Below are 576,716 nucleotides of genomic sequence, written 5' to 3'. Positions count from 1 at the left end.
GCCGGTTTCAGCGGAGTGCCCTAGGGTTGGTCCTGGGGCCGGTTTTGTTCAACATCTTTATTAATGATCTGGATGATGGAATGAATTTCACCCTCAGCAAGTTCGCAGATGACACTAAGCTGGGGGGAGAGGTAGATATGCTGGAGGGTAGGGATAGGGTCCAGAGTGACCTAGACAAATTGGAGGATTGCACCAAAAGAAATCGGATGAGGTTCAACAAGGACAAGTACAGAGTCCTGCAATTAGGAAGGAAGTTTCCCATGCACTGCTACAAGCAGCAGTTCTGCAGAAAAGAACCTGGGGATTACAGTGGATGAGAAGCTGGATATGAGTCAGTAGTGTGCCCTTGTTGCCAAGAAGGCCAACGGCATATTGGGATGTTTTAGTAGGAGCATTGTCAGCAGACTGAGGGAAGTGATTATTCTCCTCTATTCGGCACTGGGGAGGCCACACTTGGAGTACTGTGACCAGTTTTGGTCCCCTCACTACAGAAGGGATGTTGACAAATTGGAACAAGTCCAGCGAAGGGCGACAAAAATGATTAGTGGGCTGGGGCACTTATCAGGAGAGGCTGAGGGAACTGGGGTTATTTAGTCTGCGAAGTGAGGGGGGATTTGATAGCAGCCTTCAACTACCTGAAAGGGGGGTTGCAAAGAGGATGGATCTAGACTGTTCTCAATGGTAGCAGATGACAGAACAAGGAGTAATGAAGTTGCAGTGGGGGTGGTTTAGGTTCAATATTAGGAAAAACTCTTTCCACTAGGAGGGTGGTGAATCACTGGAATGGGTTACCGAGGGAGGTGGTGGAATCTCCTTCCTTAGAGGTTTTTAAGGTGAGGCTTGACAAAGCCCTGGCTGGGATGATTTAGTTGGGGATTGGTCCTGCTTTGAGCAGGGGGTTGGAGTAGATGACCTCCTGAGGTCCCTTCCAACCCTGATATTCTATGATAGAGCATATACATATCATTTTATGCCTGTTATTACATTATATGCCATTTTTACCTTATAATCTTTCAGGAAAAGAGAAAATTCTACACAATCATAATGAAATGAAAGAATTCAAACTAATAAGAATATGGGGGCAGATCTAACCCCTGAGATTCCCTTGCAGTTGCTCTTCTACATATCAATCTCCTCTTCTCATGGAAAGGGCAGGAAGCAAATCAACAGCACCATTCCTCTCTTTTCTCCATCCCCAGAACACATGAATGCCTGTCTGTGATCTGAGGTCCATGCCGGGAAGGGGTGGAGACAGAGAAGGTCAGCTGAGAAGTGGGTAGGCTGGGTGGGGAGGCTTCCCTCATGTGACTAAACACAGGATAGGACAATCTGGGGATGGTATCTAACACCAAAAATAAATGTAATGTCCAATCAAAGCATAGAATAAAAACTGGGAATGAGCAAACTACCATGAGCTCTCCTCTGGCTGTTACTCATTAATTCTCTTAAATTTGGTCACTGTACTTGTGACAGATTAGTTTGTCTGTATGTATCTATATCAAACTACAAACTCTATTTAGTTTTGCAAGTGTGGTTTTGATTGTAAGGCTGTACTGTCTTTTTACCTCCATCTTGGACTAGGATTCCAAGAGGTGTTAGCAAGAGGCCAATAATGCAGAGCAATCAAGGGTTGTTCACACGGAATGTCTCCCATTCAAATGCAAGCACTTCAAGGCAATGAGTGCCACCCAAGGACTCAGATCAACCAAGTGAACTGGTAACCAAGCAATGGATCACCCAGTGAGGGACTTGAAGTCACTAAGGAGAGTCCCCTAACAAGAGATAACTGGAACCTTATAAGTGGGAGGCTCTCTCACTGGCCATTTGAGAGGGAGAAAGAGGGGACCAGGAGCAGAAGCAGATAGGAGAATCCTCGACCCCCTGAAAGGACACTGACCAAATCCCAAAGGCTTCTTGGAGTGTGAGGAAACCGAGGCAGGGATTTGTGTTCATGTTTTGTTGATTTTTCCTTAGATCTGTATATTTCTTGTGTTGTCGATCAGTAAAGTGTGTGTGTGGTTTAGAAATTCCTGTACAGCCTGTGTTATTTGCTTACACTGTCATTTAATCCCCAAAGGGGCAAATAGTAAATGAGACAGCTCACAGCTTTGAACTCTGGGAGTATGCATCAGCTACTGTGGATGCATTGAAGAGCTGGCACTAGCTTCAGGACTAGGCAATTGGATCCTGAAGTCTCCAAGGGGGTGTCAGACACAGGGTCTGCACCTGGAATGAGTCCCTAAAGGCCCAGAAGCAGACAGACAGTGCATAAACTCTACCCAACCCCAGCAAATCTAGAGCATATGGGACCCAACGTTTGAGTCTAGCACAGCAGCCTGGTGAGCTCCCATAAAGGGGAGTTTATTCAGGATAATAACAGTAATCTATTATTTACACAAAGAGCTATATCGCAAGACATATCATAGACTATTAATATCATCATCAGACAAAGGGCAAAATATTGAGCTACACCAGATGATGGTCTATCCCAAAGTAATTAAGTTGTTTTTGTTTTGCTTTTTGGTTTGCCAGCATAAGGGTAGTTTCTGTCCATGTCTGGAAAGAAGGAGTCAAGAGGGTAGTAAAGTCATGCAGTTTGTCGGCTACTCTCTATGGGGTAAGAACCACACTTCCAAGCCACCTTAAAGCCTTACCATTGGTGCCTAAAATATAGAGAATATACAGTTCTTATAGTGGTTAACAAGGTTTAATTAAGGATAGAGGTAGACTTTGGCTATGTCTACACTATGAGCTGGGGTGCGTAATGGGGTCTACAAACCCCATACTGAGAATAGACGGGGGGGAGGAGATTTTCTCCTGTTTACAGACAACAAGCTTGATCACACATCCATAGAGCTACCAGAACCAGCAATCAGGGAGGTAGACAACCTCAGCTGCAACCAAAAGAGAAAACAAGACCTGCTATAAAGGCAAGAGCAGAGAGACAAAGAAAGAGGCAGACAGGCCTGAGATAGCAATGGGGGTGATAGCCTCACACCAGGCTGCCTCCAAGAAAACAGCCAGAAGGCTGATAGTTTCTTCTAACTGACCCTCCTTAGTTTGTTCTCAGTCAGGTCAGTTGCTGGAGGACCTTTACCTTTAAGTAATTCTAAGACCCCTAGAAAGGTCACACCAAGACATGATGACAGGGTATCGTTCCCCAGATTATGTATACATACTTATGGTAGTGCAGTGAGTGCTAGTGCAAATACAAATAATCATTGTAGCTTGGAGAGTGGAGACACCGCTGAGCCTGGCTGAGTACAAAGCCACCTGAAACAGCTGGGTATGTACTTGCAGTGTCCCAGCTGCTGCTGCCTTTGCATGGTAGCTCTCACTGAGCTATCATGAGCATGTGTACGCATGCAGAGAGATCACATCCCTGGCTCACAATGTAGACATCTCCTCAGGAGAAAAACTGAAAGCAAATTTATACCAGTTATTGTTTGTTCAACACTAGAACCAAATTGTTCAGTATTAGGGCACATCCACAATGAAAGTGTGACACAGGCCTTCTCTCCTCAGTCCTTCCAACAATCAGAAGGATCATCCTGTTAATATTACTTCATTTACTTGATGCCATATAAGATTGGAGGGCAATTAGGTTTCCTGTGACATCAAAAATCTTGGGCAGGTAAATATAAACTTCCAAATCTTGCTGCAGTCAGAATCAGTTAAATTAACCTGGAAGTATATTTCTCTTGGTTTTATATATTTCAATCTTGTTGAGACCTCTGAGTCGCTGCTGGCTGATTTATAAATTCTGGACAAATCTCTTCAGAGACTGGGATTTCAAGATACTGGATTTGAGCACTTTTGATGCTCTGGAGAACTATTCTAATTGAGATTTACTGAAGAAGTAATATTCAACTATAACTCCAGATTCTTTTTATGAAAAGATGCCCAACGCTGCTTCTTTCAACAGTGTTCTTCCATCTGTTGCAATGCCAGAAGCATTATTAATTTTCATGTATTTTTTGCATAGCACCATTGAAATGTATAATAATGCTTAACAGTAATACATAAAAACAATCAAATGATAACAAACTGTTTCTAATTTTATTAGAATGAACCATGCTCAGGTGAAAGTCATCAGAGAGGGATTTTCATCAAAAGAGAGACTGGTTCAATCCTGCAAACTGGTCCATATAGACAGACCCCCTTTGAAGTCAGTGGAGCTCCATGTAGACACAGAGCTTTGCCTGCATGACACATTTTGCAGGATTGAGGCCCAGATGGGCAAAGTAACAACACTTAGAAAGCTCAAATGGCAAAAAAGGAGGAAACCAAGTGCCTAAAAAAAATGAATGATACTTATTTGATGGCGGGGGAGGGTGTGTGTGTCATGATTCTTAACAAATCTAAATGTATGGTTAACATGAGTGAGAGTTCAGGCATGGCCAAGGTCTGAATGGGCCCTAAGAAACACCATGCCTCAAGGATTGCTCTCCTACTCAGTATATTTAGGCTGAGATGTGCAAAGCTACCTAGGGATTAGACACACAATTCCCATTGGAATTAATGGACACTGTGTGTCTAAATCCCATAGATGGTTTTATAAATCTCAGCTTTGTGTTTTCAAAAGAGAAACAGAGGGCCAGATTCACCCCTGCTAATGCAGAGGGGTGTTATTTATTTATCCATAATAATAGTTAGTAATAGTATTGATTACAGACTCCAACGAGAGACTGCTGAGCTAGAATTGATATGCAAACTAGACACAATCAACTCCGGTTTGAATAAGGACTGGGAATGGCTGAGCCATTACAAACATTGAATCTATCTCCCCTTGTAAGTATTCTCACATTTCTTAACTGTCTGTACTGGGCTAGCTTGATTATCACTTCAAAAGTTTTTTTTCTCTTAATTAATTGGCCTCTCAGAGTTGGTAAGATAACTCCCACCTGTTTATGCTCTCTGTATGTGTGTATATATATCTCCTCACTATATGTTCCATTCTACATGCATCCGAAGAAGTGGGCTGTAGTCCACGAAAGCTTATGCTCTAATAAATTTGTTAGTCTCTAAGGTGCCACAAGTACTCCTGTTCTTCTTTTTGCGGATACAGACTAACACGGCTGCTACTCTGAAACCTGAGTATTGATTATGTATTGATTGCATTGCTATATTGGGTCAACGTTTTCAAACCTGGGTCCCTAAATTAAGCTTCTAAATCCCACACACAGGCACAGAGGATAGAATTTTCAAAAGAGTCTGAGGCCTGGTCTACACCTAAAATGTAGGTCATTCTAGTTATATGGCTCAGGTCTGTGAAAAATTTCATGCGCTCTGTGATGTAGATGGGTCCACATAACCCCTACTGCAGACAGTTAGATTAACAGAGGAATTCTTCTGTTGACCCAGCTGCCACTTCTCAGAGAGGTAAATTACCTGTGTTGAGAGGAAAACCCTTTCTGTCAATGTACGAAGCAACTACACTACAGGCCTACAGTGACCCAACTGCAGCACCATGCCTATGCTACTGTAGCTGCTATAGTGTAGACATTTCTGACTTTTAATGAGACTTATTCATAGATTCTAGGACTGGAAGGGACCTCGAGAGGTCATCGAGTCCAGTCCCCTGCCTGCACGGCAGGACCAAATACTGTCTAGACCATCCCTGATAGACATTTATCTAACCTACTCTTAAATATCTCCAGCGATGAAGATTCCACAACCTCCCTAGGCAATTTATTCCAGTGTTTAACCACCCTGACAGTTAGGAACTTTTTCCTAATGTCCAACCTAGACCTCCCTTGCTGCAGTTTAAGCCCATTGCTTCTTCTTCTATCCTTAGAGGCTAAGGTGAACAAGTTTTCTCCCTCCTCCTTATGACACCCTTTTAGATACCTGAAAACTGCTATCATGTCCCCTCTCAGTCTTCTCTTTTCCAAACTAAACATACCCAGTTCTTTCAGCCTTCCTTCATAGGTCATGTTCTCAAGACCTTTAATCATTCCTGTTGCTCTTCGCTGGACCCTCTCCACATCTTTCTTGAAATGCGGTGCCCAGAACTGGACACAATACTCCAGCTGAGGCCTAACCAGCGCAGAGTAGAGTGGAAGAATGACTTCTCGTGTCTTGCTCACAACACACCTGTTAGTACATCCCAGAATCATGTTTGCTTTTTTTGCAACAGCATCACGCTGTTGACTCATATTTAGCTTGTGGTCCACTATAACCCCTAGATCCCTCTCTGTTGTACTCCTTCCTAGACAGTCTCTTCCCATTCTGTATGTGTGAAACTGATTTTTTCTTCCTAAGGCCTTGGCTACACTTACCCGGTAGTTCGGCGGTGAGCGATCGACCTTCTGGGTTCGACTTATCGCGTCTAGTCTGGACGCGATAAGTCGAACCCGGAAGTGCTCGCCGTCGACTGCGGTACTCCAGCTCGGCGAGAGGAGTAACGTGGAGTCGACGGGGGAGCCTGCCTGCCGAGTGTGGACCAAGGTAAGTTCGAACTAAGGTACTTCGAACTTCAGCTATGTTATTCACGTAGCTGAAGTTGCGTACCTTAGTTCGAATTAGGGGGGTAGTGTAGACCTGGCCTAAGTGGAGCACTTTGCATTTGTCTTTGTTAAACTTCATCCTGTTTAACTCAGACCATTTCTCCAATTTGTCCAGATCATTTTGAATTATGACCCTGTCCTCCAAAGCAGTTGCAATCCCTCCCAGTTTGGTATCATCTGCAAACTTAATAAGCGTACTTTCTATGCCAATATCTAAGTCATTAATGAAGATATTGAACAGAGCTGGTCCCAAAACAGACCCCTGTGGAACCCCACTCGTTATGCCTTTCCAGCAGGATTGGGAATCATTAATAACAACTCTCTGAGTACGGTTATCTAGCTAGTTATGCACCCACCTTATAGTAGCCCCATCTAAATTGTATTTGCCTAGTTTATCAATAAGAATATCATGCGAGACCATATCAAATGCCTTATTAAAGTCTAGGTATACCACATCCACAGATTCTCCCTTATCCACAAGACTTGTTATCCTATCAAAGAAAGCTATCAGATTGGTTTGATGTGATTTGTTCTTTACAAATCCATGCTGGCTGTTCCCTATCACCTTACCACCTTCCAAGTGTTTGCAGATGATTTCCTTAATTACTTGCTCCATTATCTTCCCTGGCACAGAAGTTAAACTAACTGGTCTGTAGTTTCCTGGGTTGTTTTTATTTCCCTTTTTATAGATGGGCACTATATTTGCCCTTTTCCAGTGTTCTGGAATCTTTCCCGTCTCCCATGATTTTCCAAAGATAATAGCTAGAGGCTCAGATACCTCCTCTATTAGCTCCTTGAGTATTCTAGGATGCATTTCATCAGGCCCTGGTGACTTGCAGGCATCTAACTTTTCTAAGTGATTTTTAACTTGTTCTTTTTTTATTTTATCTGCTAAACCTACCCCCTTCCAATTAGCATTCACTGTTAGGCATTCCTTCAGACTTCTTGGGGAAGACCGAAACAAAGAAGTCATTAAGCATCTCTGCCATTTTCAAGTTTCCTGTTACGGTTTCTCCCTCTTCACTAAGCAGTGGGCCTACCCTGTCTTTGGTCTTCCTCTTGCTTCTAATGTATTGATAAAAAGTCTTCTTGTTTCCCTTTATTCCTGTAGCTAGTTTGAGCTCATTTTGTGCCTTTGCCTTTCTAATCTTGCCCCTGCATTCCTGTGTTGTTTGCCTATCTTCATCCTTTGTAATCTGTCCTAGTTTCCATTTTTTATATGACTCCTTTTCATTTTTTAGATCATGCAAGATCTTGTGGTTAAGCCAAGGTGGTCTTTTGCCACATTTTCTATCTTTCCTAACTAGCAGAATAGCTTGCTTTTGGGCCCTTAATAGTGTCCCTTTGAAAAACTGCCAACTCTCCTCAGTTGTTTTTCCCCTCAGTCTTGATTCCCATGGGACCTGACCTATCAGCTCTCGGAGCTTCCCAAAATCTGCCTTCCTGAAATCCATTGTCTCTATTTTGCTGTTCTCCCTTCTACCCTTCCTTAGAATTGCAAACTCTATGATTTCATGATCACTTTCACCCAAGCTGCCTTCCTACTTTCAAATTCTCAACGAGTTCCTCCCTATTTGTTAAAATCAAGTCTAGAACAGCTTCCCCCGCAGTAGCTTTTTCAACCTTCTGAAATAAAAAGTTGTCTGCAATGCAGTCCAAGAATTTGTTGGATAGTCTGTGCCCCGCTGTGTTATTTTCCCAACATCTGGATAGTTTAAGTCCCCCATCACCACCAAATCTTGGGCTTTGGATGATTATGGTCCTAAACTACTTAGGTTCCTCTGAAACTCCCATTCCTAAATTACTTCTATATAGGTGTCTAAATGTGTACTGAGGGGCTTAACTTTAGGCACCCAGGTTTGAAATGTTAGCTTTAACTTTTATTACTCTATGGACAGCCTCTTCTCATGTTTTATGAAATATTCTTATATTCTATTTATATGTCTCCTCACTGTTTATAGTTGTTTTGTGAATAAATTTCATTAAAAAGTCATGGTAATATTTTCTCAAAAAAATGAAATTCATGGAATCTATGACTCCAATGTCAGGCCTGACAAAAATTTTGCCTCAGCAACACATAACTAGTCTCCAATATAAAATAATTAAAGGAAACATCAGAAATTTTTTACCAGAAGATAAAATATTATTTTAATGTTAAACATACAATAATCCACTTTATCATATTTGTAAACAAAGGGGACTACTTGGGCAAATTTTGTTAATTTAGCCAGCTGCAATTCAATTTTCTGATTTCTGCACTGACTTGGTACTGAATCACTTAATTCCAATTTCGTTTGGTTACTTCATTCAATGAGATAAAACATCTTTGGACAACTAACATGTAAGTTCTAGTCAAGAGAAAATGTACATTTCTGTTATGAGGATTAATGCTCTTTTGGATTAGAACAGTTGAAGGTACAACCACTAGTTTTGTTGCCTCGCCTGAATAATTAGTTTCATGTCCATATCCCTGCCTTTTTACAGCCCTCTGACCCTTGAGCCTCCTTCCGTTTATAAAAATGTACTTACACAATTAATGTCAAATGCTGAAAATAATCATCCTCTTTTATTTGAGGCCAATAGTGTCATATAAGGACAAGCTATAACAGGAGTTACATTGACCTTGAAACTGTTGCGCACCTGAGCTAGAGACAGCTGGCATAAGCACTAAAATGAAGGGCCCTATTGGGCAAACCATAAATTATCAAGGAAATGTCTATTGACATAAAGAACCAGTGTGCTGCGTTATTTTACATAGCTCTTGTTTGGAAACTCAAGCAACACTATTTGTTTTATTGCACTTTTATACATTTTTCAATCTAAAATTATATAAATCTTACTTAGGCTTGCTGCATCAACCATTTTGTTTTCAAAAACATGACACATCTGATCATGAGCTGTGATCTATTGCTTGGTTTTGTAGCTGCTTTTTAAAGTATGATTATAGAACTATGGTAACGTGGCACCAACAAGAACTGTGCATAAATTTCAGAATGCTATCCCAAACTAGGCAAAACTCATCTGGGAGTTTTATTACAAAAGCCAAAATTTGGGACGGGTTTGCCTAAAACTCAGCTGAGATTCATGGACATTTCTGTTTTTCCGTTTGAGAATTTGCTTTCTTTCAAACCTGAATCTCACATAAAATGGAACAAAAGAGTTTCACAAAATCCCTATGAACCAATACTGACATGTATTATGCAGCTTTATCCCTATAATAAATATTCAATAGTACATAAGTGGAGCATATGACATAAAAATATGAATCTGGAAAGGTGCATAAAAAACTTTGTAGCATAAATCATGGAACATAGCACCTGCAATGCTATTGTGCCTCAGACAACCCATAAGCATGCATGAAGGCGTAGACAAAAATTACATGTACAGTATGAGTGTGTGTGACTGAGAAAATGTCTTACATGATGTGAGGGGATGTGATGAAATTCCTGTGCTCAATTCTAGTACATAATAGAACATGACAACCTCGAAAAGAAAAGTTAGAAAAGACAGACAGAAAGCAAGCAAGAAAGAAAGCATTAATGCCTTCCATTTTCTAGACAGCGTAATTCATCCAAAGCCTGCTCTTAATGCTGGCTGGACCACTTTGTTGTTATTCCCAGCAGAATCATTGCTCCTGAATGTTCCAATAATGGTTAATTGACTATGAAGTTTGCAGTTATTACATCTTATGTCCTCCTGTGCTTTTATAAACGTCTAAATTGTCATTGATTACAAATTATTCTAAAACTAGGATAGAATGTAATGTACCTCCAGACACTATTGAATTATAGACTGTATGCTCCTGCAGTAATCAATATGATGTGCAAAACTGTCTTTTTTTACCCCATGAAACTAATGTATTTTCAGAGGGGGAAAAATACACAACAAAAAATATGAGCCTAGCATTTAGGGTCCACAGAGCTGTAGCTCTGCGGTATCAAAATCAATTCTGTTCCCTTCTTCCGGCCACAGGCCTCCGCATGATTTATAAAGCAGTTTATTACTGGGATGAGGAAAAAATTATTTACGAACTCTGAAACCACAAATGAAAAATAGCTATGAATAATGGAATTCCCTAAGAGAATGCTTTTATTTTGTCCTGTTCTTATATACAGTCCTGCAAAGCAGGAACTTCAGTTTCTGCCCATTAACTTCTCAGAGCACACAAAGATCAAGCTGTGGATTACAAAGTTAACAACATCCTGGAACACTTTTACCACAGCTGAAAAAGAATGCCAAATAGATGTGTGTCTAATAAAATATTGACAGCACTGTCTTTCCCCCGAGGTATGAACTTTCTTCCCTTTAGTGCACCAAGTCTGACCCAGAAGTTGTAGATTTTGTGGTTGCAGCAACTCTCTTTCTTGTGGCCAGAAGAAGAAGGTTTCCTCCTCCTGGATACAGACTTTATATGACCCTGAATTGACTTGAGATAATGCAAGAGAACAAGCTGTGCAGAAGATGTTGCTGAAGAGAGAGCTTGTGCCAGAGCAACACAAACAGCATCAGCAAAGGAAGAAACTAGATTCATATCAACATGAGCGTCAAACATTTAGAAGAACAACAAGGAGTCCGGTGGCACCTTAAAGACTAACATTTATTTGGGTATAAGCTTTCGTGGGTAAAAAAACCTTACTTCTTCAGATGCATGGACTGAATGACTCCATGCATCTGAAGAAGTGAAGATTTTTACCCACGAAAGCTTATGCTCACATAAATCTGTTGGTCTTTAAGGTGCCACCGGACTCCTTGTTGTTTTCGTGGATACAGACTAACACGGCTACCTCCTGATACTAAACATTTAGAAGGTTAATTGCAGAGGAGACTATCTTTTGAGACCATGTTCTGGGTGTGTCCTGGTTTTCCTCTCCTCCTCTGTTCATACAGAGAGAATGCTAAGTCAAAATAGTAACATTTGTACTTTTGAAAAGTGTTTTTTTTTTATGATCTGGCATGTTTTATGGAATAAATTAATTAACAACAGCTAGTGCTACATTTTGGGTTCCCTTTCATGGTGTAACATTTGACTTCTGTAATAATCACAAGTGCTGTAAACCTTTATTTTTATGAAATCCCATAGGAAAAACAGCAAGAAATAAAACCAGCTTTTTTTCTCATAAGCCTTTTTGAAATGATGGAAATATTAACTGGGTTTCAAGCAAGATATTTCTAACTCACTCACACAGTGACAGACATCTTAAGGCTGATCGTAAGTAAATCAATATCACTAAATTGTGTCCAGCTTGGATCAGGGAACACACAGCATGGCATGGCATGGCATATTACCCAGGGAGGAAAATGCAGTGCACAGTACTTCAAATAATCTGGATCTTAAGGAATGTAACACCAGAGCAAGAGGGGATATTGGTAGGGAGAGTAGAGGCCATTGTAACTTACCAGCCTCGAGTTCTTGTTCCTGCAGCAGCTTGAGGTCCTCCTCAGTTTGTCAAAGGGGACTTCCTCAACTGGCACCTCAATGTAGAGGTGTTCCTCGTCTTCTGGGCCTTCCTGGACAATCTCAGTGGTGCCTGCTGCCTCCTCGCCCTGATCCTCATCAGCCTCCTGTCAGACAATGAGGCTGGTGGGGTTGAGGAGGGGACTGTGAGCCACTTCAGACTCTGTATTGGGAGCCTGTGACCCAAGGCACCCCCTTCGTTCACACCATACATACTACTGCAATGTTAATTCTACAAAATATGCCAATTAATAACATACCAGTCAATATCATTGTGAAATCTATGTGACAATGCTGTGCATGGAATTATGGCTCTTTACTGATATTATGTTTTAAAGTCTGTGACAAAAAGATGTTTGAACCAGGCATGGCCAGGGAAACAGATTTTCTCCAGACAAAGAAAGAGGCCAACACCTCAAAGCAGGTGTGACCAAATTCAATGGCCTATTCATTTGTATCAGAGGTTACGGGAAGAGAGCTTATGTTGTAAAATTAAGGCAGAAAGCATCACAGAGGAGCACACCAGGGAATACCTTAAACAAGGTGAAATCAGCCCCCCAGGGAAGATAAGACTGAACTGCAGGAATCAATTTGACCCTGGTAACAAAGGCAGACTTTGAGATATAAGGACACACAGAATGACTTTGGATGATCCTTCACCTGAGGAGACAGGGAAAACTAGTGCCTTGGACACTGTGGGGATCCTGGCTAGAAGTTAGCCAACTACTGCTGGGGAAGGAAGATTGATAAGGAACCTACTTTGGACAAAGACTGTAGCTTGTTAAGTTAAGTCTTAGCCACTAGAAAGTGCATTTTTATTTTTGTTTGTTTGTTTTTATTTTCTATTTTGTATCACTTAACCCATGTCCTTTTGTTAATAAACTTGTTTTAATTTTACTAAAAATAAATGTAGTGCTGTGTTTGAAGGGATGGCTGGGTTTACCCCAGTTAAGGCAATAATCTGTAATGTACTTACTTTTTTAAAAGAGCAGCAAACTTAATATCGTCTAAAAAAAGAACAGGAGTACTTGTGGCACCTTAGAGATTAACAAACTTATTAGAGCATAAGCTTACAGCCCACTTCTTCGGATGCATCCGAAGAAGTGGGCTGTAGCCCACAAAAGCTTATGCTCTAATAAATTTGTTAGTCTCTAAGGTGCCACAGGTACTCCTGTTCTTTTTGCGGATACAGACTAACACGGCTGCTACTCTGAAACCTGTTAATATCTTCTGTGAATGTACAGCAATAGGGGCTGTGCATTTCAGGGAAACATCTCTGATGAGGTCAGGGGCAGATGTTTACTGATTGTTTCCGGCTAGGCAAGGTTTTGACTGGCAGAGTCTCAAAGACTTTGCTGGTGAGAAAGACAGACTGGTGTGGCAGGGAGCTGACACACAGTCTAATCTCCAGCAAGCTCACTCTTGTTAAAGCAGAGCAGTAACATGGTGATGCCCATCTCTGGGTATCCCCAGCAGCATGTTACAGAGCCCTTTACAGCACCAGGTCCAGCCCCTCTTAGAAGGGATATGTACTACAAGCCCTCGTGGAGTGACTGTTGGAGTCTTTTGCCCTGTAGTACAGGAGCCTCACGTTCTTGATGCATTCCTAGCACTGGGCTGGAGTCCACTCAATGCCTGCCTGCTCCAGAGCTGTGAATTTCCTGGCACAGGTGAATGTTCCTGCCTTTTTGAGAAATTTGAGGCACTACTCTGTCTGTTAAAAGAAAGCCATACCCAGAGAAAATTGGGGGGAGGGATAGCTCAGTGATTTGAGCATTAGCCTGCTAAACATAGGGTTGTGAGTTCTATCCTTGAGGGGGCCATTTAGGGATCTGGGGCAAAAATCAGTACTTGGTTCTGCTAGTAAAGGCAGGGGGCTGGACTCAATGACCTTTCAAGGTCCCTTCCAGTTCTAGGAGATGGGATGTCTCCATTTATTTAAGTCATGGAACACGGTGTACTCCAACCACACATTGACCAACACCTGCATGTGGTTGACGGGCCAGGTGGCTCCTCTTGGAACAGGATCCATTGTCACCTGTATTGATCTGTAAAGAATGCAGCAGCCAGCTGTTCTAATGTAGTCAGCAGAGTTCACTATTAGCAATGAAAATAGGGAGACAAAGACCTTTTAGCTTGGGGAAGGGTCAGACAGAAAAGAGTTCAGTGAGTTGTGGGAATGGGGGTAGAGGACTATTGAAACTTGATAACCTGATACATGGCCCTTGCCCCTGTCCACACTACAAACTGGCATGACATGTACTTACCCACGCCCCTCAGGCACACTAGCTTCTTGTCCCTACAGTTGCCTTAATGCATGTTTTTCTGGAGTTTAGATGTGTACTACAGGGGGATTATGGCATGACTACACGCAGGGGCATGTGTAAGAGTAATTTTTTAATCCTTATTTTTATTGTTGTAAACGTATTCTTTCCCTGCTCGCTGATAAATAAATTGCATTTCTTTTTGGCCAGAGGGCGGGCGGGCAGTCCCTGAGACTACATAATTTAAATGAGTCACACCTCATCAAACTTCACATTTTTCTTTCATGATGTTACCGGTCATGTTTTCTCACTGGTACATTATTCAACTTGCAAATGCCTCAGTAGCCTCACTGTTTCCTTGGCACCTGTCACATGTTGTCTTCTTGCTGAAGATGTTTAGTGCATTATTATTCTGAGCAGGGGAAAGTCCTTGGAAAGAGTCTGCCAACAGAGTGGATAAGCCACAGATCAACAAAACATAAAAATTGTAGCTAGTAACAAAATATGACTTCCTGAACCATGGCCTAGGGTAGGATACCAATATACTGTACCTTGCTTTAGCTGTTACACAAAATAGCATTACTGCTCCCTTATTCCTAAGATGCACATATTACTTGTCTTTCGAAGACATATGGAGATCATGGGCTTGATCCAATGCTCACTGAAATTAATGGAAAGACTCCCATTTACGTCAGAAGGCATTGGATCAGACTCTAGATTTGCAAGCTATTTCTTTTCAAACAGATTCTGGAGGCTTGCCTGTGTTGTGAACTAGAATGCTGAGGTAGTACTGGAACTATTCATGTCATCCATCATGCATAACAGAAACAAGAAATACTTTATGAAAGACCTGATCCTGCAATGAGTTCCACACAGGTGGATCCCAGGCCCACACAGAGCTGCACTGAAGTCAATGAAACTCTGCATGGGCCAGATGTAGGAGTGGGGCTTAGACTAGCTGCTCTTAAAAGTTTAGCAGGATGTGTTTTTGTAGAGGTGTGTGTGACTGAAATATTTTTATTTTGCTCTTTGAAGTAGGGCCTCCAAAAATGGTATTTCATTACATTTATTACATTAATATTGGTACATCTATTATATATTGCACCCTCAGCAAGTTTGCAAGTGACACTAAGCTGGGGGGAGAGGTAGATATGCTGGAGGGTAAGGATAGGGTCCAGAATGACCTAAACAAATTGGAGGATTGGGCCAGAAGAAAGCTGATGATGTTCAACAAGGACAAGTGCAGAGTCCTGCACTTAGGAAGGAAGAATCCCATGCACAGCGACAGGCTGAGGACCGACTGGCTAAGCAGCAGTTCTGCAGAAAAGGACCTGGGGATTACAGTGGACGAGAAGCTGGATATGAGTCAACAGTGTGCCCTTGTTGCCAAGAAGGCCAATGGCATATTGGGCTGTATTAGTAGGAGCATTGGCAGCAGATCGAGGAAAGTGATTATTCCCCTCTATTTGGCACTGGTGAGGCCACACCTGGAGTAGTGCATCCAGTTTTGGTCCCTCCCCACTACAGAAGGGATGTGGACAAATTGTAGAGAGTCCAGAGGAGGGTAACAAAAATTATTAGGGGGCTAGGGTACATGACTTACGAGGAGAGGCTAAGGGAACTGGGGTTATTTAGTCTGCAGAAGAGAAGAATGAGGGAGGATTTGATAGCAGCCTTCAGCTACCTATAGGGCGGTTCCAAAGAGGATGGAGCTAGACTGTTCTCAGTGGTGGCAGATGACAGAACAAGAAGCAATGGTCTCAAGTTGCAGTCGGGGAGGTATAGGTTGGATATTAGGAAACACCATTTCACTAGGAGGGTAGTAAAGCACTGGAATGGGTTACCTAGGGAGGTGCTGGAATCTCCCTCCTTAGAGGTTTTTAAGGCCCAGCTTGACAAAGCCAGGGCTGGGATGATTTAGTTGGTGTTGGTCCTGCTTTGAGCAGGGGATTGGACTAGATAATCTCCTGAGGTCTCTTCCAAACCTAATATTCTATGATTCTATGATTCTGTATCACATATAGACAGATAGCACCAATAAATTTTAGAGGTAAGAAGTCAAGGTCTGTAACTCACTAGAATAGCTGCCTTATGTGAGACGGTGCCCCAGTCTCTCACAAGTGAGGATCATTATAATATAGTCCATCCCAATGTGTATTAGAACATCTATTTTTTTGTCAACAAATGTTTGTATTGGTACTAAGCATTTATATGGTAAATTTTGTTTTTTACATATCACTTTTTAAAAGTGAATTTAGCATTTGTGAAAGGTGCTAGATTGAGAGCCCTGGAGAAATAAGTCTACACCCACAGAACAGGGGCAGCACTATTAACTGCAGGCTCTTTTGGTGGGGGCCACAGTTTGGATTCACCAAGTCATTTAGCTGCCAAGCCTTTGCAATACTTGATCTCTGCTGAAACTGTCAACAAGGCATCATTGCCAATTACAATAGCAGATTGTGTGATGTGTGTATCTGTTAACTAAGAGCTGGACCGAGACCACCATCTTCATTTCAGTTAGGTCACGAAACAGCCTCACTTGGCAGAATCCATGGTTGACAAACCTACCCTAGACTGAATTGATATGTGACAATTTTTCTTCACCAATGTTCCTTAATTTTCCAAACAAACAAAAGCCAAAAAATCATGCATCAAAATATCATCTCTTCAAGGAGAGAGACATGTAGATCTTTGAAGGTGGGAAGAAGATGAATTTGATGAATTTAAGAACATAAGATAATGCTAGCTTCTAATAATGTATGACCTATGACCAACAAAGAAGGGTCCTATTGCAATATCCATACACCTTCTTACAGAAAATAATTGCAATTTACATGTGTGTACACTTGAGTATATAAACATAACTAGGAACCCCCCCCCCTGCCATGTACATTGGCCAAACCGGACAGTCTCTGCGCAAAAGAATAATGGACACAAATCAGACATCAAGAATTGTAACATTCAAAAAACAGTAGGAGAGCACTTCAATCTCCCTGGACACTCCATAACAGACTTAAAAGTGGCAATTCTTCACCAAAACAACTTCAAAAACAAACTTCAATGAGAAACTGCAGAACTGGAATTAATTTGCAAACTGGACACCATCAAACTAGGCCTGAATAAAGACTGGGAGTGGATGGGTCACTACAAAAAGTAATTTTCCCTCTGCTGATACTCACATTTTCTTATCAACTGTTGGAAATGTCTGACGACCACCTTGATTGCATTGGCCTCATTAGCACTACAAAAGTAATTTTCCTTCTCTTAATATTCACTCCTTATCAACTGTTGAGAATAGGCCACTTCCACCTTAATTGAATTGGCTTTGTTAGCACTGGCCCCCCAGTTAGTAAGGCAACTCCCATCTTTTCATGTGCTATTTATATATACTGCTTACTGTATTTTTCACACCATGCATCTGATGAAGTGGATTTTAGCCCACGAAAGCTTATGCCCAAGTAAATTTGTTAGTCTCTAAATTTGTATGCCACAAGGATTCCTCGTTGTTTTTGCTGATACAGACTAACATGTCTGCCACTCTGAAACCTTTGATTCTAGATTATTTTTTAAAACATTAATACAGTTGCACACCTACTACATGCTGGCCTTGAGCAAAATCCCAAAGTAGCTTATGAATTATGGAATTCAATCCAGTTGTCTTTTCTACTTTAATGTGTTTCTGACTTCTATTACAGAAATGGGAAAATCATCACCTAAAACTCAGCATAAGACATGGCTGACCTGACTTCATGAATTGTAAGGTAAGAATATTATACATAAGAAAGGATTTGAAATATTGGAAAATAAATCTCTTTAGAAAAAATAATATTTTCTGCTAAGAGATTGCCTAAAACATGAATCAGGCATTTAAATCACACTGTATTCAAAAACACAAATTTATCAATTTGATTACTTATTGTTACAACATTTATGAATGCTGCTCCATGCCTGAAAAAAGTTATGTAAAATTTGGTTCTTTCACACTGAGCTGCCATTATTGATATGTATATGGGAATTTCAATGTGAATTACCTTTAGGAAATGTTACATGAAAAGTTTGCCAAGCAGAATTTTCACCTATCATTTGCAAACAGCAGCAGAATTCTTGTTGTTATTAGGTGAGCATTCTGGGCCTGATCCTATCCCCTTGCTCAGGTGGAATAGTAACCTCACGCCACAAATAGTTCCATTGATTCAATATTCATATAACTGGAACTACTGGTAGAGTAAAGTCCCACTCCAGCTGAGGAAGGGGGGCAAAATCATGTACTTGATATATAAAATTTTTAAGACTATCTTGGCTACTCAGCACACTACTTTTCATGCAGGTGAAAGTTAATGAACATAATTTATGGAATATGAACCTACAAAAATCAATAGCTGACACTATTCAATAAGGGTATAAATCAAAGGTCATCATTTCAGCTCCAGCCTACTTAGGTATTTGATGGATAGACCCAGAATATTTATTTTTGAATCTCTACAAAAGAAATAGTAATGCTATCAAGATTTATCTATTGTCATATGTTCATGAATAGTTGTAAATATCAAATACCTATAGTGGGTTTATAAGGAAATGAAATTTTTTCAAAGTCTAAATTTCACTATAATGTACAGTTATTCCACAACTGAACCCTATCCAGAGACTGTATAAAATAGTCAATATTTGTGTAATTATATTCTGTCTGGCAAAATTTCCCTTCCACTTACAATTAGATACAATTTTCTTCTTCATTTCCTGTCCTAAAAGTTTGTGCAGACCTGCAATTTTCAACCTTTTTGACCCATGACCTATAAAATGGAAAAAAAGCCCATTATCCAACAATATTTTGCAAGTCAAACATTGTGGCATGTGGGTCATAGGTAGGGCCCTACCAAATTCACAGTCCATTTTGGTCAATTTCACAGACACAGTCAAATTTCAAGATTTCAGCTATTTAAATCTGAAATTTCACAGTGTTGTAACTGTAGGGGTCCTGACCCAAAAAGAAGTTGTGGGGGGTGGACAGGTTATTGTAGGGGGGTTGTGGTACTGCTATCCTTACTTCTGTGCTGCTGTTGGCAGCAGTGCTGCCTTCAGAGCTGGGCAGCTGGAGAGCAGCGGCTGCTGGCCAGGATCATAGAAGTAAGGATGGCATGGTATGGTATTGCCACCCTTACTTCTGCACTGCTGTCTCCAGAACTGGGCCCTGAGTCAGTAGCCGCCACTCTCTGGCTCCCCAACTCTGAAGGCAGAAGTGCAGAAGTAAGTGTGGCATGGCATGGTATTGCCACCCTTACTTCTATGCTGCTGTTGGCAGGGCACTGCCTTCAGATCTGGGTGCCTAGACAACAGCTGCCGTTCTCTAGCCACCCAGCTCTGAAGGCAGCACAGAAGTGAGGGTGGCAATACTGCGATCCCTCATAAAATAACCTTGTGACCCCCCCCCCCCCTGCAACTCCCTTTGGGGTCAGGACCCCCAATTTGAGAAACACTGGTCTTCCCCATGAAATCTGTATAGTATAAGGTAAAAGCACACAAAAGACCAGATTTCACCAGGGGGATCAGATTAACACAGTCCATGATGCGTTTTTCATGGCTGTGAATTTGGTATGGCCCTAGTCATAGGACAATTTATCAACCATTTTGTGAGTTGCAGATTTTAAAAAGTGGAGATAAGGATTTGTGGGGTGAATGAGACTAGAGTAGGGAGGGCACCTGATGCTGCTGGGGCTGGCAGCTGGAGATGCTATGGTGGAGTGCTTTTCCCTCGCTTCATCCCTTGAAATGCCACTTCCCCAGAATTGGAACATAGCCCTGGGGAATGGGGGTGAAATGGAAATTGGGAAGGTGAAGGAACTGCTGCCTGGAGACGATGGGGCAGTGAAGAGGCATCTACAGTAGTAGCAGCAGTAAAAGGAGAAGGGAGAAAGCTCCTGCTAATGATTGGAGGAGTTTGTAGTTCTCATTTATTGGTGCACAACCCTATGGGTCCTACTTGAACCATTTTTGGGTTGTAGCCCAGCTGCTGTTGTAGAGTTACTCTGCTCTGCTAGATGACAGGTACCTCCCACCCAGAGTGGTTGGAACTTCACTGATATAAAACCAGAACTGAAGCCAAACTAACTCTAGGTTTGTAAATTCATTTGGGAACCTTTGGGATGAAAGGTGCTATGAAACTATTATGACAGAATTGAAATGGTCATAGTCTATCCTTTCCTTCCTCAGTGTTTGAGGTGTTCTTGTGTTCTGCAAATGAGGTAATACTGATAACCAGAGCTGATGCAACAATTTCTTTTCGGAGCCCTTGGACACTGAAAACTATCTGGAGTTTTTGCTAGTTTTCCCTACAAGTGTCACATTCATGTCACCCTTGATTAGCATCAGCATCTTCTTGTTTCTCTCTATGGTTCTGACAGAAGAAAGCTGCACTGACTGCACCCCCCAAGGAAACAAATACTATACTGAAGTGCCAAAGTGCTTGTCGAGTTTGTCTTGGCTTATGTTGTTGTGACAGTTTCAACAAATTGTCTAAACATTTACAGTATCATCACCTTTAGCATTATACAAACTGTGAAGTAACATTCTCCCGCTCTGCACCAAACAGCAAGCAAGCGTTAATACCAAGGCTGTAAATACCTTCTATTCTGCAAGTGAAGAAGAGCTAGCTGACAGGATTTTTCAGTGTTGTTTACTGATTTTCAGATGAAGATATGAGCATGAAATTAATTTTTGGTTTAACTGGGTTTGTCCAGAGCCTTCCTCCCCACCCCTTACCATAACCCCTCTCACTTCTTCCTCTTCCAGGACTATTGCAGTGTCAGCTACCAGCCAGGTAAAAGGCACAACAAGAAGCAGATAAATTTTCACAGGTTTGGGATTTGGATTGCACTGTCCTTCTCCAGGGAATTTTCGCTAAAGTAGGTTAGTATGCTAAATAGTTGAGCATTTCTATTTTAATCTGCTTTGAGCATTTCTCCTCTGCTGGTTTCTCTGATGCCATTTTTTCCTACAGGATCACTTCTGTGAGGTGCAGCTTGCTGGATCTTCAGGTCTACATGTTGTCATCAAACCCACAGGACAGGCCTTAGATAAGAGCCTTCACAGAAATATTCTGACAGAGGAAAAATATAACTAGGAAGCCACAGAATTATCCCACATTTCTGAAGTATTTCACAATGGTTCTGACCCACATCTGCACCAACACTTGACTTTCAGTGTTGTATTAAAAGCACCCTTTTCTATACCTGAAAATACTCCGTGCATACCATGTTCAAAATAAACATGCAATACTCTCACCCTTGTATTAGCACAATACATGTCCAGTGATGTTTGTTAGCATTGTTCTACAATTCTATAAAATATAAGATGCTAGTCTGCCTTTTAATTTAAAACTTAACATGATAAAGTTCAACCTCTCAGAGGAATCAGTCCTGCACTTCTATAATTTAATGGGAGTATTGGCATTAGCTTAAGCTGGAGCAGTAACAGGCCCATGGTTATCAGTTTTAAGTTAAGAGTTCAATAAACTTTGGTTGTGAACATTGACATATTTTCCTTGCTGAATTCTTGAATAGATATAGTAGATACTATAGGATATAGGATATAAAGGCCATCTTCTGCTACTTAAAAGCAATATATTTTAAAAAGCATCTGCCTCTGCCTTCCCATTTCCAAAGATTGTTAAAAGGATGGGGCATCTGTTTCAGATGGTGTAAGGAAGAGCTCTTCAAGTGCTTTCTGGGTATAATGTGAAATCCTCAGACAGGGACATTTTCAGAAACTTTATGCACTTTTCAGTTCCTTTGGAATTCATTACGGTAACATTAACTTTCACATTTTCCAACTGCCAATCAAATGAACTAGATAATACAAGCATTTGTTATTTCATTAAAAAAAGACTGTCAGTGAAACATTAAGACTGAGAATTCAAGCACTAAGAAATCAGGAGACAAATAAAGGCTGGGTGGAGTTTGTAATCAAATAAATGCTTTAAGGGGTCAGAATGTAGCAGTCTTGGCATGAACGGTAAACATTATCTTATACTGAGGCCACTGGCATGCAGTATATGCTTTCATTTTCTATAGGCTGTATTGTCTCTCTTTGGTCCTCTTAGTGGAATATGTTCCATTGCCAATGCCCAGTACAGATGGGAAGCTTGCCAAGGCATAGGGCTTTTCTACACTTACTGGAGGATCAATGCATCAGTGGTCAATTTAGTGAGTCTATTGAAGACCCGCTAAATCAGTGGATCTCAAACTATTGTACTGGTGACCCCTTTCACATAACAAGCCTCTGAGTGCAACCCCCCTTATAAATTAAAAACACTTGTTTATATATTTAACACCATTATAAATGCTGGAGGCAAAGCGAGATTTGGGGTGGAGGCTGACAGCTCACGATCCTCCCATGTAATAACCTCCTGACCCCCTGAGGGGTCCTGACCCCCAGTTTGAGAACCCCTGTGCTAAATGGACCGCCGATCTCTCTCCCGTTGACTCCTGTACTCCACCTGATCAAGAATAGAAAGGGGAGTGGACAGGAGAGCGTCTCCTGTCAACGTTGCGTAGTGAGGACCCCACGGTAAGTAGATCTAAGCTATGTCTATTTGAGTTACGCTATTCACATAACTCAAATTGCGTAGCTTTGATTGACTTTTCCCTTTAGTGTAGACAAGGCCATAGCATAATTTGGTGTTACACTGCTCTACAGCCAAAATGCTTCTGAAATAAATGTAGTCAAACTTTACTAATTCTGGGTCACTGAGAACGAAAATGATGCTTAAAATTGTTGATTGGCTCTAGTTTTCAAGATATGCTATTGGGTCAGTATATACGACCCTTGACTTGGGAATGGCAGAGGATAAGTGAGTTATAAAGGGAAGGGATCTCAATTTAAACCAGAAATGACTAAAATACATCGTTGACTGGATCTATGACTAAATCTATGACTGGGTTTGGACAGTACTTGCTTTTTAGGCAAAACAATGAATGATGCAATCTGAAGCTGGTATTGCGTCATACATGATATGAATTGCATCATGTTATTCCTAGAAGTCATGGATGATGCAATCATAACGAAGCTTACATCACTCTGCTGAACAAATTGCCCTATATCAACTCTAGAAATCATACAGTGTCGTGCTCTCTTATTTGTCAGTGTTTGATTTTGCAAAGGGACACATTTCTGTTTAGCCAAAGTGAGCAGAGATGCCTTGTACTTGTGTGAACAGTGCAGATAACTTCTGCTATGTTTGTGGTGAAGTGACTTTTGCATCACAAAAGCGCAGTATAACCACTATGGTTAAGAAAGCCTATCACCTTTATTTCAGCTGCAAAATTGGAGATCAGGACAAGAGGTGGGCCCCACACATATGCTGCAACACTTGTGCAACAAATCTTCGCTAGTGGTTGAACAGGAAAAGGAAATCTATGCCTTTTGCAGTGCCAATGATTTGAAGAGAGCCAACAGATCATACCAGCAATTGTTACTTCTGCATGGTGCCTCCAGTTGGGAAAGGTGTGTCAAAGAAGAAAAAGTGGACTGTGCATTATCCAAACATTCCATCAGCTATACACCCAGTACCCCACGGAGAAGGACTGCCGATTCCTGATGCACCAGAATCATTCTCACTTGAGTCAGACTAGGAAGAGGATGAAACTTCTGGTCCTGAACCATCACAGGACCCACATTTTCTCCCATCCTCCTCTTCTGAACCACACCTCATAACACAAGGTGAACTGAATGACCTTGTCAGGGATTTGGAACTACCCAAGAGTAAGGCAGAGCTGTTGGGCTCCAGACTACAGCAGTGGAATCTGCTGGCAGGTGATGTCAGGGTTTCCATGTTCCATGACCATCAAAAGGATCTTGTCCCATTCTTCTTCATGGAAGGTGATCTTGTAGCCTGCAACCACATCGATGGTGTGATGGCAGCCCTCAACATCGTTCACGATCCAGATGAGTGGAGACTGTTCATTGATTCATCGAAGACGAGTCTTAAAGCTATTTTAGGGCATAATGGCAATGTTTTGCCATCATTTCCAGTTGGTCATGCAGTCCATATGAAGGAAACCTATGACAACATGAAACAACTTTTGAGCTGCATAAACTATGACCAACATCAGTGGCAGCTTTGTGGCAATTTGAAGGTTGTTGCTCTCTTGCTTGGTCTGCAGACTGGATACACAAAGTACTGCTGTTTTCTCTGCGAATGGGATAGTTGTGCAAGAGATTCCCACTACATCAAGAAAGATTGGCCACTCCGACAGTCATTGGAGCCTGGGAGGAAAAGTGTTCATCATCCACCACTTGTTGAATCAAGGAAGATTTTGTTACCACCCTTATACATCAAGCTGGGTCTGATGAAGAACTTTGTCAAGGCCATTGACAAAACACAAGCAGCTTTCAAGTACCTTAGTGGAAAATTTCCAAGGTTAAGTGAAGCTAAGATAAAGGAAGGTGTCTTTGTTGGTCCTCAGATTTGTGAACTACTTCGAGATGATGCATTTGACCATGCACTGCGTGGCAAGGAAAAGACGGCATGGAAAGCCTTCCAGTTAGTGGCAATACATTTTCTCGGAAACAACAAGGCAGACAACTACAGGTTGGTGGTGGAAAACCTCCTCAAGGCATATAAAAGCCTTGGTTGCAATATGTCACTAAAGATACATTTTTTGCACTCTCATCTAGATTTTTTTCCACCGAACTGCGGAGCAGTGAGCGACGAGCACAGCGAGTGATTTCACCAGGACATTGCAACAATGGAGAAATGCTATCAGGGCAAATGGAGCCCATCAATGCTTGCAGACTATTGCTGGACAGTGACAAGAGATGCTCCATTTAATGAATACAAGAGACAAGCCAAGAAGCGCCGAGTAGACACTGAATAGGACTAAACTATGTACATAATAGTTTTTTGCCTTTTGTTTCATAATAAATTTTATTTATATTACCCTTTTGCTGATTTTTAAAATGTTACATAAACAGGACAGGTGAAATATTATCATGCAAAGCAACCATAAACACATGAAAAGACCTAGGTTTACAATTTATGATTAAAATTCTACTATCTACACAATATACATAGACATAAAATGTAAAAACTTAAATATCTTAGAAACAGTAGCCAATCAGTTGTTTTAATTGTCATATTTGAATTCAGTACATCAAAATACATAATAAATAGCACATTTTATCTCTGAAGCAGACGACTTCTCAAAAATTGTAGACCAGTGTTATCAGTCTACTCAAAGAAAGCTAGTGGGTTTCTAACCTCATAGGAAATCATCTGACTATGAGGACTTCATGGAAAGTTTCCAAGGGCTATATGGACCCTGAATGCACCAGAGATGGCATGACTTCTCTGCATTAGCCTAGTACTAGGTATTCCTGATATTTTTTTAACATTTTTCATTGTGCCCAGAAAGACTTTTTGAAAGGTCAGATAGCTTTACATCCCAGAAGTAAACATTTGCAGATGGTTTAAATGTATAATCAGGGCCGGGTCCAGGGTTTTGGCTGCCCCAAGCAGCCAAAAAAAAAAGCTGTGATCGCGATCTGCGGTGGCAATTCAGTGGGAGGTCCTTCGCTCCGAGCGGGAGTGAGGGACCGTCCGCCAAATTGCCACCGAATAGCTGGAGGTGCCGCCCCTCTCCGGAGTGGCTGCCCCAAGCACCTGTTTCCCAGGCTGGTGCCTGGAGCCGGCCCTGTGTACAATAATACAACAAGGCCCCCTATTTCATACTGTCTTTTGTACTGTACAATATATAGGCTTTATGAGCAGCTCCTTTATGGTGTAGCATTGCTGTAAAAGAGGCAATGATGGGAGCTCAATCTATTTAGCTTATTAGAAGGACGGTAAAGGGGTGACTTGATCGCGGCATATAAGTACGGTACCTATACGTGGAACAAAAATTTGATAAAGATGGCTTTCAAATCTAGCAGGCCAGGGTGTAACAAGATGCAATGGCTGAAAGTTGAAGCAAGACAAATTCACACTGGAAATAAGGCACACATTTTTAACAGTGAGGGTAATTCCATTAAAGTAATTTATCAACAGTTAGCAGAGGGGTAGCCGTGTTAGTCTGAATCTGTAAAAAGCAACAGAGGGTCCTGTGGCACCTTTGAGACTAACAGAAGTACTGGGAGCATAAGCTTTCGTGGGTAAGAACCTCACTTCTTGCATCTGAAGAAGTGAGGTTCTTACCCACGAAAGCTTATGCTCCCAGTACTTCTGTTAGTCTCAAAGGTGCCACAGGACCCTCTGTTGCTTTTTATCAACAGTTGTAATTGATTCTGCACCACTGGCAATTTTAAATCAAGGCAGGATGTTTTTGTAAAATATATGCTCTAGTTCAAACACGAATTAATTCAGGGAAGTCCTATGGCCTGTGTTGTGCAGGAGATCAAACTAGATAATCACTAGGTCCCTTCTGGCCTTATGATCTATGAATTACAATGGATTCTGAATACTGAACACAGAAATACAGAAGAATGGATTTCTGTTTCTTTTTTCTAACTGAAGGGTTAGCTCTTGCTTTGTAGTAGAACTGTGTTTAGTACATGCCATATGATAGAAATTGAATGACATAATTCATTGCTTCCTTGAAAAGAAATATGATGCTGCTGGGGCTCTAGAATATACTGAAAACACAGACCTATCATGGACAAATAGGTTCAAATACAGTAAGAATCCACACCCTGCTACAAGTGGCTTAGTCCTAGCCTCAAAATATGACCAAAACCCTTTTTTGAGATCAGAAAATCAATTGGAAATTTTCTCTTCTAAATTTGTTTTCAATTTTGTGCATCTCTATATTTCCATGTTCAAGCTGACAGGAAAAAAGAGAAAAAAATATCACTAGAATGACTTTTTCATAGTATTTCCAGTTCAGTTCTGGAGACAAATTGGTTCAGATAGCTAAGATAACCTCTGGATAAGTATCTGAACTTTTTTGAGTTCTTAACTAGGATCAGACCTAATTTATGAATTTCAGGCTTGGTTCACCTCTGTGTTAATATGTTTTTATGCTAATAAGATTCCATTGAAATCGCTGGAGCAACAGAGCATAAACATGGAGTCACATAATGGAGATTCAGGCCCATTGTACTGTTTGTAGATGTTTATATCATTACTTGCATATAAAGGCATATAAAGGTCTTGATTCTGATCCCATAGATATTAATTTTGCATGGATGTAATTCCAAGGCAACTAGTACATTTATCACAGATTGTGGGTACAGAATTCTGAGACATATTTTTAGAGAATGTGTATTTTCTCTGTTTTAGACTGCTTTTAATATACCACTTTAAACAAAGTGCCCAGTTATATTTAACTACCTATTTCCATTAAATTTAATGGGATAGGTAAAATTAAAGAACACAGGGTAAAATCTAATTTTGAAATTCACATACATGCTTTGTATCCGTTATATTGTTGTTAAACCTCCATAAATAGAGTCACGGCAGACAAGACCTGGAAAAGGCCTCTGACCACGGTCCCAGAGAAATCATCTGGTGACATAGGCACTGGAAGTAGAGAGAGACGGGGGGTGCTGCTGCACCCCCTCGCTTGAAGTGGTTTCCATTATACATAGGGTTTACAGTTTGGTTCAATGGCTCACAGCAGCTTCGCTATAAAAATTGTTCCAGCACCCCCATCTGGTGGTGTATAAGGGGGAACATGGTAACAAATCTTTATGTGCGGCTTGTTCAAGCCAGGTATGTAGGTGCAATGTCAATAGTCAGCACTTCTAGTGATGAAACAGATCAACTATTGATGGAGGTGGGAGTGCGTCAGGCAACGGCATTGAGCCCTGTCTTGTGTATGCTCATCTTGGATACTCTCACAAGGAACAACAGGATGAGGCATTTCAGTGCATGTTATTTGCAGATGATATCTTTCTGTGGACTCTAATAGTTCTCATAAAGCTGGGCTTTATATCAATCTGGCATGTGGATCTGCTATGATCTGAAAAAGGCTATGCACACCTTGAGAAACGTGCTTTATCTGCCAGTCAGAACCTTGCTTCCTTTCTCCCCTCCCTGTCTTCATGAAACATGGTTCCTTAAGTATATTCCTCAAACATATTTCGTCAGATTCTGTAGCAGGTTTCATTTGATGGTTACTCATGGTTAGGGCCCTACCAAATTCAGAGTCTATTTTCGTCAATTTCATGGTCATAGGATTTAAAAATAATACATTTCAAATTTCAGCTATTTAAATCTGAAATTTCAGAGTGTTATAATTGTAGGGGTCCTGACCGAAAGGAGTTGTGTGTGTGTGTGTGGGGGGGGGTCTGCAAAGTTATTGTATGGGGGGTTGCAGTTCTGCTACCCTTACTTCTGCACTGATGCTAGTGGCGGCACTGACTTCAGATCTGGACAGCTGGAGAGCAGCGGCTTCTGGCTGGGAGCCGTCGGAAGGCAGAGCTGCCGCCAGCAGCAGCGCAGAAGTAAGGATGGCATGGTATGGTATTGCCACCCTTACTTCTGCACTGCTGCTTGCAGAGCTGGGCCCTCAGTCAGCAGTCGCCACTTTCCAGTCCCCAGTTCTGAAGGCAGCAGCGCAGAAGTAAGGGTAGCATGGTATGGTATTGCCGCCCTTACTTCTGCACTGCTGCTGGCGGGGCACTGCCTTCAGATCTGGGTGCCCGGCCAACAGCCACTGGTCTCTGGCTGCCCAGCTCTGAAAACAGTGCAGAAGTAAGGGTGGCAATACCATGATCCCCCTAAAATAACGTTGTGACCTCCTGAAACTCCCTTTTGGGTCAGGACCCCCAATTTCAGAAACACTAGGCTCCCTTGTGAAATCTATATAGCATAGGGTAAAAGCACAGAAAAGTCCAGATTTCACGGTCTGTGATGCGTTTTTCATGGCCATGAATTTGGTAGGGCCCTACTCATGGTGGTGCTCAATGAGACAGCCTAGGAATGGGAATTATTTTAATTTTTAAAGAGTGATTTTAATAAAATAACATATTACTCAGGTTATAAAATGTCTCTAGGTTGTCATTTTTAATTTGTTTAGTTAAATTAATACCAGCTCAGTTTGTGTCCTGAGACAGAGTTTTTTCTGTGCTCAGAATTTAATACATTTGCATAAAAAGAGTAAAATTTTGCCTAAACTTTCATTAATTTTAATAACCCCAGTGGACACTATGATTATTGTAAGAGACTCAAGTGTGGGTGTTAATGTGAAGTAATCATAGGAATGCTACAGAGCAATTGATTTATGTTTCGATTTACCTGTCACAACCAATCCAAGGCACAAAATCATGTGCTTTTGCTCCCCTTTATTAGCAAATTGCAGCTTCTTAAGTAATCTCAATGAATAGTTAACTTTCTTAGTCTCTCAAATAAAAAAAATACTGTATTTTCAATTACAAAATGAGGGTTGGAGGAAAATACTAAAGAATTATTTGCCTTCAGGTAACTTTAGGAAGCAGTACCTTGGAGTACTTATAATTTCACATTGGTCTTCCATGTGAACTAAGAGAAAACTAGTAGTACAGTACAAATATCTGAAAAGCTGTCAAACCACCAATAAATAAATAAATAAAACCACTACCATGAAACTAAGGCCTTGTCTACACTACGAGAGTAGTTCGATTTTACTTGCATCGAATTTTTGGAATCGATATTGCAAAGTCGAACGTGTGTGTCCACACTAAGGACAGTAATTCGACTTTGTGCGTCCACACTAACGGTGAAAGCGTCGACATTCAAAGCGGTGCACTGTGGTCAGCTATCCCACAGTTCCCGCAGTCCCCTCTGCACATTGGAATTCTGGGTGTAGCCGGCAATGCCTTCTGGGTAACAAAATGAGTCGAGGGTGCTTTTGGGAAACTGTCGTCATCCGTCCATCACTCCCGCCCTCCCTCCCTGAAAGCGCCGGTGGGAAATCAGTTCGCGCGCTTTTCCAGTCATTGACAGCGCGGACGCCACTGTACTCCGAGCATGGAGCCCGCTGCGACCATCGCTGCAGTTGTGGCCGCTCTCAACGCCTCGCAGCTTATCATAAAGGTTTCCCTGAGGCAGATGCAGAAAAGTCAGGCGAGGAGGCTACGGCACCGTGGTGATGTCCTGAAGTCTGAGAGTAGCACAGACCTGTCAGAAAGCAGGGGACCCAGCGCCGAGGACATCACAGTGGCAATGGGTCATGTTGATGCCGTGGAACGGCGATTCTGGGCACGGGAAACAAGCACTGAGTGGTGGGACCGCATAGTGCTGCAGGTCTGGGATGAATCCCAGTGGCTGCGAAACTTTCGCATGCGGAAGGGAACTTTCCTGGAACTTTGTGAGTTGCTGTCCCCTGCCCTGAAGCGCAGTGACACCCGGTTGCGAGCTGCACTGAGTGTACAGAAGCGAGTGGCCATAGGCCTCTGGAAGCTTGCAACGCCAGACAGCTACCGGTCAGTCGCGAACCAGTTTGGGGTGGGCAAATCTACCGTGGGGGTTGTTGTGATGCAAGTAGCGAAGGCAATCGTTGATGTACTGCTGCCAAAGGTAGGACCCTGGGAAACGTGGAGGCGATCATAGATGGCTTCGCAGCGATGGGATTCCCAAACTGCGGTGGGGCCATAGATGGAACTCACATCCCTATCCTGGCACCGGACCACCAGGCCACCCAGTACATTAACCGAAAGGGATACTTTTCCATGGTGCTGCAAGCACTGGTGGACCACAGGGGACGTTTTACCAACATCTACGTGGGATGGCCGGGCAAGGTTCATGACGCTCGTGTTTTCAGGAACTCTGGTCTGTTTAGACGGCTGCAACAAGGTATTTACTTCCCGGACCACAAAATAACTGTTGGGGATGTGGAGATGCCTATAGTCATCCTCGGGGACCCAGCCTACCCGCTAATGCCCTGGCTCATGAAGCCCTATACTGGCGCCCTGGACACTGAAAAAGAACTCTTCAACTACCGGCTGAGCAAGTGCAGAATGGTGGTGGAGTGTGCTTTTGGCCATCTCAAGGGGAGATGGAGAAGCTTACTGACTCGCTGTGATCTCAGCGAAACCAATATCCCCATTGTTATAGCAGCTTGCTGTGTGCTCCACAATCTCTGTGAGAGCAAGGGGGAGACCTTTATGGCGGGGTGGGAGGTTGAGGAAAATAGCCTGGCTGGTGATTACTCACAGCCAGACAGCCGGGCGATTAGAAGAGACCAGCGGGAAGCACTGTGCATCCGGGAGGCTTTGAAAGCAAAGTTCCTGAGTGAGCAGGGTAACCTGTGACTTTAAAGTTTGTGTACTGAGAAGCTAAACCTGCCCCCGTTTCTTTACCCAGTTAATGTTGACTATCCTATCCAGTTACATACCCCCTTCACCCCCCCTCCAACACACGTGTCGAAATAAAAATAGTTCTACTTTGTTAAAGCACACCGTTTTCTTTAATACTGTTTTCGCAGGAATTTTTAAAAACTGGGACGCAGACTGTGGTGCGGAGCGGGTGTAGTGTTGTGACGCGAATGCAGCTTCTAAACTCAAGGATTGACAGGCTCCGCTGCGGTGGGATGCTTGTTTCAACGGAGCCTGTCACCCCTCCTGATCGGGACTGTGTGTATGGGGGTCTATGTGACTTTGTGGCAGGGGGAGGACGGTTACAGATCCCATGCTGTGTGGCTCTGTGATCCTGCCTAAGGACCGGCGCTTAAGATCTGTAACTGCCCTCCCCCGCCACAAAGTCACAGAGCAACCCACCCCCCCCCCAACATAACATGAAAACAACCTCCCAGACTAACAGGGGTAACTAGTCACTGCATCACTGCACTGTGTATGTGCCCTGCTGCTGTGCCTGCCCCCGACTATGTACCCTGCCAAAGGTGACTGTCCTGTCCAATTACCAACCCCCTTCCCCCTCCTCCTCCAAAAGAACATGATTGAAACAGTAGTTAACAGAAACAAATTTTTTATTATCAACTACACATGACATTGGGAGGTGAAACTTGGACGTGGGCTTGTGTCAGGCGGGAAGGAAAGAACTTTTCAAATTTTGGGAAATGAGAGCCTTCTGCTACTAGAGCTCTCTGCAGGGGTGGAGTGAGACTTAGCAGGGACTCTGCCGCCTCTCCTTCTTTGCACTTTGGGTGAGGTGGGTATGGGACTTGGTGGCGGGGGAGGGCGGTTAGAGATGGACTGCAGCGGGGCTCTGTCCTCCTGCCTCCGTTCCTGCAGAACATCCACAAGGCGCCAGAGCGTGTCCGTTTGCTCCCTCAGTAGTCCAAGCAGTGTTTGAGTCACCTGCTGGTCTTCCTGCCGCCACCTCTCCTCCCGATCCATGTTGGCTTGGTGCATTAGGGTCAAGTTCTCCCGCCACTGGGTCTGCTGTGCTGCCTGGGCTTGGGAACAGGCCATAAGCTCAGAGAACATGTCCTCCCGTGTCCTCTTCTTCCTACGCCTAATCCGCGCTAGCCTCTGGGAGTGTGATTCCAGGCTAGGTTGTGAGACAGTCGCAGACGGGGCTGTGGAAATGGGAAAAAGGGAGTGAATTCCTCAGAAAGATAAATGTAGTTGTGAACAAAGAACATAGTCTTTCTCTGTGAACAAGACCATGCACAGCACCTTTCACATGCGCACTCAGCATAAGGTCGAATTCTCGGCCTTCGCATTCAGTGCCTGGGGTCTTGAACAGCACATTTGAGAAGCGGGGCAGCACAACGGAATTTCTGTTGCAGGCAGACATGGTAAGCCGTACACTTGTGGCAGTTTAAAACTTTTATATTACCACTGGCCTCATTTCACATTTAAAGCAATGTCAGTCCCTGCTGCCAGCAATCCGGCAAGCGGGAACTCTGCCCCTGTCCCACCCCCTCGCGGCTGTCCCCGGGAACGATCCCTTTCGGCTGCCCCTCTCCCGCCTCCACCGCGTGGCTGCAAACCAGCGGTTACAGTTCTGTAAAGGAACGGGAAAGCAGTCCCAACACTAACATTCCCCTACCTAATTAAAAGCAGGTCACCATGTCCGACATCACCCTGATGAGGATCTCCGAGAGCGACAAAGAGAGAATGCTCCGGGAAAGCCTCCAAAGACCAGGGCCGTATGCCGCCCTGCTGTGCAGAGCAATGATTCCCGAGTACTTGATAATCTCGTGGCGCGGCAACGTGTCGTACTTCGGAGGACCCAATAAGGCCGCTCTCCCCAGGAACCTCATGCAACGGCTTTCAAATTACCTCCAGGAGAGCTTCATCGAGATGTCCCAGGAGGATTACTGCTCTATCCCCGGACATATTGACCGCATTTTACTGTAGCTGCAGTAGCAGGGAATAAACAGTAGAGCGGCTTGTGCAGGACAATCACTGAAAACCGGACATTGCTAGATTTCTTTTCAAAACTTGCACTGCCCATTACTAAACCGTTAAGCGCCTAGGGCACACTAATCATGAACAACCCATTCTTTTAATTGTTAATATTCCTGTTTTGTTAAAAATAAATGTTTAGATGTTTACAACACTTACTGGCTGATCCTTCCCCAGATTCTGTGTCCGGGGTAACGGCTGGGGACGCTTCGTAGGGGATCTCTGTAAGGGTGATGAAGAGATCCTGGCTGTCGGGGAAATCAGCGTTGTGAGCGCTGCCGACTGCCTCGCCCTCCTCATCTCCTTCCTCATCTTCCCCGTCCCCTAACATGTCCGAGGAACCGGCCGTGGAGACTATCCCATCCTCAGAGTCCACGGTCACTGGTGGGGTAGTGGTGGCGGCCGCACCGAGGATGGAATGCAGTGCCTCGTAGAAACGGGATGTCTGGGGATGGGATCCGGAGCGTCCGTTTGCCTCTTTGGTCTTCTGGTAGCCTTGTCTCAGCTCCTTGATTTTCACGCGGCACTGTGTTGCATCCCGGCTGTATCCTCTCTCTGCCATGTCTTTAGAGATCTTCTCGTAGATCTTTGCATTCCTTCTTTTGGATCACAGCTCGGAAAGCACGGACTCATTGCCCCACACAGCGATGAGATCCAAGACTTCCCGATCAGTCCATGCTGGGGCCCTCTTTCTATTCACAGACTGCACGGCCATCACTGCTGGAGAGCTCTGCATCGTTGCCAGTGCTGCTGTGCTCGCCACGATGTCCAGACAGGAAATGAGATTCAAACTGGCCAGACAGGAAAAGGAATTCCAATTCAAATTTTCCCGGGGCTTTTCCTGTGTGGCTGGTCAGAGCATCCGAGCTCGCACTGCTGTCCAGAGCGTCAACAGAGTGGTGCACTGTGGGATAGCTCCCGGAGCTATTAGCGTCGATTTCCATCCACACCTAGCCTAATTCGACATGGCCATGTCGAATTTGGCGCTACTCCCCTCGTCGGGGAGGAGTACAGAAGTCGAATTAAAGAGACCTCTATGTCGAACTAAATAGCATCGCAGTGTGGACGGGTGCAGGGTTAATTCGATGTAACGGCGCTAACTTCGACATAAACGCCTAGTGTAGACCAGGCCTAAGAGAGTATAGTAGGATCTCCCTTTCAGCTTGGGCCGGTGCCGGGGAGGGCAGTTGGGTATAGGAGAGACAAGACGTTACGAACTTGATTTAGGAAACCACTTAAGCATGTGCAATTCTAAAAATAGCTGTGTAGACAGTATTTTATAGTGCTAGCATGAGTACCGCTAGCCTGATCTATTGACCCAAGCTGGGAGGCTTCCTTCAAAATATATTGCAGACATACCCTAAAGGTTTATATCCTTTCCAGAAGTCTTTGGTTTTGTTTTTGTTTATTTATTTGTATTTAATGTTATTACACACACTCAAACTCTGTTAAAAGAACTTTATTAGGGCTATAAAGTCAAGCTCTCAAAAGTTAGGAAACACAAGAGTTAAAGGCCCCAGTACAACTTTAATTTGACCTACATCATAGAATCATAGAATCATAGATTATAGGACTGGAAGGGACCTCGAGAGGTCATCGAGTCCAGTCCCCTGCCCGCATGGCAGGACCAAATACTGTCTAGACCATCCCTGATAGACATTTATCTAACCTACTCTTAAATATCTCCAGAGACGGAGATTCCACAACCTCCCTAGGCAATTTGTTCCAGTGTTTAACCACCCTGACAGTTAGGAACTTTTTCCTAATGTCCAACCTAGACCTCCCTTGCTGCAGTTTAAACCCATTGTTTCTGGTTCTATCCTTAGAGGCTAAGGTGAACAAGTTCTCTCCCTCCTCCTCATGACACCCTTTTAGATACCTGAAAACTGCTATCATGTCCCCTCTCAGTCTTCTCTTCTCCAAACTAAACAAACCCAGTTCTTTCAGCCTTCCTTCATAGGTCATGTTCTCAAGACTTTAATCATTCTTGTTGCTCTTCTTTGGACCCTTTCCAATTTCTCCACATCTTTTTTAAAATGCGGCGCCCAGAACTGGACACAATACTCCAGCTGAGGCCTAACCAGAGCAGAGTAGAGCGGAAGAATGACTTCTCATGTCTTGCTCACAACACACCTGCTAATGCATCCCAGAATCATGTTTGCTTTTTTTGCAACAGCAACACACTGTTGACTCATATTTAGCTTGTGGTCCATTATAACCCCTAGATCCCTTTCTGCCGTACTCCTTCCTAGACAGTCTTTTCCCATTCTGTATGTGTGAAATTGATTTTTCCTTCCTACGTGCAGCACTTTGCATTTGTCTTTGTTAAACTTCATCCTGTTTAACTCAGACCATTTCTCCAATTTGTCCAGATCATTTTGAATTATGACCCTGTCCTCCAAAGTAGTTGCAATCCCTCCCAGTTTGGTATCATCCGCAAACTTAATAAGCGTACTTTCTATGTCAATATCTAAGTCGTTGATGAAGATATTGAACAGAGCCGGTCCCAAAACAGACCCCTGCGGAACCCCACTCGTTACGCCTTTCCAGCAGGATTGGGAACCATTAATAACAACTCTCTGAGTACGGTTATCCAGCCAGTTATGCACCCACCTTATAGTAGCCCCATCTAATTTGTATTTGCCTAGTTTATCGATAAGAATATCATGCGAGACCGTATCAAATGCCTTACTAAAGTCTAGGTATACCACATCCACCGCTTCACCCTTATCCACAAGGCTCGTTATTCTATCAAAGAAAGCTATCAGATTGGTTTGACATGATTTGTTCTTCACAAATCCATGCTGGCTGTTCCCTATCACCTTACCACCTTCCAAGTGTTTGCAGATGATTTCCTTAATTACTTGCTCCATTATCTTCCCTGGCACAGAAGTTAAACTAACTGGTCTGTAGTTACCTGGGTTGTTTTTATTTCCCTTTTTATAGATGGGCACTATATTTGCCCTTTTCCAGTCTTCTGGAATCTCTCCCGTCTCCCATGACTTTCCAAAGATAATAGCTAGAGGCTCAGATACCTCCTCTATTAGCTCCTTGAGTATTCTAGGATGCATTTCATCAGGCCCGGGTGACTTGCAGGCATCTAACTTTTCTAAGTGATTTTTAACTTGTTCTTTTTTTATTTTATCCGCTAAACCTACCCCCTTCCCATTAGCATTCACTATGTTAGGCATTGCTTCAGACTTCTCGGTGAAGACCGAAACAAAGAAGTCATTAAGCATCTCTGCCATTTCCAAGTTTCCTGTTACTGTTTCTCCCTCTTCACTAAGCAGTGGGCCTACCCTGTCTTTGGTCTTCCTCTTGCTTCTAATGTATTGATAAAAAGTCTTCTTGTTTCCTTTTATTCCCGTAGCTAGTTTGAGCTCATTTTGTGCCTTTGCCTTTCTAATCTTGCCCCTGCATTCCTGTGTTGTTTGCCTATATTCATCCTTTGTAATCTGTCCTAGTTTCCATTTTTTATATGACTCCTTTTTATTTTTTAGATCGTGCAAGATCTCGTGGTTAAGCCAAGGTGGTCTTTTGCCACATTTTCTATCTTTCCTAACCAGCGGAATAGCTTGCTTTTGAGCCCTTAATAGTGTCCCTTTGAAAAACTGCCAACTCTCCTCAGTTGTTTTTCCCCTCAGTCTTGATTCCCATGGGACCTTACCTATCAGCTCTCTGAGCTTCCCAAAATCTGCCTTCCTGAAATCCATTGTCTCTATTTTGCTGTTCTCCCTTCTACCCTTCGTTAGAATTGCAAACTCTATGATTTCATGATCACTTTCACCCAGGCTGCCTTCTACTTTCACATTCTCAACGAGTTCCTCCCTATTTGTTAAAATCAAGTCTAGAACAGCTTCCCCCCAGTAGCTTTTTCAACCTTCTGAAATAAAAAGTTGTCTCCAATGCAGTCCAAGAATTTGTTGGATAGTCTGTGCCCCGCTGTGTTATTTTCCCAACATATATCCGGATAGTTGAAGTCCCCCATCACCACCAAATCTTGGGCTTTGGATGATTTTGTTAGTTGCTTGAAAAAAGCCTCATCCACCTCTTCCACCTGGTTAGGTGGCCTGTAGTAGACTCCTAGCATTACATCTCCCTTGTTTTTTGCCCCTTTAAGCCTAACCCAGAGACTCTCAACACTTCCGTCTCCTATGTCCATCTCTACCTCCGTCCAAGTGTGTACATTTTTAATATATAAGGCAACACCTCCTCCCTTTTTCCCCTGTCTATCCTTCCTGAGCAAGCTGTACCCATCCACACCAACATTCCAATCGTGTGTATTATCCCACCAAGTTTCAGTGATGCCAACAATGTCATAGTTGTATTTATTTATTAGCACTTCCAGTTCTTCCTGCTTATTCCCCATACTTCTCGCATTTGTATATAGGCATCTAAGATACTGGTTTGATCTTTCCTCCCAGTTTTGTCCTGACTCTCCTTTCTTTCTGCCAGTATAGCCCACACTCCCTCTTGTTTCCGACCCATCTCCCCGGTCTCCATGTTCCCCACTTACCTGTGGGCTTTGCTCACCTGTCCCCGTCGAACCTAGTTTAAAGCCCTCCTCACTAGGTTAGCCAGTCTGTGTCCGAATAGGGTCTTTCATCTCCTCGAAAGGTGAATGCCATCTCTGCCTAGCAGTCCTTCCTCAAATAGCATCCCGTGGTCTAGGAAGCCAAAGCCCTCCTGGCGACACCATCTTCGCAGCCAGGCATTCACCTCCATGATGCATCTGTCTCTGCCCGGGCCCCTACCTTTGACAGGAAGAATTGAAGAGAATACCACCTGCGCTCCAAACTCCTTCACCCGTACTCCCAGAGCCCTGTAGTCACTCTTGATCCGCTCATAATGTGCATATACATTATGATACAGTCATGTAGGGTGACCAGATGTCCCAATAAAATCGGGACCATCCCGACATTTAGGTGTTTGTCCTGATTTGTCCCGATATTTCGCTCCGCCGGCAGCTTTCGGCTTATTTTTTTGCTCCGCTGGCGGACCCCCCTTCCCGGCCCCCGCCATGTGTCCCGATATTTTCTTCCTGTCATTTGGTCACCCTACCATCATGGGACACCTAGAGAAATAGGTACAGGCCTCCTCCTGCACCTGGACAGCACTTCAGCAGGATTCACAGGGGAAGCCTGCATGGAGTTAATTCCAGAACTAGGCCTTTATGTAGTAAAGCAAAGCATAGCAAATCCAGTTACAGGAATCATTCAGTTCTACTCAGGGAGAACCGAGTCAGACTTTTGAAATCCCTAATAATGATCATGACTAATTAATGTTGTGATATTGTCTTCAGGCTTTGTGTTTAGCTAACAGCTTGAATGATATTTGTGTTATTCTAACTGCTAAACTCTGTAAGAACCTACAGCATGAAGCTATTTTGTATACTAATAATTAATAATAAAACTTGTCCGCTGTCTATGCCCTTTTGTTCAGTTACTTTTTCCTAATGAAATTCCCATTGTAGTTTCATAACCTTCCACACCCTCTCCTTCTCCATTTCCCTCCTTCAGACACATTTCTAAGAAGATGTCTATAAAATGTAAAAAGCAACAGAGAGTCCTGTGGCACCTTTAAGACTAACAGATGTATTGGAGCATAAACTTTCGTGGGTGAATGCCCACTTCGTCGGATGCTTATGCTCCAATACATCTGTTAGTCTTAAAGGTGCCGCAGGACTCTCTATTGCTTTTTACAGATCCAGACTAACACGGCTACCCCTCTGATACTATAAAATGTAAGTCAACACAGAAGTCTACTTATTTTTATTCATCTTTTAAAAATGGGTTTTACTATATCAGGGAATGTACTAGCCTTTGCTGGATAACTGAATAATCTAATTAGGGTTGCCCTTTAACTTTCTCCCCTTGCCACTTCCTAGAGATTTGTTACCCCTTTTGTTGTGTGTGGTTGAAATTAGGCCCTATACAGCAAAGACTTGCACATATGCTTAACGCTAACCACGTGATTAGTACCATTTAACTTAAGTGTGTGCTTAAAGTTAAGCACATCACTGGGACTACTCAGAGTGATGATTAATGTGCCCCCCCCAAAAGCAGTAAAATTTAAATTAGTGCACACGCCCCTGGTCAGAACCATTAAACACACACATATTATACATATTAAACCATATCAACGCATACACATACATCATATGCAAAGAAATAAACAGCAGCATATTCACCATTTCAACAAATTTAATCCACCTCAAACAGGGGCTCCTAAACATTATGGGGGGAACGTGTGCAAACCGAGTAGGCATACACGCATCCATAACTTCATGTTATGGGGATACATGTATGATCTTACTGAGTTTGTGTACTGCATGCTAGGAGGAAATACCATAACAGAAAAAGGTGGGTGGGGGCAGAGAGCATATGCTGTATGATGATATGCAACAATGATTTTTATGCTGTATTCACCAGCTTTATTTTCAATCCATATTTTTGCTCTCTCTCTGACAGGTCTACCTCATTTTGAAACACAGGGAAAAAATTGACTTCTGTTCCACACATTCTCTTTAATGACACCCCTAGATTTTGTCTCCATCACCAACCTGGAATTGTAATTTCCAATCACTTGCCCAATCTCTCTTGCTTTGGTTTCAGCAATTCTGGTTACTCCTTTTCCTGAGTGCTGCTAGGCTGATTCATGGCTCATTGTTTTTATAGCATCTGCATCTCATTTTTCAGCTTTTCCTTCTAGGACCTTTCTGAACTTATTATTTTAATAGCTTAATACTTCCTGACTTCTGATGGTTTTGATGTCCATCCAGAATGTCCTCCATCATTTAACGTGCCACAGTCCTTCCAATCTTCACAGAATCTGTCATAGCCTGAATGTCACCATTCATTTAATCGAGCGCAAGTGTCTTAAATATGGGATTTGGATCAACTTAACACTCTTTGCCTTGCTTTCTGGGCACTTCATAATTTGTCTTTGCTCCAGCATCTCCTATTAGTTTAAATTAGAGCTGTGATAAGATGGTAGTCAGCAGTCTGAACTGTAATAAAAAAGGTCTCTTCACAGTCACATGCAATATAACCCATTGCTGCTCACTCACTGTACTTCACTAAGCTCAGAAAGAGTGAAACAAAGGGGAAAAAATCTGTTACGATCATGACAAATGAGCTGCCCAGAAATTCAAATTGCTATCAACACATCGATAATAACATCAGCAGCATGTTTTTGCAACAAGCACAGTCACTCACATGTGCGTTAGATTGTCAAGCGGCTGTATAAACATTCATCTATTAAACTTCACAGCACATCCGTAAAATAGGTAAATAAGTTCTATTAGCTCCACAGCTGGATTAAGGCACTCTGGAGCCCTACACACATCATGACATGGGGCCTAGTGCCATGGCTTTCCTTCATGTCATGGCCATTTACACCATTTGGATTAGTGATGGCCAGAGCTGCCCACATATGAGCTGTAGCTGGGCTGTTGGTAAGGGTGGCCTCATTCTTCTTTGGGAGTACCAGGGCTCCCCTCTTCCTCAGTCCACTACTGTTGTGGGTGGCATTCAAGTTAATGGCTTTAGGACTACACATATCTATAATTTACATGATGGCTTCTTTACAGCCACCATTCTGCTTATTCAGGCAGTGCTGAAATCTTCCACTGTGATGATGCATGTTCTTTAGACTCTCCAGTTCCTTGAAAACTGGATCATATAGTGCCACTGGGACTTAGCTCTGTGACAAGCACACCGACTCAGTCAGCGAATCTACTTCCAGCTGCAGCTCTCCTTCCAGTCAAACAACAACTAGGGATTCTGACAGATCTACAAAATTACCTGGGGCCCCTGATGTCTGCAATGCTGTTACATAAGAGTCTGTCCCTTCCCCCTACTATTGGCCCCTCAAACTGCCCATAGTTTCATCATTCTTTGGAGAACAACAGGTCTCTAGAGCTCTCAGTGTGGCTGCTAATGCTGAGGCAATGATAAGGTAATGACTGGCATATACTTCTCTGCCCTCATTCCCAACAAAATAAAATAAAAGCTTTACTATGCTGCTTTCCTCCTCCCTTTGTATAGTGAGATTTGTGTACAGCACCAATGCTTGCTTCCACTGGGTCCAGCCTGAACAAGATTCCTGTCTACAAAATCCAGGGTTCCTGGGGACTTCCAGCCATGGTTCATGCTGCTAGTTGCCACACTGAAGATTCTTACAAGCAAATTGCTGCCACCATGTTTCATAAGCAGTAGGTGAGGCAGCAGACAGAGCTGTAGGAAAGATATTGTATTATGCAGGCTGAGAGGCCAGTGTTACATTCGGGGGCTCTAGAGCTTGAGGCCTAGCACTCCGTACTGTGCTGGCATTCCTGAGCCACTAGCACCACACTGAACTAGATCCCACCTGACCTTCTTGCTGCAGATCCACTCATCCTGCTTCAACTGCTTCCTGTGTCAGGTACGTTAGGGTCCACCTGGAAGAGGGAAGTATCAGTTTCCAACCATTAAGCAGAAGATGTTCTGTGAGTTTTTTCTACCACCACTCCAGCAGAGGGCTATTGTTATGTATTTGTATTAACTGCCAATTTTTTAATCCGAGGTGCCTTCATTTTACAGGTGCATAGAAAGGTTAAATAATGGGTGTAAGGCTGCAAAGGTCAAGTAGTGTAATGATGGATTTCAAATTACTACTATGGGTCTCTCCATGTAAATTAAAGGATGTAATATGAATATGGGAGTGATTGTGCTAATACTTGTATTAAGTCTGAGCACGTCTAATATGAATGAGAGGTTTCCAGAAGTCTGAGCAGAATCACTCTGAGTGCTCTTGCAGTTAATAAAACTAATGTGTCTTCTATCCAGTCAGCCCGACTCCTAAGTCAGAGGAACAGAGCCAGGACTGGAATTCAAGAACTGGTAGTTCACATCAATGTTCCCTCTAATTTTTTCCATCCATGTGCAGAATGAATTTTGTTATGTGCACCGAGGTATGTGCAGATGTGCAGCACCAGTAGAAACAAAAAAACCTAGATATAATATATATTTTTTTAAAGTTACCATAGGGATAATTACTCCAGCGGGGACAGGTTAGGCATTTTAGAACTCACTACTCAAAGAATTAAATTTAAGCATAAGAGAGAAATAAAATTATGAAACGCATAGACCAGTCAAAAACTAAAATAACAGCACTTTGAAAGAATAAAATTAAGAGAATATATGTACATTGCAGGAAGTACCAAGAAGTAACAACAACAACATCAACAGGATGTGTTGGGAGGTGAGTGTAAGACACACACAGTGTTGTGTGTATGAGAGTGTATGTGAGAGAGAGAGTGTGTGTGTGAGAGAGTGTGTGTGTGTGTCTGTGTGAGAAAGACACCCACATAATGTGTTGAGTATCTGTGAGAGACAGACACAGTGTGTTTTGTGTGTGTGTGTATTTCAGAGAGAGACAGTGTGTTTGTGTTTATGAGAGACACACTGTGTTGTGTGTGTGTGTGTGTGTATGTGTGTGTGTGTGTGAAAGAGACGTTCACACACAGTGGTGTGTGTGCGCGCACAGGCGTATGAGAGAGAGAGAAACAAACAGTGTGGAGTGTGTGTGTGAGAGAGAGAGAGACAGTGTGGAGTGTGTGTGTGAGAGAGAGAGAGACTGTGGATGTATGAGACACACACACAGTGCATGTGTTATATGTGTGTGAGTGAGTGAGACATTGCCCTTTTAAGTAGATCTGCACTCATCAGTCTGAAGCCTGCTTGTTTGTTCAGACACAGCAGCAGCCACCAGCAAGCTCCCTACATCCCATTCCTGAGTCATGCCGAGTCCCCGCACCCGCTCTGCAGAGATGGAGTACATGGGGGGGCAGAAGGAGGGGGACACTGACATCAGCATCCTCCCTTCCCCCCCCCCTCCACAATACACAGCACCAGGAGGCTTCCAGGAGCAGCTATCCAGGTACTCCAACCCTAGGCAGAGGGCAGTGTGGGGAGGGGGCACCTGAAGTGTGCAGCACTTGATAGACTGCTGGGCAGCCACGCAGCTTAGAGGTTCACAGCCCTGAGATCAAGCCACGAGAACAACCACTTTCCTCTGATCTCATTCAGAATAGTTTTCCCTATAATTTCTTGCCCTACTGGTTTTGGGTATGCACCTCAGTGTAGGCCAAATATTCTTCCCAAGCCCCATCTCAAATAATTAGCTTAAGCACTGAGGATTTCCATGAAAATAGAAATCCACACCTCCAATTTCAGGGATGGAGTATGCCCTACAGCCCAAGTGGCTCCAATCAATGGGAGGTTCTGTTTACGCACATAGCAAGAGAAGAATAGATCCCTTTGGTTTTTGTTCATTGCTATTTGCTGTATTTATAGAACTTGAGCTGCAAAGTCTGGACCCAAATCCAAATGATCATATTATTATTTGTATTAAAGTAGCACCTGAAGGTTCCAGCTGAGATCGTGGCCCCATTGGTTATCATAGTAATTTTTATGCCTAGAGGTGGTAAAAGAGCACAGAACGTACATTCATTTTTAATTGTTTGAATAACCAATTAACTCATAAAACTAGAATTCTGAAGTTGCATTCATTTTTAAAGTGATTAATGGCACAAAGAGGCCCCCAGAATTCTTATTTTTTCAGAAGAAACCCCAATGGAAATGGCCTCTTATCCATGCAGAGAAACACATTCCTTGTGCCATATAAAATGTTTTTTTCGGACACTATATTTATGCTACTAAACCAGGAGTTTGCATAAGATAAAATCACAGGAAATAAATGCACTTCATTGAGTTTTAGTTTTCTTTTGTGCTTAGGTAGTAGAGAACCAGATTTGGTTTCTGTGGAACTATTCATCACAGAGTAAGAAAAACTAATTGTCAACAAAAGTGGAAGCACCAGACCCCAATTTTTGAGTTCCAATTTTAGCTGATTCTTGTTCTATCTTTCTATTTATCTACATTTTTGTATTGCTCTTATCAACATAGTATCTGAACACTTTCTTCCCTGCTATTTGCCATTACGCACATCTTCAGAGGGCATAAGAGAGGACTATTTTGTAAGCTATACAAACAAGGGGGCAGAACTAATTATATGCAGGCAACTCTAATTCTAGTATATATTGACTTTTGAGTACTTAACCATGCATCTTTGACATCCTTCTAGCATGGTGTCACAGTCAGGGCTGGCTCCAGGCACCAGCTTGGCAAGCTGGTGCTTGGGGCGGCCACTCCGGACAGGGGCGGCAGGTCCAGCTATTCGGCGGCAATTCAGCGGATGGTCCCTCACTCCCGCTAGGAGCGAAGGACCTTCCGCCGAATTGCCGCCGCAGATCACGATCATGACTTTTTTTTTTTTTTTTGTGGCTCCTTGGGGCAGCCAAAACCCTGGAGCCGGCCCTGGTCACAGTTGTAGTCCTAGCTGCATTTTGTTCCACTTCTGGTCTCTCAGAGTGAGCCCCCGCAGGGGTCTGGCCTTGCGCCTTTACCTGTCTCAAAACAGAATTTCACAGTTCTTCCACTTCTAGACCAGGCCCGGTGTATCAACAGTTATTACTTTGCAGCACCTTTAGTTCTTCCCTTTGGGAGTCTGTGACCAGAGGCATACAGAGATCAGACAGCCTTCTTAAAACAAAAGTATGATTTATTTTAGCAGTAGGAACAAAGCTTTTAGAGAAAATAAATTTTAAAACAAGTCTACACACATGGCTATCTTACCTAAAGCCCTACCATGCTGCAATGATGACCTAGGCAGGCTAGTTTCTTCAGATGCCCCAGTGGGGTCTTTTGTCTCCCAGAGTTCTTTTGTTCTTCTGTGTGTGTCGGTCTCTCTCTATCCTTGTCAAAACCAGTTTTGTAGGTTGGTTGGAGAGGAGGCAAAGTCAAAGCTAATTGTTCTGGCATTGTCCCTTAAGTGTTTGCTGAGTGCTGGCTATCTTAAGCCATTCTTTCCCTTCCTGCCTGTTTCTCTAGACAGACTCCTGTTGTGTTCATACAGTAAACCCTCCAACAACCAGACCAACATACAGTACTAATAAATTATTCCAGAGCCACTCCATATCTGTCACACATGACTTTTTGTATGAATAGTTTAAAGACAAGTTCAACGAGCCCTATTACTTCAAGGTTCAAATTGCATTAGACTATGCTACCTGACTAGATGACTTTATTTGTCGATGACATGCTGATTTTACTAGAGTTTGTTTATGGTTGTATAAGTATAGTCATTCATTTTTATAACAGTCAGAGTTTAAACAATTTACTAATTCTTCAAAAGAGAGATAGCAAAGTCATTAAAAACTGAAATTTGACACCTTCATTCAAAATTACATTGGCAAGACTAAATTGGGTCCTCTCATCTATTAAACTAGCAACAAAGCACAAATATGGCTATAGTCTCCGAGAAAAAAACTTCATACATTCTCTCATTAAAACTCTTCTGTGCCATGATGCCTAAAAAAACCCTTGACAATGGTTAGGCAGCTGGTGCACTGTGACCTCTGTCTCTCATGCTGTTATAATTGTCACACTCTTATTTGTGCTTCCCTAGTCTCTTTGTTGTATCCATGTGTAGCCAGTCCCCCCTGCTCGCACAGCGACAGTTAAATTCTACTTTTAGCATGCTGGCTTGATCAGAGCTAGTGCCAGTATGTCTCTTTGAGCTGGGAATCACACACCCCGCTCCAAGTGTAGATATGCCCTTAAACTGCAAGTTCTTCAGTTCAGGGGTCATCTTCTGGTTTTATGTTTGCACAGTACCTAGTACAATGGGGCTCTGGTCCCTGCCTGGATCCTGTACCTAAAATAGTAACAACAATAATGGGAAAGGGAATATGTAAATTCTTAACAGTAATATACATTCTTACAATACTGTGTAGAGATTCATTCTACTGTTCATAACTTTCTCTCTGCTGATATTTAAATAACATGGTATTTCTCTCTGCTGATTTTTTTCAAATTTCTGAGCATCTATCAGAATCCACTGGGGTCAGTAGGAATTGCTGGATGATCAGCACTTTTGAAAACTTTGGGCTCTTATATTTGAAAATCTTGGTTTAAATGACTAATTGTAAATGAAGCCAATAATTATGCAATACTCCCTACTCTTCCATAAACTTGAGCTGATATTTTGATTGAACAGTTCACGGAACTCAGTGGAAATATCATGATAGGCTGCATTCATCAATACAGGAAGTGCAGAACCACTGGCCAACCACCTGGGGTATATAGCAGAAGTGAAGGGGCAAAGTGGTAAAGTCAATCTGAGTGTTAGCAAGTACTAGAGAAAGTAGGTGTCATATAGGGAGACACAACATGGAGGCACACCACTGAATTCAACACAAACTATTTTGTTCAGCTCTAGTTAAGACAAGGCCCATTTTTTTCACTAAACCTTTGACTAAATTCTGCCCTTACATAACCATTTCTTCCATGGGATTAAATGTGTCAAAGGAATGCATTGGAGAACACAATTTGGATCTGCTGCTTGTTTATCTAGACAAGTGAGAACAGACAGAGAGACTTTGACTACTACAGGCAGTCTCATGTTTGGAAAAAAACCCTCCCTGTATCCTTGTGGGTAAGGAAAACCAATTCTTCAGGTGTGTTTATTGTTAAATGATACAGCTGTTCCCAGATTAAGGTAATTTAACAAGGCTGTAGTCCAATCTTCTCTCTATCAAACATTTCCTGTTCATTCCTACTAGTGAAAACACAGTGCCAAATTTTATTCTCAGTTACATACAACCCTATTTATTTCAGTGGAGGCTGCCTGGGCTCAACTGAGGTCAAAATTTGTCCCATAATTTTTATAGGCTTCATTGTCTGGAACAGGGGTCAGCAACCTTTGGCACGCAGCTCACCAGGGTAAGCAACCTGGCGGACCGGGCCGGTTTGTTTACCTGCCGCGTCCGCAGGTTCGGCTGATCGCGACTCCCACTGGCCATGCTTTGCCATCCCAGGCCAAGGGGGATGGCGGGAAGTGGTGGCCAGCACATCCCTCAGCCCGCGCCGCTTCCCGCCGCCCCTATTGGCCTGGGACGGCGAACCGTGGCCAGTGGGAGCCGCGATCGGCCGAACCTACGGACGCGGCAGGTAAACAAATCGGCCCGGTCCGCCAGGGTGCTTACCCTGGTGAGCCGCATGCCAAAGGTTGCTAACCTTTGGGTCTAGAAGGAGGGCATAATAATGCTTTTAGCACATACTGATTATGCTTACTATTATCACTGTAAAGTTATTTCCTACTAACGGAGTGATGGAATTGAAAAGTGGATAAACCTGAGCAGAGGTATGAGTGTTCATTCCATCTGGCATCAGCCCACAGAAAGCCTTAGGTTCAATACTTATGCTTAAATATGTTATGCAGTAGAAGTAGCTTTCGGCTGGTGTTAGTGCTACTGAGCCTGAAACTGCAAGATATTTTCTAGAAGGTCTGTTTTCTTACTTGTCTTTGAAAGGAGATTTAAATTATGACATCTATCTGATGTGTCAGTAATGCATGTTCTTTTGATTTGCAAGGCAGCCTTCTGTGGTCAAATAGTAACGGGATCAGACAGTTAAACCAGTGTCATACAATTTCATTACATAATTGCAAGAGATCTGCATTAGATTAGAATTGGGCAATGCACTAGCAAGGGTATTAAATCACTATGCAGGCTTTGTTTTAGCTAATAATTTTCTAATTGTTAAAATGTGTTAAAGCAGAATCATAGATCTAAAAATACAGTCAAATTGGACTCAATGGTGCTCTGGGGAAATAAAGAAACATTATGGAAGGCTGGTGTTTTGTTTTTGGTTTAAACCAATATTAAATTTCCATTTGACCTAATATAACAATGACTGTACAAAATGGATTTGATGTTTCCCAGATGACTGCCATTGGTATGTTTCAAACTGTAATATGAAACATATGTGGTATTGAGGTAAAAAGGGCAATGGAGGAGCGAGAGAAAATATTTGCTATTAGTAGTGAAAAATGAGATATAAATGTCTTGCTGTAATAAAATTGCATTGCTTGTGTACATACAGTTGATGAAATTTCTACAAGGTTCTTTTACATTTAGTTTAAAGTTGGAACAAAATTTCCTAGACTGGCCTAGATACCAAAATACCTTTTGTTTTACATTACGATTTTAATTTGTGGGGGATAATCCAAATAATAGTTTGTGCTCCTCTTGAAAATACAGTACTTTGAAACTTTAGGGAAGCTAAGCTCTTGCTACAGCTATGGATCCAAATTTTGCAACTGAGATTTTTTGCTATATTGGGCCTGTAGTGAGGAGGTATGACCGCCCTTGGAGAGTGACTGGGAGGGACCAGAACACGCCCCCTGGTGGGCAGAATCAGGACAGCCAAGTCTGCCCCACCAGAAGTGGAAGGGCAGGATAGGAAGTGGAAGTACAAAAGGTGGGCCCTCTGGCTCAGTTAGGGTGGAGTCGCCCATAGGAGACATGCATTTCGCCTCTGCTGTAACCTGCAGAGGAGCTGCCGGGGCTTCCACCTGAGGACTGGCCAGAGCTCCCAGGGCCGCTGGCTGACCAAGACACCAAGGAGCTGTTGGGGCTGCCTCTGGTCACCTACCCAGGAGATGGAGGACAACTACAATGTAGAGATACCAAACCCTGGGGATGTAGGAAGTAGCCCATGGAAAACAGACAACAGTCTGGTTGAGTGTTGGACTGATACAAGGTCAGCGTGTTGTGGGCGGATCCCCACTGACCCAGTGGTGGACCACTCTACCACTGTTAGGGCCCTGGGCTGGGATGCGGTGGAGTCGAGCAGGCCCATGTCCCCCTACAACCCCACCTAGGGGTGGCAACACCCACATCTTAGGCCAGGAGGCCTGTGGTACCCTACTATCCACCCTTACCTGAGCCCCTAGACTGTGCTGGTGCTTACCCTTTGCTTAACTGCTCTGCCCTGATTACAGGCCAGAGCCTACTCACTGTTTGCTGCCCTGCGCTGACTGGGGGCCCAGGACTCATAGACTGCTCTATCACTTTGCCCAGCTGGAGGGCTGGAACACTAGGTGCAGCTAATTCTCCCCTTTTCAGGTACATGACAGCGAGGAGATGTGGCCTTTCTCAGAGAGTGACAGGGAGGGATGGCCGCCCAGCCTACAGGGCCAAACAAAAATCCTGGATCTGAACACTGTCAGACTTTGGAATAGTTAAAATCTGTCTCCATATTTGGCTTGGGCCAATCTGTAGTTACTGCTCGTGCATTACATTCACCTCACCCACCTAAAAGAAACAACCATACACTTTGCCTCTTTGTACCTTAGTTTCTCCTTCTATAACATGGGGATAATAACTTACCCTCCTTTGTAAAGTGCTTTGAGATACCTAGAGATAAAAAAAGCTGTACAATAGCTAAGTTTTGGAAGTATTCTTCCTTCAAAATACTGAGCTCCTAAACCTTGGTCATTGTCGGTCCCATCCCTACTTCTTCACATACATTCTCCTCCTCCTCTGCACTCTACTCCACTCCATTCCTCTTTCAGCAATTTCAAAAAGACTTTGTCTAGGTTTGTGTAAATAAAATCATTCTGTTTCTCCCCACAACTGCAACTGATAGAGAGCAACCCTCAGAGAGGACCCCAGGGGGAACCCAGATGCAGACCAGTGGAGGACCTGAAGATGGGATAGGAAATGACCCAGGGAGCAAGCATAAGGTCCCCTGCCTCCGACTGCATAGGTGAACTATTACTCACTGGACCCTGGGTCAGAACCCGGTGGAGCAGGGAGGGTCTGGGTTCCCCTGCCCCCAACTACTGACTTTTGTCTCTAGTGATATGGCCACTGACTCTTGCCACTGGGCTTCACAGCCAGACCAATGCCACTAAGCTGTGTTGCCAAGTTCAAACTTCAACCATCTCACACTGAGATTATAATTTGTGGCGGCTCTGCCATTGACTATCAGGAATGACTGAGAGGAGTACTGGAAATAGCAAGAGTTAATAACCTTAAAGTGAATAAGGCTAAATGTAAACTTCAAACAATGAAAATAACATTGTTGGGAGAGAAATTGACCTCAAATGGAATCTTGCCCAGTGGACCAGAGATTCTTAGACTTACAATATTTTGTGCCTAGTGGAACATGAGGCAACTCATTTTTCCCAATGCTGTCTGACCAGAGCAAGATGTTTCACTCTATCATAATGTGTCTCCAAGATGGCAGCATCCTTTTCATGAGTCCTGCAATAGGTCATTTTTTGTCCTATATGCCTTCTCTTCTTTCCAGGCAGAATCCAATTTAAGATTTACCTTATGTTTCTGCCACGGTGTATCCTGATGACATGGCCAAACCACTGTAGCCATCCCTTTCTAGTTACTGAGTCTGCAGTCTGATGACCCATGCAGCGCAGCACTTCTACATTGGTTACATGATCTGGTCAATGAATTCCAAAGATTCTCCTTAAACCACAATGGTTGAACACATTCAATTTCCTGTTGTGTACTTCTATCATCTGCTACATTTCTGATGTGTTCAATAGTGTTAGAAGGAAACAACATTGAACAATCTCACATTAGTGTGTGGATGTATCTTACTCTTCCAGATATTTCTCAAATGGAAAAATGATCCACTGGTTTAACCAATTATAGCCTTCACGTCTTTAGTGACCTGGCCATTAGCAGATATTGTATTCCTAAGATAGACAAAGTCAACTCTTTCATAATTTTCTCCATCAATCACACCTCCATCACTGTTGACACAATGCTTTCCTGTCTCCATTATCTTGGTCTTCTGTGCACGGATATGAAGTTCCACTTTAGCAGCTTCTGCTTTTATGCTGATAAAGTGTCTTTCCATTCCATCTAAGTTGGTGTCCAGTATGACTAAGTCTCACAACTTAGCTCTTGCCCAAACAATAACATTGTCCTCGTCAGCATCCATTCCTCATCTCATCACAAAGTACCACAATGCAGAAGAGAAGTTGGTCTAGTACATATTGCTCCCTTACACCAGTAACAATTCTAAACGATTCTTTATCTCCAGTCTCTGACCTGATACAGCATGCAGGCTCCTCTTACAAAGCATTTAACAGATTAGCAATCTTTGCTGGAATTCCATAGTGTCTCAAGATCTTCCAGAGAGCTTCTCTGTGGATACTATCAAACATTCTAATCAAAGATTCAGGCAATACTGAATATGCTGAGACCTGAAGACAAAACAGGAATTCAAAGGCTGCTAAGCATGTTGAATTATGTCAGCAAGTTTACACCATGACCTAACTGCATTTAATACTTAACCACTTAGCTGCACTTAACCACTTAACAATGGTACCCTCTCAGCAGCACAATGCTTAGGGCACTGGCTTAGGGCATTACAGATTTTTTTAGATGAATAGTGACACCAAATAAATGGTGAGCATCAGTGGAACATGTCAGAAGTACAGAGATTCTGAGCAGAAAGGACCAGTGATCCTGTATGAACAACTTGCAATTCCATAGGACAAAGTCAGAATTGACATGTCCAGCCTGGGAAGATGTGAACACCTGGTTATAATGGATTACGTTACCAGTTTACCAGTAGTCACAACCTGAGTTATCACAGTGGCGACAGTTGTCAGATCCATTAAGTCTATATTTTCACATCAAGGAATTCTAAGAACAGGGAATTCCTGGACTTTGCTCACATGTATGACTTTCATCATGAGAAATCTAGTTTCAGATGCCATCACATCAGTGGATTAGCTGAATGTGGAATACGCACATAGGCAGCAAGTGTCTAGGGAAAGAGGGAGCTAAGCCTCTCTCCCCACCCCCCCGAAATCTATCAATCCAGCTCACCAATTGCCTGCCTGCATATATGCTCAGCTCAAAGTGAAGCCCCAACTTGCATCATGTGATGCTGTGGAGGGCTTCGCCAAGCAGCAAGAGGCAATGGGCAGGAGGAGGGAGCCAGACCCAGGCCAGCTCTGCCTTCTGGGGTGAGTGGAGGGCCAGTTGGGCTCACTTTACAACCCCCAGGCCCAGACCTGATGCTTCAAGACAGGAGCTGCTGTTGTCTGGGGTCAGTGTGTGGCTGAATGGGCTGACTGTCTAACCTATCCCGTCTGGGTGAGTGCAGGGTCTGGGTGGGGTCGCTCTCCAACTCACCCCCCACACACACACACATCCTCTGCTCCCTCCATTAGCTATTAAGTTTTATTCAGCTGCCCTGAAAAAATATTTTCACCTTCCACCTATGAGGACATCTACTGAAGAATTTGTTCAAAAAAGCAATGGATGCAAGAAAAGATCCACGTTTAGCACTACTCAACTAGAAAGCTACACTACTTCAGCATGGAGAATCAACTGATTAATTCCTGTACAACAGACTTATAAATGCTTGATTACCAGATATGGGACAAAAAATTAAGGATAACTAAGGAGTCTGCCCTAGTGAGGAAAAGTCTGGGAAAGTACTATCAGACAAAATAATATAATAAAGGTGCAAGATCTCTTTCACAATTAAAAAGCAAAGATTCTATGAGAAATTGGTGAGATGGGTGCTGGCCGGACAAAGCTGCAGTGATCAAAGAGGAGTCACCTCGCTCATACTCAGCAATCACTGAGGGTATGTCTATACTACCTGCCGGATTGGTGGGCAGTGATCGATCCAGCAGGGGTCGATTTTCGACCCCCAAGCGCTCTCCCATCAACTCCTGTACTCCACCAGAGTGAGAGGCGCAGGCGGAGTCGATGGGGGAATGTCAGCAGTTGACTCACCACTGTGAAGACACCGCGGTAAGTAGATCTAAGTACGTCGACTTCAGCTCCGTTATTCACGTAGTTGAAGTTGCGTAACTTAGATCGATTCCCCTCCCCCACCCCCCAGTGTAGACCAGGCCTGACAAAGGCAAAATCTGAGAAAGGAGTCACAAGCATCTGTTCAAGTACCTGACAACATGGCTAAGACAAGTGAAGTAAGAGCAAACACTACTCCTGGGGGAATGCTGCGCCAAAAATAAAAAATTCTGCACACACAATTTTAAAATTCTGCAATTTTTTTGTCAAGATAATGCAATATAATCCAGCTAGTTTCAATTATTTTGGTAATTTTATTTAAACTACAATACAATGGATGGAGAATGGAACCAGGAAGCATTGGAGGAAATCACCAGACACCCTCAGTCTAATAGTAATGTAGCTAGCATTGACCCTTTACTTCTAATTATTAGTCAACAAATATATGCAGCCATATGCTCAGTGTTACATCGTAGGCAACTGAAGAGCAAGTGGGGGACTGGGGACTCAAACTCACAATTTATATTGGCTACTGACCATCTCCAAAAAGATCAGTAGAAAACAGTTCACGGAGCACATTTTGATAGGAAATTTTTTCAGTCCAAAAAATTAGACCAGTTCTAATTCTAAAGCACCATAAGCATTTATAAGGCCATACTGTCCTTTACAATAAGGCTCCTTTACACCACTCTGGCAATGTAAAGGAGCCTTAAAATGTTTACAACTGTTTTATACTCCTGGGGGAATTCACTAAGAATAATGGGAACAATTCACTAAGTAGGCTGACTGATACATTCTCCTCTGACTGAGGGAACAGGCCTGACCCACCCCTACCTCTTCAGAAATACCCTAAAGCCCTGCCCCTCCACACTAAGCATGCTGCAATAGCGAGCAAGGGGGACAAAGTATCTCTCCCTCTCACACACTCACACACACACATGACTACCCAGCCTATCTCCCCCCCCCCCCCCGGTGGTGATTTACATCTTTACCAGCTGCTCTGGGTGCTCAAACCAACCTGTCTGCACTGTTAGAGGGTGGGTGCCTGACTGCTCTTGCGGCTTCCCTTTGCTTCCCCAACAGAAGTCATTTTTCTGTGGGTAAGCAAAGAAATCTGCGGGGGCCATGAATTCTGCACATGCACAGTGACACAGAATTCCCCCAGGAGTAAAACACACAAGTTGAAAGAATTCCAACATTACTAACCCTTGCAATTTTATCACAAGTGATTTCAGAGAGTTCTGGAGCCCATATCATGATGATGCAAGAAGTTCTAGCTACTGTGCCAAGTTAAGCCCTGCTGGGAGCCAGTGCAGTCTCTCCCCTCCACTCTCAGTGTTTGCAAAGGAGGGGAAAGAAGAGGAGAGAGCAAAGAGTCGAGAAGCCTAGTGGCTGCTGGAGTTGCCCCCCCCCCCACCCACCAGCCTGGGAAAGTGAACATGAGAAGGGAACCCACTGCAGACCCCCAGGCCTGAAAAGTGGTGAAGAACCCAAGGAGGATCAGAGCTAAGGTGTGTGTGTGGGGAGGGGAGGCTGTGGGAATAGGAACAGATGGAGGGGGCTTAACTAATAATGCTGGTAGGTGGATGCTGTTGAGTTCAGGGAAGGGAAGAAGCCCTGGAGGGTGTAGGAGGGAAGAATAATTAAAATACAAATTAATTATTTTACAAACTAAAAAAAAATTATTCTACTTATTGGATAATGTATCTATGTAGTTATCAAAATTATACAAAGAAAGAAGAATGATATACAATTACTTTTGAAATACTTTGAATGTGGCTGAATTATTTAAAAATAACCTTTAGGGATTATAAATATAATTACTGCACTGAAATATACAAAGCTCAGAAAGATTGGTTGATGTTTCCAAGCTATTGCTGCGTGTAAAGATCATTACAGCTCATATAAATCTTTTCTGAAAAATAATTGGAAAATTTGATATAGAGAAGGTGCTTTACAATTATATTGTATTATAGTTATATTGAAATGAGTCTCTTGCTACTTAGGACTAGCACAAATAAAACAAAGACTTAACTATTTTGCATCTTCTCCATTCTAATTCTCGTTAAATAGGTTTATGAATCTCCAACATTCACTGAGTCTCCATTTGACCAGCCAGAGATAGGTATTTGTGTATTAAAGGTTGACTTTTCCACCTGAAATTATCATACACACATTGCTAGAAAAGTAGAGGGGAATTAAAAAGTCAAAAGACAGACTGAAAAACAGGGCTTGATTGTGTTTTTTTTAAATCTCATGATTTGTGGAGCCAACCTCATGATTTTTTTTAGGATCTGACTCATGATTTTTGATTTCTTGAGGTTAGCAATATTGTAGTTCACAAACCCACCCCATTTTTTACTTTGAGACTAAAGAGTGTGTTACCAACAGGACTTGCCTAGAGTGTTTGCAGTATAGGGGATCAGGAAGGTGCTAAAATGCCATAAGAGACTGACTGAGACGTGTTAAGGCTATGTTAAAGCAACCTGAAGGGTTATTAGGTCACTTATTATAGTTGTTGTAATTTGTTAGTTTAATTTAATAGTGTTTTAGTTCAGTCAGTACATTTAGAGAGAGCCTTTAAAAAAAGAAAGATGTGCTATAGAGTCAGTCCTACAGGAAGTGTAGAGATGCCACACTCCCTGTACATTCTCAATGCAGACTTCGATTTCTTGGGACAAATTTCCTGATGGGAACAGAAACAAAGAAGCCCAGGACAGGGCAGTCACCTGATGGAGCTACACAGAGCAGTAGAAAGTTTGTTTCCTCATTTCTGTACATTAGTGGTGGGCCAGTGGCTGGCCGCCACTCCCCGCAGCTCCCATTGGCTGGGAACGGTGAACTGCAGCCACTGGGAGCTGCGGGGGGCCATGTCTGTGGATGGTCAACATCAGCAGAATGTCTCGTGGCTTGCAATCAGATTACCCTGATGGGCCGCATGCAACCTGCGGGACGCCGGTTGCCCAACACTGCTGTACATAATTCTGTTCATAAAGGGCTTATCTTGACACTTGTCTGTTTGACACAGGTACCACAATATGTAGCCCATCCAGAAGGTTTTAGGCATTGTTACCAGGTTTTGTGCAGTTCCTTGTGGATACAAGATAAGAAAGAAAGCCCTCTCTTTCTAGGGAGATTTATATAAAAAAAAATTGACATCAAAATTATACTGTCCCAAACCTGTTTGCCCCAAAGACAGCTCACGGGATCTCAAACCGCCACCCCCAACCCATTCCCAATGAGAATACCATTCTCTCACATCTGGTATTCAATCTTCCAGCCTTCCTCCAATATCTATTTGTCATTACCCAAAAACATACCTTCCTCAGTGCTAATTGTTTCACATGCACATCCTGAAGAAGGTATATATAAACATGCTGTGCAATACACTATTAATGTCTATTCTCCCTCTTATGACCACTTTTCTATTTTTACTCTTCTCTGGATCACATTTAAATAACCATACTTTTGTGAGCTGATATGTCTGCAAATTCAAATAGTCACACCTGAAGACATCCAGAGAGATGTCTGATGTGTTATGAGCATGCTTGGTATACAATTTTCAAATGGCTAAAATTTGTTTAATTACAAAATAACTTTATTTAAACAGACAAAGGTGCGGGTTCTCATTCAGGGTCTATGTATGCGCCAATTATACAAGAAAAATATTATCCAAATAGAAAATAAAGTTAGAAAATGTCTTAACTGAAAAATGACTTTTTTCTTTATTCCCCTTTTTTATGCGCAGGTAACTCAAGGTGACTAAATACAAATTTATGAAATTATAAAATGATTCACTTCTAAACTGAAACCAAACATAAGAAATTTCAACTGAAAACATACTTGTTTGTGGAAGTTATGAACTGAAAATTTCCAACTGAAAATAGATGTTTAGCATGAAAGTGCCAACTCAACCTTACCTGCAGCATTGCTGGCATGATGCTACAATAAACCTGTGCTGCTGCATATTTCCAGTTCGATTAGTGTAAATACTCAAGTTCTGGGGAAAATCTAACTTTCTCTTATAGTCTTTGTATTTTTTTTTCCTGCAGTTGAGCATTATGAATTCTGGTGCAGTCTCTTGGCATATGTAGAGCTGTGCTGCAGTCCCACTTCAAAATAAAAATTTAAATAATATTGCCGTTAGACTATTAATTATGGTCTATAATAGTAATAATGCCTTCAAAGTCTATGAAAATTATTGGTTTTGTTGCAGCATTGAACTGCACTTGGCTTTTTCTCAAGATGGTTAAGTACTGTACCAAACAAACAGTTCCTTGGGGAGCACTGCTTTGTTGAACACACATTAAAGGAACAAAAGTTAAGATAGCTCTTTGATGCAAGTTCATTTAAAGGCATAAGCACTCTCAATTTTATGGATATCAAACATCACAGTACTGTAGAGGTTATGGATATGTTGGAGATATTTTACAGATCTGGCAAGGAATGTAAAAATTAACCCATGCTTTTTTACTGAACTATGGCCGTCTACGTTACAAACGGCCCTGCAAATGCTTTGTTTTTGCATTGGCAAGTTATTCATAGATTCATGGAGTCTAGGACTGGAGGGGACCTCGAGAGGTCATAGAGTCCAGTCCCCTGCCCACATGGCAGGACCAAATACTGTCTAGACCATCCCTGATAGACATTTATCTAACCTACTCTTAAATATCTCCAGAGATGGAGATTCCACAACCTCCCTATGCAATTTATTCCAGTGTTTAACCACCCTGACAGTTAGGAACTTTAGGCTAAGGTGAACAAGTTTTCTCCCTCCTCCTTATGACACCCTTTTAGATACCTGAAAACTGCTATCATGTCCCCTCTCAGTCTTCTCTTTTCCAAACTAAACAAACCCAATTCTTTCAGCCTTCTTTCATAGGTCATGTTCTCAAGACCTTTAATCATTCTTGTTGCTCTTCTCTGTACCCTTTCCAATTTCTCCACATCTTTCTTGAAATGCGGTGCCCAGAACTGGACACAATACTCCAGATGAGGCCTAACCAGCGCAGAGTAGAGCGGAAGAATGACTTCTCGTGTCTTGCTCACAACACACCTGTTAATACATCCCAGAATCACGTTTGCTTTTTTTGCAACAGCATCACACTGTTGACTCATATTTAGCTCATATTTATTTAAACAATTAAAAAAATTATTTTTTTAATTGTTTAAAAAAAATAAAACAGCTGTCATACAAAAGCCTTTAGTTTCTTTGGGATTAGCTACTATAGAACCTAATACTTTCAGACCAAAACTGCTAATGGGAGATCATTCCTTCAGCTGACTGAAGCAAAGGAACATTAAAACTACATAGTAGTCTGACTCTAAGGTCATATGTTTCTGAATCAAAGTAGAGATTGCATAATAAATGGGCAAATGTATCCAGACTCAGAGAACACTGTAGCTGTTGCTGAAATCCCATGTGAGGGCCAACTCAGCAATGCAGTAACTCCATCAGATGCTTGTGATTTTACATTTTAATGCAAACCTACTATATTGTCATAACCATCTACCACAGAAAGACATATAAGTTCATGACCAAAAATGGTAGAATCGTTAAGGAAAGAACCAACTGATTTGTAAATAAAGGCAACAAGTTTTGCTGGCTATTATTCATGGAGTCAGCTTAAAGATTAAAATTTAAAGATTGTGTCTTTAAACCAGTGGTGGGCAACCTGCAGCCCGCAGGCTGCATGTGGCCCATCAGAGTAATCCACTGGTGGGCCGTGAGACAGTTTGTTTACATTGACCGTCCACAGGCACGGCCACCCGCAGCTCCAAGTGGCCGCAGTCTGCCGTTCCCGGCCAATGGGAGCTGTGGGAAGCGGCACGGGCCACTGGGACATGCTGGCCGCCGCTTCCCGCAGCTCCTATTGGCCAGGAATGGTGAACCGCAGCCACTGGGAGCTGCGAGCAGCCGTGCCAGTGAACGGTCAATGTAAACAAACTGTCTCACTGCCTGCCAGCAGATTAACCTGACGGGCTGCAGGTTGCACACCACTGCTTTAAACATGACCCATTTGCTGGGGAGAAGCAGGGGGGGCCTGTTTGAGCAAGTTGCACCCATCTTTGCTGGCCCAGTGACATCAGCTGGTGCAGATAGAGCTGGAATTAAAGTCCTATCAGCACCACATCACTCCTTGCGTTCTTTCAAGAAGATAGGCCCTGTGTGTTATGCTATACAAAGCACACAAGATTTTTTATAGGGGAGAAGGCAAAAATGCCACATTTATTGAGAATACAGCAGTTAGCATATGCTTTTAATTTACACATACACACACCATGCACACAATTTTGCCAGTTGATGTTTATAGTTACCAGTTTAGAGTTTGGATTAACTTAGTGGCCAGCCAGATTGGTCACAGAGAGGAGCCGGGCTTTCTTGGTTGTGATTTGATGCTTTTGGAGTGTGGCAAGATGAACCCAAAGTTCCGTGGCAAAGCATCCTGTTTTTATAGTTTTTTTTCTCTGTTGAAGTTTCTGGATTTTGCTGTGTCAGTTTATGACCGGTTACTTTTTAATTGGTGTTATCTTTTGATGTAAACATTTTAAAACACCTTCGAGAGGGTTATTCTGTCCTGGTTTTGATTTAATTAATTGTCTTGTTATTAGGGGTGCCAACCTCCACCTTAGGGTCATTAATTTGCCCTTTCTCAATCATGGATGCGCATTGATGATTCTCTGGCATCAATATGTTTTTATAAGTGTTTTTGCTTCTCCTTTCTTCACCATCTGATTAACAATGGCCTTCACACCTTACTTTTTTCTGATGCATGCATTCCTTATTCCTACAAACAGTCTTTTACAGTTAAAGGTATACAGCAGTTTTTATGTTGAGCAAGAAAGGCATTGTAAATTAAACCTTGCTAAGTTTTATAACCAAAACAATTCACATTGTGGCCCGGGCCTTCAACATTTCTCTAATCTCCTTAACATAGACACAATACAAGATCCTGTCTCTTACTTACTAAACCTTAAAACAAAGACATTTATATTTAACTAGAGTGCCTAATGTATAATACATATAGGAAACCATCGTAGACATTATAACTTATCCTAAAACAAAAGGGTGACCATAATTAGTCATAAGGATTGTTCTGGTCTGTCCCTGCCTTAACATCAATACAGACACTGGCAGTCTGTCAGATGTGTTTCTACCAATGTCCCAGAGGGTCATTTCTTTCTGCTATTCAAAAAGGCTGGCTGGCAGGATGATCAAATCATACATTAATTCTGATAGTACACATATAAAATCCTGCTCCTACATATCCCCCTTTTGACACTAAGATTATTACTCACCAGTGTCATTTTTTATTTAGTTTGCGTAATAGAAAATAGATTTGGGCCTGTGGCTCTAGCTTTGCGTACGTTTGTTTTATTTAACAGCACATTTTAAACATTTTAATTAAACAAATATAATTGAAAACCAAAACAGTTAGGGCGTGTAACATTACAGATAGTATGCTAGCCTAGTAGTTGTGGGAGACCATTTAGAAAATATGTTATACCAATGGTAAGCTGTTTGGTTTTTTGCAGTGGCAATTTTTAATACAAATGGTTTGGTTCTTTACATTGCCTTTTTGTTTGTTCTAGGAACTGTGTTACCTTTTTACCTTTTAACAGGTGATTGGTAACTTTTTGCCATTTAATGCCGAGATTGATAGAGAACTTAGCTAAATTACTGCTTACAGTAAGCTGAGACTTTTTTGGTTGTGGCAAATAGTAAATGTGATTACTGATAAACACAGTAGTTACATTATATTTACAGTTGTTTACTGGTGGGTTGCTAACACTTATTTTTTTAAAACACTTTTTAAACATACAAAGAGCCAATTATACAGTACTTTGGTTTTATTATTTAATTTATTTTACATACAGGATTTTAGTGAAATGTTTTTACTACAGGGCTTTGGAGCAACATGCAAGGACAAACACACCCACTTTTGAGGAGTTTACTTAGTACAACTTTGGTGTTTAATAGGTTTTTTTGTTTGTTTGTTTGTTTGTTTTTTAGCCCACTGGCTCAAGGTCTGGGATAGCCAGCAGGATTTTATGTGCAATATGGGGAGTGGGATAACTTTTTATATTTTTGCTTTTAGGGCCTGTTGGCGTGTGATTTTAACAACAATTTTTTTAATTAAAAGGTTTGGCGTTACTATGCTAGAAACTTACTGCATTTATTTGTACTAAGTATTTTTTTTTTTTTGCTTTAGCAAGGTTATTTAATCCTTAGTGTTTTTTTATATTACCCAGAACATTTTGTGTTCCAAGGTGGACAAAGCAAGTATTTTCCTTTTTGGTACCTGCACTTACTTAATTTTTTACTTCTGCCACTATGCCCTTAGGGCTTTTAACCTGTTTTTTAATTTGTTTATTTGTTGCCTGCCTGCTTGTTTGGGCCAAGTTTATGGATTTTGTTGTGTCAGTTTATAACCGGTTACTTTTTAATTGGTGTTAACACTGTTATCTTTTAATGTAAACATGTGCTGATGTCTGGGCAGGGTCACCTATGCTGGGGCACAAAGGGTTGGGGCAAAGGCACCTGGTCACAGTCTGGCTAAAATTTTAAATTTTTTTGCTATTTTATTTCTCAGTTATGGTGGGAAAGAAGAGACCTTACTGTATTTATATTAACAAATTACTACCTTTTCAGTTAGATTTATTATTTTATCTGTTTGCATGAGAAAATGAGCATAAGAAAACAATTCAACAACTCCAAATTCAGCCATGTAAAGTGTCCCTAGTTGTGATGGGTGAACTTGCAACCTAAGGTTTTACAAGCCTCTTGGGCTATTTGTTTCTAAATCTCAAAATCAATGTGACTTTAGCCCAAAGTCAGGTCCCCAGTCACTTTGCTGCAAGCTGCACCTAACTTCTGTGGGAAAGTGTCTTGGTTTACGCAGCACTCTAGTTCTCCAAGGCAGAAACTGTGCAGCTGGACATATGTTCCAAAATGGAGGAGTTTAATTAATTAAAGTTAAAACTGAATAACATAATCAGCACAACATCCACTGTGTTCTTTATTCAATTTGTTTTAAGTTTTCCACAAAATTTTGTGTCAAATAATTTTGTACTGAAAACACAACTGCATTGTAGAGAAGTTTTGCAGCTTCATGGGATTGTGGTTACCAAACTCTGGGACCAAGAAGATCAATGAGACGTACAAGCAAGGCAATTTGAAATTATACATCTTTATTTGTTGTTGAAGTATCTATGTGCAACTGCTGATCAGAACCTAAGTGGAAGAGCATTTGTATCTATGTCAGTCTGTCTTTGTGTGTATAATTTGTTTTGTTTTTTTAATTCAAGTATTGATCAAAAATGCCTCAACCAAGTTTGCTTAAACTTGCAAGAAATTTTACGTCTATATTAATATGAACCACAGAAACTAGGAATGCCAAAACAATTGGGAAAGTCATAGCAACAACAACAACAAAAAAAGAGAGAGAGGGTTAGAATAGACCTTATCCTAAACTATCATATAGCCTACTATAAAACATAATCCAGTCTTCATGGCCAACAGTCACAAAGCTCAGGTGTCAACTTTTGAACTCTAGACTCACCAACACCATAAAAACAAGAGCATCATAAATAAAATGAACTAATGCCCAATGAAAATTAAACCCCTATAACCTGGCTGTTCAAGACAAGATGCTTTAAAAATTAATAGTATTATTATTCAAAAGTCCACTGACAGCCTAAAAATTTCTATAAAAATCCAGATCCAAGGTATATTGTATTGTAATACAATTGAATATCCTCTCCTCTCTCAGAGAGATTACACCCAAAGATAGCCTGTTGCTATGATTTCTCAACTCTAAAAATAATCAACTTCTTCAGGGTAGATATCCAGTCCATGTGATACCGAAGACATATCAGGGTAAAAAACAGAGTTAAGACTAAAAAAACTGATCTGTTTCTTAAAGGGACTAAAACTCTTCCTGCTCTCAAATCAAATCTAGTATAGAATATCGATTGTATTGCCACTGTTATAGTAGAGAGCTAGTTTATGACCCTCTTAAAGCCAACCCATCTATAGCTCTTGAAGTTTTCAAAACCTCGTTTTTTACCAGAATGAACTCCCAAATTAGCAGAACTATGACAGAGTCCAGTGAAGTGGAAATCTTCTTGTTAATAAGATAAAGGGGAAAATAAAGTGGCATTCTGGAGACAGATCCTGATTTAAAGAGCTGATTGGGAAAATTTCATGCTCTGCATCATCATCCTGTTCCCATCCAACTTGGCTAAACTGTCAAGAATCCCATCAACAACTAGGTGCCCAATTCTGCTCCTACTGAAGTCATTGTTGGCAGTGCCACTGAAATCAGTAGGAGAAGAATCACTTTCTAGGATATTAAACTTTGCTTCCCAAATTATCCACCATTTGTAGAGCATTTGTAATCTTGACTATAATTTCAGTTATAGCTCAATCTGCACTTGCACACTTATACCATTCAGCCTTCCAGAGTTAAAGTCCATACTCAACATAAAAATTGGCAAAGTGATGAAAATTGAAGACGTTTGTGGAGAAAATAAAAACCCTTACCCTTTACTCTATGTGGCTTCTAATTTCATAGACTGCTTTCCCATCTGTTCCTAATTGGAGCCCTCCAAGAGCTCCAAAATACCAATGTTATACAGAAGTCTTTAGAACAGAAGTTAATAACTCACATTTATGCAGCATCTGTCATCCTATAGTATCCCAAAGTGCTTCACACAGTTTTTATAACAGAGATCACCCCACTCAGCAGTAAAATGCTGTCTCATCTTTGAAGTACAATATGGCAATTATCCTGTACAAGGAATACATAGGAATAGGAATGTTAAGGAGAAAAACTGAAGACTAATTTGTACAAGTGAAATTACAAGGGGATTTTAGATCTAGCTATCCAGTTTGGAATTTGGTCACCACCACTTGATATTAATTTGCACAATACTGGGACATGAGTTTCAAGCTGACCCAGAGGAGCTCCCCCTACTGAATCCCCAGCACCACTTCCTGCTGCACACACTTCCTGTAGCACCTCAGTTTTCTCTGGATCTCTCCCATTCATTACTATCATATTAACCCCTATTAGCATAGGGAAAGCACGTTGGGTAAATCAGACATTATGCTACCCTCCCCCAATATATGTTTTGGACATTACACTGTCAGATAATATTAGTTTTGTAAGTGTCCCAAAAAAGAAAGAAAAAGACCCCATCATCAGTACATGTTCCAAATTTAAGTTCATCATTATTGTGATGGGTTCGATCACAGAAATCCCCTTGGGACAGTCACTTGATGTGCTGAGACTACCTCTGAGCCCATTTTCTCTGCCAGTCTGGGCCTCCAGAACCCTGTCTTGTTGAGCCAGACACACTAGTCTGTTCCAGCACAGACCCAGGGTTTGAACCATGCACCCCAAAGCTGCAGACTTAACTGAAGACAGCTTAAGAAGTGCTCCTGTCTCTAGCACCAGACACCCAGCTCCCAATGGGATCCAAACCGCAAATTAATCTGTTTTACTCTGTATAAAGCTTATACAGGATAAACTCATAATTTGTCCACCTTCTATAACACTGATAGAGAGATATGCACAATTGTTTGCTCCCCCAGGTATTAATTACTTACTCTGGGTTAATTAATAAGCAAAAGTGATTTTATTAAGTATAAAAAGTAGGATTTAAATGGTTCCAAGTAATAATAGACAGAACAAAGTTACCAAGCAAAATAAAATAAAACACACAAGTCTAAACTTAATAAATTAAGAAACTGATTATGGATAAAATCTCACCTTCAGAGATGTTCCAATAAGCTTTTTTCACAGACTGGAATCCTTTCTAGTCTGGGCCCAATCCTTTCCCCTGGTACAGTTCTTGTTAGCTCCAGCTCAGATGGTAACTAAGGGATTTCTCATGACTGGAACCTCCTTTGTTCTGTTACACCACCATATGTAGCTTTGGCACAAGGTGGGAATCTTTTGTCTTTCTGTGTCCCCACCCCTCCTTCTAAATGGAAAAGCACCAGGTTTAAGATGGATTCCAGTACCAGGTGACATGGTCACATGTCCTGTGAGACCCCAAGCCTTCATTCTTCCTGGCCTGACTCACAGGAAGGCTTGCAAGTAAACAGAGCCATTTACAACCAATTGTCCTAGTTGATGGGAGAAATCAAGATTCAAACCACCATTAATGGCCCACAGTTTGCATAATTACAATAGGACCTCATAGTTATACTTCATATTTCTAGTTTCAGATACAAGAATGGCACATTTATACAAATAGGATGACCAAGCTCAGTAGATTATAAGCTTTGTAATGATACCTTATAAGAGACCTTTTGCATGAAGCAGATTACAGTTACATTATATTCACACTCATTAGCATATTTTCATAAAATCATGCTATCCTCCCCCAATATATGTTTTTGACATTACACTGTCAGATAATATTAGTTTTGTAAGTGTCCCAAATAGAAAGAGAGAGACCCCATCATCAGTACATGTTTCAAATTTAAGTTCATCATCCTCATCCTCATGTTCCTATTACTCTTCTGGCTTTTAGGACAGTGACGAAGCTCCTCCACTCCTGTCTGTTTCTGGCAAGTCTTTCAATCCTTCCCCAGCTGTACTCCAGATTTTTCAGCTCAGCTTCCACAGCTCTTCGCCATGTTGTTTTTGTAGAGTGAAGATCTGGTCTGTGCATCCACACCCTTTCCGAAAACCAGCTTGCTCTTTTCTGAGAATGCTATCGACTGCGTCTGATATATGCTGGACTATGATCTTACATGATACTTTGCTTGGCACAGATAAAAGTGTGATACTACGCCAGTTATTACCATCAGTTCCTTTCTATGGTATCTATATTATAACCCCATTGGTCCACTCAGCTGGCACTTTTTCCCTTTCCCAGACTGATGTAAATAGAGGGACCAGGATAAATGCTGCTAATTTAGGATTTACCTTGAACAATTCTGCATTCAAGTTATCCTTGCCAGAAGCTTTCCCATTTTTTAAGGATTTGATTGCTTGAATGATCTCTTCCTTAGTTGGAGTGTCTGTGTTGATATCAAGATCTTCTTTTGTCCAGCACATTTCTTGTTCTTTTTCGGTTGTTAGTGGTGTCCTTGTTTGTTCCTGATGAGAGTGTTTGTTGGTGTCTGCCATTTATCACTGATAAGCTGCATCATTTTGTAGATGGTTCTTTGTTCACCACGAGCAGCGGCATCCTCTGCTTGTGTTGCCAGATTTTCAATATAATGCCATTTGTCCACTCTCACAAGGCGTTTGATCTCCCGGTGTGCTTTGCTATACTGCTCACTGTATTTTTCCTTTAGCTTCTGGGATTTTGTATCAAACTTTTTTCTTCAGGGCTAGTCTGGTTTCTGTGGCGTTCCATGTGCTGGGTGTAATCCACTCCTTCCTTCTCTTCTGCCTGTAGCCTAGACAGGCTTCACTGCTCTGTTTATAAATTGCTGTTACTTTGTCTCATTTCTTGTTGATCTCATCTGCATTCCTCTCCTCTTCATCAAGGTCTGCAAGTGCTTGAAACCTTTTCTTTAACTGCAGAATGAAAGCTTTCTGTATTTCAAGGGACTTTAGCTTGTCAATATCATAACGTCTATGTCCCTTGTTTGGTGGACACACACTTCTCAGTTTTAGCTTGATGGAGGCTGTCACAAGGTGGTGGTTGCAGCCAACATCTGCACCCCTTCTCACTTTGACATATGTCAGTGAGTGTCGCCATTTGCCATTGGTCATGATATGGTCAATCTGGTTCTTATCTCTGCCATTTAGAGGACACCATGTCAGCTTGTGAATTTCACAATGCTGAAATAGAGTTCCACCGATGACTAGGTCATTCATATTATAGAAATCAACAAGCCTTTCTCCGTTTTAATTCATGGTGCCACACCCATGTCTTCCCATCCTTTGTGTTGTCCTTACCGACCCTGGCATTCATGTCTCCCATGACGATAGTTAGGTTGTGGCATGGTGACTCTCTCTAACACCTCCTGCAGTGTAAGGTAGAATTTGTCCTTTAATTCTTCATCACTGTCATTTATCTGAGCATAGCACTGAATCAGGGTGATATTATGTCTCCCTTTCAGTCTGACTCTCATAAGTCTGCTGCTGATGGACTTCCATTCTAGCAGGAAATGCTCCACTCCCTTCTTCAGAAGGATGGCAATACCCTCATGTTGTTGTCCATCGTCCCATCCAGAATACAGCAATGTTTCTCCTAAGGCTCTTGTTAATCTTCCTGATCCCATCCATCCACTCTCTCTGACACCAGGATGTGTAAGCTGTAGCGTCTCATCTCTGCTATGACTTGAGCTAGCTTCCCTGTTTCGTACATTGTCCGTACATTCCAAAAACCAAGTTTGGATTTTGTCTTGGTGTTGAGCAAATTTAAGTTGCATTGATCTATTTCATGTTAGGGTGCACATCATTGGGAAAGTTGCCTAAATATATAATTTAATTCCACTTTTCTGATAAAAAGAAGAAAGAGGGTTTTGCAGTATTTGCTGGTGTTATTTTTTAAATTTGTTTATACTATACTTGATTACATTTGAAAAGGAAATGTTTTATTGACATTAATTAAATGCCCTTTATAGTGTTAAAAAAATCTTTAAAATACCCAACAGAAAACACTTCAGAAGTCAGGCTTCAATTATAGACACATTTATTTAACCACTTTCCTAGCTGATATGTAATTGTTTAAAGTTTGAGACATAAGAATACAGCAGAATTGAGTTTATCCATTGATTTTCCTCCAGTTCCTTACATTTTCCTGCAAAGAAGTTCTAGATATGTGACAGACAGGGATGCCTTTAAAAAACTACATTAACAAAAGCACATAAGCTGTAAAGCATGACATTTGAATCATTTTTTTTAAATCAGACTTTATCTAGTGAGGTTATTAAATATAAAGGTTGATTAATATAAAAGGTTTTATCAAAATGGCAGTCCAGGACAGCTCTAATATTAACAGTAAATTGGGTTATCTTTGGTGCTGTCTGACAGGTCTGATAACACCAGGAGAAAAGTCACCAAGTGATTAACATAACATTTAATTTGGAAAAGCTATTAACCTTTTTTAGGCCTGTTAACTAGGAGGGTTTATTACCTTTTTCTTTCAATGTTGAGCCCAGCACAATTCCCAGCTGATAGATATTAACATGTATCTAACAATATCCCAATACAGTCCCATGAACTCTTGGCCGCAAGTCACATGTACAGAGCCTGGGTAAAGTTCTCACCTAAGAGTTTAAATCCAATCATTGTTTAAAATGAAATTTACCTGACACTGGCATTTACTTGAAGAAAATGCATTTATACTATCACAGTTTAACCTTCTTCATGAAATCTTGGCTTTTCTTGGAAAGTAAGTACAGTGCAGTAATATATAAATTAAATAAGAGAAAGAAGGGTAAGATAAGTGGTAGTCATAATTTTAAAAAAAAATCATTTATCAGTAGTTACAAGATAGGTAACTGGCTCTCCTGTGTGACTAAATTCTCCACAGGGATGGCTCAGGCTAGAAGTCTAGAAAGATGAACTGCCCAATAGAGGATTGGGCCAAAAGAAACCTGATGAGGTTCAACAAGGACAAGTGAAGCAGTTCTGCAGAAAAGGACCTAGGGATTACAGTGGACGAGAAGCTGGATATGAGTCAACAGTGTGCCCTTGTTGCCAAGAAGGCTAACGGCATTTTGGGTTGTATAAGTAGGGGCATTGCCAGCAGATCGATGGACGTGATCATTCCCCTCTATTCAACATTGGTGAGGCCTCATCTGTAGTACTGTGTCCAGTTTTGGGTCCCACACTACAAGAAGGATGTTGAAAAATTGGAAAGAGTCCAGCAGAGGGCAATAAAAATGATTAGGGGGCTGGATCACATGACTTATGAGGAGAGGCTGAGGGAACTGGGATTGTTTAGTCTGCAGAAGAGAAGAATGAGGGGGGATTTGATAGCTGCTTTCAACTACCTTAAAGGGTGTTCCAAAGAGGATGGATCTAGACTGTTCCCAGTGATACCAGATGACAGAACAAGGAGTAATGGTCTCAAGTTGCCGTGGGAAGGTTTAGGTTGGATATTAGGAAAAACTTTTTCACTAGGAGGGTGGTGAAGCACTGGAATGGGTTACCTAGGGAGGTGGTGGAATCTCCTTCCTTAGAGGTTTTTAAGGTCAGGCTTGACAAAGCCCTTGCTAGGATGATTTAGTTGGGAATTGGTCCTACTTTGAGCAGGGGGTTGGACTAGATGACCTCCTGAGGTCCCTTCCAACCCTGATATTCTATGATTCTATGATCCTCAGACTGCTATATATATCTATATAGATAGACAGACATGATATTCCCTGGGTAAAATAATTTCTTTCTACATTTTTCCCCTCACCAAAAAAATGAAGCAATTCCATCCTCAATCACATTCCTCAAAATCCATCAATTCTATATTATTTCCTCTCAGACCCATCATTCTTTTCCTCCTACTCTGAGCCCAGTACCTCCTGAACCATTGCCATACATTCCCTTCCCAGCCCTTCCTGGAAGGTTCCCCTGTTGATTCCACTACCTGGGAGTGATAACTCACAAAAGCAAATATGCTGATAGGTGAAAGTTCTGTGGCCTCTACTGATAGCTGTGATAGCAGGGAATTGTCCTGCAGTGACTGCCTCTGGAGTCAGGAACAGCTCCTCTCCAGTGATGGGCAGGGAGGGTGATTGGGGATAGATTTCCATTGGTTCTTGAGGAAAGGGAATCTACTCTGCACAATGGTAGTCTCTCCTAGCTGGTGATATGTTGTGCTAGGGGGTTGGTCTCCAGTGGATGATGGGGTCTCCAGGTCCTACCTCTAATGTTCTTCAAATTCTAAGGAAGGGCTGGACAGACAGGCACTGGCAACAAGAGGTCACTTGTAGTGGTTGCAGCACTGCTGGAGTGGCTGATGAGGGGGAGAAACTGGGATCACATGCATATGCATCCGAAGAAGTGGGCTGTAGTCCACAAAAGCTTATGCTCTAATAAATTTGTTAGTCTCTAAGGTGCCACAAGTACTCCTGTTCTTTTTTTGGGATCACATGATGCATCCTTCACATATTCCTTGCAACACTAGTGGGGCACGCAGCAGTGATGTTCATTCCTCTTTTTAGCAGCTGCTGGAGTTGTGACAGTAGGTGGAAAAACCAAGATCTCAGCAGATGCCAGAATGATCAGCAGCCTCAGAGAAGGGTGACAATCTTACCGAAAGGAGGAGTAAAAATGCTTGGTTTTTTTTTGTGCAGGGCTTTGAAACAATTTCATCCCACCCTTCCAAATCAAAACCAGTTCTATCCACCCTGGTTACATCACTGTGCACAGGGCCTAGTGATTTTGGGGAGGTTCACGTAGATGCTTCTTTAGTTAACCTGTTAATACAATAAGTCAATTCATTATAAGAGTCAGTGGAGAGAGGGAAGAAATGTTTTGCTTCCTCCCAGTTCTCTGCTCAGCGTCCTGATGCAGAAGTGGAGCCCAGCTTCTTTTTCTTTCCAGCCCTCACAATCAGTTTACATCTTCACAACAAAGAGGGCTAGAGACTTACTATGATTTTTTTAAATGAAAGCTTAGATTCTCCTTCAGGGGAATAAAAGACTGCTTTGTTAGCAAGGGACATATGTGAGTCCCCATGAGTTCCCTCCAGCTCAACAGTGCTCTATGGTATATTTACATTACTAAGATCAAGGGCTAGAGTCAATGAAAACCCTGGGGGCCCAGTTTTCCTGAGGCTGTGCAGACTCTTGCAGAAATTGTGAACTAGATGGATTTGGTACTGAATGTGGGCCCAGGGGATCATTTCTGAAAAAACTAGAGGAGACTTTCTCAAAAGAAAAAAAACCAGTAAGATTCATTTATTCCTGCATAGCTTTTGGGACCTGCTATTTTGCTTTGTCTAAAGGAACTCAAGGACACCCTGAAAAAGCCATGGGAAAGGATTATTAAATTACTAGAGACGTTCAAAATGGGCCAATATATTAAATGAACAGAAAATAAAACTCAGACAGAATTACACCTAGTTTTAGAGTTGAGCCCAAACCAACCCCGCATATGAATATCCCCAGCTTTGGAGATAATCTGAATTTTGTGACATCCAATCTTTGTAACAGTTTGGTACCCCCGGAGTACTCAGGGTTGTGAGACACCTCTCCACCATGTGCCCTTAGCATGAGGAAGGCTTTTCTGTGCCTGCTGTGGATCAGCTCCCTGAAACCAACAGCCTCTCTTAATATATATGTGGTTTATATTTCTTATAATGTTTTAGGAGAAGGGAGAAAGTGGAAGCAGACACCTTGAACTTGAATCTGATCTCACTAATACGGATGTACACTGAAATCACTGGGGTTTAAGTAAGGTCAGGATCAGATCTTTGTGTCTTTTGGTTTTACCTGCTGCATTATAGTAGCAGTTTCCTTACTGTTGTTCTGCTTCATGTCTCTGCTGGCTTCATTTTGAGGGCAATTCTCTATTTGCTGCAGATTATAGCAGATTTTTTTTTTGCCTTGGTTTTGTTTTGTGCCTGTTGGCAATTTTTTCTTGAGGTTATGATTTTTTAATATAGCATGCAGCAGCAGTTATTTCAGTGTTTTGTTCATTGCTGTTTGTATGTGAGAGAGGGGGAATAGGATTGTGTCTTTTCCCCTCTCCTTTAGTAATGTTCTCAGTGAGACAAAAGCATAAGATCATGGGGAGGAAGCATATTGGAAGTTTCTTGCCACAGATTTAGTATATGGATAGTGGGATAGGGGAATTCTAAGAGAAGGTTTCAGTGTTGGTAGCCTCTTACTTTCCCCGTGGTTGGTTACTCAACAGAAATAAGACCAAAGAAGAGATTAGTATGTCTATCTGAAGTTTCTTTGGCGTCTGTTGTGCAGGCTATGTAGATAATAGATGCTATGATGCTATAGAACTCTTACTTAGTAAAGAGGGAAGCAAGAACTGAGGCATCTGAGGCAGAAATTAAATCATCCATTGAAAAACTTTAAAACATCCATTGATGATAGATTGTACAAAAAGATTGGGTCAAATTCTGCTCTTCCAGGTGTAAAGCCAGAGTTACGCCAAATTTATACCACTGGAACTGAGAGCAGAATTTAGCTTAAGGGACATCTTACACAGATGTAAATCTGGAGTAAATCTATTAAACTCATTGGGCCAGATTCATAGGTTATAAAGTCAGAAAGGACCATTTTGATCATCTTGTCTGACCTGTCATATAACACAAGTCATAGGATTTCCCTGAAATCATTCCTATTTGAACTGGAGAATAGCTTTTAGAAAAATATCTAATCTTGATTTTAAATTTTCCAGCGATGGAGAATCCACCATAACCTTTTGTAAGTTGTTCCAAGGGTTAATTTTCTTCACTGTTAAAAATTTGTACTTCTTTTTAGAGTCTTAATTTATCTAGCTTCAATTTCCAGCCATTGGATCTTGCTATACTACTAGATTGGAGAGCCTATTACCAAAGTTTTGTTCCTCATGTAGGTACTTATAGACCGTGATCAAGTTACCCCTTAACTTGATCACACTCACACCAATGTAAATCCACAGTAACTTTACAGATGTCAGTTTGTCACAGCTACTATAGATATGCCAAATGCAGCTCCCTCCCAGGTGTTAACGTACTTCTTTTTGCCTGAAAGCTTCCCTGAACTCTCCCTATCACAGGTCTCAAGCCCTCTCCCTAATAACAAGAATTCCAAACCCTTTCCACATACCAGTTTTCCAATCCCACCTAAGTGACAAGATCCCTGCTACTCTCCCAGTTCTCACAGATTAATTTGCAGAGCCCTAAAAGCTCTAATTTAAGTCAGATGGGAAAGACCCTTGTATACTTCATGCTATCATGGTGTTGCCTGTATTCTCACATCACAATGCCAGGGCATCATTGGTAATGATGATTAATATTATTTGGTCCTGCCATGAGGGCAGGGGACTGAACTCGATGACCTCTTGAGGTCCCTTCCAATCCTAGAGTCTATGAATCTATGAATGTATGAAACAGTCACAATACTGGGAAAAATAATTCCCAGGGTGACCGACAGGAGGCACTGCAGCAGTGAGTCTTGCCCCGTTGCATCGTGGTGGAGAATGTGGGCATAGGCAGTCCGCCCCTGAAAAAAGAAGCAAGAGCAAGGATGGCGGGACTATTGCCCAGGAGAGTGGAGAACAGCAGGAAAAAGAGGATGATGGATCCTGGATACACCGGGGTTTTCTACGTGGAGACCCCAGGTGCCATCCCTGGTTGGGCCCCGGTGTCTGAGCGCCCCAGCAAAAGGGGGAAGATGACCTGCGAGAAATCCGGGAAGCCCAAGAGAGAATATGGGAGGTGCAGAGGGCCTTCATAAACAGTTAGGCGAGCTGGCAAGGGAACAGTGGGCCCTGGTAAAACTCCTCAGAAAGGAGTTTCAAAGGAACTCTAGAGCATGGTGTGAAGAGCCAACCACCAGGGCCAGGAGGCCTGTGGCAGAGCGTCGGGCTTGCTATGCCTGAGGGCGGTGGGGACATTTAAAAAGGGATTGTCCCTATTGGGGTGAGGTCAGGGCACTTCAGCCCAAGCAGGGTCAGGGACGAGTACCGAAGACAGTCCGCTGGGTGAGGAAACCCAGGCGGCTGTGGACTTGTTGGGCCTGTGGACAGAGAGGGTACCTCTGCAGGGAGTGTCCAGGCCCACTGAACCAGACCCAGGGCAGTCGAAGGAAGGCTAGGCCCAGGAATGAGGGAAAAGGCCCAGGGCAGCCTGGCGATGGGGAGCCTGCTGGGGCTGCCAGATGCCAGGCCACATTAGGAGGCACTGCCCCCTCCAGGGAGTTGAGGGCCAGCCGACGGATGTGCCTGGAGTCCCAGAAGTGACCATACTGGACCCAGTGAAAGTGACAGAGGCCGAGGCGGAGATGGCGGGGACCCAGCAGGAAGTTGGGGCCCGGACCGTCGCTGAGCCAGTCGCCAATGGGGAAACCCAGACTGAGTGTGGCCTGCAAGAGGCCGGGACCCAGGTGGTTGTGGGACAGACAACCAAGTGGACCCAGACCCTGCAAGTTGGGGGGTGTGGGAGACGCCGACCTATGGGCATGGCTGGAGGCTGTGGACCTGGCCTGCTGGAATGCAGAGGCCCAGTCCCGGAAGATGGCCCGAGGCTGGGAAGCAGTGGAGAGGAAGTGTGTGAGCCTGGAGGGGCAGCCCTGGAGGGCCAACTTCGGGGAGCCCATGTTAAGAAGTCCCCCGTTCCCCCGGAGGGGGCGTGTAGCAGAGTGGTCACGTTAAAAACAGCCCTGGAGAGGGCTGTAGCTGGGGAAAGGCTAATTGGGGAAGCAGCCTCAGCTTGGGCCACACCTCAGTTAGGGCCCAGCTGGCCCTTATAAGAGGGCAGTGGGCCAGGAGCAGGGAGTCTCTCTCTGTCTCTAGAGGGAGGAGGGCCTGGCTGCTGGGAAGCTGAACCAAGTACTCCTGGGGTGGAGTAGTGCTGGGGAAGGGCAGAGGGAGCTGGGGAGCTCCAGCCTAGCAAAGCCCCAGGCTGCAGGCCAAGCTAAGGGCCCACAAGAGGGTACTAGGGCTGCAGAGGCGCAGCCCAGATATAGGCAGAGGCAGTTGGTCCAACCCCCCTTGCCAATGATGAGTGGTTTATAGACTGCAGTCTGCCCCAGGAAGCGGGGGCTAGACGATAACTGGCAGTAGCCAGAGGCAAGGTGGGGATAGGGGGTGAGGAGACCCAGAGAGTGGGTGTACTGGCAGGGGACAGCGCCCAAGGACAAGGGGCACCGGGTCTGGGAGGGACACGGGGGGCCAGCAGCAGCAAGGCACCAGCCTGCAAAGGGCGCTCCTGGATCGAAGAGCTAATTTCCAGGATGACCGACAGGAGGCGCCGCAGTGGTGGGTCTCACCCCATTACAGCATTACTTTGCATTTATCAACATTGAATTTCATCTGCCATTTTGTTATCCAGTCACCCAGTTTTGTAAGATCCCTTTGTTGTAACTCTTCACAGTCTGCTGTGGACTCAACTATCTTAAGTAGTTTTGTATCATCTACAAATTTTGCCGCCTCAGCGTTTACCCCTTTTTCCAGATCATTTATGAATATGTTGAATAGGACTGGTCCCCATACAGACTCGTGACGGACACCACCATTTACCTCTTTCCATTCTGAGAACTGACCCTTTATTCCTACCCTTTGTTTCCTATCATTTAACCAGTTACTGATCCTGAGAGGATCTTCCCTCTTATGCCATGAAAGTTTACTTTGCTTAAGAGTCTTTGGTGAGCAACCTTGTCAAAGGCTTTCTGAAAATCTAAGTATACTATATCCACTTGTCCACATGCTTGTTGACTGCCTCAAAGAATTCTAGTAGATTGATGAAGCAAGATTTCCCTTTACAAAAACCATGTTGACTCTTCCCCAACAAATCGTGTTCTTCTATGTGTCTGATAATTCTATTCTTTACTATAGTTTCAATCAGTTGCCCAGTACTGAAGTTAGGCTTACCAGCCTGTAATTGCCAGGATCTCCTCTGGAACCTTTTTTAAAAATTGGTGTCACATTAGCTATACTCCAGTCATCTGGTACTGAAATTGATTTAAATGACAGCTTACATACCCTCATTAAATTATAACAGGAATACTGGCTTCAATATAATAGATTGTGCTGCACTTACCTTTAATACTGACAATTTTCTTGTTTTAGAAATATCACATCCCGTCTCAACTCAGATCCATAGTTTATTTTGTGTATGTGTTCAAGCTCACTGAAGGAATGTATGAAACTCTCAATATTTATTGCTCTTATGCTGTGAGAATGTTATCAGTTTTATCATCTATGCTGTTAACATAAAAATTCCTGTACCTTTTATCACTGGGGCATATTATTTATTATTATTCTTTTAGTCTTTTCCTGGTAGCATCAAATTCCGGTGAAGCTTTTATTCAGAATGTCTTGTTTCTAGTGTAATTGTCTTTTCTTTCATCGAATATAAATTGAAAGGATACCCACAAAACCAACATTATAATATTATCGAAGTTTCATGGTTGGTAAATCTAAGGCCGGTATAGACTACATAATTAAGTCAATGTAAAGCAGTGTACGTCGACCTAATTGTCAGTGTATATACTACAGTCTTGCTCCCGCTGCTGTAAGTGCCCTACTACACCGACATTATAACTCCACCTCCACAAGAGGCATAGGGCTTATGGCAGTGTAGTTAGGGTGATGCAATGTATGTGTTACTTATATCAGCTGTTGTTGGCTGTCTTGTCAATTTCATGGCTCCAGGCTAGAGCTGTGAAATTGACAAGAAAACTGGGCAGCTATAGCTCAGCAGTCCCTGGCTCCCCATCCCTACCTGGGCTGCTCCCTCCTCAGGGAAGCATGAAGCCTGGGCGGCTCATCCCAATTCCCAGCTGAGAGCATGGAGCCGAGAGCTGGGGGGCAGGGGGGGAAGCTGGGCTCCCAGTGGGGAGCTGAACTGAGGGTAGTAAGTATTGGGCTGGTGTCTACACTATAGGGCTGTAGGTCCTAAAATCACTCCCCTTGTCCATGTGGATTATTTCGGATGTATTTGAGGTAGCTGCATCCTTTATCTTCTGTTTGTTGCTTTTATAAGAAAAACATAATTTATTATTGTGGTTTCTTGCTGAAAGATTCCCTCCCTGTCTAGAGGATTGAGTTTAGAAATCTGTGTGCCTTCATGAAAAATATTGCTTGAATTAAAACATTCAAAAATAATTGAAATAGGTACATTCAGTGAAAATATTCAACTGATTTACTTCCTCCTTTATCCCATACTCATTACTGTCTAATAGGGTTGCCAGGTGTCTGGTTTTCATCCCTGGTGGCTCCGGCCAGCACTGCTGACCGGGCCATTAAAAGTCCGGTTGACCGCCCACAGTAGGGCAGGAAGGGTGCCGGCCCAGCTCAGCGCAGCTCCCAGAAAGCTGCTGGCCTTTCCCTCTGGCTACTAGGCTTCAGGGTGGCCACAGGGGCTCTGCGCGCTGTCCTCCCTCCCCAGTGCCCGCTCCACAGCTCCGATTGGCTGAGAATCGCTGCCAATGGGTGCTGTGTGGGAGGCACCTGCAGGCAGGGGCAGCGCGCACAGCCTCCTGGCTATGCCTCTGCCTAGGACACAGAGGGAAATGCTGGCAGCTTCCTGGGAGTCACCTGAGGTGAGCACCACCTGCAGCCTGCACCCTAACCCCCTCCCAAGACCCAACCCCCTGCCTGAGCTCCCTCACTCACCCAAACTCCCTCCTAGAGCCTGCACCCCAACTCCCTGCCTCAGCTCTGAGCCCCCTCCTGCACTCTGTACCCCTCAGTCCCAGCACAGACCCTCCTCCTGCACCCCAAACCCTTCATGCCCAGCCCCACCTCAAAGCCTGCACTCCAAGGCAGAGCCCTCACCCCTTCCTGCACTCCCAAACCCTTGGCCCCAGGCCAAAGCCGCCTCCTGCACCCCAAATGCCTCATCTATGGCCCCACCCCAGAGCCCGTATCCTCTCCCACATCCCAACTGGGTGAAAACGAGGAATTGACAGAGAGAGGGGGAGAGTGAGCGATGGCGGGGGGGGTGGAGTGAGCAGGGGGCAGGGCCTTAGAGAAGGGACAGGGCAAGAGTGTTCAGTTTTCTGCAACTAGAAAGTTGGCAACCCTACTGCCTAAACAGTTGCTATCACATCTACCTAGTCATCTCATTCCCTATATGGTGTCTATTATGCATGAGTGACCTTAAATCCAGCCCATACACGGGAAGTAAACAGTAGCTGAAAATGATTTGCAGCAATGGGTCACCACACCACATCAGTATGAATATGATGATGGGAACTACACAAATGAATTTGATAGAACTATAGATAAGTAACAGTGTAAGTGCTCATGTAGCCTGCAGAACACTGTTTTTAATGTTGTTTCAGATGGCAAAATTAAGGAAAATACCTATATCACAAGTAAGCTGTGGGAAGCAATGTTTGAGAACTGCTATAACTGGGCCCAATCCAATGGCCAACAAAGTCAATTGGAGTCCTTCCTCTCATTTCAGTGGGCACTGTATCAGGTGCCTAGTGCTAAAGCCCTCTAGCAAACAGGAAACCTGTAGTTCCCAAGTCCCTGGCTTATTAGAACAGATGACTTTTGAAAAACTTTGCTAAAACTGTTGGCAACTAAGCATAGAAAGAACTGGACTGTATGTTTGCAGCAGGAGCCAAAGGGTAATCTGAAGATGAATTCAACTCTTTTATATTAAAAGAAGTCAGCTAAATGGAGGGGGTGCCCTAAGGAAACATCTTGAATACCCTCCCCAAACCTTTGGTCTGATCCTCTTCATAGATTCCAAGGCCAGAAGGGCCCACTATGATCATCTAATCTGACTTCCTGTATACCACAGGCTATGCAACTTCCTCAAAATAATTCCTTTTGAACTAAATAATTCCCTTTTAATTACTGGAAGCACAGGGAGTCTCAGAAGAGGGAAATAACTTGCAACCCTAACCTTGCTAAGGGTTGCTCTGGCTGATCCTCCCAACCTGAATCATTTGCTGCTGATACTTCGCTGTTGCAGATGGAGATCTTCAGGTGGACAGTCCAAAGTAGGGTGACCAGAAAGCAAATGTGAAAAATCGGGACGGGGTTGGGGGGTAATAGTTAATGCCTTTATAAGATTACCCTGTGTTGGCATCCATTAGGGGTTGAAAAATACTTCCTGCCAGGGAAACTTCAGCAGCATCTAGTTTAAAGAACTTGAGCACTTTACATTTTTCTTTTTTTTGGTGACAGATCCAGTGCTTTAAAGACAGAAAGCTCCCCTGACATGCTGGTATGGCGATTTTCTTGTGGTGGAAGTTAAAATCACAACTTTTTTCTTAATGTAATTGACCTTAGCTAGCTGTTCCCTAGTTAATTTACAATGCCAATTTCTACCAAAAGGCTGATAGGAGTGTGTACCTTTAGATTCTGCACTCACTCTTCTTTTTAAATTAAAATTACTAATTGCCAACATGATGTCTTAGCCGATATATATATGCTAATATGCTGGGCTTCTCCATACATTGCTTGTGAATGGAATATTTATGCCAATAATAAAATAAAAAAAAAAAAAAAAAGAAGAAGGACAGGCTTCAGGTCTTAATGTTTCTCTTCACAGTGTATGTAGAAAACTGAGAAGTTTAATATAATGTAGTCCAAGGCAGACTTCTGTTACTGTTGCAGTAATGACTATCTTCCGTGAAGTGGCACTTACTTAACGTAGTTCTTGGAAAGGATAGGGAGACACCTGAGCAAGTACAAATTGGGGGAGGGGTACACATTTACACCATTTGCAAAATTGTGATAAAAAACTATATAGTGCCATCTTCTGGAGTATGACTATCATTTTGACCTAAAAACAGCCACTATTCTTTTCATATTTGATACTACATAGGAACCACATTATAATGCTGAAATCTTTTTTACTGAACATTTTGTTTTGTCCTACAAAAAGGGCAGCCCCTGACCACTCCAAATTCATGCAGAGCTACTGGAGAAATACAGTCTTTCAAAAGTCCTTTGAAAAACAATTTTAAGTTACATCCTTTCTTCTGCATAGTCCTAGGAACCAGCATGTTTTGAATTCTCAAGGAACTCTGAAAAGAGCCATTGTAAAAAGATGTGGTTTGATTCCAGATGATAGGAAAAATGAAAGCGTCACCTCAAAGCAGCACAGCATGCCTAGGAATCACAGACTCCACCTACAGCATATGGAAAGTGGGTTAATATGTAGTGTTTCCTTTCACAGCTGCTGGCTTCCACTGAAGTGACACTCAAAGGAAATGATAATTTTAGCACAATAATACTCTTAAAGATCTTTTATGTGTACTAAATTCCCTGGGGCAAAGCCCTAGCATTTATATTTATAATTAGAGAGGTTGTGACTGGACATTTTCACTTACAGCTTGTTGCATGTCCCCAGTGACAAAGTATTGCATTTCTAACACATGATCTCAAACATGATAAAAGGCATACATAGGATAAATTATTAGAAATCCAGATACACTTAAAAAGCATTTACTGCCACACTGATCTAGCAAAAGCATAAGTCAGGCACAGTGATAGTTACATTATGAGAACTCAAAAATCTGACATATAACCGACAGCTTTTTATTTGTATACTTGAATCATAGGAGAATAAAGCTACATAATCTCACAGTAGTCACCTTTAAAACTAATAGCTTATATCACTCTTCGCAGTATTCCTTATATATTTACTATAGGGACTTCTGCAAATATTAAGGCAACACTACTTAGTTGCCTAAGGCAGCTGACAAATTTATGAGTGACTGCTGTACTAACATGATCTGTCTCAAAAGTTTCAAGGATGCAACACACATCAGTAACAGAAAATGGAACCTTACAATTTCTTTTTCTATGCTCTGATCATCAGTTTCTCTTTGCTCAATTTCATACTTTCCATTGCACCTCCATCTCTGTCCTTCCCCCTTATCTTTTTACTCCTCTCTCTCCCTCCATTATCATACAGGAGACCAATTACTTACCCAGAATTTTTGTTCTCTGGAAGTAGTGATAATAAGAGACCCTCACTCTCACACTCTCTCCATTCAAAGAGTTGAAATGATATTGCTTATAAGTTTTCTTTTGACCATCATGAACAGGTATTTAGATACTTTTCAATAACACCATCTAATTTGCTTACAATTTCAGGCACAACAAAATACAGACAGATGACAGAATTTAGACTTCTAGGCCCAGATCCTTACAGGTATTTCTGTGCCTAACTTCCATTGAAATAAATGGGATTTAGCCATCTAATTACTTAGGACCCAATCATGCACCTGCAGAGAACCACTTCAAAGCTGAACTAATGAAATTAAGAGGTTATTTTGAAAATATAGCCCTGGATGTACTAATTTCATTAGTTTACTACTTAGTTTCTGAAACTTCTGCCTGGGATTTGAAACCAGAAGTGTGAACCAACTATATAATTTCTACTCTTTTTCTTAGCAGATAGTATTGTATTACATACAAGTGAAAATTTACAGAAATACTTGCCTACTGTTAGGCTTCTAAATTCATATTTAGACACAAATAGAAGACTAAATATGAATTTAGGAGCCTAACTTTAGAGCACCAAGGTCTCAAATTTTGGCCTGTAATTAAAATATTGTGTATGACAACTTTTCCTTTTTTAAACTAAAAATTATGAATTTTATTCATTTTTAATTACAAAGAAGCAACTTTAATAATTTTAAATAGAATGTAGAGTTGCGCAGGAACCAAAATAGTCCCATTTGTTTTTGTTCCAAATCAGGAAGGAAACAAAATGTGAAATTTGCCATGAAATATTTAAAAAAAAAATAGTTTTGGGTCAGAATATTTTTCTTTGATAAAATCAAAACACTTAATGCTGCTTTTGACTTTATTTTAGATATTACAACCTATAATGTAAACTAAAATAAACTGCTAAATGAAGTCCTTTCAAACTGAAAAATTAAACATTTTGCTATAGCCTAATCAAAAATGCTTCATTTAGATTTTTTAAAACAATTTTGTCAACTGACATTCTCATAGAATGTTTAAATTTCACTGAAACAGTATTTTCTGATGGAAAATTATTTTGTCAGAAAATGTTTGACCAGTTCAAATATAATGTACTGATTATTTTCCTCAGAATTTACAGACTTCAGAATTAAAAACTAAGCACTCAAAAAGCAATTAGGTTATGGCTTCAAGAGCTAATCCAATCTCACGATCCCCCTGTTAGAAACATTTTATTGATACAAGTGAGCATATATTGAAATCTGCATATATACTGATTCCTGCCTCTCCTTCCAAGGAAAGAAGGCTTTGACCTGCTTAGGTGAACTTGGTACTCTGGCATCCACAGCCAACATTTTTAGAGTGAATGGATGCATATTTGGCCTATATTTGAAATGCAGGATCTCATGGCCATACCCAGCGTTGTAACAGATAACTATAGAGTGGATACAGAGTTTGCTAGTTCATTCTAAAGTGCTGGATGGAGAAGGCTGTTTGCTTTCATTTTCTATTAGTCCTGGATCCAAAGGGAAGGGTAAAATGTGAAGATACTATAAAGCAGGAGGATGGGTTGTGGGAAGGCTGTGTTTCCAGCTTGTGCGTAGAAGGTAGCTGTAAAGTGTTGGCATTTCTGGCCCACAGTATCAGGTGACCCAAAGGAGGATTGGTCTGTGGCCAGTAACTGGTGGTTATGCGGTGGTTTGCAAGTCAGTCTGTGCAGAGTGGGAACGGATTGTGCAAGTCTATAATCCAGACTGGAAATGTAGGGGGAGATTAGAGAGTTTTCTCCCCGTGAGATAAAGACTCCGAATTTAAGATGCATAAACAGCTATTTATCTCCTAGAAGGGAGCATCTGTACTCAAGAGTACATATATGTTCCTTGAAAAGGAAGTATTTGATTTCTGGAGCTTACAAATTCCACATAGTATGTCTGCAGAGCCTCCAAACTCCTGATCCAAAGCTATTCTTGCTATGTAGCTTACAAATTCAGTCATCTTCACCAGCAAAGTGAATAGGGAGGCAAGGTAGTTGAGTGGTTAGAGTATTAGACTGGGATTCAAGAGATATGGGTTCTCCTTCTGGCACTACCTCTGACCTGCTATTTTACTTGAAAGACACTGATCTTTCTGTCACTGTTTCTTCTCCCATCTTTTGTCCTATCCATTGAGATTATAAACTCTTTGGGCAGGGACTGTCCCAAATTGTGTATTTGTACAGTGCTTAGCATAAGACAGCCCCAGTCCTGAGTTGGTTCTGTAGGTGCTACTCTAATATAAATAATAAGTTACATATAAAAAACTGTTAGGTTGCAAAGCCAGGCACTCCAAAGTTAAGAAATGCCAGTATTAAATTACATGTGCAGATTCATTATGATGCAGTCTTTAAATTACATGTTCACATACTGCTTTTTTCATGGGATGCTCTAACTCATGTAAGCATCTAGGCAGCTTGGAGGACCTCTTTACTGCCCTTTTCTGGGGCAGGATGTGGCAGGGCCACAAGGCCACCAGCAGCAGGACTCAGAGCCTGTCACAGATGGCTAAAGGCACATCCCTATTACAAGGGCCACCCACTGCCAAATTTCAAAATCCTGCTCCAAAGCATGTGGGTACTAGAGCTTTTCAAAAGAAGGTTTGTGGAATTTTTAACATGGGTATATGATGTAGTTTTTCCTAGCCTGTCTTTCAGAAATGGCTGAACTATTTTAGCTGACATTTTTTCAAAGAAATTCAGCCTGAAACAAAAACACTGCACTACTAAAATTGTAGTCCAAGCACTTAAAGTTTGGAAAGCTTATAAGCAATTGAAAACAGGGTCTTATAGTGGGAAGTGTTGGACACCCTTAATAGGTGAAGCTACCAGGTCAGCTAATACAATAAAATAAAATCAAATAAAATTAAAATAATTAATAATATTGCATTCCTGAAATGAGAGCTATTTGAGTTAAAGAAACTCTATCCTCTACAAACTCCATCAGTGAGGTTTATATCAAGTTTTACAAGATCTATTAAGTTTAGCATGCCCAATGAGACCTACAGGTCTTTCAGAGATCCATATTTTTGCAGACAATAACTCTAAATCCAACCCCCAAACTTTAATCCAAAATACTACTAAACAATAAATCTCTCAAAAAAGTTTGTTTTATCCATTAGTCTTTAGAGACATGACTTTCCAAACAATCACTGGAAAGCTTTTAGACGTCCAGCCTCATGTCTCAAAAATGTCTTTTCCCATTAATGTCAAACTTTCCTCAAGAATTCTGCTAGAAAGGACAGACAGGAGCTTTTATTTTTAAAAAAAGTTACAGAAAATGGGTTCCAAAATCAGTTTTAGGATGAAAACTAAGTTATAAGCCAATGGGAGTAATGCACATAACACATCTCAGATTCAGACTGTTAACTATTAAGTCAAGCTCAGTGCTCCATAATTTTATGATATTTACTAAATAAAATTACAAAAAAAACACCAATTTTGGACATATAGGGCACAATACATCCCATTTTAAACCAAAGTATATTATGCACATCTTTATATTTATGTTAACTAAACTGGTACAGGAAAAGAGTACATATACCATTTCAATCTTCCTTCAAGTAGTATAAGGGCCTTACTGTCAATCAAACCCCAACACCGCCCCTTGACCCCTTAAGCCCCGCCCATTGACCTCTTGGTCACTCCCGCCTGTCACCAGAAGTCCCGCCGCCTGACCGGAAGCAAGGTGTGTCATGTTACCCCTCTAAGAACTTCCCCCACCACCCTTTACCAATGAGGAGGGGTTTCGTCCTGAAAGGACTGCCCCGAGAGGAGATTTTGACCAATCAGGGTGACTTCCAGGTTGGGGTGACCCCTCCGGAAGTGAGTCATGTGACCCCACTAAGAACTCCTCCCAAGGGCCTCCACCAATCAGAGTGCAGCACCATTACCCCATAAGTTCCAGCGCCAGACAGAGGAGGCGGCCATCTCTTACCAAGGACACGTGTTTTTGAAATCACGGAAAGGCTGCTGAGAGGAAACATGGACTCCTTCACCACCCCCGTGAGAACGTCGGACTTTGTTTTAGGCCCGACCACCTTTGGACTTGTGTGGAGAAAGCGCTACATCAGTAACGGTTCCGAGGAGGACCCTTTGACCCAGCCATTGATGGATACAGCGGAACCCGACCCCGAAACCCTCATGAGGCAGCCTGATGAGCGTGACTGCCTCTCTTTGTCCACCCCCTCAGAGGTGGAAGGCGATCGCTGCTCGGGGGAGGCACCGGCGGACAAAGCGAATGGAAAAGACGGAGCTCAGGTAAAATGAATGATTAAGAGGCGGCGGTCGAGGAGGGGTGGGTAATGGGGTAGGAACTGGGGGTTGTGTAAATTAAAAAAAAAAAAAAAAAACACAAAACCACAACAAGCAGTAGGGGTGCTTACACGGTTTCTTTTCTGAAAATTTCTCAACAGGTCGATGATGCCGTTTTAGAGGCCTTTAAGAACTTACACATTGGAAGCCCTGTGGGAGTAAACATATCATGCGTCAGCTGTTTTTGCTCATGTCTGAGACAGAGATCTCAAGCCGAAAAGGACAAAATGGAAGAATGAACCATCTGAGACTCCCTTATGGTAGGGGTCACGGCATCCATTTTTACAGGTGGCTGTAAAAGCTTGTGTTAAACCAGGCGATTAATAAAACTTATTTAAATGTGTCAATATGAATGTGTGCCCTTTCATACTTGTGGTAGTAAAAGACGGTACCAGTAACAGTCATGTCTACACAGACGGCTCCATTAAAGAAAATATATTACGCCCCCGGGGAAGTTGGGAGCTTTGGTGGGGTCAACCCTCTTTTTCAAGCGGCCAGAAAGCATAGTAAAATTTTAAACAGAAGACAAGTAACAGCATGGCTTTCAGACCAGGATGCTTACACTTTACACAAACCAGCTCGAATACATTTTAAAAGAAACAAGACCCTTGTTTCAGATGTGGATGCGCAGTGGCAGGCAGATTTGGTGGATATGCACCGGTTCTTCAAACACAACAGCGGTTTTAAGTACATCTTAACAGTAATAGACATTCTATCCAAATATGCCTGGGCCTTAGGCCTAAAAGACAAGACGAGTGGTGAGGTATCCAAGGCCTTTAAAGCTATTTTCAGTGAAGGTCATGTGCCTCAAAAATTACAAACCGATCAGGGGAAAGAATTTTTAAACAAACCTTTAAGTGGATTGTTAAAGCGGCATGGAGTTCACCATTTTGTTACCAGTAATGAAGTCAAAGCAGGGGTTGTGGAGCGATTTAACAGAACTTTAAAAACTAGGATGTGGAGATATTTTACAGCCCATAACACCTTTCACTACATTGACGTCTTACCTGACTTTATAAAAAGAGTTACAACCAGAGCTTTCACAGAACTATATGTACCAGACCCGTTGATGTTAACCCTTCAAATTCTCTGAAGGTATGGAAAATGGTTTACGGAGATGGTTTTAAAATAAAACCGGTTGTGGCCCCTTTTAGAAAAGGTGACCACTTGAGACTATCTAAAACCAAAGGCGCTTTTGAAAAAGGTTATGAACAGACATTTGCCGATGAGATATTCATAGTGTATGAAGCCTTAACCAGGGGCCAGAGACCTGTATACCGATTAAAAGATTACGAGGATGAGGCAGTTACTGGATCTTTTTACCCTGAAGAATTACAAAAAGTAAACCCCAAACGAGACAGGATTGAAAAAGTTCTAGCAGAGAAAGGAAAAGGGAGAAAAAAGCAGCTACTGGTGAAATGGTTGGCGTGGCCTGATAAGTTTAACAGCTGGGTGGAAGCTTCTCAACTCTGTAACATCTAGACACGAACAAAACAAAAAAAAAAGATTCCTTCTGCAAAGACAGAGAGAGAAAAAAATGAGCGACGGCGGGTTTTACATTACTTTGCCCAGCAATGCCAGCTCTGCAGTTTTTCCCCAAAACACCATCTCGAACTTTACAATACAGCTAATTAAGTCCTTGGATCTCCCGCGTGCCTGGGAGGTGGGGTTAGCGGAAATACAATACCCGCACAGATGGAATACTATCAACGAAGACACCCCTTTCGAAATCACCTTTGGAGCTACAACGTGGAATTTCATCCTACGATGAGGGTATTACTCGACCATACCCGAATTACTGGAGCATATGAACAACAATGTGGCTCGTCATCCTGGACCGCCTGAGGTGGTCATGAACTACGACCCTGTGGGTAGAAAAGTGAGACTTAAATCTACCGATTTTATGTATGTGTTTTCTACTGACGGGGAGCTAGCTAACATTCTGGGTTTGGGCCACAAACGCAACGTCCAAAAATTCCCCTTCTCGGCAGACATCACAGGAGGTTTTAACTCCTTGTATCTATACACGGATATCGTAGAACACCAGTTTGTGGGAGACTTTTCTGTTCCCCTGTTACGCTGCGTCTCTGTCCGAGGAAGGAACGAGTTTGTTACCATCACCTACGACAAACCTCATTACGTCCCTGTCAGTAAACACCACATCGACACCATCACCATTGAAATAAAGACAGATCAGAACAGACAAGTCTCATTTCGTTTCGGCAAGGTGATCGTCAAGCTGCATCTGCGGCTGCGGAGAGAGCGAGGTTTCTAAAAAAGCAAAACCCTATTATGGCGATCCCAAAAAATTATGGCAACCCCACCATCTACAGGAACTATTACAAAGTCCAGGCTGGATACACCCTTCCTGGATATCATGGGGCCCCCGTGATGTACGGGGCGGGTGTGGGTGGAATATTTCGTAGCCTCTTTCGAAAAGCCGTACTGCTTTTGAGGAGGGGGCTAGAGATTATTAAACCCCACGTAAAAACCGCCGCTCAAAACATAGCTAAAGATGTGGTAGGTCATGTCTCCCGTGCTGTTCTGGAGAAGGTGGGGAAATACAGCTTCACAGGAAGGATCGGGGCTGATGTACATTAAAAGGAGGAAGAGAAAGAGAAATACATCATACCCACGATGCACAGGTCCCCCGAAACCCTTTAAAAGAAGGGCTTTGACACACAGGGCCGGCCATAAGCGAAAGTCCAAGAGGAAGCCTGGGCGAAAGAGGAGACGCGCTCTGTCTGGTAAAAGAGACATATTTTAATCAACATGGCTTTTGTTCACTGCGGGTCTGAAGAGTGCACCAAATCCGAACTAGACTTGTTTCAAATAGCCCCTATGCAGACCAGCATCGAGAAAAGCATCTACATCGAGGTGCCGCCTCTATCGGCCATTATGGAGTCTGCCCCCATTGACTTTTTTATAGCAGGGAATGGCATAGATTAGATGGATTTAAACAACACAGTGCTGTACCTGTCTTTCCAGATTATAAAAGGAGATGGAACTGAACCATGGACGCCGAAGTGGATCTGGTGAATTACCCCCGTAGCCTCTATTTTCAGTCAGTTGGATGTCACGCTGGGAGACCGCCTCATAAGCCAAAGCAACAACTGCTATCCTTACAGGGCCTTTATAGAATCGGTGCTCAATTACAGCAATGACACCCTCGCCACGCAATTTTCCACCGGCCTGTTTTACAAAGACACTGCTGGACAACATGAAGAAACAGTGTTGGATGGAGGGAATCTAGGGTTTGTGAGGCGTGCAAAGCTGACGGCCGAGAGCAGAACGGTAGAGCTGCTGGGCTATTTACACAGCGACCTGTTTTTTCAAGAAAAACTTTTGTTAAACAGAGTGGATGTGAAAATTAAACTGACGCGCAGTAAAGACGCTTTGTGTTTAATGGGCAGTGCGGCTGAAGGCTTTAAACTGTGCATATGTAAGAGGGTCCGGACTCACCCCTGCAGCGCCTCCTACTGGTTGTCCAGGGAATTGGCTCTCCAGACTCTGGAGCACCATCTGCAGGCCGGTGATCCGCCTGTCCTCTTCCTCAGGCTCCCGTGTCCCTCTCAGGACCCCGGTGCCCCTTGCTCTGGGTGCTGCCCCCTGGTAGTACCCACACACTAGGTCTCCCCTCCCAGGGGAACCTCCACCCACTATCCCCACCTTGCCTCAGCACTAGGCCACTGCAAGTCACCAACTAGCCCCCATTCCCTGGGGCAGACTGCAGTATAGGCCATTCATCACTGGCAAGGGGGGGTTGGACCTGCTGCCTTGGCCTAGCCCTGGGCTGCCCACTGCAACCCCCAGTACCCCTTGGCCTATTACCAGGCCGCAGCCTGGGGCTATCCAGGCTGGAGCTCCCCAGCCTTTCCCCAGCCCTGCTCCACTACAGGTATCCTGTCTAGTTCCCTACAGCTAGGCCCTTCTCTCTCTGAAGGCAGAGAGAGACTCTTGCCTGAGCTCCTGGCTCCCAGCCTTTATAGGGCCTGCTGAGGCTGTTTGGGGCGTGGCCCCAGCTGCAGCCATTTCCCCTAATCAGCTCAGCCTTCACACTGCCTACTCCCTGGGCTATCTCAGGCCCCTCCAGGCAGGAGCAGGTGTCCACCCCGTTACAGAGCGTGCTCAGTGTCCTCTGGCTGCCTTCCTGGCTGGAGCTCTCCTTCCTTGTCCTCCGCTCCAGCTGCCCTGCTGGCTGGAGCTTCTTCTCCCTTTTTCCCTGGGCTGCTGCTGCTGGCTAGAGTGTTCCTTCCCTGGACTGCTGCCACTGCTACTGAGTGAGGGGCCTTGCCGGCCAGCCCCCCCCTCCCCACCATCTCTGGAGGGAGAAGCCAGGACCCCATCTTTACCATCACCACTACCACCTGTGGGGGGTCCTTCCTGTCTGGCTGCCAGGGTTGCTGGAGCTGCTGCTGCTGCTGCCGTGTGTGTCCTGGGGAGCTGCTGGAGCCTGGAGGTGGTGGAAGAGGACTACGTTGACCATCGGCTGCTGGGGGAGCGCACAGGACTCTGGAGACCACTGTGGAGGGGGCTATTCTGGACTGAGTAATTTTTGAACTGTGCTCTAGTGGTGGGGGTCTAGACTGTGTTTGTGGGGACACAGGGGGTGTGGCGTGGAGCCTGCCCCCTGGTCCATCTGTGTGTCCCCCCCCCAAAACCCCCACCACCACCGTTGCCCCCTCCACCATCCCCACAGCCCATTTACCATCTGCCTCCGATCCTGCCTCTGGGACTCTGCTGCTCTCCTGGCCTGCCGCGCCCTATTGACATCGTTTGGGCCTGCAGCGGCAAGCTGCCGCACATTGACTTTACACAAGTGCTCGTGGGCGCACCTACCCCCCCATGGACTGACCCCTTCCCCCTCGCATCGGGCCTCCCAGCTTTGCCCCTTGCTGCCTACCCCCTTTGCCCTCTGTAGCCTTTTGCCCCTCCCCAGCTTTAGTTTGTTTGCCTGCCCCGCCCTTTTCCCTCTGCAGTTTGGTTCAGTTGTCCCACCCCGGCCCTGCGGTTAGCCCCTTGGTTCCTCTGCCCCATTCCCAGCCTCGTTGCTCCCCTTCCTTTGCGCCCCCCTTGCCCTGATTGACCCCTCCCCTCATGTGCCCATGCCCCCTCCCGTGCGCTTGTGCCCCCCATCACATTTTGGTTAATCACTGCACCCCCTTCTGTTATTGTGACCTTCCCTCCCCTAGTGTAGCTAGAGGAGCCGGTGTCAGTGACTGTCCCCCCGAAGCCCTTGATACCCCCCCCCATCTCCCTGCATTTCGGCGCCCTCCTCCCATGCCTACAGCCTAGCGGGGAGGAGTGGTTGACCTGCTTTCCCTTTGGCTGCCCCCACCCTTATTCTCCAGTGTGTTTTCCCCTCCCTCCCTGCTCGTTATGGGGGGGAACACGGTGGGCGAGCCCCCCAGAGTAAGCCCCGCCACCCCTCCCCCACCTACCCCCTTGGCCTCTTCCTCAATCTCCGCTGCCGAACCACCTGCCACCGCCCCCGCTGTGGTATCGGCAGCGGCGGGCGACGGGATGACCTCCGCTGCTGCCACGTCCCTCGCTCCCTCCGATTCTGGGGGAGCCGGCCCAGCCGGCAGGAAAGGCCAGGGCAAGAAAAAGGGAAAGGGGTCCGCTAGGAAGACTGGGCCCTCCATGGCAGGGGCTGCCCCCACTGCCACAGCCCTGCCACCGGCCGCGGCATCCCTTCAAGCTGCTCCCTCCACCGGCTCTGCGGGTGCCCCTCCCCCTGCCCCCAGGGCATATGCCCAGGTGGCGGCGACCCCTCCGCCTGCCGCTACATCATCTCGCCCATCCACCGCCTCTGCTTCCATCTATAGCAGCCTGGGCCCCTTCCCCACCTTGACTAGGAGGCATGGCATCCGTTGCCTCCAGGTGCCCGCCTCGCCGCACGTGGAGACCTACGTGCGGGCGTTGGCGAGGGTGGTGGGGGCCACGGCCATCGTGGCGGCCTCCAAAATGTATGTCAAGGTTGTCTTCTTCCTTGCCTCGGAGGCCGCCGCCCAGGAGGCGGTGGAGAAGGGCCTGGCGGTGGGGGGCATGTTCGTCCCACTGGAGCCGCTGGAGGACCTGGGTGTCCGTGTGGTCCTCACCTCCGTTCCTCCTTTCCTCCCCAATGTTGCCCTGCTACCTGCCCTTTCTACCCTGGGGAAACCTATTTCCATCGTTAGCCCTCTCTCACTGGGCTGCAAAGACCCCGCCCTCTGCCACGTCCTCTCGTTCCGCCGGCATGTGCAGCTCCAACTGCCGCCGGCGGCACGTGCCGGAGAGGTGCTCGAGGGGTCTTTCTTGGTCCCCTATCAGGGGGCCCATTACCGGGTGCACTATTCCATGGGGGAGACCCGGTGCTACCTCTGCCGGGCGATAGGGCATGTCCGGAGGGACTGCCCCTTGGCCCGGCACGGAGGAGCGTCCGGGACCCCCGAGCCCCGGCAGGGCGCCAGCCCCACCATTGCTGGCGCCCCTGGTTGCCCGGTACCTGGAGCCGCCCCTCCTCCTTCTCGGACCACCATCGCTCCTGCTCGGGCTCAAGGGATACCTCCCCCAAGATGCCCAGACGAGCGGGAGAGCCCCGCCTCTGCTACATGCATTGTGGCGGGGCCTGTAGAGAAGGGTGCGGTGGGGGTATTGCCGGTCGCGGGAGAGGGCCCTCCCCAGGGGGAATCCACCCCCCCCTCCTGCTGCCCCATTGTTACCTCCTCAGGTCCTCGAGCCGTCATCTCTTCCCCCCCGACCCAACCCCTGTCACCCAACCCGCAGATAATGCCATGGAGGGCTGGACCCTAGCACAGGGTAAGCGGGGCAAGCGGAAGACTCGAGCTCCGCTCCTGCCATCTGGTGCGGAGGCCCCCCGGAAAACCAGGAAGGGGGGCACCGCTGCCGAGGCTTCCGCCATGCCTGCGGGTACATTGCATCTACCGTTGCCGGCTGTGGAAGCTGTGGCAGCACCGGAGGATGCCGCCATCCATTCTCCACGGTCCCTCCTCACGGAGGCCCCTGTTGAAGCCCCTCCTGTCCCCTTGCCATCTGTATCCGCTGTGATGCCTGAGGGAAGTGTTGCCTCGGGTGCTAGCGGAAAAGACCCTGGGGTGGTGGGAGGTGAGCTCCCTTCTATTTAAGAGGCGATCGAGGCCGTGGGTCTGACCCCGGTCACCCAGGGGGAGGACGACCCTCTGCCAGCGGGCCTCGATCTGGCCGACCTCACCCCAACCCCCCTTCTCTGTCTCTTGTTCCTCTGACCGCTGCTCCTCCCTTAGAGGAACCCCTGGACTCCTTGACCTGCCCGGCTGCGGGTGACACATCGCTGACGGCCGCCGAGCCTCTTCAGGCGACGGCCGGTGCCTCGCGGCCGGGACCCGAGTTACCAGGGGTATCCCTTGTTGGCGTGGGGCAATCGAGTTCCTTCCCGGGTGGGGGCCCCATTGCAGATTGTTCACCTCCTGCTGCCGTGGCTGTTCCATCTGCCGTAGAGCCTGAGCCCGGCATCCCTGGGGACCCCCTCCCTAACCCTCAGACCCCTGGGCCCGACCAAGAGGAGCTACCTTCCAGCTGTCCAGCTCCTGGGGCCCAGGATCCCACCTCTGGCCCTCTTCCCGACCCTACTCCTGCCCCCGGCCCTACCCCTACTCCTGACCCCAGCCCTATCCCCTCCACCTCCCACGATGCCATTGCCACCTCTGGGGATGTCTCTTTCTCTTTCCCAGAGGGTGACCCCCAGGGAGCGGCCTTTGTGTTCCCCAATCCCGACCCACTAGGGGCTGCTGTCCTCCCTCCGCCGCCGCCCCCATTAAGCCGGGGTCTGAGGCGGACCATGTGGCGTCGGTCCATCGGGCGCCACGTCGAGGGTCCGCCCCTTGCCTGCCCGTCTCAGTGGGCCACGGGGCCGTGCCAGGGGCCCCAACGGGGGATGATCTGCAGCCAGTGACCCCACCCCCCCATACGCTGCAAGAAGAGCTGCGGGAGTTTTTGAAGATGTGCGTGGCTCCCGCAATAAGGTGCCGCTCGCTCTCCAGCGATGGGGGGATTTCCACCAGATCCTCCGGGCCGCGAGGTCCCTCATGGGGGAGGGTAAAAGGACCGGGAAGCAGGGTGCTGTGGCTTACCAGTGGGTCCGCAGCTTCCGTGACTCCTTGCTCACCTTTGGGGTGGGTCATGGTTTGCTGCGTGGCCCAATAGGGGCCGTGAGCATCCCTGCCAGCGAGGATCCCCCCCAGCCCTCCTCATGCCACCTATCACTTTTGCTACATTGAACACCCGGGGCTGTAAGGTGGGTCTCCGCAAGTGCCAGGTGCTCTCCTTCCTTCGGGAGGGGGGGTACTCTGTAGTTTTCCTGCAGGAGACCCACCCGGATCCGGCCGCCGAAGACAGCTGGCGGCTGGAGTGGGGGGACAGGGTCTATTTTAGCCATCTCACAGTTCGTACGGCTGGAGTGGCTACCCTGTTCTCCCCCGACCTACGGCCCGAGGTGCTGCGGGTTGCCGAGGTTGTGCCAGGCCGCCTGCTGCACCTCCGGGTCCACATGGAGGGGCTTGTGGTCAATCTTGTCAACGCCTATGCCCCGACATCGGGTCCGGAGCGGCTGCCTTTTTATCAGCAGGCATCCGCCTTCCTCGGCTCCTTGGATCCTCGTAACTGCCTGGTCCTGGGCGGGGACTTCAACGCTACCCTCGAGGAGCGGGACCGCTCGGGGACCGAGCAGTGCCCGGCCGCCGCGGACGTCCTCCGGGAGATTGTGGAACATCACTCCCTGGTGGACGTCTGGTGCGACCACCACCTGGACGAAGTCTCCACGTTCACCTATGTCCGGGTGGAAGCCGGGCCCACTCCTCCGACGTCCAGCCGGCCCCTTTTTCGGATCACCATCTAGTCACCTTGACGGCCTCTCTCTGTGCAGAGAGGCCAGGGCCGGCCTATTGGCATTTTAACAATAGTTTGCTGGAGGATGTGGGCTTCGTGGCATCCTTCCGGGAGTTCTGGCTGGTCTGGCGAGGGCAGCGGCATGCCTTTCCCTCGGTGCGGCGGTGGTGGGACCTAGGAAAGGTGCGCGCGCCCGGCTCTTCTGCCGCGACTACACCCGGGGCGCCAGCCGACGGAGGAATGCGGCGATAGAGCAGTTGGAACGGGAGGTCTTAGAGCTAGAGAGGCGTCTGGCCGCCAGCCCTGAGGATCCATCCCTTTGCGGGGCGTACCGGGAGAAGCGGGAAGAGCTGCGGACCCTCGAGGACCATTGGGCCCGAGGTGCCTTTGTTTGATCCCGCATCCGCCTCCTTCGGGAGATGGATGACGGTTCCCGCTTCTTCTACGCCCTGGAGAAAAGGAGGGGGGCCAAGAGGCACGTCACCTGCTTCCTGGCGGAGGACGGCACCCCCCTCACGGATCCGGTGGAGATGTGCGAGAGGGCCAGGGCCTTCTACGCACACCTTTTCTCCCCGGATCCGACCGACCCTACCGCTTGCAGAGTGCTCTGGGACGGACTCCCGACGGTCAGCGTGGGCGACCGGGATCGGCTAGAGTCGCCTCTCTCTCTGGCCAAGTTCTCGGAAGCCCTCCGCCGCATGCCCACTAATAAATCTCCGGGCATGGACGGGCTGACCGTGGAGTTCTACCACATGTTCTGGGACGTCCTCGGCCCGGACCTAGTCACCGTCTGGGCCGAGGCCTTGCGGAGCGGGGTCCTCCCTCTTTCGTGCAGGCGAGCCGTGCTCGCCTTATTGCCGAAGAAGGGGGACCTCCGCGACTTACGGAATTGGCATCCCATCTCGCTCCTCAACACGCACTACAAAATCGTAGCCAAGCCCATCTCGCTGCGGCTGGGGTCCATGCTGGAGGATGTGATCCATCTAGACCAGACCTACACCGTCCCGGGCCGTAGCATCTTTGACAACCTCTTCCTGGTCCAGGATCTTTTGGAACTTGGGTGTAGGAATGGTCTGTCGTTCGCCCTCCTGTCCCTGGATCAGGAGAAGGCGTTCGACAGGGTGGACCACGGGTATCTCCTGGGCACTCTGCAAGCGTTAGGCTTCGGACCCCAGTTTGTGGGTTTTCTCCAGGTGCTGTACGCCTCCGCAGAGTGTCTGGTCAGGCTCAACTGGACCCTGACCGAGCCGGTCAACTTCGGGCGGGGAGTGCGGCAGGGGTGCCCCCTCTCAGGCCAGCTGTACGCTCTGGCGATCGAGCCCTTCCTCTGTCTCCTCCGCAGGAGGTTGACGGGGTTGGTGCTTCGGGAGCCAGAGCTGCGGCTGGTCCTGTCGGCGTACACCGACGATGTGCTCCTCGTGGTCCAGGACCCGGGCGACTTGGCGCGGGTGGAGGCTTGCCAGACCGTGTACTCGGCGGCCTCCTCCGCCCGGGTCAACTGGGTCAAGAGCTCTGGCCTGGTGGTAGGGGCCGGGTGGCAGGCAAGCTCCCTCCCACCCGCGCTTCAGGCCATCCGGTGGAGCGCGGGTCCGCTGCTCTATCTCGACATTTACCTTTCTGCCACGCATCCGTCTCCGCCGGAGAACTGGCAAGGTTTACAGGGCAGGGTGACGGAGCGGCTCCGGAAATGGACAGGACTACTCCGGTGCCTCTCCCTTCGCAGGAGGGCACTGGTACTCAATCAACTAGTCCTGTCCATGCTCTGGTACCGTCTCAACACCCTGGTCCCGGCCCCGGGCTTCCTGGCCGACCTCCGGAGTTCTTTTGGCCAGGACTGCACTGAGTCTCTGCGGGGGTTCTCCATCTGCCCCTGGAGGAGGGAGGGCAGGGCCTGAAGTGCCTCCGCACTCAGGTCCATGTCTTCCACCTCCAGGCCCTGCAGAGGCTCCTTTATGGTGCAGGTAGTCCGGTGTGGAGTGTATTGGCGCACGCCTTCCTGCGCCGCTTCCGAGGGCTCCGATATGACCGGCAGCTCTTTTATCTCGATCTGAGAGGTCTTCCGCTAGACCTCTCCGGGCTGCCGGTCTTCTACCAGGACCTCCTCCGGACCTGGAAACTGTTCTCAGCGACCAGGTCCGTGGCGGCCACCGGGGGGGCAGATCTCCTCGCGGAGCCCCTGCTACACAACCCCCAGCTCCGTGTGCAGGTGGCGGAGTCCTCCGCGGTGCGCCAGAGTTTGGTCCTGGCGGAAGTCACTAGAGTCGGAGACCTCCTGGACTATGACCAGGGAGACTGGCTGGATCCCCTGATGCTCACTCAGTGCATGGGGCTCTCCAGGCCTTGTACTCCCCGGCGCGTACTTCAGGAGGTGAGGGCCGCTTTGCCGCCCGCTGCTTGGGTTTGCCTCGACCGGGTCCTGCACGAGGGCACGCCCTGCCCACCCTCCACCCCTGGCCCTCCGGACCTTTTCATTGGGCCCGTGCCCCGTGGACCCAACTGCCCCCCCCCTTCTCCGTGAGCCGGCTGCAAGACTTGCAGCTGGTCCATTTCCTGACCGCGCCAAGGAAACATCTATACACGCTCGTGCTCCACACTCTTCACTTCCTCACCCTCGTGTCCCGCCCCAATACGAAGTGGCGGGACCTTCTACCACCTGTCGAGGGTGAGAAGCCCTGGTGGGCCAGCCTTTATTCCACCCTGGTCCCGAGGCCCGCTGGGGATATCAGCTGGCGGCTCCTTCATGGGGCCATGAGCACGGGCGTGTACTTAGCGCGGTTTATCCCTGTCCCGGACACTTGTCCTTTCTGCGGCGTGAGGGAAACCCTGGCTCACTTTTACTTAGAGTGTGCCAGGTTGCAGCCCCTACACCGGCTCCTCACAGACATTGTTACGTTTTTGGTTACACTTTTCCCCTCACCTTCTCATTTATGCACTCCCTATCCGTGGCCTCACAAAGTCACGGGACCTCCTGGTCAACTTCCTCTTGGCCCTGGCTAAACAGGCCATCTATAAAACCAGGGAGAGGAGGTTGGCCGATGGAGGTTCCTGTGACTGTGGGGCCTGTTTCCGATCCTCTGTCCGTTCACGTATCCGGGCGGCATCCACTAGCTCCCTTGACGCCTTTGAGGAGCAGTGGGCGCTGTCCGGGGTTCTCTGCTCGGTGTCCCCGTTAGGTTCCCTTCTTTTGACCCTGTGACCGCACTCCTGTCCCTGTTTTTTACATTAGTTGTCCCCCGTAATTATTTGACTTTCAGGCCCTGTGGATCCTCCCCTTAGGCTGGGGGGGGCCTTTAGCAGTGGGCGGGTGTAAGCGTAAGCCTGCCCACTTCCTGAAGCCCAATAGGTACAGCATTGTAGCAGCGTCCCTTTTTGTGAAGAAAGTACGGGTGGCCCCGGGAGTCTGTCTGGGGCACGCGGAGGCCCTGCTTAGCGCTAATGCTAAATACCCCGTGGACCGTTTAGGAATGAAAGTGTTTAGCATCCCCACGGGCAGCAGGGTCAGTAACCAGGAGAACCTGTTCTTGGGACAGTTACCCAAAATGCTTGTCCTAGGGTTTGTGGATAACGATGCCTTTAGCGGAAGTTACGCTAAAAATCCCTTTCATTTTAAACATTACAATGTTAATTTTGTGGCTTTGTATGTGGATGGTGAACAGATACCAACCAAGCCTCTGCAACTGGACTTTGAGGCAGGACGCTGCGTGAGAGAATACATGAATTTGGTACAGACAGCTGGTAAACACATGAAAGATCGTTCTCGGTTAATCGACCGTGAGGAGTTTGCACATGGTTACACCTTGTTTGCCTTTGATCTGTCTCCCGACCAGGAATGCGCTGATCAGTATTCCCTGATTAAAACCGGGAACCTGAGAGCAGAAATACATTTTGGGAAGACTTTAACGGTTACCGTCAATATGATTGTGTATGGGGTTTTTGACAATGTCATAGAAATAAATCAGAGGAGAAACGTTCTGTTTGACTACATGTGAACATGGACACTGTGCAGCTCTCATGTGTTTTATCAACGGACCCTTACACGAAAAAGAATTTCTTAGATGTGTTCCCTTGCGATTGGCTCCCAGGAAGCAAGCTGTCTCAGAGACCCCTAGGCTTGGTGGTGAACACGCATCCAACACAACCAACCGGGTGAACACTGGCTCGCCTTGTATCTGGCGGAGCGTAACCGTGTAGAGTTTTTTGACTCATATGGGCACCCCCTGAACAGTGTGTTGTTTCCTAAAAGCATTATGAAATTTTTAAACAAAAATGCCAGAGTCATGGTGTTTCACAATAGACAATTACAAGATCCCTGCTCCGTCACCTGCGGCTATCACTGCGTGTTTTTCTTACATCATCGTAGCAAGGGTTTATCTTTTGATCGGATTTTAAAATTGTATTCTAACGACTTAGTGCAAAATGATCGGATGGTGATGAATTTTGTAAAAAGTAAATTTAAATTCTTGGGCATGCCTAGCCTTGCTCAAACCATGTTTCAACAAGCCCAGACATGTGTATCTTGCAATGATTTTCATAGCCATGTTACCCAATAAAGCACCCCAGGTGAGGGGTTTAAAGACAATTGATGTTTGGTGGGGTTTAAAAAAAAACAAAAAACCACCAATTGAGGAAAAAGTACTCAGATTTTTTTTTTTAATTATAAAAATGTTTTATTTAAAGCAAAACATTACTAGTTTTTTTTTTTAATTTAGAATGTGAAAACCGTTACACACTGAGCCATTCGGCTCATTTAGCCAATTTTTGCTTTGGCAAAAAAGGGTCACGGTTTCTCGATCCACGCTGGTGTCAGCAGTCGAGGCCTTGAGGCATTCCAAAAGTTCTCTGTTGGCAGCATTGCCCATGACGGAAGATGATACGTTCAGTTCCGCCATGGCATTCATAAACACATCCCATCCTTTAGGTACATGTCTGCTAGGAACAGAGCACGTCTGGGTGACGGCCCTGACTAAGTTGAGCATGTTAGAACCATTAACCACAGAGCCTTTGTACACAAAAGACCCTTTATCGTTCCATGAAGAGAGATTTTTATCCTGGCCCAGCTTATTTAGCAATACTATTGCATTTTTCTTATAACGCTTATTTACGTTATCCAACACCTCCTGAGCAACAGAGTCTGAGTTCTTTGGTGTTTCTGGGGGTTTGGCAGTCACACTTTGTTCCTGTTCCGGTAGAAACAGACTTATTTTCCCTTTATCCGCATCACTCTGCTTCACGTACATTAGGTACCTTTGAAGCACGGCGCTGCAAAGTTTAGCCTTTTCGTATTCGCCAGGTCAGTTCTTTGAAGAACAGACTTCATTTCAGCATCCAGTAAGCGAGTTGCGGTTGTTCTGATATTTTCCTCTGCCGGAGGGGGAGCCCTTAATTGCTCCAACTGGTGGCTGGGCACCAGGAAAAATTTTTCTGCATACTCCATTATCGATTAGTTAAAAGCCCCGTTATCAGAGGGATAGCAAAACTTAACAGAGGTCCGATAAACCCCCAGACTGCTTCACCAGATGCTTTTTTCTTTTAAGTGAGACCCTTTTATTACACAAAGTTTTTATAAGCGTGCGTTTCTTTTTCAGCACACGCACTTGATTCTGTGTTAAAGGTACATTTCCTTTTAAGGTATTGAGCGCTATTTCTGAGATGGCCGCTACTAGATCGTCAGAGGCCGAACACAGTATAGCCCTCCTTTGCTGTGGGGACGATTTGCTAAGTAATTTTAAAAGGCCCAGGTTTGTCTTCATGCAGCTTGACATGTTTTCGGTCAGCAGCCCTGGCTGTTAAAAAGGGGCCTGCCGATAAGTCATCTCTTTTTATACCCGGCTGTTGTTCTTTTGAAAGTATAAACCGCCGGCCAATCCGGAGGGAAAAGACCAGTTCTTAGTCTATAAGCTTCTGGTGTGGAAGTATTTAAATCCACCACCAGGTAGCCATAAAGATCTTTTGGTAGCAGCCTCAAAAGCTTCTAGAAAGAATTGAGCTTTGCTGGGGTACATTTGCCGAGTGAGCGTAGCAATTTGTAATTTATCCCTGGGGTTTTTGAACAGAACCATGTACTCTGTGTTTAGGTTAATCGTGCGACTCTTTTTTCCCTGACAAATTACGTTTTGAACTATATACATAATGCTCAGGTTTCTGTGATGCACGTACTTGGTAAAAGCTTTCTCGATTTCATTGCTTTCACAAGCCAAGTTCATCAGATCATCTATGATAATCATATTTACTTTATTAGTAGGAAACAAACTGTCATCGTCAAAAGCATCAGGCAGCCCCTCCACAAAATTGATAAAGGGATATTTACAAAGCAGTTCTTTATACAGAGGTTGCCAACAACTGTAACACCACACAATATTCTCAGGCATAACAGACAGTGTGTGTTTGGGATTATCCAACACGTTTTTTATAAAGTAACTTTTCCCGCAGTTGCTAGGCCCCGCGAGAATTGCAGAAAAGGGGTGTTTCCACCTCGTATCCATTTTTTTTCAAAAGCCGTAGGGCAGGGTTTTAAAACCTTCTCTTAGGACCCTCTTGTTGTAAACCACTTTGTGTGTCTTTTTAAGAGTTTTTGTCTCTATTTGCCACTGCTTTTTGTTTCTTATGATAGAGGGCTGCTGCACCTCTATCTTTTTTGAGGTGTTTTCTTGCAGACCCATGCAATAGTCCAGGACTAGGTCTTTCAAACTGTTGAAGTTGATCTTTTCGCAGTTTGCTACGTTTAGGGTAATACCTTTGACTTTCAAACAGGCCTTTCCACACGACAGCTTATACCCATAGGTTTTTGGGCCTGCCGACACAAACTCGGTGATGTGTTGATCTGGCGAGATCTCGCTCGTGAGGTCCCCTAAATAATCCCCCAGAGGGAGATTCCAGTCACCCTTCCTTTTCACAAATATCACTAAGTCGGTGTCGTGGTACAGGCACCGCTCTTGCAAACCGTCTAGGAGGCTGCATAATTCTAAGCGGGCATAAGCGGTGGTGAAACAGGCTATGAAAACATTGGTATTGCCAGAGACAGAATACCGTTCTTTTGCGTGCTTCCACGACACGCACGCTGTTTCATCATCGATAAACTCACAGGATGAAACCACATAATTGGGGGAGAACAGGTACTGCAAGAGTTCGTCAGGGTCTCTCACGATGCTGGTGTTGGGTAGGATGAATCTTTGGCCGAATTTACCCCACAGAGAATTTAAAAACAGTTAGTTAATGATTTGGCGTTTAGCAGGGTTTGATCTGATCTCGTGTTGGTGTAAATGCACGCCTTCTTTCTGGTAGAAATCGCTAACGTACTTATTTTGTTTTTCCTCGTCTGTGCACCAACTGGGATACCCTGAAGCCTCTTGTTTCTGGCGGAGGTGCAATTTTATGTACTCTGAAAAGAGTTTATCAGATTTTTCATTAAAATGCCAGATTTCATAGATCTTAGCCACCGCGTTCCCCTTTGCTATGGCCGTGTTCAATTCCACCCGTGCACCAAGTCCCCAGGATGGCCCGCTCCTCATCAGTATGGGTGCATGTCTCCCGCTGCTCGGTTTCCGCACAGGTTCGGCATAGCGGGAACATAAGCTTGCCACCCACTCTGACAGGTAACAATGGGAAAAAGAGGCCTCGTGGGGGGTACACTAACTTTTGCAATTCCAAAATAATTTGCAAGGGGTCCAAATTTGTCATAGAATACCCTATCGGACACCCCGATATAGGCTTTGGTTTTGTTTACGAAAGGGTACAGGCTGGTAAAATCATAATAGTGGATTTCTTCCCCGGGGTTAGGCTTGTAATATAGGCGGATAGCGTTTGTCCTCCCCCCCAAAAAGAGCATCCCTAGGCACGAGAGGCTGGGGTAACTGGGCTCGGTTTAAAAAGTCTGCAAGCTCCCTGTCTGTTTCTTTCATCACCTCCCACTCGTGCTCCCAAAGAGTCCTCACTACAAAATGAAGTCATTTTAGATAGTCAGTCTTGAGCTGCGTCTTGTAATAAAGAAACCCAAAAGATGTCCCCGTCATAGGATTTTGTGCTTTTTCACAATAACAGGTGACACAGCCATGGAAAAAACACCCGTTAAACTCAAAGGCTGTGCGTACCCCATCAACATCAGCATAACTGTCTAAAAAGTAGGGGCCTACCTGTAGTACCCCACGCTGTAAAGCGTGCTGTATTTGTATATTTTCTTTGTGAGAGATATACAACAGCCACTGAATAGATGGGGTCAAATATCTCTTTTTCTGCCTGTGATAATTGTCTGGAGGGAGAAGAGCTACCATGTTGGGCTCCAAAAACATAAACCTGTACATTGGCATCTGTCTGCATGGCTGTGTTATGTACCAGAATGGATCTATACACAGTTTTATCTCAGTGAATTTACCAGGTTCTTTCTCTACTACATCTCCCTTCTCTGTCATTTTCATAATCTCTTTTCTGTATAGGATACAGGCCGGTCTCAAAATTTTTACATCCTGCTGAGAGTAATACGCGAGCTCTTTCTGCAAGTCAAACGCCTCAGAGCTGTGGTCCCGATACCAGTCGAGAAACTCTGCTTTTTCTCTGGGCATCATGCTTTCTACACCATAGTGCTCCATACCGGGCATAGGCCCCATGTAATTTTGATTTTCTAACGTGTTAAAAAAGTGTGGAAAATACCCTTTGCACCCTTCAAACCCCATCGCCTGCGGGAGCTTGCTAAGCTTCATGGGCATGAAGTTTAAAGAGTCTATAAAATGAATGCCCAGGGCCTTAACTTCCACACACATTAGTTTACTACCCTGAGTGATCAGTTCTAGGCCCATCTTTTCCTTGAGTAACTGTCTAACAATAAAGTATGCATCATAACCTTTAGAATTGTGTGCTAGGAATGTGTAGTCCTGCAACTCTTTGCCAAGGTCTTCACAAACACAGAAAGACATTCATCGCCCTTAAATTCCCAGGATTTTTCTGGCTTTAGGGACATAGCAAAAATGTAATTGGGGGTGTGCAACCCGGTCTCCTGCGTGCATTCGAAATCATAAAAAAATATACTTTTCTGAAGATTCGGGCTTTCTAAGGCTGTCCATAAAACAGAGGTGACTATCTACATCACCAACGATCAAACCCTGACACTGCTTACACCGTCTCCCTTTACACCTATACCGCTTGTCCACGTAAGACTGACACTTCTCACACAAGTTTTAAACAGGCATTCAACTTGTTTTTTTGATGCACAGTCGATATGTCTGTCTAAACACTCTTTGGATCGACAATACAGTCTACAGCTAGGACACCGCTGCTGCACGCCCACGCTGTCTGAGCACGTTACGCTCGAGCAGAGGTGGCAACGATACCTGAAAGAGTGGTCGTGGTTGTACACCGTGGGGCAAAACTCACAATAATTTTTCGCTCCAAACAACTTTTTTACATCCAAAACCCCATAGTAATGCTCATCGTGCAACAGGATAAAATAAGTCTTGGGGTACACTGTGCCCCCCGTTTTAGAAAAGCCCCAGCTGCCTTTCGCCGTATACAACACCACCTGTATGTTAACTCCTAAATGCTGTTCAAACTTTGCTACGTCACTGAGCATAACCTTATTTTGATCTGACCACCCCAGTTTCTCATGTAACTTTCTCGCCTCCGCTAACAATTCCGCGTCCGTAGGTTTACGATCGGACATGACGGCCAAGAGCCGTCACGCAAAACACAAATTGGTACCGGTGTAAGTCAGGTCTACTAAACACGGTCTCTTTTTATGAATAATTTGACTATTAAGGATAGAATTTAAAACTCTACGTGTGCCCCCACCCCTGTTTTTTACAACTGTCACAACGAGGCGCAATGTCCCATCGACATGCAACTCTCTATTGCTCTGTAGGAGTTTTGAGGTCTGATTTAAGAAATCCTCAGCAGACAGCTGATCCCTAGTTCTTTTGACCAAGAACAAAGAGTTAGTTAAATTATGGCTCTCTAAACGTAACTGAACATAATCATCAGGGCCTACCCTACCATTAATGTCATCGAGCACTAACTGTATTCCACGGTGTATGGCTTCAACAACCTGCTGAGCTGAATTTATTTGCTCAAGATTGACAAAACAAAATTCCTCACAATACCCCGACCCCCCCAAATCTGGATAATTCACGTTGCCAACTTCTCACTCTCTCCATATACACCTCTGCATTTTCGGGGTTACTTGGGTGTTCCTCTACGGGATCATTAGCGGCATCTTCTACACTAGATGCTATTTGAGAGTCAGACTCTGAGGCGCCCCATGAGGGTCATTGGGAGTAGAATGGGACCCGTCTAGAGAGCCCTCTGGGGAATTTGCTAAACCAGAGTCTGATTCCGCCTCCCCATTTTCAAACAAGCCAGTTTGAGAGCCTCCAGTAGGGGGCATCTCTTTTTGTTTCTTTTTTTTCCTCACTACCTTTTTAGCCCTTTTTAAAATTTTTACAACAACCCGTGCCTGGAACTTTTTGGCAGCCATCTGTTTATCCCCCAACTGCTGTCCCCCCTTTTGTTTACACATGAGCTGATGTGTACCCTGGAGGATGCCCCTTTTACCCAGGCCCCTTTTCACGACTAGTCATGCCTGCTCAGAGCCACCCTTTCCAGCCCTTATGTTTTTCAGCATGGTTCTGAACAAAGCATCATATTTTTCCCATTTCTTTCTAGAATTTCGTTCTTTTAGACTACCCGAGGATACATCCTCCATCACTTTTCTGAGGGAAGCCTCAAGCCCTTCCCAACTATTAGAATATGGGGGAGCTGTGATGAGCTTATGGTTCTGGGAGAATGGTTTGTCAGTTCTTGTTTTTTTATTCACAACCCCTAGAGCGCATGCTCCAGGTTTGTGAATGTGGACATTTTCGCTCACAGTTTCCTCAGGGCTTGGTGTGGTGGTGGCCACTGAGGAACTGGAGTTGTGGTGGCATGGTTGTTTTTTACCAGAGTCTTTTGTTTTGTCCTTGGGTTTGACGTATATGAGGTTTGGACCGCCCGGATGCTTCAGCTGCACTCTTGTGCTGTTTTGCATTGTTAAAGGTCTCAAAACAGATTCCTGGTTCGTTGGCAGTTCTGGAGGAGATGTCCTTGTAGCTCTGACAACAGCATTGTCAGAAAAGTTGCCCAGGCCTATGAGGGGGAAAAAAACAACAACATTTTACAAAAACTGAACTTTACCATCTCTCTCACCCACACCTATGTATTTACTTAAAATACAAAACCTCATAGAACAACCAAACCGATAAGCAAAATATATTTACAGGGTTTCATCCATCCGTCACTGATGCTGGTGAATTTTCCTTTTCAGCAGTCTCTTTCCTTTTTCTTTTCAGCTTGTTTTCCCTCTGGTCTAAGGATCTCTCATGTTTTGACTGTACTGTGGAGCAAACAACAACATTATTATAAAACACATAAAACCATCTTGTAAACATACATATACATATTACACACACACATGCTTCATTAGGGTGTTTTTCTATTTCAAAAGTCATAGCTTTACAACAAAATAATCCATTTCAGACTGTACAACAAACAGGTTTTTAAATACATCTAATTTTGCAGAATAAAAATCAAAACTGCTTTTAAAATCCATTTTGCACAGAAACCCTTGTTAGTTTAAAACACACATACCACCAGTTTAAAACCCACAGTTTGCAACCAAATACTTTTCAAAAAACCCACATGCATTTAAAAGCCACATGGTTGTTCTGTCCCCCAGCCATGTGCCTTTGGGTTAGTTAATAGCATTCACCCCTACCCCAAGTGCCTCAAACCCCATTTTTAAAAACCCATCACATTATGCACAGTAAAAAAACCCTGTTAGTTTGAAACAAACCAAGTACTTAAAAAAAAAAAACCCACCTATGACTTGCACAGGGCCCCCTTACACATACACACAAACACAAAATAGCAGCTTTATAAAACACACCAAACCAAGTTTGCAGCCATATACTTTTCAAAAACCCACATGCATTTAAAAGCCTGTTGCAATAAATAAATAAATAAAGTTACCTTTCACTATGGGATAAAGTGTTGCAGGCACATGCTTGTTCTGTTCCCCCTCATGTGTGCTTGGGCCTTCAGGTTCAAGAACAAGCAAAAATGTTAGTTAGTATTACCACCAAATCCCTATACAGCCTGTGTAATACTTTTTTTTTTAATTCAACAGTATTAAGCACAACTATAGTTAAAATGGTTTTTACCTTGGCTTGTTGGTGAAATGCAGTTTAAAGTTACTGGTTCCATGCTAAACAGATCACACTGCAATAAACATAGGCACCATTATTTACTAAGACAGCATGGGCAAAGAGTGGCATTATACATTATAACACAGCCCTCACAATCTTCAAAAATCTTTTCCTTAAGGCACTGTTTAAGGATAGCATAAACAGCAACGCGTACAATAGTCCGCATGACTTTTTTACGCTCACGATGTGGCACTGGCTCAGTTAGTTCTATACCAAGCCGCCTCCTAAACTCCTCATAGCCATCATCCTCAGAGTCCTCTTCAAAAACTTGTATTGGCGTTGAGCAAAAACACGGTGGGGCCAGTTCATCTTTGCTGCTTGATGCAACGCTGTCCGGGTCATCTAGAAAGGCATCATCGAGCTGTTGAGAAATTTTCAGAAAAGAAACCGTGTAAGCACCCCCCACTGCTTGTTTTTTAATTTATGCAACCCCCGGTTCCTACCCATTACCCACCCCTCCTTGACCGCCACTTCTTAATCATTCATTTACCTGAGCGCCGTCTTTTCCATTTGCCTTGTCCACCGGTGACTCCCCCGAGCCACGATCGCCTTCCAACTCTGAGGGGGTGGACAAAGAGAGACCTCCACGCTCATCGGGGTGTCTCACAAGGGTTTTGGGGTCGGATTCCGGCGTATCCAGCAACGGCTGGGCCAAAGGGCTCCCCTCGGTCGCTCCCTCCTCCTCCTCGGAACTGTCGCTGATGTAGCGTTTTCTCCGCGGACGGTCAAAGACCCTTGGGGGTAAAACAAAGTCCAAAGTTCTCACAGGGGTGGTGAAGGAGTCCATGTTTCCTCTCAGCAGCCTTTCCGCGATTTCAAAAACACGTGTCCTTGGTAAGAGATGGCCGCCTCCTCTGTCTGGCGCTGGGACTTATGGGGTAGTGGTGCTGAACTCTGATTGGTGGAGGCCCTTGGGAGGAGTTCTTAGTGGGGTCACACGACTCACTTCCAGAGGGGTCACCCCAATCGAGAAGTCACCCTGATTGCTCAAAATCTCTTCTTGGAGCGGTCCTTTTGGCACAAAACCCCTCCTGATTGGTCGAGGGTGGTGGGGGGAGTTCTTAGAGTGGTCACACGACCCACTTCTGGATGGGTCACCCCCACCCCGGGAGTCACCCTGATTGGTCAAAATCTCCTCTCGGGGCAGTTCTTTCAGGACAAAACCCCTCCTGATTGGTAGAGGGTGGTCGGGGAAGTTCTTAGAGGGGTCACATGACACACCTTGCTTCCGGGCAGGTGGCACCTTGACCCCGGAAGTAATACCCCACGGGGTGGGACTTCCGGTGACAGGTGGGAGTGACCAAGGGGCGGGGTTAGGGTTTGATTGACGGTAGGGCCCTTATACTACTCCTTCATATATTTTAACTACAGTATAAGAAATTTTAATCCTTTTGGTGACTTGTATTTTCTTAAAATAAAATTCACAGTTTATTCCTGTGATTTAGATATCTTGGGCCAAGTGTACTGTGCATAGGAATAGCTCTATTTAAGTCAATGTAGCTATGTAGATTTAAACTAGGGCTGTCGATTAATCAGAGTTAATTTACGCAATTAACTCAAAAATTAATTGCAATTAAAAAAATTAAGCACAATTAATCACAGTTTTAATTGCACTGTTAAACGAGAGACTATCAGTTGAAATGTATTAAATATTTTGGATGTTTTTCTACATTTTCATTAAGATTTTCAGCAGATCTTAATGAGCATGCTCAATACCAGCCAAGCAGCAACTGTGGGGGGGGACAGACATGTGACCCCATATGTCCCCACACGTTACCTCTGATGGGTACACAAGTGCTTGGTTTAAGGCCCTCATGTAGACTATCACTAAACAATTGCTGCAAATTCAATAATGCTTACCACTTAGATAGCACTTCACATGTTCAAAGTGATTTAAAGATGTTCACTAATCAATCCTTACCATTCACCTGTGCAGTAATATTAAGCCAGCATTAGTAGAATCCACAGCTCTCCTCTGGCACTGTTATTTGATTATGTTTACAAAAATGTGGTGATAAGTCAATGGTCATTCCTGGATCAGTGCACAGTTTATTCGTCCATGGAGGCAGCTCAGCAACTGTGCAGTGTACGAAGCAACGTACACAGCAGGGGATTTGTGAACTCATCCAAACCCAAATGGCTGGGTGTATGGAAATGGAAGAGTTGTTTCCTGTGGATCCAAAACCCAACCAGCATTTCTTTTATTAGGGTTAATTTACAAAGAAATATTTTATGCAGCTGTCCAAAAAAAAAAAAATACAACCCCAACACCTATTTTGTTTGTATAAAGTGCTCAGACAAGAGACGTCTCCCGCAATCACTCTGTGATAGAATAAAGCAGTATGCACTCAAGGTCATCATTCGCTCCTGAAATTACTGTGTCTTTAACTATAAAAACCAGAATTAGGGCAAAGGGAAAATCCACTTACTCAGAATTCACTTAATATTTGCCTCACATAAAGGCAAAGAACTTATTCTGCACAGAGTATGTTTTTTAGATGGCTGAACAAGCTCTCATTGCATTAATCCTTTTATATCATCCTTCATTTCAGCAGTACCTCTGTACTGCGATCAAAATGCTAGGGTTAAATATATCAATGGTGACACTTTGGGGGGGGGGGGGAATGGGGCTTTACTGCAAATTCTAATTTGTATTTGGTTATAGTTTTGAAATTCTTGATGGGCTGACAAATGTTTCTTCTTAATCCTTGAGGGCAAAATGCAATATGGTAAGGATCTGAGGAAATCTGGTTACTGAAAGATTTTATTTTCAAAAGTTACAGATCCAACTTACATTTATCACCAACCTAGGCAGCTGATCAGTCTTTTAAGATATCAGGAACAGTTTCAAGATTCAGTCTATTGTAATGTGTCAACCAGGATTTCTTTACTTAGCAGATAAAGTGATGCAGTTAGTAAGATTTTAAAACTGTAAGGTTCAAAGGTAAGAAATAAAAATAATAAGTGCCACTGCTGGCGTTAGAGACCAGAATTTAAAATCATTGAGAAGTACAAGGTGAAAATGGAGAAGCTGATAATGAGATAAATGGAACTGATCATATCTATGACAGTCTTTTGATCTTCAACAGCCCCACTAGGCTTGAAATCTGCTGATAAGGCTTGCTATAATTACCTCATGTCATTCAAACCCTTTATGCAGTTCAGGACACCAGCAGATTGCAGGGGAGATTGTTAAGGAAAACAAAAGCCTATATTGCTTCTGAGCACATTTGGAACAAGTTAACAGAAACCGGGGGAGGGAGGGGTGAAGAAAAAAGCTGCAAGGGATGGGATTTGTGCTGACAAGCAGGTTTGTACTGTTTTTCGTGATCCTGGGATTTCTTGGGCTTTCAACAGCTTTTGAAATACTCTTTCAGACACATCACCTTTCAAAAGGATTTCATTCCTTCAGCCTAGCCAGAAAACAGGAATTCTCCATCAGTGCTGCAAGTTAACGGCTACTGCAGCAAGTCTCCCTGGGTTTTAGTTGATTTGTTTGTGAGAGCCAAATCTTCATCATGCCATACCTTTAGTCTCTGTCCATTGATCTAAAGCAGTGTTAAATGAGAAGCACAAGGAAGTGAAGCAGCATTCTGGTTGATATACCTGTCCCCATCGGTGACGTGACAACTAAACACCATCAAGCATATCAACGATGTGCTAAGGGGTTATGGCAGGAGGATCCCAAGAATGGCTGCCTGCTTTGGAAGGTTTCTCCCTCCCTGAACATCAGCTGATGGTCCTATGGGATCCAGAAGCAGCTACTCAAAGGAAGCCAAGTAGCTACCAGGTCTGTTGCTCCTGGGAAGGATGCGGGTGCACTGGAGGGACTAGCAGTTTCCCTACTCCTACAAGGAAAAGAAGAGGTGACAACAAGTGGTACATTGCTCCTTCCTTCTGTGGAGAGGGAACATGTGCAGAACAGGTTATAGAAAGAGAATCTGGGCAGGGTTGAGGGATAAGAACCACCATAGAGTATGGAAAAAAATAAAGACAAGGGAGACTGAGGCAGAAGAAGAAGAAAAAGTCAATGGTAGGGAGGGGGTGGGGAAACAGAGAGGACAAAATGATTTTGTCTGGGGAGGTGCACCAATTAGGGAGCAGAATATAAAAGATGTTAAGGGAAAGCAATGAGAGGAAAGATGATAGACAACAGGAAGAGAACAGAGAAATTAGAATGAACAAATAGGCAAGGATAATGGATGTGAAGACAGAAAGTTGTGAAGAAAAAGAGGAGAGGACACAGAAGACAAAAGAGGAGAACTGGATACAGTGTTGTAGGCAGCAATCCTCTCCATGGCTGCTTTTCAAATCCAAGCCAAGATTTAGGGATAACCTGTGTGGCAGCACTAGACAGTACAGTGTAGCAGTTAATGAGCCAGAGGGAATGCCAGACTTTGCCAGCATCCACCAGACTCAATAAAGCACCCTTTGCATTCTCTATCACCAACAACATTATGGGTACAAAGGAAATGAATGGAGAAACCCATCCTACAAGAAACAATATTTCTTATCAACCACAGAAAATGCTACCTCATGAAAAGCTATTTTATGCATTGGACAGGGTACCAACCATCCAGTGATAAACAATTCACGTAGAAGACAGGCATATGTTAGCAGTAATACTTTGTTTTTAAAACGCCGGGTTCCTCTTAGGAGCCCCAAGTGAATACAAGGAAAAGGAGTTAAACAAAACCACCCCCCCTCAAAATCCTTGAATAAAATGAAATCAGGCTATGTGTTTCCCCTAGATCCAAGTTACTCTCTGCATATTCCTGGTCCCTCCTTTCTACTTTGAATTTTGAGACAAAGAATTTATTTTAACCACCCCCTTTCCCAAAACATAGTGCTTGGCAACATGCAGGGTTTCTGCTAATTAACATTCTTCCAAAAGCGCCAACTCCAGGTGCTTAAAAGTAAAACATCTACCCACTATTAATGAAACTGCTATGACACTTTTCCACTAGGTGATGAAACAAGGAGAAGGAGTGCTGTTTCTGCTTCTAGGGTGGAAAAGGCAAGAGAGACAGTAAACACATCAGCACCACCACTAATTATCTCCAGTAGTAGCAGTGCCCACTTCCTGTGGCCCAGCAGAGGTACAATTCAAATAGACTTTTCAGCGATCAAAAGAAAGGTGTATGCTCACTTCAGACTGTGATGTCAAACATTATTGTTAATATCTGTCGAACAACAAGCACAATAATCAAGCCTCAGAAGTTTATCCCCAGTGATAGTGAAAATTTTGTTGGATTGACTGCAGTGTGGAGGAACAAGATGCTTACTGTTTTGCACAGGTTTAGAAGTGCTGGTTTGATGAAGCATCACATCCAGGGGAGCCACTGGAAAATGTGGCTCCTGGAAATACCACTTCATTTTGGAGAAAGCATTACTTTCCTTTCTGTGCTCATCATGACACAGTTGGTAGTGGATTTGAATATACCATAGATGGTGACTTGGCTAGTGAAAGTTGTAAATTAATGATAGTGGGTCTGAGGGTAAATGGTAATTGGTAACCATGGGGAATCTAATAGTGCATTGTTTAACTATCTGTACAGATTATGGGGAGGCTGTTCCTTTAATTAGTTAAAATTGCTAAGAGAAATGAAGAGGCAGTAGTTATCTATGAACACAGAACAGCCATAGGACAGGATAGCGAGGGCCCAGTTCAAACTTAGGATCACTCCCATTGGTCTATTAGGCAGCACTAGTATGAAGAAACATGCTGGGGCTCAAAGCCCAGCCAGATTTGCTATGCTGAGTAGTTGAACTGCAGGTTTCACTAAGTGCCAAGCAGGCATCAAGAAGATGATGTATGATTCTCCTAGTGCAGGCCTGCACAACATGCGGCCTGCATGGGCTCACTGTGCAGCCCGGGGGGTGAGTAGGTGGGCTCACTGTGCGGCCCACGGGAGGTGAGTAGGCAAGTGGCGGGTGAGGGAGTTAGCTGAGGAGGCGAGCGAGCGGACAGTGGCGGGGGGGGCAGGTGAGCCAGCAGAGGTGGAGGAGGCAGCTGAGGAGGCGAGCGGGCGGGCAGTGGTGGGGGGGCAGGTGAGCTGGCGGCGGGGGAGGAGGCAGCTAAGGTGAGCGGGCAGGCAGTGGCAGGGGGTGAGTAGGCGAGCTGGGGGAGGGGGGCTGAGGAGGTGAGCAGCAAATCTGTGGCTGACCTGTTCTACTGATCTGGTCTGGCTCCCATCCCCTCTCCAAGGGTTGCAGGTGTCTGGAGGTGCCTGCCTTCCACGCCTTCCTCATTCACACTTCATTCATTCAACAGGGCAATTGATTACAAAGTGGGGGGAAGATCTTATTCTACTTCTAGCAAAAAAGACATTTTTCTTTTACCTTAATTATACTACCTTGGGGGGCCCACTATAACATATTACCAAGGTTCAATACCGCTGTTTCTGTGGGGCGGCACTGGGGAAGGACGGTTTGTTTCCGCAGGATGGGCAGTGCTGGGGGAGGTGTTTCAGTGGTGCTGGGGTGGTTGTTTCCAGGGGGTGGGGGGGTGTTGTGTTTTGGGGGGCTGGGCAGTGCTGGGGGGGGGTTCAGCCCTCAGCTGTTTTCTTTTGAGTAATATAGCCCTCGCTGCTTTACAAGTTGTGCAGGCCTGTCCTAGTGACAAAGAATTTTTCCCCTCTCAGTGGTGTACAATTGGAGTTTGAAGCACAAAGGAGAGTGAGATTACTTTCTCTGAGGGGCACAGTCTCACCAGGGACAGAGGAGACCAAAAGAAATAAAAAGGAAAGTTTGGGTTGGAAGATTAAGAAAAAAATATATGTTCTAAGCGAGATTTATATGGAAAGAAAAGAAGGAAAAGTAAAAAGGGATTTTTTTTATGAGAAGGGAATTATCCTCATTCAAGTAAGTGTTATGACCAGCACGTGGGCAGTCTATCCTAGAGATCAAAGCAGGAGGCAGTCTGGGTCAGACACCAGCAGGTCAGAGTCCAAGACAGGCAAGAGGGCATACCAAAAGTCAAGCGTGAGGAGGCAGGCAAGTCCAGTTACCAGGAGACAAACTTGAGAGCAGAACCATGGATGTTAACCAGAGTCAGGCCAGGTCAGGAGACCAGGAAGTCAAGCCAGGGGAGCAGGATCAGGAAGCATAAGGCACAGTCCAGAGTAAGGTGGATCCCAGTTCCCTGGACAGCGTACCATTTCTGTGCTAGTTTTAAATAGGGGTTGTGGACCAGTCAAGGTCCCCAGCATTCTGCCATGCAGCTCCAAGGGTCTTCTGTTTGAGGCCAGCTCCTACTTTGACAAGAGTTAGTAGGTCCCTGTGTGGCAAGTTAGCACCTGCTAGCTCCGAAGAGCCTTGTAGACTAGGGTCAAGACCCATTGTCCCTGACAAGTAAGTTGTAAATAAAGCTTAATATGAACAAATCTAGTAAAATGATCTTCCCTCTTGTATAAATATTTATTATTAAAAGGTTTTATCAGAGTTCTATCCCAGAGATAATAGGAAAAGCTATTTGGTGTTTCCTAGTCAATTATTTTGAGTAGCAATCTTAGAGCCTGTCATCTTCATTGTTTTATGTTGAGGGTGTACACTGTAATGAGACTTAAGTCACTAGTGCAAGTCAAGCATACTACCTGAAGGCTTTCCAAGTATCAGAACATGGACACAAAGCCTTTAAAGAATCTAGAGATCCAACAGAAAGTCTGCAAATAGCCACACTGATTTCAACGCAAGAAGAAGGCAGATAAAACCAAACACTGGATACAATTGAACATAATTTTGACTTAGTCCAGAACTAAGATTCAATTGAAGCTTTTACTTTACAGAATGTTAAAACATCTGCTTAAGGGGTGAATTCGTGACTACACATTTTAATCAGTTTACATTAACCATTCATAAATAATCATGTTAGCCACTGCCATGTTTTTCTCTCTCAAGAATTACAATCAGACAACAACTAGTCAGTCTAGGTAACTATAATCAGGCAAAGTAATTCAGTTTAGATTACTACAGTTTGGAAATCAGACACAAGAAACAAGCAAGTATTTAAGTCAAATACTATACAATATACACCAGATCTTTAGCTGGTGTAGACTGGCATAGCTTTATTGACTACAAAGATCTGTTTCTTCAAATGCCACCCTACAGAAGATTGTCTTAGATTCAAATTAAGATCCCTTGTGCTAACTTGCTATATGACTTGTATCTATGTAATGAGCAATGGTTTTTAAACTGACTACCCATTTACCATTGAGTTTCCTGCTGTATTCCTAAGGTACATTTTGTTGCAATAAATATTTGACCAATTCATATTGGAAGTCCTCTAAAATACTTTAGGTCTTTTCTCCAAAAAGGTGTGAAATTATTGGAAGTCACCAGATGGTGGTATTACAGATAATGAATGTATAACACTGCTCTACAACCAAAATGCTTCTGAAATAAATGTAGTCAAACTTTACTAATTCTGGGTCACTGAGAACGAAAATGATGCTTAAAATTGTTGATTGGCTCTAGTTTTCAAGATATGTTATTGGGTCAGTATATACGACCCTTGACTTGGGAATGGCGGAGGATAGGTGAGTTATAAAGGGAAGGGATCTCAATTTAAACCAGAAATGACTAAAATACATCTTTGACTGGATCTATGAATAAATCTATGACTGGGTTTGGACAGTACTTGCTTTTTAAGCAAAACAATGAATGATGCAATCTGAAGCTGGTATTGCGTCATACTTGATATGAATTGCATCATGTTATTCCTAGAAGTCATGGATGATGCAATCATAATGAAGCTTACATCACTCTGCTGAACAAATTGCCTATATCAGCTCTAGAAATCATACAGTGTCATGCTCTCTTATTTGTCAGTGTTTGATTTTGCAAAGGGACACATTTCTGTTTAGCCAAAGTGAGCAGAGATGCCTCGTACTTGTGTGAACAGTGCAGATAACTTCTGCTATGTTTGTGGTGAAGTGACTTTTGCATCACAAAAATGCAGTATAATCACTATGGTTAAGAAAGCCTATCACCTTTATTTCAGCTGCAAAATTGGAGAGCAGGAGAAGAGGTGGGCCCCACACATATGCTGCAACACTTGTGCAACAAATCTTCACCAGTGGTTGAACAGGAAAAGGAAATCTATGCCTTTTGCAGTGCCAATGATTTGGAGAGAGCCAACAGATCATACCAGCAATTGTTACTTCTGCATGGTGCCGCCAGTTGGGAAAGGTGTGTCAAAGAAGAAAAAGTGGACTGTGCATTATCCAAACATTCCATCAGCTATAATCCCAGTACCCCACGGAGAAGGACTGCTGGTTCCTGATGCACCAGAATCATTCTCACTTGAGTCAGACGAGGAAGAGGAAGAGGATGAAACTTCTAGTCCTGAACCATCAATGTCACAGGACCCACATTTTCTCCCATACTCCTCCTCTGAACCACACCTCATAACACAAGGTAAACTGAATGACCTTGTCAGGATTTGGAACTACCCAAGAGTAAGGCAGAGCTGTTGGACTCCAGACTACAGTAGTGGAATCTCCTGGCAGGTGATGTTAGGGTTTCCATGTTCCGTGACCGTCAAAAGGATCTTGTCCCATTCTTCTTCATGGAAGGGGATCTTGTAGCCTGCAACAACATCGATGGTGTGATGGCAGCCCTCAACATCGTTCACGATCCAGATGAGTGGAGACTGTTCATTGATTCATCGAAGACGAGTCTTAAAGCTGTTTTACTGCATAATGGCAATGTTTTGCCATCAATTCCAGTTGGTCATGCAGTCCATATGAAGGAAACCTATGACAACATGAAACAACTTTTGAGGTGCATAAACTATGACCAACATCAGTGGCAGCTTTGTGGCGATTTGAAGGTTGTTGCTCTCTTGCTTGGTCTGCAGACTGGATACACAAAGTACTGCTGTTTTCTCTGCGAATGGGATAGTCGTGCAAGAGATTCCCACTACATCAAGAAAGATTGGCCAGGTGAAATATTATCATGTAAAGCAACCATAAACACATGAAAAGACCTAGGTTTACAATTTATGATTAAAACTCTACTATCTACACAATATACATAGACATAAAATGAAAAACTTAAATATCTTAGAAACAGTAGCCAATCAGTTGTTTTAATTGTCATATTTGAATTCAGCACATCAAAATACATAATAAATAGCACATTTTATCTCTGAAGCAGACGACTTCTCAAAAATTGTAGAGCAGTGTAATCAGCCGCTGAAGAAATGCTTTTTGTCAACTGTCAATAGGTGGGTTTATATGAACAGTCATTCTTTTCCTCCTGGAATCTCTCTTAATGAGAGTTACTTCCTTAGACATAGCCTACTGGTTATACTCACACAAGCAAACAAACCATTACATGGTGCCAAATATTACAAGGACAACTTTCGTTCCACCTTCCTCCCATCACCCATCTGAAATGCCAAGGAGTAGAGGTATGAAAGGCAGATTAATGCATCAGTAAATTACACTAAGAAATAAAGCTAGACTACAGGGCTTTTATTTAAGCTACCATGGAAGCACAGTTTAATCAAAATTTAAACCAAGAAGTACAGCTTTTTCCTTAACTGAATCCAAACAGAAAGAGTGCAGAGCCTTTGAGAAGATGGCGACTATCTGGCTTAGGAGGCATCTTGAGGTAGGGAGAGTGCTCTGGCTATCTGGGAGAAGGGAAGAAATGGGGCAAATGGAGGACTCAGTGAAGGGGCAAGGTATTGAGAGTTTGCATAAAAAATTCTCAACTTTAGGGTGTTCATCTCAACACCAGCAAAGTCTCAACCGTGTGAGGTTCTCTGACCTTGCATACAAAACCATTGTACCCACTGCCTGTTTGGATGTAATTGACGATGCCTTTTAACTTTGTAAAATGGTTCTCATTTAATCTTTTGCTGTGGGGACTTTGTACCTTGCCAGTGTTAGCACTGCTAGCCTTAGCTAGCAATGTCATCTGGAATCATTCTGAAATGAACACAAATCCTGATAACTAATTAATGAGGCAAAAATCACTTGCAACTTGACATTAATCCTAATAATGCCTCAGTAAGAACAATCCCACAGTGACAACAAACAGTCCATTCCCATTTTGCTGATGTTATGTGGAATTGACTAAACTAAGGAACAAGAAATCTATAACTTCTAAGAGACTATATTAGTCAAACATATTAAGCCAGTCATAGGCAACAAGCTGAGAAAATAGAGACTGAAAGCATATCTCAAGCTGTACAGACTTTAAAACCCACATTTTTGTCCTTTTTTTATTTGAAGGCATCTGCACCTATATATGTTTGCTCATATCTTCCAGTGCCTTCCAATTAAAAAAAAAAAAAATCTGTATATCAGGGTTGGAAGGACCTCAGGAGATCATCTAGTCCAACCCTCTACTCAAAGGGGGACCAATCCTCAATTAAATCATTCAACAGATTTTTGCCCCATATCCCTCAATGGCCCCTCTCAAAGGCTGAATTTATAACCTGGGATTTAACATACCACTGCTCAAACCACTGAGCTATCCCTCCCCCCAAATGGAGGACTCAGTGAAAGGGCAAGGTATTGAGAGTTTGGATAAAAAATTCTCAACATTAGGGTGTTCATATCTTGAGATATGCCTGCAGTACCTGTTGTAAAGCATTTTCTCTGGTCCTTGCCAATGTTGCCTATGACTGGTTAATATGTTTGACCTATGAAGTCTTAGAAGTTACAGATTTCTGGTTCTTTGGTTTAGTCTGTTCCATTATATCATCAGCAAAATGGTAATGGACTGTTTGGTGTTACTGTGGGATAGGGTGACCAGATGTCCCGATTTTATAGGGACAGTCCCGATTTTGGGGGGCTTTGTCTTATATTGGTGCCTATTACCCCCCACCCCCATCCCGATTTTTCACACTTGCTGTTTGGTCACCTTACTGTAGGATTGTTCTTACTGAGGCATTATTAGGATTAATGTCAAGTTGCAAGTGATTTTTCTCACTAATTAGTTATTTGCACTTGTGTTCATTTCAGAATGATTCTGGATTGCCAGCTAACAACGTAGTGTCAACAGAATTATGAGGTTATATTCAATGAAGTTTCCATTGATTGTTTGCATTTTTGCCCTTATATTTACACTATATATAAAGCCCATTTCTCTGCCCCTAAAAAGATAAATGTAAGTAATGAAGCATGGTGTTCTTACATTATACCTATCTTGAGCTTAACTGACATTTAACTTACATTGCTGTGCAATATGGAGTCCTGTTGTAATCCTCTGTACCTCAAGTACATATAAAGACCTTAAAGAAAGCATACTAGGAAAAAGCTAATGTACTTTCATAGTGCTCATTGGATTCATCATATCCTTTAAATGTTTGAAATATACTGTAAAGCACAGTCATATTTAAAAGTTTCTTAATGTTTAGAATCCAATAGGTACTTTATCCAGATTAATATTTGGTCTCAAGTGAACATGTTTTGTTCACTGTATAGTCTTCATGAGCTACCTGTTATACTGGCTGAGTTTTATTTTATCATATTTTTGCATGTCTGTTTTAGAACATTTGTTGATCTTAAAAAGATACAAGAACACTTTTTTAAAAAAGCAAACAAACATCTACATGTGAGCCTAAAAAGTGACATCTGTTTTGAATGTTTAGGTCTCCCATTGCTCAGTCAAGTAAGTTATAGACACATCACTAGTGCTTGTTAACAGTACAGTATGCACATTCCATGTAAAAAAAATCCTGAAAGGAGGGAAGTTTAACCTGAGCCTATTTACTAACAAGCGTGCTTTCTTTCACTCACCCTGGGTGAAGTTGTTGAGCATGGTCAACAGAATAAATCCAACCTTGTTCCCGATCAAGCCAGTGGCAAAACTCAACCTTGCTGCTGGTAGGTTTTAGACCAACCAGAGCTGGCTAATTTGCATCTACCTAGGGATTCCCCAGGAAATCCACTTAACACGTATTGTCCCAAAAGTCAATACTTGTCTGGCACATCTTCAATATAGTCTTTTCAACTTGCAGATCTCACATCTCCCTCCTACGGAAGTTACATGCAATCCTGGCCCACAATAATGTATAAACTTAATACAATAAGGTTTTTCAAGGATATTGCAGGAATTGTCCTGTCAGACCCCCACCCCCCTCAAAGAAGTGGGTGAAACTAGAGTGCTTGACTGGCATCCTAGGGGAATTCAAAGGTTTATTCCAGGATAGCATTTAAGCCATTACATTTCATATTTCAACTATGCATAAAATAAACATTCTGCTATCAAGCCAGCATACATCCTTCAAAAAATCCATACAGTCATTTGACAACAATCCCATATAATTTCTTTCTTTAAAATCAGTGTGATGGAGCCCTCCTTGCCCTTGTAGCCCCAAAATCTTTAGATGTAAATTTGAGACCTGGTCCTCCCACCTGGTTTTGGGGGGTCCCTTTCTCCCTAAAGGTGTCAGCTGTCCCAGCAGTGGTTTGAGGTTCCTCCTCTCCCCATTCCTGGAGTATTCCAGGAAGCAAATCTTCAGACAAAAGGGAGAAATAAGGCAGGCTGCCTCCTTGTGAAGCAACTCTCAGCAGTGGGAACAGGTAAATCTCCCCCTTAGCCAAATTCCTTTCTCTACCCCACCTCCATGGTCTAAACTCAGCTTCTCTTGGAGAAGGGTGGCGGGGGGGAGGGGAAGTATTGATCCCTGTAGTGGGGTTCAACTCACCACTATCATGCCTCATTGCATCTATGTCAGGGAATGTAGCTTTTGCTCTGTTGGGTGTCCCTTGCTCTCTCCTCAATAATCTTTCTTCTAGTAACTTACCCCTCTGGCCAGGTCACCATTAGGCCACCCATTCCAGGCTTACAAAGTCCAACAGGACAGCTCTCCCCTTGCGATTGCCAGATGGTATTCAGCCCCTCTTTGGGCTCTGTGCCACTATCCCAGTAGCTAGCAGGTGAACGTGGGCCCACCTGCTACAGAGGGTTCCAGCCCCTCCCTGTTGCTGTATCCTCCTTCCTACTCAGTGTCTGCCTGCCTGTTTGTCTCTGTCTCTCTCCTGTTTCTGGGTTTACCACTGGAGCCAACTCTATTCCCTGTGGCTACTCCAACCCCTCCTGGCCTCTTGCCAGACTTCTTACGCCAAGGCAGGAGCCCAGAGCTTATTCTCCCCCTGGACCGCCTCCTTGCTCCTAGAGGCCTCCCTCCTTCCGGAGAGTGACTACAGGCCCCTTCCCCTGCTGCTTTCAGCATCTTGGTTTTATAGTGCTGGCCCAGGCCTTCCCCAGCTTCTCTCTCAATTAACCCTGACCCTCCCTCACACAGGAAACCTAATTGGCCTCTCAAATGCTTGTTAAGCCTATCAGGACTGGTGTGGGGTGTACCCCATCACCCATCCCAGGATGGTGGTCCTGGGATGGGTGATGGGGTGCACCCCAGAGACAACATAAAAAAAGAACCTACATGCATGCCAAAAAACTTACCAAAGATCATCCTGACTCCAACCTCAGGCTCTGGTAGGTCTTAGCCCTTCAAAACCCACACGGGAATTTTCCTTGTGGCTACAACTTCATCTGCATCTTAGATCCAGAACTAGAATCCAGGCTGGGGCAAGCAGCCATTTTTTAATACAGCTTGGGCCTTTGATATTGGCCTCCTGTTCAAGTAATCAGCAGATAATCCACTCCTCAGGGTGCAGCTTCCAAAGTCTGGGGTTTTGCATAACCAGAGTTGGGTAGTTTGCCTTACCCTCTCCCTAGAGATTCCCCAGGAAATCCATTTAACACTTATTGTCCAGAGGTCTATAACGCTCATGATTCTCCAAAAAGAAGGTGTGAGGAAAACTTAAGATGGGGGGGAAAAATTCAATTAGTGTAATGACTAAGTACACCTCACAACTTCTATGGGTCATCTCGATTATCACTTCAAAGTTTTTTCTTCTGCTGCTACTGATAGCTCATCTCAGTTGATTGGCCCCTTACAATTGGTATGCGTACTTCCACCTTTTCATGTTCTCTGTATGTATAAATATCTTCTGGCTGTGTGTTTCACTCTATGCATCTGAAGTAGTGAGCTGTAGCCCACGAAAGCTTATGCTGAAATAAATTTGTTAGTCTCTAAGGTGCCACAAGTACTCCTGTTCTTTTTGCGGATACAGACTAACACGGCTGCTACTTTGAAACCGCTCATGATTCTATGAACTCTCTAGCAGATTTTCAATAGAGTCTTTTGAACTGTCAGGTCTCACATCACATCTCATGCCCAGAGAGGTTACATAAAATCCTGGCCCACAAATACAATAAGATCATTCAAGAATATTGCAGGAAATTGCCCTATATAGGCACTCTCCATAAGCGTAGTAGAGGGTCCCTGCCCTGAAATGCTTACAATCTAAATAGATAGACAGACATGGGGTGAACAACAGATGGCAGCACATATACTACAATCTTTTATTTTACTTGTGTGGGGGTGGGGGTTTAGGAGTGGGTTAGCTAAATGGAAAGACAAGGAGAAGTGAGAAGAGGAAGATATAACAGATAGGTGTGGAGTGAGACTGGGGTGAGAAGACTGAGGAGATGGCGGAGGATTGGAGCAAACAGCCAATCAGCACAGGGTGGAGAAATTTCAATACAAACAGTAGAACACATTAACAGCATCCACCAGGCCTGGCTTAAACTGCTTCTGCATCTGCTCTGCTGGCATCAGCCTCGGCTGGCTCTTCCCTGCAGTTTCTTCTGGCTGTGGGAGGGGTGACATTGCCTGGGCCCTAGTGCCCATCAGAAGTCATAGTGCCCATCTTCCCTGCACAGCTCTGCTTCTGGGTGTTACTTGTTAGGGGAGGGGTGGCCCTGGCTGTACCCCATTTTCCCCTTATCCCAGTGCAGCAGTACCTGCTTCTGTGGCTGTTGTGATGGCTGCAGCCTCTGGCTAGCTCCTTCCCGTGGTTTCTTTCCCAAAGGCAGCATGCCTGGGGAGAGGTGGATGCCATGTAGATCCTAGTCCCTCAGTGAGGGGTTGCTTTCCCTGCTGCTGCTGTTCTGGCTCATGCTAATGTGCGTATCTGCTTTCACAGCTGACTCTGCCCCCAGGAGCCCCTGTGCTTCCATTCCCTCGCCCAGTTACTCTATAGTAGCTTCCTGGGTTCCAGCTGGAGGCAGTCTACACTCAAAGTCTGGTTCCATCCTCTGGATGTCCTCTATTACAGACACAAGCAGTTCTGGACCTATTCCTATACATATTGTCAGAGAATTATTTGCCATATATGTCATCTGCAGCTCATTTGTTTGCCTTCTGCTTTTTATGTGTCTCTCAGGGACAAAAGATCTCTATAAAAATAGATGTTTGGGTGGATCAGGTGATGTTTCTAACCCCTGAGCTCTATCAGTAGATCAAGTTAAAGAGTTTTTATGACAACTTTCCTTGTAACTCTCAATTACTTCAACCAGCTCCCTGTGTGTAATGCCATAGATCCTATACAGTCCTTTGCAGATTTATAAATGTTTCAATCTTAGTTTTACCTTGACTTTTTGCAAAAAAAAACCACTTTCCTTCGAGAGACCTGCATATTTAAGTCCTGCCTTGTCAGTGAAGGTTGCAATGACTTGTTCCAAATTTGGAAAATTCCTTGAAGCTTTTAAATAGTCTGAGCTGGGCATATGATTGTTAGCTCTCTGCATGGACTGTCAGGGTAGAATATTAAACTAACTTGAACATTTATTTTTGGTCTGCTCCTGTCAGAATTGATTTATGTGCAGAGCTTCTCAATTCTCAGCCCGTATATTTTTTAACATATTTCCCCAGTAAAGTGCGTTGAACAATCTGTTAAATGAGCAGCTTGTGGATAGGTTTCCACACGGACTTCTTTGGTTTCAGGTAGAGCTGTGTGAAGAAGTTCTCACTGCTTGAGAAACTAACAAAAATCTCATGACCACTAACAATATTTGCATATATGCAAACAAAGTAATCATGCTTCAAGACATCAAATATTAACTGAAATAAGTATTTCACCTGCATATGGAATGTATACATCTGTTGGGAAAATACATAATAATTCTTGAAATGTATTAGAGACCCTTTTTTTTTCCAGAAGGTGGAGAAAGCTACCTGGGAGAGGCTGTTCTAGATTTGATTTTGTCAAATAGGGAGGAACTGGTTGAGAATTTGAAAGTGGAAGGCAGCTTAGGTGAAAGTAATCATAAAATGGTAGAGTTCATGATTCTAAGGAATCGTAGGAGAGAAAACAGCACAATAAAGATAACTGATTTCAAGAAGATGGACTTTAGCAAACTCAGAGAATTGGTAGGTAAGATCCCATGGAAAGCAAGTCTAAGGGGAAAAACAGTTCAAGAAAGTTAGCAGTTTTTCAAAGACACATTATTAAAGGCACAAAAACAAAGTATCCCACTGCATAGGAAAGATAGGAAGTATGGCAAGAGACCATGCTGGCTTGACCAGGTGATCTTCAATTATCTGAAACAAAATAAGTGCTATAAAAAGTGGAAACTAGGTCAAATTACAAAGTATGGATATATAAACAAGTAACACAAGTATGTAAGAACAAAATTAGAAAAGCCAAATCCACAAAACAAGATTAAACTAGCTAGTGACAAAAAGGATAACAAGAAAACATTCTATAAATACATTAGAAGCAGGAGGAAGACCAAGGACAGTGTAGGCCTGTTACTCAATGGGGAGAGGATGATGACTATAATGAAGTATTTTACCTGGGATATGGACCCTCTAGTGGCTTGCACCGGAAGGGGGCACGAGTTTGAGGTATACACAGGATAGTGTCATTTTCAGGTTCTCTTCTGTGCATTTGACATGGTACCAGGGATCAAAATTTTGTCCACAATATTCCTCCCAAAATATCAGTTCTTCTAGAACTAAAATTATATTACAACAGGGGAGTCAGTACTGAAGTATCTCATTCAAGTGATAGTTTGTTAGTACAATCAAAAATACTCCTGGTTAATCAGGTACTTGGAATTGCCTGGTAAGTGGAACAAGTGCGCATTGAATGTATTATGCCCAACGAAGGTTTGGAGGGCTTGTTAGGATATAGATATTCAGGCCTGCCTGTAAAGGCCTATACTTTAAGAATTTAGGTGTATTTTGTGTTACTTAGCTAATTACAAGAGGTTAAAAAAAAAAACAAAGAATCAAAATCACAGTCCATCTGTGTATGGGCCTTCCCTCACTAGGATAGTCTGTGGCCTTGTTGTTAGGCTAAGGCCTTTGGCTAAGCAGCAGGGGCAGCCATAAGCTGGGAAGCATACAGTCCCATCCTCACATTCCAAACCAGTCACATTGAAATAAGGTGGTATTGGGCTGTTAGGAAGACGATCCTGTCCTGATAATGCCCATCACCACCAGATAAAGAAACAGATCTTAAGATGGTTAAAGAAAACTTAGTTTGATGGCATCCTGTCTGGAAGAAATCACTTATCAATGGTTGTGGTTGTGAAACGCTCATTTCTGTATTGTTTTATCTTTATGACCCCCACTTTTCTATTGTTAATCTGTCTGGTTCTCTAATTGTTTCTGTCTGCTGTATAATTAATTTTGCTAGGTGTAAGTTAATTAGGGTAGTGGAATATAATTGGTTAGAGAATTATGTTCCAATATGTTAGGATTGATTAGTTAAATTTCAGTAAAATAATTGGTTAAGGTATAACTGAGAATATTACTATATAAACTGGGGTCAAACAGGAAGTGGGGGGAAGGAAATTAGAATCATGTTTGCTAAGGGGAGGGAATGGGAATAGGGAACAGGGACACAGGCAAGGCTCTGCAGCGTTAGAGCTGGGAAGGGGGACATGGGGTAAACGCTCTGTGGCATCAGGGTTGGGAAGGGGGACACGGCGTAAACACTCTGGTGCCAGAGCTGGGAAGGGAGACATGGGGTAAATGCTCTGTGGCATCAGAGCTGGGAACAGAACACTGGGGAACTATCGGCATATAGAGATAACCCTGACTGGTGTGAAGGGCTTCACAATATGCTTGCTTGGAAACTAACCCGAATAAACATCACATTGTTTGCACTTCGGACTTCTGGTCTTCTGCTTTCTGTCTACGTGACAAGAACCAGGGGAGAGGGTGGAGGGAAAGCCCTCTTACAGGGCTCAGTGGTCCCACAGTCCAGGGACCCCGGTGCAGTGAGTAGAGTGAAATGCACAGCCTATTGTTCTGAGTGAGATTTGCACTTCATGCACTGGTATAGAGATTTTTACTGTAGTTGTTGAGAACAGTCAAAGAGAAGGTTACCAGTTTGTTATTTTCTGTTTGCTTATTTTGGAAAAGAAAATAGGACCAGAAAAAGCAGAACAATGGATGAGAGTGATGCAGTTGCAAAGTTAGAGCTGTTCAGACAGCAGCCGGCAGAGAAAGAGAAAGAACATCAGCAAATCTTGGAGTTAAAGCAGCTGGAAGTTGAGGCTCACCAGCAAGACTTGAAGCAGAAAGGGACAAAGAGGAAGCCACACATAAAAGGGCCATGGAATTAAAAGAAATGGAAATAAGGGCCCAGAGGCAAGATGAGGAGTCAGCACATCAGTGGGCCCTAGAGCTGAAAACCAAGGAGGCTTGGGAAAGAGAGACACAGAAAGCACCTACTATATCTGACAGACAAGCAGAACCAGAATACGCGCCCCCCCCCCACACACACACACACACACACCCCACTGATTCCCACCTCTCCAAAAATCCACAAATGGGAACAATTGTGTCCAGCATACAAAGAGACAGATAATAATGCATAATATTTCACTACCTTTGAGAGTCTGTGTGTGATTCATGAGAACAAGAAAATGTTTGGTTGCAAAGTTAACTAGTAAAGCTCTGAAAATATTTAAAGAAATGCCAATTCAGGATGCTTTAAATTACTCTAAATTCAAAGATACAATTTTGAAACAATTTCAGATTATCCCTGAAACATACAGGATGAAATTTAGGAATCTTAAGAGGGGTGCTGGTATGAGTAATGGGGATTATGTAAACAGAATGAAAGATCTAATGGAAAAAATGGGTGAAGGGAAAGGGGATTGCAAGATTTGAAGAAATGTTTGACCTTATTGCTCAGGAGTGTTTCTTAAGCATATGTAAGGATGATGTGAAACAGCGTCTATGGGACAAAAATGTGAAAATTGTGGATGAAATGGCTGCTCTTGCTGATGCCTTTGAGCAGACCCAGGCATCTATTGAGAGTAAACCACAAAAAAGCAGGGTTTAAACCTGGTAGAAAGTGGGGTTCCCATTTTACCCTTGGGAAAAAGGAGGGTGGCTAGGATGCTGGGCATTTACCTCTCCAAAACCATTCCTCTAATCCCCATTCCAAATTTCCTGTGAAAACAGAAGAGCCCAAAAGGTGCTATCACTGTAATTCCACTGATCACCTGAAGAATAAATGTACTATGCTGGGAGGAAGCAGGCAACAAATAGCCCATGTTAATTCTGCTGTCCCACAGTCCAGGTTGCACACTGGGGACCCCGTCACGTGCTCCAACCCCTGTGCCCTCCGAGCATCCCCCTGGGGTGCCAGCCCCTGTTCCACTGGACACTCCCAGAATCCCCAGTTCCATTTTTCCCAAAGGAACAGTACCCCCCCCACACAATTTACCAGTTATGCCCCAGGATCACAGCTCTGCTTAACACAAAGCACTTTGATATATTTATTGTGAAAACAAGCAAACGTTTATATAACAAAGAGTAGAGATTCAAATAACAGCAAGTAAAAATATTGGAAACAATTGGTTATGTGCAAAACAAAATCATAACACATTCTAGAGCCTAGACTTAATAAGCAGGATATTTTCCTGGCTAATGAAGTTTTTCTCACCCAAAGTCTTTGCAGTATTTTTCAGTCAGGCTGGCTGTGACCTACCTTTCATAAAACAGAACACTCTGGCAGCATGCCTCCTCAGTGAAAGGGGCTCTCTGTCTCTTTACAATCCCAGATAAATCAAAACAGTCCAGTGATCTTTGTCCATAAACTGGACCCACTCTTGCTGTGTGTTCTTGACTGTACATTTCACAATCTCTTTTCAATCATGCAACCTTGATTAGCTGGTGGTTCCGTGTGCAAATAGACTTACATTGTCAGACACATAATGCATAATACACACCTGGCCAGACAAAGATAAGTGTCCAAGAACCTGAACCTGTCCAAAGTCTGTCACCTTCTGGTGACCTGCTTTTAATTTCAAGGCTTTAAGAACATAATTTCCAGTATAAGTATAGGATTCCTTAAACATTATCCATCCATACATCTCACAATGACAATGATGACCAATGCATTACAGGCTGTTGGTAGAGACTTCACATGCCATCGTTTGGTAAATTATTATGCATATAGCCACAGGAGATTCCTGTAAACCACTATGCACTTCTTATGTGATCTGCTAGTTGGCATCGAGGGGTCCCTATACCACAAGTGCCTCTACTTGTGCAGTAGAATACCAGAGGGGGAATTTCTTGGCCCCAGCTAGTGAGCCACTCATACCCAAAGGCATGAGGGAGAGAAATGTATTTTATTTTATTGTGGCTAGGGAGATGTGTGCTGTATTTGTCATTCCTGTCAGCAGGATCAAGCAGTAGATTTCAGCCTCAGTTATAGCCTGTTAATAGGGAGCCATGGGGGAGGTGCCCCACTCACTCTTCTTCTGGTAACGTGGTGGTGGTTTCAGCACAGCATGACTTTCTTTGTCTCTGACATTAGTTTCCCATTAGCAGTGATAACTTCCCCATCAGCCCCCCCCCCCCCCCCCAGTCTCCTGAAGTTGGTTCAGAATAATTCTTCCTTTTTCTTGCAGCACTAATTTTTTTAATTCCTTTTTAAACTGTTCATTTACTTTAATTAAACTCACCAACGCCTCAGAAGCTTGCTCACCAAATGGATTATCTTGCAGCTCTAATTTTTAATAGGTTGGCTAGATATGATCACAACAGTAAAAATGTCATTACTCTAATAAATCTGAGTTCTAAATTTATGGCTTTAATCATAGCAATATTTTAAGGTAAAGTTTTTCATTTCTACTTTTTACATGTTCTCTCACCTTGTACTTGTTCCTTGCTTATTTTCTATTGCAGTCATATGTTAAGTGAAGACTTCTATCTATATGGGGTAGATGGGAGTGGGCGGGAAGAATGGTGCATGGCATTTGTACAGACATCATGCTAACAGGTATGTAATGCTCTCATTATCGGTTGACTTCACCATTTGATATTTTTTTACTGTGGGAATCCTGACTTTAAAGCTTCTCTGAATGTTGTTTAATTACTTTTGCAACAGTTGTGGCTTATTGGAACTATTATCCCCGATAGGACAAATATATCAACTTTAACCTTGCAATCCTCATAAACAATATATTCCATAGATTTTTATCTGAACAATATCACAGATTTCAACTGTATTTCCCTCATAGTTGATTGTAGAATGAAGACACTTATCTTAATACTGTGTTATCCACACTGGCCAGACTACACTTGGGAGAGTAAGGATATATTATATCATGTGTGACAAAGTTCCTCCTCTATCTTGGTGGGTCCTATACTTATTGGTGGATTTTCTTGCCTCAGAAATTCACCATGTAGGTTGGAAAACAGCCCAGAGACCTTCCCTTCTGGAAGAATCCACAGTCCAGGTCAATTGGGAGGTTTGGGGGGGGACCCAGGCCCACCCTCTACTCTGGGTTCCAGCCCAGGGCCCTGTGGACTGCAGCTGTCTATAGTGCCTCCTGTAACACCTGCATGACAGCTACAACTCCCTGGACTACTTCCCCATGGCCTACTCCAAACACCTTCCTTATTCTCACCACAGGACCTTCCTCCTGGTGTCTGATAACACTTGTACTCCTCAGTCCTCCAGCAGCACACTCTCACCTCTCGCTCCTCACACTCACACCACAAAATGAAGTGAGCTCCTTTTAAAACCCAGGTGCTCTGATTAGTCTGCCTTAATTGATTCTAGCAGCTTCTTCTTAATTGGCTCCAGGTGTCCTAATTAGCCTGCCTTAACTGGTTCTAGCAGGTTCCTGATTACTCTAGAGCAGCCCCTGCTCTGGTCACTCAGGGAACAGAAACCCTGTCTAACCTAGGAATCATAGATCACTCTCCTGTAGCCCTCTGGCCTGGAGGAAGGGAGGGAGGGAGCTGCTCCTCCTCTTTCTCTGCTACCTGCTTGCTGGCTGACTGGCTGCTAGACCTACCCACACCCTTAGGTGCTCCAGCCCCTGGGGGGGGGGGCTGCTGGCCCACTCCCCAGAGGAGGGGAGGAAGAGACCCCAACCATTGCTCCTGCTGCTGAGGATGCCACCACCATCTCCACCTAAGAAGGGTCCTTCCTGTTGGCCACCAGACTGCCACCTGGAGCTGCTGCATTTGCTGCTGGGGAGCTGTTGGAGCCCTGAGGAGAGGAAGAGGACCATCTGCCAGTGGGGGAGTGTGTAGGAATTCTACAGACCACCGTGGAGGGGGCCCTCCCGGACTGAGTAACTTTTGAACTGTGCTCTTGTGGTGGGGATCTAGACTGTGTTTCTGGAGACACAGGGGGTGTGACGTGGAGCCTGCCCCCTGATCCATCTGTGTCCCCCCCCTGTCCCCACCACCACCATCATCATTGCCCCCTCCCCCACCCCCACTGGCTATTCACCATCTGCCTTGGGCTCCTGCCTCTGGGACTCAGCTGCTCCCCAAGGCTTGCCACACCCTGTTGCCACCATTGGGCCTGACGCAGCAGCCAGCTTGCAAGGACTTTCTTTTTTGTTGCAAGCGCACGTGGGTGCACGTACCCCCCCCCCTTTTGACTGACTCCCTCCCCCCAGCAACAAGCCCCAGCTTTGCCCCTGCTGCCTACCCATTTGCCCCTTGCTGCTTTTTGCCCCTCCCCCTTGCCCCAGCCCCTCGCTAGCTCCAGTTTGTTTGCCTGCCCCGCCCTTTCCCTCTGCAGCCTTTGTTTGACCCGCCCCAGCCTCCGAAGGTAGCCCCGTGGTTCCTCTGCCCCTTTTCCTGCCTGGTTGTTCCCTTCCCCCTGCGGTCCCCTTGCCCTGATTAGCGCCTCCCCTCGTACGCCCATGTCTCCTCCTATGCGCTTGTGCCCCTCTCCGTTTTAGTTTGATCTATCTCACTGCACCCCCTCCCCCCCCAATGCTGTTATATCCTCTCTTCCTTGGTGCAACAAGAGGAGCTGGAAACCTTCCCTGAGTCGGTGACTGACCCCTAGCCCTTGATAGCCCCCCAATCCACCCCCCACTTTTTTGGCGCCCTCCTCCCCTGCCTACAGCCTAGCGGGGAGGAGTGGTCGACCTGCTTCCCCTTTCCCTACCCCCCCTCCAGTGTTTGCTCTCCCCCAGTCCTCATTATGGCAGGGGACGAGGAGAGTGAGACCCCTCAGGCAGACCCTACTGCCCCTCCTCCACCTGCCCCACCATCATCCCCCCTAGCCACTACCTCAACCGCCGCTGCTGAGCCACCTACTACCACCCCTGCAGGAGCGCCGGCAGCGGTGGGTACCGAGGTGAACTCCACTGCTGCCATGTCCCTCGCCCCCTCTGACTCTGGGGGAGTCCCCCCAGCCGGCAGGAAGGGCCAGGACACGAAGAAGGGTAAAGGCCCCGCTAAAAAAGCCAGGCCCTCCATGGCAGGGGGTACCCCCACTGCCGCAGCCCCGCAACAGGCCGCGGCATCCCTCCCTGCTGTTCCCTCCACCAGCTGTATGGGTGTCCCACCCCCAGCTCCCAGGGCATACGCCCAGGTGGCAGCGGCCCCCCCGCCAGCCGCTACGTCATCTCCCCCATCCACCGCCTCTGCTACCATCTATAGCGGCTGGGGCCCCTTCCCCACCTTGACCAGGAAGCACGGTGTCCGTTGCCTCCTGGTACCCGCCTCGCCCCATGTGGAGACCTACGTGCGGGCGCTGGCGAGGGTGGTAGGGCCCACGGCCATTGTGGCGGCCTCCAAGATGTACGGCAAGGTCGTCTTCTTCCTAGCATCGGAGGCCGCCGCCCAGGAGGCAGTGGAGAAGGGCCTGGCGATGGGGGGCGTGTACGTCCCCCTGGAACCACTAGAAGGCCTGGGCGCCCGATTGGTCCTGACTTCTGTCCCTCCCTTCCTTCCAAATGCCGCCTTGTTACCCGCCCTCTCTACCCTGGGGAGGCCGATCTCTGTGGTCAGCCCTCTCCCATTGGGCTGCAAAGACCCCGCCCTCCGTCATGTCCTCTCATTCCGCCGGCAGGTATAGTTACAACTGCCGCCGGCGGCACGTGACGGTGAGGCGCTCGAGGGGTCCTTCTTGGTCCCCTACCAGGGGGCCCGCTACCAGGTGCATTATTCAATGGGGGAGGCCCGGTGCTACCTCTGCCGGGCGATAGGACACGTCCGGAGGGACTGCCCTTTGGCCCGGCACGGAGGGACATCCGGGACCCACGAGCCCCGGCAGGGCGCTGGCCCCGTCATCACCGGCGCCCCTAGCTGCCCGGCGCCCGAAGCCGCCCCTCCTCCTTTCCGGCCCACCAACACTCCGGCTCGGGCCCAAGGGGTATCTCCCCCAGTGCGCCTAGATGAGCAAGAGGGCCCCGCCTCTGCCACCTGCGATCTGGCGGGGCCTGTGGAGGAGGGTGAGGTAGGGATATCGCTGGGCATAGAAGAGGGCATGCCCCAGAGAGAATCCTCCCTCCTACATGCTGCCCCACCATTGCCTCCCCGAGTCCCTAAGCCTTCGCTCTTGCTCCCTGACCCAACTCCTGTTAGCCAGCCCCTAGATGATGCCATGGAGGGCTGGTCCTTAGTACAGGGGAAGCGGGGCAAGCGGAAGGCTCGAGCTCCGCTCCTTCCATCTGATGCGGTAGCCCCCCGGAAGACCAGGAAGGGGGGCACCGATGCTGAGTCTTCCGCTTTGCCCCTGGGTGGGTTTTGTCCACCATTGTCGGCTAGGGAAGATGTGGCAGCATCAGAGGATTACACTACCCCTCCTCCGGTGTCCCTTCCTATGGAAACCCCTGATGGAGCCCCTCTCGCCCCCTTACAATCTGAAGCCCCTGCACGCACCAAGGCGAGCGTCGCTTCGGGTGCAGGAGGGGAGAGCCCTGGGGTGGTGGAAGGTGATCTCCCTTCCATTTATGAGGAGATCGAGGCCCTGGGTCTGACCCCGGTTACACAGGGGGAGGACAACCCTCTGCCAGCGGGCCTCGATCTGAGCGACCTCGCCTCGGCCTCCCTTTCCCCATGTTCCGTCCCCTTACCCACTGCTTCCACTCCCGCCTCCGAGGAGCCCCTGGACTCTTCCACCATCCCAGCTGCAGATGGCACCCCGCTAGCGGCCGCCGAGCCTCTTGAGGCGAAGGCCAGTGCCACGCAACCGGGACCCGAGTCACCAGGGGACTCCCTCATGGCTGAGAGACAGCCGACCTCCTTTCCGGGTGGGGGCCCCATAGTTGATTCTCCATCTACGGATGCCGTGGCCTTACCATCTGCCTTGGAGCACGAGTCCGGCATCGCCGAGGGCCCACCTCCCTCCCTGCAAATCCCTGAGCCCCTTTGTGGGGTGCCACCCCCCCCCACCCAGTGGCCTGGCTGCTGAGGCCCCCGATCCCACTATTGCCCCTTCCCCTGTCCCTATTCCTGATTCCGACCCTGCCCTTGTCACCGACCCCGTCCCTGTCCCCTCCACTTCCCATGATGCTATTGCCGCCCCTGGGGCCGTCTCCTTCCATATCCCAGAGGATGACCCCCGAGGAGCGGCCTTTGTTTTTCCGTCCCGACCCACCAGGGGCTGCTATTTTCCCTCCGCTGCCCCCCATTGAGCCAGGGTCTGAGGCGGGCCACGTGGCGCCAGCCCATTGGACGCCATGTCGAGGGTCTGCCCCTTGCTTGCCCGTCTCGGTGGGCCACGGGGCTGTGACAGGGGCCCCGCTGTTGGATAGCCATAGATCAATAACCCCACCCCCCCATACGCTGAGAGAGGAGCTACGGGATTTCCTTGAGGACGTCCGTGGCTCCCGCAACAAGGTACAGCTTGCACTCCAGCGATGGGGGGATTTCCATCAGATCCTCCGGGCCGCGAGGGCCCTCATGGGGGAGGGTAAGAGTACTGGGAGGCAGGCCGCCGCGGCCTACCAACGGGTCCGCCTCTTCCGTGACTCCTTAATCGCTTATGGGGTAGGTCACGGATTGTTGCTCGGCCCGACGGAGGAGTCTCTGCTAGCGAGGATCCCCCCCAGCCCTCCTCATGGCACCTCCTCATGGCACCGATCATCTTCGCAACGTTAAGCACCCGGTGCTGTAGGATGGGTCTCCGCAGGAGCCAGGTGCTCTCCTTCCTTCGGGAGGGGGGGTACTCTGTGATTTTCCTGCAGGAGACCCATACAGATCCGGCCGCTGAAGCTAGCTGGCGGCTGGAGTGGGGGGACAGGGTCTATTTTAGCCACCTCACAGTTCGTACGGCAGGAGTGGCGACCCTGTTCTCCCCCGACCTATGGCCCAAGGTGCTGGGGGTCACCGAGGCTGTGCCGGGCCGCCTGCTGCACCTCCGGGTCCGCATGGAGGGGCTTGTGGTTAATCTCGTCAACGTTTACGCCCCAACATTGGGCCCGGAGAGGTTGTGTTTTTATCAGCAGGCATCCGCCTTCCTCGGCACCTTGGATCCTTGCGAGTGCCTGGTCCTGGGCGGGGACTTTAACGCCACCCTTGAGGAGCGGGACCGCTCGGGAACCGAGCAGCACCAGGCCGCCGCGGACGTCCTCCGGGAGATCGTCGAACATCACTCCCTGGTGGATGTCTGGCGCGACCACCACCCGGATGACGTTTCGACATTCACTTTTGTCCGGGTAGAGGTCCATCGGTCGTACCACTCCCAGTTGGACCGCATCTATATGTCACGCTTCCATCTTTCCCGGGCCCACTCCTCCAGCGTCCGGCCGGCCTCTTTTTCAGATCACCATCTAGCCACCGTGACAGCCTCTCTCTGTGCGGAGAGGCTGGGGCCGGCCTATTGGCACTTTAATAATAGCTTGTTGGAGGATGTGGGCTTCGTGGCGTCCTTCCGGGAGTTCTGGCTAGCCTGGCGAGGGCAGCGGCGTGCCTTTCCCTCGGCGCGACGGTGGTGGGACCTGGGGAAGGTGCGCGCCCGGCTCTTCTGCCGTGACTACACCTGGGGCGCCAGCCAACGGAGGGATGCGGCGATAGGGCAGTTGGAACGGGAGGTCTTAGAGCTGGAGAGGCGTCTGGCCGCCAGCCCCGGTGATCCATCCCTCTGCGGAGCGTGCTGGGAGAGGCGGGAAGAGCTGCGGACCCTCGAGGACCATCGGGCCCGAGGTGCCTTTGTTCGATCCCGCATCTGCCTCCTTTGGGAGATGGATCGTGGTTCCCGCTTCTTCTACACCTTGGAGAAAAAGAGGGGGGCTAAAAAGCACGTCACCTGCCTTCTAGCAGAGGACGGCACCCCCCTCACGGATCCGGCGGAAATGTGCAGGAGGGCCAGGGCCTTCTACGCAGGCCTTTTCTCCCCGGATCCGACCAATCTTAACGCTTGCAGAATGCTCTGGCATGAACTCCCGACGGTCAGCGCGGGCGACCGAGACCGGCTGGAGCTGCCTCTCACTCTGGCCGAGTTCTCGGAAGCCCTCCGCCGCATGCCCACCAATAAATCTCCGGGCATGGACGGGCTGACCGTGGAGTTCTACCGCGTGTTTTGGGACGTCCTCGGCCCGGACCTTGTCACCGTCTGGGCCGAGTCCTTGCAGGGCGGGGTTCTCCCTCTTTCGTGCAGGCGAGCCGTGCTGACCTTATTGCCGAAGAAGGGGGACCTCCGCGATTTACGGAATTGGCGTCCCATCACGCTCCTCAGCACGGACTATAAAATCGTACCAAAGGCCATCTCGCTGCGGCTAGGGTCCGTGTTGGTGGACGTGATCCACCCAGACCAGACCTACACCATCCCGGGCCGCACCATCTTCAACAACTTGTATCTGGTCCGGGACCTCTTGGAACTCGGGTGTAGGGATGGTCTGTCGTTCGCCCTCCTGTCCCTGGATCAGGAGAAGGCGTTCGATAGGGTGGACCACGGGTATCTCCTGGGCACTCTGCGAGCGTTTGGCTTCGGGCCCCAGTTTGTGGGTTTTCTCCAGGTGCTGTACGCCTCCGCAGAGTGTTTGGTCAGGCTCAACTGGACCCTGACCGAACCGGTTAGCTTCGGGCAAGGAGTACGTCAAGGGTGCCTCCTCTCGGGCCAGCTGTATGCTCTGGCGATTGAGCCCTTCCTCTGTCTCCTCCGTAGGAGGTTGGCAGGGTTGGTGCTGCGGGAGCCGGAGCTGCGGCTGGTCCTGTCGGCGTACGCCGACGACGTGCTCCTCGTGGTCCAGGACCCGGGCGACTTGGTGCGGGTGGAGGCTTGCCAGACCATCTATTCGGCGGCCTCCTCCGCCCGGGTTAACTGGGTCAAGAGCTCTGGCCTGGTAGTAGGGGACGGGTGGCAGGCGAGCTCCCTCCCACCCGCGCTTCAGGCCATCAGGTGGAGCACGGGTCCGCTGCTCTATCTCGGCGTTTACCTTTCTGCCACGCATCCGTCTCCGCCGGAGAACTGGCTAGGTTTAGAAGGCAGAGTGTCAGAGCGGCTCCGGAAATGGACAGGACTACTCCGGTGTCTCTCCCTTCGAGGGAGAGCACTGGTGCTCAATCAACTAGTCCTGTCCATGCTCTGGTACCGGCTCAACACCCTGGTCCCAGCCCCGGGCTTCCTGACCACCCTCCGGACATTGATTCTGGAGTTCTTTTGGTCAGGACTGCACTGGGTCTCTGCGGGGGTTCTCCATCTACCCCTGGAGGAGGGAGGGCAGGGCCTGAAGTGTCTGCACGCTCAGATCCACGTCTTCCGCCTCCAGGCCCTGCAGAGGCTCCTTTATGGTGCAGGTACTCCGGCATGGAGCGTATTGGTGCACGCCTTCCTGCGCCGCTTCCGAGGGCTCTGATATGACCGGCAGCTCCTTTGTCTCCATCCGAGAGGTCTTCCGCAAGGCCTCTCCGAGCTGCCGGTCTTCTACCAGGACCTCCTCCGGACCTGGAAACTGTTTTCAGTGACCAGGTCCGTGGTGGCCACCGTGGGGGCAGATCTCCTCGCGGAGCCCCTGCTATACAACCCCCAGCTTCGTGTGCAGGTGGCGGAGTCCCCCATGGTGCACCAGAGGTTGGTCCTAGCAGAAGTCACCAAAGTCGGAGACCTCCTGGACTACGACCGGGGAGACTGGCTGGATCCCCTGACGCTCGCTCAGCGCATGGGGCTCTCCAGACCTCGTACTCCCCGGCGCGTACTTCAAGAGGTGAGGGCCGCTTTGCCGCCCGCTGCTCGTTACTATCTTGACCGGGTCCTGCGAGAGGGCACACCCCGCCCACCCTCCACTCCGAGCCCTCCAGACCTTTTCATCGGACCCCTGCCCCATGGACCCAACCAGCCCCCTCCCCGTCCATTCGTCATGAGCCGGCTGCACCATCTGCAGCCGGCTGCACCATCTGTTCCGAACCGCGCCAAGGAAACATCTATACACTGTCGTGCTCCATGTTCTTCATGTCCTCACCCTCGCGTCCCACCCCGATACGAAGTGGCGGGATCTTCTGCCACCTCTGGAGGGTGAGGAGCCCCGGTGGGCCAGCCTTTATTCTGCTCTGATCCTGAAGCCCACCGGGGACATCAGTTGGCGGCTCCTTCATGGAGCCGTGAGCACGGGCGTGTACTTGGCGCGGTTTACCCCTATCCCAGACACCTGCCCCTTTTGCGGCGTGAGGGAGACCCTGGCGCATGTTTACCTGGAGTGCGCCAAGCTGCAGCCCCTATTCCAGCTCCTCACGGATATTTTGTTAAGATTTTGGTTGCACTTTTCTCCTCACCTTTTTATTTATGCACTCCCTATCCATCGCTCCAAAGTCCCGGGACCTCCTGGTCAACCTCCTTCTGGCCCTAGCGAAACTGGCCATCTATAAAACCAAAGTAAGAGGTTGGCTGATGGAGTTTCCTGTGACTGTGGGGCGTATTTCAGGTCCTCCGTTCTTTCACGTATCCGGGCAGAGTTCCTCTGGGCGGCGTCCACCGGTTCCTTTGATGCCTTCGAGGAGCAGTGGGCGCTGTCCGGGGTTCTCTGCTTGGTATCCCCGTCTGGTTCGCTTCGTTTGACCCTTTGACCTCACTCCTGTCCCTGTTCTGTTATTAATTGTCCCCTGTAATTTTTTGGTCTCCAGGTCCTGTGGACCCCCCCTTAGGCTGGGGGGGATCCTTTAGCACTTCCTGGATCCCAATAGGTCTGGTCACTCAGGGAACAGAAAACTACTCATCCAATAACCAGTATATATGCCCTCTACCAGACTCCTGTACCCCACTGGTCTGGGCCTGTCACACATGTATCTAAACTGGGGAGCAATGTAAATGGAGGGTGTGGTGAGTTGTGAACATAGTTTGAGACGTTTCCATTTGAAGACTACATCCTTCTTAAAGCCTTTATGTACATTTCAAAGTACGCACAGTTTAAAATGTGCCTGGTCTGTAAGATTTCTGGGTGGACCCCCAAGCTGTATGCTGTTGTAGATAGCAACTAGAGGTGACATCAGGCTCCCTCTTGAACTCCACAAAGATAAGCTTTTAAAGAAAATTCACATGGAAACCTAGGGATTGGCATAGCAGATTAGGGGTCCATCTAATCCTGACAGAGGCCAGTAGCAGATGCTTCAAAAAGGGGGGAAAGCAAACATTATGTGAAGTTTCTTTATAATGCTGTCAGTTACAGGTTGGCTCATGCACTGAAGCATGAGAGTTTATAACTCTATTTTTAAACTCTTATCTCATGTAAATGTCGGTGTTTGGAAAATACATATGTAAGGACATTTCCATTAATTTACTTTTAATAACAACACTTCTTTTCATTTTTTATATTATCACACTCAAAATACTAAATTAAAAGAACATTAAGATCGCAAAGTCAAGGACTCAAAAGTTAGGAAAAGCCAGAATTAAGGTTGCCTATATAACCTTATTTCTGCTCCCTTGTTTGTATGTATTATGATAATCTTTAATTACATGATCACATATTACTTTTCCACAGGACTCCTCCCTCATTCAGTGCACAGGATGGACCTGCTCTTTGTATTGTGAAGAAGGTTGTAGGTCCCCTGCATCACTTGTTGCAGAAGTTGGAAGGTGTGTAGTGAAAGACGGGATTGCAAGAAGAGAAAGGAGAGTCTCATAGTTAAGGCAGTCCTGGAATGCTGCTCTGGAGAATTGGATTCTATTCTTGCCTCTGCCACTGAGTTTCTATGTGATGCTGGGCAAGTTACTTAAACTAAACTTTCTAGAGGTAGTTCCTAATATTGTGTTCTTCATTTTCTAGGTGCCCAATTTGAGACCATGGCTGATTTGCAGAAGTGGTGAACACTCACAGCTGCAATTTTAGTAAACAAGAGCTGTTCTTTGAACATAAAGTGCTATATAATGCTAAATAGTCTGAAAAATCAGATCTTAGACACCTTAAATTAGGCACCCAAAATTAGAAACATTTGACCTAAATTTCTCTGTGCCTCAGTTCCCCACCTGTAAAATGGGGATAATTTCACAGGTGTATTTTTGAAGATAAAAGAATATTTGTAGATCCCTCACATACCATAGTGGTGACCCTCATAGAAAAACCCATGAGGAACTTAATAATTCTGTCTTCGGAGCAGGGTTTGAATGAGGCCATATATTGAATAATGAAGATAAAACAAAATATCAAATAACTATTCATTAAGTGAGCACCATCCATACTGTGCACTGAGTGAGGCAGGGGTCCTGTGAGGAAAAATATGATCATATAATTAAAACACAAGGGGGCTGAATTAAGGTAGCATAGGCTCGTCATCCTTTCTGTGGACCAGCACTAGAGGGGGACGAGAGACACGCTTCACAGACATTTAGTGATAGCAGAAGAATGTGAGACTTAGGAATTTTGATTTCCATTCTAGGCTCTTGAGGGAAGTGTGCTCTAATGATCACAAACCCATCTGCTGTCCACTGCCCCCTTAGCTTGGCCTTTCTGTCCCAATCCTGTCTCTTCCCTGCCCCAGCTCCTCATCCCAGTCCTAGTTTCATCACCCAGCCAAACAGAATTTTCCTCTCCCAGCTCCTCAGCTGATTTGTTTCTCTCCATACATACCCCACCATGCTCCAGGAATCCCCACCATCACTGGCTCACAGTCCAATTCTCCCTCTTCCGATTCCTCTACCAATCTCAGTCTTCCCTCAGCTCCAGCCCCAACCACTTCCTTGCTGAGTCTGTCCCAGACTGCTCATCTGATCTCAGTCTCCCACTCCAAAGGCTTCCCAGTCCACTTCTTTTTCTCTCCCTGGATCCCACTCTTCTCTCTGCTCTCATTTCCAGTCCCAGTTTCTCTCCCTTCCTCCCTCCCATCAGCCTCCAGCCCGAGTCTCCAGCCACCCCATGGCTCCTTGTCCCAATCTACTTTTCCTGCCATCTTGCTGTTGTTCCTTCTACATTTGAGTCAGACACCTTCCTCTTACACACTGTAAGGGGTCACTGAGAGCACGGGGTGATGGTCTCTCTGCTTTCAATTCTGGTGCCTCACCCCACTTGTTGGCAGCACCAGGGAGGCAAATGTGGGGAAGTCCTGCTGACCTCCTATATTCCTGGCCTGGAACATGCCCAGTTGTTTTGTGGGGCTGACACATGCACAGAAAGGTCTCACATAGAAGCTGTTAGGGACTGGAGCATGCTCAGAGCAGGTGGAATCTTTGGCAATTTCAGCTGCAAATCTCTGAGTATGTGCTGAAATTTTTCGAAGTTTCTATAACTTGGCTATATGTGAGAGAATTATCATGGGAAGAGCAAAAGGCACACCCCAGACACAAAGGCCGCCCCTCTACCAAATCTGAAATCCCTGCTCCACAGCTTCTGCAAAAAGGGATGACAGAATTTTTTAACATGGCAAAATATATTTTTTTCCTAGCCTTGCTCTTGAAAACAGCTGAACTGTTTTGGCTGAAACTTTCTAAATGTACAATGATCCTGAGGCCGGTACCCAGCATGGAAATTTTCAGAACAAATGATTAAACTTTGATAAAGTTATAGGCAACTGAAAATGGGGTTTTATAATGAGAAGAACTAAGCAACCGTAATAAGTGGTGCTTCCAGCTCTAACTAAAATAATATTCTTTTTATTAGATTAACTAATGAATTGCTATATATTTCCAGCTTCAATCCTAATTTATTGTTCATCTGTGTATAATAAAGTTAGTAAACAGGTGATTTACTTTTGATAATTAGCATTGACATTTCTACAGTGTATTCTTCAGTACTTGTTATTTTCTTACTGTATGGTCAGAATTAAGGTGGGGGTTAAATAAATGAGAACATCCTAAATACATATGTACATTTTTATCCGATCAATTTCATTAAAAAAATAAAATTAATAGTTTAAATAAGAATATAAGAGCGGCCATACTGGGTCAGACCAAAGGTCCATCTAGCCTAGTATCCTGTCTTTCAACAGTGGCCAATCCCAGGTGTGCCAGAGGGAAGGAACAGAACAGATAATCATCAAGTGGGGGGAGGGATAGCTCAGTGGCCTCCTAAAGCCAGGGCTGTGAGTTCAATCCTTGAAGGGGGAATTTAGAAATCTGGGGCAAAAATCTGTCTAGGGATTGCTCCTGCTTTGACAGGGGGTTGGATTAAATGACCTCCTGAGGTCCCTTCCAACCCTGATAGTTTATGATCCATTCCCAGCTTATGGCAAACAGAGACTAGGGACCCCATCCTGGCTAACAGCTGTTGCTGGACCTATCCTCCATGAATTTATCTAGTTCTTTTTTGAACCCTGTTATAGTCTTGGCCTCTGCAACATCCTCTGGCAAAGATTGGTTGACTGTGCGTTGTGTGAAGAAATACTTCCGTTTGTTTGTTTCAAACCTGCTGCCTACTAATTTCACTTGGGGACCCCTAGTTCTTGTGTTATGAGAAGGAGTAAATAGCACTTACTTATTTACTTTCTCCACAACAGTCATGATTTTACAGATCTCAATCATATCCCCCCTTACTCGTCTCTTTTCCAAGCTGACAAGTCCCAGTCTTATTAATCGCTCCTCATAAGAAGCCGTTCCATGCCCCTAATATTTTTTGTTGTCCTTTTCTGAACCTTTTCCAATTCCAATATATCTTTTTTGACATGGGGTGACCATATCTGCACACAGTATTCAAGATATGGGTGAACCATGGATTTATATAGCGGCAATATGATATTTTCTGTCTTATTATCTATCCCTTTCTTAGTGATTCCCAACATTCTGTTCACTTTTTTGACTGCCAGTGCACACTGAGTGGAAGTTTTCAGAGAACTACTCTCAATGACTCCAAGACCTTTCTTGAGTGATAACAGCTAATTTAGATCCCATCATTTTATATGTATAGTTGCGATTATGTTTTCCAATGTGCATTACTTTGCATTTATCAACACTGAATTTCAATTTCATCTGCCATTTTGTTGCCAAGTCAGCAGTTTTGAGAGATCCTTTTGTAGCTCTTCACAATCTGCCTGGGACTTAACTATCTTGAGTAGTTTTCATAGAATCATAAAAGATTAAGGTTGGAAGAGACCTCAGGATGTCATCTAGTCCAACCCCTGCTCAACGCAGGATGAACACCAACTAAATCATTCCAGCCAGGGCTTTGTCAAGCCGGGCCTTAAAAACCTCTAAGGATGGAGATTCCCTAGGTAACCCATTCCAGTGCTTCACCACCCTGCTAGTGAAAAAGTTTTTCCTAATATCCAACCTAGACCTCCCGCACTGTCACTTGAGACCATTGCTCCTTGTTCTGTCCTCTGCCACCACTGACATAAGCCTAGCTTCATCCTCTTTGGAACCTTCCTTCAGGTAATTGAAGGCTACTATCAAATCCCCCCTCACTCTTCTTTTCTGCAGACTTAATAAGTCCAGTTCCTGCAGCCTCTCCTCATACGTTGTACCCCAGCCCCAATTTCTTCACATCCTTTCTGTAGTGGGGGGCCCAAAACTGGATGAAATACCTCAGATGTACCCCAAAATAGAGGGGAATAATCACTTCCCTCAATCTGCTGGCAACCCTACTACTAATGAAGCCCAATATGCCGTTAGCCTTCTTGGCAGCAAGGGCACATTGATGACTCATATCCTGTTTCTCATCCACTGTAATCCCCAGGTTGTTTTCTGCAGAACTGCCACTTAGCCAGTCAGTCCCCAGCCTGGAGCAAAGCATGGGATTCTTCCATCCTAAGTGCAGGACTTTGCAGTTGTCCTTGTTGAACTTCATCAGATTTCTTTTGGCCTCATTCTCCAATTTTTCTAGGTCACTCTGGACCCTCCAGTGTATCTACCTCTCCCCGCAGCTTAGGCTTGGTCTACACTACCCCCCTAATTCGAACTAAGGTACGCAACTTCAGCTACGTGAATAACGTAGCTGAAGTTCGAAGTACCTTAGTTCGAATTAGTTCGAACTTACCTTGGTCCACACTCGGCAGGCAGGCTCCCCCGTCGACTCCGCGGTACTCCTCTCGCCGAGCTGGAGTACCGCAGTCGACGGCGAGCACTTCCGGGTTCGACTTATCGCGTCCAGACTAGACGCGATAAGTCGAACCCAGAAGTTCGATTTCCAGCCGTCGAACTAGCGGGTAAGTGTAGCCAAGGCCTTAGTGTCATCCGTGAACTTGCTGAGGGTGCAATCCAACCCATCATCCAGATCATTAATAAAGATGTTGAACAAAACTGGACCCAGGACTGACCCCTGGGGCACTCTGCTTGATACCGGCTGCCAACTGGATATGGAGCCATTGATCACTATCCGTTGAGCCCGACAATCTAGCCAGCTTTCCATCCACTTTATAGTCCATTCATCCAATCCATACTTCTTTAACTTGCTGTCAAGAAAACTGTGGGAGACCATATCTAAAGCTTTGCTACAGTCAAGGTATATCACCTCCCTGCCCTCTCCATATCCACAGAGCTAGTTATCTCACCATAGAAGGCAATCAGGTTGGTCAGGCATTACTTGCCCTTGGGGAATCTATGTTTTTTTTCCTGATCACCTTCCTCTCCTCCAAGTGCTTTAAAATGGATTCTTTGAGGAGCTGCTCCATGATTTTTCCAGAGACTGAGGTGAGGCTGACCAGTCTGTAGTTCCCCAGATTCCCCTTCTTCCCTTTTTAAAAGATTGGCACTATATTTGCCTTTTTCCATTTGTCCGGGACCTCCCCCGATTGCTATGAGTTTTCAAAGATGGATCTACAGTCACATCAGCCAACACCCTTAGCATTCTAGGATGCATTGCATCCGGCCCCATGGACTTGTGCATGTCCCGCTTTTCTAAACAGAACCATAACCTATTATTTCACCACTGAGGGCTGCTCACCTCCTCCCCATACGGTGCTGCCAGTGCAGTACTCTGGGAGCTGACCATGTCTGTGAAGACTGAGGCAAAAAAAGCATTGAGTACTTCAGCTTTTTCCAAATCATCTGTCACTAGGTTGCCTCCCCCATTCAGTAAGGTCCCACACTTACCCTGACCTTCTTCTTGTTGCTAACATACCTGTAGAAAACCTTCTAGTTCCCTTTCACATCCCTTCTAGAGCAACTCCAATTGTGCTTTGGCCTTCCTGATTACACCCCTGCATGCTTGAGCAATATTTTTATACTCCTCCCTAGTCATCTGTCCAAGTTTCCACTTCTTGTAAGCTTCTTTTTGTGTTTAAGCTCACCAAAGTTTTCTCTGTTAAGCGAAGCTGGTCGCTTGCCATATTTGCTATTCTGTCTGCACATTGGGATGCTTAAGAACATAAGAATGGCCCTTCTGGGTCAGACCAAATGTCCATCTAGCCCAGTATCCTGTCTTCGACAGTGGCCAGTGCCAGGTGCCCCAGAGGGAATGAACAGAACAGGTAATCATCAAGTGATCCAACCCCTGTCGCTCATTCCCAGCTTCTGGCAAACAGAGGCTAGGGACACCATTCCTGCCCATCCTGGCTAATAGCTATTGATGGACCTATCCTCCATGAATTTATCTCGTTCTTTTTTAAACCCTGTTAGGGTCTTGGCCTTCACAACATTGTCTGGCAAGGAGTTCCACAGGTTGACTGTGCATTGTATGAAGAAATGCTTCCTTTTAGGGGGAGGGATAGCTCAGTGGTTTGAGCATTGGCCTGCTAAACCAAGGGTTGTGAGTTCAATCCTTGAGGGGGCCACTTAGGGATCTGGGGCAAAATCAGTACTAGGTCCTGCTAGTGAAGGCAGGGGGCTGGACTCAATGACCTTTCAAGGTCCCTTCCAGTTCTAGGAGATAAGATATCTCAATTTATTACATTATTATTTGTTTTAAACCTGCTGCCTATTAATTTCATTTGGTGATCCCTAGTTCTTGTGTTATGAGAAGTAGTAAACAACACTTCCTTATCTAGTTTCTCTACACCAGTCATGATTTTATAGACCTCAATCATATCTTCCCTTAGCCATCTCTTTTCCAAGCTGAAAAGTCCCAGTCTTATTAATCTCTCCTCATACGGAAGCTGTTCCATACCCCTAATCATTTTTGTTGACATTTTCTGAAGCTTTTCCAATTACAATATATCATTTTTGAGATTGGGCGACCACATCTGCACATAGTTTTCAAGATGTGGGCATACCATGGATTTAAATCATAGACTTTAAGGTCAGAACGGACCATTATGATCGTCTAGTCTGACCTCCTGCACAACGCAGGCCACAGAATCTCACCCACCCACTCCTGTATCAAACCCCTAACCTATGTCTGAGCTATTGAAGTCCTCAAATCGTGGTTTCAAGACTTCAAGGTGCAGAGAATCCTCCAGCAAGTGACCCATAACCCACGCTGCAGAGGAAGGCGAAAAAACCCCAGGGCCTCTGCCAATCTGCCCTGGAGGAAAATTCCTTCTCGACTAGGGTTACCATTCGTCCGGATTCCCCCGGACATGTCCGGCTTTTTTCAGTTAAAAATAGCGTCCGGGGGGAATTTGTCAATGTCCGGACTTCCCCCCCCATGCAGAGCGTGCGCGGCATACAGGGCAGCCGGCCGGATCGAGCCACTCGCACGGGGCTCCGGCAGCCTGAGCCCTTCCTCCACTTCCCCCCTCCTCTCCCCTGCAACTTGACACCACTCCCCTCCTCTCTCTCCCTCCCTCCCCCTCCCCCTGCATTCGCAGATCGCCGGCCGTTCGCCTCGGCCTCCGGCAGTCTGGAGCTCCGACCCTGCTCCCCTCCCCCGCTGTCGAGCGCACTGCTCTGCAGCACAGTAAGGGGGCCAGGGGTCAGAGAAGCGGCAGGGAGGTTCTGGGGGGGGGTAGTCAAGAGACAGGGAGCAGGGGGGGAGGGTTGGATGGGTCAGGAGTTGGGGGGGCTGTCTGGGGCTTGGGGGTGTAAGGTTTTGGGCAGTCAGAGTACAGGTTGGGGGGGTCTCAGGAGGGGGCAGTTAGGGGACAAGGAACAGGGAGGCTTAGGTGGGGGGGGTTCTGTAGGGCAGTTAGGAGCAGGGGTCCCAGGAGGGGGCAGTCAGGGGACAGGTAGCAGAGGGGTTTAGATGGGTCGGGAGTTTTGGGGGGGGCTGTCAGGAGGTGGGGAGTGGTTGAATGGGGCGTGGGAGTCCCAGGGGTCCGTCTGGGGGTGGGGGTGTGGATAAGGGTTGGGGCAGTCAGGGGACAGGTAGGGGGTAGGGTCCTAGGGGGCCAGTTAGGATGTGGGGAAGGTATCAGGAGGGGGCAGTCAGGGGACAAGGAGCAGGGAGGATTAGGTAGGGGGTGGAGTCCTGGGGGGCAGTTAGGGGCAGGGGTCCCAGGAGGGGGCAGTCAGGGGACAAGGCTTGGGGGGGGGAGGGTTGGGGGTTCTGAGGGGGCAGGAAGTGGGAGGGAGTGGAAGGGGCAGGGCCGGGGCTAGGGCAGGACGAGGGCGGGGCTAGGGTGGGGCTCCTCCCATCCTCTTTTTTGATTGTTGAAATATGGTAACCCTATTCTCGACCCCAAATATGGTGATCAGCTAAACCCTGAGCATGTGGGCAATACTCACTAGCCAGATGTCCAGGAAAGAATTCTCTATAGTAACTCAGATCCCACCCCATCTAACATCCCATCACAGGCCATTGGGCATATTTACCGCTAATAGTCAAAGATCAATTAATTGCCAAAATTAGGCAATCCCATCATACCATCCCCTCCATAAACTTATCAAGCTTACTCTTGAAGCCAGATATGTCTTTTGCCTCCACTACTCCCCTTGGAAGGCTTTTCTAGAACTTCACTCCTTTGATGGTTAGAAACCTTCATCTAATTTCAAATTTAAACTTCCTGATGGCCAGTTTATATCCATTTGTTCTTGTGTCCACATTGGTACTGAGCTTAAATAATTCCTCTCCCTCCCTGGTATTTATTCCTCTGAAATATTTATAGAGAGCAATCATATCTCCCCTAAGCCTTCTTTTGGTTAGGCTAAATAAGCCAAGCTCTTTGAGTTTCCTTTCATAAGTCAGGTTTTCCATTCCTTGGATCATCCTAGTAGCCCTTCTCTGTACCTGTTCCAGTTTGAATTCATCCTTTTTAAACATGGAAGACCAGAACTGCACACAGTATTCCAGATAAGGTCTCACCAGTGTCTTGTATAATGGTACTAACACCTCCTTATCTCTACTGGAAATACCTCGACTGATGCATCCCAAGACCGCATTAGCTTTTTTCATGGCCATATCACATTGGTGGCTCATAGTCATCTTGTGATCAACCAATACTCCGAGGTCCTTCTCCTCCTCTGTTACTTCCAACTGATGCGTCCCCAGTTCATAACAAAATTTCTTGTTATTAATCCCTAAATGCATGACCTTGCACTTTTCACTATCAAATTTCATCCTATTACTCTTACTCCAGTTTACAAGGTCATCCAGATCTTCCTGTATGATATCCCAACTCTTCTCTGTATTGGCAATACCGCCGTGCTTTGTGTCATCCACAAACTTTATTAGCACATTCCCACTTTTTGTGCCAAGGTCAGTAATAAAAAGATTAAATAAGATTGGTCCCAAAACCGATCCCTGAGGAACTCCACTCCAGCCTGACAGTTCACCTTTCAGTACAACCCATTGTAGTCTCCCCTTTAACCATTCCTTACCCACCTTTCAATTTTCATATTGATCTCCATCTTTTCCAATTTAGATAATAATTCCATATGTGGAACCGTATCAAATGCCTTACTGAAATTGAGGTAAATTAGATGCTTTGTCTAAAAAATGTGTTACCTTCTCAAAGAAGGAGATCAGGTTGATTTGGCACGATGTACCTTTTGTAAAACCATGTTGTATTTTGTCCCAATTACCATTGACCTCAATGTCCTTACCTACTTTCTCCTTCAAAATTTTTTCAAAGACCTTGCATACTACAGATGTCAAACTAACAGGCCTGTAGTTACCCGGATCACTTTTTTCCCCTTTCTTAAAAATAGGAACTATGTTAGCAATTCTCCAGTCATATGGTACAACCCCTGAGTTTACAGATTCATTAAAAAATCTTGCTAATGGGCTTGCAATTTCATGTGCCAGTTCCTTTAATATTCTTGGATGAAGATTATCTGGGGCCCCCCAATTTAGTCCCATTAAGTTGTTTGAGTTTGGCTTCTTCCTCAGATTTGGTAATATCTACCTCCATATCCTCATTCCCATTTGTCATCCTACCATTACCCCATAGTTCCTCATTAGCCTCATTAAAAACGGAGGCAAAGTATTTGTTTAGATATTGGGCCATGCCTAGATTATCCTTAACCTCCACTCCATCCTCAGTGTTCGGCGGGTCCCACTTCTTTTTTCTTTGTTTTCTTCTTATTTATATGGCTATAAAACCTTTTACTATTGGTTTTAATTCCCTTTCCAAGGTCCAACTCTACATGGCTTTTGATTTTTCTCACTTTATCCCTACGTGGTTCTGACCTCAATAAGGTAGCTTTCCTTGCTGATCACTCCCATCTTCCACTCCTTGTAGGCTTTCTGCTTTTTCTTAATCACTTCTCTGAGATGCTTGTTCATCCAGCTTGGTCTATGATTCCTGCCTATGAATTTTTTCCCCTTTCTTGGGATGCAGGTTTCTGATAGTTTCTGCAACTTTGACTTGAAGTAATTCCAGGCCTCCTCCGCCTTTAGATTCCCCAGTTCTTCAGTCCAATCCACTTCTCTAACTAATTTCCTTAATTTTTGAAAGTTAGCCCTTTTGAAATCAAAAACCCTAGTCACAGATCTATTTTTCTTTATCCTTCCATTTAGTTTAAACTGAATTAGCTCATGATTGCTCGAACCAAGGTTGTCCCCTACAACCATTTCTTCTATGAGGTCCTGACTACTCACCAAAACCAAATCTAAAATGGCATCCCCTCTTATTGGTTCAGCAACTACTTGGTGAAGGAATCCATCACCTATCTCATCCAGGAAAATCAGAGCCCTATTATTATTACTAGCATTTGTCCTCCAGTCTATATCTGGGAAGTTGAAGTCTCCCATGATCACACAATTCCCGTTAGTATTTACTTCATTAAAAACATTAAAGAGATCTCTATCCATATCCAAATCAGATCCCGGTGGTCTATAGCACATCCCAAGCACTATCCCAGGGGAGGCTCTAGTAGCTTTCTTCCCCAATGTGATTTTTGCCCAGACAGACTCTGTCTTATCCATTCCATCCCTTCTTATTTCTTTATAGTCTACCTCATCATTGATATACAATGCTACTCCACCACCTTTGCCTTTATTTCTGTCTTTCCTAAACAGCTTTCCTTCAATACCTGTACTCCAGTCATGACTACTATTCCACCATGTTTCTGTTATCCCTATAATATCTGGTTTCACTTCCTGCACCAGTAACTCTAGTTCCTCCATTTTGTTACCTAGGCTTCTCACATTGGTGTACAAACATCTTAATTAAGAGGCAACATGATATTTTCTGTCTTATTCGCTATCCCTTTTTTAATGATTTCCAGCATTCTGTTCGCTTTTTTGACTGCCAGTGCACATTGAGTGGATGTTTTCAGAGAACTATCCACAATGACTCCAAGATCTCTTTCTTGAGTGGTAACAACTAATTTAGACCCCCCATCATTTTATATGTATAGTTGGGATTATGTTTTCCAATGTGCATTACTTTGCATTTATCAACACTGAATTTCACCTGCCATTTTGTTGCCAAGTCAGCCAGTTTTGAGAGATCCTTTTGTAGCTCTTCGCAATCTGCCTGGGACTTAACTATCTTGAGTAGTTTTTGTATCATTTGGAAATTTTGTCACCTCATTATTCATCCCTTTTTCCAGATCATTTATAAATATGTTGAATAGGGGTACGTCTTCACTACCTGCCATATCGGCGGGTAGCAATTGATTTATCCGGGATCGATATATCGCATCTCATTAAGACGCGATATATCAATCCCCGAACGCGCTCACCGTCGACTCCGGAACTCCACCAGAGCGAGCGGCGGTAGTGCAGTTGACGGGGGAGCCGCGGCCATTGATCCAGCGCCGTCTGGACCCCAGGTAATTCGATCCAAGATACTTCGACTTCAGCTACGCTATTCGCGTAGCTGAAGTTGCGTATCTTGGATCGACCCCCCCTCTCCCCAGTGTAGACCAGCCCTAGGACTGGTCCCAGTACAGACCCCTGGCGGACACCAATAATTACCACTCTCCATTCTGAAAACTGACCATTTATTCCTACTCTTTGTTTCCTATGTTTTAACCAGTGAGAGAACCTTCCCACTTATCCAATGACTGCTTACTTTGCTTAAGAGTCTTTGGTGAGGGACCTTTTCGAAGGCTTTCTGAAAATGAAATACACTATAGCCACTATATCCCCCTTGTCCACATGCTACTCAAAGAATTCTAGTAGATTGGTTAGGCATGATTTCCCTTTACAAAAACCATGTTGACTCTTTCCCAATAAATTATATTAATCTATGTGCCTGTCAATTTTGTTGTTTACTATAGTTTCAACCAGTTTACCTGGTACTGAAGTCAGGTTTACCGGCCTGGAATTGCCGGGGTCACCTCTGGAGCCCTTTTTAAAAATTGGTGTCACATTAGCTATCCTCCAGTTATCTGGTACAGAAGCTGATTTAAATGATAGGTTACAGATGACAGTTAGTAGTCCTGCAATTTCACATTTGAGTTCCTTCAGAACTCTTGGGTGAATATCGTCTGTTCCTGATTACTTAGTACTGTTTAGTTTATCAATTTGTTCCAAAACCTCCTCTAATGATACCTCAATCTGGGACAGTTCCTCAGATTTGTTACCTAAAAAGAATGGCTCAGGTTTGGGAATCTCCCTCACATCCTCAACTATGAAGATTGATGCAAAGAATTCATTTAGTTTTTCCTAAATGGCTTTATCATCCTTAAGTGCTCCTTTAGAATCTCAATCATCCAGTGGCCCAACTAGTTGTTTAGCAGGCCTCCTGCTTCTGATGTATTTAAATATTTTTTTTGCTATTACTTTTTGAGTCTTTGGCTAGCTGTTCTTCAAAGTCTTTTTTGGCCATCCTAATTATATTTTTACACTTCATTTGACAGAGTTTATGCTCCTTTCTATTTTCCTCAATAGGATTTAACTTCCACTTTTTTAAAGGATGCTATACTTGGCAGAAATCCCACCACTACCCAGCAGACCATTGGTGATACCTCAGAAGAGCCCAAACAACAGGCCCCTTGCTTGAACAGTGAGGAGTAGGAGGAGGAGGAAGAGGATGGGTGTCATGCAACTGGGGGGTCCAGCTCTGCTGAGACGCAGGCCCTGTTTGAGACTCTACCGCAGCCCAGGCACTCCAGGCAATTAAGCTCATTTGAGCCTGATGTAGGAGATGGATCCTTGGGTAAGTGTGCAAATTTCTTTCCCATTACAGTGATGGTGCCCCCAACTTCACAGGACACAGCTATTGACTTTGCATTAATTTACTGGTACTAGAAGAGGTAGTGGTACATCAAAGAGAGGTACTGTTGCTATCTGCTTTTTACTGCCCTGTAGAGTTTGGCAAGGGAGCCATGCGGAGCAGTTTATGTACAGAGGGCTGTCCCTTGAATCCTACTAAGAGATTGTGATGAAACTTTCAAAGTTGGACACTTTCCCATCCGAAGAAGTGAGGTTTTTACTCATGAAAGCTTATGCCCAAATAAATCTGTTAGTCTTTAAGGTGCCACCAGACTCCTTGTTGTTTTTGTAGATACAGACTAACACGGCTACCCCCTGATACTTAAAATGGACATGAATGTTCTTTTCCCTTCATAAATTCTGGTTTACTAATTTAAGTGTTTGATGTATTAAGACTGCATGGATTTTTCTTGTCATAAGAACATAAGAACATAAGAAAGGCTGTACCGGGTCAGACCAAAGGTCCATCTAGCCCAGTATCCTGTCTACCGACAGTGGGCCAATGCCAGGTGCCCCAGAAGGAGTGAACCTAACAGGCAATGATCAACTGATCTCTCTCCTGCCATCCATCTCCACCCTCTGACAGACAGAGGCTAGGGACACCATTCCTTATCCGTCCTGGCTAATAGCCATTAATGGACTTAACCACCATGAATTTATCCAGTTCTCTTTTAAACTCTGTTATAGTCCTAGCCTTCACAACCTCCTCAGGTAAGGAGTTCCACAAGTTGACTGTGCGCTGCATGAAGAAGAACTTCCTTTTATTTGTTTTAAACCTGCTGCCTATTAATTTCTTTGATAACCCCTAGTTCTTGTATTATGGGAATAAGTAAATAACTTTTCCTTATCCACTTTCTCCACATCACTCATGATTTTATATACCTCTATCATATCCCCCCTTAGTCTCCTCTTTTCCAAGCTGAAGAGTCCTAGCCTCTTTAATCTCTCCTCATATGGGACCCGTTCCAAACCCTTAATCATTTTAGTTGCCCTTTTCTGAACCTTTTCTAGATGAGGAGACCACATCTGTACGCAGTATTTGAGATGTGGGCATACCATCAATTTATATAAGGGCAATAATATATTTTCAGTCTTATTCTCTATCCCCTTTTTAATGATCCCTAACATCCTGTTTGCTTTTTTGACTGCCTCTGCACACTGCGTGGACATTTTCAGAGAACTATCCACGATGATTCCAAGATCTTTTTCCTGACTTGTTGTAGTTAAATTACCCCCCATCATATTGTATGTATAGTTGGGGTTATTTTTTCCAATGTGCATTACTTTACATTTATCCACATTAAATTTCATTTGCCATTTTGTTGCTCAATCACTTAGTTTTGTGAGATCTTTTTGAACTTCTTCACAGTTTGCTTTGGTCTTAACTATCTTGAGCAGTTTAGTATCATCTGCAAACTTTGCCACCTCACTGTTTACCCCTTTCTTCAGATCATTTATGAATAAGTTGAATAGAATCGGTCCGAGGACTGACCCTTGGGGAACACCACTAGTTACCCCTCTCCATTCTGAGAATTTACCATTAATTCCTACCCTTTGTTCCCTGTCTTTTAACCAGTTCTCAGTCTATGAAAGGACCTTCCCTTTTATCCCATGGCAGCTTAATTTACATAAGAGCCTTTGGTGAGGGACCTTGTCAAAGGCTTTCTGGAAATCTAAGTACATTATGTCCACTGGATCCCCCTTGTCCACATGTTTGTTGACCCCTTCAAAGAATTCTAATAGATTAGTAAGACACGATTTCCCTTTACAGAAACCCTGTTGTCTATTGCTCAACAGTTTATGTTTTTTTATGTGTCAGACAATTTTATTCTTAACTATTGTTTTGACTAATTTGCCCAGTACAGACGTTAGACGTACCGGTTTGTAATTGCTGGGATCACCTCTAGAGCCCTTTTTGAATATTGGCATTACATTAGCTAACTTCCAGTCATTGGGTACAGAAGCTGATTTAAAGGACAGGTTACAAACCTTAGTTAACAGTTCCGCAAGTTCACATTTGAGTTCTTTCAGAACTCTTGGGTGAATGCCATCTGGTCCCGGTGACTTGTTAATGTTAAGTTTATCAATTAATTCCAAAACCTCCTCTCGTGACACTTCAATCCGTGACAGTTCCTCAGATTTGTCACCTACAAAAGCCGGTTCAGGTTTGGGAATCTCCCTAACATCCTCAGCCGTGAAGACTGAAGCAACAAATCCATTTAGTTTCTCCGCTGATTTTGTTACAGAATAAAATTCTATTTGGAACATAACTCATCTTTATTAGTTCACAACATATGCTACAGAATTCCTAGTAGTTCTGAAAGCAAAAAACAAACAAACAATTCTTACTGTACAGTGTCACACAATTCATATGATCAGTGACAAACAAAATTAATAGGTGCATTGACAGTGTTATATTCATACATGTACTTCAAGCACCACACAATTCCTAACAGGCCCCAAAACTGCAGAGCAAAGTAGGGCACAGTACACCACAATGTATTACCATGGCTCGCTGTTAAAATGATCTTTCAAAGCCACCCTGAACCATATCACTCCCTTGTGTATGGCTGTTCAAATTTCAGCAGACAGCCATTCCACCTCTGCTCTCCACCCCAACAGAAACTTTCCCCCCTTTGCTTCACAGATATTATGAAGAACACAGCAGGCTGCTATTGGGATCTTTTTCTCACTGAGTCCCAATATTGTGAGTAAACAGTGCCAGTGTTCCTTCAATCTACCAAAAGCACATTGAACTATCATTCTGCACTTTCTGTGCTGGTAGTTGAATCTCTCTTGGGTGCTGTTGAGATGGCTGGTGTATGGCTTCATGAACCATGGGAGCAATAAGTCATCTAGGTCCTCCTGGATCACTATTGCCATTTCCATATTCCAAATGGTAATTTGACAGTCAAGAAAGAAAGTCCCAGATTGTAGCTTTCTGAAAAGTCCTGTGTTCTTAAAGATGAGAACATCATGCAGCTTTTCTGACCAGCCAACAGTGATGTCAGTAAAGTGTTCCCAGTGACTCACCAATGCTTGCATAACCATAAAAAAGTAGCCCTTTCTGTCAGTGTACTCTGTGGCAAGGTGGTCTGATGCCAAAACAGGGATGTGCATGCCATCTATTGCTAGTCACTGCAGTTTGGGAACCATTGCTGCAGATCCATCCACTATGTCCTGCACATTGCAGAGAGTTAAAGTCCTGTGTAGCAGGAAGTGATTAATGGCCCTGAACAACTTGCATGACAACAATCCCCCACAATGGATTTTCCAACTCCAAAATGATTTCCCATTGACCAGTAGCAATCTGGCATTGCATATTTCCATAGTGCGATCACCACTTGCTTGTCCACTGTCAGTGCAGCTCTCATTCTGGTGTCCCTGCACTAGAGAGCTGGGCAAGCTCTGCACGCAGATCCAGGAATGTAACCTTGCTCATCTGATAGTTCTGCAGCCACTGCTCAGCATCCTAAGCCAGCATTACAATGCAATCCCACCAGTCAGTGCTCATTTCTCGGGCTCAGAAGTGGCATTCCACCATCTGCAGCTGCTCCATGAATGCCACCAACAACATTGAATTGGTTCTCATTATGTCCCACAGCAATCTATCCTCCAAGGAATCATGTTCCCCTCTCATTCAGTTCTTCTTGTGGCTCTGAAAATCCTGGAGGATCGTGCGTCCTGTGCTTGCAGAACTCATGACAACAGAGCAGAGCTGTGCAGGCTCCACTCTTCTGTCAGAGAAGGTGGGCAGCAAGGAGGGCCGCTCAAGTTTATAGGATTTTGAAAAAAGGCATGAAAATTATGGGATATAGATGGCATTATGGGATGTTGACCCTTTGTTCCCATCATCCTTGCACAACTTGTTTCTGTCCCACCATGCATTGCCAAAATTCCCAAAAGACTGTGCGCTGGATGGTGGTGGTTGCTGACATACCACCTAAGACAAAAGACCTCTGTAGAACCAGAGCCATCCATGATAAACATGATAAATTATGTACATCACCAAAATATATTACTAAAGTGGTCTTTAATTTCTATAAAGAGTTGTACAAATTGAACACAAACCTCTCCACAGATGCTTTGGATCAATTTTTCAAAAGTATTACATTACCCCAAATTACTGTAGCCCAGCACCGAAACCTTAACACACCTCTAATGGAGAATGAGTTAAATGAAGTGATTAAGAATATGAAAGTGAGAGAAGCCACCAGGCCAAATGCCGTCCCTGCCAAATGCTATAGAATCATAGAATCATAGAACTGGAAGGGACCTCAGGAGGTCATCTCGTTCAGTCCCCTGCACTCATGGCAGGACTAAGTATTATCTAGACCATCTCTGATAGGTGTTTGTTTATATTGCTCTTAAACATCTCCGATGATGGAGACTCCACAACCTCCCTAGGCAATTTATTCCAGTGCTTAACCACTTTTCCTAATGTTCAACATAAACCTCCCTTGCTGTAATTTAAGTCCATTGCTTCTTGTCCTATCCTCAGAAGTTAAGAAAAACAATTTTTCTTCCTCCTCCTTTTGCATACTTGAAAACCGTTATCATGTCCCCTCTCAGTCTTCTCTTTTCCAGACTAAACAAACCCAGTTTTTTCAATCTTCCCTCATAGGTAATGTTTTCTAGACCTTTAATCATTTTTGTCGCTCTTCTCTGGACTCTCTCCAATTTGACAACATCCTTCCTGAAACGTGATGCCCAGAACTGGACACAATACTCCAGATGAAGCCTAATCTGCATGGAATAAAGCGTAAGAATTACTTCTCGTGTCTTGCTTGCAACACTTCTGCTAATACATCCCAGAATGATGTTCGCTTTTTTTGCAACAGCGTTGCACTGTTGACTCATATTTAGCTTGTGGTCCACTACGACCCCCAGATCCCTTTCCACAGTACTCCTTCCTAGGCAGTCATTTCCCTTTTTGTATGTGTGCAACTTATTGTTCCTTCCTAAGTGGAGTACTTTGCATTTGTCCTTATTGAATTTCATCTTATTTTCTTCAGACCATTTCTCCAGTTTGTCCAGATCATTTTGAATTTTAATCCTATCCTCCAAAGCACTTGCAACCCCTCCCAGCTTGGTATCATCCGCAAACTTTATAAGTGTACTCTCTATGCTAATCTCTATATCATTGATGAAGATATTGAACAGAACTGGACCCAGATCTGATCCCTGCAGGACCCCACTCGTTATGCCCTTCCAGCATGACTGTGAACCACCAATAACAACTCACTGGGAATGATTTTCCAACCAGCTTTACACCCACCTTATAGTAGCTCCATCTAGGTTGCATTTCCCTAGTTTGTTGATGAGAAGGTCATGTGAGACAGTATTAAAAACTTTACTAAAATCAAGATATACCATGCCTACTGCTTCCCCACTGACCACAAGATTTGTTACCCTGCAAAGGAAAGCTATCAGGTTGGTTTGACACAATTTGTTTTTGACAAATCCATGCTGACTGTTATTATCACCTTATTATCTTCTAGACACTTAATTGACCTCCTGCCTGACAAGATGCTTAAAATGTTTAATAAGTCACTTCCAGAGGGCACCCTTCCCCCATGCTGGGGGAAGCCCTAATATCAGTTATTGCTAAGACAGGAAGATATGCCACAATGTGTTCCAATTATAGGCCAATTTCACTTATTAATAATGGTGTCACAATATTCTCCAAAGTTCTGGTGATGGACCTGGAGAAGTTTTGGGGTTCTATCATATACTCAAATCAAGTTGGGTTTCTCAGATGCCATCATGGCTCTGATAACCTTCAACAACTTATTGATATTATAGCAGTGAAATATGATTGTACAGGGCACCCCAGATTAAAGGGCAGGGGTCACACTGCCCTCCACTAGTCTGGATTGTACCCTGGTATGTCACAGTGAGGTAAGAATTTCTCTGTTTCATTGATGAATTTATTGTGGCTCTTAAAAAAAACAGTTGTGATTTTCAGATCATGAACCAATCGTGATCACCTTCATTAAAACAGACCATGTTTGCTAGAAAGATTCTATGTCCCTTCTCTGATAGATGTATGCCATCTGTGAGAAAAGGCTTTCTTCGGACAACTAACAGATGTTTCCACATCACACACCTCAGTTCTCATGGGGGACTTCAATCACCCTGACATCTGCTGGGAGAGCAATACAGCAATGCAGGACAATCCAGGAATTTTTTGAGAGTGTTGGGGACAACTTCCTAGTGCAAGTGCTGGAGAAACCAATTAGGAGCCGTGCTCCTCTTGACCTGCTGCTCACAAACAGGGAAGAATTGGTAGGGGAAGTAGAAGTGGGTGGCAACCTGGGGAGCAGTGATCACGAGATGGTCAAGTTCAGGATCCTGACAAAAGGAAGAAAGGAGAGCAGCAGAATATGGACCCTGGAATTCAGAAAAGCAGACTTTGACTCCCTCAGGGAACTGATGGGCAGGATCCCCTCGGAGGCTAATATGAGAGGGAAAGGAGTCCAGGAGAGCTGGATATATTTTAAAGAAGCCTTATTGAGGGTGCAGGAAAGAAACAAAGGGTAGGTATAAATGTTCAGTTTTCAGAATGGGGAGAGGTAAATAGTATAAGTAGGGGCATTGCCGGCAGATCGAGGGACGTGATCATTCCCCTCTATTCGGCATTGGTGAGGCCTCATCTGGAGTACTGTGTTCAGTTTTGGGCCCCACACTACAAGAAGGATGTGGAAAAATTGGAAAGAATCTAGTGGAGGGCAACAAAAATGATTAGGGGGCTGGAGCACATGACTTACAAGGAGAGGCTGAGGGAACTGGGATTGTTTAGTCTGCAGAAGAGAAGAATAAGGGGGGATTCGATAGCTGCTTTCAACTACCTGAAAGGGGGTTCCAAAGAGGATGGATCTAGACTGTTCTCAGTGGTACCAGATAACAGAACGGGGATTAATGGTCTCAAGTTGCAGTGGGGGAGGTTTAGGTTGGATATTAGGAAAAACTTTTTCACTAGGAGGGTGGTGAAGCACTGGAATGGGTTACCTAGAGAGGTGGTGGAATCTCCTTCCTTAGAGGTTTTTAAGGTCTGGCTTGATAAAGCCCTGGCTGGGATGATTTAGTTGGGGATTGGTCCTGCTTTGAGCAGGGGATTGGATTAGATGACTTCCTGAGGTCCCTTCCAACCCTGATATTCTGTGATTCTATGATTCAATCCTTCTTGTAGTGTCGGGCCCAAAACTGGACACAGTATTCCAGATGAGGCCTCACCAATGCCGAATACAGGAGAATGATTACGTCCCTTGATCTGCTGGCAATACTCCTACTTATACAGCGCAAAATGCCGTTAGCCTTTTTGGCAACAAGGTCACACTGCTGACTTATATCCAGCTTCTCGTCCACTGTAACCCCTAGGTCCTTTTCTGCAGAACTGCTGCCTAGTCATTCGGTCCCTAGTCTGTAGCAGTGCATGGGATTCTTCCTTCCTAAGTGCAGGACTCTGCACTTGTCCTTGTTGATCCTCATCAGATTTATTTTAGCCCAATCCTCTAATTTGTGTAGGTCCCTCTATATCCTATCCCTAGCCTCCAGCGTATCTACCACTCCTCCCAGTTTAGTGTTATCTGCAAACTTGCTGAGGGTGCAATCCATATCATCCTCCAGATCATTAATGAAGATATTGAACAAAACTGCCCCCAGGACCGACCCTTGGGGCACTCCTCTTGATACTGGCTGCCAACTAGACATGGAGCCATTGATCACTACCCATTGAGCCTGATGGTCTAGCCAGCTTTCTATCCACCTTATAGTCCATTCATCCAGCCCATACTTCTTTAACTTGCTGGCAAGAATACTGTGGGACACCATAGAATCATAGAATATCGGGGTTGGAAGGGGCCTGAGGAGGTCATCTAGTCCAACCTCCTGCTCATAGCAGGACCAATCCCCAAATGGCCCCCTCAAGGACTGAGCTCACAATCCTGGGTTTAGCAAGCCAATGCTCAAACCACTGAGCTACCCCTCCCCCCATCAAAAGCCTTGCTAAAGTCAAGGAATTACACATTCACTGCTTTCCCCTCATCCACCAACCCAGTTATCTCCTCATAGAAGGCAATTAGGTTAGTCAGGCATGACTTGCCCTTGGTGAATCCGGCCCCATGGATTTGTGCTCATCCAGATTTTCTAGATAGTCCCAAACCACTTCTTTCTCCACAGAGGGCTGGTCACCTCCTCCCTATGCTGTGCTGCCCAGTCCTGCTTTGAGCAGGGGGTTGGACTAGATGACCTCCTGAAGTCCCTTCCAACCGTGATATTCTATGATTCTATGATTCTAATCACTGCTGTAAGAATACTGAGTTCTAAAGCTATGGCTTTAATCACAGCAATACTTTAAGGTAAACTTTATATAAAAAGTAAAAATGAAATTCTCCCACCTTGTACTTATTTCTTGCTTATTTTCTACTGTATTCATTTCCTGAGTCCAGAGATCTAGTTAGGTATCTATCTATCTTGGGAGCAGGGTGGGAGATACAGGAGAGATCAGCATTTGTTTGATAGTGTGCTAACAGATACAACACTTTCATTTTTAAATACCTAACTTCACTATTGATTGATTTATCTTTTACTCTTTTACTTAAAAGGATCTCTGAATATTGTCTAATTATTTTTCCAGTGTTCGTGGCTTACATTAATGAACTGTTATATGTGATAAGATAAAGATATCAGCTTTTGCTTTGCAAACCTCATGTACAATACACTTCATAGATTTTTATCTAAACAATATCACAGATTTCAACTACTGCTCCCTCATAGCTGATGGTAAACTGTAGACACGTTTTAACACTGTATTATCCACACTGGCCAGACTGCACTTTGGAAAGGATATGTTACATCATGTATCTCTGCTGGATTGAGCAATGGAAATGGTGGGTGTGGTGAGTGGTGGACATAGTTTCAGATGTTTCCATGTGAAGACTTCATCCTTCTTTATGTAAATTTCAAAGTACGCACAGTTTAAAATGTGCCTGGTCTGCAAGGTTTCTTGGTGTATCCCCAAGCTGTATTCTGTTATACATAGCAATTAGGTGTGACATCAGAATCCCTTTTGGACTCCACTGAGACCAGCTTTAAAAGAAGATGTACATAGAAACCCAGGGATTGGTGTAGTAGATCAGAGGTCCATCTAGTCTGACAGTGACCAATAGTAGATGCTTCTAAAGGAGGGGAAAGTGAACAGTTATGGAATGATCTACCTAGGGAGAATTCTATCAGTTACAGGTTGGCTCATGCCCTGAAGCATGAGGGTTTATAGCCCTATTTTTAAATCCTTTCTAATGAAAATATGGATGTTCTCATTATTAATATAAATATTGAGCCATTTTGAATGTGTAATGCTCCTGTGTAAAAAAGAGCAGTTCCTTTATCTGCTTTAAATATGTTGTTTTTCAGTTTAATTGAATCTTGTTCTTGTATTAACAGGGAACAAATAGGAGCACATGATTATCCATTTCTCTGCCCTTCATTGTTTTGTGTACATCTATCTTTGCTCTCTTCTTCATTGCTTATCTCAGCCAAACAGTTCTAATCTTTTCAATCTCTTCATGTAGAAGTCTTTCCAATACCGCTAATTATTTTTGTCACCCAACTCTGGATCCCTTCCCTTCCAATGAAGTTATATCTTATCTGAGATGAGGAAACCAAAACTGAATTCATTATTCCAACTGTGGCCATGTCAGTGATTTATACAATGGCACCGGAATATTTTCTGTATTATTTTCCATTCAATTAAGCAACCTGATGCTTTTCATTTGTTTTTTGACTGCAGGTGTGCATTGGGGAGGGAAGGAGGAGTAGGAAACACTGTGTATGAAATGGTGTTAGAAAGAGGATTACATCTCTGGAGGGAATGGCCCAAAGCCTTGCTCAGTTATAGAATCATAGAATATCAGGGTTGGAAGGGACCTCAGGAGGTCATCTAGCACAACCCCCTGCTCAAAGCAGGACCAATCCCAACTAAATCATCCCAGCCAGGGCTTTGTCAAGCCTGACCTTAAAAACCTCTAAGGATGGAAATTCCACCACCTTCCTAGGTAACCCATTCCACTGCTTCACCACCGTCATAGTGAAAAAGTTTTTCCTAATATCCAACCTAAACCTCCCCCACTGCAACTTGAGACCATTATTATAATGGTATTAGTGTTGATTTGCACTGGCAGTGTGGTACAAAGTGACTACCTAGGATAAGGGGCCCGAAGCCTGCATAGTTGATGTAATAAAATGAATCTAAAGTCCTTAGTCTAATCTAATCTTTCTCAAGAGTCCTCTTTCCAGTAAAAGAATATTTGTAAATATAAAAAGCTGTTGAATAAAATTAGTCATGCATCATAAGCAAGGAAGTCAGAACCTTTGAAGTAGATACCAAACCCAGTATGTCAATCTCTCTTAGAAACTTGAAATCCCTTCCAAGAATGTTTCAAATTGAAACATGTTAGCTCTATATAAATTGTTGATTAAAGCCTTGAAGAATTGATTCAGCATCAGTACAAATTATGTCATTTTTTATTAACATCTGAGTTAATGCTTCAGTTCTGGTAGAAAAGATTTATCACATTGACAAAGCACCCAAAGTATATTAGGATTATACAAATTGTACTGGGTTTGTTACAAAAATAAGCAGCTTTCTAAGGCTCTTATTCACAGATGTTCATTTATCTCTAATCCTCTTCTAATTCTACTGCTGTGATGATAACCTGTATTTCCTTACTGTATCCATGCCTTTTATTCTAAACAAGGGGACAAATCCTGCTCACCTTACCCACATCAGCAGGCTCACTGCAAGACCCTCAGGATGTTTTCCAACACCTGCATTATAAGACTGTCCACAGGGTAGATTTTTCTCCTGGATTCTAGATGGTATACTGGATTTGTAGAGTAGTCATTCCTTTGTTCTGAGAAAATATTGTCAATTTTGCCAGATTTTGTAGTGGGTTGGTGATGTGCATAAATGACTAGAATGGAGCTACCAAGCTCTTTTGCATTTATTGGGTAGTTCAGAAGTTGAATGATGGGCAAGTGAACCATTTTATAGGTTTTAGACAAACCACTCTTCCCTTCCCCAGTTGGCCATTAGCTCCCTGCTTGACATGACAGAGATCCCTAACTTTAGTGTAAGAGTTGGCAGGGCCCTCGTTCTTCTCATGGTAGCAGGATCTCATGATATAAACAACCCTCTACTTCACCCTTAAAGCTTCTTTAAGGATCAGAGAAGGGGCAGTATTTGTGTTACTGAAAGTTATGTTTAGGAGGCAAAATCCCTCCTTTCCATGTTATTGCTAATCTAGCTGGAAGGGATTTTCTTGGACTTCCATCTTCTGTACGTTCATCACCTTTGTCTGCTCTCAGTGACGAGTTAGTCGTTAATTCAAATGAAGTAATAATAAAGGACAGGGTTTGGGGGGAGAAACTGATTTAATATTTTAAATGATTATTTGTTGAAACATGTAGTCATTTAGGCGAAACCAGTTTTTAAAACATCTGTTTCTTATAGAAATTGTTTGGTACATTTCTGACAACTTTTTAAAATAGTCAAATATCCAAATGGAAATGATAGCATTTCTTTCTGATAATCAGAATGTGTAAAGGCTCATATAGCTTTGCACAAGGAGACTATTGCACTACAAAGCAAATGGAAACACTGTTCATTTTTGTAAATCTTCTGACAAAAGTCAATTCAAAACTTCTTGGGGAAAATAATCCTTTCAACAAAGTTTGTAGATGTGTTACTTTGTTCTTTATTAATGGGCTATATAAAATAGCTTTTGCTTTCTTTATATATCTTTACTTAGCCCTGGTCTACACTAGAGTTTAGGTCGAATTTAGCAGCCTTAGATCGATTTAACCCTGCACCCATTCACACAACGAAGCCATTTTTGTCAACTTAAAGGGTGCTTAAAATCAATTTCTGTACTCCTCCACGACGAGGGGTTTAGCGCTGAAATCGACATTGCCGGGTCGAATTTGGGGTAGTGTGGATGCAATTCGATGGTATTGGCCTCCGGGAGCTATCCCAGAGTGTTCCATTGTGACCGCTCTTGACAGCACTTTCAACTCAGATTCACGGGCCAGGTACACAGGAAAAGCCCCAGGAACTTTTGAATTTCATTTCCTGTTTGATCAGCATGGCAAGCTGATCAGCACAGGTGACCATGCAGATCTCATCAGCACAGGTGACCATGGAGTTCCAGAATCGCAAGAGAGCTCCTGCATGGACCGAATGGGAGGTACTGGATCTGATCGCTGTATGGGGAGATGAATCCGTGCTATCTGAACTCTGTTCCAAAAGACGAAATGCCAAAATATTTGAAAAAAAATCTCCAAGGGCATGAAGGACAGAGGCTATAACAGTGACCTGCAGCAGTGCCGCGTTAAACTTAAGGAGCTGAGGCAAGCCTACTAAAAAAACAAAGAGGCAAATGGCCACTCCAGGTCACACCCCCAGACATGCCGCTTCTATGATGAGCTGCATGCAATTCTAGGGAGTGCCCCCACCACTACCCCACCCCTGTTCGTGGACTCCTGCAAGGGGGGAGTCTTACGCAACAAAGATGAGGATTTGGGGGACGAGGATGATGATGAGGAGGGGGAGGTTGAGGATAGCGCACAGCAAGCTAGCGGAGAAACCGTTCTCCCTGACAGCCAGGAACTGTTTATCACCCTGGAGTCAATACCCTCCCAACCCACCCAAGGTGGGCTCCCAGACCTTGAATGCGGAGAAGGCACCTCTGGTGAGTGTAGCTTCGTAAATACAATACATGGTTTAAAAGCAAGTATGTTTAATGATTCATTTGCCCTGAAGACTTAAAGAAACCAAAAGACTGTGGCTTACCATGGCTGCCTGCAAGCTGAATTCTGTTGTCCGGCCCTGCGTGTGTGATCTCTCACACCAAACCGGCAGGCCCTTAATATAAGAGGCAAAATGTGACCTTGTACTCTAAAATGTGTCTTTTTAAATACACTCTCCTTTTTTTTTCCTACCACAGCTGCAAATGTTTCAATGCTCCCCCTATCATCTCTGTCGCAGAGGCTAGCGCAGATAAGAAGGCAAAAAAAAAAATGTACTCGCGATGAAATGTTCTCTGAGCTCATGCAGTCCTCCCACACTGAAAGAGCCCAGCAAAATGCGTAGAGGCAGACAATGTCAGAGTCCAGGAAAGCACAAAATGAACGTGAGGACAGGAGGGATGCACGAGAGGATAGATGGCAGCATGGTGAGAGGAGGCAGGAGGCAATGCTGAGGCTACTGGAGGATCAAACTGATATGCTCAGGCATATAGTTGAGCTGCAGGAAAGGCAGCAGGAACACAGACTGCTGCTTCTGCCCCTGTGTATCCGACCACCCTCCTCCCCAAGTTCCATATCCTCCTCACCCAGATGCCCAAGAATGTGGGGAGACGTTTATGGCACCCAACCATTCCACCCCAGAGGACTGCCCAAGCAACTGAAGGCTGGCATTCAATAAGTTATGAAGTGCAGTGTGGCCTTGTCCTTCCCTCTTCCCCCACCCCTCCCAGGCTACCTTGGCAGTTATCCCCCTATTTGTGTGATGAATTAATAAAGAATGCATGAATTTGAAACAACAATGACTTTATTTCCTCTGCAAGTGGTGATCGAAGTGGGGAGGGGAGGGCAGTTGTTTTACAGGGAAGTAGAGTGAACCAAGGGGGTGGGTTTTCATTAAACGTCTTCCCCTTTACTCTCAGATATTGTGGGGCACACAGTAAGCAGTAATAACTATGGTGTAATGGTGTTGGGACTCACCACCCAGCGCCCCCTGCTGGTTGTCCTCAGGAATTAGCTCACTCCAGTGGAGCACCCCTTCCTGGTGGTGTCCCGTCCGTCGTCTCGCTCTGGGTTGGTGTGTGGCTCCACGTTGCTCCCAACTTGCGGCGTCCTCTTCAAGCCACTGCCCTCCGGCAGTGCCCCTTAGTCCATCCTCGCCCCCTTCCGGGGGCGGGGGTCAATCAGCTGTCTCTCTGTGCCCCGGCCAATGTGGGCAACTGCACTCCCAAAGTCACACCACTCTTGGCAGGAGATTGGTGCAGCCCAAGACGGCCAATCCCATTGGCTGGGTGTAAGGCAAGGGGGAAGGGGCGAACCCAGGCCCGCCCACTACTCTGGGTCCCAACCCAGGGACCCTCTAGTTGCCGCCATCCTGCCCTCCTTCTCTCCCTCCGTCTGTCCACGTGCCTGGGCCGCTTCCCCTTCAGCTCCTCGCACCGGCTAGGCCCTTCCCCTCAAGGCCTGCAGCCTGGCAGACAACAGGCTGGAGTTCTCTTCTGCTCCCCCGAGTCTGCCCAGCACCGGGCTGTCCCAGGTGCTAGTCTCCCAACTCTGGAGACAGACCTTCCCCTGTCGAAGGCCTGGGACAGACTCCCTGCTCTCTCCCTGAGCAGCCTTTTTATAGGGCTGAGCCTGGCCCTGATTGGCTGTCTCCAATCTGGGCCCTGATTGGCTCCCAATAACCTCTTTTCTTATTGGCTGTTCGTCTGTGCAGGCCCACTGGCCTGCTGCAGCCCCCTCTAACATGGGGGTGGGGCAGACGCCCCACCACATATGGGAATATTGGTTTCGCTGAGGTCTAATCGAGTCAGTAAACTGCGCCAGCATGCTTTTAAACATACAAATGCACATTCTATCACCATTCTGCACTCACTCAGCCTATAGTTGAACAGCTCCTGACTACTGTTGAGGGTGCCTGTGTATGGCTTCATGAGCTATGGCATTAAGGTGTAGGCTCGGTCCCCAAGGATAACTATAGGCATTTCAACATCCCCAATCGTTATTTTCTGGTCTGGAAAGTAAGTCTCTTGCTGCAGCCATTCAGACAGACCAGAGTTCCTGAAGATGCGAGCCTTTCTCAGCCATCCCACGTTGATGTTGGTGAAACGTCAACCCCTCCTTTTACATTGCAAACCCATCTTAAATGGCCAACCCAATGGGTGCTTGGTATGGGAAATGAGGGCGCTACTGTTCGAAACCATTCCCACATGTTAAGAAGGTTAAAAAAGCCAAAAGACTGTGGCTTACCATGGCTGCCTGCAAGCTGAAATCTGTTGCCTGGCACTGCGTGAGTGATCTCTCACACCAAACCGGCAGGTCCTCAATATAAGAGGAAAAGTGCGACCTTGTAACGAAAGCACATGTGCTGTGTAATGTGAACAGCAAAATTTAATGTGAAAGAGTGTACCCATTGTTCTCTAAAACGTGTCTTTTTTAACCACCTCTCCCTTCTCCTCCACCAGCTGCAAATGTTTCTCCTTCACAGAGGCAAGTGAAGATTAGAAGGAGAAAACGGCGGACTCGGGATGATATGTTCTCAGAGCTCCAGATGTCCTCCCACGCTGACGGAGCACAGCAGAATGCGTGGAGGCAGTCAATGTCAGAGTGCAAAAAAGCACAATATGAATGAGAGAAGAGGTGGCGGGCTGAATCGCAGGCTGAGGAGAGCAAGTGGCGGACTAAAGTGGACAGGTGGCATCAGCTTGCTGACAGAAGGCAAGAGTCAAAGCTCCGGCTGCTGGAGCATCAAACTGATGCTCCAGCATATGGCTGAGCTGCAGGAAAGGCAGCAGGAGCAGAGACCACTGCTACAGACCCTATGTAACCAACAGCCCTCCTCCCCAAGTTCCATAGCCTCCTCACCCAGATGCCCAAGAACGCGGTGGGGGGGCCTCCGGCCACCCAGTCACTCCACCCCAAATGATTGCCCGAGCATCAGAAGGCTGGCCTTCAATAAGTGTTAAAGTTTTAAAGTTTTAAACTGCAGTGTGTCCTTTTCCTTCCCTCCTCCCCTACCCCTCCCAGGCTACCTTGGCAGTTATCCCCCTAGTTGTGTGATGAATTAATAAAGAATGCATGAATGTGAAATAACAATGACTTTATTGCCTCTGCAAGCGGTGCTCGAAGGGGGAAGGGGAGGGTGGTTAGTTTACAGAGAAGTAGAGTGAAGCGGGGGGGGGGAGTGGCAGAGGGTTCATCAAGGAGAAACAAACAGAACTTTTGTAGCCTGGCCGGTCACAAAACTCGTTTTCAAAGCTTCTCTGATGCGCTCCGTGCCCTGCTGTACTCTTCTAAACGCCCTGGTGTCTGGCTGCGTGTAATCAGCGGCCAGGCAATTTGCCTCAACCTCCCACCCCACCATAAATGTCTCCCCCTTACTCTCACAGATATTGTGGAGCGCACAGCAAGCAGCAATAGCAATTGGAATATTGACTTCACTGAGGTCTATCCGAGTCAGTAAACTGCACCAGCGCGCTTTTAAACGTCCAAATGCACATTCCACCACCATTCGGCACTTGCTAAGCCTATAGTTGAACAGGTCTTGACTACTGTCCAGGCTGCCTGTGTACGGCTTCATGAGCCATGGCATTAAGGGGTAGGTTGGGTCCCCAAGGATAACAATAGGCATTTCAACATCCCCAACAGTTATTTTCTGGTCCGGGAAGAAAGTCCCTTCCTCCAGCTTTTGAAACAGACCAGAGTTCCTGAAGACGCGAGCATCATGTACCTTTCCCGGCCATCCCACGTTGACGTTAGTGAAATGTCCCTTGTGATCCACCAGGGCTTGCAGCAGCATTGAAAAGTACCCCTTGCAGTTTATGTACTCGGTGGCTTGGTGCTCTGGTGACAAGATAGGGATATGGGTTCTGTCTATCGCCCCACCACAGTTTGGGAATCCCATTGCAGCAAAGCCATCCACTATGACCTGCACATTTCCCAGAGTCACTACCCTTGATATCAGCAGGTCTTTGATTGCGTTGGCTACTTGGATCACAGCAGCCCCCACAGTAGATTTGCCCACTCCAAATTGATTCCTGACTGACTGGTAGCTGTCTGGCATTGCAAGCTTCCACAGGGCTATCGCCACTCGCTTCTCAACTGTGAGGGCTGCTCTCATGCTGGTATTCTGGCGCTTCAGGGCAGGGGAAAGCAAGTCACAAAGTTCCATGAAAGTGCCCTTACGCATGCGAAAGTTTCGCAGCCACTGGGAATCGTCCCACACCTGCAACACAATGCGGTCCCACCAGTCTGTGCTTGTTTCCCGGGCCCAGAATCGGCGTTCCACGGCATGAACCTACCCCAGTAAGACTATGATTTGCACATTGCTGGGGCCTGTACTTTGTGAGAGGTCTATGTCCAAATCAATTTCTTCATCACTCTCGTCACCGCGCTGCAATTGCTGCAATCGCCTCCTCGTCTGGTTTTGCTTTGGCATGTTCTGGCTCTGCATATACTCCAGGACAATGTACGTGGTGTTCATAGTGCTCATAATTGCCGCGGTGATCTGAGCAGACTCCATGATCCCAGTGCTATGGCGTCTGGGCTGAAAAAAGGCGCCAAACAATTGTCTGACGGAGGGAGGGAGGGGCGAGTGACAACATGGCTTACAGGTACAGGGAATTAAATCAACAAAGGTGGCAGTGCATCAGGGAGAAACACAAACAACTGTCACACAGAATGCCCCCCACCCCCAAAGATTGAACTCAAAACCCTGGGTTTAGTAGGCCGTTGATTTCACAGCGGGAGGGGGAAGCAAATGAATACAGAACAAATCTGGTCCATCTTTTGTTTACATCTTAAGCTGGCAGCAGACGGTGCAGCATGACTGATAGCCATTGGCATCTTCTGGGTGCTTGGCAGAAGATGCTGTACTACGACTGTTAGCCATCATCGTCAAGACGGTTCAATCGGACTGCCGGCAGGACTGAGTCTCCAGGAGACAAAACATGTCTGCCCAGGTGCCTCTGATCGAACTCTCTGAGGAATACGACGATGATGGATACCAGTCGTAATACACCATCTACTGCCAAAAGGCAAGGGGCTGCTGCTGTGTAGCAATGCAGCCCCACGTCTGCCAGCACCCAGATAGCCGATGATGACTACCAGTCATAGTGCATCGTCTACTACCAAAAGGCAATTAGCTGCTGCTGTGTAGCAATGCAGTACCACGTCTGCCGGCACCCAGATGACATATGGTGACGGTGAGCTGAGCTGAGCTGAGCGGGCTCCATGCTTGCTGTGGTATGTTGTCTGCACAGGTAACCCAGGTAAAAAGGTGCAAATCGATTGTCTGCCATTGCTCTGATGGAGGGGGAGGGGCCTGACGACATGTACCCAGAACCCCCCCGCGACACTGTTTTTGCATCATTCAGGCATTGGGATCTCAACCCAGAATTCCAATGGGCAGCGGAGACTGCGGGAACTGTGGGATAGCTATCCACAGTGCAACACTCCGGAAGTCGACGCTAGCCTCGGTACTGTGGACACAGTCCGCCGATTTAATGCACTGAGAGCATTTTATGTGGGGACACACACAATCGACTGCTTAAAACCAATTTCTATAAAACCGGCTTCTATAAATTCGACCTAATTTCGTAGTGTAGACATACCCTAAGGCCAGGTCTACACTAGAGAAGGTTTAGCCGTATAACTATACCAGTATATGACAGCATACATTCATTCCTAGTGTAGATGCAGCTTATACCAAGATAAAGTGATGCTATTGCCAGTATAGTTTATAGGATAGACCTGGCTATATTATTTTATTGTTTTTATTATTTATTTGTATTACCATAGCATCTAGGAGCCCCAGTCTTGGACCAGGACCCCGTTGTGATAGGCACTGTACAAACACACAACAAAAAGATGGTTCATGTGTGTAACAATTTGTGCACTCTCATGTGCACCAGAGAGCTCTGGGAGTCATCCTGCTTGTCTGAACAGAATATCCCTGAGCATCTTCTGGGCCAGTGAGGTTGACTGCCCTTCATTCAGGGCTGTGCCTGAAATCTAGTTCAATAAACAATTTCATTTTTACTAGAATGTTACATTATCTTCATTCTGAAAATTAATGGAACCAATTCCGTTTCAGAAATGTCTTAGGCAGAATACTGGTCTGCTGCTGGACCACACTGTAGACAGCCTGATTGAATAACAATTATCTTTTCCCCTACTCGATCATTACAGTGACTCCAAATAGTCTCATCTTCACAAATCACTTGACACGCAGAGGACCTGTGACCAGTGACCTTTCTCAATCTGATTTCTGGTCTACAATGTGCTAGATTCTTTTCAAACAGAAAAGAAAGCACAATCTAATCAAATCTATTCTAATCTATCTAGATGTATAGATCAATTGCATGCACAAATAGTTGCTGATCTTCTCACAGAGTGGAGAAAGATTGGCTGTCCATTGGGGTATGCAAATTAACTCCAATGATAGAGTCAAGTTAGTCAGATTGTATGTTGTTAGAAGGCTTGATCAGATCCTTGAAGAGGTCAGGAAGGAATCCCTTCTACACTCTCCCCAGTGTACAGCATTACACAATAACAAGTTAGGGACACTATGTGTTTTGTCTGCTTGGCATTTGACTTCCTCTGAAGTTTTTGGTAGTGGCCATTTCTGGAGACAGGGTATTGGATTGGGTGGACCAAAGCTGTGAACCATTATGGCACATCCCATGTTCCCTCTGATTTTTGTGCAACAAAATTATTGTTTGCTAAATTGTTATATACATATTAACACCTCATTTGTATGGGATGTTCATTTCCTGCCTGTAAACTTTATATAGCAAGATAGGAAGATTTTCCAATATGATATTTTCAACAGCAGCTTGAATATTGATATCAAACTGCAATTGTTTTGTTATTGCTTGTGTTCTGGGCCACAGCCAGGCTAATCTCCTAAAAAAAAGCTGTGTTATGATCATGGTAGAAACTTCTGCAATTTGGTACACTTGGGTAAATTCATCCTTGCTGGTGCAGTAGCACTAAATTAAAAATAAACTGAATGACTTACTGTGAGTTGCACTGCAAATGACTAATACATATGTGCTATAGTAAGACAAAGTATGCATGGTGGGTTATTTCTTGCTGCTCATGTAATAAATTAAGTTTTTGTTTGTAATGTTGAGCTTCAACAAAGAATGATTAAATTATTTTCCTTGACTCATGAATGCAAACTCTCCCGTATGGAGAATATTCAAGTCTGATCTAGTTGGAGACCCAGGCAACCATGAGTGTCCCTTCAAATGATCACTTTCAGATATACATATGCCATAAGTGATGATGTCGTTTACACTCCAGATGACATATAGATTTAAGAATCCACAGCTTCTGGACACTTAACCAAAGGACAAAGTTGACATAATAATAGAATAAAAAATTGCTGGTGGAGAACAATAGAGTCACCTGACTTGGAGATCTCTTTATTAGCATAGGGAAGCAGCTTTCTTTTGAAAAGAGGAAATGTTTCAAAATGGGGAATATAATATACTCGTAGATTTCTTCAAGTGGATAATTGTATTGAACACTTGCCCTGTTACAGATAAAAATGAGTGAGTGCATCTTTGGATACAGACCAATCTGTGGACTCAGTTTTTGAAACCAGACTATTTGAGGCCGAGTTGTGTGCAGCATGCCCAGAGTGATCCCTTTTCACATACCCTGTGCAAGGGTCAATCACAGTTGCCATCCCTGCACTTGGTGGAGTGCAGAGGGCCCAAAGAGACCAGGGAGGAAGAAGGTTCATGACTTTGCTCCTCTCCACACTGGTTTGCAGAGTGGGCCAGGTGAGCAGGGTGGGGGAGCAGTCTGACCCCCTACATAAATGAGAGAGCAGCCAGTGCAGTCCCCTTGCAAATCAGGCCATTTGGGAAGGACTGTGCCTCTCAGAGACAGATTCTGTCTCTGAGCTTCCCCTGGGGTGGAAGGGCTCTGCATCACCCCATCTGGAGCAGAGTTCTACAGCTACAATTTGATCTTCTGTCTCTGAAACTAGTGAGTTCAGCAAGGTGGATGGAAGGATCAGTTATACTAGTGTATGGAAGAAATGGAATTAAGTCAAATGTCCAGATTACCTAGACCCATGGCTCGTCGACATGGGGGGTTCATCTGCAGTGAGTTGATGCATGTTAGCTAATGTGTAGCACTCAAGCCACACTAATAGTGGGCACATGGGATAACTGTACCCTCTTTCAGTTTACATCATTCTGTACACATGGCAGTGGCTTGTTGTGTACTAACCACATGGCATTCTGGGAAGGTATCCCATGGTCCTTTGCTTATCTGATGAGCTTTGTGCATTCTGGGATTTCTCTCACTGTGCACTGTGGGATGCATGTGGAAGCCAGGCAGAAACTTGTGTAACTATGGGACTTGGGGTCAAGTTAAAAAAAATCCCATGATTCTGCTAGGGTTGCCAACTGTCTAATCGCATAAATCCAAACACCCTTGTCCCGCACCCTACCCCGCCCCTGCCCCGAAGCCACACTCCTGCCCCGCCCCTTCTCTGAGGCCCCGACCCCACTCACTGCATCCCTCCTCCCTCCGTCACTTGCTTTCCCCCACCCTCACTCACTTTTCACTGGGGCAGGAGGTGCAGGAGGCGGTATGGGCTGTGGGAGAGAGTTTGGGTGCAGGCTCAGGGCTGGGGCAGGGGTTAGGGTGTGGGAGGGGGTGAAGAGTGCAGGCTCCACCTGGGCGGCATTTACCTCCGGGGGCTCCCAAAAGCAACTGGCACATCCCTATGGCAGCAGCTTCTAGGCGGCAGGGGGAGGCCAGGGGGTCTCCTCGCACTGCCTCTGCCCCCAGAGACCAGCCCCGCAACTCCCATTGGCCGCAGTTATGGATAAAGGACATGTTGGCTGCTTCCAGGAGCGGTGAGGAGCCAGGGCAGGTAGAAAGCCTGTATTAGGCCCGCTGTGCCACCGGACTTTTAGCACCTAAAAATCTCCCAGTTTGGCTTCAGTAGCCTCCGGGAAATAGATCCTGATTCCGGGAGATTCCCGGCAAAACCAGTAAGGTTGGCAACCCTAGATTCTGCTGCCTTCACCCCATGCTGGCTCTCTTTCTGGGTGGGTTAGCTCTATTTTCAGATTGCTGTCAGACAGCATGTGCCCAACAATGCTCTGCACTGCTGTGTTGGCAACTGCAAATATGCCAAGGCTGCTTGGGCTGTATTTCAGCCCTTGAAGCCATGTGGCTTCGGTTTTGGGCTGTGCCCACTGCACTACCAAGTAGACGATGTGGCTGCAGCAGCAGCTCCTCCAGCTGTAACAGCAGTGGCAGAGGAAGGAGGATGAGAAAGACAAGGACAACACTGAGCAAACGTTACTACATGAACTCTTCCTGGAGCAGCTCCGTACACTGTAGCACCTTCTCTGGGCTTGGGAAACCAGGGTCAATTGGTGGGACCAGTGTCAATCTTCCTGCAGATCTGGGATGACTAGCAGTGGCAAGAGAATTTCAGGATGACAGAAAGCACCATTTTTAGAGTTCTGTGCTGAACTAGCCCTGGAGCCAGTGGGCGTACCTCTCGAGAAGTGGGTCGCCATTGCCATTTGAAGCTGGCCACCTTTAATGTTACTGGTCCATAGCCAAACAATTCAGTGTGGGAAGATCAACTCTTGCAGCCACTGTCATGCAGGTGTGTGATCCCATGCATATGGTACTGCTGCACCAAGTTACAAAGCTTGGTAATTCTCAGACAATTATCGATGGCTTTGCAGGCATGGGGTTCTCAAACTGTACTGGGGCAATTGATGGGACCCATGTCCTATTATTTGCCCCCACAGCCTCCATGGCTCAGAGTTTATAAACAGAAAGGGATATTTCTCCATGCTGCGGCGAACAGCAGAGGCTAACAGCGGGAGTTTGCCTGGGAGCTGTCCAAGAGGAGGTACGCTAAGTGCTGCATTAGGGGGGCTGTGTTGGTGAGTATCTGAGTGCCTGCTGCTGGGACAGTTGGTCAGTTTGACCGTGTGCTTGATTGCTTGCTTGTTTGTTTGAAAAGTGTGAATTGGGAGTGCTTTGTTCCAGGTGGGCCTTGAGTGGGCCTGACTGGTATATAAGGGCAGTCAGCAGCGAACCAGCTGAGCGGCGAACAGCAGAGGCTAACAGTGGGAGTTTGCCTGGGAGCTCGCTTGGGGAGAGCGCACTGAGGCTTTCATCTGCAGGTTTCTCTGAGTAGTTCCTGCAGCAGTTGAGGAAGCTCTTAAGAGGATGGTGATATGGAAGGTGAGCGATCAGCTGTTGTAACCTGCACAGGTTGTGCCATGTTTGTCTTTCTTCCACAGGACAGAAGGGACTTTGTCTGTACAAAGTGCAAGCTGGTCTCCATATTGGAAGAGAAGGTTCGAGGGCTGGAGAAACGAGTGTCGACTCTGCGTTGCATAAGGGAAAATGAAGATTTCCTGGACAGACGTCAGGAGATGCTTCTACGGCCACAATGTTCTGAAGATTCAGAGCAGGCGCAGCAGGGACAGAAGGATTGTGAGGAGGTTTGGCAGCATGTGACCTCCAGAAGGAGAAAGAGGAGCGTCCATGCACCAGCAATGGAGATACAGGTGAGCAATCATTTCCATGTTCTCTCTACAGGTACTAATGCGGAGAGTGGACTAGATGACCCATCTGAGGGAAGGGAGCAGAAGGAGACTCCACCGATTGGAAGGCAAAAGATGCACTGTCCTAGGGATGGGGGTTCCACGACCACCACTCCCAAGAGGAGGAGGAGGGTGGTGGTGGTCAGGGACTCCCTCCTCAGGGGGACTGAGGCATCTATCTGCCGCCCCGACCGGGAAAACCGAGAGGTCTGCTGCTTGCCAGGAGCTAGGATACATGATGTGACGGAGAGACTGCCGAGACTCATCAAGCCCTCGGATCGCTACCCCTTCCTGCTTCTCCACGTGGGCACCAATGATACTGCCAAGAATGACCTTGAGCGGATCACTGCAGACTACGTGGCTCTGGGAAGAAGGATAAAGGAGTTTGAGGCGCAAGTGGTGTTCTCGTCCATCCTCCCTGTGCAAGGAAAAGGCCGGGGTAGAGACCGTCGAATCGTGGAAGTCAACGAATGGCTACGCAGGTGGTGTCGGAGAGAAGGCTTTGGATTCTTCGACCATGGGATGGTGTTCCAAGAAGAAGGAGTGCTAGGCAGAGACGGGCTCCACCTAACAAAGAGCGAGAAGAGCATCTTCGCCAGCAGGCTGGCTAACCTAGTGAGGAGGGCTTTAAACTAGGTTCACTGGGGGAAGGAGACCAAAGCCCTGAGGTAAGTGGGGAAATGGGATCCTGGGAGGAAGCACAAGCAGGAGAGCCCAAGAGGGGAGGACTCCTGTCTCATGCTGAGAAAGAGGGACGATCGATGAGTTATCTTAAGTGCCTATACACAAATGCAAGAAGCCTGGGAAACAAGTAGGGAGAACTGGAAGTCCTGGCACAGTCAGGGAACTATGATGTGATTGGAATAACAGAGACTTGGTGGGATAACTCATATGACTGGAGTACTGTCATGGATGGATATAAACTGTTCAGGAAGGACAGGCAGGGCAGAAAAGGTGGGGGAGTTGCGTTGTATGTAAGAGAGGAGTATGACTGCTCAGAGCTCCGGTATGAAACTGCAGAAAAACCTGAGAGTCTCTGGATAAAGTTGAGAAGTGTGAGCAACAAGGGTGATGTTGTGGTTGGAGTCTGCTATAGACCACCAGAACAGGGGGATGAGGTGGACGAGGCTTTCTTCTGGCAACTAGCAGAAGTTGCTGGATCGCAGGCCCTGGTTCTCATGGAAGACTTTAATCACCCGGATATCTGCTGGGAGAGCAATACAGCGGTGCACAGGCAATCCAGGAAACATTTGGATAGTGTAGGGGACAATTTCCTGGTGCAAGTGCTGGAGGAACCAACTAGGGGCAAAGCTTTTCTTGACCTGCTGCTCACAAACAGGGAAGAACTAGTAGGGGAAGCAAATGAGGATGGGAACCTGGGAGGCAGTGACCATGAGATGGTCGAGTTCAGAATCCTGACACAAGGAAGAAAGGAGAGCAGCAGAATACGGACCCTGGACTTCAGAAAAGCAGACTTTGACTCCCTCAGGGAACAGATGGGCAGGATCCCCTGGGAGAATAACATGAAGGGCAAAGGGGTCCAGGAGAGCTGGCTGTATTTTAAAGAATCCTTATTGAGGTTGCAGGAACAAACCATCCCGATGTGTAGAAAGAATAGTAAATATGGCAGGCGACCAGCTTGGCTAAACAGTGAAATCCTTGCTGATCTTAAACGCAAAAAAGAAGTTTACAAGAAGTGGAAGATTGGACAAATGACCAGGGAGGAGTATAAAAATATTGCTCACGCGTGCAGGAGTGAAATCAGGAAGGCCAAATCACACTTGGAGTTGCAGTTAGCAAGAGATGTTAAGAGTAACAAGAAGGGTTTCTTCAGGTATGTTAGCAACAAGAAAAAAATCAAGGAAAGTGTGGGCCCCTTACTGAATGAGGGACGCAACCTAGTGACCGAGGATGTGGAAAAAGCTAATGTACTCAATGATTTTTTTGCCTCTGTCTTCACGAACAAGGTCAGCTCCCAGACTGCTGCACTGGGCAGTACAGCATGGGGAGAAGGTGACCAACCCTCTGTGGAGAAAGAAGTGGTTCGGGACTATTTAGAAAAACTGGACGTGCACAAGTCCATGGGGCCGGATGCGCTGCATCCGAGGGTGCTAAAGGAGTTGGCGGGTGAGATTGCAGAGCCATTAGCCATTATTTTTGAAAACTCATGGCGATCGGGGGAGGTTCCAGATGACTGGAAAAAGGCTAATGTAGTGCCCATCTTTAAAAAAGGGAAGAAGGAGGATCCGGGGAACTACAGGCCAGTCAGCCTCACCTCAGTCCCTGGAAAAATCATGGAGCAGGTTCTCAAGGAATCAATTATGAAACATTTAGAGGAGAGGAAAGTGATCAGGAACAGTCAGCATGGATTCACGAAGGGGAAGTCGTGCCTGACTAACCTAATTGCCTTCTATGATGAGATAACTGGCTCTGTGGATGAGGGGAAAGCAGTGGATGTGTTATTCCTTGACTTTAGCAAAGCTTTTGATACGGTCTCCCACAGTATTCTTGCCGCCAAGTTAAAGAAGTATGGGCTGGATGAATGGACTGTAAGGTGGATAGAAAGCTGGCTAGATCGTCGGGCTCAACGGGTAGTGATCAATGGCTCCATGTCTAGTTGGCAGCCGGTTTCAAGCGGAGTGCCCCAAGGGTCGGTCCTGGGGCCGGTTTTGTTTAATATCTTTATTAATGACCTGGAGGATGGTGTGGACTGCACTCTCAGCAAGTTTGCAGATGACACTAAACTAGGAGGCGTGGTAGATACACTAGAGGGTAGGGATCGGATACAGAGGGACCTAGACAAATTAGAAGCTTGGGCCGAAAAAAACCTGATGAGGTTCAACAAGGACAAGTGCAGAGTCCTGCACTTAGGACGGAAGAATCCCATGCACTGCTACAGACTAGGGACCGAATGGCTAGGTAGCAGTTCTGCAGAAAAGGACCTAGGGGTCACAGTGGACGAGAAGCTGGATATGAGTCAACAGTGTGCTCTTGTTGCCGAGAAGGCTAATGGCATTTTGGGCTGTATAAGTAGGGGCATTGCCAGCAGATCGAGGGACGTGATCGTTCCCCTTTATTCGACATTGGTGAGGCCTCATCTGGAATACTGTGTCCAGTTTTGGGCCCCACACTACAAGAAGGATGTGGAAAAATTGGAAAGAGTCCAGCGGAGGGCAACAAAAATGATTAGGGGTCTGGAGCACATGACTTATGAGGAGAGGCTGAGGGAACTGGGATTGTTTAGTCTCCAGAAGAGAAGAATGAGGGGGGATTTGATAGCAGCCTTCAACTACCTGAAGGGGGGTTCCAAAGAGGATGGAGCTCGGCTGTTCTCAGTGGTGGCAGATGACAGAACAAGGAGCAATGGTCTCAAGTTGCAGTGGGGGAGGTCCAGGTTGGATATCAGGAAAAACTATTTCACTAGGAGGGTGGTGAAACACTGGAATGCGTTACCTAGGGAGGTGGTGGAGTCTCCTTCCTTGGAGGTTTTTAAGGCCTGGCTTGACAAAGCCCTGGCTGGGATGATTTAGCTGGGAATTGGTCCTGCTTTGAGCAGGGGGTTGGACTAGATGACCTCTTGAGGTCCCTTCCAACTCTGATATTCTATGATTCTATGATTCTATGATTCTATGAACATAACGTACAGTGACTGGCATGTCACAAGACACAACCATGCCATTTAATGAATGCTTTACACCATGTGCAAAGCTGAAAAAAGTCATTAAAAAGGGAGTGGGATGATTCTGTGTTTGAGATACATTCATCTGATGAATTTGAACCTCTTTCACACAGACCTTTTATTAGTTATCAAAGCATCATTTCCTACTTACATACCAAAATATGTAAACATGTAAAAAGTTGCAGTGAGGTTGCACAATATGTTTTTGTAGCTATGTGTAAAAGTAATGAACATTCTAGCTAATAGATTATTGAAGTAGCACCATTTCAAAATAAAGAGGTCTATCTCTGAAAGTCCACATTCAATTCAATGGGAGGTTTTTATTTTTTTCAAAAAATGAAGGCATAATTTAATTTTGACTCTTTCCAACTGGCTAGACTTAATGAGGACTAGTCTGCTAATCTGTAAATAAAAAACATGTTAAAAGAGCTCAGTTCTGAGCATGTGCTCAGATTTGCAACACCTAACTTTAGGCCCCCTGCCGCCCACTGGAATCCTCAGCGTTGAGTTAGGCACCCAGGGTCTCTATATAAAGCACAAGGAGAGTTAGGTGCTTAAGAATGGGATTTGCAGAAGCCAGCATGCTGAGCAGGGAGCCACCTAAGCTATCCAGTAAGGAATGCTGAGGAGAGGGGTCTGGCAAAATAATGGGGCCAGGATTTCATACATTAGCCCTTTTACTGACTATCTTTTGAGTCTTTAGACAGTAACATTAATGTTACATAAACATACATTGTTGTATTTTAGTTAAATATGCTGTTTGTAATGTGACTTGGGAATCTTCATGATGAAAGGCACTATATGGGTATTACACATTATTATAGTATGAGAGCTGAGAGATTTAGGGTCATTCTACTTCCTACTGAAAACAATCTATGGAAGATGGAAGAAAACTCTTATTAAAACACTTCAGTGGGCAAAATATTCTTTTTTGATTAGTGCCACTCAGCTATTTGATTATAATGGGGCTAGTCCTCTTGGTCTCTGATTAATGGGTGTTAATTGAGAATTTGCAGCATAAACAATTTTCCTAACATTACAGACCCATTATAGATTTAGAAGAACATTTTAGTTACAAACGTTAATTTTCACGGAAAGCAAAACAAAGCAACTTATTAACTAAGATGCATTTATCAAATTGTCCAATTACTACCGTTGGTAGAAGCATTTAAGAAAGGTGAATTCAGAGTAGTGTGAGCAGGCAGTGCCTTCATCATTATCTTTAAATGCTGTTTCTCTGAAAAGTGACTCTGGAAAAACTGCACCTTCTTATTCAACCAATCTGTTCCTTGTGGGTATCTAGAGTCGCACATATATCCAGGGGTGAAAATGGGCCAGTATGGCGTACCGGTAAGAAGCGGGTACCAGCCCGTACCCAGCCGATGTTAAAGCTCTGCTGCTGCGGCAGCGCTTTAACGTTGCTGCCCCTTTTGCCCTACTCTCAGGGTCGCCGGCAGTGACCAGAGCCCCGGTCCCTTTTAAATCGCCGCTGGAGCCCTGGGCTGCACGGGCCAGGCAGTGCGGATGGGCTGGCTGGGGAAGACTGACCACCAGCCCCACCCCTTCTACCCGAGGCCCTGCCCCTTCTGGGGGTCCAGAGCCGGCCTCCGTACCAGTAAGGATTTAGTATTACTTTCACCCCTGCATACATCTGATGACATTAACAATAAAAATAAGTTTTTACTGCCACTCCTGTTAGTCCTACAAAGCCATGCCATCTAAGATTAAGTGAGCTGGAATCTCTTTCTTCACATGCATCAGCAACAGGCTTTTTTCCTTCTTTTTCTGGCCTACAGATTGCAAATGATTCTTTTGGGTGGGGAGCTTGCTACATGCTTTGGTCACCTTAGTCAAAATGCTCAAAGGTAGTTGGGCACCTAATTACCTTGGAGAATCTGGGCCTTTGTGATTACACTGATACTACCACAATGTATCCTACATGAGCATTCATCTTAAAATAATTCAGAAACTGAATCTGGGGTAGATGTAGTAAAAGAACAGGACATTCACTGGCTGCTTGTAGGCTCTGGGTGAAGTTTAAGGTATTGATTTTGACCTATAAAGCCCCAAACACCTGAATATGTGCCTGAGAGACTGTCTCTTCCCGTGCTATACTGCTGTGGTCAGCAAAGGTGCGTGAGCTGGAGTCCCCTCAGTAGAAAAGAAGGATGGCAACATATTATTTAATTAGCTTTGAAATTCATTCCTCATAGTGGTCTGAAAAAGCCTACACCTGAGGCCATTCAGGGCATACTGCAAGGCCCAACTCCCAGTGTTTTGAGGAGGGAGAGGTATGATGAGGGCTGGTATTTGTGGCTCTGACAGGGTATTTTTTTTGGATATGATAGTTATCTCTGGTGGATTATTGCCAGATTGTGGGGGCCCTGATTTTCATTTTTTTTTGTCATTACATGTTTAAAGTATGCCAAAGTTCTTATTCTTTTAGTTATAAACCAAACAAAAATAAATAAATCAACTGAACTGTTAACCAAGTTCCACTGGAACTTAGATTTTTTGGGGGGCTCCAGTTTCTGTGGTATCTGTGAAGCTGGCTGACCAGGTGCCAGCTCTTGCCAAGGCGTTAGGCCTCTGCTGAGTACTGAGTACTAAACCAGTCTGTTTCACCTGTGTGTTCATACGGTTAAAGTGGGTATCGGACTTATAACTGTGTGTTTAGTGTTTCTTTAGTGATAATTTCTTTATCACATGCTATAAGATAATATTTAAGTTTTTGCTTTGTAACTGTACAAATTGTTTGCTTGGAAACTGTGAATCTAGTCAGGAAGGATTGTCTCCTGCCCATCAAAAAGGGCTATCAAAACTAGATGGGCCATTCTGGAACATCACAATACAAAGATTTTGTTAATTGCCCCTTACATTCATGAAAAGGCTATGTGAAAAATGGCTCATCTCATCAGCTTGAATTCTGAAAGAAGGAAATAAAAATAGCTGACAAGAATAGTTTTAATCTCTTTTGCTGTTTGGACTCTCACAGATCTGGAGCTATGAAACAGAAGTAGAGATCCGCAGGGTCAACCTAGGTTAGCAATAAAAGACATTCAGAGGTGACAGATTACTACAACTCTGTCACCTTTGAATATCATAGACTGTAGTTTATTTGTGTATATATGTTTGCCTTGTAATAACTCTCTAACTTCTTTTCTTAGTTAATAAATCCTTAGTTTACTATAGGGTTGGCTACAAGTGTTGTTTTTGATGTGAGATCTAAGGTACAAATTGACCTAAGGTAAGTGACTGGTCCTTTGGGACTGGGAATAACCTGCATACTTTGTGATCTTTGGTGTATAGGAACCACCTACACTAAATCCAGATTGCCCGGGTGACAAGATAGACTGGAATGCCCAAGGGGACTGTCTGTGACTCCAAGGTAAGACTTGTTATAGTGCTGTAGGAGTTCATACTTGTTACTGGGTTGGTGACATGTAATTATAGAACATACAACCAGCTTGGGGTCTCTGCCCTGATTCTTGACAGTCTTCCCTGAGGTTGCCACTTACGATCGTGACACTCCTGACAGCACGACAGTGTCTATGATTAAGGCTGTGAGTTTGTCCATGACTTCTGCACCGCGTCCCTCCTCCCCCAGCAGCAGCAGGAGTTTTGGTGTGGGAGGAGGCAGGGGGTTGGGGCATGGGATGAGGTGAAGTGGGCTCTGGGCAGCGCTTACCTCGGGGGGGCTCCCCGAAAGCGGCAACATCCCCCTCACTCAGCTCCTAGGCGGAGGCATGGCCAAGAAGCTCTGTGCGCTGCCTCTGTCTGCAGGCACCGCCCCTGCAGCTCTCACAGGCCACGATTCCCGGCCAGTGGGAGCTGGCGCTCGGGGCAGAAGCAGTGCACAGAGCTGCCTGGCCACACCTCTGCCTAGGAGCTGAGCGAGGGAGATGTCACCACTTCCGGGGAGGTGCAGAGACAGGTAGGAAGCCTGACAACCCCGGCAACCCCTGGGCTGCCCCCTGCAAGATTTAGGGCTATATAGTAGAAGTCATGGGCCCTGAATTTTTGTTTACTGCTCGTGACCTGTCCATGACTTTTACTAAAAATACTCGTGACTAAAATGTAGCTTTATCATGGTTGGAAGGGACCTCAGGAGGTCATCTACTCCAACTGCCTGCTCAAAGGATCTGACCAATCCCCAGACAGATTTTTATCCCAGATCCCTAAACGGCTCCCTCAAGGATTGAATTTATAACCCTGGGTTTAGCAAGCTAATGCTCAAACTACTGAGCTATCCCTCCCCACCATGACCTATGACAGGCAGATGAAACCATTTACACTTGCGTAATCCCACACACGGCAATAACTAAGGCCCAATCTGGCCTGCAGAAACTATATTTTGGGTGAAGCAGCTAACACTATCTATAGTGAAAGTTGCCTGATATTTCCCATGATAAGACCCTATTTGCTATAGTTTATAACTTTGCCAAACTAGGGATTAGGGAAAAATAAATTGTTTTGCCTTTGTTAACAAATTGATTGCAAGATTTTTTTTGAAAAAGATTTTTGATTGCTTTGGAACTGGGACTTGAAATTTGGCACTGGTGTCAGGAATGTGCCTTTTGCTGCTCCTGTGGAAAATATGCTTACATTTGGCCAAGTCTGGCCTTTGAAAAATCTTATTTTCACATATGCTCAGTTCACATATGACCTGTTAACGTTTGGCAGTTAAATTTTTTCTGAATATTCTGTCCATACTGAGCATGCTCCATGGTCTCACAATTCCTGCATGCCGACCAGGCTGTGCATATGCCATGCCTGCAGAGTCACTGAGCATACTCCATTCAAGGACTTTCCCCACAATTGCTTCGCTGAGCTGCTTTTGTGTCAGATGTGACAGATATTGCAACCACTTGCAGTATTTGGGGTCCATATTGTATTAATGTATTTTATGTTTAAAGTATGAAAACCTCAAAAAGTCATTAGATTGAGATGGGCCAGGCAGTATGAACTATAGAAATATGCATAGCTCTTTGTTTCAATACAGGTGATGTGTATTTGTGTGTTCCTGGCTCACTGTGTGTGTGTGGAGGTTGTGCAGAATTTGGAATCACTAGGGAGTGATTTCTGCAAAATGCCAAGAGTGACTTTGTAGATTTCCAGACTTTGAATCTGACCTCCTGCAAATAAGGGGAGGGACTGGTTGTATCTGTTTTCAGTAGGCTCAGGGACAAAGCAGGACTTTTGGTATAAAAGGCTGAGTTCAAACAGATTCAGGGTTTTCCTTTTGATTCAGCAAATGGATAGGACCTTCTGTCCAAGAAAACCCTCCAACTCTTGCTCAGCAGCTGGAAGGGATGTTGGCCTATCAGACTCCCCATGTGGAAGATGGGTGATTTCTGGTATGTTTGTTAGCAACTTTCTCCTCCCTCCCCGTGCCTCCTGCCTGCAGCAATTAGCTGTTTCGTGGAGTTCAGGAGACTGGAAGTGGGGAAGGGGGGAGGATCAAGGATACAGCACGCTCGGGGGGGAGTGGGAGTGGGCCTGGGGCAGAGCCGGGGGTTTGAGCACCCCCCCAGCACCTTGGAAAGAACAGCAAGAGGAGCAGCCAGACGATCCGCCCTCTTTCACCCTCTGACTCCACCACCTCAACCAAGCTTCACAATCATCATTGCTGAGTACAATATTACATTGTTTAAAACTTATACTGTATATGTATATGTATAGTCTTTTGTCTGGCAAAAAAAAATCCCTGGAACCTAACTCCCCCCCCTCCCATTTACATGAATTCTTATGGGAAAATTGGATTAGCTTAAAGTCACATTTTTCAAGAATGAAACTGCAATGTTAAACAAGGAGTTACTGTACAGGAAAGGGAGGAGTCTGGGGAATAATTAGGGATGGAGAACTGGAGCAGAGGAAGAGAAGCTGGGGTCGGGGCAGAGAGAAGCAGATGCGGGTGGGGGGAGGGAGGACAAGAGTTAAGGAAGATAGACACAAGCGTATGGTAAATGGGAGCAGAAATGTCTCTAATAACTTAAGTACACTACCTTCCAGAACCTAGAATTCAGCCCAGGAGTTCTCAGACTCTGCACTCTTCTGCTCCCAGCAAATAGCTCTGAAACTATCTGGCACAGTGACTGTCCAAAGTCCCACCAATGCCTGATCTAATGTGCAGAATTTATGCCTCCTGCAGATTTCTTTGCTTCCCCAGAGAAAAATGACTTTCTGACGGGAAAGCAAAGGGAAGTCAGAAGAGTGGGTATGCACCCATCCCCAGTAGTATGTTTCGGATGCCCAGGGCAGCTGGCAGAGAGGTAAATCATTGTGATGCAGGAAGTGGGACTGGGGAAGACCCAGCTGGTGGCTCCTACCCTGCACTGGATTCAGTTGCTAGTCCCGGCTGAGCTGGAGAGGACGGGACTTCCTCTTCCCCTGCACATTACCCGGGGCTGAGTCAGACCCACTCCCAGATTTCTCCCCCAGCTGCAGAAAACTCTGAAAACTATCCCCCATGCTTTCTGCACCCATCAATCCTCAGCTGCAGGGAGAGGGATCCCTGTACAGGGAGCTGCTCCCCCATCTGCCCAACCCCCATGCATCTAGTCCCCTTCAAACCCAGACCGTCCTGCCGAGCCTCACCCCACCACACACTCAGAACCCTCCCGCTGAGCTTCACTCCCCCTGCACCTGGACACCCTGACAAGCCACCCGCACCCGGATCCCCACCCCACTGAGCCCCACTCCCCCAGCGTTTAGACCCCCCCACTGATTCCCCCCCACTGAGACCCCCCTGCCAAGCTCTATCCCCCCCACACCCAGACCCCCCCACTGAGCCCCAACCACCTTCACCTGGACCCCATTGCAGAGTCCCATTACTATTGCATTCAGAACCCCACAACAAGCCCCTGTACAACCAGATCCCCCTGCAACTAGACACCCCACTAAGCCGCCTGCACCCAGATTGCCCCACACAGAACCCTATCAACCCACAGCTGGATCCCCCCCACATACACTTGCATCCTGCCTGCCCACATCTGGTGCACCTGGCATGGAGGGACAAGGCCCAGGAGTGTTTCTGGGGGAGATCCGGTCCTTGTGCTGTGTCAGGGTTGTGTGCAGCATCACTGCTGAGTCCGTGTCCCTGGGGGAACTGCACAGTGATCTCCCACCTCTGTGCAGACAGTGGCCTGTGCTCCCCAGTGCCATGCTGGAGACTCCACATTTATTTGACAAATAAAATTTGCAGAATTTTAAAATATTGTGTGGAGAATTTTTCATTTTTTTGGCGCAGAACGCCCTCAGGAGTAACATATGCAACCTACTACTGGTATCAGTTAATCTGGTAACAGAGTGCAAATGGTTTGTGCTGTGTATTTAAAAGTTTAGACCCTGCTGATTACCTAAGCTAGTGGCCAATCAGGTTCCACATGATGAATTTTTGTTTGTTCAGATTTTTTTTAAAATAGGAAATTATATAAAAAAACCTTACATCAAAAAAACATTATTAAAGTTGCAAAGCCAAGCACTCAAAAGTTAGGAAATTCCAGAATTAAGGTTGTCCATCAGTGAAGAGGTGGTATTCAACTTTCCCCCCTTCTTATTCAATATGTGGCCCCAGGCCTTCTGAATACAAAATTATTCATTACCTCATAGAAGCTTTCATCAACATATCTGAGTGCTTCACAGTTAAGTGGCCAATAGTGAACATTTTGGTTTAAGTGACTTGCCCAGAATCACACAGAAACTCCACAGGAGAGAACCCAATTCTCCATGGCAAAATTCAATTTCTTTAACCATAAGGCTACCCTTTCCCTTCCTGAAATCACTGCCTCACTCACTACACACTATCTTCTGTAATATCAGGGGATATTTTATCAAAAATGATAGAGCAGTCATAGTAAATTTAGTAGAAGTTATGATCTATGATTTTTGATAAAAAATGTCCTGACAAGTGGGGGAGCACCAAACACTTGCAGCAGCACCCTCCCCACCCCCACCCCCGGCACCACAATCCTAATCCTGTTTAGTGAAGAGGATGGGTTTAGTGGGCTGGCATGCGAGCCCACCCTGTACTCACTCCGGCCTTCTGTGTCCCTTGGGGAAGAGTGTGGGGGTTGAGAGCAAGCCCACCGTGCACTTACCCTGGGCACAAGCAATGACAGGTCATGACCAGGAGGCAGCCGGGCCAAATTTGAATGAGTACAACTGCGATCCTGTGTCCCAAGTTGCAATGTCCAGAGAGGGGAGCTGGGCCTGGTCCTGTGGGACACAGAAGCTGCCATTTTGGGATAGGCTCTTGCTCTCCAACACACACTCCCCCGGGGCATCACCTCTGCAGTGGGCTGGTGACCCACCTAGAGCCTTCCTGGAGGAAGTCATAGACAGAGAAGTCACAGAGAAATGACGGTACCCATGGCTTTTTCTGCATCATGACAAACCTGTAGCCCTCCATATGAGGAACAAACAACAGTCTCATTCAATAGGGTTACCATACGTCCGGTTTTTCCCGGACATGTCTGGCTTTTTGGCAATCAAACCCCCGTCCGGGGGGAATTGCCAAAAAGCTGAACATGTCTGGGAAAATGCCGGCCGGGCACTTCCCCTCCCGCGGCTGCTCTGCTCCTCCCCTGACTCTTCGGCTCTGTTTAAGAGCCGAGCTGCCTGAGCGCTATGGGCTTCAGGAAGCCCCCTTGCCTCCAGACCCCAGCCGCCGGCCGGGCACTTCCCCTCCCGGGCTCTGGTGGCGCAGGGTCCGGAGGAATGGGGGCTGCCTGAAGCCGGTAGCGCTGGGGCAGCTCGGTTCTTAAACAGAGCCGAAGAGTCAGGGGAGGAGCAGAGCCTCCGGCCGTGGCGGCTCTGCTCCTCCCCGACTCTTCGGCTCTGTTTAAGAGTCGAGCGCTACGGGCTTTGGGCAGCCCCCATACCTTCGGACCCTGTGCCACCGGAGCCTGGGAGGGGAAGTGCCCGGCCGGGGGCGCAGGGTCCGGAGGCAAGGGGGCTGCCCGAAGCCGGTAGCGTTCAGGCAGCCCGGCTCTTAAACAGAGCCGAAGAGTCACGGGAGGAGCAGAGCCTCCGGCCGCGGCGGCTCTGCTCCTCCCCTGACTCTTCGGCTCTGTTTAAGAGCCGGGCTGCCCAAGCGCTACCGGCTTCGGGCAGCCCCCATGCCTCCGGACCCTGCGCCGCCAGAGCCCGGGAGGGGAAGTGCCTGGCTGGGGGCGCAGGGTCCGGAGGCAAGGGGTCTGCCCGAAGCCCAAGCGCTACCGGCTTCACGGTTTGCCGGGCAGCCTCCAGACCCTGCGCCCCCGGCTGGGCGCTTCCCCTCCCGGGCTCCAGCTGCGCTGGGGAAGCGCTGGCCGGGGGCGCAGGGTCTGGGGGCTGCCTGGCAAACCGTGAAGCCGGTAGCGCTCGGGCAGCCCTTTCCGCGTGGCTGGGAGTGGGAGGGGGGAGGGACGGAGTTAGGGCGGGGTCGGGGCGGGGAAGGGGCGGAGTTGGGGCGGGGCTGGGATGGGAGGGTCCTCTTTTTTTATTTGTTAAGTATGGTAACCCTACATTCAAGATACAGTCCTAATTCATCCTGAGAGCAGTCAATCCTGTGCATTGAATGAGGTAGGGTTCCTACTGTAAAAATATGTGAACATGTAATTATTACTGTGTTAATGCATATGCACAGTCAGCCATATTTTTGATATTTCTTAGTTTTGAGCACTTGACTTTTCAATTTTATTGTTGTCTACATGTAATTGTTGGATGTAGCTTTTACTAATAATTATGTATGAGAAGGAAAGAACTCAGCTTAGATCTCTGATCATAGGTTAAGACTGCAGGATTGGCAAGTTTTTACATGTAAACTAAGAACATTTGTTACGGAAATCATTGATAAATAACACATAATTGAACCACACAATGCCATTTTGCAGTGTCGCTTTTTAGAATCCATGTACTTTAAAACATACTGAAGCTGTATGGATTGTCTTGTAACCCATTCTTAGACTACCATAGTGTAAACAAACCTATTTGTCTATCTGAGGACTTGCTTCCAATCATTTTGTTATTTGTGTGTGACATGACTGTCAACATACACTTCCATTGAGAACTTATTCAAAATTGTTTTTTTAAAACTACAGACAGCCTGATGGGATTGTTACACATGAAAATTAAGTATGGTCCTTGAGTTTCTAGCAATTAGGTGCAGTATACAACTTATTCAACTGAGCAAATATTGGACACCTGCAATGGAGTGGAGAATACAATTCATAACTACTAACAAAATTTTTTGCAAATACATCCCCCTATTTCACCCTGAAGTGATAGTTAATATTTAAAGGAGCCTGTACCCTTCAGTTAGAGAAGTATTGAGCTTGCTCTTATCTGTTCACTAACAGGATCTGATATCATCAATAAGTGTCACCTCCAGTTCCTCCAAGAACATATACTCAATGTGTGCCTCTCTGCCTCTGAGAACAATTTACGTGTGCAGACTAGCTATGTTATGCTCTAATGAATCAATGGACCAACTGAAACAATAATTAACAAAGGTGGCAAAAGAGCCACTTCTAGTTCTGTGGAGCTGCTTCTGTCACTCTGATTTCGCTGTCAGAAAGTCCTGGTTATTATTTCTTCATCTCACTTACTCATCTACTGTGACAGATGACTGTACTGAACCAGAGCAAGTAGACATGGAATACAGCTAGAGGAGCATAATGCTTTATTCTCTTTTTCCATGTTTATCCCCATCTGTTGTTACCCCGATCATTAATTATTTCTATTTTCACTCCTTACTACTAAGTTCCTTTGTTCTTTCTCTTTACCCCTCCTCTGTCTTTTCAATTACTATTTTAAGGTGCACTTATCTATGACATCAGAAAATAAAAGAACAAACCCAAATATTTCACTAGCAGTCCCATCAATTTAGGATATAACTACACTTAATTTCCCAGTTGTATATAAGGCTTTGTACCAATTCTTAGGAGGATGTGGAGAGGTGTCGTAGACATGGGGACTTAGGGCCAAATCGTGGATTCCTGTAGAAGGCCTAAGGAATCAAGTTTTGAGCAGAGGAACTTCAAGGTGCAAACGGAATCTTCCCCCGATGTATGAATCACAAGTGCAGCAGCTATTAGAACAATGCCCTTGAAAAAGTTGTTGCACAGTGCTGTTCCTTAACTTGCAGGGAGCGTAATGTCTTTCTGAGTGGCCTATTCTACTTTCTGATGTGGAATGGTGGACGCGCCACTGCTTTTTGGGTTTTGTGCATCTATGTAAGGAGAGGCAGCAGACTCTACCATCAGTTGTAGAAGAATGTGAATATGAGATGTAAATATACTTTTGAGCATTGATTCCATCAATGGCCTGAATCATCCTCTCATTCAATTCCTCTTCAAATCTTTTCTTCTGTGATTTTGTTCTGTAATGAAAAAAGATGAGATATTATCATTGGATCTTGATTGGAAAACTGGGCTATAGTCACCAAAATGAAATTCAACAAAGACAAATGAAAGGTGCTACAGTTAGGGAAGTAAAACCAAATGTACAAATACAAAATGGGAGAAAACTGGCTTCACAGCAGCACTGCTGAGAAGGATCTGGGAGTTGTGATAGATCACAACCTCAACATGAGTCAGCAATGTGATGCTATTGCAAAAAAAAAGTTGCATTAACAGAGGCACAGCATGCAAGTCACAGGAGGGGATAGTAACACTCTATTCAGCGCTGGTTAGGCCTTAGCTGGAGTACTGCGTCCAATTTTGGTCATCGATGTTTAGAAAGGATGTAGATAAAATGGAAAGAATTTAGAGGTGAGCAACAAAGACGATCATAGGGATGGAATGCAAGCCATATGAGCAAAGGCTGAAGGAACAGGGTATGTTTAGTTTGGAAAGAGGAGATTAAGAAGGGATATGATAGCTGTCTTCAGCTACTTGAAAGGCTACTATAAAAAAGATGGAGAAAAGTTGTTCTCTTTTGCCACAGAGGGCAGGACAGGCAGTGGGTTCAAACTACAGCATAGCAGATTTAGATTAAATTTCAGGAAAACTTCCTAACTGTCAGAAGAGTAGGACAATGGAACAGACTGTCTCCTGAGGCCATGGAAATTTCTTCACTGGAGGTTTTTAAAAGGAGGCTGGACAGCCACCTGTCTTGGATAGTTTAGACACAACAAATCTTGTATCTTGGCCGGGGTTTAGACTAGATGACCCTTGCAGTCCCTTCTAACCCTATGATTCTATGATAATCCATCCCACAAAGAACATACTATCTAAAAGCAAAATATAAGGTGGTGCTTTAAAAATAAAACAAAACACACTTGCAAAAAATTAGAGTTGAGGAAATTTCTGTTAAAGGAAAGTGCTCACCTTGGTAATGTAATGAATTTATAAAAAAGAATTTCATATTCTCAGCTCCTTAAAAATATCCATATTTGCTGCAGCTATTTTTGGTAATATTTGTCTGCATTGTGTGAATAGGTAAGAACATGCCATTCACATTCATAGGAACACTTTTTTATGGCCTGAATAGAGGATCTAGAACTTTCCAGTAGCAGGTTTGTAAATAATTGTTTTAAAAACTTTATTTTCAAATATATATCAGGTTTCTCTTTATATAGTCTGTAAAACTACTATAATGAACAAAAAGGTTCATTTTATTTTAAGTTAGCTGGGCATGGAATGGACACAATGTCTGCATGGATGGGACTCTCTTCTGTTACACCAGGCTTCACTTGTTGTTCACTTCGGAAGTTGTGCTCTCCTAAAACCTGGAGCATCTCAAATATCTCCAGATTTTCTCTCCATCCTTTCAAGATTAATATCCAAAATTTAAGATATAGGTAGTATCTCAGATTTGAACTACCTGAACTCCTAGAGTTTATGATAACTCACAGATTTGAATTTTGGCAAGGTTAACTCAAGCCCTTCCTCCTTCTTAGCCATGACTTTTGGATTAGTTCTTAATAACTGAGGATCTACAGGATGGTTCAATAGATAAGATAGTGTAGGTTCGTAGAGTACTTTATATAGAACCCTATTACTTTTCCACTGAATGCAACTGATTTCAAGACTATTGAAATGTATCACTGATTTCATGACTATTAGGTATGTGTCAAGTGTCTATCACCTATTTCTTCCAAGTAGTCCAGGATAACAACAGACACTTGTCCAATCTTATCTAACCCTATCTAGCAAATAACTAAGAAGATGGGATTTCAAAAGAGCTGAGCACTCACCTTACTGTTCCCTTTGACCTCACTGGGAGTGGTTGGGTGATCAGCTCTTTTGAAAATCACTACTTATTCAAGTGCCTTAATATGGATATAGGAGCCTGATTTTAGGTTCCTATTTGTGAAAATCTTGGCCATAAGCTATATTATATTTTCAGGCCAAGTTATACAATCATCATTTTTTTTTGAACCTTTGGAGTCTATTTTAGAGTACAATTAAAGAATAAGAAAACAAAAGCATTTCCAGCGTTTGAAAGAATTCAAAATACCACAATAAAATGGTTCACTCTTTCACTACAGTGCTGACATCCACGATTTTCACATTCTGTGCAAACTGAAACATAATTAATCTATTATAGCCTTAAAGCCAGGATGTGTTTATCAGGTCTTGTAGGATCAGTGAAAGGTTGGTCTTCCTATGGGATCCAGAACTGCTGTTGAATAGGACTACCTGGCTTCCTGTCAACCTTTGGATAGCGTACGATATATATGCAGAGCAGGGACATTGGAAGAGAATAAAGAGAGACCACAGATAGGATGAATTACCACCTTAGGCAAAGGGAATGAAAATGTTAGTTTTGAATGGAATGGTTCTTTTAAACCAATTTATGGTACTTGTGATATCACTTATAGCAATGAAGAAAATATGTTATTTACAGTTTAGCTTTCTCAGGCTCTTAAAAAGATGAAATACAGCTCTAATTTTCTTGCAATACCATGCTAATTTTATTTTTTTAAAAACAGCCATACTCCTTTCTTTTTTAAAGAACTTTTTCAGTTAACCTACATCCATTTCTTCTCAATCTTTCCTACTAACGGAAAGTTCAGCCATGAAAAATGACAAGTTGAACTTTATCATGTGAATTTATAATCATTTGTCTGGCAGTAACACAGAATATGACACAAACCAGCACTTGAACCACAATAATATTTTCTGAAGCTACTTTATGAAGTAAGTAACACTCAGAAAACTAATTGTCTATTGAAAAAACCCTTACCAGCACCCCCACTAGGGGACAATGAGGCAGCTTCACTTTCAAATGATCCACACTGTACTGTAATGCAACTTTCTATAGGTTTAATGCTGTTGGTTGGCAGATGTGCATTCATAATTAATAAGCACCACTTTAAAATATATCTAGTTTTACATCCAATCTCTTTGTTGGACGGACTTGCTCTAAAAATCATATTTTGGAAAAAAATGGCTCTTAGTGGTAAAAGTGCTGTATCTATTGTACTTTATGTGAATAAATTTATACATACCTTTCTCTGCAGCGCTGGAAATGATACTGACCCATTGGCACATCCTAAAAAAAAAGGGGGGGGGGCTGTATTAAATGTAGAACATTCTGAAAATATTCCTCATGTTGAAAATATTTGTTAAACTATAGTGATGCAAAATTTGTCAAGAAGAAAACTCTGCAAATACATTAGTGCTAATTAATCTGTTACCAGATCAATATATGAAGTTTTCAAATGGGTGTTAATAAGTAGAATCCTTTTCACATAATAAGTTTCACTGAAGCAGAAAAGGGGAATGATTTGGAAAATATGATTAGGCAACAAACTTCAATGTAAATATTAATTTATTAATATGATTTGGTTGGATCCAAAAAGCTTTTTCCCTATAAGTTTTACTACTTCGGAACCTAATCATGATCCCACTGAAATCAATGCCAAAATTCCCATTGCTTCCAATGGGAGCTAGGGTTATTCAGTGCCTTTGAAAATTAAGTAACATCTGATTAGGTTCCCAAATATAGATCATGACCATTATTTTAAAATGATGATGATTACTGCCAGCAGCCATTATTTTGTGACTAAATAATAGTTGCATGCTTTTTATGGTTAACATGTTGCATTCAGGGCCGGCTCCAGACACCAGCGAAGGAAGCAGGTGCCTGGGGTGGCCAATAGAAAGGGGCGGCACTCTGTCCGTTATTGGGGCGGCAAGTCTGGGTCTTCGGCGGCCATTCAGCGGCGGGTCTTTCACTCCCTCTCTTTCTCTTTGGCGGCACTTCAGCGGCAGCTCAATCATTTTTTGTTTTTTTTTCCCTTCGCCCCTTGGGGCGGCAAAAAAGCTGGAGCCAGCCCTGGTTGCATTAACTTTATATTTTTGCTTTGATATACTGAACTTACTGATCAAAAATCTTGAGTTAATGAGAAGTTACAGGGTTCGACCCTTCATTCTTGGTGCAAGGAATATGGGATTGAATTCAAATGTTGAGTATAACCAGAATTTCCTTCTTTTTTTTTTTTTTTTGCTTTTTCAGTAGTAGATGATTGTGATGTGCAGTAATAACAGAGACATTGGGACTGAATGATCAGAAAAAAAATCTCTTATCTAATAAGGGTGCAGAATTTAATGGTGTGCTATAGAACTATTGACCCAAATCCTCATCTATGGTTGAAGAACCCACAATGAAGCTTGGAAAGGCAGGTGCTGCTGACTTGTGTACTCCAGGATAACTTAGAGCAGTTGAGCACAGGAAAGCCCTGGCCATGCTGCCTTTTCCCCAACTATGCCTATACTGCAGTGAGAGAATATACCTCTCAGAGAATCTCTCTATACTGGTGTTCTCCTGTGGCTGTCTAGCACTGGCTTTTAATCTAGAAACTGCCTGCACGGTGGTGCAAAGTAATCACACTATACCCTGGGGTTGAGTCCATAGGCCTAGAAGGCCCAAGTTTGTTCTCCAATGTGCACACACAATTCCTGTTGATTTCAGTGGGATTTCAGACTTGCACTGATAGCAGAATTTGGCCCTTTCGAATCTGATCCAAAGCCCATTAAGTCAATGGAAAGACTCTCATTGACTTCAGTGGGCACTGGATCTGGCCTTTAAAACTGGATCTCAAAAGAGAAACAAAATACAGAGGCGTATGTTTTTGTTTAACAGGAAATAGTAGTTTTTTGCACTGTTCTTGTTCCCGTGTCTGTCCCAGCATATTAGAGAGACAAGGTGGGTAGGTAATATATTTTATTGGACCACGTTACCTGAAGAAGAGGTCCATCTAAGTTCAAAATCTTGTCTTTTTCACTAACAGAAGTTGGTCCAATAAAAGATTTTACCTCATCCCATCTTGTCTCAGGAAATAATGGAACATTTAATACCAAAGAGTTAATTTTTCTTTCAAAATAGCTACATAGTTTGAAATGACATAAATAGGCCCATACTGTGGTACTAATCTTGCCATTTTCAGTGGTCATGCTGTCCCTGTGGTGTAAGTGTGCAAATGGCTTGGCTGCACCCCAAGATTCCAGGTACCGGGTCATGCGGACAGAGGCTCTCATTTTAGCTCCATCTAAGGTATGCCGGGGTCTGAAGTGGTGCTGAGGACTTCGCCTTTCTCCCTGAGTGGAAAAAAAAAGATGAATATTTATAGATGATTTAATATAGTACATGCTTAAATCCTGTTGTAAACCACACGAGTGCGCTCACAGACACGCAAACATATGTGCATTCTCTCATGCTTTTATATGGTACTATATATCCATACATTTAACTATAACTGAGAGGTGCTGATAGCATGCAATTCCCAGTGGCTCCAATGGGAGTTGCAGAGTTCATTCCTTCTCAGGATCTGGCCATTACTGTATATGTCAAACAGAAGGTTTCTGTTCCAATCCAGGTAATATTTGTATAGTACTTCTTGGCAAGACTATCATTGTTGTCAAAATTATCAAAATCATTGTTCTCTGAGTAACATTTTGTGTACCAGTGTGTAATAAAAGAATATAATATTCTTTTTAAAAATAGAACTATGGTTGACAGCATAACGCAAGTACTACTAACCTTGGGATTGATTACAAAGTAGGTTTTAACATTATGCTCCTTCAGATATGGGTCCCTTACATCTCCATCCCCTTCTTCCACTTTGTATGCTCCATTCAAATGTGCCAAGGTGACTGAAGTAATGTGAACACGGCTGAAATTATGGAACATTAGAAATATTAATTTATAGCATTATTTTTAACTGAAAACAAACAAAAAAATTCAACAGTTTTCCTATATAGATTTTTGTAAATGAAAGATACAATAATTAAGGGTGCCATTTTCAAAAGTTCTTATGTGCACAAATCAGGTAGAAAGCAACAAATCTGGGGTTTTCCATATAAAAAGTATCAGCTTGAATCATACCTTCCTTCAGGAAAACAACTAAAACATATTATTGATAAGAAGCTCTAAGTCCTGGTTAAGATTTCTTCATAAAGGTCTGCAATCAATTATCTATATATTATTTATTTGATAGGAAAATGTATTAAAGTTCATGCATACAAAGCCTTACCCTGGGACTCCTCCAGCTTCCATGTGGTTTGCCAATGTAACATCATGTGACCATACATCATACTGCCACTTCTGTAGCCCAATAACACCACAAAGGACATTTCCAGAATGCACTCCTACACGCATATTGATATCAACTCCAGTTGCATCTCTGACCTTCCTACAGTTAAGAAGAAGAATATGTTGGGATACAACATGGGTCCATAATTTTGAATTTACAAGAAAGCCAAACAACAGTGGTAATGGTACCTTATTTCATTTATCTCTAGTACCAGGTTACTCAGATGCTTTCTTTTGCTAAAAGGTTTACTTTTTATATGTTATCACTATTGTCACATTTTTGGAACCATTCGTTTGTAACAAATACTCATTCTAAGTCCAAACTAGAGTTCCCTTTTTTAATACCCATGTTAATTATTTTAGGAATAGTAAGCCATACAGAGGAGAAACTTGGCCTTCTGACTAAGCTTGAACTGCAACTCTTTGAAAGATCTTTGTTCTATCCCAGCTCTGTTGCCAAATATGTGTGAAATCTTTGATAAATCATGTAACTTCTCTGTACCTCAGTTAACCTATAATATTTACCTACCTCAAAAGAAGTGTTATTAATATTTGTAAATGTTTTTAACTCCATGGAATGAAGGTGTGATTCCTGTGTATCAAACTTGGAAGGTACTGAGCATGGGAAATCTTTTTTGTGAGGTTCAGAGTGGCAGTACGAAATACTGCTATAAAGAGATCCACATACAGTAGTTATTGTAGGGTTTGGTACATGATATTGGTAACATAATCAGTCTAAGGGAAAGAATGGCACCACATTACTAGCCTGTTAAATTATGGAACAAATATGGCACAATCATTTCTCTTTCTTCTGAAGCAAGAATTGGCTTGGGCAGAAATGGGGCACTGGACCTACTGGATGACTGGTTTAATCTGGTATGGCAAATCCTATCTTCCTGTAACATTTCTGAAATGGTCTTTGGCCCAGAAGGTGAAAATTGGTGGAGTTTTATTTGACTGCCATTGTACAATTAAATCATGCTTCAAAATTATTTTTATGAAAGATGGGGTTGGAGTTCTCAGATATTCTAGGCCCCATTCACTTGATAATGCATGTTTCCTTTCCACTACTGCTCTTTTACACTGTTTTTCTGTAGCTGACATACTGTTGGTAAGTGATCTCTGTAAGCAGTCCCATAAGATAAATGCAGCTTTGTTCTGCAGGACTGTAGTGCAATATATCTTTTTAACAGACTACTACAGAAAATCAACATCCTTGGGAGTTTTTTATGCTTCAGTATTGAACAACAGAGAGGACAAAGGTCTCCCAGCTTTATTTTATTTATTTTCTCCGCTACCTTGCACCCTTGATAGTCATTTACATCTGTGCATTGTGTTAGCCACCTGTGCAAAACAGGTATAAAATGCTACCAAATCAGAATAGCAGTATTTAGCAAATGCTTTGTACAGGTGGCTAACACAAGGGTCAAAGGCAGTTGAAATTTAGGCCTTAAATCTTTTTCCAGTGACATCCTGACCAAAAGTAAGATAGCAAATTGGCCTCTGCATTTCATTTTAGGTCATAAAGTTGACAAATATTATATGAAATTTGAGGATTTGAATTAGCTTGAATCAGGTTTCAAGGTCACATTTTTCTGTGTGGACCACAAACTCTGAGTTGGTTTTCATTCTTGACACAGAAGGTTTCTGGGAGCGGGAGTAGCAATGAATCCTCATAACTCAGGATGCCGCTGCTAACTTCAGCCCTAAGGTTACAGTTGTCTGTTACTGCCATATCCTTGCTTCACAGATGGCCAATGTATCTGTCTAGCAAAAGTTTCAGTGGGGAGCACAGCTTTCCTTCCCCAGACCAACTTTTCCCTCCCCCAAATCGTGCTGTGTGGAAGCATGGACAGAGCCCACAAAACTTTGCCATTTACAGAGGACCTATATGCCCTCTTAGTACTTCTCAAATCCTAACCCACGTTCCCTACCCAGTGACCACACAGTTTCTGCTGAATAATGTGCTCTCCACAGCTGAGAAAGAGAGAGCAGAATGTGCTCCATACAGAAGTCAAAACAACAAAGAAATATGAGTATCAGCAGAACATTATACTGAGATTATTCAGTTTTGATCTGTTATTACAGTGATGCAAAAAGCAAACAAAAACACAACCCAGAAAAGCTTACAAGAAATCAATTATGTTGATCCTCGGATCACGAAACAGGCTACAGAATATTGTAAAGAAAATAAACCAAATATTAATAAATATTAAGTATTACAAAAATACACAGTTTAATAAATGAAATCATTATGAATTGTTATTGCTATCATACCCAGGACAGTAAGACTGGGAGAATAAAATGTAGTTGAAGAAAAGGCACTTTAAAGACACATTAGAAACATTTTCAGGTAAGGAAGAAAAAAATGTTTGGAGTGGCATGGAATGTGAAATCTGTTAATGCGAAAGGTTGAGTTAATTCAGGAAGCAATTACCATATATCCAGGGCCGGTGCAACCATTTAGGCGACCTAGGCGGTTGCCTAGGGCACTAGGATTTGGGGGGCGCCATTTTCGTCAGCAGCGACCACGGCAGCCGGATCTTCGGCCGCCCCGGTCGCCGCTGGCATTTAGGCAGAGGGAGCTGGGGCAGGGGGGTATGGTGAGGGCCGCCTGCAGCAAGGGGGGGGGGCAGCACGCAGGGGAGCTTATAAAGGAGACAAATTGTTCTCCTTAACCTTTGAGGATAGAACAAGAAGAAATGGGCTTAAATTGCAGGAAAGGAATTTAGGTTGGACAATAGGAAAAAAATCCTGATTGTCAGGGTGGTTAAGCACTGGAATAAATTGCTGTGGCTGCTTCACTTCTCCCGCCTCCCAGGCTTGCGGCGCCAATCAGCTTAGGTGCCGCAAGCCTGGAAGGCAGGAGAAGTGAAGCAGCGACGGCGTGCTCGGGGAGGAGGCGGGACAGGGGTGAGCTGGGATGGGGGGGTGCCTCAGGGTGGGGGGTGGGGAGCTGCCGCGCGGGGGTGCCTTAGGGCGGAGCTGCCGCTGGGGGGAGGTGCCTCAGGGCGGGGACTCGGGGACGGGGCGGGGGCAAGGTGGAAGTTTTGCCTAGGGCACGAAACTTCCTTCCACCGGCCCTGCATATATCCAGTTTAAGAAGAGCTATATTAAAAGGGTTGAATAAAAAAAAAATAGTTAAAATGCTTTCTTTTCTTCTTAATATTTCTTATGTAAGTTAAAGTGCTGTTCTGGCTAACTAGCAGGCTTTTTCAAAGGAAACCAAAGCAAGTTCTTGGTTTCTTTTGGATTTTCTTAAGGAGGGATGTATTAACAAAAGAAGAATTAGAAAGACTATTGTAAATTAGAGTTATGGATGCAAAATGTCTAAGGCTGTGGAACTACTCACATTTTTAAAATTAGGCATGTGCTTAAGTGCCTTGCTGATCTGGGGCCTAAATGACTTTCTGACTTGAATAAATATGCATACAGACAACTAGATACAGAAATTAAGAATATACACACTCCAATTCAGAAGAGCACTTAGGCTAGGATTTTTCAAAGGAGCCTAAAGGGAGTTAAAGTGCCGAAATCACATTTAATTTGATTTCATTTGGGACGTGGGCACTTTGGGTCCCATGAAATTCCCAGTCTTAAACACATGCTTAAGTGCTTTGCTGAATCAGGACTACAGAAACTGAATGCTCACCCTATTTAAAGGGTTTTTGTTGTTCCAACAATTACTTTCACGTCAATGAAAATGTTCTCTGAACAAAAAAGAATTTCATGAGATTAAATCAAAGACAGCTGTTGAGAACCTCTAGTTGAGTGATATTTAATTGAGAAGGCCACCAGATGGTTGTGCGGGAGAGAGGTGAAGGAAAAACAACAACAGAATTTAAAATGAAATGTAGAATATTTCTTTGACCTAGAATCATAGAATTGTATGACTTTGAAGAGACCTCAAGAGATCCTCTGCACTCATGGAAGAACTAATTATTTTCTACACCATCCCTGAGAAGTGTTTGTCTAATCTGCTCTTAAAAAATCTCCAATGATGGGGACTCCACAACTTCCCTAGGCAATTTATTCCAGTGCTTAACCACCCTGACAATCAGGAATTTTTTCCTATTGTCCAACCTAAATTCCTTTCCTGCAATTTAAGCCCATTTCTTCTTGTTCTATCCTCAAAGGTTAAGGAGAACAATTTGTCTCCCTACTTCTTGTAACAACCTTTTATGTACTTGAAAAGGATTATCATGTCCCCTCTCAGTCTTCTCTTCTTCAGACTAAACAAACAAATTTTTTTCAATATTCCCTCACAGGACATCTTACCTTTATGCTTAAGCCACCCAATTGAGGTGTAATTGCTGTTAGTATAACAGGAAGCATACGTGCATATAGCTTGATGGGAGTTGGGGGTACTGAGCTCCTTTATAAGTAAGGCAATAACTGTAAGACATATTGACTCCATATTTTGTAACATAGACCACAGAAGTAAAGCATTCTGAAATAAAGATGATCAGTAGGACTATTCACATATTTACATGGGAGTAATCACAACTTTTTACTTCAGTTGGGATAGTCATGTGTTTAAGAACCAGGCTGAATAAGGGACTAAAACCACTGATGACTAACTAGGCTTTCTAATTTTCTCTATCGCCTAACAATTTGGTCTAATTCCTCTTCCACTTTAGGGGCCACTGGAGCTGAAACGATCCTCATATGTACATCAAAATCTATGCACAATTGCTAGTTTTAGTATCAAAGTGCTTTACTTTTGTAGTTCACAGGGCCTCAGTGTCGACACATGTATTGACCTGAAACAACTAAAAAAAAATATTTCAGAGAGAAAAATAAATCCCATGCATATTAGATGACTTCCTCCTACAAGCATTCTTTTTCCTTCTAGGTTTTGCACTGGCAGATTAAGAGTTAGTGGGGCCCTGTGCGCTCTGGGAGGAAGTTTGGGTTCGGGGTGTGGGCTCTGGGCTGGGCCAGGGAGTTGGGTTGCAGAAGGGGGTGAGGGGTGCGGGCTCTGGGAGGAAGTGTGGGTGCCTCTGGCAATGGCTCCTAAGCATGGGAGACAGAGGGTCTCTGTGTGCCGCTGCCCACAGGCGCTGCCTCCACAGGTCCCATTGGTCACAGTTCCCGGCCAATGGGAGCGCAGAGTCGGTGCTTGGGGCGGGAACAACATGCGGAGACACCCCCTTAGGGGCCGCAGGGACATGCCAGCAGCCAGGTGCTTCTGGGAGCGGCGTGCGGCCACCAGCCATGGAATGTAAGCAGCTTGCCTGCCTGAGCCCTGCTGCACTGCCAGCCGGGACACGGGGGCAGGTTGTCAGATGAGATTTGTCCTGCATTTTGGGGGCCCTCCTGTCATCGGGGCCCAATGCCACCACACTGTTTGGTTCATGGTAAATCCACCTCTGAGGTTTTGCAAGTAATTTTTTGGCAAGTTGGTCATCACACAGATGTAGTGACAATGAAGGAAATATGGAGTTATTAATAACAATACAGACATGCATAAAAAGTCCAAAATCTTGGCTTAGTTTAGACCTGAGCCTTTAAAATATGTCAAACAGCAGATGCTGTTCTGTATTTCAAAAAGAGGAGATGTAGGTTGAGTAAATACTAACCAAAAACCCTCGCTAAGCTGTGAAGCAAATTTCTCTTTTACCTTCTATGCTTTAGGCCTATACGTTTGCAATAGAGATATAATAGATCAAGCTATAATATTTGTTACAATATTGTAACAAATTATGTTATTACCTAGATAAAATAATACAGCTGTCAAAATAAATAAAAGATGTCAATTAATATTTAAAAAATGTTACCAGAAAACTAAAGCTGTCTAAAGCATTCTGTAAAGGACCCCTGTGCTGCAGCCCAAAACTCCTTCCTCATTCCTCCACTTGCTAATATACCTCCCTTCCCATGTCTAATTCCTCTCCCCCCAATACTTTAATTACATTCCCTGTGAATTAAAATTGCTACCCACAATTCACAATCTGTAGCAATTGCAACCTCCGGACACTCAGTCAAAATTCCTTTTGTCTTAGGTATAGGCTTGTGATTAAATTGCCCTTAGTTATGTTAATGAAGAGTGAGTTCACAGCCATCAAGAGGTCTGTGATTCATCCAGTCATCAGTACCCCTCAGTTTAAAGCAGTGCAAAGCAGGAGAAGGAAACAGGCTTTTTGGAGGCTGGTGAGTCTAACTTGGTAACTCCTTAGTCAAATGACTCAAAATCTTGGTCAAATGCTAAGTTCCTGCTAAGCTGCCAAGCCTATCAAGGGTTGCGCAGGTGCTCAGGGCTGCGGCAGGGAGAGGTGGGGAGAGAGCTCTCCCCCCAGCCCAGGTGCTGCTGGGGTGAGAGAGGGCTGGGGGGAGTCCTCTCTCCCCGCCTTGGCCCCAGGACAACCTGCAACCCAAATCCCTCATCCCTGGCCTCACCCCCAAGCCTGCATCCTCAACTGGAGCCCTCTGCACCAAACCCTCTGCTCTAGCCCTGAGTCCTTTCCCACACACCGAGTTCCTCAGTCGCACCCCCGCCACACATCACCTCCCTATTGGTACACATAACAAAATTCATTCCGCACATGCACGGGAAAAAGTAGAGGGAACCAAAATTGGTCAAATGACCCGATGCCCCCATGAAGTACACCAAATTTCAAAGCAGTTCAATTAACTGTTCAAATTTTAGAGCACTTACAAACATTAAAGCATATGAAATGGTGGGAATGGAAACACCTCTAGTCATTTTGCAGTTTTGATGCATGCACAGTGTAAAAACCCCATGCATTTTCTTAAATACTTTTCTCAGTTTGGGAGACCCAAAGATTTAGTGGGTGCCATGCACTACGTTGGGTAAAACTCGACAGATTGAGACCATTTTAACCTGCATCACATCAACAGTTTGATCTCTAGCTCTGTGGGAACCCCACTCCCACCCTAGAATTTTTGTTAATTGCTGTTTTTGGGGGGCTGATCTCTCTGGAATCCTGTGCTCAAATGACTCTAAATGTGGGCTACTAAACCACCACTGGACCCTCCTGAGGCTTACCAAATTTTAAAGGAATCCGACAAAGCACGTAGATTTTAAAGGATTTTAAAAGGTTGAGCATTAAACAGATGTTGTGGTGCAACCTTAACTATAGCAGTGCTGCCATGCCACTATAATAAAATGTCCTATTTTGTTCCCAGAAGCCAAAACAGCTGAGAGAGAGAGAGCAAACTGTCATTGCCTGGAAAGCAAGAGTGCCCTTTGCTTGGTAAAATGACTGCACTGCACCTTAAGTGGGGGAGAGGAGTGGGCATTGTCTGGCTCTCTGGGGGAAGGAGTATAGTGCTTTATGGGTGGAGGGTGAGTGAGAGGCTCAGGAGCTGCTGCTAAGTAAAGTGGGTCAGTGTGATGACACTGACTCATCCCCCAGTGACTGGCAGGGCTGGGGAGTTGATAAAGGGCAAACCTTTTCCACAGACAGGTGGAGCAACATCCACCCCTCCCCCACCCCCCACCCCCGTTTGGAGGTAGCAAAATACCAGGTTTGGTCAGGATCTGCTGAGGGCATTGTGCTAGTTGCTGCTTTCTAGATGGGCTGGGAAGGAATTTTTCCCTTACCACCAGATTGGCCAAGGTGGACTGGATTTTTTTTGCCTTCCCTACAGCAGGTTCGGGGGGGGGGGGGGGGCTTTGTTATGGTGAGTAAGGAAGGGAATTAGGCTCTGATATCGCAACTTGTTAGCTGGACATCTTGGATGTCCAGCGCAGATACTCCATAGGAAAGGGATAGAGTGACTGGATAAATGGCTTGGTAAAGGATTTAAAAAGCAGATGTTTCTTAAAAGACTGTAATGGGGAAGGGGAATTCAGGGCTCCTATTACTGGCATGGCATGGATCCAACCCCGCTTCCTTATAGCCCAACTTAACCCTCATTTGGGGAGAGGGGGAGCAGGGGGATGGTAAGGTCCCAGCAATGGGTTGGCTGGGGCACCTGGATGGAAAAAGGGGGGGGGGGCAGTGAGCTGGCGAAACTGAAATGATCATGAAGTTACCTGTACTGTACATTTTATCTGCCGGGTAATCACAGACATCTAATAATAAAGTTCTGGCCTGATTAAAACCATATCAAGTGTCTCCTGTCCTTCTTTTGATATAACTGGACAATATAAAATCTTATCGCTGACAAGAACTCTATTAACTTTCTTTTAAGTCTCATCTAGGGAGATTGCTTGAAATCCAGAAAGAATAAGAATACAGCTATCATAACACCTGAATGAACTCTCTTATCTGTCTCAAGAAACCATCGTTGCAACTGATAAACAGAATAATTACTTTTATAAGTATATTGTTTCCCTAAGTTGCACCCTGTTCCCAGTAAGCTAAATACTTCTCAAAAGTACACACAGGAGTTAAAACCTTCTGTGACAGACCCAGACCAGTGGGGTACAGGAGACTGGTCCTATTGGGATCCAGGAAGTGCTAAAGGATCCCCCCCCAGCCTAAGGGGGGGGGGTCCACAAGACCTGGAGACCAAAAAATTACGGGGGACAACTAATAAAAGAACAGGGACAGGAGTGAGGTCAAAGGGTCAAATGAAGCGAACCAGACGGCGACACCGAGCAGAGAACCTCGGACAGCACCCACTGCTCCTCGAAGGCGGTAAGGGAGCCAGCGGACGCTGCCCAGAGGAACTCTGCTTGGATACGTGAACGAACGGAGGACCTGAAATAGGCCCCACAGTCACAGGAGACTCCATCGGCCAACCTCCTCACTCTGGTTTTATAGATCATAGAATCATAGAATATCAGAGTTGGAAGGGACCTCAAGAGGTCATCTAGTCCAACCCCCTGCTCAAAGCAGGACCAATTCCCAGCTAAATCATCCCAGCCAGGGCTTTGTCAAGCCGGGCCTTAAAAACCTCCAAGGAAGGAGACTCCACCACCTCCCTAGGTAACGCATTCCAGTGTTTCACCACCCTCCTAGTGAAATAGTTTTTCCTGATATCCAACCTGGACCTCCCCCACTGCAACTTGAGACCATTGCTCCTTGTTCTGTCATCTGCCACCACTGAGAACAGCCGAGCTCCATCCTCTTTGGAACCCCCCTTCAGGTAGAGAGAGGCTGTCACGGTGGCTAGATGGTGATCTGAAACAGGGGCCGGACGGACGCTGGAGGAATGGGCCCGTGAAAGATGGAAGCGTGACAAATAGATGTGGTCCAACCGGGAGTGGCGCGACCAATGGACCTCCACCTGGATAAAAGTGAACGTCGAAACGTCATCCGGGTGGTGGTCGCGCCAGACGTCCACCAGGGAGTGATGTTCGACGATCTCCCGGAGGATGTCCGCGGCGGCCGGGTGCTGCTCGGTCCCCGAGCGGTCCCGTTCCTCGAGGATGGCGTTAAAGTGCCTGCCCAGGACCAGACACTCGTGAGGATCCAAGGTGCCGAAGAAGGCGGACGCCTGCTGATAAAAACGCAACCTCTCCGCACCCGATGTCGGGACGTAAACGTTGACAAGATTGACCACAAGCCCCTCCATGCGGACCCAGAGGTGCAGCAGGAGCCTCGGCGAGCCCCAGCACCTCGGGCCGTAGGTCGGGGGAGAACAGGGTCACCACTCCATCTGTACGAACTGTGAGGTGGCTAAAATAGACCCTGTCCCCCCACTCCAGCCGCCAGCTAGCTTCAGCGGCCGGATCCATATGGGTCTCCTGCAGGAAGATCACAGAGTACCCCCCCTCCCGAAGGAAGGAGAGCACCTGGCTCCTGCGGAGACCCATCCTACAGCCCCAGGTGTTTAATGTTGTGAAGATGATCGGTGCCATAAGGAGGGCTGGGGGGGATCCTCGCCAACAGAGACGCCCACGGCCTCCGTCGGGCCGCGCAACAATCCGTGACCTATCCCGTGGGCGATTAAGGAGTCATGGAAGAGGCGGACCCGTTGGTAAGCCGCGGCGGCCTGCCTCCCGGTCCCCTTACCCTCCCCTATGAGGGCCCTCGCGGCCCAGAGGATCTGATGGAAATCCCGCCATCGCTGGAGTGCAAGCTGTACCTTGTTGCGGGAGCCACGGACGTCCTCAAGGAACTCCAGTAGCTCCTCTCTCAGCGTATGGGGGGTGGGGTTACCGATCTATGGGTTTCCCCCAGTGGAGCCCCTGTCACAGCCCCGCGGCCCATCGAGACGGGCAAGCAGGGGGCAGACCCTCGACGTGGCGCCACGTGGCTTGCCTCAGACCCTGACTCAATGGGGGGCAGCGGAGGGAAGATAGCAGCCCCTGGTGGGTCCGGACAGGGAAAAACAAAGGCCTCTCCTTGGGGGTCATCCTCTGGGATATGGAAGGAGCATCACGGGAAGTGGAGGGGACAGGGACGGGGTCAATGTCAGGGGCAGGGCCGGAGTCAGGAATAGGGACGGGGAAGGGCCGATAGTGGGATCGGGGGCCCCAGCAGCAAAGCCACTGGATTGAGGTCGCTCAGATCGAGGCCTGCTGGCAGAGGGTCGTCCTCCCCCTGGGTAACTGGGGTCAGACCCAGGGCTTCGATCTCCTCATAAATGGAGGGGAGATCACCGTCCACCACCCCAGTGCTCTCCCTGCCAGTACCTGAAGCGACGCTCGCCTTGGTGCTTGCAGGGGCTTCAGATTGTAAGGGGGCGAGAGGGGCTCCATCAGAGGCTTCCATAGGAAGGGACTCCGGAGGAGGGGCAGTGCTATCCTCCGGTGCTGCCATGGTGTCCCCAGCTGGCACCATTGAATTGGAATCGGCAGGAGACAAAGTGGAAGGCTCAGCATCGGTGCCCCCCTTCCTGGTCTTCCGGGGGGCTTCCGCATCAGATGGGAGGAGCGGAGCTCGAGCCTTCCGCTTGCCCCGCTTCCCCTGTACTAAGGACCAGCCCTCCATGGCATCATCCGGGGGCTGGCAAACAGGGGTCGGGTCAGGGAGCAAGGGCGAAGGCTCAGGGACTCGGGGTGGCAATGGTGGGGTGGCACATAGGAGGGAGGATTCTCCCTGAGGCATGCCCTCTTTTATGCCCGGCGGTATCCCTACCTCACCCTCCTCCACAGGCCCTGCCAGATTGCAGGTGGCAGAGGCGGGGCCCTCCCGCTCATCTGGGCACACTGGGGGAGATACCCCTTGGGCCCGAGCGGGAGCGTTGGTGGGCCGGAAAGGAGGAGGGGCGGCTTCGGGCGCCGGGCAGCCAGGGGCGCCGGCGATGACAGGGCCAGTGCCCTGCCGGGATTCGGGGGTCCCGGACGCCCCTCCATGCCGGGCCAAGGGGCAGTCCCTCCGGACGTGTCCCATCGCCCGGCAGAGGTAGCACCCGGCCTCCCCCGTCGAATAATGCACCCGGTAGAGGGCCCCCTGGTAAGGGACCAAGAAGGACCCCTCAAGCGCCTCACCGTCACGTGCCACTGGCAGCAGTTGTAACTGTACCTGGGGTGTATGGGGTTGTCAGTGAGGGGTAGTACCTTTAATGGGGGAGCAGTCATACTCTTAGGAGTAGCTCATCCACTTTGGTCCCCACTTGACACCCAGCTCTCACCTGTGGCTCCAAGTAGCTGTCAGCATGCGACAGCGGCCACACCCCGGAGACCATCTCGACTGGCGGGCTAAACCAGGTGAGGGTAGCCGATGAGTATGAGACTCTCGGTGAGTTAGGGCCTGTCTACCCATTGCGTGCGAAGGCTGGATCCGGCTGACTGAGGCAACCTGGTTCAACCTGGTTTAATGGTCAGGAAGGCGGTGACAGCAAGCGTTGTGGAACGCTTAAGAGCATGACAAGACACGTAGGCATCCTGGTCATCCACTGCGCCCTGTCCTATCTCCAGACGTCTCGACTTCTGTCCTGCCACTGGATACAGATAGGAACTGGGAAGAGAGAGTGAAGCTGATGTTGTGCAACTCTCCCTCACTTTAATCCAATTCACGCGCAAGTCTTGACATCATATCATATCATAACACGTCATATCAAGTCCTGTGGCAATGGGCGAGCGACGAAGCAGCAGGTGTGGATACACTGGGAGCTGTAGCCGCAGACCTGCACATAGGCGGCTCAGGCATAATGGTCATTCCTCACTGACCGAAGCAGCAATGGAGCTCGGCATCTTCTTGAGCAACTGAGCAGCCCTATTCAAGATTGCACTGCTCACCTCTGTAGAATGAGGAGGGGGCTAGAAAAGGTGCCCTAAACATTGCCTGCTTCACCTTACCCTGGCCAGCATACCGCAACTGGTGGGGATCCCATAAAAGCGGTCGAACAAAAACAAAACTTAGAGTGACACCGATCACTATTGGCACGTGGAATGTGCGCACGTTACTGGACAACATCACAGCAGACAGACCGGAGAGAAGAAAAGCACTTGTCACTAGAGAGCTCGCACGCTACAACATTGACATTGCAGCCCTTAGCGAAACTCGCCTTGCTAATGAAGGACAGCTATCCGAGTCAGGCAGTGGCTATACATTCTTCTGGAGTGGCCGCAGCAGTGATGAGCGTCACGAATCTGAAGTTGGCTTCTCCATCAAGAATCACCTTGTTCGGAAACTTGCCAGGTCCCCCAAGGGACTTAAACCAATCCTGTGGTTTAGAGACTTCAATTAGCAGAGAGTCCTCCAGCTAGTGATCCCTGCCCCATGCTGCGGAGGAAGGCGAAAAACCTCCAGGGCCTTTGCCAATCTACCCTGGAGGAAAATTCCTTCCCGACCCCAAATATGGCGATCAGTAGAACCCCGAGCATGTAGGCAAGATTCTCCAGCCAGACCCTCATTGGCCATTATACTATTTACCAGCGATGGCACGCTCTTCCTTTGACGAAACTCACGTTATCCCATTAAACCATTCCCTCCATAAACTTATCTAGCTTAATCTTAAAACCAGACAGGTCCGTGGCCCCCACCGTTTCCCTCGGAAGGCTGTTCCAATATTTCACTCCTCTGACGGTCAGAAACCTTCGTCTAATTTCAAGCCTAAACTTCCCCACGGCCAGTTTATATCCATTCGTTCTCGTGTCCACATTAGTACTGAGCTGGAATAATTCCTCTCTCTCCCTAGTATTTATTCCTCTGATATATTTAAAGAGGATGATGAAGTAAACTGCAGAATTGCTAAAGCCAGCTCTGCATTTGGCCGATTGAGCTTCAATGTTTGGGAACGTCGAGGGATCAGCCTATTAACAAAGCTGAAGGTCTACCAAGCAGTGGTGCTTCCAACTCTGCTGTACGCCTGTGAGACGTGGACTGTCTATCGGAGTCATGCACGAAGGCTCAATCACTTCCACATTTCCTGTCTGCGAAAGCTTCTAAAAATCAGATGGCAGGACAAAGTGCCCTATACTGAAGTCCTTACTAGAGCCAGTCTGCCGTCAGTTCACACATTGTTGATGAGAGGCCAGACCAGGTGGGCCGGACATGTTGTGAGAATGTCAGATGAACGCATTCCTAAACAGCTCTTCTACGGAGAACTCACTCAGGGAAAGCGCTCCCATGGAGGACAAAAGAAGCGATTCAAGGACACGCTGAAGACCTCTTTGAAGTCCTTCGAGATCAACACCGCCACATGGGAAATCTTCGCACTGAACCGTTCAGTATGGCACAGCCTCATTCACACAGGCAGTAACACCTCTAAGGTGAGGTGTATTGCTGAGGCTGAAAAAAAGCATGAACTGCGCAAGTCCAGAGCTGCTCGTACATCGTCGACAGTGCCATTACATGTTTGCCCGACATGTGACAGGACGTTCCACGCCCGAATCGGACTGATCAGTCATCTTCAGACGCACAAAGCCCGGTCATCGAAAGAATGAGTTGTCGAGGTCTTCATCGATAATGATGGATGAACATCATCATCAACTGTACCTGCCGGCGGAACAAGAGGACATGACAGAGGGCGGGGTTTTTGCAGCCCAATGGGAGAGGGCTGACCACGGAGATTGGCCTCCCCAGGGTAGAGAGGGCAGGTAACAGGGCGGCATTAGGAAAGAAGGGAGGGACAAAAGTCAGGACCAGTCAGGCGCCCAGGTCTTCTAGCGGCTCCAGGGGGACGAACACGCCCCCCACCGCCAGGCCCTTCTCCACCGCATCCTGGGAGGAGGCCTCCGATGCTAGGAAGACGACTTTTCCGTACATCTTGGAGTCCGCCACAATGGCCGTGGGCCCCACCACCCTTGCCAACGCCCGCACGTAGGTCTCCACGTGGGGCGAGGCGGGTACCAGGAGGCAATGGACGCTGTGCTTCCTGGTCAAGGTGGGGAAGGGGCCCTGGCCGCTATAGATGGTAGCAGAGGCGGTGGTCGGTTGAGATGATGATGCAGCGGCAGGCGGGGGGATCGCCGCCACCTGGGCGTATGCCCTGGGGGCCGGAGGAGGGATACCCATAGAGCTGGTGGAGGGAACAGCAAGGAGGGACGCTGCGGCCGGTGGTAGGGCCACAGCAGTGGGGGCAACCCCCGCCATGAAGGGCCTGGCTTTTTTGGCGGGGCCTTTAACTTTCTTTGTGCCCTGGCCCTTCCTGCTGGCTGGGGGGGCTCCCCCAGAGTCGGAGGGGCAAGGGACGTGGCAGCAGCGGAGGTCACCTCGTTACCCGCAGCTGCCGGTGCTCCAGCAGGGGTGGTAGCAGGTGGCTCGGCAGCAGCGGTTGAGGTAGAGGCTAAAGGGGATGATGGTTGGGCGGGTGGAGGAGGGGCAGCAGGGTCTGCCCGAGGGATCCCACTTGCCTCGTCCCCTGCCATAATGAGGACCGGGGGAGAACAAACACCGGAGGGGGGCAGGAAACGGGATGCAGGTTGACCACTTCTCCCCGCTAGGCTGCAGGCAGGGGAGGAGGGCACCAAAAAAGGAGTTGGGCTGGATGGGGGGGCTATCAACGGCTAGGGGTCAGTCACCGACTCGGGGAGGGTTTCCGGCTCCTCTAGTTGCACCAAGGAAGTGGGGATATAACAGCATTGGGAGATGCAGTGAGACAAGTTCAAACTAAAACAGGGAGGGGCACAAGCACATGGGAGGGGACATGGGCGCACGAGGGGAGGGGCTAATCAGGACAAGGGGGCCGCAGAGGGAAAGGGACAACCAGGCTGGGAGTGGGGCAGAGGAACCACAGGGCTAGCTTCAGAGGCTGGGGTGGGTCAAACAGACAAAGGCTGCAAAGGGAAAGGGCGAGGCAGGCAAACAAACTGGAGCTAGCGAGGGGCTGGGGCAAGGGAGAGGGGCAAAAGGCTGCAAGGGGCAAATGGGTAGGTAGCAGGGGCAAAGCTGGGGACTTGCTGCAGGGGGAAGGGGGTCAGTCTAAAAAGGGGGGGGGCACGTGCACCCACGTGCGCTTGCAACAAAAATAAAGTCTTTTTTAGGTTGGCTGCTGTATCAGGCCCAATGGTGGCAACAGGGCGTGGCAAGCCTAGGTGAGCAGCTGAGTCCCAGAGGCAGGAGCTCGAGGCAGATGGTGAGTAGCCGGTGGGGGTGGTGGAGGGGGAACGATGATGGTGGTGGTGGGGGTCGGGGGACACACAGATGGACTAGGGAGCAGGCTCCACGCCACACCCTGTGTCTCCACAAACACAGTCTAGAGCCCCACCACAAGAACACAGTTCAAAAATTACTCAGTCCGTGAGAATCCCCTCCACGGTGGTCTGTAGAATTCCTACGCGCTCCCGCACTGGCAGATGGTCCTCTTCTTCTCCTCGGGGATCCAGCAGCTCCCCAGCAGCAAACACAGCAGCTCCAGGCAGCAGTCTGGTGGCCAGCAGGAAGGACCCCTCTCAGGTGGAGGTGGTGGTGGTATCCACAGCAGCAGGAGCAATGGCTGGGGTCCCTCCCTCCCCTCCTCTGGGGAGTGGGCCAGCAGGCCCCTTCTAAGGGGCTGTAACTGGAGTAGCAGCAATCAAGGGTGTGTAGGGGGGTCTAGCAGCCAGCCAGCAAGCAGGTAGCAGAGAAGGGGAGGGGGGATCTGGCCCAGCCAGGGGAGTAGTTGGAGCAGCAGCAGCTGCAGTTGTAGGGAGAGCCTAGTAGCAGGAGGAGCAGCCCCCTACCTATCCCCCTCCAGGCCAGAGGGCTACAGGAGAGTGATCTATGGGAGAGATCTATTAGCCTCAGATTAAGCAGGTTTTCTGTTCCCTGAGTGACCAGAGCAGGGGCTGCACTAGAGTAATCAGGAACCTGCTAGAACCAGTTAAGGCAGGCAGGCTAATTAGGACACCTGGAGCCAATTAAGAAGAAGCTGCTAGAATCAATTAAGGCAGGCTAATCAGGGAAGAAAATCCGCTAATAAGCGCAGGACCCACCAAGATAGAGGAGGAACTTTGTCACACTGGTGTCAAGAGTGGGATCTTAGGGTGCACAGTATGGCGGAAGAAGGAGGGTGATTTAAAACAAAACAACAACAACAAAAAACAAAAACAAAAAAGGGAGAGGGTTTATTTTTTTTCACCACAATGGATTACGTAGTGTGGGCACTGATACAAGCTACGGCGGCCCAGCAGGATGCTACCCGTGTCCAGGCAGCCGCCCAACAGGTGGCAGCGCGGCTGCAGCAAGAGACTAATCGCCTGCTGATGGACTAGGCTGCTCAAGACCGAGCTATGTTGCGGGAACTGGTAAACCAGGTAAAGTCTCTTACAGAGCTGAATCGCGGCCATGATGGGACGCGGCTTATACGGGCCAGCCATTGAAAATGACATGGGAGGATGATGTAGAGGCATACCTTCTGGCCTTTGAGAGGACAGCCCTACTGGAGGCCTGGCTTTGAGATCAGTGGTCTGGCATCCTTGCCCCATTCCTGTGTGGGGAGGCCCAGAAGGCCTACCATGATCTGCCTGAAGAGGTGCAGCAGACTACCCACAGCTGAAAGGAGAGATCCTGACCAGATCTGGGGTAACGATAGCAGTGCGGGCCCAGCAGTATCACAGTTAGAGGTACCAGGAAGACAAAACCCCGCGGTCCCAATTGTATGACCTCATCCATCTCGCACGAAAGTGGTTGCAAACAAAGTCCCGGAGTCCGGAAGAGATACTAGCGGTTCTGGTCATCAACCGATACATGAGGGGACTAACACCAGACCTTCGTGCCTGGGTAAGCCAGAACGAACCATCCACCTATGACGAGGATGTTGCCCTGGTAGAGAGGCGAAGGACAGCGAGGGAGCTGACCCAACCAGTTAAGGAAGAGGCACCCTGGGTTAAACTAGCAGCACCACGCCCTAAAGTTCGGATGACTGGGCCACCAGGAGGGCCCAGGTGGAAAAAGAGAGAGGCTGAAGGCCCATCAGAGGCCACAAAGAGTCGGAGCACTGAGGGAGAAGAGGATTGTGATGTTAGACTGCCCAAACCAAGAGACCGGGGAACGCCTAGGGCTCCATACAGATGTTATGCCTGCGGGGAGTGGGGACACATAGCTGCACAGTGTCCCAGTGCTGAGGAGCCTATGCAGTGTATTCTGGGGAACTGGCCAGATCCATGCTCCCTAATCCACCTTGTGGGGGTCTCACTAACCCCACATATGTATACCAGACCAGTGAAACTAAATGGGGCAGAGTATCAGGGGGTAGCCGTGTTAGTCTGTATCTACAAAAACAACAAGGAGTCTGGTGGCACCTTAAAGACTAACAGATTTATTTGAGCATAAGCTTTCGTGGGTAAAAACCTCACTTCTTCGGATGCATAGAGTGAAAGTTACAGATGCAGGCATTATATACATGGAGAGCAGGGAGTTACTTCGCAAGTGGAGAACCAGTGTTGACAGGGCCAATTTAATCAGGGTGGATGTAGTCCACACCCAATAATGGATGAGGAGGTGTCAATTCCAGGAGAGGAAAAGCTGCTTCTGTAATGAGCCAGCCACTCCCAGTCCATATTCAAGCCCAGATTAATCGTGTTAAATTTGCAAATGAATTTTAGTTCTGCTGTTTCTCTTTGAAGTCTGTTTCTGAAGTTTTTTTGTTCAATGATAGTGACTTTTAAATCTGTAATAGAATGACCAGGGAGATTGAAGTGTTCACTTACTGGCTTATGTATGTTACCATTCCTGATGTCCGATTTGTGTCCATTTATTCTTTTGCGGAGGGACTGTCCGGTTTGGCCAATGTACATGGCAGAGGGGCATTGCTGGCACATGATGGCATATATAACATTAGTGGATGTGCAGGTGAATGAGCCCTTGATGGTGTGGCTGATGTGGTTGGGTCCTCTGATGGTGTCGCCAGAGTAGATATGGGGACAGAGTAGGCAACAACGTCTACAGCCAAGCCCTAAGATACAACCGAATTTGCTCCAACCCCTCAGACAGAGACAAACGCCTACAAGATCTTTATCAAGCATTCGTAAAACTACAATACCCACCTGGGGAAGTGAGGAAACAGATTGACAGAGCAAGACGGATACCCAGAAATCACCTATTACAGGACAGGCCCAACAAGGACAATAACAGAACACCACTGGCCATCCCATATAGCCCCCAGCTAAAACCTCTCCAGCGCATTATCCACGATCTACAACCTATCCTGGACAATGATCCTTCATGCTCACAGACCTTGGGAGGCAGACCAGTCCTCGCTTACAGACAACCCCCGAACCTGAAGCAAATACTCACCAGCAACTACACACCACACCACAGAAACACCAACCCAGGAACCAATCCCTGTAGCAAACCTCGTTGCCTACTCTGTCTCCATATCTACTCTGGTGACACCATCAGAGGACCCAACCACATCAGCCACACCATCAAGGGCTCATTCAACACTGGTTCTCCACTTGCGAAGTAACTCCCTGCTCTCCATGTGTCAGTATATAATGCCTGCATCTGTAACTTTCACTCTATGCATCCGAAGAAGTGAGGTTTTTACCCACGAAAGCTTATGCTCAAATAAATCTGTTAGTCTTTAAGGTGCCACCAGACTCCTTGTTGTTTAAATGGGGTAGGGACCACGGCATTGGTTGATTCTGGGAGTGCTATCATGCTTATCTCAGGGAAGTTCGTGAAGTGTAGCTAGCTGCTATAGGCTAAACGTACAGGGATAACATGTGTCCATGGGACAGTTAGTTACTACCCCACCATCCCAGTAAAAATTGAGATCCAAGGGAACACTACTGAGGTAGCAGCAGGTGTAGTCCCTAAACTCCCATACCCGGTGCTCATAGGGAGGGACTTCCCAGGGTTTGGAAACTTATTCCCAGTAGGGGGATTGGAGAAAGATGGGGACCCTAAAATTGATGAGGCATCCACAGCAGACTGTCAACCCCCAATCTTTGAAATATCCCCAGATTTATTCTCCACTCCCAGACAGGGTAGAAAGACAAAAAGGGAAAGAAGGGCAGCTAAGGCCTTGGGAACCCAAATACTGACCCAAAGCCAGAGGGTCGCTCTTGTAGGTAGGCGGACCCGCGCAGCTGAAAAGCAAGCCATGCAGGAGGGAGAAGCACCTGACCCTGACCCCCACCCTAATGCTTCTGAACCAGTAGAGGCAACAGAGACTGGGCCTCTAGATCTTGGGCAGATTAGCCCCACGAGAGGAAATTTTGGATGGGACCAGGCAGAAGACCCAAGGTATGACAACATTAGGAAGGAGGTGACTGAAATAGATGGGATCCCGTGGAAGGAAAAACCCAAGGACCAGGACCCTACTTCATAATGAGGAAGGATCTCTTATACCGGGTTGCACCAGTACAGGGGCAGAAGGTACAGCAGATCCTAGTACCTCAAAAACACCAGAACACTGTATTAAGTCTTGCTCATAGTCATCTTTTTGGGGGGCATTTGGGGGTAGAGAAGACCCTGGCACGAGTCCTACGATGGTTCTTCTTGCCCGGAGTACATGAAGAAGTGCGGAGGTACTGTGCCTCCTGCCCGGAGTGTCAGCTGCACAGTCCCTGTCCCCACTTGAGAGCACCTTTAGTACCCCTCCCCATCACAGAGGTCCCCTTCGAGTGAATAGCCATGGACCTAGTGGGACCCCTGGAGAAGACGGCTCGGGGCCACCAATATATACTTGTTGTTTTGGACTATGCTATTCGCTACCCAGAAGCCATCCCTCTGCGGAACACGGCCTCTAAAACTATAGCCAAAGAGCTGGTGGGGATCTTTGCCCGAATGGGGCTACTGAAGGAGATATTAACCAACCAAGGAACCCATTTATGTTGAAGCTAATGAAGGACCTCTGTACGCTGCTCCATATACATACCCTGAGAACTTCGGTCTACCATCCGCAGACTGATGGGTTGGTAGAAAGGTTTAACTGAACCCTCAAGGCTATGATAAGGAAGGTGGTAAGTCAGGACGGGAAGGATTGGGACATCCTACTACCCTACCTTATGTTCGCTATCTGGGAGGTACCACAGGCCTCAACTGCGTTTTCCCCCTTCAAGTTATTATACGGGCATCACCCCCGTGGCATACTAGATATCGCCAAAGAGATCTGGGAAGAGGAACCCAATGAGGGGAGAAATATAATAGAGCATGTAATGCAGATGTGAAACCGGATAGCCCGGGTTGCCCCTATTGTGCGGGAACATTTGGAGAAGGCACAGGAGGCCCAGCGAACCCATTACAATCGCCAGGCAAAAGTGCGACAGTTCCAACCAGGGGATTGAGTTATGGTGTTGGTACCCACGGCAGAAAGCAAGATTCTGGCCCAATGGCAGGGGCCCTATGAGGTGGTTGAACCCGTGGGGGAAGTAACCTACAAGGTGCGGCAGCCAGGACGCAGAAAACAAGAACAGATTTATCACGTTAACCTTCTGAAACCCTGGCATGCACAAGAGGCATGCACAACGGTCCAAAAAGACCTACCCCAGGAAAACAAGCCTTCCAAACAAGTGAGAGTGTCTCCCGATTTAACACCAGACCAGAAGAATGAGGTGTCTGAGATGATCTTCCGGAACCAAGATGTGTTCTCGACAAAACCGGGTCGAACAATCGAGACATATCACCACATCGTCACGAACCCTGGGTCCAGAGTAACAATGAGCCCCTATCAGGTGCCAGCGGCAAAAAGGGAGGCAATAAAAGCAGAAGTAAAAAAAATGTTGGAGTTGGGGATCATCGAAGAATCCCACAGTCAGTGGTCCAGCCCAATCGTGCTGGTGCCCAAACCTGATGGCACCACAAGATTTTGCAACGACTTCCGGCAACTAAACGAAGTATCCCAGTTCGACACGTACCCCATACCTCGCATAGATGAGCTAGTGGACCGTCTGGGTAATGCCTGGTACTTGACTACCCTAGACTTGACAAAGAGATACTGGCAGATTCCCCTTGCAGAAGACGCAAAGGAAAAGACTGCGTTCTCTACACCAGAGAGTCTTTTTCAATATACTGTCCTCCCTTTTGGACTACATGGGGCCCCAGCTACCTTCCAGCGCTATATGGACAAGCTATTATGCCCGCATAACAGTTATGCTGCTGCCTACTTGGACGATGTGGTCATACATACCCCAGACTGGGAAACCCACCTGGAAAAGGTGGAGGCAGTCCTCGATGCCTTCAGGTGAGCTGGCCTTATAGCAAACCCTGCCAAGTGCGCTGTAGGGTTTACAGAGGCCAAATATCTTGGCTACATTGTGGGAAAAGGTCTGTTAAAACCCCAAGTGAACAAGTTAGAGGCCATCCAAAATTGGCCCTGACCAAGTCGCAAGAAACAAGTCCGGGCGTTCCTAGGTGTGGTGGGGTATTACCGATGATTTATCCCCCACTTTGCCACAAGGGCAAGCCCCCTGACAGACCTAGTGAAAGCCTGTGGACCTGATCTGGTGAGATGATCTGACGCAGCAGAGGAAGCATTCACAGACCTACGGACTACCCTCTGCAATAACCCCGTACTGATAGCCCCTGATTTCACCAAGGAGTTTATCCTGCAGACGGATGCATCGGAAGTAGGGTTGGGGGCCGTTCTATCACAGATGGTCGGGGAAAAGGAACACACCTCAATCGGAAACTCCTTCCAAGGGAACAAAAATATGCAGTGGTGGAGAGAGAATGCCTTGCTGTAAAATGAGCTATGGAAACATTGCGCTACTACCTGCTCGGCGGCAGATTTGTCCTCGTGACTGACCATGCCCCTCTTCAATGGATGCAGCAGAACAAGGAGAAGAACACAAGGGTGACCAGATGGTTCTTATCCTCCAACCTTTCCAGTTCCGTGTGCAACACAGAGCAGGGAGCCGTCATGGCAATGCCGATGGCTTGTCACGTGTGCACTGTCTGGCATCCCAAGCTGCCCAACCCCTTGGCATTGAGCAGTGGGGAGGGATATGTGACATACCCAGACCAGTGGGGTACAGGAGTCTGGTAGAAGGCAAGTATACTGGTCACTGCATGAGTAGTTTTCTGTTCCCTGAGTGACCAGAGCAGGGGCTGCACTAGAGTAATCAGGAACCTGCTAGAACCAGTTAAGGCAGGCAGGCTAATTAGGACACCTGGAGCCAATTAAGAAGAAGCTTCTAGAATCAATTAAGGCAGGCTAATCAGGGCACCTGGGTTTTAAAAAGGAGCTCACTTCAGTTTGTGGTGCGAGTGTGAGGAGCTGGGAGCAAGAAGCTGAGAGTGAGAGGGTGTGCTGCTGGAGGACTGAGGAGCACAAGCGTTATCAGACACCAGGAGGAAGGTCCTGTGGTGAGAATAAGGAAGGTGTTTGGAGGAGGCCATGGGGAAGTAGCCCAGGGAGTTGTAGCGGTCATGCAGCTGTTACAGGAGGCACTATAGACAGCTGCAGTCCACAGGGCCCTAGGTTGGAACCCAGAGTAGAGGGCGGGCCTGGGTTCCCCCCAAACCTCCCAATTGACCTGGACTGTGGGTTCTTTCAGAGGGGGAAGGTCTCTGGGCTGTTTCCCAACCCATATAGTGAATCTCTGAGGCAAGAAAATCCGCCAATAAGCGAAGGACCCACCAAGATAGAGGAGGAACTTTGTCACACTTCCTAGTACATTAAATGTATGATGTGTATTTGTATTTCGCTAACAAGATTAGTCTTAGTTGTCTAGAAGTTACCCTAAATCAATAAGGAGTTGAGAGCATTGAGGAACTTATCATAACTAAGCCTAGTACTATTTGTAATGGGAAACTGGTCTTCTCTACAGCAAAAATTATTGTGAGAAACCAGAAGTGTTTCAAAGATTTAGCCTAAAAATCATACAGATTTTGTGGTCAAGAGAACTGAATATTATCTTTTTGGGCTTAATGTGTGATATCCTTGTGCATGTGTAAGTGGCAAAGGTTGGCTATAAGTATCTCTTGGCCAACGTAATTTTGAACTGAATTGACATTCTTTGATAATTAAGTTATTTGTCTAAATTTCTAAATTCTACTGTAGAATTGTTTGGTTGAACTGATGTGAACAATTCCATAATTCCAGTGCCATATAAACTTGGTTGGAAGTAAATAAGGATCAATACTTAAGAATCCACAATTCCATGCTGATACCAAAATCACCTGCCCAGAGTAGTACAGAAGTTTCCCTTTGTAACAAGGCTGTAATAAGACCTTGAATTAGTAAACTGATTTATTATCTCTTGAAAGTTATAATTTCCTATTTTGAGTTTATTTTTTAATATTATGAACTCTATCACCTAACCATCTTTATTTTGCTTTCTGTAATTTCTTATCAGCTTTTAATGCTGGTTAATTAAACTATTTAACCAATATGTGGTTTATAATTTATCTTTCTCATACAAATAGCCGTTTGAAGTATTGTAGCTCTGTTGGTCCCAGGACATTAGATGATGGGCGAAATAGTATCTTTTATTAGACCAACTTCTGTTGGTGAAGAAGACTCTCTCACAAACAGAAGTTGGTCCAATAAAAGACATTACCACACCTAGTTTGTCTCTCTCATACATATAACAATTGTATCACAACATTTGGACAGTATTATTACCAAAAACATTTGTATGGAATCATTAGTGCATTAAGATCTTCCAAAAGAAAATACCAGAGTTCCTGTTGCACCTAGAAGTGGTAGTTACTAATACTGGATGGTATTCTTGTATATGACTAAAGAGAAACATGATGATATAATGTTCAATGAACAAAATATTTCATTGGAAACAATGAAGTCCATAAGTCTCAAGCTCAATAAAGATAAATACTTGATGTACCATAAATAACTGAAAGTGATGTAAAGGGAGAAGACACACTTTTGTATTTGGATTTTTAAAAAAAACATTAAGGAAATGCACCCTCCTGATTCCATTCCAGTACTGAAAATAATATTATATATGATTCATCAAGTAACAAGATATGAATCCAGCCTTTCAGAAAGGCTACATCCCTTCAATGAATGTCTGATATGCAAGAGCACTTCCTATTCTATCCATCTACATACCCACTCAGGTACCTCTCCTGGAGCATACCACAAGAACAGGTATCCAATAGATTGAAAGAATTACTGTCTCAAGAATCAATACTTAAGTAACTTAAGTTACATCTGTGATGCCAGTAAGCATGGATGCCTGTAACTATGAATTAGGGGGAGTATTATTGCAAGGTCTTGAAGGTTAGCTAAAACCAGGTACACACAATCTATAGAAATGGTATTATGCATGACAGGTGCAATGCATAGGCAGAGTGTACCTGGTAAGTTCCAGGTAGTTGCTAATACCATGTATAGATACTCTTTGAATGCAACTGATGCAGAAACATTGCAATTAGAAACTGAAGCTTACAAAAAAGCTGGGTAATCTTTAAAACCAAAGTCCAATTCACTGTTACAACAAATCACACAGACCACTACCAAAAATCTGGACATCCAGATGGTGTAATATTTTGAGACATATCGGAAGCTTCCCAAACAGTATTTGGACTTTATTACTAGTGGTGAGTTTTGTCAAGTTATTGAGCATAATTACTATACGAACACATTAATAGTTGTTTAAGTGCCAGAAACATCCTAGAAAGAGACTAACATGAACTGAAGTATTTGCAGGGCTGGCTCTAGGCACCAGCGTTCCAAGCATGTGCTTGGGGTAGCCCTTTTCAAGGGGTGACACTCCGGCCTTTTTATTTTATTTATTTTATTTTATTTTTTTTGCTGGGGGCGGCAAAAAACCTGGAGCCGGCCCTGAGTATTTGGTTGTAATAGTAGAGCACTTCCTCAAATATTTAAATTTGTACATTTATTTGATGTTTCTACCTTGAAATAGTGCAATTAGATCTCTGCTTAACGGATGGGCTGACGCATTCTACACCAGCTTCAGTTTCTGAATGAACAGTTTTAAGATAAGACTCTCAGTCATAACTGAGAAGTGCTCAGTGAAGCTAAGGAAAGATGGGGGATAGGACAAAGGTGACACCACGACATCTTTGCATTTCCCCGATCCTCTAAATTGTCTGTCCCAAGAGCTATTTTGGAAGCCAGAGATAAGAACACCCCAATCATACCCCACACTCCCTCAGGAATGCACCAGGAGAATCCTCAAATGCTGGTTAAACCATCACTTTATTATTATTTTTATTACAAATATTTGCACTGTAAAATGATAAACAAAAGAAATAGTATTTTTCAGTTCGCCTCATACAAGTACTGTAGTGAAATCTCTTTATCGTGAAAATGCAACTTACAAATATAGATTTTTTTTGTTACATAACTGCAGTCAAAAACAAAACAATGCAAAACTTTAGAGCCCACAAGTCCACTCAGTCCTACTTCTTCTTCAGCCAATCACTAAGAGAAACAAGTTTGTTTACATTTACGGGAGATAATACTGCCCACTTCTTATTTACAATGTCACCAGAAAGTGAGAACAGGCGTTCACATGGGACTTTTGTAGCCAGCATTGCAGGGTATTTATGTGCCAGATATGCTAAACATTCATATGTACGTCCATGCTTCGGCCACCATTCCAGAGGACATGTTTCCAAGCTGATGATGCTCATTAAAAAAATAATGTGTTAATTAAATTTGTGACTGAACCACTTGGGGGAGAATTGTATGTCTCCAGCTCTGTTTTACCCGCATTCTCCCATATATTTCATGTTATAGTAGTCTCAGATGATGATTCAGCACATGTTGTTCATTTTAAGAACACTTTTACTGCAAATTTGACAAAATTCAAAGAAGGTACCAATATGAGATTTCTAAAGATAGCTACAGCACTTGACCCAAGGTTTAAAAATCTGAAGTGCCTTCCAAAATCTGAGAGGGATAAGGTGTGGAGCATGCTTTCAGAGGTCTTAAAAGAGCAATATTTTGATGCAGAAAAAACAGAACCCGAACCACCAGAAAAGAAAATCAACCTTCTGCTGGTGGCATATGACTCAGATTATGAAAATGAACATGCATCGGTCTGCACTGCTTTGAATTGTTATTGAGCAGAACCTGTCATCAACGTGGATGCATGACTTCTGGAATGGTGGATGAAGCATGAAGGGACATAGGAATATTTAGCATATCTGGCGATGCTTACTGCAACAGTGCCATGTGAACACCTGTACTCACTTTCACGTAACACTGTGAAGAAGAAGCAGGCAGCATTATCTCCTGCAAATGTAAACAAACTTGTCTGTCTGAGCAATTCGCTGAACAAGAAATAGGACTGAGTGGACTTGTAGGCGCTAAGGTTTTTCATTGTTTTAATTTTGAATGCAGTTATTTGTTGTACATAATTCTAAATTTGTAAACTTAACTTTTATGATAAAGAGATTACACTATAGTACTTGTATTAGGTGAACTGAAAAATACTATTTCTTTTGTTTTTTACAGTACAAATATTTGTAATGAAAATAAATATAAAGTGAGCACTGTACACTTGGTATTCTGTGTTTTAATTGAAATCAATTTTTTGAAAATGTGGAAACATCCAAAAATATTTAAATAAATGGTATTCTATTATTGTTTAACAGTGCGATTAATCATGCAATTAATCAAAATTAATCTTTTAATCACACGATTAATCAAAATTATTTTTAATCACTTCACAGCCCTATTATATTTAGCTGCAAATAGTATGTTTTCCTGGTTACTAGCTAACGAGACTCAACCTTTCTTTAGGAAAATAATTAAAAAGTACAAATGAAAAACACAATTAAAACTTATGATTTAAATCAAGGTTTCCTGCTTTCTAATTTAAATCACTTTAATTTATATCAATCCACCCTGATCTTTATTTTTCTTGTATAAAATTCTCAGGTCTAAGTGCAATCTCTCTGAAATTTCACTCACTTTACATTTAGATTCCCCTATTCCCAGTTCTAATTATTCTTTCAAAGAATAAACGGTGCAACCACGTATTAAAAGAAGAAAGAAAGATATTATTCAGGATATCTACAAGTCCAAGGCTTGAATTTTCAATGGAGCTTACAGGAATTAGGTGCACAAGACTCTTTTGAAAATCCTAGCCTAAATACTTACAGAGTAAATAATAATAAAAAGAGTAAAAATGAACCAGGTTTTTAAAAGTAAATGTTAACTTTACAAAATCTCACCATACCTACCAAATAACTACATCTAAGAAAACTAAAGCAACAATCATATCAACAGCTAGCACTTATTTTCCTAACTCAATTGTATTAAAAGAGATATTCTTAACACAGACTCTTTTGTGTGTAACATGCATTCAACTAAAGGAGTGGTCTGTTAAAGACACACAGCTTTCATTTCTTATCTATCCGTTACAGGAGAAGTAGCCTTTTCCAAACTCAACTCTGGCTACTGAGACCTTAACCTATGAGCCGGTAGGCCCATCTCCTCATTAGATGCTGTCATAACACCAGACTCTCCAAGCCCAGGAAAGTCATATCCATCCAAGACAGAATGGCTCTACCAGCTCAGAATCAAAAAACAAAAGCTGTTGTACTAGTCCAAAGAAAGGCTTTGGAATTCACAGAGTTATAGAGTTTAAGGCCAGAAGGGACTACTAGATCATCTAGTCACAGGCCACCAACACCATGCAGCCACCCTCACACCAACCCCAACAACCAGAATTAAATACTTCCCTATCTCTCCTGGAAATACCTTGCCTATTACATTCTAGGATCACATTTGCATTTTTCACATTAGCAATCACACTGGTGGGTCATCGTCTGCCTGTTATCTACCAACACACCTCTCTCCTCGTCTGTCACTTTCCAATGATGAACCCCCTGCTTATACAAGAAATTCTTATTGGTCCCTAAGTGCATGACCTTGCACTTTTTACCATTACATTTTATCTCATTTCTATTACTCCATTCCTCAAGATCATCCAATTCTTCCTGCATAATATTCCGATCTCCCACTGCCCTGATGCCTTTCAACTTCGTGTCATCATCAGATTTCATGAGCATACTCCTACTTTTTGTGCCAAGGTCATTAATAAAAATGTTAATGAAGAGCAATCCTTGAAGAACTTGACTAGTAACCTCTCTCCAGCCTGTGACAATTCTCCTATTCGCACAACCCGTTGTTATCTCCCTTTTAGCCGCTTCCTTAGCAAACTTATAATTCTTTCACTAATCTCCATCTTCTCTAATTTAACTATCAATATCAAATGTTTTACTGCAGTCCAAATATATTAGATCTACTACACTTCCCTTATGTAAAAAATCAGATATTTTCTCAAAGAAAAAAAATAGTAGGTTAGTCTGGTATGACCTACCTTTGGTGAATTTATGTTGTGATACATACTCTTTACAGTTTACATCTATTAATTTAACTATTAATTCCTTCAGAATGTGGTCTAAAGCTTTTTCCTCTTTCTTACATATAGGTATGATTTACCTATTCTCCAGTCATACACAAATTGACAGATTTACTAAAAATCCTTGCTACCGGACTAGCAATCTCATGTAGACCAGATTCACTAATACCACCTGAGCATTCTGTTTAAGTAAAGCTGATATAAACCTAGTATAACTGCCAGTTTAGGTGTTTTTACAGATGTTTTGAATTGCTGGAGCAGTGCGGAAGCAGTTGGAGTGCATCTGTGAATCTGGCCCTTAGTCTAAAACTCTAACCATGGGAATCCTTTGTTTGTTTTAACCAGCCCAGAAAAGCTTCATTGTGAATAACTGATAACAGAAATATTTAACAGCAATTGCTGATAACAGGAATTTAATTATTATCGGTAATAATAATTTAAAAAGCGTGCCTACTATGAAGCTGGACTAAAAGAACTTTGTGTATTGTCTCACTGGATTTGTCATAGTCCATCTGTCCTTATTTGTAATCCCCTTCATTCTCATCACCATCTTTGTTGGCTAAATAACTAAATCACTCCTCCAAAAAGGTGACCCAAAGAAGACACAGTATCCAAATGTGGTCTAACTAATACTTTATACAATGATGGGACCATATCCTTAGCTTGACACAACTTATTTCAATAACCTTCGGCTGCTGCAGACAGAGTCAAGATTGTCATTTTGGATCTGGACTTGAAACATGAACACAGAGCTACTGAAATATATAAACCAAAAGCAGAACTGCAGATGGAAACGAATGACATTTTTACTGTTGACAGAAAAATATTGTCCAGTTACAAAGTCACTGCACTTACTTTATGGCTTCACACATGTCCAATCCCATTTTCACACAGTTCTTGGCATGATTTTGAAGAGATATAGGTAGTCCAGATACACAGTAGTAGCAATCACCTAAGATTTTAATTCTCATACATTCATTTTCCTGAAGAAAAAAGCAAAATCAATGAGAAGATAGTCACGTGACAAATTACATAAACAAAATGACTAGTGACTGGATGTATATTATATCATGATGCATGTTACATCTAATGATATATCGGTAACTACAATGGAGACATCTTGTTAAGGAAGAACAGGATCTCTCTAAGTAGGTTAAAAAGGGCTGTTAGAGAGTAATGTGCAACCTAGTCTCTCTCACCCACTTTCCTTCGCACGTGAAACAGAAAAGGGCATAGCCTATAACATGTGAATATATTATTACTTGGCTACTGAGATTTATAAATTTAAATTAAAAAAATAAATGTCCACAATCAAATTAGAGCAACCTTTCAGGGACATGCCTGTAATTAGAAGCCTTCTATACTTGAGACCCTGTGGAAATGTTTCTAAATGCTTCTTTGGTTTAACAATCAAAATTATATTCCTACACCTCTGAACTCCTTTAAAGCAATATAAAGAGTCTTTCTATCAATACTTAACAGCATTAAGATTCATCCAGTCAGAAAATAGTCTGCCATATTAGTAAGGCACTTTTACATACTTCATGAGAGTCCAGTCAGGTCTGAATATTTATAAAAGTAAAATAAAATAAATAATATGAATAAAACGAGGGTAAAATCCTCTTCATTCCTATTCAATTTTTTTTTTAGCAGAAATCATGATAGTATGGTAACTCAATGATACTTTGACTGAATGAGTCATTTTTGCTCTTTTATCATCAAGTCTCTCAAATAATTTGTTGGAAGAGCTGAAGCTACCATTGATAAAATGTCAGGCCATAGACCAAGACAGGAGAAACCCTTAGAAGGATAGATGTGAATAAGAGAAAAGTTATTTACTTTTTCTCATAATATAAGAACTAGGGATCACCAAATGAAATTAATGGGCAGCAGGTTTAAAACAAATATAAGGAAGTTCTTCACACAGCGCACAGTCAACCTATGGAACTCCTTGGCTGAGGAGGTTATGAAGGCTAGGATTATAACAGGGTTTAAAAGAGAACTAGATACATTCATGGAAGTTAAGTCCATTAATGGCTATTAGCCAGGATGAGTAAGGAATGGTGTCCCTAGTCTCTGTTTGTCAGAGGGTGGAGATGGATGGCAGGAGAGAGATCACTTGATCATTGCCTGTTAGGTTCACTCCCTCTGGGGCACCTGGCATTGGCCACTGTCGCAGACAGGATGCCGGGCTGGATGGACCCTTGGTCTGACCCAGTATAGCTATTCTTATGTTCTTATGATTTTGCTCTCTTCGGAAGCATCTGAATTCCTTCCCCGAGCAAAGAGGATAAAAACAGTGAGCAGATCTGTGGAACCTCATGACATGATTTAGCATCTCATTCTTACATAGGAGGCACTATTAGATCCTGATAGCTCTTCACTTCATATTATTGCTGCTTGTGCACCCTCTCCCCGATCACTGGAACCTCTCACCCACAGCTCCAGGCCCTCCCATCTACAAGCTGGCCTAAAACTGAGGTTTTTGTAACTAAGTGTTTGGTATCTGAGTTAGGACATGTGTATGTGTATTGCCGTAGTGCCTAGTGGCCAAAGCCTGGATTCGGGCCCTGCTATGCTAGGTGCTGTGCAAACACACAAAAGAATGATCCTCTACTCTACACCACTGGAAGCTAGTCTTTGTGTAAGGGGGATTCATTCAGTGTGGGTATTTGGAAGTAAGGTTGGCTTGCAATGTTTTGTACTATTAGTTAATTTACAATAGTTATTTGATCATATTTTTCAGTTTTCTACTTTCAGTTTTTTACTCCTTGTTAATTTAAATAAAGCTGTTCTGGGAGGACTGTCAACATTCTATTTTTATTGTCCACTTGCGTGTGCTTTAGTGGGTCCTTAGATTGTAAGAATGGCTTATTCACCTTGTAGTAACCCAAGTCTTTTAAAATGTTTTCACTATGAGTAATGCACTTCAAGTTGCACATGTGCTCCATAAACTGAGCACCAGATAATTTTTCTTTAGCAGCAGCTATGCAGTCTGTGTAAGCGCCCTCCTCTCTTCTCATGCTCTGCACCAGGGGAATAAAGAGGAGTGCCAGACTGCCACAATCTTAGCTCCTTCTCTAACACTAGCTCCCAGTATGGTTGCCAAACCGAACACTCTTGCCCTGACCCCTGTCTCACTCCTTCCCCCAAGGCCGCTCTCTTCTCTGAGGCTCCGTCCCCACTCACTCCATCCCCCTCCCTCTGTCGCTCACTCTCCCCCACCATCACGCACTCACTCACTCATTTTCACCAGGCTGGGGCAGGGGGTTGGAGTGCGGGAGAGGGTGACGGCTTTGGCTGGGGATATGGGCTCTGGGGTGGGGCCAGAAATGAGGGGTTCAGGGTGCAGGAGGGGGCTCAGAGATGGGGCAGGGGGTTGTGGTACAGGGTGCAGGCTCCGGGAGGGAGTTTTGGTGCAGGAGGGGACTCAGGGATGGGACGGGGTTGGGGGGTTGGAGGAGGTTCAGGATGAGGGTGGTGCTTACTCGGGTGGCTCCCTGGAAGCAGCAACATGTCCATGACATGTATTTTCATGTTCGTGACATGTATTTGTATTTGACATTACAATACATGTCACCATATCCCCATTGATTTTCATTTAATGAAAATGGATGGGGATACAGTGTACTACGCAGGATCCAAGACAGTGAGAGAAAACAGGGTTTCATTTATATTATCCAAAGAGACATCAAAATGTATGCTTGGATATAATTCAATCAGAGACAGAATCATTAAAATTTGCCTTCAAACAAAGTGAGTTAATGTGCTGACTGTACATGTTTAGCCCCTATGATAGCACTTACTGCTGATGTGATCAATGACTTCTCATTGAATGAAGTGACACTCATTAAAATGCCAAGCAAAGACATCACCCTCTTAACTGGAGATCTGAACAGAAAAGTAAGAGTGGAAAGCTCTCATAAAGAAGTAATGGGAAACCATGGTCTTGGTTTATAAAATGGGAGAAAAAGGCATTTACTTGAATTTTGCTGCTTTTATCATCTGGTCATTACAAACAACATCTTCACCCAACGTTCTATATGTTTCTATACTTGGAGGTCACCCAATTGCATGATAAAGAACCAAATAACAATACATTAAATGATATAATAAAATAATGATAAAGGGATGCTGGGGATTGAGCAGCCAATGGACAAATACTTTCCCGAGTGCAGACTGCAGGTCAGACCATCAACCATTAGCTTCAAAAATAAAGTTAAAACTTAAAAAGGTAAGATGTTCAGCATGACCACTGCATCTGGACTTGTCCAGAATGAACAAAAATTCCATGACTTCTGTCGAGAATGGGTTTGAGGCACTGCGAAAGGTGAAAGAAGAGAAAAATCCAAATGAACTTTGGTATAAAATGAAAACTATCACGCTCAATGCTGCCAAAGTAGATTAATTTAATTATCTGGAACCATCCATATCCATCCAACGAGGCTGCTCCAAGAAATCTGAAAAAAAAAAAATAGGGATGGCTTGCTCAGCCATAGACTCTCTGTCGAAAGGGTGGAAAACATGTAGCATCTTGAAATGTATAAAGGTTTGACTTGTGGAAAGCTTCATTTTTTCCACAGCAACATACATATGTAAAATCCTTGGAAACTAATGTTGCTGACAAGAGGAAAATTTAAGTTTCTAAAATGTGGTGCTGTCAAAGACTTCTGTATTATCTCCTGGATGGAAAAGATGAATGCTTAAGTTAGAAATATTATTGGAGAGAAGCGGACTTACTCTTGGAAATCTACAGGTGCAAACTTATGTAGTTTGGGCACATCAGGGGTAGAGATGGAAATAATCTCAAGAAAGTTATCATAGAAGGAATAGTAGCAGGTCATCATAGTAGGAGATCACCAACAAGGAGATGGTAAATGGAGTGTGGCAGATCACTGGGAGGTCAGCTGCTGAGTGTGTGAAATTAGCAATGAATCAAGAATGCTTCAAAAATTTCTGTTATGTCTCCAGTATTCAGACATGAATAAACGGACTTTACATTATATTTACAGCAACAGGATAATGGAGAACAGGGTCATCATTATGAACTTTAGGCGGCAGATGCACTTGTTCAGTTCTCTCAAGTCCAGAATTGGTCTTTATCCCCATGTCTTCACATGGATGAGAAATTACCTCAAATAGAACTGTATCAGAGGGGTAGCCGTGTTAGTCTGAATCTGTAAAAAGCAACAGAGGGTCCTGTGGCACCTTTAAGACTAACAGAAGTATTGGGAGCATAAGCTTTCGTGGGTAAGAACCTCACTTCTTCAGATGCAAGTAATGGAAATTTCCAGAGGCAGGTATAAATCAGTATGGAGATAACGAGGTTAGTTCAATCAGGGAGGGTGAGATGCTCTGCTAGCAGTTGAGGTGTGAACACCAAGGGAGGAGAAACTACTTCTGTAGTTGGATAGCCATTCACAGTCTTTGTTTAATCCTGATCTGATGGTGTCAAATTTGCAAATGAACTGGAGCTCAGCAGTTTTTCTTTGGAATCTGGTCCTGAAGTTTTTTTGCTGTAAGATGGCTACCTTTACATCTGCTATTGTGTGGCCAGGGAGGTTGAAGTGTTCTCCTACAGGTTTTTGTATATTGCCATTCCTGATATCTGACTTGTGTTCATTTATCTTCTTGCGTAGTGACTGTCCAGTTTGGCCAATGTACATAGCAGAGGGGCATTGCTGGCACATGATGGCATATATAACATTGGTGGACGTGCAGGTGAATGAGCCAGCGATGTTGTAGCTGATCTGGTTAGATCCTGTGATGGTGTTGCTGGTGTAGATATGTGGGCAGAGTTGACATCGAGGTTTGTTGCATGGGTTGGTTCCTGAGTTAGAATTGTTATGCTGTGGTGCGTGGTTGCTGGTGAGAATATGCCAGGTTGGCAGGTTGTCTGTGGGCGAGGACTGGCCTGCCTCCCAAGGTCTGTGAAAGTGAGGGATCATTGTCCAGGATGGGTTGTAGATCACTGATGATGCGTTGGAGAGGTTTAAGCTGAAGACTGTAGGTGATGGCCAGTGGAGTTCTGTTGGTGTCTTTTTTCGGCCTGTCTTGTAGCAGGAGGCTTCTGGGTACACGTCTGGCTCTGTTGATTTGTTTCTTTATTTCCTTGTGTGGGTATCGTAGTTTTGAGAATGCTTGGTGAAGATCTTGTAGATGTTGGTCTCTGTCTGAGGGGTTGGAGCAGATGCGGTTGTACCTCAGCGCTTGGCTGTAGACGATGGATCGTGTGGTGTGTCTGGGGCGGAAGCTGGAGGCATGAAGGTAGGCGTAGCGGTCGGTGGGTTTTCGGTATAGGGTGGTGTTAACGTGGCCATCGCTTATTTGTACTGTGGTGTCTAGGAAGTGGACTTCCCATGTAGATTGGTCCAGGCTGAGGTTGATGGTGGGGTGGAAGCTGTTGAAATCATGGTGGAATTCTTCCAGGGTCTCCTTCCCATGGGTCCAGATGATGAAGATGTCATCAATGTAGCATAGGTAGAGAAGGGGCATGAGTGGACGAGAGCTGAGGAAGCGTTCCAGGTCAGCCATAAAAATGTTGGCATATTGTGGGGCCATGCGGGTGCCCATAGCGGTGCCACTGAACTCCTTTCTGTAGAAGACACTAGTTCTATTGCCCTCCACTCAAGGATCAAGTCTGCCTCCTGCAGAAGAATGCTCTCATGAGAGGGGTCCCCAAAAGAGAAGGGAGAAGGAGGTGGGGGGCTGTAGAGGGAAGAGAACTGGATGGTGTCCCTGAGAATATGACCTCTTGTACCCATCTGTTGGGCATGATTTCTGTCTAGGCAGATAGGTAGTTGGAAAGTAAGCCTTTAAAGGTAGGGAAAAAAACAGAGGATTTGTGCAGCTTCAGAGGGAGAGTTGGTGTGCAGCTCTCAAAGTTCCAATTAAAACAACTTCCACCTCTTTTTAGAGGGCTTGGATGGGGAAATTCCCTCTTGTCCTTATGGGATCACTCATATCTCCCTTCTCCATTTCTGCCCTATCTTTGCTCTTCAATCTCTCATAGTCAGAGGTGGGAGTGGAGAGCACAGAGATCTTAGAGCAGCACAGGACAGTAGAAGCATTCCTACCTTCTTCAGGCTGACTTAGAGGTGGGTCTCCTCAGTCATAGGTTACACCCACCTTCATGCCCTACTCTATGAGGAAGTTTTGGAGCTGAAACTCCTTATGCGGCTTAGTTTTACTTGGGAACAACCTGCAGATACTACAGCGGAAAGGAACCGTACCCCTGCTAAACTAATTCCTAACTAACTATACTAAAAACTAACTAAGAAACTATAAAGATTATAAACACTTATAAACTCTTTATGAATAGAAGTCAGCACATAGACTGAAGCTGCATCCTAGTCCATGAGGGGTAATGAGGAACTAAGATGGTGGTGGTCCAGCAGCCTAATTTATTCCCTCATTACAAAGCATAAGGAAAGCGGGGACGCCTGTGCAAACCACATGGACACAGCTAAAGAAAAACTGTCCAGTGCATGGAGCACATGCACAAACTGACGTCCACTACACAATCACTCAAAGAAGAAACATTGTTCTCATTAGTGCAAGAGGATTTATCCTCCTGGAGAATCTCCACATGGTTTCAGTAAACTCTCCTGCTTAAAGCCTGAGCATTGCTGCCCAGAAGACTGTGCCCTTGCCAAGAGGAAAGTGTAGAGTTCCCATGAGGAAAGCATTGCACAGTAATAATAAACAGCTGTAGCAGAAATGAGAAAAGCCCTAGCAGATAATTACCTTTGCAATTTGATCAAACTTGCCAAAGAGCTCGTTAAGCATGTGCACCAGTTCTCCAGGTGAGCAGTCACTAGCCAGCCGAGTGAATCCTACAATATCAGCATACAAAATACTACAAAGGAAAGGAAAACACTCTTGATTATCAGTTTCCTTAGCTTTAGAATAAAGAAGTATTTACCCCTAAGCAAAATCCAAAAATAAGTGCTCGGCACATTGCAGAATCAGGCCCATATGCATAAATCAAGGTGTTGCTCACAGCTATTTATTCACAGCTCCTTAAAAATCTTTTTTCAACTTTGTGTGACAAGGCAGTGACATGCCATTGCACTGAGACATAATCACACATTCTTCACAGAATTATTCCTTAGTTCATACTATGCTTCTTTCATGGGCACACTTTGTTGTGTCTAATTAGAGGATCCAGATCTTTCCAGCAGCAGGTTTGGAAATAATTATTAAAACTTTAATTTCAAATATATTTCAGGTTTCTCATTATATAATCTGTAAAACTACTATAATGAACAAAAAAGGGTCATTTTCTCTGAAGTTAGCTGGGTAGATTTATGTTAACTCAGAGATTTGAATTTTGACAAGGTTAACTCAGCTCTTCCTCCTTTTGAGTTATGACATCTGACAAAGTGGGTATTCACCCACGAAAGCTCATGCTCCAATACGTCTGTTAGTCTATAAGGTGCCACAGGACCCTTTGCTGCTTTTACAGATCCAGACTAACACGGCTACCCCTCTGATACTTGACTTTTGTATTAGCTCTTAAAAACTGAGGACCTACAGGATGGTTAAAGAGAAAGGATATTTCAGAGTAATGTTGATAGATACCTATTACTTTATATAAATCCAATTGATTTCATGCTTATTGAATGCTATAGGTTTTAGATATGTATCAAGTGTTTATGACCTATTTCTTATAAGCAATCCAGGATAAAAAACACAGACATTATCTAATCTTATCTAACACTTTCCGCAAATTGCTAAGAAGATGAGAATATCATATAAATTAACATTGTTACAAATAGAAGTCTAAAGTCAGGCTCCAAAATTCACATTCAGGTATCTAAATAAGTGACCTGATTTCTTTTATTCACCCAGTTCTTTGTGTTATTATTTTCTATCTCCAGAAATAGGAGCCATAGTACAATCCCTTTAATTTGACACAAGAGTTATGAGACAACTTCCCCGCCCATAAATTCTAGAAATGCTGAGTTTGATAAATCATCAGATTTTGCAGCAGAATCTATAAATATGTCCTCAAGCACTCAGTCTATGTTAAAGCCATTTCTATTTATGCTCTGCTAAAAGCCTTACTTGAATTCTGTTCTAACTGACATAACTGGAAATTCAGAGTAACTTCACACAGACTTTGGCCTTTCAACTTGAAAGACTACAGATTAGGAAATTTTACGAAGACATCAGGATTAATGAGGAAAGCCCATTCTAATGTAAATCAGAGGATGACTTCTATAAAGTTATCTGAGTTGGTTCCAAAAATAGCTATGCTTGGCTGCAACAAGGAATCTGTTGTTAAGCGTTTGATCAAATTTGATCAAATACAAATTTGATCAAATACAATATTTTTGTACCAAAACTTAAGTGGTTAAAAAGCATGGTAAAACCACCTTCCATCCACACTCTACCCCTCCCCCCGCCAAAAAATGCTTTGCTGACTTGGTTTATAGATGGTAGTAAAATACAATACCTCACATTGGTGTGCCTCTTGACATATAAATTGTGAAAGTTGTTTGTATTTTCCAGCTGGCCTGCTCTGGGGCCTTGTAACCTCTGAATAATCTCAGCTTTCATTTCCATGGCAATGTGAGCAGGCAGTAAAGAAAGTAGAAGACGTTCCTGGAGTTAAAAAAATTGTTTTTAAAAGGTCCAGTATTTTTATATACAAAATTGGAACAGTGTGAAAAGCAAAACTCGGTTACACGTTCACTACTGCAAATAAGCTTTGAATAACTATGTGAAGTGTGTATGCTTGTTTAGGATGGGCTACAAAGGTTATTAGCCACTTGAAATACCTGATGGAGGAACATACTCATATATCCAAATAATATCAAAATTATTAAAGACTTAGGGTCAATCAGAATAATTATTAACCAAATGTGAAAAGCATTACACTTCCAGTGATTTATTTAATATCTAGATGGATTATAGGATATCCAGAGACAATGGCCATAGGATATACAGACTGAACAAAGAAAAGAAAAAGGAAACAGCTTTGGAATGACAATTTAGCAATGAGGGCTTTAGTCAAATGCAATGCTGTTGCCGAACACTTCCCATTATAAGATCCTGTTTTCAATTGCTTATAATTTTGCCCAAACTTTAACCATTTGGGCTGAAATTTTGCATGACATTTGTCTGCCTTAGGTTGAATTTTTTGTTGGGGGAGGGGGGAGGGTTACGGGGAAGTGATTTCAGCCAAAATGGAAAAATACATTGTTTTCTCCCTGTTTAAAAAAAAAATGTTGTGACCTCTATATTTTGGAGCAGGGGCATGAAATTTGGCAAGTACAGTAACTCCTTATTTAACGTTGTAGTTATGTTCCTGAAAAATGTGACTTTAAGTGAAACAATGTTAAGCAAATCCAATTTCCCCATAAGAATTAATGTAAATGAGGGGGTTAGGTTCCAGGGAAATGTTTTTCACCAGACAAAAGACTATGTTATATATATATATATATATATATATATATATATATATATATATATATATATATATATATATACACACACACACACACACACACACACACACACACACACACACAGTATAAGTTTTAAACAAACAATTTAATACTGGTACATAGTGATGATGATTGTGCAGCTTAATTGAGGTGGAGGAGTCAGAGGGTGGGATATTTCCAGGGAATGTCTTACAGTTAAATGATGAACTAGCAATTGGCTGAGCCCTCAAGGGTTAACTCTCACAGTCTACTGTACAAGGCAGCAGGAAAGGAGGGAGGGCAGACAGAGACAGAGACACATACACAGTGTGTGTGTGAGAGAGAGAGGTGTGCATTTCCCCTTTAAGTATGAAGAGTGGGGTCAGAAGTACACTGCCTTGATCATTAGATCAGCAAGCTGAGACTGGATCACAGCTGCAGCTGCTGCTGCCTGGAAGCTCCCTCTGTCGTGTGTGTCCCCTGCTCTATGGAAGATGGGGTAAGTGGGGTACAGGAGCAGAGGGGAGGGGGACACCCTGACATTAGCCTCCTCCTCTCCCCCCCCGCCCACAGCAAGCAGGAGTCTCAGGGAGCAGCTCCAAGACAGAGGGAAGGAGCAGCACATGACAGTGGGGGGGGAGAGACAGCTGCAATTGCTAGCCTGCTGGGCAGCTGCTGCACATGGAACTTAGGGGAGCAGGGAGCTGAAAGGGGGGCTGTCGGTCCACCCTGGTTCCAACCACCCACCAGCTAGCTTCACCGGGCTGCTCTTCCTGCAAGCAGTGGACAAAGCAGGCGGCTGCCAAACAATGTTAGAAGGGAGCATTGCACAACTTTAAATGAGCATGTTCCCTAACTGATCGGCAACGTAACAATGAAACAACGTTAACTGGGATGACTTTAAGTGAGGAGTTACTGTAGGTGGCCTACATTATCAGAGATGTGACTTTTGCTGTCCTCATGAAAATCCACCTCAAATTAGGCCAAATTATAAGCCTTTGAAAAATTGCAATTCACACATACTCAGTAGAGACTAGCTAGGACTTTGCAGCTAAATTTTCTGACGATTCCCTCCAAACTGAGCATGCTGGAGCCTGGGACTGAGCAGGATTTTCAATGCAATTTACTCTTGAGGGAATTCTGTGCAAAAACTTAAACATTCTGCAACAAAAAATTAAAAATTCTGCACAAAATATTTTCAAATTCTGCATATTTTATTTGTCAAAATAACACAATATAATCACAGCAGTTTCAATTATTTTTGGTCATTTATTTCAAAACACCTGTCAGCAAGTATGTCTGTAAAAATACAGACAACAAAACAAGATTCAGGAAATGTTTTTTGATAAATAGATTCCTTACCTAGGCATATTAATACAGAACTCTGAGTAATAATTCCTTTAAATTACAATACAGAATCCTATTTCCCACGCCCCTCAGAAGCAGTGCAAAGGCTTGGGGGGACTTAGGGATAATGAAGGAGCTGAGGGAGAGGAAAGTAATTGCTGGGAAGGAGCCTTGGTGTGAACTTGGTGGGTTGTTAGATATGGTTGGGAAAATTATGGAACAGGTTTTTTTGGGGGGAAGGGGGGGTCATGAAGGGATTGTTAGGAAGCTTCCCATGTGCAGACCCTGGCTGACCCCTAGCCTCTCCCATTCAGTCAGGCACATCTTCCCCTTTTCCTATGTGTCCCTGCACTCCCTGTCCACAGGTGTCCCTCCACCCCCACTCAGAAACCCACTCCCACCATCCCCATGTGTCCTTGCACCCCCCCATCCCCATGTGTCTCTGTGCCCCCACTCAGTTACCCCCTGTCCCAATGTAGCCCTGCACCTCTCTCTCCTCTGAGGCTCTGTGCCTCCACTCCCATTCAGCCCCTGCCCCAGTCTGTCCTCCCCCACTAGCCCTTATGAGCCCCTGTATGACCCCCACAGCAGCCCCACGCTGTCTTTCTCCCCATAGCTCCTGTCTCCTGACCTAGCCTGACAGGTGCTGTGAAGAAAGCAGGCTCTTTCTTTTCCCTAGCTGGCTGGGAGCTGCTGCTCTGTTGTATCGCCACATCGCCCTCGGTGGGCAAAAGGCAGAACTGCAACAACTTTCCAGCAGAAGGTTTTTTCTGTGCAAAAAAATTAAAAATATGCATGTCTCATTAATTATGCATGCACACAGTGGCACACAATTCCCTCAGGAGTAGCAATTGCAGTGCTGGGATCCTACAGGCTAGGGCAGGGTCAGGTCTGGGCACTGGAACTAAAAACAAGGATAGTATCTCTCCTGTGCTCTCGATGCTCCCCCTCACAGTACCCAGACATTGTAGAGGAGAGAAACTGGTATGGGGAGCTGTTGTGGGGGGGAGGGGGATGCTGAGACTGGCTGGGCAAGGAGTCTTGGATTGGGAGCAAGGGAGGGAAATGTGGGAAAACTGAGATCAAACAAAGAATTGGGGTGGGGGGGCAGACTGAGACTGGCTGGGCAAGAGGTGGGGTAGAAGGTGGGAGGGGGAAGGGAGACAGCCCTGACCAGGATTCAGGGTGCTAAATATCAACACTAGGAAATATGGATACCTCCGGCACATCTGCAACTCTTTACATTAATCATGATTTTTTCTTTAAAAATGTACTTCTCTGTGATCATCTTTGTGTGACAATATAATGGTTCACAGTAGCAGACATGCATTGATGAAACAGAAAAACCTTCACATAGTTTGCCTTTCTACTCAGAGTAGACAACTGTGAAGGGAAGTGCTCATGAAATTGAATCACCATGAGACTAATCCTGCACCTACTGACATCAACAGAAAACTCCCACTGATTTCAATGGGTGCAGACTCAGGTTCTATATTAATTTGCACCAAAACTGATCACTTTGTTTTTGGAATAAATCAGTTTTTCTTTTGAGGTATGTAATTTTTATCATATTCTTTTGTTGCTGTTAGTTTTGATGTACTTACTGCTACATAGCAGATGCATAGCAGGCAGTGTCATGAAGAAAATGTCATAAGCAAAGGCATATCTGTCACTTGTTTTACTTAATACTTGCATGTTTTATTCAGAGATATGCTCATCCCTGTAGGCCCCAAATTTGACACTTTCTAACAAGAAGGTGGTCTAGAACATGCAGTGAGAATATAAATGTAAAAGGTTTTCATTAAAATGTGAATGCGGTTGTATATCTCTGGATGAAAGATAAAGTGGTGTTAAAGGCAGAAATTTGCAAGTACATCCCCAAATCATCAACAGTTTCAGTTTTAATACTGCAGAATTGGAAAATGGCCTTCATTTTCTTGGTTGAGATATTCTGACAACTGCAGAGAATGTCCATAAAAACAAATGGGCATTAAGTACACCATGTGAGCTTACACTTACTGCCTTCTATTTTCAGAATAGTTAGTGGCTGCATATGCTGTGACTTAAGGTACAGGTAAGAAACAATTAATTACTAGCACTATATTACTAATGAATGACTGGTAATATTAGATGAGGTGATGATATGCTTGTGTCCTACTTTTTGCTAGACATTTCTAAGCAAAGATTCCAATTATTGCAGACTCATTTGCTAGCTTCCCTACATTGCTTTGGACCTATTTTAAAATATGGTTTATTTAGGTGTTTTTGAAGAATGAAACTATATGCAAAGGTGCAAGCAATCTGATGTAAAGATGCAAATATGCCTACGCAACAGACAAAGCAATGTTTGTTTTAAATTCCCTTGAAAAGAGCACCTATGTATATAGCATGATTCTGGTCACATGGTGACGCTCTCATCTATTGCAGGTGTATGTTGTGTCACTTGCTTTTGTGCCAAGGCTCCACCTGAACCATATAATGGAAAAGGCATCAATAGATACAGAAACAAGCATACGACTAGAGAAAAGAGAAGGAAAAGGCATTGAGAAAGGAGTACATAAAGTTTTGAGTTTGTGAGACAGAAAAAAAAACAGCCATGAACATGAGTGTAACCCCTTTGGGGTTTAGAGAGCATGGCCCCTTTAAATCTTTTTCCTAAGCGGGAGGGGAAGAGTAAGAAAAAAGGAGGGAAACGCCAGGGGGCAGCGCTGGACCTCTGAGGAGAGGGAGAGCAGCCTGCAGGTGCTGGAAAAGTGAAGCAGCAGAGAACCTGCCTGAGGCCTGAGAAGGACAGGGCCAATCGGGGACACCTCAGGACAGGAGCCAGGAGGAGCACTGTGCCAGGGAGGAATCGCTCGAGAAGGACAGGCCGGAGCTGGACCCAGTATCACGGCTGCCCAGAGCTGCATGGGGCTGTGCATTGGGAACAAGGAGGGAGGCTGTAGCTAGTTAAGTGGGGAGGTGGTCGCTCTGTTTGGCTTTGCAGAGAGCAGCAGAAGAGGGCAGCGGAGGGGTTTGTTGGGGGAAAGTTCACTTTCGCCGAAGATGACCAGGAGCACCCAAGACTCACCACTAGACTGGAACTTTGCTCAGGACTCCTGAACTCTGTGTGCAGACACATTGCTCTGAGTCTGCCCTTCCAGACTGTGCTACCACTGGGACCGTGGGGCCTTGGCTTGGATGCAACCCTGTTTTACCCTCCCTTATATTTCCCCTTGTTGTTTTTCTCCTCTCATCCTTCTGTAAATAAATATTTCCCTTGTTATATCCATTGTACTTTTCCTGTGGGTGTGTGTGTTCACTCTGGAAGGGTTTGGAACAGGTGGCCCTGGGGTGGAAGGGATTTCTAAAGTTACACTTGGTGGCCCGTACGGGGACTTTGCAGTACACACACACCTACGTTGTGCACCCTGAGCTCTTCTTCACAGAGCAAAGAAACTCCTGAGTGACTTTCAACTCAGTTTAAAAAAAAAATGGAGAGAGGATTATTAGAAGACCTGTGCTGAGGGGCATGAATCCCAGTAACCAAAGCTGTGCTGGTGGCGAGGTTCCCAGAAGAGATGGAACCAAATGAAATTGAGGAGAGCCTAGATGCAGCTGAAATACTGGGGAGGGTAAAGGTCCACACCCGTATTTACAACCGCAAAGTGAAGGGCATGGTAGCACTATGTACTCGCTCCAAGGAAGCAGATCTTGATAAAGTGCCCAAAGAGGTGCAAGTAGAAGGTATTCCCTGGAGAATTCTGGGGGCAGAGCAGTCCCCTCCTAGTGTGCCTGTGTCACTTGAGGTGGATTCTTTAGCGCATAAATTGCAAGCTCTGATGGTGGATGAGAAGTGGACAAGAGAAGAATTAACTTCTCCAACACCTGCAGCACCCAGCCTGGTGGGATGGGCCAAAGAGCTGGGAAACGCTCTCAAAGATGCATTGAGGCCGATATATGAAAATGCTCCATACAAGCGGTTAAGTTCATTCTCAGGGGTGTCACCTGTACCCCCAGGGGAAGATGATTACGAGGCCTGGAGGGATTTTACGGGCCACTTTTCCAAGAGTGGGAATGCTCTGATGCTGAGAAGCGGAAATGTGTGCTTGAGAATCTCAAGGGGACCTGCCATGTGAATTATCTGAGTCCTGAAAGACTCACAACCAGCTGCCACAGTGCAAGACTATTTAATCGCTCTTGAGAGTGTCTATGGTACTACTGATAGTAGTGAAGACCTGTATTATTGTTTCCGCCATACCTATCAGGAGCCCCACGAACGAGTGTCAGATTTCATCAGGAGACTAGAGGATTTGCTACAGCAGGTAGTGCGGAAGGAGGGCATCCCCACCCAGCGGATTGATTCCGCTAGGTTGGACCAAATCCTTCGGGGCACCCGACAAGATGGGTTGATATTGTGGCGACTGCAGCTGAGGAAGCGGGCCCAAAACCCACCCCCATTCCACAAGCTCATTCGAGAGATACGTGAAGAGGAGGAGTGACTGTTGCAAGTGGATGCAGTGGTGCAGCCGAAGATGGCAGGGAGTCGCACCACCACAGTGCTTGGAGAGATGGAAGATGCCCCGTCAGTGGCAGCAGGACTGAAAGATTTGACCCGAGAAGTGGCCATGATGAAGGCTCAGGGACATACTGTGCCATCCTCAAGAGGGGAGAGTAGCAGGAGGGGTGATAGCCAGCGAGAAGGTTTCTGTTATAACTGTGGAAGAGATGGTCACTGTGCCTTGGACTGCTAAAACAAGACAGATCATGCAAGGGTATCTCAGAGATCGCAGCAGACCATTAGGAAGCTTCAGGGAAACACCAATAGGGCTTGGGGAAGGAGTAACCCAAGACCCTGAAATTCCAAGGCTCCCCAGAAAAAAACACAAATTGGGGTTACATGAGACTGGTAAGAGGAGAAGGAAATAGTAGAATTTCATCATGTTGTAACTCTCTCCTGCACCGTGGAGAAGAGGGGCAAGAGAGCACTCTTTCAGAGGGGAGGTGTGATATTGTAGACAAAACCCATATTTGACAACCTGCCATAAGGGTTAATGGCCTGGTCTGGAGAAAGAGGCTTCTGCATCATTCTGCAACATTTAGCAGCAATATCAAACCTGGAGGGAAGGAAGCAGGCTTCAGAGGTGGTATGAGACAGATGACCTAGGGGGTGGGCTGAACAGCCCTGAGCTAGGAATACTAGGAGTAGCCAAGCATGGGAGGAAGCCTGGACTGGACTTGTTTGTTAATAAAAGTCAAATTCCAAGAAGGCGTTGATCCTGAACAAGGAACATGTTGTTTTAGAATAGCAAGAAAGTAATCTGATTGCAATAGGGACTGCTGGTAAGAGGGAGCAAATAAGGTGCCGGAGGGAGGGAGAAGCAAAGAAAGATTAAAAAAAAAATCCATTAATAAGATACGTGCCAAATTTCTCTCAGTCATAATGCTTGTCTGATATATTCCCTTCCTCCACCTTGTATGTTTTGTCTATTTAGAATATAAGCACTTTGGGGCATTCTTTTGGGCACTGTGGCAGGGCGATGACTCACTGGCACGGCGTCTCCTCCTGGTCATCCAGGGAATTAGCTCTTTCCAGCCTGGAGCGCCCTCTGCAGCCGGTGTCCCTCCTGGACCCTGGTGCCCTTTGCCCAGGGGTTCTGCCCACCACCGCACCTCCTCACTCTGGATCTCCCCTCCCAGGGGAACCCCAACCCCCTATCCCCACCTTGCCTCAGTGGCTACTGCCAGTCTTCATCTAGCCCCCGCTCCTTGGGGCAGACTGCAGTCTGTAAACCACTCATCATCGGCAAAAGAGTTAGGACCTGCCGCCTTTGCCTATCTCTGGGCTGCGCCTCTGCAGCCCCAGTACCTATTTGTAGGCCTTTAACTAGGCCTGCAGCCTGGGGTTTTACTAGGCGGGAGCTCCCCAGTTCCCTCTGCCCTTCCCCAGCACTGCTCCACCCTAGGTACCCTTCTCAGCTCCCAGGCAGCCAGGTCCTTCTCTCTCTGAAGCTAGAGAGAGAGTGCCTTCCAGTCTCTGGCCCTCAGCCCTCTGATAGGGCCAGCCGTGGCCTGATTGGGGCATGGCCCCACTGTGGCTGCTTCCCCCAATCAGCCTAGCTTTTCCCCTGCCCCAGCCCTCTCCCAGGGCTGTTTTAAGCCCTTCAGGGCATGAGCGGGGTGACCACCCCGCTACAGGCACCTGATTAATAAAATGATTTTTTCTATGGGCATACCTACATACAGAAAATGTTAAGAAAATGAGAGGCTATTCACTGACAGTAGGAGAAAAATCTTACTTCAAAATACTGTAAAAAATAAAACAAAAAGAATGGCATACTATTGGTATGATTGAAAGCTAAAAAAAATATATATATAGTTACTGAACTTTAATTGTTACTACAAAATAAAGGCCCAATCCTGCAAGAAGGTGAGTACCTCCTAATGGCAGATGCCCTGGAAGGTTGGATACATAACACTGGCTATAGGCTTTGAAATCTACTCCCAACCTTAGTACAAACTAATACAGGTCTGTTGATTTTCAGAGCATGCTGCCACACTTATCATTGCACTTGGACTTCTTCTGGTGATGGTTGGGTCCATGTTGAGGGCCATTCAGCTTTGTTGGGTCCATGTTGAGGGCCATTCAGCTTTGTTGATGGTTGCTGTGGGCTAGCTGATTAGTTTAGCTGGATTGTTTTTCTAAGTATGTCATTCCTCAGGATCTGTCAAAGGTGCTCACAGTAGTAGATGGGCACGTTTTGTATATTCAACATAAATTTTAAAAAGTATATGAAATATGCAAGCATGATTTTCAAGCTAGAAGCAGATAGCTTGAATGTTGGGGATGGTGTAGCTACAAGATTCTTTGTGACAAGACTGTTGATGTGCATGAGGCGGCTTCTATGGTTTGAAAACAGAAACTGATCGAGATATTTTCTGGCTATTATCCTGAAAACACAGACAATATAAAGGAAATAAGACTGTTTCCCTCTCATTTACCCATAATTTCACTTACACAAGCAGCTGATAAAGCCAATAGTGACAAATTAGTCAAATCCCTCAAAAGATAATTTTGCTTTCCCATTTAATAACAGCTTATGTAACATTTATATCCTAAATATACCATTATGTGGGGACACAATAAGTAAACCTGGATCACATTTGAAACAATGGGTTCATTTTTAATTTATTTTCATAAAAAATGAAATTTGCAAAGGCATCATGCTGTGTCTTACTGTTTACAGTACATGTTACAACATTCCCAGTCGGTTGCTATCAATTTGTCAGAGAAAAAGTAAATTGTAGCTTCTGTCTGCAACTAAGGGATGCTGGCAAACTCAAAATTTTTAAAATTACATACTCCTCTGTGTTTAGTGAGATCTCTGACTGTTAAAAAGGAAACAGTTGAAAACACAACAATGCTTTCTAAACATATCACCCAGCTTGATGCTGTGGACTTAGCTGCCTGCAAACTGGAATGTAGTGACGACCATGACAATTCAAAAAAATGTCATTTACTTTTTTTTTAATTTGGTTCTGTAGAGAACACTGCTCGCTCCGATGATGATGGGAAATCTGCAATGCACCATTTGAGAGACTGACTGACTACATATTAGAAGGCATGCCAGCTGCAGACGATGTGACAGATGAAGATAGTCTGCCTGTTTTTAAGGCGTTTGGAGGGGACTGGAAAGAAAAGGCATTTCTCAGAGCTACAATCCAATATGAAAATTCAGGGAAAATTCTAAATAAAGAGGAAGAGGAAGAAGATTAATCTGAAAGCCTATTCAGATTAAAAACTACAATGCAGCAATCAACATATTGGAGGAATTTGGGGATTTCTGTGCTAAAGAGAAAGAAAGAATGGTTACTTAGCCTACAGAAACTAGTTCCTTGAGATACTATACTCAGTGTGGATCCCACTGTAGGTACGCGTGCATCTTATGGGTATGAGATTGGATTAAAAAAAAAAACAGTGTCTGTTGGGGCCATACATGTGCCATGTGCCTCTGCATGCTCCCATATGAGGGCATAAACAGTGGAGCAGTCATGTCACTTTCCCCTCTCCCTCCAGTTCTCTTGCAATTCAAAGAGACTGGCTCATGGCCCTGTGTTACCAAGGTCTCTAAAAAGAAGGGATAAAGAGTTGGTTGTGGGATCCATGCAAACAACATCTTGAAGAACCCCAGTTTCTGTAGGATAAGTAACCATTCTCTTTCCTTCCAATATGTGTCTGTGTGGATCCCACCATAGGTGACTGATTGAATTACTGCTCTCCTGAACTTGGCATCTAACCTTGCTGCCATGCCAAGGGCATAACATTAACACAAGTGAGTGGGTTACTATGTTGCAGCCTTGCCGATCTCAGAGACTGGAACATTACTAAAGCAGAGAGAAGATACTTCCTATGCCCTGGTGGAATGATACAGTCAGAGGGAGAGGGTTGCCTGCCTTCTGATGGCAGGGATAGCAGTTGAAAAGTGTGATCCAATTAAAGATTTTCTGTGACAAGATAGCTTGACCTTTCAATGCACTGGTTATGGCCACAAAGAAGGGGAGGGACAGACTAAAAGGAGTGGTCTTGTTCAGTTAATAGAGCAAGGCTCTGGATAAATCCAAAGTATGCATCTTCTTTTCTCTTGGTGTCAAATATGGCTTTGGGAAGAAGACTGGCAAGGTAATTGACTAGTTCAGGTGGAATTCTGAGGCCATATTAGGGATGAACTTGGGGTCTGATCTCAGCACCACCTTGTCCATATGGAAGGCATATAAGGCAATCTAGCCATCAGTGGCTTGAAAATGACTGACTCTCTGTGCTGAGGTAATAGACATCAGAAAAAAAAAAATTGAGGGTCAGATGTTGTATTAAGCAATCTGACAGTGGTTCAACGTTGAGGTCCCAAATGGGAGTTGGATCTGTAACTGGAGAATAAGTATGGAAGAGGAATTTTGATACAAGATAATCATAGATTATTAGGGTTGGAAGGGACCTCAGAAGGTCATTTAGTTCAACCCCCTGCTCAAAGCAGGACCAATCCCCAACTAGCCCCTCAAGGATTGAACTCACAACCCTGAGTTTAGCAGGCCAGCGCTCAAACTACTGAGCTATCCCTCTCCCAAAGTGTACAATCATACTGACAGGCTTATATTGCTGCATGGTGAACCTTGCGAGTTAAAAGCCGTCCTGCCTGTTTCACGTGCAGCATGTAATCAAGGGTCATCAGTATCAGTGCCTTTCCTGGGTCTGGGAGAGGAAATATTTTCCATTTTGAGGAATACGTCTTTTTGGTCTCTATGAGAATTTCCTGAACCTGCACAGCGAAGTTTGTCAGTAGTGCTCAGAGAGGCAACAACTGTGGGCCAGGGTGCAGTATCTGACCCTGGTTCTCAGATATTATGATGGAAGTGCAAAGTGTTTGGGAAGCCACCTGGACATCTGCATATGTCTGATTGCCAAAACTGACCAAGACAGTAAGGGGCAATCAGAATGACCATAACCATGTCCCACCTGATCTTGGATATTATTCTGGGATGTGCAGTCAACTAAAAGGCATATAGGAATCCTTGAGACCTCTGAAGGAGAAAGGCATCTGGTAATGAGCCTGGGCTCATGTCCCCTCTGGAGCTGAAGTTTAGGCATTTGGTGATGTCCTCTGTAGCAAACAAGTCTATTACAGCAGCCCCCCACTGATGGAATATTGGATATAGGATGGACTTCTGCAGCAACTACTCATCAGTGTTTACCCCATGTCTCCTCAAGACACCTGCTATATTTCTGCAGACCCTGGAAAGTGTTGAGACTGTAGGGTTATCCCGTGTTGATGACACCACATTCAGAGCCCGATGGCTTTCTGGCAGAGAGAGGATGATCAAGGACCTCCTTGCTTATTTTTGTAGTGCATAATGGATGTGTTGTCCATCGGGATTTGCATCATGGAATTCTGCAGAACAGACAGGAACATTCTGCAGGCCACTCTCATGCCTCTTAGCTCCAGGACATTCATTTTTAATTTTAGGTAATTATGAGAACATGTTCCTTGCATCTACAGATGGTTCAGGTGGGTATCACAGTCTGTCCCTGAAGTTTCTGTGATAAGTGTCATCACTGGGCAGGTGTTTGAGAATGGTATCTCTGTTAGTAGGGTCACTGGATCTAGTCACCAACTGAACTCTTGCAGGACTTGAAGCAAGACTCTCTTGTTTATGTGATATCTGGATGGGGAGTAGACCTACCTCAGCCACAATTAAAAAGGTCATGGCAATATGTGGTCTAATAGTTCCAGATGTGTACACAATTGTCATTGGATTTGATTTTAGGTCATTTTCTATCTACTACAGAAGCCTGAATCTGTCCTCTGGGAGATAAGCTTTTTCTGACTGGAAGCTGATCATAGCTCCTATGAACTCTATCATCTGTGACAGTATGAGGGATGATTTATCATGGTTAACAAGCAGTCTCCTAGTTGAGAGAACAGGAAAAGGCTGCTACAGTCTCCTGTTGGGATCTGCCTCTGATCAGCCAGTCATCCAGGTACAGGTAGAGGTGTATTCCATGTTTGCCAGGTATTATGTGACAACTCTTGGTGCCATGGAGATTCTGAAGGGCAAAACCCTGTATTGGTAACGGTTGGGCCCCACTATGTATCCCTCCTGTGGATGGTTAACTATATGGTAGCACACATTCTGTAAGTTGAGAGCCATGAGCCAGTCTTGAACGTGGAGAGATGGAATGATGGAGGCAAATGTTACTCTCCTGAACCCAAGACAGCATATGTATTTGTTGAGTCTCCTCTGGTCTAGGACAGGATGAAGACCCCCCTTCTTCTTCAGAATGAGGAAATAACAAGAGTAGATAATAACAAGAGTAGAGGAAATAACTCTTCTCCTTAATTCTGGTGGAACCACCTTTATGGCCCTGAGACAAAGCAAAAAAGGCCACTTCCACTTGTAACGGGTTCTCATGAGAATGGTTCTTGAAGAGGGTCTTGGAAGGGGGTTATGTAGGGGGCAAAGAGTGGAATTGGATGGGGTAGCCATGTGTGATGATTTCAAGCACCCGCCTGACTGATGTTATGGAAGACCATAACTGGTGGAATGGGGATTGGTGGCTTCTGAACATAGTGCTCTCTGGACTGGATCTGATGTAGCTCCTGACAATCCTGTCAAATTTATAGGAGAGGGATGAACTGTTGAGGAGGAAGAAAGCTGACATCTGTATTGCCCCTCAGTCTTTCCTTAGCATGGTACTTAGGTTACCTGGAAAGGTAGGATGGGCCCCTGTTTTCTTGACTGGGGTTCAAGGTGGTACAGCTGGGGGTGAAAATCCCCCAGAGTGTGCAACGTGAGTTTTGAGTTTTTTAACAAGTGCAGAGAACTGTCCTTCTAGTTGCTGAATTCTTCTGCTTCCTCAAAAGGCAAGTCGTCAAATCATGACCTCTACCTCCCTCTTGATGCTCAGTGCCTGGAGTCATACTGGTCTGCACATTGCCACCAGGGAGGCCATAGATCTGGCTATAATGTTGGAGGCATCCATCACTTCCTGTAAGGAGCTCTTGGCCATCAAATGGCCTTCCTTAATTATGCCTATGAATTCCTCTCTGTTGTCATGAGAGAACTTCAAGAGGATGGGTGTAACCCAGTTCCAGGTTAGAAAGTTGTATTTGGCCAGTAAGACCTGGCAATTAGTCACATGCAGTTGTAGGGAGGCAGAGAAGCATGATTTTCTTCCATCCATCTTTAATGGAATGAGTTTATTGTAGGATTGATAGGGCTTGAAGCTCAGAGCTTTCAAATATGCCATGCAAAGTAGATCTGTACAGAGTGTAACACACAATAGTCAGTCCAGACATGTTGATATAGATCTCGGCAATCACAATCAAAGACACAGAAGAATTCTGAAGGTTTATAACATTTTCAGAAGGCTAAGAACTAGTGGATTAGACACTAGACAGCTGCAATGGGCTGTAAGAGGGAACTGAGAGAGGGTCATTGTCATCCCACCCTTTATGTCCTCATACAAGTCCATGGAGAGGCAAAGGGAAAATACATGGCCCTGATGGATATTCAAACATTGGTCTCATGTATGAGGCACATGAGCACCTGCAGTGGGAGTCACACTGACACATACTTGAAAAATTTAAATACTCCCTGCAATATTGTTGCTAAATTGCAAAATGAGCATCAAATAACTTCCAAACAATCCACAACAAATGATTTATTGGCAAAATGCAAGGAGTCTTAATGCCTTTTGTATTGTCATCGGAAGCATTTTTTAATGGACTAGGGCTGTCAAGCAATTAAAAAATTAATTGCGATGAGTTGCGCTGTTAATAATAGAATATCATTTAAATATTTTTGGATGTTTTCTACATTTTCAAATATTTTGATTTCAATTACAACACAGAATACAAAGTATACAGTGCTCATTTTATATTTATTTTTATTACAAATATTTGCACTGTAAAAACAAAATAAATAGTATTCAATTAATCAAATATAAGTACTGTAGTGTAATTTCTTTATCATGAACATTGAAGAATTATGTACAAAAAATAACTGCATTCAAAAATAAAACAATGTAAAACTTTAGAGCCTACAAGTCCACTCAGTCATACTTCTTGTTCAGCCAATCTGTCAGACAAACAAGTTTGTTTACATTTGCAGGAGATAATGCTGCCTGCTTCTTGTTCACAATATCCCCTGAAAGTGAGAACAGGCATTTGCATGGCACTGTTGCAGCTGGCATTGCAAGATATTTACATGCCAGATGCGCTAAAGATCCATATGTCCCTTCATGGTTCATCCACCATTACAGAGTAATTAGTAAGGATACGAGTTGGTCATGGAGGTAATGAATTCTGTGATTTTCATGACCTTCATGACTTCAGCCCTGTGCAGCAGGACTTGGACAGTCAGCCTCTCCCATCCCCAACCCCATCCCGCGGCAGGGCTTGGGCAGTCAACCCCCCGCAGTGAAATTTGGGCTGTCAGTCCCAGGTGGCAGGACTCGGACTTCAATCCCCCCACTCCCCAGTGGTCAGCCCCCTCCCCTCACCACACAGGTCCTGGGCTTCTGTGTTTTTTGGTTTATTGCCTGTGCACTGCCTGTGACTCTTACTAAAAATACCTGTGACAGAATCTTAGCCTTAATAATTAATTCTGACAGATGAAGCGTCATGAAAGCTGATTTATTTATATTCTTTGGACACGGTGAGTTCAGATACTATGGTGATGAGCACCTGGTAAATTATTAACAACATAACAATATGAAATACTGCCAGTTTCTCACATTCTGTCACCTTTTACCTTTCTACAATGTGGTAGTCTCCAACAGTGGGAATCAAATCTCTCATTTTCCTCTTTAAAAGCAAAAACAATACATTCCTTTAATTCCCAAAACAGCCCTTTTCATGAGTTGATGAGAAGGACTTTACATCACTTCTATAATGCAAAACTGAGCAAAATGAGTGCACCTTTCTGTTCCCATAGTGTAGCGAAAGGGATCGCTCTATTGTGGAATAAGCTGACAGTAGGTTCCCAACTGCCAGACTAATGGAGTTTTGGTTGAATGATACAGATATAGATAATGTCAAAGAATCTTTACATACTGTAGTTTTTTTAGAAAACACTGAGTATTGGCATTGACTTTGCTAAGACCCTCTTCAGCTGTCCTCTTGGATGCAGAAACAGCATCCAACAAAGAAGATAAGGATAGGAGTTGATAGTAACAGGGGAAATTGTCTCACTGAATGATGAATAAAAGCATCACAAAATAATTCTTAGGGGTTTCATTATTTATCAGCAAAGTGACTATGACCCTAAAACCCATAAATCTTTTTCATTAAATATTCTGCTCCATTTTAAAATTCATTGGATACTAAAACTCTGACATAAAATCAATACCTTTTTGCAATCCTTACCTAAATAGGTTGGCCTCCCCCGCAGTGAAATTCTAATGACTCAACATGGTGCAACATATAGTATTACTTTCACAACTAAGGTCTATGAGTAAAACAAGCAGAGAAATGTTCAAGTTCAAGTAACATGTTAACAATGAATAATTCTCTGGACAAGTGCTGGGTTTAATGCAGATAAACTAACAGGAAAACTCTCTCACTTATGATTTCAATGAAAGACTTAGCAACCCCTAGTTTGGATATTAAACTAAGTGATGTGTTCAAGGGTATCAGAATTTTGACATCTAAATTATTTATTTCTCCTCTTTGTTTATATTTCTTCCTATAGAGTTTAATCTTTTCTAGATCAATAAGTGACACTGCTACAAAAGAAAGGTAATTACATTAATATTGACATCTAAACTGGTATCTCACCCCTGTCATTTTTTCATTTCCTGTTTTTCCCCCCTCTACCAACCTTCTTTGATTTAACTCTATGCAGTCATACAAAGTAATAGGAAGTAAACTGAGACATATATCATAACAACAGAAATAATACAGAAATATGCTACATTCTCCACACCTACATTTGCTTACAACAGTATGGTGCCATGTCATAACACTTGCCAGATTATGCAGCACAGGTGCCCTGACTCCTTGACATTTAACCTTTCTAGGATAGTAGCAGTGGTTTTGTTTTTGATTGATTTAAATAGGATTACTTGAAAATTGAAAAGGAGGCATGGATTTAAAATAGAATTCTCTTAAACTGCAAATGATCGTGAATGGGCTTTTGCCCCATTTAGAGAAATTCCCAAATAATAAAAAATACCATTGTTGCTACCCAATTACAAGAACTTATGCCCAAGGAGGCACAGAAAGCTAGAAAATGGTGGGCACAGTAGAGTCACCAGACAAATGTTGTTCATCAGGAAGGAGAGCTACAAGCGAGGAACAGGCAGTGGTGACACAACTCATACTTTCTGCAGATCTCACCAGTAAGTATTGCTAGTGAGAAGGCATTCCCTATAAGCTGCAGCCATTGCCATTAGGTATCACTGAGTTTAAATTAGTTCCCTAAAAGACAATCTACTAGGGTGCTTTCCTGACTAATTGCATCACTATTAAGTGGACTGCATGACATCCCATTTTTATTTTGAACACCATTTCGAAAATGTTCCATCTAATCAGTACAACAATTATGAAAACCACCAAAAGTACATAAAAAAAAAAGCTATCTTACCTGATAATACTTGTGACTGGGTGCCTGGATGGGCCACATTGAGAATGCTATACTCAGGGCAGATTGCTAGGAATGGGGCAGACAATTCCCCCAAACTGGTGGTTATAATTAGATTCACCAAGCCAGTACCAAAACAGCTTCTGTGATACTACACTGAAGCTATATACAATCCCCTTTAAGCACTCCAGCCTTTGGCCCCCATACAGACTGCCATGTCTAATATAATGAGTGGTTACTGAAAACCTGATTCACCGTATGTGAGGTTCACCAGTCCCAAAGGACCGGATACTGATCCATAGGTTCAGAGGTGAAAGTGGGCTGGTACGGACTGGTATGGCATACTGGTAAGAAGTGGCTGCCAGTACGGGCATGTATACAGCCGACTTTAAAGCGCTGCCCAGGACTGCGGGGGGAAGGGCGCAAAAGGGGCAGCTGCCCTGGGGCCTGGCAATTTAAAAGGGCCCGGGGCTCCCGGCTGCTGCCGCTACCACGGCAGCGACCAGAGTTCCGGACCCTTTAAATTTCTGCCAGAGGGCCGGGCAGTGCAGAAAGGCTGGCTGGGGGAAGCTGACCCCCAGTCCCGCCCCTTCCACCCAAGACCCTTCAGCTCGAGGCCAGGCCCTGTGCCAGTAAGCCTTTTATGTTACTTTCACCCCTGCATAGGTCAATGTGTCTCAAATCTTACCCAATAATCATGTGGATGCCAGTCATTTAGTAACTAAACGACTAAAGTTTTAATAATAAAAGGAAAAAGAAAGAAGAGATTTGCAGTGGTTAAGAGATCAGTATACATACAGATATGTGTAAAGTCCTTAGGTCAGTTTCATAGCAGAAATGGTGAGGTTGCTGATTTGCAAAAGTCTTTCTGCAATCAATTTAAAAGATGAGGCATGAGGGGTTGGGGGTGAAGTGGGGTGCTCCGGGCTGGGACCGAGGGGTTTGGAGGGCGGGAGGGGGATCAGGGCGGGGGCAGAGGTTGGGGCGGAGGAGGAGCCAGGGGTGCAGGCACCGGGCGACGCTTACCTCAAGCAACTCCCAGAAGCAACGGCATGTCCCCCTCCAGCTCCTACACAGAGGAGTGGCCAGGCAGTTCTGCATGCTGCCCCATCCGCAGGTGCTGCCCCTGCAGCTCCCATTGGTCACGGTTCCAGACCAATGGGAGCTGTGGGGGCGGCACTTGGGGTGGGGACAGCGTGCGGAGCCCCCTGCCTGCCCCTATATGTAGGAGCAGGAGGGGGGACATGCCACTGCTTCCAGGAGCCATGCAGAGCAGGGCAAGCCCCCAATCCCCCTCCCTGGCTGGAGCACCAGAGCAGGGCAGGCGCTGAACTCCGCCCCCTGGCAGGAGCTCGAGGGCCAGATTAAAACTTCTGGAGGGCCAGATGTGGCTCCTGGGTCATAGTTTGCCCACCCCTGGGTTATAGTCTAGGGGTGGTCAAACCGCAGCTCGTGAGCCGCATGTGGCTCTTTCACACTTAAAATGCAGCTCGTGGAGTCCTCCCCACCCCATTCTTCGCCTACCAGATTGGGGGCGGGGGCTCGGGGTGGTAGGGTGGTGGGGCTAGGGGCTATAGCCCTGTAGGAGGTGCCTGCTATGCCTTCGGGCTTCTGCCCTACAGGGAAGGAGGTGGGGCCTTGGGTCTTCAGTGCCACAGGAGGTGCCTGCCGGGGCTTACAGCCTGCAAGTCCCAAGCCCCAGCAGGGGCACCCCACAGGGCTAAAGCCCTGAAATCCTCCTCCCCACAGTGCAGAAGCCGTAAGCCCCATTCGGCGCCTCCCGTGGGGCTGGAGCCCCAAAAACCCCCTCCCCGCGGGGTAGAAGCCCCAGGAGATGCCTCCTGTGGGGATGGAGCCCTGAGCTCTGAAACCCTCCCCCCAGTGGGCCTGTGGCTCTAAGCCCCAGCAGGCACACCCAGCTCTCGAACTTCTCAAGATTAATATATGCAGTTCGGAGAGTCAGTAAGTTTGGCCACCCCTGTTATAGTCCAATAGACAGTTCAGGCTATTTGAGTCTTTCCGTGCATTTTTCAGGTTATTCTAAATCATTATCTGAAAAATCTCCATCTTACAATTTATACTTTCCCTGTTCAAAGTTTAAGCAGACTAGAGATGGCAGGATCAGGCCTTTGGCTTTCCTTTATAGTACTTGTCATAAATATAAAGGGAAGGGTAACAACCCTTATGTATGCAGTAACATAAAATCCCTCCTGGCCAGAGGTACAGAATCCCCTTACTTGCAAGGGGTTAATCAGTTCAATTAACCTAGTTGGCAAGTGGCACCTGACCAGAAGGACCAATGGGAAAAGAAGATACTTTCAAATCCGGGGGGAGGGGAAGGTTTTGTTTGTGCTCTCTTTGTTTGTTCCCTCTCGGGACAAAGAGAGAGACCAAGCAGGTAAACCAGCTCTTAAATGAGACCTGAAATGATACATCTAAAATTACAGAAATTGTAAGTAAAGGTAAGTAGATGTGTTAGAGTATCTTTTGTTTTAGCTTGTGAATTTTCCCTGTGTTAAGAGGTAATTTTATTCCTGTTTTGTAACTAGGAAACAGAGTCAGAGGGGAATCCTCTGTGTTTTAAATATTTTTATTTACCCTGTAAAGTTATCTCCATCCTTATTTTGCAGGTGTGATTCTTTTACTTTTTTTTAAATAAAATTCTTCTTTTAAGAACCTGATTGATTTTCAGTATCCTAAAAACCAGGGATTTAGTCACTTTGTTAACCTATTGGTTGGTATATTATTCTCAAGCCTCCCCAAGAAAGGGGGTGAAGGGGCTTGGGGAGGATATTTGGGGGGGGGCTCCAAATGGCCCCTCCCTGAATGTTTGTTTAAATCACTTGGTGGTGGCAGCAATACCATCCAAGGACAAGGAAAGGAATGTGTGCCTTGGGGAAGTTTTTAACCTAAGCTGGTGGAATATAAGCTTAGGGGGTCTTTCATGCAGGTCCCCACATCTGTACCCCAGAGTTCAGAGTGGGGAGGGAACCCTGACAGTACTGTTGCAAGCTGATAAGCCTTTTGACAGCAGTTGTTACAGTAGGACCTTCTCCCGATGAACAGTCAGTACAGATTGTTACTTTGAAGCTAATCTTCTATTTTCTATACATACACAGGTAAACTATTTGCATTCATTTACATAAGGCAGTTAGCCAGCAGTTCATTATAGCATAGGCAATCAAACTGAAGACAATTTAAATAATATTAGTTTCCTGCAGTATCTTATATCTTTGATCTTAAGGTTAACTGAACCACCTGCATGAGTAATATAAAGTCATTAAAACATGAAAGGGAATTACCATCTACAAGATAATCTGGTTAAATTGTTAAACTTCTAACAAGATGTAGGTAAACACAGACAGATACTTTTAGCATCTACCCGTGATTTCTATTACTAGAAATAAATGGGTTAATGATTGCTGGTCTAGTACACCTCTTTAAAATTCACACACAACTAGATTGTGTTGCCCTTGTTAAGTTGTCATGGGTCTGTAGCGGGGTGAACACCTGGTCCAGCCCAGAAGGGGTTGGAAAAGCCCTGCTGGCACTGGGCAAGGGAGTAAACCCCCAGCTGATTGGGGGAAGTGGCTGCAGCTGGGGCCATGCCCCAAACTAAGCAACTGGGCCTTATAAGAAGGCCAGGGAAGCCAGAGGGAGCAGTCTCACTCTCACTCGAGAGGGAGACAGGCCTGGCTGCTGGGGACCTAGAGGGAGGCAGGGCTGGGGAAAGGCCGTAGGAGCTGGGAAGCCCTAGGCCAGCAACTCCTCAGGCCACAGGGCCTAGTTCTAGGCCTCCTAGGTATTGAGCTTGCAGCGGGGCAGCCGGAGGGTGGGTAAAAGCGGCCAGTCCAAACCCCTTGTTGCCTGTGATGATCGGCTGATAGACTGCAGTCTGCCCCAGGGAGTGGGGGCTAAACAGAGACTGGCAGTAGCCATGACTGAGGTGATGTGGGGGTTCCCCTGGGGTGGGGAAACTGTGGGGTACTGCAGGAGGCAGAACCCTGAGATAAGGGCACCGTGGTCCTGGGAGAGACATGGGGGCCAAAGGCAAGCGGATCACCGGCCTGCAGAGGGTGTGCCTGGGTCGAAGAGCTAATTCCCGAGGATGACCAGCAGGAGGCGCCGCCGGGGTGAGTCTGCACTGTGCTACAGGGTCACACACAAGTTGACCAGTCTGTCAGTGTCACACTTGTCTTTCTTGAAGATTCCCTATACCAGTCCGAATGCTTGGGTTATAGTTCCTCCCAGCCAGCAGAAGATAGAACACTACATATTTTGATGATGTCATAACCCCATATGTAAAAATCTAGTAATCTCTCATAACTTCAGATAAATACTTCTAAAACAGTTCCAAAAGACTAGATAGACAACAGCCGCTGATAAATCAACAGTCAATACTTTTAAAGAACCAAAAGAACAGGAACTTGCCCACAGAATACTCTGACACCAAATCTAGTCCTCTCCTCCATGGATACACAGGCTCCTCAGGCAGCAGAGCTGATGGCAGGTGTGGAGAAGGGCAGATATCAAATCCTCCACACTGTGTGGGTGTGCATAAGGAGCAGTGCGGTGTATTCCAGTCTCAGTGCTGGTGTAATGTCTCATTGGTGGCTCCACAGCCATTTCATAGACAGGACGGAGGATTCTTCCTCCTTCCTGCGCATTGTCCAGCACTCAGCTTAGCACATTTGGCCTGGACACGCTGGACGCTGGGCTTACAATTTGGAACTTAGTGGATTGCCTTTTTCCCAATCACATCCAAATGAAAGTATCTCTAAGATACAAAACTTTATTTAAACAGCAGAACACTGTTTCATATACATCACATGGCAGAATTCCTCCTTACTCAGTTAATCTATGTGAAATGGATTCTTCATATATCAGACTACACATGTTAATAATGAATGACCCGATTACAGCATGGCATGGTAATGTAGGAAAACTGAGTGTGCTGCATTACTTCCACACTCTGCTGACAAAACAGAAAATGTTTGGAGTCAAAATACACCATACGATGTCATCGGCGATAGACACCCCATTTTAACATAGGTAGAGAGAATATAAATGAAACCATGCAAAGAACTAAACTTCTTATGTGACAATGATGAAGTTTAATTATGCATTTTTTAATATCTCATTTCCTTCCCCCTTAGCAGCAACAGGGTATTTGCCATTTCCTCAATAAGCTAATTTTCTGTCCCTAATTAGGGGAAAGCTATCTCACCTTAGGTAGAGACTAAAATGCAGATGGGTCTAGAGTGCAGGGAGGATACAATAACTCTAATTTTGTTCACTACCTTGATTTTAAACTAATGTGCTATAGATCTTTAGAGGACATGTTCTGTTATTATGCTTTTCAAGCATCCTCCTGTATTCTTACAATGTGCTCTAAATAAAGAACTATACCTGTTTTGCCAGAAATCTACTTAATTAGTGAAGATTTGAATCTTCTGGTACTTTGCACAATATACATCCTAGGGAATTCTCCTAGTTATCCTGGAAGCAAATAAACGCCAAGATCTGTATTACAAAACATGAGAAGATTTTAATCTAGAATGTTGATAAATTGAAGAGGTTTCAGAGAAGAGTCATGGGCGGGATTAATGGATTATAAAACTTGCTTTATAGCAATAAACTCAAGGAGCTCAATCTAGTTAGTTTAACAAAGAGAAGTTAAGGGGTGATTTGGTTACAGTCTATACGTACCTAAATGAGGAACAAATATTTAATAACGGGCTCTTCAGTCTAACAGAGAAAGGTATAACATGATCCAGTGGCTGGAAGTTGAAGCTAGACAAATTCAGATTGCAAATAAGGTGTAAATTTTTAACGAAGAGAGAAATTAAATATTAGAACTATTTACCAACAGGCGTGGTGGATTCATCATGCTTACAGACACACAACAGGAGATTCATGCACTAAGTTACTCTCCATGCCTTATTAAGCAAAATATTATTTAAGCCTAAACCATAACAATGGATAAAGTTTTCAAAAGCACCCCGATTTAAAAAAAAAATCTCTTAAATTACTTAGGGGCCAGAGGGTAATATTTTAAAAAGTGCTTAAGGCCCAGATTTGTAAAGGTATTTAGGCACCTAAACATGCAGGAGGATACCTAATGGGATTTTCAAAAGTACAAAGGTACCTAATTCCCACTGATATCAATTTAGATTTGAATGAAAGTTAGGCATCTAGATACTTTTGAAAATCCCATTAGGAGCCTAAATACTTTTAAAACTCTGGCCCTAAGTGGACTAAGAGCCTAGTCCCATTAATTTTCAATGGGACTTAGTCTCCTATTCACCCAGGCACTTCTGAGTAAATTATCCCTTGGCTCCTAAGTAATGTAGGTGCTTTTGAAAAAGGAACCCAATTACTTTAGAATCAGAGAACTATTCTGACAGTGATGCCAATACATGTTAATATGAATTAATTTCACACACTAAGTTGTCCTACACAGAAAAATTGAGACTGCATCTGGCTAGGTTTGGTAGCTTTATTTCTAATGAAAATCATGAACGGGATGACTTAAATGTATTCCATAATTAATACTTTTTAATAATTTCAAATAGTTTGTTCCTGAGTGAAATTTTTATAGATATTGGAGAATTCTTTATATGGGGATCCTTTTCAAGTTAATTTTCTACATACAATATCAACAATATATGTGACTTCCCATATTGAGGTAGGCTGGTTGGTTTTGAACTCTGCCACCAATCAACTAGAATGTAGATACTATATTGTAAGTAACTGCAATGTGCAAAAAATCAGAATTCAATTCTGATTTAAATAAGTAAAATTGAAGGAGAGCACAAGATCATTTGGAAGAGTGGAATGGTTTTACAAATTTGAGACAAGCACCTGGCTCACAGTCCATCTCTTTTTGTGGTGTGCCATACCTCCGGATGTCCTCATTTGTTGTTTTGTAATTTTCATGCTGGAAAAACTGGAAAACACTGTGACAGAAAACATAATTTCAGTTCCAGTCCAGGAAAGAACTCCTACATTTAGCCTAATCAAAATGAAAGGTGCTATAACAGAATCCTTGGTGGTTCCTCCTTCAGTAGGTGAGGGAACCTGACCACACCGACTTATTTACACTGGGTGGTCACAATACAGGCCCCACTTCCCTACCATTTGCAAAGGAGCCTCGTTTAAGTCTCTCTGGCTGGGAGATCAAAATGAAGGTCACAGACATTGCGCATTCAGGGATACTCCTTCCCTGTGGTCCCAGCAAAGTGGGGGGTGGAGTGAGGTGGCTGCCAATAATGCAGCCACAACGTAACGGGTTTGGGGGAATTGGCTAGATCTCTGAGACTGTCCGTCTTACCCTGGGAGTGTGCTGTATACTCCTCAGGGTTGGGATGAAGGTCCAGGAATTTCCTAGGAATTCCCTCTGTGGTCAGCAGCTTAGGGCAATCTTGCTCCTTCCCCATCACTGACTGCAGTTTTCTCCCTTTTAAAGGCTTCCTCTTTACTATGCATGATTGATAGGGCCGGAGGGGTAGGGTTAGCTCTACTGCCAGGGCCTCCCTGACCCCTTCCTCATTCATGTGGGGCCTAGATACTCCATCACAGTTATCTTAGTCACATTTGGCTCTTTTTCCTATACCACTCTTGGTGGAAATTCCTGCTCTCTCACTGCTACAAAAACTGTGTTTGGCTGGTGCTAGTGGGCTCATCAACATGGCTGTCTTCTTTTCACTCCATCCTCATTTTCCCATCTACTTACACTGAACAATCATGAAGAAAATTACAAATCCTAGAGACAGAGAAAGGTTAATCCATCAGTTCTGTACTTTTGCAGCTAGCTACAATAATCAAAACAAACCACACCTACAAAAAAGTAAGAGACAATGAACGTGCTATTAAAATAGGCTCAACAATTTATACAAATACATTATTTTTAACTGAGGATGGGGAGAAAGAGTAGTATCAAGTCTTGATTCAGCAAAGCATTTAAGCTCATGTTAAACTGTAAGCATATGCATAAGTTTATCCTTCCATTCCATTGACATTCTTAAATTGTATATATCACCATGTGATCTGAGCCCTTCAGATACCACCTTCAGCACAGCACTTAAGGACACGCACAATTTTAAGCACCTGCTTAAGAACATGCTATTCAGCAAAACACCTAAGCACATGTTCATATTAAACACAGGCTGAAACATTGGAGACAGCCTTTCCATGTGAGATGAACAAGACTCAAACCCACAATTTCTGGGATTACATCTGAGCGCATAAACAACTCAGCCACCATTCCTCACTCAATACAGGGGTAACTGGGTGAAATGTAAAGGCCTGTAATATACAGGAGACCAGACTAGATGATCTGATGGTCTAGGGTTACCATTCGTCCAGATTCTCCCAGACATGTCCAGCTTTTTAGGTTAAAAATGGCGTCGGGGGGGGAGGGGGGCTTGTAAATATCTTAAAATGTCCAGCATTGTGTCCCCCCCCCCCTTGCAGAGCATGGCGCGGGTGATAAGGCGGCTGGCTGGATTGAGTCACTGGCATGGTGCTCCAGCAGCCAGAGCCTCTCCTCCGCTTCCCCTCTCCTCTCCCCTGCAGCTTCAAATCACTGGCCAGGCGGCCTCCAGCAGCTCTAGAGCTCCTCCTCCCTCCTCCTCCTCCCCCTCCCCTGCTGCCCAGCGTGCCGCTCCCTGGGGAGAGCCGGGGCACGGCTGTTCTAACCTGCTTTTGCAAGGGGGAGAGAACCGCCCTACAGCAGGGAAAACAGAGTTTAGCTCCTGTCTGGAGCCCAGGTGTCCATTTCCTCGCGGGGCGCTGGTCGTGCCCTTGCTGGAATGGAGCGGGGGCAGGGGGAGGGTGACTGTGGGGTACTGACCGATGGAAAGGACGCCTGGCAGCCCCTGGGCACTGGGGGATAGATTTTGGGGAAGATTTAAAAAAACAAAGCCCCAGACAGAGGATGGTTAGAGGCCTAAAGGGGGGTCCCCTCCATTAATGTCTTCTGAAGTCTCCCCACCCTCAGGCCCTCTGAACCAGTTGTGGCTGTGTCCAGATGCCCCCTGGAGTGTGCTGCGGAGTGGCATGGTAAGGGAGCCAGGGGGTTGGAGAAGGGGTAGGGGAGTTCTGGAGGGGGCAGTCAAGGGACAGGAAGTAGGGGGGGTTGGAGGTTCTGGGGGGGCCTGGCAGGGGTGTGGGGAGTGGTCGGAGCAATCAGGGGACAGGGAGCAGGGGGGTAGATGGGTTGAGGGTTCTGGGGGGGAAAGTCAGGGGACAGGGAGTGGTTGGATGGGCGTGGGAGTCCCGGGGGTCTGTCTGGGGGTAGGAGTGTGGATAAGGGTTGGAACAGTCAGGGGACAGGTAGGGGGTAAGGTCCTAGGGGGGCAGTTAGGGTGGGGGGGGTCTCAGGAGGAGGTAATCAGGGGACAAGGAGCAGGGAGGCTTCGGTAGGGGGTGGGATCCTAGGGGGCATCTAGGGGCAGGGGTCCCAGGAGGGGGCAGTCAGGGGACAAGGAGCGGGGGGGGTTGGGGATTCTGAGGGGGGCAGTCAGGGGGCGGGAAGTGGGAAGGAGTGGATGGGGGCAGGGTGGGGGCGGGGCTAGGGCGGGGCTAGGGCGGGGCTCCCCCCCCCTCTTTTTTGATTGTTGAAATATGGTAACCCTATGATGGTCCCTCCTGGCCTTAAAGCCTATGCAAGCAAACAATCACCCAGCAGTGGCAAGATCTGAATACAATTCAGGATGATTTAGTGCCCATCTTTAAAAACAGGGAAAAGGAGGAGCCAAGGACCTATAGACCAGTCAACCTAACCTTAATACCTGGGAAGTTACTAGAGCAATGTATAAAACTCCAATTTACAAATACCTGGAGGAGGAAGGGGTGATCACAAGCAACAAGCAAGGACATGGAAAGAACAAATCATGCCAAACCAACTTGATCATCTTCTTTGACAGGGTAAATGCATTGGTAAATAGAGGGAATATGGTGGACAAAATATATCTGGACTTTAGCAAGGCTTTTGATACAATCCCACATGACATTCTGATAAGTAAGCTGGAAAAAATCAGGATCGGCAGAACTATCATTAAGTGGATACAGAATTGGTTAAACAATGACAAACAAACTAAATATTAATTGAATGATGTCAGATTGGAGGGAGGTCTCAAGTGGGGTTCTACAGGAATCTGTTCTGGGTCTGGTGTTGTTTAACATCTTTATTAATGATCTTGACATAGGAACAGAGACCATACTGATCAAATTTGCAGATGACAAAACGCTGGGAGGTGGGTTGCCAATACTTTGGAGGATACAGCTAAAATTCAAAGGGATCATGATATGTTGGAGAAAAGGGCCATAGACAACAAAATGAAATTTAACAGACAAATGTAAAGTGCTGTACGTAGGGAATTAAAAACAAATGCACAAATACAGAATGGGGAATAACAGACTTGGCAGCAGCACTGCTAAGAAGGATCTGGGAGCTATAATGGATAACAATCTCAGCGTGAGTCAACAATGTGATGCTCTTGCAAAAAAAAAATGCACTATTAGGTTGCATTAAAAGAGGCACAGCATGCAAATCACGGGAGGTGATAGTACCACTCTACTTGGCACTGGCTAAGCCTCAGCTGGAGTACTATGTCCACTTTTGGTCATTGCTATATAGAAAGGATGTAGAGAAACTGGCAAGGATCCAGAGGAGAGCAAAAAAGATGATGAAAGGGATGGAAGGCAAGCCAGATGAGCAAAGGCTGAAGGAACTGGGTATGTTTAGTTTGAAAAAGAGGAGGTTGAGAAGGGGACATGATAGTGGTCTTCAAAAATTTGAAAAGCTGCCATAAAAAGATGGAGAAAAGTTGTTCTCTCTTGCTATACAGAGCAGGACAAGAGGCAATGGGTTCAAACTACAGAATAGAAGATTTAGAATAAATCTCAGGAAAAACTTCCTAGCTGTAAAAACAGCAGAACAATGGAAGAGACTGCCTAGGAAGGTTATGTAAGCGCCTTCAATGGAGATTTTCTAAAAGAGGCTGGATAGCTATCTACCTTTGGAGGTTTAGGCATAACAAATCCTGCATCTTGGTAGGGGGTTAGACTAGATGACCCTTGCAGTCCCTTCTAACCCTCTGGTTCTATGATTCTATGACCTGATCCTCTCTCATTGCAACTCTCATTTCAGAAACAGGAAGCTGAGGAGACAGGCGGAGGACATTTCAGCAGAGGCTTGTCACCTTGAGAAGGTGGTGGCATGCCCTGTTAAGGTGAGGCAGACTGGTTTGGAGCAGGAATTATGATAATGGATAATTAGCATGCTGTATCACTTTACTTGTGAGATAATCAGCTTGATAATCAATTGCAGGTATTGTAAATCTGACTTTATTAAAAGTCATTGTATCGTAAGTACTCATACACTGAGAGACTGAAGAGTAATAATAATTTCTTAACCACCAACAGAAGGTTGATTTTTGTTTTGTTTTGTTTTGGTGGGTCAGGTTCTGTAGTTTCCGCATCAGTGTGTTGCTCTTCTGAAACTTCTGAAGACTTCTGAAAGCATGTTCCACACCACACCCCTCTCAGATTTGGAAAGCACTTCAGATTTTTAAGCCTTGGTCAAGTGCTGTAGCAATCTTTAGAAATCTCACATTGGTACCTTCTTTGCGTTTTGTCAGATCTGCAGTGAAAGTGTTCTTAAAACAAACAACGTGCTGGGTCGTCATCCAACACTGCTATAATATGAAGTATATGGCAGAAGGCAGGTAAATCAGAGGAGAAAGACATACAATTCTCCCCCCCCCAAGGAGTTCAGTCAAAAATTTAATTAATGCATTATTTTTTTAATGAGCATCATCAGAATAGAAGCACGTTCTCTGGAAGGTGGCCGAATGAAGGGGGATATGGATGTTTAGCATATCTGGCATGTAAATATCTTGCAATGCTGCCTACAAAAGTGCTATGTAATCACCTGTTCTCACTGTCAAGTGACATTGTAAATGAGAAGCGGGCAGCATTATCTCCCGTAAATAAAAACATAAGAACGGCCATACCGGGTCAGCCCAAAGGTCCATATAGCCCAGTATCCTGTCTACCGATAGTGGCCAATGCCAGGTGCCCCAGAGGGAGTGGACCAACAGGCAATGATCAAGCGATTTCTCTCCTGCCATACATCTCCATCCTCTGACAAGCAGAGGCTAGGAACACCATTCCTTACCCATCCTGGCTAATCGCCATTAATGGACTTAACCACCATGAATTTATCCAGTTCTCTTTTAAATGCTGTTATAGTCTTAGCCTTTACAACCTCCTCAGGTAAGGAGTTCCACAAGTTGACTGTGCGCTGTGTGAAGAAGAACTTCCTTTTATTTGTTTTAAACCTGCTGCCTATTAATTTCATTTGGTGACCCCCAGTTCTTGTATTATGGGAATAAGTAAATAACTTTTCCTTATCCACTTTCTCCACATCACTCGTGATTTTATATACCTCTATCATATCCCCCCTTCGTCTCCTCTTTTCCAAGCTGAAGAGTCCTAGCCTCTTTAATCTCTCCTCATATGGGACCCCTTCCAAATCCCTAATAATTTTAGTTGCCCTTTTCTGAACCTTTTCTAGCGCCAGTATATCTTTTTTTAGATGAGGAGACCACATCTGTACGCAGTATTCGAGATGTGGGCGTACCATCGATTTATATAAGAGCAATAATATATTCTCAGTCTTATTCTCTATCCCCTTTTTAATGATCCCTAACATCCTGTTTGCTTTTTTGACCGCCTCTGCACATCTTCAGAGAACTATCCACGATGACTCCAAGATCTTTTTCCTGACGTGTTGTAGCTAAATTAGCCCCCATCATATTGTATGTATAGTTGGGGTTATTTTTTCCAATATGCATTACTTTACATTTATCCACATTAAATTTCATTTGCCATTTTGTTGCCCAATCACTTAGTTTTGAGAGATCTTTCTGAAGTTCATTACAGTCTGCTTTGGTCTTAACTATCTTGAGCAGTTTAGTATCATCTGCAAACTTTGCCACCTCACTGTTTACCCCTCTTTCCAGATCATTTATAAATAAGCTGAATAGGATTGGTCCGAGGACTGACTCTTGGGGAACACCACTAGTTACCCCTTTCCATTCTGAGAATTTACCATTAATTCCTACCCTTTGTTCCTGGTCTTTTAACCAGTACTCAATCCATGAAAGGATTTTATCCCATGACAACTTACTTTACTTAAGAGCCTTTGGTGAGGGACCTTGTCAAAGGCTTTCTGGAAATCTAAGTACACTATGTCCACTGGATCCCCCTTGTCCATATGTTTGTTGACCCTTTCAAAGAACTCTAATAGATTAGTAAGACACGATTTCCCTTTACAGAAACCATGTTGACTATTGCTCAACAGTTTGTTTTTCTATGTGTCGGACAATTTTATTCTTAACTATTGTTTTGACTAATTTGCCCAGTACCGATGTTAGACTTACCGGTCTGTAATTCCCGGGGTCACTTCTAGAGCCCTTTTTAAATATTGGTGTTACATTAGCTAACTTCCAGTCATTGGGTACAGAAGCCGATTTAAAGGACAGGTTACAAACCTTAGTTAATAGTTCTGCAACCTCACATTTGAGTTCTTTCAGAACTCTTCAGTGAATGCCATCTGGTCCCGATGATTTGTTAATGTTGTGTTTATCAATTAATTCCAAAACCTCCTCTAGTGACACTTCAATCTGTGACAGTTCCTCAGATTTGTCACCTACAAAAGCCGGCTCAGGTTTGGGAATCTCCCTAACATCCTCAGCCGTGAAGACTGAAGCAAAGAATCCATTTAGTTTCTCCACAATGACTTTATCGTCTTTAAGCACTCCTTTTGTATCTCGATCATCAAGGGGCCCCACTGGTTGTTTAGCAGGCTTCCTGCTTCTGATATACTTAAAAAACATTTTGTTATTACCTTTGGAGTTTTTGGCTAGCCATTCTTCAAACTCCTCTTTGGCTTTTCTTATTACATTCTTGCACTTAATTTGGCAGCGTTTATGCTCCTTTCTATTTGCCTCACTAGGATTTGACTTCCACTTTTTAAAGGAAGTCTTTTTATCTCTCACTGCTTCTTTTACATGGTTGTTAAGCCACGGTGGCTCTTTTTTAGTTCTTTTACTGTGTTTCCTAATTTGGGGTATGCATTGAAGTTGGGCCTCTATTATGGTGTCTTTAAAAAGCGCCCATGCAGCTTGCAGGGATTTCACTTTAGTCACTGTACTTTTTAATTAACCCCCTCATTTTTGCATAGTTCTCCCTTTTAAAATTAAATGCCAAAGTGTTGGGCTGTTGAGATGTTCTTCCCATCACAGGGATGTTGAATGCTATTGTATTATGGTCACTATTTCCAAGCGGTCCTGTTATAGTTACCTCTTGGACCAGCTCCTGCGCTCCACTCAGGACTAAATCTAGAGTTGCCTCTCCCCTTGTGGGTTCCCGTACCAGCTGCTCCACGAAGCAGTCATTTAAAGTATCGAGAAATTTTATCTCTGCATTTTGTCCTGAAGTGAAATGTTCCCAGTCAATATGGGGATAATTGAAATCCCCCACTATTATTGAGTTCTTAATTTTGATAGCCTCTCTAATTTCCCTTAGCATTTCATCATCACTATCACTGTCCTGGTCAGGTGGTCTATAATAGATCCCTAATGTTATATTCTTATTAGAGCATGAAATTTCTATCCATAGAGATTCTATGGAACATGTGGATTCACTTAAGATTTTTACTTCATTTGATTCTACATTTTCTTTCACATATAGTGCCACTCCCCCCCCCCACACACACACACACGACCTGTTCTGTGCTTCCGATATATTTTGTACCCTGGAATGATTGTGTCCCATTGATTGCTCTCAGTCCACAGGTTTCTGTGATGCCTATTATATCAATATCCTCCTTTATCACGAGGCACTCTAGTTCACTCATCTTATTATTTAGACTTCTAGCATTTGTGTACAGGCACTTTAAAAACTTGTCACTGTTTATTTGTCTGCCCTTTTCTGATGTGTTAGATTATTTTTTATGTGAATGTTTATCATCTGATCTGGCCCTTACATTATCCTCCTCCATCCTCTGCTCCTGACTATAACCTGGAGATTCTCTATCATTAGACTCTCCCCTAAGAGAAGTCTCTGTCTGATCCACATGCTCCTCTGCAGCAGTCGGCTTTCCCCCATAAAACTTGTTTGTTTTAGCAATTGGCTGAACAAGAAATAGGCCTCAGTGGACTTGTAGGCTCTAAGGTTTGACATTGTTTTTCAGTGCAGTTATATAACAAAAAAAATCTACATTTGTAAGTTGCACTTTCATGAAAGATATTGCACTACAGTATTTATGAGGTGAATTGAAAAATACTAATTCTTTTATCATTTTTACAGTGCAAATATTTGTAATAAAAATTATAATATAAAGTGAGCACTGTCACATTGTATTCTGTGTTGTAATTAAAATCAATATATTTGAACATGTAGAAAAACATCCATAAATATTTAATAAAATTAAATTTGTATTCTATTGTTCAACAGTGCAATTAAAACTGTCATTAATCGTGATTAATTTTTTTAAATTGTGATTAATTTTTGAGTTAATCACATGAGTTAACTGCAATTAATCAACAGCCCTAGTTTTAAAGTTCCAAGTTTAGAAAAGCAGGCACAAACCAGTTCCTCAAAGACATAAAGCAAACTAACACCTCTGCAGGGCTCAACAAAATAAAAAAAAACTATCACCTAGTTAAGCGGCCATTCTTTGGCAGTAAAAAGGGTGTGAGTGAGAAATCTACATTCTGGCAAAGAAATAGCTGCAGGTTCCCATCTCCACAGATTTGCTGTCTCCTGAACCTCAGCTGGAGATGATTTTCAAAGAAAAAGAAAACTATTAGAAAGTGGAATAGATCCCCCAAATCTCTACTCATGGCATAGACAACACTTGAAGGACAAAGGAAGCATCATTGGACTGGGGAGGTGTCCAGCCTGATTTCCCACTCTGGCACGTCGAGTGCAGAAGGTGGGGGCCCGCAAGGATTTTAAAAATTACACCGGGCTGATATTAAACTCCCAAGGTCACAGCTTCTCTCTGACCTTGGATGGGTAAATGCTGCCACCACCCCAGTGTAAACCCCCTTTTGAGAACCCAGAAAGGAACACTTGGGAATTCCTTCCTGTGTGGTACCCTCAAGCCCTTTCGCCACCACCTCCTCCAGGGAAGAGCTGAGGGGAAAAAAACCCCACAGGAAATCAGCTGTTGCCACCAGCTAATTAAACAACATATGCACAAAACTCAGGCTTTTGCTAGATTTTAAAAGAGCAATTCCAAAAATTAAGCACCAAAATAGCTTTCTTGGGGGTTCAGCTTAAAGGCTACAAGCAAACAAAAGCATCTGGGGTTAGCACAGAGGAGTCCACAAGCCAATAAGAAATAAAAGAAATAACCCTAATCGCGTCTTTCTAAACATTTCTGATCTACTTACACGTTTGGAGTTTCAGATAAGTAGGGTTAAGGTAAGATTTGATGTTTTTTCATATCTGATTTTAAACCTGCTTACAGCATTGTTGCTCTGTGTCTCTGCCCTTTCCCAGAGAACCACAACACACAGACAAAGGGAAGTTTTTCCCCATTTAAAAAAGTTCTAGCCCTCCCACATGCTCTTTTGGTCTGGTGCCCACTCCTTTTCCTTTACCTGGGGAACTTTGTTAACCCTTTACAGGTAAAGCAGAGAACAGCCACCAAGAGGGACTTTACAGCTAACTGGCTTGCTGGGTTCCATGAAAGGCAGCATCATTTATCACAGGAGGGATGCTGGCAGAAAAGTGAGAGAGATGTTTACTTTGAATTCACTTAGGTTGTTAAGTTAGTAATTAATTGTGTTTTACCTTTTATTTCTTTGTAACCAGTTCTGACTTTTATGCCTCATTACATGCAATCAACTTATAGTCTATCTGTCTGTAGTTAATAAACTTGTTTGATTGTTTTATCTAAACCAGTGTGCTTGGATTGAAGTGTTTGGGAAACTCCATTTGAGATACCAGGATTTCTGCACATAATTTTCTCTTAATAAATGACAGATTTTATATGAGCTTGTATTGTCCAGGAAAGGGCTGGGCAGTACAAGACACACATTTCTGGGGAAAGTCTAGGACCGGGAGTTTGCTGGTGTTGCTTTGCAGTGTAATTCATGGGTGGCTGGCTATAGCGGTCACACAGTATAGCCAAGAGAAATTTACATGCTGGTGGCTGTGTGTAAGCAGACCAGGAGTCGTTGCTTTCACAGCAAAGCAGTGTAAAAGGCGCCCAAGGTTGCAGAACAGAAGGAATGCAGATGTTCAACAGTCCAGATTGCACCCTGGGTGGTGTCACAACTATACAACTAACAAACACTTTAGAAACTTTGCAATTTATCAGTGGCAATATAATGTTTCATTCAGTATCACATCATGCTTTAGTAATTTACATGAGAATGGCATCTGTGTTCTTGCAAATAAAGGCTATTTTTCATATGAAAAGTGAGACTGAACATTATTATTACCTTTTACAAAGTATTAAGTTTATTTATATAAACCTCACTGGCACCAGTAAACACACTTCACTTTCTGAAAGAGTGTAGTGCTATGAAGCATCGCACAACTATAAAATATGCTCCTGAATAGACACATTCTGATCATATATACCCCACAAATAAATTAGTATTTATGGGCATCTAACCACTTTCTAATCCATAAGCAAATTTCACTCATGCTCACCCTTTATCTTCTGGATATATTTTCCTACTCAACCTAGTATAGGATATCACTTTAAAACTCCTACTTTGAAATTAAAAGATCAAAAAAGATAACATAAAACTAAACCCATTAAACTAAATATATAAAACTAATTAAATAAATGCACAAAGAAATGGTCTAAGCAAGATTTCCCAGTCAAAAACATCCCCCCCTCCCCATACAAAGTGACAATGACTAGTTTACCCTTCAATATATTCATTTAGATATGCTGCACCCTTATTGGGACAAAACTGTTTTTTGTAATAATCGTTAATCCGATGGAGTCCTATAAACAGTCAAAGGCTTTTACATTTAGATGAATTATGAACAAGCAAGACAGCGAGTGTTTAAAAAGGATTGCTCAGGTCTGTAAGATACTCTATTAAGGAAATAAAGCAAGTTCACTGATTTTCATTCTGCAGCTAAGTGCATGAAATACTTTCCTTATTTATCATAATATTGATTACTCCAGTGCTGAATAATCCATTGCAATCATAGTAAAGATCTTCACTCCTCCGCTAATTACATGTATGCAGAGACTAATTCCATTGTAAAGAAAGAATGAAACTGAAGTCACAAAATGAAATAATTTACGTTGCTCTCTCTCTCTCTCTCTCTCTCTCTCTTTCTTAAACACTCCAACTTTTTCCTAGTTTAGGACCATAGTCAACAAAGCACTTATCTACCAGCTTATTATTAACTTAAATGGAATGTCAAAACAAGCTTAAGTGATTTACTGAATCAAGACCACAGTTGCCAAAGCTAGTGCAAAAATAGTTCTAGTGAATTGTCATTTACCTTTTCTGTCAATTTTAAAATGACAGTTTTAATTTTGCATAAATGTAGGATAAAAATGTGTGGATATACATATTTGTGTTCCTGAAGGTAAACCTCACTTTTATGATGACTAAATGTGTTTCTTTAACATTAAATTTAACAAAGGAAAGTTACTTTCTGCCTCCTTCTGAATCCAGTGTTGCCAAACTTGCAAATAAGTTTGTTATAATGATACTAATTTAATTTTAAAAAGTTATCACAATCAAAATGAAACAATATTAGTGGAATAACACTAATAATTTTAAGTTATTCAAAATGCCCTTTCAACTAACCAAGCTGTTCTTGCAGTTGCTTAAAGTTATACCAGTTATAGATTTGCATTTATGAATACAGCAGGTGGCAGACAAGAATGGATTCTTATTTATTTAATGTCTTCACTCCTTCTCACAGTTGGGAATAGGCTACTGTTTTCCAAAGGAGCCTATTTGATGGTTTTCTTTCAACAGTAACTAGGAGGTGTTTTTTCTTATATTGAGTTTAAATATTTTAAGTATTTCTAAGTGGATAAAGAAAACACAAACTTCACAACACCACTCACCTCTCTACTCTAGGGGTGCCAGGTGTTTGGTTTTGGACTGGAACGCCTGGTCGAAAAGGGACCCTGGCAGCTCTGGTTAGCACTGCCGACCAGGCCGTTAAAGGTCTGGTCAGTGGCGCAGCGGAGCTAAGGCAGGCTCCTTGCCTGCCATGGCTCTGCGTGGCTCCCAGAAGCAGCAGCATGTTCCCCCTCTCACTACTATGCATAGGGACAGCCAGTGGGCTCCGCACTCTCCCCTGCCCCAAGCGCCGGCCCTGCAGCTCCCATTGGCCAGAAACCATGGCCGATGGAAGCTGCGGAGGCAGCGCCTGCTGACGGGGCAGTGCGAAGAGCTGGCTGGCCGTGCCTCCACGTAGGAGGCAGAAGGGGGACATGCCGCTGCTTCTGGGAGCAGCTTGAGGTAAGCGCCGCCCGGAGCCTGCACCCCTGACAACCCAGCGCCCCAACCCCGTGCTCCAGCCCTGATCACCCTCCTGCCCTCCGAACCCCTCAATCCCAGCCCAGAGCATATTCCTGCACTCCAAGTCCCTCATCCCCAGCCCCACCCCAGAGCCCGCACCTCCAGACGGAACCCTCACCCCCCTCCTGCACCCCTGCCCCAGCTCTGATCCCCCTCCCACCCTCTGAATCTCTCAGTCCCAACCTGGAGCACCCACCTGCACCCCAAACCCCTCATCCCCAGCCCCACAACAGAGTCTGCACCCCCAGGTATGTTTACTTCAATGGGAGAGGAGAGTGTGTGGCTCTGAAAATCAGGCCACACACACACGCACACACACACACACACATCTATGTGGCATACTATGCATATAGACATCACACTCATTAAAAGAGATGCACACATGTGGCAGAGAAAGCAGAATGAGAACATTGTGTTGGTATAATTATCACAATGTGTCCACTACAGGAGACAGTTAGAGATTTACAAGAGCTCTCACACATAGCACAGCCATTTTAAAAGCCAGGTATCAGATCTGAAATCTGAAAAACCTTTCAGACTGGGGAGCCATCCATTCTTTGTGAATGATGTTTCTCAAAACTCCTTTTCTTTTCAGATAGCAATTACTGTTGAATATGAATTGTTCAGATGTGCATTACATTTTTTAAAAATACAAAATAGTTCAATTCATTAATGGCAAGGCAATGTTCAAGAACATGTCCAACTTTAAGCACATGAATAGTACCATTGACTTCAATAGGACAACTCACTTGCTTAAAGTAAGCCAAGTGTTAGACTACTTTGCTGAATAATGGCCTTAGATAACATAAAATCTCTGAATTTTACTTTTCTACTTTAATATTTTTTAAAATATACTTAAGCTTATCAATTCTCTACATTTTAATCAAGCTACTCCATCTAGAAAAGTGCAAATGACTGTATCATAGAAAAAATTAAAAAGAAAATTGAATATTTATTGATGGTAGCCTTTTCCTGAAATTACATTTTGCACTTATTATATCTGAATGATCATAATACTATGGCTGGGAAGTGATAAGCTGTAATGAAGTGTGTGTGTGTATAATTTCCTAGGTTTTTAAAAAAGCAAAGTGAAAAAACAGAAATCTCATCATATTGACACCCACATGGGTCATCAGCAGTGTTGAAACCTTTAGATCGAATGCGCAGACCTTTGCCGCTTGAGCTAATTGGGTAACTGATAGTAGTAATAGGTTGTCATCCTCTGTGGGAACCAGCATTAGAAGGGGAGAGGACACACATTTTGTCAGTGGGTTTTTCACAGCTATTTGCTGAGAGCACAGGACTCAAATCCTGGGTTCTATTCCCAAACTCTGGAGGGAGTATGTTCGAAATGGGCACACACCCATCTGCCTGCTGTTTCCCCAAGCCTTACCCCTTCTGCCCCATACCCTCCAATATGTCCCAGTTTGATCTCTTCCTCATTCAAGGCTCCTCATCACAGTCCTAGTCTCCTGATCTAGCTAGTTCCAGACTCTACATCTCAAGTTTCTTGACCCAGTCCCAGTGTCCCCCTCTGGGCTCCTCGGCCAATTTGTCCTTCACCCATTCACCTGTTTGTCACTCCCTCCACCCCACTTGCTCCCAGTTCCAGTCTCACTTCCTGGGCTCCTCATCAAATCTGTCTCCCCACCCGCAACCCCTCCTTAGTTTCTTGTCTTTGCTCAGCTAATCCCAATTGTTCCTCAGCACCCCAGCTCTTCATCAGCTCTGCCCCCTCACCCATTTCTGTTCCCTTCATCGACACCCTCTCCCAGTCTCTTTGTTCACCCTTGGCCACTCTACCTCAGTTACTTGTCAGATCTCAGTCTTCCTGCCCCCTAAATGACTCCCAGTTCCCCCATATTCCCCCTTTTCCTCCAAAACGTCTTACCTGAAGAGTTCCAGAGAAGTCCATCCAGTACTCTGCCTGAGGTTGGGATAATTTATGTGTGTGTAACACCTATACAATAAGATCCCAGAATTGTCACTCTGTCTGTGTTTCATTCTAAAGCTTAGAATAGGGGTCTCAAAGTCCTAGGGTGACCAGATGTCCCGATTTCACAGGGACAGTTCCGATTTTTGGGTCTTTTTCTTATATAGACTCCGATTACCCCACACCCCCATCCTGATTTTGCACACTTGTTATCTGGTCACCCTACAAAGTCCCGGCCCACGGGCCATCTGAGGCCTGAGAACCTCCCCCATGTGGCCCGCGGAGCTCCAGCAATTTTGGGGCCGGGTCTCTCCCTTGGCTCTGCCTGCCGCCCCCTGGCGCTCCCCCTCTGCGCAGCCCCTGGGCGATTTAAAATGGCCAGGGGACAAGTCCACCACCAGCAGTGCAGCGGAGCTGAGCGGCTTCCTGTGCGCTCGCTCCACATGGTTGCCAATCCCTCCCTGCAGCCCCGGGGTGGGGCGGGGCTGTGCCTCTGCACTCTGCCCCCGCCCCAAGCGCCCCTGCGACCAATGGGAAGCTGTGGGGGCGGTGCCTGGGGGCAGCAGTGCACAGAAACCCTCCAGCCTGCCCTGCCTTGGAACCCCAGGTAACCGCCGCACCCCCAACCCCGTCCCAGAGCCTGCACCTCCACTCCCTCCCCACACACCCCCAACTCCCTCCCAGAGCCTGCACCCCTCACCCCTTCCTCCCAGATCCTGCAACTGCACCCCCTGCCCCAGCCCAGAGCCTGCACCCTGCACCCCAATCCCCTATCCCAGATCTCCTCCCCCACCCAAACTCCCTCCCAGAGTCTTAGGCAGGTGAGGGGCAGAGTTTGGGGCGACAGAGTTTGGGGGGTGGGTTCTGGGCAACATGAGTGACATTATTGACCCGCTGGGAGGATTTGAGGACTGGCATTGGCCCTAAGGTAAATTGAGTTTGAGACCTCTGGCTTAAAATGTCTCCTGTGTCCGTATGAAGTGATAGAAGCAGTTACAAGCATGTTTAACTGGGTTTCATGGTCTGTTACTATCCAGTTTTTAACTTTTCAGCCATTTTGACTTTATGAATTACACCCAAGTGACAGCAAGGCTTTCTATGCCAAGCATCCTAGACCATTGTGATATTAGAGGTAAAAACTAACCACCTCCACCTTAGAGCTAATTTGCACACAACAGTTTTATTGGCGGCATGAAGGATACTGCACAGATCCTGGATTGCATTAACAGAGGCATTGCATGCAAACCACAGGAGTGACAGTATTATTCTATTCAGCGTTGGTTAGGACTTAGCTGGAGTACTGTGTCCAATTTTGGTCACCAATGTATAGAAAGCATATAGTGAAACTGGAAAGGATCCAGAGGTGAGTGACAAAGATGATCAAAGGATGGAATGCAAGCCACATGAGCAAAAACTGAAGGAACTGGGTATGTTTAGTTTGGAAAAGAGGAGATTAAGGGGGGATATGATAGTGGTCTTCAGATATGGCTGCCATAAAAAAAGATGGAGAAAAGTTGTTCTTTTTTACCACAGAGGGCAGGACAAGAGGCAAGTGGTTCAAACTACAACATAGCAGATTTAGATGAAATCTTAGAAAAATTTCCTAACTGTATACATCGTTTTTTAAATTCTGACTCTGTAACATACTGTACCTGCTTCAGCAGATTAAAGGCCCATTTACTCCACATATTTAAAAAAAAAAAAGCCAGGCAAGTGCAAATAAGCGTTCCTATTCCTTGTATTCTAAATGATATGCTGGCCTATGTACAACCATGAAGCAACTTTAAGGGCTCAGTGAATGATAAGGATTTAATCTTCTGCACTATCAATGCAGTTTTAAAACAACCTAGTAATTAGATTGATGGCACTCATTACAAAGATAGATGCATTCTGTTACAGTTCTCCTTATAGAACAGTTACGTTGGCCACTTCATTGTTCCTTGTTCATATATTTATCAACACTGTTCATTCTACTAAAATCATATAAAATGACAGATCTATTAGACTTATTAACCAATTCATTTTAAACCATTCACATCTTTAAATTGGCAGCATTTCTTTACTTAACAAAATAACTGTTTCCTTAGACAGACTAAACAGTAACCTCAACTAAAGTACAGAATTTAGGGTGAAATTGCACTATAATCAATTATATATACAAAATACAAGATTTCAATTTATATTCTTACTTAGGACCTCACCTAAAGTCCACTGAAGTCAATGAGGGCCCTTCCATTGGATCCAACTAACTCCATTAGTTGGATTTAGTTGGTGTTGGTCCTGCCTTGAGCAGGGGATTGGACTAGATGACCAATCAGGTCTCTTCCAACCCTGATAGTCTATGATTCTATGATTCCATTGATTTCAGTATACTTTGGACAGGCCCTTAATGTTTGATCATTTCATGTATGCAGGGTTTATGTGACTTTATTGTGCATCAAAGGTTTGTTCTACTGCCACAGATTCTAAATAGAATTATGACATCTCATTTGTGCTTATCAATTTAATAATTTCAAATAAAAGTGAAATGAAGGATTACTGGAATTGAAAACAGCTGCAATTGCCCACAGGTCTAGCTGTAATGAAATCCAAGAAGTGATAAAGGTGTCAACACATTGAAGATGACTATATTAATTTCTAAAGATTATATAAAATAAATATGAGACAAATTATAGTTGTACAGTTTGTTTATATATAAAAAAGAGAGACTATACTAGAACATCCCAAGGTTAACAATCACATCTGAATAGAAAAGCGCACATCAATATAGTAAAATATTATTTGACTATGTTATTGACTTTTATAAAGAACACTATCACTGAAATAATGAAATCACAGAATGTCATTTTAAAACTATCCTACTGGAGCAATAAAACAAATAGATGTGCCTATACATATTCCAGATTATTAGTATATAATCAAAATGGAGAAAGGCACATACATATTTCCATCCAGTGTTGGCCCGTAAACATTTTTCAGCATTTGCTCTCCTTTTCTATCCAGGGGCTACTTTTTTTTTCTGTTTCAAATAGGTCTCAAAATGATAAAAGTGCTGGACACACCTATCTCATGAAACTTCATAGTGAAAAGAGCTATTGCTTACTTACAGCAACTGTGGGTCTTCCAGATTTTGTAGTCAGTGTAAAATACTGTAGGTGTGCATGGGCATCACACAGGCAAGATCAGATGTTTTAAATAGCAGTGTTCATCAAGGCTGTACGTTTGCCCTGTGCCTTCTTGTGCTCCTATACAAGGGCATAAAGGGTACAGCAGCTGTGATGCTTCTCTCCCCACAGCCCTGCAGATCGCTCACAATTCAAGCCTGTGTTAGCTGAGAATTTAAAACAAAATGGGAATGGAGGAAGGCTTGTGTGTTTCACACTGACTACAATATCTTGAAGAACCACAAATACTATAGGGTAAGTATCCATTATTGCTTCTTTCAATATGAATCAATGTGGATCCCAGTATAAGTGACCCTCTGGATGATGGGAATGAGGAGTTTTATCTGCATCTGTCAAATAGTGATTGCAATACTGCTCTCCCAAACTTGGCAGCTGACCTAGCAGGTAAGTCCAAGCCATAATGTTTGACAAAGGTAGGAGGGTTACTCCACTTTGCCACATCACAAAATTTCTGACACTGAAATATTCCTGAAGCAGGCAGAAGAGATTGTTTTCACTGTAGTAAATCAAGCATTGGTAAGAGAGGTACACCAACCAGTTAGCAACACAGTGAGATGCATTGTGTTATTCATTTCAATATCTTTTGGGATGAGATGGCTTATGTTTAGAATGCCCAGCTATGGCTAGGTGGGGTGACAGCCTGAATTACTTAGTCCTGTCAATATAATAAAGTCCTGGATGCATCTAAGGTATGTGATTTCTTTTCTCCCAGTGCAGAGGGTGGTTTTGGGAAGAAAACAGGCAAATTGACTGATGGATTGAGATGAAATTCTGAGACCACTTTAGGAATGAACTTCAGATGAGGTCTCAGGATCACCTTCTTCCTATGAAGAAGGTTTGGCCATAAGAGCCTGAAGCTTGTGCACTCTCCTGGCCAAAGCGATAGTCACTAGGAAAACTGTCCTCAGAGTAAGATGGCGGAAGGAATATTAGGAATAAGGTTCCGGTTCAGATGGAGGCTCCATAAGTCCATAAGACACCCTGTCCCCCACGTTCACCACTTTCATATGGTGATATTATAGTTTGCACAAAGTACACCTTGTGAGGTATAATTTGAAATGTCTGCTGAATATTACTATCCTGTTGAAACATGTGTAACAACACTGCATGTAAAATTATGAGATTTTGCTATATGATTGCTACTGAAACATGTTGTAGTTCTGAGTAACACCCACAAATCAATTTCTCAGAGACAAAGACACCTGCACGTGCCAGAAAAGTGCTAAAGAGCCATTACCAGCTTAATGAGACATTTTCCAGCAGGGGGGAGTTGTAAACAAGAATTTTACAATTCATCTGAAGGACAGTTTGGAGCTCACACACGCAATGGAACTGTCCCATGACCCAGCAAGGATGTTTCCAGCACAAAGGTTTGGGGTATAAGAAGAGGGAGGAGGGATGTCCCTAGCCACCCCTCTCCACCTTGCATCTCTCTGCTCATGACAACAATGACTCTCAAAGAACTGAACTGGGGGGGAAGTGGTCCCAGGCTGGGAAAAGACTCAGCCTGTGAAATGTATTGCAGCCATTGGTGAGAAAAAACTCTTTTTTTGCTTTTAAACCTATTAGCCTTGGTAAAGTTTAGGAATTCGTATTTATCCTTTTATTTTTATTTTTTTTTGTAACAAATCCTGACTTATATGCATCTATATTTGTAATCACTTAAAATCTATCTTTCTCTAGTTAGCAAACTTGTTTTATTGTTTTTTTCTAAACCAGTGTGTTTTGGTTGAACTGCTTGGGAATCTCTACTTAGGTCAACAAGCCTGGTGCGTAATCATTACCCATTTTTGTAATGATGAACTATCTATGAGCTTGTACTGTCTAGTGGGCTACTGAGCAATACGATTCTGGGGAGTAAGGCTGGGGCAGAGGGATACGTAGGTGTTACCCTGTATATAATTTATGGATGGCAGGGCATAACATTCATGTACTCAGCTGAGCATGACTTTACATGCCGGTGGCGGTGACAGTGAGTGAACAGAGCCTGGAGGGGCTGCTGTTCCATCAGCAAAGCAGTGTAAAAGGCATCTCAGAGCTGAGGGGACACAGCATTCCAGACTGCACCCTGGGGAATGTCACGACTATACTAGGTCCCACGCAGGGGGTAGGATCTCTGACCAGTGAGTAAATATGCAATAGCCCTTTGAGAAAGTTTATACAGCTGGGTGAGAAAAGACCGAACATGAATGCGCAGGTGGATGTCATGATGAAATTGCTGCAAGATGGAACAGAATGGCCTGTTTTAAGTGCAATGCAGAGTTGAGAATCTTTGGTATTGGGGCCTAGATAGGGCCAGACTCTGTTGGGCTGCTCATACTGAGAACCTATTCCATTTACAGGAATATGTTTCCTGGTAGATGGATTTTTGGTTGCTGTTGGTTTTTTTCTTTGTTTTGTTTTGCTTTGTATCAGGATTTCCTGGACTTGCAGGCAGAAGTCCTCTTCCATGGTACTCAGTCAGTCAACAGCCACACTTTAAGTGCAACAACTTCAGGTCTGGCTGGAGCATTTGGATGTGGTTGAGGAGTTGGATCGGAGACTGAATGGAAGACTGTAATAATTCTGATACCCAGAACAGACAATAATAGATGACCTGTGCCAGATTTGAAGGAGCTGCAGGTGAAGTCTGGCAAGCAGCATTATGTATTTGCATGTTGACATGGCCTAACACTGCAAGGCATTTTCATACTGTCAGAGGCAAGTTTGATGTGAACTGTAGTATTGTAATGACTAGAACTATCCTTGGGTAGATAAACTTTTTCCTGATCTGCAGTCAGAGCTCTTATGAACTCTACCATCTGTGATGGGGTTATTGATGATTTTCTGAGTTCACTAAGAGGCCAAGCTAGGCAAAAGGGATAGAGAGCATTCAATGCTTGCTGCTATTTCTTGCTGAGATGTGCCTCTGATCAGCCAGTCATCCAGGCATGGGTAAATATGAATGCTCTGCCTTCTCAGGTGGGCCACTACCACCTCTAGATATTTTGTGAAGACACTTGGTGATGAGGAGAGACTGACCTTCAGTACTTTGTACTGCTAGTGATTTGGTCCCACTGTAAACCTCAAGTACTTGCTGTGGGCTGGGTGGACAGCAACATAGAAGTATGCACCTTGCAAGTCAACCAGTCTTGAGCCTGAAGAGATGGAATCATAGAATCATAAAAGTGTAGGACTGGAAGGGACCTCGAGGGGTCATCTAGCCCAGTCTCCTACACTCATGGAAGGACTAAATATTATCTAGGTTACCCCTGAGAGGTGTTTGTCTGACCAGCTCTTAAAAATCTCCAATGATGGAGATTCCACAACCTCCCTAGGCAATTTATTCCAGGGCTTAACTACCCTGACAGATAGGAAGTTTTTCCTAATGTTCAATTTAAATCGCCCTTGCTGCAATATAAGCCCATTGATTTTTGTCCTGTCCTCAGAGGTTAAGGAGAATATTCCCCTCCCCCTCCACACACACACACACACTTCTCTTTGTAACAACCTTTCATGTACTTGAAAACTGTTATCATGTCCCCTCTGAGGCTTCTCTTTTCCAGACTAAACAAACCCATTTTTTTCAATCTTCCCTCATAGGTCATGTGTTTTCTAGACCTTTAATCATTTTTATTGCTCTCTCTGAACTTTCTCCAATTTGACCACATCTTTCCTGAAATGTGGCACCCAGAACTGCACACAATACTCCAGCTGAGGCCTAATCAGCATGGAACAGAGCAGAAGAATTACTACTTGTGTTTTCTTTACAACACGCCTGCTAATACATCCCAGAATGATATTTGCATTTTTTGCAACGGTGATATACTATTGACTCATATTTAGCTCTGCCCCCCAGATCCCTTCTGCAGTACTTCTTCCTAGGCAGTCATTTCCCATTTTGTATGTGTGCAACTGATTATTCCTTCCTAAGTGGAGTACTTTGCATTTGTCCTTATTGAATTTTATCCTATTTACTTTTATACCATTTCTCCCGTTTGTCCAGATCATTTTGATTTTTAATCCTATCCTTCAAATCACTTGCCAGCCCTCCCAGGTTGGTATCATCCATAAACTTTATGTACTCTCTATGCTATTATCTAAATAATTGATGAAGATATTGAACAGAACTGGACCCAGAACTGATCCCTGTGGGATCCCACTTGACTTGACTGTGACCATTGATAACTACTTTCTGGGAACAGTTTCCAACCAGTTATGCACTACCTTATAATAGCTCCATCTAGGTTGCATTTCCCTAGTTTGCTTATGAGAAGGCCATGTGAGACAGTATCAAAAGCCTTACTAAAGTCAAGATATACCACATCTACCACTTCCCCTGTATCCACAAGGCTTGTTACCCTGTCAAAGAAAGCTATTAGGTTGGTTTGACATGATTTGTTCTTGACAAATCCATGCTGACTTTTACTTACCACCTTATTATCTTCTAGGTGTTTGCAAATTGATTGCTTAATTATATGCTCCATTATCTTTCTGGATACTGAAGTTAAGCTGATTGATCTGTAATTTCCCAGGTTGTCCTTATTTCCCTTTTTATAGATTGGCACTATATTTGCCCTTTTCCAGTCCTCTGGAATCTCTCCCATTTTCCATGACTTTTAGAAGATAATCGCTAATGGCTCAGATATCTCCACAGACAGCTCCTTGAGTATTCTAGCATGTATTTCATCAGGACCTACTGACTTAAAGACATCTAAGTTGTCTAAGTAATTTTAAGTTGTTCTTTCCCTATTTTAGCTTCTGAACATACCTCATTTTCACTGGCATTCACTATATTAAATGTCCAGTTGCTACTAATCTTTATGGTGAAAATTGAAACAAAAAAGTCATTTAGCACTTCTGCCATTTCCACATTTTCTGGAAATGTTAGTGATGGAGGCAAGCATGACCCTTCTGAATCAGAGGCAGCAAATGTATTTGTTCAGTCTCCTGAGTACTAGGATAGGATGAAGACCCCTTTCCTAGTTTGGGATAAAGAAACACTGCAATTAAAAGTCTTTTTTCTTGTACACTTCTTTTTGGAGTAAGAAGGGTCTTGGAAGAGGATCAGGGAAGAGACGTAGCTACGGGGGCATGGGGCATGGAAATTAATTGGATAGCCATGGGCAACAATATCCAATGCTCATTTGTCTGAGTTGGTATTGGATTGGGCTTGATGGAATGGGGAGGTGGCGCTCAAAGATGGCTGATATCTTCTGATTGGGAGTCACATCGGAACCAACATTCCAACCAAATCTGCTTCTTTGTTGATGGGATGGGGTAGGTGACAGAGAAGGTGGATGATGTGTGTCTTTTTGAGTATTGTGATCATTTCCGGGGGGGGGGGGTACCCTGGCTAGCTACCATGAGAATAAGGGTAAGCCTGCTGTCTCTGCTGTTACTGATATTTGTAGGACTTTCTGTAAGGGGTTGATGTATAAATCCCCAGTCACCTCAGGGTAACTCTCAAGTCTTTGAAGCAGTGGAGTGTTTTGTCTATTCTTTGCTGAAGAACTCCATCTCATTGAATGGGAAGTAATGTATGCTGTCTTGTACCACACTCTGGATGCTAACAGCCAAGAGGCCCACCTTATGGCCATAGCCAGGTCCATCAACCTTGCAGCTGTGTCAGAGGCATCCATGGCTGCCTGTAGGGCAGTTCTGGATACAATTTGGCCTTCTTTAATTATCTCTTTTAATTCCTCCTAGTGCCCTGTGGTACTTAACACAAGAAAGGAGTTACCCATTCCCAGATCATGAAGTTATATTTGACAAACAAAGCTTGATAGTTTTCCACTTGGTATTGCAAGGAGGCAGATGAGTATGCTTGGCACCCAAAAAATCCCACTTTTTGGGGATCAGCTTGGCTGGGGCATGGGCTGGTATGACAGCTTGGCTGGGGCATGGGCTGGTATGACTGCCTCATTGGGCGATGAAGAACATTGTTTTGGTGGAGACTGGGGATGCTGTTGTTCTCCTCATACTCCCAGCTCCTGGATGCCAATGTCCAGCTTTGGTGTTGGTGGCATGGGTAGTGTTGCCACCAGGTATCCTGGTCTCCTCCTCTTCCTGGACATACTGGAGAGGAATGGCTGTGAGACACCAGAAATGATGCCCCCTCAATAGGGCCATTATGACATGTTATATGGGTACTGGCCCTGTAGTGGATGGTCAGCCCAATGCCACTTGCACCACTTTTTCAGTGGTGCCCTGCATGAGTGACTTCTGTTACCTGCTGTATGGTCACTCTTTAAAGTCATAGGAGAGGCAACCCTGCTCAACACTGAGAAGAAGGTGTAATCCAATGATGATGAAGAAGAAGACTCTCAAAAAGTGGTGTCTTTGGATGATGCCTCAGACTTGTCTACAGTGCCAGGCACCACCTCAGTACTGATGATGTCCCCAGAGGGGATCTTGACAGTTCCATGAGGGCATATCTCAGGCCTGTAATCAGCACAGTGGTCAATGCCAGTGCCTTTGTCAGTGCCAGTGCAAGTTTACTGTGCCTTAGCAGAGGACTTAGATGTGCTGTTCTTGGAGGAGTGAGGCTTCTCCTTATGGGATGGCATTTCTGGATGTCTGAACACTGTTTGGGCTCCACATGGCTCTGCTTTATACAAGAACGAGGAACCAGCACCTTCTGACCAGCCAGTTCCTGTGGACCACAGTTTGTGAAATTTGAGAACTTCCGATGAAGGATACACTTACTAGTGTAGCTCAAGGTAATATGTAGATTGCAAACATTTTTATGTTGGATGTGAGAAGGAAGGAGAGAGAAGTATTCAAAAGAAGAGTAGGTACGGGGAAAATATTAAGTGAAAGGAATGCCATGGAGTGTCCAAAGGTCAGCAGCCATATAGACCAATTTCTCTTGGATCATGCCTAAACAGACTCAACTGCATTCTGAAAGATCATAGAATCATAGAAGATTGGAGTTGGAAGAGACCTCAGGAGCTCATCTAGTCCAACCCCCGGCTCAAAGCAGGACCAACCCCAATTAAATCATCTCAGCCAGGGCTTTGTCATGCTGGGCCTTCAAAACCTCTAAGGATGGAGTTTCCACCACCTCCATAGCTAACCCATTCCAGTGCTTCACCACCCTCCTAGTGAAATAGTTTTTCCTAATATCCAGCCTAGACCTCCTCCACTGCAATTTGAGACTATTGCTCCTTCTTCTATCACCTGGCACCACTGAGAGCAGCCTAACTCCATCCTCTTTGGAACCCCCTTTCAGGTAGTTTGCAGGCTGCTATCAAATCCCCCCTCACTCTTCTCTTCTGCAGGCCAAATAAGCCCAGTTCCCTCAGCCTCTCCTCATAAGTCATGTGCCCCAGCCCCCTGATCATTTTCATTGCCCTCACTGGACTCGCTCCAATTTTTCCACATCCTTTCTGTAGTGGGGGTCTCAAAACTGGACACAGTACTCCAGATGTGGCTTCACCATTGCCAAATAGAGGGGAATAATCACTTCCCTTGATCTGCTGGCAGTGCTCCTACTACTGCAGCCCAATATGCCATTAGCCTTCTTGGGAAAAAGGGCACACTATTGACTCATATCCAACTTCTCCTCCACTGTAATCCCCAGGTCCTTTTCTGCAGAACTGCCACTTAGCCATTCGTTCCCCAGACTGTAGCACTGCATGGGATTCTTCCATCCTAAGTGCAGGATTCTGCACTTGTCCTTGTTGAACCTCATCTGATTTCTTTTGGCCCAATCCTCCAATTTCTCTAGGTCACTCTGGACCCTATCCCTGCCCTCCAGCATGTCTACCCCTCCCCCCAGCTTAGTGTCATCCACAAACTTGCTGAGGGTTCAATCCATTCCATCATCCACATCATTAATGAAGATGCTGAACAAAACCAGCCCCTGGACCGACTCCTGGGGCACTGAACTTGATACCAACTGCCAACTAGACATCGAGCCATTGATCACTACCCGTTGAGCCTGATGGGTAGCCAGATTTCTATCCATCTCATAGTCCATTCATCCAATCCATACTTCTTTAACTTGCTGGCAAGAATACTGTGGGAGACTGTATCAAAAGCTTTGCTAAAATCAAGGTATATCAGGTCCACTGCTTTCCTCATATCCAAGGAGCCAGTTATCTCATCATAGAAGGCAATCAGGTTGGTCAGGCATGGCTTGCCCTTGATGAATCCATGTTAACTGTTCCTGATCATCTTCCTCTACTCCAAGTGCTTCAAAATGGATTCCTTGAGGACCTGCTCCATAATTTTTCTGGGGATTGAGGTGAGGCTGTAGTTCCTCGAATTCTCCTGTTTCCTTTTTTTTAAAGATGGGCACTATATTTGCTTTTTTCCAATTGTCCAGGACCTCCCCCGATCGTCACAAGTTTTCAAAGATAATGGACAATGGCTCTGCAATCACATCAGCCAACTCCCTCCTCACCCTCTCTAAATAGTCCTTAACCTGTTCTTTCACTACTGAGGGCTGGTCACCTCCTCCCCATACTGTGCTGCCCTGTGCAGGAGTCTGGGAGCTGACCTTGTCTGTGAAGAACAAGGCAAAAAAATGCATTGAGTACTTCAGCTTTTTCCACATCATCTGTCACTAGGTTGCCTCCCCCTATGATAATGAAAATGTTTTCAAGTTACAAGAATCAACAACACACCCACAACCATTTTCTAATTTAATTCTTCACTGCTAGAGCTAAAAAAGAAATGAAAAGAAAAGAAAAAAAGAAAAGGTAAACATATTTCAACCAAATTTAGGTTGAAGTTAATGATTAAAAAGTATTTGCCCCAGGGCTGAGATCCTGTATATTTCATTTAAATCCACAGTGATTCATGTCCACAAAACATGGTGTAGAATGGAATGGTGATAGACAATTAACCATTCAGTGGGTTCAGTTATGGTCCAGTACAGAATGTCGTTAATCACTAATTACAGCCAATCCTCGCTAATTTGATTTTTTAAACAGGCTATTTAGAATGCAAAGGTAAAAGGACAGAGCACTGTATATTGAAGGGTTCTCTGAAATGTTAAACTGTACTTAACAAGAACCAGGCTGCTGCCAAAGCAGTTTAACACTGTAGAAGATATTCTGGAACTGGAGTCAAGAGAATCACCAGCTGTTGTAAGGTCAGTGAATTACTTCTGCTGACACATTTTTCAAAATCAAAGTTACTAGGAACTACTGAAAAACTATGTCTCTGCTTTTGAGACTCAGTTGGAAACTTACCTAAAAACAAATCCTTCTTTTAAAAAGGTTCATTAAAAACCAAGTATGTTCACAAACTAGTTAGGAACAGCTAAGAAAAATTTGAAAGTGATAAAAGTCTACATCTGCTCCCTCCACTTCTCCTTAATTTTTTCTTTGATCCCATAAAATCAGAAATTGTGTTGACATCACTGGACTTGGACAGGAGGAGTTCACTAGTGAAATAAGTGCAGTGGAGTTTAGAAAATGAATGCCAGGTTTCAGGGATCAAAGCCGTGCACAAGCAAACAATATGATTGAAATATGGCTAAATGTAAAGTTATGCGTCTAGGAACAAAGAATGTAGGGCATACTTTCATGATGGAGGATTCTATCATGGGAACCAGTGACTAGAAGAAAGATTTAAGGGCCATAGTGGATAATCACCTTAACATGAGCTTCCAGTGCGACACTGTGGCCAAAAGAGCTAATGCGAACCTTGGATGCATAAACAGGGGAATCTCAAGTAGGCGTAGGGATGTTATATTATCTTTGTACTTGGTAGAGATCCAACCACTGCTGGAATACTCTCTCCAGTTCTGGTGTCCACAGTTCAAGAAGGATGTTGATGAATTGGAAAGGGTTCACAGAAGTGCAATGAGAATGATTAAAGGATTAGAAATCATGCCTTTTAGTGATAGACTCAATCTATTTATCTTAACAAAGAAAAGGTTAATGGGTGACTCAATCACAGTCTATAAGTATGTACACAGGGAACAAATATTTGATAATGGGCTCTTCAATCTAGCAGAGAAATGTATAACCAGATCCAATGGCTGGAAGCTGAAGGTAGACAAAGTCAGACTGGAAATATGTTGTAAAAGAAACAGTGAGAATAATCACTGGAATAATTTACCAAGGGTTGTGGTGGATTCTTCGTCACTAGCCATTTTTAAATCAAGATTGGATGTTTTCTATAAAAGATATGCTCTAATTCAAACAGGAGTTATTTGGGGGAAATTTTGTAGCCTGTGTTATACAGGAAGTCAGATGAGGAAATTCAGGGAGTGTAATTACTTTTCACCCTTGGATAATTCAAAAAGCCTGAACACATTTTTCTTAAGCTTTGAAAAATTCACTTTTCTCTCAGACCAAGAATGCACAATTTCAGTCCAACAAGAGAAATTTTCAGAGTTATCAGTATGTCAAAACGGAGGGTGATAATTAAAACAACTTGGACATTTTTAACTATATTGTTTGCTACCAATCAGATGTTAAATTTTTTGATGAGATGAAAAGCTTGGTAAAGATAAATGTATTGACATACTATAATCAGATTTCTGTAAATATATGACTTAGTAGCACATGACATTCTGACTTCAAAATTAGCTGCACAAAATCAAAATTGATATGGATTAAACTTTGGCTAACTGATAGATCTCAAATGTAATTATCATTGAACGAGGCTATTGCTTCCCTGAGAGATCTGCTCTCAGGCCAAGACTATTCAATGACCTGGACGCAAATATAAAATCAGGTGCTAAAATGTGTAGGTGACGCAAAGATTGGTGGAATGGTAAATAATGACAGGTCAGCTATACATTGCTTGTAAACTGGGTTAATTTGAACATGTGTATTAATACAGCCAAATGCAAAGTTATACATCTAGTAACAAAGCATATAGTTCATATTTACAAGATGGAGGACAGTATCCTGAAAAGCAGTAACTCTGAGAAGGACATGTTGGTCATGGTGCATAACCAACTGAAAGTAAGCTCCCAGTGGGATGCTGTGGCTAATAGGGCTAATGTGAACATGGGATATATAAAAGAGACTATTGAGTAGAAATACAGAAGTAGCATTACCTCTGTATAGATCATTGGTGAGACCATTAGTGGAATACTGTGTCCAGGATGTAGAGAAATTGGAAAGTGTTCAGAAAAGAGGCACAAGAATGTTTTGAGGTTTTTAAGGCAGGTAGGAATGCCTGCCTTAATGTGAAAGACTTAAGGGATATGACTACACTGCAAGTGGGAGCATTCCTGCCAGCCCACATAAACAGATTACTGGTAGCTTCGCTCAAGCTAGTGTGCTAAAAATAGCAGAGTGAACGTTGTGACATGGGCAGCAGCTTAGGCTGGTCACCTGAGTGGGTCCGAACTAGGGTGGCTAGCCCAAGCAGCTGTGCATGCTGGAACATCCACACTGCAATTTTTAGAATGCTAGCTGGAGCAAAACTAACATGATCTGAGGCACATTCCCAGCTACAGTGTAGACATTCTCATGAAGCTCAATCTGTTTACCTTTTCAAAGAGATTATGAAATGGCTGAAGATGGCATGCTGGTATCTATGTGGCGAGAAGACTTCTGAGAACAGAGGGCTCTTTAATCTAGCAAAGACATAAAATCCAAGTTGAAGTTATACAAGTTGAAATAGGAAATATAAGTACAAATTTTTAACAATGATGGTATTTAACCATGAGACAACTTCCCAAGGGATGTGGTGGATTCTCCATCACTTGAACTCTTTAAATAAAAACAGGATACTGTAACACGGGGCTTGGAAGGCCAGGAGGCCTATTGGTTGGAGTGCTGAGCTTTCAGCTCCCTGCTTGGTTAAGGAGCCTGAGTCTGTAAGGCAAGGTGGTGGTGGTGATGATGTTAGGGGGACTCTGGCTCTCCCTCTCCACCAGCCCTGTGTCAACCTCTGAACAGCAGGAACCCTCCCAGTTGGGAGTCTAAATCCATTGCCATGGGCTACTTCCTGCCACTATCCCTACAGTCTGGGGTGTACCCCTATAGTCCAATTCACTGGCCTGTCTCCCATATGGCCCTCTGCTGGATCTTGGGTGGCTCTCTGCCACAGTCCCAGGCTCTTTCAGGCAGGGCAGCCACGTGTTGGTGAGGCCGAACCCCACAATGTCTCTGGCTTTCACTCACTCAGTTATCTCCGGTTCCAGAGGCTCCTAGGTCTCTTCCACAGTCTCCCTTGACTGGGGAGACAGCACTTTCTCCCTGGTGGCTGCCTCATCTGGCAGGCTAGTGACTTTTCCTCTCAGGTAGGGCAGTAGCTACTTCCTGCCTCTTCACTGGCCAGCCCCAAACTGAGTCAGGCTCTCTCCATTTCTCCCCCCTCCAGGCCTGGCATTGGTTGCAGGTGTAATGGGGTGGGGCTACTGAGCTCAAAGGCTCTCTTTAACCCCTGCTGTGCTGGCAGGTAGCTTCTCTGCTTCATCCCACATCTTTCTAAACAATATTTTAAATTCAACCAGGAGTTATAGGAGCTGATATAACAGTAGGAATCTTTAAGATAAAGTTTATGGCCTGTGTTATGGAAGAAGTCATAAAGATGATCATAATGATCATGTGTGGCCTTAAAATCTATGCACAAAACATTAAAAATAAGAAAGGTGTAGTCACACATGAAGTGCTTATGGAAGCCCCAACTGAACAGAATCAATAAGCCAAAACAGTGCAGCAGGTCAGCACTTATCAGATTGATGTGTTTGATAAACAGAATTACAAAAGGACTATGAAGATCTTTTAGCTTTGCACCATTGACCATATTGCTATGTGGATGCACTGACACGTCCGTGGCTGTGCTACTACAAGTACTTCATGAAATATACTGTATATTTTATACTTTACTATTTTTTAAACCAGCATCTCATAATTTTTACCTTAGAATGTCAGATGTGGTAAATTGTAGCAGATGTGATCTACAAATTGAGAGAAGTAGTCGTAATTCCCCAGCTTCATTGGAAAGTAGTACAATGATTCATTCCCCTGATGATGTCCTTAGGTGGGAAAGAACTGTCATTTTGAAGATTCTGTGTTTCTGTTTTGCTGTGTCTGATAGAGACCTCTGTATAGTATATTTGCTAAATCACTTGCACTGAAATACTGGAGAATACTATTGTCTCCATGTAAATTACTGGATTTCTGAGGATGGTAGTTCTACCTCTAACATTGAAATACTTATGCTCTGAGATGGAAGGACATGTCTGTAGCATTTCAAGATGTAATGAGCCCTATTTCTACAATGTATTTTGGAACTGCCACCAACCATTCAGCAGACTAGAAAGCTGCAGAGAAATATATTTGTTATGAATTTTAAATTCCATCCATTTAGTTTAAAAATACTGGCCCATTTCCTTGGCCCCTAAGGAAACACAAAGTGGGCAGAAACCTGCCCTAATTAGGCAGTAGAGGGCTTTCCCCACACAGGCTTGGTTCCTGCAAACAAAGAGAGCTGCCTAGCCTTCCTATTTAAGAACTCTACAGCACTGAAACCTCAAGCTACCTCTGGAAGGAGAGACAGCAGCTAACTTCAGGTATGAATGGAATAAGGCAATTTTTAGTTTCCCCTTGACCTTAGCTCTTCGAAAAGGTACAGGATGGCAGTGCAGAGCATAATCTACATTACTGGGATTATGGAAAAAGAGATTACTCTTCCTCTGTGTCCTATCCTGCCCTGCCTGGCATGATTTCTGTAGAGAGACAAGGTGGGTGAAGTAGTAATATCTTTTACTGGTCCAATTAAAGATATTACCACACCCACCTTGTCTAATATCCTGGGACCGACACAGCTACAACTACACTGCATACAACAATTGACGATTTCTGCAACCAGAGTATACATAGAGAACCATCTGTCCTTCCCCTTGCTGCCCCTGCCATTATATTTGTGATCTGTGGATGATGGTCATGAGATGAATATTAACCCTAATATGAGACTTGCATAATAAATGTCTAGCATGCCTAGCTTCTGGATGTGTGGTATTCAAAGAACTTCCCCAAATCTTACAATTCATAGTAAAATAGGAATTCTGAATAGTTTTCCCATGGCGGCCTACCTAAGTTATCATCACACAACTTTTCCTAAAAATGAATGATAGTATATCAGCTCTGCTGTACTAATAGGCATCTTAATCTGCAAATACAGGTATCAGTACTAAGAATCAGACACATATACAGAGATATATCAGATTCAGGCAAATGTATATAGGGAAATCAATATTTGAAATATTTACAGTACTAAAAAATGTCTGCAAGAATTAAAATCTAATGGAATATGGCACAGCAAGCAAGTCACAGAGAGCATTTTATTCTCAAGGTATACCTGAGTTGATAATGGAAAATAAGTCCATCCTCTTAATGATCAGCAGTTGCATATCACTTGCAATGTCACCTTCCTTTGGCCTGATATGTCTGATAATTATTTGATAATATTACAGTGAAATCATTTTTATTTTCTGAGACTAGAAGCATAGTGTGTCAGTGCTTGACCTTTATGATTGTAACAAAAAATAGCCACTAAAATGATGTTTTTCTAATTTCCCAGTGGGATGGTAAAAGCCAGTATCAGATGTGTTATACTGACACACCAATAGCATCACTGAAATCAATGAGCAGTGCAGTCACTATTACACAGAAATAAAAACAGAGATGCAGTTACAATATGTATAATGAGGCTATCAAGAGAGTAAGGAGATTTAAAGGCGTGGACAAATCTCTTGGATAAGGGAATAACTCGTGCACAGTCACTGACACAAGATGTTTAAAGTCACTGTTGCTCTGATGCTGCTGCCAATAGAGCCCCAAGCTTGTTTACCGCATTCTTCACTTGAACATGAAAATAACCTAGAGCTTATATTCAGAAATATATGGAAAATAAATTCATTTTATAGAAATTGAAAAGAAAAACATCAATTCACAGCAGCTGTACTGCAGGCCAGCATTTTGAACACTAGAATCTCTTTCTCTCACCTGAACTACTATGAAAGAAAAATCTGCTATTTTAAATAATAGTGATTTAGGATAGGTTTAGAGTATTTTGGCTTAAAAATGCTAAACCTTTGTGAAGAGGCTGCACATGTCCCATTTTCAGAAGGAGCTCAAGACTCCCACATTTCAGCATTGTATGGTACTATGTTCTCCTTTTGATAAAGACCCTGTGGATGGAGCCAAATTCAACAGAAAAATATATAAAAATGCAGAGGGAATGCATTTATTTTTTTGAAAAAAATGTTAAAAACTACAAGCCACAGAAATCATGTTAGAAATGCAGCATAGCATTACATTTCAGCATAGACAGAAAAAGATGAGTATAGTCAGAGCAAAGAAAGAATACTACCAAGTATATTTAAATCCCTCAATCCCACCACCTGCTAAAGCAGTGGTGGGCAACCTGCAGCCCGCAGGCTGCACGCAGCCCATCAGGATAATCCGCTGGCAGGCCGCCAGACTGTTTGCGTTTGCCCAGCCGCCTGCAGCTCCCAGTGGCCATGGTTGGATGCTCCAAGCCAATGGAAGCTGCAGGAAGTGGCACAGGCCACAGGGACATGCTGGCCGCCACTTCCCACAGCTGCCATTGGCCGGGAACGTGGCCACTGGGAGCTGCGGGTGGCTGTGCAAATGTAAACAAGCTGTCTGGCGGCTCACCAGTGGATTACCCTAATGGGCCGCATGTGGCCTGCAAGCTGCAGGATGCCCACCACTGTGTTAAAGGGTAATATATGGTCACTAGAACCAATGACACTGTGAACGATTGATATTGTTGGGTCAGGGGAAAGAGAAAGAGATGATGGTTAAAAATGTTGCCCTGTAGTACAGCTACTGTAATATGCTGTTCTTTTAATTTTTTTTCTAATACATGTTTACTTTCTGAATAAAAATATACTGTGTGAAATAATGGAGTGCACAGCATGTTGATTGTGACTGAACCAATTTATGATCACGCTTTCATAGCAGGTGGTATTGCATTGAGATAGGAGCACATATGGAGGTTACATACCAGTAACTGGAGTTTCTTTGAGATGTGTGACCCTTATCTATATTCCGTACATGGGTACGAATGCGTGCCATGTGCCTGAGACCAGAGAATTTGCCATCAGTGTCTGTTAGTTCATGTCTGCATCCTGATGTTCCACATACTCAGTACAGAGGACATAAGGAGAAGTGTGGACTGACCGCTTATACAGTTCCTTCTCTACAATGAACGGAGATGTGATCCGAAAGAGAAGGAAAGCAGGGTAGTGGTGGAAAACAGAAAAGGATCACACATTTCAAAGAACCTCCAGTTACACGTAAGTAACCTCAATTTCTTCTTTGAATGCTGGTCCCTATGTGTATATATGTCTGTAATACTGCTGTCTCAAAGGCTGAATCTGCAGAAAAGGCCTGGACTAAAGCATAATACTTTGTGAAGGTATGGATGGAACTCCAGGTTGCCACTTACAGATTTCCCTTTTAGGCACTAATCAAGGAGATGCTATTGAAGTTGCTCTAGTGGAATGGGCCCTCACCCTGTCCAGGGGAGGGAGACACACTAAACGATAGCAAAGAGTGATACAGCAGGAGATTCACTTGGAGAGTCTCTGAGCAGATAACACTTGTCCCTGTGAACACTCTGCTATAGAGACAAAGAATCTAGGCATTACTCCTGGGGGCATTCTGCACACCAAAATAGTTAAAAATTCTGCACATAATATTTTAAAATTCTGCCAAATTTTGCAAATTTTATTTGTCAAAATAACACTACATAATCACACCAGTTTAATTTATTTTGGTAATTTATTTCAAAATACCTGTCAGCAAGTACATCTGTAACAATACAGACACACACAAAAATTCTCCTGGGAGTAGAGAATTAGAGAAATCCCTATGACAACCCAGTTGCTGTTTCTCTGCTCCCTTCCCGCCCCCAGCGCCCAGCCGGGCAGCCAGACACCCACAACCCCTCCCCCCCGAGAACCCAGCTGCCCCTTCCCCCCTTGCCCAGATACCGGTCCCCCTCCCCCAGAGCCCAGGGATCCAGAGGGAGAAATAGCCTGATGCTCAGTCCAAGGCTTGCACAGAGTTTCCTGGGCGCTGCCCTCACCTTTCCTCATGGTGGGTGGGGAACTGCAGCTGCCTCTCCCTCTCCTCAGCAGTGTCTTCTATGTGCAAGCTGGGCTTTGCCAAGTCCAGTGGCCCTAGTGGCCGCTAGCAGCACTGCAGCCCATTTCTGTGGGGGAAAGGAAATTCTGCACTCACAATGTTAATTTCTGCAAAATTCTGCATTGCACAGTAGTGCAGAATTCCCTCAGAGTAAGGAACTTTGGTTTCATTTTTTGCAGGTAGAACACTGAAGCCTGTCTGATGTTGAAGGAATAAAGGCTCTTCTCCTCACTGGAAGCATGAGGTTTTGGAAAGAATAGCAGTGAGTGAGTTGATAGACATGTGAAACTTGGAAATTACCTTAGAGATGAATTTCGGGGGGAGGTGCATGGAAATCTCCTTATGAAATATGATGTATGACAAATTGACCATGAACACTCCCAGTTCACTCATCCATCTGTCTGACAAGGTGGCGATGAGGAAGGTGACTTTCATGACAGATGGGACACCAAGCATGTGACCAGTGGTTCATAAGGTGGGCTGGTAAGCACTGAAAGTACAAGACTGAGGTCCCATTGTGATGTTGCAAAAAGAACAGGAGTACTTGTGGCACCTTAGAGCTAACAAATTTATTTGAGCATAAGCTTTCATGGGCTACAACCCACTTCTTCGGATGCATAGAATGGAACATATATTGAGGAGATATATATACACATACAGAGAGCATGAAAAGGTGGGAGTTGTCTTACCAACTCTGAGAGGCCAATTAAGTAAGAGGAAAAAAAACTTTTGAAGTGATAATCAAGATAGCCCAGTACAGGCAGTTTGATAAGAAGTGTGAGAATACTTGCATGGGGAGATAGATTCAATGTTTGTAATGGCTCAGCCATTCCTAGTCTCTATTTAAACCTAAGTTGATTGTATCTAATTTGCATATCAATTCAAGCTCAGCAGTTTCTCGCTGGAGTCTGTTTTTGAAGCTTTTTTGTTGCAAAATTGCCACCCGCAGGTCTGTCATTGAATGACCAGACAGGTTAAAGTGTTCTCCTACTGGTTTTTGAATGTTATGATTACTGAAGTCAGATTTGTGTCCATTAATTCTTTTGCGTAGAGACTATCTGGTTTGGCCAATGTACATGGCAGAGGGGCATTGCTGGCATATGATGGCTACTCTGAAATTGTGATGTTGGCTTCACTACTGTTAGGAAGGTCCTAGAGAGACCCTTCAGGAATCTGATCGATATTGGGTGAGTAAAACTAGAATAGTCTTGTCCTGGAAGACAGAAGGCATTGATTGCTATTAGGTGGACCTGCTGTGAACTAATAGAAAGTCTCGACATCTTAATGGTGAGAGGTAGTCTAAAAGAGCAGGAATACCTGCTGTTTCTGTGGATAACTGTTCTGTTGCACCCAGGTAGAGAAATGCCTCGATTTAGCTACACAGCATTTTCTGGTGGAATCTTTTCTGATGTGATAGAAAATAGTTTGAATGGCTTCCGAACATGAATGCTGTAGATCTGACACCCATCCAAGTACCAGGCTGTGAGATCAAGAGCATCTGGGTTTGGATGTCTCATCTTGCCATTTTCCTGAGTTAGCAGATCTGGGAAGGGTCAGATGCTGATAAGAGGATGGGTTGACATTCATAGGAGTTTCAGAAACTGAAAGTGTCTGTGGCAATTGAGTGCGATGAAAATTACTCAGACTTTGTCGTGACTAATTTTTTTGGCAGAACCTGTGGTACAAGTGGGATGGGGAAAAGGCGTACCTCGAGTGGTCTGTTCAGGATAGCAGAAGAGCATCACCCATTGAGTCCCAACTTAATGTTGCTCTGAAGCAGTATAGATTGAAACTGTTCACCTGGGAGAACAGGTCGCAGGATGGTGTTCCCCACTGAATGAAGATTTCGTTCAGGACTGAACTGTGTAACTCCCACTCATTGTCTGTGAAGAAATATCTAATGAGACTGTCTGCTAGAGAGTTTTGCACACCTGGAAGGTATGTTGCCAACACTGTGATATAGTTCTGGATACACAAGTTCCTTAAGTGGACCGCCTCTACATAGTGAAGAAGAGATTTTGCTCCTCCTTGGTTGGTTATATAGAAGACAGTCATCATGTTGTCTACCATTATCTGGATGGTTGGACCGTACAAGTGGGAGGAATGAATTGCAGGCCAGTTGGACTGCCCTTTGTGCTAGGAGATTAATGTGCATCGTGGCCTCCTGAGAAGACCACGTGCCCTGTGCCATGTGACTGCCCTTGTGAGCTCCCCATCCTATGAGGAACATATCTATGATTATGGTCATGTTGGGTGTGGGCAGAATGAAAGGGACTATAGCAAACAACTGATCTAGGTTTGTCCACCTACAAAAGAAGCTGTGACCTTGGTGGGGATAGTTACCTTGGTCATGTTTTCTCAGGCTGGTGAGTAAACAGACTGAAGCCAGGTCTGTAGAAAACAGAGATGAAACCTGCAAACACCATTAGATAGGTATACAAGGCCATGTGGCCTAGCAAAGAAAGACAGACTTTGACTGTGGTTCAAGGTCTGATCGTGACTTTTTTTGCCAGGTTGTTCATGGACTAGAATTTGCCCATAAGGAGTTAGGCCTTTGCTGAGGTAGAGTCTAGGGTTGCTCCTACTAAGTCTTTGAGTTTTGTAGGAATCATAGGAGACTTTTCCCTGTTTACATAAATTCCCAAGGATGCCACAAAGTAAAGCAAAGATAAGACTGTGTCATGGCTGGGTCATCAGCAACCAGGCCCAGTGTTCAGAGACGGCATGCACAATCATGGAACAGGAGTCAAGAGTTGGCCGGGTCAGGACACAAGGAGATCAGAGGGAGGAGACAAACAAGAGAACAGAACAACAAATTGGTAACAAGAGTCAGGATGGGTCAGAATACCAACAGTTCAGAGGCAGGAGACCAACTGGAAATCGGAACCACAAGTTGAATGCCAGGAGTAAAGCCAGGTCCAGATGCCAGGTAGTCAAGCCAGGGGGGCAGGAGCAGAAAGCACAATCAAAGAAGATATGGGTTGGAAGAGACCTCAGGAGGTCATCTAGTCCAACTCAGTGCTCAAAGCAGGACCAACCCTAACTAAATCATCTCAGCCAGGGCTTTGTCAAGCTGGGCCTTAAAAACCTCTATAGATGGAGATTCCATCACCTCCCTAGGTAACTCATTCTGGTGCTTCACCACACTCCTAGTAAAATTGTTTTTCCTACTATCCAACCAAGACCTCCCGCACTGCAACTTTAGACCATTGCACCTTGTTCTGTCATCTGCCACCACTGAGAACAGCCTAGCTTCATCCTCTTTGGAACCCTCCTTCAGGTAGTTGAAGGCTGCTATCAAATCCCCGCTCACTCTTCTCTTCTGCAGATTAAATAAGCCCAGTTCCCTCAGCCTCTCCTCATAAGTCAAGTGCCCCAGCCCCCTAATCATTTTCATTGCCCTCCGCTGGACTCTCTCCAATTTGTCCACATGCTTTCTTTAGTGGGAGGACCTAAAACTGGATGCAATACTCCAGATGTGGCCTCACCAGTGCCGAATAGAGGGGAATAATCACTTCCCTCAATCTGCTGGCAATGCTCCTGCTAATGCAGCAAAATATGCGTTAACCTTCTTGGCAACAGGGGCACAATGCTGACTCATATCCAGCTTCTCGTCCACTGTAATCCCCAGATCCTTTTCTGCAGAACTTCCACTGAGCTAGTCGGTCCCCAGACTGTAGTGGTGCATGGGATTCTTCCGTCCTAAGTCCAGGACTCTGCACTTCTCCTTGTTGAACCTCATCAGATTTCTTTTGGCCCAATCCTCCAATTTCTCTAGGTCACTCTGGACCCTATCCCTGCCCTCCAGTGTAGCTACCTCTCCCCCCAGTTTAGTATCATCCACAAACTTGCTGAGGGTTCAATCCATCCAACCATCCACATCATTAATGAAGATGTTGAACAAAACCAGCCCCCGGATCGACTCCTGGGGCACTGCACTTGATACCAGCTGCCAACTAGACATCGAGCCATTGATCACTACCTGTTGAGCCCGATGATCTAGCCAGATTTCTATCCACATTATAGTCCATTTATCCAATTCATACTTTTTTAACTTGCTGGCAAGAATACTGTGGGAGACCATATCAAAAGCTTTGCTAAAGTCAACATATATCACATCCACCACTTTCCCCTTATCCACAGTGCCAGTTATCATAGAATCATAGAATATCAGGGTTGGAAGGGACCTCAGGAGCTCATGTAGTCCACCCCCTGCTCAAAGCAGGACCAATCCCCAACTAAATCATCACAGCCCTTTTTTAAAGATGGACACTTTGTCAAGCCTGACCTTAAAAACCTCTAAGGAAGGAAATTCCACCAGCTCCCTAGGTAACCCATTCCAGTGCTTCACCACCCTCCTAGTGATTTTTTTTTGCTAATATCCAACCTAAACCTCCCCCACTGCAACTTGAGACCATTACTCCTTGTTCTGTCATCTGCTACAACTGAGAACAGTCTAGATCCATCCTCTTTGGAACCCCCTTTCAGGTAGTTGAAACCAGCTATCAAATCCTCTCTCATTCTTCTCTTCTGCAGACTAAACAATCCCAGTTCCCTCAGCCTCTCCTCATAAGTCATGTACTCCAGCCCCCTAATAATTTTTGTTGCCCTCTGCTGGACTCTTTCCAATTTTTCCACCTCCTTCTTGTAGTTTGGGGCCCAAAACTGGACACAGTTCTCCAGATGAAGCCCCACCAATGTCGAATAGAGGGGAATGATCATGTCCCTCGATCTGCTGGCAATGCCCCTACTTATACTTATCTCATCATAGAAGGCAATCAGGTTGGTCAGGCATGATTTGTCCTTGGTGAATCCATGTTGACTGTTCTTGATCCCCTTCCTCTCCTCCAAGTGCTTCAAAATGGATTCCTTGAGGACATGCTCTGTGATGTTTCCGGGGACTGATGTGAGGCTGACCAGTTTGTAGTTCCTGGGTTCTCTTTCTTCCCTTTTTTAAAGATGGACACTATATTTGCCTTTTTCCAATTTTCTGGGACCTTCCTCTATTGCCACGAGTTTTCAAAGCTAATGACCAATGGCTCTGCAATCACATCAGACAATTCATGTCCAGCTTTTAAAAATAGTCTTAAACCTGTTTTTTCACCACTTAGGGCAGCTCACCTCCTCCCCATACTGTGCTGGCCAGTGCAGCAGACTGGGAGCTGACCATGTCTGTGAAGACTGAGGCAAAAAAAGCATTGAGTACTTCAGCTTTTTCCACATCATCTGTCACTAGGTTGCTTCCCCCATTCAGTAAGGGTCCCACACTTTCCATGACCTTCTTGTTGCTAACATACCTGTAGAAACCCTTCTTGTTACCCTTCACATCCCTTGCTAGCTGCAACTTCAACTGTGCTTTGGCCTTCATGATTACACCCCTGCATTATTTTTATAGTCCTCCTTAGTCATCTGTCCAAGTTTCCACTTCTTGCAAGGGTCCTTTTTGTGTTTAAGCTCCCCGAAGTTTTCTCTCTTAAGCCAAGCTGGTCACCTGTCATATTTGCTATTCTCTCTGCATATCGGGATGGTTTGTTCCTGTGCCCTCAATAAGGCTTCTTTAAAATACAGCCAGCTCTCCTGGACTCCTTTCCCCCTCATATTAGCCTCCCAGGGGATCCTGTCCATCAGTTCCCTGAGGGAGTCAAAGTCACAAGGCACACAGTCCAGAGCAGGGTGGATCCCAGTTGCGTGGGCAACTTCCTGTTCCTGTGCTGGGTTTATATAGAAGCTGTGAACCAATCAGGACCCCCAACATTCTATCAATCAGGTTCCAGGATTGAAGTTGTCAGTTAGGGCTCAGCTTCTGCCCTAGCAACTGTTAGCAGGTCACTGGGTGGAAGGCAGGAGCTTACCAGCTCTTAAGTGTCCTGTGCACTGGCATTCAAGACCTCCGGTTCTTTACAGACTGCTGACTGAACTTCCTAGCTCGTGATACCTGTTAGGAGCCAACTGTCCAGGTACAAGAAGATGGCATAGGTCCTTCATCTCATCTGATCCACCACCACTGAGAAGACCTTCTTGAAGACTCATGATACTGTTACCAGTGAGAATGAAAGTACTCTGAACTGGTAGTGCCCTTGTCCTACCAGAAATCTGAGGAACCTTCTATATGTCCACGTAAAAATAAGCATTTTTCATATTGAGAGCTGTGAACCACATACCCTTCTCTGGGGAGGGAATTATGGATGTCAATATAACTATGCAGAATATTCATTTGCAAATAAAAATAATCCATGGACATAAATTGAGAATGGGTCTCCATCCTCCTTTTTTCTTTGGGTCTATAAAATATTGGGAGTAGAATCATTCCTCTTGACGTTGAGGTGGTATTTACTCTATACCTCCTCACTAGAGGAGAGAATTCACCTCGTGACAGAGGATTACCTAATAAGAGTGGTCCCTGAAGAAGGGCTGAAAAGGGGGTTTGTATGGCAGAAAGGAAAGAAACTTGAGTGAGCGAGAGTGGAGGATATCCAAGACCAAACTGTCTTTGCTGAACTTCTCCATGCTTCTCCTTATCTCTTCTTGACTTTGCAAGGAAATCCACCAGTTGCTTGGTACCGCTGGTTAGTTTCCTTTCAATTGTACCATAACACTCTGCCTCATGACATGTGATGCAAAGAAAAATATTTGTAATTTCACTGTCTGGATCTAGAAATCCAGCAAGTTTTCACTGGGTGCTATATTCTCACCTACCAAATGAGGTGGTGCTTCAGAAGCTGGCAGCTGATTTAGACACCTACTATGGTGCACTTCTCTACCAGTATTCAATGGTATTCTTATTGGTGGAATGAAAATGTGGTTACTTTTGCCTCCACTCTACATGAACTAGCTGTCTCAGTTCAAACAGTCCCTTCTTCTCAAGTCAAATGACCTGACTCCAAATAAGACAGCAGACATTGAGGTATAAGTAGAAGCAGCACAAAAGGTATTTAATGAATTACACTGGTCTACAATTTTTGAGAAGTCGTCTGCTTCAGAAATAAAATGTGCTATTTATTATGTATTTTGATGTGCTGAATTCAAATATGACAATTAAAACAACTGATTGACTATTGTTTCTAAGATATTTAAGTTTTTATATGTTATGTCTATGTATATTGTGTAGATAGTAGAATTTTAATCATAAATTGTAAACCTAGGTCTTTTCATGTGTTTATGGTTGCTTTACATGATAATATTTCACCTGTCCTGTTTCTGTAACACTTTAAAAATCAGCAAAAGGGTTATATAAATAAAATTTATTATGAAACAAAAGGCAAAAAACTATTATGTTCATAGTTTAGTCCTATTCAGTGTCTACTCGGCGCTTCTTGGCTTCTCTCTTGTATTCATCAAATGGAGCATCTCTTGTCACTGTCCAGCAATAGTCTGCAAGCATTGATGGGCTCCATTTGCCCTGATAGCGTTTCTCCATTGTTGCAATGTCCTGGTGAAATCGCTCGCCGTGCTCGTCGCTCACTGCTCTGCAGTTCGGTGGAAAAAAATATAGACGAGAGTGCAAAAAATGTATCTTTAGTGACATGTTGCAACCAAGGCTTTTGTATGCCTTGAGGAGATTTTCCACCAACAACCTGTAGTTGTCTGCCTTGTTGTTTCCGAGAAAATGTATTGCCACTAACTGGAAGGCTTTCCATGCCGTCTTTTCCTTGCCACGCAGTGTATGGTCAAATGCATCATCTCGAAGAAGTTCACGAATCTGAGGACCAACAAAGACACCTTCCTTATCTTAGCTTCACTTAACCTTGGAAATTTTCCACGGAGGAAATTTTAACCTTGAAAGCTGCTTGTGTTTTGTCAATGGCCTTCACAAAGTTCTTCATCAGACCCAGCTTGATGTGTAAGGGTGGTAACAAAATCTTCCTTGATGCAACAAGTGGTGGATGCTGAACACTTTTCCTCCCAGGCTCCAGTGACTGTCGGAGTGGCCAATCTTTCTTGATGTAGTGGGAATCTCTTGCACGACTATCCCATTCACAGAGAAAACAGCAGGACTTTGTGTATCCAGTCTGCAGACCAAGCAAGAGAGCAACAACCTTCAAATCGCCACAGAGCTGCCACTGATGTTGATCATAGTTTATGCACCTCAAAAGTTGTTTCATGTTGTCATAGGTTTCCTTCATATGGACTGCATGACCAACTGGAATTGATGGCAAAACATTGCCATTATGCAGTAAAACAGCTTTAAGACTCGTCTTCGATGAATCAATGAACAGTCTCCACTCATCTGGATCGTGAACCATGTTGAGGGCTGCCATCACACCATCGATGTTGTTGCAGGCTACAAGATCACCTTCCATGAAGAAGAATGGGACAAGATCCTTTTGACGGTCATGGAACATGGAAACCCTAACATCACCTGCCAGGAGATTCCACTGCTGTAGTCTGGAGCCCAACAGCTCTGCCTTACTCTTGGGTAGTTCCAAATCCCTGACAAGGTCATTCAGTTCACCTTGTGTTATGAGGTTGTGGTTCAGAGGAGGAGGATGGGAGAAAATGTGGGTCCTGTGACATTGATGGTTCAGGACCAGAAGTTTCATCCTCTTCCTCGTCTGACTCAAGTGAGAATGATTCTGGTGCATCAGGAACCGGCAGTCCTTCTCCGTGGGGTACTGGGCGTATAGCTGATGGAATGTTTGGATAATGCACAGTCCACTTTTTCTTCTTTGACACACCTTTCCCAACTGGAGGCACCATGCAGAAGTAACAATTGCTGGTATGATCTGTTGGCTCTCTCCAAATCATTGGCACTGCAAAAGGCAGAGATTTCCTTTTCCTGTTCAACCACTGGCGAAGATTTGTTGCACAAGTGTTGCAGCATATGTGTGGGGCTCACCTCTTGTCCTGATCTCCAATTTTGCAGCCAAAAGAAAGGTGATAGGCTTTCTTAACCATAGTGGTTATACTGCGCTTTTGTGATGCAAAAGTCACTTCACCACAAACATAGCAGAAGTTATCTGCACTGTTCACACAAGTACGAGGCATCTCTGCTCACTTTGGCTAAACAGAAATGTGTCCCTTTGCAAAATCAAACACTGACAAATAAGAGAGCATGACACTGTATGATTTCTAGAGCTGATATAGGGCAATTTGTTCAGCAGAGTGATGTAAGCTTCGTTATTACTGCATCATCCATGACTTCTAGGAATAACATGATGCAATTCATATCATGTATGACGCAATACCAGCTGCAGATTGCATTATTCATTGTTTTGCCTAAAAAGCAAGTACTCTCCAAACCCAGTCATAGATTTATTCATATATCCAGTCAAAGATGTATTTTAGTCATTTCTGGTTTAAATTGAGATCCCTTCCCTTTATAACTCACTTATCCTCCGCCATTCCCAAGTCAAGGGTCGTATATACAGACCCAATAGCATATCTTGAAAACTAGAGCCAATCAACAATTTTAAGCATCATTTTCGTTCTCAGTGAGCCAGAATTAGTAAAGTTTGACTACATTTATTTCAGAAGCATTTTGGCTGTAGAGCAGTGTTACCAGTGTTAGTTACTATAGTGTCTTTCATACATGTCCATAAAGTCTAGCAATAGTCTCATCACACAAGCAATACTGCGGTGATGGCAGATAAATTCAACACAATACCCATGCCCAGAAATATCCAGCACTGTTGCAGCATTGCAAGCAGGGCTTTGGAGCTGTGCTCTGGCTCTGCTCCAGCTCCAGGCAAAAACCTGCAGCTCCACTGCTCCGGAGCTGTTCCGCACTCCAGCTCTGGGCTCTGCTCCAAAGCCCTGATTGCAAGAATTGTAATAAACTGAATCTTTGTGCAAGAGTGTCACACTTTTTTTGCCTCAGGCTCAGCTGAACTGTCCCCTCCAACTGTGATCAACTCAATCACCTCTCAGACTACATCCTTCAAATACCATAACAGTTTTCTGGACAACTTCCTCATTCAGATTTCCAACTGAACCAGCTGGCCAAGGAGAGAGCTCACTGTGGTTTAAGAAAAGAACAGTGACGTACCCTATAAAACTGTGTTTTTTCAAGATGCAATTAGTGAGGATCCCACTATAGGCGCTCATGAGCCTTGCACACATAAGCTTGGATTCTTTTCTGCATGACAGTGTCTGTCAGGGCCACACATGCACCCTTTGCTTCCTCATGCTCCTATGCATGGGCATAAAGGGTGGAGTGACCACAACACTCCTTTGGTTCCCTTGCAATTCAAAGCCCATGTTAGCTGAGGCTCTGAAAGTGGAGATGGATGGCAGGTGGTGGGATCCACACTGACAATATCTTGAAGAACCACAGTTACAGTAGGATAAGTAACTGCTCTTTCTTCTCTGAGTATGCATCAGTGTGGATACCACTGTAGGTGACTGGCGAGCAGTATCCTCTCAGGATGGTGGGAATGAGGCATATCAGCTGTGTCAGTTGAAGAAAGTACCACTCTCCCAAATTTGGCATCTGATCTAGCAGTTAATTCCAATATAATGCTTGACAAACACAAGAAGGTTGTTCCACATAGCTGTCCTGCTGTTTTCAGATATCAGTATACTTCAGAAGCAGGCAGAAAATATTGTTTGGGCCTGGGGGAGTGAGCCTTAGTAGTGTTTGGGGAGAGATACGCCAACTAGCTGGTAATACAGATTCCGACACACAGCATTACCCATTTTGACAGCCTTTACAATGTAATAGCATGGCCCATGGAGTGGCCAACTCTGGTCACAAATAGACATGGGAACAGCAAAGGATGTGGTTCTATCAATGTAATATCACAAAATTCTGGAAACATGCAGAGTGTGAAGTTTCTTCTCCTCTTGTGTGGAATGAGATCTTGGGAAGAACTTAAACTGCTCATTCAGTGGTTTAAATGAAACTCTGAAACTACCTTGGAGTGAATTTGGCATGAGGTCTGTAATGCGATATATGGGGGTTCTGCCAGGAGTACCTGAAGCTCGTTCATTCTCCTGACCAAGGTGATGATTACCAAGACCACTGTTTTGAGATGGATGAAGCACTCTGAGACGGACTCAAAGGGTGTCTACATAAGCTTTAGAAAAAGTATGTTAAGGTTCTATGCTAGAGCAGGTTCTCCGAGCGATGGATAAGCATTCATTGGGCCCTTGAGAAACTTGGACACTGTCAGATGAGAGAAGACGGAAACCAATTGTACTGGTGGATAATACATCAATATTGATGTCAGGTAAATGCTGATTGAGCTAAAAGAAGGTCAAGAGTGTTTTAATTGCAGCAAATAGTCGAGGAACTTTGATGGTAAGGCATGAATGAGAACTAGACCATATTGGGTAGCCTATACCAAGAACCTGTTCCATTTGGAGAAGTACGTTTTCTTGCTCTGTACCAGGATTTCTTGAACCTGTTAAGAGCAGTATCTTTCCATGAAGCTTAACCAGCTAGCACCCATGCCATCAAGTGTAGGGACTTCAGGTCAGGTGGAAAACTTCACCTGATCTTGTGACAACAGGACTGGGTGGCCTGGGAACCCGACTGATAGTTGTGTGGACATTTGTAAGAGGTATTTCAGCCAGAACTGCCTAAGTCAGTAGGGAGCTATGAAGATGAGCATGGCCTAATCTTGTCTGGCTTTGGTAATCACTCTGATTCTGCTTGTCTTCAGTGGGAAGCGTATATACCCAGGCCTTGATTGCACTGCAGAAGGGTAGCATCTGGCAATCATCTCAAGCTCATGCCATCTCCAGAACAGAAGTTCAGACAATTAGCAAAGTGGACTTTCAATGGAGCCCCCCAGTGATAAAATATCAACTTGGTGACAGACTTTAGCAGTGAACACCTGCAGTTGGTGACAGACTCTGTTTACAAAGTCTGTAAGGTTGTTACTGACTACTGGAAGGTGCAGAGGTACTGGGATTATGACATGCAGTGACACCATGTAGTGCATAGCTGATATGCTGCCCATCACACAACACTACTGAGTATTGCAGGACAGGGAGGAACTCCACATGCACCACTCTGATAGCTCTGAGTTTTAAGAGCCATATGCAATGCCATGTCCTCTGGGGGCCATGTCCCTTGCATCTCTAAATGGTCCAGAGCTCCCCAGACTGACTAATGCCAAGATGAGGGAAAGAGTCATGTTGGAAATTTTTGGGATGCAGCCACCAGTCTAGAACCGAGAGGACATCAGATGGCATTAGGACTTTCTTGCTTACGGGGTGTATTGCAGGGGAATAGACTAACCTGAGCCAGAGTTGTAGTGACTTCAGGTGAAGTCTAGCAAGTGTGGTGCACATGTTCATGCAGACATATGGCATAATCATGAGAGACAAGTTCATATTGTTGTAACCAGGTGCATTTTAACCATGTTCAGTAATGACTGAAGTGGGAGGAATCTGTCCTCTGGCAAGTAAGGCCTCATTGTCATGGAATCTATCCTGGCCCCTACAAACTCTATCATCTGTGATGAGATAAGAAACAATTTCTCACTGTTCACCAGGAAGTCCAGTGGAATGAAGAGAGAGAGACGGTGCAGTTGAGGCTTGTCAGTGTTTCCTTATGTGATCGACCCCAATCAGACAGTTGCCTATGCAGGGTTAAACGTGGATTCCTTTCTTTTTTAGGTTTGCCACCACCATGCAAGGCATTTCATAAGGACTCTCATTGCAGTGGAGAGTCTATTTTGTACTGGTAATGAATTGGCCCCACTGTAAATATCAGGTACTTCCTGTGGAGCAGGTGGATGGCAATGTGCAAGTATGTGTCCTGTGTGTCAAGCCACAAGCCAGTCCTGAGCCACAAGAGATGAAATGATGGCTGCAAGTATTATCATCCTGAATCTGAGGCAGCATATGTACTTGTGCAGTCTCCTGAGGTCTAGGGCAGGAAGAATAACCCTTTTCTTCTTCTTCAGAATAAGGAAATGTTAGGAGTAGAAGCCTATGTCCCTGTATTCTTGCAGCAGCTCCTCTATAGTCCCCTAACAAGGCCACTTCTTGTTCTAATAGGCTGTCAAGGAAGGATCCCTGTAAAGTGATGAGGAAAGATAGCATGTAGAGGGCAGGGAATGAATATGGATGGGGTAGCCATAAGCAATGATGTCTAACACGTATTTATCATCTGTAATCTTTACCACCTGTGATGGAAAGTGGTGAGGTGATTTCCAAACGTCTGCTCTGGGTACATGCATGTGTGAGTGCAACAGATAGAGATTTAGAAGACCAAAACCAAACTTTATTTATAACTGCTTACAATGTAATTAAAATAACAATTCCTCCTACTGCTTACTCCCCGTCTGATGTTTTAATACTCAGTAGTGAACTGTCATGTCCTAAACAGAGGATGATGATTTTGGGAAAGAAGAAGCAATAGTGTAAAAGCAAAAACATGAACTCATGGGGGAAATTCTTTTTTTCATGCAAATACAAATGATACATTATCTGTTTTAGGCATTAAGTGAGCTTTTATGTATTCATTTTTATGTATTAGTTTAACAGAATATTTTTCAAACTTTTCCATTCATCGTTAACAGTTTCAACATCTTAGCAATTTGGAGTGAGACACCTTCATTTTGGATTCATTTTAAGGTAGTCCATGAAGTCTTTTCACCCTTGTAACAAATGATATGTTTCAATGAGACATTTAAAACCCCACTCAATAATTTGAAATCTCTTTAATTTAAATCTGTTTTAGCTTGAGAGATCTGTTTCTAAACCCATTATGACATTGTCTCCTTTTCAAAGAGGGTATCTGAGAGAGCCCACTGAATGTCACCATCTCTATGCACTTCCTCCCCACTACACTGTAACAATTTCTCAAAATATTTTTTCTGTGTCTCATAATGCAAAGCATCAGCAAGAAGGGTAATTATGCTAACTACTTGTCAATGTCAAAATCTAACATAGCTTTAGAGATTGATTACCCCTGCTAATTGTCAGCAAGGGTGTATCAGTGAGACAAATAATTTTTATAAAAGGGTATTTGAAATGCATATGCTGCAGCAAAGTTTCATATGTTAGAAGGTCAGGGTAATTTCACATTTCATTTTATATTTATTAATGAGAGGGAAAGAAAAGATGGAACAGGCACATATGAACAGGTAGGAATTCTGTATTCTGAATGATACCTTTAACCACAGATGACATACTGTGTCAGTGAAACTAAAATCCACGGTTAACATAATCATGACTGAAAAAGTGCAAAATATGCTAATAAAATACTTGAGAAGGATGCCATCAATGCTGTCATCAATTTCAGGGCCCAAGGGGAGGTAGTAAGTACACCCATATACCTATCACATAGAACTGAAGGGACCTTGGAAGGTCATTGAGTTGAGGCCAGTCTTGTCCCCTGTCTTCACAGCAAGACCAAGTACTGCCTCTGACAGATTTTTGCCTCAGATCCCTAAATGTCCCCTAAAGGATTGTATCAAAGGGGTAGCTGTATTAGTCTGGATCTGTAAAAGCAGCAAAGAGTCCTGTGGCATCTTATAGACTAACAGATGTATTGGAGCATGAGCTTTCATGGGTATTCACCCATGAAAGCTCATGCTCCAATACATCTGTTAGTCAAGTGCTACAGGACTCTTTGCTCCCTTAAGGATTGAACTCACAACCATGGGTTTAAGCAGGCTAATGCTCAAACCACTGAGCTATCTCTCCCTGCAAAGAAAGATAAGCTTGTGGAGGTGAACAATATGCAAAGGAGTCAAAGTCAAGATTTTTTTTTTCACCCATGAGTCGAAGGATTTTCAGTTTGTTAGATTTTCTCTGCTCAATCTACATTTCAGAATGGACAGTTGACTTTTTTCAGGTAAATCTAAAGCAACTTAAAAATTGGGGGCACCATGAAGAGCTTTGTACAATTTAATTCAAATTTATAGGGACTTTAAAAGTTTAAATGTTTGTAATGGCCATTCAATGTCAGACCTGCGGGTGGCTATCTTACAACAGAAAAACTTCAAAAACAGACTCCAACGAGAGACTGCTGAGCTGGAATTGATATGCAAACTAGACACAATCAACTCAGGATTGAATAAGGACTGGGAATGGCTGAGCCATTACAAACATTGAATCTATCTCCCCTTGTAAGTATTCTCACACTTCTTATCAAACTGTCTGTACTGGGCTATCTTGATTATCACTTCAAAAGTTTTTTTTCTCTTACTTAATTGGCCTCTCAGAGTTGGTAAGACAACTCCCACCTGTTCATGCTCTCTGTATGTGTGTATATATATCTCCTCAATATTTATTCCACTCTATATGCATCCAAAGAAGTGGGCTGTAGTCCACGAAAGCTTATGCTTTAATAAATTTGTTAATCTCTAAGGAGCCACAAGTACTCCTGTTCTTATTACTTAGTACAGTCTCACAATACATCTGTTAAGCACATGGATAATTGTGTGTGTGGCATGGAAGAGCCTGGGTGATCTCTTCCTGTCCTCACCCTCTTTTAAAAAAACAGCTGGAATTTCCCAAGTAATACAGAAAAAACAACAATTCATAAATGGAACTATTTGGCTTGACCCTACTGGAAAGCCTGGTCCTGCATTAAATCACAGAAATGCAGGGCTAGAAGGGACGTGAAGAGGCCATCTAATCCAGCCCCCTGCACTGCAATAGTAAACCTAGACCATCCCTGAAAGGTGTTTGTTCAACCTGTTCTTAAAAGCCCCCCAGACACGGGGATTCTATAACCTCCCTTGAAAGCCTATTACAATGTTAACTATCTTTACAGTTAGAACGTTTTTTCCTAATATCTAACCTACATCTCCCTTGCTGCAGGTTACACCAATTATTACTAGTCCTACCTTCAGTGGACATGGAGAACAATTGATCGCTGACCTTTTTATAGCAGCTCTTAATATATTTGAAGACTGTTACCAGGTCTTCCCTACCTCCAGTCTTCTTTTCTCAGTTCTTTTAACCTTTTCACATATGTTAAGTTTTCTAATCCTTTCATCATTTTTGTTCCTCTCCTATGGACTCTCCAATTTATCCACATCTTTCTGAGAGTGTGGTGTCCCAAACAGGACACAGTACTTCAGTTCTGGCCTCACCAGCTAACTAGAAAACAAAAAACCCAAACCAAACAAATGTGTGTATACATAATATATAAATACAGTGCAAAATTTAACTCAAGCTCAACTATGCTAAATAAACTATGTAGGTATATATGTACATGTATAATATTTCTGACTCATGTATTGGACTACATATATTCGCACACATTTCCCCAGTTATTAATGCATTCTGGTAATATTTGTCTTTGTCTAAACAACCCATTGTGACTTGCCAGTTGAAGTTCTGTGGTGATTTTACAGAATGCCTTTTCAACTAATTTATTTGGAATAGAAACCAATTTACATTCTCAAAAGCAATTCAAAAGATAAAAAATAGACCAAATACTTTATCTCTGTATGCTTCCTTAAAAATAAGGGAAAAACCATCATATGATTTATAATATGAATTGCAGTTCAGCATATTTTTCAGTAGCAATTATAAGTTACATATTGTCTATGCATGCAAATTTGATGTGGTGCCCAAAGCACTTAGAAGCCCATTCTTCCTGTACTCTTTATTCAAGCAAAACGCCCACTGAAGTAAATTAGAATTTTGTCTGAGCAAGGTATGCAGGATGAGGCCTTTTAATTGCCATGCTACAAACTTTTTGTTCTAATGTTTTGCCTTGATCAAATTTAATTGGGCATTTTTAAACACTTACCCTCTCCTACTTTTTAATATGTCTCATTCCTACAGCAGCAAAACATTAACACTAGGCCACAGTAGAATTTAATTTTTCTAATTGAAATGTAACACTGCACAGCAACTTTTGTATCCTCTCAGCAACACAAGTAGCAATAAAAGACAAAAATAAATTGGTCCTTTACTCATGAGCTAAAAATGTTGCAGACGCAGCTTGCTCAGCCACTGTAGGAGGGAAAAATTCATATTGTTCTGAAGCTACATATCATTCATCATTTTACCTATCTAGTTATTCATACAGCATTCACCACCATGATAAGCAGCAATGATGGGATTTCAAAGAGCTACACTTCTTCCCTTTTCAGGTGGAAGACTTGCAGGTGTGAGACTGGCAGGTTTGACACAAGTAATTTAAGCGTGGGGGAGAGGGAAAAAGAGAAGATCCTTGGTGGGGAAGGGGTAGAGGTGGTGGTGGTTATAGGGAGGATAGAAACAATAATGTGTTCATAACTTTGAAAGCAGTTCTCCAATCCAGTTCAATTTCATCTATGCCACTGACCCACCTCAAGTTACCTATAAAAATGTGGAAAATCAGAACTGTAGGAAGTTATTCCTAGGTTTATATATGAGTCAAAATTGATCATTAATAACAAATCTCTTAATTGGCTATACTGCATGTTTATTTCTACTGAAAACAACAATGAAAATAAAGCATTAGCTTACTATAACAAAGGCAGTGAATTTTCCAGCATTGGTCTATAATGATTGACAGAATACATTAATGAAAGGTTGTTGTTATTACTGATTTACACTTTTACATTTTGTCAGGCTCCCAATATTGGGACTACTGTCAACACAACCCTTACAGGCAATATAGATCAAATACCCAACACAGAGTTGTAAATGTGCACAATTGCTTCCTTTCCACCCTCACAACCCCAACCACTTTTGACTGATATCTTTGTGGAAGTTTTGGGAAACCTGAAGTTGCTTACTGGTACCTTCTCAGAGATATTGATATCCTTGAGCAGACAATGCACACTGAAGGAAACCCCAGGCTAAAACTAAATCTTTTCCTACATCAATGACTTTTAAAACATTTTTCTACCCCTTTCATGTGCTACTCTAACCCTTTGTACCTAAGGACTTTGCACTCACAAACTCCCTTCCCTGATTCTGGTACTAATTAGACATATCAACACTCTAGCTGTACTTGGAAGAGAAAACAAAAATGAAAATAACACACTGGTCCTTGATACTCAGCTTTGGGCAAGGAGCACACAGCACAGCTCAGGAGGGTGAAAGGTTTGGTTCCTCAAACATAAATAAGAGCACCCTCATTCCTATTATAAATTATGCTGGTTGGCGATGGCCCCAAGGAGCCATGGGAGCAGCTGGGAACTGCTGTAGGGATATTAAAGAAGGTACTAACAGTGATTCCCCCAAGTGACAGTGACCCTCCCCCATAATTTGTCCCCCACACTTTAAAATCCAACGGTTTCACCAAGTACAAAAATCTTTTGGGTCTTCTGTTAAAACTTGTAAGCTACTGTCTGTAGAAACCATTGATTGTATCTGTCCTGTGAAAGATACTTTATCACTATGTAAAACTTACAAACAAGTTAATTGACTTTGTTCTTGAAGTAACTGATATAATGTAAACAAATGCTATAAGCCCTTAAGTGACTTTTACTTCATTGTAACAGCAACGCTCCTAGGAACAGACCACCACCCTCTGTGATTAAAAGGCTGGGAGTCTCAAATGAATTAGCACACACCCCGAAAGTGGTGGAGACAATAAATTAAAATATGGTTAAGATATGGAATGTATGTTGATGAATGCTTGATGTACATGAATGGTTAGGGAGGTGCCAGCCTAGAAAGGAAGTATCCATCGGCCGAAGAATGTGTAAAGTGGACCACCAGAACCCCCGGAGTATAAACTGGGATCCACCCCATCACCTGGAAGGATGAGAAACACAAACTTTGGACAGTGTGGAGCCACCAGGAATGTGCCCAGGAATGTGCCATCCGCTGATTGAGTCAGCAACAGCAGGATGAAACAGCTCCCATAGACTAACATAGGAATTAATTCCTATAAGAATGGACTCTCAAGACTGAGGATTTTGAGTCTCTGGTTCTGCTGCCAGCCTCCAGGAGCATCAGGTGCACCTGACACGGACTCGGCTCCATCCTCATGACCAAGATACCTGGCCAGTAACTTGGCATGAGCAACTTCTAGGCTGGTAACTATAACAACCATACAGAACTTAAATAAATGATTGTGTGAATGAATATATATATAATATATATGTATATCTATGTGTATATATATATGTGTGTGTGTGTGTGTGTGTGTGTGTGTAAGGAATAAGTAATGATAGGAATAGGTAGTCAAACAACGTTGTTTACTTTTATCTTTTGCTTTATCATTATATTTACAATAAATGTGGCATCTTTGCCTTATCCCTCTTCATAAGATCCTGCTGTTTTTTATTCTATTGGTATAACACTGCCAGAGCACAGGGAAGACCCATATCCACTTTCCCCAACCACGTTAGCTGCAGGGAGGGGGCTCATCATAGGAGCAATTACACCAGCTCTATAACACTGGAGGATTCCTCTACCTTGGAGTGATCCTCCTGTGTGTCTGGCTATGGTCGCTTTGCTCCCACAGCATGGCCTAAAGCAAGGATAATTCAGGGACAGTCTGGGGCATTATTACATGAAAAACACTGTGAGAAAATGTATACAGTAAAACATGCATGTTTATTACAACATTGCCAGCAACAAAACCACCTTAGCCAATGCTCCACGCTGCTAGTGGAACATTATAAATATCTGCTCCTACACAACCATGGACACAGCAGCACCTGATGCAGATTTTGCAACTGTCATTAAGGCTTTTCTTACTTCTAAGGCTTTACTACTGTAGTATGACCTACTTAGGGCTACCCTAAAAGTACAACCTGGAAACTTCGGCTACTATGGAGTGTAACTGCCCACCAGAGCAAGGTTGGCAGGAGGAACAAGTATTTGCACCGGCTTCTTGTGGCATCTAGATTCAATTTAAAGTGTCAGTGATGATCTTTAAATCCCAGAATTGTCATGGACCCAGGTATTTATGAGACTGTCCCCTGGCCCTCTATCCTGTCATAAGAGTTAAGATCAGCTGGGAAACACTAACTATTGGAACATTCATTTGAATATTCCACTTCTGGCAGCAGGGATTTCTTAGCCCATGGCCCCCTTATTTTGAGTTCCTGATCCTTAACAGTTCATAAGAGTCTGAATCTAGTGACTTTTAGGGTAAGATGCAGTTATCTTGTTTAGCATCTGATGAGATATTTTGTGCTTTAAATTTTTCTAACTGTCAGGATGACAGGCACTATGGAAATTGAAAGAGAAAGAAAGAACGAACGAAAGAATGAAAGAAAGAACGAAAGAACGAAAGAAAGATGTCAGCCTTTTATTCAGCTATTACAATAAGTGACAGATACTCTCATTATGAAATTCCCCCAGCTCTTTGTTATCCTACTTGAACCTTAGAACTATGCACCTGACTCATCTGTATTGTAGATTGAAATACATTTTTAGGACAATACAGCAAGATTTTAGAGCAGTTCTGTTGGACAGGGAGAATGGATATTTCCCAAAGGCAAAGATCAACATCATATGGCTGATCCAATCAGAAGAAAACACATGACAGTCCTGAATACAGGTTCTATGTAGTGCCTTCACCTTCTATTGCCACAAAATATTTTTCCTAATGTAACTCAAGAGAAGAGGCTTAGATGATAACAGAAATAACAAGTAATTTTACATTCAGATAAAAAATGTGACAATCATTAAACAGATTTTGCATGGAGTTTAAAGCAAAACTTCCAGCAACTTAATCAATAAGCTTTCTTGTACTGACAAAGTGGATTATGCTCCGATAAACTTTTTTTTTTTTTTTTTTTGGAAAAGCAACAGAATGGACCAAGGTATGGGAGTAACTTTACCTGCTGCCGCTTCTCAAATTCCAACTTGATGCGGGACTTGATGCAGTTGCAGGTGTCCTGATATGTCTGCTGCAGAGCAAGTTCCATGAGGTGCTTGTGGTATGCTCCTGCCAGGTTTCCACAGACGAAAATGATAGCATTTGCCAATATCTAAGGGGGTAAAAAAAGAACAGGCGAGTCAGTGAACTTCTTTAAATGAGATATCAGGAAATAATCACAAGCAGCAGCAAAACAGATTTTTGTAGTTAATGTGTTTTGTTCCTGCTTGAAGTTTATATTTAATGGACCTTCTCCTTTCAAAAAGCCCTATTAATTACAGTCACAAAATCCTCAGAGATGACTTGTTTTGTTTTTTTTTCATTTTTTTAAAAACAACTTAGAACTCTGATGAACAAATGTGTTTGCCTGTTTTATGATATACTGAAAAAGGAATTCAGTTCATGTTCTATGTGCAATATTGAGCATTAATTAGGTGCTGGCCTGCTTTACTACTGCTAAGTGACAGTCTTTGCTATTAATAACTATGTTATTGTTAAGGTCTTTCAATAGACCATTTTCTTTAGTACACCTCTACCCCGATATAACACAACCCGATATAACATGAATTCTGATATAACACAGTCAAGCAGTGCTCCGGGGGGGCGGGACTGCACACTCCAGCGGATCAAAGTAAGTTCGCTATAACGCAGTTTCACCTATAACACGGTAAGATTTTTTGGCTCCCAAGGACAGTGTTATATTGAGGTAGAGGTGTAGTATAAAGTATGTATGATTTGTTAGGGAAGAGCCAACAGGACTTTTGAAAAGAGAAATCATGCCTCACCAACCTATTATAATTTTTTGAGGGGGTCAACAAATATGGACAAGGATGCTCCAGTGGATATAGTGTACTTGGACTTTCTGAAAGCCTTTGACAAGGTCCCTCACCAAAGGCTCTTAAGCAAACTAAGAAGTTGTAAGATAAGAGGGAAGGTCCTCTCATGATCAGTAACTGATTAAAAAATAGGAAGGCAGGATACCAGGCTAAATGGATCATTGATCTGATCCAATATGCCAGTCAGTTTTCAGAATGGAGAGAGGTAAATAGTGGTGCCTCCCAGGATCTGTACCAGGACCAGTGCTGTTCAACATATTCATAAATGATCTGGGAAAAGGTAAACAGTGAGGTGGCAGATGATACAAAATATCTCAAGATAGTTAAGTCCAGAGCAGACTGTGAAGAGTTACAAAGGCATCTCACAAAACTGGGTGACTGGGCTACAAAATGGCAAATGAAATTCATGTTGCTAAATGCAAAGTAATGCATATTGGAAAATATAATCCCAACTATACATATAAAACGATGGAATCTAAATTAGCTGTTACCACTCAAGAAAGAGATCTTGGAACCATTGAAGAAAGTTCTCTGAAAACATCCGCTCAATGTGTAGTGGCAGTCAAAAAAGCTAGCAGAATATTAGGAACCATTAGGAAAGGGATAGATAAGAAGACAGAAAATATCATAATGCCAATTTATAAATCCATGGTACACCTACACCTCGAAAACTGCGTGCATTTATGGTCACCCCATCTCAAAAAAACCCCACATATATTTGAATTTTAAAAGGTACAGAAAATTAAACAAAAATGATTAAGGATATGGAACATCTTCCATATGAGGAGAGATTAAAAAGATTGGGACTGTTGATCTTGAAAAGAGACAACAAAGGAGGGATATAATAGCGGTCTATAAAATCATGAATGTTGTGGAGAAAGTGAATAAGGAAGTATTATTTATCCCTTCACATACTACAAGAACCAGGGCTCACCCAATGAAATCGATAGGAAGCAGGTTTAAAACTAACATATGGAAGTAGTTCTTCACACAACCCACAGTCAATCTTATTGCCAGGGGATGTTGTGAAGACCAAAAGTATAAATGGGTTAAAAAATGAATTAGATAAATTCGTGGAGAATAGGCCCATTAATACTATTACCAAGATGCTCAGGGATGCAACCCCATGCTCTGGGTGTCCCTAAGCCTCTGACTGCCAGATACTGTGATTGGACAACAGGAAACGGATCACTTGATAGTTGCCCTGTTCTGTTCATTCCCTTTGAAGCATCTGGCATTGACCACTGTTGGAAGGCAGAATACCAGGCTAAATGGACCATTGATCTGATCCAACAGAACAGCAGAAACCACCTGGCACGTACTGGTGAATCTGGCCATAAAAGTTAAACAAAAAAAAATTGATAATTCATATTTTCAGATAATTAAAAATAGAAAATGGTAACATCCTCTTTTACATTTCTAGTTTAATGTTCATTTATGAATTTTTTAATATAAAAATAATTTATTGTATGAATACAGAACAGAGTTAACATTGTTTTAAGGTGGTTCTCTCTGTAGTGAAACTATGAAGGGGGGATGTAATATGTCTTTTAAAAATCAATTTAATCTGGCACCACAAAAACTCAAATGCCTTAATCATAATTGTATGGTTATTGCATGATGTCATTACAGGGCAAAGATAAGATATGAGTGCCCTAACTGTATATTTCTACATGGGGAAAGGAAGGAGGGAACAGAGAGAGAGAGTAAGCAACATGAGAGTGACTCTGTAGCCTGGTGGGTTTGCACACTGGTCTAGGATGTGGTAGACCCAGTGTTTAGTCCCCCCTACTCTAATGACTTTTTAATTATTTATCCACAGTTCAACAACTTCAACAGGGAGAGCGAGAGAGACCCACAAAACCCAGTGGTTACAGCAGTCACCTGAGAGATGGCAGATCCCTGTTCAAATCGCTTCTCCTACACAGGTGGAGGTGGGATTTGAACTGCGAGTCTCCTACATCCCAGGTGAGTATCCTAACCATTGCACTAAAAGTTACGAGGAAGCGCCTCCTTGTCTGTTGAGTGTGAACTCAGTTGAGGGGTCCAATCCAGTAGGCATGCTCATGGGTCACCTACTGGATCAGGGCCTGCATGCAACTTAGATAGACAAATGCCTATCTTCCCCTGGTTTCTGAATTGTTCTGATGCATAGGCATGAGATAGATGTCTGGGTGCCTAGTGGGAAGCAGCAAAGTGCACATGCTCAGAATCAGAAACACACTAGGGAGCTTTTACTGAAAAAACGTAGGTGCCAAATGAGTTTAGGCACTAACCGAGTACAGTGGGATTTTTGTGAATCTCAGTGGATCCTAAAACTAGGGGTCTTCACAACATCCCCTGGCAATAAGATTGACTGTGGGTTGTGTGAAGAACTACTTCCATATGTTAGTTTTAAACCTGCACCTAACGCCTTGTGTGTATCAGACCTTAGTGCTTTTTTTTTGTTTGTTTTGTTTTTTTGTGAAACTTAATGTTTCTAGCTACAGGATAGTGGTGGGTGAGCCTCAAGAAATGCCTGGCAGCCTCCTACTTCGGTGATTCTTGGCTGTGATGTTCATCTATGTGTTGAATAATTCTGTTCTTTATTATAGTTTTGACCAATTTGCCTGGTACTGAAACTATGTTTAAAAAATTGGCTTCACATTAGCTATCCTCCAGTCATCTGGTACAGAAGCTGATTTAAGCAACAGGTACATAGCACAGTTATCAGAGAGGTAGCTGTGTTAGCTTGTATCCACAAAAACAATAAGGAGTCCGGTGGCACCTTAAAGACTAACAGATTTATTTGGGCATAAGCTTTCATGGGTAAAAAACCCACTTCTTCAGATGCATGGAGTGAAAATTACAGACACAGGCATAAATATATAGGGTGACCAGACAGCAAATGTGAAAAATCAGGACGGGGGGTGGTGGGTAATAGGAGCCTATATAAGAAAAAGACCCCAAAATTGGGACTGTCCCTATAAATCAGGACATTTGGTCACCCTATAAATATATATTCTTACAAGTGGAGAACCAGTATACATGGCAGAGGGGCATTTCTGGCAAATGGTGTGGCGACACTATCAGAGGACCCAACCACATCTGAGTTCCTTCAGAATTCTTGGGTGAATACCATCTGGTCCTGGTGACTTATTACGGTTTAATTTATCCATTTGATCAAAACCCTCCTCTGCTGACACCTCAAGATGGGACAGTTCCTTGGATTTGTCACCTAAAAAGAATGGGTCAGGTTGGGAAATCTTACTCACATCCTCTGCAGTGCAGACCAATGCAAATAATTCATTTGAGTTCTCCACCATGACCTTGTCTTTCTTGAGTGCTCCTTTAGCATCTCAATAGTCTGATGTTTGGCAGGCTTCCTGATTCTGATGTACTTAAAAAAATGTTTGGGCTAGTTTTTGAGTCTTTTGCTTAGTTGCTCTTCAAATACTTTTTTAGCCTACCTAATTGTACTTTTCCACTTTACTTGTCAGAGATCATGCTTCTCTCTATTTTTTTCACTGGGATTTGATGTCCAATTTTTAAAGGATGCCTTTTTGCCTCCAAGAAAAGACGGTTACTCACCGTTGTAACTGTTGTTCTTCGAGATGTGTTGCTCATATCCATTCCATTAGGTGTGTGCGCGCCGCGTGCACGATCGTCGGAAGATTTTCTACCCTAGCAACACCGGCGGGTCGGCTGTGGAGCCCCCTAGAGTGGCGCCTTCATGGCGCTGAATATATACCCCAGCCGACCCGGCGCCCCCTCAGTTCCTTCTTGCCGGCTACTCCGACAGTGGGGACGGGGGGCGGGTTTGGAATGGATATGAGCAACACATCTCGAAGAACAACAGTTACAACGGTGAGTAACCGTCTTTTCTTCTTCGAGTGCTTGCTCATATCCATTCCATTAGGTGACTCCCAAGCCCAACTTAGGTGGTGGGGTCGGAGTGAGACATTGCTGTGTGCAAAACCGCTGATCCGAAAGCAGCATCGTCCCTGGACTGCTGCACTAGTGCATAGTGAGCTGTAAACGTGTGGACTGATGACCAAACCGCCGCTCTACAAATGTCCTGGATCGGAACTTGCGCCAGGAAAGCAGTCGAGGAAGCTTGGGCCCTCGTGGAGTGAGCGGTGAGGTGCGGTGCTGAGACACCTGCCAGGTCATAGCAAGTCCGGATGCAAGACGTAATCCAGGAGGATAGGCGTTGTGAGGAGACCGGTGAGCCTTTCATTCGGTCGGCCACTGCAACGAAGAGTTGCGTCGTCTTTCTAAAGTGCCTTGTGCGGTCAATATAGAAGGCCAGGGCTCTGCGTACGTCCAGAGAATGCAAACGTTGATCCTGGCGAGTAGCATGTGGTTTAGGATGAAAGACCGGGAGAAATATATCCTGGTTGATATGAAAAGGAGAAACCACCTTAGGGAGAAAGGCAGGATGTGGACGAAGCTGCACTTTATCCTTATGGAAAACTGTGTAAGGGGGCTCGGATGTAAGTGCCCTGAGTTCAGAAACGCGCCTTGCTGAGGTGATGGCTACGAGGAAGGCTGTCTTCCAGGATAGGTACAGAAGTGAACAGGTGGCCAGTGGCTCGAATGGAGGACCTGTGAGCTTGGAGAGAACCAGGTTGAGGTCCCACGTCGGAACGGGTTGACGTTGTTGTGGGTACATCCGGTCTAAGCCCTTGAGGAATCTAACGACCATCGGGTTAGAGAATACCGAGGACGCGAGTTCCCCTGGGTGAAAGGCCGATATGGCGGCCAGGTGAACTCTAATTGAAGATATCGCCAACCCCTGCTGTTTTAGGGAGAGGAGATATTCCAAAATGAGAGGAATAGGTGCGTGCAACGGGGACATGGCTCGTTGTTCGCACCAACAGGAGAACCGCTTCCACTTGGCCAGGTACGTGGTCCGTGTTGAGGGCTTCCTACTGCTCAGCAGAATCTGTTGGACAGAGTGCGAGCACTGCTGCTCTGCCTGGGTGAACCATGGAGCAGCCACGCCGTGAGGTGGAGTGATTGCAGGTCGGGGTGACGCAGGCGGCCGTGGTCCTGAGAGATGAGATCTGGGCATAATGGAAGCGGGATCGGTGTCTGGACCGAGAGCTCCAACAGTGTGGTGTACCGATGTTGTCTCGGCCACGCTGGGGCGATCAGAATCACCTGTGCCTGGTCTCTGCGCAATTTGAGCAGTACCTTGTGGACCAGAGGAAACGGAGGGAAGGCATAAAACAGGTGGTCTTTCCAGGGAAGGAGGAACGCATCCGAGAGGGAGCCCGGAGCTCGACCTTGCAGGGAGCAGAACACGTGGCACTTCCTGTTGTCTCGAGATGCAAACAGGTCTATCTGGGGAAACCCCCACTTCTGGAAAACGGAATGTATGATGTCCGGACGGATAGACCACTCGTGTGTTTGAAAGGACCTGCTGAGTCGGTCCGCCAGAGTGTTCTGGACTCCAGGGAGGAACGATGCCGTGAGATGGATTGAGTGGGCGATGCAGAAGTCCCACAGGCGAATGGCCTCTTGGCATAGGATTGACGAACGCGCTCCTCCTTGCTTGTTGATGTAAAACATGGCCGTGGTGTTGTCGATGAGAACTAACACACAGCGGCCACGTAGGAGATTGAGAAATGCCTGGCACGCCAGGCGCACCGCCATCAGTTCCCGAACATTGATGTGCAGGGCTAGCTGGGGTGCAGTCCACAGGCCCTGGGTATGGTGCTCGTTGAGATGGGCGCCCCAACCCAGAGATGAAGCATCTGTGACCAGGTGCAGAGAGGGTTGTGGGGCGTGAAACGGCATCCCCTCGCAAACCACACTGTGATCTAGCCACCAGGTGAGGGAGGTCAGGACCGAGTTCGGGACCGTGACCACCATGTTCAGGCTGTCCCGATGTGGGCGGTATATTGATGACACCCAGGTCTGGAGTGGGCGAAGCCGAAGTCTGGCATGCCTGGTTACATACGTGCAGGAAGCCATGTGACCTAGTAGGGTAAGGCACGACCTCACCGTGGTAGTTGGGAAGGCCTTGAGTCCTTGAATGAGGCTCGTGATGGTGCGAAAGCGATTGTCTGGCAGGATGGCTTGTGCACGTCTGGAGTCTAGAACTGCGCCGATGAATTCTATTCTCTGGGTAGGTTCTAGAGTGGATTTGTCCTTGTTGAGTAGGATACCCAACTTGTTGAATGTGTGCACTATTATGTGGACGTGAGCTCGAACTTGCTCTTTGGTGCGACCGCGTACCAGCCAGTCGTCTAGGTACGGGAACACCTGTATCCCTTGCCGACGAAGGTACGCTGCCACGACAGCCATACATTTCGTGAACACTCTTGGGGCCGAGGATAGGCCGAAGGGAAGGACTGCAAATTGGTAGTGCACCCTGCTTACCACGAATCGCAGGAAGCGTCTGTGAGGCGGGTAAATTGCAATGTGAAAGTATGCGTCTTTCATGTCGAGGGCGGCGAACCAGTCTCCAGGATCGAGGGAAGGGATAATGGCCCCCAGAGAGACCATGCGGAACTTCAACTTTACTACGAATTTGTTGAGTCCGCGCAAGTCCAAGATAGGTCGCAGACCTCCTTTGGACTTGGGAATGAGGAAGTAACGGGAATAGAATCCCCTGCCCCTTAACTCCACTGGAACCTCCTCTATGGCCCCCATAGCAAGGAGCGTGGAAACTTCCTGTATAAGAAGTTGCTCGTGAGAAGGGTCCCTGAAGAGGGACGGGGAAGGGGGGGAGGAGGGGGGAGTTGAAGAAAACTGGATAGCATATCCCCTGTCCACCGTGCGAAGGACCCAACGGTCCGAGGTTATAAGGGACCAGGCATGGTGGAAATGGGAAAGGCGATCCCGAAAGGAGGGGGCTGGATCCTGGGGGATGACTGGGGCGCCGTCCTCGACCGCACCTTCAAAAGTTCTGCCTGGGGCCTGAAGGTGGTCTAGGTGGCCCCTGGTTCTGACCGGGTTGAGGGCCGGTCCACCTTCTTCTACCACCTTGCCCTCGCCTCCGGGCCGAGTCCTGTCTCTGACGAGGCGGGGGGGGTAGAAGCGCTGAGGCTGCGGTCTAAATGGCCTGCGCTGAGGGCCCACAACATGCATCCCCAAGGAACGCATGATCGTCCTGGCGTCCTTGAGGCTCTGCAGGCGAGAGTCCGTCTTTTCTGAAAACAACCCTTGTCCTTCGAAGGGTAGATCCTGCAGGGTTTGCTGCAGTTCCTGAGGCAGACCCGAAACCTGGAGCCAGGAGATCCTCCGCATAGCGATACCTGAGGCCAGGGTTCTCGCAGCAGAGTCCGCTATGTCTAAGGAGGCCTGTAAGGAGGTCCGAGCCACCTTCTTACCCTCCTCTACCAGGGCTCCAAACTCCTCCCTGGACTCTTGGGGAACCAACTCCTTGAACTTCCCCATAGAGTTCCAGGAGTTAAAGCTATAGCGGCTCAAGAGCGCCTGTTGGTTAGCCGCTCTAAGTTGCAGCCCTCCGGCTGAGTAAACTTTACGGCCGAATAAATCGAGGCGCTTAGCCTCCTTTGATTTGGGCGCTGCGGCCTGCTGACCGTGGCGCTCCCGTGCGTTCACTGATGCCACCACCAGTGAACACGGCTGGGGGTGGGTATACAAGTACCCGTAGTCTTTAGACGGGACGAAGTATTTCCTTTCCACCCCTCTCGCTGTGGGTGGGATAGAGGCAGGAGTCTGCCATATCGTAGATGCATTGGTTTGTATCGTGCGGATCAGGGGTAACGCCACCCTCGATGGGGCATCCGCTCCGAGGATATTCACGATCGGGTCGTGCACCTCCACTATCTCCTCTGCCTGCAGGTCCATATTACGGGCCATCCTACGCAGAAGATCCTGGTGAGTCCGAAGATCTATTGGAGGTGGACCTGTGCACGATGTGCCCGCCACTGCCTCATCCGGAGAAGAAGAGGAAGATGCCTCCGGTGGAACAGGATCCAAGGGATGGTCCTGGTCTCCCTGTTCCTGGGCCGGAGCATCACCTGCGCTTGGGTCCAGGGCGTCAGGTGGTGCGGACACAGAAGCCTCCATGCCCCCTGGCGGAGGCCGAGAGATGGTGGACTCCGGGGCCCTTCTAGCGGAGTGACCGGAGCGAGAGGTCGAAGCAATTGGAGCCCCTTGCGCCTGATGGTACGCCCACGGGGTCCAAAACGACCAGTGAGATGGGCCATGAGAATGGTCCTCTGTTATGTCCTGCCAATGGCCCAAGTCCTGTTCCTCGGCTTGCCCCTGAGGGGGGTATGCCGATCTCGAGAGGTCCTCCGAGGAGCGAGACACCGATCTCGATGGCCACGGTGGTGCCGAGAGCGTCGAGACGATTCCCGTGGGCTGCGGTGCCGCACGGTGCCGGTCCGGAGATGATCTATCTCTACGCGGTGCCGGCGATCGGTGCCGGGACCGCGACCGGTGCCGATGACCTCGTCGGTGCCGGGAGTCGGATCTTGACCTCGACGAGGACCTGGAGTATGCCCGGTGCCGGGAGCGGCCTCTCGACGTCGAGCGTCGACCGTAGCGGTGCCGAGAACTACGTCTCGACGTTGATCGGTGCCGACGATCATAGCGGTGCCGAGACGTAGAGCGGTGCCGCGAAGAAGATCTTGGCCGCGAGTACGACCGGTGCCGAGGTGATATTCGGCGCCGGGACTGCGAACGGCGTGGGGACCTGCTTCGGGACCTGGATCGGTGCCGAGGTTCCAGCCCTTGCGATGGAGGGCGCATCAAGGCAGGTTTCCCCCTCGACTGGACCGGGCGAGTCAACGGTGCCGTCGGTGCCGGTGGTTGGGGCGGTGCCGGCTCCGTGAGAGCTATTAAGTCTCTCGCCGCCGCGAAGGTCTCTGGAGTCGACGGGAGGCACTGTATCACCGCCGGTCTCGGTGGAGACGCTATCTGCACCGGACTCAACGGCCTCGGCGCCGGAGTCGTCGGTGCTGGAGGCACCTGTTTCCGGTGCTCCACCGGCGGACGCGGCTCTACCCCCGGCACTGGGGGAGCCGGCGTCTTCAGCACGGAGGTCCCCGTCTTATGGGCTTTTTTATGCCCCGGGAATAATGACCGGCGCCGAGGCACTTGTTGTGCTTGCGGTGCCGACGAGGTCCGGTGCCGGGGAGGCTTGTCCGACGCCACTCGCGTGGTCGGCATGGCCGGTGCCGCCGGGGCACTGCGCACCGAGGCGCTAGGTGCCGGGGCCTGGCTTGTAGATGGAGCGTCCGGACTAAGTGCCGCCTCCATCAGGAGTTGCCGGAGCCGAAAGTCCCGCTCCTTCTTGGTCCTTGGTCTGAAGGCCTTACAGATCTTGCACTTATCTGTTTGATGGGACTCTCCCAGGCACTTCAGACAGGAGTCGTGCGGGTCGCTCGTGGGTATAGGCTTAGCGCAGGAGGCGCACTGCTTGAAGCCGGGAGCGTTGGGCATGAGCCCGGCCCCGCGGCCGGGGGAGAAAGGGGGAGACGGCCCCCTTAATCCCCTGAACTACAATAACAACTAGAACAACTTTAAAACTATTTAACTATTTAACTATAAACACTAGAACTACACTATAACTGCGAATGACTAACTAAGCTAGGGAGAGTGGAGAACAGCTAAGCAGCGCTCCACAGTTCCAACGACCGTCAGGGGCGGTAAGAAGGAACTGAGGGGGCGCCGGGTCGGCTGGGGTATATATTCAGCGCCATGAAGGCGCCACTCTAGGGGGCTCCACAGCCGACCCGCCGGTGTTGCTAGGGTAGAAAATCTTCCGACGATCGTGCACGCGGCGCGCACACACCTAATGGAATGGATATGAGCAAGCACTCGAAGAAGAACCTCTTTTACTCTGTTGTTTAGCCACGGTGGCATATTTTTGGTCCTTGTACTATTTTTTTTTAATTTGAAGTATACATTTAATTTGAGCCTGTATTATAATGTTTTTAAAAATTTCCATGCAGGTTGCAAGCATTTCATTTTTGTGACGGTTCCTTTTAATTTACATTTCATTAGCTTCCTCATTTTTGTGTAGTTCCCCTTTCTGAAGTTAAATATTACTGTAGTGGGCTTCTTTGTAATTTCCCCTTCCCCATCAAGGATATTAAATTTAATTATATTATGGTTGCATGCACACAGAGTTTCTCTCTCAATTCTACCCCTCCTTACATGCCCCTGCTTGCACACACACATACCATTTCCCACTCTCTTTTGCACACACACAAACACATTTCCCAGCATATACAAACATACATAAACACACACGCTGTTCACCACTTGTCTTCTTCCTCCTGCATCCTCTACATTTCCCCCTCCACATGGACACACACAATGTTGCCTCCTTCCTTTTGTCCTCCCTGCTAAGTAGATTTGGAGCAATAGCTTTGGAAAGAAATAGCTGGGATTTAATGTCCATTTTTGCTGTTATTTTTCATAGCTGAAAGTGTATCTGTCAGTACCGGCTGGTACCAAATAGTTCCCTCAGAATGACTCATTCAGAATTACCCTCTTTCGAAATGGCTGCCATTTCCCATTGTTCTCAGTGGGACTGAGGTTATATGCTGATGCCCACTTTCAAAATGGCTATCACCTCTCATTGTTCCCAGTGATAATTGGCCCAGGGATGATGGGGGCTTTTGTAAAGGCATCACTCAGTGCACTCTCTATTCACAGTACTGCACGCTAGGAATGTGCAGCTTTATTCAACTACATAGTGTAACCCTCTAACTCCCTTACCATAAGCTGGGCCCAGCCAGGACTAAAGATTGCATCCCAGAAGTGTTGCTGCCTTATTGGCAGGCAACCCTCCCTTGAGCAGATAGGAGGCTAGAGAGAGCAGTAGCCCCAGATGTTCCAAAAAAGGGGAGCTCTGATGGGCTCTTTACCCCACAGACCAGTAGGGTTACCACCTTTGAAATTGAAAAATAACCCAGCACACCCCCACGTAAGGAAAGCGTGCTGCAACCTCAACCCCCAACTACAAGGCAACTCTACAACCTCCCCCTTCAACAGCCACTTATAGTCTGCAGCGAGATAACAAATATAGATAAGATTGATAACATTGCATGTTTCCTCACTCTCAGGTGACTCAAACCCTCTCTCACATACAGGCACGATGCACTTGCCTGTTGGTGGGCTAACAGTTGCATTTGTATTTTTAACAGTTTTGATCTATTATTGCTTAAACTCCGGAAGGGGAACACTGCAGTATCTTTAGCTGGGCACAGAAACTTTTAACATTATATCTCCCAGTGTACTGGGATAATAATGCAAACCTTCAAAATATTAAAAAGCGTTTAAAAAAACCTGGCAGATTAAATGATTTTTCTGGAAACTGGCAAATCCATTAAAAAAAAAAAAAAGGCTAGCCAAATACCAGCCAGGTGGTAAACCTAGAGACCAAATGCCTGTGAGAGACGACACAGGCCTTCTCCCTGGGGTGTCAGCTGAAAGGAAAGAGAGAGGGAAAGCAATGAAGAGAGCCAGAAATGGAGGGAGCTCCCAGCTCCCCTCACAGACTGACTGTTTTTACTATGGTCCCAATCCACATTTGGGAAACTCTGCCAAGTGAGGTTTCCCTAGGGCCTGCCACACCATTGTGAAGGAAATGACAGGCTGACAGTGCAGCTGACTGCCGCAGGTGTCACCACCTACAGCCTGAACACTAAATTACTTCAGCCAGGCGGAAGAGCAGAAAGCTTATATGATCTAAGCTTGTTACCACAATGTGAGGAGGATTCAGACCATCCCTTGGAGCTGAAAAGCTATTTCTGAAACCCAAACAGCTCTGCAGATCATTGGATCCCCCAGACAAGACAAACAGTGGGTGCCTGGTGCCTCACCAACAGGGACCTGGACTGGGGACTGACATGTTACAGGTAAGGTTGCCAATTTTGGTTGGACATATTCTTGGATGTTTCATCACATGACAGAATCTTTAATTAAAGTTTAATCTTTAATTCCTGGAGACTCCGGGACAATTCTGGAGGGTTGGCAACCCTAGTTAGAGGGCCAACTTAACATTAAGAGTCAAGGAGACTTTGTGAAAGAAAAAAATGGTTTCTGGAACTCTCTCTCAATCTAGTCATATATATATATATAGTATAACTCATTCTTTGCATTTCTGTGTTTATCATTTCTATTATTAATATAAAGTTTATTGGAGTTGTTTGGTAATTTGACAACTGTGTTCTTCTTTATGAAGTGAGTACAGTATCCATTGTTAGGATGGATTACCCATTATTTTCCAGGAGGCACAACCATTAGAGCATCAGTTTGAATAGTCCAGATCACCAGAGGGAGCAGTCATGAGTTTGGCATAGAGATCCACATTGGCAGAAAAAGACCCGTGACCTCAGGAAATAAAGCACATCCCACATCTCCTGAGTTTTCACCCTCAGATGTGCCAGGGCATTACAATAGCAAAATCCACTAACTGAACAGGAAGTAAGGGCGAAGTGGAGCATGACTCCAACCCATAATATTCTGAGTAACCCAGTTAAATTCTCTATCACCACTTTACTACAGTGGTCTCCTATGGCATCAGAGGGGAAGAGAGGAACACTCAGTCTCCTTAAGAACAATGGGACATGGATGTCCAGACCCTTCCTGGCAACCTAAGAACAGCATGCTGCTTCTGTCTCATGGAGAACAATGAGAGATGGCACCCACTTTGAAAGAGAGCAGGTCTTCATGAAATTCTCTGTTGTAGAACATTATTCTTCAGCCTTCAGCCCCATACTAACAGTTATGAAGAGTAGTGGGAGAGAGAGAGAGACCATGAGCCTTTAAAAAATGTCAAATGTAGCCTAGTTCCAAAATTTCTCTAAGTTTAACTTATATGAGAATTTGAAGGATCTGTGTTAACTCCTTTGTTAAAATAATTTAAGACAAAAAAGTTTTGACACACTGTGCTATATTTCTTTAAGGGGCCATTTTAAAATTAATATCAATTCCTAAACTAATTAACAGTTTAACTAACTAAACTCAAAAGTAGGTATTGTAAGTCTGGATGGGGGGGCTACGCTATATTTCTCAGACATAAAGAAGTCTGAATTTCTGTGTTAAGTGCACAACTCAGCGTAACCTTAACTGGTGCCTCCATAATCTGTTACTGGAGGAGATTACTATGATGAGAGAGATGCAAAAACAGGCCTCAGGTTAAAAGAATGAGTAAATATATGAGTGTTTGGGGTAATCTGGGTTAAACATAAGAAAGACAAGGTAGAAAGGAAAATAGAAAAGAAGAAATGTGTTCTATTCTTCCCCAGTCTCTTTTTTGTTCATTGCTTATTACACTTTTAGGGGCAAGGGCAGTGTATTTTACCATCTGTAAAGAGCTAGCATGCACTTAGGTACTATATACATAATAAGTACATAGCATATGAAAAATAGCAATTCTTTCTAAAATAAAATTAAATTTGTGCTTAAGGTGAGCAAATTATCAAACAGAAACGTTCTGACAAACATGGTACCAGGGAATTTCAATTTGGTCTGTAATTCTACTCAAGTATTTCAGACATACCATGAACTTTTGCATCCATGAATAAAATTCTGCACTGTTTTCATGCTGTCTACATTACATCACAGCTACAAACACTAATGAGAGATACTGTGCCCCTGGGAATTGTCATTAGAAGTAGCCCAAAACTAGCTCCCTTATTTCAACTCTCCTCTCAGCTTTGTGAGTGCCTTTTTAAAATGAGACCAGAACCAGGCATACTGGAAAACAAGTAAGTCTTTTGGAGAATCATTAGGAATGCCTGAGTTACATAACAAAGCACAAGGGTTGCTATGGCTTATATTTTTTTATCCTAGGTAGGGTGACTGCAAATTATATTCTTATTATTCTTATTTTTCCCATAAATGTGAAATCCCTTCATAAATCCTGCTAAGTGCTTGAGTTGTTGGGACAAGGAGTTTTGCAGAGTCATTATGCATTGTGCAAGAGTATTTCCTTTTATCTGTTTTAAATTTGTCTTGATGTATCTTTGTTAGTCTATTCATTATTTTGTATACCTCTATTGTGTCCACTCTCATTAGTCTTCTCTTTAGAGTAAATAGTCCTAAACTCTGTAATCTCTCTTCAGCAAGGACCACTTCCTTCAAAACATAATCTTGTGCTCAGATTTTACTGAGTCCTTATTCCAAGAAAAATCCAACTGATTTAATTGCCCAGGTACTGCCTTCACAATTTGTCCCCAGAAGAGAAATACAGCTATAATCCCAAAGAAATACTTTGAGGATAAGATTTTCAAAAGTGCTCAGCATTGCAAAATTCCCACCAATTTCAGAGCCTTTTTGAAAATCCCACCCTAAATGTATCTGCTCTTAAACATTATCAAGACAGCTAGATAACCCACTTGAGCCACTTAATTTAGTAAATGAACCCTAATAGACATTAAAAATGTGCTAAACAGCCAAAACCTATGTATAGTCTTCATATTGGTACTGGATCTAAATTCACAGCAGGTTGAATACATTTTAAGTATGACTGATTTTCTGTAAAAGGAGCTAGGATTTGCCCGCATATCATTCAAAACCTATAACATAACATATTATAACATAATATAAACTTTGGCATACTACGAGAAATTAAGCATTTTTATGTTGTGCCTAAAATTTAAAAATCTAACAAATGAAATCAGTGTTTTGGTAATCTTTTATTTCCATCTATGTGATTTGACTTTTTAAGGGTGACGATATCACCAATCCCCTCCTTAAAGGAAATGGCTAGAACTAAAAACATCAATAGGAGAGGAAAGATGGTCAAGGTGCTAATCTAGAACTTTGAAAACCTAGGTCCCATTCCCTACTCTGCCACAGACTTCCTGTGTGGACAAGCCACTTACTGCTACATTCACAATGTGGCCTTATGCATCTAACTGCCACTTTACGTGCCCTGGTCCAACATTTAGGCACCACTGATATTCACAAAGCCGTCACTCAGATGATGCCTACATTTCCACTGGTAACGCACCTACATTTCTGTTGCTGAGCATGCGCATAGCCACCTAATTCCTGACACTGCCAAGCAGCTTGGTGCCTCACTCACGCTTAAGCCTCAGCAGAATTCACAAACTAGACACTCATCCACTTCTCACCTGTGGCGCATGTTCAACAGGTGCCTAATCGCATGCCTACCAGAATGGGCTCCCACAAGAGGAGGTGATGAAAATGGTGTTGTCCCCTGATAGCCCAGTGGCTAGCGCACTCACCTAGGATGTAACAGACTTGGGTTCATCCTGTCTGGTTGATTTGGAGCAGGGATCTGAATGCAAGTGTCCCAGGAGAATGGCCCAATCACTGGGTTATTCTGGGGGTAGATCTCTCTCAATCCCTACTGTTGAATCTGTTCCACCTTGTATATATAATTAAATATTCATTGGGCTAGAAGAGAGAATGTGAGAATGACTATATAGCCTAATGGTTAGTGCATTCTCCTGAAAGACCCAGATTCCAGTCCTCCTCCAATGATATTTAAGTATTTTATACAAAGTGGAATAGCTTCAAAAGACAGAGAGCCCCAGCCTAGAATACTCCATATTCCAATGACTTCGACACTCACCTGGGAGGGGGAGAGATCTGGATTCAAGTCCCTGCTCTGAGTCAGGCAGTATGGGGATGTGAACCTCTGACTCCCATCTGCTAGAAGATTACTCTAACCATGGGACTAAAGGATGGAGGCAATGCTTCCTTCTCATGCATTATTCTTGAGAAAGGGCTGACCTGGCTTAGGTGCCTAACTCCAGGAGGCTTAGGCCACATCTATCTCCTCAGCATTTCCTGTGGAATGACTTAAACAGCTTAGTATGCTGGCTTCTGGGAATCCCTTTTTAGGTGCCTAACTCTCCCACTGCATTGTATAGGTAACCTGAGTGCCTGACTTGTGGTTGTGAATTCCCCTAGGCAGAAGAACATCTAAAACATAGGCACTGCATTACACAGTGTTGCAACACCTAACCCGCCTTGTCATTCTAGACCCTAGTCTCTCTGTGCCTCTCTGTTACTTCCCTACTTCACAGGGGTGTTGTGAGGATAAAATACATTAAAGATTGTGAGGTGCACAGACACTGCAGTAATGGGGACCATATAAGTACAATAGATCACAAAGATTTATTAAAGCTCCATTTTTTTTTTACCACCTCTCTTTTTCCCATACTCCCCTACACCCAGAGATATGTATTCAAGGATAATTTTAAGCAAAATATATGGTCTTTGAGTAAAATGTAATTCAAAACACCAGCACAGGCTTTAATGCTATTTTGTCTACAAAATGCTGTGGACTTGAAAGCATATTCAAAGTTATTTTCAGCCAAGAATCAAGTCACAGCAGTATATCGGAAATGCGGTCTTATATGTATATTCCTCTTTTCATGAGAATGGAAAATGTCCTGTTCTTCCCCATTTCCCTCCTATGAAAGAAAAACAAATATATCTTCCCCTTTCAGAAAGACACCAATAGTATGATGAAGAAAATTAACAAGTTGCTTACATGGAAATTGGAAATGAAATAACTAGATCATTTGTATTTCACACTGTTAGTTATTTCAGTGCAAGTCTGTGTGTGAACACTAATTTTCGTTTAAGACTGCCTTTCATGGGGTTGATACACCCCGTTGTGGGGCACAGGGCCATCTAAAGAAGAAAGCAGGGGTTGAGGGCCAGAAATCTATCCCCTGGTCAGTGACTCAGACTCTGGGGCCAGAGTCAATGCAGCCTCCCTTGCCTTTGGAGCAGTGGGGCCTAGAGTCCTGGGCAGTGGCACCTGCTTCTTCAGACAGTGACCACATCCAGTTTTGGGTGGGGCATGGGGATAGGGGAATAGGCCTGCCCTACACCCCACTGGGTCCCAACCCAGGGCCCCGAGGATCTGATATTCCTTTGTTCAGTCTTGGTCTCTCACTGCAAGAATCCTGTTCCCTGAGTCACTTCCTACCCTTACTTCCAGCATTGGTAGTCTCCTGCATCAGCGGTCTCTTCTCTGCCATCCTCGGTGGTCAACTGGGTGTCTGCAACAGCCTCAGGGAGGGATAGCTTAGTGGTTTGAGCATTGGCCTCCTAAACCCAGGGCTGTGAGTTCAATCCTGGAGGGGGCTACTTAGGGAATGGGGGTGTTTTAAAAAACAACAACAACAACAAAACACACACACTGGGGATTTGACCTGCTTTGAGCAGGGGGTTGGACTAGATGATCTCCTGAGGTCCCTTCCAACCCTGATATTCTATGACCTCCACAGCCAGGGGCTCCAGCAGCTTCCTGGCAGGAGTTTGCAACATACATCTGCTCTCCTCCTCAGTCAGCCCAAACTGAGCTGAGTGACTGGAGATTTTCATCAGCAGTGTCCGCAGGTCCACACCAGCAACCTAAACATGCACATGCTCCACTAAGAGGGCATATAGGGAGGGGACCCACCACGACTCCAAATCCTTCTCAACCATGAAAGTCCCACAAGTGACACCAAGGCAGAGGGGAAGGTAGGTGGGTAGTGGAGCAGTCCTAGAGACACACATCTCAAAGAACTCCAGTTACTGTACAAGGTAAGTAATATCTCCTTCTTAGAGTAGTGTCTTGGAAATCGTGCAACCTTCTGTTATGAGGGCTTGAAATTGTCCTCTCTGATCTTATGGCAAGTGTACAATAAAGGATGAACATTTAGAACAGTTCATAAAATCAGATTTCGCCATCAGGGCTTAGTAATATTCTACTTAGTAATATTCTAATTGCAGTATGGCAGAGAAGAGGCTTTTTTGTTCCAGTCTTTTTTCCATTCATTGATTGCCTCCATATCCATAGAGTTGGGTGCAGGATGGGAAAATAAATATTCTGAGTGTTTGGGAGGAATGCAGTACTTTTTGTCTTCCCTTCAGCATGTAGGTGGTGTGGTAGCTTGCTACACAGAATAGGGTTAGCAGACCACCATTGATGGGCATGGCAATTTGGCCTTGAGGAGATGTCTGAAGTATGTTGGGGCTGCTGCATCTTCTCCAATGGGATGTGCAGGGTCTCTGCTAGATGCCTTCATAAGGTCCTGAAAGGCCTTGAAATTGTCAGCATAAGATGGTGGGGGAGGCATGACAGCCTTCTCTGGTGGGGAGGAGGATTTGTGGGATGGTGATGTTTCTTCTTCCATGGGGGTTCTTGCCCCCTGTAAGATCTTGCTGTGTAGAAAGATCCAAGGGCAGTAGCTGTTACTCTTGACATGCCCCTTTATGACATGGACTCTGTAGAAATGGCCACCTTAAGGGGCCCAGGGGTTCCAATAGGCCCACTGTGGTGGGGTGCAAAGGAAAAGGGCAGGACCAAACTGTTGTCCTTGTCAATGCTGCGTGTGTCCCCTGCTACAATTTACAACATCAGGGTGTACCCCAAGTGAAGAAGGTTGAAAAGGGGAACTCTGTATAGATATTCACAAATCTGATGAGATGTCATCTCCTGTGTTAATTTGAGGTGGCAACCGGTGTTGATACAGGTGGTCAAATTGGTACTGGGATCTGAAAGGGATCTGTAATTGAATCGGTACTGGGTGATGTTGATATGAAGGTACCAGATGGTGTGAGTTGGTACTGGCTGGTATCCTCAAAGAGGGCCTGGAGGACATGGTGGTACCAAAGGGTAAGACATCGTTGAAGATGGTAGTGGAGGGTAAGTAGGCTCCGGGAGATGAGATGGTACTAGTGGGAGTGACTCTCAGTACCCCTCAGTAATGGTGTCTCAGGCTTCTCAGGATCTGAAGGCCTGCATGGATCAAAAGCCTGAACAATACCAGGGACTCTGGGTAAGAAACATCGGGAATCAGAATACCTAGTGGTACCAGAGACAGTACTGAAGTATGATCAGTGCCTCCTTCACATGTGGTTGCTGGAAGTGGTACTGATGATGACTTCAGTTTGGCTCTGGAGTCCTTATGTTTTAGAAGCACAGAGTCAATGCTGATATGTGTGCCATTTTAAGTAGTTTTCCAAACAGTTTCTCAATATTTGTCATGATCATCTTAGCCGGTGCTTTGGTCTCGGTACTGGATGGGATAGGTGCCTCAGACATACCTGTAATGAAACACAAGGTCTCCTAAGACCCAGATTTAGGAAGTGACTTTCCCTTTCTCTTCTCCTGCTGTGGGAAAGAGGGTCTTCTCTTCTTCTATGGTTTAAATGGTTCTCAAGAGCCCCTAGGGTCTGCTTACTGTTGCAGTAGAGATAGCTGGTGGTGCTCTGTGGATCTGATGTACAGGGGAGGAGGGACTTGGATCCTGTGGGTTTCTGGGTGTGCTCTATTAACAGAACTTTGAGCCTGTCCTCCTTCAATTTTTTAATGTGTTCTTAAAGCCTGAGCAAATCTTATTTAGAGGGGATGTGAGATTCCCCAAGGCAGTGGAGGCAGCATGCAGGGGAAAGACCTATGGCAGGTCTAGCAGAGTTTGAAGCCCGGGGTCTTGGGCCACAAGCAATTGAGAAGAAACTGGAGTGGTGGCAGATCCACCCTTCCCTACATGTCCGCAGGTGCAGACCTAAGGATATTGCTGGTAAAAATCTCTTATTGAGAGTGCATGGGCATGCACACATCCTAATGTGGATCACCCACAGGGACACTACTTAAAGAAGAACTATTCTGTGTTCCCATATGTAATTCATTCAAAAATGCAGGTAAATCTATGATACACAGTATTGTTTGCATGTCATATGCTGACATAACAATGTCATAACAAGTCACTATATGTATCCAAAAATAAATATTCATGTAATTCTTATAGATTATCTCCTTAATGTATTTAGCTAACACTCACTGTAAGTATAGTTACACTATACCCATCATCTTTAAAACACTTCAGTTGCAAGTTATATTTTACAGTATTTAGAACACAGCAAATGACATACATCTTCTGGTTACAAAGTGAGATTCAGAGTTATTCCCGACACATTTAGACATATTTGGGTAAAACATAAAAGTGACATTTGGTTAAGCGTTGAAAAGAAAATCGTGGGTCTGGCTTTCTTAGCTACCACATGTGCAATTATCATGATAGTGTGCACAAATTGCATTACTGAATGCACAAATTACCAGAATTGGTCAATTAATAACAACACTTATATCTTCTATATCACCTTTCATGTATAGACCTTAAAGTGTTTCACAAAGGAGAGTAAGCATCCATGTTCCCATTTTACAAAAGGCAAAGAAAAATGAAGTGACTTACACAAAGTCAACCAGCAGGTGAGCAGCATTAGGAACACACTCCTGAACTCCTGACTTCCAGGTCCATGCATATGCGCTGAGCCATGCTACCTCCTAATGCCCAAGGCACTCATTAACCTTCCTCTTAACTTTTAATCTGCAAGACTAGCAACTGAAATGACCCAAAAAATCGGGACTATCCCTATAAAATCGGGACATCTGGTCACCCTATGTGTGACCAAGGGCTGTAATGTTGAACACTTGAGTTTTGTTGTCCATTATGCTCTAATTGACAGATTAGAATAATTTTTCACTGTAAGGCCTGTTTTAAGAGATCTTTTGTCACTGTGTGTGAATAGACTAATTTTTATTTTATTTTTTAAAAGCCTGGGGGGAAATAATCTAGCACGAGCAACCATAATGATCCATTACACTGATCACCAGCAGGGTTTGACCCCTTGACCCCTTGACTTTTAGCTCCCCAGCACAGAACTCTACCATTGGAGTTAAATTAGTAACTACTATCCTCTATATAGAGCATACATACACTAATGGGGGACATAAGCATTCTGCTAGTCAGTTACACTGGTATTTGCTAGGCCTTGGCTACACTTGCGAGTTGCAGCGCTGTAAAGCCACCCCAGGCGCTGTAACTCACTCCCCGTTCACACTGGAAGGCATTTGCAGCGCTGTATGTCCGTGGTTGCAGCGTTGCATGTACTCCACATCCCCAAGAGGAATAGTGTGTATTGCGCTGCTGCTGCAGCGCCAGTGTGGCCGCCCAATGCACTGTGACTGGCCTCCAGAAGTATTTTGCAGTATCCCACAATGCCTGTTCTAGCCACTCTGGTCATCAGTTCAAACTCTACTGCCCTGGCCTCAGGTAACCAACCATGTGATCCACCCTTTACATTCCCTGGGAATTTTAAAAATCCCCTTCCTGTTTGCTTAGCCCGGCCTGGTGTGGAGTGCTATCAGCAAATCTTTCCAGGTGATCATGCCTCCACGTGCCAAGCGAGCCCCAGCATGGAGCAATGGCGAGTTGCTGGACCTCATCAGTGTTTGGGGGGAGGAACCTATACAGTTCCAGCTGCGCTCCAGCCATAGGAATTATGATACCTTTGGGAAGGTATCAAAGGACATGATGGAAAAGGGCCATGACCGGGACGCCCTGCAGTGCAGGATTAAAGTGAAGGAGCTGCGGAGTGCCTACCACAAAGCCCGCGATGCAAACGGCCGCTCGGGTGCTCCCCCCGCGACCTGCCGATTCTACAAAGAGCTGGATGCGATACTTGGGGTTAACCCCACCTCCACTCCGAGCATCACCATGGACACTTCAGAGCCGGTGTGGAGGAGGAGGAGGAGGAGGAAAACGGGAGTGAGGGTGGTGGGCCGGATGGAGACACCCCGGAATCCCTGGAGCCATGCAGCCAGGAGCTCTTCTCGAGCCAGGAGGAAGGTAGTCAGTCGCAGCAGCCAGTACTTGGTGGAGGACAAACAGAAGAGCAGGTTCCCAGTAAGCGTTTTTTTTTTCGGGAAGGAATTTTTTCGGTGTGGGCTCTTTGGGAGAGGAGTGTTAGGCATGCATGCCTAGATGCGGAATAGTACATTGATGTGGTTTATCACATCGCGGTAATCAGCCTCGGTAATCTCCTCGAATGTCTCATCCAGAACGTGTGCAATGCGCTTGCGCAGGTTTATCGGGAGAGCCACCGTGGTCCTTGTCCCAGTCAGGCTAATGTGTCCGCGCCACTGTGCTGTGAGGGGCGGGGGGACCATTGCTGCACACGGGCAAGCTGCCTATGGGCCAGGGCGGAAGCCACATTGCATAGAAGACCCTCCCTTGCTTCCCAGGTCACCCTCAGCAGCGAGATATCGTCCAGGACGAACTCCTGTGGAAAATGGTGGAACAGTCTTCAGTGTAGATGCCCCCTGAAGCTGTTGGCTCTCCCCAAGGCACAGAAACCCAAAGGACAGTGCAACCCTGAAACAATCAGTCCCCCTTACTCACCATTTTGAGGCTCCCGTGGGATATATGTGCTCTGTTTCGGACGGGAAAATTATGTTATTGGTAGACCCTGTGTGTTTTCTAATCCTTAAGTGCGGGGGGAATCATTACTCTGTCTGGTATAAACAATGCTGCCTCTGTTAAATGTTGCATTTTGCCTATACAGCTGCATCAACCTTGAGACCTCATCCGTCCCTCTTATCGCCTGCTCAGAGACTGCAAAGACTCAGGAAGAGACCACATGCTGCAAGAAGTGATGCGGCAATCTATTAAAAAGAATGAGAAAGCACAGAACTGGAGGGAGAGAGGAAGCAGGATCCGCCAGGAAAAGGCAGTGCAGCAGCGGCAAAGCACGGATCAGCTCATAAGCATCCTGGAGCACCAAGCAGACGCTATCCAGGAGCTCGTAGCCATGCAGAAGGAGCAGTACCGCAAGCGCAAACGCCACCCCCCTACAGCCCTTGTCCCAAAACTCTTTCCGTTGTGCCCCACTGTCACCTCCAACCCACTTTCCCCAACTTCCGTGTTCTTCACACCACCAGTTGCCTCCAACACCAGTATCTTCACCACCCAGACCTGAGAACCACGACCCTTACCCTCTGCACTCAACCCCCATCACCATGCAGTATAGCTATCCTGAAGTGCAGCACTCACTGCACTGCACACCAGACAGAACATACGCGAATCTGTGATTGTACCGTTCCCCACTCCACCCCCTTGTTTCTTTTCAATAAATAAATTTGTTTTCTTTTCAATAAATGGATTTTTTGGCTTTGAAAACATTCTTTATTATTGCATAAAGTAAAAGACTCCTTAGTCCAGGAAATAAACAGGCACTGCAAGTCTGCTTGTCTGCTTAGCAAACACTGATTCCTAAAGATTGGAACTACTGCACTTCACTCCCGTGCAGGCACCAGATATCACTGCTAGTTTTCAGCCTCAAATTGCTCCCTCGAGTCATCCCTAATCCTTGCAGCCCCGCGCTGGGCCCCCGTAATAGCCCTGCTCTCTGGCTGTGCAAATTCAGCCTCCAGGTGTTCAACCTCGGAGGTCCATGCCTGAGTGAAGCTTTCACCCTTCCCTTCACAAATATTATGGAGGGCACAGCACACGGATATAACCGCGGCGATGCTGTTTTCAACCAAGTCCAGCTTCCCATACAGAGATTGCCAGCGGCCTTTTAAACGGCCAAAGGCACACTCCACAGTCATTCGGCACCGGCTCAGCCTGTAGTTGAACTGTTCCTTGCTGCTGTCAAGGCTCCCTGTGTAGGGTTTCATGAGCCATGGCATTAACGGGTAAGCGGGATCTCCAAGGATCACAATGGGCATTTCGACTTCCCCTACTGTGATCTTCCGCTCTGGGAAAAAAGTCCTGGCCTGCATCTTCCTGAACAGCCAAGTGTTCCAAAAGATGCGTGCGTCATGCACCTTTCCGAGACAGCCTGTGTTAATGTCAATGAAACGCCCACGGTGATCCACAAGCGCCTGGAGAACCATAGAGAAATACCCATTCCGATTAACGTACTCGGATCCTAGGTGGGATGGTGCCAGAATAGGAATGTGCGTCCCATCTATTGCCCCTCCACAGTTAGGGAACTCCATTTATGCAAAGCCATCCACTATTTCCTGCACGTTACCCAGAGTCATGGTTCTTCTGAGTAGGATGCGATTAATGGCCCTGCAAACTTGCATCAACACGATTCCAACGATCGACTTTCCCACTCCAAACTGGTTTGCGACTGACCGGTAGCTGTCTGGAGTTGCCAGCTTCCAGATTGCAATAGCCACCCGCTTCTCCACTGCAGGGCAGCTCTCAATCTCATGTCCTTGCGCCGCAGGGTGGGGGTGAGCTCCTCACACAGTCCCATGAAAGTGGCTTTTCTCATCCGAAAGTTCTGCAGCCACTGCTCATCATCCCAGACTTCCATGACGATGTGATCCCACCACTCGGTGCTTGTTTCCCGAGCCCAAAAGCGGTGTTCCACGGTGCTGAGCATGTCCGTGAATGCCACAAGCAATTTCATGTCATACGCATTACGCGGCTCGATAGCATCCTCGGACTCCTCACTCTCACTGTCACTTTGGATCTTAAGGAATAGTTCGACAGCCAAACGTGATGTGCTGGCGAGATAAGTCAGCATACGCCTCAGCAGTTCGGACTCCATTTCCTGCAGACAACAGATCGCACTGCACAGAAACCATTGAAAGATGGCGCCAAAGGTGGACGGAAACAAAGGGATTTCTGGGATGCAAAGCGGTGCATCACGGGTCATTGGGACAGGACCCAGAATTCCCCGCACCCACACCCCCTTCCCACAACTCACGGCGCCAGAATGGGAAGAGGTGCTCTGTGGGATAGCTGCCCATAATGCACCCAACGGCGCTGCAAATGCTGCAAATGTGGCCACGAAAGTGCGCTGGGCAGCTGTCAGTGTGGACAGACTGCAGTGCTTTCCCTACTCAGCTGTACGAAGTCAGGTTTAACTCACAGCGCTGTACAGCTGCAAGTGTAGCCAAGACCCTAGACAGCAGTAGAATATTGAGGGTCAGGATTCCTGATTATGGAAGGGGAGTACTGTCTGCTTGTTAGGACAGTAATTAGTGATGGGGTTGGTGTGTTCCATCTGAAATGCAATATAAATGATGAATGAGTCATGGGACAAAAGTAGTAAAACATTTCCTAAGTTTGAAAGGGGGAGATTCTGATCCACACTAGTGAAAGATTTTAGATCACTGGATCATCCTTCAATGGTGTTTCATGGTGAGATATGGGATCTTCATAACAATGGAAAGGGGAAACTCCCTATTTCTTCGCTCCTTCCAGACTTCTAACATTCAAAAAGTATAGGCAGCTTTAAAAGCTGCTATTAGAAATACATGTTTTTTACAAAGATTATTACAGAAAAGTTTTCACCTTTCCTACAAATGTGAAATTACTTCTCCATAATAAAGATGTCTCAAGGTTCATCACAGGCAATATTGAAGCCTTGACAGGTTTACGGTTTTGTATCTCATGGAATAACAGGGCTAGAAACAAACATGCATACCTTTAGAATGCAAGGAATCCTGTGTTCCAGTTTGATAAAGCTTATTGTTTTAAAATCTTTAAAATTCATGACATTATTATTAAGGCTGCCAGTTTGCCTGCAGGCACCACCCCTGCAGCTCCCATTGGCCATGGTTCCTGGCCAATGGGAGCTGCAGAGCCGGCACTTGGGGTGAAGGCAGTGTGCAGAGCTACCTGGCCACGCTTCCACCTAGGAGCTGAGCGAGAGGATGTTGCTGCTTCTGGGGAGGCATGAAGCCAGGTAGGGAGCCTGCTGGACATGCCAATCCCCCCCCAGCATCTGCAGTGCCTCCGGGCCGCCCCCCCACCAAGATTTAGTCAGGGGTATATAGTAGAAGTCATGAACAGGTCACGACAGTGAATTTTTGTTTACTGCCCATGACCTGTTCATGACTTTTGCTAAAACTACCTGTGACTAAAATGTAGCCTTAAGCAATTTTATAAATCTTTAAAAGAGTCTAAAGCGTTGGTGTCCAAACTTTTCCTGTCGTGCCCTCCCCCTTACCAGTAAGGGAATCTGTCCGCGCCTCCCCCATTCCATTAATGCACAGCCAAAGCTTCCTCCACAAAGGAGCTTGGGCTGAAGGCAGAGACGGGGTCAGAACTGGGAATGGGGGAGGAGCTGGGTCTAGAGATGGAGCTGGCCCGGGGGTGGAGAGTGAATGAGGGCAGACCTGGTTTGGGGGCAGAGCAGGGGGCAGAGTGGAGCAGCAGCTGGATCTGGGCTGGGGGCTCAGCAGGGGGTGGAGTGGAGCTGCAGCTGGAGCCGGAGATGGGCTGGGGCGGAGCTGAACTGCGGCTGGGGGCAGAGCAGGGGGCTAAGTAGAGCCGGGCTGGGGATCAAGTGGAGCTGCAGCTGAGGGCAGAGCTGTTCTGGGGGCAGAGCAGCTCCCTGCCCCCCGGGGTGTGCCCCACAGTAGTGCGGCACACCCCTCCGAATGTTCCTCCATGCCCTCCTATGGGAGTTTGGGGGTGTGACCCACAGTTTGGAGACCACTGTTCTAAAGTGTATAATTTAGATGAACAAACAATGTTAAATAAATAAATAAATGAATGAATGAATAAATATATTTGTCTCTCCAGCTTTACAGGTGGAGAATATGAAAACCAGTGCAACTAAAAATTTTCAGAACTCTATAAAATATTTGAGTAACAGAAGGGTGTTGAGTAACAGCCGTGTTAGTCTGAATCTGTAAAAAAGCAACAAAGGGTCCTGTGGCACCTTTAAGACTAACAGAAGTATTGTAGCATAAGCTTTCGTGGGTGAATGCCCACTTGCATCAGACGCAAAGCGTCTGCTCCAAGCTTATGCTCCAATACTTCTGTTAGTCTTAAAGGTGCCACAGGACCCTCTGTTGCTTTTTATAAAATATTTATAATACTCTGAAATAGTTTCTTTACAAATTGTGGCATATATACAAGACCTGATGATGGAGCAAAACGGCTTTATTTGTGCTCTTTGAGAAAACATTCTTGTGGCTATTTTGTTTTTAAATCACAACTATTTGATTCTGCTCAGAAGTCTGTAATATTAGAGTAATCCCAGTGGAGATGGATTAGTGAAGAAAGCAAAGAAAGCAAAGTTGAAAGACTATATAACAAGGGTAATATGTTCAGGCTTCCACGTGCCAGTAAGCATGAGAGCTACTGCATTATGCATGAGCCTCATTCTAAATGTGAAATGAGCAGGAGTGCCCGAAAATAAAAAATTACAGTAGAAAACAGAGAGGGCCTTTTTCAGCAATTCTCATTTGCTGAGCCATGGTCTCAGGCTGACAATATTATCCAGACAGTATCAGGGGGTAGCCATGTTAGTCTGTATCTACAAAAACAACAAGGAGTCTGGTGGCACCTTAAAGACTAACAGATTTATTTGGGCATAAGCTTTCGTGGGTAAAAACCTCACTTCTTTGGATGCATAGAGTGAAAGTTACAGATGCAGGCATTATATACAGACACGTGGAGAGCAGGGAGTTACTTCGCAAGTGGAGAACCAGTGCTGACAGGGCCAGTTCAATCAGGGTGGATGTAGTCCACTCCCAATAATGGATGAGGAGGTGTCAATTCCAGGAGAGGAAAAGCTGCTTCTGTAATGAGCCAGCCACTCCCAGTCCCTATTCAAGCCCAGATTAATGGCGTTAAATTTGCAAATGAATGTTAGTTCTGCTGTTTCTCTTTGAAGTCTGTTTCTGAAGTTTTTTTGTTCAATGATTGTGACTTTTAAATCTGTAATAGAATGACCCGGGAGATTGAAGTGTTCACTTACTGGCTTATGTATGTTACCATTCCTGATGTCCAATTTGTGTCCATTTATTCTTTTGCGGAGGGACTGTCCGGTTTGGCCAATGTACATGGCAGAGGGGCACTGCTGGCACATGATGGCATATATAACATTAGTGGATGTGCAGGTGAATGAGCCCTTGATGGTGTGGCTGATGTGGTTGGGTCCTCTGATGGTGTCGCCAGAGTAGATATGGGGACAGAGTAGGCAACAAGTTTTGCTACAGGGATAGGTTCCTGGGTTGGTGTTTCTGTGGTGTGGTGTGTAGTTGCTGGTGAGTATTTGCTTCAGGTTGGGGGGTTGTCTGTAAGCGAGGACTGGCCTGCCTTCCAAGGTCTGTGAGAGTGAAGGATTATTTTCCAGGATAGGTTGTAGATTGTGGATAATGCGCTGGAGAGGTTTTAGCTGAGGGCTGTATGTGATGGCCAGTGGTGTTCTGATATTGTCCTTGTTGGGCCTGTCCTGTAGTAGGTGATTTCTGGGTACCCATCTTCCTCTGTCAATCTGTTTCCTCACTTCCCCAGGTGGGTATTGTAGTTTTACGAATGCTTGATACAGATCTTGTAGGTGTTTGTCTCTGTCTGAGGGGTGTTTATGTGACCATCACAGTGCAAATAAGTGATGGTCACATAAACACCACCCTACAGCGGAAACCTTCTGACCGCTATACGTACCTACATGCCTCTAGCTTCCATCCAAGACACATCACACAATCCATTGTCTACAGCCAAGCCCTAAAATACTACCGAATTTGCTCCAACCCCTCAGACTTCAAAGAGAAACAGCAGAACTAAAATTCATTTGCAAATTTAACACCATTAATCTGGGCTTGAATAGGGACTGGGAGTGGCTGGCTCATTACAGAAGCAGCTTTTCCTCTCCTAGAATTGACACCTCCTCATCCATTATTGGGAGTGGACTACATCCACCCTGATTGAACTGGCCCTGTCAACAATGGTTCTCCACTTGCGAAGTAACTCCCTGCTCTCCATGTGTCAGTATATAATGCTTGCATCTGTAACTTTCACTCTATGCATCCGAAGAAGTGAGGTTTTTACCCACGAAAGCTTATGCCCAAATAAATCTGTTAGTCTTTAAGGTGCCACCAGACTCCTTGTTGTTTTTATCCAGACAGTAAAAAGTTTTAGTAACAAAATGAAGATAAATACACATTGTATGAAATGGACACAGAACATAAATCTGAAGACAATACAACACCCATGCTTTTACATTTAAAGATGAAGTCAATAATACACTCTCAAATGGAAACGCCCTGGAGGGATCATTGCTTATGAGCTGCGTAGAGCCATTAATCACCATTTCTGTTTTGTTCAGCTTCACCTTCATAAAGTCGTGGGGTATCCAGGGCAAAATAACCAGAATATAAATAGTCAAAGTCAAGCCTTCATTGTGATAGCTGGATGGAAGAGTAAATTATACAAGTATTATCTGCATAGCTATAAAAATAGATTATAGTTCATATGACTGAATCCATTGAAGCATGTAAATGGTAAAATTAAGAGCCCCAAAACAGATCCTCTAAGGGACAACAAAAGGAAAGGATGAAGGAATTGATCTGTAATGACCAGAAGATGCTCTTTCAGAAGTGTATGAAATATGACAAGCCATATCAGGCCTGTACCAGTCAGCCTGACATGGACTCTGAACATGTGAAAAGAATATAGTGTTCTACTGTTTCCAAGGCCATCGAGTGGTCCAACAACAGCAAAAGTGACATTGTGATAGCATATAAGCACTTAACAAATTTTCAGTGTATTTATTCTCAGAGGAACAGAAGTCCTATTATACCCATTGTACAGACAAAGGCACACAGAGACTAAGTGACGTACCTAAGGGCATACAGGAAGTCTGTAGCAGAGTGGGGATTTGAGTCCAGCTCTCCTAAGTCCAAAGCTACGACCCCCACCACTTGACCACCCCAGGTCCAACTCTTTGGATCTATGTGAAACTATGTGTTCTTTCAAGTGCAGGGCATTCTCTAAACCAGGGGTGTGCAAACTATGGCCTGCGGCCTGATCTGGCCCATGAGTCGTTTTAAGCCAGCCCATGAGCCGCACCACGCGATTGGGCCCTGCTCCAGCGCTTCAGCTGGGGTGTGGGTGGGGGGGCCGCACCATGCAGCTCCTGGAAGCTGCGGCATGGCCCCATTCCGGCTCCTACACGCTCCAATGGGAGTTGCAGGGGCAGTGTCTGCGGATGGGGCAGCGTACAGAGCTGCCTGGCCACACCTCCGCATAGGAGCCAGGGAAGGGACATGCCACTGCTTCTGGGACCCGCTTGAGGTAAGCGCCGCTCAGAGCCTGCACCCCCTGAGCCTCTCCCCACGCCCCAACCCCCTGCCCTAGCCCTGATCCCCCTCCCATTCTGCAATCCTTCGATCCCAGCCCGGAGTCTATACCCCCAGCCGGAACCTGCACCCCTGCCTCAGCCCTGATCCCCCTGCCACGCTCCGAACCCCTTGGCCCCAGTCCAGAGCACCCTTCTACACCCCAAACTCCGCATCCCCAGCCCCACCCCAGAGCCTGCACCCCCTCCTGCACCTCAACCGCAATTTTGCGAGCATTCATGGCCCACCATACAATTTCTATTCCCCGATGTTGCCCTTGGGCCAAAAAGTTTGCCCACCCCTGCTCTAAATTATATTTTTATACTCAAACAATTTAAAACTAATGAATGAAGTGCAATATTGCTTAAAATCTGAGACTTCTGCTGGATAAGTGACTTCTTGGCTGTGTTTAGAAACAGAAATCTGAGATGTCTGCTGGAAAAGAGACTTGTTGGCTGAGTTTAGAAACAGAAGATGACAAATTTAAGTAGATCTGACTCTGCATTCACTAGAGTGTCATTGAAGTCAACTGCATGATTTGAAGAAATGTTGGAATAATTCTGACAGTAGTGCCATTATGATCACTCACTGATACTGCATTTTTCTAATTCTTCAACTGATTAAGCCAGCCTAAAGAGGTATATGCATTCACTGCACAATGAAGTACTATGATACTGAAAAAGAGTGGAATTGTAAATTGTAAAAGAAGGTGTTGATTTTGAAGGACAGTTTATTTGTAAAATAGCTGAGCCCATGCTGTTTAACAACTTCAGGGAAAACTCAGACTTCTCTAGAGACTCAGAGCCTGCTTCCATTCAATGTGGTACTTTGCATCCATTTTTTCTTCAATATCCACTCTACTCTGCTCCCACATGTAATTCTTGCATGAACAGAGTTCTTGCAAAAATAAAACCCTTTATGAACTTGAAGGCAAAGTGGTGATCGAGGTTGTACATTTTCTCAGCACTAAAGTCCTGAAGATCTTGCATGCTTGCTTATAATTAAAAAAAAAAAAATCTCCCAAAGGATTCAATAGATACAATTTATTCTCATTGAAAATAGCAATTAGATCTTTATTTGAATGAACTAGTACTCAAAACTGTCAACCTGATTCCTGTTATCCTCTTACTGTCAACTATCACTTGAAACGGATAATTAGTATGTACTATGAAATGGTGCAGCTGGACTAGGAAGGAGAGTACCTTGACTCCTGAGGTTAGTCTATTATAAGAAACTGAACAATTAATTAAAATGGTTTTCGGCAACATGCATGAATATGTAAAATGCTATAGAAAATTGGTGGGCGCAGAGGTAAGCCACCAGTCAGCACTTTTGGAAATCCTACCAGTAATTGTTAATCCAGACCAGAAAGAACAATTTTTAATATAATTTAATAAAGCATAATTGAGACTAGTAATGAAAACAGTTTGGACCAGACTACACTAGCAATTAAGCCATTTTCATTTCGAGCTATGGGGATCCATTGCTAAAAAGCATTTTCAGCAACAGTTCAGCATTCTAGACAGGGCCGGCTCTAGGCACCAGCGCTCCAAGCATGTGCTTGGAGCGGCACTTTCCAAGGGGCGACACTCTGCCCCCCCCCTTTTTTTTTTGCTTGGGTTGGCAAAAAGCTGGGAGCCGGCCCTGGCCAGAGCCCTGCCACTGGAGAGCCAAAGCATCGTCCCATGGAGCCGAGCCCGGGCTGCGGCAGCGAGATAGCTCCCGGAGTGTGTGAGGAGCCGGGGAGGGAGGGAAGCGGGGCCCGGGACGCAGGGAGGGAGGAGGGATCCTACTGCTGCCACCACTGCTTCCACCGCTGCTGCTTTGAGTCTCCCCAGGGCGGCGCGGCGTTTCCCCGCCCGAGTGGGCTGTGCAGGGCACCACCGGGCTGGGCAGGGGGCGTGGATCCCGACTCGCATGCTGATGGGGCAAGTGGCTGGGCAGCCCGAGCTGCCAGGGAGCTGCCCCCTCCTGCCCCCGGACCAAGTCCGCCACGCACCTCCCCCGCCTCAGCCCCGTGCTGCTTGCCCCAGACCCCCACAGCGCCAAGGGCGGGGAGAGGCAGAGCCTGGCTCCGAGCAGGGCAGCAGGGATACTGCCCCGCCGGGGGACCCCCGCGGCTCGGGCACCTGGGGGTCAGTGTCCGTCCTCTCGGCTCTGCCTGCACAGGGCTGGGAAAGCAGTTGTCAGCGCCTGCCCCTCTCAGCCCTTGCACCCCCCATCCCGCTCGCAGCCTCTTCACTTGTACCTCCCTCCATCGCTCCTTCACTGCACCCCTTCCCCTTGTACTCTCCCTTCACCCGCACCTCTCCCCTTGTACCCTCCTCCAGCCCTCTCCTCCTGCACCTCCCCCTTCCCCTGCACCTCTTTTCCCGCAACCCTCCTGATACCTCCCTCCTCCTCCACCCTCCTCCGCGAGTACATCACACCCCACTTCTCTGCCAGTGTAGAGCCCCCAAGCACCCCTACACCCACTCCTCTGCCTGAACCCTCTTTACTAGATCCCCATCCCTTTCCGGGTACAAGGTTTGAGGGTTAGTCCCTATGCCTTCCATGTGCATTTGGAGCACTAAAGATGGGGTTGCGGGGGATCGGGGGTGGAGATTTATACTAAAGTGAAATAAAAATAGGAGAAATGGTTTGATCCCCACTGCAAGTGTAAATGGGAATTGCTGTGGTGAAGGAGGTCACGTCTGGTGGGGAAGCCCAGGACTGGGGTGGCAGGGGGTGCAGGTGGGGGGGGGAGAGAGAGCACAGGGCTGGGGCTGCAGGCAGTGTGGGAGGGCACTGGTGGGGGGTAGATCCCAGGGCTGGGGTCGGGGGCAGCCAATTTTTTTTGCTTGGGGCGGCAAAAAACCTAGAGCCGGCCCTGATTCTGGAGTAGGCAAAGTTTTGAAGGTGACTGAAGGCAAATTTTGTTTCTCTATAATTGTGTTGAATCTGCAGTTACTTCTGTCTAACTAAACAGGACTGTAGCACCTCCGACTTTTCAGAACCAACCACAACATCATTACCCTATTTCCAAGATTATAGTTCCTTCCTCCAATAAGCCATTGAAATAGTTGAATCAAACTCAGAAGAAAGAGTTGAGGCAGTTGGACAAGAGGCAATGTGAAACCCAAATGCTTTTTAACACAAAGCTTTTTATCTTGCCTTGCCTAGCACACCAGACTTTAAAGTCAGCAAAATGGGTTAATATTTCTGAGTTTGTAATAATCTGTGTAATGTTTCTTCTTTATGAATTTCCCAAAGTGATCATACTGTCTATGTTGTCTACCAACCTCAAAAATATTCCTCAAATCATCTATGAGTTTGTTTGGTGACTAAATAGAAGTGCTTATTAGAGTTATTGTTAGAGTTGTACATCTCTGACATCCTTGTCAGGCAAAGGTACTCCTCGGGTACTCCTTGTCAGGCAAAGGAGTACTCCTCAGAAGGCAAGAATAAGAACTCTGTGGGGAAAAAGTGGGAAACTTTGGACACACAAATCTGAATTATGCCAAACCTGGGAAGCCCTCACAGCCAGAATATGTTTTTAATATTTATGATACATATTTATAATATTTTTCAAGACCTCCATTTTACTCAGTGGAGACGTCAAATCAACATTCAAATTAATACATAATTGGGAGATTTCTAATGGGAAAAGTTACTCTTACCAAACCTGAAAGCCAGATTTTTCTGGTATCAGATAAGCACTATTGGACAGCGTCAGCAATTCCAAAAGCCTCTTAGGAAAGAACATCTAAATTGTTTTTATATTCAGGAAAGGACAAATTGCACATTAAAGCCTCTGTATACTGTTGACAACCCATTAATCTTCCTATGGGGGGATGCCAGTTTCACTTCATGTTTCAAATCTGCCATTTCAAGTCTAATTTGCTATATCCATTCCTATTACAAAGCACCATCAGTACAGGACTAATTACAAGCACTGAACCAGTAATGTAGTCAACAGAGTCAATGTAGTAAACAGAGTTTACCCACTTCTCATTTGGGGAATATGCAGTTTAGGTTAGGTTACTAACTTTTTTTGTTTTGTTTTGTTTTACCATTACCGCACTGTCCTGAACCAAATTCTGTTGTAAGTTGCACTGGAGTAACTTTACAAGTTTACACTACAGTACTGTAAATGACAGAACTTATTTGGCCCCTTCTGTTTACAGATTACATTTGCCTGAAATGTCAGGTAGTACCACAAGGAACAGGCTTTTACTCCTACACCTGCTGATATCCAATGAACTTTAATAAATAATTAGATGTTTGCAGGGGGATGTTCCCTTAGGAAATACAGTAATATATTCCAGACAGCAATGTTTGCTACACAATTTTTAGCTTGAATATAAAAGTAGTATAATTTCCCCATCTTGTATGATGCAGTAAAATGAGTTGGTATAGAGTTAATATTTAAAACTGCTTTGGAAATTCCATGGTAAAAGCTTGCCACTACATTAAAATGAGAACATTTCCTTTAATTAACAGTACAGGGGATATAAGAAACAATACACACATGGAGTTTAGATTTAAGACTATATAATGTCTTAAGGAATGTGCTCTTATTTAATCAAAAAGTGGGTAAAGTACACTTAAAATAACCAGGATGAGAGAACACACCAACAGGTGTGTAGCTGCTTTCATATGAGATGGGCAGAACGTTTAATGTGCAGGTTGTGTTTTCCTTTCCCCCTGCTGTTCCCTACAAATCTCCTGCTGCTCCCGTGAGTTATTGCTTCTTATCTCTTTCTGTATGAATGACTCAGTCTCTCCCAATCCCACTCCCACGTGTGTTTACACTTTTAAAAAATCAATATGGAGTGGAATCCCTGGGTAGGTGTGTGAGAAGAAACAAAAGCATGTCTGGTGCATGAATGACCTCACTTGTGCCTCTTGATTTAGACTGAACTAGAAACACCTGGCTGAGTAAATGGTGATTTCTGAGTACTTCTGAACATGCCAAGTGTGCACTCAACCATTAACCACATCTAAGCCCACCCTCAGGGAACTTGTGTACAACTGAAAACCCTGAGTTGCCCAAACATTCCCTAAGCCCAAGCTTTTGAAGGTTTCAACCTATCTGGGTTCATCATGGGACTGAGTTCAGGGCATTCTCAATAGGCTTTGGAACCTGCAGTATCCTCCCCCCACCTATAGCATCCTCCTTTCTTTGGTTTGAAAGGGATCAAATTTGTTCATCTTTGGAAAACTTTGTAAAACCCATCCACTTCCCAGGCTTTTCCTGAGGCAAAGAGTGATAAAAATATCCAGAATTCTAAGTGCATGTACAATTTTGAATATCTTTATGTTGAAATGATTGACTATTAAAGACCAATTTCAAATGAACGTTAAGCAAAATCCCATGTATAAAGATCCCCCTTTTCTATAAGCTGGTAAAACAAACCAAAAAACATTTAAAGCCTTGATGTTTTCATGTAATTCTCCCTGAATCTTTGCACCAGAAATCTAGCCTGCCCCGCCTTTTCTGTACCATATCTGATTTAAAATTTACAAATATTAGAAACAATTCCAAATTTGACTGGCTGTCCCTATTGCAAAAAACAGTAAGGTGTTAATGAGAATGATAGAATAAATCCACATGGAGAGTCATCTCACAACAACATCTCACAACAAATGCTGCAAAAAGGTTTCCCCCCAAGACAATGTTTTTTTAACAAAGGAATTGTATTGCACCATATACAGTGGTTCGTCACATATAACCTTATTCTTATCCCCAACAACTTACCCCATAAGAGTCACAAGCCTGGCATATTTGTGAGGATGAAAGTACCAAGGAAAAGAGGGAATAAGACTAGAAAAGAGCTACTACTAAAATATAAAGCATTTTGCTACACTTCACAATTAGTCTTTTAATGTTTGCACAGATTGAACATTTTTACTTTGGCAGATTAGCTTTGGCAGAGAAAATGGACCCTGAAAACTGCTGATAAAGTCATGGTTGACCAAATGCCAATTTGGTGAATGGGCTCATCTAGCAGCAGCAAGTGGTACTATAGCAAGCACAACTGCTAACTGGATTCAGATAGCTCTGTAGGTGGTTAGGCTACAGTGCAGTAGACTAATTTACAAAAAAATGAATTATAAAATAAAATAGTAGCCTACATAATTAGTTAGTATGTAAAAAAAAGTATTTAGCTTTACATTTTTTATTTTATTCTTTTGGCCAAATTTTCAATGATCCTGGATTGTACATATTTTAATTTCTGACTGATAGCTTAAATAGTGGTGTATTGTTGTGAAGAGATGGTCAACGGGATCAAAAATACATATCATGGCCTTTTACTGTGAAGCACATAACAAAGCTATATATTCCATATTGAGTAGGTTTTATAAGAACATAAGAATGGTCCAGTATCCTGTCTTCTGACAGTGCCAGTGCTAGATGCTTCAGAGGGAATGAACAGAACAGGGCAATTATCTAGTGATCCACCTCCTGTCGAAAAATCCCAGCATCTGGCAGTCAGATGCTTAAGGACACACAAAGTATGGGGTTACATCCTTGACCATCTTGGTTAATAGCCATAGATGGGCCTATCCTCCATGAATTTATCTACTTCTTTCTGAACCCAGTTATACTTTTGGCCTTCAGAACATTCCCTGGCAATAAATTCCACAGACTGACTATGCACTGCGTGAAATACTTCCTTTTGTTTGTTTTAAACCTGCTGCCTATTAATGGCATTGGGTGACCCCTGGTTCTTGTGTTATGTGGAAAGTAAATAACACTTCCTTATTCACTCTCTCCACACCATTCATGATTTTATAGACCTCTATCACATCCTCCCTTTGTCGTTTCTTTTCTAAGTTGAAAAGTCCCAGTCTTATTAATCTCGCCTACATGGAAGCTGTTACATTTGTGCTATGAATCTAGGGTGCCAATGTGAGATCTTGGCAGTGAGGCTGACATTCATATAGATTAGATAGGAATACTTTGCCTCAGGGGTCGGCAACCTACGGCATGCGAGACGATTTTTAATGGCACGCTGGAGCCTGCCGGGACTCCAGCGTGCCATTAAAAATCCTGCCCAGCCCGGCCTGCTCTCCTCTGCCCTCCACTCCCCCCGCGGGGGCAGGGAGCAGAAGCATAGCCGTGCACACGGGGCGGGCAAATGACCCCACTCTTCCGGCACGGCAAGCCGCGGGGTCCACGCTCCTGGGCCGGAGCGCAGCAAGCTGCCGGCCCCTCCCGCGCCTTCTCCCCTCCCCTGGAGCTCTGCCGCCACGCGCACAGCGCTCTGGGGGTTGGGGCTGCGCGCTTCCGCGGGGCAGTGTTTGGCTCCGCGGGGAGGGAAAGACGCTCCCCGCTCACCCGGAGCCCTGCTGCCGCGCGCGTAGAGCTCTGGGGGCCGAGGCTGTGCGCTCCCGTGGAGCCTCATGGTAAGGGGTCTGGGGCTGGGGGGGGGGTTGGATAAGGGGTGGGCATGGGAGCAGTCAGGGGACAGGGTGGGGTGGATGGGGGGGGTCTCTGGAGGGGGCAGTCAGGGAGCAGGTGGGGTTGAATGGGGCATGGGAGTCCCGGGGTCTGTCAGGGGCCGGGGGGTGGATAGGGGTCAGGGCAGTCAGGGGACAGCGAGCAAGGAGGGTGCTGGGCGGGCAGTTAGGGTGGGGGGTCTCTGGAGGGGTGGTCAGGGGACAAGGAGCTGGGGGGTTGGGAGTTCTTAGGGGGGCAGTCACCCAGCCCTCTGCCCTGAGCTCTGACCCCCCCACACACACACACCCTGCCCTCTGCCCTGCGCCCCACACACACCCCAGACCCCTGCCGAGCCCTGTACCTCCCTCATACACAGCCAGCCCTCTGCTTGACTCCTTCATCCCACCCCCACAACCCTAGCCCTGACTCTGGCACCCCCACACATCCCCAGCCCCCCCTCTGCCCTGACACCTGCACCGCCCCACATCCCCAGCCCCCCCATGCACCTGCCACATCCCCACCCCCACCCAGAGCACCAAATGGGAGCTCCTGCACACACACACACACATTCCCATCTGCACCCCTCGCATCAAATGGGAGCTGCCCAGGTAAGTGCCCCACACCCGAAACTCCTGCCCCAACCCTGAGCCCCCTCCCTCTTTTTAGCTCCTGGCCCGACCCTTCACCCCCAGCCCTGTGCTCAGTGCACTGCCACCCTCAGCTCAGTGCAGAGAGAGGAGGAGAATGGCCAGAACCAGGGAGAAGGTAGGTACCCACTGTATGTGGGGAGGGCCAGGACCCCAGACTGGCAGCAGGTTGAGTGGATCCGGCAGCCAGGATCCCGGCTGGCAGGAGCCGGCAGATGGAACCCCTGAGCGGCAGTGAGCTGAGCCGCTCAGTCCACTGCCGGTCTGGGGTCCTGGCCGCCGGTCCCACACAGCCCGCTGCTGGTCTGGGGTTCTGGCTGCCGGACCCTTGCCAGCCGGGGTCCTGGCCGCAGGCCTCGCACAGCCCACTGCCGGCCTAGGTGAACAGAACCCCAGACCAGCAGCGGGCTGAGCGGGCCGGTGGCATAAGATCAACATTTTAATTTAATTTTAAATGAAGCTTCTTAAACATTTTGAAAACCTTGTTTATTTTACAATACAACACTAGTTTACTTATATAATATATAGACTTAGAGAGAGAGAGAGACCTTCTAAAAAACATTAAAATGTATTATCGGCACGCAAAACCTTAAATTAGAGTGAATAAATGAAGACTCGGCACACCGCTTCTGAAAGGTTGCCGACCCCTGCTTTACCTTAAGCATTCCTAAGTAGTTTCAATATAATATGCACACAGAAAAATTATAGTACTCAGTGAAAAAAACTTGGAAGAATTGCATTTCCATTATAATTGTGTTTATGTTTATATTTAGCTTTGTTTAATTGCTAAATTTTGCATTGAACATATTTCCATTTAATAAGGTTTGTTTATTGTCTGTATATTGCCTTTTAGCAGTGTGAAATGTATTGATGCCCATGAGCGTCAAGAGACTGATGTTTAAGTGTATGACCATATTTTTCAAAAATCATCTGACCTTGTCCAAAGGATCCTGTATACAATGCTTAAATATATTAAATATATTTGACCAGCAAATATATGAAGAAAAAAGTAGCACTTCAGTGACTGGCCTCACTGTTTATCAATTCCCATAATTGAAAGATTAAGTGCACAGAGTTATTACAATGTAAATGCAATGTATTTAGTGTATTTTTAAACTTTTGATGCATGTGTGAAAGCCAAAAAATAAAGGATTAACTAGTAGTACTATAATGTAATCCCCTGATTTTGGAACATTTGCCTTCCCTTTTTTTAATCTGTTTTTGGACCCTTCAAGGGAGAGTTCTCTATCAGGATGATGTCCTAGCATGTATTCTACTACTGACAATTCCAACCATACTGCTATAGAGAAGCCATTTGTTCCAGCTGCAGATGGAAGTTAACCTGTACAGTAAAGTAAGCTCCACCCCACAAACTCTCTTCTTAATTGTACTGCATACTATTGTAAAGCTGTTTCTATTACCTTAAGGATCACAAGATATAAAATAAATATTAAACAAACCTATAAAAACATAAAAAATTGTACAGAAATGGAACTTAACCCCTACATGCCAATCATCATCTAACACAAGAGTGAGTAGTAAATGTGACAACAGCCACAAGCTTTTCTCCTCCAGGAGAAAAACAACAAGGAGTCTGGTGGCACCTTAAAGACTAACAGATTTATTTGGACATAAGCTTTCATGGGTAAAAACCTGAGGTTTTTACCCATGAAAGCTTATGCCCAAATAAATCTGTTAGTCTTTAAGGTGCCACCAGACTCCTTGTTGTTTTTGTAGATACAGACTAACACGGCTACCCCCTGATACTTGACTCCAGGAAAAGCCAAAAATGTTTAGCCCTGGCTTTTCACAGGCATATATCATGCAAAACACAGTGCTTTTATTAGTATCCTTGTTTTTCAAACATATTTAATAATCAGTAATTTAAACAAAGCAGCCAAAATACACAGCTTAACATAAAATACATACCAATAATTTGACTTTTTACAATTACAACTGAGGTAAAAAAGACGTCCCAACATCATGGCAGTTGAAAAACAAAGAAAACAAAAAACAAAGTCATACATATCAATATGCATTATATATATACATACACACACAAATTCAAACACATTAAATGCACATTGATATTGTGACGGGGTCAAGCCAGACAGCAACTGGAGAGTGCTCCTACTGGGTTCTGGGCAGGTGGGCAGGTGCAAGCCCGCCCACGGTTAAAGGATCTTCCCCAGCCTGTGGGAAGGATCCACTGAGCCCGGGAACTCAACTAATTATGGGGGACAACAGAAAATATAACAAGGGTGGGTGTGAAGGTCAAACGGTCAAAACAAGATAGTGTGAAGGGGACACTGAGCAGAGAACCCTGGACGGCGCCCACTGCTCCTCGAAGGTGTCAAGGGAGCCAGCGGACACTGCTCAAAGGAACTCTGCCCGGATGCGTGAACGGAGGGAGGATCAGAAAAAAGGCCCCACAGTCGTGGGGAACCCCCTCAGACAACATCCTCTCCCTGGTCTTATAGATGGCCACTTTGGCCATCACTACGAGGAACTTGACGAGGAGGTCCTGCGACTTTGTGGGGACATGGATAGAGTGTGTGTATATAGGAAGGTGGGGGGAAAAGTGCATCCAAAAATGTAAAAGGAGATCTAGGAGGAGCCAGAATAGGGGCTGCAACCTGGCGCACTCAAGGTAGACATGTGCTGGGGTCTCCCTCACACCGCAAAAGCGACAGGCTCCGGGGACAGGAATGAACCGTGCTAAGTACATGTCTGTGCTCACGGCTCCATGAAGGAGCTGCCAGCTGATATCCCTGGCAGGCCTCGGGACAAGAGTAGAATACAGGCTGGCCCACCGGGGTTCCTCACCCTCGACAGGTGACATTAGGTCCCACCATTTGGTATCGGGGCGGGACACGAAGGTGAGGAAATGGAGAGTATGGAGCACGAGTGTGTATAGATGTACCCTTGGGGCCGCTCGAAATCGAACTGGCTGCAGATCACACAGCCGGCTTGAGGTATAAGGGTGGGGCGGCCGGGGAGGCTCATGGGACAGGGGCCCAATGAAAAGATCCGGAGGGCCCCAGGTGTGAGGTGGGCGGGGAGCACCGTCCCTTAGGATCTGCTCAAGGTAAGTTTGAGAGGCGTGCGACAAGGCTGCCCTCACCTTCTGAAGTACGTGCCGGGGAATACGAAGGGTGGAGAGCCCCATACGCTGAGCGAGTATCAGGGGGTCCACCCAGTTTCCCCAGTCGTAGTCCACGAGGTCTCCGATCCTAGTGACTCCCGCCAGGACCAACCTCTGGTGCACCGAGGGGAACTCTGGCACCTGCACCCAAAGTTGGAGATTGTGTAGCAGGGGCTCTGCAAGGAGATCTACCCCCTCGGTGGCCATCACGGACCTGGCTCCTCTGGCTGCACTGTAGGGGAGGGCTACAATATCATAAGAGGGTTCAGTGAACAATGGTGCTCAACATAAAAGGAGAAAAGGCACAAGCACGCGGGGAGGGGACATGGGCGCACAGAGCAAGGCGGCGGGGTAAGAGGAGCAGTGGAAAGCAAGGGGAGAAGGGAACGGGCTGAAAGTAGACCGGGACAGGGCTAGAAGACCGTAGGGAGTAGCTGCAAGGGCTAGGGTGGGGCAGGCAAACCCGCAAACTCCCAGGGACTGAGGAGGGGAAGGCAAACAAGCAAAAACTCAAGGGCTGGGGTAGGGCAGGCAAACAAACAGGGTGTTTAACATGGCGAAGGTGATCGGTGTCATAGTGAGGGCTGGGGGGGTCCTCGCTGGCAGGGATGCTAATGGCAGCTGTTGGCCCTCGCAGCAATCCATGACTGACTCCTAAGGTTAGCAGTGAGTCATGGAAGCCACGGGCCCACTGATAGGCCGTAGCCTCCTGCCTCCCGGTACCTTTACCCTCCCCCAAAATGGCCCTCACGGCCCGGAGGACTTGATGGAAATCCCCCCAGCACTGGAGAACAAGCTGCACCTTAGTCTGGGACCCACGAAGATCCTGGAGAAAAATGCGCAGCTCTTCTTGCAGCGCATTGGGGGATGGGGTCACTGGCCCCTGGCTGTCCTCCAGTTGGGTCCCCACAACAGCCCTGTGGCCTCCTGAGGCGAGCTGACAGGAGGTGGACCCCCAGTGCAGCATCCATTGTACCGGTGCCACACAGCCCATCTCAGACCCCGGCTCAGGAGAGGGTGGCAGAGGGAAAACAGCAGCCCCTAATGGGTCTGGATAGGGGAACACGAAGACCGCCCTCTGAGGGTTGTCCGATGGGAAGGGGAATGAGATAACTCCAGGGGCGGCATCATCATGGGAGGAAGTGGGTGGAGAGAAGGGAACGGCATCGGGAACAGGGATGGAACTGGGATCAGGCTCATGGATTGAATTCTGCAACCATATGGCTCATATGCAGCCTCCTATTTAGATGATGTCTTTGTCTACAGCCAAGATGGGAGGAACATCTCGCACATGTCGCTTCCATCCTACAGTCCTTACAGTGGGCTGGGCTAATGGCAAACCCCACAAAGTGTAAGATAGAGAAGGAAGAAACCACGTACCTGGGACATACTTTAGGAAAAGGCCAAGTCCAGTCCGTCACGGATAAAGTACAGGTGCTCAAAGCATTTCTATGTTGCACCACAAAGAAGCAAGTCAGAAGGGTTTTGTGGCTTGCAGGCTAATACCGGCACTTTGTGCCAGGGTTTTCAACTATCTCAGCACCTCTGACGAACCTAGTTAAGTACAGTAGCCTCAAGAAGTTACACTGGTCCAAGGCCTGCAAAGGATCTTCTAGAAAATGAAAGAACTCCTATGTAAAGAGCCTGTCCTGTTCAGTCCTGACTTCTCAAAAGAATTAATTTTGCAGACCAATGCTTCGGAAGTGGGGTTGGGCGTCATCTTGTCCCAGGTAATAAATGGAAAGAAATGCCTGGTACTCTACTTCAGCCACAAGCTGTTCTCACACAAACAGGAATATTCTTTAATAGAATAGGAAGGTCTTTCTGTGAAATGGGAGGTGAACTTTCTACAATATTACCTCCTTGGAAATCCATTCAAGCTTGTCACCGACCATGCCCCCTTCAGGTGGTTAAATGCCATGAAGGACACAAAGCCCCAGCTTATGCATATGTACCTGTCTCTCCAGCCCTACACCTTCCCAATTCAGCACAGAGCTGGGAAAGCTCACCAAAATGCTGATGTTTTCTCCAGGGGGGAGGAGGGGGATGGAACAATCTAATGGTCCTGGTTCTCCTGGTTCCAACTTGAGGGGGAGGGTGTGTGATGGGTTATAGAAACCCCATACTGGGCAATAAGGTATTAAGGAATTGCTCCGTCCTCAGCTAGTCTGACCCTGCCACACCTGCAACAGACATACACGCTGGGAAAGGAGTTAAAAGGGAGCAGAACAGCTCAGGGCAGACCAAGGAAGAGAAGGGACCGCTACCTTGCAGCTCCTCAGAAAAGAGTTGAGGGAAGGCAGGATTTCTCCCTCAAAAACTGCCTGAAGGTCCCTCCTTGAAGAAAGGCTGGACCTGCTTCTGTTATACCCAGAGAAGGACACATTTCCCGCTCTTGAATACTAATCCAGTTTATTTGTGTTGATTGCCTGTGTTTTATTTATGGACTAACCTTAAAGGGGAGAGACACAAAAGCACAAAAGGAGGCCACCCCTAGAGTGAGAGAGCTATCCCACCATGCCTGGCCGCAAAAAGTTGCCAAGTGGTGAGCTGACCCCCTTCATAGCCTCCTGTGACAGACTGTGAACTTTGGACAATAGCGGGGCGGTAGGGATTGGCTCACGGACAGGGCCGGCTCTAGGTTTTTTGCCGCCCCAAGCAACAAAAATTTTGGCTGCCCCCTGTCCCAGCCCTGGGCTCCTTGCTCCACCCCCTGCCGCCCCAGTCCTGGGCTCTCACCCCCCCTGACCCACACTCCCCTGCCTCCCCAGTCCTGGGCTCTCACCTCCCCCACCCGCATCCCCCTGCCGCCCCAGCCCTGGGCTCTCCCACACACACACACGCACACACCCTGCTGCCCCAGCTCTGGGTTCCCCTTATCCCCCCAACATTGCCCCCCACACACACACCTCCTGCCGCCCCAGCCCTGGGCTCACACCCCACACCTGCACCCTCCTTCCGCCGCAGCCCTGGGTCACTGGTAACTCGCTCCCACGGCAGGTCATTCAGCAGGAATTTTAGATGTGCACAGAACACAGACAGGATTGGTTCCCATATGGTTACAGAACTGCAGTAAAGTGGAACAATTTTCAGCTTGTGTGATTGGAGGATATCTGGATGCATATTATAAGACTGTCCTACATAAATGAGGAAAAGTTGAGGTTCCTTTATTATTCTTTTGTTCCACTCTTTCTTTCTATGGGGAATTTGCCAATGCAATATCACTGTCCTCCTTTTAAACAAACAAACAAACAAGCAAAAGGCAATGGCTGTTGAAAATAGCAATTCCAGTCCTAATAACCACTGGGAAGCATTTCTTGCTCAATTTTATCCTATTTTTTCTACAGCAAGTTACAGTGGATCAGTATATTTGATTTGGGAGAAATGAAGTAACAGCTGCCCAAACTGAGCCTGAGCACTCCTGAATTTTGAGGTGTTCAAATCTGGAAGGCAGGTGCTGGGGGGGTGGGGGGGGGCTGTGGCTCTGCAGGGGAGCACGGCAGCATGTATGCAGCAGTGTGTCTGGTGCTGCACGAAGCCAGACACGCTGGTCTTAGTGGCACGGTAAGGGGGCTGGGGGGGTTGGAGAAGGGGTAGGGAGTTCTGGGGGGCCGTCAAGGGACAGGGAGCAGGGAGGGTTGGATGGGCGGGAGGTTTGGGAGGGCAGTCCGGGGCAGGGAGAAGGGGGGGTTAGATGGGTCAGGGGGTTGGGGGGGCAGTTAGGGGACAGGCAGCAGTTGGATAGGCATGGGAGTCCCAGGGGTTTGTCAGGGGACAGGCAGGGGGTGGGATCCTAGAGGGGAAGTTGGGGGGGTCTCAGGAAGGGGGAAGTTGGAGACAAGGACCAGTGGGGCTTAGATAGGGGGTGGGGTCCTGGTGGGCAGTTGGGGCAGGGGTCCCGGGAGGGGGTGATCAGGGGACAGGGAGCAGGGGGGTTGGATGGGTTGGGGTTTCTGTGGGGGGCAGTCAGGGAGTGGATGGGGGCAGGGTGGAGCTACCCTCCCGTGGAGTGTCCTATATTTTGAATGTTAAAATATGGAATCCCTACTCACAGCGCAGCTCTCCATTCACAGCAGGCTACAGCATGAGGTCTCAGCTTCCTCACTCCCTCCCCCTCTTTCCTGTTGGTAGTGGCCAAGGGAATGCTGGGAAATGTAGTTCTTTCCCTGCTCCAGAGCTGGCTCTATAGGCAGGGAGCTAACCAAGGAACTACAGCTCCCAGGGCCCCCTGTTGGTTCTCAGCTCCCATGCTGGATCCCTGCCGCCCCTGCAAATGGGCTGCTCCAAGCATGTGCTTGCTTTGCTGGTGCCTAGAGCCGCCCCTGCTCACGGAGTGCAGCCTGAAGGTGCTCCTGGGTGTCAGACCCTTGTGTTTCCTTTCCAGGGCTCTGGGCTGGAGCCTGGTGGAGTGGGAGGGCCTGGGCTCCTCTACCAACACCCCTCCCCCACATGTTGAAGGGCCTAAGTTCTGACCTCTAGGCAACGCTCCCCACAAGCGAAGACCATCACAGTGCCACAGTGAAACCAATACTTACAATAATCTGGCAGAATAGAAATTTGCATCCTTTAAACTGACAGATGCAAACCAATCCATAACTGAAAACAAAGGAATTGTGGAGGCTAAGGTTAGTATTCAAAATAAAACTTCCAGATGAACCTGTTCAATTTTACTAAATCTAAAATTGGACAGAAACTCTCTCTTCTTTTGTACCAGGAAGTATCTTCAACAAACCCCTTGATCCCACAGTTGTTTGGGTACCACTTCAACAACACCAACTTCTGAACACCTGATATAAGAATTACCCCAAGGGAATGTTCTCTGAAAAGCAAAATGTTGGGGGAATTGAGAAGGAGTATCTTTCTAACTGAATTGCATATCCCTTCTCTGTAATTTTTAGGACCCACTTGTCCAATGTAATAATCTTCCAATTGTCAACTAAATGGGCTAGCTTATCTCCAAATAAAGGAAGGGATGCATCCTTGCCAAGTAGTCCATAACTCTTAATCCTCATGTCAAATGAGAGGCCTTGTATTCAGTGAAGATGAAGAGGAAGGAACAGATTGCTTAGATTTAGATCTGGATTGGAAAGATTTCTTTTTATTTTGAGACTGCGATGAAAACATTATCTGTTGTTGTTGATACTGATGTTTCTGAAATGAGGACTGAGGATACCTCCATCTAACAGCAGTATATAACCCCAGTGATCAAGCAGTCAATCTGCTCTTTTAATTTCTCAAAAATGCATTTGTTTTATTACTGAAAAGACCATCACATTCAAAATGAAGGTCTTTCACTTCAGCCCCAGTATCCATAGTCTGTGATGATGATCACAGCCACGCATGCCTCCTCAAATAACAGCAGATGCCAATGCTCTGGTCAAAAAGTCAGAAGCATCAAAGTAAGCTCTGAGACCACGCTTAGCCACATTTTGTCCCTCCATCAATATTGCATTTTCTAATCTCCTCTTATCATCTAGAAAATAAAGCCATCTCTTCTCACAGATGGAATCGGTAATGGGCCACGCCCACCTGGTAATTAGCCACCTGAATTCCCAGAAAAGAGGAAGAAGCTTCCTACACTAAGTTATGGGGAGAGGTAGATAAGCTGGAGGGTAGGGATAGGGTCCAGACTGACCTAGACAAATTGGAGGATTGGGCCAAAAGAAATCTAATGAGATTCAACAAGGACAAGTGCAGAGTCCTGCACTAAGGATAGAAGAATCCCATGCACCGCTACAGGCTGGGGACTGACTGGCTAAGCAGCAGTTCTGCAGAAAAGGACCTGGGGATTACAGTGGACAAGAAGCTGGCTATAAGTCAGCAGTGTGCCCTTGTTGCCAAGAAGGTCAACGGCATATTGGGCTGTATTAGTAGGAGCATTGCCAGCAGATCGAGGGAAGTGATTATTCCCCTCTATTCGGCACTGGGGAGGCCACACCTGGAGTATTGTGTCCAATTTTGGTCCCCCCACTACAGAAGGGATGTGGATAAATTGGAAAAAGTCCAGCGGAGGGCAACGGAAATGATTAGGGGGCTGGGGCACATGACTTACGAGGAGAGGCTGAGGGAACTGAGGTTATTTAGTCTGCAGAAGAGAAGAGTGAGGGGGGATTTGATAGCAGCCTTCAACTACCTGAAGGGGGAGTTCCAAAGAGGATGGAGCTAGGCTGTTCTCAGTGGTGGCAGATGACAGAACAAGAAGCAATGGTCTCAAATTGCAGTTGGGTCTAGGTTGGATATTAGGAAAAACTATTTCACTAGGAGGATGGTGAAGCACTGGAATGAGTTACCTGGGGAGTTGGTGGAATCTCCATCCTTAGAGGTTTTTAAGGCCCGGCTTGACAAAGCCCTGGCTGGGATGATTTAGTTGGTGTTGGTCTTGCTTTGAGCAGGGGATTGGACTAGATGACCTCCTGAGGTCTCTTCCAACCCTAATATTCTATGATTCTAAGAAAAACTCTCCCCTAAGGGCATCAATCTCCTTCCCTTTTCTGTCTGCAGGAGTCGAACAGTCTTGACCAGACCTGAGCCTATTACTGGCAGCAGCAACAATCAGAGAATTAGGCACATGGTGAGTGTGAAAGTACAACCCTCCCTCCCCCCCATGAGATTTCTGATACAACTTGTTTGCTTTCTTGGATATAGGCTGACAAGAAGTAGGGGTAGCCCAAACAGTCTTAGCACGCTGCAAAAGACCATCCAGTACAGAAAATAACATCCTGTTCCTGGAAGAAGCACCAAGACTGTTGAATACCAGATGCAACACCTGTTCCAAAGCAACTGAAGGTAAGTTCAACCTGGATACCATACAATCCACTAAGTCATGGAACTGCAAAGCATCCTCAGGAGATGATACAGAAGCAACACCCATGTGTTCATCAGGTGACAAATCAGAAGGGCATGCAGATCTAGGAGCCAACAGAATCTCTCTTCCTCTCCCTCATTGAGCTCTCACTTGGATATGAGGACACTCAAAAGCAGAAAAATGAACATCAGCCATTGCCACAGTAAAAGTCCTTTTTGGATCCAAGGATTATCCCCAAAAGGGAAAGGATGACTGTGCCAGTGCCAAAGAACCAGACCGCACTGGATCTGGAGACTTAGTTCTGCACCTGAAGGCTTTGAAGTCAAACCCAGAACTGATTTAGGTTTCAGTCAGAACCGCAAAGGCCATGTCAGAATCAGATAAATCCTACAAGTCTGACATTTGGGATCTGGCACTGCTAACAATGGCTGTCTTCTCCTTCGCCTTTTTCTTTTGAACCAACACAGTTGGAATTGACGGTGTGATCCCAGATTCCTTAACAGACAGACAGACAGACAGCCGGGGAAGCCTTGAAGGCGTTAGCAGGAAGAGCCGATGAAGCAGGAACCAGAACTGGAACTTTATGCATCTTAATCTTGCTAGATGAAGCAATTGGAGCCAAATCAGGCCTCAGTCTTCTGATCTGATGATCTCCTGAAACCTGACAATTTAGTTGCAAGAACTTTAGTCAAGAGCACCTGCAGTCTGTTCTGGCTGTCCTTACATGCTCTGGGTGTAAAAGTCCAGCAAATAGCACACCCACAAAGATAACAGCCCACTTCGAAGCTCTTAAGGAACCTAAGGTAGTAATTCAATGTGGGGAAGACAGCTGTGCACAAAGTACACTCCTATACCCCAGCTTCCGCTTCTTCAGTTCTGACATTACACGGAACTGAACTAACAAATTACACTAACTATACTATTATTAAGAACATGAGAACATAAGAATGGCCGTACTGGGTCAGACCAAAGGTCCATCTAGCCCAGTATCCTGTCTATCGACAGTGGCCAATGCCAGGTAGCCCAGAGGGAGTGAACCTAACAGGTAATGATCAAGTGATCTCTCTCCTGCCATCCATCTCCACCCTCTGACAAACAGAGTCTAGGGACACCATTCCTTACCCATACTGGCTAAAAACCATTAATGGACTTAACCTCCATGAATTTATTTAGTTCTCTTTTAAACCCTGTTATAGTCCTAGCCTTCACAACCTCGTCAGGCAAGGAGTTCCACAAGTTGACTGTGCGCTGTGTGAAGAAGAACTTCCTTTTATTTGTTTTAAACCTGCTGCCCATTAATTTCATTTGCTGGCCCCTAGTTCTTATATTATGGGAACAAGTAAATAACTTTTCCTTATTTACTTTCTCCACATCAATCATGATTTTATATATCTCTATCATATCCCCCCTTAGTCTCCTCTTTTCCAAGCTGAAAAGTCCTAGCCTTGTTAATCTCTCCTCATATGGGACCCGTTCCAAACCCCTAATCATTTTAGTTGCCCTTCTCTGAACCTTTTCTAATACCAGTATATCTTTTTTGAGATGAGGAGACCACATCTGTATGCAGTATTCAAAAGTTGGGCATACCATGGATTTATATAGAAGCAACATGATATTTTTTGTCTTATTAGCTATCCCTTTCTTAATGATTCCCAACATTCTGTTAGCTTTTTTGTCTGCCACTGCACATTGAGCGGATGTTTTCAGAGAACTATCCACAATGATTTCAAGATCTCTTTCTTCAACGGTAACAGTTAATTTAGACAACTTCATTTTATATGTATAGTTGGGATTATGTTTTCCAATGTTCGTTACTTTACATTTATCCACATTAAATTTCATTTTCCATTTTGTTGCCCAGTCACTTAGTTTTGTGAGATCTTTTTGAAGTTCTTCACAGTCTGCTTTTGTCTTAACTATCTTGAGCGGTTTAGTATCATCTGCAAACTTTGCCACCTCACTTTTTACCCGTTTCTCCAGATCATTTAAGAATAAGTTGAATAGGATTGGTCCCAGGACTGACCCTTGGGGAACACCACTAGTTACCCCTCTCCATTCTGAGAATTTACCATTTATTCCTACCCTTTGTTCCCTGTCTTTTAACCAGTTCTCAATCCATGAAAGGACCTTCCTTCTTATCCCATGACAACTTAATTTACGTAAGAGCCTTTGGTGAGGGACCTTGTCCTAACCTAACATGATGCTTTACACTAAAAACAACAACTACAACAAACATCCAAAGGCACTTGAACAGGAGAAAAAATCCAGAACTGATGAACCCAAGCAGTTCACTTCTGTCTGGTGCAGCAGTTGGAAGGAGCTGAGGTGGTAAAGGGTGCAGCGACCCCTTACATAGTCTTGCACTCAGAACATTTGGAGATGCTAAGGAGAGGGGTGGGAGGGGACACACGTGCTCTGACAAGTACTGCTTGGAGAAGGTTTTATCGTTAGGCTACACTGGGTGGCATATTACCCGTAGGTAGGAATAGGCAGAGCCACTCAAAGAAGATTTTTATTACACTGGAAACAGGAAAAACATTCTGGGTCAATTTTGCGCCTTACAGCAGGCATTACATTGACCCTCTGTGTTTTGCTCATCCATTTTTTGCTTTGGTAGTAAACATAATGGAGTTTCATCAAGCAAAAACCAGCTATTTCACTGAGACAAAGTTTCTCATCAATATTACATTTCCCACCACTCCCTTAAACACCATTCTCCAGATCAATTAACTCTCCCCTTATTTCTCCTAAATACAAGGCCAAGAGATGGCCTCTAATGCCCCCCAAAATTCAAGAGGTTTGTTTTTGTTTGTTTGTTTGTTTGTTTGTTTGTTTGTTTTGGGGGTTTGATTTTTTTCAACATATCAGGTTACTAGAGCCACATTTAGACCCTGATCCAGCAAAGCATTTCTGTATTTACTTAATTTGAAACACAAGTTCCAATTGACTTCAATATGACAACTTATGTGCTTAAGTTACACAAGTGCTTAAGACTTGGATGCACAAAAGAAGATAGGTGCCTAAGTCCCAGTTTCAGCACCTCTGCCACTGACCTATGTAGGTGTCTAAACTTTACTCAGTGTTTACATTTCTGCAGAAAAAGTTCCCTAGGTGTCCATGTTTTTGCTTCTGGGCACGTGCACTGCTGCCCCACTCTAGGTGTCTGGGCACTTATCTTCCGCTTAAGCCCCAGAGCAATTCACAAAGCAGGGGAAGACAAGAGTTCAGCCACCTAAGTTACATCTGGGACCCAATCCAACAAAACCCTTTGACTGTGCCTGCTGGAATGAGCCATTCAGGGGAGTTCATACCAAACAGCCGGGGGGGGGGAGGGGGAGGACGTGGGGGGGGGGGGAGGAAAGGAGCTCCCTCATATCTTTTAACTGGGATCTGCCACCTATCAGATGAGGGCCCTAATCATTTGGCTATAGGCCATTCTGACATGGTCCTCCTTTAATCTCTCCTGTTGAAGCTGTTGTTCTGTGGATAAAGAGTAATTGGACCTGGGGGTCTGGATTTTGGGCTCCCCACAGCCTGGGTGAGAGCTATAACCACCAGGATCCAGAGTCATTCTCACGCTTGTGTTCTCTTTCTCTAGCCCAAATGACACACTCATTATTTATCCACAGTGGAACAGCTTCAACAGGAGAGACTGAGAGAGCCCCACATCAGAATATCCCATAGCCCAGTGGTTAGGGCACTTAGCTGAGAAGTGGTAGAGCCCTGTTCAAATCCCTTTGCTTCCTCAGGTGGAGGGGGGGACTTGAACCAGGGTCTATCCTATCTGAGGTGAGTGCTCTAACCACTAAGCTAAAAGTTATGAGGGAAGTGCCTCTTCCGCACTCCCTGGCAACTCCCAGACCCTTGTAAAAATGTCATAGGTGCCTGACTCCAAAGAGGGTTCCCAGCTGTGAATCACTAGCAGAGATAGGCACCTGTCTCTATGAGAGGCATGGGTCTTAGCACACACCCAGTCTTGTTGGCATCTCCCTGTCTAGAATGCTGACTATTGGGAGTCGCATTCTAAGGCTTCCCATTCATTGTATAGGGAGCATAGGTGCTAACTCAGTAGACTAGTTAAAGTGAGGAGAAAATGGAAGGAATCAGTAATGTTGGAAGAAAAATATGAATGGGATTTAAAGTTAATTATACACTAAAGTGAGTAGGAAGGATTTGAGGAAATACTTGAAAGAAAGTGACTCAATATCTCAGAGAGAGAGAGAGAGAGAGAGAGGGGCAGGGCAGTATAAATTAAAGAGCAATACACACAGCTGTGGAGAGTTGGGAGCCAGAAACAAAGAAGAGAAGACCAAAATTAGAAAAGTAGAGTAAGTGGAGAGAGGAGTGGATAAATATTAGGTTGGAACAGCATGATGGGCTAAGTCCTTGGAGAAACAAGGATGGCAATTTTGCATTTGATTCAAAGATAGAAAGCTGTTAAAGGTGAAAGAAGGATGGGGTTGATAAGCAGGGTAAGAAAGTTGTGCTGTGTTTTTCAGCTCTTGGAATTTAGAGAGAATACATTTAAGGAAAATTATATATATATATATATATATATATATATATATATATATATATATATATATATATATATATATATATATATATATATAAAAGAGAGCTTCAGAAGTCAAAAAATAATTAAGAAATATAAAGAGGAATTGTGATCAACTCCCAGAGACAATACAAGGCTGACTTGCTCAAAATACATGATAGGAAGTGAGATCAAGGATGCCTTGAAAATGTCTGGTCTTGAGAGGAAAGTGAAGTTCTGGGTTAAGTGGCTTATGTCCTGGGTTTCCTTCTCAGTTCCAGTATACTAGAACAACAGCATCATGCTCATGAATGGTTTGCAAAGTTACATGCACACTTTTTCCTCTCATACTCCTTGAAATAACTGTTTGATAAACTGTCTCCAGATATGTAAATATATTTAATGTATATTATTTATAAAATGGCATTAGTAAATCATGCATCAGGCTTGAACCACAGACATAATGATATCCTAGCAATATACCAGAGTCCAGATCTAAATTCCAGTGAAATCAAAGAACATCAATAATTATATCAAAGGGCTATACTGGGTTTCTAAAGTCACAACTGTGTTAGGTGGTGTGAAGGGAGGCTACTACACCAGCTGCAGTTCCAAGAAAAATTCAGACTGCTGATAACAGAAGCAAGCAGATGTCACACACTGGGGTGTGTGCTATGTGTTTTCATTTATCCCACAGAGTACAGAAGAATTCTTGTTGGCCAATAAGAAAGATACACAACGGAGGGCTCCTTACTTTTGTCTCCCATCACACACCAGATGGGAGTGAGAACCAGAATCTGCCCTATGTTGTTTAACATTCTAAAAGTCAGCAATCAAACCTAGCTGAGTATAAAACTAGCAAGTTATCTTTTTTAAAAAATGCCATAGGCTTATCTGTGTTTTTTCAACATTCTGGACTGCAAACTACTGATGTCTGTGTTTATAGAGCAAAAGGTACCAAATGAATGGAGCTGAAAATAAGATGTCCCGTAAAATAAATGAAAAGGTAATAAAACAAACAAAAAAAGAACTAGATGAAGAACTTAGCAGGAATTAAATGAAAAATAAAGTCAGTCAGAATGGTTCATTAATGTTTTTAATCATTAGCTTGATTAAGAGTAAATTAAAATTGATTTTAAAAGCATTTCAAAAGAAGAAATATATTTAGGTTTAATAGACTTAAGTAGCACTCTATTCTTCCAACAGTTCTATGTATAGTCTCCTGCTATGTCCTCGGCGCCATATTAAATTGATATTTAAATACTCCTCTACTGAGCTGCGGTTTATGCTTAATATTCCATCTAGCACTCATCCCACGAAACAAAGTATGTATATGCAATCTAAAAGTATTTGAAAGATAAATCAAAACAACCACCAGTGTATCAGACATTGAAGATATGAAAAAACTCACTGGTGTTTTCACCATAAGAAATGCATTAAAAAAAGCACCAACAACCCACAAACGGTTCAAAGTCCATTAGCACTTTGTATTGTGGATTATGGAGAAACTGAAACCATGGTCCTGCCACCATCAGACAACCAATACTGAAAATGGATGCTCAAGGAATACAGTTCTAAAGGACAACAAACATTAAATGATGGAGGGACCAATGACTTAGAATCATAGAATCATAGAATATCAGGGTTGGAAGGGACCTCAGGAGGTCATCTAGTCCAACTCCCTGCTCAAAGCAGGACCAATCCCCAGACAGATTTTTGCCCCAAATTGCCCCCTCAAGGACTGAATTTACAACCCTGGGTTTAGCAGGCCAATGCTCAAACCACTGAGCTATCCCTACCCCCATGATTGTCTAATAAACAAACTAGGGAAATACAACCTAGATGGAGCTACTATAAGGTAAGTGCATAACTATTTGGAAAACATTCCCCAGAGAGTAGTTATCAGTAGGGCCCTACCAAATTCATGGCCATGAAAAGCATGTCACAGACCATGAAATCTGGTCTCCCTCTCCTTTTTGGGTCAGAATCCCTACAATTGTGACACTATGAAACTTCAGATTTAAATAACTGAAATCATGAAATTTACATTTTTTGAAACCCCATGACCGTGAAATTGACCAAAATGGACTGTGAATTTGGTAGGGCCCTAGTTATCAGTGTTTCACAGTCAAGCTGCAGGCCATATGGAGTGAGGTCCTGCAAGGATTGGTCGTGGGTCCATTTCTATTCAATATCTTTATAAATTATTTAGACAATGGCATAGAGAGTACACTTATAAAGTCTGTGGACAATACCAAGCTGAGAGAGGCTGCAAGTGCTTTGGAGGATCAGATTAAAATTCAAAATAATCGGGACAAACTGGAGAAATGGTCTGAAGTAAACAGGATGAAATTCAATAAGGACAAATGCAAAGTACTCCGACTAGGAAGGAACAATCAAATGGGAAATGACTGCCTAGGAAAGAGTACTGCAGAGAGGGATCTGGGGGTCATAGTGGCTTGTATTTCCCTAGTTTGTTTATTTACAAGCTAAATATGAGTCAACAGTGTAATGCTGTTGTAAAATAACCAAACTTCATTCTGGGACGTATTAGCAGGAGTATTGTAAGCAACATATGAGAAGTAATTCTTCTGCCCTACTCCATGCTGATAAGGCCTCAACTGGAGAACTGTGTACAGATCTGGGTGCCAAATTTCAGGAAAGATGTGGACAAATTGGAGAAAGTCCAGAGAAGAGCAACAAAAATTACCAGAGATCTAGAAAACATTACCTACGAAGAAAGATTGAAAAAATTGGGTTTGTTTAGTTTAGAGAAGAGAAGACTGAGGAGGGACATGATAACAGTTTTCAAGAGGTTGTTACAAGGAGGAGGGCAAAAAATTGTTCTCGTTAGCTTCTGAGAATATGACAAGAAGCAATGGGCTTACATTGCAGAAGGGCGGTTTAGGTTGGACATTAGGAAAAACTTCTTAATTTTTAGGGTATTTAAGCACTGGAACTAACTGCTTAGGGAGATTGTGGAATCTCCATTACTGGAGGTTTTTTAAGAACAGGTTAGACAAACACCTATCAGGAATGGTCTAGTTATTACACAGTCCTGTCTTGAGTGCAGGGGACTGGACGAGATGACCTCTCAATATCCCTTCCAGTCCTACACTTCTCTGATTCTATGATTAGCTATCCCACAGTCATCTGATTCACAGGCTGATTTAGGGGATAGGTTACATACCACAGTTAGCAATTCTGCAATTTTATATCTGAGTTCCTTTAGAACTCTTGGATGAAAGCCATCTGGTCCTGGTGATTTATTACTGTATAATTTATCCATTTGTTTCAGAACCTCCTCTACCGACATCTCAAGCTGGGAGTTCTCAGGAGTGGGAATCTCCCTCAGATACTCTGCTGTGAAGATCAATGCAAAGAATTCATTTAGCTTCTCCTCAATGGCCTTGTCTTCCTTGAGTGCTCTTTTATTGCTTCAACAGTCCAGTGGTCCCACTGATCATTTGGCAGACTTACCGCTTCTGATGTACTTAAAATATTTGTTGTTAGTTTTTTTAGTGTATTCTGCTAGTTTCTCTTCAAATTCTTTTTTGGCCTTCATAATTATACTTTTACACTTGATTTGCCAGAATTTATGCTCTTTTCTTTTTTTCTTGATTAGGATTTGACTTCCAATTTTTTAAAAATGTCTTCTTATCTCTTTTATTCTGTTGGTTAGCCATGGTAGCATTTTTTTGGTCCTCCTGTTTTGTTTTGTTTGTTTGTTTGTTTGTTTGTTTGTTTGTTTGTTTTTTAATTTGGGCATCATATAGTTTGACCCTGTAATTTGATGGGTTTTTTTTAAATTAAATGTAGCTTGCAGGCATTTCACTCTTGTGACTGTTCCTTTAGAAACAGTAAAACATGAATATGCATAAGAACATAAAAACGGCCGTACTGGGTCAGACCAAAGGTCTATCTAGCCCAGTATCCTGTCTACTGACAGTGGCCAATGCCAGGTGCCGCAGAGGGAGTGAACCTAACAGGTAATGATCAAGTGATCTCTCTCCTGCCATCCATCTCTACCCTCTGACAAACAGACATGAATAACTGACGATAGGGGAATTTGGTTATTGTCTACAAACATTTGATGGCAAGGAGAGTACACGTTTAAAGTACTATAACTAGAAGTAATTGGATAAACATAAGAAAGATAAAAAATTAGACTAAATTGCAGAGAAAACTTCTGAGCAGTGATATCCATAAAACTGTGGACTAACTCCTGAAGGAAAATGGTTGAATCCTTATAATTTGTGCTACTTAAAACTAGATTATTCAACAAGCAAATTATTGGGAAAATTATTCAACAAGATACTGTAGGGAAGAATCCTGGACAAGCTGGAGAAAAATGTTGTCGGCCTGTATTATTCTAACAGACTGCCTATAACTTTTTAGAGTAGCAGCCGTGTTAGTCTGTATCTGCAAAAAGAACAGGAGTACTTGTGGCACCTTAGAGACTAACAGATTTATATGCATCCGAAGAAGTGGGCTGTAGTCCACGAAAGCTTATGCTCTAATAAATCTGTTAGTCTCTAAGGTGCCACAAGTACTCCTGTTCTTATAACTTTTTAATTAGAGTAAGCATATAACAAATACTTGAGCAAATTAACTAAATAAAGAAAAAAATAGGATAAATTCATATTTTAAATACACAATGTTATTTTCATCTCTGTATAATATACTTATTATGAAGTTACATTACCAATGTTAAATTCTACTGCATTATCATTTTTAATATAACCCCTCTGAAAAAATTCAAGTATATTGAATGGAAAGAAACTGAGCATAAAAGGAAATCAATAAGAATAAACTATTTCTCATCCACATTACCTAAAATATGTAAAGCTATGGATTGAAAAATACTCTTCACAAATTATTGCATTTGTAAAACATTTGTAGTACTATGGCAGGAGTGGGCAAACTTTTTGGCCTGAGGGCCACATTGGGGAATAGAAATTGTATGGTGGACCATGAATGCTCACAAAATTGGGGTTGGGGTGCGAGAGGCAGTGCGGGCTCTGGGGTGGGGCTGAGGCTGAGGAGTTTGGGGTGTAAGAGGGTGCTCTGGGCTGGGACTGAGGGGTTCATAGGGTGGGAGAGGGATCAGGGCTGGGGCAGTGGTGCGGGAAGGGGTGCAGGTTCTGGCTAGAGGGTGCAGGCTCTGGGGTGGGGCTGGGGATGAGAGGTTTGGGGTGCTGGAGGGTGCTCCAGGCTAGGATCGAGGGGTTTGGAGAGCGGGAGGGGGATCAGGGCTGGGGCCGGGGGTTGGGGTGTGGAGAGAGGCTCAGGGGATGCTGCTCTGTGTGGTGCTTACCTCAAGTGGCTCCCAGAAGCAGTGGCATGTCCCTTCTCTGGCTCCTAGATGGAGGCATGGCCAGGCAGCTCTGCATGCTGCCCCATCCGCAGACACCGCCCCTGCAACTCCCACTGGAGCACGTAGGAGCCAGAGCAGAACCATGCTGCGGCTTCCGGGAGCCGAATGGTGCGGCCTCGACCCAGCACCCTAGTTGGAGTGCCAGAGCGGGGCCAAGCCTCATGGTCTGGCCCCAACCCAGTGCCCCAGCTGGAGCACAGGACAGGGGCCGAACCGCGTGGTCCAGCCCCCAACCCAGCGCCCCGGCCGGAGACACAGAGAGGGGCCGAGCCGTGTGCTCCAGCCCCCGACCCAGTGCCCCGGCCTGCGGGACGTAGTTTGCCCACCCCTGTACTACAGCCTCTGTGCTATCAAAACTCTGTAGAAATACTAATCTGCAAATGTGGCATCCGGCTGTTTCAGAGACAGTTTGCAGTACAGCTGAAGTATAAAAAAATGCTAAGGCTGAAAAGCATTAAACAATAGATATGGCAAATATGACTATTTATTGCTTAAAAATACATTAAAAATGCCATAGCTAGGTTGGGTCCATGATATCCTACATTTGACATGGAGGTACACATGCTACTCAAGAATGAATGAAAAGTGAATGAAAAATGTCAGTACAAGGATATTGATGGTGAAGGAATTAGCAGACCAATGAACCCTATTCCAAAGGGTTTTGTTAAAGAATTAACCCATAGAAATGGACACATTCTAAGATAATATGGGGCGCTACCTTCACTTTAAAAGTAATACATAATTTGACCACATCAGTTTGTGTTTATGTTACAACATTTTAAAAGTATTTGAGGTCTTAAAAAATATGGTGTGATTACTAAAAAAATGGACAACTGAGTGTATTAAATCCACAGGCGGGAAATAAAACAAAGTAGAAACTATTGTTAAAGTATCGTTGTTAAAAATACAGTTAACTACTCCAGATTCCCTCCCACCACAGTCTGTTCATGATAGTTACAGAAACTACTGAGTAATCCTGGAAAAACTATGAAATACTTGTAAATGCTTTAACAGCTCTATTCACTTAAGTTGCCACTTGATAAAAGATATTTTGTAAACAAATGACACTGGGATTCTTTTAGCTTCCTTATGCAATACTTATTTGTTAGTTTCTTAAAGAAAAATCCTGGCAGGGAACAGTCAAAATAGCATGTGACATTGCCTGAAATGTGACAGATTGGGTCTTTAATTAAAGTCAACATGACCTCCGAGACCATATTGAAAATCTTCAGGCTTTAATTCAGACTGGCAGATTTGTTCACAAGATAAAATCAAGTTCCTTTTTCTATACAGAGAAACAATCTAATCTAGATTGAAAAGTGCAAGCACAGCAACTTTATGGTGTTGAAAGTCAATATATAAGGGCTCCTTAGAAACATCATGCTCAAATATGACAAACATATTATTCTTTTCTCTGTAATATGTGCAGTTTCGGGAGGTTCTCAGAGGTAATCACCACACAAAACTTAGCACTTTCCTCAGAGAGGAAAAAAAAAAAGTTTACATCTTTTATAAGAACCAGTGAGTTTGGAACCAAACATTGATCTGAGAAGCTACATACAGATTATTTTGTTTAAGGTTATTTTTCCTGTTTTTTTCAGTCATCTGCTTTTTATATGTAACCCCCATCTGTGGCACCCTGCTCCCCAGGGGCAGTAGAGATCCGTATTCCCCACTGTGGTGGGGTGGTCACCCCCCATACCTTGAAGGGCTTAAAACAGCCCGGGCAGAGGGGCTGAGAAGGAAAAAGCTGGGCTGTTTGGGGAAAACAGCCACAGCTGTAGCCTGTGTCATTAGGACCCAGCTGGCCCTTATAAGAGGGCAGTGGGCCAGAAGGAAGATACAGTCTCTCTGTCTCTAGAGGGAGAAGGGTCTGGCTGCTGGGAAGCTGAACCAAGTACCTAAAGAGGAGCAGGGCTGGGGAAAGGCTAAAGGAGCTGGGGAGCTCCGGCCTGGAAAACCCACAGGCTGCAGGCCTTGTTAAGGGCTGAAAAGGTACTGGGGTTGCAATGGGGCAGCCCAAGGGTAGGCAGAGGCAGCAGGTCCAAATCCTCCTTGCCAATGATGAATGGCAATTATACTGCAGTCTGCCCCAGTGAGTGGGGGCTAGATGGTGACTGGCAGTAGCCAAAGACTGAAGTGAGGTGGGGGTTGGGGGTCCCCTGGGAAGGGGAGACCCAGTGAGACTGTGGGGTATTGCATGGGGAAAGAACCCTGAGAGAAGGGGCACCAGGGTTGGGGAGGGACACCAGGGCCAGCCGCAAGGCGAGACACCGGCCTGCAGAGGGCGTTACAGAGGCTGGCGAGCTAATTCCCTGGACAACCAGCAGGAGGCACTGCACTGGTGAGTCGTCACCCCACCACACCCACGCTTCAAGGGCTCAGTGATATACATTCTTAGGACTGGGGGGAGTTTTGTGCCTCTGTCTAGTGGCCAGGTGCATAAGCTAGCAGACAGCCCTACGGCCTCTATAACATTATAATATATTGACCCTTTTTGAACCAAGTGACTAATCAAATTTCAGGGCCCTGGGATGTTCATGTTGAAAATAAAAATTGATGCAATCTTGTTTGTTTACAAGAAATGTACAAACTCTTTCTCTGAACACAGGAGGAACCAAAACCAAAAGGAGCAGTTTCTCAGTTTACAGACCCGAACCTCTTTAGCCAAGACGAGACTCACAAGCATCCTCTCTAGCTTTTCTCACGGTCCTACTGTGCTCACAGGCTATTGTTTGGCTTCTTTGCTTTTTGCCTCTGCGTTTTTGTTCTTCTCTGCTCCCAGTTTCTGTATGTTTTCTCTCACACACCCACAATGCCCAGTGGAACCCACCCCGCACATGGTGCTAGTTTCTGGGCAGACTCTGATAGGCCTTGTTTTAGCTGTGGCCCCTTAACTGTCTCTTACATCTGAAATAAATGAGGTTTTAACTGAACTCATAACAAGGTTTCACCCAGCTCCTAACAATATAATAAACAAGAAATCAAGGGACGCGGAGAATACATTTTCAAAAGCACTGAGGCTTCCAGCAAAATCAATGGGAACTAAGTGCCCAAGAACTTTAAAAAATCCCACTAGGCACATATCTTCATCTATAGGCACCTAAATACCTTTGACAATCTGGCCCTGAGTTCTCTCAGGCTGAAAGAGATAAAATAGAATTTCCGGTTCTGTGTGGCAAAGAGCAACTCATACACTGCGTCCTTTCCTATCACCAACTCCCTCCCCTCAGCCTCAGCACATACATCAGGAAGGTCCCAGTCATAAGCAGGGCTCCAGGGCCTGAAGCTGGGTGTCCTGCTTGTCAGTCCAGCTCCTGGTCTAGCTCCCTAAAGTCTGTGTATAACACTTAGGCACAGATGAGGTAGGCAGTCTCAGTTTCAGTCTGCCTCTGAGATGCTGCCGGTGGAAGCTACTTCTCTCAAGCCTTCACACTGGCAAGGAGAGCTACATACATTTTATTTGAAACCCAGCTGGTTTGTTAAAAGGGGGTAAAGTTTTATTAATGAAACATCCAGGCCTAAACCCTGCTCTAGCCAGCAGCAATGATGTGCAGAGATAGTTTCCAGTGTCTTCTGTCATTGGGATTGGGATCATCCTGTTTCACTTCTGATCAAGAGTAGCATACCTATGGGTCTAATACATTTTGACAGACTACAATGAGGAAGGGAGGGTGCTATGTACCATGGAGGGCTATAAACTGTCCTTGAGGGTGCTTGTAGCACTGCTTGAGCACAATGATATGATCCTGCCCTCCTTTTTGCAGAAAGATAGATATTTCCTGTACCATATGCCCCATTCCAGCTCTCAACACAGCAAAAGGCCGGGCCTATGTGCAAGCAGGTGAGATTCTCAGTTTGTACACTGTATAAATTCACATTAACTTCTTTCCCGAAGCTTGGCATTATTGGTAACTTTAAAAGCAACAACAGTACATAAACCTCAGCCTACACTTTCTCTCTAAGCATTGCTGTTCCTAAGGTTTCCTGTAGGACCTCCTTGGGTATGTTTACACTGCAACGTAAGCCCAGGGTTAGCAGAACTCAAGTTAGTAGACCCCGGTTTTGTTAACTTAGGGCTTGAGCATGTACACTCATTTGTAATCCCAGGTTAGGAATTGTTGAACCCTGGGTCCCAACCTAGGGCTCCACCATCTATACTACATTATGCTGGCCCAAATGCAACCACTCATATCCCATACTTCCTAGCACCCTCCTGCAGTGGGGTGGTCACCCCACTCCGGCCCTGAAGGAGTTAAAGCAGCCCTGGAGAGGGCTGAGGCAGGGAAAAAGCTAGGCTGATTGAGGGAAAGCAGCCACAGGTGGGGCCACGTCCCAGTCAGGCCACGGCTGGCCCTATAAGTGGGCTGAGGGCCAGAGACTGGAAGACACTCTCTCCCTAGCTTCAGAGAGAGAAGGACCTGGCTGCCTGGGAGCTGAGAAGGTACCTAGGGTGGAGCAGTACTGGGGAAAGACAGAGGGAGCTGGGGAGTTCCAGCCTAGCAAAACCCCAGGCTGCAGGCCTTGTTAAGGTAAAGCAGTGCTGGGGAAGAGCAGAGGGAGATCCAGGCTGCAGGACTAGTTAAAGGCCTAAAAAAAGGTATTGGGGCTCCAGAGAGGCAGCCCAGAGATAGGCAATGGCAGCAGGTCCTAATCCCCTTGCTGATGATGAGTGGTTTACAGACTGCAGTCCGTCCCAGGGAGCGGGGGCTAGATGATGACTGGCAGAAGCCACTGAGGCAAGGTGGGGATAAAAGGTTGGAGGTTCAGACCCAGAGACAGTGGGCTGCTGCTGGGGCCAGAACCTTGACGGAGAGAGGCACCGGGGTCCGGGAGGGACATGGGGGGCCAGCAGTAGGCGAGCCACCGGCCTGCAGAGGGTGCTCTGGGCTGCAAAGAGCTAATTCCTGAGATGACCAGTAGGAAGCGCTGCACCGGTGAGCGTCGCCCCACCACACCTCCCAAAATGTGGCCACCCTAGCCTTTTGTTCATGGTGCTATGTGGAAAACCATGACAGTACACCAAACTTTACTATCCAGAGGACAAAGAAAGTCTGCCCATGAGATTGTGGGATACTTTTGGTGGCTTCCCAGAGAACAAGTATAGTGGACTACACCTACATTGTAAAGCAATCGGGCTTGAACCCTGAGTCCTGGCTTGACTCAGGCTCAGACCCTCCATCCCCATAGAGTCCTGGAAGCCAGGGTTGAAGCCCTGGGCTAGTGCACTTTGCATGTAGCTGGAAAGGAGTTTAGTCTTAAGCCTGAGTTCACGCCCTGGGATTACACTGCAGTGTCTCCTGTCTCTGTCCCGTTTCCTCTGTCCAGACGGTCATGCCTACCTCTCTGAAAACCTTGTGTAGTTAAACCACACCTGCAATGTACAGTAAGTAGCTTTAAGAACATAAGAACAGCCATACTGGGTCAGACCAAAGGTCCCTCTAGCCCAGTATCCTGTCTTCCAACAGTAGCCAATGCCAGTTGCCCCAGAGGGAATGAACAGGATAGGGAATCAAAAAGTTTCATTCATTCCCAGCTTCTGGCAAACAGGCTAAGGACACCGTCCCTGTCCATCCGGGCTAATAGCCATTGATGGACCTATCCTCCCTGAACTTATCTAGCTCTTTTTTTGTTATAGTCTTGGCCTTCACAACATCCTCTGGAAAGGAGTTCCACAGGTTGACTGCATGTTGTGTGAAAAAAATACTTCCTTTTGTTTATTTTAAACCTGCTGACCATTAATTTCATTTGGTGCCCCCTAGTTCTTGTGTTATGAGAAGGAGTAAAAAACACTTCCTTATTTATTTTCTCCACAACAGTCATGATTTTGTAGACCTCTATCATATCCCCCCTTAGTCGTCTCTTTTCCAAACTGAAAAGTCCCAGTCTTAATAATCTCTCCTCAAATGGCAGCTGTTCCATCCCCTAATCATTTTTGTTGCCCTTTTCTGAACTTTTTCCAATTCCAATATATCTTTTTTGAGATGGGGTGACCACATCTGCACGCAATATTCAAGAGTTGGGCGTACCATGGATTTATATAAGGGGAACATGATATTTTCTGTCTTATTATCTATCCCTTTCTTAATGATTCCCAACATTCTGTTAGCTTTTTTGACTGCCACTGCACATTGAGCGGATGTTTTCAGAGAACTATCCACAATGATTTCAAGATCTCTTTCTTCAACGGTAACAGTTAATTTAGACAACTTCATTTTATATGTATAGTTGGGATTATGTTTTCTAATGTGCAATATTTTGTATTTATCAACACTGAATTTCATCTGCCATTTTGTTGCCCAGTCACCAAGTTTTGAGAGATCCTTTTGTAGCTATTCATAGTCTGCTGGGGACTTAACTATATTGAGTAGTTTTGTATCATCTGCAAATTTTGGCACCTCACTGTTTACCCCTTTTTCCAGGTCATTTATGATTATGTTGAACAGTACTAGTCCCAGTACAAACCCCTGGGGGACAACACTATTTGCCTCTCTTCATTCTGAAAACTCACCATTTATTCCTATCCTTTGTTTCCTATCTTTTAACCAGTTTCCAATCCATGAGCAGCTCTTCTCTTCTATCCCATGACAGCTTATTTTGCTTAAGAGCCTTTAGTGAGGGATCTTATCAAAGGATTTTTGAAAATCTAAATACACTCTATCCACTGGATCCCCCTTGTCCACATGCTTGTTGACCCCCTCAAAGAATTCTAGTAGATTAGTGAGGCATGATTTGCCTTTACAAAAACTATGTTGACTCTTCCCCAACAAATTTCGTTCATCTATGTGTCTGACAATTTTGTTCTTTATTATAGTTTCAACCAGTTTGCCTGGTACTAAAGTCAGGCTTACCAGCCTGTAATTGCTGGGATCATCTCCGGAGCCCTTTTCAAAAATTGGCGTCACATTAGCTATCCTCCAGTCATTTGGTACAGAAGCTGATTTAAATGATTGGTTACAGACTACAGTTAGTAATCCGGCAATTTCCCATTTGAGTTCCTTCAGAACTCTTGGGTGAATACCATCTGGTCCTTGTGACCTAATGACACCTCAATCTGGGACAGTTCCTCAGATTTGTCGCCTAAAAAGAATGGCTCAGGTTTGGAAATCTCCCTCACATCCTTAGCCATGAAGACCGATGCAAAGAATTCATTTAATTTCTCCGCAATGGCTTTATTGTCCTTTAGTGCTCCTTTAGCATCTCAATCATCCAGTGGCCCCACTGGTTGTTTAGCAGGCTTCCTGCTTCTGATGTACTGAACATTTTTTTTGCTATTACTTTTTGAGTCTTAATCTTCCAATTCTTTTTTGGCCTTCCTAATTATATTTTTACACTTCATTTGCCAGAGTTTATGCTCCTTTCTATTTTCCTCACTAGGATTTAACTTCCACTTTTTAAAGGATGACTTTTTGCCTCTCACTGCTTCTTCTACTTTGTTGTTTAGCCATGGTTGCACTTTTTTGGTTCCATTACTATGGTTTATTTAATTGGGGTTGTAACACTGGGGTTGTAGCATTTTATACTAGGCATCCAGGGCCGTCCTTAGGATTTATGGTGCCCTAGGAGGGATTATTAAACTGGTGCCCCTGTGCCTGACTTGCTCTTAACAACACAAACATAAGCTTACAGTATTGGAAAACTTGCCACATGCATGTTATTAAACCCAGTTTAACTTAATTAAGCACACTGTAATGCTGATGGACTAGCACTAAAGAAGTAGCGCTATAGAAAAAATTCTGATTTGACAGAATGATGCAAATAATATAATTTTTTTAATTTGTCAACATTTTATTGGAAATTTATATGAAGAGGTATTGAAACAAGGATTTGTTTTTAATTAAAAGCAATCTTTCTGGCTTTTTTTGGCTGCAAAAGCAGTAATAATGTCATTGTATGACAAAGACAAAGTGATGTCTTGTTCGATTGCAGGAATAGCAAGACTAGTCAAGTATTCCTGACTCATTGTAGAACGGAGATAGTTTTTAATGAGCTTTAGTTTTGAGAAACTCCGTTCTCCTGATGCTACTGTTACAGGAATTGTCGGTAGAATACGAGTGGCAATGTACACATTAGGATATATGTCAACAAGTTTGCTGGTATGAATAAACTGTACAATGTCCATCACCGATTTTGCATGTGGCAACATTGGTGACAGTGTCCTCAATTCTTCGTACAGTTCAAGTCCATTTAAATCAAAACTATCACCGTGCTTCAGGAGGCTCTCTAGGTTCTTGCGCTGTGACCTTGAGCTAGTGTGAAGACACCTCACAAGGCGCTCCGCCCTGACTGAGACACAATAGAGTTGGAAACCCATGTCATTTTTACAAAGCCACTTTTTAGTTTTAAATGTATAGTGGGCATCAGTCTTGATGTTAGTTACAACTCTATATCAACCTTCTACTGTAAATATATCAATGGCATTATCCAGTTTAATAAGCTGGGTTTCCAAGCAGTGGGGAAATATAACCCCTAGTTTTACTCCTAGGTAAAGCACAAAGTGACCAAAATGAAGTCAGCACAGAATCATCTCATCTAGATTAAGGTAGCACAGAAATGTTACAGAAGTCCTATTGTGCCTCATTTTTGTTTGGAAAGACATTAGCAATAGCAGCACATTTTGGGCACTGCCAGAAATACATGATAAATCACTGCCTCTAAAGTTCCATCAAAAACTGACATTTTCACAGCTCTAGCATGATCTGCTACACAGATTCTTCACGAGGAAGTGTCCCTGGCCTTTTTAACCCGTATTAACCATGTATTTACTTTATGAAAGTTGGACAAAACATTGTGAAAATGTAAGACATTGGCTGCCCAACCTCTGGGCTGGCAAAAGCTATACTGACTCACTGGGAAAAAAAGCAATAGAATCTTAGTACAACATATGGTCACTCTATACCAGGGGTCGGCAACCTTTCAGAAGTGGTGTGCCAAGTTCACTGTAATTTAAGGTTTCCCATGCCAGTAAAACATTTTAACATTTGTAGAAGGTCTCTCTCTATGTCTATATTATATAAATAAACTATTGTTGTATTTAAAGTAAATAAGGTTTTTAAAATATTTAAGAAGCTTCATTTAAAATCAAATTAAAATGCAGATCTTATCAATTTAGTGTGATCCTTGCCTGGGATCCTTGTCTTGGGTTCCAGCCACCAGCCCCGCTCAGCCCACTGCCGGTCTGGGGTCCAGCTACTGGCCCTACTCAACCCACTGCCGGTCTGGGATTCCATTCACTCAGCAGGCTGAGCGGGCCGCTGGCGGGCTGAGCGGGACCGGCGGGGGGGCTGAGTGGCTCAGTCCGTTGCCAGTTTGGGGTGCCGGCAGCACTTAGCCTGCTGCTGCTCTGGGGTTCCGGCTGCTGGCCCCTTGCCAGTCGGGGTCCCAGCCGCCGGCCCCGCTCAGCCTGCCGCCGGCCCCACTCAGCCCCCCACCAGCCCCGCTCAGTCTGCTGCCGGCTGAGTGAATGGAACCCCAGGCTGGCAGCGGGTTGAGTGGCTCAGACGGGGTCTCAGCCGTCGGCCTGCTCAGCCCGTTGCCAGCCCAAGGGGTTCCTTGGGGGTCCCCAGGCCAGCAGCAGGCGCTGAGTGGGGCCGGCGGCTGGGACCCCGGCTGGCAATGGGGCAGCAGCCGGAACCCCAGAGCGGCGGTGGGCTGAGCCGCTCAGCCCGCCGCGGTGTGCCATCAAAAATCAGCTTGTGTGCCACCTTTGGCACGTGTGCTGTAGGTTGCCGACCCCTGCTCTATACACTAGTAAGGGGATGAGCATATTACAGTTGTTGGAGGGCTCTATTTAACAGTAACAGGGCTATAGGAAAGTCAGTCAACATTTTTTGTTTCTCTGATGAAAACTGGCCCACTCCCTGCCCCAAACCAAACTTGTCACAAATAATTGTCAACAACTTAATTTTCTGTTTTTGGCTAAGATATTGATTTAAAAAATATATATTGAAATTGAATTCAGGGATTGTTAGCAAGCATTTTTGGCAAACAAAGTTGTTAAATGACAATCTAAATGGCAACACAGTACTGCTTTCATGCTTGGCTCACCTCCCAGCCTGCTGGTCCAACAGCTGCAGTAGAGGAGGAGATAGGTGGAAAACTGCAGGACCTCAAAATCCACCTCTTGGGGTGCAGAGTGGCAACAGCAGCAGCAAACCTCAGGTCCGATCACACGCCAATGGGCACCACCGCCAGCCCAACGGACCATGGTGAAGTTAGCACAGCATCTGATTTCAGGGACGGGGCACCCATGGAGCCACAGCAGCTCATCCTGCCCTGTGCAGCTCCTCCTGGATGAGATGGATCGCTGCCAGACCGAGGGAGAGACGCGCTCCCCAGCTAGGGTGACCAGATCCAGATGTCCTGATTTTATAGGGCCAGTCCCGATATTTGGGGCTTTGTCTTATATAGGCACCAATTACCCACACCTAGGGTGACCAGACAGCAAGTGTGAAAAATCAGGACAGGGAGTGTGTGTGTGGGGTAATAGGAGCCTATATTAGGGTTATCATATTTCAGCAAGCAAAAAAGAGGACGGGAGGAGCCCCGCCCACCGTCCTGCCCTAGCCCCGCCTCTGCCCTCCCACTTCCCACCCCCCTCAGAACCCCCAACCCTCCCCCCGTTCCTTGTCCCCTGACTGCCCCCCCGGGACCCCTGCCCCTAACTGCCCCCCATGACTCCACCCCCTACCTAAGCCTCCCTGCCTCTTGTCCCCTGACTGCCCCCTCCTGAGACCCTCCCCCATCCTAACTGGCCCCCTAGGACCCTACCCCCTTCCTGTCCCCTGCCTGCCCCAACCCTTATCCACCCCCCCACCCCCAGACAGACCCCTGGGACTCCCACGCCCCATCCAACCACTCCCCACCCCCTGACAGCCCCCCCCCAGAACTCCCGTCCCATCTAAAGACCCTCATCTGCAAACACTTGGAAGGTGGTAAGGTGATAGGGAACAGCCAGCATGGATTTGTGAAGAACAAATCATGTCAAACCAATCTGATAGCTTTCTTTGATAGGATAACGAGCCTTGTGGATAAGGGTGAAGCGGTGGATGTGGTATACCTAGACTTTAGTAAGGCATTTGATACGGTCTCGCATGATATTCTTATCGATAAACTAGGCAAATACAATTTAGATGGGGCTACTATAAGGTGGGTGCATAACTGGCTGGATAACCGTACTCAGAGAGTTGTTATTAATGGTTCCCAATCCTGCTGGAAAGGCGTAACGAGTGGGGTACCGCAGGGGTCTGTTTTGGGACCGGCTCTGTTCAATATCTTCATCAACGACTTAGATATTGGCATAGAAAGTACGCTTATTAAGTTTGCGGATGATACCAAACTGGGAGGGATTGCAACTACTTTGGAGGACAGGGTCATAATTCAAAATGATCTGGACAAATTGGAGAAATGGTCTGAGTTAAACAGGATGAAGTTTAACAAAGACAAATGCAAAGTGCTCCACTTAGGAAGGAAAAATCAATTTCACACATACAGAATGGGAAAAGATTGTCTAGGTAGGAGTACGGCAGAAAGGGATCTAGGGGTTATAGTGGACCACAAGCTAAATATGAGTCAACAGTGTGATGCTGTTGCAAAAAAAGCAAACATGATTCTGGGATGTATTAACAGGTGTGTTGTGAGCAAGACACGAGAAGTCATTCTTCCGCTCTACTCTGCTCTGGTTAGGCCTCAGCTGGAGTATTGTGTCCAGTTCTGGGCGCCGCATTTTAAAAAAGATGTGGAGAAATTGGAAAGGGTCCAAAGAAGAGCAACAAGAATGATTAAAGGTCTTGAGAACATGACCGATGAAGGAAGGCTGAAAGAATTGGGTTTGTTTAGTTTGGAAAAGAGAAGACTGAGAGGGGACATGATAGCAGTTTACAGGTATCTAAAAGGGTGTCATAAGGAGGAGGGAGAGAACTTGTTCACCTTAGCCTCTAAGGATAGAACCAGAAACAATGGGTTTAAACTGCAGCAAGGGAGGTCTAGGTTGGACATTAGGAAAAAGTTCCTAACTGTCAGGGTGGTTAAACACTGGAACAAATTGCCTACGGAGGTTGTGGAATCTCCGTCTCTGGAGATATTTAAGAGTAGGTTAGATAAATGTCTATCAGGGATGGTCTAGACAGTATTTGGTCCTGCCATGCGGGCAGGGGACTGGACTCGATGACCTCTCGAGGTCCCTTCCAGTCCTATAATCTATGAATCTATGAATAAAGCCCTCTGCTCCCTGTCCCCTGACTGCTCCGATCCCTCTCCCCACCCCTGCCCCCTGACAGCACCCCCCAGAACTCCCAACCCCCCCCTCGCTCCTTGTCCCCTGACTGCCCCCTCCTGGGACCCCTGCTCCTAACTGCCCTCCAGAACCCCACCCCCTACCTGTACCCTGACTGCCCAAAACCTTCTCCACCCCCCCAAAAAGCCCCCCCAAACTCCCGACCCCCCCGTCTCTTGACTGCCCCCTCCAAAATCTCCCTGCCCCTTACCCTGTCGCTCAGAACATGGTGTTGGGCTCTGTGCGGAGCCGGACACATGGCTGCGCTCCCCAGCGCAACACACAACCCGGTCCCTGCCCCTGCACAGTGCTGCCGGAGTGGGGCGCTAGGCAGCAGGGGAGGAGGAGCTGCCGAGGCCCGATGCAAACGGCCCGGCAGGCCGGCCGGCTCAGAATGTGGGGGGGGGGGGAGAGAGGGGCGGGAAGGAGGAGCTCTACAGCTGCTCCGGAGTCCAGCCCGGCAAGCTGTGGGGGAAGGGCTCTGGCTGTCATGCGAGCGGTGACTTTCCTGCAGCCCTCCCAGCCGCTCGCTCTGCTCTGCATGGGGGGGAAATCCCGGACATTTTTAGTGATTTACAAATTCCCCCCCCCGGACGCTATTTTTAACACAAAAAGGAGGACATGTCCGGGTAAATCTGGACGAATGGTAACCCTAGCCTATATAAGAAAAAGACCCAAAAATTGGAACTGTCCCTATAAAAGTGGGACATCTGCTCACCCTATCCCAACCCCCAGTCCTGATTTTTCACACATGCTATCTGGCTATCCCCAGCCCAGCCATGTGTGACCATTCCAATCCTGGCTGGCTGCCAAGGAAGTGAGTTACTTTCACTTTCATTCCTCAGCAGGCAGCCAGGTAGCCTCCCCCTCCCCCTCCCCCCCAACACCTCCCCCAACCCAGCCCTGCCGGGGGGGAGGAGAGAGAGAGAGAAGGGTGCTCCTTGGGGGGGGGGGGAGAAAAGGGGAGTGCTCCGTGGGGTGTGGGGGGGAGAAGAATGGATGTTATGGGGGACAACCAGAGGCGGCTTCAGGCACCAGCGCAGCAAGCACCTGCCTGGGGTGCTGTCTGCCGGTCGCCCTGAGGGCGGCAGTCAGGCTGCCTTCGGCAGCATGCCTGCGGGAGGTCCCCCGGTCCCGAGAGGCACCCCTGCTCTTACACACCCCAAATACTCTGTCCAGCACCTCCCAAATACCATCTCCCAGTACACACACACCCCTCCAGCACCCCAAAATACCCCCTCGAGCTCACCTCCTCCCCCCACATGAGTGTCCTCTATTACGGAACTTGAAATACAGGTCGGGTCACCCTAGATACAGTTGAATTTTAAAGGCAGGTGTTTCTGTTCTACCTCATGGAATGACCGCAATGGGGCCAGGCTCTGGAAGTCTCAATGAGCTACAATCCCAGCTGGGTCCCCAGAGGTAGTTCCAGAAGGGCGGAGTGATTCTGTGCACAGCCCGGGCAGAGGCAGCGTTGCCCTTTTCTCTCCCCTCATTCCGAAGGCTTGGCCCGGACCCATGACACAAGGTTGGGTGAGCTGGGTACACTCTGTGAAAAGCCCTGAGGCCCCCCCACTCAGGCTGGTGCAGAGAGGGGAGCAGAGCCCGGAGGCCTCCAGCCTGGCTCTCTCTCTCCTTCCCCTCTCCACCTACTACCTTGTGTACCCCGCTGCGGCTGGGCTGAATCTTGCCCCAGGGGGCCCAGCTGAGGGACACCCCGTCTCTCTCTCGCTCTCCCGGGGGTCTCTCTCGGAGTCAGGGTCACCGTCCACTGACGGAAGAGGTGCCTGGCGGTTGCGGGGAGTCTCGCTTGCTCAAGTGGAGATGACTCCGTCCAAGGCAGAGTGGCGCCTGCCGACATTCCCCGCTGCGGCGGGGTCTGTCCACCAGCTACCTCGTCCCTGGAGCGCAGGGTCTCGCCTCTGCCCCACACTGAGGGAGCCCTCATTGCTCAGTGTATAACAGGGGGATCGCTTAGCCTCCTGTACAACACGAGCAAGAGCCTTGTGTCCAGCAAGTATAAATGGGAGTGGTTCCCCCCGGGCTTTGTCTGTGGGTCCGGAAGCCCGGGAGGGCGCCGCCCCTCACTCCCAGGCTGGGGTGGCCGCATGGCCGGAGTGAGACTGCTGTCTAGCCCTGTCCACACGAGGGACAGAGAGGAGGACACGGGGGCACACATCAGAGCTCCTCACCTATGATATAGGAGCACAAGCCCCATGGACTCTCGCCCTCGGTTTTACAATTGTACTTCTTTTTTCTTTCTTTTTGTATGTATGTTTTTTCTTAATAGTTATATTTTTACCTATTTCATATATTTTACTTGTATTTCCTTTTTTATTTTATTGTTTATATATATATATATATATATATATATATATATATATATATATATATTAAGTTTCTTTTAATTTTATTTCCCCTTTTATGGTTTTTATGTATTTTACAATTCTTTTATTTTTCAGTTTTTATTATTTTACTTTTTTTAAGTCTGTTAATATTTTTTGTATTTTATTCATTATTACTATTTTAAATTTATTTTGCACTTTTTATAAATGTATTATTTTTTCTATTTTTTATTCTATTTTATGTGAATCGTATACTGTTGTCCAATCATTTGGGCTCCTATCTTCTCTCACTCCAGTGAGGATCTTCAGCCTCTCACCCCATCATGGTAGTCATGCGCCGCCCCAGCCAAGTCTCTTTGTCCCCTGATTCCAGCCAGACCCTCCACCACCACCATTCCAGCCCATGGTGCTGAAGTGCGCACCCCCTGGCTTGAAGTGGTTTCCATCCTATGTTTACAGATTGGTTCACTGACTCTCAGCACCCCACTATAAAAATTGTTCCAGCACCTCTGATCCAGCCTGGTCCCTTGTCCCAGGAGTCAGCTGACTGGTGTGGGGGCCAAAGGGCTGAGCTGGGTTTTACAGTTCAGTCAACATAACCAAATAAAGCATGTTTGTAAGCCTCTGTGAAAAAGTGGTAGCCCAAGGGAAGTTAGGCACCAACTTCTTTTAGAGCATAAAGTGCTATAGAAAGTTAACAGTACTCCTATGTTTTACCCCACCCATAAAACTTTGGCTGTTTTATCAAAATGTAAATTAATGTGATCATTTAACATAACTTGCTTAAATCCAAGGAATGAGGTTAGTCCATATAAGGGACAAATTGTCAAGGCCCCAGGGCCCCAGGGCTCACATAAGTCAGAGATGGGCATTGTTTTAAGAACATGAATAGAATAGAATCTGACTCCTGGTTAGGAAGAAAACAATTCAGTGATAGAGTGGGGATACACAACTGGATACACAACTGCAGTTATTGCTGTAGCTCCATAAGCAGGCTGAACTGACTTATTCCCTGCCCTCCAGCTCTTCTCTTCCCCCCCTCTGGTAGATGCATAGGGAATCTCCTAGCATGGGCCACCTAATTCATCTCTCCTTTCCTGGACTAATCCATGACCTCAAAGGAATAATTGTGATCTTATTACCTCTTACTAGCCATCAAGAAGGCACACTGGATGCACAAGCCTAAGCACAAATATTCTCCTTGAATAAAGCAAGTGGGTTTAAATATTTTTTAAAAAACAGCTCTGACAAATGCTGCATTTAATAAATCCCTTTGCAGATCAATTCCATCAGCCAGGGAAAAGTGGTTTTACTGAACAGCCATTATGGATAAAAGCAAGGGGAACAAAGGAAATTGCACTGCAGAATTGTGAAGGAGTGGGGAAGCATGACAGATGTAGCTACAGAATAAGTGGGAAACAGTGCCGGCTCCAGGCACCAGCTAAAGAAGCAGGTTCTTGAGGCTGCCAGTACCAAAGGGCGGCACTCCAGCCGCTAGCGGGGCGGCATGTCTGGGTCTGCAGCGCAGTAATTCGGTGGCGGGTCCCTCAGTCCCTCTCAGAGCGAAGGACCTGCCACCCAATTGCCACCGAAGAGTGGAATAGCGCAATCGTGCTGCCGTGGCTTTTTTTTTTTTTTTTTTTTTTTTTGCCGCTTGGGGCAGCAGAAAACCTGGAGCCGGCCCTGGGGACAACAAAGGATACTGGTGCCAGAGCTGCCGAGCCTGCCTCACCTCACGCCGGGGGAAAGAGTCACACTCACAGGTGAATTCCTTCCCCCACCCCTCCCCTTCCCTTCCCAGAGACCCCAGCAGCCAATCCCCTCCCTCAGACTGTGCTGCATTCGGCTCTCTCTAGGACCCAGCAGCCTTGCTGTTAAATGCTCCACTGCTTCCCATCTGTCCAGGCTCCGGGCAGAGTGGTGCCCCCAGGTAGCGTGGTGCCCTAGGCGGTTGCCTGTTCTGCCTATGGCTAAGGACGGCCCTGTAGGCATCACTTCACTTGGTATACTGTTGGCACTATATAAATAACAATAACAAAAATAATGTCCAGACTTTTTCTTCTGATGCAATGCAAGCTCTGTTCCATGTGTTCCCAGGGGAAGAATAATTAACCCCCCATATAAAGAAGAGGGAAAAGAAAAGAAAAGACAATCCCACTCAGGGTTCCACTCAGGAATTCTGATTTTTTAGAACCGTCCATGAGACAATGCAAGTAGCTTTTCCTTTGACACATACAAGCACACATTGCTCAATTTTAAAATAATGAATGGGAGTGTTACTGGCTTGATCTATTGAATGTGTGAGAGGATTTAGCTATGTATGAGAAGTTTATTTTTACTCCTCCTCCCCAAATCATGATCTTTTGCTTTGGGATAATATTTCTCAACCAGAAAAGTTCCTGATATTTTATTAATAGTAATTTGCATATCAATAGCAACCAAGGATCACCAATCATTTTATAAAGGCAAGGATAAAATGGAGGCCCAAAACAGAAAGGTGACCTATCAAAGGCCCTCAATAAGTTAGTGACAAAGGCAGAGATACCCTTGAAATCTTGTGATTCCCAGTGTGCTGTATTAAGCACTACACTATTTCTTAGGCAGCACAACAGATTTCCTATAAAGTTGAGTAGCAATAAACTTAGTTGACATGTTTTGTTTTAATTCTCTATAATACTACAGAAAAATAACAGGAGAGTTTCATTGATGCAATGCACTGTAATCATATTTGCTGTTCTCTTTTAAAAAGTTCACTAGACCATTTTTATGCAAATGTCAGAGTGTAGGATTAATTAATAACATTTGTTTTTTTACAGGGTGAAGTGGAGTTATATTTTACAATTTTCCTCTAGCAAGTTGTTTCCACAGTGTGCATTTTGTCTCCTGTCCAATGATTATTGTGAATGGAAGCAACAGTAAGCTGCAGATGAGTACATTCAATATACATATGAGTTAAATATATGGGCCATCATTAAAAAGTATCTATAGCAAGCTAAAATTAAGCTCTTATGTGCATGTTTGGGCACCTAAATAAGAGGCCTATTTTTCAAAAGTGCTGAACACTTGGCAGATCTCATTGATTTCAGCAGGAAGCTATTGACTTGAAAATCAGGCCATGTATTTAGAAGTATGCTTCTAAATACTTTTAGGTACACCATTTCGAAAATCATGGCCATGAACTATTGCTAAACACTGTTTAAACAGCACAGCCCCAAAGGGAGAGACTGTTCCCAAAACTCCAATTCCCAGTCCTGGCAGGCAGGCACTGATAAAGTTAAATGAGATGAAGCAACTTTTGGGAAAAGGAAATTAATTACATACTAACATTGTAATGGTCTCTCGCAGTAGAAAACGCTTTATCACAGTTGCCGGGATCTGTGGCAGTGCATCTGTGATATAGCATTTTCCACTATAAAAGACCATTACAATGTGCCACAGAGCCCTGCAACATGTTATGAGCTGTATATTTTCAGTGAGCCTGAACTAGCTTGGGAGCTTGATGGGTGCCCATCTTGAAGGACTGCAAGAGTGTGGGGGCAGAAGCCTCCACAATGGCCCAATCCTGATGGACCTCAGATGCCCTCCCACAAGTCCCACCCTACCACAGCCCTTGCCCTTCCCAACAGCTTCACCTTCTTGGAGCCCCTACCCCTCCCTGAGGCTCCCCATCAGCATCCTCTCCTGGAGCCACAACACACATGCACTAGTTCCACCCTGCTGGAGCCCCTGCCTCTCCCACCAGCTTCACCCTACTGGAGCCCCTGCACCATCCTACCAGCCCCACCCTCCGAGAGCCCTTGCCTCCCCACACCTACACTCTCCTTTTCTTACTCTCCCTGCTGACCAGCCTGAAGCCATTGGGTGATGGGTCTTTCCTGCTTTCCAGACCCGGCAGATCTCTGGCACCAAGAGGAGCCCCTGCTGCAGTAGTCAACAGGTTAGGACCCCGGTCAACCAGGCCAGGTCACAGCACGCTCCCTCCCAGCCAGATTTTAAAGGGGAGGGACAATGGCGTGGGAGTCTTTGTAGAAGTGGAGGGGCAAGGTCAAAGTGGTGAAGCAATTAATACTTAGATATCCTGCAGAAAGCACATATGTTTCTTTTGTTAAAAAGTGGGCAGGCCGTGGTCCCCTGGCTGTCCTGGTTCAGGCACCTGTGGTGCACACTACTTACGCTGCAGTTCTAGAATGATCTGTTTCTGGGATACTTGGGAACAATCCTCAGTTAAAAACATAATTCCATGGTGTGAGAGACACTGTTCATCGCTTGCAGAGCAATTTGTGCATCTTCTGTGATCTGAACTTGCAGTTGTGTATTAGGACCTCAACTGCCACCTGCATTATGCTGTCTCCTAATGCCCAGGGTGTTTTTGAAAATGTCTCTTCAGTTAGCACTGAACTCACTTTATCAATCAGGCACTACTGTGTATGTTCAGATCTAGCCTCTTTGAACATGACAAATTTTGTATGAAAGATTTAAGACCAAGTTTTTTTTTATACACATAGGTGCCGTAAGTTAAAAGGTCACACAATTAACTTTGAACTGTATCAGCTTAGAAAACAGACTAAAAGGTGGTAGTTTCAGATACTACCCCTGAATCTCCTATTTCTGCAATTCTAAAATCACTTTTAAAAAGCTTTCTGTTCTCCTCTGTTACTGTGTGAAAGAACTACAAAATCCACAAGGGAAACTGATTATACAGAAAGTAGACAATCATTAAGAATTTAGATGATCCCATATTCTCTGGACCGTATTCACACTGGTGTTCTCTTGGAACATGAATGCCCAAAGTTAGATCTGCCCTGGTGTAACAGAAAATCTCCCCAGTTCAAGACACACACAGAGATTTGAGAGGAAAGCTATCGTTACAAATTTCTTATCAATCTGTGGTAGTCTAGAAGACTTAGCAAGTAGTTTAAAAAACAGTTTAACAGTATGACTACTGCATTCCCTGAAATGGCATGAGAACACTGGGTGGTACATTGATGTGATTCTCTTTTCTTCATGCCTTACTGGTACTTTCCAAAGAAGCAAATCCTCTCCTCTCCTCTACAGTGGGCTCCATTTGCTGCAGAATCACTATGGTTCTCCTGCATGGTGGGGACTGGGAAAAATTTGTAAAGCCTGGAGAGAGTCTGCACTCTGCAGGTTGCACAGCCCAGCTTTGTGGGGACTCCTGCTGGGTCTCAGTACAACAGAGCTAGGGGGTCAGACAGAGGACATTGTGGCTTACTCTTCACTGGAAAAAAAGGTGTGTTCTTAACTCAAGTTAGCTAACATGCGGTAAAATCCTAGTGAAGACAAGGCATTTTGTAGTTGTCACACAAGTTACCAGGTTCAATTAAAGACAATGCAAGACCTAGGGTTTACCTTGACATGCTAACTAGTTTAAAACCACAAACTGCCTTGTCTTCACTAGGATTTTACCTTGTGATTGCTAACTCAGGGTAAGAACACACCTTTTTTCATAGTGAAGATTCACCCAGTGAGGGAAGGGCCTGAGTACTGCTGCTACATGGATCAACTGACACAGCTTAGAGATGGAGGATTCCTACTCCCTATCCCATGGAATTCCAACACATCATCCCTGACTCCTCAGGAGTGTGGGTTTGATATAATCAAAGTGTCAGTCACTGTCCTCTTCTGCCAACCAGGGTGACAATTAATTCCAAATAAGATGGTGGTGTAAGTGAAGTAGCCACCTGTCTATTAAGACATGGATTGACGCCACCAAACTTACTTCACCTTGACCAAACAGACATGAAATGGTATTTTTTTTAAACCAAAAGAAGCCTGCAAGGAAGGATTTGTGTTTTTAGATTGGCCATATGCTTTTTGTTTGTTTGTTTTGGTGACTAAATATATCCTGAAGGCTTTTAAAACAGAAAGAGTGTGGCAGGGTTACCAGAATTCTTACACCATAAGCAATACTGGAGAGAAAGGGTATCTTTTTTAGAGATTCAGCACCCCAATATCCTGAATTTAGCATTGGCATTAACCAAAAACAAACAAAAGCCATGGAATTTCAAACAGTCTAACTAAAAGCCCTCTCAACTGCTCATCTTTCAGACTCATACAATATCATAATCCCAATAAATCTCCACTCCCCCAAAATGTCCTTCAGCAAAAACAGGTAACCAACACTTTAATTTCTAACCTGAAAAACAAGCAGAAAAGAACCAAATTTTTGACAAGTCTGTCAAGCCTTCTTCATATATTGCAAAGAGGCACATACACTGTTTTTTTTGTGTGTTTTTTGGTTTTATTTTTTGTTTTGTACAGTAACAAGGAGTCCAGTGGCACCTTAAAGACTAACAGATTTATTCGGGCATAAGCTTTTGTGGGTAAAAAACCCACTTCTTCAGATGCATGGAGTGAAAATTACAGATACAGGCATAAATATATATTGGCACATGAAGAGAAGGGAGTTACCTTACAGGTGGAGAACCAATGTTGAAGGCCAATTCAGTCAGGGTGGATGTGGTCCACTCCCAATAATTGATGAGAAGGTGTCAATACCAAGAGAGGGGGAAATTGCTTTTGTAGTGAGCCAGCCTCTCCTAGTCCCTATTCAAGTCCAAATTGATGGTGTTAAGTTTGCAAATGAATTGTAGCTCTGCAGTTTCTCTTTGAAGTTTGATTTTGAAGTTTTTTTGTTGAAGAATGGCTACTTTTAAATCTGTTATTGAATGTCCAGGGAGATTGAAGTGTTCTCCTACTGGCTTATGTATGTTACCATTCCTGATGTCTGATTTGTGTCCATTTAGTCTTTTACATCCATTTATCCTCTACATAAAAGGATAAAGTTTAAGAGCTGAAAAAGTGGGACTAATGGAGTTAAACCCCACAGTATAATGACTGGAACTGGAGGAAGATCAGGTCCATTGCACTTATCTTATAATGGCTTCATTCCCCATTCTTTATTAAATTCCTCTATTTGAATAATGTGCACTAATATCAATCAGGTCAGTATATTCTGTAGAAACACAGCACAAATAATTCCAGCAAGTGCATTAACTGATCATTTGTTTAGCAGATAGTGTTGCCTTCCTCCCATGTTTATATTTCATGGTCAGAGGGCTTATCATAGTTCAGGGCATCTGTATTCCCTCTCTGTGATCCCTCAAGGGCAGCTGCTGTAGGCTCCTGGTCCCTCAGCCTTCACTTTTCATGAGTGGAGACCCATCTCTCTCTCTCTCTCTCTCCTCACCATGGTTTTTCTAGGCTGCACAGTTCCCTGCTTAGTCTGACTTGCTGGGGATATCACAGTGTATCTAACCAATCTATATGAACAATATATTACCAGCAGTTACAAGTTACCATACAGCATTTTATAAGCAAGCACATTTATTCTTGAAGAAAAAGGATTACAGAAAAAATATATAAAAACAATAAAAGTTCCTATACACATGCCAAAAAAAAAAAAAAAATACCCAGAGGTCACCCATCAGTCTTATGCACCCTTAGTAGGCCACAGTCCTTCCAAGCTATCCGAGGAAGGATTGGGGCCCACTTGGACAGAAGGTCCTGTCCACTTGCTGGATGGGAAAGAAGGCCCTGAATCAGTTTAAACTCAGGCTATTTATCCAAAAGTCCTTTGTCTGTTGGTCTCTGGAGTATCCAGTTTGAACTAATATATGTGAGGCTCTCTTGCTTGTGGTACTTCTCTGGAGGTATTAAAACCTGAGTAAATTTGCCTAACCTCTCCTCCCCCCTGCCACCCTGACACACACACTGTTCTTAGTTCCCTGAGGAGCTGTGGTTACCCTTCCACAATGTTACATAAACTGAATATAGTAAGATTCCCAAAGATGTTGCAGGAAATTGCCATATCTGTTACAGGGCCTGATTCTGATTTGCCACAGTGATTCTTAGCTCCCTTACACCTGTGCAAGAAGTTACCTTTCTGTTATGGTATCATTTTTTACCCATTCTACACAGTTCTAACTGACTACACAAAGTACAAGACATGTAGAATTTGTTTAAATAGTAAAACAAATGTATTAGTTTCCCAACCCCCCGACTCCATTTCTACATGCCTTGGGTACATGGAATATGTCACCAAACGCAATTAGCCTATTATTTTAAAAACACATTGCTGAGAAGACTGGTTCTGTTCATGCAGTGGTTATCTAAATAAACACTAGCATTGTAGCAAGTTTAGGCAAGTATTAGAAAGCAATGTGAAAACCTTTGGGAAAAAATCCTTACCTAAAGATCTAACAAGCCTATGCTGAGATCTGACAGCAAATTAAAAGCCAGATTGGAACCTATAAGCAAAAGCATGAGACATAGCAGCTACTAGAAATCCAGTAATCTGTACTGCAAATAAATAATCAAAAACCTCCTGAAATGAAAAAAAAATAACATGGTCACATGAAAAACATAGATAAAAGTGTAAACTGGCTGTATGTAAGAAAGCAGGAAATTACATGAAGCAAAGTAAAAAAAGGATTGCCAACCAAATGCAAGAAAACAAAACAAACAAACAAGAAAGTGAAAAATAAAGGGGGAAAAACCTCAGCAGCTTACAAGGGAAACATCACATTTAGAAGAGTAAAATATGATGATGGTCTTACATAGGCCTTCGCTAGCCTTTAGGCAAGAGGATAAAACTTTCAGAGAGATCAGAATACAGGCCGATTATCAGACGTGTTCATAAGGAAGAATTTCCTTTTACATTTTCTATTGGTGTAATGAATTGGTATCATGTAAGTAGCTGCAGCTGTATATCAGCTGTGAATGTTTCAGAGCTGCATGATTGGCATGACCCTAAAACACATGAGTAAACCAACAGAGACTCCTCACCCGAGTAAGGATTGCACAATCTGTCCCTAGATTAATAGTCATGGTTTTTACCCCTCTCTCCAACCTGTCTTTTCAAATCTCTCAAAGACCTCACTGTAGTTAGAATCATAGAATATCAGGGTTGGAAGGGACCACAGATGGTCATCTAGTCCAACCCCCTCCTCAAAGTCAGACAAACCCCCAGACAGATTGTCATAACTATAAAGGGAAGGGTAACAGCTGTCCTGTGTACAGTACTATAAAATCCCTCCTGGCCAGAGACTCCAAAATCCTTTTCCCTGTAAAGGGTTAAGAAGCTAGGTAACCTGGCTGGCATCTGACCCAAAGGACCAATAAGGGGACAAGATACTTTCAAATCTTGGGGGGAGGGGGGGGGGAGGCTTTTGTTTGTGCTCTTTGTTTGGGAGTTCATTCGCTCTTGGGACTGAGAGGGACCAGACATCAATCCAGGTTCTCCCCATCTTTCTAAACAAGTCTCTCGTATTTCAAACTTGTAAGTAAAAAGCCAGGCAAGGCGTCTTAGTTTTACTTTGTTTTCTCAACTTGTAAATGTACCTTTTACTAGAGTGTTTATCTTTGTTTGCTATACTTTGAACCTGAGGCTAGAGGGAGGTCCTCTGAGCTCTTTAAGTTTGATTACCCTGTAAAGTTATTTTCCATACTGATTTTACAGAGATGATTTTTACCTTTTTCTTTAATTAAAAGCCTTCTTTTTAAGAACCTGATTGACTTTTTCCTTGTTTTAGATCCAAGGGGGTTGGATCTGTATTCACCAGGAGTTGGTGGGAGAAGGAAGGGGGGATGGTTAATTTCTCCTTGTTTTAAGATCCAAGGGGTTTGGATCTGTATTCACCAGGGAATTGGTGAAAGGTTTCTCAAGGCTTCCCAGGGAAGGGAATTAGTTTTGGGATGGTGGCAGCAGACCAGAGCTAAGCTGGTAGTTAAGCTTAGAAGTTTTCATGCAGGCCCCCACATTTGTACCCTAAAGTTCAAAGTGGGGATACAGCCTTGACACAGATATTTACCCCAGTTTCCTAAATGGCCCCCTCAAGGATTGAACTTACAACCCTAGGTTTAGCAGGCCAATGCTCAAACCCCCGAGTTATCCTTCCCATTAAATTAGCTGAGTTGATCCTGAGCACTAGATCAGAAATATCAAGACTAAATTTTCCTTGGGTCTGTGCTCCTGGAATCACTAACAGGCAGACATAGTATTTATTGGTAAGGGAGGGAACTGCCTCAGCCATAGAACGGAGGGACCAGCTCTTGTGGCTCTTTCTTAGCGCTTACCTCCAAGTCTCAAGGAGAATAATGCATGAGGATCTTGCCTGCTTGAGTTTCAAGCAATACATTTAAGTCTATCTCACTCTGTTCTCTGTCTTTTGTGCCCAATTTCTGTGGACACAAAGAGAATGAAATCTACATGCCAGCCTCCTTGGACACACTCTCGTTCTATGGTCACATAATCCTTCCTCCTTGGGAGTTTGAAGGGAAAAAGTCTCTCCCCTCATGCACAGATCCCTGGTTTTCTCCATCCCCAGAGAGATATCTGTTTTAGGCCTGGCACAAGCACTTTCCTGCTGTACTCATATCAGACTGATTGTTACTGAGCGGCTTTTTTAGATTGTGCTCTCTGTGACTCTAACAGCGTCCCATTGCGAAAGGGCAGAGGGCTCACTCGTATCTGGTAGTGAGTTTCAGCTGTCCTGACCAGTACAGTGTACCCCAACTCACTAATGTCTTAACCTGTATCAAAAAGGTGTCATATAAGATATCGATAGAAAGCTAATAAAATGCTGATCATTGATATTATTGTGTGGTGTATGTACAGAGGATGAATTCAAAATTACAAACATATTAGGAATTATGTTACACTGCTCTACAGCCAAAATGCTTCTGAAATAAATGTAGTCAAACGTTACTAAGTCTGAGTCACTGAGAACGAAAATGATGCTTAAAATTGTTGATTGGCTCTAGTTTTCAAGATATGCTATTGGGTCAGTATATACGACTCTTGACGGGAATGGCGGAGGATAAGTGAGTTATAAAGGGAAGGGATCTCAATTTAAACCAGAAATGACTAAAATACATCTTTGACTGATCTATGAATAAATCTATGACTGGGTTTGGACAGTACTTGCTTTTTAGGCAAAACAATGAATGATGCAATCTGAAGCTGGTATTGCGTCATACATTATATGAATTGCATCATGTTATTCCTAGAAGTCATGGATGATGCAATCATAATGAAGCTTACATCACTCTGCTGAACAAATTGCCCTATATCAGCTCTAGAAATCATAAAGTGTCGTGCTCTCTTATTTGTCAGTGTTTGATTTTGCAAAGGGACACATTTCTGTTTAGCCAAAGTGAGCAGAGATGCCTCGTACTTGTGTGAACAGTGCAGATAACTTCTGCTATGTTTGTGGTGAAGTGACTTTTGCATCACAAAAGCGCAGTATAACCACTATGGTTAAGAAAGCCTATCACCTTTATTTTGGCTGCAAAATTGGAGATCAGGACAAGAGGTGTGCCCCACACATATGCTGCAACACTTGTGCAACAAATCTTCGCCAGTGGTTGAACAGGAAAAGGAAATCTATGCCTTTTGCAGTGCCAATGATTTGGAGAGAGCCAACAGATCATACCAGCAATTGTTACTTCTGCATGGTGCCTCAAGTTGGGAAAGGTGTGTCAAAGAAGAAAAAGTGGGCTGTGCTTTATCCAAACATTCCATCAGCTATACATCCAGTACCCCACGGAGGAGGACTGCCGGTTCCTGATGCACCAGAATCATTCTCACTTGAGTCAGATGAGGAAGAGGAAGAGGATGAAACTTCTGGTCCTGAACCATCAATGTCACAGGACCCACATTTTCTCCCATCCTCCTCCTCTGAACCACACCTCATAACACAAGGTGAACTGAATGACCTTGTCAGGGATTTGGAACTACCCAAGAGTAAGGCAGAGCTGTTGGGCTCCAGACTACAGCAGTGGAATCTCCTGGCAGGTGATGTTAGGGTTTCCATGTTCCGTGACCGTCAAAAGGATCTTGTCCCATTCTTCTTCATGGAAGGTGATCATGTAGCCTGCAACCACATTGATGGTGTGATGGCAGCCCTCAACATTGTTCACAATCCAGATGAGTGGAGACTGTTCATTGATTCATCGAAGACGAGTCTTAAAGCTGTTTTACTCCATAATGGCAATGTTTTGCCATCAATTCCAGTTGGTCATGCAGTCCATATGAAGGAAACCTATGACAACAACAGTGGCAGCTTTGTGGTGATTTGAAGGTTGTTGCTCTCTTGCTTGGTCTGCAGACTGGATACACAAAGTACTGCTGTTTTCTCTGCGAATGGGATAGTCGTGCAAGAGATTCCCACTACATCAAGAAAGATTGGCCACTCCGACAGTCATTGGAGCCTGGGAGGAAAAGTGTTCAGCATCCACCACTTGTTGAATCAAGGAAGATTTTGTTACCACCCTTACACATTAAGCTGGGTCTGATGAAGAACTTTGTGAAGGCTATTGACAAAACACAAGCAGCTTTCAAGTACCTCCGTGGAAAATTTCCAAGGTTAAGTGAAGCTAAGATAAAGGAAGGTGTCTTTGTTGGTCCTCAGATTCGTGAACTTCTTCGAGATGATGCATTTGACCATACACTGCGTGGCAAGGAAAAGACAGCGTGGAAAGCCTTCCAGTTAGTGGCAATAAATTTTCTCGGAAACAACAAGGCAGACAACTGCAGGTTTTTGGTGGAAAACCTCTTCAAGGCATACAAAAGCCTTGGTTGCAACATGTCACTAAAGATACATTTTTTGCATTCTCATCTAGATTTTTTTCCACCGAACTGCGGAGCAGTGAGCGACGAGCACAGCGAGCGATTTCACCAGGACATTGCAACAATGGAGAAATGCTATCAGGGCAAATGGAGCCCATCAATGCTTGCAGACTATTGCTGGATAGTGACAAGAGATGCTCCATTTAATGAATACAAGGGACAAGCCAAGAAGTGCCGAGTAGACACTGAATAGGACTAAACTATGTACATAATAGTTTTTTGCCTTTTGTTTCATAATACATTTTATTTATATACCCCTTTTGCTGATTTTTAAAGTGTTACATAAACAGGACAGGTGAAATATTATCATGTAAAGCAACCATAAACACATGAAAAGACCTAGGTTTACAATTTATGATTAAAACTCTACTATCTACACAATATACGTCGACATAAAATGTAAAACCTTATATATCTTAGAAACAGTAGCCAATCAGTTGTTTTAATTGTCATATTTGAATTCAGCACATCAAAATACATAATAAATAGCACATTTTATCTCTGAAGCAGACGACTTCTCAATAATTGTAGACCAGTGTTATCAAAGTATGTCTGCCAGGCAGGAAAGAAGTTACCCCACCGTAGCCAAAGGAATGTGGTTCTGCCATCTTGAAGGTAATTCCAAGGTACATCAAGAGACAATGGAAATGCAAAAGGGAGGAGATAACCACTCAGCACCGCAAAAGGAGGGGAGATCTCAGGAAACAGATCAATTTGCATTTTAGCAAACACCAGCAGGGGAAGAAACCAGCACAAAACTTCTTTCACCAGGAGACTTCTGTGATGGATTGGATCACAGAATCCCCCTTGTGAACTGCCAACTGATGTGCCAAGACTACTTCTGCCCCTGTTTTCCCTCTCCCAGCCTGGGAATCCAGCACCCTGTCTTGCTGAGCCAGACACGTCCATCTGCTCCAACACAGACCCAGGGTCTGAACCAAATGCCCAAAAGCTGCAGACTTAACTGAAAACAGCTTACAGAAGTGTACTTGGCTTTAACACTCAGATGCCCAACTCCCAATGGGGTCTAAACCCAAATAAATCCATTTTACCCTGTAAAAAAAGCTTATACAGGGTATACTCATAAATTGTTAGCCCTCTAGAACACTGATAGAGAGATATGCATAGCTGTTTGCCCCCCTCCCAGCCCCAGGCATTAACACATACTCTGAGTTAATTAATAAGTAAAAAGTGATTTTATTAAATACAGAAAGTAGGATTTAAGTGGTTCCAAGTAGTAACAGACAGAACAAAGTGAATTACCAAGTCAGATAACATAAAACACGCAAATCTATGCCTAATATAACTGAATACAATTGAGTACAGATAAAATCTCACCAGTTCCAGTAAGCTTCCTTTTACAGACTAATCTCCTTCTAGTCCAGATCCAGCAATCACTCACACCCCCTTGTAGTTACTGTCTTTTGTTCCAGTTTCTTTCGGGTAGGGAGTTGGACTAGATGACCTCTTGACGTCCCTTCCAACCCTGATATTCTATTATTCTATTCTATGATTCTATACCTTTGGGGGTGGAGAGGCGCTCTCTTTAGCCAGCTGAAGACCCTATGCAGGGGTCTTCCACGGGCTTAAATAGACTTTCTCCTGTGGTGGAGACCCCCCTCCTCTCTCCTATGCAAAGTCCAGCTCCAAGATGAAGTTCTGGAGTCACCTGGGCAAGTCACATGTCCATGCATGACTCACAGTTTCTTACCAGGTAGCAGCCATGGGTCACATGCTACCTTGAACGTCCTCAAATAGACTTCTTATGTGGATTGAGCATTCCAAGAGTCATTGTCCTTTAAGTATTTCTTGATTAGCTCCAGTTAAAGTGATAGGCGCAAAAATCTTATGAGTCTTCTGAATGGCCAAAAAAGAGCTGGACATTGCAGAACATACAGTTTGGGGGAAATCTGGGACTGGGGTTTTTTGGAGTCATTGTGCCAGATGAAATCAGACCTGGTATATGCCAGAGTGTGACTGGAGTGTAACAAGCAGGATGCTGGAATCAAGATTTGCTGAGTTAAAGCTGCTTAACACAGAAACACTCGGTGCATGCTTGTCTGCTGGCTGTCGGTGTCCAGGCTGTGAGCCACAGAATCAGAGCATTTAAGGAATCCAGGGTTACAGGGCAGGCAGTAACATAACCCTTCATTGGTCTGGATTGTACCTCAGAATGTGACACACTCTCTCTCCAGTAATGTCATCATTCCAAATAGTTTTAACTAAATAATCTGTGAAATCCAAACATCAAGTAGTAATATCACATTAGAAGGCAAAAATACCAAGAAATACCACAGAGTTTGGGAGTTAAAACCCTGTGGTAACTTGGGACTGTGACATTTTGACAATAGATGCCTAGAATCAGCTCAATCACTCCATCATGGGAAATGTTTAGGAAATGTCTTTATCATTTCTTCATTCACATATTTTAAACCTTGGGGGTCTTCCATGATCCTGGTTTGGGGGCCTGACTGCTATAAGATGACCATCTGGGTCTAGTTCTTTCCCAGTGTCTATTTTACTCTCCTGTTGATGAACTCTGGGTGGGTGGACACACTCCTTCAATAAAAGCAAAATTCTAATGGAATGAGGCATTATGGGGCTTGAGTGTCCCCTTTTATTAGTTAGCCAAGGTAGGGGTAGGTCACTTTCACTTTCTAGATATATATGCAAGACTTCTGAGGACACTGAAATGAAGATTTATAACAGCTTAGGAAGCATTTCTGATCATGTCCAGTAAACGCTGGGTGAATGCCTGGCCACTCTTCACATGGTTATTAACAGGGACCTAGAAGTGCCCCAGGGGACATGTTATGTATCGTTGTGGAGACTTACATACCTTAACTTTCTGCTAAATAACTTTATCAAATCCTGGGCACATAAATAGCTTCTGGGTAAAGCAGTCACATTCCAACCTGTTCTCAGTGCACAACCTCTAATAATATGACACAACAGCATGGAAATATTATTAACCACATTCTCCAAAGAAACTTTGTCATGATGAGCAGGGCTTACTGATTTTTATTAATCTATTGCCTTTTTTTCCAGAAAAAAAATCAGAGTTCTGGAAAGGGGCAGATGGGTTAAAAAAAAAAAAAACAAGAAAAAAAACCCACAACAATGCTAAAGCCCACAGGCATTCTAGGAAAACAAATTCATAGAACAAATCTGGTCTGCAGTATAACATTTTATTTGTACTGAACAAAACCTGGAAGGAATTTTCATACCCCATTGCCTTTTAAGGGTGAGAAAAAATAGGGTGTAAGGCATATAAATGCTCCATTTCTTAAAAAATAAAAAAAATTAATAAAGTCAAGCATTTTTCATGCTTACAAGGATTTCCTTACGAAGAAAAAGGAATTCCTATAAATGAGGGGGAAATGTCATTCTAATATTAGGGTTGGAAGAGATGTGAGGAGGTCATCTAGTCCAATCTCCTGCTCAAAGCAGGACCAACACCAACTAAATCATCCCAGCCAAGGCTTTGTCAAGCCGGGCCTTAAAAACCTCTAAAGATGGAGATTACACCACCACCCTAGGTAACCCATTCCAGTGCTTCACCACCCTCTTAGTGAAAAAGTTTTTCCTAATATCCAACCTAAACCTCCCCCACTGCAACTTGAGACCATTGCTTCTTGTTCTGTCATCTGCTAACACTGTGAACACTTCACAGCCTAGCTCCATCCTCTATGGAACCCCCCTTCAGGTAGTTGAAGGCTGCTATCAAATCCCCCCACACTCTTCTCTTCTGCAGACTAAATAACCTCAGTTCCCTCAGCCTCTCCTTGTAAGTCATGTGCCCCAGCCCCCTAATCATTTTCGTGGCCCTCCAATTTGTCCACATCTCTTCTGTAGTGGGGGGGAGCAAAACTAGATGCAATACGCCAGGTGTGCCCTCACCAGTGTCAACTAGAGGGGAATAATCACTTCCCTCGATCTGCTGGCACACCTCCCACTAATACAGCCCAATATGCCATTGGCCTTCTTGGCAACAAGGGCACACAGCTGACTCATATCCATCTTCTCGTTCACTGTAATCCCCAGGTCCTTTTCTGCAGAACTGCTGCTTAGCCAGTCAGTCCCCAGCCTGTAGCGGTACATGGGATTCTTCCTTCCTATGTGTAGGACTCTGCACTTGTCCTTGTTGAACCTTATCAGATTTCTTTTGGCCCAATCCTCCAATTTTTCTAGGTCACTCTGGACCCTATCCCTACCCTCCAGTGGATCTATCTCTCCCCAAAGCTTAGTGTCATCTGCAAACTTGCTGAGGGTGCAATTAATCCCATCATCCAGATAATTAATAAAATGTTGAACAAAACCGGCCCCAGGACCAACCTCTGGGGCACTCCGCTTGATACCGGCTGCCAACTAGACATCGAACCATTGATCACTACCCGTTGAGGCCGACAATCTAGCCAGCTTTCTATCCACCTTATAGTCCATTCATCTAATCCATATTTTTTTAATTTGCTGGCAAGAATACTGTGGGAGACCGTATCAAAAGCTTTGCTAAAGTCAAGATAGATCACATCCACCACTTTCCCCATATCCACAGAGCCAGTTATCTCATAATAGAAGGCAGTCAGGTTGGTCAAGCATGACTTGCCCTTGGTCAATCCATGTTGACTGTTCCTGATCACCTTCCTCTTCTCCAAGTGCTTCAAAGTGGATTCCTTGAGTACCAGCTCCATGATTTTGCCGGGGACTGAGGTGAGGCTGACCGGTCTGTAGTTCCCCGGGTTCTCTTTCTTTCCTTTTTTAAATATGAGCACTATATTTGCCTTTTTCCAGTCGTCCGGGACCTCCCCCGATAGCCAAGAGTTTTCAAAGCTAATGGCCAATGGCTCTGCAATCACATCAGCCAACTCCCTCAGCACCCTTGGATGCATTAGTCCTGGACCCATGGACTTGTGCACGTCCAGCTTTTTTAAATAGTCCTTAACCTGTTCTTTCACTACTGAGGGCTGCTCACCTCCTCCCCATACTGTGTTGCCCAAATCCTTTAGTTCTAGCATCTTCCTCATTGATTATCAGATAATGGGTCAGCCAACAGTCTGAGTCTGATTTATTCTGAGCCAGTGGAGCTGGGAGGGTCCAGGCACTGAAATCACGAGGCTGCTATTCCAAGGAAAGCAACTAAATTCCCTGTAAAGAAACCAGGAGAATTGATGCAAAACATACTCCATTCAAATAAGCACTATTTGGGTGCAGAGACCAGAGGTGGGACTTTGATTGTGAGATCAGTTCAAATGCAACAATTTCATTGGCCAGCAGCATTTCAGAGAGGGTGGATTCTTCAATTTGGTGTCAGAATGCCAGTGATTTCATCACTCTAGTATAGTCTGTCAGAACCAATCTCTGCCTCCCAGTATCAGAGTGAAGCAGAGATTAAGGCATCTAACAGCCTGGCTCCCCAGCTCTGCCAGAGTTTTGCCAGCCAGGACCTATCACTCTTACAGATGGGCTCAAGCCAAAGAACAAACAACTTGGGTCCAGATCTGTATTTGGCACCAGTTCTGCCAAGAAAAGGGGTATTGGGAAATGGGATTTTTATTTGTGTCCTTCTTCAACTGAGCAGGGGAATGGATATCATCACCAAAATACATGATCTCCATAAGTGAGTCCAATGAGTCTCCTGAGTGCATTCAGAAAAGGGTGAGTGGAGATGTCAGTCAATTCTTCAGCTGCCATGGACTTGCTGCTTCTGTTTGTGTGTTATCTGGGAATTTGATTCAGGCCCATCTCTAGCCAATATGGCTCAATGGAGCCTGAAATGAAGAAACAGAAAATAAACGAGTAGAAATTAGGGGCTTACAAGTCTATAATTTAGCAAAGACCCTGAGAGTGACAGGGACAAGTTTTGTGTCAATAAGTACCTATCAGGTAATAGCAGAGAGAAAGAAAGAATTATTCACAGCCTCAAAGGGTAGTGCAATACAATCAACAACCCTAAAGCCAAGGAGGGCAACAGTTAGCTGAAACACCAGGGGAAACAATCACAGTAAAAGCAATTGTTTGGTGGAATAAACTACCAAGGGAGGTACCATCTCTGCAGAGATTCAACAGGGGGTAAGTAAAGTAAATGAATAAATAAATAATGCAAATACCAGTCAATAGGCAGCACAAGATAAGGTGTCCTATTCCTCATAATTTTGTCAAATATTTTCTCTTGTCCCTACTGGTATTTATGTTTTTGTCACCTTTTTACAATGTTAATTTCCAAACTGTCTCTTTTCCTCCTGTTTCTCTCTTGTCTGTTTTGCTTCATGGATCTTCTTGTCATGATCCCTTTGTGCCCTTTTAACACTTGCAAAGTGGACAGCTAAATCCTTTGTATTTTGTCCATAATTGAACAAAAACCTGTGTGGTCTTTCCCAGCAACACTGGGTCTGATTCTATTAAATTAATTCCCTTAAAGCAAGCCAGCAGTCTCTAGGTATGAGAAGAAGGACCCACAGCTAGGGGACAACGAATGGAGCCAAATAACATTTTAGGGGGAGAGATCAGTCAAAATGCAGCCACTTCACTGCTCAGCTGCAGTTCACAGTTGCTGTCATTATGGTGATGGCTTCACTAGAGTGTCACAATGGGGATTTTTCCATTCCATCTTTCTATTACAATCTCTCCTGTAACTGGGGCTCAGGCTGGGCCAGGGAGAGGTGCAGCCACAGTCACACCCATGGGCAGTTTACCATTGTTGCTATAATAATAATAATTAATAATAATAATTAATAATAATATAATAATGACATTTTTTCCAAAAGCCCAACAGTACAAAAACACCAACACCGTTCACACAAAGAGTAAATGAGAACGAGAAAAACAACTGCAGTATCCAGAGAGCAGAGACCATTAGCAAAGCCCATGAGACCCTAGAGGCTGTTCAGATTCTGTCTCATACCCAAACCTGCTTCATCAACAGAGACTGAATTGTGTGTGAGTGTGTGTCACATTTAGGGCTGGGCTGTGAACACTTCACTCTCACTGAGGAGTGGTTACTCACAAATATTCCCATTGACTCAAGAAGGACTATTTGAATGAGTAAAAACTCATCAGGGTGAGTGAGCACTCTACTATTTGGCCCTTTGGCCATAGACTCTTTGGGGCAGGTTCACATCTTTGTCAGTGCACTGCATATATTTACAATATAGTTTAAGGGCCAAATTCTGCCACATGTAGGCTGAGTAGCACATTACTCTGCCAGAGATGCCACTGAAATGAATGGGGCTATTGTAGAGTAAGGTACTGCTCAAGATGAGTATGGGGGACTGAATCTGGCCCTAAGACATCTTAATCACCTTGAGTAGTACCTTATTGCTGATTAAGGAAATCAGTGAAACAACTCATGGAAGAAAATACTACTCAACCTAAGTGTGGGCTGGTAAGAACTCCTCTGAGCTAAGGCAACAAATAATGAATAGTTTAACGAATAGACAGCAAGAGTGCATTCTGAAACTATGGAGAAAATGCACAATGTACTTAGGGCATATCATGTGGTGTTCTACAAATACCCAAGAATTCTTCCATCCTATGGAATCCCTAAGCAACACCCCCCAAAAAATTTACAAAGAGAGACAGCTTACCTGTCAAAAACAGCAGGCCAAACAGAGCTCAAGATTAGTTATGCTAAAAATAATCTGTGAAATCCAAACATCAAGTAGTAATATCACATTAGAAGGCAAAAATACCAAGAAAGTACAACACTTAGACTCCCCAGGCAGCACCATATTTGACAAAGGAGACCTCAAGATGGAAGTAATAACAAGGATAGGAAATGCTGTGGATTTACTAAACATAACATTTACTAAACATAACATATTGGGAAAAAACATGACATTAGAACAAAACTGAGAAATTTAATTTCAAATGAAATCTCAGTGTTAATTTAGCTCAGAGAGAGTTGGACATCTATCAAAATGTTAGACAGAAAATTAGATGCCTTTGAAAATAAGTGCCTATAAGGGCATTGGTTGGAAAGACTTCAATACCAACTAAGAGATCTGAGAAATCACCAACCAGTAGCTCATTTCCAACAGAATCAGGAGGAAGTGCTGGAGATATTTGGGGCATATACTCCAGATGCCAACACACAGATGAAGTTGTCAAATGGAAAGCAACTGATGTGAGGAAATGAGGCTACCCAGGAGAAACCTTAAGAACTCTTAGCAGGGAAGGCAAAATAGTCAATCTCAACACCATAGAGCAGATGGAAGCATCAGCAAATGACACAGCGGAATGGAAGAGACCAGTTTCTGTCCTGTGTACCAACACTGGTTTGAAAAGGACATAATTTAATGGAATAGACAAGTGGTCTTGATGTGTTTCCTAAGCACCTGCAGGGAAATACAACTAATTTTGTTGTTAGGTGCAAACAAGATTAAGTCAAGACAAGGCTAATAAACTAACATTTTCATACACATCTGGGTCTAAGTGGAGCGTGTGGGTGAAGAGGAATGTGGAATATAGAAAATTCCAGTTGCAGAGGAGTGTGTTGCTGCATTATGCAAGCTGGCTTTCCACTGTATATCATTCATCTCCAGAAATCTAGTCCAATGGGCCAAACTCCTTTTAAGTATGATAGGAAAAACAGCTGACAAAACTGTAGTTATTTGGTTACTTGCTGTTATGCCTATCACAATGGGCCTGACCCAACATTCAGTAGAGTCAGTGGAAAGGAGCCTGCTGACTTCATTGAGAGCTGATCCATTGCCATGATCATTGTCTTTAAGCACTAGCCCACTGTTTTTAAGCATTAGAAAAAATTGCTTTCACTAATACAAAATTTCAAAACTGCTATCTATACTTAGGTTACACATCAATGAATAAGGGAAATCTTTTGCTAATCACCCTGAGTTGAATCAATTTAACAATTATGGGATTTTGGTTCAGCAATACACAGAGGGGCAGAAAGTAAAAAGTGAGAGGAAGATGAATTTATAGCTGCTCTTCAGGAACATGGATTTCTTACTTATGCAACTAGCTACACTTTATGTAAGAGAAGGTTACTTACCTGTAACTGGAGGGTCTTCAAGATGTGTGTCCCTATCAACACTATTACCTTTATCAACCAAACAATTTACCAAGGGTTGTGATGGATTCTCCAGCACTGGCAATTTTAAAATCAAGATTGGATGTTTTTCTAAAAGATCTAAATGATCACAATGGTCTCTTCTGGCCTTGGAATCTATGAATCACCCTAAATCCAGTTTGTATCTGCATTGTTGGGGTAGTTCTCTATCAATACATTGTGTGAGGGATTTTTTATTTATACAATGGCCCTAAAGCAGTGTTTCCCAAACTTGGGACGCCGCTTGTGTAGGGAAAGCCCCTGGCGGGCCAGGCCGGTTTGTTTACCTGCCGCGTCCGCAGGTTCGGCCAATCGCGGCTCCCACTGACCACGGTTCGCTGCTCCAGGCCAATGGGAGCTCCTGAAAGCGGTGCAGGCCGAGGGACATACTGGCCACCGCTTCCAACAGCTCCCATTGGCCTGGAGCAGCAAACCGCGGCCAGCGGGAGCCTCGATCAGCCAAACGTGCGTACGCGGCAGGTAAACAAACCAGCCCGGCCCACCAGGGGCTTTCCCTACACAAGCGGCGTCACAAGTTTGGGAAACACTGCCCTAAAGGGTATCTTATTCAGCTGCCCGTTAGCTAGAGGAAGCTTCACAATGTGAAAAAGAGATAACGAGCCTCATTTGTGGCAAGTATCCCTTCTATGTAGCCATGTGAGGGCAATAGGAAAAAATCAAGGCCCAAGAATATGAAGACATCTTTAGAAATCATTAGTTGATATTAATCTAACAGCCTCTTCTGGGATAACCTCCACTGACCACCAACCTACACATCAGACATTTCTCTAGGAAAATAAATGGGCACAGAATTCTCTGCGCATATAAATGGGCAGTTTCATTCAGTCTTGCCCATTTACACCACCCAAGACCTTAGCCCCTTTTTTTGTTATAGTTAATCTACTGATACTGTGCTTCTATTTTTTACTGATAATTTAACATTTTTTAATGTCGTCATCTATTAAGGTGCTCACTTAACACTCTGAAGCTCAAATTAGCATGCTAAATAAAATACTCTTTTTTATATGCTGTAGTGTTAATTTGAGCATCCAGACATAGATTATGGAGGCCCTATTAAGGAGCGTGTGTTTGAAAATCAATCTCACTGTATGATATTGTGAATTCTGTACCATGATTTTTTAAGTAGTTACAATATATAAAGGCTTATGAGGTATTATCAATTCTGAAAGAATTATCTACTAGAATAAATATGTAGATATGACAGTTCCTGGGATACCCAGAGATGTGAATCACCTTGTTATCACCGGCCTCTATAATGAGGGACTCTTGCTTGTGGTAACTGGCTGCTACCTCTCTAACACTGGCAGCCTTTCAGCCACTCAAGCGTTCTTCTTGGGGATATGTCAGCCCTGTCATAAAAACATAAGAACATAAAAACGGCCGTACTAGGTCAGACCAAAGGTCCATCTAGCCCAGTATCTTGTCTACCGACAGTGGCCAATCCCAGGTGCCCCAGAGGGAGTGAACCTAACAGGTAATGATCAAGTCATCTCTCTCCTGCCATCTATCTCCACCCTCTGACAAACAGAGTCTAGGGACACCATTCCTTACCCATCGTGGCTAACAGCCATTAATGGACTTAACCTCCATGAATTTATCCTTTATTTATCTTGCAGGTTAACAATAGGTGCACCCAAGTCCCTGAGTCCCTTCAGCCCCTGACAATAACTATTGACAGAAATCGCAGATCCTAATCCTCTAATGGTGCAGAGGACCTCAGTTTGCCAGTTTTGCCTTAAACCACAGCTCCTGTAACCCACACAACAATAGTAATGAAACAAAAGAAAGTGTATTTAAGAAAGAATAGAGATTCCTAGAAACAAGAGACAGTGATGGAAACAAATTGTTAAGTAGAAAACAAAATCATAAAAAATGATCTAGGGCCTACATTTATTAATAGTTACCTTTCCTATATATAAAGTAGCCTTCTCCCTACCCACACCCCGTCCAACAATGTTTAGTTTGTTGCAAAGCTGGCTGGCTTCACAGTAACCAGGAGCCAAACTTTCATGAAAAACGTCCCTGCTCAACAAGATATCTCCTCAGTGAATGGATAGAGAGTGCCACTCCCTACTCTGTGTTATACTGAAACAATCTTTCGTCTTTATTCATAGGCCGCGCAATCCCCTGTTTGTTGTAATGTTCCTTTTTTATCTTCAAGTGCTTTTGATTGTTTTCAGTTGTCTTTGATGGTTTTCCATTGACTGTTTTGGGATGTGGTGATGATAGACAATTGGGAAGTACATTACATCATTAGCTAATCAAGGAGGGATGGCAATACCCTCCTGAAGGAATAGGTCATCACTCCTTGGTGATTCCATTTAACCTTAAAACCATAAAGGCATAAACTTCAATATAATTACATTATTCCATAAATATTACTTGTACACACATCATGCCATGATTATGAACATTGATAAGTTTTAAGCTTTCAACAAAGACCTAACATGCTATCCTTCATGGACAAATACCCTGTATGCTATGCATTTGATGAAGTGAGTGTGTCAGGTATGAGACGAGAGTTGTTTGCAAAGAACAGGGAACCTTTTGCCAAAGGGCCTATGTGACACGTAGTCATTTGTGAAATACGTATATTTATGTTACTTTGGAGATTTTAGCATAGATAACTCACATGATTGGAGTACTGTCATGGATGGATATAAACTGTTCAGGAAGGACAGGCAGGGCAGAAAAGGTGGGGGAGTTGCGTTGTATGTAAGAGAGGAGTATGACTGCTCAGAGCTCCGGTATGAAACTGCAGAAGAACCTGAGAGTCTCTGGATAAAGTTGAGAAGTGTGAGCAACAAGGGTGATGTCGTGGTTGGAGTCTGCTATAGACCACCAGACTAGGGGGATGAGGTGGACGAGGCTTTCTTCTGGCAACTAGCAGAAGTTGCTAGATCGCAGGCCCTGGTTCTCATGGAGACTTTAATCACCCTGATATCTGCTGAGAGAGCAATACAACGGTGCACAGACAATCCAGGAAGTTTTTGGAAAGTGTAGGGGACAATTTCCTGGTGCAAGTGCTGGAGGAACCAACTAGGGGCAGAGCTTTTCTTGACCTGCTGCTCACAAACAGGGAAGAATTAGTAGGGGAAGCAAAAGTGGATGGGAACATGGGAGGCAGTGATCATGAGATGGTCGAGTTCAGGATCCTGACACAAGGAAGAAAGGAGAGCAGCAGAATACGGACCCTGGACTTCAGAAAAGCAGACTTTGACTCCCTCAGGGAACAGATGGGCAGGATCCCCTGGGAGAATAACATGAAGGGCAAAGGGGTCCAGGAGAGCTGGCTGTATTTTAAAGAATCCTTATTGCGGTTGCAGGAACAAACCATCCCAATGTGTAGAAAGAATAGTAAATATGGCAGGCGACCAGCTTGGCTAAACAGTGAAATCCTTGCTGATCTTAAACGCAAAGAAGAAGCTTACAAGAAGTGCAAGATTGGACAAATGACCAGGGAGGAGTATAAAAATATTGCTCAGGCATGCAGGAGTGAAATCAGGAAGGCCAAATCACACTTGGAGTTGCAGTTAGCAAGAGATGTTAAGAGTAACAAGAAGGGTTTCTTCAGGTATGTTAGCAACAGGAAGAAAATCAAGGAAAGCGTGGGCCCCTTACTGAATGAGGGAGGCAACCTAGTGACCGAGGATGTGGAAAAAGCTAATGTACTCAATGATTTTTTTGCCTCTGTCTTCACGAACAAGGTCAGCTCCCAGATTGCTGCACTGGGCAGTACAGTATGGGGAGAAGGTGACCAGCCCTCTGTGGAGAAAGAAGTGGTTCGGGACTATTTAGAAAAACTGGATGTGCACAAGTCCATGGGGCCGGATGCGCTGCAGCCGAGGGTGCTAAAGGAGTTGGCGGGTGAGATTGCAGAGCCATTAGCCATTATTTTTGAAAACTCATGGTGATCGGGGGAGGTCCCAGATGACTGGAAAAAGGCTAATGTAGTGCCCATCTTTAAAAAAGGGAAGAAGGAGAATCCGGGGAACTACAGGCCAGTCAGCCTCACCTCAGTCCCTGGAAAAATCAAGGAGCAGGTCCTCAAGGAATCAATTATGAAACATTTAGAGGAGAGGAAAGTGATCAGGAACAGTCAGCATGAATTCACGAAGGGGAAGTCGTGCCTGACTAACCTAATTGCCTTCTATGATGAGATAACTGGCTCTGTGGATGAAGGGAAAGCAGTGGATGTGTTATTCCTTGACTTTAGCAAAGCTTTTGATACGGTCTCCCACAGTATTCTTGCCGCCAAGTTAAAGAAGTATGGGCTGGATGAATGGACTGTAAGATGGATAGAAAGCTGGCTAGATCGTCGGGCTCAACGGGTAGTGACCAATGGCTCCATGTCTAGTTGGCAGCTGGTTTCAAGCGGAGTGCCCCAAGGGTCGGTCCTGGGGCCGGTTTTGTTTAATATCTTTATTAATGATCTGGAGGATGGTGTGGACTGCACTCTCAGCAAGTTTGCAGATGACACTAAACTAGGAGGCGTGGTAGATACACTAGAGGGTAGGGATCGGATACAGAGGGACCTAGACAAATTAGAAGCTTGGGCCGAAAAAAACCTGATGAGGTTCAACAAGGACAAGTGCAGAGTCCTGCACTTAGGACGGAAGAATCCCATGCACTGCTACAGACTAGGGACCGAATGGCTAGGTAGCAGTTCTGCAGAAAAGGACCTAGGGGTCACAGTGGACGAGAAGCTGGATATGAGTCAACAGTGTGCTCTTGTTGCCAAGAAGGCTAACGGCATTTTGGGCTGTATAAGTAGGGGCATTGCCAGCAGATCGAGAAACGTGATCATTCCCCTTTATTCGACATTGGTGAGGCCTCATCTGGAATACTGTGTCCAGTCTTGGGCCCCACACTACAAGAAGGATGTGGAAAAATTGGAAAGAGTCCAACGGAGGGCAACAAAAATGATTAGGGGTCTGGAGCACATGACTTATGAGGAGAGGCTGAGGGAACTGGGATTGTTTAGTCTCCAGAAGAGAAGAATGAGGGGGGATTTGATAGCAGCCTTCAACTACCTGAAGGGGGGTTCCAAAGAGGATGGAGCTCGGTTGTTCTCAGTGGTGGCAGATGACAGAACAAGGAGCAATGGTCTCAAGTTGCAGTGGGGGAGGTCCAGGTTGGATATTAGGAAAAACTATTTCACTAGGAGGGTGGTGAAACACTGGAATGCGTTACCTAGGGAGGTGGTGGAGTCTCCTTCCTTGGAGGTTTTTAAGGCCCGGCTTGACAAAGCCCTGGCTGGGATGATTTAGTTGGGAATTGGTCCTGCTTTGAGCAGGGGGTTGGACTAGATGACCTCTTGAGGTCCCTTCCAACCCTGATATTCTATGATTCTATGATTCTAACTGGATGGTGTAATATCCACTAAGGGGGAAGCAGCATCCAGCCACTTGTCTTGGCAGGCTTTGCCAGCTGGAGACCTACATTATGGCATTAAGGTGACATTCTGGTATAAGGGGAGGACTAGTCTGGCCTACATATTGCCCCACCAGAACCTCTTGCAAACATTGGGAGGGATATTTAGCCCCAGATCAGGAGTTTGCCTGCCTCAAGCCTGGCAGCCCCAGGCCAAGAGTATTCCCAGTTACTGGCATCCAGTTGTCTTCCCAGAGTTGGGGAGAACAGCCCAAAAGGTGATTCACCAAATGAAAATTCGGACTCGTGAAAGAAATGTCTAAAAAATCTTTGTGTCAGGTAAAGTCATGCAGCTGGACAAGATGAAGATCCAAAGAAACATCAACATACTCTGTGTGCAAGAGACCAGATAGAGGATAGTAACCAATAGCTATTAGCCAAAAGGATCAGAGACACAACTCTGTGCTTCGTGTGTCCCTTAACATCCAATTGCCAGAAGGTAGGACTGGATGACAGAGATTGGATCACTTAAAATTGCCCTGTTCTGTTTATTCCCTCTGAACCATCTGGCACTGGCCACAGTCAGAGACAGGACACTAGGCCAGATGGACTATTGGTCTGATGCAGTATGGCTGTTCTTATGCTCTTACGATAGTTAGGAAATACAGCCTGAGAATGTGTCTGGGCTGTAGGTTGTACTATGCAGGTGGTAGTGGAAGGAGAAATGGTGTAGGAGTGCTGGTTCATGACTAACGTTGTAAAACTGTTCAGCCAATCATCAGGGTGAATGACCATTTAATGGGCAGTCTGAATACAAACAAAGAAGTACTGGTTATTTATGGTATTGGTATACACCCCACAACAAGGCTGCCCTGAGGAAGAGAAGAGGATGTTGAGCAGAGCCTACAGAACCTAATGTACATGGTCAGACTAGAAAAATTACTCCTCATCCTAGGACCTAGCTTTCAACCCTTGTATGGTCTCAAGTCAATCAGGCAATAAGCACATACTGGAACAGAACACAGAGAGCGTTGCACTGCTTGACACATATGTTTAGGCATCAGTGGGTGATTGACACTATTTGGTTTAAGAGATGAGAAAATCATCTTTATACATATCAAAGCAACAGAGCAAGCATGCAAATAGATTTCTTCCTCTCTTGAATGAACCAGAGGAAAATAGTTAAGGATTGTAAGGTTATCCAAAGTGAAATGATCACAACACAACAAAAGCCATTGATGGCAACTGTTGCAACTGGCAAATGGACTTGGTGTGAGTTTTGTTCCAAAACACATATAATGATCTGCACAACTTGGAGGCCTTGTGTCGGATCAATAAACGATCACCAGCCTCCCCAGTTCATGAACAATTCTCAAAGGTCACCAGTTCAGACAAGTCCGGACCGTCCAATGCCGCCCAGGCCCATTCCTCCGGTACCGCTCAGGCCTGTAAAGAAAAATCCCTTGTTCCCCCGAAATCCTCCAGTCTGCCTGACTCCTCTGCTTTTTCTTATACATGCAAAAATAACCTGAATAAGAATTGGGCCCGTTGCTTGCGCTCTAGCTCTAAAACTGTCCAAGCTCCCCTCCAAATCCTGCATACTGGGGGCCAAAAAGGGTGTCCCTCTTGGAGCTATAAACCCTGGATTTGCATAGAGCTTCATTCAATTGTAAAAGGCTTTCCAAAGCCCCTGGAAAATCCTACCAAATTCGCAGAGGAATTTTTGCTAGTATGCAACACCTATGAACCCTCTGAGGCAGACCTCCTGCAGCTGTGTAAGCTACTTGTAACCCCTAGCAAACATAAAAAATGGCTCACAGCAGCAAATTGGCCCATCAGTAAGCTCCACTCTAATTTGCCAGATACCGGTCCTGACGCTAAATACTGGAAAAAGTGTAAGGATCGAGCTAAAAATCTACTTAAAGCCATTCCTCGAGTATAAACTCCTAAAACATCCAACTGGATGGCCATACACTGCTGTAAACAGCAACAGGAAAGAAACCTGGGCGACTATCACACCCAGCTAACTGATGTTTTTCTGCAACATTCTGGTATACAGCAACCAGATGAAAATGGACAGGGCGCCCTGGCTCATGCATTTGTTAATGGTCTCCTACCTACTATTGGCAGTATGCGAAAGCGAATAAGTATTGTGTGAAAAACTGAAACCATGGACAAATTGCAAACAGTGGCAGAGCACTGCCAATGCACTCTGAAAGGAAAGGAGGAACAGTCCTCTCAAAAATTAATGGCCCTGCAAATACAACATTATTCAGGGCAGGGCAAACAGTGTCGGGGATGGGGAAGGTTCCAGGGACGTGGTTGCGGGAGGGGTCATGGAACTGGATTTTCGGGTTTTGGGGATGTTTGTAATTATTGTAAGCAGCCCAGACATTGGAAGAACGAGTGTCCAAGCCAGCCTGATAGCTCTGTAAATAAACAGCTAGATCCCCTGTCAGCACAGCCCGACAGTCCCCAGCCTTACTTTGTCCCACAGCAATAACGGAACGCCAGGGAACCTCAGGAAATTTTAGCTTCTTTATTACCTCTCACTCCCACGGGTAAGTGTGTTTTGACTATTAATACTCTTTATCTCCCTTTCCTTGTTAATACAGGAGCTTCGCTCTCTGCAGTTCGTACTACCGATCTGTCTGCGGTTCCCCGTTCCAGAAAACCCGTGTCCGCTGTGGTATTACAGGAATCCCAACCCCTTATCCCCTTTCAAACCTCTACTGGTCCAGGTTGGTCCCCTTTCCGTGGATCATGCATTCCTTCTCTCTGATTCCACTCTGGTAAACCTTTTGGGTTGGGATCTGTTATGTAAACTTGGCTGTACCATCTATTGTTCCCCAGATGGTGTCTACTGACAAATCCCCCAGTCCTCTCTGAGTAATTCTGTGGCCTCCCTGCTGTCTAAAACTCCCCTTTCCACTCCAGTCCCCTGTTACCCATTAATCCCATCCCTTAAACACCTAATTTCACAAGTCCCATCCTCTCTGTGGCCAACCCACCTATCTGAAGTGGGCAGCTTAAATACTGACCCCGTCTGCATTACTGTTGACTCCTCCAAACCCCTGCCTCGCCTGTCTCAATACCCTTTAAACCCCGAAGCAGAGGCTGGCATTGCTCCGGTCATGACCGTCCTGCAGGAACAAGGTATTATTGTCCCCTGCTCCAGTCCCTGTAACACCCCTATCCTCGAAAAGCTAATGGTAAATCGTGGCAGTTTGTTCAGAATCTTCGAGCCATTAACCGCATTGCTATACCCGCCTTTCCTGTTGTCCCTAACCCAGCAACAATTCTGGCTTCTATCCCACCAGGTGCAACTCATTTTACTGTTGTTAATTTGTGCTCTGCTTTCTTTTCTGTCCCAGTTCACCCTGACTCCCAGTATCTTTTTGCCTTTTCTTACAAGGGGCAGCAGTACACATGGACCATGCTCCCTCAGGGGTATACTAAAAGCCCATCTTACTTTTCCCAAGCATTAGCCCCAAACCTTGCTAACCTTGTTTTTCCATCCAGGTCCACTCTAGTCCAATATGTAAATTATCTACTCCTCTGTTCCCATTCGTTGTCTGCCTCAGAAACTAATTCGTTAGTGCTCCTTACTGCCCTAGCAAAAAAGGGTCACAAGGCTTCTCGCTCTAAGCTACAGCTCTGTCAAGCCTCTGTCACATACCTTGGCTTTCTCCTCTCCCAGGGTTCCCGTACACTTTCTACTGCCCACGTCCAAGCTATCCTCAACTTTTCCCAACCCCACTCCCCATGTCAGGTACAAAAGTTTTTGGGCATGGCTGAATTTTGTAGGCAATAAATTCCCCAATATGCCTCCCTTGCAAAACCTCTCCAGAAACTCACTCGAGTCTCTGTGCCTGACCCCATGCCGTGGCCCCCTAAGGCCAACTCTGCCTCTGTTTCCCTCAAACAGGGTTTGGCTTCTGCCCCTGCCTTAGGGCTGCCTGACTATTCTAAGCCTTTTACCCTTTTCTGCCACAAACAATCTGGGTGTGCACTGGAAGTCCTCACTCAGATGCACGGAGACAAAAAACGCCCAGTGGCTTATTTCTCTGCCACTTTGAACCCTATTGCCCAAGGCTTACCCCTCCCTGCCTGCGTGCTGTGGCTGCCGCAGTGCGCCTAGTCAAAATGTCCAAATCCCTTGTCCTCCGCTCTCCTCTTACCCTCATGGTACCTCACTCTGTAAAAACTCTCCTGCTACAATGTAACACAGGCCACCTCTCCTCCGCCTGCCTTACCAGGTATAAACTTTTACTACTGTCGGCTTCATATATCGCCATAAAGCGTTTTTCTCAGTTAAACCCTGCCACTCTACTTCCTTTGTCTAATAACGGTAATTCCCACGACTGCCTTGCAACTATCTCTGCTGTTACCATCCTCTGACCTTTCTAATGTCCCTCTCCCTAACTCTGACCTTTTTTTAATTTACTGATGGTTCCTGTTTTAAAGACAACCAAGGTCGTCTCCATGCAGAATACACTGTAGTTTCACTCTCTAAAACTCTAAAAGCTGTGACTTTACCTTCTGTAACCTCAGCGCAAGTCGCCGAATTAGTTGCCCTCACCCGTGCCTGCTTTTTGGTGGAGAAACGCTCTGCCACTATTTACACTGACTCCCGCTATGCTTTTGGGGTTGTACATAACTTTGGCACCCTCTGGCAAGCTCGGGGTTTCCTTACCTCCGCCGGTACCCCTATCAAAAATGGTCCCTACATCGCTGCTCTCCTGTATGCAGTTTTACTTCCGTCTGCCCTAGCTATTGTTAAGTGCCCTGGCCACTCAATGGCGGATACTGATGTTGCTAAGTGTAATGCATTTGCTAACGTCTCTGCTAAACATGCTGCTGCCATAGAACCTTCCCCAAATGCATTTCTAGGTTCCCTTTCTGTTTCTATACCACTGCCATCCCTCACTAACCTCACCCTGTTCCAAAACTCTGCCCCAAAAGCCAAAAAAACCTCCTGGGTTGCCCAGGGTTGCTCTCTACATCCTAATTCCCTTTGGCATTCCCCTACTGGCACCTTTGTGCTCCTCTTTTCACTCTACCCGTCTCTGGCCGCCCTGCTACACGGTGTTTCGCATGTCAGAAAGGAGGGGATAGTCTCTGCTGTAACTAAGGCAGGATGGTGGGCCCCCCCATTTCAGCTCTTTTGCAGCCCGCCACTGTGCTGCCTGTACCACTTGCCAAAGCCACAATATTGGTAAACCTGTAAAAGTGGCTCAGGGTTTCTGGGGCCGTCCCCAAGCACCATTCTTGCATTGGCAACTTGATTTTGTACAAATGCCTAAGTGTCAACAATATACATTTATTTTGGTTATGGTATGTTTATTTTCTGGTTGGATCGAAGCCTTTCCTTGTCACAAGGCTGACTCACTGTCTGTTGCCAAATGTTTGTTAAATCATATTATGCCTCCCAAGGAAATCCCTGCTACTCTGTCCAGTGATCGGGGTACACATTTTACCAGACAACTTGTTCAACACTTGGATCATGTATTACATATCACACACCTGTTGCACTGTCCCTACCACCCACAGAGCGCATGTGCAGTTGAAAGACAAAATGGTGTACTTAAAAATAAGCTTGCTAAAATTTGTAACTCTACAGGGTTAAGCTGGCCAGTAGCTTTACCGCTGGCCCTTATGGAAATGTGATCCACTCCATCCCAAAGGCATAAATTGAGTCCCTTTGAAATTGTTATGGGACGCCCTATGCGAGCTATGGCTACCATTACTCCAGTCCCAGACTTGAACTTGACTCACAGTATGCTCCTTCAATATTGCAAGGGATTAATGCAAGCCGTAAGTCACTTCCATTCACAGGTTCGAGCCGCCTGGCCGACAAAACCCACCTCTGACGCTTGCCACGACCTCGAGCCAGGTTATTGGGTCTACGTACGGCACCATCATCGAAAACACGCCTTGAAGCCCCGGTGGAAGGGTCCTCATCAGGTACTGCTTACTACTGCTTAGACGGCTGTTAAACTATCTGGCATCGCAGCGTGGATACATGCTTTGCAGTGTAAAAAGGCACCATCCCCAGTGAACCAATCATCACCTCAGAACCATGCAGAGTCAATTTTGACTCCAAAAGAAGACGTAGAGGAACAGCCTGCAATTCCTTACAAGCTATGCTCTTGTAAGGGTTGCCAGAAGCAAACAACGACCTAAAGCAAGGCCCAAGAAGAAGCAGTAGCAAGCCTAGTGCATGCTGCCTGGTGGATGTAAAACCATGACTGCGGTTCCCTCAGTTGAGGTTGTCAGAACTAGAAGGGCCTTGCCTCCAACATGCACCTCTGGTGGTGCCTGTTCCTCGACTGCTGGTGTCTTAAGGTCTGGGAAGTCCACAATAACAATTCTTTTATCCAGCAGCAAGTGTGGATAGCTCAGACCCTTAATATTTCTAATTGCTGGGTCTGCAGCCACATCCCAGCCCACTCTCAAACTGGTGTTCCTGTCCTGGCAATCCCACTCAATTCCCCAGACCTCACTGGAGAACCTCGTCCGTTTAACAAAACATGGAACAGCAATGACACTTGGGAAGCAGTGGGAATAAATGTATCTAAATGGATAAGTGTGGTGGAGGGAAAAGGTAATTGGTGTTGGGTGTGTAATGGAACAGGGCTGGATCTGGGAAAAAGCCATTGCCTTCAGCATATTGTGGCCAACGCTGTATGGAATTATTCCAACAAAACTAAAGAATGGCGGGCCGGGTATGGGAATATAATTTTTTTCTCAACCAAGAATCAAACAAAAAACTCAATCTCATGTTCCCCCTACAGTAACCTTAGTGAAAACAATACAATCTTTCAATGCCATGCAAATAACACCACTCCCCGTAAGAAAAATTACCCTGTGCCCTTTGGGGAATATTACTCCTCCTTTGCAGGCACCTATGTAACAAATGGGTGCAACCGACCCTTCCTGGCCTTAATAGGCCATCATTGGGTTTGTGGAACCAAAGCTTATACTGCATTATCAGCTAACTGGTCAGGTATCTGTTATCTCACCCAACTCTTCCCACAATTCCGAGTGCTAGGATCCTTCCCACAAGAACACCTCCATAATTTCAGGCGAAAAAAAAGGGATTTACCAGATGCCCAATGGTATGTAAATAACATAGGCCCCTTAACCTGAAAAAAGGCCATTGGCGGTTCCCTTATCCCACTTGGGGGAGTAATACACTATGTAAAAAGGCTCCTAAGGTAACAAGCAGTAGTTAAAATAATGGCAAATAAAAACGAAGAGCGTTTAAAAGCCCTGGCCAAAGAAACAGGGGCGATCTGACAGATGGCCCTCCAAAACCGTCAGGCACTGGACATAGTGCTGGTGGCCAAAGGAGAGACCTGTGCTCTCATTGGAAAAAAATGTTGTGTGTTTATACCTGACAACACCAATAAGGTAATAGATCATGCTAGCCACTTAAAACAAATCGCATATCTTCCCCATAAAGAGCCTGTTCAATTTCTCTGGTGTAAAAAACTGGTTGTTTCAGAAAGTCCTGACTATCCTGTTTGAAATCCTAATAATTTTTGTATGTTTTCAGTTAATCTCCTGTTGTATCCAAAATTGTGTAAGGTATGCCACCCAGGTAACTGCCCCAAAACAGAGTGCTAATATAATAATTTTAAATATTGCTAATAAACAAAGAGATAAAAAATGGTTAATATGTAAAACCCAGTAATTGTTGGTCATTGCATAGCTTGACCAAAAGGAGGGATTGTGAAAGTAGAATGTAAAAATGGAATGGATTAAATAAATGCTGTATGTACCTTTAAGCAGAAATAAGGAATGTTGAAATACAGGTGTCAGAAAAAGAAACATTAAGGCATAAACAATGAGTCCACTTAAGCTAATGGTGGAACATTAACCGGAGATCTGTAAAAGTTAGTAAGTAAATTGAATATGTATGTCTAGCCTCAGGTAAACTTGTCAGTTCTGCTTTCTTTGTCCTCTTGTTAAGTTCGCCCCCTTTTTATCTGTATAAAATAAGGTAGTGTGGGTCTTGCATGGTGCTCACATTATCTGGGTGTATTAGCAGAGCGCTGTGCTAATAAACAGAGTGTGAGTCTAACAAATTGTGAGTCCTGAATCTAACTTTGACACACCTTAAAGACTAACAGATTTATTTGGGCATAAGCTTTTGTGGGTAAAAAACCCACTACTCCATACATCTGAAGAAGTGGGTTTTTTACCCACGAAAGCTTATGCCCAAATAAATCTGTTAGTCTTCAAGGTGCCACCGGACTCCTCGCTAATTTTAAATGAGCTATATATTGAGTTGAACAACTGCCCTTAACCTGCCAAAAAGAAATTATATGCAATTGCACAGACAAAAAACAAAAGAAAGGAAGATGGAGGGAACACACCATTCATAGAGGATGCAAGGGGCAGACTGGTTGTGACAAGAGGCATGGTATGTAACCAGTGGCTGAAGATGGCAACTGGAAAAGCAGCAAGTCCAGACAACATCATGGTGGAAATGATCAAAGCCTTGAGAGAGGTTGGTGTCCAGCGTGAGTCCAGCGTACAGTTTGGACAGGGAAGAAAATTGAAAAGGAATGGAGAAAGTCCACATTGGTACCAATATGCAAACAAAAATGGTGAAATACATGACTGTTCAAAATACCCAAGGAATTAAATTGCTGTCCTACTACAGAAACTGTTAGAGAGAATCACAGATAGTCCCATTCGTCAAATAGTGGAGCCCAACTTAGGAAAGGAGAGCAGTTTGGTTTTAGAAGAGGAAAGGGGATGACAGATGGTATGTTCATTGCTAGAGACTTGGTGGAAAAGATGCAGGAGGGAAATGTCGAGCATGGACGGGCTTTCCTTGATTTGGAGAAAGCATTAGATAAAGCATCTACGTGACTGCTGGTGCCTCTCCTATGATTCTATGAGGTACCGAAGGATCTTGTCCAGATGATGATGGATTTTGTATGATGGCTCGATGACAAAAGGGTGGATGCCCTTCAGTGTAATGGAGGGTTTTGAGGTGAAAGTTTGGCTCCACTAGGGTTCACTACTTAGTTCATTACTATTGGTAATTGTGATAGTCTTCATAAGTAAGCAAATCTCAACAGAAGGTGGTATGAAGTTGATCTGTGCTGATGACATTGTGCTAAAAACCCATAATGAGAAAAATTTGGTCCAGGTAATAGTTCCTTGATCTTGGTGTGACACTGTATGGAATATGGGTGACCATTTATAATATTATCAATACCAATATTACAAAATTGCTATGAATCTTATACAAGATATGCCATGTAAGGTATCAGTGGAAAAGTGTTGATTTGCTAAATATAATAAGCTTGTTTATATGTATGTATCATCTTTATGTCATGAGTTATAAATATGTGTGGTATAGTGATATCTCAAACTTGTGCTATGTATCCGGGTGAAATCCTCAGAGAGATTGGCAGCAGCACTATCCAGCCTGCTTGATGGCTCATCAAGGGCAATCAGCTGTATAATCAATCCATTGAAAGAAGCCAGGGGTTGCGCCTATGAGTCAGCAGAACATGTAGGGATGTGCCTATTGACAGGGGACTCCAAATATTTTCCATATCCATGTGCTGTGAGCCTGTGTTTGGGACAAAGGATGTACAAGTCATATGGCAGGGGAGATATAAAGGCAGCTGCATCACCTCCATTGAATCTTCAATCCTGCTTCTCACCTCTGAAGTAACTTCTCTACAAATTAAAGCTTTGAACTGATAGACCCATCAGAGCTTTGGATGTGTTCCAGAGGGACTCTACAAGCCAGCAAACTCACCAATACTACTAATAGCTTGATATATGGACTCTGAAGTCATATTAACAACTCTCTTCTCATTCTTTTCTTTTCTAATAAACCTTTGATTTTAGATATTAAGGACTTGGCTGGCAGGGTGGTATTTTGGGTCAGATCCAAATTAGTACTGATATGGTAATATGGCTGTCGCTTTGGGGATCAGAAGAACATTTTGTATAGTGAATAGAGTTTCAAGTAACTTCTCACTTTACTGGACCTATTTGCTGACTGGGAGCCAGAGAACTGGAATGCAATAAAGGGGGCTGATTTCTTTTTTTCAGCTTCTTGATAACCAGTATGGGGGATCAGGAGCACAGTTTGTGACTGTTTGGTGAATCTAACTACACAGTTAACTACCAGTTTTGGGAGAATCTGCTCTCCTTTTAGCAGCCTGCCCTGAACTTGACATTTTCAGTGTGACCTGCCCTAGGCACCTCGGGTCACACCAGGCATCAAAAAACTATGGCCTCAAATTGAGCAAAGAAAAGACTGAAGTAATGTGGCTGACTCCCATAGAAGTAAGACAGATGAATATCAATATTGAGGGCCAGTGCCTTAATCAGATTTCTGTGGTTTAAGTATTTTAAGAGCTGGATAGAGGCAAATGGAGAAATTGGCAAAGAACTACAAGCAAGGGTGCTGAACATGGGGTAAGTTTAGCACAAGATAAGTGGTGTGATTTATGATAAACAGATGCCTAGACTACTTATGGGACACTATACAAAACCATGGTAAGACCAGCTCATCCATACAGATCAAAGACATGGGTGATCCAAGAAAGGCACTTGACAAGATATGAAGCTATTGAAATGAGATGTTTGAGGGCAGTGAGAGGGGTAACACTGCTGGACCATATGTGGAAAGATGTCATCAGGACTCAGACCAAGGTCTGTGATATCATAGAAAAGCTGCAAGAAAGGAGGCTGAAATGGCATGAGCACGTACAAAGGGTAGATGTAGAGAATCCTGTTGGAGACATTTGAGACTACAGTTCGCAGATGGAGAACAAGAGGACGGCCAAAAGAAACAGTGGATAGATGGCGTCTGGGAGGACAGAGTGGATATGAAAAGAGCATTGGACTAGCAAGCTAAGAAAGGGGGGAAAAAGAAGCAGATATATAAGAAAGTTATTCAAAAAAAGATGAATCTATTAATCAAAAAGGAAATCTATCAATCCAGAACATAGAGAGCAAAGATGCTATAGCCATAAAAGAACAGCACTAAAGTCAGCAGCTGTGTTCTATTCTTGGCTCTGGCAAAGACTCCAGATATGACCTTAGACAAACGATACAAATTCTGTGTCTTAGTTTCCCAATTAGTAAAATGGGGATAATATGATTTACCTATCATATCTTGAAGATGTATTATATTTTTAGAGGGCAACACAATGTGTTTATGTACAAAAAACACTGTCGCTGGTGCCAGAATAAATATTGCACATCCTGTGCCTCAGGCCAAAGTAAATCTTTTTCATGAAGGTAGAGGGGGGAAAAGGGGGAATTCCATATTCGGGGCAAAGGGAACTGAAACATATTCATGGCAGATTAGCTATTTAGAAGAGATCAGAGATTTAGAATGTTCAAATAATTCCTGGAGATGAAATAACAGGCAAACGGAAATTGAGGCAAAGTTGCCTAATAAATCCATTTATCACATGTATGTTACCTCCAAATGTGTCGGGGGAGGAGGTGCACATCTGTCAGTGATGCTTTCCTATTCAGCAGAGTACGCTAATACTCAAGGCATATTCACATATATAGGATACATCCTTCAGCTCAGGAAACATGACACATTATGCTTTCCCCCCTCTTGTTTGAATATATTTTAACATGGTAGGTAAAAACTTAAGCTGAATTTTGTAAATTGACATTCTATACCACTGGAAAATTCCATTTGCTTTATTCAGGCTGTTTCATTTGCTATATTATAGTACATTGCACATTTGTGATGCTTGGCCAGAAAGAGTTAAACATCCTGCAAAATAAATAACCCTCAAAAAAGACATGTGGAGGAATAATATTTATGTATTTACATATGTATGAGTAGAGTCAACAATGTAATCAATAGTCCCTGTCTATGGTGTATTCTGATAGTTCAGAATAGTTCAAAAGCACATCCTAGCATATAAATGAATTGTAAACACAGGCTATTTCAGTATTCATCTCTCTTTGAAATATACTGTGAATGGTAGAGGAACAAGCAAATTGCCTTATGTTAATTCTATACCTAAGTACCAGTGATGGGCCTCCTTCAAAGTCATCCTAATTACCTTTTGTTCCTGGAGGAACTCCCAACTTGTCAAAGAGGACATGAAATTATATAAAAGATCCTTGGGTCCTGATTCGGTTATCTCAGATCTGCTTAGACTTCATCAGGGGAAGTTTGAGTCGCAAGACTGAGGTCCCAGTTATGCTGGTATGCCCTGAATATGAGATTTAGACATTGGACTATAACCTATGAACTATTTCTCAAAGAACTCTTTGCAACTACAAAGCTCACCATCTCTGCTATGAATCTAAACCTCAATGAACTGAACTCAAGTCTGTATGTATATTGATCTTTTAACCATACTCTCTCTCTCTTTTGTTTTTAAATAAATTTTAGTTTAGTTAATAAGAATTGGCTGTAGCGTGTATTTGGGTAAGATCTGAAACATTCAATAAGCTGGGAGGTAATGTGTCCAATCCTTTGGGATTGGTAGAACCTTTTCTTTTATATGAGAAAATAAGATTTTCAGGAATCTTCATCATATTTGACTAAGGTACCTGGATGGAGGCCTGAGGCTGGATTACTTTAAGAGAACTGTGTTGTTTGGACTTCTGAATAACCAGTAAGGTAATAAAGAAGCTGTTCTATGCTGGCTTGGTAAATCTAAGTATTGGAATATCCACCAGCTTTATGGGGATTGTCTGCGCCATTCTTTGCAGTTCACCCTAATTGAGATGGCCCCCACTGGGACCCCGGTCACAACATTATATGGATTATTGTGAATTACTATTTGCTATGACTAGTTGTTATTTGTATGGCAATAAATAAATAGACAGTAGTGGGTTGAATTTTGCCCTCAGATATGCAAACGAAACTGCAATTGATTTCAAAGGAACTTGTGCAGATGGATCTTAAGGCAGAACAGACTTATTTAACTGCACATTAACATACTGAATGTGATTGTTATGAAAATTTCAACTTTTTATTTCCTAAGTTTTGTCCATTTACAACTGTTGCCTGAAAGTTATATTGACATAAATGTTTATAATTAACATTTCACTTAACACTGTACTTGTACTGCTAAAGTAACGTTGGTATACAGATTGAAACAGTAGTTTTATATTTTGTGAATATGTGTACAGAATGGGTATGTGTGTGTGGCGGGGGGTGATGACTTCTTTCTACTATGAGCACAATATTTAAAATGTTTCCTTCATATAAATTTATCAATTCCAGAAACGTGTCATATTCTGCTGTATTTGTCTTTTAAATTCATTCCAACATTGTTGGCAAACATCTTGTCTGAAGATACTCAAATCATTTTTGTGCCACTTGGAAATTCTGTATGTTATATTCCAAACCGTCTGGCTATTATCCAGTCCTAGTCTGCTGGTGATCTCTCACGCAATCATTCCAATAATAGATACATGGAAAAGTCTTCTGTATAAAAAAATGAAGTAACTGTTTTCACGATAAATCAATACCAGAAACCCTGTCTTGTGGTAACACAGATCTGTATGCATGCTCAGTGATCCCATGCTGTGAGAGTAGCACTGCAACTGTTATCAGACTTGCCACTGCTTCTGGATATCTCCCACCCCTAACCTCTCTGAATACACAAGCATTCTCACAGATTAACTTCCTGCTGTTCCATGTAGGATCTGTGGAGAGGTGAGCAGGTGTTCTGCTGAGCCCTCTCGCATATTATAGATTCAAAACTGTTTGAAAATGGATTTTTTCCTACCCCCTGGAAAAAGTGGAGGGTTGAGCTCCCCTTCACCAGGAGAGTCATTCCAGAGGCACCTTTGTGCACAGAGCTGGAGGATCCAGGAGGGGAAGCCAGACTGTAGTACTGCTCTCCTGTTGGGATTCAATGAATCTACGCAAAGATTAAAGCTGGCAGGAACTAGTGCTGCTAGCATGAACCTATCATGAACATTGTAATTTAAAATTTGCATAGAGAACCATACCGCAGGTGTAAAGACATGGACCCAAATATAAAAGTATAAAGGAGACAGCCTTTAAAGTCTTATAGAAACAGCATAATCATCATATTTACTATTTGCTTAGTATCAGCCATGTGTTCACTGCTATATGATACAGAAAAATAAAGACCATCAACTGTGACTGGGATTTTGGCTCCTAAGTGCCTAAATCCCTTTTGAAAATATTTAGGTTCCTGAATTAGTTAGGCATTGCAACGCTGAGTGAGAGGCACTGAGATTCACTGACACATGCACTCCAAAGTGCACACAGAGCACACTGAGGTAGCAGCTGTCAGCAGGAGCAGGGTATACAGCCACTGCCACACCATCCCCATATAGGGTTGCCAGTTTTGATTCAACATATTCCTGGAAGTTTCATCATGTGACAATCTTTAATTAAAGATTAATCTTTAATTCCTGGATAATCCTGGAGAGTTGGCAACCCTAATATAGGCAGGAGGAGGTAATCAGAGATGACATCATCCCAAGAAGTTTGGGGTGTTTTCAGACCCAACCTGAACCCAACACTTGTAGTAGGGCCCCACTGGATTTGGGTCAGGTTGCAAGACTCTAATGGTGACTGCTGATTAGGAGAAGATACCTGCATAACATGTTTAAATTTCACATTAAGTTGTCAAAACAGATCATATAACTGGGCTCTAGACCCCTGAACAGGCTAGATGAGATATATAAACAAACAAATCTCTCAGTGAGTACTATGTGGCTGGGACCCTTGGATCCAGGATGGATAACAATAAGTGATTTCAAAATAAAATTCTCAAACCTGATTTTTTAAACGTAAATTTGGTTATTTTAAGTTAAATATGCTTTTCTTTTAAAAATAAGCTAATTTAAAATTAAATTTGAAATTACGACAACTTACGTTAAAGCCTAAATTTAGTATAATCTATTAAAATCTTTTAAATTATATAAAAATAATCTTCAAGCTGTACATGTTTGCTGCTGAAGCTGTAAAGAAAGTAAAATCAGTGAACCAATGGAAGTTGTCACAGTTCAGGGAAATTGCACCTGTATACACCCCTCCATGGTCCCTCAAGGGTACCCACTCTAGACTCCAAGTTCCTTAGCCATCACCTCTCTTGAGCAGAGACCTGCATCTCTCTCCCTCCTGACCAGGATATTTCCAGGCTGCCCAGTTCCCTGTCTACACTGTGATAATACTTCCTTTGTTTAATAAATCAATTAATTTTAAAAGCAAAATGTATATATATATATATCCAGCACACATTTAAGGTATTTTAATTAATAAAAAACAATTTGAAAATGCTATTTATGTGCATTTTTAATAAAATTGCAATTACCATCCAGACGCACCTTGCCACAATTCATGAGTAAAAAATTGATCATCGACTAAGAAAGAAATGGATCATTCACCATTTTCTAGCATAGCAATAAATATAAAAATAAAGAATCTGAATAAATGTCGACTACACTAAATTGCTTTAAAATGTGTAAAGATATAATCTCATTGGTTTGCAAAAAGAAACACCAAATTATACCAACCAAAGTCTACCTTTTGTTAGCAAAATAACTAAAAAGTACAATTGCAAAACAAGATTAAAACTGATTATTTAAATCAAGGTTTCCAGTTTGTTGATTTAAATCATAATTAAAATCAGTTATTTAAATTATTTTGGTCTCAATCAATCCACCTGCTTGGGTCTGTGATCAACCCTGGTATTTGAAGTCTCTGAGAGGGTAATCACTCCCTGTAGCAAGGTGGTGGAGCTGAACAGTGAGGTTTCATACGTAAGTTAATTGCCAGGTGAACAGAAGAAGTAAACAGGGAAGTTTCAGAGGGAATATATGAGACTATCTTTTTAGGCACAGTTCTATGCTCAGACCATGTTGGCCAGTGATGCAACCATGGTTGTGACCTGCAATGGACATGCCATGATTTCTTTCCAGCCTGAAACCAGAAGGGACTTTCTCTGTATGAAATGCAATTTGCTGCGAAAGAAGCAAAGATTTGTAAATTGGAAAGACAAGTGCAGACACTACAAAGCATCAGAAAGGCTGAGGAGAACTTGGGCAACCAGATTCAGACAATATAACCACCCCAAATTCAAGAAAGAAAGGAACTGGTCAACCAAAGAACCAGAGAAAGTGGAAACCAAAGAAGAAGCTTGGCAGTTCATAACCACCAGAGGCAAGAGGACCAGGTAGCATTCTACATAGCAGAAGCAAACAAGGAGGATAGGCTCTGGTTATCAGAAAGAAGGGGCCCAGGAGGAATTCCACAGAGCTAGATGTATCCAATCATTATGTTTTTGGTATGGAAACTACTGATAATTTCTCTGAAGCTCCAGCTAGTAGAATGAAATGGAAAGGTAGATGGGACCTGTGACTGGCTACTCAGCACAACTCACAAGACAATCAAGCGTGCCCACACAGAGAACTCCAACCAACTCTGGAAGACAGACAATCCTAGTTGGGGATTCTATGCTAAGAAGAATGGAAAGCTGCAAGGGGCACATACACAACAGGACAGTGTACTGTCTTTCTGGAGCCAAGACACAAGATGTGAATATAAATCTGAACAGGTTTCTAAAGTCAAGAGACAAGGATCCACTGGTGATGGTGCATATCAGCACTAATGACACAGCTTTGCATGTTATGTCACAGATTATAGAAAACTTCAGGGTACTCTAAAGGATACTGAGGCAGGAACGTTGACGTGATCTCTGAGGTCCTTCCTGTCCCATGAGCAAAGGAAGACAGAAGGCAGAAGATATTGGATGTGAATGGCTGCCTAGATAAGAGGTACAAAGTAGAGGGTTTTGGTTTTTTGGAACATTAGTTCATCTTCTATGGGGAGAGGTAACTACAGTTTGGATGGACTCCATCTCAGTAAAAAGGGAACCAATCTTCTAGGGGATAGGCTGGCAGACTAGTCAGGAGGGCATGAAACTAACAACAAAAGAGAAGAATGAAAAGAAGGAACGTATCATTACTCAGCACAAAAGTAAGATGTTGAGAACAAAATGAATCAAAGCACCAAGTGACACTATTTACCTGCCTTTACATAAGTGCTAGGGGCCTGTGAAATAAATGAACAATTCCCATTCCTCTTGTTTACGTACATAAATTCAACCTAATTTGTTTCACTGAAACCTGTCGGGAAGATTCATGTGACTGGAATGTTAAAACCAATGGTTATAACCTATTTAGGAAGGATTTAGGGAGCAAAAGAGGGGTTAGAATGGCACTATGTCAAAAATGGCCTTACCTATTGTCTGACAAGTACATGTTTTGAATGCTTAAGAGTCATTGTGCTAATTGATAAAAACAATAGATGGAGAACTACCTGGTGTTTGGTACAGATCACCAAATCACACAAGAGGCAGTACGACCAACTAATTAAGCAGTTATCCAGTAATGAGTAGGATAGAATGATGCATGATCATGGCAGACTTCAAACTGAAGTTATGAATACACAGCAAATGAAGGTGTGATTGCATCATGGATAGTCACACACAGTCTAGCTTTAAAAAGAAGAACAGGAGTACTTGTGGCACCTTAGAGACTAACAAATTTATTAGAGCATAAGCTTTCATGGACTACAGCCCACTTCTTCGGATGCAAGTGGGCTGTAGTCCACGAAAGCTTATGCTCTAATAAATTTGTTAGTCTCTAAGGTGCCACAAGTACTCCTGTTCTTCTTTTTGCGGATACAGACTAACACGGCTGCTACTCTGAAACCAGTCTAGCTTTAGTGCAGGTAACAACAGTAAAGAAAACATGGCAGCACAGATTTAAGCACAGACAAGCAACCCTAGTATATATGCAGGATCTCCGGAGGCTTCTAATGGGGTGGCTAGAATGTACTGGAGCCCGTACTGTCAGATCTTCACAAATATTGTTATATTTTTTCCAGCTAGATTAAACCTGGCACTAGTATGCCTACCCACACTACAATCACACCTTCTATTTGCCAACTAGACATACCCGGAGTGACATATGCTGGAAGTCTCATACTGCCAGTACTAAGACCAGCCTTAGAATTTGTAAATAATTTAGATGACAATTTCCTACTCAAAATGTGTTACATCCAACATGGGGGAATTCTATATTAGACCTGTCTTCCCTGATAAAGAGGAATTGATCACAGAACTAAAAAGTAGAGATTCCTTAGGTGCAAATGATCATGGTTTGATTACACTTGTTACATGCAAACAGAATGAAGTCCAAATCAGTAATACATACACTTGGCATTTTAAAAGAGCTAATTCCACAAAATTGAAAGGAATGATGAGCCAAAACTGCTGGAAGAAAAAACTAAAATAGAATAATGTCAAAAATAATTGGGAACTATTTAAGAATATTTTTACTAGATGCCCAAAAAGCCACAGTTGGGAAAGAAGGCTACACTGGTTAAAAACTAGTCTGGTTTAGAAGGAAAGTGAAAGCAGTTATACAAATTTATATGTATTGAATAAAAAAAGGGACGTTGATTGCAGTCAATATAAGTTAAAAGCTAGAAATTAGAAATGTAGAAAATTGACAAAGAAAACAAAAAGACACAAGGAGAAATCAATGGCCAGAAGAGTCAATGGCAATAAGAATGAATTTTTTGAAGTAAATTAGGTACAAAAGGAATTCTAACAATGGTATTGATCCATTACTAGATGGAAATGGTAGAATTTTCAAAAATAATGCAGAAAAGGCAGAAGTGTTTAATAAATATTTTTGTTCTGCATTAGAGAAAAAGCCAGATAATGTAGCCATAGCATATGATGATCACAGAATCATAGAAATGTTGGGCAGGAAGTGACCTCAAGAGCTGAGCAAATCCAACCGTGGGCCGTGGAAGGACAAAGTAAACTTAGATCCCTCCTGACAGCTGTTTGTTCAACCTGGTCTTAAAAACCTCCAATCATGGGGATTCCACAACCTCCCTTGGAAACCTATTCTAGAACTTCCAAGAGAGAAGGGAGAATCCATGCTCAACTACACTTCCCTTCCAATGCCCAGGCTGTTAACATTAGATGTTCCTGGTCTGAACAAAGGAGTCCCTGCTTCAAAAGATCTGGTATTTTCTGCAGGTCCATGTCATGTCCTTCACTACCTAGAAAGTCCGAAGTACCTTCTGGGCCAGTAGAAATCTGAGAGGAGGACCACAACTCTCCCCTTTCCTCTTTTTTTTTTCCTTATCCTTTCTGTGAATGAAGAAATACTTTCCATTCCCACAGTTATTCAAAAGGATATTAAACGGTACCTTCTAAAGTTTGACATTTGTAAATCAACAGGTCTGGATAACTTGCATCTAAAAGTTTTTTTTAAAAATCAGGCTGAGGAATTCACTGGACCATTAATGTTGATTTTCCAGTAACTCTTGGAACACTGGGAAAGTTGCAGAGGACTGGAAAAAGTCAGTGTTGTGCCAATATTTAAAAAAGGGATGAACCTGGGTAATTATAGAACTGACAATCTGATATCAATCCCAGGCAAAATAATGGAATGGCTGATACTGGACTTGATTAATAAAGAATTAAACGGGAGTAATATTAATCCCAAACAGCATGAGTTTATGCAGAATAGATCCCATCAAACTAACTTGATTTTTTTTATGAAATTACAAGTTTGGTTGATAAAGGTAGTAGTATTGAGGTAATATACTTAGACTTCTATGGGGCATTTGAATTGGTACTGCACTCCATTCTGATTAAAAAACTAGAATGATACAAACAAACATGGCACAAATTAAATGGATTAAAAATTGGCTAACTGATGAATCTCACAATGTAATTGTGAATGGGGACTCATCTTTGATATGCTGTGTTTCTAGTGAGGTTCTTCAGGGATCTGTTCTTGGTTCAACACTATTTAACATTTTTATTAATGACCTTGAAGAAAACATAAAATCATGAGTGAAAGTTTGCAGATAACACAAAAATTAGGGGAGTGCTAAATAATGAAGAGGACAGGTCACCCATACAGAACAATCTGGATTGCTTGGTAAGATAGGTGGAAGCAAACAACATGCATTTTAATATAGGTATATATAAATATCTAGGAAAAAATCTTACAGGCCATACTCACAGGTTGGGGGACTCTATCCTGGGAAGCAGTAATGCTGCAAAAAACTTGGGAATCATGGTGAGTAATCAGCTAAACATGAGCTCCCAGTGCGACACTCTGGCCAAAAGGGCTAATGCAATTCTTGGATGTACAATCAAGAGAATATAGAATAGGAATAGAGAGATTATTTTATCTCTGTATTTGGTACTGGTATGACTGGTACTGGAATACCATGTCCAGTTCTGGTGTCCACAGTTCAAGAAGGATGTTGAAAATTGGAGAGGGTTCATAGAAGAACTCCAAAAATAATTAAAGGATAGTTATAATGAAGGGCTTAAGAAGCTCAATTTATTAAGCTCATCGAAGAGAAGGTTAAGAAGTGACTTAATGACAGTCTATAAGTACCTAAATAGGGAACAAATATTTGATAGTGGGCTCTTCAATCTAGCTGACAAAGGTATAACAAGATCCAATGGCTGATGCTGAAGCTAGACAAAAATCAGACAAGAAATAAGACCAAGATTTTTAACAGTGAGGTTAGTTAACCATTGGAATAATTTACCAAGGGTTGTGGTGATTCTCTCACTGGAAATTATTAAAATCAAGACTGGATGTTTTTTTCTAAAAGATATGACTTAGTTCAAACAGAAATTAATTAACAGAAGTGCTATGGCCTGTGTTATGCAAGACATCAGACTACATAATCAGAATGGTTCCTTCTAACGTTTTAATCTATGAATCTATTACATTTTCACCCACACTGTGGTTACGTTTTTTCAATAAAGATGTGATTAACATTTATTTCGGGGTTGGAGTGTTCCCATAGGTGCAGAAACAAAGAAAAAGCCCACTCCTTTTTCCCCAGTAGGAATGAGAAAAGATATCTAGTAGTAGCCAATTAAAATATACCTGATGCCATTTTGTTTCCCTAGTGTTTTTTTTTCCTGTTTAACTAACTAAAAAAAGATGGAGACAGGACTGAAGGAGTGAAACAAGCATTTTATTACAGATATGTTGTTAGTGATCATCGCTGTTAAGGTTAAACCTGGAATATTTTAAATCTTTTGGATACATGTTTTATTCTCAACCCATGTTGGGTAAAGTTTGTTTTGAAGACTAATCAAAGCTACAGTAAAGACACTAATGTACAACCTAGTCCAAAAATTATTATGTATTTCTGAACTTGGATTTCTTTCTGCTGGTGGGCCGGGGATCAGGGTAACTTGCAAAATGGTGTATAACACAATTTTGAATGTCATTAGGAGATATAATGCTCCTGAAAGAGAGACCCTTGGAAGTGACACATCAGACAACACCCATTAACTGACATATACATCATTTCTGTAACTAAATTCATCACTGAGAACTGATTTAATTCAAAATGGCAATCCAGGCATTTGTGACCACTCTAGTATTTGAGGTCTGCATGCAGGAAAATTGGCTATCTTGCTACCATCCCATTTCTAATTATTTTGTAAGATAAGTAAACAGTACAAATGGATAAAATGTGCAATTACATAAATTAGAGCATATTATTATGTCTTTGAAGCTGGGGTCTTCTACAAAATAATCTGTTGTTTTGTTGTCAGACAAAATAAATACAATTAAAGGCTGGCAGCATAAGCTACTTTCTTTTTTATGGAGCCAATCTATATTGGCCAAACGGAAGCCAAAAGATGTATTTGTTTATTTATTTTAAATCAGAGCCAAATTTAGCTCTATAACTACAATTTGTCCAATTCAGCCCCAAAAGAGCTCAAGGTCTAGAGATTCAGTCTGCTGGCAGCTTGCTTCTCTCTAGATTTTAACTACTAATCTTTATGAAACAACTTCATTCCAAACCCCTATCTAATCCTCACTGACAACCACTCTTTGTTTAAGGAAAGTTTTTATAGCATTTTCCTATTACGTAATAGAGAAGAGCTATTCTAGGTCATTTATAGACCTGTGCAATATACCAAAACACCTAAAGATAAGTAAATAAGTGTTAATAAGTATTAAACAATGATTTCCAATGTATCCTCCACACCCTGAATGGCATGTTATATGGATTGAATATCATACATTAACAGCAGCAAATCAGAAAATATACCTATTGTCATGTATAGAGATGTAAGAGGGCAATATAGTATTCATAGAATCATAGAATCATAGAATATCCGAGTTGGAAGGGACCTCAAGAGGTCATCTAGTCCAACCCCCTGCTCAAAGCAGGACCAATTCCCAACTAAATCATCCCAGCCAGGGCTTTGTCAAGCCGGGCCTTAAAAACCTCCAAGGAAGGAGACTCCACCACCTCCCTAGGTAACGCATTCCAGTGTTTCACCACCCTCCTAGTGAAATAGTTTTTCCTAATATCCAACCTGGACCTCCCCCACTGCAACTTGAGACCATTGCTCCTTGTTCTGTCATCTGCCACCACTGAGAACAGCCGAGCTCCATCCTCTTTGGAACCCCCCTTCAGGTAGTTGAAGGCTGCTATCAAATCCCCCCTCATTCTTCTCTTCTGGAGACTAAACAATCCCAGTTCCCTCAGCCTCTCCTCATAAGTCATGTGCTCCAGACCCCTAATCATTTTTGTTGCCCTCCGTTGGACTCTTTCCAATTTTTCCACATCCTTCTTGTAGTGTGGGGCCCAAAACTGGACACAGTATTCCAGATGAGGCCTCACCAATGTCGAATAAAGGGGAACGATCACGTTTCTCGATCTGCTGGCAATGCCCCTACTTATACAGCCCAAAATGCCGTTAGCCTTCTTGGCAACAAGAGCACACTGTTGACTCATATCCAGCTTCTCGTCCACTGTGACCCCTAGGTCCTTTTCTGCAGAACTGCTACCTAGCCATTCGGTCCCTAGTCTATAGCAGTGCATGGGATTCTTCCGTCCTAAGTGCAGGACTCTGCACTTGTCCTTGTTGAACCTCATCAGGTTTTTTTTGGCCCAATCCTCTAATTTGTCTAGGTCCCTCTGTATCCGATCCCTACCCTCTAGTGTATCTACCACGCCTCCTAGTTTAGTGTCATCTGCAAACTTGCTGAGAGTGCAGTCCACACCATCCTCCAGATCATTAATAAAGATATTAAACAAAACCGGCCCCAGGACCGACCCTTGGGGCACTCCGCTTGAAACCGGCTGCCAACTAGACATGGAGCCATTGGTCACTACCCGTTGAGCCCGACGATCTAGCCAGCTTTCTATCCATCTTACAGTCCATTCATCCAGCCCATACTTCTTTAACTTGGCGGCAAGAATACTGTGGGAGACGGTATCAAAAGCTTTGCTAAAGTCAAGGAATAACATGTCCACTGCTTTCCCCTCATCCACAGAGCCAGTTATCTCATCATAGAAGGCAATTAGGTTAGTCAGGCACGACTTCCCCTTCGTGAATCCATGCTGACTGTTCCTGATCACTTTCCTCTCCTCTAAATGTTTCATAATTGATTCCTTGAGGACCTGCTCCATGATTTTTCCAGGGACTGAGGTGAGGCTGACTGGCCTGTAGTTCCCTATAAGGGGACCCTATATTCTTTCAACAATATGCAATGGTAAATTTTTACTTCATTGTGCTTCAATGTATTCATGTACTGAAGTGCACTGCTGAGAGTCTGAGAACAAAATTAAGTTATGAAATCCAGTTTGAGGTATATAATTGGCATACACTTTATTTCTTTCTCCCACATAATTGGAGAGTCAAATCCAGCTTTTCTTCACCTATGGATATGGACTGATCTTCGCTTACAAAAAAAACAAAACAAGACAAACACCCACCTGGAAGCACCCAGTTACAAACAACAGAAATCTAAAACATTTGGAGATCACACCGCACTACTACAAAGGTACACAGTTCGGCCTATTGCAAAAAAAAAAAGTGAAATACTGTCCTGAAAATTCAGTTTCTATACAAATTCGTTGGCTGCACAAAGTCTTTCTTCCAGTCTCTCCACACCAAACAGGAAGATATAGATGACAGAAGAGATTATTGTTTCTGTGGAACAAGTAATTTCCTTGTATAGATTGTAGAAACACTTCTTTACCTAACAAATAATATACTCTCAAAATATAAGCTTTTGGGGGAAATGACTGTAACAAGAGTTAGAGTGTGAGGTTGTGCCATCTCCTGAGCCATGAAAAGGCAAATAGTGTAGGACAACATAACTGGTACTTTGCCAGCTAGAAGTAGGCACTAGCCATTTGCAAAATGGCCACATCAGGGATGCAGCCATTTGATTGTGCCAAATTTTGAAGAGTTAGAAAGGCATGCTAGCAAAAAAACAACAACAAATAATCTTGTAACTGCCATTACAATCACACATGGATACTGTATGCAGAATCCATTTTCCTTTTAGTCATAGAATCATAGGACTGGAAGGGACCTCGAGAGGTCATCTAGTCCAGTCTCCTGCAGGACTAAGTATTATCTAGACCATCCCTGAGAGGTGTTTGTCTAACCTGCTCTTAAAAATCTCCAATGATGGAGATTCCAAAACCTCCATAGGCAATTTATTCCAGTGCTTAACCACCCTGACAGTTAGGAAGTTTTTCCTAATGTCCAACCTAAACCTTCTTTGCTGCAATTTAAGCCCATTGCTTCTTATCCTATCCTCAGTGGTTAAGGAGAATATTTTTTCTCCCTCCTCCTTGTAACAACCTTTTATGCACTTGAAAACTATTATGTCCCCTCTCAGTTGTCTCTTTTCCAGACTAAACAAACCCATTTTTTTCAATCTTCCCTCATAGGTCATGTTTTCTAGACCTTTAATCATTTGTGTTGCTCTTCTCTGAACTTTCTCCAATTTGTCCACATCTTTCCTGAAATGTGGCACCCAGAACTGGACACAATACTCCAGTTAAGACCTAATCAGCGCAGAGTAGAGCAGAAGAATTACTTCTTGTGTCCAGTTTAAAACACTCCTGCTAATACATCCCAGAATGATGTTCACTTTTTTTGCAACAGTGTTACATTGTTGACCCATATTTAGCTTGTTGTCCACTATAACTCGCAGATCTCTTTCCGCAGTACTCCTTCCTAGGCAGTCATTTCCCCTTTTTGTATGTGTGCAACTGATTGTTCCTTCCTAAGTGGAGTACTTTGTATTTGTCTTTATTGAATTTCATCCTATTTACTTCAGACCATTCTCCAGTTTGTCCAGATCATTTTGAATTATAATCATATCTAAATCACTGATGACGATATTGAACAGAACCAGACCCAGAACTGATCCCTGTGGGACCATACTCATTATGCCCTTCCAGTATGATTCTGAACCACTGATAACTACTCTCTGGGAGTGGTTTTCCAACCAGTTATGCACCAGATACACAGATATTACTCAGATACAATCACACACACATAAGTGGTAGCTACTACACTTACCAATAATGATTTTTTTAAATGTATTTGAATGTTTCATATAATATTCTGGCCTTGCAGAAGGCCCAGAACAATTGCACCTTCTTTGTGTTCCCCCAACCCAAGGACCAAAAATCACTACAAATGGGCAGGAAGAAAGTAAGGCCATATTCCTCATCCAAGTGAAACTCCTACAAAGAAATAAACCTCAGATAATCTTTTCCTCGTGCCCCATTTAATATTCTTGATAACACAACCCTGTATTCAAAACTGGAAGTAAACCTAAAATCTACTTTCCTAAAGTAGGAGTTTCAAGATATTTAAGTCGACTTTATTGACATTCACCTATGATTTGAACATGTTATACACAAACTATACTTAGATTCTCTAAATTTTTCTAATGAAAGTTCCAAAACGTGAGTGGAAATGGCTTCATTCTTCACCACTTTATAATGCATTGATTGGTTGTTATTCTTACTGTCATTCTGTTAATTTTCTTGCCTGTTTCATGTATACATTTACAAAAATATAAGCAAATTATTTTTTAAGCAATGCAGTTTCAATGCAAAAAAATATGATAATTTGTTCCTAAACAAGCCCATCTATTTCTGTAGGGTTATACTAACACTGATAACATGAAAATTGTCTTCCAAATGAAATGTAAATTTTCTCCTCAAAATTTGTTTTAAAATCAAAGCTGAGATTCATACATTATTACAAATAATGTAAATAAATTCTGATCATTTGAATTTTTTTTAAAATCTGTGAATTTAATTGTACACAATGTCTCATACAAAAATAACAGAGCTGAGTTACCAATTAGAAATAGTCTTTACTTGGAAAAATGGTATTGTAATTCAGCAGTCAGGATAATGGATATGCCCCATAGAAAGGTTATGCTAACCTTAGTTTCTGTGTTGATAATTACTAAGCAGCTGTTGCTTCTACTGGTGGAGTGCATGTTCAGCTATCCATTAACATTACTGACATTTAATCTTAATATAAGAAAGTGTGAAGCTGTGAATTAGGTTGAGAAGCAATACAAAAATGCAAGAGAAATGAATTCATGTTCCCAAGCATAGATCACAGTATCTGCTGCCATGTTTACCTGGCAATTCAGTGCGTAATTAATGATTAATTCTATTAATCACCTACCTGCCAAACCAAGTGTTCCTTTATGATGGCTGTAGTTGATAGACAGATGCTCAGCACAATGGTGTGGGATGAAGAGGTCAAGACGCTGGCAATTATAGCATCTCTCATGTTGAAGGGCAGCATGGTATATACCACAAATATAATGAACAAGAAAAATGATACCTGTGCAGAAGAGTAGGAAAAAAAGAAACCTGTCAAATTCATTTTGGAATAAAGAAAAGTTACCACTCAACATTAAACCAGCTAAAACTACAAGCAAATGTTCTTTATAATTCAACTTGCGTTAACATATAGAGGAAATTTAAAATGTTCCTGAAGATGCCCTAGACAAAAGTACTGAATTATATTTGGTTTAAAAATCACAGTTTCAGAAGTTGCATGGTTTCCCATATTTGCTTTACAAAAACATTCAGATTTGTCATTATAAAACAAAATAATAGTTTCATAGTATCATGCCCACAACTGAAGGGGGATTTTGTTGGAAAGAGAAGCTACTTACCTTACAGCAAGTTGAGTTTTTTAAGATGTGTGGTTCCTATCTGTATTCCACTATGGGTACACATACACTCCATGCGCCTCACATTGGAAGATTCTTGCTTGCAGTGTCTGTTGGTCTGCATCTCCTCCCCTCTCCTCCTCATGCTCTGAACGAAAGGTATAAAAGGCAGCATGAAACAACCACCTTTCCAGTTCCTTCTCTACCATAAATTAGAAGGAGGGAAGGTAGTGGAATACAGATTAGGACCACACATGTTGAAGAAATTCAGTTACTTTAAGGTAAGTAATTTCTCTTTCTTCTTTGAGTGCTGGTCCTTATGTGTATTCTATTTCACTGTGGGCGACTGACATGCTGGCAATGAGAATGGTGTGAGGATCAAGGCAGCAAAGATGATAGGAGGCCTGACACACCAAAGAATGTGTTAGTTATGGAGGCTTGCACTATGGCGTAATGTGTCATGAAGGTACAAATGGAATTCTATGTTGCTGCTTTATTTCTTGGGGCGAGGCTACTAAAGCTGCTCGCACTCTAGTAAAGTGGGCTCTTGCTCCATGTGGGACAGGAAGATGCACCGACTGACACAGAAGGATACAGCCTGAAAAGCTCTTGAAGACTTTCTGAGAGGAGATCCATTGACCTCTCATTCACGCCACTAAGGAAACAAATAGTCTAGGTAACTTGCTGATTGATTTTGTTCTTTGCACTAATATTTGTCACACAAACAGGGAATGGAGTATTTTATCTTCAGTGCTGGCATGAGGCTTTGGAAAAATATAGGTAACTGTATTGTCTGATTTATGTGAAAGTCTGAGATTACTTTAGCAGTGAATTTTGGGTGTAATCTCAATGAGACTTCATCCTTATGGAATACTGTATACGGTGGATCGGCTACAAGGATTCCAAGTTCCCCCACCCTTCTAGCAGAAATGATGGCCACTCAGAAGGCAAGCTTTATCAATAAGTGAGACATTGAGCACCCAGCTAATAGTTCAAACAGTGGTTTAGTTAAGGCTGAGAGTACCCAGTTAAAAGCCCAGGTTGCAGTCAGTATGGTTATTGGAGTAAAGATTCTAACCAAACCTTCAAGAAAATGTACTGTCACAGGGTGGGTGAAAATGGAATGCTCATCAACTGAAGGGTGTCAGGTGCTGATCACCGCCAAGTGAACTCACAGTGAGCAATGAGCTAAGGGAAAGGCCCACAGGAGAAAATCCAGTGCCTGATTCCTCTGGGGACATGTGCGATGCTGGGCCCAAATAAAGAATATCTTCCATTTGGCTAAGTAGCATTTCCTGCTGGATTCTTTCCTATATTGTTGAGAATGGCTTGAATGGCTTCTGAAAATGTCTATCACATGTCTGACACCAATCCAACACCATGCCATGAGATGCAGAGAGTCCAGATCAGGATGTCTGATCTTGCCTTTGTCCGGGGTCAAAAGATCCAGGAAGGATTGGATGCTGCTAGGTGGACAGGTTGACATGTGAAGAAGGCTGGGAAATCACAACTGCCAGGGCCATCAGGGAGTGAACACAATGATTGTCATTCCATTCAGTGGTGCTGGAACACTTTATAGTGGGGGTGCTGAAAGTCAGATAATGAAACTGTAAACCATGTGTGTTCAAAAGCAATGTGAAAAAGCACAATTCCTTCTCACACCACACGGGTGCAGCACAGCTCCCGGATTCTCAAGAATCACAAAATAATTCTAGCTTTGTTCTGTCAGCACCAGCAAACTTTTCACAGTAAAACCTGGGGGTGTTGCAGCACCCCCAGCAACTGTGCCTATGACTCCAGCCTGTTGGATCTTTTGGGAAACTCGGGGTAAGAGTGGAATGGGGGAAATTGTATCTTAAATGACCTTCCCATGAGTCTAAATGGGCACCAGGAGTCCTGACCCTAAGCCCCTCTGGAGAAGTAAATTTTGTATTTCATGAGATGTGAAGAGGTCCCAATATGGGGTTCCCCAGTAAGTGACTATATTGTTTACCATGGAATCATGCAGCTTCCATTCATGGTTGGTCAAGAAATGTCGGTTGAGGCTATCTGCTAGTGAATTGTGCATGCCTGGGAGGTGTACTGCTGATAGGATAACCTGGTGCCAAATGCACCAATTCCACAGATTGACCACGGACTATAGCCGTTGCCGTTGATCTTGATGCTGTATCTGCTGCATCAACTGCAGCCTGTAGTGACGAGCTATCCATCAACTTGCCTTCACTGATAAGGGCCTGAAATTATGCCCTATCCTCCTGAGGATGTTTATCCTTAAATTCTGAAAACTTCACGTAATTCATGAAATTGTACTTTGATAGCACGATTTGGTAGTTGGATATTCTGAACTGGAGGCTGACTGACATCAAAACCTTCCTTCCCAGAAGGTCCAAACATTTGGCCTCCTCATCTGCAGGAGTAGATCTTGGGTGCTGTTGCCTAATCCTCTCTTTGGCCACTTGGGCCACCAATGAGTTCATGGCAGGATGGGTAAACAAAAACTGCACCCTTGGATGGAATGAAGTCCCTCTTTTCCACCCTTTTAGAAGTATGCATCTGTTGCTGGAGTATGCCATACAGTTCTGAGCAGTTCTAGAATGGCCTCTTTTATGAGGAGTGCTACTCCTATATGTCCTGAGATTTTTAAAATATCCAAGAGCTTGTGATGAGAGTCCTGAACTTCTATATGGATTTGGGAGTCTGCCACTCCTTGACAACTCTTGGAACTGCCTATGGTCATCTAGGGAGAGGATGAGGCAGGACTAACTGCCTCATCCAGGGATGAGGATGATATTCATGACAGTACCACTGGATCAGCCTCCTCTTCCTCCTCTTCAATGAATTCTGGATGGAGATCTGGTTGGTCTAATAGGCTAGAATCCTAGAATTGTAGGACTGGAAGGGTGGAAGGGACCTCACAAGGTCTTCTAATCCAGTCACATGCACTCAAGGCAGGACTAAGTGTTACCTAGACCATCCCTGACAGGAGTTTGTCTAACCTACTCTTAAAAATCTCCAATGATGGAGATCCCACAATCTCCCTAGGTAATTTATTCCAGTCCTTTACTACCCTGACAGTTAGGAAGTTTTTCCTAATGTCCAACCTAAACCTCCCTTGTTGCAATTTAAGCCCATTGCTTCATGTCCTGTCCTCAGAGGTTAACGAGAACAATTTTTCACCCTTCTCCTTGTAACAACCTTTTATGTACTTGTAAACTGTTATCATATCCCCTCTCAGTCTTCTCTTCTCCAGACTAAACAAACCCAATTTCTTCAATTTTCCTCATAGGTGGCGGTATCTTAATGTTTAACTATTTTTGTTGCTCTTCTCTGGACTTCCTCCAATTTGTCTACATCCTTCCTGAACTGTGGCACCCGGACCTGGACACAATACTCCAGCTGATGTATAATCAGTGTGGAATAGAGCAGAAGAATTACTTCTCGTGTCTTGCTTACAACATGCCTGCTAATACATTCCAGAATGATGTTTGGGTTTTTCTGCAACAGTGTTACACAGTTGACATATTTAGTTTGTGATCCACTATGACCCCCAGATCCCTTTCTGCAGTACTCCTTCCTAGACAGTTATTTCCTCTTTTGTATGTGCGCAATTGATTGTTCCTTCCTACATGGAATACTTTGCATTTGTCCTTATTGTATTTCATCTTAGAGGGGTGATGAGTCTCCAGGTAGGATTGTATATTCAATCACCATGGTCCCCAATAAGAGCAGTTTGAGGGTCAAAGGCAGGCTGTAGAGGTCCAGCATTGGGTACTAGTGGTCCTCTGGAAGGTAAGGTGGAGCCCAAAAGATTCTCGATCCTCTGTCTGGGCTGCCCTCTGTACATGGAGGAGCTGTTGGACTATCGGATCTATGTCTATGGGTGGTGTCACTGGTACCACTGAAGTTGGCATATTGCAACTACTAGATGGACTGGGAGATGGACTTCTCCCTTTCATAGTCTCTGTGGACCATTTTTGTTAGAACCTCTCTCATAAGGACAGGTTATTATAGAAAGGGAGATTGTGAATCCAACGGCATGAAAATATCCTCTGGAATGGTACAACTCTCTTCCAGTCTTGGGAGATGTAGACTCTTTTCTTCATATACCATCAGAGCCGGTGAGGGGATGCTTTCAGAGACTGGTGCTTCTTTATGAAACCGTGGTGGTATTGACGGTGTTTGGGCTCTCTATGTCTATCTATTGATCTATACTGATAGTTCTCTTGGTTCCTGGTGTTGAGTGCTGGCTACTGATGGAGTTGGTCTCACTCCAGATGTCAGGGCCAGTACTAGGTACTTCTGGTCTTATGAGCCTGTTGGTTGGACCCATGAGTCTTAGGGACACCTACATCTCTGGAACCAGAACATGAGGGATCACCCATTTTGGACAGAGACGGGGAAGAAGCCATCCTTTTGGAGGTGGAGTTAGGTGGGAATTTATCCCAAGGTTTCTGAGAGCATTTTCTAGTTTCCTGCTGAGCCTGAGGAGTAGAGTCCTTGGCTCTCCTTTTGCCCACCTGAGTCAGACATTGCACTGCTAGGAGTTGCACTTCTCGATGCTTCTGCCCAATGGTCATGGTGATCTGCCTGGACAGGATCAGAATAGGGCCTCATTGCATACTTTGTAAGATATTTCCTACATCTGAATTGCTGCTTGCCAGGGTCGTACAGGAAAGGAGCAGCACATGCACCACCTTAGCGGAGAGAAAGCTTTTCAAAGGAAGTAAAGGCACAGCTGGAGGTCACTGCTGACCAGAAAGGAGAAGAGGCAGAAGATACAGTTCTTAAGGCCCAGAATCCAGGGCATAATCTGAGCCCTGTACTGGGAATGGGGGTTTGCTCCAGTGGGAAGGGATGTCCCCAAATTCTAATAAGGAATTCTAGACCGACTAAGACTAAATCTAACTAAAAAAGTCTTATTTACAATATTTAAGGTTTAAAGTCAGAGGATCAAGTCCGTGGACATTGATGGGTCTGTCACAGACCATGTCATGGTAAAAAGGATTGGAGACATGGTCAATCTACCCTGCCCCATGTACTTTCCTTCAGAACACATGAAGAAGAAGGGTGCAGACCAACAGACACTGATAGCAAGAATCTTCTAATCTCAGGCACACAAAGCACATGCATGCCGACAGTGGAATACACATAAGGACCAGCACTCAAAGAAGAACTGACATCAGGGCTGGTGATATTTTTAGAAAGCATCTATCTAGTTATAGCTACACACACACACACACACACACACACACATACAGTAGCTGTACTAATAAGCAGAAGGCATTGTTAAAGAAAAAAATATGCACATTTCAATTTCTGATAGAATTAACATTATACAAATCTTGGTAAACTGAAAAATATCCCAACAGAAATGAATATATGAGGACAGATTTGGCCCAGAAGTCTTTCCATATATAATTAGTCAAAACTCTGACTTTGTGTATGCAGGGATAATGCCTATAAAGTCAATGAAATTGCCTATAAAGCTTATTTGGAGTCCCTGCAATGGTTGCCTCTCAGTCCATAGTACATAGAGCAGCTTACCAAATGTCTAAAACAGTTGTTCTCAAACTTTTGTAGTGGTGACCCCTTTCACATAGCAAGCCTCTGTGTGCAACCCCCCTTTTAAATTAAAAACACTTCTTTACATATTTAACACCATTATAAATGCTGGAGGCAAAGTGGGGTTTGGGATGGAGGCTGACGGCTCGTGACCCTCCATGTAATAACCTTGTGACCCCCTGAGGAGTCCTGCCCCCCAGTTTGAGATCCCCTGGTCTAAAAGGATTTAGGTGCAACACAATATTCGCAGTGACATCCTGCTGTGGGGTCAGTCAACACTGTATACTACATGCTCACTATACTACTAATATGGATTCCTCCAGATCATGATTGTGGAGAAAGGTGCTCCACTGATGACTATGTTATAATCTTTTTGCAAATAGAGGATTTCAATTATTAGAGATGTCTATCCAGCAGCTTTTTTGAACATTAGGGGCCTGATCCTGCTGCCAATGAGGTCAATGGCAAAACTTCAATTAATTTTAGAGATTTATAATAATTATACATACACATTCATATGTGTACATGGATGTGTGTGTGTGTGCGCGCGCACACACACACTTCTGACCTATTGCTGAGCTGAAGAGGAAAGAAAGGAGGTATATCATGCAAGTGGCAATGGCTGGAAACATTATGCCCATAGAGGTCAGGAACAGATGTCTCCAGGAGCATTGAGAATTTTTTCCGACACATTTATAAACTACGTAGCATGATCTCCCACCTAGCATAGTCTTCCAGCTACAGCTACTTCTGTGTATGGGAAGCAGGGTGATGGCCACACTCCCATGCCACCAAGATATAACCTTGTGTTCCACTGACCATTCTTGTCAGCACTCACAACTAGAGTTGCCAACCTTATAGTCGCACAAAATCAAACACCCTAGCTCCGCCCCTTCCGAAAGGCACTGGAGCCGCCAGGGTCACTTTTCGACTGAGGGTTCCGGTCAAAAACTGGAAACCTGATCACCCTACACAACAATTCCTGACTCTCAGTGAATGTCTTTCTGCAGAAGCACTAGTGGTGGAGGAGAGCATTTGGGCTCCTTGATTCTTCTCTCCCCCAGAACAACCATAGTTTGGCTGACACTATACATTGCATAACATTATTCTTTTGGGGTTAGGTACACTGTGACGGAAGTAATCTAGTGGAAATAAAACTGATATTCTTTTTTAAACAAAAATTGACAAAAGACAACAGCTCTCCACATTCTGCTCTTCCCTCCTCCTTCCTCCCATTAGTTCCCTTTTGTGTTCTCAAATTTGCATTGCATTTACTCATTCCTGCCTATACAATCAGCCTTGGATACAAGAAGTGGGTCTCAAGAGCAGCAGCAGAACCATAAATATTACATTTAAATGCTGTCATCACAGACAGTCATTAGAATATATTTGACTTCCCTGTTCCACTCAAGAAGTCAGATCTATGCATTTCTTTTTCAAGTTACAAACCACACATAATGCACTAGAAATGTACAGTAGCAGTGCTTGACTTGAAATGCATTAAATGCAAGGCAAAGAACACTTGAAAATATTTGTTTGTGCAGCTGACTAGTTCATTCAGACGATTTCCATTTTCAATGGTTTCTCCTAGTGATGATTTTTTTTTGTTAAGATAGGGTTACCATTCGTCCGGATTCCCCCGGACATGTCCGGCTTTTAGAGTTAAAAATAGCGTCCGGGGGGAATTTGTAAATGTCCAGACTCCCCTCCCCACCCACGCAGAGCGCGCGCGGCTAACAGGGCAGCCAGCCGGATGGTGCCATTTACAAGGGGCTCCGACAGCCAGAGAGAGCCCCTCCTCCACTTCCCCCTCCTCTCCCCTGCAGCTGAGAGCATTCCCTCCCTCCCTCCCTGCATTCGCAGATCACCAGCCGGCCATTCGCACCAGCAGTCTGGAGCTCCTCCCCCTGCTCCTCCTCCCCGGCACGCTGGTCTGAGCGGCAGGGTAAGGGGGCCAGGGGGTCGGAGAAGGGGCAGGGAGGTTCTGGAGCGGGCAGTCAAGAGACAGGGAGCAGGGGGGGTCGGCAGTTCGGGGGGGGCTTTCTGGGGGGGTGTGGATAAGGTTTTGGGCAGTCAGGGTACAGGTAGGGGGTAGGGTCCGGGGGGGCAGTTAGGGTGGGGGGGTCTCAGGACGGGGCAGTTAGGGGACAAGAAACAGGGAGGCTTAGGTAGGGCGTGGGGTTCTGGAGGGCAGTTAGGAGCAGGGGTCCCAGGAGGGGGCAGTCAGGGGACAAGGAGCGAGGGGGGGGTTGGGACTTGTGGGGGGGCTGTTAGGGGACAGGAGTGGGGAGAGGGATCGGAGCAGTCAATGGGACAGGGAGCAGAGGGGTTTAGATGGGTCGGGAGTTCTGGGGGGGGGGGGGGCTGCCAGGGGGTGGGGAGTGGTTAGATGGGGTGTGGGAGTCCCAGGGGTCTGTCTGGGGGTGTGGATAAGGGTTGGGGCAGTCAAGGGACAGGTAGGGGGGTAGAGTCCTAGGGGGCCATTTAGGATGGGGGGAGGGTCTCAGGAGGGGGCAGTCAGGGGACAAGAGGCAGGGAGGCTTAGGTAGGGGGTGGAGTCCTGGGGGGCAGTTAGGGGCAGGGGTCCCAGGAGTGGTCAGTCAGGGGACAAGGAGCGGGGGGAGGGTTGGGGGTTCTGAGGGGGGCGGGAAGTGGGAGGGGCAAGGGCGGGGCTAGGGCAGGACAGGGGCGGGTACCTCCCGTCCTCTTTTTTGCTTGCTGAAATATGGTAACCCTAGTTAAGATAGTGTTTGAGGCTTAATGGGCTTCATTCAGCAGCTGTTTGACTAGATGGTGATCTTGAAAACTGCGTCAGAGAAAGCTGTTACAAAATAGAAGAATATAGTGATGGCTGGAAGTATTTGTGGCAGTACACTGACAAAGTAAGTAATGCATCAGTTTGAAATTTTTCAAGGGAGTTGTAATTTGCATAGCAGAATTTAAAACCTACCAACAGTGATTTCTTTTGTTGGTGCAGTAGATTAGCATACTTTTTTCTCCTCTTCCTCCCTTGTTTTGGTTCATTTTTCTTATAAAAATAAGCTCCAGTTGAGTTGAAAAAAAATCAAGAGAAGCTTTGAACAGCCTTATAATCAAGATACAATTCAAAATATCTGGGGGCTCAGTCATCCTACACTTTGTGTACTGTATGGAGAGGAATAATTAAGATGCAGGAGAGATAAGTAAGCAAGCTTCAAAAAAATGAAAAGATCTGTCATGCTCACTCTGAACAGGAGAGTTTGGAGAGGTGAAATCTAGCCCCACCTCCAAGACCAGGGTAAGGTGCTGCAAAGTGACTATTACCTGTGTTATTGTTACCTTTTCTGACTTTCCATAACTATCAGGAGGTTGAAATAATCATTGCAGTGTCTCCCTGCTAGTTGTAAGGCCAATGGATCTTTTAACCCCTAACCTATTTCACCTCCATCTCCTCCTCTTCATAAGTACCCATAGTAAGGTTTAAATGGTGCACCGGGCTTTGCCCTGGTTCTCCATGGCAGGGTGAATTTCACCATCTGTTCACAGTGCTGGATAACAAGCACAATTCAATTGCTGTTCATAATCTCAGAAAAGGGGCATATCACAGGGGAAAAAGGGTGCAGATAAGGGAAACATGACACTGCTATAAGCAACAGAGAGTCCTGTGGCACCTTTAAGACTAACAGATGTATTGGAGCATAAGCTTTCGTGGGTGAATGCCCACTTCGTCGGATGCATGTATCCGACAAAGTGGGCATTCACCCACGAAAGTTTATGCTCCAATACATCTGTTAGTCTTAAAGGTGCCACAGGACTCTCTGTTGCTTTTTTACAGATCCAGACTAACACGGCTACCCCTCTGATACATGACACTGCTATGTTTCTCTGTTCCAGAGTGCCCCAAGCAGGGCTGGCTCTGGCTTTTTTGCCGCCCCAAGCAAAAAAAAAAAAATCGGGGTGGCCAGAACAGCAAAGCAAAAAAAAACCTGCAGCGTGGCCGGAGCGGCAAAGCAGAAAAAAAAAAAACCTGCGGGGCGGCCGGAGCCAGGTGCAGGAGGACTCCCTGCGCTGTAGACGTGCCCTGGCTAGCAGGGGGGAAGGGGAAGGGAGCGGGGGGAGAGAGAGAAGGGGGGTGGCTTCAATGGGGCGCTTGCCACTTGGCCCCCACTGCCGCACAGCCTGCCGGGAGGGCTCCGCGCCACTCTGGTCGGCGGGGAGGGAAGGACGTGGGCTGCCCTGCCGGGTTTGCAGACCTAGCACTGGCTGGGGCAGATGGAGTGCGCAGCCCACTCCCAGCAGGGCGCTCCCCTCCTCCGCGCCGCCGCCCCCTACAGGGTGGCCGGATCAGTGAACAAAAAACAAAACAAAAAAAACGGCCGTGCCGCCCTAGGATTGGTCGGAATGCCGCCCCGTAGAATCTGCCGCCCCAAGCACGAGCTTGCTCGGCTGGTGCCTGGAGCCGGCCCTGGCCCCAAGCAGATGTATGTTACATTGATCTGCAGACCAGCATCTCTATGATACAAGAGTGATTCCATGAAGGATGGTGTGCCCATCTAGAAACAGCTACTGTCACTGCAGCATGAAAGACTCAGAGAAGAAATAGCTCCTAACCTAGGAGAACAGCTAGGGAGAAAAGGAAAGGCTGATGAAGCCTGTTATTTTTATAACAAATCTCAAGTGACAAGTGGTACAGGCGATACAAGTCAGCACTGGATTACTAAAATACAATTTCTTTCTTTCAAAGCATGCTGAGTAACAGACTTGAGCAACACTAGTTTTGGTTCAAGCCTCACTTTAGTTTTAACATTTGTGAAATATTTTATCTTCTAATCTGCCACAAACTGATATTTTCAGGTTTTTTGCAAAATTAATATTATTTAGAGTTTAGTGGTTCCAAGTGAGAGAGTCTAAATAAAATAGGCAATAAAAAGGGTGAGAGAAGGAAGTCTTACTATCACCATTTTACTGAAGGGAAGACGGAGGCACAGAGATTATATGAGTTGCTTAAGGTCACCTAAGAAGTCTGCAGCAGTGCCAGGAATTGAACCCAGATTCACCCTTCCCATCTCTTAACCATAAGGCCATAATTCATCTTTTTCTTTTGTTTTTATTTTTATGAACACTGAAAAAAGTAAACGAAGTTGACAGAATTTGCCCCTCACGTCAATTTTACATTGGCTGCCCATTGAAAGGGGAAGGATATTGTAGGATATATTGCTTTTTTACACCAAAAGCCAATTGAGAAAAAGAGATGCTAGATGTGCTTCTTACATCAATTACATTCCAACAATGACCCATGGCTTTTCTAGCTGGATGCCCTTTTTAAACCATTGGTAAATGGTTAATCATAACTAGTCTGGAATTATGTAAAAGTCACCCAACTTAAAATTTTACTGTCATCAGAGTTTCCCCCAGAGCTGTTTTCACTAAAGAGAGTGACATCCCAGCCCTGAAGCAGTCATGCACATCCAAGTACACTGTTAGTGTGAACAAGGAGAAAGCGTTGCTCTGGACAGACGGTGGTAATGAGGCATAAGCCAATAAAACATTTGTAGTTAAACAGGACCATATTTTACTTGTAAATATAGTGACAGCAACTTTTCATTAGGAGAATAATAATAGCTTTATGCTGTGTCCCCTAGAAACACCCCATTGCCAACTGCAAATATACACACTAGTTGGCCAATTTATTAAAGGATAATTCTCAAAGTATTTATCAATATTCAGCTTCTTTTTACTGTAGAAGGAAATGGAGTAGACATTCACTGAAGAGTAAAGAATTATCCCCTTAAAAGAGAGATATTTGATTATAGCTATTGGTTTCAAAGGAAAGAAAAGGTAGCTTTAAACCAGGGGTCGGCAACCTACGGCACGTGTGTCAAACACAGCATGCAAGCCGATTTTGAGTGGCACGCAGCTCCCTGCCGCAGATCCCGGCCCCCAGCCCCACTTAGCCCCCCCCCCCGCCCACCGCTATCCCCTGCGGGGGCAGGAGGCAGAAGCTTGGTTCTGCAGCAGCCAAGCTTCCCCCGTCCCCCGCTTCTTCCCCCAGCATGGTGCTTTCCGGCCCCTCCTCCTCTCCTTCCCTGCGCCAATCAGCTGATGGCCCTAGCAAGGGGGAGGGTGAAGAGCGGCAGCGTGCACACAGCTCCGTAGAGGACACAGAGAGAGATAGGGACAGAGCCTGGGGGAAGGGGGTGGAACAGGGCATATCCCTTCCAGCCCCCTGCCATAAGCTTCTCTGGGCAGGGGGCTAGGAGCACCCCCACGAGCTGAGTACCCCAGCCTTCTGCCCTGAACCCCCCCACACCCAGCCTTCTGCCCTGCACCCCCCACACACCCCAGCCCTCTGTCCTGAATCCCCCTACCCCAACACACACCCAGCCTTCTGCCCTGCACCCCCACAGCCCCATCCCTTCTGCCCTGAACCCCCCATACCCCAACACACACCCCACCTTCTGCCCTGCACCCCCCATACTCCCAGCCCTCTGACCTGACCCTTGAACCCCCCCACACACCCAGCCTTCTGCCCTGCACTCCTCCCACACCCCCAGACCTCTGCCCTGACCCTTGAACTCCCCCACATACTCAGTCTTCTGCCCTGCACTCCTCCCACACCCCCAGACCTCTGCCCTGACCCTTGAACTCCCCCACACCCAGCCTTCTGCCCTGAACCCCCTCCCCCAGCCCTCTGCCCTGACCCCTGAAACACCCCCCCACAGGTCTGGGGTCCCGGCCATAGGCCCTGCTCAGCCCATTGCCGGCCTAGGTGAACAGAACCCCAGGCTGGCAGCGAGCTGAGCAGCCTGGTGGCGTAAGATCAGCATTTTAATTTAATTTTAAATGACGCTTCTTAAACATTTTGAAAATCTTGTTTACTTTACATACAATAGTTTAGTTATATAATATAGACTTATAGAAAGAGACCTTCTAAAAACATTAAAATGTATTACCAGCACGCAAAACCTTAAATTAGAGTGAATAAATGAAGACTCGGCACACCACTTCTGAAAGGTTGCCTACCCCTACTCTATACAAAAACAGAGAAAAATAAAATAAAATTATACACACAAAATTTATTTAAGAAGTTTATTCCATTTTTTGTTAATGTCGATAGATCTTACGAAACTGTTTATATATATTTAATAAGATGTATGTTTTTTGGTTTAGGGAACTGTATTCTCTATTCCGACACAAAGAGTTAATGTTGCAGTTGCATCACAGTTCCTTGTGCCCTTCCTGAATGTGAGAGTTTAAGTCCTCAAATATCTAAAAACCAAGGTGCAAAATGAAGTTCATACTTCCCAAACAAGTTTCACTTCATGTTAGGATCACCTTCTGTTCTGAGCCACCTATATGTAGAAGAACCTATATGTAGCCCATATAGGACAATAACAGATAACAAATACAGTGCTGTGGCCTACCTGATTTTCAGTAAGCAGGCAAGTTAGCTCCTTGTATTCAGGGAGGAGTAATGGGAAGGACTGGGGACTAAAAGGTTCAAAAAGACTTTCAAATTTTATAGAGCATTCCATAAAACCATCTGCCACTCAAAAAGGGGCTAGGGGTAGGGGAGATGGACGAGAAAAGATGCAAGGCACTGTTCTCAGATATTACAAGGTTAGGTGTAGCCCAAACTGAGGTTTTGGTTTATGTAAAACTATTAGTTATCTATTTGGCTGTAGCCAATACATGCTACACCTCAAGAATAAAACCTAGAGGGTAAGTTTTGCTATTTGGGAGATTGTTGTTATTGAAACAGCCGATTCACTCCAGTAGCTTACATGTCTATTTACATATTTATACCTTAATTATGACTTTCCTAGTTTAAGATTATTATTGAACATGGGTTTTTATTTTTTAATATTTTAATAGTAAAGGTGAGAAAATATAAATACATAACCCCATAAATCATAGTGGGTTTTACTCAGAGAGAACTCCAAGACTAATAATATAACTACTGATGTGTAGAGGCTAGTTCTTCGAGTTGACCAAAGCAACGAAAGTCCGATACAGCCTACTCCATAAAATTGTTTATGAAAGTCAGTGAAAGTTGGACATAAATAGGCTGGTACAAACTGGATTATTTAAGTTAAAAGAACTGTAAAAAGAAGTCTCCAAGGCCTCTGCTAAAGTCATGGGTTGATATGACAATGAGCTGAAATAGGAGGAAATGTTTATAGTTGAAATCCCTAAGATATATGTGACTGGTTAACATTAATGGGATAAGGCTGCCACTCTTCCAGGACACTGTTTATCTGAGACTCACTAAAGGGGAGCAGGGAGGAGAGCTCATGAATTAGAAGAAGCAACCTTTACTACTGTGCATGTCACCCCCACAGTCACTAGGGACCATGTGAGCCACATGACACTGTTGAGCCTTTGTCATCCTGATCTTAAAAGGCATCCTAACCAGAGCGGGCCAGAGAGAGGGAACCAATGACATCGCCACTTCAACTAGCTTCAGCTAAATTCTGCACAAAACCCAGAATGTGTGATGGTGGCAGCAGAAACCTCATTCTCCCTAGTGTGTCATTTTCCTTCTTACCTAATTTCTCCTCTTCCCTATCTCTCCCCTTTTGCCTTCTGTGTAGTGAGTTTGGCTTAGCCAGCCAAGACAATGCCACCTTCTGCAGCACTCTGGTCACAGGCTCACAGTAAAGATAGCTAAAAGCAAAACCTAAGCAGCTTGACACAGTTACAAGTCTACCAGGTCTCCAAGTGGCTGATAAGACTGGGTGCTGCGCCTGTGGGTATGTCTACACAGCCAAAAAGATCCACGGCGGCAAGTCTCAGAACCTGGATCAACTGACTCGGGCTCGCAGGCCTCGTGCTGTGGGACTAAAAATAGCAGTGTAGGCATCAGGGCTCAGGCTGGAAACTGGGCTCTGAGACTCTCTCCCCTTGCCAGGTTTCAGAGCCCAGGCTCAAGCCTGAGCCCAAACATCTGTAGTGCAATTTTTAGCCTGTCAGCTTGAGCCCAAGTCAGTTGGCCCAGGTTCTGAGACTCGCTGCTGCAGGGTTTCTTGTTTGGTTGTTTGTTGTTGTTTAGAAGTACTCTGTGTTTCTCCAGCAGTGAGGATGCAAATAAGAGTTAGCACCAGAGACAGAGCTGCATTTTCTATCTTTGCTGTTCTTTTCTCTTCCTTTTTGGGTTTGTTTCTCTTGTGTTGTCTTTTAAGGGCACAGGATCAGACATCTCCAATAACAGCAGCTACCATCTCGACTACCATTTCTCTTTTTCCCCAAAAGGCCAGTTAAATTCCATTTTTAATACCATCTAAAAAGTGTCAAATATAGAATTTTCCTTATAAAAACTCTACAACAGAAGGGAAATGGATTAGGGCATGTTGTTAAAATGAAAGCCTTACTTATCTCTTTATATATCAAATGCTTTAACTATTAGTTCTTCTTTTTCAGTATCTTTAATAAGAGAATTTTTTAAAGTGGTTGCTACAATAAGAGTAAGCCTGTGATAGCGTGACACAAAACCCCGCACTGTACTTAACTGTTTAATGCTGTAACCGTGAACAAAGGTTTCTTCAACATCTTTTCATTTGTTGGGGCCAAGTCATGCCCCTTCCAACACAACATTACATAACATGACACTCAAGGTGCTGAACAATAAATACGATTAAAATATAACAAAGATATAACTAACTTAATGCGCTCTTAGTAGTGAAAGCAAATGAGAGGATCCAAATGTTGATTAAATTAGTTATGTGCAAACAGAATAAAGTCCAAATCAGCAATATGTAAGTAAATTTGATGCTTCAAATCTGTCAAATCAGCTGGGAAAAAGGATTAACACAGAAATATATGAATAATAATTGAGAACTGTTTAAAACATTGTAGATGCCAAAAAAGCCACATTTGAGAAAGAAGATTACACTGGGTAAAAAAATAGCCTGGCTTAGAAAGGAAGTAAAAGCAGCTACAAATAATAAATTACATATAAACAAATGGAAAAAGAGGGAAGTTAATACCAATGAATATGGACTATAAATTAGGAATTATAAAAAAAAAATTATAAGGGAAGCAAAAGATCATAAGGCAAAATCTATGCACAGCAGAATTAAGGACAATAAGAAGTTTTTTTTAAACATACTAAGATCAAATGGAATCCTAACAATGGTATTGATTAATTACTAAATGGAAATGCTGGAATTATCAATAATAATGCAAACATGGCAGATGCGTTCAATAAATATTTTTGTTCTGTGTTACGGAAAAAGCCAGATGATGTATCCTGGCCACTACTGGAGACAGGATACTTGACTAGTTAGACCACCGGTCTAGGCCAGTATGGAAGTTCTTATTTACATCATATATTAATGAAATACTTTCCATTCCAACAATAACTCAAGAGTATGTTAAATATCACCTACCAAAAGCATACATTTTAAAATTAGCAGGTCCAAATAACTTTCATCCAAGTTTTTTAAAAGAATTAGCCAAGGAGTTCTCCGGACCATTAATGTTGATTTCTCAAAAGTCTTGGAACACAGAGGAAGTTCCAGAGGACTGGAAGTATGCCAATGTTATGCCAATATTTTAAAAGGGATGACCTTGGTAATTATAGTATTGTCAGTGTGACATCAATCCCGGGCAAAATAATGGAATGGCTAATAAAGAACTATATTAATAGGCTAACACAATTAATACCAATCAACCTAAGTTGATGGAAAACCAATATTTTCAAACTAGATGTTTTTTATGAGATTACAACTTTGGTTGATAAACATAATAATGTTGATGTAATATACTTAGACTTCTGTAAGTCACTTGACTTGGTACCACATGACATTTTAATTAAGAAACCAGAACAATACAAAAATCAACATGGCACACATTAAATGTATTAATAATTGGCTACTGGATAGATCTTAAAAAATATCTGTAAATGGGGAACCATCCTCAAGTGGGTGTGTTTCTAGTGGAGTTCCACAGGGAACAGCTTTTTGCCCTACACTATTTAACACTTTTATCAATGACCTGGAAGAAAAAACTTCAAATCACTACAGAGGGAATGAGTTACTCTGCCTGGGGTGTTTCACAGCAAAGGTATTGTCTGCTCAGATAAGACATACAGTAAGATCCCTACTAGGTGTTGGTGTTCAAGGGAAGCCACCTATCAGATTGAGGCTTCAAGGGGATGTCTCAATCCTGCCCTGGGTCTGAATGTGCAAAGTTTAGTGCAGGATCAGAGTCCCAGAGGCAGGGCCGGCTCCAGGGTTTTGGCCGCCCCAAGCAGCCAAAAAAAAAAAAAAAAGCCGCGATCGCAATCTGCGGCGGCAATTCGGCGGGAGGTCCTTTGCTCCCAGCGGGAGCAAGGGACCGTCGGCCGAATTGCCGCCGAATACCTGGACATGCCGCCCCTCTCCAGAGCGGCCGCCCCAAGCACCTGCTTGCCAGGCTGGTGCCTGGAGCCGGCCCTGTCCAGAGGTCAACAGGAGTTTGCCTGAGTCACAGACAATATAAGGAATTGAAGGTTGAGCCCTAAAGGAACAAAACTAAGCAGCAGTGTTCTGGAAAGTTATGGTTCAAGAAATGCTGTCGGTATAATTTACCTGTATAACCTCTGATGTATTTTGTGTGTCTAGTTGCTTACTCAGTTGTGTACCATACTGAAACATAAGCACTAATAGATTAATATAAAATAAAAAGTTCTTGTTGTACTGCCGCATTCTTTATTATTATTAAGTCTCAGTTTTTCCCCTTTATGTCTCTGTGCAATTAGCAGAAGCTTAACTTTATTAAATATTAGAATTCTAAAAAAAAATCAGTAAAAAATTATACTATTATAAAACATTGGAAGTTCTCCTTTCTATAGCTTCACATGCTTTGAAAACCTGCAAACATATGGCAGGGTGTATATCAAGGCTTTGAGGCCCCCCTGCTGGAGGCCTTGTGGTCCTACCACACTCCACCCCAGAAAAGGAGCAGTGAAGGTGGGTCCTCCAGGCCTGCCTAGATACTCTGTAAGGAAGCAGCCAATCAGAGCACAGCAGGCTCAGAGAAAAGGCACTGCAGGGGCTGAGCAGATCAGTTGCTGGCTGGGACCAGAAGTGTGAGGAAGGACTGGAAGGCTATGAAACTCTCCACGTGAGGAGGAAGGGGCTACATGGGAAATAGCCCAGGGAATAGCAGCAGCAACTATTAAAGGTAGCAGCACCTGGCTGCTATTTGTAGGGTGCATGGGTTGGAACCCAGGCGAAGCGGCCAAAGTCCTGAGAAGGGAACAAGTTTCATTTAGAAGCCCAAGCACAGGGCTGGAATGTAAAGGGCTCAAGGATGGGGCTGAAGACCCTGCAGAGGGCCAACCATTTGTTGAACTTCCGTCCAAGGCAATAAAGGGCAGGTGGACCAACAGCATCTCCAGGTCCTTCTCCACTGTGAATCTGATAGATCTGAAGCAGAGGGAAAGACGGTGGGAAGTGGAATACAGATAGGGACCAAACATCTCAAAGAACCTCCAATTACAGGTAAGTAACCTCCTCTTAATTCGTGTGATAGTCCCTATTGTATTCCACTATGGGTAACTGACAAGCAGTATCTAATTAGGAGGAGAGTGTGAGGATGAGGACAGAAAGGGTGTGCAGAGGAGGCATCAGCCACCGAGTTCTGCACCAGGGCATAGTATGTTGCAAACATGTGGATAGAACTCCATGTGACCACTTTACAAATGTCTAAAAATGGCACATCTTGAAGAGATGCCATGGTCATCGCTTGAGCTCTAGTGGAGTGAGTGAGCTCATACCCCAGTGCAAAGAGGTAGGTTTGAAAGCAGAGTTTCATGCAGCTTGATATCCATTTGGAAATTCTCTGGTTGGAGATGGCATGTCCTCTGATTCTCTCTGCTATTGCAATAAACAATCTTGAGGACTTCCGGATTGGTTTCATTCTCTGCAGGTAAAAGGTCAAGGCTCATCGAACATTGATGGACTGGAGTCTATGTTCTTTTGCAGACACATGCTGTTTTGGAAAGAAAATAGGTAAGTGAATGGACTGTGAAACCACCTTAGGTATAAATGTTGGGTGCAGGCATATCCTTGTGGAACACTGTAAATGGTGGGTCCACCATCATTGTTCCAAGTTCCTTCATGGAGAGGAGGGCATGCAGCAAATAGCCTGTGGTTCAAAGGGGGGTTTTGTTAATACCAAGAGTACCTGATTCAGGCTCCACTGGGGCTTATTTCTTTTGAAGAGTTGGGAAGATCCTTAAGAGGCCTTTCCAAAATCTATCAGTTAGCGGGTGTGTAAAAATGGAGGAATGCGCTAATAGCCACTAGGTGGATTTGTAGGGAGCTGAGGGAGAGACTTGATGTCTTCAAATCCTTTAGATTGCAGTCTAGGATGAGGGGAAGCTCTGTAACTTCTGTTATAACACCTTTTTGTTGTGTCCAAGATGAAAAGCATTTCCATTTAGCCCAGTAATATTGTCAAGTGGAGCCTTTTCTGCTGTTACAGAGAATGTCCAGTACCACCAAGGAATGTGCCCTTTCTAGGGCTCGCTCCCATTCAGATACCACGCTCTGAGGTCCAATGGTCACACATTGGGATGTTTGATCATGCCATTTCACTGGGTCAGTTTGGGATAGTAACTGATGGACGGGATGACATGTGCAGTAGTTTGGGGAACCAGAACTTCCTGAGACAGAAAAGGGCAATCAGAATGACCGTCACTTCATCTCATCAGATCTTGTGTAGCACCCTAGGTATGAATGGCGCTACACAAGATCTGATGAGAGGGAAGGCATAGTTGAGTTGGTCTAAGCAGGAGAGAAGGAGAGCATTGCCCTGACAGCAGTAACAGAGGGCTCCACTGGAGCAATATGTGGCACATTTGTGGTTGGTCTGAGAAACAAAGAGGTCTCTGGTTGGGGTTCCCCACTGCACGAAGATGTCATGTCGTACTCCATTGCAAAATTCCTATTCATTATTACTGGGGGCATTCTGTGCCAAAAAATTTAAAATTCTGTAAAATTCTGCAAATTTTATTTGTCAAAATAACACTACATAATCATACGAGTTTCAATTATTTTGGTAATTTATTTCAAAATACCTGTCAGCAAGTATGTCTGTAACAATAGAGAGAGACAAAAAAAAAATCCCCAGGAGTAGAGAGTTAAAGAAATCCCTATGACAACCCAGTTCCTGTTTCTCTGTCCCCTTCCCCCCCGCCAGAGCCCAGCCTGTGGGCCAGACACCCACAACCCCCCCCCAGAGTCCAGCCGCGGGCTCCCCCCAGCCAATAAACCCAAACTCTCTCCCCCTCCCCAGAGCCCAACCACGAGGGCCCCCTAGCCCAGATACCCTACCCCCCAGAGCCTAGCCACACACACCCTGGCCCAGATACCTGCCCCCCACTCCTAGACAATACACCTGCATCCCCTCTCCCCAGAGCCCAGCCATGGACCCCCTTGCCCAGGATCTGGAGTGTAATATTCTTCTTCTGCCATTGAGTCTGTGGATAAATTCGATGGATCCATTGGCAGGGAAGCAGATGGCAACTCCCTAGCGGATTGGGGGGATCCAAAGAGGGATATTGATTATAGGGCCTCCAATATGCCAATTAGGCAGGATCAAAGGGAGGTCGCAGGGGCCCCATGGCATATAGTGCGCCAGGGAAGGTGAAGTAGGGGTTACTCCCACAGGCAGCAGGTCTCCGTCGTAATGAATATGAGTGGTATGAGAGCAGCAGTTCCTCCAGTGGTTCTGAGTCCCTTGAGGAGGGGAAGGCAGACCCTGGTTGTAATGGTAATACCGTCAGTGCAGATGGAGAGGTGTGCATCATGTGAGGGGAATGATAGGCCCTGTACTGCAGGCAGGTCCTGTGGCGGGGGAGGGATATGAGTTTCCTGGAGGTGAAGGGACCTGATGGAGGGGGAGATTCTGGATCTGGCAGAGCAAAGATGACTTGAGGTGCAGCCATGGATCTCACAGGTGTAAGGGGGACTCTTTCTGTTTTGTCTATGGGTACCGGCGTTGAAGTCTTTATGGGCACCGGAGAGTCTTGGATTTTGTGAGGTACTGGATACGGGGGTTCCAGAGGAGCACAACTTGGAGCCAGTTGATCCCACTGTTTTGGGGGTTTCTTATCATTCCTGTGGGACTTAGTATATACCACACCCCCTTGGACCGAGCTGGTGGGTGGAATGTCCAATTTTTTTCGAGGTGGACATGGAGGAAGACTTAGTCCCATGCTTATGGGAGTGCTTCCTACCTTCCTGACTAGGCCCTACCAGAGGGTCTGTGCGAGTGGCTCCTCTGGTATCAGAGTTGGACTTAGCAGCAGCAGGAGGTACCCTTCTTGCTGATTCAGGCCAATGTATGGCAGGTTTCCCCAGCCTCGATCCGATTGTGATCTCATGGGCAACTCCATGAGATATTTCTGAGGATAAATAGCCCATCCTACCCTGTTACGGCTGAAGAAAGATAGATAAATACTCTCCCTAGCCATGATGTGAGCTTGTCCCAGGTAATAGAAGCAGCGTTGATGGTCATCACTGACAGAGAAGGATTGCAGGCAAGAGGCACAGAGTTTGAAGCTCGAAGTGCTTGGCATAATCCTGTACCCAAATGGGGTATGAGAGTGGGACAAACCCCTGATCTCCTCTCTACTCAAAACCGTTAAACTATGAAAACTAACTATTAAGTCTGATAAAGCTATTTACAACTATAACTATTAGAATTGTACCAGAGATGAGGACACTGAAGCTTCTGGCCTGGACCAAGCAGCAGTGAGAAGAAACTAGAGACACGGTTGGTCTGCCCCACCCTTTAACACCTCGGACAGAAGCACAAGCCGAGTCAGGGTGCATGAGCGGACCAACAGATAGGGTGACCAAACAGCAAGTGTGAAAAATTGGGATGGGGGTGGTGGGTAATAGGCACCTATATAAGACAAAGCCCCAAATATCGGGACTATCCCTATAAAATCGGGACATCTGGTCACCCGACCAACAGACAATACTTTCAAATTTTATGACTCCAGGTGCATGGTGTGCATGCATAACCCACAGTGGAATAAATAGGAACCATCACTCAAAGAAGAACGTGTGGATCAGCACTGACTACACACACGTCAAAATAGTTTATCATGACCTAGCTGCAATTCAAGTAAAACGGATCAGAGAAAAAGACTCCATGGTAGTTAATGAGAAATGGGGAAGCAACACAAAAACCCTTCAATTGAGAGGATGGACTGTAGGGGCTTTGGGCTTTGAACTCTTTTTATATTACCATTAAAAGAATAAAGATCAAACACAAAAACTACATTAGAACCCTACTAACAGTTCTAATTTAATCAGACAATCAAGGAGATTCACCATCAATGCTGTCACTCAAACCTTATCTCACTGCATCGCTGGGTATTTTGCAAGGTCATGAACTTCTCTCTAATTCTAACAGCAGGCATTTTAAGGGAGAGGACCTTCTCTGAATTTATCTGAAGTCCAAACCTTAGTATGTGAATGTAGGTTTGTGGAAGTCAGGAAACAGTTATTCAAATTATAACTGTCTTTACTGAGAAATGCACCAACAAAGAAATAGTTTCTTCTCTTTATCATTTTTGTTCTGATGATACAAAACATAACAGCTAGAAGGATCTAGCTGTCACTTTCTAACTATTTTTTGCAATATAAGGCACCAATGAGAAGAATAATGTTCTCAGACCAAGATGTCTGAACAGAACTGGGATCCAAGGTTATATGATCAGTTTAAAAAAATAAGCCATGTGACTTTGTATGGTTTGGTTTCTGGGTACTTCAGTACTTCTTGATTGTGCCTGGACACAAGCCACTCTGCTAAAATCAAGTTCTGCTAAAAAAAAAAAAAATCTACATTTTCAGCTTTCTTTCCCCTTTTACCAGATGGAATGCATTAACTAATACTTAGAAGACCTCAGTTTTATTCCCAGCTTTCCTATTTTCTGTGGGACCTTGACGAAGTCAATTCACCTCTTTGTACCTCAGTTTCTCCATCTGTAAAACAGGGTTAATAATAATAATACTTTCCTACTAACAGGAAAATTGGAAGGCTTAATTTATTTATGTTAGTAAGATGTTTTGTGATGCTGAGTTGGAAGGACATATAGAAGTGCAAAATAGTATTTCTTATTATGGTGCAGAATTCTGTTACGACTTAATGAATATGCATGACTTTCTCCTTTACTCCCAGTACACATCAATACTGCAAAATTCATTGCCTTAAGAAATAGTGTGATTTCAACATCAGTGTTTCTTCTCAGTTACAAAAGATTTTATGGGAACTCTTATATTCCGTTACATCAGTATGCTAGTCATATAACATGCACTTTTTGTAATATCAGAATACGTATTATGATAAAAAGTGCCTGATATTGTACTGTAGGAGGCAGCTAGAAATGAAATATTACAGTCTTTTGATTTTTCTCTCAGCATCACAATAGGGAATGCTTTTAATCAAATGCAAGTATTTCGCAAACTTCATTCTAAAAATTACAGGAAAATCTGCATCAAATTCCTGTGCTTTTACCTTGGTCAATAATATTTCTACCATGACTGGATAACAAACTATGTTAATGCAACAAATCATTAGTTTGAAAAACCAATATATGACAGATATAAAATATTGATTAATTAGTAATGTTAGGGGAGGGATAGCTCAGTCGTTTGAGCATTAGCCTACTAAATCGAGGATTGAGAGTTCAATCCTTGAGGGGGCCATGTAGGGATCAGGGGCAAAAATCTGTCTGGGGATTGGTCCTGCTTTGAGCAGGGGGTTGGACTAGATAACCTCCTGAGGTCCCTTCCAACCCTGCTATTCTATATAAAAAATAAATCCAGAGAGATGAATTATGTAACTATAGCATTATTTAAATATGGTGAACTAAATTCAGCCCTAGGGAATGAATGTAGAAGAAAATTTGTTCCAGTACATTTTAGCAAGTTTTGTAGTTCATGTAACATTATGTTTCAAATATTTTTAAACCACCTACCAAATAATTTACATATTTCATATCAGGTTCCAGCCAGCATTTTACCAAAAGGATTTTGGTAGCATCCAATTATTTTCAATCATTGAAGTTTTTGCCCAAAGTATTCCATAGACTTATTTACACCACAGGAACCATGACTACACAGTATTTCAGGAAACTTGTCTGAATTTTCCTATGAAAGTTCTTGGGAATCCGAATAGGTTTTTTTAAATAAAATGTGTCTAGAGAGACAGTGTGTACCATATACTTCAAAGAAAAAAAACTTCTTTGAATGAGGCAATCAGGCTTTACTTCTGCACTTCAGCTAATCATTACAAATCTTGAATTAATATAAAGCTCTTATTGCTACAATAAGTGTTCTAATCCAGCACAGAGGTAGATGACTAAAAAAGCATTAAAAAGAAAAATATTACACTAACTAAAAGCAATATTCAAATGTTTCTTCCATTTTTTCCATGTTCAGAAGTTTCATTTTAATTTTAAATCAAGACCTACAGTTTTTGCAATAAGCAGAATGAGGGAAATATTCCAGATGAGGGAAATAATGATGATTTTTTGTTGCAACAATCAGTTCCAAAAAGTACAGACCAGAAACCCAAGACCAGTAAAATAAAGTCCTTGGTCCTGGTAGACATGACTGTAAAGAGATCGCTGGCAAGGCTGCAAAAGATTACTAATGGTAAAATTTTGATAGAGAGAGGTTTAAAAAAATATCAAGTCCACATTCTGTGGTCCTTAAATCAAGCAAAACTCTCTGTGAAACCAAGAGGTATTTTAGTTCAATAAGGACTGCAGAATCTAGCCCCAAGATGAGAAGTAGGAGAAATGGGCAGAAAACCAAGGATGGAAGAAACAGATAGCAAAGCTGAAGGTTGTCACGGAATTGTAAGAAGACAACCCCATGGGAGAGTATCATGTAAAAGTGGGTCTCATTGTTACATTTAACATTAGAAAATTAGGTTTTGTTATTAGTGATGCATGCAAAATAATACTTTTTGCTGTCAGATTGGTCACGTACACAGGTATAGAAACAAATATAGTCAACTATATTAGGAATTTAGGACTAAATACTGTCCTGCAATGTAAGGCTCTGGCTCAGATTGAAGGAGTCAATGGGAGCCAAGGAAAGGCATCCCAGGAGATAATGCAGCTCTTCGTTTGGGATTAGGCTTACTGATAGCCATACAGTTGTTACGATACAACGGAATTAAGGATGAAATTGCGCCCAGCAGTTTAAGAACCATAAAAGGCCCCACAATATAGCAGAACTACACCATTTTCCATTTGTGAACAATGACATGCAGTGGGGACTCTAAATTTACTATGGGCTGACCAGGGCAAATGAAGTCAGTGGGAACTCTTCCGTTGCATTCACTGGGCTCTGGATAAGGCCCTATGTGAGGTGGCTCTGGTCTCCAGACCAACTGCATGCTGGCAAATGTATAAAAGGACTTTGGGGGCATGGACCATTCAGTGATGAAAAAACCCTTAATAAGGAGTGCACCGGGGTTGACTAAGGATACAGACGCTGTCAAGCCACTTCATGACCTGCACATAGTTCATATTTGGCCTGTTCAGAGGATTAACACAGTGTCATTCCTATAATACTATCCCAATATTTACTCTTACACAGACTGAACCATCCCTCCCTCTTTCAGTGGCTTCTCATACACTAAACAGAAGGCTGACTGAACAGAATGTTACAGCATCTGGCACAAGAGAACCTTCAGGACAGAGAAGAAATCATTGAGTGCTCTGGGTCTTTTATGACAGAAAAGAATGGAATCACTCAAGTGTAACTCCACCTATTTTTAGGGTCCACAAGCATGCCAGCAAAACTTTGTGATCAGTGGTATCAAAGGCAGCTGATTGCGCTAAAAGTGTTAGCAAGGACACTTGATTTTTGTCCACTGCCAGGAGGAGATCCTCAATGAACAATACCAGGGCTGTTTCTGAGCCACCCAGGTCTAAAATTGGACTAAAAGGAGTCCTGGAAACATGAGGACATTAGCAACTGCCAAAGCTGCTTCGTTATAATTTTCTCAGTGTTCCAGAATACAGGCAGACTAGCTATAGAGAGATAAGTACAATGATTCAGTATCAAGAGAAGGCTTCTTGAATTTCCCTCGCACCATAATAGTGAACAGAAAGCAGAAGTTAAAGGAAATAATTTTGATCATACATTTCCTTAGCTTCCACAAAAGTTTCAGGAAGGTATTCTGAAGCTCACAAAAGACTGATCAGTATTCTGTTCTAAAGCTTTCCACATCACAGAGATATTTCCTTTTCTGCAAATTATCTCCCCCCACCACCAACAACCAAAACATATCTACATTTACACTTTTTTATGGAGGGAGAAGGAGCTATGAATCATACCAAATTACTTCCTATGCTCCAGTTTAAACCTACAATGCTCCCTCACACCCAGGATGGTAGTTCACACATAAAAGTGCAATCAGTAGAAACAGTGCCAATGGAAGTGGCACAGGTGCCTCAGGTATGCTAACTGGAGGAAATAATGATACAACACTGATGCACTGTGTGTATTAACCAGGTGTCAGTGATCAAAGTCTCAGAAACTTTTAGGGGTGCTACTAGTTTTAATAACAGAAAATGGCAGCATCAGGAACCTGATTGTATTAAATGGTAAGGTCAGTATTTACAACAATGATTGTTGCACTTCTTTAGCACCTTTCCCCAAGGATCATAAAGATTTGTTGGTAAACAAATGCCTGAACCCCACAACACAATTTTGAGATAAATATAATTATGCTCATCTTACAGATGTTGAAATTAAGACATGGAGCTATTAAACAACTTCCCCAAAGTGACACATGAAGTCTGACAGATTTAGGAATGGAATTCTGGAGTCCTGAGTCATAGTTTCCAGCTCTTTGAGCTACCCATGGATAAATCTGGTGATTATTTTGCATCCAGTCCATCTCTACAAGCAGCCTGTTCCTTCAGCAGTAGCTTAGTGAATGTCTGAACTAAAAATGGCAAAAAGTGTGAATTAAAGATGAAGGGATTAAAATTTAAAAATAGACACTATAAAAAGTGACACACTGAGCTGCACCTTTTTCAGTCACTGCCACTCTAAAAAGAACAAATTTTAAATGAGACAGCCTACTAAACTGGCAATGTAGGCAGCATTTGTGATCACTATGCCAAAGTTGAGTATATAGATAATTTTGGTACCAGTTTATTTCTAAAAAGCACCACCATTATCATTCTAATTATTCACATTCTATACTAGAGATATTACAACACATCTATTTTTAATCTTAATCCTTTTTTTAGTTTGCAAATTGATCTCACTTTTCTCTTTCTGAATAAAGGCATTTTAATTTATGCACATGTTTGAGAAGCTCTTCTCTGGTGAATTAATATCCCTTTGGCATACAATTCTAAAAGAAAAACATTCCCAGCCAAAGGCAATATGGCCCCAATCCTGCAGAGAGCCACATGGGGACATAGTCCTGTGCCCACGCAGAGACCTACTGGTTCCATATGTGTGAAAAGGTCTGCCTACAAATTACCATGAGGGATCATGGCTTAAAGGCTCCAATCCTGTATGTGCCCTGAACTAGATATGCATTTCTAAGGATCAGGTCCCAAGGGACTAAAGGATCTTTCATCATCACTTAACAGTAGAGACAAATTGACTGTTTCTCAGACTGTTTCCCCTCCCTCACACTGACAGTTATCCTGAGATATTATATTATCTCTTGCTTGTAAGGGAGGTGAAAGGTTCCTTCCTGAGTCAGTAAAATGTTACCAAAATATTAGACTGACAATACAGAATAGAGGAAAGCAGGATGGAATTTAACAAAGACAACTCCCTAGTACAGAGAATGGACCACTCTTCTACCATTGCTTCTGCACTGACAGATGTTTACATATTCTGTAGGAAAAAAACTGAAGCTTGATAGGATCACATGGGACTAGGAAACCTTTGGGAAGAGAAGTGCACCAGCTCGTCCTATATCCTAACACATGCTGTTCACAGATGAAAATCCAAATCTCTGATGTCCACTCCACAGAGGTTCTTAAACCAAAATATTCTACAAGCTTGATTTCCCACAAAATGGTTAGCTTTCATCATTAACATAATCAAATTACAACTGTTCCTGTTCAGTCTTTGGGGTACTACAACTGCCAAACATAGTTCATAAAATATGAATGTGTTTTGTGTTGTGTGTATACACACACACACGCACACACATCAACACAGCCTGGGAAAGAACAACTTGATGTGGTCAGAAACATTGGGCTTGAGTCTGATATCAGTTATGCTGATTTTACTTCCCTGACTTCAGTGGAGTTTTTCCTTTTTTGTAGTAGTGTGAGATCAGGATCAGGTTTATTAGATCTAGTGTGGGAATTGGCGACGGGATGGATCACTTGATGATTACCTTCTTTGTTCATTCTCTCTGGGGCATCTGGCATTGGCCACTGTTGGAAGCCAAGATACTGGGATAGAGGGACCTTTGATCTGACCCAGTATGGCCATTCTTATGTTCACTTCACATCTTACACAGTTATTTAATTAACTATAATTAAAGGCAATAAAATTCTGGGCCATTTGCCTTTTTAGCTATTTGTATTACAGAGAATACAAACAGGAATGAGTTCCCTGCATGAGCTCCACTGATGTCATCAAGTTCCTTTAAAAAAAAAGAAACAGAAAGCTCCTCCTGCTGATAGGTTTGTTGAATGAGCCATCCCCTCCCGCACATGAATAATTCCAAAGCTGAGAAACAAAACTGAAACAAATATTACAGTTTGGAAGTGAAGAAATAAACACAACCATTATGTCAACGACAGGTCCAAACTGAGCAAATTGAATAATCAATACATTTCACAGCCAGGACTTAGAGTGACAAAAAGGCATCGTTCTCATTAACATGATTTTATAACTAGGGCAATCATGCACTAATTCTGATAGAACTGAATTTGAAGAAAGATAAATTTAGATAGATATGCAAGGCCACAGTGATCCTTCACAGTAAATGGAGAGCTCTGAAATCCATCAATGAAACAAACAGAAATCAAACTAACCAATGTATTTTCATCTCCAATCTGTACTAAATGCAGAGTGAAAAGTATACTATATTAAAATTAATTCAATGTTAACAAATATATTCTTCGTAACCTAATTAAGTACATTATTTTAAAATATTTTTTTCACATGGCATTGTCCCTTTAAGTCTCCACACAAAGAAACAAATTGTTCTGCTGTTTCAAGTATTTCTATATGATTCTGAAAATCAAACAAATCTACTAACCATGGAAACTCTTTCCATCTCCTGATGCATTATTAATCCATCCTTCTCAGGAGTTCATGGAAAAATAATAATTAATATATTGCCTGAAACTAGTTTCAGATTTAAGATCATTTCATTAGTTAGCAATTAGTGTGTGAGCCATTTTCCCTTAACTAACTAAATTGATGTTCCTTGGTGTTCACTAGGAATTTTTTTTTTCAATTTAAACAGGTTACTTTAAATCTAGACACAAATTCCCAGTCAATAGTGATTCAATATCTTCTTTTGAAATATTATTCTCTATCTCTAAGGGTAGGCCCAAAATATGTATGCATATTCCTGTTTTTAATAATATTTTCTATTTTCCAGTTTCCTGATAAGAAAAGTAACTTCATTTAAAAGCATTCGAATTAACAAATTCTCTTCATCTAAGCTACAGAGAATTGAAAGGTTTTAGTCAATGAGTCTATGTTTTAATCTGTTACTTTCACTTTATTATATAACCCTTGAAACCTTGCTGGAAAGCCTATACACATCTCTAAAGATTCAATGAAATTTCAGTAAGGTTGAGAAAGTTGACTCACTAGCTTCTGGCAAAACCAACCCAACTTTTGAGAATCTGTGCAGGAAAAATTCTCAAATGCCAAATTCCAGGCATCCGGGGTCTCCACCCTATCCTCCCCCCCGCTTTTTTTTTTTTTAGATTTATAAAACAAGAAATATCTACATGATCACCTAGGTGCCTACAATACATACTTAAAAGTACAATCAAAGAAAGAAACAGCAGGGCCATAACTTACAATACTGGGTAACCAACCGCACAAAAATAAACCAAATTTCTATTTTTTTTTAATGTTTTCCCCAACAATATTTACTTTAGAGGCCTTCCAAAGAAAATGGGGCATACAATGTTCCCCCGAAGGTCATCAGATTCAGCCTTTGTTTAGGTTGCTTTTCCACCTGAAGACAGTCCTGAATCACTTTCTTTTTCTTGGCTTTTTCCAAGGGCATATTTACCAACTGCAAAGCACAGACAAGACAGTCGTATTACAGCACTTCCATGCAGTCCCATGCATCCGCTGGGTATTTTAACATTCAAAAAACACCTTCACCAACTAGGCAATTCATGGATTGGCCACTGTAAAACATGTAGGCACAGTTCTGTAGAAAACAGATGAAAATGATATGACTCTTTCCATACATATGAGCAGTACAGAGATCTAGAGATTCTGGAAGTGCAGCACAGAACACACAGTCATGGGTAGGGAACAAAAAAAAGTGGCTTAAAGCCACCAGTGCTCCTTTCTGAATCTGGGGTGTTGTGACCCTGTCAATGGGGGCTTTTGATTCCAAGGCCAGCAGTACCACCTCATAGTGATACTCTGGACTGGGTCGCCTAGTGGTGATTCTCAGTGACTGCTTTGCCTAGCAACTGGATTCAGTGGCTGTGTCACCCCAGGGCAAGAGACAGTGGCCAAGAGTAGGGGAGCCCAAGCACTCCCTGCTCCACCAGGTTCCAACCCAGGGCCCAAAGAATCAATCATTCAAAATGCACAGCTTAGAAGATGGCGCCCACCAGGCCTGCTCCTTGGGCCACTTCCTACCCCAGTTTTGGATCCTCCGCTTGTGCCACTGGTCTGTCTTGGAGAACTCTTGGGTCACTGTCCTGCAGGTCTCCCTCTATCTGCGGCGGTTCATCATCCTCGACCCCTACGTCTGAAAGGTCTTTAGTGGCTTGACCGTGTGGCCTGGTCCCGGCCTTTGGGAGCCACAACATCTTCTCTGCAGGAGGCTGCAACACTCAGCTGCTCTCCTGCTCTGTCAATCTAGACTGAACTGAGCTGCTCCCTTTTGAGCTCTGCCTCCACTGTTTTTTTATTTGGTGTATGCAATCCAGTTAAACCAAGCCACAGCATTCTTAGCGACAATGTTCAAGGCATGAAGACCTCCAGGCAGTTCAGTCATTTTGCAGTCCTCATCAATGTGTGTCATGGTTTATGGCTGCCCACATTGACATAAAGGACTGTCTCTAAAACGCCACCAAAATTCTGCTGCAGAACAAATTTGATGTCCAGTATGAAACCGGTTAAGAAGACTTCATTGGCTTCCTGGTAAATCAAACTCGGATTGATGCTGAGTGGGGTCAGAGACAAGATAATTATTTATCACTTTCTCTGTGGACCGCGAAGCTCACCATACGTCCTCTACCATAAATCCCTCACCCAGTAATCTTATTCACAGTGGGTGCCGTGAGGGCAGATGACCACATGGACGATTAAACAAGTCTTTAGTTAAGGGTAGATGTGGCATATAATGCAATTTCATCACGAGCTTTGCTACACTTTCCTCTCTGCGAACACTGGGTGGAGCAATATTGAAGAGAACCAGTAACCTTGGTAGAGGAGTAGATTTAAGTGTGCCTGAAATAATACGCATGGTGGAATTAAGTTGTATGTTGATCATCCTTGTGTGAGACAAGCGAGCCCATACTGGAGCATAATACTCGGCCACTGAGTAACAAAGTGCCAAGGCTGAAGTGCATAACTCATAGACTCATAGACTTTAAGGTCAGAAGGGACCATTATGATCATCTGGTCTGACCCCCTGCATGCTGCAGGCCACAAAACCGTCCCTACCCTTCCCTTGACTCTGCTGATGAAGTCCCCAAATCCTGTGTTTTAGTGACTTCAATTGGCAGAGAACCCTCCTGCTAGCGATCCCTGCCCCATGCTACGGAGGAAGGCGAAAAACCTCCAGGGCCTCAGCCAATCTACCCTGGAGGAAAATTCCTTCCCGACCCCAAATATGGCGATCAGTAATACCCCGAGCATGTAGGCAAGAGTCTCCAGCCTGACCCTTGTTAGCCATTATACTATTTACCTACCATTGCTCGGTATTCCTCAGCTAATATGTTTTACCATTAAACCATTCCCTCCATAAACTTATCTAACTTAATCTTAAAACCAGACAGGTCCCTCGCCCCCACCGTTTCCCTCGGAAGGCCGTTCCAATATTTCACCCCTCTGACGGTCAGAAACCTTCGTCTAATTTCAAGCCTAAACTTCCCCACGGCCAGTTTATATCCATTCGTTCTCGTGTCCACATTAGTACTAAGCTGGAATAATTCCTCTCCCTCCCTTGTATTTATTCCTCTGATATATTTAAAGAGAGCAATCATATCCCCCCTCAGCCTTCGTTTTGTCAGACTAAACAACCCGAGCTCCTCCAGTCTCCTTTCATACGACAGGTTTTCCATTCCTCTGATCATCCTAGTGGCCCTTCTCTGCACCCGTTCCAATTTGAGTTCATCTTTTTTAAACATGGGAGACCAGAACTGCACACAGTACTCCAAATGAGGTCTCACCAGCGCCTTATACAACGGAAGCAGCACCTCCTTATCCCTACTAGATATGCCTCGCCTAATGCATCCCAAGACCGCATTGGCTTTTTTCACCGCCACGTCACATTGTCGACTCATAGTCATCCTCCGGTCCACAAGAACCCCTAGGTCCTTCTCCTCTTCCGTTACTTCTAACCAATGCGTCCCCAGGTTGTAACTAAAATTGTTGTTAGTCATCCCTAAATGCATCACCCTACACTTTTCACTATTAAATTTCATCCTATTTCTGATACTCCAATTCGCAAGCTCATTCAAGTCTCCCTGCAGAATATCCCTATCCTCCTCCGAATTGGCAACACCTCCCACCTTCGTATCGTCTGCAAACTTTATCAGTCCACTCCTGCAATCAGTTCCGAGGTCAGTTATAAAAAGATTAAATAAAATGGGTCCCAAAACCGAACCTTGAGGAACTCCACTGGTAACCTCCCTCCAACCTGACAGTTCACCCTTCAATACCACCCGCTGCATTCTCCCCATTAACCAATTCCTTATCCACCTCTGGATTTTCATATCGATCCCCATCTTTTCCAGTTTAACCAATAATTCCTCGTTTGGGTGTTGGTGCCCCATATTGTTCTGTCCAGTTTTCTGAGCAGGTTATTACTGGGCAGTACAGCATGGGGAGAAGGTGACCAGCCCTCTGTGGAGAAAGAAGTGGTTCGGGACTATTTAGAAAAACTGGACGTGCACAAGTCCATGGGGCCGGATGCGCTGCATCCGAGGGTGCTAAAGGAGTTGGCGGGTAAGATTGCAGAGCCATTAGCCATTATTTTTGAAAACTCATGGCGATCGGGGGAGGTCCCAGATGACTGGAAAAAGGCTAATGTAGTGCCCATCTTTAAAAAAGGGAAGAAGGAGGATCCGGGGAACTACAGGCCAGTCAGCCTCACCTCAGTCCCTGGAAAAATTATGGAGCAGGTCCTCAAGGAATCAATTATGAAACATTTAGAGGAAAGGAAAGTGATCAGGAACAGTCAGCATGGATTCACGAAGGGGAAGTCGTGCCTGACTAACCTAATTGCCTTCTATGATGAGATAACTGGCTCTGTGGATGAGGGGAAAGCAGTGGATGTGTTATTTCTTGACTTTAGCAAAGCTTTTGATACTGTCTCCCACGGTATTCTTGCCACCAAGTTAAAGAAGTATGGGCTGGATGAATGGACTGTAAGGTGGATAGAAAGCTGGCTAGATCATCGGGCTCAACGGGTAGTGATCAATGGCTCCATGTCTAGTTGGCAGCCGGTTTCAAGTGGAGTGCCCCAAGGGTCGGTCCTGGGGCCGGTTTTGTTTAATATCTTTATTAATGATCTGGAGGATGGTGTGGACTGCACTCTCAGCAAGTTTGCAGATGACACTAAACTAGGAGGCGTGGTAGATACACTAGAGGGTAGGGATCAGATACAGAGGGACCTAGACAAATTAGAGGATTGGGCAGAAAAAAACCTGATGAGGTTCAACAAGGACAAGTGCAGAGTCCTGCACTTAGGACGGAAGAATCCCATGCACTGCTACAGACTAGGGACCGAATGGCTAGGTAGCAGTTCTGCTGAAAAGGACCTAGGGGTCACAGTGGACGAGAAGCTGGATATGAGTCAACAGTGTGCTCTTGTTGCCAAGAAGGCTAACGGCATTTTGGGCTGTATAAGTAGGGGCATTGCCAGCAGATCGAGGAACGTGATCGTTCCCCTTTATTCGACATTGGTGAGGCCTCATCTGGAATACTGTGTCCAGTTTTGGGCCCCACACTACAAGAAGGATGTGGAAAAATTGGAAAGAGTCCAGCGGAGGGCAACAAAAATGATTAGGGGTCTGGAGCACATGACTTATGAGGAGAGGCTGAGAGAACTGGGATTGTTTAGTCTCCAGAAGAGAAGAATGAGGGGGGATTTGATAGCAGCCTTCAACTACCTGAAGGGGGGTTCCAAAGAGGATGGAGCTCGGCTGTTCTCAGTGGTGGCAGATGACAGAACAAGGAGCAATGGTCTCAAGTTGCGGTGGGGGAAGTCCAGGTTGGATATCAGGAAAAACTATTTCACTAGGAGGGTGGTGAAACACTGGAATGCGTTACCTAGGGAGGTGGTGGAGTCTCCTTCCTTGGAGGTTTTTAAGGCCCGGCTTGACAAAGCCCTGGCTGGGATGATTTAGCTGGGAATTGGTCCTGCTTTGAGCAGGGGGTTGGACTAGATGACCTCTTGAGGTCCCTTCCAACTCTGATATTCTATGATTCTATGATTCTATGATTACACATTTTGACTTTAGTTGCTGTCTTTGTACGATGGTCATGATATGTGAAAATTTTATCCAACGTGACACCTACATAGATTGGGTGTGAATCATGTTTTATTTGCTGACCGTTGAGAACTACATTCAGCTCTCTGCCAATTTGTACGTTATGTAAGTGGAAAACACTTGACACAGTTTTACTTCCACTTGGTATCAGATGCAACCAATGACAATAATCGGACATAGCTGCCATATCTGCATTCAAAACACTCTCAGGTATGTCAAATGAGTGTGACTGAGTGCCGAGGCACATGTCATCTGCATACACAAACGTGCAAGACTCGGTATATGGTAGGTCATTCAAATATAAGTTGAATAACATTGGAGATAATACTGATCCTTGTGGAAGGCCATTCTTCTGGTGCCTCCAAACACTTTTTCTATCACCATTATGCACATAGAAATGGTAATTTCTCAAAAACAGCGCCATTTCACATACAAACCAACCCAACATAATTCTAGACAATTTCACCAAAAGGCCCATGTACCAAACAGTATGCCATGGTCAGGTTAAGAAAAATTGAACCAGGCTTCAGTTTAAATTGGAATCCATTTTCGATGAAAGTTGTGAGTGCCAGCACTTGATGACCACAGTGAAAACCAGCTTGCTCTGGTGCCATCATGCCTTCTACAGATGGTGAAATTCTTTGTGAAATCAGACACACAAGCACGTTACAACAGATGCTCAGAAGTGAAATTGCTCTGTAGCTTGTAGACAGTTGTGGATCTTTCCCAGGTTTCAGCAAGGCAATGACCTTCTCTTGGCACCAGATTCTAGGCAGCTTGGATTCCCGCAGAACTCTGCTGAAAAACCGAACAAGCCATTCCCAAGCGCAAGGACCCAGATGTTTCATGAATTGAGGTGCAATTCTATCCTATCCTGGAGCTGTACCCATTTTTTAAATCATTCAGCACTTTAGTCAATTCCAAATTAGTGAATGGCTCCCTCTTACCATCGGCTGGATTACTGCTTAGGAAATGCTACCACTCGTCATGCACCTGTCACTTGAAAACCTTGCCATCAGGAGCTTTGGCAACCTTCAACAGATGACGGGCAATCTGATTTGGAGTAACTGCCAGTCTGCTTTGTGTACATGGACGCTGAGCTGCACCCAGTCAATGAATTAAGCTCCAGCTCTTCCAGCTTGATCGCATAAAGTCAAGCGCCACTATTGCTTCTTCCCATCGAGCCGAGCGAGCAGCATCCAATGATTCTATAAGATGGTCTGCAATCTCCAAATCACCTGACTGCTCATACTGCTTCAGCAAGTTTGCACAATCCTCATTCAAATATGGAATGTACACTGGTCAGAAACCTGGAAAATAAGCAGGGAGAACTGGAAGTCCTGGCACAGTCAAGGAATTATTATGTGATTGGAATAACAGAGATGTGGTGGGATAACTCCCATGACTGGAGTACTGTCATGGATGGATATAAACTGTTCAGGAAGGACAGGCAGGGCAGAAAAGGTGGGGGAGTTGCATTGTATGTAAGAGAGCAGTCTGACTGCTCAGGGCTCCGGTATGAAACTGCAGAAAAAACGGAGAGTCTCTGGATTAAGTTTAGAAGTGTGAGCAACAACAGTGATGTCGTGGTGGGAGTCTGCTATAGACCACCTTGACCACCTTGAGGTGGACAAGGCTTTCTTCTGGCAACTAACAGAAGTTACTAGATCACAAGCCCTGGTTCTCATGGGAGACTTCAGTCACCCTGATATCTGCTGGAAGAGCAATACAGCGGTGCACACACAATCCAGGAAGTTTTTTGGAAAGTGTACGGGACAATTTCCTGGTGTAAGTGCTGGAGGAACCAACTAGGGACAGAGCTCTTCTTGACCTGCTGCTCACAAACAGGGAAGAATTAGTAGGAAAAGCAAAAGTGGATGGGAACCTGGGAGGCAGTGACCATGAGATGGTCAAGTTCAGGATCCTGACAAGGAAAAAGGAGAGCAGCAAAATACAGACCCTGGACTTCAGAAAAGCAGACTTTGACTCCCTCAGGGAACTGATGGGCAGGATCCCCTGGGAGAATAACATGAAGGGGAACGGAGTCCAGGAGAGCTGGCTGTATTTTAAAGAATCCTTATTGAGGTTACAGGAACAAACCATCCCGATGTGTAGAAAGAATAGTAAATATGGCAGCGACCAGCTTGGCTTAACAGTGAAATCCTTGCTGATCTTAAACACAAAAAAGAAGCTTACAAGAAGTGGAAGATTGGACAAATGACTAGGGAGGAGTATAAAAATATTGCTCAGGCATGCAGGAGTGAAATAAGGAAGGCCAAATCACACTTGGAGTTGCAGCTAGCAAGAGATGTTAAGATTAACAAGAAGGGTTTCTTCGGTATGTTAGCAACAAGAAAAAGGTCAAGGAAAGTGTGGGCCCCTTACTGAGGGAGGCAACCTAGTGACAGAGGATGTGGAAAAAGCTAATGTACTCAATGCTTTTTTTCTCTCTGTCTTCACGAACAAGGTCAGCTCCCAGACTTCTGCACTAAGCAGCAGAGCATGGGGAGGAGATGACCAGCCCTTCGTGGAGAAAGAATTGGTTCAGGACTACTTAGAAAAGCTGGGCAAGCACAAGTCCATGGGGCCAGATGCGCTGCATCTGAGGGTGCTAAAGGAGCTGGCGGATGTGATTGCAGAGCCATGGCCCATTATCTTTGAAAACTCATGGCGATTGGGGGAGGCCCCGGATGACTGGAAAAAGGCTAATGTAGTGCCCATCTTTAAAAAAGGGAAGAAGGAGGATCCAGGAAACTACAGGCCCGTCAGCCTCACCTCAGCCCCTGGAAAAATCATGGAGCAGGTCCTCAAAGAAACAATTATGAAGCACTTAGAGCAGAGGAGAGTGATCAGGAACAGTCAGCATGGATTCACCAAGGACAAGTCATGCCTGACTAATTTCATCATAGACGGCATTTAGGTAACTGGCTCTGTGAATGAGAGGAAAGCAGTGGACATATTATTCCTTGACTTCAGCAAAGCTTTTGATAAGGTCTCCCACAGTATTCTTGCCAGCAAGTTAAAGAAGTATGGGCTGGATGAATGGACTATAAGGTGGATAGAAAGCTGGCTAGATCGTTGGACTCAATGGGTAGTCATCAATGGCTCCATGTCTAGTTGGCAGCCGGTGTCAAGTGGAGTGCCCCAAAGGTCGGTCCTGGGGCCGGTTTTGTTCAATATCTTCATTAATGATCTGGAGGATGGCATGGACTGCACTCTCAGCAAGTTTGCAGATGACACTAAACTGGGAGGAATGGTAGATACGTTGGAGGGTAGGGATAGGATACTGACGGACCTAGACAAATTAGAGGATTAGGCCAAAAGAAATCTGGTGACATTCAACAAGGAAAAGTGCAGAGTCCTGCACTTAGGATGGAAAAAGTGCAGAGTCCTGCACTTAGTGCATGCACTGCTACAAACTAGGGACCGAATGGCTAGGCAGCAGTTCTGCAGAAAAGGACCTCGGGATTACAGTGGATGAGAAGCTGGATATGAGTCGACAGTGTGCCCTTGTTGCCAGGAAGGCTAATGGCTGTATAAGTAGGGGCATTGCCAGCAGATCGAGGGACATGATCATTCCCCTCTATTCGATATTGATGAGGCCTCATCCGGAGTACTGTGTCCAGTTTTGGGCCCCACACTACAAATTGGAAAAATTGGAAAGAGTCCAGCGGAGGGCAACAAAAATGATTAGGGGGCTGAAGCACATGACTTCTGAGAAGAGCCTGAGGGAACTGGGATTGTTTAGTCTGCAGAAGAGAAGAATGAGGGGGGATTTGATAGCTGCTTTCAACTACCTGAAAGGGGGTTCCAAAGAGGATGGATCTAGACTGTTCTCAGTGGTAGCAGATGACAGAACAAGGAGTAATGGTCTCAAGCTGCAGTGGGCGAAGTTTAGGTTGGATATTAGGAAAATCTTTTTCACTAGGAGGGTGGTGAAGCACTGGACTGGGTTACCTAGGGAGGTGGTGGAATCTCCTTCCGTAGAGATTTTTAAGGTCAAGCTTGACAAAGCCCTGGCTGGGATGATTTAGTTGGTATTTGTCCTGCTTTGAGCAGGGGGTTGGACTAGATGACCTCCTTAGGTCCCTTCCAACCCTGATATTCTATGATTCTATTCTATGATTCTATGATATGGAGTTGTTGCACTTGCAACTTTAAAAATGGCACAACAGAAACGACAGTTTGCATCTGCCCTGCAGATGATGTTTAATGGGATGGTTATGACACTCTGTTCTAAGTACTCTGTAACAGAGCCCCAATGTGCCTTCCGGAAGTTCCATCAAGGCTTTGGGATGCGACTTATGATCAGAAGATGCATTCCCATCTGAATCAACAACAAACGAAGTTGGCTATGTGGAAAATCATTAAATACAGTACATGACGTTGGCTGAGAGTGATTGGCAAATGATGTGACTCAGCACACATCTGGGCAGTAGTCCCTATTCCAATGTGCTAAATTCCAGGTACCACGCTGCTTAGGATCATGGACAGTGTGAGATCATTATTTGTTGCCCACTCCAACAGTTGTTCACCGTTAGGGTCTGCAGTCGCATAACCCCACTCGCTACGACGACTATTAAAGTTGCCAACATACACTGCCAGATCCTTAAGCCTTGGGAGAACTTGTGGACCCCATGTTTCACCCGTTGGCTTATATACGTTTGTGATTAGAAACCGACCAACTTCAATCGTGTCGCAAAAGGGTGAAGATTCAATATAGACAGCATCCAATATATCACTGCAGATGTACATGGCTCAGTCATGTTTCACATGAAGATCGTGACTTAACATATCAAAATCAAGTATCTTAAACCGACATGCTTCATTCAGTGTGATGTGAGTTTCTTGTAAACAAATAATGTCATCTAGAACTTCCTTTGCCAGAACACCAAGTAGTTCCCTATTGGAGGAAGACAACCCTTCAACTTTGAGCTGGAGGACATATGCCCTTTTGACAGGTTGACCAAGTCCTGGTCTACACTACGAGTTTAGGTCGACTTTAGCAGGGTTAAATCAAATTAAGCCTGGACACGTCCACACGACAAAGCCCTTTCTTTCGACTTAAAGGGCCCTTTAAACCAGTTTCTTTACTCCACCTCTGACGAGGGGATTAGCGCTAAAATCAGCCTTTGCGGGTCGGATTTGAGGTAGTGTGGATGGAATTTGACGTTATTGGCCTCCAGGAGCTATCCCACAGTGCTTCATTGTGACCGCTCTGGACAGCACTCTCAACTCAGATGCACTGACCAGGTAGACAGGAAAAGCCCCGCGAACTTTTGAATTTCATTTCCTGTTTGCCCAGCGTGGAGAACACAGGTGACCATGGAGGGAGGGGGAAGCAAATGAATACAGAACAAATCTGGTCCATCTATTTTTTACATCTTAAGCTGGCAGCAGATGGTGCAGCATGACTGATAGCCCTCAGCATCTTCTGGGTGCTTGGCAGAAGATACTGTACTACGACTGCTAGCCATCATCGTCAAGACGGTTCAATAGGACTGCTGGCAGGACTGAGTCTCCAGGAGACAAAACATGTCTGCCCAGGTGCCTATGATTGAACTGGAGTACGACGACGACGGATACCAGTCATAATACACCATCTACTTCCAAAAGGCAAGGGGCTGCTGCTGTGTAGCAATGCAGTACCGTGTCTGCCGGCACCCAGATGACATATGGTGACGGTGAGCTGAGCTGAGCTGAGCGGGCTCCATGCTTGCCATGGTATGTTGTCTGCACAGGTAACCCAGGTAAAAAGGTGCAAATCGATTGTCTGCCGTTGCTCTGGCGGAGGGGGAGGGGCCTGACGGCATGTACCCAGAACCCCCCGTGACACTCTTTTGCATCATCAGGCATTGGGATCTCAACCCAGAATTCCAATGGGCGGCGGAGACTGCGGGAACTGTGGGATAGCTACCCACAGTGCAACGCTCCGGAAGTCGGCGCTAGCCTTGGTACTGTGGACGCGGTCCGCTGGCTTCATGCACTTAGAGCATTTTATGTGGGGACACACACAATCGACTGTATAAAACAGATATCTATAAAACCGGCTTCTATAAATTCGACCTAATTTCATAGTGTAGACATACCCCAAGCTTCATGGTAATACTCGAATTCGATCTGCTAGTTGGAGTGTCCGTTTCTCCAGACCACAGACAAGCTGCAGCTGGGTACTTACAGGGGGTGTGTCGTGAACGCCAATCCGTTGTCCCCAACTCCACTGTGAGCAGTTACTTTGAGTAACTCTTTAACCCTCGCTTCACCACTATGGGGTTCGTACCCACCCTCACATGCCCCCAGAGTAAATGAGAGCAGCCAAAGGCTCCTCTAATTTACAGCAGCTTCCCAAGAGCTGCCAATGGAGCAGCATAGAGTCTTCAAAGTGCTTGGAACTTTCAGGTCCCAGCCTGTCCCTCACTACACCCCTGTGTGAGTGCTTGCACGGGAGTGGCAACATAGTCATAGTGTTGCCAACTCTCATGCTTTTCTTAAAGCCCCATCTCCTGGATTCATATGATTACATGAAAAGCTCAACTTTCATTTAAAAATAATTTCTAACCATTACAGTTGTAGAGAGAAATTTGAACTTGTGACCCAAATGCAGCCTACAGGTGACACCAGAAGATAAATAAAAAGGTCTCCCCAAATTATTTTTAAAATCTTGTGATTTTTAAGCAAATCTCGTGATTTTTTGTGGGCTGACTTGTAATTTTAGAACACTTGATTTGGCAATCCTGCTGAGTTTCCTGTAGGCTCATCTCTCCTAGCACTGACTGGAGTCTGAATGAGTCTCTGCCTCCTTGTGGATTTGACTTAGAAGAGCTGACTCAAACAGAGGGGGCTCACTAAGAGGCTTTGCAGTAGGAAAAGAACTGGTGGCAATATGTGACAGGACTGGTGGAGGTTGATATTTGAGGTCCTCATGTACTCAGACTGACTCAGCAGCTACTTCCTGTGGCCAATCTGCAGGGATTTACATAAAATGAGATATAAACAATGCTAGAATAGGCCCTGAAAACAGGAACATCTTGTCACCATAGTCTGGGGGAACTTGGTTTGAACAACATTGTTTTTCAGTTTCTGTAAAAACGACTGAAAAGCTTAAGCAATAGGGAATTTTTACCTAGTAATAATAAGGCTAATTAAAGAATAGGAACTATATGAGCACTTTTTATTACACGATTCCCCACAGACTACAGAACAGAGCTACTCCAACTTGCCTATATAGTATTGTATTGTATTGTATAAAACCTCCTACTTACACTCTCAATAACAATTAAACCTCTAATACTAAATCAAGCCTCCTCCACAAAAATAACTTCCTAACCATTGAGAAAGCTAATTTGTACCACTCAAACCCGAAAAACCTTTAATTCTTCATCCACTGAAAATGCAAAACTTTACTGTCTTTGAACATCACTGTAGAAATGAGGACAACAGAACAGCAATATAGTGCTAATACTGACAGCATGTCCTCCCTTCCATCAATTAACTACCTGTCAGTCACAATTATTTGTCAATTCCCAGTAAGATTTAACTCAAAAGCAAGTAATTTCTTGAAAATATAAAAATCAGATAGCAAAATTTATACAGCTAAATCAATTAAAGAATTCTATGTTTCTTATATAAAACCAAAGGAAATCTCAATTTTTCTTAAATGAATATATGTAAATTAGACAAAATTGTGCAATTGTCTCTTTAAATAGTTGATATTCTTCTCTTGGGCTGATGTGCTCATTTAGTGGGGAAGGAAGTTTTGTCTCTTTGCAAAAGATGGTATGGAAAGGAATCAATTTACTAAAATATATATTGAGTTCCACAGGAAACAATTTTTAGCCACATCCATAGTGTAAAATAAAAGCAAAACTGGCCTGAATTGAGGGACCCTCATTCACCGGCCTCACGGAAAGGAAAAGAATGGGAAAGCCCAACTCCTATAAGAGGGGTTCCCAAGCTTCATCATGTGGCTTACATTTTCCAGGGTAGATTGTCTTATGGATCTCTTCCTCTCCTATATGCAATTGCACAAACCACTTATTCTCCCATTCATAACTGTGAAACATACCTGTGGCAATTTCAAGAATTGCTTAAATATGTGACAAGTAACATTGGGAAGATTTTATATATAAACTCTGTTTAGTGCAATAAATGTTTTGTCCTTTCTTTAAAAAGCTAATCACAAGTTTTATTTTATTCTTTTTCTTCATCATCTCCATTCACATCTATTGTTCTTCTCTCAGCTGGAAACAAGCAGCAGAGCTGGTATCATGCAAACAGCCAGCTCTCCACACACCACCAGCAAGTGCTCCATGAGCCACCAGTAATCCATGAACCACAGTTTGGGAACTGCCGCTTTAGAACTTTTGCAGAGCTTGCTGAAAAAGAGGCGTCAACATGGCTAACAAAGTTTGACAGCACTGGCTGGAAAGCACATTCCTTTATTAACTTTTGCCAGTAGCGTTCCAACTGAAGCTTCAAGCTTCCCTTGCCTGTTCAAAAATCAGAGGGGAGGACAGGCAGGGGTAACACTGCCTGTCCTATCTTAAGATGAATCAACCTCAGATGCAGGTGTCCAAATTGGCACTTAGAGAAGTATTTTTTTTATTTTTTGCACCAGTCTGGCTCAATCTAACCCTGTATACTTTTAACATTGAATAAACATATTCAAAGGATAAAACCCCTACAGGTTTGAGAAATCTATACTGAAAACATTCAACAAACAAAAAATAAGGGGAAAGAATATTAGATTTGGACATCTGGGACTTGGCCCACAACATTTCTGCAGAAAATGTTTTTGTTAACAGTTTTGTTGGAGAGTTAGTGATTAGATGGGAAAAATGTTTGATGATTGTTTAGCTTGTTTATATTGGGTTCTATCAGAGTTTTGTTATGAATGGGTTATTATCCTTCACAGTTCTCTGTATTTAAGTCAATATTTACTGATAGCTCCGAGTTTTGTCCAGAGATGTCCGGTGAGTTAATAAAGTTCCCTTTGTTTCTTTTGCTCTCTGGAGTGCAGCTGCCCGTGGTTAATGAAAAGAAGTCTGTCTCTCATAAATGTGTTCTGTTAGCATAACTTCTCTCATTGACCCTGTTTTCATGACTAGTGACTTTCATTGCTAGTGCTGCTTCTTTCAATACTATATTCATTCAGTAAAGCTTAAGCGGTTCCCTAAAGACTGTCATTAGTAGATGTACTTTATATTTGGGCCTCATTGCTTATGAAATATGTGAGTTTAAATATACGGTAAAATGTCTAGGACCAAATTCTACTTCATAGAATCATGCTGGATTTAGACTGGTATATAGGAGAGAGTACAATTTGAACTCTAATGTTTTTTTTGTTTTACTCTTAGATGATTCAGGTTCTTGATTTTGCCAAAAGTGATATACAAGCCCAGGTAAAATTCTGACAGGCAAAGCTTCTGCAACACAAGGATTCTTTGAGTGTGTACACTGTTTATTACAGAGGCACTTGGCAGCAACTCCAAAGTTAGAGTTGCATTCTGAACTAGTCTTCAAATAGGCATCGGTTCCTGCTTTTCTCTAAAAGTAGGTTTCTAATCAGTAAGAAATTTCACACATTAGTTTTTATGACCTTTGAATTTTCTATGTAGTCTGTTCAGTTTCTCTTATTAAAAATTTATGAAGAAGTCTCTACATTTGGGATCTGGGTGACATTTTTCCTTGATAGTGATCAACAGTGAAAAATAGAACTATTTCCTATAAAATATTGCCCATTTCACAAAATTTTGGTAAAGAGATACATCCTAAGTAGATCAGTACAATAGGAATTTATCTATCGATCGATAGATATAGCTACAGCTAGATAGATAACGTTTATGTTGGACTTTATTTACATTATAACTGAAAGTTTATGCACTGTGCACACAAACTTGATTGGCTGATGAGGGCTGAGCACACACAAGTCAGACTGACTTATAGGGAGGTCACACTTGAACTTGACTGATAGGGCTGAGTACAAATAAACCTCATCAGGAGCTACACTTTTCTGTCAGATTTTCTCCTTCAACAGAGAAGGTTTCATGTTCTCTTGTTGCATAAAGGGTTCATGCACCACTGCTGACAAATAAAATATTCTCCGTTAGCAGCTGCACTTTTACCCTCAAAGGGCTGCATCTCACATCTCCAATTAACCCGAGCAAAGTATTGCACCAGAACTTTGTTATGAAGCAGTTAAGTTTGCTACACACAGACATACAACATACCTAACACATACCTACAAAAGCAAATAAATGACAAGTTAAGCCACATAATTGTACAACTCTTTTCTATGGGGAGAGAATGAGGTTTAAGAGGAGAAGAAGTGAGAATGGAGTTTGTGGAAGGAGGAACATATATTGCTAGGAGCCTCATGAGGCTGGGACCTCATACACCCAACTAAACATCTGGATGAAAACGTACACCACCACATAATGTATGGCATGATCAAATGTATTGTAAAAGCATTTCTTGGTTAAGCCTTGTTGTGTCTTGCTGGTCTTAAAAGTGAAGTGAAAGAAACTAATGACATTTCTTATTAGAAAAGCGATAGTGCAGTTTCTTTTGTTCTGATTAGTACTCAGAGTTGTGATGTTGATGCTTCACATGTTGGGAGTTTGTTTTTTTATTTTTATTTGAAGAAGTGTCACAAGCATATCTGATTTCAACTATGCCTATATCAGACAGATGGTTTGTTAGACAGAAGGTTCTCCCACTTCTCAGTTTATGCCTTCTAAATAAATGCATCTGATCTAAATTTCAATTTTAAATTATATAATTGTATCTCTGTACAGTAATGATGAATACTCAGTAGATGCATTTTAACTGGTTTTGTTACTTGAGAACACAAAGGCTATGCCTACACTACCAGATCAGGGGGCAGCGATCGATCCAGTAGGGATCGATTTATCGCGTCTAGTCTAGACACGATAAATCGACCCGAGCGCTCTCCCATCGACTCCTGTACGCCAGTGCCGCAAGAGGCGCAGGCAGAGTTGATGGTGGAGCGTCAGCAGTTGACTCACCACAGTGAAGACACCACAGTAAGTTCATCTAAGTACGTCGACTCACCGCAGTGAAGACACCACGGTAAGTCGATCTAAGTATGTCGACTTCAGCTATGTTATTCACATTATTCATGTAGCTGAAGTTGCGTAACTTAGACTGATTCTCCCGCCCCCCCAGTGTAGACCAGGGCAAAGTATTGAAAGCTTCAAATGGTTTATTTTTAGCATTTATTGTTCTATTTTGTTTTATTATTTTGTAAATGTAATTTTAAAATAAAAACAATATATCATTTTTAATCATCTGAAAATACAGTTCTGAAAGTGGCACTGATCAGAATGGTGATTATGAAATTAAGATTTGGGTGTTCCAAATTTGTTTTCCATGTATAAATGTCATAGCAAATTCATATTGAGTTTAAAAATATATGTATATTTTTTTATCAACTGGCAATATACTATGAATTTGGTATCTAAAAATCAAGCTGAGTTCCTGTTTTATATATCACCAATTCTGCAGTCAGAATGTATATGGTAATTCTGCTGATGATACATGGGGAACAAAATGCAGCCCATTGCCATAATTATAGTAGAGGTACTAGTAACACAGTGGCTGACAGTCAATACAAATTGTTTGGGTCAGTTTTAATTAACCAAATCTAAGTTGAAAGAGACAGAACACAAAATTTTACACCAGTGTAACTAATTTCATTGGACTTACTCCCAATTAATGCTATTTTGCCAATATTCGTTAGATTAGAATTAGTTCTACAGGAAATAAATATGTGCATTACTCAAGTATCATTTACACAAGTAGTTTTCCCACCACAGAGAGGGTTTAATAAGAAAATCCCTTCCAACATACTGTTCTTGTTTTTTCAAATTTAATCAGACTGATTTTGACAAGTAAAATATTAAACACATGCAGCTTTCCTCTGTCTTCTCTATTTCCTTAAAAAAGCAGAAAACCTTGATGCATATCACATTTTCATGGCCTCGACTGATATATTGTGAGTCAAAAAATAGTTTCTCATCATTACACATACAATGGGATCTCCTTCACACAGAAAAAGAAATAAAACTATAGCTCACAGTTCAGAACTTCCTAATAAAGTCATTGATATAAACCACATATCTATGCACTGTCTAAGGAAACTGCAAAATATGCAGTTATTTGTGATTTATTCCAACTCTTGACAGCTGGAAAAAGGAAAAAGGGTTAGGTTATATGAAAAAAACATACTTACATGCTGGGATAATTCAAGGCCCCAATGAAGTCAATAGGAGTAATGGAGCAAGATTTCACCCTGAGATTTTTTTCCCTTTCAGTTCCCCATGTACGTGGTATTTCTGGTACTCGTTACTATCACTGTACATTATTGCATGGAAGCAACATGATTTTTGTTTAAATTGGTTAAAGAAACTGATTTAATGTGTTTATGCTTCATAAATATTTGGATATTGTCATTTGATTTTGTGTTAGCCAGAATTTATAAACTGAAATGGTCAGGGATGAAGTATTCATTCATGTCAATTACGTATCTTACTGAACCACAGTTCTAGATTTCAGTGTTCAGAAATCAATACTTGAAGATTATAACTATAGCAGAGACACAGCCCACAACTCAGAATCTATGGGTGAGAGAGGGATACAGTGCCTTTAAGCTACCTTTACACCCTCTCAATTCTGGGCTGCTCCAAGGGTTGGAAGGGTCCCCAGCATAACACAGACAGTCCTGAGAGTCCGTATTATGTTTATTTACCACATTGCCTAGGAACCCTACTCATAGAGCAGAATCCCATTGTGCTACGTGCTGTACAAACACTGAACAAAAAGATATGATTCATCCCCCAAAGAGCTCACAATCTGAGTATGAAACTAGAGACAGCAGATGGGTACAGACAGATCGGGCAGTACAAATGAACAATGAGACAATATTAGTCAGCAAGACCTCAGCAACAGCCTAACCAAGTATTTTGTAGGCATCACAGAAAAGGAGAGTTTTGAGCAGGGCCGGCTCCAGGCACCAGCCTGGCAAGCAGGTGCTTGGGGCGGCCGCTCCGGAGAGGGGCGGCACGTCCAGGTATTCGGCGGCAATTCGGCGGATGGTCCCTCACTCCCGCTGGGAGCAAAGGATCTCCCGCCGAATTTTTGCCACAGATCGCGATCGTGGCTTTTTTTTTTTTTTTTTTGGCTGCTTGGGGCGGCCAAAACCCTGGAGCCGGCCCTGGTTTTGAGGAGGGATTTGAAGGTTGATTATGAGGTAGCTTTGCAAGGAGTGCCTCACAGGCATAAGGGGCAGCATGAGAGAAAGCACAAAGGTGCTTCTTTGAAAATGTAACAAGTGGGTGATGCAGGCTGGCATCACAGGCTGATTGGAGCACCTACATCTCAATATTGAATGGGAGATGATAGGTAGGGTGACAACCGACTATGAAGGGCCTTGAAAATCAAGACAAGTAGCTTATGTTTGATGCGATAGAGAAGGAGGAGCCAGTGGAGGATTCGAAGCAATGGGCTAGGAAAATGATCTTTGCAGCAGCTTCTGAATGGATATGAGCCAGCATTTGTCAAAGCCACACAGAAGGATGCTGCAGTAACTGGGATGTGAGATGTAGAGAGCTTGGAAGAGAATTTTTGCTGTATGGATGGATAGAAAAGGTCCTGACTTGGCATCCTGCAGCCCTGTCCCCAACACACTACCCCCAACCCTGCTATATGCCATAGCTTACAATCCTTCTCTAGTTGGCTCTGTAGGCTTTTATGGACCCTTTAAACATTCCAGCCCTTTTCATTAGTTGAAAGGATTTCACCCCTGGCCTCTGCTTAAAGATGGTTTGTTTGTTTTTTTAAAGTTTGAACAAATATGGTTCAACTACTTTTGAGTATGTGGAGGATGGAGGGGGGAATACACTTTCTCTATGTTGTTCACAACTGGAACTTTTTAAAAACAACAACCCACTAATGTTTACAGAGCTGGGAGAAAGTAGCTGAAATTTGGCAGGGAAACAGACCTTGTTGAACAGTATTCCAGTGAAAATTAGTTTTGATTTGGCTAAATTTTAAGCCTCTAGTAATAAATATTTGGTGCATGTTATTTTTTCAACAATTTTCAACAATTGTAAGATGAGAATGTGCCCTGTTTCATTCTCTAAGCACCTGATAAGTGTTCATCAGTCTAGGCACACATTATAAAGTATTCATATCAGTGTACCTATCCCAAGACACATTTTACTAAGTATGGGTCGAATGGGGCAAAGATACATATCTTTAAAATGGAATTTTATGTGTAAGAAAAATGTTAAGGATGTATAATTAAGCCCTCAAACATCACAAGCTACCAAAATTAAAGTTCTACATGCACGTTTAGCTTGCCCTTTGATAATTTTGAGCTCTTAACCATGTACACTTAATATTTTTTCAACTTTACTTCACTCTAAACTATCCCACTCTACCCTCTTTTCTATACCAAATACATAAGGCACAACTTTTATAATTAAGGTTTTTTAATTACAAAAACTAAAGTAATGATCATTGTAATATTTATATTTCATGTCAAATTAATGAAGGAATTAATTGTATATTTACTGAAGGGATCCTTTGCAGCTGAGAAACTACACACTAAAATAAGCTATCCTTCTGTTTGTTGCTCATGAGTGCAAAGAATCCTGTACTTCAAGCACTTGCATCAAAACATCCATTCTCCACTCATTTATATCAATGCAATCCCATTCAAGTCAAAATGTTAACCAATGAATGTATCTTTATATATAAATAGAGCAGAGACAATGTTTAACGCCTCAATCCTGCAATGAGCTCTGATGTATTACTATACCAAGTGTCGGCAACTTCTGGCACACACCTGGCGGGCCGGGCCAGTTTGTTTACCTGCCGCCAGTGGCGTAGCCAGGTTCTAACATCACGGGGAGCGAACACATAAAAAAAGGTGCCACACGCCGCCATATCAAATTACTAGTTACATACTTTTAAATTCGTTATACGTATTTATTTTGTACTTAAAATAAAAACACAAGAATTATATTGTTTTATAAGTACGTGTGTTATTTTGCATTTAAAATATAAAAAAAGGTTTACAGTATTGTATATAAAATCAAAACATAATAAAAACGTGTTATTTACTTATTTTATATTTCAAAGATAAGATCAAAACAATATGATAATCTATGAAGCAACTACAACAGCCTCAGTACCCACCCCTTAATGCAATCCCAATGCTGCCTCAGGACCTGAGCCCCCAGGATCCCAATGAAAAGGGCTGGAGGGGGGGCTGGTTTGCTTTCTGAAAGGCAAATTCTGCACGAAAAAAGCAAGTCCTACTGATGTGTCATTGAATGAAGGAGAAGCCCGGAGCACTAGCTCTGCACTTGGGCACACCTGGAGTGTCAGTGATCAGGCTTGCTGGCCTGGCCCCCAGCCCCCATGCTCAACTCACACTGCCTCGTACTCCTCAGGCCAGGGTCACCACCCAGATGGAGGCAGGGGCAGTGCAGCGTTTTGCTGTGAGGGGGCCATTGCTCGCACGCACCCGGTGGAACAGCACCTCTCATCTCTCCTGAGGGGGCTGCTCTGCAATCTGTGGCCCCTGGAAGCAGGCAGCTCACAGGAGCAGCGGGGGCACAGTCCCTCGCATGAGAGAGACAATCATACAGAGGTGGGCAGGGTCTGTTGGGGGTTCACATGGGGGAGAGGGGGTGGGAGGCTGCACTGGGAGACTCTCCAATGCAGCACCTAGCCAAGCTGGCTCTGTGCATCATGAGGCCATTTGGGAAAAGGAGGCAGCAAGAGAGAGAGGCCGAGGAGGAGGTTCCCTTCCCCTCCCAGCTGGGTCTGTGAGTCCCTGATCTCACAGAGTCTCAGCACTGCAGTGCAAGCTAGAGGGGCTGATACAGAGAAGTCAGGACCAGTCAGAGCACTTCCCATGTCATCATGAAAACTCACTCCTGGAAAGCTGGTTGAGTAATATGGTGGGGGGGGGGGTAATATATATCAAGTTGGGTGAGGTAAAATATTTTTTATTGGACCAGTTTCTGTTGGTGAGAGACACAAGCTTTTGAGCTTTCACAGAACTCTCCTTCAGGAAGAAGAAAGAACTCCATGAAAGCTCCAAAGCTTGTCTCTCTCTCTCTCTCACCAACAAACGTTGCTCCAATAAAAGCTATTACCTCACCCACCTCGTGGCTCTAATTTCCTGGGAACAACAGGGCTACACCAACACAGCATACAAAAATGCAAGATTCACATGAACAGCATAGAGTGACCATCACACCAGGACACTATTTTCACAATTCATCTTAGCATAATGTCATCATCACTACAAGGAAGTAGCACCAGCACAATGAGATAAATATAGCCACATGTGCATGCCAGAAATTCACAGTACAAGCACACTGGAATCCACACAGCAGGATAGTAGTGTCAGTTTAGCTCTCAGTCTCTGAGTCCATCCCCACTAAACTGAGTCCAAAGGTTCAGCTAAACACAAGGGCACCAGGGCCCCCTCACACCACCCCCCGAGTCCTGCGGCATCTTCCCACCCACCCCCTCCGCCCTGAGGCGCCCCCCCACGACAGCTCCCCCCCCATCCTGAGGCGCCCCTCCCACAGCAGCTCCCTCTCCCAGGGAGCCGTGCGGCAGCTCCCCATCCCAGCTCACCTCTGCTCCGCCTCCTCCCCGAGCACGCCACCCCCGCTCTAATTCTCCTCCCCTCCCAGGCTTGTGGCACCAAACAACTGATTGGTGCTGAAAGCCTGGGAGGAGGGAGAAGTGGAGCGGCCCAGGAACACTGTAAAAAAAATTGGGGCACCACTTTTTGGCACCCCCAAATCTTGGCACCCTAGGCAACCGCCTAGTTTGCCTTAATGGTAGCACCGGCCCTGAAGGATACCTGCAAATAGCTGTAGTAACAGCAGGATCTACACTGGCACAATAGGAGGAATTGCATGTCAGGGAACTAATTCCCAATCCCAGTGCAAGGCAATATGGGATCCAGGCACCAGGTCTTTAGAACCAGAATTTGTTCTCACAGGAGAGTAGGATGAAATTAGAGAAGTTACAGAAGGCAACTTCCAAGAAACAAGGCACTTGACCAAATGGCTGGGTGGATGTTAAACAACCATCACAAGCCATTGTGTGCAGCAAGTGAATGACAATTAATAATTTAATGACCATCATCACCAGAGAATTACTCAACCCTGGGACTCAGCAATGCCCCCCTCCTCCTCCCAACATGATCACAAGCCCTTCCCTTAGGAGACAATTCAGCTTTCCCCTGATAGGAGAGGGAAAATCAGGCTACCTCTCCCTGTCCCCCAACAAGGTGCCTGGACTTGTGTTTGCCAGAGCACATGGACTAAACAGATATAATGTTTTCACCCCTCAGCTCACAGAGATAGTTCCAGCCTTCCCTTGGGAGATAATTCTATCCACACCCCCAAGGCAGAGATTGTAGCTATGAAGATGTCCCCTCATAGTCTCAGTTTTCCTCTCCTACCCCTCCACCCATATCCCTTCCCCACTGACTCTTCCCTTCCACCCCTCACCCCCTAAGAGGCAGTCACCCAGATGCCAGGGAGGGGGAATCAAGCACACTACATGGTCACTGTCTCTGAGAAGCAGGCGTCTCTGCCTGGGCAGGGAGGGCAAGCAGGGACACCACACCCCACAGGAGACCAGGAGATGTGCTTCCCCCCTCATGCCTGTCTTGGTCCAGCTGCCTGGCAGGGGCTGGTACTCTCAGTCTCTCTGTGCTGCGGGGGTGCAGGGGATGTTTTTGGAGATGCCTCCAGCTGAGCCCCCTGCCCCTCACCATGCAGACAGCCATCCCACAAGCAGCCAGGTGCTGGATCTCACAGCCACCTGGGTCTGGGGGGTTTCCAGTCCCCCCCCAAGCCACCCTCACCACAAGAAAGACCCCCTTTGAAATACACTTACCAGCTGCTGCTACTGGCTGCCTTTAGTTGGGTGAGAGGTTAGGAGCTGCTGCTGCAGAGCCAGAGGAAGCACACCTGCCACAGTGCCACAAGAAGCAGGTAGGAGAAGGAGGCGGGGTCTCTCATCTCAGCCCCTTGCTCCAGGAGCAGTTCCCCTCGCTGATTGGCTGGTGGCCAAAAACCAACTAAACAGCGAGCACTCACACTCCCCTAGCCAGCTACCCTACTGTCCCTGCCGAACAGCTGATGGCTTGTGGGCCCCCAAGGGCCCCATAAACAGTTGACTGGTGGGCGGGGTGGGTGCTCCTGCCCCCTATAGGGCATGCCCCGACCGACCCCCTTTTTCCCCAAGGCCCCAGCCTCTCCTCCTCCCCAGGAGCCCAGCTTGCTGGAGCTCAGTTCTTTCCGCCTCCCTGCCTCGCCAATTAGCAGTCTGTCTCCCTCCTGCTGGGAGACAGCCAATCAGCACGGCAGGAAGGGGGCAGGGTATGCATTGCAGCATGCTGGGGGAAGTCGGCAAAGCCTGCTTGCAGGAGCCCAGCATGCTGGAGCTCAGTTCTTCCCCTCCCTGCCGGGCAATCAGCTGTCTCCCTCCTGCTGGGAAATACAGCTGAGCAGCGCTAAGGAAGGCACGCCTCTCCTCTGGCTCCTCCCACTGAGCCCAGCTTGCCAGAGCTCAGCTCTTCCCTCCCCTTCCCTCCTCTCCCCTCCCTGCCGCGCAATCAGCTGTCTCCTTCCTGCTAGGAGACACAGCTGATGGGCATGGGCCCTGCCGGCACCGCTGGCACCATGGTAATCCTGCCTAACTAAGGCCTGGCTTTTCAAAAATGTGCTGAGGGGAAGCAGCTGCTTCCCCTGCACCCCTCTAGCTAGGCTACTGCCTGCCGTGTCCACAGGTTCAGCCAATCGCAGCTCCCACTGGCCACAGTTCACCACTTCAGGCCAATGGAGGCTGAGGGAACAGCACGGGCTGAGGGATGTGCTGGCCACAGCTTCCCACTGCCCCCATTGGCCTGGAGCAGTGAACCGTGGCCAGTCGGAGGCATGATCGGCTGAACCTGCGGATGCAGCAGGTAAACAAACTGGCCTGGCCTGCCAGGATGCTTACCCTGGTGAGCCGCGTGCCAGAGGTTGCCAACCCCTGTTCTATACAAACAAAGACATACATAAATTCTTCCTGTCCCAAATAAGGAAAAAACCTTGCTGAGTTTCATTCTCAGTACTTCCATTTTGCTCAATTTATTATGTCATCTAGAATATTATTGTGAAGATCTAGCTTGACCCAACCTCAGATACAACATTAACAATGTGGCTGCAAGTCAGAAAGCAAAGGAACAGTCTGTAGTCTGTATCACAGAAGTCTCATCATTTGTTCTGCTTGCATGTTGATAATTACCCAATTCTTCATGCTTTATATGTTTACATACTACAGAATATATAGAACTCTACATGAATAAAGATATATATTGTCATTAGAAATATGCAATAAAGAAAAAAGCATTTTGATATATAAATGATAGAAAGAACACTCAGCCAAGGGTTCAAAAGATGATTTCACCAGCATGGCCAACAACAAATTGAGATCTCTAGAAGGGACAGGAAAGCTAAGAGGGATATACACATTTGATAAACCTTTCATCAACTTTTTGACCAAACAATGAACAAAGAATGATCTACCATCACCAAAAGCATGCTATGTGGAGATGGCGGCCACATGAACTTTTAACCATGAGTTAGGTAATCCTTGAGACTTTAAGTACATTAAATATTCCAGAACAGAAGGAATGGAAAAAGATACAGGGAAATCAGGTTTTTCCTTCATGCATGCCTGAAATCTGGTCCACTTTAAAAGGTAAAAGCTTAGTGCACTGTTTTCTGGAGTTAATTAGTACGTCCTGTACGAGCAACGAATATTACTGCTCCAGAGCAGTCAGACTCAAAGTCCAATAGCCCACACCATCAGGTGAAGGGACTGAGTCCATGTGAGAGATCTTGCCCTCTTGCTAAGACCGTAAGTCTGGAGACAGAGGAATACACATAAAGGTTCTGGCGGACAGCTTCAGAGATCAGTAAATCACTGCCGATGTGGCCAAGCAGGGGCAATGAGAATCATTCTTTCCCTGTCTTGATGTATCTTTCTCACTACCTTCTGGATCAATGGAAAGGGTGAAAAGGCATACATCAAACCTTCCCCAGTACAGAAGGAAAGCATCAGATGGGGATAGACTGTCCCTGCCTGCTCTGGAACAGAAGATGTGACACTTTTGTTGATACTCATTGCAAACAGGTCGAAATCTGGTCAAACCCAGCAGGAGAATATGGCAGGGGTAGCCATACTTACTGACGCTCTGAGCTGCATATGACAATCTTCAGAACTTCAAGATCCAAGGAGAGCCTGCTGGGGCTCGGGCCTTCTGCCCCACAGGAGGCACCTGCCAGGTTTCAGGGCTTCAGCCCCGCTCCTACTGAAGCTCCAAACCCCAGCAGGAGTGCCCTGCGGGGCTGAAGCCCCAAAACCACCATTCCCCTTGGGCAGAAGCCCCTACACCTCCACCCTGCTGCAAGGCAGATGTCCTGAGCTCCTCCCTGCCCAAGTCTGGTAGGTGAAGAATGTGGGGAAGGTTGTGAGAGGGTCCGCGAGCCACATTTTAACTGTAAAAGAGTTTGGCTACCCCTGGAATATGGTCTGAGCCAAATGATCCTTGAGGGACCATTCATCCATCTGTGAGCTGTCTCTGCAGAGATGATCTGCAACTACATTTTCCCCCCACCAAACATATGGCCATAGTATAAACATCATGACAATCCCATAGACTTAAAGTCTCTTCACACAGCAGAGTGGAGTGTGCACCCCACTGCTAGTTGATGTAATACATTGTCAATGTATTATCCATCACTACCTGAACAATTCTTCCTCACATAGGTGAGGGAAGAACAACTAGGGCCAGATAAACAGCTCACAATTCTGACATGTTGATGTAAACAATTCTCTCCCAATAAGACCACTTCCCTTGAACTGTCAAATGATTCAGGGGCATCTGAAGTTACCATCAGAGATGAATCCAGGGGATTGAACTGTACATCTTTGAGCACATTCACTATGAATGACCACCTAGGGAGACTATGATGTTCCGAGGCACAGTGATCCACATATGAAAGTTGTCCCAACTTGGTCTATAGACCTGAGACATCCAGTGCTACATAGGTCTCATTCTCAGACATGCAAGCAAAGTTCCATAAGTAGTGGCGGCCATAAGACTCATGGGACACAAAAATAATTTTACTCCTTCAGTGGGATACTGTTGAATTTTTAATAGATGTTGGCTCATTTTGAGAAATGTGTCTTCTAGTAGGATGGGTCTCCCTTGAACAGAGTCCAATATTGAGCATAAAAAGGGAATTCTTTAAGTAGGTCAAAAATTGACTTTGAACAGTTAAGAAGGAACCCAATGGCTAAAAAGAGATTGATTTTCAATGCAATATGGCATAACGAGTCTTCGCAGACACTGTCCTGCTATAGCCAATCATCTAAATAGGGGTAAACAAAAATAACCTGATTTCTCAGGTAAGCGGCTACCATAGAGAGGCACTTTGTAAAAACTAAGTGCCATGGAAAGGCCAAATGGAAACACCGGGTACTGGAAATGGTATCCGACCACCATAAAACGAAGGTACTTGTGATGATTGTGATGAATTAATATTTGAAAATACACATCCTTAACAGAAAATTGCAAACCAATCTATGATCAACAACAAAGTGATTAAGGCAGTCAACAGCAATATATGGAACTGAAACTTCCAAATATACATGTTCAGGTTCTTTAAGTCTAATACCAGAAGAATCAACTCCCTCCCCAACCCCATCCTTTTTCCTTACTAGAAAGTAACAGGAATAAAAGCACTGAGCCCTCTGGCATTTGAGGACCTCCTTGATTGCTCCTATCACAAGCAACTTTTCTACTTCTGCAAAAACATTCTCATGAGGGGGTCCCTGAAGAGCTATGGGTAGGGGGAATCAGGCAAAGACAATTTTTCAAATTGTATGGCTTACCTCCTTTCTACGATTTCTAGCACATATTGATCTGAGATAATTTGCCTCCATGCATTGATAAAACAGACTAGTCTGTCTCCAAAGGAGCGGTAAATTGGTCCTGATTGGATGGTTCTTGATTATCTCATCAAAACTGAGGCTTTTTGTTCCGCAATGAAGACAATGATGAGGAAGTGTGTTGTTTAGAGTTAAACCTTGGTTTGAAGGGCCTTGTAACAGCATCTGTGGGGGTACCTCCCTCAGCAGGTGGGAGGATCCAACCATGCCCAGTTATTTACACTGGATGGTTCCAGCACAGGCCCCACTTCCTTACTATTTGGGGGGGGGAGGGAGTCTCAGTGCTTTGTGGGCCTTCTTAAATCTCTCCAGATGGGAGATCAAACTGAAAATCACAAACCCTAATGTATTCCTGGACTTTAGCAACGCTTTTGATATGGTCTCCCACAGTATTCTTGCCAGCAAGTTAAAGAAGTATGGGCTGGATGAATGGACTATAAGGTGGATATAAAGCTGGCTAGATCGTCGGACTCAACGGGTAATGATCAATGGCTCCATGTCTAGTTCGCAGAGGAGTGCCCCAAGGGTCGGTCCTGGGGCCGGTTTTGTTCAATATCTTCATTAATGATCTGGAGGATGGCTTGGACTACACCCTCAGCAAGTTTGCAGATGACACTAAACTGGGAGGAGTAGTAGATATGCTGGAGGGTAGGGATAGGATACAGGGAGACCTAGACAAATTAGAGAATTGGGCCAAAAGAAACCTTATGAGGTTCAACAAGGACAAGTACAGAGTCCTGCACTTAGGACGGCAGAATCCCATGCACTGTTACAGACTAGGGACCGAATGGCTAGGCAGTAGTTCTGCAGAAAAGGACCTAGGGGTTACAGTGGACAAGAAGCTGTATATGAGTCGACAGTGTGCCCTTGTTGCAAAGAAGGCTAATGGCATTTTGGGCTGTATAAGTAGGGGCATTGCCAGCAGATCAAGGGACGTGATCATTCCTCTCTACTCGATATTGGTGAGGCCTCATCTGGAGTACTGTGTCCAGTTTTGGGCCCCACACTACAAGGAGGATGTGGAAAAATTGGAAAGAGTCCAGCGGAGGGTAACAAAAATGATTAGGGGGCTGGAGCACATGACTTATGAGGAGAGGCTGAGGGAACTGGGATTGTTTAGTCTGCAGAAGAGAAGAATGAGAGAGGATTTGATAGCTGTTTTCAACTACCTGAAAGGGGGTTCCAAAGAGGATGGATCTACTGTTCTCAGTAATAGCAGATGACAGAACAAGGAGTCATGGTCTCAAGTTGCAGTGGGGGAGGTTTAGGTTGGATATTAGGAAAAACTTTTTCACTAGGAGGGTGGTGAAGCACTGGAATGGGTTACCTAGGGAGGTGGTAGAATCTCCTTCTTTGGAGGTTTTTAAGGTCAGGCTTGACAAAGCCCTGTCTGGGATGATTTAGTTGGAGATTGGTCCTGCTTTGAGCAGGGGGTTGGACTAGATGACCTCCTGAGGTCCCCTCCAACTCTGATATTCTATGATTCTATGATTTGGGGATACTCCCTGTGGCCCCAGCAAAGAAGGAGGTGGTGAGTCTACAGTGCTGCCAATAATCCAGCACCAATGGAGGTGGGTTTGGGGATACCGCTCTGGCTGGGTCTCTGAATCAGGCTCAGCCTGTCCATTTTACCCTGGGAGTTTGCTGTACTCTCAACAAGCACTAGAACTGTAGCATGCTATTCACCCCATCTTCTTCTGTCGTCAGGTACGTCTTATAAAAACAATTTCACCTTCTTGGATAAAAGGAATTGGTAGCAGATCATGAGTACCTAATGATTTGCACCCTAATACCAAGGGATGATGATGTGATTGGAATAACAGAGACTTGGTGGGGTAACTCACATGACTAGAGCACTGTCATGGATGGGTATAAACCAGGGGTCGGCAACCTCTGGCATGCGGCTCGCCAGTGTAAGCACCCTGGTGGGCTGGGTCAGTTTGTTTACCTGCTGAGTCCGCAGGTTCGGCCGATCGCGGCTCCCACTGGCCATGGTTCGCTGCCAGGCCAATGGGGGCTGTGGAAAGCAGCACAGGCCGAGGGATGGAAGAGAGCAGTATGATTGCTCAGAGCTCCACTATGAAACTGGAGAAAAGCCTGTTGAGAGTCTTTGGGTTAAGTTTAAAGGTGAGAGCAACAAGGGTGATGTTGTGGTGGGCATCTGCTATAGACCACCAGACCAGGAGGATGGAGTAGATGAGGCTTTCTTTGGACAACTAACAGAAGTTTCCAAATCACAGACAATCCAGGAAGTTTTTGGACAGTGTTGAGGACAACTTCCTGGTGCAAGTGCTGGAAGAACCAACTAGGGGTCGTGCTCTTCTTGACCTGCTGCTCACAAACAGGGAACAATTGGTAGGGGAAGTAGAAGTGGGTGGCAACCTGGGCAGCAATGACCATGAGATGGTCGAGTTCAGAAACCTGACAAAAGGAAGAAAGGAGAGCAGCAGAATACGGACCCTGGACTTCGGAAAAGCAGATTTTGACTCCTTCAGAGAACTGAGGAGCAGGATCCCCTGGGAGGCTAATATGAGGGGGAAAGGAGTCCAGGAGAGCAGGCTGTATTTTAAAGATGCCTTATTGAGGGTGCAGGAACAAACTATCCCAATGGTCAGAAAGAATAGCAAATATGGCAGGTGACCAGCTTGGCTTAACAGAGAAATCTTCGGTGAGCTTAAACACAAAAAGGAAGCTTACAAGAAGTGGAAACTTGGATAGATGACTAGAGAGGAGTATAAAAATATTGCTCGAGCATGCCGGGGTGTAATTAGGAAGGCCAAAGCACTATTGCAGTTGCAGCAAGCAACGGATATGAAGGGTTTCTACAGGTATGTTAGCACCAAGAAGGTGGTCAGGGAAAGTGTGGGACCCTTACTGAATATGGGAGGCAACCTAGTGACAGATGATGTGGAAAAAGCTGAAGTACTCAATGCTTTTTTTGCCTCGGTCTTCACAGACAAGGTCAGCTCCCAGACTGCTGTACTGGGCAGCACAGTATGGGGAGGAGGTGAGCAGCCCTCAGTGGTGAAAGAACAGGTTAAGGACTATTTAGAAAAGCTGGACATGCACAAGTCCATGGGGCCGGATGCAATGCATCCGAGGGTGCTGAGGGAGTTGGCTGGTGTGATTGCAGAGCCATTGGCCATTATCTTTGAAAACTCGTGGTGATTGGGAGAGATCCCGGACTTTTGGAAAAAGATAAATATTGTGCTCATCTTTTAAAAAAGGGAAGAAGGAGAATCTGGGGAACTACAGACCGGTCAGCCTCACCTCAGTCCCTGGAAAAATCATGGAGCAAGTCCTCAAGGAATCAATTCTGAAGCACTTAGAGGAGAGGAAAGTGATCAGGAACAGTCAGCATGGATTTACCAAGGGCAAGTCATGCCCGACTAACCTAACTGCCTTCTATGATGAAATAACTGGCTCTGTGGATGAGGGAAAAGCAGTGGACATGTTATCCCTTGACTTTTGCAAAGCTTTTGATACGGTCTCTCACAGTATTCTTGACGGCAAGTTAAAGAAGTATGGGCTGGATGAATGGACTATAAGGTGGATAGAAAGCTGGCTAGATCGTCGGGATCAATGGGTAGTGATCAATGGCTCCATGTCTAGTTGGCAGCCGGTATCAAGTGCAGTGCCCCAGGGGTCGGTCCTGGGGCCGGTTTTGTTCAATATCTGCATTAATTATCTGGATGATGGGATGGACTGCACCCTCAGAAAATTCAGGGATGACACTAAGCTGAGGGGAGAGGTAGATATGCTGGAGCATAGGTATAGGGTCCAGAGTGACCTAGACAAATTGGAGGATTGGACCAAAAAAAAATCTGATGAGGTTCAACGAGGTCAAGTTAAGAATCCTGCACTTAGGATGGAAAAATCCCATGCACGGCTACAGGATGGGGACTGACTGGCTAAGCAGCAGTTCTGCAGAAGAGAATGTGGAGATTACAGTGGATCAGAAGCTGGATATGAGTCAACATTGTGCCCTTGTTACCAAGAAGGCTAATGGCATATTGGGCTGCATTAGTAGGAGCATTGCCAGCAGATTAAGGGAAGTGAATATTCCTCTCTATTCGGCACTGGTGAGGCCACGTCTGGAGTATTGCATCCAGTTTTGGGCCCCCCACAAGAGAAGGGATGTGAACAAATTGGAGAGAGTCCAGCAGACGGCAATGAAAATGATTAGGGGGCTGGAGCACATGACTTATGAGGAGAGGCTGAGGGAACTGGGCTTATTTAGTCTGCAGAAGAGAAGAGTGGGGGGAGGGATTTGATAGCAGCCTTCAACTACCTAAAGGGGGGTTCCAAAGAGGATGGAGCTAGGCTGTGCTCAGTGGTGGCAGATGACAGGACAATGAGCAATGATCTCAAGTTGCAGTGAGGGAGGTCTAGGTTGGCTATTAGGGAAAACTATTTCACTAGGAGGATGGTGAAGCACTTGAATGGGTTACCTAGGGAGGTGGTTTTCAAGGCCTGGCTGGACAGAGCCCTGGCTGGGATGATTTAATTGGGGCTGGTTTGAGCAGGAGGTTGGACTAGATAACCTCCTCAGGTCTCTTCCAACTCTAATCTTCTAAGATTCTATGATCCGGGCTCATTAGAGCAGTTCAAACACTGTGGAAACCACCTGCTAAGCACTGCAATGTAGATTCACAGATTTGAAGGCCAGAAGGGAAGTGATCATCTAGTCTTACCTTCTGTGTAACACAGGCCGCAGAACTTCCCCCTCCAACGTTCCTAAAACACAGCTTTTAAAAAATCCCTGCAATCTTGATGTAAAAAATTGTCAGTGATGGAGAAGCCACCACAACCCTTAGTAAATTGTTCCAATCGTTAATTACTCTCCCAATTAAAAATTTACACCTTAATTCCAGTCTGAATTTGTCTCGGTTCAGCATCCAGCCATTAGATCTTATCATACGTTTCTCTGCTAGACTGAAGAGTCCGTTACTAAATATTTTCATATATCCCCATGTTGGTACTTACAAACTGTGATCAAGTCACCCCTTAACCTTCTTTTTGTTAAGCTAAATAAATTGAGCTCCTTGAGTCTATCACTATAAGGAATATTTTCTATTAATTTAATCATTCTCATGGCTCTTCTCTGAACCCCCTCGAATTTATCAACAATCTTGAATTGTGAACACCAGAACTGAACACAGTATTCAAGCAATAGCCACACCAGTGCCAAATACAGAGGTAAAATAATCTCTCTACTCCTATTTGAGATTTCCTTGTTTATTCATCCAAGGATCTAATTATCCACCATGATTCTCAAATCTTTTACAGAGTCATTGCTTCCCAGGAGAGTCCCCCATCCTGTACATTCTTTACTACTTGTTAGCCATATTAAAATGTATATTGTTTCCTTGTGCTCAGTTTACCAAGCAATCCCGATGACTCTCTCTAAGTGACTTATCCTCTTCATTATTTACCAATTCCACAATTTGTGTGTCATCTGCAAACTGTATCAGTCATAATTTCATGTTTTCTTCCAGGTCACTGATAGAAATGTTAAACAGCATAGGGCCAAGAACAGTTCCCTGTGGGATCCCACTACAAAAACACCCATTTGATGATGATTCCCTGTTTATAATTACATATTGAGACCTATCAGTCTGCTTTTAATCTATCTAATATATGCCATGTTAATTGTATATTCTTCTAGATTTTAAAATTGTTTGTGGCACCAATTCAAACGCCTTATAGAAGTCTAAATATATTACATGAATGCCATCACGTTTGTCAACCAAAGTTTTAATCTCATAAAAAAGATATCAAGTTAGTTTGACAGGATCTATTTTCTATAAACCCACATTGATTGATATTAATTATATCACGCTTCTTTGATTTTTTATTAATCAAGTCCCATAATAGCCATTCCATTATCTTGGTTCGGACTGATGTCTGACTGACAAGCCTATAATTACCCAGATCATCCCATTCAACCTTTTAAAATATTGACATGTTAGCTTCTTTCAAGTCTTCTGGAACTTCCACCTTGTTCCAAGACTTAATGAAAATCAACATTAATGGTCCAACAAGTTCCTCAGCCAGATCTTTTCATAAAATCATAGAAACAAGACGGCTGGAAGGAATCTCAAGAGGTCATCTAGTCCAGCCTCCTACGCTAAGGCATGACCAAATAAACCTAAACCATCCCTGGACAGGTGCTTATCCAACCCATTATTGAAAATCTCCAATGATGGGGATTCCACACCTCCCTTGGAACTCTATTCCAGAGTTTAACTATCCTTATAGTTGGAAAGGTTTTCCTACTATCTAACCTAAATCTCCCTTGCTGCAGATTAAGACCATTACGTTTTGTCCTGCCTTCAGTGGACATGGAGAACAACTGATCACTGTCCTTTTTATAACAGCCCTTCATATATTTGGAGACTGTTATCAGGTCCTCCTTCAGTCTTCTCAAGACTAAATGTACCCAGGTTGTTTTTTTTAACATTTCCTCATAGTCAAATTTTCTAAACCTTTTAGCATTTTTTGTTGCTCTCCTTTGAACTCTCTCCAATTTGGTTTAATCTTTCCTGAAATGTGGCACTTAGAATTGGACACAGTACTCAAGCTGAGACCTCACCAGTGCCGAGTAGAGCAGGACAATTACCTCCCATGTCTTACATATGACACTGCGGTTAGTACACCCCAGAATTATATTAGCCTTTTTTGCAACTGCACCATATTGTTGGCTCATATTCAATTTTTGATCCACTATGACCCCCACATCCTTTTCAGCAATACTACCACCTAGCCAGTCATTTGCCATTTTGTAGTTGTGCATTTGATTTTTCCTTCCTAAGTAAAGTACTTTGCACGTGTGCTTACTGAATTTCATCTTGTTGATTTCAGACCAATTCTCCAATTTGTCATGGTCATTTTGAATACTAATCCTGTCTTCCAAAGTGCTTGCAACCCTTCCCAGCTTGCTTTCATCTGCAAATTTTATAAGCATATTCTCCACTCTGTTATCCAAGTCATTAATAAAAATATTGAATATTTAAAATTCTTGGATGCAATTTATCTGGACCTGCTGTTTAGTAGCTGTTTACCATCCTTCTGAGACACCAGTCCAAATAGAAAGAGTTATCATCATCCTATGACATGACTACATCATCTGTTTTTTCCTAAATATGGATCAGAAATATTTATTGAACACTTTGCCTTTTTGCATTATTATTAATAGTTCAACCATTTCCATCTAGTAATGGACCAATACTATTGTCAACCTAGTAAAGGATGGTCTTTTATTTTGCTTGCAGGTATGTGAACCATTTCTTGCTGTAGTCTCACTGATCCCACTGAGTTCTGGTACTCCCAATATATTCATGTTATTTAAAAATAAATAGCCACCTTGCTAAGTCTTTTCCCCATTAGTGTCTGACTAGCTGCAACTACATCCATTCCCTGAGATGCCAGATTCAATATTTGTGATGAAGCAGTTGAGGACACAGTCCAAGATGAAGACAGAGCTCTGACATGATGCTTCTCTGTGATTGCAAACTGTACCAGCAACCCCCCCCCCAGGCACCCTGAATACCACCAATCCTGGATTTTCAGATAAGGAGTGTTGCAATGGGTGATCTGGAGGTCCAGACAGCCTAGTGGTGAGAGCACGTGGCTCCCAACTCCCCAGCTCGGTTGTGGGGCCTCAGTCTTCATGGCTCAGGGGAGAAGTAGGGGAACCCAGGTCCTCCCTCTCCACTGGGTCCCAGCCCAAGGCCCTGTGTTTGTCACCCCTGAACTGCGGCAGCCTTCCTGGCAAGGAGTCTAAATTAACTGCCCTGGGCTACTTCCTACCAGTCTGTTCAGTTTGGGGTATGGCCCCTCCAGTGCATGTAGTTGGATGGCCTGCATCCCGTAGGGTCCTTCTTGTGAGTCTTGAGTGGTGCCTAGTCAGTCTCCAGCTCCTTCAGGCAGGTGGCTGCAAGTTTGGGAGGCCAAGCCCCACAATGTTCCTGGGCTTCACCCACTCAGTTGCCTCTGGAGCTGGAGGCTTCTAGGTCTCTTCCAGAGTCTCCCCAGGCTGGGGAGACAGTGGTTCCTCTCATCTGGCTACCTTGGCAGACAGGTTAGTGCTTCTCTTCTCAGTTAGAGAGGCGGCTAACTCCTGCCACTTCACCAGTCAGCCCTGAACTGAGCTAGGCTCTTTCCCTTTCTCCTCCTTCCAGGCCTAGCTGCAGATATAACAGGGTGGGTCTCGCTGGGCCCATAGGCTCTCTTTAAACCCTGATGTGCCGACTGGCAGTTGCTCTGCTTCATCCCAAGTCCCTCCTCTCGTGACCCCCTTTGGGGTCTGACACCCCCGTGAAAGGAAGTCGGCATTCAGGTGGGCTCTTCCAGCCCAATGCTGAATACAAAAGGAGAAGGGCTGAAGCGAGAGGTACCATCTCATAATTTGGGGGTTAGTATCTTGCATGGCATGTAGCCATCATAGGGGGGCATGACTAATGTGAAATGTGTGCCCAGAAAGTAGTAGCGGAGCAAGTCCATAGCCTACGGCTCCTTTTCAATTGCGGAGTAGGCTTTCTCCGTTGGGAACAGCTTACAGGTAATATGCAGGATGGGGTGTTCATCCCCACCCACTACCTGGGACAAAACAGCTTCTATCCCCACATCCAATGCATCGGTTTGATAAAGTTGGGGCTCTACAAAACAGGTTCTCGGCAGAGCTGGGTCTTGAAGGCTTGAAAGACCTCTTCACAAGCTTTGGTCCACTGCATTGTCTTGAGCTACCATTCTTGAGAAGATCAGTCTAGAGAGGCCGCAATGCTTTAGAAACTCTGAATAAACTGGCAGTAGTATCCAGCTCATCCTAAAAATCAGCATACCTGTTTCCTCAAGGAAGGTGTGGGGCATGTCTGGAGAGCTTGGACTTTATTAACCAAGAGTTGCACTGTGCCTATTCCCAAAGTGTATCCAAGGTAGGTTGTTACATTCTTGCCCAGGTGGCATTTGGAGGGATTTGCAGTCAGGCCTGCCTCCTGGAGGGATCGTATCATGGTCATCACATGTTTTAAATGATCCTGCCAGTTTTGACTGTAGACTACAATGTCATCTAGGTACACAGCAGCATACTGGTTATGTGGTTGGAGGATTCGGTCCATTGGCCACTGGAACGTGGCTGGGGCTTCAGGCAACTCGAAAGACATTGTCTGGAACTGAAAGAACCCAAAGGGAGTGGAAAAAGCTGTCTTTTCTTTGGACTCTGGTGATAGGGGGATCTGCCAATATCTCTTCAACAGATCCAGAGTGGTGATGTATTGCGCTTCCCCTAACCGGTTGAGCAGTTCATCCACATGAGACTTCAGGTATGCATCAAAATTTGAGACTGTAGTGATTTTTTGGAAATCAATGCAAAACCAGATGGTCCCAGCAGGGGACCAATACTGCAGGGCTTCTCCAGTCACTGAATGGTTCTTCAGTTACTCCTAGTTCGAGCATTGATTGGTGTTCTTGCTTCATAGTTTCCTGAAACTTCTGTAGAAAGGGTAGATGGTTTTCTCTGACTTTAAACCCCGGTTCCATTTGGATATTATGGATTATTAAATTGGTCCATCCAGGTTGAGTAGAAAATACGGAGAAGGCTGTGATCACCTGTTGAGCCTGGGTCCTCTGGTGTAGGGTGAGGTTATTTCCAATTTTGACTGGCCCCAGCTCCAAGGCCTCAGCAACTTGTAGGTCTAACTCATGTTCATGGGGGTTGAGAGCTATTAATAGGCTTTCTCTAGCTTTCCACCGTTGGGCCTTCTTGTGAGTCTTGAGCGGCGCCTAGTTGCAGTCCCCAAGTTCCATGATGTCCCTGGGCTTTGCCCACTCAGTTGCCTCTGGAGCTGGAGGCTCCTATGTCTCATCTAGAATCTCCTTTGGCTGGGAAGACAGTGCTTCCTCTCTGTTGTCTGCCTTGGCAGGAAGGTTAGTGCTCCTTCCCCTCAGTTAGAGAGGAGGCTAGCTCCTGCCCCTTCACCAGTCAGCCCCATATTGAGCCATACTCTTTCCTTATCTCCTCCCTGCCAGCCTGCCATTGGCTGCAGGTATAACAGGGTTGGGCTAGTTGAGCCCAGGGGCTCTCTTTAACCCAAGGGCGGGTAAACTTTTTGGCCCGAGGGCCACATCTGGGAATAGAAATTGTATGGCAGGCCATGAAGGCTCATAAAGTTGGGGTTGGAGTGAGGGAGGGAGGGAGGGCTCTGGCTGGGGGTGCGGGCTCTTGGGTGGAGCCAGAAATTAGGAGTTCAGGGTTCAGGAAGGGGCTCTGGGCTGGGACAGGGGGGGTGGGGTGCAGGTGGGGTTGAGGGCTCCAGCTGGGGATGAGGAGTTTAGGATGCAGGAGGGTGCTCTGGTCTAGGACCGAAGGGTTCAGAGGGCAGGAGGGGGATCAGGGCTGGGGCAGTGGGTTGGGGCGCAGGGGAAGGCTCAGTGGTGCAGGCTTTGGGTGACGCGTACCTCAAGCAGTTCCCAAAAGCAGCAGCATGTCTCTTCTCCGGCTCCTATGCAGAGACGCGGCCCCATCCGCAGGCACCACCCCTGCAGCTCCCATTGGCCACGGTTCCCGGCCAATGGGAGCTTCGGGGGCAGTGCTTGGGGCGGGGGCAGCGTGCAGAGCAGATCCCCCTGAGTGCCCCTACATGTAGGAGCCAGAGGGGGGCCATGCCGCTGCATCTGGGAGCCATGTGGAGCGGCCCCTGACCCTGCTCCCCGGCTGCAGCGCCGGAGTGCGGCACGCCCCAGACCCCACTCCCCAGCAGGAGCCTGAGGGCCAGATTAAAATGGCTGATGGGCCGGATCCAGCCTGCAGGCCATAATTTGCCCGCCCCTGCTTTAACCCCTGGTTTGATGGCTGACAGTTGTTCTGCTTCATCTTTAAGGAAGCCCCCTCATGGAGCTTTTTATGCTACTCTATTGAGTACTTCATTGCTACTTCATTAAGTGCCACAGTATGGTGAAACTGCTCCGACTGCTTCCCCCTTCCTTTCAACAAGGAGGTTGTTGGTGAGGCTTTGCCATGATTGTGGAGAAACTAGATCATTTCATTGCTTGAGTTAAACCTTTCAGTATCCTTATATAAATGTGCTTTATAATCCTGGTAACATGCTTCTCCAGTCACAGTGGCAGGGACGGCGAGTTATATGGGCCCGTGGTGCCCGTGCTCCAGGAATATTCAGGGCCCGGAGACCCGGCTCCACCAATGTTAGGGGGTGGGTCTCTTCCCCAGCCCCAACTGCCGCCCCCGTGTGCCACCCCTGGAATGTCTCCCGGCCCCACCTGCTACCCCCAGATGATTTAAAAGGGCCTGGGGCCCCCCGGCCGCCGCTGCCGCCACCACCAGCAGCACAGCAGGGTTAAAGTGGCTGTTAAGGCTGCCTGCCCTCGCTCCGTGCCACTCCCAGAGGCGGCCGGTATGTCCCTGCGGGCCGGGGGGGCTGTGTGTCTCCGTGTGCTGCACCTGCCCCGAGTGCTAACTCCACAGCTCTCATTGGACGCAGGCAACAGTGCGCGGAGACCCCCCTGGTCCTCCTGCCTAGGAACCGCTGCCAGAGGGGTATACGGGTCGCATTCAGGAGCTGCCCAAGGTAAACACCGCACACACCCCACCCCTCCTGCACCTCAACCCCCCTACCCCAGCCCAGAGCCCACACCCCGCACGCAAACTCCCTCCCAGAGCCTGACCCCTCACCTCTCCCACATCCAAACTCCCTCCCAGAGCTCGAACCCCTCACCCCCTCCCGCACCCCAACCCCCTGCCCCAGCCCAGAGCCTACACCCCGCACCCCCTCCTGCACCCCACGGGAATCCCCTGAGGTAAATGCTGCATACCCCCCACTCCCTCCTGCACCCCAACCCTGTGCCCCAGCCCAGAGCCCGCACCCAGCACCCAAACTCCCTCCCAAAGCCCACACTCTTCCACACCCAAACTCCCTCCCAGAGCCTTAGGCAGGTGTGGGGAGAGGCGGGACTTGGATCCATTCTGGGCACCACCAAAAATTATACAAACTTGCCGCTCCTGCACGTGGAATTGTAATGGCTGCCTATTCACTTACTGAAAACCTCTACTACTGCAGTCTGTCTGCATTAAACCCCTGAAAATGTGAAAGTGGACAAAAATATTACACCACTTGGGGATTTACAGTAGTGGTTTAACTAACCATAGTAATCAGATTACAGCCCTACAGCATTGAGCTTTCTCACTGCAGCAGGTCTAAATTGCAGTGAATGACCATGTTCCCCCTAAAAGGGAGCTACCAGACTTACAGTGGGCTGGATTAAATTTATAAGACACAGCCCTGTGTAGGGGAAATGGTACAGAGCCCTACTGCCCCAGGATTAGCACTAGAGAGATTTTGCCCCAGAGGCACAATCTTTTCCAGTGCTGCTCCTTGCACATAGGATAGATTTCCCCCAGTAGAGATCCTCCCACTCCATGGGTAGATGCAGGGCCAACAAAGGCGGTGAAGTCATGGCCCCACCTATACCTTGCCCTGTTCTCAGAGTTCTGCACCCCAGCATCAAGAGACTGCTATCTCTCATACTTAAATTACCTCCATTACAGAAGGAATTGTGAGTAGCTAAGCATTGTGAGGTATCCAAGGGTGAAGGTCAGGTAGTAACACAGCCCCTCACTGGTGTGGATTGCACCCTGGAATGTCATAAATGTAGCTAAGTACTGTGTGTTAAGCGGGGTAGTGATCTGACATGAAACTGGTAAACTGGTGCACAGAAAGAAGCGGATCTGTGAATACTGAGGGTATCCAGTGGAACAGAGGCTGGACGCTCCAGGGACATGGTTGGAGAGGTTAGGCGTTGGAGATGCCTCTTGCTAACCTGTAGAGAAACAGCGGAACCTGTGTAGGTCTAGAGGAGAGTGCTTGTGTTGCCCATGGCTAATGGAGTCAGGGAGCTGATCCCTGCCAAGCACAGACAAGACTTCCTCATTCTAAAGGCAGCTAATAGTGAGGCACCTCACAACCCTGGGTATCCCCAGGAACTGTCACACCTTCTCTTTCATTTTCTTCTTTATGATAGTTGGTAGATCAGGTGTCATTATGTGGAATCTCTGCTATTAGTTAAGAAACATGGAAAATGCATAGTTTTCAAGAGCTGTAAAGGAAAATTAATGCAAATTTCTTTTTTAGAAATAACAAGTTACAGTTCTTGGTAATTTATCTTTCTGTTAATTGATGTTAATATAATAAAATAATAATGATCATATTCAAGACTACTTTCCTCTACAGAGTTGCCTGTTGTCAAATTTTCTGCATAAGTCCTAGGGTAGTACAAATAGTTTGGCTTTGCTTATTTTGCTTATACATATAGCACTACATAAAGTTCAGGCTATGTGAAGCCATACCACAGCTGTTCAGGGGCTACACTAAACAGGAGGTAAAGGCTGGTCCAGTGGTTAGAGTGCTCATTTGAAACTCAAGACACCATGGTTCAATTCCTTGTTCTACCAGACTCCCTCATTTCCCAGGGGTGTTTGGAAGAAAACTCCATTAAAGACCATGAGATGCTCAAATAAGTCATTTCCAGGAAAATGTATTTCAAAGGGTGACCGAACTATAAATGTGAGGGGCAAAAACTCCCCAAGGTATCTCTTCTTATCTATTTCTCTTTTTCCACCTAAGAAGACAAAAGAAAACAGCTGTTGGACATTGGGAGCAGATCCTGGCCTGAGAATTTGGTCAACAGTGTACTCAAAACATGTGGTAAGGGTCTTCAGCTTGAACCAAGTCTAGTTTGCTAAGTTTAGAAAGCTCACAAACAGCCTGCCAGCATGCAAGTCACACCCTGAGTGTCTGTGTGTAGCTCCAGACTGTCAGCACACTCCAGTCACTCTCTAGCTTCTGCCAGCCTTGCAGACCACATAAAGAAGGACCACAACACACTCACAGTCCTGGATTTTCCCTTAAAAATGTGTTCTGTGCTGTCCAGCCCTCTTCTAGACAGTCTAGATATATTAGGTCCATTGCCCCTCTAAGGGGATCAAGATACAACAGGTTGCCTCCTAAGCAGCTTATTAAGCACCGGGCAGGTGCTCATGGCTGTGGCAGGGTGAGATGCCCCGCGCCCGACCCAGGCCAGACAGTACCAGGTTTATAATAGCAGCAGGCCCACACCTAGCAGGGGCCTGGCCAGCCCAGCCCAGGCTCCACATCACTTGGCTGCAGCGCTGGCTCCTCTCCTCTCCTCTCCTCTCCTCTCCTCTCCGGCCCCTCTCCTGCAGTCCTCTAAGCCCACTGGTCCACGGCTTCTCCCCACCCCCTCCGCTCACTCGCTCCTCTCAGCTGGCTAGCTGAGGGCTCCTCTCTCCGCCCGCACCATCTGTCACCACCGGCTGCCTGCCAGTGACAGGGCCAGAAAGGAGCCCATAGCTGCTGCCGCTCCTCCAGGCCACTGGTGATGGACGGTCCACCACTTTGGGCTCCCCTGGTGAGCCTGAAGCCACGGACCGTCACCAGCGGCCTGGACAGCGGACGGACCTGCCACAGCTGTGGGAGAGGTGCTCCAACCCAGCCTTGGCCCGGCCTGCTGTGGCTGGGGGAAAGGTGCCTCTCCCCCCCCAGCCCAGGTACTGCTGTGGGGAGAAAGAGCTGGTGGGGAGTCCTCTCTCCCCACTGTAGCTCAAGGGCAGCCTGCACCCCAAACCCCTCAGACCTGGCCCCACCCCAGAGCCCACACCCCCAGCCAGAGCCTTCACGCCCTCTTGCACCCCAACCCTCGCCCCAGCCCTGAGCCCCCTCCTACACTCCGAACCCCTAGGTCCCACCCCTGCCACATGAATTTTGTTATGTGCACTAATATGGAGGTGATGTGCACCTCCATATTGGTGCACATAAAATTCATTCCGCACATACGTGGGAAAAATTATAGGGAACACTGGTTGCCACCTCAAATGGAGTTAGCCATACACTTCACAATACTGGATAGTTTTCATTGAAGCATAAAACAAATGTATTTAACTACAAAGAGATAGGTTATAAGTGAGTACAAGTAATGAGGCATTAAAGTCAGAAATGGTTATAAGAAAAGTAAAATAAAACACTTTCTAAACTTAGCAAAACTACACTTGGTTCAAGATGAAGTCCCTTACCACATGTTTTCAGTACATTGCTGACCAAACTCTCAGGCCAGGATCTGCTCTCCGCATCCAACAGCTGTTTTCTTTTGTCTCCTTAAGTGAAAAAAGAGAGATGGATTGGGACAGATAACTTGGGAGTTTTTTCCCCTGACTTTTATAGTTCAGTTATCCTTTAAAAGCATTTTCCTGAGAGTGACCCTTAGATAAAATGCTTTCCAGCTAACAGCAATGCAACATGGAGTCTGGTGGAGGAGGTTCCATACTGTTTCTTTTCACCTGAAAAGAAATGCAGAAATGCAGATTTGCCAAGCCTTGATATGAACGGATTTTGAGTTGCTATATTCTGTTTTATAAGCACAGCACTGAAAACATTGGTCTGCCACCATTAACTGAAAATAGGGAAAGAACTGAAATAAAATTAACTAAACTGGTAAAAAAAATGGGGTGGCAGCAATAGACCATAACACTAAGGTGCATAAGTTAACAATTAAGCATATACTAAAGAAATAAGGTATAGTTTATAGTTTAAAAGTTTGGTAATTTAAGCTTGCGTACAATGTTGGAACACAGCCAAGGACAGTGAACTGGCAGTTTAAGCAGGTTAGCCTATGGCTAGTGTATTTTTTTTTCTTTGTGCTAACTTAGAAAGAGCTATGTTGTAACTTATAACCGGTGGCCATTACATAAGCCATCAGAGATCAAGCAAAGTGCAGACACAGGCCTGTTTAGGCAGTCTGGCTTGCTGGGGATATCACAGTGTAGGCAGGGAACTGTGCAGCTTGGAAAAACCCTCATCAGGAGGGAAAGAGATGTGGGTCTTAGTCCAAGAGAGGTGATGACTGGAAGCCTAGAGCAGGTTCCCTCAAGGGACCATGAAGGGGGAATACAGGTGCAGTTGCCATGAATTATTACAATATACACTGACACCTTAACTCCTCTCTGTCCATCCTTTCTACTTGCCTTGACCAAAAAAAATGTGTGGATTCACCTCAACTGAGACAGTTTCATCTATTCTATTGCCTTCTTCCCACTTTCCACTACTGCATAACCACGTGTGACAGGGTTGGGCCAGATGGCTAGAGGAGAGTGACTTTTTTTATTTTTTTTTGGTGAGTCCGGGGGACAACTAATAAAATAACAGGAACAGGAGTGAAGTCAAAGAGTCAAATGAAGGGAACCTGACTGGGACACCAAGCAGAGAACCCCAGACAGCGCCCACTGCTCCTCAAAGGCATCAAGGGAGCCAGCGGACGCCGCCCAGAGGAACTCTGCCCGGATGTGTGAATGGTCAGAGGATTGGAAATAGGCCCCACAGTCCAGGAGACCCCGTTGGCCAACCTCCTTTCCCTGGTCTTATAGATGACCATTTTAGCCAGGGCCAGGAGGATTGACCAGGAGGTCCCGTGACTTCGTGGGGCCACGGATAGGGAGTGCATAAATAAGAAGGTGAGGGGAAAAGTGCAAGTGTATTGGTAGGCAGAGTATGGACTGAAGTTAGGTAAAGGTCACTCCAAAACTGAAGGGAGGGGCCAGTCAGGCATGCTCAGTCCAAAACTAGGTCAGGGTCCCCAGACATAGGCACCAGCTTCCTCCTTTCCCCAGGGGTGCTCAATCCCCCTCCGCCCCAGGTCCCACCTCCACGCCACCTCTTCCTCCATGCCCCCACCCCCACTCCTCCTCTTCTCGCACCTGCTCTGCCCTCACCCCACCTCTTTCCTGCCTCTTCCCATGCAGTTTTGTCCCCTCCTCTGAGCGCACCCTTTCCCCACTCCTCCCCCACTCCCTAATGCTTCCTGCATGCTGCGGAACAGCTGATTGCAGTGGGCAGGAGGCACTGGGTGGGGGAAGAGGGTGAGCTGGCTGCCAGAGGTGCTGGAGCACCCACAGAGTCAGCATTTATGTCCCCAGACCATAATAGTAGACATCCCATCATACTAAGAATTGTGTAGCAGATTTGATTGACAGATAGACTTTTTAGCAGTTATGATTGGTCTGTAAGTATGAACCAATCAGAGAGGGTCTGAAGGTGACTAGAGGATAGACATGCTAATGCTAGGATTGGGAAACAAGCCAATCAGAACAGGCCAAAAATTGTATAAAAGGTAGAGAGGAAGCAGGCAAAAGTCAGTCGAGTTAGGTGCTGGAGAAGAAGGAGAACCAGAAAAAGACCAGAAGAAACTTAAAAGAGCAAAGGAATCAGAAGAAGTAGCAAAACCAACTGCAGGGTGATAGCAGCAGCAGCGGTGTTGCTGGGACAGAGCAGAAGGACCCTGACAGAACACAGGGAGAGAAGCCTATGGAGAGTAAACATGCCAGCCAGAGTATAGGATATAGAATAGAAATAGAATTAATGAATGCGTATGCTTGCTGTAATAAAGATGAGCGTTTGTGGTGTGTATGTTTATGTTACTATGTATAAAGTTTAAAGTTTATTAAGATTGCTGTCAGTGTCCTGAATATGACTGATCACCATGTATAGAACATAATCACTTATTACGGTCTTGGGTACTTTAACATGTATACCTGTGCTAAGAGATTTATGTTTTAATTTAGGTTTAGATTAATTGTATTAGGAAAGATTGGTTACACTAAATAAAGAAAATACTTTGTTTTGGAAAAGTATGTCTGGGTGTCAGTCCTTTGAGCGGAGAACTGTATCTGTGTCCTCCCAGGGGTGAACAGATCTAGTCTGTTCTGGGGAGTTTCCTGAAGGGCAAAGGTAGATCCTTGGTAAATTCTGGCAATTCTACTATGGTGGGCCCCCTTCTTTTACCTTGCAGGAACAGAGTAATAGGTCAACATCTTGAGAACCTGGAAGGAAGCAAAAGGAGGGCTACTCTGAGATCCCTGAGACTGTTATTGGGGTAACAGCCTCTTGCCTTCCCCTGTTTCCATGCCAAAGAATGGCCACTTGATAGGTGATGGTCTATTAGCTTTGATGACACCTGGCTAAGGGCGTCAATTTGTCCTTTCTCTTTGAGAAATGTTTTACCCACTTCCCAGACTTGACCGGTAAACACAATTCAGTCATGATTTCATAACTTTACATATAATGTTGCTACATGCATTTCAGTATGATATTATTGACCAGCAAGTTATTAGTTTTCAAATGATACCTTACAAGGCATATTTTGTACAAAGATTAGTACAATAGTGTATAGGGTGTGAATACAGGGGTGCATTCCATCATGGTGTTTATAGTGAAAACAAGCAAAAGGTTATTTAACAAAGAGAAGAGTTTCAAATTATAGCAAGTATAATTATTGGAAAGAAATGGTTACATAGAAAATAAAATCACAACACACATTCTAGAACCTAGACTTAAGAAGATAAGAACATAAGAATGGCCGTACTGGGTCAGACCAAAGGTCCATCTAGCCCAGTATCCTGTCTACCGACAGTGGCCAATGCCAGATGCCCCAGAGGGAGTGAACCTAACAGGTAATGATCAAGTGATCTCTCTCCTGACATCCATCTCCACTCTCTGACAAACAGAGTCTTGGGACACCATTCCTTACCCATCATGGCTAATAGCCATTAATGGACTTAACCTCCATGAATTTATCCAGTTCTCTTTTAAACGCTGTTATAGTCCTAGCCTTCACAACCTCCTCATGTAAGGAGTTCCACAAGTTGACTGTGCGCTATGTGAAGAAGAACTTCCTTTTATTTGTTTTAAACCTGCTGCCTATTAATTTCATTTGGTGACCCCTAGTTCTTGTATTATAGAATAAGTAAATAAGTAAGACTAATTTACTTCAAAGAATGCAAACTTGGTAATGTGTTCGTATATCTTTACACCGGCCTCTAGTTATTCACCACCTAGGAAAGACAAGCTCAGCATGCTTTGAAATTGCCATGAAATTACTTCAGAGTTAAACTGGTTTCTTCAAGTTGCCCTCAGCATCATCCAGTAGTCTGCATCAAGATATCTTGTCTTTTCTAATGTGTTCTTAATACATTCTTGAAATATAAAATGTATCAAATGCCCTGCAAAAATATCAGATTGGAAAAGCAGCCTGTGATGAAGTGGAGAAATTCTCCACCGGCATGGCAGGGATTAAAGAGACCCTTTGGGCCTGGTCAGCCCGGCCATGTTATACCTGTAGCCAATGCCAGGCCTGGAGTGGTGAGAAAAGGAGAAAGTCTGGTCCAGTTCAGGGCTGTCTGGCGAAGAGGCAAGAGCTGGCTACTCCCCAGCCTGAGAGGAAGGGTCACTATCCTGCTAGCCAAGGCAGCCACCAGGAAGCACGTTATGTCTACCAGCCAAGGGAGGCTGCAGAGGAAACCTAGGTGCCTCCGGCAACAGAGGTAACTGGATTACTGCAGCCCAGAGATATTGTGGGGTTTGGCTTCACCAAATTTACCCCTGCCCTACCCAAAGCAGCCTAAGATTGCAGCAGGGTGCTGCCCAAGATCCATGAGAGGGTGCATGGGAGGCAAGACACCCCAGCAAATTAGATTCTATGGGCCATGCCCCAAACTGAAAGAACTCTGGTAGGAAGTAGGCCAGGGCAGTGGCTTTAGACTCCATACTCAAAGTGACCCTGTTCAGGGGTTGACTCACACAGAGCCCTGGGCTGGGACCCAGTGCACTGGGAGGGCTCAGGTTCCCCTACTCCCACTATCTGAAAGACTGAGGCACATTGACCAAAGAAACAAGGGGCCAGAAGTCTGGTATGCTAACTACTAGGTGACGTGGCCCTCCTGTTACAGAATTCATAAAGAGGAAAAAAAGTTATTTATTAATTTATTTATTAATAAAGGGCTCATCAAATACTGTAACACATCAGGGAAAACACCAGCTCCCAATGTATTCCACTTATCTTTAAAAATCTGACAAGAGCATCAATGATAAGGATAATTAAATGTATTGTAGTTCACAGTTAAACACCTCTAAATAATGAAATTGTTCATATTCCTTCAAATTAGTAAAACCCACTTCGTATTCAGACACTAAAACTAATCTACCTTGTATAGGTTTATTTAACGGGCGGGGGTGGAGGGAGCATGTACCCCTATTGAACTTGTCTTTATTTGTTTTAACTTCTTCCTCATAATTTACAAACTCTGAAAAGTAATGGGTTGGATTCTCCTGATAAAAACTGTTTTAGGTGCATCTTACAGAACTCAAGCATGGCTCAAAATTGGTACTGTCAATGGCTAATTTCAACTTTGAGAGCTTTGTATGAGAGTTGGATAAATATCATGTGACCCAGCTTAATGAGAAATAAAGATTCCTTTCTCCACTTCACAGCCATCTCTTTTTCCACTCCTTTTAGAAGCTTTCCAGTTCTTTAAGTAAACACATTTCATTTCTAATCCATTAGTCTGTGGAGTTCTATCACACTTCTATGTTCAGAGAAAATCCATCATGTTTATTTCACTGACTTACTGTACAAGATGAGTCCCAGATGCTAAAACAATAGTCTTCGTTAAAGTGACATAAATGGTTCAATGCATTCCAGCTGGGTCACATTAAGCATTGCTAGATAGCACACAATACACCTAAAAGCATCATGGTCATTACATCCTTTTGTTAAAAAAAATAAAGACTAAATTTTGATTTTGCATGTGTCTGACACACTGTGGGAAATAGTGGATTTGTAGTGGCTGGACAGAGTTTCTTTGCCCTAACCAGAAAACAGGACTCAGCCTGGTTTGGGGACGCAACTTGAGGCAGCCAAAGCAGAGAAGGTGGTGAGGCCTGCCCTCACCTTCTCTCCGAATGACCACATTTCCCTGAAGCTTTTGGACTCCAATGAGAGCATTACCTAACCCCCTCCTCATCACACACACACACCCACACCTAGTGCATTGCACCTGGTTCTAATAAGGCTGAGCTAGGTGAGGAAGAAGGTCTCTCAGTCAGTGGTAGTTTTGCTTTAACAGAGACTGAGTAAGGACTTCTGGATCTGATGTATTACAGAAATTTTTTATTCATTTCACAGAAAAGCTGTCTTTATACCTTTCCAAGGAAAAAGTATTTTAGCCCCTTCTCACAATCATATATTTATTTTAAAATATGTATTATTTTTGCTTTGAAAATATACTAATTTATATTTCAGACTTTACTTCAAACAGAAAGAATCCTGCCATATTCCTATAGTATGTTCTATAACAGAAGTTTACATGAAAATACGTGAGGCATTAGTAAGAGAAGCTTAACATGAATTTTTTTAGTTTTCATAAATGAATATAAATGCACTATGAACTGAAGCAGAATTCACATATCTCCCTTATAAAGGAAATTTCAATATTTCTGGTCAAGAAAACCAGTGAAAAAAAGGAAAATATGGAGTTTTCCTGAAAAATGAAAGATAGGAACTTTAAGAATCAATTTGTTAGAGAACTGAGAAAGAAATCCCATTGTAATAGTGTTAAAATCGTAGAGAAGCTAACATACTTCTTATTGTAAGAGTTACAGTTCAGTTCATGGTTGTGCTTTTGCATAATCTTGGGAAAATCAATTAAGGCTGTCCCTTTAGGTATCATTGGCATTCACAAAAACCCCTCTCAGCTGATGCTTAATCCTGGAGGCACTTAAGTCCCGAGGTGCTTACGTTTCCACCAATAAAGCCCCCTAGTACGTGCCTAAATGTCTCCTGATGGACATATACAAAGCCACCCAAGTCCTGATGCCATTGAGCTGGTCAATGCCTAACTAACACTAAATCCCTGGTGCCATTCACAAACTATTCAGTCCACCAGCTATGTTGCCTGATCCAGTAGGTGGAGGCAATACCATTGCACAAACGCAGTAGTTAAAGCACTAACCTGAGATATGGGAGATTCAGGTTCAAATCCCTTCTCTGCTCAATGAGGAACAGGACTTGAATCCAGGTTTCTACCTCCCAGGAGAGTGGGTTATTTGAGGGATGGGTCCCTTTCAATCTCTCCTGTTGAAGCTGTTCACTTGTATAAAATACTTAAATATTCATTGGGCCATAGGCAGTGAGAATGACTCTATAACCATGTGGTTAGGGCACTCACCTGGAAGAGGTCAGATTGTTCTAACCACTGGGTTAGTGGTATAAGCACACCACAACCACTTTTTTTCTAGAGAAAGGGCTGAGCTGGCTTAAGTGCCCAACTCAAGGAAAGGGTTCACAGCTATGAATCCCAAGGAGCCTAACTACAGGCCAGAGGGAGGCACCCAGCTCAATTTGAGGGGCAGGGTTTAGGCCACACCCTTTCGATGGCATTTCCTACTGGTTAGTTTAGGCAACTCAGCATGATGGCTTCTGTGAATCCCATTCTTAGGGACTTAAGTCTCCCCATGCATTGTACAGGGAGCCTGAGCACCTAACCTGGGAACGTGAATTCCAGTAGATGGTAGGGCACCTAAAACGTATGAGCTGCTATGTTTAGCTTTGCAATGCTGAGGTACTCCTTGTGAATCTAGCCCTAAAACTCTCTGTACTTAACAAATATAGGGCTACAAATCAATTCATAAATTGAAAAAACACAGACTTCCTGTAAACTCCACGAAGCTAAACATCATGAATATCTGAATACTCACTTTTAAATTACTGATAACAATTACAGCTGTAACCAGTTCAGATTACTTTTATGCAACAATTGGAAATATTAACTGGAAGAATTTTTTGCTTGGCAAATTCTTTTCTTAGAAAACATGCTGAAACTGTGACTACTTTTAGGTGTATTTAATATTGGTAACTGTATTTTGTAATTTCAAAAGCAAACCTAGTATAATGAGGCTGGCTTCTTTGCAGTGCTTTTCAGAATTCCTATTGCAGAAACAGGGACTATGATGAAGTAGATCATAGTGTTCTTTAGATTTTTATTTTGTTATCCATGTTGTCTATCTATCTTCTGCATTATAATTTATGCACTAAAAAAAGCTCTCACTAGCACAATTTCACTTAAACTTTCCAAGGACCATATTCATTTTAATTTGTTAACCATTTGTGTCACATGTCACATTATGTTTAAAAGAAATACAAGTTTTTACATTTGTAAAATAGCAGATGCACATCATGTATTTTAACCAGCAATAGAAATTACATCCTGAATTACATGACTTTAATTAAACTGAGATCATCTTAAAGAACAGACAGGTGCTAACCATGGTCAGTAATGGAGACTAAGCTCTTTGAGGAACAGTCTTTTTACTATGTGTTTATGCAGTGCTTGGCACAATGAGGCTCTGACATATGACTGGGAGTTCTATGTGCTACCAAAATACAAATAATATTGATTCTGTGGATATGAATTTCCATTTGCAACTAACTTTAGCAGCCACTAGATGCTACTGTTACTCCAGATGCTGTAGCTTGCAGAATATTTGTGTGGCTATAGAACATGAGGATATGCAGGTCTCAAATCTGGACCCATGAGTCCCCAGTGAGTGCTCAGACCAAGACCAGGACCACCCCCCAACAGCTCTGCTAAATAATCACACAAGGGAACAAGCCAAGTGCTAGCTCACAGAGGGCCCTGCCCCCAGAGCTCTTGATTGGGGGAAACATCCAGCACCCTCAATTGGCTGACAAGCCTATATAAATCAGAAAATAGCACAGGAAGTTATCTGAGCCAATGGCTCTCAACTTTTCCAGACTACTGTACTCTTCTCAGGAGTTTGATTTGTCTTGCATACTCCCAAGGGTCATCTAATTTAAAAACTACTTCTTGCAAAATCAGACATAAAAATACAAAAGTGTCACAGCACCCTATTACAGAAAAATTGCTTATTTTCTTATTTTTACCATATCATTTTAAAATAAATTAATTGGTATAAATATATAGTACTTACATTTCAGTGTATAGTATATAGAGCAGTATAAACGAGTCATTGTCTGTATGAAATTTTAGTTTGTACTGACTTTGCTAGTACTTTTTATGTAGCCTGGTGTAAAACTAGGCAAATATCTAGATGAGTTAATGTACCCCACGGGAGACCTCTGCATACCCCCACAGATACACATACCCCTAGTTGAGAGACACTGATCTGAGCAACTAGTAGAATCCCTGGCTGGCTGCTGCTATGGACTCTTCCTGCTTACCTGACTCCTGGTTGCTGCCTGTCTGACTGGGTCTTATCCTTCTTATCCCAGACCTCCATCTATTTCAGTTCCTGCCTTACTCCTGGTCCCTGCTCCTACACCTTAACCCAAAACTGGCTCTGCCCTTCAGCTTGGCACCTGCTGCTGTCTCTGGCTCTGATCTTTGGCTCTGATGGGTAGACCTGACTCCTGCTCTGACCACTAGGCATGACTGTCCATGCCCTTGTCATTGCATAGAAAGTGTGACATTTTTCTGAAACCTAAATGAGAGCAAATGTGCTATTTGTAGTTAGTGGATGATTTAAAAAAAAATACCCTGCACAGTATAACACGGCTGACTTTTCTCCTAGTGCAAGTCCTTCTAGAGAAACGTATCCAGCAACCACTTGTCTGAACCACATAGGAAGACAAAGTTTTGCTTTGATGCTAGCTCACAGTACTTGATATGGTGAAATGTAACCAATAAATCATGAATCACTAGTGATTATACTACATTACCATATTTCTACATTTCAGTGTCCAGATTATTACAGAGTATTTGTGTGTTTTTGTTGCATTTTTCCAAATTCTTGATGCTCACTTGAAAGGAATTAGTTTTCTCTCAATTACTATAAACAAAGAATAACCATTTTTTTCACAAAAAAGAAATAGAAAAAATCAAAAAAGCAATTCTCTTGCTAAATATTACTTGCATGCCATTCAGGCCTTTGTTATAAACATTAACATACAGACTAGTACTATGAAGTAAATATACCTCCCTTCCTTATGAGAAATCTTCATGACATGGTAGTCATGCCTGTTGATCAATATTTGACCAGTCTGAAAAACCAAAGTAAATTTTGACATCTACAAATAATAAGTTTAAATGTCTAAGGGAACTTCCAGATTGTTTCACAAAAGAAAAAAATATTGACCAATGGCCAAACAGCTAGAATTGCATTATAAAGGTTATTCAGAGAATGACCTAACACACTACACTGCATCTTCTTAAAATGTGAATTAGCTTTGTCTGAAACCCTATAGCAGTGAATATCTACTTATTACTGTATTATAAAATATGAAATGGTAACACCCAAATGATCCGGTCAAAACTGGGACTTCATGCTGCCCATTGTACAAACCTAGAAAAGAGATAATCCCCTCCATATATCCATTACATATATGAGAAAGAAACAGAAAATAAACAACATTGACACTCATACTGTAATATCAGAAAAGAATGGAGATGATTTACTGAAATTCCTTAGTCACAATTAAATAAAAAGAATCTGTAATACATTTGTTCTTTGCTTTCTCTAACTGGACCTTTTATATACAAAAGCCAGTAGGTGAACACTTCAACCTTCTTGGACATTCTATAACAGATTTAAAAGTAATTATTCTTGAACAAAAAAACTTCAGAAACAGACTTCAAAGAGAAACAGCAGAACTAAAATTCATTTGCAAATTTAACCCCATTAATTTAGGCTTGAATAAGGACTGGGAGTGGCTGGTTCATTACAAAAGCAGCTTTGCCTCTCCTGGAATTGACACCTCCTCATCTATTATTGGGAGTGGCCTACATCCACCCTGATCGAATTGGCCCTGTCAACACTGGTTCTCCACTTGGGAGGGAACTCCCTGCTCTCCATTTGTCAGTATAGAATGCCTGCATCTGTAACTTTCACTCCATGCATCTGAAGAAGTGGGTGTTTTACCCACGAAAGCTTATGCCCAAATAAATCTGTTAGTCTTTAAGGTGCCACCGGACTCCTCGTTGTTTTTGTGGACCTTTTATGGAATGCAGAAAGTTTACATTAATATGCACACTTAAAAAGTATTATTGATGTGCTCAGCTTGCTTACATGACAGATGATATTATATTGAGTAATGAACTTGCTGCACCACTCAATTATTTTTAAAAAATTATGGAGCACTGGACAAATATGAGCATACTAAAGAAAAAAAATCTAGTTCTGATTTTTAAAGAAGAAGAATAATCCTAGCAATTTCTTTTCTTTAAGACTAAATTCTACCACAAAACAACAGAGCAAAGAAAAATTCCCCTACGTATCTAGAGGAAAATGGGATATATAAGCAATACACAGCAAGAGTTTATACAGAACCAGCCATGCCAGACAAACCTGATTTGTTATTGGTAGAATTCTATCAATGTGGATGAAAGGAAAATGGTAGATGTAGATACGGCCCTTTGATATCTGGATTTAAGTAACTAATAACAATGTGTCTCAAAAAATCATACTGTCTTAATATTTTAATTAAAATTACTGTAGACAACAAACACCACTTCGTGGACTGAAAATTGGTTGCAAGGCCAAAAGCAAGGATAAATGAGAACATATTGAGTTGAGAGGAGGTGTCTTCATTGATAATTAGGAAGAGGGTATAAATGTCATGTTAATGAAATGTGCAAATGATACCAAAATTAGGAAAAAGGGATGACAGAAAAATAATACAAAAGAACCAAGAGGGATGACAGAAAAATAATACAAAAGAACCATGAGAGATAAAAAACTCAAGCAGAAAATAATCAAATGAGATTCATCTGGGAAGAATACAAGCAACACATTAGGGAAATAATCTCAAATGGAGATATTCAAAGAAGAAAAAAACTTAGAACTACTGAAAGAGACCCAGTAAACAGCAAATTAGACATGATTTTGCAATGAAGTATAAACACAATTTTGGGCTGCCCTACATAGAGGTGTTATGACATGAAGGAGAGAGGTCATAGACACTCTCTGTACAACTACTCCACTTCGGATAGTGCAGAGCTCGCAGTATAGCAACAGAAATGATTAAGGGGCTATGGTAATGGGCACTATACAAGCAGCTTAGATAGAAAGACAAAGACAACTTAAAAAGTTTAAATGGTTTCTTAGCTCAATTACATGACATTAGGATGGACAAAACAGTATACAAATATTTGAAGGGTGTAAAACACCAAGAAGGAGCGGCATTTGTAAGGTGGCACAAAGAGATATAAGAGGGAGGTACATGGGATGAATTTTAAAAAGGGAAAAATTAGATAGAATATCATGGAAATGTCCCTAATAATGAGATGTATAGGACAGTAAAGAGTCTCCCCAGCGAGGTGATGCAAGCCCTATTGTTTGGGACACTTAAAACTATGGTGGACAAAATACTAGGACATATATTGTAATAAAGAATCTTTCACTGGGAGGGAGGATCTCCTAGAAAATCTTTTCTTATTAATCATAGTTTTAAAATGTTTAAAGGAACATTTTTTTAATAAATGTATTGAATGTAAATCTATGCTTCATAACTAACACATTCTTGCTGTCATTAATAATTGATGCTTTCTGTCATCATTCACAATTATCAAACCACCATGGAGATGAAATGTAGTAATATACATAAAACATCAGCAATGATCTGATGGTAACATTTTTAGAAAAGACATGCAGATGCTGCAATACTTAACTTGCTATACTATACACAGTATATTCCATTAATGATTCTGATATTGTAAAAATTTAGCTTTCCTATTGCAGTTGGACCTAGAAGCCTCAAACAATTTGGGACCCCAGTGTTATAAACACTGTATGGACATATAGTAAATAAAAGTCCCAGCCCCAAAGCTCTTATTTTGACACACGATCTGAGCAATGAGACAGCAGATAGTTTTTCAGGATTATTTAAAAAAAATAAAACTAGAACTTGGAAATCTTATTAAGCTAATAAGGTCCACCGATATTTAAATTAGGGACACAGGGAGAAGGGGGCAGAAATTAGTAGCCTACAGTGAAAAAGATTTTAATGTTTCCAGAATTTAACAGTAGAATGTTTACATTTAAAGAAAAAGCCCACTGCACTGAGAACCTTGTCTAAGTACATCATCTACCCACTATTCGATCGCTTCTCGCTTCTCGGCTCTCTATGAGCTGAGGGGTGAAAACATTATCTCCCTCTAAATTGTCTTATCTACTGTATGCTTCTTAAACAAACTGAAAAAGGAAAGCGCTAAATATGCCATTTTAAATGTTATTTACCCCTTCACATAACACAAGAACCAGGGGACATACAATAAAATTAATAGGCAGAAGACTTAAAACAAACTTTACACAATGCACAGTCAACCCATGGAACTCATTATCAGGAGATGTTGTGAAGGCTAAAAGTATAACAGGATTCAAAAAAGAATTAGGTAAGTTCATGGAGGGCTAATAAACTTGATAATTTCCCTCTTTTGTTCATTGCCTCTGAAGCATCTGTCATTCGCCACTCAGAATACAGGATACTGGAATAGATGGACCATTGATCCGACCCAGTATGGCCATTCATAAGTTCTTAAATAAGAATAAAGCATTAAAAAGAAAGATGTGGAAGTAAAACCTGGTGTTGGACTTCAGGGTTCTTGTGCAACTGCTTTTCTATTTCCGCTAATACTGATTCCACAGACTGATACGTTACCCACAACAACTTCTTGCTAAGCTTAAAATCTCAGAGCATTCATACAATTTTTTCTGAATAGTTTGTGTGAACCAGATGTTAATAAAGCACTTTTGCACTACAATGATGGAAAAAGCGAAAACCTTAGCTCTACACTGGTTATTATCTTATTTTATTCAAATGCTCATTACTTTTGTTCTGATATTATTTAGATAAGATGGTACGTGCAAGAAGCAAATAGAAAAGATATATCCTAGGCACAGACATGATTAATAGGTATTAAAGTTATCTTCAATTATCACAATTAACAATGTCAATGTAACATTATTCAAGTTATTATACTAAGATATTAGACAAATATTACTTTGTCATAAAGTAACACACTTATCCGGATGTTTGTTTTAAGCTACAAAATTAAAAGACAGCATTACTATTAAAATAATGGAATCTCCCATCTTTTTCCTAATTGGCAACATGCAGCATGCTGCACAAGACTCATAATACAATACAGAGCAGTTGCTTATTAAAATCCCCATCTAGCATCATGAATGTGACTTTTAAAACTGGGTTGAAGAAAAATACTGGAGCTGTTTACCACTGTCACAGTTGCAGGGCTAGCTGCACCTCCTGTCCCCTTTCTAGTCTCTCTCTCTGCATCTCCTCCAATATCCAGCCCCAGGCCTTTATCTGTCCCAGGGTGGAATTTTCCATTTCTCACACCCTGAGACCCAGGCCTTGAGTTACAGTATCCTATATATCAACCATTCTCACCCTGGAGGTCTGCCTAATTTTGAGCACCTGCTGTTCTTCCCTTAGAGAATCTGTGACCAGCACTATCAAGTATTCCAGCCGTCTTAAAACAAAAGTGTGGTTTCTTTTAGCAGTAGGAACAAAGCTTTAAGAAAAAAAGGATTTTAAAAACAACCATCTGCACATGGCTATCTTGCCTGAAGCCCTGCTATCCTGTGATGGTGACCTAGACAAGCCAAACTTCTCCAAACAATCCAACAGGGTGTCAGGTACCTCCCTTGGATCCCCTGAACAACTACTGCCTGTCTCTTGAGAGAGGGTCCCTTTTAAACCCCCCCCCCCCAGAGTTTTGTTCTTCTGTGCTCTCTTCATCCTGGTTGGAACCAGTACTGGAGGTTGGTTGGAGAGAAGGCAAAATCACAGATAAATTAGTCCTGGCATTGTCCCCCAACAACATGTAAATATTTGCTGAGAGGTGGTTCTCTTGAGCTATTCCTACCTGTTTTTCCAGACAGACTCCTCTTAAGTTAAACCAATATAGTTGTTCAGAATAAACCCCAATAACTAAGCCAACATACATTATTGATACTTTGTTAAAAAATCTGTTTGCCACTTAGTAAATGAAGATCAGTTATCAAATGAAGATAAGTAACATCCATCCTGATAAGTGTGCATCATAAAGTATTCTACCCCCAAACTGAAACACATTTTTACAGAGCTCTTATTATTTATATCTAGTGATCTGTGACTCTGAAAATATTTCCATCTCACCTCTGCTTCCTATTTCCTCAGAATTTTATAGAGAATTTAGAGGGTTTTATTGCACCGATTAATCAGTTGTAAACGCCTTTGAAAGTTTATGGTATCTCCTGTACCATAAAACTTATTTCTGACATATTGGTTAGCGAGTTAAAGAGTAGAGTCAAAGAGTATTAAGCCCATAAAACGGGCATAAGTTTCAGTACTAAGAGTTTAGTATGTGGCTCCAGTAATATGGGAAATGAAAGTTCATGATAAAACTCGAACCCTTGCTCACAATGAATGTAGGTCATATATTTTATTTCTAATAGCCATTGTACTTAGCCATCCTTATTCATGTCATTGCTAGAATAATAAAAGGCAATTATATGTAGATCATTTTGGCTATTCAACAGGTTTGACACGCTAATAACCATACTACTTTCTTGCATATGAATTCACATTAACATACTGTAAACAGCAGTTATCCCAATATTTATATAATTTTACAGATTCATCTGGCTATCCATGAGGCTGACATTTACTGAAATACATTTATTTTAAAGTTTCCTCATTACAGGTTGCATTCACTCAGAGGCAAATCCTGTCATCTCCTTCTTAGGCTTAAAAAAGCTCAGATTCTGGAGTGATGTGGAAAGCTACACTCTGTCAACAGAGTTAGCATCCTTCAGTAACTACTGTTAACTATTATTATTTATACAGGGCCACAAATGTACCCGGAGCTTCATAAAACACATAGAAAAAGATGGGGGTCACTGCTGCAAAGAGATTGCAGTGCAATTTTAGCTACTTCTAATCAATTTTCTCTCTGCATTTTACTATATTTAGAGCAAAAACTTGCAATCTTAAATTATTGAAGAATTAGATACTTACAGGAATGGCATTTTGATTGCTTACCTCCATTTGGTCAAGCAAATGAAGAAATCTGAGCAATAACTGAAATCTGCAATTAAGTGTTGTTTCATTGCACAATGGCTGAAAACACAAATATATTACACGGTATGCCTAGTCAACGTGTTATGACAGAAACATTTCTATGGCAGACAGGTAACCGAAAAACTACAAATGCACACAAAAGAAAAACAAAAAAATAAACACAAATATAAGGGACAGTATCATATTTATACCTGCCTTGCTCAAGTTCTCTCTCAAATAAGCTTAATCCTTTACCACATTTCTCAGAGGCAAACATCAACAGTGAAAAACAGCAAAGTTTGCCAGAGTATCCCAGATGACACTTTCATAACAAGAACTTTTGGATAAAACTTTCAACAATTCTCTGAAATCTCATAATTCAAGTAATTGACACGAATATCTGTTATTACAAAATACTATTAAAAGGATTATTTTCTAGCATAAAATCAACTATTAAATGCATGTGAGTCTTACAATACTTTCTGAAAACAACATATTTCATTTCTAATTATGAAACAGCTTTAGAACACTAGAGTCAAAGAGATGGACCTCCAGCAGATTAGCAGCAGCAAGACAGACAAAACAATATTGTGTAATACTATTTGGAATGAGAGTCCTGATTGCTTCAACCTTGGTAAAAACATTTTGAGTTAATATATGTGATTGATAGTGTTATTTCTTTCACAGTTTACACTGGCCAAAAAAGTGTTAAGGTTCTAAGCAAAAACCTTAATTGTTTAAGATTGAAGTTGTCCTCAGATAAAGCCTGCGGCCTGCAATACTGATTAAGAATGATATACCTGGATGAATTCCAGTGGATCCAACTGCCAGAAACACCCAGATCTGTATTATGTCTATTTCAGATTTGCAATTGCCATGCATTTCTCTGTGGAATTATTGTAATATATTCCTTGGCTAAATGCATATGTATCCTTCCACGGAAAATCTCACAAGGCATACAAGCTGCACAATAATCCCCATAAAATGCATTGTTGATTGACTCTTTGCATTTAAATATGCTCAGTCCTATAAAAGAAACTTCCAGGGTGCAAACAATTCACTAATGAAAAACAAAATGCTGGAAAAAATCTCAGAGGTTTCAAAAGCTTGTTTAGATAAGAAGCCAAAAGATATTTTATCATAAATTAGATTAAATCTTCTCTGGTTTAGAAATATATCTCACAAGATTTACAATAATTCTCGTACCTGGATGGATCAAAAATATAGCTAGAATATCATTTCAGGATATTTCAATACTTCAGGTACCTGATCCAGATGAACTCTGAAAAGGTAGAGGAATTCGAAAAATAAAAAAGTTAACTGAAATATTTTAAGCCTGAAAAAATTTGGTGTGGTTTTGGTTTCAATTTGAGGCAAAGGTTCATGTTGAACTTTATTTTATCTGAAATAGTTCACTGATCCATATATGATAATAAATGCAACCTCCTGCACTGAGGGAATTTTGCATTTTAAAGCTAATCTCTTTCATACTTCTAACTGTGTTGCCGTGTTCAATGATGCTAAGGGTTTATGTGTATCTGGCCACGTAGTCAGAAAATGTTACCCACAAAACACTCAAAGAAAAGATTTTTTTTCAAATAATCAGCAACATTAATCGATTTTAAAGATGGTATGGGAGAAATTATGCACCCTGAAAACGTCATTTAGGACTAGATTCTATCCTCAAATGCATGAAAAGCATCTAAAAAAATTATAAACCCAGCATGTCATCTGCAAATTAGTATTGTTTCCAAGGTTTCAGAACACATTGAAAAAATACTGTAGTTTAGGTTCAGTAAAAAAAAAAAGCATTTATGCTCAAATATCCAAAAGAGGTTAATCTCTAAAACTGTGGGAATCAGAAGTATCAAATTTTACCTGAAATAATTTATGCACCATAATTGAGCATACATGAGGAGCCAACTGGAACACATCTGATGCCAGCACCCATCATTGTAATTAAACTGAGATGAATAGCAAAAATCCAGAAATTATGGAATTCATTACAAGAATGCTATCTGAATTGCTTCCTTCTCAAGATCCACATTTTACTTTCTACTTAAACAGCACTTTTCACCCCTGGATTTCAGTGCACAACGAATGGCTTGTACACATTTAACATATCCATACCTCTTATACAAAAGACTGACAGCTATTAAATATGTCACAAGACTATGTAAAAGGTGACTGTTGTCTAATAAGTAAACTGTCAGTGAAATGAGAGGAAAATCACCCCATTTCCTTCCCATACTATATGTAATTCTGCCTTTGGGTGGGGCATTTACTCCTCCATCATCAGGTGCAAGAGGTGCTACTGCCTCAGGTTACCCTCACTGGTTGGACAGTTTGTATCTCACTGTTTGGTTAATTTAGTCAAATCAGAAAGTTCACACTTTCCAGGATAATGAAAAGTCGGCTGCATCCCTGATCATCTTGGCTAAGAGCCACTGATGGACCTATCCTCCATGAACTTATCTAATTCTTTTTTGAACCGGGTTATACTTTTGGCCTTCATAATATCCCCTGGCAACAAGTTCCACAGGTTGACTGTCCATTGTGTGAAGAAGTACTTGCTTATGTTTGTTTTAAACCTGCTGCCTACTAATTTCATTGGGTGACCACTGGATTTTGTGTTATGTGAGGGGGTAAATAACACTTCCTTATTCACTTTCTCCACAAGATTCATGATTTTGTGCACCGCTATCATATCCACCCTCAGTCATCTCTTTTCTAAGATTAACAGTCCCAGTCTTTTCAATCTCTCCTCATATGGAAGCTGTTCCAAACCCTTAATCATTTTTGTTGCTCTTCTCTTTACCCTTTCCAATTCTAATATATCTTTTTTGAGATGGGGTGACCAGAACTGCATGCACTATTCAATATGTGGGCATACCATACATTTGTATAGCAACATTATGATATTTTCTGTCTTATTATCTATCCCTTTCTTAATGGTTCTTAACACTGATAGCTTTTTTGACTGCTGTTACATACTGAGATGTTTTCAGACAACTATTCAAGATGACATCAAGATCTTTTTCTTGAGTGGTAACAGCTAATTTAGATGCCATCATTTTGTATGTATAGTTGGGATTATGTTTTCCACCGTGCATTACTTTGCATTTATCAACACTGAATTCCATCTGCCATTTTGTTGCCCAATCACCCCATTTTGTAAGGATCCCTTTGTAACTCTTCACAGTCAACTTTGGACTTATCGCGAATAATTTTGTATCATCTGCAAACTTTACCAATTCATTATTTACCCCTTTTTCCAGATCATTTATGAATATGTTGAGTAATACTGGTCCCAATACAGATCCTTCGGAGACCTTGCTATTTACCTCTCTCCACTGTGAAAACTGACCATTTATTCCCTACCTTTTGTCTCCTATCTTTTAACTAGTTACTGATCCATGAGAGGACCTTCTCTGTTATCCTATGACTGCCTATTTTGCTTAAGGGACTCGGTGAGGGACCTTGTCAAAGGCTTTCTGTAAGTTCATGTACACTATATCCACTGGATCACCCTTGTCCACATGTTTGTTGATCTCCTCACAGAAATTCTAATAGATTAGAGGAATGGAGCACATGACTTATGAGGAGAGGCTGAGGGAACTGGGATTGTTTAGTCTCCAAAAGAGAAGAATGAGGGGGGATTTGATAGCAGCCTTCAACTACCTGAAGGGGGGTTCCAAAGAGGATGGAGCTCGGCTGTTCTCAGTGGTGGCAGATGACAGAACAAGGAGCAATGGTCTCAAGTTGCAGTGGGGGAGGTCCAGGTTGGATATCAGGAAAAACTATTTCACTAGGAGGGTGGTGAAACACTGGAATGCGTTACCTAGGGAGGTGGTGGAGTCTCCTTCCTTGGAGGTTTTTAAGGCCCGGCTTGACAAAGCCCTGGCTGGGATGATTTAGCTGGGAATTGGTCCTGCTTTGAGCAGGGGGTTGGACTAGATGACCTCTTGAGGTCCCTTCCAACTCTGATATTCTATGATTCTATGATTCTATGATTTCCCTTTACAACAGCCATGTTGACTCTTCCCCAACATATTGTGTTCATCTATGTGTCTCATAATTCTATTCCTTACTATAGTTTCAACCAATTTGCTTGGTGCTGAAGCTAGGTTTACCAGCCTGTAATTACGAGGATAGCCTTGAGGCGTTTTAAAAAATAGGTATTACATTACCTAGAAGATAATAAGGTGATAAGTAGCAGTCAGCATGAATTTGTCAAGAAAAAAAATGTGTCAAACCAACCTAACAGCTTTCTTTGACAGGGTAACAAGTTTGTGAAGGGAGGGGGGGAAGCAGTAGATGTGGTATATCCTGACTTTAGTAAGGCTTTTGATACTGTCTCACATAGAATCATAGAATATCAGGGTTGGAAGGGACCTCAGGAAGTCATCTAGTCCAACCCCCTGCTCAAAGCAGGACCAATCCCCAGACAGATTTTTGCCCCAAATTGCCCCCTCAAGGGCTGAATTTACAACCCTGGGTTTAGCAGGCCAATGCTCAAACCACTGAGCTATCCCTCCCCCCATGATTGTCTAATAAACAAACTAGGGAAATACAACCTAGATGGAGCTACTATAAGGTAAATGCATAACTATTTGGAAAACATTCCCCAGAGAGTAGTTATCAGTAGGGCCCTACCAAATTCATGGCCATGAAAAACATGTCACAGACCATGAAATCTGGTCTCCCCACCATGAAATCTGGTCTTTTGCGTGCTTTTACCCTATACTATACAGATTTACTGGGGAGACCAGCATTTCTCAAATTGTGTGTCCTGACCTAAAGAGAGTTGCAGGAGGATCACAAGTTATTTTAGGGGGGTTGGGGTATTGCAACCCTTACTTCTGCACTGCCTTCAGAGCTGGGCATCTGGAAAATGGTGGCTATTGGCCGGGCACCTAGTTTTGAAGGCAGTGCCCCCCAGCAGCAGTGCAGAAGTAAGGGGGCCAATACCATACCATTTCATCCTTACTTCTGCGCTGCTGCTGGTGGTGGCTCTGCCTTCCGAGCTGGGCTCCCGGCCAGAAGCCACTGCTCTCCAGCTGCCCAGCTCTGAAGACAGCACCTCTGCCAGCAGCAGCGCAGAAGTAAGGGTAGCAGTACCACAAACTACCCCTCAATAACCTTGCAACCCCCCTCCCCCCCCCCCGCACACACACACACACACACACACACACACACAACTCCTTTTTGGGTCAGAATCCCTACAATTGTGACACTATGAAACTTCAGATTTAAATAACTGAAATCATGAAATTTACATTTTTTAAAACCCCATGACCGTGAAATTGACCAAAATGGACTGTGAATTTGGTAGGGCCCTAGTTATCAGTGTTTCACAGTCAAGCTGCAGGCCATATGGAGTGAGGTCCTGCAAGGATTGGTCGTGGGTCCATTTCTATTCAATATCTTTATAAATTATTTAGACAATGGCATAGAGAGTACACTTATAAAGTCTGTGGACAATACCAAGCTGAGAGAGGCTGCAAGTGCTTTGGAGGATCAGATTAAAATTCAAAATAATCGGGACAAACTGGAGAAATGGTCTGAAGTAAACAGGATGAAATTCAATAAGGACAAATGCAAAGTACTCCGACTAGAAAGGAACAATCAAATGGGAAATGACTGCCTAGGAAAGGGTACTGCAGAGAGGGATCTGGGGGTCATAGTGGTTGTATTTCCCTAGTTTGTTTATTTACAAGCTAAATATGAGTCAACAGTGTAACGCTGTTGTAAAATAACCAAACTTCATTCTGGGACGTATTAGCAGGAGTATTGTAAGCAACATATGAGAAGTAATTCTTCTGCCCTACTCCATGCTGATAAGGCCTCAACTGGAGAATTGTGTACAGATCTGGGTGCCAAATTTCAGGAAAGATGTGGACAAATTGGAGAAAGTCCAGAGAAGAGCAACAAAAATTATTAGAGATCTAGAAAACATTACCTACAAGGAAAGATTGAAAAAATTGGGTTTGTTTAGTTTAGAGAAGAGAAGACTGAGGAGGGACATGATAACAGTTTTCAAGAGGTTGTTACAAGGAGGAGGGCAAAAAATTGTTCTCGTTAGCTTCTGAGAATATGACAAGAAGCAATGGGCTTACATTGCAGAAGGGAGGTTTAGGTTGGACATTAGGAAAAACTTCTTAATTTTTAGGGTATGTAAGCACTGAAACTAACTGCTTAGGGAGATTGTGGAATCTCCATTATTGGAGGTCTTTTAAGAACAGGTTAGACAAACACCTATCAGGAATGGTCTAGTTATTACACAGTCCTGTCTTGAGTGCAGGGGACTGGACGAGATGACCTCTCAATATCCCTTCCAGTCCTACACTTCTCTGATTCTATGATTAGCTATCCCACAGTCATCTGATTCACAGGCTGATTTAGGTGATAGGTTACATACCACAGTTAGCAATTCTGCAATTTTATATCTGAGTTCCTTTAGAACTCTTGGATGAAAGCCATCTGGTCCTGGTGATTTATTACTGTATAATTTATCCATTTGTTTCAGAACCTCCTCTACCGACATCTCAAGCTGGGAGTTCTCAGGTGTGGGAATCTCCCTCAGATACTCTGCTGTGAAGATCAATGCAAAGAATTCATTTAGCTTCTCCTCAATGGCCTTGTCTTCCTTGAGTGCTCTTTTATTGCTTCAATAGTCCAAAGGTCCCACTGATCATTTGGCAGACTTACCGCTTCTGATGTACTTAAAATATTTGTTGTTAGTTTTTTTAGTGTATTCTGCTAGTTTCTCTTCAAATTCTTTTTTGGCCTTCATAATTATACTTTTACACTTGATTTGCCAGAATTTATGCTCTTTTCTTTTTTTCTTGATTAGGATTTGACTTCCAATTTTTTAAAAATGTCTTCTTATCTCTTTTATTCTGTTGGTTAGCCATGGTAGCATTTTTTTGGTCCTCCTGTTTTGTTTTGTTTGTTTGTTTGTTTGTTTGTTTGTTTTTTAATTTGGGCATCATATAGTTTGACCCTGTAATTTGATGTTTTTTTTTTTAAATTAAATGCAGCTTGCAGGCATTTCATTCTTGTGACTGTTCCTTTTCATTTCTATTCACCTAACTACCTCATTTTTGTGTAGTTCAATTTTTTGAAGTTAAATGCTACTGTAATGGATTTCTTTGGTATTCCCCCCACCCCTCAAGGATGTTAAATTTAATTACATTATGGTCTCTATTACCAAGCAGTGCAGCTATATTCATCTCTTGGATCAGATCTTGTATGTCACTTAGAACTAAATCAGGAATTGCATCTCCCCTTGTCGGTTCCAGACCTAGCTGTTCAAAGAAGCAGTCATTCATAGTGTCTAGAAACATTATCTCTGCACCCAATCCTGAGATGACACATTCCCAGTCAATATGAGTATAGTTGAAAGATGAGATGAGACACAGTAAAAGGACCAAATAGCCTGTAGAGAGAGCCATCTCATGTTGACAGCATTCATTGTTTTTTGTCAATTTCACACCACACTACAGGATTCTAATCAACAGCAGTGACACTGACTGTCATTTTATTTTCACTCTTCTGCTTGGGGAACTATGAGCAGCAGTAGAGACATCTTAGCTGTTTGTCTGCAGACTTACAGCAGGTCTACACTACCACTTAAGTCAATGTAACTTACATGATTCAGAGATGTGAAAAAGTGAGTTTCCCGCCCTGAGCGATGCAAGTTTGGCACAGTCCACACTGGTGCTATGTCGGTGGGAGGCGCTCTCTTGCCGACACAGCTTCCACGTCTCATCGGCATAGTGAGTCTTCACCAGACGCCCTACAGCGGCGCAGCTGCATTGGTGCAACTGCGCTGATATAGCACTGTAGTATAGATTTGGCCTTAGGAAAACAATGCTACATGAGTTCAGTGCACATTTGAAAAACTTCTCTCTGAAACCCTAAGAGATTTTTTTTTAATAAAAAAATCAGCTTTGAAAAGAAACTTAGGCCTGGTCTACACTGGGAGTGTGGGGGGGAGGGGATCGATCTAAGATACGCAACTTGCATATAAGTGCATTCAATTTCCAATCCCCTGATACAACAGCTATGTATCTTAGATCAACTTAGAATCACTTACTTCGTGTCCTCGCGGCGCAGGATTGATTGCCGCCACTCCCCCGTCGACTCCGCTTCCGCCTCTCGCCATGGTGGAGTTTCGGAGTCGACGGCAGAGTGATCAGGGATCTATTTGAAGGCTATTTTATGAGTTTACTTTGTGTAAATTATACTCTTTATCACCTGGCTTCTGATTTACTGTATTAGAGACATAGTTTAGGAGGCAGCAAATACTCAGCGCTTGTCTACATGGACACATCAAGGAAAATTAATCCAAAATAACTAGTGTGAATAATAATAAAGGTGTGAATGTGAAATGGATTGGTTAAAACACATTAAATCCCTGTGTGAACACCCTCATTCAGAATTCAAGTGTCTTTAATTCAGTTTAGTTTATTTCACTTGCAAAGTGAATTTAACTAAAATGAATTAAGACTACTTTAATTCTGAATAACAGTGTGCACATAGAGATTTAATGCTGTTTAACTAATCCAATTCACATTAACACCTTTAGTTAATTTGGATTAATTTTGCTGGATGTCTCTATACACACAAGACATAAGGGTATTTAAATACCCGTAGGTATTTTACTACTTGTAGAAATTTGTACAGACTTCCAAAAATCACATGGAGGATTAATTCTACCATTTAAGATCATTTTATATCATACAAAAATACTTTTTCTCTACTTTACTCTGAATTAATACCAGACAAAAGCATGCATACAAAAAAAAAAAGATAGCCATACGGTACTATAAATAACTTTAAAGGAAAATTAATCTTTTAGTGGGTGTACAGGTAATATGCTGAATTTAAATCCTAGAATGTAAACACAGCCTGAAAAATTCCAACATCACAACCCTCATCCAGCAACAGAAATACTCAGTAGCAAAGCAAACAACACAAAAAGAAAAGTAAAGGGAAACAAAAAAAGAATACTGAGGTAAACCTATGGGTGCCATTGATGTATTATTGGACATGTTATACCTCAATATTTGAGTATTCTTGGTATTTCCTTTAGCAAGTATAGGGAAGTAAAAAATGACTGCTGTAGATACTAAGGTGAAATACTCAAATGAAAAATTGCATTTTTTTAAGGGTAGCCCCTGTATTCTTATTCCTATCTTTTGCAATAACTGCAATGTGTGAGTTATTTAGAGGTGCAGTATGAAATAATGAATGTTTGAATAATCCAGCCTAGAGATCACAAAGGTATCGAGTCTCCATTATCTAGAAGAGATTTCTTCTCACTCCCACCAATTCATACCTTCCTTTTTATAGTAGAAAGTTTTTGCCTGGGCCTATAGTGCCAATCAGTTAATAACACAGTGAACAGTAAATTTATTTGTTCTACTACAAGGCAGATCCTTTGACAGCGAATCCCTGAATCCTCAATAGTCACCTACAGAGTGGAAGGCCTCAGACCTACAATTACTTACATAAATGCTCAATTTTAAGCACAAGTCAACAGTTTTAAAGGGACTGCTCATGTGTTTAAAGTTTAGCATGTGCCTAAGTGTTTGCAGGATCGGGGCCTAACTAATAAGGCAGAGTGCTTTTTGAAGTTACTGTTTATCTTAAAGGATTAGAAGCCACCATATATATAGCACGAAAATGTTAAAGATTTTATCAAACTTTCAGTCAACAAGAATTTGCAAAAGGAAAACTTAATATACATGATAAAATACATGTTACAATTCAATGGGAGGGAAAAGCAAGAAAATAAAAGTTGCAAAATATAATTCTATATACAGTGGATTAATAATAAGTATTAGAAATATGACAAATAAATCACAGTAGATTTACCAATTTAGGTGTCAGTTCTGTGCCAACTGAATTTAATGGGCATTTTGACAGGAGTAGGTCATGCATTCCTGATATTCATGGGAATGACACTGGCATGGGACAAGGCAGAAGACTCCATCAGATATACTTCATGTTGCTCAAATCCTCCCCGCTGTGAGGAAGTACTGGGGTGCTGCAAAAAAACCAGGAGGTGTAGCCTCCCAACCCCATAGTTTTCTTCTAAACAGATACTGGGGGTCCCCCACATCCATGGAGGGGCTGCCCTTATGCATTGCTGCTGCTGCACCATGACATAGTCCTTCTGAGCCTGTGCAATAGCTGCCATGGAGAGGGGGTTCCTAGCAAGGCTTAATGCTCTTGAAGCAGCATTAATTCACAATCAGATTTCTGCATGGAAATCCACAGACTTGGAGGGGCTGTTGTCATGGAGCTTAACTGAACGTAAAGAGCTTCAGTGAGGTGCTTCAGTAAGATCCCATAGAGGCAGAAATAATGTTTCCCACCCCCACCCTCACCCTCACCTTCACCTTCATACCTCCCAGGAGAGATTTTCTGGCCATTAGCTTGTCCAGTCACAGAAGTCTAGGGGTGATATGGACCTTAGTTTTTGATCATTTATATCTCACAGTTGTTTTTGTTCTCCTAGATACATTTTTATATATCTAATTTTAAAAGCAACATGCTGAGTCTATCATCATCTGATTCACCTTGTTTAGTTCTTACATTAATTGAGAGACTTAATACTACAATCCTTAGCAAGTACTAATAGCAAAGCATGTTGGGGGGTGTTTGTTTTTAGTTTTAGTCATATTAGATTTAATAATTATATTTGTCACACTTTGCTCGTTTTCCAAGCCTATACTGAAAGCAGAAGTGAATTAGTTCTCTGGAATAAGTTACTTAACAGAGGAATTCTAATACTCATTTACTTGCTTTTTCAAGTAGCTTAATCTGCCAGTTAAAGGATACAAGGACATTATTCAATACAACAGGATTCTTTTTTTCCTTTTATTTGTTCCGTGCTACAGAATTTCAGGTGTTGCTTAATGGTTATTGATATGAATAAACTAATTATAGATTAGGGTTCACATTCAATGACCTTCAAAAAACACCTGCACTAATCAGAAGAAGCACCTCTTTTTTAGTTTATTTATCATACATTATGTTGTTAGAGGGGTAGGCATGTAAAGATGATCTGCTAAGTGGGTTTGAGGTTTTGTTTTGGGTTTTGTAATTGGGCTTATGCCCTATCTTGCTCCTTTAAGAGATATGGAGAAGGCTAGAAGGTTGTAGAGGAAAGTATTTCCCCCCCCCATCCCTAATTGTTTATTATCTTAGAAGTATTGAGGGTGTCCAGAAAGTTTGGGTTTTGTGGAGAATCTGTTGGAGAGCTCAGAACATTTGTACTGCAAAGGATGGGAACTGAAGAGATGGAAATGTTGAACCTTTAACAAATACATCTTTTCTCCAATGGGTTGGAGTTGTAATTTATTGGAATTGAACAGGTGTTAACAAAAAACAAAGTTTTAAACAGTTTGACTAAAACACCCTTTCCCTCTCCATAACTCTGCTTTTGGTGACTTTACTCTTCTGATACCATAATTGCACTAGTTTTCCAGTCACCACAGAATCTTTAATGATAGAAAAAATAGAATGTTCAATATCTAAACAAGCAGGCAAAAAGAAAAGAAATATTTCAGACCTTCTTTCTACAGTATTAAGAGCAAAAGAGGGCACAAGCTCATTTTTTTCATGTTGCAGATAGAAATACATTTATGTAGAGTCTGAGCCTGCAAACACTTACTTATGCAAGTATTTCACATGAGCTATCCCACTGACAGGAATGAGAATACTTGTATATGAAAGGGTTCTCAGGATCTGACTCAAATATAAAGAAAAACAAATTAAAAAAAAAAACTTACCTGGTCCCAGGGACACATGATACCTCCAAAACACATGAAGAGATATCCCATGGCAACAAGACACACCCACACCACCAAAGAGAAAATACGCAGCAGCTTCTTAAACACAGATTCTATGCAGACAAGGATAAATATGGCAAAGAAGATTGCTAGGGCTGTTGGAACGGTTATTAAAAATGCCACATGATCGTCAATTTCCTGGAAAGAGAGAGAAGTGAAAAGGAAGTTAAAACTTAAAGCACTTGGGCTCACAATTAAAATATTTCTTCCTCAAAAATATTTGATTAAACAATTATTTGTTCTAAATTGGTAGCCCAATGAGTCTGAACCTTACAAAGGCATGATGCTGAATACACAGAAATATTTTTTTCACTTTTCATATCGCATTTGGGGCTATTCACATAATACAAAAACTATTAACTATACTATTGCAATGTGCATCCTATGATAAATGGAGGAAATGATTATTACAAAGTAGAATCAGGAAGATTATTATACACACTGAAGTGGGACTTAGCCATTTAAACTGTTTAGGCTTGCAATGCTGAGCGGAGCAATGCCTAAATACCTTTAAAAATTTGGGCTTAACTCCTTATTACCTAGTCCAGAATTGCAGCAAAGAATGTATGGGTAAAATAGGAATGTATTATTCACACTTCTCTGGAGGTTTTGTTGTATTGAAAGCTATATCAATTACTTAACTAAATGTTTCATATGCATAGACTGAGTTTAGTTTCTTAAGCCATCTTACTGGAAATTTAGTAGTTAATGGAATCCCGGAATTTGGCAAAATCAGTTACATGTGAATCAGGTTTCAATCATATCCAATCTACAATGAGATTTATTTAAACTAAGCAATACTTAAAATTATTTGCCGAACCAAAAAATAAGTAATCAGTTGTTACTACATGACTTTATAACTTTCAAGATAAATCACTTTAACATTATACTAAAATAAAATTAAGAATTGTTTTATACCATTGTATTAGCTCCACAGTACTTATGGTTAGAGGCACTAGCACTGTAAAGACCTGATCCTGCAATCCTTATACACACAGTTCCTCACTTATGCAAGCAGTCCAGACTACAATGGGATCAGTAGCGTGAGCAAGAGCTGCAGAGTCAGGCCCCAAGATCCTATTTTTCAAGAGCTTAAACCTTCCAGAAAATTACCCTTTAGGCTGAAATTTCTCATATTTGTTTCTCAGCCCAAAGGTGAATTCTTCTGGATAATATGAAAAATTCCATTTGGTTGATTTTAAGATGTGCAAGTATGTTTCTTATTCTTTAATTTTGCTCATGCTTTTTTCTGCTCTGATAACTTAAAGCTGGCTTTATTTTTAAACTTTAGAACTTGGCATGTCATATAATAGTTCTCAATGGGATGTGCACATTTTCTTTTGTTTTGAACAAAAATTGTCTGACTAACGAAGTTAGATAAGATTGAAAACATGTTCTGGAGGTGCAGTACATTCTCATTCCCTTTCCCGCACTAAGTGATTCAAAAAAACACTGAATATCTGCAGAAATATTCTTAACATCTTCCCAAAGTCTCTGGCAAGTCCTTCCCTTCCCCCTCCGCCCCAAATCACTTTTTTTTGTTTGCAGTATGTGATCATCATTGCATATATAATTCACATTTCTAGCACTCAGATGCTTTGCATCTCTTAGTGTACGGTATCCTGAAAACCATTAGGGTAGTGAAGAATGAGGACCCCACACCTTCGGGATCCCAACATACTCCTTTTTAAAACACTGGGATGGTTTATGACACTTCTCTTACCCACCTTTAAAGTTAGCATGTTCAAAATATACACTTATTTGACTGTGACTACAGACATGTAAATGTAGCAGCAGCTTTCACTCTCACCTTTTAGTTTCTACTTTTCCTTTCTGCTCTTTGAGATGACCCATGCTCCTGTGTCCATTAAAGTCAATAGCAAATCTCTGACTTCAGTGGAATCAGAAGTGGGATTGTAATGTTCAGAAACTCATTTTTCTCCTGTTTTTAATTTTTTTCCCTTTTAATTTAAAAAGGTATCTCAAAAAATTGTGAATTCAATATTAGCAATCAGAACTTAAACAGAAAGAACTAATATCAGGAAATTTCAAGTTATGGGTCTTATATCGCACCATGCAACTTTGGCACATTGCACATAAACACATACACTTTTATGCATATGTTTACCTTTAAATACCTGAGTGGTGTTTTTGAAGACAGAGAAGACTACTGCTTAAAGTTAAGCATGAGTATACATATTTGCAGCAGTTGGATCAAATATGAACACAAATGTAATCACACATACTGAATGCCGAAATATTACATATGGGTAATGTAGTAGAGTTACAGTTGCTGAACTCTATCTTTGAATCTCCTGAATGTTGTGCATCTAAATTCCTGATCTTAATGATGTATTACTATACCTCACTGCATTTATTTTTTACTGTCTTAACCAAAGGGAGGTTAGACAAAGCCATACAAAAAGGTATTTCAGCTGAGTTTTTCACTTCTGCACTTCTACTCTGGGATTGCATGGATCTGAGCCCAGAACACTGTGTTATATTCTAAAGGGTATAGTTTCCCTAGATTACTACATGTTAACATTATGTTGCATGTTTTGTGTCTCATAGAAAGTGATGTTGCTAGCATTAAAGATGAACAGACTGCTATTGAATAAAACTAACACTGAAGAGAAACAGGGACTTAAAAGATTGCTGAGACTAAAGTTCAATGATGAGAACAATACTGAAAATATCTGTTTTCATTATTTCAGTATATTCAATCATTTGTTTATAGATTATTGGGAAACCAGGCATCCCTAGCAATTCAAAATTCCACCCATTTCCCTCTTTTCAACAGCCAATGAAAATTGATCCAATGCACTAACTATGCCCCTAGACAGACTGTGTCCAAATAGGGAGAACAAGAAGCCTTAGAACATAATGGGACAGATCTTCAGTTTATGTAAATGAAAACATCATTGATTTCAAAGAGGCTACTCCAATTTACACCACATTAGGATCTGGCTCATGTTTTTAATATCCAAATCCTTTCAAATATCGCTTATGCTTGTGTAAGTATATGTCAGAGTCAAAGAAGTTCAAAACAATGAAACAGTTTAGAAAACACACACACAAATCACTAGATTGGGATTTTTTCTAAAAAACAAAAAACAAAAAAACAAACAACAACAAAAAACCCCTAGGTATTTCACAACTCTGCATGTAGAAATAAATGTTAATGTAGTGTCAGCCAGGGTGGAGGATTTGGCCCATAATTTTAATTTGGAACCAGCTTTTAACCATAATATTTTCTTATATTGCTTCACAAAAACTAAGGATGATCAGTAACATAAATTCAAATGCTGAACATTTAAAACTGGCAAAACACTGATAAGAAAGTTACAAATATTAACATGATCAGTAGGCTAAAATCAGCAGACAAGTGCAAAGAGATGAAACCTTGAAAACCTAAACGTTACATTTCCTTAGCCCTTTTTCAAAAAGTAAAGAAAATATTTTTGTCTTTTCTATCATTGGTCTCAGAGATTAAAGTACACTGAAGGTAATGGAATTAAACTGACCGCATGGTGCCTTCCAACATAATGGCTTAGCCTACAGTATATGGTTCTTCTTTGATCAGCTCTTTATCTTTAAAAACGTTTTCTCCCTTGCTGTCTTTTAATTACTGAACAAATTAAATGTCTACCACTGTTCTGGACAGAATTCTGAGCTTTTATGCAATATGCAATAATCCTGTTATCTCAGGTGGAAACTGAAGAATCACTCTCTGGGGTCTTTTCAAGAAGCTACAGCTTTTGTCATCCTTCACGCAATTATTTCTTTGTCCAAATAAATGGCATGACCTCAGTTTAGATTTTAAACAACAGAACTACTGTACATCACTGAACTCTTTTATGATAAATCATACATTTTAATAAAGTGTCTCTATAAAATAATGGAAGCTTAATATTTTCACTTTTAGCAAATGATATGTTTCCATTGGCTACTTTAATCCTTTGGTACTTTATGGTTTATTCTGTACTGCTAATGTAATTTGCCTCCAGCCTATGTGTAGCAGACTACTGCTGCGGTCTCAATCGTTTTATCAATCTTGTGCACACTCAAGCTGAACTAACTTGAATAGCTTATTATGTCCGTAGCTGAATATTATGAAATGTTTTCTAAATTTAAATGTAAAAGCAAATGGAGAATTTTGAAATGCTTCTTCAAACAAAATACCAAAGTACATTAGTCTTCACATACTTATTGTTAAAAGTGTGGCTCTATTCTGAAAAGCAACTGTAACAAAAATAGGACTTTAGGGTTCAAGGGTTATCATCCCTCAATGATTCAATTATTTTTGTATCAAATGTGACCAGTTTAAAAGTTAAAAAGGTATTTTTTTCTAACTTCCAGCCAAGCAAATTTAGCTTGGGATGTGGAAGCCAAACTGGATTATTTCCCATCATGCATCATCATCACCACTAATAAAAGATTCTTCAGGACAAATTATGCCCTCAGTGGGACTTTTGCCACCCATGGAATGGCAAAGGTGTAAATTATTTGGAATCTAGTAAACAACTACGTTCATGATGCACAAATTGGAACAGAACACTAAGCTCACTTAATCTTAGCACTCTTGGCTCTGCAGAGTTGAAAGTAGTGAAAAGCAGAAAAATATATTTTTGTCACTAAATTGAGCTGGATATACTCTGAATACTCAGAGGGGACAGATCTACTGAATAAGATGCCATTTTCCCATATTCACTTTTCAGAGTGTGATAAATTATTATTTAATATTGGTTAAATTCCAAAGATAGAAGGTTTTCCAGAAAATACATGACTGCATTAAAATACACCCTATTTTTAAAATTACATAATCATTTTTATAGCATTTTGTTTTCTATCTAAAGAACAGAGTCAAATTCAGCTCTAGTGCAACTCTTTGGGATTAAACAGAGACAAGCCACTGATAGTTTCGATGTTGGAGGAATGTGGTTTGATTATACAAGATTCAGGATGACAGGGTGATTTCTGTAAACTGTTTTTATGCCTGACTCTATCACACATATACCACTATAAAGCAGAAGTAACCCCCTGGGAGTCAATGTAGTTACACCACCAAAAAAATGGTGTAGGTGATCTGAACCACGCACTATGTGCTGGTGTAAGTGATCCTTGCTTAATGACGGCTTTGGCAATCCCCAGACACCCAGCCTGAGCTGTTCTGACTCCAACTATAAATCCATTCTTCCTGCTTTTTATTTTTTCATTCTATAAATGTCACATGTTTTTGGCAGCTTGCAGTAGCTGGGATTCTTCTTCATTGATTTGCATCACTTGACTTTGTTAATGGTATATGAAATAAAATCTGTCAGTGCATATTAATAATTCATCTTTTTGGTTCTAAGGGACTGGATAGGGTTCAGGGGATTGAAAATTGAATGCACTTATATGCCACCATTTGAAATCCAGCCCCGCATGGCAGTAACCAACAGTTGCTCCAATCTGAAAATGTTTAATTATCTATGGGAAATGAGTTAGTGGTCTCAGTCCAACTCCTAGTAGAAAAAGCTACTTTTACAATTGCTGCTGGGTGGCACTCACAGAAGAGAAGCCAGGGACTAGATGGGCAGTAACAATTAACTATATTTTCACCCCTTGAAGTGTTCCCTCTAAAAAAGAGGTTAAGGCACATTAGCAGAGAAGTGCATGAAAGCACTGTACCTATCCTTTTGTTAAATAAGATTTTCAAATAAATTCATCTGATGTTTAATGTATTTGAAATCCAAATACTCAGATACATGCAAATACATGTTTGAAGTATACTTACTGAAGTATATTGTTTCAATTTTAAGTGTTTTAAACAATAACGCATTTAGTGCAAAAAAGCTACATGAATGCAACATTCTTATGCAGTTAAAATATCAATGATAGTCACAAGAGTCAAAGTTACGGTTTTCAGAGCAACAGCACTGGGTATACACATCAAAGGTCAAATATATGCTTTTTTATATCTATGCAGCCCAACTGAAGTCAGGACCATGAACTGATGAATATCCAAGTCTTGAACCATTAAATAACGTAATGATAACTTTGCACTTTGACTCCCACTTTCAAATCAGCTAAAAGTAGTTGTCTCCAATAATTTTGTTCCTGATATAGAACCAAATGCAGTCCCTAAGCAAGCAAAATTCTTGATGACTTCAGGAACTGTTTTACTTGTTAAGGATCACAAAATTTGAGACGGAGAGTACATAACAAATTTAATATGAGAGAGAGGAAAATGGTGCTTATTTATTTTTATTATTTTTAATGACCCTTACTATTGCTGGATAATTATTTTAAAACTTTACATTTTTCAAGCATTGATCCTGAAACTTGAGAAATCAGTATAACTAAATAACATTCAAATTATTTAACACAGAACAGTGACTACGGAATAGTGTTTCAAATGTGTCATAAGTAACTACAAATCCATATGAAAAGTTATAGAATGCAGTTATTCTTATCACAGAAAAGATTCTTAAAGTTCATCCCCTAAAGACACATTCTGTCCTCTTTCATGCCTGTGAATCAAACTGATTTAAAATCAAAGGGATTTTTACTTGAGTAAGGACTGTAGGATCAGACCCAGATTCTGCCTCTGTAATAATGGAGCACCAGCATCTGATTTTTTTTCTTATTTAAAGAAAAACTAAGCCAAATTCTGGTAGCTGGAATATGAGCAAAATCAGCCACACAACTATAGACAGTGCACAGGATACTCTACTATTTAAAATAGATGTGACCAATCTAACGGGTGAGTGGATTCCACTGTTACTTCACATGGTTACTTCCACCATATTGTGGTTAATAAAACAGCCATCCAAATATATATGCTCTTTAAATAGTAATTTTAAGGTTAAACATTTACATATATGTAGCATCTCACTTCCAAAAGTGACCCCCCAAAAATCTTCATTTAGTTATATAAGGAACAGAATGTCACAACTGTAGATATTTCAGACACACTCCTTCACAATTCTACATTTCAATGAACTTCAAGCCCAAAATTAACCAATTCTTTTTTATTCCTACAAATTGGGATTATAACGCATATATGGCCAGAATTATTCAATGTATTTTGGCAATAGTAAGTAGTTTGTATACTAAAAAGGAGGGGGGAAATGGGTTCCTCTTGCTCCTTATATATGGAACAAGGAAGCAACAAGAGAGTAAGTAGCTACTGAAAATAACACTGACATCTGGCACTGCTTTCTTATTACTGGAAGGCTCTTAGGGATCTGGGAATAAGGAATTTGCTCTCCATCTTTTCAAGCAGCTGCCAAAGATGGAAGCCTGACCTGTTTCCCCAGTGTTTGATTTATTATATATTTTATGTCAGATGCAGAGAAGCAAAAGGAGCTACATGATAGAAGGACATTTAAAACGCTGACACAGAGCAAGAAAGAAAATGTACAGTATCATTTAGAGCTTCTAGCTTTGACTGTTCATCTACCACTATCCCAGGAATTGTATATTTAATGCATAAGAGGTTCTAAACTTTAGTTACAAAGGTCAAAAACACAGTATTCTTATGATATAGAACACAATCTCCAAAGAAACCATTTAAATAAAAACCAGTGTATTGCATAGTTAACAGAATTAATTTCAAATAGCAATTTGAAATTCAAACCACCTTCTTTAATATAATTCTTTTGAAGCTTCTATGAATTTTTCATCTTATAACTGGTATTGTGACAGGTCGAAGTAAATGACTAAGTGTAGCATTTCCCTGTAAGGCTGGCCATATTTTGGAAATAGTTGAGAATGTATTATCAAAAAAGAAAGATGAAATCTGAGACATACATTAAATATATCAGCAATCAATTAGGCATGGCAATCTATTTTAACGAAATAAATACAAATACTAAATAAAAGCAAAAAAGGTAGTTGTCTTACGACTGTCAGACTCAAATTTTCTTAGGGAAAGCCTGAAATATAAAAATACTTAATAATTTATGTTCTTCCTTTTACCTAATGCCTGATTCTAGAGTTCACTTCTCAAATTGGAAGTAAAAATAAGAAAATGAATCAAATTACGTTGTAAAATGTCAAACTGGAATTTGTTTTCACAATGCACTTAAGATTCTTTCAAAATAATCTTAACTGCATAATAAGAAACCCAAAGGTGTGACTGTTAAAGATTTTCTTTAACTTCAAAACATGGTACATAACTGTTTAGAAATAGTATTGCGTTGGACTGAAAGATGACTTCATTTCTACTCTGTTACTATCTGACCTAATTAAATATTGCACACAAAACCACCACATACTGTATGTGCAAAATAAAATCAGAGCTGGTAGTATTCCAGAATGGCTTTTCCAGATCAGATATGAATAATTTTATATATAATTGCCCAGACCCTTCATCTTGCTATCTGCAAAAAAATGATTATGGTCCTATATCTAGGCAAGGAGGATGTAAATTCTAAATCAGATATAAGAGAAACAGATTTAAGCCTTCAAAAAATTCCTTGGCTGTGAATAAATCCAGGCAAGATTATTCTAATATGACATTTTTAGGTGGAAATCTAGGCAATGATCCAAAGAATTTTGTCCAATATCCAGTAGCTGCAGTCTCCAATGGCAAACTTTCACTCCATCTTGAAAATGAAATCACTTCCATCTCACAGCTGAAAACTTCAAAGAAGAATCCTTTCTCTCTCCTCACTCACTCTTTTCATTGTCAACCACCGGAAAATGAAACATTGGAAAAAAGTTCTAAAAGCAGTTTTTTTTCTCTGTGGTATGTCTGGAATTCCAATGACAGACTGAACTATAAAATTCAGAGTGTTTCTGAGGTTGTAACTCGTGGTAAGACTTTGCCAACTCATACAGCTCTGTTTCCATAACTCTCAATAGTCTTTCAGTTTAGACCTGCTGTTACACCACTATTGCAAATGATTTACTTCAGAAATAGAGTTATGAAACTGAGTATGTACAGCCTGTTATAACAAGTTGTGAATTACACTGAATCAGATAAATGAATGCTGGTTTTTATTTTAAAAATGTGAATTTTAGTGCTAATGATTGTGAGGTCCTGGTGGCACTGCCTTGACGCAAACAACCTGTAGGCAGGTACTCTGCAACCTTAGCTATGCAAATACATCTCAGTGTTGGCATCCAACACAGACACCTGCTTCTCCAGTCCTGGGTCTCTTGAGCACTGATTGTTAAGCACATTGAACTGTGCAAAAATGTCTTTAACTAACTAGAATGAGATCATCAATTTAATCTGTGGTTTGAACACAGGGTTCCTGAAGTGAAACACTAGTGCACTAGCCTGCAGTACCACTAGCCACTTCTGCTGCTACTAGTTTTATGTTCTTGTTGTTTTGCATCTATCCTCCATTTAACAGACTGGGAACCTTACCTTAAAACAAACAAAACATCAGACTTCATTGTGCTTCTTTACCTAGTCTGAGCCCCCTCAAAACACTTTGCTCCAGTTGTCAAGAGAGAAGTCTTCAGATGTCTGGTGTTTGCTGATGAATGCTGGTGTTTGCGCCTAGTAGGTAAGGAAAAAAAGTGCCTACAGGGTTCACCAATTGTTTAAATATGCAATATCCTTCTTGAGCTTGTAACAGAAGAGATACAAATCTGTTCAACTTCATCCTCACTTGGAAGCTATTAACTACAGCCAATAAATGTTATTAGACCATTCCGACAAAACATACAAACTGAAAACCAGAATGTCCCATTCTTTTATTTAAAATCTGAAAGCACTATCGTTCAGTATACATTGTGACAACCTGAACATTAAATGTGGAAAGATGCCATAAGGAATAGGAATTTTACTGCCCTCTACAGCTTTTCCTCTCTGTTCAATTCAAGGGTACAAATCCACAGATTTTTGAAGGAAATCATCAACTGGTAAGATTGAGATCTGCTGTTGTGACATTTTATTTCCCAACTCCTGGAAGCTCTGCAGTTAGCATGCAGGAAGGGTAGCGAGCACAAGAAACTTTCATTCTCCTAAAAATTAAAGGCTTCACTCTGCAGCAGAATCTCTGTCTAGAAACTGGGTCAGTCTCTGAAAACGTTGTGACTACAAAGAAGAGAAAAAGGCTCCACTGCCTTCTTCAATGCCATAAAATGGGTTGTTTTAAAATGCTGCTGGGGACTAAAGGTTTTTGCAGATTTAAATCCTGCTACTAAAAAAAGGTCAATACGGCTAATCTGAAACAGAGCCAATAAATTAAGCGAATTAAACTCGATGTGTTGTCGATGCAGCTTTAGATCCATTAAATAGGACCCCCAACTTCTAACTGCCGCTGCTCTAACTCGTTTTAAGACTACAAGAAGCAGCGAAGTTTGCGGCGGAGGAAGGGCTGTGGGTGACCAATGGAGCCCCGTACCCCTGCCTACCGAGCTGCTGGACCACGCCACCCCTGGACAACGCAACTTTCTTTAGCACCGCGTCTGCCGCCTTCGCTGCACCCCCAGCCTGCTCTGCAGAGCGGAACGCGGCCACCAAGTTAGATAACAAGGACCCGCAGGGAGGCAGGGCAATGGGAGGGGAGGGGGCTCGCGGGGCAGCGGTGGGGAAGGAGAAGGGCAAGAGCGGGAGCAGGTCGCTTACCAGCCCCGAAGCGAAGAAGACGGCGAGCAGCGCCAGGCAGGCGCCCATCACGATGAGCAGCAGGAAGACGAGCAGCGGGTGCTGCTGGCTCATGCAGTAGTAGGACTCGTAAAGCCAGTCCCGGGAGCGGGGCTGCTCGCTGCTCACCCCGCAGCCCCCGTCGGCCGCCTGCTCTGCCCGCTCCAGCAAATAGCGGCGCCGCCTCATCATCGCTTCTTGCCACATCCGAGCGGCCCAGTGCCCCGCGCAGGTGGCCGGCGCGGCCACTCACCCCGGCTGAAGCAGGTTCCCGTCAGCGCCGCTGCGGCGGGCGGGCGGGCTCAGGAGCGGGGCGCAGCCTTGCGCTGGCCACCGAGAGGAGCAGCATGGTGCGCCGGCCGCCGCTTGGCTCGCAGCTCGGTGTGGCTCAGCAGCAGCAGGCACCACCCCCTGTGCACATGCCCTGCCCGGCTCCGCCTGAGCAGGGGTGGCAGAGCAGCTCCTCCTCGCGGAGGGGCGGTGCCCGCAGCAAGCGTCCGGGGCAGCCCCGAGGTTGGCTGTGCGCTCCCGCCCCTCGTCCACCAGCCCAAACACAGCCAGGGGATGCTCCTCTCCCGCCGCCCCAGCTCCAGGGCAGGGTTCCCAGTCTTCGGGCGGCACCGGCAGTCTCCCCAAAGGACTAGCGCATCTGCTCTCCCGCAGCTGCTTCGCCTCCCTCCCGGAACGCTCGCCCTTCGCTGTCTGTCTGGGGCGTGTGAGAGACTCGCTTGAGCTGCCCTCCCCTCCTCTCTCTGCAAACATTGCCAGCCCGGAGGGCTCTCCACACCGCACTGCAAGGGGCAAAGGGGAGAGAGGAGGCTGGGGACAGTTGAAACGTGGGCTCAGGCCAGGGTTATATGTAGAGATAGTGGGCAAATGTGTGAATGAGTTCAGGCTCCCACTAGTCCTAACCCTCAGTTGTGGGGATTGTGCGTCCCCGAGGGTACATAATTAGCATCCTTGGGAGAGAAGGCAGAACAGATTCACTTCAGTCAGCGTCGTGTTTGAATTTGTTCTTCCCATAAAATACAAATGTGAAAGGCGGAAGAGAGCTGCGGGGAAGAGGAGATGCTGAAGACGAAAGAGACAAAGCAAGTCATTGAGAGCCGTGCCACAGTGTTTGGCAAATGGCAGCGTTCATCAGAAAGATTTGCCGCCGCCCCCCTCAAGTATCTCCACTCCCGCAAGAAGGGAAGGAGAGTTGTATCTTTTGGACTCTTTCAAGTTGTGACACTAAGGCTACCTCTACACTACAGGGGGGAGTCGATTTAAGATACGGAAATTCAGCTACGTGAATAGCGTAGCTGAATTCGACGTAATGCAGCCGACTTACCCCGCTGTGAGGACGGCGGCAAAATCGACCTCTGCAGCTTCCCGTCGACGGTGCTTACTCCCACCTCCCCTGGTGGAGTAAGAGCGTCGATTTGGGGATCGATTGTCGCGTCCCAACGAGACGCGATAATTCGATCCCCGAGAGATCGATTTCTACCCGCCGATTCAGGCAGGTAGTGTAGACCCAGCCTTAGATTCATATATTCTAGGACTGGAAGGGACCTCGAGAGGTCATCGAGTCCAGTCCCCTGCCCCCATGGCAGGACCAAATACTGTCTAGACCATCCCTGATAGACATTTATCTAACCTACTCTTAAATATCTCCAGAGATGGAGATTCCACTTGTAACAAGAAAATTTTAAATTGACTAACTGCTGCGCTGCAAAATCTCTCAGGCTCAGCACAAGAGGGAGATACTTTAAAAGTTGCCTTAAAACGATTCCTAAATGGGGGTGGGGGGGGGGGAGATTTGTTTCACTGAGTTCCTTTTCTGGAGATTGAATCGTCTCTTTTAAATCATGCCTTCATTTTTATCACAATAAGAATTTAATTAGGGAAATGAAGTCACTGACATTTTATCTTTGTAATTTAACCATCTTTCTTTTGTTGGAAGTCTTGGCTAATCCTAACAAAATAGGAAATTGAATCATAATAATTTTAGTTGTGCATCTCAATTAATGCTTCTGTCATACACATGATCTTTGGAAAACAGATAACATGACTTTTAAATCAGTTTTAAAATAGATTAAAATTAAAAATAAGAAGAGCAGCCATCATGGAAAAGCTCGTTATTAGTCTTGGATGAAAGGTACAAACATGACTGCAAAGGTACAAACACAGACCTTGAAAACTGTAAGGACTACTTGACAGACTGATTTACTATGTTTCAACATACTTATGATTGGTGTCACTTCCAGGGCCTACCATATATGCAGTACATATAAGAACATCAAGGAAAGGGAAGACATTGAGGTACTAACTCCCGTTCCCCCCCCCCCCCCTCAATTCGAGCTCTGTCCACATGTATAAATGTAAAAAGCAACAGAGGGTCCTGTGGCACCTTTAAGACTAACAGAAGTATTGGAGCATAAGCTTTCGTGGGTGAATGCCCACTTCATCAGAGCCTGAGAGTTTGCAGCGCAGCAGTTAGTCAATTTAAAATTTTCTTTTTACAATGTATACATGTATAAATGTGTGCATTTTTCTGAATACATTTAGACCATCCTATTTTCTTCTGCAGAAGGACGTGGACAATAACAGAAACCCCTTGAGACAGCAGAGACAACTGTTATATAAGGTCCAACATAATACTACAGTAGGCGGCCGTGGCATACAGAGTAAAAATCTGATACCTGCCTATTCATGCAGTTCATGCCTATTCATGCAATAATATTATATGGCAATAATATTGAAGGGCACCAGAATTTGAGGTAATAAAGTTGACTCGTAATCAGCTACTCCCTGAGCTAAAAGAGCAGCAGCTCATGTTGCAGTGAACACTTTGACAGATTAACTTTATTACACTCTAATAGCAAATGTCAGTAACACACATGCCACTTGGTGCACAGGGTAATCTGTTGCTGATACAGAATTTGCTCCAAAATATTTCTTCATAATGTATTTATTGTAGTAGTTATGTGATTCAGCTAGCATCTAGAGTACAGTAGGAGCTTTATAAAGGATGGCGGTCCCTGTACATGTATATAGAATCACTGTCACCATCCAATATAGTTTATGTGGCTCTGATATATTTTAACATATTTTTAAGGGCTAGATCGTGTCCATCTGATTGGAGGAAAGGGCGGGAGGGATGATGCTGGTTTGCATATGCTCTCCCCCAAATTATTCTGATTAATTTTAGGGGGTTTTCACTACTCTCTACCATGCCACACTTAATCCGAGGAGAAAATATGGCCCCGGGGTACATTCCACAAAACAATGTTACTATTATGGCAATGGGGTCATTTGTTTGCTAGTTTGCTCCAGAGCGATTTGAATGATTGGACCAGCTAGTTCCTCATTATACTAATTTCATGCAATTGTGCAGACTTAATTGACTATCTTGTGCATATTCATTATGATGCATTCATGATCACAAGCTGTTTTTCCACAGGACCCCTACCTCATTCAGTACAGAGGATGGAGCTACTCTGGAGCTTAATGAGGGTTATGTAGTGAAGGAGGCTGTTGTGTGTAGGATCCCTGCTTCATTTTTTGCAGCAGTTGGAAGGTTTAAGGTAAATGAGGCAGGAACTGCAAGATGAGAAAGGAGCGAAGGGAATAACTGGTAGCTGGAGAAGCTGTCTTCTCTCTGGATGTGCTACTAGAGGGGAATGGAGACACATACTTTGCCAGTGGGTTTCATAGCTATTTGCTAGACAGCAAAAGCACATTGAGATTTAGGAATAATGGATTCAGTTCTAGGTTCTATAGGGAGTGTCATAGGGCAAACAGCCTTCTTGGAACCCCCTTATGGCTTAAGGTTGCTCTACAGGCAGCCTGACTCAGTTTTCTCCCTTCAAGCATCTCCTTAAATAAACACACAGAGTACAATGCCACCCCTACTTGGGGTCAGGTTTTATTAACAAAATATTTCAAAATCAGGTCTTATCAAGTCCATCCATTTACCCACTCCTAGGTCTTTCTCACTTGTAGTCTCACTCCTAAATCCCAGCTTTTTCAGTAGGAGCTTACTTGCTCCCAGAAGCCTCTGTACTTCACGCTGGTCTCCCTGAGTTTATCCCATCTCTGCAGGTTCCTGCTGCTCTTTACAGGGGAATCAGTTAATCCCTGCTCAGATGTGTCTCTTGAGTAACTAGGGTTGGCTGGCCCTAGGCCTGTAGCCTTTAACAGGCAAGCCACCCTGTTATAGGCAAGATATTGTAGCTACAGACCTTCATGCTCCTGTCTCCCCAGGCTGTCCTTGTCCCCTTCTACTCCTATTTCTCCTTCCCAGCTCCTGTTCTTACACCCCCGCCCACACACACACGTTCTGCTTCTACTCCTCTGGCTCCTGGCTTGTCCCCCTCATCTGTTCCTGCCCCTCTCTCCCTGGATCCTACCCCTCTCCTCTCCCCTGCTGCAATCCCCCTGCCTCCTCTCCATTTCCCCTGCCTAATTCCTACCTCTGTCCCCCTACTCCCATCCTCCCCACCCTGGTTTCTGCCCTGCCTCTCTCCCCCTCCCTCCTCTGCTCCTGTCTTCTGCCATCCCTGGCTCCTGCACCCTTTTCTGGTTCCTTCTCTTCTTCCTCTCCCACCACAGGCTCCTGTACCTGATGCACCTGTCCCCTGCTGCTCTGCATCTCTTCCCTCTCCACAATTTCTCTGCCTGGGCATTCCAGACAAGGAGCTAAACTTCCTTTTCCTTGCTGCCTGGGTGATAGCTAAAGGAGAATTCAGAATACATAAGACACAGTCTCCCTGCTCTCAATTAGCCACCTGTCTTAGATGGTTTAGACACAACAAATCCTGCATCTTGGCAGGCAGCTAGACTAGATGACCTTTGTAGTTCCTTCTACCTCTATGATTCTATGAATTCCTGGACCCAGCACCACAGTAGTCCCAGTCAGACAGGAGGAGCAACTGCAGGGAGAGTTCTGCTCAGCCCCTGTAGCTCTGGGATGGAGCATGCTCAGATATTCTGTGGGATAGTGCATGCAGTCTGGTCAGCACTAAGACCAATGAGTGGATGGAATTAGGGTGACCAGTTGTCCCGATTTTATAGGGACAGTCCTGATATTTAGGGCTTTGTCTTATATAGACACTTATTATCCTCCATCCCCTGTCCCTATTTTTCACACTTGCTGTCTCATCACTCTAGATGGAATCTGCAGAAAAATTACCTGTCAACCTCTTAAGTCTCTACTAAGCATGTGCAAACTGAGGTTTTGTTTTCTTTTAAATCATCACTTGACCAATTTTGGGCAGATTTACACAGAGATAGCACAAGGTGCATCCCTGTCACCAGAGAGACCCTCCCCGCTGCCAAATTTCAAGTCTCTGCCTCAAACCATGGGAGCAGTAGAACTTCTCGATAAAACCATTGTAAGATTTTTTCTAACCTGAGCAAAACACCATATTTTTCTCTCTAACTTTATTCTCAGAAGTGGTATAACAATTTTAGCCAAAACTTTCCCCCCAAAAATTCAGTCTTAGGCAGACAGCTGACATGGGAAATTTCAGCCCCAACAATTTAAATTTTATGAAGTTCTAAGGAAACAACTGAAAATGGGACCTTATAATGGAAAGTGACATGCAGCCTTAACTATGGGCATTGCTACCTGCACCACCTATAACTGTCACGAAACACTGTTTTTGTTTATTTCTGTTGCTATTTTATTTTTTTAATAATAAATATACAATAATAAGTGGGTCTGAGAAATATGTTCTTGCACTGTAGCCTGACACAGTCCATGGAAACTGGCATCTAATCAAAATTTATAACTCTTTATATTCAACTATTTCAAGAAGTTCAAAAGCAAAAATAGGTGAACTATAATGCCTTGCAATGTACAAGGACTTTGGTAATACAGTAATAGATATTATACATAGTAGAGTGACAAATACTGGGTATTGTAATGTCTGGGTGCAAACTATGGAGAAAAAGCGGACTACACTGAAGAGATGGGAAGGTAGCACTGTATCTAAAGGATTTCATAGAATCTAACATATTAAAAATTCTGCATGAAGGGGACTACACAGTTGACTCTATATGGATACAGTTTCAAGCTATAAGAATGTAAATATATTGTTAAGGCTATACTTCCAACCTCTGCATTAAGAAAAGGCATCTGAGAGCACAATATTGAGAAAGATCAAAGTAGCAGCAAAATCTAACAAAAATGATAATAATGTGAGGGGCCTGCCCTCAACTACCCAGGCATAGATTGGTCAAACAGCGCAAAAGAACAAAATTCAGAAAAACAATTGATTGACACTTGAAGTAATTGCTTCTTGGAACAGCTAGTTCTAGAGCATACAAGAGCAGAGGCCACTCTTGATTTAGGCCAGGGGTACACAGGGATGTTACATCACATCAGTTTGTTCGCTCTAAGTGCAATGATTGAACTATATCAAACAGAACTCCATCCACACCACTTTGTTTTGCCAATTTAAGGTACTTTCCTTGCTAATTATTGCATCTACACAGCTCTGCTCTGGTTCAAATTAACTATTCACCATTCTGGGCAGGTATACCATGGTGCAGCGTTCTCTTGTTCAGTTCTATGATCTGTGATTTTTCGCACGATGCATTATGGAATGCCTGCTGGAAACTACAGGAATTCTGGAGCTAGGGATCAAACTAACAAACTCCCATGACTTCTCCGCAGCATCCATTAATTTTGCCGGCACCATTTATGAACTGATGTCAGGCAGAATGGAGGTCTCAGTGCTGACTACCATGATCAGGACAATTGTTAATGCAAACAGGATGATGCAAGGCATTTGTCATGACACAGGTGTATGGATTTGGCTCTGTTTCTTCATAGTATTTTTGATGCTGCAGCAATATTGCTAATGGAGGAGGAGGAGTAGGGGGATGAAATCAAGCAGTTACTTCTTGGGCATCGTAGCGAGGCGGCCTGGCTCCCAGCTGCCCCTGTGAGGGACGAGCCAGAACAGCCGCCAGAGTGGGCGGAGTCACCGCCGCCTGTCACAGCCCCCCAAAAGTCAAGGGGCAGAACAGGAAGTATAAAGGCCAAGCCACAGTGCTCAGTTGCTGGCCGGCAGCGGAAGTGGCCAGACGGTGCCTGAGCTCCCGTTGGCATGAGCCTGCCCCGAGCCCGGTATCCTGAGGAGGACTGGCCGAGCCTGCCCCGAGCTCGGTATCCTGAGGAGGACTGGCCGAGCCGACCCCGACCCCGGTATCCTGAGGAGGACTGGCCGAGCCGACCCCGAGCCCGGTATCCTGAGGAGGACTGGCCGAGCCGACCCCGAGCCCGGTATCCTGAGGAGCGGCCTGAGCTCCCCCCCGCCTAGGGTCCGAAGGAACCGACCAACCTACACAGCGCTCGGTGCCCGGAGGAGCCCATGGTTTGGAACACGGCAGACAAGGGTCAGGATGTGCAGGTACCCAAGGAGGAGGAGATGGGAAGTGGCCCGGGAATAGCAAACCCCGAACCCATGTCAGTGTGTTGCGGTCAGGATCCCCACTGACCCAGCGGCAGATGGACTGCTGTTCATAGGGCCCCGGGCTGGAACACAGTGGAGTGGGTGGGCCTGTGTTCCCCCCTGCCACCCCACGCCGGGTGGCAGTCTCTCCTCCTCCCTGCCTGAGGGCCTGAGCCCTCCAACTGTTATATTGTTGCTCAGCCCCTGCCCCAAAGGGCCTGAGCTGTGACTGTTTGTGCCCCGCCCTGATCCAGGACCTGGGCCTCTGAGCTACTTGCTGTACTGTTGCTCAGCCCCTGCACTCAAGGGCCTGAGCCCCCTAACTGTTTGTTGCTCAGCCCCTGCATTAAAGGGCCTGAGCTGTAACTGTTTGTGCCCTGCCCTGACCCAGGGTCTGGGCCTCCTGAAATAACTGTTTGATTGCTCAGCCCCTGCCTGAGGGCCTGAGCCCAGAATTACTGTTTGTTTGCTCAGTCCCTGCCTGAGGGTCTGAGCCCCTGGACTTACTGTTTGTTCACTCACCCTGCCTACGGCCCTAAGCCCTATACTACGGTGGGCTGCCCGCCCGACCTAGGCCTGGGCATGCAAAACCCAGCTGCTTCCCGGCCTCGTGTAGCGAGGTGGCCTGGCTCCCAGCTGCTGCCTGTGAGGGACAAGCCCCACCCCGGAACGTCTACAGGCATTTATCTGAAGCAGCTTTATTTGGTGGAGTGCTGCTTCTGGGCTTGGTCAACCAGGAGTGACTTGTGGGAAACTGTAGTAATTCAGAACTGGGATGACCAGCAGTGGTGACAGAATTTTAGAATTACAAAGACTACTTTCCTACAAAGCCGAGACAGAACATCAATGTGAGAGTTCCACTCAGCATAGGAAAGGTGTTGCCATCACAATGTGGAAGCTCGTCACACTGGATTGCTACTGTCAGTAGCTTATCCAACCTCACTCCCCGGCAGGAGCACTGAGTAGGTGGAGCAGGCAAGCCCTCACACCCAGACCCTGCTCCACGGCAGAACTGCTGGGCGGATCATGGAAAGCCCCCACACCCCAACCCTGTCCCTGACAGAAGTGCTGGGCAGGCAGAGTGGGCCATCCCCTGTGCCCCAACCCCATTCCCTGGCAAGAGTGCCAGGCGGGAGGATGGGGCAAGCCCCCGCGCCTTGACCCCATTTCCCCAGCAGGAGCGCAGAGGCGGGACTTCAGCCGGAAGGGTTGGGGAGGGACCTCCACTTGTCTTGGCCCCAGAATTCACAAAACTGTACTCACCATCTGTGGGGGCAGGTGGCGCCCCTGTCATTGCCTGCCTACCTGAAAGCTGAGGTCCAGCCAGTTTTCCTATCCTAGGTACTCCACTGCTGTGTTGTCTGCATCATGTACAATTCCAGGGCCATGTACTCCATTTTGCTCCTTTGAGAATACTCTACGAACCATCTGTGACAGGGTAGTCTGCCATTGAGGGCAGTGATGCCTAGTGGTCAGCCCAAACCCACCATCTGACTTGCCCTTTAAGGGTTTGGAAAGGTCCAACAGATACATATAGAGACCTCAGGGTCCTGGAATGAATGGTGATTGGGGAAGGAATCTGGAGACTGTACCTTTAAGGGCCTGAAACCTTGCAGAGAAGGGAAGGCAAGGCTCCCCTTTCACCCAGCCAATGGGGAAAGAGTTGGGAGAAGGGAAGCAGCATAAAGGGTGCCTCATCTGTCACTGCAGACAGACAGACACTAACAGGGGAAGGGTGGTCTGCTGAACCCAGTTTAGAAGACTAACTGGGAAGAGTGTTCAGCTGAAGGCAGCTGGCAACTTCCTAAGATAAGGCAAGAGCCTGGGGACAGAAACCCCAGCTCAAGAAAGAGAACTGAGGGGAACTCCTGCATGAAGGAGAGAAAGGCAGATTACTCCATGGCAAAGAGGCCTGGGATACAGTCCCAGTTCCAGAAAGAGGGCTGAATATCTCCTGTTTAACGGAGAGAGACTGATTGTTTAAGGCAAGGGTCCGAGAACTGCTAGCAGTATAATCCAGCTGCCATGGGGAAGAGCTGAGACTGACCTTTAGGAAACACTTACATAGCTAGTACCAAGAGAATCCATAAAGTCAGGGTATGATGTTATTGACGTGAACTGTGACCGTATAGATCATTGTTGCAACCAAGGTCCTATAGGTGCACCAAATCTTGTACAAAGGAGGTCAAGTAAGGTGTCTATGAAAAGGTTGTAATTTGCTGGTTATGATTATGCTATCTGTATGTGTGTATCATTTTTGTATTTGAGATTATGAATATTGGTTATGTACTTGTATCTCAATGTGTTTGATTCTAAGTAACACCAGTGAAGCACTTGGCCAGCTTATTGAGAAAGGACTCTTCAGATTAAGTGCCCAGTCAAGAAACTCTTAACTGACAATGGACCTTAGGAGACTCCAATCCACATATAAGGAGTCTTCCTGGGAACGTTCAAGGTAGCATGTGAGCAATGGCTGCTCTACCTGTAAAGAACTTGAGTCATGCATGGACATGTGACTTGCCCATGTGACTCCAAACTCCATCTTGCTGCTGTGATTTTGCCCAGTAAGAACAAAGGGGTCCTTCCACATGGCAGAGGATATAAAAGGCCATGGAAACCCCTCCATTTTGTCTTCAATCCTGCTGCTGACCTCTGGAGGGACTATGCTTGAAACTGAAGCTGTGAACGGGGGACTGAACGACCCATCCAAGCTGGGATGTTTGTATTCCAGAGACTTGATTGGTTTAAATCAGAAGTAATCCCATCAAGCCTGAAACAGGCCTGAACTAAGAACTTTGCAATTGTTGTATGTATTTGACTCCATTTAACCAATTTTAACTCTCATCTATATTTCTTTCTTTTTATGAATAAACCTTTAGATTTTAGATTCTAAAGGATTGGCAACAGCGTGATTTGTGGGTAAGATCTGACTTGTATATTGACCTGGGTGGGAGGCTTGGTCCTTTGGCATCGGGAGAACCTTTTTTCTTTTACTGGGGTATTGGTTTTCATAACCATTTATCCCCTTAACAAGTGGTGCTGGTGGTGATACTGGAAAACTGGAGTATCTGAGGGAATTGCTTGTATGACTTCTGGTTAGCCAGTGGGGTAAAACCAAAGTCCTCTCTGTTTGGCCGGTTTGGTGTGCCTTAGTAGTAAAGGAACTCCAGCTTTGGGCTGTAACTACCCTGCTCTAAGCAATTTGTCCTGAATTGATACTCTCAGTTGTGTCCTGCCAGAGGCCACTTTGTTACACAGGGTGAGGGCAGCAGAGTGTGCAGACCGTGAGAAGATGCCGATCTATGACGAAAAGGTAGGAGCAGCACAGGGACAATAGCAGAGAGATTGAAGGAATGGTCCTTAGCCATCTAAACAGGGGCCCAGAGGCAAAGATGGGCCTGGGTTCCTCTACCTCTCCCCCAGGCCAAGAGCAGAAATGGCTGTCAAGAATACAGGAAACGAAGAATGGCAAGTGCCAGGAGATGGGCTTGAGTGACATTAGATTTTGTGTTTCCAATTTTCTGAATTTCTGTTAACTGCTGGAAGGGGAATGGACTGAGCAGTGATGTAGCCGGAAGGCTAGGCCATGTGCATCAACACTTTTGTGGCACTAGGATAACTGAAGGGGATGCTAGGCTGAGAAAATCCATGCAACATGGCCAGTGGACACTAGAAGGCATTCTAGAGATGAAAGTTTCCCTATGACACCATCCCCCACAACTCTACCTTCATGGCCTTCTGATGGGATGAATTCAATCAGGATAAAATGGTTGTTTTCCCACAGTTTTGGAATACCATTCCCATCTTCTCTTCCCACTCTGAGGTTTGCTTTGAGATGGTAAGATGTTTTCCAAATTACTTCCCTTTGTATAGGCCCCCTGTAACAAAGGCGGGTGGCTGGGTGGCTGTGAAGGTTCTAAGTGGATGGGGGGGCTGTGGTATGTGTTGTGTAGGGGGAAGCAGGTGGCAGATTAGTAACTGCATGTGTACCCCAAGCAAGTTGTCCTTACGTTGAACGATATTACTTTGATGCAAATCCCCAAGAGACATACATGGGCCTTTTTCAAAAAGGCAATAGGCAAACCAGGAAGATATAATGCGCTGCTATTTACCAGGATGGTGTAATCTCAGCTAGTGCAGGAGTGGAAGGGAAATGCTGGCTAGATGGACAGTCCTGAGAGAGCTGATCTGCCTTGCAATGTGAGTGCTGAAATAGAACACTATCTTTGTCTTAGATTCTTTGCTGACACCTAAAGATCAGCATAAAGTACACTGCAAAATTAATAGAACTTTGCAGTAATTGTTCTGAACCCAAATGCGGTAGAATCTCTATGCATTTTGAAATGTCTCTGTAGCCTGACTTGGACCATTTACTTCATGAAAGCATGGGCCTTTCATGAACTTTACTAAAAGCTGAGGGCAAAAATAAAACTGTGAACCAATGTACCTTTTCTATTGCTTTTTCCTTCTTTGCATCTCTGCTGCTACAATAAACATACTTGACATGCAATGTCTTTCTTTGTTGTTTTTTTAACCCCTGTGGTGCTAACATCTTGAGTGAGGGTAATGAAAGGGGCTGTAGTGGATGACTGGGGTGTGGGGAGAAAACAAGCAGCTCAAGAAAGGGGATATGGAGGTGAAAAATGTGGCCAGTGGTTACAGGATTTGATAATGAAGGGAAATAAATAGTTAATAGTTTAAAGTCTCTGGTGGTGATGCCATTTTGAGCATGCTGGGAGAGGGGGTTAAATGCTGAGCAGCTAGAGAGAGACTCCTAGCTCCGTCCAACATGGTGGACACCTGGTATTTAGAACAAGTTGTTTATTTCTTCCAATGCATTTGTATTGTAATACAGGACACAGTACTTACTGGTACTGCTCCCCTTAGCATCATTTTCTGGCTGGCTGCTGGTACATCTCCTCCACATCAGTTTCAGTATGGCTCTTAGAGCTCTTGTGTAACCTCCAAATTTGCTTGGCTGCTCTGATAAATTTCCTCCAGGTTGGACCCTTTGGCACAGGGTTAAGGGAGCTTTCTTTGGGTTTTGGGTGATTGCCATGCTGTCTTGGGTGCTTTGTGGGTAACTTTCCACCACATCATTCTTAGGTACAGTGGTGGCATCACTTGCAAAAATGTGGTCCAGTTTCTCATAGTGTGGGCAGGAAGTGGGAGCATTACCAGGTGTCCTGTTTTGGTCCCTTGTCTTCAGGTATATCTACATCTATAGAATTCTTTGCTTTGACTTGGCACTTGGAACAGCTCCAGCAGGAGTGCCCTCACTTTTTCATTTGATCTGATAGTGTCTTGTAGATGACGGCATTCCAGCGACTCTTCTCCAGAGGAAACTGGAGATGCAGCTTTCCAAAGAGGGCAATCAACTCCATAACCTCTGCAAGGGTCTATGAGGTGATACATGGCTGCTATAATGGGTATCTGACTCTGAGTGCATGAACTCACTGCTACATGGTATGGAAAAGAGGCCTGCCAACATTTAAGCAGAGGGGTGACATCGGTCAAGATGACCCTGGAGCAATGGAGAGCACACAGGCAGTGTGGGGTAATTGTTGGAGGAGTTGCAGAAGTGGAAAAGTTAGAAACGTGTCCACACAAACTTTAAATCAAACAAACTGACTATGAAAAGGACTGACTCCTGTTTCAAGGATGATTACTTACTGCTATCTAAGGCTAGGTCTACACTACCCGCCTGAATCGGCGGGTAGAAATCGACCTCTCGGGGATCGATTTATCGCGTCCCGTTGGGACGCGACAATCGATCCCCGAATCGACGCTCTTACTCCACCAGCGGAGGTGGGAGTAAGCGCCGTCGACAGAAAGCCGCAGAAGTCGATTTTGCCGCCGTCCTCACAGCGGGGTAAGTCGGCTGCGATACGTCGAATTCAGCTACGCTATTCACGTAGCTGAATTTGCGTATCTTAAATCAACTCCCCCCTGTAGTGTAGATGTACCCTCAGACACCAAATAATTTTCTTTTAGAAAAGGTTGTATGTGAACACAAGGCATTTTAAGACAAACTAACTAAAGTTTATCTGATTTAACATCCCCGTGTACACAAGCATCTTGGTGGGGCTTAGACTAGATGACCCTTGTGGTCCCTTCTAACTCTATGATTCTGTGATTCTAAGCCCTTAGTCTTAAGTAACACACAGGAGCTAATTCAAGAAGTGAGAGTACCTGGTCCAGGGGGTAATAGTGACCATAATGTAAATATGTTCAAAATCTTGGGGGGGCGGAAGTGACAAAGTGAAACTAAATTTAGAAAGGAAGATTACAATAAAATGAGAAAGTTATTCAACAGGCTTTAAAAGTGAAGGAAGTAAAATCCTTAGATGTGGTAGAAGTGCTACTTCAAAAAAATAAAATAATAATAAAAAAATCAGAAGATAGATAGTGCTGAACAAAAAGAGAATCCAGATGGCAATATGTCTAACTCACAAAGTCAGAGAGGCTATCTGAGCCAAACAGAAATCCCACGACATTTGGAACTTTGACCCTAATGAAGACAATAAACAGGAGAATAAATTACAGCAAATAGCTAAATGTGTAAAAATAAACAAGAGATTCTCTAGGTATGTTAAGAGCAGGAAACCTGTGAAAGAATGGGTGGATCTACTGGATCATCAGAGATTCAATGGAGCAACTAAGGAAGAAAAGGACATTGCTGAGAAGCTAAGCAATTTCTCTGCATTAGCCTTCACTTCAGAGGATGTTGGGAGACCTACCTTAGTCCTGCTCTTTTCTGGTAATAATCATAAGGTGATATCAGAGATTTAAAAAGCAACAAGCCCCCAGGCCTAGCTGGTGTCCCCGTAAGCATTTTAAATGAGCTTAAGTAGAAAGTGGCTGAGTTGTCAACAAAAATATGTACTCTTGTTAAAAACAGTCACTGATCCAGAAAGCAAAACCATTTGGTTTAAAAAAGAACAGGGCAACTGTGCGGCCAGTCTTTTTAAATGGGGTTTTTCTAATGACCTGTGATGCAGATGCGGTCAACTTCAGACTATATCACATTTCATTGTCAAGTGCCAACTGATTTATTTTGACAGTGGGCTACCAGCTCTCCACCTGGCTGATGATGATACCATTAAATGGCTAGGCACATTGCTGATGAAGACTGATCCAGAGGATTGGAGCAAAGCACCTGTTGTATCTCTATTTAAAAAGGTCCTAGGGGAGATCCAGGGAATCATAGGCCAACGAGCCTTATACCTGTATCTAGCAAAATGGTTTAAAATATCATTTTAAATAAATAAATAAATAAATTAAAATCATGGCTCTACTATATTCCCAGACATGAAAAATGCATCACAGACTGTGAAATTTGATTTCCCCTGTGACATCTGGCTATTGTAAGGGAGGGGCAGGGCTCAGGGTGCCCCAGGCTCCAGCTGCTAGTCCCGGCCTGGGTTGGGGAAGGCCAGGACTTCCTCTTCCCCTGCAGGGGCTGCTGGGCATGAGGCTGCCAGGAAAACTCGGACATATGATAACCCTCCCTCCCCCATTCCCTGTGATCCTCACTTCTGTGCTGATGCTGGCAGTGGTGCTGGTTTTAGAGCTGGGTGCCGGGCCAGCAGCTGCTGCTTTCCAGCTGCCCAGCTCTGAAGGCAGTGCCCCGCCTCCAGCAGCACAGAAATAACAGTGGCAATCCCATGACCCCACTACAAGAGCCTTGTGACACCTCCCTCCATGACCCCCATGGTTACAACACATTGAAATTTCAGATGTAAACACTTGATACCATGAAACTGACTATTTTTTAAATCCGATGACTGTGAAATTGACCAAAATGGGCTGTAAATTTGGTAGGTCCCTAAAGATAGGACAAGGTATAACCAGCCTGGTTTTCACAAAGGAAAATGGATGCCTGATCTATTGGGTTAGGACACTCAAGGGTGATTAGTTATGATTCTGACTACATCACTCCTTTGGCTATGAAACTGATGTGCTTTAACTGCATCAGCCTGGTGAGCCATTGGCTTGGGAGAACTTTGAACTCAAGAAAGGGACCTGGATATCATTTCAGACTGTTCAATGAAAACCTCTGCTTAATGTACAACTGTGGTCAAAAAAGTAAACAAGATGTTATGGTACATGAGGAACGGTGAAGAATACAAAGAACATTATAGTGCCTTTCTGTAAATCAGTGGCACAGCCTCATCTGGAATACTGTATTGGAGACCTGTGTTAGGATGTGACCTTTGAACACCCCCTTGTGACATGACATGATCCTGAGCATTCTGCCTCAGTTGTCCCTAGATGTCTTGTGACCTACCCAGCTGTAATAGCAGCCTATCCTTCCGGCCAGATGAACTCACATGGTGTGTCTACACTGCATGTAGATGGCAAGGCACCACAGCTTAGGCAAGCAAAGAGACATCAGAAGAATGAAGGTCTGTACTCGGCTCCCTACTCACCCAAGACATGCCACCCTATCTACACTGCTATTCTTAGCAGTGTGGTGTCCTATTGCCTCTCCACTCTGGGAGCCGTTCCCTGCTGCAGGAAAAGACTCTGGCAGTGGAGAGGAAACAGGGAAAGGCTCTGTCAGCTCTCCAGTGCTGGTGCCTTTCCCGCACCATAGGGAAAGACTATAGCAGTGGGGAGGCAGCTCTCCTCTGCCAGAGTCTTTCCTCGTTGCAGTGAAAGGCTCTCACAGTGGGAAGCTGCTGAACAGGGCCAGTGCAACCCATTAGGTGACCTAGGCGGTCGCCTAGGGTTCTAGCATTTGTGGGGTGGCATTTCGGATCCTTCGGCGGTGACATCAGTGGCCGGATCTTCGGCCGCCCCGGTCATCGTCGGCATTTAGGCGGAGGGAGCTGGGGCAGGCTGGCACAGGGAGGGCCGCCTGCAGCAAGTAAGGGGAACTCCCCGCCCCAGCAGGGGAACTCCCCACCCCAGCTCACCTCTGCTCTGCCTCCTCCCCTGAGCATGCTGCCCCGCTCTACTTCTCTCCCTCCCAGGATTGCGGCCCCAAACATCTGATTGACGCCGCATGCCTGGGAGACGGGAGAAGTGGAGCAGTGACGGCATACTCAGGGGAGGAGGCGGAGCAGAGGTGAGCTGGGTCAGGGAGCTGCCTCACGGCTCCCTGGGCCGGGGGGAACTGCTGCGGGGGGGGGGGGGCGCCTCAAGGCGGGGGGGAGGTGGGGAGCTGCCATGGGGGGCGGCACCTTAGGGCGGAGAGCTGCCATAGGGTTTGGGGGGGACGCAAGGTGGAAGTTTCGCCTAGGGCGCGAAACATCCTTGCACCCTCCTTGCTGCTGAAACCTTTCCCCACTGCTTTCCCTCTGTCAGACCCTTTCCCTGACACCTGTAGCTACACAGCTGCACAATACAGTTGGACATGGTGATCTTTTCACTGTGGTCTGTAGCTACATGTACATGCCACTTCCAGTAGTGTGTAGTGTAGACATAGTCAGAGTGTCTAAGCCCTTTTGGGATAAAGGAGTCCTTCAAAACTCCTTTAACAATTTGAGTATTTATCTACTGGGACAATTTACCAAGTGTTGTGGTGGATTCTCCTTCACTGGCAATTTTTTAATCAAGATTTGATGTTTTTCTAAAAGCTATGCCCTAGGAATTATTTTGGGGAAGTTCTATGGCCTGTGTTATAGAGTCATAAAGTTTAAGACTAGGAGTGACCATGTAGTCTGACCTCCTTGTGTCACAGGCCACCAACACCACCCAGCACCGCACACTAACCCCAACAATCAAAATTAGACCAAAGTATTACAGCCCACCAGAGGTCAGAATAGATTATCACAACAGTCCCTTCTGGCCTTAGAATCCACGAATCTCTGACAAAACAAATTCTCAAAAGATACAGCACAAAGGATTCTTCTGCTCTGCCAGGTTCTACTTACAGTCCCTGTTTCTGTATATAATTGTTAGCTGTCACACCCTGGCTGTTTACTTCTCAGAGAGATAGTTCAACGTTCAGTCACTATCCCTCTTTTTAAGATCAAACCCAGCTCAGGTGCAGTGGGAGTGATGACTTAAGCCCAAGTCTGGCCTTTAACCTTTTCTAATTCTGGATATTGCAGAACTGGATAGGGTTCAGAATGACAAAAATGATCAAGGACCTAGAAAAACTCTCATTTGAAGAGAGATGAAAGATTGGGATTGGTTACTTCAAAAAGGAGACAAATAAAAGGGTGTATGATAAAAGTACATAAAATAATGAACGGTCTAGAGAAGTCTAATTGGGAACTTTTGTTCTCCTTGTCTCATAATACAAGAACAAAGGGACATTCAATAGAATGAAAAGGTGGAAAACGGAAAATTGACAAAAGGCAATAACACTTTTTCACACCATGTGTGTTTAAACTGTGGAAATCACTGCCACAGGGAGTCATTGAGGCCAAAAACGGATTGGGCATTTATTGGATAACAAGAATAGCCAGAGTTATCACAATGAATAACAAAAATTTTGGACAGGATATTACACCTTGTGCTTCAGGGTCTATGCCAAACTCTAATTATTAGAGATCAAGATGAGACCTAATGGGCACATGGCGTTGGGGAGGGAGATTAACCCACATCTGCCAACTGTGTGGTTCTTATCCCTTACACTGCAGCCCCTTGCAGTGGCTACTCTCAGAGATACCGTATGGAACTACATGGACATTGTCTGATCCAGTATGGCAGTTGTGATGTTCCTAACAATTTTATTAGTTGATAAGCAATACTGATTTCTTGCTTAGAAGGCATTTTAACTAAACTGCAGTGACTCACTCAATCCATATTGGGCAGTCTACATGTTCAGGATACAAAAGTGAAGGAACTTATATGTGTTCAAAGTAATTTTGTTATGATCGTTGTCTTGTTTCCAAGTATTAAAATAAAACTTCTCAGTGGTACCTAAAGGAAGATCTTAACATTTGGGTCCCCAAAAAGTTAGTAATGTCCGTGTATCATATTAGATAATTGTGAGAACCAGAATATACTTCAGGAAGACATGGAAATAAAGCCTGGATTTAAAGGAAAAATAATGATTAATTAAAATAGCAAAGTTCATTAAATATATGCTTACTAAAGAAGTTGTTCAAAACACTTCTTAGAAATCCCTGTCATCTTTTCAGTATCTTCCTTCAGTGAATGGGAAAGCTGTCTCAGAGAAAAGTGATTCCCAGCAGAGGCCATGGTTGATTATGCAAACTAGTGGCCCAATCCTGCAAAACTCAAACAATGGCCCCGATCTCACAAACACTCAAGCACATGAGAAATTTTACTTACATGAGTGGTCCCTTTGAGTTCAATTGGTCTCCTCAATAGTAGAAAGTTACACAGTTATGTAAGTGTTTGCAAGATCCAGGCCAGTCCTTGTAGTACTCTCTATTTTTAGTTTTATAACACCCTTGATTTCAGTGGGCTCATTATATTTTTACAGTAATCATTCAGTATTTCTTTTTCTTTTACAGTTATCATTCTATTACTTGGTTTGCTCAGGTCTGGGAGGGTATACTTGGGGAAAATGGCAGTCTATTTATACATTAAAAATAATTGGATTAGTTCTGGAGTGACTTCAATATTTGGCTCTTTCCATTAGAGGCCTCTCTCTGCTCCTCAGATGAAAAGGGAGGGAGACACGGGGGGGTCTAGATTTGTCAGAGGAGCAGCTGAGGTCCTTCGGGCACAGGGGAGCAGCAGCCAACAGGAGCAGAGCCCTGCAGATCAGACAAGCAGCATTAAGGGCTCAATCCTGCCAGGTGCTGAGTGCTCTGACCCCAACACAGCAAAGCACTTAAGAATGTGCTTAATTTTAAGCAAAGACAGAATGCTGATTTTATTCCTTGGTTTATATGAAATAAACATTTAAAAAAATCAGAATGTATTTTTGATTGGCACTCAAACACATACCAGTTCACCTACACAGTAGTGTGAAAATGTCACTTTTTATAACTTATGTCAAATTATTTTTTTATTGACTCACATGAGCTCCAAAGTATTAATAATTAATTATTTTCTTGAACTTAAGGGGACAGCTAGGAAACTAAATGGGAAAATTGTGTAAATTATTAACCAACTGTTCAATGTGTTAAAACCATATTTTGTCTAGTTATGGAGGTTTCTTTTCCTGATTTTTAGAAAGGGTAACCTAGAAAAGTCTAATTTTGCCATCCGTGTCTCATTTGAAATGTTATATAGCATCTCAGAATATGATCTTGAGACACCTCACAAGCTACAGAAAGTCAGTTTGGTCAGTACCTGAAGGGAAGTCCTCCCAGGGAAACCCCAGGGTACTGCAGGATGAGGTGCTGAAAAGCCAATGTTCCAACATGATATTAAGGAGCACTGTGCTGTTACTGCCCTTCATATGAGGTATACAACTAAGGACATGCTTTAGAGCCATGAGAACTGTTCTATGCATTTAAAATAAGCTGCACTTGAAATTTGAACTGCAAATGGAAACCAGCAGTAATTTGTTTAATTTTGTTCAGATCTGTAGAAATTTTCTGAAACTGAATGTGAACTTTTCATTACTTCTTTTGAGTTTTAGATTTTTTCATTTAGATACGTCACTAGTTATTTTTTATGTGTTCCTGCATGGCTAAAACTGTCCTATGTGAGCAGGAAGGTCAGCCTAGTGCAGCAGAAACCATTTTACTTAGTTTATCAGAAAAAGGTTAGGCTACATTTAAGCTCTCTACTCCATCTAGAAAAGTAACAAAAACATTTTCTCCCACCACATGTTGTCTGGCAAGGGCAATGACCTAGTAAAATTGTATCTTCTTTAATTTCTCAGCTCTTAGGGAACTCTCTTTTTCATTTTAGATGGGGTTGGTAGCACCATTCACTATTAAGACTATCTGACACATCCTACTGTAAGACCCTGTTTTCATTTGCTTATAACTTTCCAAATTTTAACTATTTAAGTTGGCATTTTCCATGCTGTGTATCTGCCTGAGGCTGATTATTTTTTATTTTGTTTTGAAAGTGTCAGCTAAAATAGTTCAGCTGTTTACAAGACTAGGGAAAAGAGTTCTTACAGCCATTTTATTAAGAAGCTCTATTGCCTTCATGCTTTACTGAAGGGACATCTCCTTAGCATCAAAAATCCTTGTCAAAAATCACCCACATTTGGCCAAGTTAGTTATAAGCCTCTGAAAAATCTCAGTTCGCACATACTCAGTAGAGACTTGTTAGAGTTTGGCAGCTAAATTATCTGAAGATTCCTTCTTCACTGAACATGCTCCAAAACAATATCTGATCATGTAATTAAAGATTGTATCATAATGCATACACACAAGAGGGTTGAATTAAGGTTGAACAGGTGACCGTAATTCTGGCATTTCCTAACTTTTGAGTGTTCGACCTTGCAACCTTAATACTGTAACTTTAAGATTGTGTGTGTATGTGTGTGTAAAATATGTGCCAAAAGAAACATATGCCAGTTTCAAAAGTTTTCTTAGAATCACATAAAGCTGATCCCTAGTCTCTATGTATTAATAGCTGAGGCTTTCTGCAGTTCCCTCAGTTAATGGGAACCATTTTATTATCAGAGCCCTAGATCTAAATATCCCCATGCTTTGGAAAAATTTGGATCCAGTTCTGAATTTGAATTTTCAAGACTATTTATAATTCCCATGCCGATCAATCTTACATGGATTTTCTATCTCCATAGTCATAAGGGGCAGAATCAGATCTGTCACTTAGGGGTTTACATTCCACCAACAGAAGCAATACACAGATTTTTGGCCTCCTTTACTACAACAAGGTGGTTACAGAGAGAAAAAAGAAAATCTTTGGCTATTTTTTTCTATGTAAACAGAAAGAGGAGTGATTTGATTACCAAAGAGGACTATGAGAAGTTACATACACCATGTAGTTAAATAGAAGCACTCTGCTGTTAAACTGTCAGCAGTGGGGTGACATGTCAAAGAAATGGGATGACATGTCAAAGAAATCAAAGTTATGATCTAGAAACTGAAGTTTTCTCCCAGTCCCCTTTAACCTAAGGAAGGGGAATTCTGTCTCATTTATACTATGGAGAAGAGCACCAAGGAATGAACCAGCAATATTAACATATCCTTCATCAGGAATGCTGATGTCCTTCCTACAATGTGATTCAACATCCTTTTCACCTGATAGGAATGCCAGATCCATCTAGAGTCTGAAAAACATTTTATGTCTGCCACAGACTCAGCTGTATGAATAGGGATAAAGAACAGCCACTGTTTCTGCTACTACTGCCCTGCATATGATGGTGACGAATAACTCCCATAGAGGAAAGGAAAAATTGTTCAGTTATTTTCTCCACTGGCATATATAGCTTACTCTGGACTGGATTTTATGTGGGATAAAGGAGAGAGAAAAATGCAGATTTTCCTAATAATTTCTGTTCCACTGTTTTTCATATCGGCCAGTCTAACCAACCCATTTCATGTACTTTGAGGAAGATTGTCCTGTAATTAGGGCATATGATGGGGAGTCAGCAAATATGGGTTCTACTTCTGATTCTACCACAGTCTTCCTGAGTGACCATAGGTATCTCACATAGTCTCCCGGTCTCAATTTCCTCATCATTATTGTGGGGATAATAATAATAGTTATCTGGCTGGTGAGGGTTCTGTGAGATTAATAAATGTTCGTAGAGTATTTGACATCTTCAGGTGGAAGCTGCTATAAAATACAAAGTACTACAATTACTTACAACGGGTGGCTATATTACAACAGAAAAACTTCAAAAACAGACTCCAACGAGAGACTGCTGAGCTGGAATTGATATGCAAACTAGACACAATCAACTCCGGTTTGAATAAGGACTGGGAATGGCTGAGCCATTACAAACATTGAATCTATCTCCCCTTGTAAGTATTCTCACACTTCTTATCAAACTGTCTGTACTGGGCTATCTTGATTATCACTTCAAAAGTTTTTTTTCTCTTAATTAATTGGCCTCTCAGAGTTGGTAAGACAACTCCCACCTGTTTATGCTCTCTGTATGTGTGTATATATATCTCCTCAATATATGTTCCATTCTATATGCATCCGAAGAAGTGGGCTGTAGTCCACGAAAGCTTATGCTCTAATAAATTTGTTAGTCTCTAAGGTGCCACAAGTACTCCTGTTCTTCTTTTTACAACTTTAAAAGTTTGTTTTTCTCTAGTGTTTTGAAGTTCTAATAGTTTTTAAAAAGCTGGATCATCAAGTTATAGTGGTATTATGTGGTGGTTAACTTCCTATCAGTGTTGTGCTGTGGGGATTTCTCCCGAATACATGGTTTAGGCCCAACACTTGAAGCACCTAATCTGGTTCTAACTCCTGTCACTATGCAGATGGAAAGTTCACTGTAGAACTGCATCGGACTTGGGAACTAGGAGATGAAAATTATCAGGGAAACAAAATTTTGGGCTCATGGTGGATCCCAGGCTTGGGATCCACTGAGGGGGGAGCGTCCCAGTGCTTGGGCTTCAAAGCGCAAGCCCGAACATCTACATTGCAATTAAACAGCCCCTTAGCCAGGCCCCATGAGCCCACATCAGCTGACATGGGCCAGCTGTGGGTTTTTAATTGCAATGTAGACATACTCTTTGACTCCCCCACTCTCTCAAACAACTTGTCCCATCTAATTTTTGCATTCTGTATTAAATGAAGTTGAAAGCTCTCTGGAGCAGGAACCAGATCCAGATTAGGTCTCTTAGTACTACCATAATACAAAAAATAAATAAAATAATTATACATACAGTCCCACTGCAATTTAGAATGGATACATTTTTCTTCACCATTTTGTGTTCTAAAGTGTTGTGTACGGCTTTTTTGTTTGTTAAGCGTCATGTTTCATCATAGTGATTGGTGAAATGATTCCTATACCTGTAAAGTACTCTGGGGTCCTCTAGAATGAAATGCTCTTCAGAAATATAACTTGATTTCACTGTTAGTAAAAAAAGCAAAACAATTTTCCACCTAATAATATCACTAAAACTGAATGTTAAAAGTAATTCTACTTATAAGGTATTTTTATATTTCCTTGTCAACATCCAGGGCACAAATGGCACAAGCTAACTCTTGCATGTATCAGGTGTTATTTTAGGTCCATAGATGTGGCAGAATGCTTAAACTGATGCCCATCATGTATTAATTGAACTTGACATAATGTACTCTTTTTTATTTAATACTGTCTAAAATAATTACATGCATTGACAATAAAGTAGAGATTTTTGTAAACACCCAAGCTCTGAAAACTTATACAACTATACTAAGTGCATTCTGCAGTACAATAAGTTAGGTCTGTCAGCCATAAAGAAACATTCAGTAAATGAGCCTTACCATTCTAGAACCAAATAATCCTGATCACTCATTGTACACCAGCCTTGTAAATGCCATATGTAGCTGAAGTGTGTATACTGGTCATACAAATTATTTACACTGTTACTGGGAAACCTTGCGCATTAATTTGAGATAACCACATAGTAAACTCCACTGGATGCAATGGTAACTAGGAGGAAGTTGCACTACCAATATTGCATTATAGCTTGATACTGTAAACAATATGAAAATAACTTGTTTCCCCGGTGATGTCTGCATTACCTTATTACTACTTTTAAGGTAATAATAATAAACAGAATGTGATCCTTAAACTAAGAAATGATGGGCTTTTAGGTATTTTTGGGAAAAGAACAGCAAAAGTAAGAGAGAAAAATTATTATAACTACAGTGCTGAGAACAGTTTTAGTTAGGGTCACCTATCTGTTTTCATTATGTTTCATTATAATCTTCTGTTATCAGCTGTATGGAACTTTCATCTTTCAGGCTGAAATTGTTCCAAGCCAGGTACTGCCTGAAAGAGCTTTTTTTTTTAAAATCGAAGTAAAAAGGTTCAACCCTTTTAGGACAAGGGTGAATTAAAAAAACAAAAGCAAAACATCCCCTCCACAAAAACAACTTCTCACTGTAAAGAATTATTACAACCTCTTTTGAGCTGTTCTAGCACAGAAATTACTAGGGCAGAAAGATGAAATTTGACAGGGAAATAGCCCTCTAAAGGCATTCCCTGAGGGTATCACAGGGGGGAGGGATAGCTCAGTGGTTTGAGCATTGGCCTGCTGAACCCAAGGTTGTGAGCTCAATCCTTGAGGGGGCTATTTAGGTAACCAGGATAAAAATCTGTCTGGGGATTGGTCTTTCTTTGAGCAGGGGGTTGGACTAGATGACCACCTGAGGTCCCTTCTAACGCTGATATTCTATGATTAGGGCCCTCACTTGCTGCTGTGTTCTATCCCATGCTAATCTCTTTCCTTCCCCACACCTCATTCTGCTTCTGGGGAATGTGCCACTTCAAGATACCATGGAACCAGCTGCTTTTACCTGACATGGTAGATGTAGTAGTTTGACTTCTATATTTTCAGGGGAGGGGAGAGTTCCAGTCAGGACAGTGGGGCAAATTCTTCACCTGCCTGAGGCTACGCCAATGCCTGACAGCTCTCACTTTGCCACATCCAGAGCATCTTGATGTGACACATTTCCCCTAGAGTGAAGCATGGTGCATACAAGGTATTGGGGTGATGGAAAAGAATCCAGAATATCCTCACCTAAAAGTAGGCTGTGGTCTTATTGGAAAACCTGGGATGTGGGCGGGCGCAAGCCCGTCCACTTCTAAAGGCCCCTCTCCCAGCCTAGCGGGAGGGACCACTGGACCCAGGGACCAAATGAGTACGGAGGACAACAAATGAAAAAAACAGGGACTGAGGTGATGGTCATAGGTTCAAAACGAGGGTACCGGATGGGGACACCGAGCAGAGAACCCCGGACAGCACCCACTGCTCCTCAAAGGTGTCAAGGGAGCCAGCGGACGCTGCCCAGTGGAACTTTGCCCGGATGCATGAAACTAGGGAGGAATGGAAATAGGCCCCACAGTTGCAGAGCACCCCCTCGTCCAGCATCCTTCCCCTGGTAGTGTAGATGGAGAGTTTGGCCAAGGCCGGGAGGAGGTTGACGAGGAGGTCTCGTGACTTCGTGGGGCCACCGATGGGGTGTGCAAAAAGGAACAGGTGTGGGGAAAAGTGCAGCCAGAACCTCAACAACCTGGCACGTTCAAGATAGGGATGTGCCAGGTTCTCCCTCACGCCGCAAAAGGGGCAGGCCTCAGGTACAGGTGTGAACTGTGCCAGGTAAAAAGTAGGCTGTGGTGGGGTGTCTGTCCCACCACACTGGAGGTGAAAGTGTTATTGTAGGTCTCAAAGGCCAGTTAACCTACTTGGTTGCACCTGGAGTGTGAGCCAGGCATAATTAAAGATGAAGCACAGCTGGGGAGGAGCTGGGTGGTGTTACATAGAGAGGAGGCCTGGAGCAGAAGGTTGCTGTAGGGAGAGAGGTAAGAACCCTGCAGCCATTCTTTTAGTGTCAA

General features: G+C 44.1%; 1 protein-coding gene and 1 long non-coding RNA gene across 2 annotated transcripts in view; one reads left to right on the top strand and one right to left on the bottom strand.

Moving 5' to 3' along the window:
* LOC135981122 (uncharacterized) overlaps positions 1 to 1,989 on the top strand; it is a 3,444-nt gene extending 1,455 nt beyond the window's left edge. The window contains exons 2-3 of the long non-coding RNA XR_010598085.1: positions 1,200 to 1,260; positions 1,582 to 1,989. This is a non-coding gene — a long non-coding RNA (uncharacterized LOC135981122). The remainder of the gene's footprint in view (positions 1 to 1,199; positions 1,261 to 1,581) is intronic.
* Positions 1,990 to 189,004: 187,015 nt separating this feature from the next.
* Positions 189,005 to 551,292, bottom strand: ADCY2 (adenylate cyclase 2). The gene is made up of 12 exons (XM_065584203.1): positions 550,890 to 551,292; positions 540,260 to 540,457; positions 440,461 to 440,622; positions 313,539 to 313,688; positions 233,660 to 233,808; positions 231,946 to 232,057; positions 225,055 to 225,182; positions 195,604 to 195,762; positions 195,111 to 195,243; positions 194,492 to 194,668; positions 192,577 to 192,620; positions 189,005 to 189,501 (listed from the first exon to the last, which is right to left on the bottom strand). Exons 1-12 carry the CDS (start codon positions 551,112 to 551,114, stop codon positions 189,138 to 189,140), a joined length of 2,001 nt encoding a protein of 666 aa, XP_065440275.1. The 5' UTR covers positions 551,115 to 551,292; the 3' UTR covers positions 189,005 to 189,137.
* Positions 551,293 to 576,716: the final 25,424 nt, after the last annotated feature.

This window comes from Chrysemys picta, chromosome 2, assembly GCF_011386835.1.
Source record: "Chrysemys picta bellii isolate R12L10 chromosome 2, ASM1138683v2, whole genome shotgun sequence".
Lineage (NCBI taxonomy): Eukaryota > Metazoa > Chordata > Testudines > Emydidae > Chrysemys > Chrysemys picta.
This window is presented reverse-complemented; position numbering and strand designations above follow the sequence as displayed.

Coding starts and splice junctions, on each gene's coding strand:
- ADCY2 (XM_065584203.1), bottom strand. CDS start 551,114: ATGTGGCAAGAAGCGATGATGAGGCGGCGCCGCTATTTGCTGGAGCGG. Junction 313,689..440,460: donor AGGAACACTTGGTTTGGCAG/GTAGGTGATTAA, acceptor TTACCCCCTTAG/ATATTGGCAAATGCTATCAT. Junction 194,669..195,110: donor ACTTTGTAATCAATCCCAAG/GTTAGTAGTACT, acceptor TTTTCCACTCAG/GGAGAAAGGCGAAGTCCTCA.